The sequence below is a fragment of the Antechinus flavipes genome, chromosome 6, assembly GCF_016432865.1.
Source record: "Antechinus flavipes isolate AdamAnt ecotype Samford, QLD, Australia chromosome 6, AdamAnt_v2, whole genome shotgun sequence".
NCBI lineage: Eukaryota > Metazoa > Chordata > Mammalia > Dasyuromorphia > Dasyuridae > Antechinus > Antechinus flavipes.
In genome coordinates, this window is record NC_067403.1 from 204,748,021 (window position 1) to 205,197,766 (window position 449,746).

At 39.5% G+C, this 449,746-nt stretch overlaps 4 protein-coding genes across 5 annotated transcripts; 2 read left to right on the forward strand and 2 right to left on the reverse strand.

Moving 5' to 3' along the window:
• Positions 1-6,996: 6,996 nt before the first annotated feature.
• TPH1 (tryptophan hydroxylase 1) lies at positions 6,997-17,397 on the forward strand. Its single transcript, XM_051965344.1, has 10 exons — positions 6,997-7,154; positions 8,472-8,655; positions 10,659-10,759; positions 10,867-10,934; positions 11,108-11,304; positions 12,512-12,647; positions 13,308-13,434; positions 13,614-13,709; positions 15,690-15,823; positions 16,805-17,397. The coding sequence occupies exons 1-10, from the start codon at positions 7,038-7,040 to the stop codon at positions 16,977-16,979; spliced, it is 1,335 nt and encodes a 444-aa protein (XP_051821304.1). The 5' UTR covers positions 6,997-7,037; the 3' UTR covers positions 16,980-17,397.
• A 7,835-nt stretch (positions 17,398-25,232) lies between these two features.
• On the forward strand, positions 25,233-256,931 carry SERGEF (secretion regulating guanine nucleotide exchange factor). Of its 2 annotated transcripts, XM_051965428.1 has the most exons (12): positions 25,233-25,373; positions 26,481-26,616; positions 29,204-29,359; positions 30,148-30,242; positions 30,748-30,808; positions 33,079-33,192; positions 34,574-34,636; positions 38,201-38,359; positions 70,069-70,232; positions 166,951-166,987; positions 239,364-239,414; positions 256,093-256,931. In XM_051965428.1, the coding sequence occupies exons 1-12, from the start codon at positions 25,302-25,304 to the stop codon at positions 256,362-256,364; spliced, it is 1,380 nt and encodes a 459-aa protein (XP_051821388.1). In that variant the 5' UTR covers positions 25,233-25,301; the 3' UTR covers positions 256,365-256,931. The 2 variants fall into 2 exon arrangements, with proteins under 2 accessions (XP_051821388.1, XP_051821389.1); XM_051965429.1 differs by lacking the exon at positions 239,364-239,414.
• An 8,407-nt stretch (positions 256,932-265,338) lies between these two features.
• On the reverse strand, positions 265,339-349,826 carry KCNC1 (potassium voltage-gated channel subfamily C member 1). Its single transcript, XM_051965427.1, has 4 exons — positions 346,144-349,826; positions 283,575-284,508; positions 269,467-269,655; positions 265,339-266,746 (listed from the first exon to the last, which is right to left on the reverse strand). Exons 1-4 carry the CDS (start codon positions 346,711-346,713, stop codon positions 266,682-266,684), a joined length of 1,758 nt encoding a protein of 585 aa, XP_051821387.1. The 5' UTR covers positions 346,714-349,826; the 3' UTR covers positions 265,339-266,681.
• Positions 349,827-360,726: 10,900 nt separating this feature from the next.
• On the reverse strand, positions 360,727-363,629 carry MYOD1 (myogenic differentiation 1). The gene is made up of 3 exons (XM_051965129.1): positions 362,787-363,629; positions 361,924-362,002; positions 360,727-361,505 (listed from the first exon to the last, which is right to left on the reverse strand). Exons 1-3 carry the CDS (start codon positions 363,405-363,407, stop codon positions 361,240-361,242), a joined length of 966 nt encoding a protein of 321 aa, XP_051821089.1. The 5' UTR covers positions 363,408-363,629; the 3' UTR covers positions 360,727-361,239.
• Between the last annotated feature and the right edge of the window lie 86,117 nt (positions 363,630-449,746).

Here is a 449,746-nt window from a genome sequence, read left to right on the forward strand (position 1 = left end):
GTAAGTATCTACTGTTCCAGTTCAAAAGTGACCATAGGGTATATAACCTTCATATACAGCCTGTGACCTGCTATCTCTCCTACCAAGAACTTTCTGTTGCTGAGCATTGTACAGTATAATCAAATCATGTCAGAACTGAAAGAGACCTAAGGCCTTTTGGTCCAAAGTATTCATTTCTGCAAATAAGTAAATCAAGATACAGAAAGATAAAATGATTTCACAGTTAGTGAGGGATTGTGAGAGGATTTCTGACTCTCTCTAGTCTTTCCACTATATGGAAACTTAAAATGTTATTTAAATGTGTTTATATTCAATTCCACAAATATTTGATTAATGATTAAATGATTAAAGGCACTTGTATGCCAATTGTGCTAGGTGCTGGGTATACAAAAGAGTAAAACAAGACTCCTTTCTATCAAGTAGCTTATGGTCTGTTAATGACAGTGAGTTAAGACTTATAGTGCGAACACTGAGTTTTAAAATCTGTTAGAACTCACTTAGACCTCTAGACTTGGAGGGAAGCGGAGAGTCAGTGGTTAGACTCTGCTATTTTCTAATGGCATCCAGTTCACTCTGTTCTTCTGGCTTAATTCTGGGGAAACTTATTACTCATCTGCATTGTCTAGCTTATGTGGACAAGCTCTAACTACAAGTTATAAAGCAATAGACATTTTTCATCCATTTAGTTTCTTTTATGTGGATGGTCAGGAAAAATGCTTTTGAGTGGTTATAAATACCTTCTTGGAGACTAGAATATTCTAGGTCAAATGCAACTAGCAAATAGGACCTTTGGCACGATCTCACCATCTACAGAGTATTTATATTTAATTTGGACTCTGTGCTGGATATTCTCCATCACATGATGAACATCCTTGATATCTCCTTTGTATATTTCCTTCTATTATACCTTGCTTGTTGTTTATAATCAGAGGATTAGAAATAGAGTCATTTCTTTTGTTATACTTTTTAAGGAATCTTGAATGATTTTAATGTTTGCATAGGAGACATTTTATTGGAAAATAGCTATAAAGACAGAATTTTGTGGCACTGAATCAAATGAGTTCTTCGTAATCATCAAAAATAAATACATTGGGTTTTATATTTTCTACAACTCATGGTATCTAAAATTAGAGTCATCAAATTGCCATTTCTGGCAATTTGCAAGAAATGATAATGTGATCCATTCTTGAATATCATTTACAAAAGCCTACTTCTTCTCTAGTAATATCTTTACTGAGAATTCCTTTTATTTGTGTATAAATGATTTACACAGAGATTTTTTGCCATCTTTATTTTCCCAATTTTGCATCAAAGGTATTGAGGACCAGAAGATATTGATTTGATATAGACCTTCTTATCAAGTTTTATATCAAATTTATCTGCATCTTTATCCTTTGTAACAAACATTGGTGCATAAGTTGCAATTATTTCCATGATGGTCTTTTTGTACTCTTTATACACGGTTTATATGGCGAATGCTTATAGTCATTCTGCAATACAAGATGACCAGATATCCAATGAAATAATGTTTCTTGTTGTCTTTGGACTGATGATAAAGCCAACTTTGCCAACTCCTTTCTTTGCTTCTCTAAGAGAGTAGCTGTGTGTCATCCTTCCATATAGATTCAACTTCCTTATTTCTTCTGGTTTTGTGGGCATATTGAAAAAAGTCTGGGATTTAGAGTTATAAGACCTTGATTTCAACCCTACCCCTGCAATTTATTTTCTGTGTGAATTTGGACAGGCTTGTTTAACCTCAGTGAACCTCATTTTCCTCATTTATTAAATGAATTTTTTTAGTCATGTCTAATTCTTTGTAACCCAATTTGGGGTTTTCTTGGCAGAGATACTGGAGTGATTTGCCATTTCCTTGATCCAACTCATTCTACAGATGGGGGAACTGAGACAAAGAAGGTTAAGGGACTTGCCTGGGATCACACAGCTAATAGGTGCTTAATACTGAATTTGACCTCAGATCTGATGACCTCTGGGTGACACTTTATCCACTGAGTCATCTAGCTACCCTATAAAATGAAGGGTTGGATTGACTCATTTTTAAGAACCTTTTGACTTTCAATCTATAATTTTAAGAATTTGATTACAATCAAGAGATTTAAAGAAGTCTCAAGAGATCATCTGTTCTTGCCTCAAAGAGGTTCTCTATGCTTTCCTTGAAAGGTAATCCTTTAACCCTGATTTTAAAAACCATGAGTTCTTCTATAGATAAAGAGTTTCCATTTGGATGTAGCAAATTACTACATATTTAACTTCAAGTTATGACAAGGTATTTGATCAACTTCAACTTTATATAAAATATTATTTATTGGACAAAGATCTTTTATCCATCATCCTTCATCAGAGTACCAAAAGTAAAATTAAATCCTATAGATGGACTGAAAACTGTGATTACTTAGCACCCTCTGCATTATTTTATGACCCTCTGCCCTCTTACTACACAAGTTTGAGAGATATTTTGTATTTTTTGTTTGCTTTATGAGTTGTCATAGTTAAAAAAAACACCAAGTAGATAGTTGATAGGTGCTGAGTTTCTCTCTATTTAACTGAGTTGATTCTTAGAAAGTAAACTCAGTCTGTTTGGGGGCCATGATGGAAGCCTTCATAGATTCAACCTAAAGAAATCCACTAATATAACTTCCATGAACCCAGTCACCTTTATGCCATTATGAGGCCTAATTTCTACTCTAGTAGAAATTTTATGAAAGCAGAAAAATTTAAAAAGAAAAAAAGTATCTTGTAATAACTTGCAGTTAAAAACATGGTAGGGGCAGTGAGGTGGCACTGTGTTTAGAGCACTAGCCCTGAAGTCAGGAGGACCTGAGTCCAAATCTGACCTCAGATACTTAAGACTTCCTGGCTGTGTGACCCTGGGCAAGTCACTTAATCCCAATTGCCTTAGAAAAAAAGAAAAAAAAACCAAAATTGAAACTGTGGTAGTTTGCTACATCCAAAGAGAAGTCCTTCATATTCAGAAGAACTCATGGTATCTAAAATTAGGCTCATCAAATTGCCATTTCTGGAGTGATTAGAGAAAATTCTTTGAGCTAAGAGATAAAATTTCTTGAGATGTGTTTGAATCCCGTGTTTTCAACAATTCTGTGATCATAATAGAAATCCTTTTGATTTTTAAAATATTGCATTTTCTCTGAAAAAAAACCATCTATGAATAGATTCTCAGAAATTATTTGTTTCACTTGGCTTACTCTAAGAGTAGGGAAGGACATAGAGGTACCAGCAGACAACCATACTGCCAATCTGCTGGCTGCTGCTGATTCACATGTGCTCAGTGAGCACATAAAGGGCAGCTATGTAGAGGTAATAAGTAACAACTCCAAAGCAGAGAATAGTCAGATGATGGCAATAGGTGGGATCTTTGACCCTTGGACCTCTTAACACAACTTGGATTATGAACTTGTAAATGAGCTTCAGAAAATTACTTGATCAGAGAGTCTCTTAAATCTTTTCCAAGACAGTCACATGTTTTTTATTTTGGAAGGATATTTGTATTACAGCAAGAAAAAAGGACATAGGAGGGGGGGGATAGTGTGTTGTGTACATGGGAAGAGTAGAGGAGAGATTACTAGGAAGATGCCCCAATAGACATCATTCCTATTGACTGTGGAGAGAGCTCTGAGAAAATTTGGCTTTGGCTATAGCTTGACTTGAGTTTGAATCCTGTTTCATCCACCCACTCACCCATCACTCACACCCACATATACACATACACATAGATGTTTAAAACATGAGAGACTAATGTAAGTGCCCACTAATGAATATCTAAAATATAAAACTGTTATACTCTCTGAACCTTAACTTCCTCATCTGTAAAATGAAGTTGACATTTGTATAACTTATCTATCTTAGTCATAATGAAGAAAAAAACTTTGTAAACTTTAAGGCATAAATATGTGTTAATCTCTTGTGGTGTTACATTGTGTTATTACAAAAAAGACAAGGTATTTATCTTTGAGAAGTTAACTATTTTATTAGGGAGACAAGAATCACATGCATGAAAACGGAGGTCCAATAATCAGACTACATAATATACTCAGATATGTATCGTAGGAGAGCCAGTGTAGCAAGTGGATCTCTATCCCCTTTGTGTCCCAAAGATTTAGGTTTGGGGCTACTTCTGCCTTGCATCCTAACAATGTGACTCTGGGAAAGTCATTTTATAGTATCTTAGGAAACTTTTTAAGGTACAATCAATCAAGCAATAAACACTTTTAAAGCATTTTCTAGAAACTGTGCTAGACATTGTGATAAGAACCAAGGATCTGAAGAAACAGTAAAAACAGTTCATGCCTTTAAGAAGTTTACATTCTAATGTGGAAACCAACATATATCATAAATTGGTACGTATAAGATACATACAGAATATAGGAAGACAATCTTAGCAAAGAAGGCTTTAGTAGTTATGGACTAGGAAAAGCCTCCTGGAGATTTGAATCTTGAATCCGAATTTGAATCCGAAGTCACAGAGAAGATGTTGCTCTGTGTTAGTGGGTATAATTCCTTACCTGAAGTTTCTTAAACCAGTGAAATCTCAGGTATTGCCCCCCAAAAGTTAGTACTATTTAGGACTTTAGAGAAAGGGGAGATAAGCATGGGTTCATAGGAAGGGTAGGAATTGAGATGAACATTGAAGTATTTGGACAACCCAAGATAAAGTAGAGAAATATGTTCGAGGGAGAGATACAGGTTAAAGAGGAAGAAAAAGAATCATATGGTCAAAGTATTGACCTGTTTAGAACAGAGTGGTTTCATTATTATGATTACAGAATTGTGGGAGATAAATTTAGGTTTTAAAAAGGCAAATCTGAATGATATGTTGTCTAAGTGATAATTGCCCATGCCAATGCCTTATCCTCTTAGTGGACAGAAGCACATAATCTTATTATAAAGCTCAGCCATCTCCTATCTGAGAACTTTTTTGATCTGTTCCCTCCCTTCCCTGCTCCCTGTTGGAGCTTCTCTCTATTTAATTACCTTGGATTTATTTTGCATATTCTTCTATACTTCATTAAAGTATTCATAGTTTCTTCAATATTTGGTCATATACTATCTTGTAATGTTTTTAAGCCTTCATGGAATTAATATGCATATTCTGAGTAAAATAGTAAGTTTCCCAAAGGACAAGAACCATCACTTTAGTATCCCAAACAGAATTTAGGAGGAAAAAACCCAATTGCATTCTTTCTACCATGATGTATACTTTCGCACTGCTAAATCATCCTATAAGCGAAGGAAGAAAAGATGCTTCATGAAGAGTACTGGTCATAGAAGTTAGAAAATCTAGTGATTTTAACATTTACTTGCTTAATGAATTGGGAAAAAATCACTTAGCCTGATTCTAAGTTTCTTCATCTGAAAAATGAGGATATTATCTACCATGGAATGTGGAGAAGTAGCCTGGTATAACATATAGCACTGATCTTGGAGTCAATAAAAATCGAGTTCAAATCCCAACTCAAACTATTACTACTATATGATCCTAGGTGAGTAACTCTTTTTTTCAGTTTGCTCATCTGTAATATGCATATAATAACGACATTTACTCTACATGTTCAAATAATGGAACAAATATGCTTGCAAACCTTAAAGTGTTAAATAACAGTCAGCCAAAAATAGTTATTGTCTAACTGAAAATCTAAGCTAATATGTAAAGTGTTTGAAAGATGTTAAGTGTTCTTTTTAATCAAGTGTAATGTTTTCCCTTGCTACTCAGTTATTTTTTAATCATAATTAATCATTTACATTATTATTTTGCATTTTTCCTAAATTATTTAGAAGTGCCATTCCAAAGAATAAATGATAAGCCTGTTTCTTCTCTCAAGAGGTCCCCTTCCTGACATGTGTTATGGCAAAAGCCCGTTACATAACACGAGTCTACAGTCAGATTCTCCATGTTTTTCTATAAAAGAAGCTAGGAACAAACATAAGAGGTCAGTTGATTTCAGAAGAGTTTTCAGCAACTATGGCCTTACGTACAAAAGACTGTCACCAGTCCTGTTTCACTCCCAATATTACAAATCAAATGACCCATTTTCTTCCAGTAGTAGTTGGTTCTGTCCATGGATGCCTGCTTGCTTCTTACTATCCCACTGTGACCAAGTCATGTACATTCTCTGAGACTCAGATTCTTAACCTGCAAATTGGAGATAGCACCTTTGGGAGCAGACTCAACGAAAGTAATCTGTAAATTGTAAAGTGCTACATGTACCAGCCATCATCATCATAATTATTAAATTATACAAATCATGAGTAAAAGGAAGTCATCTGTTGGCCAAAGCCACTTTAATTGAGAGCACAGTTCTTGGGAATATCCAAAAGATTAGTTGAGAGATTAGGAGGGAATTGTGATTGAAGGGTTAGGGAAATATGTCAACCAACATTAAGGGCTGTCTTGGATAGTTTTTGTAAGCTTAACTTTGTAAGGAATCTGAAAGATTGTCTAATCTAAACACCTTATTTTATAGGTGATGAATATGAGATCGGGAGAATGTGACTTGTTCAAAGTCACAAAGGCAATCAATGACAGAACTGAGATTCTAATCTAGATTTTCTGACTCCAAATCCAGTGCTTCTTCCACTGCCCCATGCTACTGTCTTCAAACAGTATTGGCTGGTTGGTAAGAGTAATCATGGGCAAGGAGGAAAGAAAGGGAGCACAGGAAAAAACCTTAGAGAGTATTATGTTCAATGCTCTTGATGTTTAGAGACTAGAGGCTGTATGCTAATGGGTACTCTATTACAACCAATTTTTGTTTACATACTTTCACTGGATTTAGGCCCATCAAGCATCTGGTAGCAGGTTAATAATTATTTTAAAAAGTTATTCAGAAAATGTCATCTTGTAGGAAAAGAATCCCATTGGACAAGTTCAATATCTCTCTCGAGGAATGAACATCTCAAGTTGATGCTTCTCAGATGAATCCGCTGAATTTACCCAAATGTCTTCTTAAATACTTGTCAAAATTCTTGCATTTATTTTTTAGATAAATAAGAAAAATTGTATCATGATTGAAGACAATAAGGAGAATAAAGACCATTCTTCAGAAAGAGGTAGAGCTGCTATTGTTTTTTCCTTGAAGAATGAGGTGGGAGGACTTGTAAAAGCTCTGAAGCTCTTCCAGGTAAGTGATCTTCTGTCTTTGTGAAATGGTAGTCTTTAAAATTATAGTTGAAACATGCTGTGAGGTTTAAGTCATCTTTTCCTGAGTGGGATTCAGAGAACTCTTTAAAGTGCCCTAGAAATCATTCCTTTCTCTTCACTCCCAAACCAGCAAATCCAAATCTCTCCCTCCCACCCACGAGTCTTTTGTTCTTCATTCTAAGATTGGCCTTACCTAACTAAACTAATTTGCCATTAATCCTTAACACATACTTTTTACCCTCTCCATTTCTGTGCCCTCTCTATTATCTGCACGTCATGCTCATTTCCTTCTTCTATTCCTTTGTCATGTCATTTCCTGTCTTGAATGTCCTTCTCTCATCCAAATTTTATCCACTTTTCAAAGCCTATTTTAATACCTAAGTGTTCCATGAAGACCACAGCCCTTAGGAAACTGTCCTATAAATTCAGATTATATTTAGTCTTTATCTCACAGTTTAGAACTCTAAATCTCTCTCTCTCTCTCTCTCTCTCTCTCTCTCTCTCTCTCTCTCTCTCTCTGTGTGTGTGTGTGTGTATCTCTCTGTTTGTCTCTGTCTCTTTGTTTTTCTCTCTGTCTCTGTCTGTCTCTCTCTGTATCTTCTGTGTCTCTCTCTCTCTATCCCTCTCTTCCCCTCTCCAAAAAGATCTTGGCAGGCTAGAACATTGGGACAGATAAGATGATGAAATTGGTAAGTGTAAAGTCCTACACTTAGATTAAAAATGAGTTTTAGTAGTATAAAATGAAGGAAGTGCGAGCATATAGGAGTTTGTTTGAAAAAAAGATTTAGGAGCTGTAGTGGAATGCAAGCTCAATATGATTCTCCAACGTTATTTGGCAATAGTTAATTCAGTTTTATGTTAGATAAAGAAAAATATAGTATCTTGGATTAGGCAGATGATAGCCTCACTGTACTATTCATACCACAACTGAAATATTAAGTACATTTCCACATGCCACTCTGAACTAGATAGACTGAGAGACAGATAAAGTGAATGATCAATAGATAGATTGATCTAACATTCTCCATGTTCATGGTGAACACAAATAATCCATTTATCATGGTGGCTACATTTGTACAAAGGACTGGGATACAAATTAATCCCTTTTAAATTTACAGGAAGAAAAAAAAGTATTGAGGGTGATATTGGAACAACTTTGTTTCCCTTGCATTTATCATTTTATAAGTGTAAAATGAAAGTTTAAATGATAATAAAAATTTACTATTATAAATTTAATCATAAGATTGTTCATTATTGAAGTAATTTCAAATGATCTTCACTCACTGATTTAAAACAGGAGAAGCATGTGAACTTGGTGCACATTGAGTCAAGAAAGTCAAAGAGAAGAAACTCAGAATTTGAAATTTTTGTTGATTGTGATACCAATAGAGAGCAACTAAATGATTTTTTTGACCTGTTGAAGTCCCATGCAAATGTACTGTCTGTGAATTCGCCTGATGCTTTTTCTATGCAGGAAGATGGTAAGTCTGAAAGAAAACATTCCCTAAAAAAATGAGTTCTAATTTCAGTCATTTATCAAGTGTTTGTTGCTTGTGAGTAACCTTCTGAAGACATGCTCCATATTTAATATGAAGATATGATCCGTGTTTAACACTTAGGATGGTGTCAACAACAACAAAAAAGTTATAACATAATTCTCCAGGAATTCACAGGCTAGTTGGGGGATACACCACAGATACAATTAGAGAATAGTTTTAAGGCAATGTCTGACTAAATGGAAGCAAACACAGCACAGCACAATTTAAACTTTCTTAAAGAGAATCAGGGAAGGTTTTCTGGAGAAAATAACTTTTAAGTTACTTTTTTGAAGAGATTAGGGTTAGAGCTATGGCATAGTTTAGGGAAAAGGAATGAGACCCACATTGATTTTTTAATTTAAATTGTTCTTTTTATTTCATTTCCATGAAAATAAAAAAAGAAATAGCTCTTGAAGAGGAAGTCTTCAGCAGAAGAAAACTAATTACTAATTGTTTATGTCCAAATTATCATAGACTTTGATATTTCTTAAATCTCTATCATCATAATTCTAAAACATTAAAAATACATGAGTAGCTTACCTATACAGAGAAGAAATGCTTCCCCATTCTGTTGTATGCCTGAAGAGATGGTCAAATGCAGGCTTTCTAGAACATAGAACCTATTAGTTGCTTTCAAAATAAGGCAGGAAAGCCATACACTTTGTAGTTATTGCTGGTAATAATAGCTATTTTTGTTAAATAAGAGCTTGCCAAATGCTTTGAATATTAAACACATTGCCTTGCTATATATTATCCAATAACAATTTCTCTCTCTCTCTCTCTCTCTCTCTCTCTCTCTCTCTTTCTCCTTCCCTCCTTCCCACATTTAGTGGGGTTTGCCATTGTGAATTAAAAATTTTCAGTTCTGTCAAATATTCTTGCTGTGTAGGTCATTGATTCAACTTTCACAGGTTTTTCTGTTTTAAAGTATTCAGGTATATTCTGCTGTGGCTCTCCTGGGAAACATAAGGTCTTCTCTCCTGCTAAGTGTTGATTCCGTTTCCTTTTCCTTGAAATATGTATTCATAGATTTCTGGATTTCTTTAAATGATCTGGAGGACATATCCTTTTGTTTTTAATGTATTCTCTATTGGTTTATCTGCTTATGTTCAAAGTCTTTAAGTAGCTTTTTTTTTCCTGAAATTTTGGATAACTTCAGTCTTTTTTCTTTATATTTCTCTGTTTTTCACTTTCTGGGTCTTACTCCTTTGAGGGCAATTTTCCTGTGAGCTGGATCTCAAAGTTTCCTCCATCTCCTGTGCTGAGGTGTTCCATCACTTCCTATGTTTCAATAACAATCTTGGTCTTTAAAATGGCATGTGGGATGACTGAACTGGTCACTTGCACACATGTATACCCATTCTCACACACATACTAGTCCAGTTCTCTTTGTTCTTCCATCCTCTGACTGACCACTGTTACTGCCTGGAGGGCTGCTAGGCAGCAATAATTTTCCAACTTTATATGGCTCATAGGATAACAGCTTGAAATGATCTTAGATGACATTTAACTTGACAGCTTCATTTTACAGCCAAGGAAATAGAGGATCAGGGAGGCTAAGCAACTTGGCCAAGATCACTCAGAGATAAGATTTCAACCCAGGTCCTCTCTGTCTAGAGCTAGTGCCCTTTCCATTGTACCATCCTACTTCTTAAATACTTTGTTCATAACAACCCTGTGAAAAGAGACATGGCAAGTAGTATAATATCCATTTTATGAATGAGTAAACTGAGACTTGGAGAGATACTTGTTCATGTCGTACCAGAACCAAAATTCAGGTCCAGGACTCTTCTGACTTAAAGTTTAGCCCTCATTCTACTGCACTGCCTCTCAATATAGCACTCTGTCTCTTAGATATCTGAAGACTATCTAAAACCAGGAATTCCTTTTTCTAGCGTCAGTGTTTCATTGAAGACTTACAACTTGTTGGGTTTTTATACTTGCAGAGATGGAGACTGTTCCCTGGTTTCCGAAGAAGATTTCGGACTTGGACAAATGTGCCAACAGAGTTCTGATGTATGGGGCTGAGTTAGATGCTGACCATCCTGTAAGTAATAAAGGGGAAAGACTTCTGTATAGTTTTCCAGCTTATATCAACCTGAAACAAAAAGTGTTTTAAAATGTTCAAATATATTTGTTCTCTCTCAATCTCAGGGTTTCAAAGACAACATGTACCGTAAAAGACGCAAATATTTTGCTGACTTGGCTATGAATTATAAGCAGTAAGTCTATGATAAAAAAAAAACCTCCCACAGTTAATCTAATTTTGAGACAGTAGTGAAGTAATACATAGAGAACAAATCATCTTTATTTATCAAATTGAAGCAAGTAAAATAAATATAAATTATACCTTGGTTTTAAATTTAAAGTAACATCTTTGTTTCATCTCATTTAGTGGTGATCTCATTCCCAAGGTTGAATTCACTGAAGAAGAGATAAAGACTTGGGGAACTGTGTTCCGAGAGCTCAATAAACTCTACCCAACCCACGCTTGCAGAGAATATCTCAAAAACTTACCTTTACTGTCTAAACACTGCGGGTATCAGGAAGACAACATCCCTCAACTAGAAGATGTCTCACGCTTCTTAAAAGGTGACATGTTCATTATTTAGTGTAAAGAAATGCCATACTGCATATTAGCTATGCAATTTTAATGTTAGAATTATAAAAGTTCACAAGAGAATACAGATATACAGCTATATATCTTTGTTAAAAAAAACATAGTGGGGAATAAAATTATGTGACCCCAAAGGGGAAGTACTTCTGGAACCGTGATATTGAATAGTATTGTTAACTTGTTTGAATATTTTCAATGGAGTTCAGATAGCAATAATTCTGAGATAACTTGTTTTCCTGGTATATATACACACACACACACACACACATATATATAAGTGTGTATATATATATATACATACAGAGAGAGAAAGAGAGAGCGAGCAAATTAGTAGGGTGGTGGATTAGGGGGCTAAATCCGGTAGATTAGGCTGAATTTGGAATCAGGAAGAACTGAGTTAAAACCTGTCTCAGACATTTACTAACTGTGATCCTGGGCAAATCACACCTCTTTAAGCCTCAGTTTCCTCATTTGTAATATGGAGATAATAATAGCACCTATTGTATTATATAAATAAATATAAATAGCCATAATAATGTCATTATATAATGCATAATGATAGCCTAATTTAGCACTATCATTTATGTGGGCATCCCCCTCTATTAGGTAAAAACTACATTTTTTTACTGGAAGGATTTAGAGCCGAATTCACACACAGATTATAGTTTTGAAGGAGAGCAAGAGAGTTGAGAGATCAATTTTCTGTGTCTAAATATAAGGTAGAAAGCCATGGTCTCTCACCAAATGTCCCTTGGTGTTATTGCTAGAGATAGAATATTGAGATCAAAAAGACCTTTTCATTTGGAGAGCTAAATGCTCCAGTGGGATAGAGTACTTAGCCTGAAAACAGGAAGACCTGAGTTCAAAGCTAAACCTTAAACACCTCGTAGCTGTATGACCCTAAGCAAGTCACTTAACTTCCATTTGCCTCAGTTTCCTCATCTGTAAAATAGGGTTTAACTCTTTATCTTCCTGGGTTGTTGTGAGGATCAAATGAGATAACTACAAAGCACTTGATACAGATCTTATCACATAGTGAATAATATAATATAATATATATATACACAAATATACATATCTATATAATTATGATATATAAGTATTATTATTATTATCTTACTCCGAACAAAAATGCTGAGGGTTTGAGGCATCTTCTTGAAAATTTTTTTAACTATGTTTCAGAGCGTACAGGGTTTTCCATCCGTCCAGTTGCTGGCTACTTGTCACCAAGAGACTTCTTGGCAGGTTTAGCGTTCCGTGTTTTCCACTGTACTCAGTATGTGAGACACAGCTCAGACCCCCTCTATACTCCAGAGCCGTAAGTATTGTTGCTTGAGGATGTCAAAATCTCATTCTGTAGAATTCAGATATTCAGCAAATGTCTTTGCAGCATAGCAGATAGAATGCAGGATATGTAGTCATCAAGACCTGCATCCCAGGTCTTGTATGAAATCCTGAATCCCAGACACTTGCTAACTGTATACTTACCTGAACCTCTTGGTGCCTCAGTTTCCTCATCTGTAAAATGATAGGATTAGACTCAATGACTTCTCAAATGTCTTTCAGCTCTAAATTTATGATCCTATGTCTTCCTCTGTGCCTCAAGCAACTCCCTAGTAATTATATGCTAAATCAATAATGGATTTTAATTTCTGTTAATGGAGGTACTTGTCACATTGGGAGTTCCCTGCACTGATTAAATCATAGATCCTCCCCTCAACAAACACAGCAATTATAGGTGCCTTTATGCCCTTTGGCCAGTGTCAGAATTCATATCACATAATCCATTAGAATTACATCCACTGAAGCTGCCTTCTGTTTCTAAGCTATTAAATGTCCTGTCTTACCTTGGGGAGTGAAATAAAAATAATGTTTAAAAATTACATTCTGCTGAATTAAAGCAGATAATCACACATTTGTATTCTGCTTTGTCAGCAAGTATCATGGTATGATATGCTTAATTCTATTTATTTTTCAGGGATACCTGTCATGAACTCTTGGGTCATGTTCCTCTTCTGGCTGAACCTAGCTTTGCTCAGTTCTCCCAGGAAATTGGCCTGGCATCCCTTGGAGCATCTGATGAGGCAGTGCAAAAGCTGGCTACGGTATAGATCTGAACATTTCGAGCTCTTTGGTCCTTTCTTCTGATGTTAGCAGCTGGAATGCCCACAACTGCCCTCCTTAAAATGATTGAACTTGGTGCTTGAGAGTATAACTTATTATTGTTTAAACAGAGTGATTGAATGACCAATTTAAGAAATACCTTTCCTGTGCTTTTTTAAAGTGTTACTTTTTCACTGTGGAATTTGGCTTGTGCAAACAAGAAGGACAGCTGAGAGTTTATGGAGCAGGGCTGCTCTCTTCCATCAGTGAACTCAAAGTAAGAGTCACAAATATTGCCATTTTTTCATTTCTTTTATAAACAGGATTTGAAGTATTTAGGTGAATTATATAGATATCTGCTATGGAAAACTCATGAAATATGTCCTTAGGACTAAAATTATCCAAAGATCTTGAGGTAGACTGAGTTACTGTTTCTCCAACAAGATTTCTAAAGATTGCTACCATTATTCCATAGTTGGTATCCTGTTTTCATATATATGTATCCAAAACAGGGGTTCTTAGCTATTTTTAATATCATTTTAAAAATTAAAAACAATAATGCTTTTAAAGGCATAACATAAGATACATAGAATTACAAAGGAAACCAATTATATTGCATTGTAGTCATAAAAATAAACCCTCCATCAAGTTCATGGATCCCAGTTTAAGAACTACACCTTTTAATCAGAAGATGAAAGAGAGAATTATATAATGGATAGAGCACTGGATTTGGAATCAAGAAGACCCAAATTCAGATTCTTCTTTAGATACTTGCAAATTGTATAACTTTAGGCAAGTCTTTTAAACTGTGCCTCAGTTTCCTCTCTCATAAGAGATTGGACTTCATGATCACAAAGATTCCCTCCTCTCAATTTAAGTCTATGATACCATTTACTGATTTTTGATCCAAAGAATTTTGACCAAAGTCCTTTTGAAACTATTTTCTAAGTTGCTAAGTATGGATCTCTTTGATGGTGAAATGCTTTCTTTCTGATAGAAATAACTTATATTAATCTGTCTATAATAAACCTAGAAAACAATCCATCTATATTAATACTAAAGCAAATAAGGGAGATCCTTTAGTAGAAAGAAGATTTGACCCTAAGGTCAAAGATCTGAGTTTAAGTTTTATTATATGATATGTGCTAGCGGTGACCTTAGCCAAATTTCTTAACACTTCTTCCCTTTTGTTTTTTCACCTATAAAATGGGAATAATAATAACTTACCCCATAGTTTGTTGTGAGGATCAAATGAGACTATATATATAAGGTACTTTGCAAACCTTTAAGCATAATGGTTTTGTTTTTCTTCATTCATTTCAGTTGGGTCTGATTCCATTTGGGGTTGCCTTTGCAAAGATATGGGAGTAGTGTGCCAATTACTTTTCAGCTCATTTCACAGTCAATGAAAATGAGGCAAACAGGGATAAATGACTTTCCTCAGAGTCACACAGCTAAGTATCTGAGGTCAGATTTGAACTCAGATCTTTCAGGGACAGGGCTCTACCCCCATTGTATCACCTAGTTGCCCCTAATTATTATATAAGACATGAGCTATTATTATGAGATGTAGATGGGTTGCCTCTGTTTTAATGAAGGGGGTTTCTACACTGAGAATTCTCTACATTGAGATGAAATATAAATCTGACAGAAAGAAACCAAAGCAAAAAACTGTATCTGACTTCCACTACCTCTGTGACCTTGGGCAGGTCAATAAGCATTTATTAAATGCCAACTAAGTGCCAGACACTGCGTTATCCTGTGGGAATACAAAGAAAGGCAAAACATAGTTTCTAGTCTCAAAAATCTCACAGTTTGTTAGAGGGACAACATGCAAACAATTATATATAATATGTGTGTATGTATGCATATGTGTGTGTATATATGCACCTATGTATACATATGATGTTTGGTCTAGTTTCAGAGAAAAGATGCTAAGATTAAGGTAGTCTGGAGAAGGATTCTTGTAGAAGGCTGGAGTTTAGGTGAGACTTGAAGGAAGTCATGGAAGACAGAAGGAGAATATGAAAAGGCTAAGTCAGTTCATCTCCCTGGCTCTCAATTTCTTTCTCTGTAGATTGAGAGGCCTCTGAGAACCCTTTCAGCTTTAGAACTTTTATGTTCTGAACATGAAATCCTTTAATTCCTAGCATCTAGTGCAACTTAATTCAACAGGTACTTTTAGTAAATTTTTTTTTTTTACAAACGCATTAGAGGTTGTATTCTTTGCCTCAATGATTCTGGGCTTATCTCCTAGCATGCCCTCTCTGGACAAGCCAATGTGAAGCCCTTTGATCCTAAGATCACCTGCAAGCAGGAGTGCCTCATTACAACTTTCCAGGAAGTCTACTTTGTGTCTGAAAGCTTTGAAGAAGCAAAGGAGAAGATGAGGTAAAGTTTGTCTCTTTCCCTCATTCTCTTCTAAAAAAGGCAATCTTGAAGATGTAATTTAGAGTGATTAGAAGAAGCTCTTGGATGCTTGGGGAACTTTGAAACAATTCCTGTTCTGACTGTTAACAATATAGTCAATTTTACTTTCACACACTTATGACTTCCTGAGATCCTAAATGGACTCTCATCCATTCATTCACAATGAAGTGATTGATAGCTTTCAGAATCCTTGGGAAGTCTATTACATAAAGTCCTGGAGTAAAGATAGCAATCAGATAATTTTCTAGAAAGATTGGGACAAGTGGACAGCTTATTTGCTTTGAATTTTCCCACTTGTGTTTATTATTCATCCATCCATCCATCCATCCATTCATGTTCGTGGTTTATTTGCTTTGGATTTTTCCACTTGTGCTTGTCATTCATTCATTTATTCATCTATTCTTCTATCCATCCATCCAACAAGCATTATTAAAGTAACAAGCATTTATTAAAGAACTACTAAATACCATGTGCTCAGAGATAGGAAAATTAAATAGCCCTTGCCTTTACAGATCTTTCTAGCAGGGAAAATATATGTACATAGAAATTAAATACAAAATAAAACCAGTAATTTTGGAAAGGGGGAAGGGCTCTAGCCACCAGGAAAGTGTCAGGACAGGTTTGCATTAGAAGGTAGCACTTGATTTGGGTTTTGAAATAAGCTACAGACGCTGTGATGTTGAAGTGAGAAAAATATGCATTTTAGGCATAAGAATGGATTTATATTTGGGCACAAGAATAGATTCAGAGGATATTATGTGCATGATGAACAAGGGTAAGCCAGAACGTGTGTACCTTTCTTGGGAGAAAAACCCAAACCAAATAGGACATTGTCCATTAACAGTGGTGGTGTGAGAATATTGATCATACACGTTTGATTTTAGGTAGTTTTCATTGACTTTGCTGAAAATTGATTTGTTCTCTTTGTTGTTATCTCTTTAGAGAATTTGCAAAAACTATCAAACGCCCTTTTGGTGTGAAGTACAATCCATACACACAAAGTATCCAGATTCTGAAGGACACCAAGAGCATTGCCAATGTAGTCAATGAACTTCGACATGAACTTGACATTGTCAATGAAGCCCTCACTAAAATGGGAAGACATTTAGGTGTCTAAAGGGAGGATATTCCCTGCTTATTCAAGAGTGATTAATTCTAGATAGGATTTGAAGTACTGCAGAGGACGTTGGATATTTCCATAGAGATCCATGGAATAGACTTTTTTTTTCAAGAGCCAAACGATGGTTGAACTAGCTGGCTATGAAACATAATTCTTAACCTCAGTGATGCTACAAGATATTATTAATCAATCCCTGGAAATGTTCATATGAAAGATATACTTATCTAATTTGTGGGCATTTGTCTGACTTCCTAGACATTAAGTAGTTGAATCCTACTTCTAAGAATAGAAAAAAGAGAATATTTTCTCTACAAAATATTTTTCCTCTATTTAAAAAAATAACTAGTTTTTCTGTGGTTGCTAGATGGGTATCTTTAATCAAGTTCAAGTAAAAATCTTGAACTCCTTAAATTTATGATATTTATTATTTATTGTAGAATTTGAGACTTTCCACCACAGGTTTAATTCTATGTTTAGGTTGGATAAGATATTGTCCTTGACTGATTATGCTCCTTCTGAAATTATGGAAATCCCATAGTACTTAGTCCAATGGGGGTTCTGGCAACAGATGACCAGGTGGTAAAAAGTTCTGTAGTAAACTCTTAAATATCTCTTGACTTTACCAGATAGAAGATTAAAATTCAGTAATGAGTTTTCATGCTCCTACTTAAAAGTATTCAGTGGTTATCTGTTGGTCTTTAGGATAATCAGATGATAGAGTCAGAATAGATCTTAGAAGTAATCTATTCCAACTCCCACTAGAGACATGAATTTGGTCTTTAGTATTCCTTGTAATTAGCCATTCATCTTCTGCATAATTATTTCTTGTGATGGAGAACTATTTCCTGGGGAAACCTCTCTTATTGATAGTCATCTCTATCATTAGGAAGTTCTTCCTAGTTAAAATCTGCCTTTTATAATTTCCACCAATTGGTCTAGTTTTATTTTTAGTAGTTACACAGGATAACTTTATTCATTCTTCCTTTTTGATATCTAAAAATTGTTGAATAGCATGGTACATGGTATAGTAGAAAAAGCAGAGGTTTTGCAGTTAGAGCACATGGATTCAAATTCTGCCTTTAATGATAGCTATTAATGTGGTTTTAAGCAACTTGGATCTCAGTTTTCTCATCTTTGAAATGAAGGGGGTCAGGCTAGGGACCTCTGAGTTCCCTTTAAGCTCTAGGTCTATGATTTTAAGGTCATGGCTTCCCTAGTTTTTTCTTTTCTCTGGAAAAACATAACAACTCTAGTTTCTTCTACTCATCCTCATATGGTATAGTTTATAATCCCCTTATCTTGACTTCCCTCTTTGTGGTAGTTTCCAATTTGTCATATTTTCCTTAATATGCGGATAGTAGAACTCTTACTTCCTTTAATTTGACACATATTTATTAAACTACATTCCTATTAAGCAGAGTAATGTTATGAGTGTTTAGAGAAAGAAAGTTTAGCCTAAGGCATGTTTTTTTTTCTTATGGTGCTTACTAAAGCTAAGTCTCAAAGGAAGATGGGACAGATAATGGCAACATTCATACCACACAAATTAATTAAAATAATGATTAATTAGGTGTGGATAAAAGAGATATTTAGCAGTGGATCTGAAACACAATTGAAAAGGAAATATAGTGAAGAAATAAGACCTAGTAGTAAGTTAACAGTTGGATGATAATGTGTGCCTATATGCGAATGGTTACCATGGGAAGAGAGGAAAGAAGATGGAGTATTCTGGACACCAGGATTCCTTTTAAGTAGTTCAAGATTAGTCTTTATTAGCTCACCATATAGTGATAAGAATCCAGTTTCTTTTCCACATGAACTATAACCTTTTCTTTTACCATTCATTATCTAATTATTTACATTTTCCCTTATTAAATTTAATCTTGTTATACTGAATTTATTATTCAATCTTGAGTTTTGTGGTGATTTTGACTCAGTGGTTCAAAAACCAAGCAGTTCTTCTGTCCCAATTTTTTGTCATGAAAAGATCTGATGAATGTGAAATCTATGATCTCATTTAAATCATTGCTCAAAATGTTAACTAGAAGAAGCTGAGAGACAGAGGCATGCAAAAACCTTATATGCTGACAAAATTGCATTAACTAGTTCTTTTTGGTTCAATCTTTCAAGCAGTTATCAATTCAGCTAAATACAAAAGAGTATCTTGAAAAGCTTTTCTGAATGCCTTGGTGAAATACAGTATGTTGTGTCTAATGCCATTCTCTTGATCTACCTGTCAAAAAAGGAATGGAGTTAGTTTGATCTCACTTGGTGACCTCATATTGACTCATAGATATCATCACTTCCCTAAGTGTTTATTAACCATTTGCTTAAAAATCCAGCCTAGAATTTTTTTTTGAAGGTAGATGTAAAACTTGTTGATTCCTGCTCTATAAAATTTATTGTGTTTTTTTTTTAAATTGGGGTAACATTTTTTTCAAATTCTAGTTATAGAATTACAGAACTGGAAGGGGCCTCAGAGACCTCCTAATCCAACCCATCTTTAGACAAAAACTTTTGTCTACAGTTTTTTTCAAATATCCTTGGCTCAGCAGCCTCCCTGCCACTTGCCAGGTGTTTTGGTACCCTAAGCTTCAGTTTGACCAGTCCTGTTGAAGTCATTGAGGACAGCTAGGCACTCTATTTAGTATCTTCTCATTTGTCTCCAGTTTTCACTTCTCCCACCTATTTTTTGGTAGTTTCCTTCTTAGTCTAATGTCCACTTTTTCCTAGTGAAAAATAGAAACAATATAAGCAAAGTAATTCTATCTTCTCCTTTTATCTATCATCCCATCTATCCTAAGTTGCAATTTTATTCTGCCTTTGATTTTCCGGTTTGCCTTTAATCTAGGACAGAAACTGGACTTGTAGTTTCATTGCTACATGGATTCCCTCCAATAATGAAGAGTAGCACTTTTTCTGCAACTTAGTCTTAGAGGGTTGCCTGGAGTTCTGACTTGCCCAGGATCACATAGCTAGTAGATGTTCAAAGTAGGACTTGAGTTATCCACATATTAGGGTCAGCTCTCTATCTAGTGCCCTACAATCAACCTCCAGCTTCTCTTTAAAAATAGCACTCTGTCATTCTTTGTGTTCCTCACCAGTCTCAGCTTTTTCATAGCCTTGGTTTTCTTTTTTGCTATTTTTAATACTATTTTATTATTTTTATAGCACCATGGTACTTTAATTTTTATTGTTTCCATTCATCCTACTTTTCTTTAATGTTCTATAAACACAGCTTTTTTAGTTTGTATTGGTGTTTTCTCCCCCCCCCACCCACCCAAGAAACCCAAATCAACCAATACTCCATGTTTTTTTTTTGCTAGTTATTATTGTTGTATTATAGAGGGATATTATTTAGAGCAGATTAGTAAAATTTTAGTCGTTCATTTCAAATGGAAAGAATTCTCAGTCAACATAGTGTTCTATAAGTCCATATGATTTCTATGATAGTGGCCAGGCTTAAGAATGCTGTTACTTTCCATCTCCTAGTTTTTGATGCTATATTAATGCAAACTTTATCCCTAAATATTCAAGCATTGTGCACTAGAATTGGACTCATCCAAAATAAATACAAGACATTCTTTAAATAAGTCTAGAGTTTGGATTTTCTTAAGGATATGGATTTTATATACATTAAAACTAAAAAATGTACTTTTATATTCATGTTAATATATCAATATGCATTGAGACATTACACTCTAATTTCTAGATATTTCAGCTATCAATTCTACAAAAGGAATAAATTAAGAATCTTTGTTTTAAAGAAATGTCTGATCTCAGGTTATTTAAGAAAATGAAAGCATGATGTTTCTCTTGTGTTATTTCACAACTTTGGCATTGATTAAATCTAGATTTAATAGCATGATTTATCTATTAAAAACACTATGTCTCAGTAGGATAATTGAAAAGCCTTTAAAATATTTGTGCTAATTAGTAAGTTCAATTTGGTTGCAAGAATATCTGTTTTAAGTAAAATCAAACTGGCTCTTTCAGGTGATTGCATACTTGGTTTGTTCTATTTACATATTGCAAATTGAAGTAGATAATCTGACTTAAAATGTAAAATAACATTTCAAATCACATCATGATTACAGTTTGTTGGAATCAAAAGTTAATTTTAAACCTTTAGAAATAAAAAAAATAAAATAAATTAAAATGGATCTCTTACCTTGGGATCTTAAGAGTTGCAGAATAATTAAATAACCTTAAATTGTTGCTTTCTATCCTTTTCACTAAGTTTTTACATACTAGTAGATTTGGGCGATTGTGGGCTCTCCATACGTTTATGTGTATTTAATACTATTTCAAGCATGTAGGAATCAAGGGCACATTGGCACTGAGTACCTCAAATTGGGAAGCAGTTTCACTAATTTAGTTGAGATGCACTAAGGACTGACCACTACTTCTCAGAAGAAATTGGAAGCAGCAGTGCTGTGACTTTTTGAGGGAAGTCCTGCCCCAAACATTTGTTGGAATAGCAACATTTCTCAATCTATGAAATATGTCATCTACAACACTACTCTCACTATTAAGTGGGAAGGTTTTAGAATTTTCTTTAGTCTAGAAATGGAAACTATTAGACATTTTAGGTAATTCTATGTTCTATATACAACTCCTTGAGACACTGTAATGATGATCTGGCACAATTTAGTGAGTCTCTGCTTATTAAATTGTTGAAGCATTGCTTAAGTCTTACTTGCTATGTTTTGTGTGTCTACAGTTAAAGTGGATAATAAATACTTGAAAACTTCAGTATCTTGGTCCTCATTTTATTCATCAAATACTAAAAAACATTGAGGTATATTTTTACAGCTTCATCTATCTATGAAGTACATCACAACCAGGTCCCTTTAATGGCGTAATTGATATAAAAAAACACCCGGAAGTATATTTTTACAATTTCATTTATCTATGGACTCCATTATAACCAGGTCCTTTTAGTGACCTATTGATATGTTGTGCTACTTACTGCAATGGGGGAATGCCTTGAGGTTCTCTGATACCTTCCTATCTTGACCAAGGCATGCATTGGTGTGTCAGTTCAAGGCAGACAGTCTAGAATTGGAACTAACTAATCTCCAAGTGCTCTAAACCAGCACTTGGTTATCATTAACATTATCTGACAAACCAGAATTAATCCAAACTAACCAGCTATCCCTTAAGTGTGGGCACTTTACACAGAAAGAGACCTGAATAGGGCTGTTACAGTAATCCCTGTTCTTCCTATTCCACTCTCTCTGATATTATCACTTCTGACTCAGCCTTCCTGGGACCCATGACTTGAGCAGATGGGATGAAATATATAATCTTTACACCAAATGAAATGAAATGGGGGTTAGTAGTGGGAGAAGCAGAGCAAGAATTTCCTGGGCTTAAATAGGTTGCGGGAAGAGATTTAAAGGTAAAAGATGCTGCTTTGGCTATGTGACTAATCTTCTCTAGGTATTATTTTCCTAATCTGTAAAAGGAGAAGATTGGACAAGATGGTAAAATCTTTCTATCTCTGAATTCTAAGATTGTTTAGAATTCTAAGATCCTTTCCAGTTCATGGCTCAATTGAATCTGGACTATTTCAAAGTGTTCCCTATTTGTGGATAGCATTTGCTGCCATCTAAAGGTAGAAATAGCTTTGGATGAGTTGGAAAGAACATCAGAGACCCAAGCATTCTTGAATGAAACTCTTCATTACACAAGTGGTTTGATGATCTCTGGTATATATCTTGTTTGCATATAGTCATTTGCATATTGTTTTCCCTATTAGATTGTAAGCTCTTCAAGGACAAGAAATGTCTTTTGCCTTTTTTTTGTATCTCTTGTATACCTGATACATAGTAGGTACTTAATATTTATTGACTGACTAGATTTCTTGAATGAATGAATAAAAGATTAAGCATTTATCATATACATAATGCTGTACTAAGTGCTGGGGGTACAATAAGCAAAGTAAGACAGTCCCTGCTCATATTCCGATGATGATGATAGTGATAATGGATAGAGGGATGGGTAAAAAGAAGTCCCTACTATATGTCAAGGCACTGTGCTAAGCACTTTACAAATATTATCTCCTTTGATGTTTACAACAATCCTGTGAAGTAGGTGCTCTTATTATCCTCGCTTTACAGTAGAGGAATTAGGGAGACAACACATATGGAAAGTTTCAACTGCAAGTCAGCTTGTACCTTTAGGGTACAAAAGCAAAGCAGATGATAGTGCTTCTTTAATGTCATGTATACTGATTAAATTATATCATTTTCTGATATTGACTTTGCTTAAAGTCAAACAGGCAGTAAATGAGAAAGTCAGAATTTGAACCCAAGACCTCTTATCCAAATTCTTCACTTTTCCCACCATTCTGAAAGCTTCTATAAATACATAGTATTCTGTTCAGGTTTTTAAATCCCAGGGGCTACAAATTATTAAGGACAAAAAGGACCGGCTTTGAGAAATAGGCAGACAAGCCAAAAGGAGAAGATCACTGATTTTTTGTAACATTCAATTTTTAAAATGTTTACAAATATGGAAGATGTATAAGTGAAAATCCCAGTTTCTGTCCTGCAATCACACAGATAAGGTGAATATAATATTTTTAAAAAGAGCACTAAAGGTAACTTACTGCCTAAAATATTTTTTATTAGCTCTAGGGTACAAGAATTAAGTTCTCTCTATGTTTGACATATAAAACATCTTCCCTTTCCATCATCTAGGCTTTCTTACACATTACTCATTTCCTGGTACTTGAAGTATAGGTCTACTTCCTATTTTTCACTCATGATGCTTATGAACCATCTCCAGGCCTTTGCTTTGCCAACTCCCTGCTGTCTCCATCATTTGACTTCTTGGAATCCTTCACTTTCTTCAAAATTTAGCTCCAGCAGCCTTCTGAATGAGACCTTTCCTGTCTCCGTTCTCCTCAAACCCTTCCAATCCACCCCAATTGTAGAGCATCCTCTTCTAAAACTACCTGGTATATTTACTTTGTAAATATATATGCATATATATGCATATATATACATACACACATATGTAATAAATATATTTACAGAACAGACATATATACTTACAAAGTAAGTATAAAATATATACAAAGTAAAAAAATATATATATAAAGTAACCTTGTATGTTTACTTTGTAATTATATATATATATATATACACACATATATATAATAAATACATTTACAAAGTAGATATAGATATACTTACAAAGTATAAAATATATATAAAGTAAATATATATACATACATATATATGCATATAATATATAAAGGTATATATAATATACCTTGGATAGTAGCTAGGTTTGTCAGTATTATATATACAGATGTGTGTACATACACATGTATATATATATGTATATATATATATGTGTGTGTGTGTATATATATATATATACACACACACACATATATATATATATACACATAATTGTGTGTGTGTGTGTATCTTCCTACATTAGAATATAAACTTCTTGCGGGCAGGGAATTTTTTATTTTTGTCTTCGTACACCCAGGGCTTAGCAGAATGGGCCCTTAAGAAATGAACAGCGAAATGCTTTTTGATTAATTTAAAAGGCTTTCTCTAAAGGGTGCAGACCAGATGGAGTAGGTGAGGAGAGACCAGTGTGGGGCCCAGGATTCAGGAAAGCTTTCTGAGAAGCTGAAGCCCTTCTCACTTTGGGGGATGGTCTCCGGTGCCAGGGCAACTGGACTGACAGGCATCAATTACACTCTAGCCTGAACCACCTGGGCATCCCTTTAGCCCCGGCTGAGCATGCTGGGTGTGGCGAGGATGGGCACACGAGTGCTTCTGCCGTCCGTCTCAGAGCAGCAGGCGCCGTGCCCTGTATCGTCCCTCACCCTCGTCTTCCGGGCCTCCCTTAGGCTCCTTGATGTGTGCTGGAAAACTTCTTTACTACTGGGGGCTAGCATCCCCTTCAAGGACCACGGCTGTGTTGCAGCCGTGGGAAGCCGGCCTACAGAAACCAAGGACCGGGCTTGTTTCCAAGGCAGGGAGTTACCGAGCGTCAGAGGAGTGGGCAGGGTCTGTGCCCTCCCAGAAGGGACCTCCGTCCGGGGCTACTGTATCCCCTTTATCCCCTCTCAAGAGAAATTCTGGACAGAAGACCCCAGACGTGGCCGTGTGAGCGTTTGCTTGAAGACCCGGGCCGGGAGCAAGCCGCCTTCACCGTCCCCTTCGGGAGAGCTCATTGTTAGCAGGTTTCCCTCTTACGTCAAAGGCAGAGCTCCGCCCGCTCCGGGGCGGACCCACACCCGGAAGCTCCGTGGGAGCTGACCGCTGCTGTGCGGTACGCGGAGGCATGGACCGTGAGTCGTGCCGGCGGGAGGCGGCTTCTGCCCCGGCCCGGGCCGTCACTTTGCTTCTGAGCTGGGTACCTGACTCTTCACGGGCTTCACCCCAGGGTCCGGGCTCTGGAGGGTAGTTGGACAGGCTCCGGGGGTCTGGGACTACTGAGTCCCTCTGGGGTCTGGAGGTCCGGGATGGGGGGGCCGGCGTCCGGAGGCATGGAGGGGAGGTGGAGCGGGATGAGATAGGATGGGCTCGCCTAGACTTCACGGGGAGAGTGAGCCAGGGACGCGCGACTCTCTGGGCCATGGAGGCTCCCCGAAGGAGACCCTGCCTTAAGGCTGCATGCACATCGGGGCCTTTCTTTGGGTACAGAACCTAAAATGTGGAAACCCCTGAGAAGGCTTGATGTCCGAGCGAAAGCCCCTTCCTCTTGAGGGGGTGGTATCGCCTTCTAAGACCCTTGTGCTCCTGCCCTGGGGAGCCGGCCTTAGAGAAACTGCAGACCCAGGATTGTTTCAGAGGCAGGTAGTTTGAGGGGCCTTCCCAGAAAGGACCTCCCATTCCACCGAGTCTAATCTCCACCCGCCTGAGGGAAATTCTGTAGGACAGAGCCAACAAGTGGCCCCGCTGCCTGGGCTGAAAGCCGCCCACGAGAGCTCTGGCTTGGGCAGAGCTTTGTTAGGTCGTGTCCCTCTTACGTCAAGCCCAGATCTCCTCCCCCCCCCCCCCCCCCCCTTCCCCACTCCGGTCTCTCGTTCTGCTTTCTGGGGCCCAGTAGGACAAGGCTATGCCTGTTTCCATCTTTTCATTGCTTTAAGAGGGCTCCTAAGGCTTGTGCAAACTCTTGGAAATGCTGGTCCCCAGAGCCGCTGCTGGCGTGGGTGTGAGAGTTTCTCTCCTCATAAACACATCCAGGGCAGTCAGCCTCTCCCCTCTTCCTCCTTTTAAACTGGCTGCAAAGGGTCCCACCACTGTGGGACGATGGGATATGGGGATATGGAGAGAAAGAAAGCCGTGCTATCTACCTAAGTGGGGATTTAAAGGCCCTCGGAAAGAGTGGGCGTGAAGGGAGGTTCGGACAGTTCCAGACTCTGACAGGTGCACACGTGAGGAACTCTCAGGGTACAGGTGCACAGACATTCTTGTTATGGGTTCACTTTCTCCTATTATGGTTTTCTTTTGTGCCTAGGGGGCAAATAGCTATGGGCAGCTTGGCCTTGGCCATAAAGAAGATGTGCTTGAGCCCCAGCGGCTGAACGATTTCTGTGATCCCAAACGCCTTAAATTGCTGACTGGAGGAGGAGGACACTCAGCTGTGGTCACAGGTAACCTGCAGGACGCTCTCTCTGAGACCAAAAGCAATCAGGTTCATGGTATTTAGGACTGGAAGGGACATTAAATGATTTTGTTCAGGTCCCTCATTTTACAGAAGAGGAAACAGACCCAGAGGGAGAAATGGGTTGTAGACAATGACCCAGGCTGTCTGTTGGTAATTCCCATGTTCTTTCTATTCTAATATAAATTAGAATTCTTCTCCTCTACCCCCTCTGTCATCCCCCTTTTATGTTGGAAGAGAAAGCTAAATCAGAAGTTAACCTTGTTTATACTGAAGACCCTGGGCAGTCAGGGGAACCCTTGCTTTTAAATACAAAAATAGAACATGTAGGATTGCAGAGAAAACAAATTATATTGAGATACAGTTATCAAAATGCTTTTTTTTTTTTAAATTCATGAACCCCTGATCTAAATAATAGATGATTTTTCTTTAGTACTTTTCTGTGGTAAAACAAATTATATTAAAAATACATTTTTTTTATTTGTGATTTCAAGTCCACTTCGATTTCTTTCTTTTCCCCTCCCTTTCCCTCCCTCCTTCCTTTTCACTTTCCCTTTCTTCCCCTTTCCCTCTATTCCTTCCCCCTTCTTTCCTTCCTTCCTTCTCCCTTCCCTTCTTCCCTTTCCTCCCCCTTCCCTCCCCCCTTCCTTCTTCTCTTCCTTCCTTCCTCCCTACCTTCCTTCCTTCCCCTCTTTCTTTCCTTCCTTCCTTCTTCTCTCTCCCTTCCTTCCTCCCTTTCTTCCCTTCTCCTTCCTCCCTTCCTTCCTCCCTTTCCTCCCCTCTCCTTCCTTCCTTCTCCTCTTCCTTCATTCCTTCCCCTCTTCCTTCCTTCCTTCCTTCCTTCTTTCCTTCCTTCCTTCCTTCCTTCCTTCCTTCCTTCCTTCCTTCCTTCCTTCCTTCCTTCCTTCCTTCCTTCCTTCCTTCTCCCTTCCCTCTCCCTTCCTTCCTTTCTTTCTTCCCTCCCTCTTTCCATCCTTCCTTTCTTCTTTCCATCTTTCCATCCTTCTTTCCTTCCTTCCTTCTTTCCTCCCTTCCTTCCTCCCTTCCCTCTCTCTTTCCTTCTTCTCTTCCTTTCCCCCTTCCTTCCTTCCTTCCCTCCCCCCTTCTATGAGCCCAAATCTAATTTTTGAGGAATTATTTTCTTCAATGATTTTTTTGTGCTCTCTTTTCTATTTGATGTTCTATTTTTTAAGAAATTCTTTCCTTCAGTGAATTTTTGTGCCTCTTTTACAATTAGGCAAATTCTGTTTTAAAGTATTATTGTCTTTAGTATTTTGTTTTTGGTGCCCCTACCCCCCTTTTTTCCCAAGTTGTCAATTCTTTTTCATAATTTTCTTTCATTACTCTCATTTCTTTCCCCATTTTTTTCTCTACCACTCTTATTTCTTTCTTTAATTCATCCAGAAATTCTTGTTGTTTTTGGGTCCAATTAGCATTTTTCTTTGAGAATTTGGTTGTAGCTGTTTTCATATTGTAGCCTTTTCTTGACTCTGGAACTGTGGCCAAGTCACCTACTCACACCAATGCTCCTCTTTGCCTTGGCAAGAAGTCCAGAACCAAGGTCACTGCTCTTCTCTCCCTGGAACAGTGACCCAGATCTGCTTATGGGCAATAGAGTTGCCAATCAGCACCAGCTGATTACAGCGTCATTTCCTATAATCTTTTCCTGACCAGTTATCTGACCTTACTGTCTCTGGCCTGTGAGTTCCTGAGGTAACTGCCACCACTGGTATTATCACCACACGCACTTGAGACCCATCCCAGTGTTCCATACTTCTGTTGCTGACTTGTCTTAGACAAGATTGGAAAAATGTCTCACTCTTATCTTTTTTCATTTCTGTTGCTCCAAAATTCAATTTGAGGCATTATTTTAAAGTTGTTTGGAAGGGGAAATGTTGAAAACTTTTGGCTAAATTGCTGTCCCTTATCTACTATCTTCTCTATAGTACTTTAAAGGATGTAATACAAACTTCTAATTAGAACTTCAAAACAGATGAGAAAACTGAAGCTTTAGAAAAGTTGTCATGATATTTAAACTCAGTTCTTCCTGGTTTATAGTTCTGCACTCAATCTACTAAACCATGCTTTTTCTCAGATAATCTTTTTAAAAAATAATAGCTTTTTATTTTCAAAATACATGCAAAGATAGTTTTAATTATTCATCCTTACAAAACCTCGTGTTCCAAATTTTTCTCCCTCCCATTCCTTCACCCTCCTCTCCTCGACAGCAAGTAATCCAATATATATTAAATATATGTGATTCTTCTAAACATATTTCTACGTTTTTCATGCTGCACAAGAAAAATCAGATCAAAAAGGAAAAAAAAATCTCAGATATTCTTGTTCCAAAGAAGGCATGAGAATCTGTGCTTGGACTCTCCATTCATCTATATTTCTATGAGAGTTGTGTGCCTTTATTCTGTGCCATTTTGTTCCCATATGTGCCAAAATTATTTAAAAAATAAAAGGAGAAAAAAGCCTCTCTGTGTCAGAATTTAATTAATTGAAATCTCTTTTGAAGCTTGGATAAGATGAAATTTCCCTCTTTGTGCTCACTGGGATTTTCTGTTTTGTAGATGAAGGGGAGCTTTTTGTCTGTGGCTTGAACAAAGATGGTCAGCTGGGACTTGGTCACATTGAAGATGTTTTGTCTTTTATCCCTTGCACACCATTGGCTGGCTGCCCTGTCTTACAGGTGTCCTGTGGCTGGGATTTTACAATTTTGCTCACAGGTAATACTTATTGCTCTCTCTCTTAGATGAATACATTTGAGGAAGAGCCAGATGATAGTTGGAGCTTTGATTATATGATTCTTTGCTTTGAAATGTCTCTTTTTAGAAGTAAGAAAGATTTGTTCTTCCTGAGTGAGACTTAAAGGTAGAAGAGGCTTTTCTTTGGGTTCAGTACACAGATGAGAGTAGAGTAGTGGTGGAAATAAATGACTAGAAATGGTCAGTGGTGCTAGTTGAAAATTATATAATCTCAAAATCTGGGTTATGAGGGATTAAACACTAGGGGGCGAAGCAAAGGAATATTTGGCCAGGCTGAATGAGTAGTAATGTTGACATTATATTGAACATTGACAAAATAAGTGAGCAGCCTTGAGAGGCCCTAGATAAAAGTTACTCTTACAGTTGCTTGAGGTCTTCTGCTGCCTTTTGAACAAGAACAGTCCAGAGTTCATTGGCAAGCTCTACTTTATATGGTCAACAGGACTTAAAAGACTTTCTATCAGGCTTCCTTACTGCTTGTCTCTTAAAGCTTCTTAAGGTCTGGGACTGTGTCTTACTCTTTGTATCTCCAGTGCCCTTCTTCATGGTAGCAGTGTAGATAGTAGATGTTGATTGAATGTTTAATTTAATGGAAAGTGCCTAACAGTACAGGAATTTCCTTATCTTTGAGATTTTCTCCATTGGTATGGGACCCTGGTAATACATAGACTCTGACTGTGTTGAGCTGATAGTTTTCAATATCTCCCCTGTTAGTCATAAAGCTAACTTTTTTATCTTTTATCTTACAGAAAATGGTCAGGTTCTATCATGTGGCTCAAATTCATTTGGTCAATTGGGCCTTCCTCCTGGGACCAGAAGACAAGTTATCCCCCAAGTCATAGAGGTAAGTTTCAGGTATATGGGTATATAAAATAAATATACACATCAAACATTTGCTGATAACAAATCATAATTTTGCAACCTACACAGTCAGTTATGAGATCCCACATCAGATTGTGACCTCCAGTTTAAAAGTCTAATGAATAGAGAATTGGAGTTAGGAAAACCTGGTTCAAATCTGATCTAAGACTCTTTGTAGCTGTGTGACCATGGACAAGTCACTTAACCTATTTGTCTCAGTTTTCTCATTTGTAAAATGGGGGTTGCTATGAGGATCAAAAGAGAAAATATTTGTAAAGCCTGGCATATAGTAGGTATTGTACCAATCTTTATTCCTTTTCTCTTATCTGTGTGCAGTTGGGGGATAAGGGTTGATACTCACTTTCACAAAGTATTTTTTAATTTAAGGATTCTTTTTAAAAAAGCCTAAATAAAGGCTACCCCCTCAAAAAGTTTCTGTGGTTTTTAATTTGAAAATGTTTCCAAATCCTATATGTTGATTCCAATAGCTCCTGAATGAGAAGGTTGTGTGCATTGCGGCTGGAATGCGTCATGCGCTGGCTGCTACAGGTGATCATTTTGCTTTAATTTACATTTTGGGGAGAGACTCTAATTGTGCTAGAATGGCTATTTAGGAGAAGGCGGCTGGGTCCAGTGAAGAGAGCTAAACTTGGAATTTATTTATAGCAATTGAGTTCGGATTCCAACTCTGATAACCTCTAGATAAGTGGTATAATGGAGATACAGTACTCGACTTAGAATTAGGAAGATCCCAATTCAAATCCTGCCTCAAACAGTGACTTAGCTGTGTGCCTCTGGATCACAATCTAAACCTTTTTCAAGCTTTTATTTCCTCATTTTAAAGACTGATTCCCTGGATTATTGTAAAGATCAGATGAGAGAACATGCAAGGAGCTTTGTAAACTTTAAAGCACAATATAAATGCTAGCTATTGTCATCTTCCTTCTGTCTCTTGGCTCCTTATTCCTTGGATGTCATTTTATCTTTTTGGTCTCAGTTTCCTCAGCTCAAAAATGAGGGGGTTGAACTTGATGACACTTGAGATCCCTTTTGGTTCTAAATCCTATTTTACTGATGAGGAAACTGAGATTCATAGTGGTTTTGTGGTTTACCCATGATCACCACACAGCTAATGAGTATTAGAATCTAGATCTTCCCTACTGCAGATCCAATACAATGTTATGCTATATTGACTTTTCATTTAGCAAAATCCTTCAGAGACTTTAATAAAAATCCCTTTCAGGGATTTAATAAAAAACAACTGGAAGTGATTTTTGTTCTCTGTCCACAATGAAGGGAGAAGTGTTTGTGTTTGGATTGGGGAGGGGGAAGGAAGATTTAATAAAAAACAACTGGAAGTGATTTTTGTTTTCTGCTCACAATGAAAGGAGAAATGTTTCTGTTTGGGTTGGGGAGGGAAAGTGAAACACTGTAGTGGGGAGGCTAAGTGAACCTGGAAAGGATTGAAAGTAGGGGAGAATATTTTTTAAAATAGCCCTTGTATTATTTTTCCCCATTCTTTTCTCATCTCCTTTGGTCTAGATGGAAATATTAATAGCTTTATCCAAGAATACCTTTCTTCCTGGGATGGTAGGAATAGAGAGAGGGAAGGAAAGAAAAAATTCTAAGGAAAGGTACCAACAGGCCTAGGCTGTATGGTCTCCATCTGCTGTAGTTTTTGCCTGGAAATTCACTGAAAGCACTAGAAGCAACACCTTTTTCTCAGCCATGAATAGGGGAAGATCATGTAGAAACACACGTAAGGTGTACCTATAATTGTTTCTTCACTCTGAAGTCAATGAAACAACATTTAATCTCTCTTGTTCATTCATTCATCCATTCATCCATCCATCCATCCATCAATTCATCTGTCTGAGTATCTATCCATCTATCATCTCTGTCTGTCTGTTTCTGACTATATATCTATTATTATCTTTCCATATATCATTTCTGTCTGTGTCTGTCTATATATCTAGTATCATCTTTCCATATATCATCTGTCTATCTATCATCTGTCTATCTATCTACCTATCATTTTTTCATTCTTCCCTTATCTAGCCATCGATCTATTCATTCATTCATCCATCCATCATCTACCTACCTATCCATCCATGTTAATATATTATGTATAATATAACATATAGTGTTCTTTCAAGCACTAAAAGCACTAAAAATATCCACAGTATATATACATATATAAATATATATACACATGTCATGTGTATATTAATATATATTTACACACATATGTATATGTATGCCTATAATTTGTAAAGCATTTTACTTATATCATTTTATTTGAGCTCCACAGTAGTTCTTTGATAATGGCTCAGTTATATCTCTTTTCCTTAGATTTAGAGGAAAATATGACAAGTTTAGTTGTAGACATTTTGAGATAGATGTGTTGGTGAGACACCCAGATCAACATATCCAGGAAACTATTGAAAATATGATCTTGGATCCCTGGGTTATTTTTCATTCCTTTTTTTTTTTTTTTTGGGGGGGGGGGTGATGGTAGAGATGGTAGAGATTTTGTATGTGATTATTTTCTTCAGTCTACTTTGGGCTATATCAAAGAATCTCAGGCTTGTTATTAGCCACAGCTCTTGGACTTTTTATTTCAAAGCACTTCTAAAATGGTAATAAAATTACAATGTTCTGTAACATTGAGGTTGGAAAAATTACTTGGCTAGGGTTCCATAGGGTAACACTCACATGGCAGAGCTGAGGGTAGAACCTTGTTTCCTGGTTTGAAATCTAGGTATAATAGAGCTGTATGAATGCCCCCCTGACTTGCTTCTCTTCTGTTCCATTGGAAGAAAGTGGCCTGGTGTTCCAATGGGGCACAGGCTTGGCATCCACAGGGCGGCGGACATGCCCTGAGAAGCCCCTCCCGCCATTCCTGACAGCCAAGGAGCCTTGCCAAGTGACTGGTGAGTTATTTTTATTCTGCTGAGAGCTGTGAATTTATTCTTTTGACCCAAACTGTGCAGATCTAGACCTCAGATCAAGTGGGGAATGGGTTTTCACTATGGGGCATCTGGTTAAAAATGTCACATTTCGGCTCCTCCATTTTGCCCCAGTGCTTATGCTGGGACCTGGTGACATAGCTTACTTGTTGAATTTCAAGTAGACAATTTTATGAAAGGATGATGGGTTGTCAGGCAGATAGAATCTCTTGGTGAGCTATCCTCCTTCTGCCAAGGCAAATCTAGCTCTTATTATATTTGGATGAGGAGGACGAGTCAGATAGCCGGTGTGACATCACGAAATAGATGGTGTGTGACAAAAAGCAGGATTAGAAATGTCAGAATTCCTTTGGCTCAGGTTGACTTCTCAAAGCTCCAGGTTTCCATGGCAAAGGATAGATGGGTAAATCCTTTTTCTTAGGGACAAAGCTTCTGAACTGTGAATACTCTTCATTCAACCCACTATACTGAAAACCTGTAGCTCCAGGTCATATGAAGATTACTTGAAAGAACTTGGGATGGTTAACCCAAAGAAGAGAAAGCATGGGAGGGATATTATTTCCTTTAGGGGAAGAGAATGCTACCCAGACTTGTGAAGTCATAAATTCTTGTTGGGTTGGACTGGGAGAGAGGTTATGATAACTGCTTTCAAGTCAAGACTGTCATGTGGAAGATATTTTCTGCCCTCTTGGTCCAAGCAGAAATTGGGGCAGTAGATGAAAGGTGTAGAGAGATTTCAACTAGAATTAAGAAAGGACTTCTAACAAACAGAGCTGACTCAAAACAGAGTTGCTTCTAGAGGAAATGAGTTCCCCAACATGGGAGGTCTTCCAAGGGAAGGTAGATGGCCACTTGTTAGGTATATAGAGAGAATTCTTGTTAGGTATTTGTTGCACTAGATCAGCTTTGAGATTTAATGGTTCTATGATTTCCTGCCTTTCGAGAACTCATTCCTCAGGGTTGTCTTAGGATGTACCTTTCTACCCCAAGTTTGTTCTCTTCACCCTCACACTCCTACTCTACCTTATTGTTAGGCTTTCTCTTTGAAGTGAGCTATAGAAGTTGTCATTCAGCCAGACCAATTTTATTTTACTGTTTTTATTCATTTTTTATTTGATATCCATTTAATTTCAGAATATTAAGCACTCACTATTCTCCCTAGATGGCTAGCAAGCCATCCTTTGTAACAAATAATTTTTAAAAGAGAGGGGAAAAAAGCAATTTTTTATAAATTTTTGTAAAACCTACCAGTACATCAGCTGGATCTCATGATCCTCTACCTTTTGCAAAGAAAGTCGGGAGGTAGGGCGGAGTTCATTTTAATTCTTACCTGTTACTTTTCTAGGACTGGAAAATTCAAAAGTAAAGACAGTTGTTGCTGGTTCCTGCCACTCGGCATCATTAACAGGTGAGTACATGTTCTGTTGGTCTTATTTGACAATTGGAATTTGGTGTACACCTTTTGGCCTGAGGTGGTAATAGTGTCTGACATACTCAGCTCTATCTATCCTTCTTGGGTTAAAAAGGGAAACGGGTAAGAGTGGGAAAAATGGGAGGACCCCATGAACTGAAATGTAGATCCAGTTCTGTGTTTTTTTCCTCCAGTAGGTAGTTCATCTCTCTGAGATCCATTTTGTTTATCAGTAAAATGAGAGAGTGGGGCTGGATCTCTAAAGTCCCTTCTAATTCTAAATTTAGTCATTCTTCTGATTATGATTCTATGACTTGTAAGATTTCTTCCAGTTAAATGGTTGGGAGATCAGAGACTTATGCCATTTGTATTTTTAGTATTTTCTGCCACCTACTGGCGTGATAAAAACCATCACTCAGAGAGGGGGGTGTGTGTGTTCTAATTCTGAGTTTTGTGATGTGAATTTAGCCTACTCTTTAGAGCCATGATTAAGAATCCTGGCGCCTGGGGACGTGCAGTTGCTCACTAGTGGTTGGGAGTGAAAAGAAGGAGAAGATGAAGGATTCAGTTATACCTGGAGAATGGGAGGTCCATCGGCCAGTTACTCTCCATTCCCTCCTCAAGTCCTTCATCCACTCCTGAGGTCTATTTGTTTCTCCAACAACCTTCAGGGCCAAGGACAGGTAGAATACTGGGAAGTGTGGGGAGAGTGGTCTCCAGGTTACTGCAGGGAGGAAGAGGATGTCAATAGCTGATTGAAAACCCTGGCCACCCCATTCTTGGTATGACTCTACTCCCCTGGCTTAGCTTTCTCAGCACCAAGACTTCCTACCTCTGGGCAAAACTCACCCTGGTTCATGCTCAGTTCTGGTGGGAATGCCCACTTTGGGTCCTGCACCATGCTGATCCATGATCCCCACTTGAGGTCCTGATATTGATGGCAGACACTTTCTTCTTAGAGTGTGAAACACAACAGAAGAGTGATAACTATTCACTAATTTTTGAATGACAAAGTTAATGATGTTAAATAATTCAGAGTTTTACTAGTGTCTCACTATGTGATAGGAGCAGATCTTTCCTTCTTTATTAAAAATATATATTTTAATGATGCTTCTTGTTTTATATTATCACTTTTAAGGGATTTGTTTCTCACTTCAAAAAGGGAATTCTTGTTCACAACAAAGAAGCAGAGCTACATTAAACAGATCAGCACCTTGACTATTTCTGACAGTGAATGTCTTATTCTATCCCTATAGTCCACCACCTTTTCCCTGAGAAGAGAGAGGCTTCTTATTAACCACTGAGATTATATTTGGTCATGATGTTAAGTTCTGAATTGTTTTAGGATAGTTTCTTTTTACATTACCGTGACTGCTGTGCACATTTTTTCTCCCTCTTTTTTTTCCCCCTCCAAAAGCAGCTTCTCCATCTTCAGGAAATGAGGCTTGGAAAAGATTGGGGGCTGTCTCCATTTAATTCTAATTATTTTACTAAATATACCATTGTTCTCACCTGGAAAGGTGCCAAGGCTCTTCATTGCATGCTAGTGTTTTATTCCATCAGAAATTCATTATAATTCATTTGCTAATGTGTTTTTTTTGTTATGATAATAATAACTCACGTTTATATAGCACGTTAAAGTTTACAAAGCCTTTTCCTTGGAACAACCCAGTATACAAGCCTTCTTTTATTCAGTGATTTATAAATATTAAGAAAAATGAAAATTTGTTTTGAATTCAACAAACATTCATTGGAGGCTCTGTTACAAATATTGTTGATACAGATACAAGATAAAGCCAGTAGTAGAATCAGTCAGTCATTGTGAGTTAGGGGCATCTGAGTTTTTCAAGAGGGGGTCAAGTGACTAGGAATCATGGGAATTTAATTACACAATTAATTCCACACAGTTTCAGTTATGGTCAAAGAAAAGGTAAAAACCTGGAGAAGAAAAAATTTATCAGGGTTTGAGGTGAGGGAGACACAGACAGTGATCCTTGGTTTCAAATATTTAATATCTGTCCTGAATCAGGAAGGATCTAGCAAGGTATCATTCAAAAGTACTTTGTAAACTAGAAAACTATACCATTGTCAGATGACTGCTAGATTTGTCTTGCTTGACCCCACAAGGCAAAACTGGGAATAACAGGTTTAAGATTTGGGCTTGATGTAAGAAACAACTTCTTCCTCTTCTACCTTGCCCAAGGTCACACAGCTAATAAGTGTCAAAGGTCTGAGACTAAATTTGAACTCAGGTCCTCCTGACTCTAAGACTGGCACTCTATCCATTGTGCCATCTAGTTGCCAGAGAAAAGTTTCTTAATGATGAGAGTTGTTCCAAAGTGAAGGGGGCTTTCTTCTTTGGCTCTAGTGGGGGTTGGGGTGGGAAATTCTTGACCCCTTTCTACCTTCAGACATTGGATGACTTTATCAGGATGTTGTGGAAGGAATTTCTGTTTAGAAATTTCTCTTTCCCTTCCTTTTCTCTGTGGTTCAATTTACTAATGCATTTATCTTGCCTTTTTGTGGCACTTGGTAACAGTCCAACAGTGATCGATGGAACAGACTTTTAGAGACCATTGAGTCCAGCTCCCCTTCGAGCAGAGGAAACTGAAACTCAGAAAGGTCATGTGGCTAATAAATGTCAGAAGTGGGATTTGAACCCGAAACTCTCTGACTTTAAGACCAGAGCTCTAGTTGCTACCCTGCTAGGTTCCTTTACTATTTCATGTGTGTTTGCATGTACATATACATGCGTCACATGTGCATGATTAATATCTTAGGTTGTTGCATTGTTGGAGATTTGGGTTTTAAATGGCCTCCCTGTATCCCTTTTGCTTTTCCAGAAATGCTCCCCTCCACAGACTCTGTTCCAGCCCAAATGGCCACATGTCATTTTGTATTTTATCTCCTTCTTTTATGCCTTTGTGTAGACTCCCTCCACCTTTTACCCTTTGTCTCACTTCCACTTACTAGAATCCTTAGCTACCTTCAAGACTCCATTCAGCTGCTACCTCCTACAGGAAGCCTTTCTTGATTCTCTAAATTGCTATTGCTTGCTCCCTTCTCAATGTTGTGTACTATCCCTCCCTGTTAAACTCCTGTCCACTAGAATATAAACTCCATCAGGACAGGGGATGAGAGAAGAGAGTTTTCATTTTGTCTTTGTATCTCTTGCAACTAGCACACTGCCTTGTACACGAGGTATTAAATAAAAAAAGCTTGTCGACTTGAATTGTAATGTGCTTCTAATTGACCTTTGCTTCAGAGGCAGGAGAAAAGCTGCAAGAAAACCTCCATTTTATTCCTTCGGCTGTCCCTATGCTAGTACTCTCCCTGAACATCACCCCACCTATTGGAAGAAGCCGTCCCAGCTCAGGGTAATTAAGCACCAGAGTGTTCACTCTCAGCCTGTGTTATTGGTTAAGAAACAGGGAGAAGATGTAGTAAACAGTTTGAAAATTCCAACACGGACAGAACAGTGGCTTGTCATCCTCTCCCCGCCAGCATTTGGGTGTTTGACTTTGCTTTGTGCTGATCCACTCCTCTCTTGGGTTGTTTTAGATGAAGGGGAGCTGTACATTTGGGGGAGCAACAAACATGGCCAGCTACTGAGCCCAGCTGCTTTTCTTCCCACGCCCCAGAAAATAGAAGCCCATTGTTTCCAGAATGAAAAGGTCACCATGGTGTGGAGTGGGTGGACGCACTTGGTTGCCCGGACAGGTGAGAACCTGGGAAGAGTCAGTCGACTGTTGGTAAAAGGCCATGGTGGGGAGCTGGTGAAACTGAGGTAATAATAGCAAAGAGTATTCACGTGTTCATGTTGACTTGCAGCTTTCAAAAACAGCATCCCCGTTAAGCAGCTGGTACAAGTGCTATCAGCTCTCTTTGTCAGGATTTGTCACCCAGACAGATCAAGCGACTTCTCTGAAATTACCAACAATTCCATACTGATTTTTAAGCCCAGGCCTTCTTTCACAACACTACACCGGTTCCCAATTCCAATTAAACAGACTCCCAGTCTGTTTAATATTAAAAAAAAAAAAAACAACAAAACAGATTTTTATTCACAAGAGGCAATCTGATGTAATGGGCTAGAAGTCAGAGATCTAGATTGCACCTCTAGTTTCCCCACTGCTTTGCTGTGTAACTTTCAGCAGATCACTTGCCATCAAGCCTCAGTTTCCACATTCTGTTAAATGAGGGAGCTCGATTAGAATTTATACAACTCCCCATCTTATCTAAGTGACTGTAACCATTTTAACACCTTTGTCAAGAAATATAATTCAGATATCATATCTGAATTATATTTCTTGACAAAGGTGTTACGATGGTTATCATTCAGATAATTATAGTAAATTTGTCGAGTGCTACAAATGTAAGCATGTGATTTGGGTTTGAAACCATTAAATTCAGTGATTGCGGAGATTCTTTTTGGGTCTCAGCATCCATGTAATGGGACTAGGAAAAGTAAAAATGACAATAAAATCTGATTATTAATTATCAACAATGAATAATATTAATAATATATATAATATAATAATTAATTATGTGCTGTGTATATTATATATAATGTAATAATTAATTATAATACTAACAATTATGCCACTGCTAATGATTAATTAATAAATGCATAGAGAGCATGGATTCACTAAGGACTCAGAGTCCAGATGGAGATGGAATTATAGTTCCAGATAGTTATCCTGATTAAGGTTTCCCCTGGTCACAGGACTCCTTTCTGACCTCTGATTGGTGAATGTGCTAAACTCCCATAATGCTTTGTACCATCTCTCTGAGTCTACCATGTTTTTGTTTGTATCGTAATTGTTTGTGTGGGTTTTGTTTTATCATCTTGCTACACTTCAGTTCCCTGAGGTTAGGATCAGATCTTGTCTTGTCTTCGTTATTTCCATGCTCTGCACAAAGGTGCAAATTGAATTAATTAATTAAATTGAATGGTAATCATGTACATGCTTTATCTTCCTTATTACACCATAACCTTCCTAAGAAGAGAAACATATGACATGATGTCTAGCATAGTGTCTTATAAATATCAGATATTTGAGAAATGTTTGTGAGATGAATGAATGAATAAATTTTGAATTGTTCCTGGGGCTCCCAGAAAGTCTGGATCAATATGTTGGCCATTTTTTTTTTTTTTTTTTTTTAGTTTTGGGAGATTTTAGTTATCCCATTTTAGAAATAACAGTTTACCTTAAGTGATGAATTCTTACTCTCTTTTGTATCATGGACCATGTTGGTAATCTGACAAAAGCTAAAGACTCTTTCTCAGAATATTTTGTTGCCTAAACTCATAATTGAAGGAAATATTAATTTTTAGTTCAAAATTAGTTAAAATAAAGAGATAATTCTCTTCCTCCTACCACCTAAGTTCATGGAACTCTTGAAACATTATTTATGGATCACAGATTAGGAGCCCTTGCCTTTTGGTTAGTTGGCACATGGGAGACAAAGCTGTCAAGTCAGCATCCAGGCTGAGTTAGTGAGAGAAAATGAGAGGATTGCTTTTCTCTCTTGGTGATCTGACCTACCTATGCTGTTGATGGTCAGACCATAAGCAAATTTTGACTGGGGAGACTCCACCAGAATTCAGTTTCTAACAATTCTGAAGCCTTTTGAACTACCCCATTCAGATGTAATGCACAAGGCAATGGTTCTCTATTTACTGCTGATCTAGTGGAGTAGTTACAGCAGAGTCTGTGACCTGTTCTGCTCTCCAGTAGCAATTCTTCATCCAATAAGTGGGGCCCCCCTGAAAGTTTCTAGGAGAACTGGTGCACCAAATATTACTTAGAAAAGCTTTGGGTTAATGGAAAAGGAACATAGAAACTTCTTCCAAGTCTTTCAGTATTCTTGCTATTTCTAGAAAGATATTTGGAGCACCCAGTTCATTGCAATGCTCATTAATTAAGTACCATGTGCATGGGCTTGTTCTGGTCTAAATACTGAGGAGGATATAATAGCCAACACAACTTGCATTTATGAACCATTTTGAGATTCTCAAACCATTCCACAGATGTTATCTCATTTGATTCTCCCAACTGCTTTGTCAAGTAGGTACTATTATTATCCCCATTTTACAGATGAGGAAACAGAGGAACAGAGAAGTTAAGTGGCTTGCCCAGAGTCACACAGCTAGTAAATGTCTTAGGCAGGATTTGAACTTAGATCTTCCTATTGCCAAGTCTAATTCTCTATTCACTGGGCCATGTTACATTTCTGTTGTGCTGGCTAGGTAGACCAATTGCCAAATATGTGTTTACCTAAAAGACTATTTTTTGGATAACTCACACAAGCCAAGCACTTATACATAGGTCAGAAGAATCAGCCCTTCATTTTCTTATAGTTTGCTGTTGCTCTGTGCTGCACAGCTCTAGTTTTATCAGCTGGTTTTCAGGTGGAATAGTCTCCAGTTTCTTTGCCATCCTTGTTGTCATCTTCTGGTTCTCCTGAAGTTTGCTGATAAGCTTCCTGAAATATACTGCACAGAACTGAGCATAAGATACTTACAGTTTGACCAGGCAAGGTATAGCAGGGATATGAGTCTTGGTTCTGGATATTTTGATTTCAGTAATAAACTTTTAAACCTAACTTTCCTATTATTGTGGAGGTTGCTACCATTTTCCTAGTCATCCATGCTCACAACCTTTTCATCTTTGATTCCTCATTCTCTCTCCTCCTTCCCACACTTTATCCAATCTGTTGTCAAGGCTCAAGCATTTTACCTTTGTAACATCTCTCATATATATATATATATATATATATTCCCTTCTCTCTTCTGATCCTGTCACCAACTTGGTGCAGGCCATCATCACCACACTGACATGGCCAGACTGTTGCAATAGCCAATTTCTTGATATCCCAGCCACAAATCTCCCCAGTCTAGTCCATCATTCACTCAGCTGTCAAAGTAATCTTCCTAAAGCCCAGCTCCGGTCATGTTACCCCTGTACTCAATAAATTTCAGTGGCATCTTGGCCCTTAATCACCTGACCCTCTTTTACCTTTCCAGTCTTCTTATACTTTATGTACTCTTCCCTTACCCTACCATAGACTTTTTAATCCAATGACATTGATCCCCTTGTGATTCCTTACAGAAGATACTTCACCTCCCAACTCAATGCATTTTCACGACTGATCCTCAGGCCTAAATTTTCCTTGCTTCCTATCTCTACCTTCTGGCCTCCCTGGCTTCCTTTAAGTCTCATCCAAAGTCCCACTTTCTGCAAAAAAGCCTTTTTTTATCTCCCTTAAAACTATACCTTTCTTCTGTAATTATTTCCAATTTATCCTGCCTATATTTTATTTCTAAACAATTGTTTGCTTGTTATTTCATTCATTAGACTGTGAGGTATTTTCCAAGTGGGAGCTGTTTTTTTGCCTTTTTTATGTTCCCATCCCTTAGCTTAGGGCCTGACATATAACAGGTGCTTAATAAATATACATTTTTTTTGATTGTCATTGTTGGTACATATTGTCCATTGTGTGACCTCATCATACTTCCTTATCTTTTTTTTTGGCCAGATTATTTATTGAACCAAAGTATAAGGCTTGTATTTAGTATTTATCTTGAGTAAGCTTCATCTTTTTATATTTGGCTCATTCATCTAGCCCACTGAGATCTTCTGATGCTATTATCTAAAGTTTTAGTTACCTCATTGGGCTTTGTGCAATTGTCCTTCCTTTTCCAAGCTGTTGACTCTCTCATGCATATTCTCATTTCTTTTCTCATTTTTTCTTCTATCTCTCTTATTTGCTTTTTAAAGTCTTTTATGAGAAGTTTCTTTGAGCTTGCGACCAATTCATATCACTCTTTGAGGTTTTTTCTATGGATATTTTATCCTCATCTGAGTTGGTGTTTTGATCTTCCCTGTCACCATAGTAGCTTTCTGTGGTCAAGCCTCTTTATTGTTTCCTGCTCATTTTTTTTCCTTTTCTTTTGGTATTTCCTCTTTTTTTATTTTTATGATCGAGCTTTGCTCCTAAGGTAAAGGGAGCGCTGTCCCAAGCTTCCTGTGTAGCTCTAAGCCTTGTTTTGGAGCACAGGGGCCCCTTTTGTTTCCAGGAGATAGCTTTGCCTGCTCTTTTCAGGAAACAGCCTGGTTTCCCAGAGTTTGCTCTCTGAGCTGAGACTGGAAGCTGCCCCTCTGATTTGCTCCTCCGCTGAGCCAGGACTGAGAGTCTTAGTTGCTGATTTGCTGCGATTAAGACCCTCTCACTGGCTTTCCCAGAGTTTGTCTGAACTGGGCTGAACACCTTTTTCACCCCAATGAGGCTGACCTTTTTGAAGTTTTTCCAGTTTATCTTGAGATGGAGAGGGGTTTTATTCTGTCAGACTGTTCAGAGGCTTCATTTTCATGTAGTTTTCGAGAGAAACTGGAAGAGCTTGAGTAGTTTCCTGACTTTATTCTGCTGTCTTGTCACCACCTCTGGAAGTCTTGGGCTTTGTGTCATCTTTAAATTTGATAAACATGCTCTCTATATTTTTATACAATACACTAAGACTATTGAATAGGACAGCACCAAGGACAGCTTCCAGAATTTTTCAATTACAGACTTTTTTCTAGCTTAACTCTTATGATACTGCTCACTCTGTTCAGGATAGACTGCCTTCAATGAGCTTACTATCTCAGAATTTCAAGAGCTGGAAGGAACCTGAGAATTTGCAGTATTAATCATTACTCTGATTCTGATCATTCAACTAGAACTGATTTTACCTAATGGTATTATGGTCTAGGTAATATTTCTCTATTATGTCCACAAGAATATCATGAGACATTTTGCTAAAGGTCTTGCTAAAATCTGGTGTTAATGTCTAAGACACTCAATTATTTGATTTACTAATCTAAAACACAAGAAAATGAAGGTAGTCTGATAAAACTTGTATTTATTGAAGCCTTCTTAACTCTTGTTACTCCATTTCTAAATGCTTATAAGTCATTTCTTTAATAACCTGCTCTAGATTTTGCTAGAAATGAGAGTGAAACTTATTGACTTAGAATTTGAAGATCATGCTATTTCTTTTTCAGAAATCATGATCTCTTTGTCAGGGATTGCTGTCATCATTTTCATCATGTATAAATGAGGGATTTAAGTTAGATGGTCTCTGAGGCCCCTTCTGTTTCTGGGTTTATGGTCCTATGAGCTTATAATTGTTTAATAATATTCTATATTTCTTCTTCCTTTCATAATCACACCTTTAGAAGAAAGCTGCCTACATTCATTGCCTCCACATTCTCATCTCCCCACCATTCAATTGAAACTGTTCTCTACAAGGGCATGGATATTCTGTTCATTGCTAAAACTTTTGCTCATCCTTTTTGACCTCTGTATTGTGTTTGACACTACCAACTTTCCTCCCCTTTTAGGTATGCTTTCTTCCCTGAGGTTCTGTGGCACCATTTTATTGGGGTTCTCCCTCTTTCTGTCTGATCAGTCTTTTTCAATCTTCCTTGCAGAATGACCATCCTTGTCCTATTCCCAATACATAGGTGTATGTCAAACCTCAGTTCTGGGTTCTCTTCTCTTCCTCTTGATAACTTCATCCATTTTTTGTGGGTTCAACTATCATCTCTTTATTCAGATTCTCTTTGTATCTGTCTCTGTCTCTCTCTTTTTCCCTCCTCTCTCTCTCTCTCTAAAATAGAAAATTGATTTTTAATTTTATTTTGCTAAGACTTAATTAACTTAGATTTAATATTCCCCTTCACTGTTTCATCCCCTTGCAAGTTTACTCAGGTAATCTTGGGTCACTTAGATCATGATTCTATTCTTGCGATGTGCACCTCCACCTTGGTAACCTCACAAAATTACCACATTCTGGAGAAGTTGTTTAACCTAAAGATCAAACTAAACAGTTGTGGAAATCCCCAAATTCTCCAAATCACATGTCTTGTTTCAGAAGGGGAGGGCCAAATGTTGTAATATCAAACTGATGTGAGAAGTTTTTATTTTCTAGTCAGTTAGAAGAAGGCATCTATGTTTCTTGAGATTTTGCAATGTCATCAATTTTCCAGTTTCACTATAAAAAACCTTATCAGCCTCCATCAAATGGATCATGTTTAGAACTATGTCTCAGAATTTCTCTAGTGACCTTTGCCTCCTTCCTTTCCTTTATTACCCTCTCTCTTCTCTCTTTCCCTCTTCCTTCTCCTTTCCTTCCTTCCCTTTTTCCTCCCCTTCTTCCTCCTCCTCTTTTCCCCTCCTCCTTCTCCTCCTCTCCTCCTTCTTCTCTTCTTCCTCCTCTTCTTTTCCTTCTCCTTCTTGTTCTTGTTCCTCTTCCTCTCTCCCTCCTCCTTCCACTCCTCCCTTCTTTCTTTTCTTCTTTCCCCCTCTCTTTTCTCTCTCTTCCTCTCTCCCCTTCCTGCCTCCTTTACCCCCCCCCTCTCTCTCGCTCCCTCTTTCCTTCCATCCCTCCCTCTCCTCCTCCTTCTTTTTCTCCCCCCTTTCACTCTCTCTCTCCTTTCTTCTTTCTCTCCCCTTCCCTTCCTCACTTTTCCCCTCATCTTTAAACCTCCATTGGCTAACACCATGCCTGGTACAGAGTAGGAACTTCGTTGTTGGACCGAATTAAATTGTTGAACTGACATTGACCTAATACTTTAAAGTTTGCAAAGCATATTACATATATTATCTTATTTGATAGCAGGTCGATTTGGGCTCTTTGTTATACACTGCTGAAAGATTCATGGGTTTGCATCCAAAGTGCTGGTTCTTGGTGATTTATCAGAATTTCTAGGGTAGTAATTGTCACAAGATTGAATCATTATCATTGGATTGACTGTTGTCTGGGTCCTGTGGGGTCACCCACTGGAGCCAAAGTGGCTGGAATTTAGCTGCTTCTCAGATGTTGGAAGCACTTTTGTAGTATACATTTTCTAAAAATTACCTCTTTGTGCCTTCAGTAAACTAGAGATGTTAAAAATGGACCTAAGTACAAGTACCCTGAGAAGTATAGGTATTTTTATCTCTGTCTTACAATCCTGGAAATTGAGGCTAATAAGTTAAGCAATTTGCCCATAATCACAAAACTAATAAGTGTTAGAAGTAAGTTTCAAACCAAAGTTTATCTGACTCCAGATCCAACATTTTCTGTTTCCTTTTTTTCCCTTCTAATTTTCTTCCTTTCTTCCCTCCCACCCCCAAATCCAGTTAGTAGCTGGAGACTGAATTGACATGAATTAACTGGCATCACTGGTTCCCATATGACAGAATCTCTACAAGATAGAACACAAAGTTTTGGGTCAATGGGAGAATCATTCAAGTCACAGGCTGTGTTTATGGGATGGGTTGTGGCTGATCTTCCCTTGCAGGGAATGTCATTAGAGAGACCTGCTAATTGGCATTTGAATCTATTTATTCTCCTCTTACTTAGTGTTAAGACTCTCTGACACTCTGGAATATTTACATTCTGAGAAGAAAAACACCATTTTTTTTTTCCTTTAGGGGAGGGTTGGCTGGGGACATGGACTTGATCTCCATTGTCACGAAGCTGGCCTAGGCAATCTGAAGTTCTAAAATGTCATAACTTGTCATTTAGTTCAACTCCCTCATTTTATTAAAGAGATCCAGAATGGGACTTAGCCAAGGTCATGTGGTGAATTTGTAGCAGAATTGGGATTAGAATGCCCCTCTTGACTTTTTCTTCTCATTGGAACTCCCACTGGGAAAAGCCAAATTTGAATGGTATCTTTTATGCTTTCAAGAGGATTCAGGTTTTTTAAGTGGACCTTATAGAGACAGCACATTTAAACTGTAGGGACAATAAGGGACAGTGTGGGTTATATTGCATTAGGAGACTGCAGTAGCACTTTTTTCGACAATGGAGCCATGTAAAGTGAGCAATGAAAGTCTTTTCTGATATGTATGAGACTAACACTTTATGATTCTGTGGATGCCCATGTGGTAGGATAGATATTCTCAAAGAGTGTCTGAAGAATTGTAGACGTCCCTGAAAGCCTTTCAGAGCATCTGTAAAGTCAAAACTATTTTTATAACAATACTCAAATGTTATTTGCCTATTAAAATACCCCTACTTTTCCCAATTACACATTTGTTTGAAGCTGGATTCTCTTTATATGATTCAACTAAAACAACATTTTGCAACAAATTAAATCCAATAGCAGATAGGAGAATCCAACTATTTTTTACTGAGCCAGACATTAAAGAAATTTGCAGAAATATTGAAGACAATATCACTCTTCTTACTTTTAGAAAGTATTTATTTTTCAAAAAAATGTTATTTATGTAAACATGTAATAGGTTTATCATTATTTTTAAATGAATTGATAAATATTTTAAAATTTTATCAACTTAAATTTTTAATGTGGTTAATATTGATGGGTATATAATCTATATAGACAACAACTTTTTGCTGAATAAGGAGTCTTCAAAAATTTTTAAGAGTATAAAGGAAGTTTCAAGAAATTTTAAGAGTATAAAGGAATCCTAAATAATTTTTATGAGTATAAGGAAGTTCTGTATCATTTTTAAGAGCAAAAAAGTGTTCTGAGTCCAAAAAGTGTGAGAACTCCTGTGCTAGAAGGTGGAGAGAGTGAGAAAGAAACAGGTGGGATTCTGTGTTCTGTGAAGACATTGTGGTAGTGGTATTAGTTCTGGAGTGCTTGCGTGTGTGTGTGTGTGTGTGTGTGAGAGAGAGAGAGAGAGAGAGAGAGAGAAGAGAGAGAGAGAGAGAGAGAGAGAGAGAAGGAGAGACTGAAGAGTAGAATACACCCAACCCATTGGTTGTCTCAGATGGTTTTGACTAAGCCATGATGCCATTCTAAAGATGGAAGTATCAAGGAGGAGCTTGTGATGTTCAGTACTTTCAAGTCTGATAGAATCTATTAAATTATTTGAACTACCTGAGGTTACAATTACCCTTAAGGGAGACCTGATGGGAGCTTATTGTTTCAGCCATTTTATCCCATTTAATAAAATCATGTGCAAGGAAATCATAAACTTTAGAGGTGAGGGGTCTTTTAGAGATCTTCAGTCCAACTGCTTCTAAATATGTATGTATATAATATATCAATATATACTTATATATAGAGACATAAATGTATATGTATTTTATATATATATATATATATATATATAATCTCACTTTCGCTATATCTATCTATCTATCTGCTTCTGTTTTTCTAAATAGGAAATTGAAGCCCAGTGATATGCCTGAGTTCACCTAGTGAGTTTCATAAACTCTTTCTCATGGCTTTGTGGCAGAACTTGTACTTGGCTAGCATTTGAATCTGCTGCCTCCCAGCTCATTGATCTTTCCTCTTCCCCAAGTGTCTCCTAGACCCAAGTCAGCTCTTTTGGCTGAATTAAATTGCATTTTCTTCCTATTTCCTGAGAGCAGGAAGGAGATGGTTTTACAGGGCATATATCTGCAGAAGAATCGTCTCTCAGTCACTCTTGTTGCCTTAGATGTCAGAAGCACACATATACACAGGAACCTTATTGCATTTGATGTCTCAGCATTAGTGAAATCCAAGCCCGCTCATTGATTTGCACCAGACACCATTAACAGAGGTACTTCATGCTGATTTTTGTGTTTGGGATTCTAAATGCTGTCCAGAAGAAAGTGGTTTTGGTATTCTCCTTTGAGGGGGTGTTTATCTAGAAACCTCAACCCTGTTCAGGGAGGGTCTGCCTTAATATGCTCTATTTAAAGTTGTCTTTAAGTTGGATGCTGACTTTTGGAGCTTTTAATCACTAACCACTAAACTCTAAACTGGAGAATTTTGGGAAAGAGGGACTTGGCTTTTTACCTTCCTGTCTGATACATCCCCAAACTGATGTCATCATCATCTTCTATCTCCCCCCTTCAGCACTTGCTCCAACCAGCATCCTTCTCTGTCTCAATGGCATCATTGTGCCTGGGCATAAAAACTTGAACTTGTCTTTGAGTAGTGAGTGCCTACTCTGTGCATGGCATGATAATAAAATATGTAAGAAAAGTATATGAAATACTTTCCGATTCCAAGAAGAAATAGACATTTGAGACAACTATTATTTGCAAAATGACTTCACTGCAGCGCAATTCTTGTTTGGCTTCATGAACTTTTTATTATAGAAGGTATCCTTTGAACTGTTGATTTCAAAAAGTTTTAAAGTCCCACCTTTTCTAAAAGAGCTTTTTGGAATAGTTATCTGGCTTCCATATGGGAGGCATTGAGCAACTTGGGCAGAATGTAATTATTAATAATAAAACTAGTAATAACTAACATTTAGTCTCTATTCCATGCTAGGTGCTAAGCACTTTATAATGATCTCATTTGATTCTCACAGCTCTGGGAAGTAAGTGCTATTTTTAATCCCCAATTAAGGCCCAGATGAGTAGTACAAATAAAAATTGCTTGGGATTCAGAGGTTCGATGTGGCAGCTGAAGTATTTAGAGGAATGTTTCTAAGAGGAAGTGGACTTTGGAATGGACCTTGAAGAGTATGTCAAATTTAAACAGGTAGAGAAAGAAGGAGGAAATTGCTGTTTGGAGTGGGAACTGTCTGAGAAAAGATCTAGAGGTAAGAATGAGAATGATGTACTTTAGGAATTCTAGCCTGTTTTGGTTTGGGTAAACAATGGGATATGAGATGGGAAATGTCATTTGGGTCCAGGTTGTGGAAGGCTTTGAATGCCAGGCTAGGGAATTTGGAATTTTGTCCTGTAGGCCATACACAGCAGGTGTTCAGTGGAGAGATAGAGAAGAGTGGTCTTTGGCTAGGCTTCCCTTTCAGGATATGTCACTAGAGAATCCTGATAATTGGGATTTGATTGTATTTATTCTCTTCTTACCTAATGTTTGTTAAACTGGTCATCCTGAGACACAAGGGTACTTCCTTTCTGAGAAGAATGACCCCATCTTTCCTTCTAGGGGAGGGTCTATTGGGGCATGGATTTGATCTCCATTGTCAGGGAGCTAACTCAGACAATCTGAAATCCTAAAATGTCATAGCTAGTTATTTGGTCCAATTCCCTAATTTTATTGAAGAAGAGATCCAGAATGGGGGTTGTCCAACATCATATGGTGAGTTAGTAGTAGAACTGGGAATGGAATGGTTTCTCTTGACCCTTTCTACTTTCCATTGGAAAAAACCAAATCCAGTCATTCAACCCTGTGTGACTCAGGATACTTGCATCTTCCTTTCCTTGAGACTTTAAGGTTTGATGATGTCACTGGTGTGAATCCTACTCCAGCATGTATATCTCAGGGCCCATGTAATGTGCTAGACAATCTTGGAGAATTGCATGGCTAATGATATCATCATTTGTGGACCATCTGCCTATGAGCATCCCTAACTTTACCTGTCCTAGGATGGCTGATGTAGAACCAACAGTCCAGACCTTCATTTTTATTCCAGCTTGGTCCACCTGAGCTTGTGCTCGAGTGGTCTGCCCTTGGAAGTTCAAGGTCACCAGCACGATAAAGTGTTGGAATAGGACATCATTGGTTGATATTTTAGGAAAATCTTCATTCTTAGCTTGGATTCTTTATTATTACTGACCAGATTGTCATTTGCCCAGACACCCAAGACTTCCTCTCATTTGCATTAATCCTCTAGACCTAGCATTTCTGGAGTACCCTTTGGGGGGCAGGAGTTCAGAGTGGCCTTAGACTAGAACTGTCTGAAGTGCTGTGTCTAATGGCTGTGGGGACCAAATTTGGCCTCAAGAGGGCACCAGCGTCTGCCTCTTTTCCTCCATCAAACTAGATCTGGAAACCATCTAGTTTGCTTATTTTATAGATGGCCTACAGAGGTTCGTGAGAATGAAATAATTTGCTCAAGGTCACAAGAGTAATAAGCATCAGAAAGGAAATCTGAATCCAGAACTGGTGCTCTTTTCATTGTATTTGAATCAGGAGTTCTTTATCCCTTTTCTGTATCATGGACCACGTTACTAGTCTAAAGTCTATGAATCTCTTCCCAAAATCATAGTTTTAAATAATTCAAAGAAATGCTAAATTTCAGTTGGAGATAAATAAAAATAAAGATGTCCTTTTTCTTTCATCCAAATTCATTAATCACCTGAAATATGTCTACAGACTCATGGGAAGTCTATGGATTCTCAGAGGGTTGAGAATCCCCTTTCTGTTTTAAGGAGAGTAGTTACATAATCCTACTTACAATCCATCATGTAAAGAAGGATTTATTTTCTTTTCTTGTCTCCCAAACTCCCCTTACTTAACATTTTTTGGAGGGGGAATATGCTAAGTCTAAGAAGGATGGTAAATTGAAAAGAATTGTGAACTGGGAGAATGGAGATCTGGGTTATTTATCTAGTTGAGTCATTAAGTTGTTTTGTGATCTTAGGTAGGTCATTTCATCATTGCTGAGTTCCTGTCTCTCCTTGGTAAAAGTAAGGAGGTTGGGTAGGGATTATAGAATTTAGAGATATAGGATGGGACTTTTGTGATCATCAAATTCAGCTAGGGAAACAGAGTTGCATAGGAATGAAATGATAAATGTTTTATAGCAGAGCTGAGAATTTAATCCAGGTGCTCACACTCTTCCAGAAAGACTGCAGAATGAAATGTAGAGAAGTATATCAGGAGTCCAAAAAACTGGGTTCAAATACCCCTTCTGATCAAATTCCTTCCCATTTCTGGGCCTCGATTTCCTCATTTGTAAAATGTCGTGGTTGGAGTAGATGGCGTCCAAAGTTCTGTGATTTTTATCATAGATACTATGACTCCAAATCAAATGTGTGCCTTCTTCCATCTATGATCTTCCATGGTTCTGTTTTTCTGATATCTATGTCAGCGTAATGGGGACCCAGATTTTGCCTTCTGGGAGCCAGCAAAGAAGTAGGTCAGTGAGGAGTCAGTGGCCCATCACTCAGCTGTTGTCTTGTTATGTGGTCCCTCCAGCAACTGGGGGAATGTACCTTTGTACATGTTTCCTGGTATCTGAAGGAAGATGAGACCAAAGGGAGGAAGAGAGGGTGGGAGCCAAGACAACCTCCATATTTGTGTTATCCCTGGCTTCTTCCTGCTGTTTGGTATGGAGGTGAGTTTTAGGTCTTGCTGTTTACTCTTCCCATCAGATCCTGCTTGGATGGCAGGCCCAAATTGGCTGGTTGGTTTGTCTGAAATGCCACCAGATGGCAGCAATGAGAAGCCTTGTGGGCTCCAGGGTGATGGAGGAAGTACAGCAGGAAGGGGACCCCATTCTGCTTCTGAAAGGGATTGAAATCAGCAGAGTCTGGAATTAGGCTGTGACTGAGCACAGTTGCATGCCCCCAGGGAGCAATAGAGTATGTGCCTGGGGAAAAACAAACCGGAGATTGGGCCTAGGAAGGAAAATGAAATTGAAATGGTCTTGTTCTTCCTATGGTCCCTTGAGAATGGCCAGGCCTGCTCTGGGGAAATGGTCCTAATCTAGTTTTTAGAGCCTATGTGTTCCATAAGCCCATCCTTCTCCCATGACTGCTGGTAGGATTGTCCCCAAATCCTGTCCTGGGTTGCTCCTATTGGAATATTGTGTTCATTTCTAGATAGCACATTTTAGGAAGGATATCTGCCTTCTGAAGTATCCAGAGAAATGAAAGCAGGATAGAAAAATGCCTGAAGATGATGACTTATGAGAAAGTGATGAAGGAAGTGGGGATGTTCAATCTGCATAAGAGAAGACATAAGGTGGTCCTAGTGCCTGTCTTCAAATATGTAAAGGGTCATCATATTGATAATATGATAAAATAAAGGAACAGATAAAATTTGGATGAAATTTTAGATTGGTATATTTGGCCCCAAAGTGCAGAACTAGAGTTGGGTAAGAATTGTTAAGAAGTAAATTTAGGCTTGATTCTAAGAGAAAAACCTGAAAGACCATGCTTATCATTGAGGTTGTCCCAAAATGAAAGAAGACCTGCCTTAGATTCCTTTTCATTGGAGTGTTTCAAATACAGGTTAGATGATCCCTTGGGAAGAGAAGATTTAAAAAAGGGAGAGAATAGTTGAAGACTGGGTAAATCAGCCCAAGAAAAAATGACCTGGGTTGGGTATAGTGACAAAAGCCTAAAGTTTCTCTTGCTAGGGCAGTTGAGGGTAGTGGATCACTTGAGTTCAGAAGTTCTAGGCTATACTAAGTGAAGTCAATCTAGTATCTAGACTAAATCCAGCACTGACAGTATGAATCTCTAGGAGGGAAAGGGTGTCAGGCTGTCTAAGGAAGGGTGAACCAGTCTGAATTGGGAACAAAGCAAATCACAGCTACTATGCTGATCAGTATTGGAATTAAGCCTGTGAATGGTCATTGTATTTTAATCTGGATGAGAATGAAATAAAATAAAATAAGTAAGGATGGCATCATATTGATCGACAAAAATCTGATTCTAGAAACAATTTTCTAGTAAAGAAGAAGGGGGGAAATCTGTCTAAATAGATTTATGTGGCTACATAGGGAGCTCATTGACAAAATCAGATTTAAAAAGGAAAAAAATATAGATAACATAAAAAAGGGGAAATGAAGATTCAACAAACAATAAGCTCCTAATGTGTACAAGACTTGGTGCTAATAAGTCCTGGCGATAGCTATAAAGACAAAAATGGCATAGTTCTTTATTCATTCTACTGGAAGCAAGAAGAAAATATGACATTATGTAAATAATTGTAATAAAAACTCATGTGTGATGGTGGCAGAGCAAAATTATAACTCTTAGGATTCGTAGAACACTTTCGAGTTTGAAAAAAATGCTTTATTTTACCTTATTTGATTCTTGTGAGGTAGATGATTATTATCCTCATTTTATAGATGAGGAAACTGAAACTGAAGTGACTTGCCTAAGATCATACAACTAAGTGAGTGTTGGGATTGGTCTAGCTCTTTCTCCATTGCACCATCCCACAAAATGTTCTAGGAATATTTGAGGAGGGACGGATCACTTTCAACTAGAGGGAATCAGAGAGAGCTAGGCAGAGGACACCAGAGGTAAGCTCTGAAGGAAGAGGAAGCATTATTCTGAAAAACTGATAGGGGGAGGGAATGCCTTCTAGAGCTGGAGGATAGCCTGGGCAAATTCATGGGGGTGGGAGATGGCTCAGTAAGTTCAGGGAACAACTAGTAACCTAATTTTAGATGGAAATAAGGCTGAAAAAACAGTTTGGAGCCAGATTGTTGTAATTGGATGAATGCCAAGGAGAGGAGATTTTATTTTATCCTCAAGGTAATAAGGAGCTACCATCAGTTTTTCAGCAGGGAAGTGATAATGGTCATCTCATGACCTTAGGAAGGTAATTTTGGCACCTTTGTGGAGCATGAGTTTTGAGAGAGAACACCAGAGACAGGTGGACCAATTAGGATGAATACAAAAGAGTCACATAAGAATGTTAAGATTCTAAAGCCTGGAATGATTGTAATAGGCATTGCAGTGAATGCTAAGGGCAGCAAAAAGGGCTTTAAAAAAATCTTTTTTTTTTCCCAGAGACCAAAAGCAGATCAAATAAAGGATAAGATAGTTGCTTGGTATTAATAGGCTGATGATAACAGACAATGGAAAGAAAGCAGAGCTGTTTGACTCCTATTCGGCTTCTATTTTCTCTACCAAGGAGAATAATCTTCTGATTGGGAAGACTAGAACGAATTTAAACCTTTAGATAAGGAAGGAGACAGGGAGAGAGAACTTAGATGCCCCCAAATGGGTTCATGTCACCCTTACTGGATAACCAGGGGGCCAAATCCCAGCCCAAATCAGATTAAAATGTAATTAGCGAGATAAATAAAATTACAGAATAACATAGTTAATGTTGGTTTCTGGTTTTCTAAGTCAGGATGTTGCCATAGGAATCCATTTCTATTTGAATTTGTTATCACTGTTATAACCATGTAGTATAATCGAGAGAATGTTGAATTTAGAGCGAGAGGGCCTGGGTTCAAATCCTACATCTTTCTGTGTGTACCTCAAAGGTAGGAATTGTCTTTTGCCTTTATTTGTATCCCTAGTGCTTAGCCCAGTGCCTGTCACATAGTAGGAACTTAATGTTTAGTGATTGATTGGTGGGTTCTTGGCAATTCCCTTTGATTCTCTGGCCTTAGTTCCTTCCTGTGTCAAATGAGGGGATTGGAATACAGTAGAGTAGACATCTCTAGTATCCTTTTTTTGTTCTAACTCCATGATCCTGTAATCCTGTGATGGTTGAACTGCTGTTGGTCTCTGTCAGAGGATGGCCTGGTAGGTGGCCATCTCACTAAGATAAGGAAATGTCTTGATTTTGAGAATAGGAAAGAAGAACTATAAACCAGCTTCTTAAATTATGGTTTGTGACCCTATATGACTTCACAACTGAATGTAGGGGTTATAAAATCATTTTGCATATCTATACACTCAGGGTCACATAAAAATTTCTCAGGTGAAAAGGGTCATTAGTGAAAAAAGTTTAAGCAGCCCTGAATATAAGATGGTGAGCTTGACTATAACCCATGGAAAAATCCTAGAATGAATTGTTAAAGAGGTGGTTTCTCCTTACTTAGAAAGGAAAAACATGATCACTATGCTAGTATAGTTTCATAAAGATAAAATCGTGTCTGGCTAATTTCATTTCTTTTTTTGATAGGATTGCTAGACTGGTGGACAGGGCAGTGTCATGGGTTCAGTACACCTGGATTTTAACAAGCCATCTGGCAAGATCTCTGATGGTATCCTTTTGGCTGTGATGAAGAGATGTGAACCAGATGTTAATATATTTTAGATTGATTTGGAATTGGCTGAGTGACTGATTAGTGGTCCAAGAGTGGTGGTTAATGGATTGATATCATTGTGGAAGTAGAGTATGAATGAAGCATCCGAGAGATCAATCTGTCCTTGGCTCTGTTTGTTTTAGCATTTTTATCAGTTGGTTGAAGATGCCATGTTTATCACATTTGTTACCGATACAGAAATGAGAAGAGAGCGAGCAGCCTGGATGACGGAAATAGGATCTGAAAATGTCTCAGCAGGCTGGATGGATAAAATAAAATTTAACAGAGGTAAATGTAAAATGGGGGCAGCTAGTTGACTCAGTGATTAGAATGCTAAGCTCTGGAGTGAGGAAGACCTGAATTCAAATCAAATCCTCCCTCATTCATTTACTAGCTGTGTGATCCTGAGATCATCTAACTTCTGTTTGCCTTAATGCACTGGAGAAGAAATGGCAAATGGCAAACCAAAGATACTAATGTTTGCCAACAAAATTCCATGGACAATATGATCAGTACGAATTGGATGAATAACAAAAAAGGTAAAATCCTTCTCTTGGGTTTAAAAAAGAAATTTCACAGTCTCAGGTTGGTGGCTGGACAGAGGTTCAGAGGTAATGGTAGACAATCAACTTAATTGATTCAGGGTGACATGGTAGTCAGAGAACCAGTGAGACCTCAGGTTGCTTTAATAAAAGCATATTATCCAGAGCAAGAGGTGTAATAAACCTTCAGTACTTTAGACTTAGACTACATCTGGGGCATTGATCTCAATCTGAATTTTCCTTAGGAAAGATATAGATGAGTTTGGAATGTTTATAGAAGATCCTTATCTACCATATTGGCATTGAGAATGGAAACCATATATCATAAGCAAAAGTAGGAACTTTTGGCTGGAGAATGGAAAGCTTTTTGAGAAGAGGGTGGAACAGAATTTTCTTCCAATATGGGCCTGTTTCTTGGGTCACTTCCATTCACCAATGGAACCTTTGTACCTTAGTTCACTGAAGAACAAGTAGATAGTTTTGGTTCTGCTGTTATTTCTATCTTCAGGAGAAGGATCATTGTTGGAATCCGGTCCAAATCATTGTTAGAAATGTTGGGAAAGGTGGGTTTGAAAAAGTCATGCAGGTAGCCAAGGAAAGAGGCAAGTCACAGAACTTTGGCTCCCAGACCATGAATGTCACTCTTTTTGTACACCATAGCCATAGATTTCAATGAAAAAACAGAGGTTTATTGATGTCTTTTTTCAAAGTCATTTCCTTCCTTTCTCCTGAGATTGAACCTTTCCTGTAACAAGGAAAATCATCAAGCCAAAACACTTGATACAGAGATCATATCTGGCAGTGTATACAATATTCTTGCCCAGCAATTCCCCACATCTCTGCTGTGAGAGGAAACATATTTCATTATATTTTCTGGACTTTCATTTGTTTTTCCATTACTCAGAGTTCACCTTCTTTTATTGATCTTTAGGTTTACATTACTGAAGTCATAGTGTACATTGTAGTAGGTCTCTATTTAAATTAAATTGAACAAGAGCAAACCAATTTTGATGTTTCATTAAATCTTGCAGTATTCATCTGGGAAAGAAGGGACCTGGGCTTTTGTCCTCAGTCTGCCACCTACTAGGTATGACTTGGGAGTTTTCCTCCCTAGACCTCAGTTTTCCCATCTCTGTCCCTGCCAATCTGGTTGACCAATAGGTTACCCGATCCAACAAAACTCTCATTTATTGTTAAAAAAAAAAAGCAGTCATGTTTAACATGCCTACCTGATCTTGAGAGTCCCCTCTAGTTCCGGTGTTTTGTGAGCTGCCTTGACTTTGTGTTGTTGTCCTTGACCTGCCCTCTCTGCCATTGAGGGTAGTTTGACCAGTAAGGGAAGCAAATTTGAAACTCCAGAGTTTTAATTGAGAGTGCTTCTTGTGGTAGCTCCTTTTGGCCCCTGCAAGCCAAGTCCCAGGCCCAGCCAGGTGATCTTGGCTGATCTCAGTTTTTAATCAGCTGTGCTGAACCCCTGGAGCCTCAATACAATATGAGTCATCTTCCCTGTCATCCTAGAATCCCAGAGGTAAAGGAGCCATAGACATTTAAAAAACATAAAGATCCAGAGATACTCCAGATGGTCTTTTGCAAGGCATAGCATTAAAACCCTGTGTCTGGGCAACTCGGAGTAGACACCTGCTTAGGAGAAAGCTGTTACCATCTCAGTGCTTAGGAGTGCTGAGCACTCAAGTGGTCCCTATGTGTCCTCCCTTGCCTGAGAATCACTGAGTGACCTGCAGAGATGAATGTCCTTGGAGCCTTTGCCTAACTGCCAGATACAGGTGCTTACCCAGTCACCCATCCTCTGCACCAGGATGAGGGAGGGCTGACTCTCCTGATGGAGCACCTGCTTTCTAGTCTCATCTCCTCATGCTCCTGACTCACTCTGTGACCTTGGGGGAGACACCTCCTTTATCCCTGCCCCACTTTCTTCCTATTTAAAATGACAAGCTTGAATGGAGAGGCTCTTCAAGGTCGATTCCAGCTCTGACATTCTGCGCCTTTGTGATTCTTTAGTGGATAGTGGCCAGCTACGGGTCTGATGTCCGTGATCCTCCCGGTCACTGGGGAGCTTTATTTTGGACATGCCATTAAGGAGGGGCCAGAATCATAGACAAAGAGCCTTTGTGAGGGCCTCTTCGTGAGTGGCACTGTGCTGATTGCTGAACTGAGACAATTACAGAGAGGTGACTGCAGCCTCTCGGAGTTCACTCTCGCCAGTGACTATGTCACCTTGTCACTTGCTCCTAAATGCAGAGGGATGAAATAGAGAATCCACAACTAGCCCACTGCTTCAGTCCCCATTGCCTGGTACCTTTAGGAGAGTCCAGAAGTGGGCAGGGGAGGTTAGATTTGGAACCAGGGCTTGAGCTTGGATGCTGATCTGCCACATTTCTTAAGTTTTAAATAAAATTAGCTAGCATTTACATAGCACTTTAAGATTTACAAATCACTTTATTTCATTTAGGACCCAAAACAGTTCTATCAGGTAGATGGTAATTTTACCCCCATTTTACATTTGAAGAAACTGAGCCAGATAGAGGTAAAGTTACTTGGTCAAAATCACAAAGCCCCCAAACATCTGAGGCTAGATTCAAACCCAGATCTTTTTTTTTTTTTTTTTTTTTGGCTCCAAGACTTTGTTCTATTATTCATTGTATCACCTGGGTACCTTCTCTTTAAAGCAGAGCTAATGACACTGAGGTTTCTGGTGGATTGCTGATCTGCTTTGGTAGAGGGAGTTTTCCTATTGGGAATTTTTGATGAAATCACTGGTCCAGATTAAACGCACTCCCTTCAGAAAAATTCCTTCCTACTAACTTCTTTGAAAGCCTTCAGACTCCCTAAAAATAGATATTTTTGGTGGGGTAATAATAGTAATAATAATAGTAGCAAGAGCAGCAATACTAGTAGTAGTAGTAGTAGCAGCAGTAGTACAATAGTAGTAGTAATATAGTAGTAATAGTAGTAACATAGTAGCAGCAACAAAATAGTAACAGCAGTAGCAGCAGCAGTAGTAATATAATAGTAATGGTAGTAACATAGTAGCAGCAGTAGAATAGTAACAGTAGCAGCAGTAGTACTATAGTAGTAATATAGTAGCAGCAGTAGAATAGTAACAGCAGTAGAAACAACAGCAACAGTAGCAACAGCAATAGTGGTGGTAGATATGCCTTTGCCACTGACTAGCTTGTTGAATATAATTCCTTTGAGAATAAAGATTGCTTTTTTCTTTGTCCTTGTATCCTGGGTGCCTGGCACAAAGAAAATGCTTTAAAATGTTAGTTTTTTGATTAATTATAGTTGATTATGCCAAGGTCGATTTACAAGTTGGAAAGGACTTGTACACCTCCTTTATTTTGTAATGGGGAAACTAGGAGACCCTTGACTTGACCAAAGTCACACTGGTAGGAGGTGTTAGAGATGAAATTGGAGCCCAGGTCCTCTCTGGGTTTGAGGTTCCTCATTTGTAAAATGGTGTGTGTGTGTGTGTGTGTGTTTCAGGATAGAGGTATGAAATAGTAAGTGTTTAACAAGAAAATGTCTGAAGGCTCTCCCAGTTTTAAAACTCAGGAGTCTTTCATAATCTTTGGATTCTGACCTGACCCAAACCATCCGCCCACTTTGGCCCAGAGTGAGACTGTGGTTGGCTGCTGAGCTAGGAGCTTGGCAAACCTCAGATATAGTAACTATTCTTCCTGAGATGAAGACAAGCTAGATGAGTTTTTAATTGCTGAGCTAAGATTAGGAAGCAATCTACATTTTAAAACATGATTAATAAAAGTCTAAAAGTGTGAGATGTATTAGAGTTTGAATTTAAAATGAGCTAGGATGTAAGAGTGAGGTGTCACACCTTGGGGAGCCTGATGGGGAAAAAAGAAGGTTTTCTCAGGGAGGTTGGATGACCTCAGAGAGGGGTAGGGACCTCGTTGTTACTGGGAGCTTGCCAGACTAAGTACAATTGGGGCTGATCAGTTAGAGCATTTTTATAACAGCAGTATCTTTATGGAGAGGGATCTGCTTTGTCTCTGTGCTCTCTCAGTGATGCTTTGCCTCCATTCTAGTCTGTTGCTCCTGTCTTAAGACTTGGGAAGGCTTTTCCACAAAAGTCAGTAAATGATTAAAGGAATAGAGTTTCATTATAGCAAGTTTTAACTCGCATAACTGAAAGTTTAAGGCTTAACATGAGATGGACAGGGATGATTCATTTCAACAAGTATTTATTAGGCATTTACTACATGCTAGGCAATGTGGCATAGTGGTTAGAGACTAGTCATAGAATCAGAAAACTTGGTTCAAGTACTGCTTTGAGATAAACAGTTGTGTTAAGCTAGGACAAGTCACAGGTAGCAGAACGGGTGATCATTTGCATTGGTAAAAGGAATTTCCACAGTGGAACATCTTCAGATCTTAGAATGAATCTTAAAGACTCTGCATTTTACAGATGAAGGAGCTAAAACTCAAGGAGGAGGAATTGCTCACCCAACATCACACAAATAGTAAGAGCCGGCATTCAAGTCAGGTCCTCTGGATTCAAATACTGTTCTTTTCCAGTGTTCTGCCATATATCTGCTCATCATAAAATGTCATAGCTAGAAGGGATTTAAGGGATGCTAATCTCAAGTTTACAGTTTTTCAGTGAAAGAAACAGACTCAGAGAAGTTCAACTCAGTAGCAGACCTGGCTCTAGAGGCCCACACATATGTATCTGTACATACACATATGTATCCCACCAACTATTCTTGGAACAGATTGTGAAGATCATGTTCATGTTCCAGAATAGTTGACTTCAGTGAGGAGTTCGGTCAACTTGGGAGTAGCCAGATTTTGAAGGAAAATTGGTCTTTGTATCATCATTAGCAAAAAAATTTAAAAAATTATTTAGCCATTTCTTTACTACCTTATTCACATCTGAGAAGTGGACCTGTTATATCATCCTTGAGCTTTGTTCTAGGTTTTATGGAGGAAAGTAGGCATTACCAGAGAAAGGCAGTCATGTTAAATCTGCCTGATTTTTTGTACACAACAGTTGAAAGCTTTATTGGACCAAGGATGCTACTGTCCAGGCCAGTTGGTACAGATGCAAGTCCCAGAGCTAAAGGGAAGGCAAAGGTAGCCTAAAAATAGATATGATTATGGGAAGTAAGACTATTAGTACTTTCAGATTCCATGATTTCATTTTTGCAGATACTTTGGTCCTGATACAGATCTGTGTCTTTAGCAGACTATCTTCATGAAGTGTTATGGCCAAAAAAAAAAAAAAAATCATTCTCTTGTGGTCAACCTTCTGGTGAGGAGGAGAATTTTAATAAAAAGTGTAACTGTCTCCTATATCTCTGATCTATGAATCTTTAGCCTCTTGTACTCATCTGCCGTTAATCTGGAATGCTAAAGTCCTAGAAATAGTTTGGGAAGGTTCTTTGGATTGAGAACACTGGAGGATAGACTGTTTAAAAAACAATACTCTTAACATTGTGCTGTCAAGAGTCAGGAAGACCAAATTGCTGCCCTCCTGGAGTTGATAGTCCAGAAGCGAGTTGAACGTAATGTCCAAACAAGGTTATTTATTCAGAGATAATAATGTTTATGCAGGGATATTTAGCCTGAAAAAGAGAGGAGATTAAGTTGCCTTCAAATATTTGAAAATCTGAAATGTGCAAGGTTTTGCAAGGGTGAATGTTGAAAATTATCTTTGCATGTATTCTGAAAAATAAAAAGCTATTATTAAAAACAAGAAAATTTGTCATGTGGAAGTAGGATGAGCTTTGTTCTATATGACCCCAGAAAAAATGAGTGGGAATTATAAAGAGGCATATTTAGACTTCATGTTGGGGGAAAAGAGGAGGAGCTTTCATTAGAACTGTCCAAAAGTAGAATGGGCTGACTCAGAAGGTCATAGATACTCCCTCCATGGAGGTCTTTAAGCTAAATTCTAGCATATCCCTTCTCTTTTCAGGAATAGGAGGCCATTGAAGTAGATATATTGAACTTGAGTAAGAAAGTTCATTTCTAGAGTTATGGTAGATCTTCCTCATGGCTACCCATCTATTCCTAAGAGAAGTTTTCTAGCTTCATAATTTTCCATTGGAGCTCCCAAGTTTAACCCACATTTCTAGACTGCTTGAGTCAGATCTGTGCACCCCAAGAGCTCCATATTGCCCACTGCAGAATTGTGTGGCAATAGCTCAGCTTACTCATTTATGTGGAACATGTATCCTCCCCTTTCCTTTCTTGGTAAGCTATGCCTCCCACATCGAATTTTTCCCAGCATTCAACCTGTATATCACGATCTCTCCTTAGTACCTTCAGCTCCCTGAGGGAGTTGGATTCTACCCAATCTATTATTGTCCTCATGGAGCAGCAAAGTCTTTAAGGAACAGATAGGGTTGATGTCTGACTGTGCACCTTTAACCTAAAATTTGGAGACTAGGATTACAGGTATCATTTAGAGGTGAGTTCTATTGCTTGTTGAGTAATAAAATATGAATCTAAAGAAATGTAAGCTTTGAGCGTGGGAACAATTTCCTTTTAAGTTTTTGTATCTGTAGTATCTAGTACAGAACTGGGTTTATATAGTAAGTGCTTAAAGCTTGTTGAACAAATGAATAAATAACAATTGATGACACATTTATATGGTGCCTACAGTTTACAAAGTCCTTTTCTCATAACTTTAAGAGGTAAATAGTACAATTATTATTGTGTCTTTCTTATTATATCTTATTTCCCTCCATGTGCTCTGTGGGCCATTCAAAGTTGCTTTTCTTCATACATGTCATTTATTTCTTTTTACCTTGACTTTGTCCAGACTAACCCTCATGCCTGAAATGCACTCCCTCTTCTCCTCCCTTTTTGGAATTCACAGTTTTTTAAAGACTCAACTCAAGTGACACTTTCTACATGAAAGCTAGCCTACATGAAATCTATTTCTCATATGCCGATATGTCTCCTCTTATCAAATATAAGCTCTCTGAGGACACAGACTATTTTGCTTTTCTCTTTATATCTTTGTTACCTACCACAGTGCCTAACACATTATAGGTTTTTAAGCAATTCTGGCTTGATACCCATTTTGCAGATACAGAAACCAGAATTATTCTTTTTGCTATGGATAACTTTTTCTGGCCAAAGAGTCTTTGTTCCATAGGCTCTTCTTAACTCCAAAGTAATGCCTCCCAAAGCACTGCCCACTATGAATGTAAGGATAAATCTGAACATGTGAAGATAATAAATAGTCACACTTTATCTTCCTGTTTTAGCAGGAGTACAGACCTACCCATGTATAATATATGTGCTCCAGAAACACTAGTGGCTAAATACCCATGATTTCTATCTTTGTGGTCCAGGGAGGTGTTCAACAGGTAATTATAGTGTTAATTTTCAATCCAGGTAAGGAGAAGTCTTGACACGTGGTCATGGGTTTGAATATTTAAGCAAGGTAGGAATGGAGATTGTACACCAGCAGATGGTACCTTGAAGAGTTTGATTACATTGGACAGAGTCATTTTACTGACACTTTGGGTAGTACTTCTCTTCATATCCTCCTCCAGCTTTAGCTCCCAGCTTCCCATGTCAGTCCTTTGGATTTGGCAGTCCTGAGAAACTCTAGTTCTTAACCTGGCCTAAGGTGTGTACCCTGTCTCTACTTATCTCCCAAAGGAGCTGTCTTTTCAGGCCTCAGGATCAGCACGTGCTGGCTTGAGTATTCAGTCAGAGAGCAATGGAAAGGGTCATGGTGGGTGTGAGCAGGTCGCAGTGCATTTCAGAGACTGACAAAGAAGTGGTATATAATAGGGCTTGTAGGATCACAGAATCAGAGATGACTAGAATCTTAGAGCTCATCTAGTCCAACTCTTTCATGCAGGTGTCAGACCTGGAATTTGAATTCAAGTCTGCTTACCCCAAATACATTGTACTTTCCATTGTACCAAATGTATGGAAGGTTACTTGTATTTAGATTTTGCTTGAGACCTATTGGATCTATAATTAGATTAGTGTTATACTTTGGGCTACCTTTTTTTTTTGTGACTAATCATTCTCTTCTTATCCTAATCTCCTCTTCCCCCCAATAGCCTCCATTAGTCTCTAAATGATGAAAGGCTCAATTCCAATTCATCATTTTAATTAAATTTAATAAGCATGTACTATGTGCCTATGAGCAAAGAATAGAAAATTGGGCCCAGCACTGGGAGAGATGGGAAATTTAGATGGAACACAACCTCTAGTCCCTATTTTCTGATTCTTGTATAGCTCCCAGTCTAGTAGAGGGGAGAAAAGGGTAGGTAAGACCAGTACAGATGACTCTGATATAAATTAATTCATTAAGCCTTTCTTAACCATTCCTGGGGGAACAGAACCCTTCCTCCTCTGAGCCTCTTCTGGAGCTTTGAACGTCCTTCCTCTTGGCACTAAGCTCATCTAGCTTTGTGGTGTTCATTTTCATGAGACTGTGTCCTCCTTACCCATCTGTGGTTGTGCATAAGAATTTCAATTACATTTTACTCACTGACATTATTTATAGAACTTTTGCATTTCTCTCCATTCATCTTTCACCTTGAAACTGACACCATATTTAAAAAAATATATTTTGCCTGAATTTAATGAACATCAAAAGGAAAAGGAGAACATTTATACATATGAAGTTGAACAGAAAAAGAAAATATGTAAAAACACATATCTCCATAGTTTGCTTCAAAAAAATAGAAATACAACATGTAGATTTCTTTTATTATATACTTTGTTTTTAATATTTTTTTTTGGAAATGTTGGTTCTAAATTATCTCTCTCCCTTGATAAAAGGCTTGGAGTGAGAGAGAGAGAGTCCAATCTCCTTATTTTACAGAGGAGGAAATTGAGGTCCAGTTACTAAGGGATTTAGAGTTACACAGTTAGGAATTTCAGGAATGGGACACAGGTTCTTATGATTCAAATGTGCTGCTGTATGCTTTATTCCTATAATAGCTGCTTCCCCATAATTCTTTTCTCTGTGAAAAAAAAAAGATTACTTGTCAAATTTAGACTATGAATTGATTTCAACTTGAAACATAAATATTCTATGGTGCCTCAGGGAACTTCTTTATTGTGGATTCAATTATTGGAAATGGCCTGAAATTCATTTTTGAGAATTTTTTTAAAGCCTTGATTTCAATATTCATCTTATCAGATACAGTTGAGGCAAGGATTAACATAGGAAGTTCTAAGCACAGGGAACTGCTTAATAGATATTGCAAATGAATGAAAAATACAAGATGGAAATGAAGAAACTGTATTTCCATCTTATTTTTCCTTTGTAAGAATTCAGGTATTATTTGTTTTTTAAAACAATTTTCATTGGTTTTTCCTTTTGGCACAATATATACCACTCATTATTAAGGATCCTGATCCATCCCTTCCTCAGCCCCATCCCATGTGAACTTTCCCCACATTTCAGCCCAGTAGATGATAGTAGATATTATTTTATTTTGGTAGTTTTCTGAGAGCAGAAAAAATGGATCATTTTCATGATTTAGTACCAATATTGTTTATTTTCATTGACCTAAGTATTGTTGCAGTTGTGATGTCTTTATTTTCCTCACTGCTTTCTTAACTCTGTATTATTTTATATAGATCTTCCCACTTTCTCTGAATTCTTCATAGATGGTAAAATAATATTCCACTGCATTCATATATCACAATTGGTTCAGCTGTTCTCTTATCATTGGTTATATTTTGTTTCCAGGTTTTTGTTATAATAAATAATGCTGCTATAAGTATTTTTGAACATATGAGTATTTTCTTGCTTACATTAGCTTCCTTGAGGATATAATCACAGTAGTGAGATCTCTGAGTCAAGGGTATGGATGGGTTTAATAACTTTAACACAGGATTTAAAATTGTTTTCTTAACTAGTTGGGCCAATTCATAGTTCCAGTAGCAGTGGATTTCTGCTTATCTTCCAAAGAGCCCTCTAACATAGAATTTTCTTTTTCTTTCTTTCTTTCTTTCTTTCTTTCTTTCTTTCTTTCTTTCTTTCTTTCAATATTAAGAGATGACACATCAGTATTGTTTTAAATTGTATTTATGTAGTTATTAATAATTTAAAATTATTCTTTCAATGTTTGTTGATATTTGCATTTTTTTCCTTTTGAAAACTTTACGTCCTTGGGGAATATGTGCATAAAAATGCATCAGTTCCTTAGAGATTTTGGATGTTAGACTTTTATTAGAGATATTTAATGCAAAAATATATCCCCCTACTGTGTACTTTCCCTCCTCCTGCTTAGTCTGGTTGCAATCATTTTATTTTTATAAACTTAAATTTTTTTTTTTTGTATATAATTGAGATGATCTTTTTTGTCTTTTATAGTCTTTTCTATCCTAAATCAGGATACATTTTCTCTTTCCTCCCCAGTCTCAAAGTTGTGATTCTGGTATTCTCTTCTGGTATTTTATGATTCTATTTCTTATGTTTAGCTAGTTTATCCATTTGACATTTATTGTGCTATGTGGTGTCAGATGCTGTTCTAAGCTCTTTTTCACCAAACTTCTTCATGGTTTTCCTAGTAGATCTTATTGAGGAAAGAATCCATTCCTTAATTAATTGTCCTTGGATTTATCAAATACTACAATGTTATATTTCCTTCAATATCTTATTTAAATTATTCCATTCATTTACTTCTTTTTTTATTCAATAGAGGCAGTTTTGGCAATTAGTGATATAGAATATAATATGAAATTTCATAACTTCAAATCCTTTGTATTCCTACTTTTTCATATATTTCATTTTTTTCCAATTACATATAAAATTATTAAACACTAATTTTAAAAAATTTTGAGCTCCAAATTCTCTCTTTCACTCCTTCCCTTTCCTCTCCCCTCATTGAGAAAGCAAACACTTTGTTATAAGTTATACACATGCAGTCATATAAAACATATTTCCATATTAGTCATGGAAAGCACAAACCAAAAAAAGAAAGAAAAAAATTGAGAAAGTTTAAAAAAAGTATGCTTCAATCTGCATTCAGACTCCATCAGTTCTTTCTTTGGAAATGGGTAGCATTTTTCATGCCTTTTTAAATTCTCAAAGAACTGTTTTATAGACTAAGGCTGTTGTATAATAATTCCCAAATTCCCAAATCACGTCATTTGGGAATAGCTAGTGTTTGGTCCTGGAACACAGTATGGTCCATTACACATGGTACTGATCATCCACTGTACCATGTTACTTCTCAACTGCCATCGAAGAAAACAAACCCCCCAAAATTTCATACCTCTCATGTTTAGAATAGTGCAATGTAATATAACATTAATAAATGTTTGTGAATTATTGACTACATTACTCAATCTGTAAAATGGGAGAAGGTAGACTAGCTGGGCTAAAAAGATCCTTCTAGTTCTGACTTTCTGTGACCATATATTGCTAATGCTTTCCCTCCTGGATCACATTCCATTTACGCTATATCTGTCTTGTCTGTACAGATTGTTTCTCGACTTTCTCCTCCATTAGAATGTAAGCTAGAGGTATGACATTTATTGTTTCCATTGTAAACCTAGCACTTAGCATAATGCTTGGTACATAGCAAACCCTTAAAAAATGCTTGTTGGCTAACTGTTGATTGACTGGACCTTTTCCTCTGCCTCCTTAAGACTGTGAACTTCCCTAGAACCAAGTCTCGTATGTTTTGGTCTCCCCTTTCTGAACCCAAGCCAGGGCCTTGCACATTGTAGGTTTTTGATGAATGTTTGATAGAAGGATGAAGGAGTAAGTGAAGTGCCGACATGCAAAACCCATTGGAGACTGTTTTCGGACGTTTCACCCTCATTTCAGTTGGTTCAACAGATGCTTTCCTAGAAGAAGCTACTAACCATATGTTAGATGTGGGGCCAGATGAAGCTTTGATACCAAACACCAAGAATGTAGGAGATCTTCTGAGAATTTAATATGCATTACTTTATGTTTTGTCTTTTACGCAAAGGTTTTCTTTGTTCAAACAAATATGTATAAAGAATTTATGCAGGGCACATGGTCATGCATATTGATTGCAGAAAATCTGTTAATAATCTGTGTCTCTTCAGGGTTTGTGTTTCTGTTGGAAAAACAAATGTGAAACTGAATGCATTCTGGGAGGCTTCATGTTGCTCACTGTTGGGGGAAAGAGGGTGCTTTCCATCTAAGAGTCATTTGCTGCCATATTCAGGGATGTTGGCATAGATTTCTGTGGAGGCAGAATGCCAGGAAGGAGAAGGAAGGAAAGAGGAAGAAGGAAGGAAGAAAAAGAAGGAAGAAACATATTAATTAAGTGCCTATTACATGCTGTTTTTTGTTCATGACTCTGCATGACCTCATTTGGGATTTTCTTTGCAAGGATACTGGAGTGGTTTGCCATTTCCTCCTGCAGTTCCTTTTATGGATGAGGAAACCGAGGCATGCAGAGTTGAGCAACTGACCTGGGGTCACACAGCTAATAAATATCTGAGGCCAGATTTGAACTAGGGTCTTCTTTTTTATTTAATCATTTTAAAATTTTATTTCCCCTTAATTACACATAAAAACAATTTTTAGTTTTCTTTTTTTTTTAAACAAATTTTGAATTCCAAAATCTCTCTCTTCCTTCTTTCCCTATCACTGAGATGGTAAACAATTGAAGGTAGATTATACATCTATAATCATGTAAAACATATTTCTGTATTCGTTGTTTTATGGAAGAAAAATATGAGAAACAAAGAAGGAAGAAAAGCAAGAGAAGTGAGAAGGAAAGAAAAAAGAGAGAGGAAGGAAGGAAGAAAGGAAGGGAGGGAGGGAGGAAGGAAGGGAGGAAGGAAAGAAGAAAAGAAAGGAAGGGAGGGAGGGAGGAAGGAAGGAAGAAAGAAGGAAAGAAAAAAGGAAAGGAAGGAAGGAAGAAGGAAGGGAGGGAGAAAGGAAAAAAGGAAGGAAGGACACAAGGAAGGAAGAAGGAAGGAAAGAAGGAAGGGAGGGAGGGAGGAAAGAAAGGAAGAGAGGGAGGAAGGAAAGGAAAAGAAAGAAAGGAAGGAAGACAAAGACAGAAAAAGAAAGAAAAGAAAAGCAAAGAAGGAAGGTGGAAGGAGAAAGGAAGGGAAAGAAGGAAGGAGGGAAGAAGGAGAAAGAAAGAAGAGGGAAAATAATATGATTTAGTTTGCATTCAGACTCTGTTATGGACTCTGGTTTTTGACACCAGATCCCAGCGTGCTCTCTGCTGCACAGCCCAGTTGCCATGCAATGTACATGGCATGATGTGGTACATATGAAGTCCCATGTAAATCACTCCTGCCTAAGGATACGACTACCCTTCTCTCTCTACCTTCTGCTAGCTCAGTGAAATCACCTCCTTTAGAACAAGGACTGTCTTTCAGGCCCCTAGTATATTGCAAGTATGTCATTTGGGAGGGGGAAACTCGGTAGTCCTTGTCAGCATTAATTAGTGGCAAGCATAGAATGAGGCTCTGAGCGACAGGCTTGTTTTGATGGAGACAGGGTCAGGATGGTAGGGAGCTGCAGGGTAGCAGCCCGTGGCAAGGTGGGGATGGGAGCCACGAAGGTGTGAGTCATTTGAGACTGGGTGACGGCGAGAGGACGATGCCTGAAATGACCTCTGCTTGAGGCTGGCTTCTTTCATACTTATTTAAGTGGAGCAGAGGGAAGAGGGTTAGATTTGGATCATATTCTGTTCCTGTCACTTAGTGCTGATAAGTTCAGTTCCCTGGACTCAGTTTCCTTATCTGTAGTATGAGAGACTGGTACCTTCTAGCTCCAGATCTCTGAGCTGCACTCATTGGGGACACATAGACTCTGTGACTTTATATATATTGTCTCATTTGATCATCCTAACAAGTTCCTTAATTTCCTTGTTAGTTGTGGCTTACCTAAAAATTACCTTCTACCTCTAAATCTGTGATCCATGAATCCTGAGTAGCATTAATCAGGTACATGCTGAATGAACCCAACTTTTCTTGTCTGTAAGATAAAAACCATATCACTTCCAGCTGAGGCAATTGGGGTTAAGTTACTTGCCCAGGGTCACCCAGCCAGGAAGTATTAAGTGTCTGAGATCAGATTCAAACTCAAGTCCTCCTGACTTCAGGGCTGGTGCTCTATCCACTGTGCCACCTAGTTGTCCCTGCATATTATTGTTAACATTTACTATTGAGATCATGACATTGTCTGTCTTTAACTTTAATTAAAATATTTGCATTTAGAAACTGGCAAGGTGTTTACCTGGGGCCGCGCTGACTATGGTCAACTTGGGACAAAAGTAGATGGCCAAGAGAGATGTACAGGAGAGCATGAATTACTCCTGTCCTGCACAAGAACACTGGCCACCACGCCTTCTTCCCTTCCTTGCTTAGAAGGAATGACTGAGGTAAGAAATAAACTTTTTTTTTTAAATTAATTTTCATTTAATATATTCTTAAGACTGGAAAGGAGTGTCTTGGCCACTTAGAGGTATGGTGATGAGGTTTGGTCCATAGACCAGGCTATGGGGAGCCAGTGCTATACTCAGAGTTGATATATGGCAGATTGAATCTTTTCTCTTTTTCCTTGGGTTTATTCTTTTGCTTTTCTGGATGTGAAGTTTTGTCTTCTGTAAAATGCTGTGAGAGAGTTGACCTAGATGGTCTCTGAGATATTTCCCAGGACTGATGGCCTTTGATTCCAGGGCTTTCTTTTTGTTTCTCTTTGGCAGCCTTGTATTTTAATCTTTCCCATTCCCCCATGGAAAGGAGACTGCCTTGTTCCATTGCTTCCTCTCTGATTACTTTAATTTTTCTATTTCTGGTTGGCTTATTATTTTCCCCTTGGATTGTGTCCTGTTAGTAAGCTTTGTTTTACTCTTGCCTTAACACACACACACACACACACACACACACACACACACACACACTGTCCTACCGGTGATAGGGCAGGCTGTAACTCTGAGCTCAAGGTGGCTTTAATGGAGTGACTCAATCTGTATTCCAAGCCTGTTGAAAAAATTAATAAGCCAGCAATCTTTCTGCAATTATCATCAGACTAATTACAATTCTTTTCCTACTTAGAAGGTTTTCTCACCCAGGAGGCCTGACCTGGCTCATCTCTGGCTTATGTAGGACACGTATCTTTCTGCCTCACCAACTGTACCAATCCAGACCTTTCAATCTCTCTTTCTCCTCCTCTTTGTAACTTTCTCTTTTTTCCTCCTCTTCTCCTCAGTCTGTCTTCCTCCTTATATTATTCAGACTAGAATAGGCCAGGGATTTTAAGCCTTTATGAATGTGTCAGAGTTTTAGTGAGGTTCGTGGACTCCTCAGAATAATATTTTTAAATGTGTAAAATAAGATGCACAAGTTCACCAAGGAAATTTATATTGAAATACAGTTATCAAATATTTTAAAAAAGGGTTCATGGATCCTAGGCTAAGTACCATTGGAGGAGGGAGATCTTTTTTTAAAATGAAAAAAAATACTACTTTTATATTTGATATGTAACAATTTCTTCCATTCCCCTTCTCTCTTCTACCCCTTCCTCCTATATTCTCAAAAGACAATTCAATAATACTTAGTGATTTTGGCTGTGTATATTATTTGTTCACTTAGCACATTGCCTGTAACACAGTAGGTAGTTTATAAATGGTTGTTGGCTGATTGACACTTTTCTGCTTTTGTAGTTAATTAATTATTAATATAAAAGGAGGTTGTATCCTTTAACTTGGATAGGATGGTGCCAGGATTGTTTTCTTTGACTTAAGTTGGTTGCTTTGTTCATATTCTCTCTATTTAAGTTACTGTGGTCATTGTGAATATTCTTCTTTTGGTTCTACTTTTTTCACTACGTAATTTTATCAAAGTCTTCTGTATTTTTTTGAATTCTTCACATTTGCCATTCTTTACAATGCAGTGAGTGTTCATTGAATACATATAGTACAGTTTTTTCAGTCCTTTCACATTGTCGGGCACGTATTTTGTTTCCAGATTTTTGCCATTGCAAATTGTGCTTCTGTAGATATTTTTGTAGATAGAAAGCTTTTTCTTGCTGTCAGCAATTTGAAATATAGTCACAGTAATGGGTCAAAGAATGTGGGGAAAAATGGGAACTTTCTTGCATAATTACAAGGTTTTATCCTTCCAGAACAGCTGGACCAATTTACAGCTCCACTAGAAGTGAATTAGTGTGCCTGACTTTGCTCAGCCTCTCCAACAATGAGTTTTTACCATCTTTGCTAATTTGATGGGTGTGAAATGATAGTAATGATGATAACCAACACCAGTACCACCACCTGATATTTACATGATGCTCTAAATTTTGCAAAGCACTTTATATACATTGATTCAATCATGAGATAGCTTCCCAACTTTCCTAGCATTTCTTGTCAAATGGAGTTCTTTTCTCAGTAGTTTATAGTCTTAGACTTGTCTAATGCTGGTTTTTTTGTGCATGCTTTTTCCTTTTATTAATCTACTTTTCATTTTTTTTGTCCAACACTATTTAATTTTTCTTTACACTGGAGAAGGAAATGTCAAACCATTCTTACATTTTGTCAAGAAAACCCCATGGACAATATTGGCTTGATATAGTCCTCAGAATCACAAAGAGTTGTTCATGACTAAATGGCTGAACAATGATGTATAATTTTTGTAATTACTTCTTCAAAATATAGTTTGAGATTCTCTAACAATAAATTCCTTTCCTTCTTACTTTTGTCTATTGTGTCTTCTGATAATTGAAAGGTCCCCACATAAATTTTGTTATTATTTTTGCTTAATTCTAAAAGCAGAATAATTTGATAGACATCTGTAGGATAGTGTAGATAGTCTTCTCATTTTTACTCTACTGCTTTGGCCTGGCCATGGATGTAAGAGTTTTCTCCAATTATTTAACTTTTTAATTTTATAAAGATTGTTGCATAAATATAGAACCTGCATGTGTATGTTTGTATATGTATGCATATGGGTGTACTGGTATATTTTTGGGAACAATACATTTTGTATTTTTTAAATATATAATTTTAAGGTATATTTTTCTTCCTAGCTCTTCTTATTAGATTTTGTTAGTAATATGCAGAATGTCTAATACTTCTGTGGATTTATTTTAATCTATTAATTTTTTTTGTTTATTCTCTGGGGTTCCTCAAATACAAATCATAAAGACCCCTAAGTATTACCTGCAAATAAAGATAGTCTTGCCTTCTTTTTCCCCATGCTAATTCCCTTGATTTCCTTTTCTTGTTTTATTGCTATAGCTAGCATTTCTAGAACTTTGTCAAGTAACAGTGGGGACTGTGAGCATCTTTGCTTCATCTCAGTCTTAATGGGAATGATTCTAGTGTTTCTCCATTACAAACAATGCTTACCTTTGGTTTTAGATAGATTTTTTTGGATCATATTAAGAAAGAATCTCTTTATTCCTATGATTTTTAAATTTTTGCCATAAGTAAAAACTGTATTTTATTGAACATTTTTCTGCTTATTGATATATTCATGAGGTTTTTAAAAATTATTTTTTATTATTAACAGGGTTAATTATGTTAATTATTTTTCTAATGTTGAACTGGTCTGGGGAGAAATCCAACATAGTTATAATGAATAATTTTTCAAGATACTTCTGTAGACTCTATAATATTTTATTTAATACTTTTTATATCAATCTTCTTTAGTTATATTTTGTCATTACTAAAAATGTTTTAGGTAGACTGGTCACATAGTAAGAATGAGGGATAATCAATAAAATCTGCATGGTATGGTTGGTATCCTTACTATGACAAGAGATCTAGAGGTAGTCTACCTTTGTTTAATGGATCCTCTAGAGAAGATTTATAGGAGAAAATGGACAAGACAAGAATTTGCACAGAATGAAAAGATATGACAGGACTGAAATCTATATTATTACATCAAAGAAATCGTAGCTCATTTAAAGTTTCAAAATATTAATTAGTGTTATTGATTTACAGTTTTTTTCCTCTGATTTTTTGTTGTTGTTGCTTATCTCTCTCTGGTTTGTATGCCAGAACCATATTGATCTCAATGAAGAAGTTTGGTAAAGTGCTTTTTCTCTGATTTTATGATTTTTTTTAATAGTATCAGAATTATTTGCTCTTTAGACATTGATAGAATTTCATCTGGACTAGGAATTTATTTTTCTTTTCAGAGTTCATTTATATATTGTTCAGTATCTTATTTTAAGATTTTTTCTTTAGGTTAGATTTTTTATTTCCTGTTTTGTTAATTTGAGAATTTTATATTTTGGTAAGTTTTCATTTGTTTTCAGATTTGTTAGTATGTAATTGGGTTTTGTAATTCTCATAGTTTTCTTTGTTTCTTTTTATTCACTGTGTTTTTCATTTCTTGTAAATTTTTACTTCCATTTTTTACCTTCGAAATTCAATTTTTTCTCTTTTTGAAAAAATAAAATTAGCTAATGATTTGCTCTATGCCTCATAATATTTTAGAATATTATAGAAGTAATCCTAGATCCTCAAAGAATTTTTTTCACCTTTCTACCCTATTCAACTATTGTCCCAGCTCCTTTCCTTTGTCCCAGCTCTTCCTCCTCTTCCTTCTCCTTTTTCATATTCTTCTTCTTCTCCTCCTCCTCCTTCTTCTCCTTCTCCTCCTTTTCCCTTCCTTCTCTTTCTTTTCTTCTTCCTTACCTAAACTTCTCGATAAGGTTATCTGTACTAAATATTTTACTTTGCTTAATATCTTTATGCTGTTTGATCTTTGCTCAAACCCTTTCTGTCATGCTTCCATCTCTATCAGTCTATTGAAATTTCTCTCAAAAGTCACCTGTGACTTCCTAATCAAAGATCCGATGACCTTTTATTTAGTATTCATCCTTCATTTTTTTCTCTATAGTTTTTGATCTTTTTGAACAGCTCTTCCTTCTAAATATCTTCTCTATTTCCCTCATGATGGGAGTTTTCCTCTTCCTTCTCTCATCACTCTCTTGTCTCCTTCAGTAGTTCCTTCCCCTCTTACTGACATTCTAAGGGGATGTTCCTTATCATCTGATTTAATTCTTCTCTTCTCTCTTTACATACTCATTGGGAATCCCCTTCAATTCTATTTTTACATAGCCGGTTTCAAAAATTGATAATTGCTCTTCTGATCTGCAGACTTACATCTCCAAATGCCAATCAGATACTTCTCTCTGGATTTTCCATTGAAAAGTCCAATTCTCATTCAACATGATCAATACTAAACCCATTATCTTTCTTCCAAAGGATTAGATCCTCCCCTTGGACTTCACTTTTTTGTCTATTGAACCACTATTTATCCTGGCTCTCATGTTTGTCAATTTGGGATTATCTTTAACTACTCTAAGTTCTCAATCTAGATAATTATCAATTTAATCTTGTTAATTTAAGGAATATTTCTTATAGCCATATTCTTCTCACCACTCTCATTGCCACCATGCTAATATAGATCTTTCATCTGCTACCTGCCTAGATCAATGCACTTGTCTCCAAATAGTAATTTCAGCCTTCACATATCTTAAATCCATATTTTGGATCATAAACATAGAGCTGGAAAGAATCTTGGAAGTCCCTAAACCTAGCCTCTATATTTTACAGATGAGGAAACTGAGGTTTAGGGAGATCAAGTGATCAGGGTTACACAGCCAGGAAGTGTTCAAGGCAGGATTTGAATTGAGCTCTTCCCCCCCCCCCCCCCCATATTGCCTCTCTCAGTTTGTTTCCAGAATAATCTTTCTTGAGTATACATCTGTTTATGACTCTCTTTGGTTCAAAAACCTTAATGGCATCCAAGGCCCTCCATACATTTCCAACTTTATTTCCTATTATTCTTCTCTACATATTCTACGCAGAAGACAATTGCAGTAAGCCTTCCCTCTCAATCATATTTATGCCTCTGCACCTTTCTTCATAATGCTTTCCATCCCTATTTACTTCTTGTTTAACCTTTAAAACCTAATTGAAAAGTCACATCTTTGAAGAAAACTTCTATGGGTTTCCTTTAGTTAAAATAACTTTCCTCCTCTTTTAGAAGGCAGCCTTTTCCCTCAAGATGTCTACATTCTACTGGGAGTTATAACTTGTAAACAAACAAGTAAATACAATATAATTCAAGGAGGAAGGGAGAGGGAAGATTACTCCTGGGAAGAATAGGAAAGACTTAGCTTCTTAAGGGATCATTCAGTATATAGTGGCTTAAGTCAACTCTGCTAGGATGAGTAACGAGAAAGGTAATTTCACTATTCAGAATCACTAGGTAACACTAGCAGAGGAGCACATCAGGCCCCTATGATGTTATTTCTGAAAGAAAACTAGCACTTGGATATTGTGTAAAGAAACTATTAATGAGCTTGGCAGTTTCCAGAGCTGCCGTCTCTTAGAGTGTTCAGAAAGACTGTGGTTTACTGAATGACCTTGCTATATTTAACACATTGCTCATTTTAAGTTTGTCTTAAGACCGTGGGATTTCAGTGCCCTAAATAACAAGAAAATCTGCCACCAGCAATCAGCTGAGTCCAGGGGGATTTAGGATTTCATACAACCAAAGTTTCCCTTAAACTCTAGGGTAAGTAATCAGTAGCTTTAGAAGAGTTCATGTTAACAAGCAAGATTGTCAGAGACCAGGTGCCCCCAGAAAAGGCAGGACCATTGGCTGATGGTAATCAGCTTTTTTTTTTTTTTTTTGAAAAGTTCACCAGAGCTGAGTAGTGATTTTCACTCAGAGGTCATTGGAAAAATAAGTTAATTTTAAAGTCCTGGGAGCTGTTTAGAAAATTCAGCAGGATTTTCTTGAATAGCCTGGGACATCTGTGCTGTAACCACTACAAGAGAGGGAGAAAAACAGCCTAAAAATAAACACAAAGCATCCAGTGGGTCTAGAATCAGAGAATTTCAAACAAGAAGGGATCTCATCCAACCTGTACAGGAGCCAGGACTCTTATGCCATGCCCCGCCTCCAAGTGGTCTTTTAACCTATGCTTAAAGACATTCAGTGATGAAGAGCCCATTACCTCCTGTGGTAGCCCATTCCACTTTAGGATAGCTCTAATTGCTGCAAATTTTCCCCTTATTTTTAGCAAAAAATTTCCTCTCTGTCACTTCTTCCTGTTGTTCCTATTTTTGCTCTCTGGGACTAGACACAGCAGGACTAATCCCTTTTCCTATGATAACCCCTGTAAATGCTTCAAAATTGTGATCATGTCCCACCCTTGTCCCTCCAAACCACATTTCTTCTGTAGGCTATACACTATCCATGGCCACTTTCTTCAGCAGCTCTCCAGGGAATACCAGTATCAATATTTCCAGAAAAGGTTCAATAAGGAAGGGGAAGATTAGACAGCATATGACTGTCTGAGTTTATCATGGAAGCATAGATTCAAACCTGGAAAGGACCCCAGAGGTCATCAAATCATACCTGTCTATATACAGATAAGGGAATCAAGATCCAGAGTTAATTTGCTCAGTGATACAGTAGCTCAGCTTGGGATCAAGTCTGGGTCCTAGAATGTCAAATGCTGTGCCCTTTCCAGTATACTTAATACTGTGACTTCTTGTTCTCCTTGTCCCATTACAAAAGTTCTTTTCAAAAGCAACAACTGTTAAAAGATCACCTTTGAGAGAATTTGTGGAAAGGATTTATATAGACTTTTTGGTTGTCTTCTGGACTCTCACATCCCTTTTTGTCCAAGGACAAGATCATGATACATATTAATTATCATGGTTTACAGGAGTAATTTTAATCTTCACTCTTACCCTCATTCTCACTCTCATTGTGTCTTGAAGCCTAAAAGCTAAGTCATCACTTTAGAGACAAGAAATGACACCTTTTTGACCCATGAATTTCTGGTCTTTAGAAAGGGGAATTGGCAGAGCCATAACTAGGGTTGAGCAATAGGATTTCTCCCCATGGCACCAAAATTTACAGGAGGTTCTAATAGCACTTTAAGGGTTTTTTTTTTAAACTTTTGTTTTTTAGGAGCATAGACAACCAAGATTAGAAATAAAATTGATAAAAATAAATCATCAAAATGGCAAGTATTTATATGGTGGCTTTTCCCCCCGATCATATTTCAGATGAGTTTCTCCTCAATCCAGTCTCTATTTCTCCCTTTTCTTCAGCCTCGTCAGCAGTAATCTCTCTATGTCCTGGGGTCTGTACCACCACTCTCTCTCAAAATAATTGAGGGATCAACTTTCATGCTGCTAAAGCCAAGCACAAATCTAGGTATTGGGAAAAATCTACTTTAATTATCGAGGGTAGTGAGTAGTCTCACTATCTTGGCTAGGGGATGTTGACAATGACTGATTTCGGGATATATGGGCCTGAACTCACTGAAAAACCTTGCCCATAGCATCATTGTTAGCAGAATAGGATTATGAAAGTATATCCAGAATTATTAAAGATAATTCACCAATATGAGAACAAATATATCCTAAGAGGAGCTGAGCCCAGAGCAGGGAAAGGACTAGGAGTCATTACCTTGGAGGAAGATGTGAAAGCCATAATATTAACATGTGTTGTGTTGGTGAAATGAGGGAAGCTAGGTGCCGGCTTAGAGTCAGAAAGACTCACCTGCCTGATTTCAAATCTGGCCTCAGGTACTTCTTAGCTGGGAAAGTCACTTAACCCTTTTTCCTTAGTTTCCTCATCTGTAAAATGAGCTGGAGTAGGAAAACAAAGTGGAACAAACCATTCCAGTGTTTTGCCAAGAAAATCCCAAATGGGGTCATGAAGAGTCAGCTATGACTGGACAAAAGTGTTTCATCTAATAATGCCCTTTTTTTTTTTTCTATTCTAAGACTTCTGATTCTTTAGATGCTTGTCTCCTTGCTTTATTTAGGGATTTAGTCATTAGGTATCCTATAGAAGAGAATAGAATCAGCAGGTTCTTGACATATTCTTCTCAGGCAGTAACCTCTTTTGGAAATTTCATATTGGGAAGTTGTCCTGAATTTCTGCTCTGGCTGCCAACAGCTAATAGTGTAACTGGAGTGAGAGATCATAGGAACAAAGATAAAGAGTGAGAATGCCATTTAATTCAATCTCTTCCTTTTGCAAATAAGGAACTGAGACTGGAGAGATAAGTAACGTTCCCAAAGTCACAAAAGTAGTAAATGTCAAAGATGGAATTTGAACTCAGATCTTTTGATTTCATAGTTTAGTATTCTTTTTAAATTATATTACATTTTTTTCCAGATAGAACTTCTGGTCTATATACACAACTAAATGAATATCATGAGAATAAAAGAAGATATGAAGTTTGAGCTAGAAGAGACTTTAGAGATAATTTAACCACCTCATTTTGTAGATATAGATATAAACATGGTTAACAGTAATGCTTATGGACAAAATCTGAGATCCAGAGAGGCTTAATTATTTGCCTCAGCTCACCCAGGTGGCTTTCACAACTTCTTCCATTGGCAGACCTAGTATTTAAATATTGGTCTTCTGGCTGATTAGATGAGAAATACATTCATAATGATAGCAAGTTCCACAGTATATGATCCAATTCTATTTTTCATATGATAATTTCTTATATAAAATTCAACAGACATATATTGAGTACCTTCTATGGCTGAGCACTATGTTGGACACTGGAGAATATGGATAAGTTTAGGTTCCTATCCTCAAGAAGCTTACATTCTTTCTTTTTCCCCAATAGTGTTTTTTTTTTTTCAAATACATGTAAAGATAATTTTCGACATTTATTTTTGTAAGACTTTGTATTCTAAATTTTTCTCCCTCCCTCCCTCACTGTCCCCTTCTCTAAGACAGCAAGTAATCTGATATAGGTTAAATATGTGCATTCCTTTTAAACATATTTCCATATTTGTCATATGCAAGAAAAATCAGACCAAAATAGAAAAAAAATACCAGGAAAAAAGCACAAAAAAGTTGAAAATACTCTGCTTCAATCCATATTTGGTCTCCATAGTTTTCTCTTTCTATGCAGATGGCATTTTCCATCCAAAGTCTATTGGAATTGCCTTGAATCATAGCCTTATTGAGCAGAGCCAAGTCCATTACAGTTGATCATCACATAATCTTGCTGTTACTGTGTACAATGTTCTCCTGGTTCTGAAGGAGCTTACTTTCTAAAGGAGAGATAAGACTTGAACACAAATAATCACAGTACAAAGGCCATTTGAAGTAAATGCAGTAAAAGGCTTGGGAAAAATTTATCCACATATCCACATATCCAGTCTTATTCATTAATAGGGGAGATATACGTGGCTAGGCAACAGTTTGTCTGAAAAAGAACTTGGTATTTCAGTGGGCCGCAAGCCCAATGAGTCAGCAATGTGAGATGGCAGCAATAAGGCTAAAGTGTCTTAGGCTGCATTAATGGAGGAAGTGTCCAAAGTGAGAGAAGTTTTAACTCTTTCCTCTGTGGTCCAGTACACACCTGGTGAATTGTGTTTACTCATAGGCACCACATTTTAGGAATTATATTGATAAGAATGGAGTGGAACTGGAGGTGGATAACCAAGATGCTGACTAGAGTGGATATGATGATATGTAGGGATTAATTGAAGAAAATGAAGCCATTTATTCTGGAGAAAATATTTGACGGGGGCATGAGAGCTATCTTTAGATATCTGAAGAGTGTCATTTAGGAGAACAGTTAGATATGTCCCAGAAAGTAGGAATAATGAGTGGAAGCAATAAAGAGGCAGGTTTAGGGTCAATGTGAGGAAAAGCAGCTAACAGCATGAGGGATCCAAAAGTGGAGAGGACTATCTTAAGAGGCAGTAACTTCCATTGATGGAAGTCTTCAAGCATGGGGATATTATAGTGAGGATTCTTGCCTAGCAATGTCTATGATATCCCTTCCATCTCTGAGATTCTGTGATGTATAAAGAATAGGAATAAGTGAGATTAAAGGAAGGATAAAATCATGGCTGTGGGTGCCAAGGAAACCTTCATGGAAGAGGTGGCATTTGACCTTAGACAATGGCTACCATAGGATTAGAATAAATCATATATGTCAAGACATGTTTTTTTTAAATATCATAGTCAGATTTTTCTTCAATGTTTTCTGGAATCCCACTGATTCCAAGCTCCCTCCTCTTGCTCTGTTTGATCTGTTTTCCAAATATGTCCCTTTTATTTACATTTTATCCCAGTGCTTTTCCAGGTGTGTGTTTTTTCAGAGTCTTTTAACTTTTCAGTTGTACCCTCTGTCATCTTATCCCCTAACCTGCCAATTCTACTTAGCTGGATTTCTTTTCATGTTTTCTGTGCTGATTTCCAAAATTCTGTCATCATCTTGTCCCAAGATTCTTTGGATGCAGAAAGTCAAGATGAAAATAACAGGCAAAGATGAGAATTTAAAATAACCCGTAACGGTCTGATGAGAGAAATGGTGTGAATGTGAAGTCTGAAGTGTACAGTAAATTTGGTCATCCATCTGTGAAAACCTACAATGAAAGGTGGTAGTGTGTCCCACCCCCTAAATGTGGATGGTTGCCAAGGCCCTGTTCTGAATGCGCTCTTCTCATTACACTGTCTCAATGATTTTATCAGCTATCATGGGATCAAGTATTATTAATGCTATGCACATGCTAAGTGTATAAACCCAGCCCTCATCTATCTCCAGAGCTCTAGTCCTGTATTACAAACTGCCTCTTAGATGTCTCAATCTGCATGAATTGTACTTGTACTTAAAGCTCTTCATAGTCTGAGTCCAATCTACCTTTGTAGATGTATTGCATATTACTTTGGACCATACCGTCAAAGTGGTCCATTTGTTATTCTCTAAACTTAGCACTCCATCTTTTATTTCTTTGGCTTTGTGTAGACTGTGCATTCCCAAGTACCTGGAAAGCACTCTTCCTCACCTCTTTCTTATCAGAACTAAATCTATGCCCTTCTCCTATAGGAAGTCTTTCCTGTTTTCATTAGTTATTAGTTGCCCTTTTCTGCCTGATCAAGTTAATCCTGTGTACATTTATTGGTTTACGTTAGCCCTCACCCCCCCAAATCCAACTAAAATTTAAGCTCCTTGAAGGCAGAGACTTTTTTGGGCTTGTGGTAGTATTGCCTTTATGACTCCACCTAGTAGAGTGATTTTTCCATAATAAGCACTTAATAAATATTTGGATTGGATTAGGCTCAAGCTTTTGGGTTTTCTTATACCATAGAATTAAGGTTGGTAAATAGAGAGTATTATTTCCTTTTGCGATGATGGAAAGAACACTGTATTTGGAACCAGAGATGCTGAGTTCTAATCTCAGCTCTACCATTTACTAACTTTGTGATCTTTGGTAAGCATACTAGATTAGAGAATTTGGATTCAATTCCTGATTTTACTCATTGTGATTTTGAGCAATGCACTTAACCTTTCTAGTCCTGTATCTTTATCTGTAAAATGAAGGAATTAGATGACCTCTAAGTTCCCTTCCCATTCTGTGATTCTAAATCACTTTTTGGGCCTCAGTTTCCTCATTTTTAAGATGAGGGGGTTGGATAACATGAGGTCCCTTGCAGCTCCAAGTCTGTGATCCTGTGAATTTCCTTGACATCTTGTGACTTTGCCCAAGGACAACTGGCAAGTTAGTGGTGGAACCACTGGAATAAATATATAATGAAGAGGCAAATCTATGAAGGGACAGAGCTACGTAGTAAATGTATAAATACCGGACAAAATGAAGTGTTTCTATCTGGGGAGACGTGGGTGATGATGATGGTGATGGTGATGACCCATCTCCAGCATTTACAAAATGACTGTTTGGAAATACACTCCCAATGCTTAGATTTCCACTGATGTCACAGGGGAACTGCGGGCAGGGATGGAAGAAAACAGGGTGATCTTTTCAGGGACAGAAGTTGTTGTGGCAATCGATTATTAAGATTATTGCTGTTCAGCTAGATGAGCAAGGTAAAGAAAGGACAAAACAGACTGGAAGGGAAAATGAAAACTCATCACCGTTCCAGTTTTAATTTTTTCTGATGTCTCTCCCACACCTCTTTCTGGAAAAGGAAAACAGCCTAGGTTTACTCCATTTATTTATTTATTTGTTAGACTAGTATTTTATTTTTCCAAATACAGGCAAAGATAGTTTTCAATATTTACCTCTGCAAAACCTTGTGTTCCATTTTTTTCTCCCTTTCTTCCCCTCCTCGCCCCAGACAGCAACTAATCCGATATAGGTTAATAGGTTTATTTAAAAAAAGAAAAAATAGATATATTAAGTCTTTTTCTTTTTATGTTTCTCTCATTTTCTAATGGCTTCCCATATTCTCCAACTGAACGCATTCTTGTAACCTTGTAACAAGTACATACATACATATACACACATATACATATATACACTTATGTATATGTAATATATATGTATGTAATATATATATATATATATATAGTGTTGATTTGTTTTGCTTGAATATACTTATGCATTTAAGCAAAATCTCTCTCTCTCTCTGTCTCTCTCTCTCTTTCTCTATCTACAGGTAATTCAACACAGTGGCCATGTCCTAAAATGTAGACATCCCACATTTAGAGTCCACCACTTGTTTGCTTAGTGTTGGGAAGCCTGCTTTGCCATTCCTCCTCTGAAATCACAATTGATCACTGTCTGCATTGGTCAGAGTTCTGGAGTCCTTCAGTGTCCCTTCCTTTACACTATTATAGTTCAGAATCCATAAGATTATAAATTGAGGGAAAGGATCTTAGAAGCCTTGGAGTTGAAGCAGTCAGTATAGAAATTGTTCTTCTGGTTTTGCTTACTTCATTCTCCATTTGTTCATTTAAATTTTCTAAGTTTCTCTGAATTCTCTATAATTTGTTAAATCTTTTAAGTTTCTCTGAATTCTCTATAATTTGTTAAATCTTCTAAGTTTCTCTGAATTCTCTATAATTTGTTATTTCTAATGATCAGTCAGTGCTCTGAGGAATGGCTCAGCAAAGCATTCTTGCTCAGGGAAGAATGCTTCAGCAGAATGTAAACTCCATGAAGTTAGGGACAGTTTTGTCTTTGTTTTCATATTTCCAGTGTCCACCACAGCGATTGGCATGTAATAGATGCTCAGTATATATTTAGTAAGTCAAATAGAAAGGTTTAATTTTAACAAATATTTACATGTGTAAATATCTTCCAAATGAGTTAGAATTCATTTGAAAATTTTGGATCAAGTCTTAAATCCATACATATAACCCATGCATTCTTGTTGAAGTGATCAATGCACTGCCATCAGCTAGCTTTTGTAAAGTGCCTACTGTGTGTCAGGTAGTATATTAGATACTAAGATTACAAAGAAAGTCAAAACACAGTCCTTGCTCTCAAAAAGCTTATAGTCTAAAGCAGTATTTCTCAAAGTATGGTCTAGAGAATCCTGGGGATCTCTGAAACCCTTTTAGAAGTCCTACAAATTCAAAAATAGTTTTTATTTCCAATATGGTAAATGTCTATAAATATAATCCAGATAAACAAAAACACTTTGGAGAGATCCTCAATAATTTTTAATAGGATAAAGATACTGAAAACAAAAATTTGAGAACCACTGGTCTAAGATATGTTGAGGGGTGGGGAGAGACAAGATGCAAAGAATTATGTACAAACAAGATGCAGACAAGGTAAATGGGAAGTGGTTGGGAAAGGCTTCTTGCCAAAAATGGGATTTAACTGAGATCTGAAGGAAGCCAAGGAAGTTAGGGGTGATGAAGAGGCAGAGAATTCCATGTATGGAAGACAAGTGAAAATGCATCAGTTCTGGGAAAAGAATAGCAAAGAGTACAGTGTCACTGTGTTGCAGAATCCATAGGGTATGTAAACAGAAACAAATTTAATAATAATTAATAAGTCATTAAACAGTCGTTTTACTATACCTTTGGTATCATTTCCAGTGATTCTAGGTAGAATTGCACTGATTGTCTCATTTTCACCATTAACTGTATTCCCCATCATCACCAGCCAGTATTTATTGAGTACTCAGTGTGCTGGGAACTCCAAGATGGGTGGTAAAAAATAGAAAGGACATCAAGTACTTGCCTTAATGCTGTCCAAAGGTAATGTGGTTGGGAACATTAATTCAAGAGGGGTGAGTTTATGTATGTGAGAGGCACAAGGGACGCACTAAATGAACAACTAGACTTAGAACCAGGAAGACCTCAATCCAAATCCCACTTCTTACTTCCCAGCTCCTTCACACGGTCACTTTACTTCACATTAAGCCTCAGTTTCCTCATGTGAAAATGGGTCTAATATTATTTCTAATGCTTACTTATAGAGTTATTATGATGTTCAAATGAGATAACATATTTAAAGTACTTTGCAATCTTTAAAGCATGTTGTAATACCAATTATTAACACTATTATGTAGATTTGTCTTCAGGGATATATTGGCTGGGTGATGTGGGAGTGAGGATCCATGTGGGAGTATTTACTGGTGAAATTAGATTTAAAAGTGAATCCTTCTGCTTAGTGGTAGAGAATTCCTAGGGGAGGTGACCATTTAAGGATAGCAAGATTGAGTTTGGTGGGTGAGATCAATTTGTTAATCAATATTAACTGATTATGTGCCAGGTACAAGACTAGTTTGTGAAAGTCGCGTTGTGAAAGGCTTTTATTGCCAAATGAAAAAAACTTATGTTTGATTCTATAAGTCACAGAGCATCTCTGCAATTTATTGAGGAAGAAAGTGAGCTTGTTATAATTGTGATTTAGAAAATCACTTTGACATTTATGTGGAGGTTAGAAAAGGGAAACAGGGAGCCCAAATATGAAGCGATTGCGATAACCCAGGTCAGAAATGATGAGAGCCTGACCTATGGCTCAAAGGAATGATGAGAAGCTGTTGTGGTGGGAGAAATGACAAGATCTGGTATCTGACTGACCATCAGTTCCGATTTTTGAAAGAAAGACAAGCGGAAAGAACCAGATAACCTGGGCAGAGTCTTGAGACCAGAGGCAGGCGTCTGATGGGTTGGAGCCAAGCAGTAAGACAAAAGGACACTAGAAAAGAGCTGGGAGGATGATCAGATCCTCTGAAGTCCTAGTCCATCCTGAGACTCCACTTTTAAAAATTCCCTTGCTGCTGGCTTAGGACACCGGACTTGCTGCTTCCAACCTTTGATTCTGATTACACCTTCCATTGTGCTCTTCTGGTACCTTTCTATGCTATGGTTCCTTAACCATCCTATCGAACTTTTAATCTCAGTCTACACAATTGCTGCTGTACAGCTTAGCTCCCTTACTTAGAGCAGATGACCCAGTCTCTGACTCCACTGAGAAGATGGAGACCTTTTGTTATGATCTTCCCTAACTTCCTTCCTCTGGCTTGTTCACTCAGTCTTGTTCTCCCTTATTCTCTTTGCCTCAGAAGAAGGACCTATCCTTCTTGTTCACTAAGACCGATCCCTGTACTGGAGCCACATTCTTTTCTACTGATAACTATTTATATAAAAATTTAAGATTTTCAAAGATATTTCATATATATTATGACATCTAATCTTCAACAACCCAGTGAAGTGAATGTTATTATCATTCTCATTTTACAGATGAGGAAACTGAGTCAGGCAGTTTAACTGAGGGTTTAATTCAGGTCTTCCTAACTCTAAGTCCAGGATTCTGTCTACTAAAATCATCTTTTGGTGTCCTTGATCTGGTGCCTTCCTGCCTACCCTAGGACTTGAATCTGACATTGATGTACTCTTGTATATGTTCATCCTCTTCCTCTTGACTAGCTGCTTCCCATTTACTTAAAGACACATTCCCATCTCTCCTGACCTACATGACCCTTCCCTGGATGCTCCTTATCTCTTCAGGTGATATCCCATTTTTTTCCTGATACCTGAGAGATCAATCCCAAACTTCTTTTTTTTAATTAAAGCTTTTTATTTACAAAACATATGTATGGGTAATTTTTCAACATTGACCCTTGCAAAACCTTGTGCTCCAAATTTTCCCCTCCTTCCTCCCACCCTCTTCCCTAGACAAATGTGAGACTTCTTGGAGAATTTATTTGCTCTCATCACCGCCATGCTCTCACTATCCTTTCTCCTTAACTTCTTGTCATTTGATTTCCACTCCTCACTCTGTTATAATTGCTTTCCCCAAGGCCACCAATGACTTTTCAATAGACAAATCCAATGACCTTTTCTCAATTTTTATCCTTTGGCACTGTTTACCACACTCACCCCCTGGATACTTTTTCCTCCTGACTTCAATCTTTTCTGCCAGTGGCAACAGTGTTCACCTAGTCTTCCATGTGCCAAATCTGGGTGTTATTTTTGACTCTTCTGTCTCCTTTCTTTCTCTCATATTGAGTCCTGTGTATTCTACCTCCACAAAAGCTTTAATATCCCCTCCTCCTCTCTATTACCACTGCCACCACCTAGTATAGGCCCTCATTACCACCCACCTGGACTATTTTAATAGCCTCCTAACTGGATTTTCCGCCTCCACTCTCTCCCCCTCCAATCCATTCTTCGAATCGCTTCCAGATTTATCTTCCTTATACAGAAATGTGGTCGTGTCAGTCTTTGCTCAAAACCTTTCAATGGTTCCTTATCACCTAACAAGTAAATTAAAAAATAGTAATAAGAGCTGACAGGCAGCATAGCATAGGGATGGAGAACCCATTTGGGAATCAGGAAGACCTAAATTCTAGGTCTGCCTTTGACACTTCCTGTCTCTATGACCTTGGAGAAATAGCTTAATCTCTCAGTGCCCCAGTAACTTTCCAAGAGTAGAAGTTGCTAGTTTGCCTCATTGCATGGTGCTTTCCAGTTGGGGCTCCTTATGCTAATGAAATCATAGATCTGAACCAATAATAACAACAATATAAATCATAATAGTAATAGTAGCTTACAGTTTTATGGTTCTTTAAGATTTATGATTTTTTTTCCCAACAATATCGGGGGTAGGTAGTGAATCTTGAAGATGAGAAAGTTGCAGCTCAGTGATTACTCATGGTCACACAGCTAGTTAAGTGATAAAGCTGGCATTCAAGCTCTCTGCTTCTAATTTCAGCATTTTGTTTATTTGTTTGCTTTGTTTTTGTTTTTTGTTTTATTTTCCTATGATATTACACTGCCTCCAAGCTTGACATTCTCAGATCTTCATGAACTGAGGCCTTTCCAGTCTTATACTGTTCTCCATTATAGAATCTCCATCTTCCATCCCTGGGACTTCTCATGTATTTTTCACCTCTAGATTTTTGATCATTTTTTTTTTTTCAGTACCTGGAAATGCTCTCTCTGCATAGCATTTGAGAGATTTCTACTTTCATACTATTTCTTCCATGGAACTTAATTCAGATATCCCACACTTGCTAATGAACTTTCCCGGTTTTGGACTTGAGGGACCACACTGTTTGCTTTTCTCTGTTGCATAAGAATGTTATTTTGTATTCTGGGTTTTTGTGTCATATTATTTCCCCCCTCCCCCCATTAGATTATCATCTTTTTTATCTACATTTTGTACTTTCTTCAGGACCTGATACAGTATTCTGCAGACAGTTGGCACTTATTTAATGTTTGATTTGAGTTTAATTGAATTGAATGTTCCACACCGGAGATGCTACAGTTGGATGAGTGGCCGTATTCCTGACAAGAATGGTTGGAAGGGATTCTGATCATGCCTTTTAACAGAGTGAATGGAAGTAGATAGATAGATTCAGGATGCTGGGGACAATGAACCAAGGCTGATGGGGGAAATGTTTTATAAGAAGAATTATTATTCTTTATTATTATTATTACCTAGATGATGGCTGGTCTCAGAGCACATCAGAGGTTAGCTCAGCATGAAGAATCCTCCCAAAGGACTTTCCTTTCTGTGATTGAGGACTCTTGTCAGTGATGTGTTGTATAACCAGAGAAGCTTCCCTGTATATCATTGCACGATGAGAGCAATCCCCACGTTCCTCTGATGTCTAAGTGTAGTCATACATGGGGTAGATTTGCCTTACCTTCTTCCATTCAACTCTGCTCGAGAGGCTTGGGTTCCAACACCATGTCTTCTGCTTTCTTGCCATCATGCTCACTTCCATCTCATTGGAACTTTGAACTCTACCCTTGGTCTCCTAGCTCTAATTGGTGAGCTTTTGCCCTATCTTGCTGGGAAGCAGGTTACCACACCATTTCCTGGTCATCTTCACATCATGCCATAGCAAGCGTATCCTACCTTTCCACCTTCCTCTATTAGAAAGTAAACTATTGACAAATACTCCATTGCTTGCTTGTATTTATTCATGCTACTAGCATTTAGCATATGCCTGACTTAGCAAGTAGTTAATAAATGTTCCATCCATTCAATCATCTAATCTGTATCTCTACCCATGTATGCATCTATCCATTCATCTATCCATCTTTACATTCATTCATCTATCCACCCATCCATCCATTCATCTATCCTTTCATCTATCCATCCATCCATCCATCCATCTTTCCATCCATCTATCCATCCATCTTTCCATCCATTCATCCATCCATCCATCTACTTACTTTCCTATCTTCCTATCTACCTATCAAACTTCCCTTGACTTTAGAACTATGATTTAATGGAATAGCATTAGAAGAAGGCCTACCTTTACCAGTTTTGGGGTATGCATTTTGGAAGCTGATTCCCATACTATACCTTAGACTCGTTCCCAACCACTGCCCTTAGGCACTAGAAGTACTTTCATACTCTCCATGATATAAGAAAACTCTGGATATTGTATTTTTTCTACCTGCAATTAGCAGTGAAGGACACAGTCTAAGATTGAAGTGAGCTTGTCTTGAAAAGGATGAGTAGTTCAGATGATATGGAAGGTAACCCCAGCTAGTAAGTCTTGGGATCCAACACTTAAGGGATTAGGAAAAGGACTATTTCTGTTTTGCAAGTTTCTGGGAAAGTCTGTTGTGTGAAGGTGATGGACACATGGCCAGACTCTGTCCTGTAGGACTGAGGTCTCCTGGGGGCATAATGGCAGTTGGGCAGATTTGACCAAGGGTGGATTTTACTCTGTGTCAATTTGCAGACAAAGCACTAATAGGCCCTTTTGCTTCTTGCTCTTGTGCCCGTTTTATTAGAAAGGCTTTTCTGGGATTTCAGCTTTTTCCTCTGCAATTAACACCTTTAATTAAAAATAAAACAAATGGTTCACTGTGTTCTCTTTCTTTCTCCTTCCAAACTTCTCCAAGAATTATTTTTTTTTGGGAGGAGTAATGTCTCTCGATGACATATTACAGATCTGTTGGGGGGTGGGTCTGAATGTCAGGTGCAAATTGGAAGAGGAAAATTGATGTCTTTCCCTTCCCCTCCCCACCCCCTTCCCAGAGAGGTTTCCTGGAAGAGTATGGCAGGTTCCAAAATAGAACATTATCAGTTCCTTGATGGGCAGCATCCCACAGAGCCAATAAGTTGATCCAGAAGCTCCTCTACCACCCCTTTGTACAAATGAAAAGCTTTCTATCTGGCCACTCTGCTTTGGTTTCCTGCATGGCCCTGTGGACCCTGGCCAGAGTGACTCCCCAGCTCCCCCCGAGATTACTCTCTTCTCCCTAGCTGAGCCTTTGTCTGTGTTTCATTAGTCAGATGCCTGGGCTGGGAGCCGCACACTGTATAAATGCAGTGAAATTTCACTTCAGGTTCTGGGGAATTAAACTCCCAAATTAATTCATTGTTGTTCATGTTGCTCCTACCTCATAGCTTCATGGCCTTGTGGTGTGCTTCCTGAATTAGGGGTGGGGAGTTTTGGAGGAGGAAGGAGATGTTTGTACACATATTCTTGTTCTCTGACTGTACCTGGAAGAGTTCAAATTCTCAGAATCTGAGCATTGGATTGAATCTTGGGGGTTATCAATACCTGTATTCAAAACTCACCTCTGAAATTTAGCAACTTTGTGACTTTGGGCAAATAATTGAAACTCTCTGGGCTTCAGTTTCCTCAATTGTAAATTCAGAGGGTTGGACTGGATGGCTTCTAAGATCCCACCAATTGTAATAAAGCTATGATTTTCTGATCCAGTCAGGAGAGAATCCCCTTTTCTCCAACTGTCTTTCTCCCTTCCCTCTCCCCTTAACACTACTATGTTGTCTGGGAGCTGGTGAAGGAACAATGCAACCTTGTTGCCAGGCTCCTTGCATTGCCCATAAGAGATTCTTTGTAAATATTTGTCTAATTGAATTAAATCTTCTGGTGTCTGGAAAGCAGTTCCAGGAAGAACCAATGGGAAGAGAGGGATGGGGAGACAGATTTTGGTATCCTAACAATTAGCACTATCCTTAAATAATAATTGACTGTTATAACTCCCATGGTAACTCATTAAAAGGGGCTACCTGACCCTTTGAGATGGTATTATAGAGAAGACCCCTTTCAGGTCTGCCCTATATGCAAAAGCCTCTTAGGGCCCTTCCAACTTGTATATTCTGGGATTCTGGTCCTTTCTCTATAAAATAAATTTTATAGATTATGAAAATTAAGGATTGTTTGTGAAAAATCTATTCTCCCTATCCCTTCTACACCTTTCTTTCCTCCTCTTTCCTGTTCTCTTCCTCCTTTTACTTTTCTTCCTCCTCCTTTTTCTCCTCTTCCCTTTCCTTTTCCTCTTTCTGTTTCTCCTCCTCCTCCTCCTTCTCCTCCTCCTCCTCTTCCTCCTTCTTTTTCTCCTCCTCCTTCTCCTCCTCTTCCTTCTCCTCTTTCTTCTCTTCATCCTCCTTCTCTTCCTTTTCCTTCTCCTCCTCCTCTTGAGGATAGAGCCATAGAGTCTCAGGATGGAAATAAATACAGAGACCAAATTTGTGTGAGCTGTGGCAAATTATTTTATTTTATTATTGTAACCGCTGGTCTGATAGCAAAGATCCTAGTAACTTTTGTGATGGAAATGAGGAACTTGCTGGGCAAAAGCATGGAAGGCTGGGAAGGGCCCAGCAGATCCTTGTTGCTAAGGATGGCATTGATGGAAATGCTGAGCTGTGGTCCCATGCTGCATCTCCAGCTCTATCTGGCCACCTTATAATATAAGCCATGGATGGGGATTAACCTATTTTGGTCTGCTTTGGTTCTATTATTGTAAAACATCATAAGTTCTGGCTTCTTCTCAAATACTCCATTCTATTATGGCTGAGTTATTACGCTCACTGAAGAAGTCATCACATTTTATTGCTGACTTTAATGAGCTTTGCTATCTTCCTTAACCTTGTTGGGCCTCGGTTTCCTCATCTGTAAAATGAGGGGTTTCTAGCTAAATAACTCTGAAAGTCCCTTTCAGTTCTAAATCTATGTTTCTATTCCTGGTCACAGTTTGTTTTAGAGCTCTCCAATGTAGGTATGTAATATAGTATATTATGGTTATTTTGCTCTAGACCTATGATCTTTTGATCCCATGACTCTGGTGACCTGAGAAGCCATTATGAATAACAGACTTCCTCCCCCTTCTCCCTCCCTCTCCTCTCTTCCCTCTCCCTTCCATTCCCCCTTCCTTCCTCTCTCCCTTCTTTCCCTTCCTCTCTCCCTCCCTTCTTTCCTTCTTTTTGCAAGGCAATTGGGGTCAAGTGACTTATCCAGAATCACAACTAGTAAGAGTTAAGTGTCTACATCTGGATTTGAACTCAGTTCCTCTTGACTTCAGCACCAATGCTCTATTCATTGTGCCATCTAGCTAGCTCCAATAACATTTTCCAAGAGATGCAATTTTATTTCTGAAATAGGATCATATATAGGAAACCACTTTGAAAGCTCTGAGCCACTATTAATATGAGAGGGATTAATGTTGTTATTAATGTACTTTAAGTTCAAATAATGATGGAAACCAAGCTAACAAACAACTCACCAAAATGCTTTACTATTTCAGTGTCCTTGGAATGTCTCTAAGGAACAGATAAGAATGATAAATAGTTATATCAGTGTTAGAAATATCTTCCTAATCCACTTTTCTTATTCTGTCACTCCCACACCAAAATGATCAGTGGCTTCCTTTTGCCTACTGAATAAAGTACGGATTCCTGAGTCTGGTTCTCCCAAATATGCCTCCAGTCTTCTTTCTCAATTTTATCTATTCACATACTCCATATTCTAATCCAACTGGATGACTGACTCTATTTCCCATTTTTGTCTCATCCTCTGCTGTTTATGTACTATTTTGTTCTCTCAAAGTTCCTCCTAGACTTTCCTCCACCCATCTAATCTCCCTATTCTTTAGAAAACTTCCTTTAAGGTCCAACTCATTTGCCTCTTTTTCCATGAAGCTTCTCTACCCCATCATAGGTGAAAATGATTTCTTCTGTCTCATAGTTTTCTTCTTTTTTTTCTTTTTCTTTTTTGCAAGGAAGTGTAGGGTTCAGTGACTTCTCAAAGTTGAACATAACTAGTAAGTGTTAAGCATGTGAGACTGGAATTGAACTCAGATCCTCTTGATTTCAAGGTTGGTGCTCTTTTCGTTGTACCATCTAGCTGCCCCCTCATATTTTTATTAGCAATTGTTTGGACCTCTCCTTTATACCTGTCCTACTCTTCCTTATATCCTTCTTTACTCCCTGTTATATAATAGGTTTACTGAAAACTGGGCCTGTATCATATTTATTTTTATGTCTCTGTCAATAGCAAAGGGTCTTATGTATAACAAAAATCCAATAAATACTTAATGAATGAATATAGCAATGATGATTGATTTTTATTTTTTTAATAGTAAAATAAAGTAAAAATAAAAATAATAAATTGTATTGATGTCTTTTGTGTTTACATTGCATTTTCCCTCTATAAGGCAGTTAGATGGTGAAATGGATAGAATTCCAGACTTAGAGAAAGGGAAACCTGAGTTCAAATTTTACCTCAGACATTTTCTTCCTTGGATTACTCTGGACAAGTTTCTTCCCCTTCCTCATCTGTGAAATGATTATCATCTATCTTCCAAGGGTATTGTGAGGATTAAATTGGATAATACTTATAAAAGTGCTTTGCAAACTTTAAAGTGCTAGCTATTTATACTCCCACAACAATTACTACTGCTACTGCTGCTACTACTGAAATATCTTCCCCATCCTCAAATTGAACTCTCCCTTGTAACAAAGAAAAGCAATGAAAAAAAACCATAGTGTCCTTATGTGACAATGTATATGACATTCTGCTTGAATTATTTTCGATCTCCCTGTGGTGAGAGGAGAGGTAGTTGTCATTATCTATTTTCCAGGATAATTATTGCTTTTTCTTTGCTCACAGTTTCACTTCCTTCCAATGGTTATTTAATTCCATTTCTGTCGCAATTTTGTATGTTCTTTTAGTTTTACTGATTTAACTGTATCCAGTCAGACAAATGTTGGTAGATTTCTTTGAATTCCTCATAGTCATCATATCCTTCTGCACAAAACATACTCTTATTACATTTCCATACCAGATTTTGTTCAGCTATTCCCCCATAATAGCTTTTTTCTTGACATCTTTGCATTCCTATGTTTCCCCTCAACACCAGTCATTCAAATCAGTGCATGCAATTTGTGTTCATTAAGAGAAACATATATGAGCATTGAGTTTCACCCAAGGAGGGTATGATGGTGAATAGTTGAGGGAGGGACTAAGAAGGAGTACATTTAAGATCAATTACATGGACAGTAGCTCTTCTTCTGAAACTTTAACTGGGACAAATTCTGTCTGAGCCACCATCTGGGAAATTGTTTAAACTAATATTTGCTGAGTTTCATGATCTGAACTGTTTGAGGGTTGTCGTAGCTTGTTTGAACTGGACTATTCTCTGATAATCAAGAGAGATTGAAAGCCTTATGTTTACCATGTATCCTATTACATTTTATTAATATACCGGATAAAGAAACATTCAGAGTGAATTGTCTATAGATTGGTCCAGAAAATGAGGGGGTTGAACTAAGCGGTCTCTATGGTCCCTTTTAGCTCAGAGCACACAATTCTGTGATCCTGTGGCTGAAGAGGTATTTCTCTGTGTATAGAGTAGTGATGTCTCGTTCAGACAATCTTTTTTACTCTAGTCAAACCAACAGCATTTATTAAGCAATAATCTGTTCCAGGCATTATACTAAGAGCTGGTATACAAATACAAGCAGAAAATAAATGCCTCATTCTTGCCCTAAAGTTTTTTTTTTTAACTCTTTTTTACATTTTAAAATAAAATAAAAAATTATTATTATTATTATTTTTACATTTTAAAGGGTAAAAATAAAACTTAACATGAAATAGAAAAGATAAGGGGTTGGGGTAGGGTGATGATAGCCTGGTGGGTGTTTGGTAGAGAAAGTACATCGACTCATAAATAGAGTCTGGAAAAGGCTGGCCTGGCTACTTTCTTTTAAATGGAGGGTAATGAATCAGAGCTTTGGGCCAAAAGGAGCCAAGTGGTGAAGAAAATCTAAAAATTTAGAAATAAGTAAAATCCTTTCACTGAAGATTTCCTTTTTAATGAAAACTTTATATTGTAGACTATTATCCCATTCATTTAGCACATGATTCAAATTGAAGTTCCTTGAGTTCAGTTGAGAGTATATCCTATGCATATTAGAGCAAATAGATTTTAGTTTTCAGTTCTGGAACCATGTTTTGGGAAGTAATTAACTAGTCAGTGAGCATCCAGAAGAGGATGAACACAAAATTATTGGATATGAGGACTGGTAAAGGAACTGGGAATGTTTAGCTTGGGAAAAGATGGCTTAGGAAAAGACATATTATTTGTCTTCAGATATCATATTTTTGTTTAGGCATTAAACTTCTTTTGGCTGAACTAGGAGAAATAGATGGAAACAGAAGAGACAAATTTCAACCCAAGTTAAGGAAACTTAAGAACCAGAGCTGTTCAAAAGTAAGGTAGGGAGTAGAAGTAGAAGGTAGTGAGTTCCCCATTAAGTCTTGTAGCACAAGGTAAATTATCACTTATTGAAGGTGCTTCAGAGGGGATTCCTGGTTTTATACAGGTTGCATTAAAGGCCATGTTAGACCTCTTCCAAACTCTGAGATTCTATTATAATAATATATTATTATTTTATTATAATATATTATTATTATTCCATCATAATATTCTATTATATATTGATGCGAGTTGGGGGGATATGGATTAGACTTGGGATTTCATTGAAAATAAGAAACTCTGTGGTGAAGAAATGCAGGCTAGCATTTTCTCTTAAACTTAAAATCTTAGAGAGTTGTCTAGAACACTGAGAAATTAAGTAATCTTCCCAGAATCATATTGTTTATGTCAGAGTTAAGATTTGAATTCAGGTCTTCCAGGCTTATTCTACCAGTGGTTCTCAAACTTTTTAGTCTTGGTATCCCTTTACACTCTTAAAAATGATTGAGAATTTCACCTAAAGAGCTTTGTTGTTGTGAGTATACTGAAGTAGGATGTTCTAGAAGTGTTGTAGATGATAGCATCAATTATTTGGATAGTCAATCAACAAACATTTATTAAATACCTATGATATTATTGTTACTGCACAAAGAACTCAAGATTCTCATACAAAATGAGACCATCTCTACTAGGACTGCCTTTGCTTCTTTTGGATTCTGGACAAAGATGTTGAGTCCCCTATTTATTTAAATAATTTGATTATGAATATACTGCAAAACTCACAGCTCATGTGAGATATACTGATTTATCACTACTTTATCACTTTGTGACATAAAGTCAAGTAAATATAGAAGTAAAAAACTGAATGCTAATAGATTTCTATTTAAAAAAAAATAACTATTTTAATCCATATTGTGAGTCATATTGGGAAAGAAAAATCAGAACAAAAGGGAAAAACCATGTATTCCCTGGTTCTGCTCATTTCACTCATCTTTCCAGGCCTTTCTAAAATCAGCTTTTCATAATATTTTATTAGAACAATAATATTCTATTATCTTTATATACCACAGCTTATTCAGCCATTCACCAGTTGATGGACATCTACTTATTTTCCAGTTCTTTATTACCACAAAAAAGAGCTGCTACAAACAAACATTATGTGGGTCCTTTTTCCCTCTTTATGAAAATCAGAACAAAAGGAAAAAACTATGGGGAAGGGAAAAAAAACAGAAAAAAGAAGTGAACATGGCATGTGTTGATTTACATTCAATTTACATAGATCTTTTTTTTTTTTGGATGCAGATGGCATTTTCTGTCCAAAGTCTATTGGGATTGCTTTGGATCACTGAACCACTGAGAAGAACCAAGTCTTTCATAGTTGATCATCGAACATTCTTGCTGTTATTGTGTACAATGTATTCCTTGGTTCTGCTTATTTCACTCAACATCATTTCATGTGAATCTTTCCAGACCTTTCTAAAATCAGCTTTTCATAATATTTTATTAGAACAATAATATTCCATTATCTTTATATACCACAGCTTATTCAGCCATTCACCAGTTGATGGACATCTACTTATTTTCCAATTCTTTATTACCACAAAAAAGAGCTGCTACAAACAAACATTATGTGGGTCCTTTTTCCCTCTTTATGATTTCCTTGGTTCACAGACCTAGATATGGCACTACTGGGTCAAAGGGTATGCAGTTTTATCGCTCTTTGGGCATAGTTCCAGATGATGCTCCAGAATGGTTGGATTATTTCACAACTCCACCAACCAATGCATGATGCTAACATATTTTCAAAAATCTTCTGCAATATTCAAAACTCTCACTCATATCTTTGAATGTTCTTAATAAATGAGATCCAGAATATTTTTAGAGGCTTGAATAGAAATTGTATATTTTATCAATATTGATATTTTCTTTTCATTATCTCCGAAATGAACTAAGCAAGTTGAGTCTACTTTGAAGCCCTCATCTAAAGTGTATTCATACATACTTGCATTGATAGTTGGTACTTTTATCATCTCAGGAATATGCATCAGCACAACAGTGTACCAGAAGATAGAAGAGGAAAATCCATAAGGCAGTTCAATATTGTAAGGTCTAGATCACATCACCATGCAACCAGTGATTAGTATGTTTGATAGGGAAAATTTTTCCAAAAATTTCCTTTTGAAGCATTCTTGTAACTAAGGTAGCTTTTGTGCTATTTTGGGAAAAATCCATGGTTTTGGCTTTTGCAGATAATAGCATTCATATTTTTTGGTGACCTCCTTTCAAGGGAACATGTCACAAAAATACAAAATTATTTTTTAAATAATGACTTGATATAAATTTATTGTGAATGGGGAAAATAGCCACAATCCTAATTTTTTTAGTCAAGTAATTATTTTAGAATGTCCCTCTTTGCAGTGTTTAAATATGTGATCAAAATCACTGATCTCTAGGGTCCTTTGTGCAGATCTTTTAAAATATTTAACAATTTGACTTCTTGACATAAACTTTATTAGGGCAGCAAGGCAGGATCAAAAAAGATATAATTTCATAAAATGCTAGCTGTTTATATATGAGCCTTTTTAGACCTTTAATAATCTCTTGAATAACTCTTACAATCCAGGCTTCTTTCTATTTTTACTGTAAAGAAAGTTTACCAAGATTTCATTATAAGCTACATGATACCTTTCCTGGAAATTTCCCTTTCACAAAAATCGTTGAATCATTATCAGTTGATGCCAGCTATGCTGCTGATAAGTGCTCAGACCTGTATGGACTGCAATAATAATCCAATTGATAGCCCATGTTACAATTCCGTGGAGCATGGGGTACCACTGATGGTTAAAGAGTAAATCCCCTACTCATTTCCCTGGAGAATAACAACATTTATCAGATATTTCAGGAAAATGGTTTATATCAAGATGGCTCATTTCATCTTTTAGGTTCATTTAGTACCAGGAGAAGGAAAGGAGTGTAAGGTAGGGAAGAGTTCACCCATGAAAAGAGGGGTTTATGGAATCCCAAAGATTTAGAGAGACCTTATATCTGGTCCAAACCATTCTCAAATAGAATTCCTACATCTGTGTTATAGCAAACCTAAGTAGGAGTTTTTGAAAACCTCCAAAGAGTAGGAATCACTTTCCAAAGAAACCCATTCCATTTTTGAATAGTTCTAATGATTGGAAAGATCTTCCTCATACTCAGCTTAAATTTGCTTCCTTGCTAATTTTCCTTATTTGCTTCCTTGCTAAATTTGCTTCTCTCCATTGCTCCTAGTACTTTTCTGTGCACCCGAGGAAATAATTATGTCCTTTCTTCCACATGCTAATCCTTCAACTACTTTGTGAAAACTATTCTGTTCCTAAATTTTCTCTTCCCTAGAATAAATATTTCCAGTTTCTTCAAACAATCTTCATATGTCAAGGACTCAAAATCCTTCACCGTTCTGGCTGCCCTCTATCTTATGTCTTGCTAAAAAAAGTTGCTATACGGTTTATTAACAATGCAATCAATCATAATACAGTGCCAAAAATTACCAATGACGATATCTTGCCTGTGAAATGGTTAGAGTTATCTTTGACTATCACTATAAATGTCTTAAATTATCGTGCCCAACATTGAACACAGTGCTGCAGATGTTGTATGGCAGGGACATTCTATATCACTGTAGAAGTGATAGAAAGGCTATCATTTCCTTATTTCTTATATCTCATAAAGGAAGTCATTCTTTTATTAAGGCTATACAAGATGGAGTTACTTTTTTGGTCTGTCTCAGGGGAAGAATTCATGTCAAGGATAGGTCTAGAATGGATAGTGATGAGAGTAGGATGAAAAATAATAGGGGAAAGGGATTTTTGCTTATACAGGCAGGTATTCTGAATTATAGGGATTGGGAAGCAGGAGTGTGCTGAGGGCAGGTGAATGTGAGCATGCATATGGATTGTGGGAAAGGATGGTGAGGATGCAGAACACAAAGTGGGCAGACATAAGTTTGTGCAAAAAAAATTAACTTCTGGGTTCTAATTGGAATATTGATATGATAGTACCTTCCCAGATCCCATCTCTTAGGTAAATTTAATCGACTTAAGTGTAGCAAGGAAGGCCAAGGACTCATAGAAAGTAGAAGTCATTTGGAGCCTGAAGCCTAATTTCTGCCTGTGTTCGTTTATTCTTGGTACAATTCTACTTCATTAAATTAAACAACCCTTGATGAAACATCTTCTATATGCAGATCTCTTTTTTGTTGCATAAAAAGGTGAATGACAATTCCTGCCTTGTGGACATTAATCTAGGAGATGGTGTAATTGTACATGTTCAGATAAATACACTAGAATACAAAGCAGACCATGAATGTATTAGAAGGATACAAGCAAAGTGCTAAGCAAGGGATGAGGAGGGGAATATTATTTCTGATTTAGATATTTGAGAAGACTACCTGAAGTAGCAATTGGGTTGTGAAGATCCTTAGGATTTCAGCAGATTAAAGTAAAGAAAAATAATCTAAAGATTAGAGATAAGAGGTGGAGAAGAGGAAAGATATTTCAAGCATAAAGAATTGTGTGAGCAAAGGCACAGGCAGGATAAGAAAGGGTTTTTCCAGAGGGCAATCCAATGTAATGGAAGATTAAAGATCATCAGGGCAAATTGTATGAAATAAAACTGGGAAGATAAAAATGGATCCTGATTGTAGAGAGCCTGGAATGCTAGTATAATGAGTTTGGCCTTTATGTGGCAGGGAATCATTGAAGGCTTTGGAGAGAAGCAAATGATGAGTTCTCTGCATCAGGCAGATTAAATGGCAGTAATATGAAGGACGCATTGAAGGGAAGAGAAAAGAGACAGGGAGACTTGTTAATATAACTCTCCGTAGTGCAAAAGCTCAAGTAGCATCAATAGATATTTGTTTTGGAGAAATGGCAAGTTAGTTAAGATTTCATGTTAGAATAATATTGCTTAATGGGTCTCTTGTTCTTTATGGCTTTCTCAGTCTTCATTGTGTATTGTTTCTGTTCCTGAAAAAGTCATATATTGGGTCAGGCTATAAACTACCTGAGGTCTTAGTCACAGAAAACACCAAAAAGTTTTTTTTTAGTGATGAATCTGCACATCAAATTGTCAGCAACAGGTGCATATTGACTGAATTTTCTGAGTTCTTTCTTATTTCCTCTAGCTTACTTGTGTCAGAGGTCATAGATTCTGACAAGAAATTATTGCAGTACCAGGCAGATGGTAATGAGAGCCTTGCATGGATGGAAGCAAAGGCACAGAAATACTAGAGACACTGGTGAGTTAAAATCAGCAGTACTTGAAAAATAATCATCTGTGGAAGATTTCAGAAAAAAAAAATCAGAAATGGCTCTAGAATTTCTGGTTAGTTGAGAGTATGGTGGTGCTGTCAACAGAAACTGAGAAAGCAGAAAAAGATTTTTGGAGGAAAGATAAATAATGTAGTTTAGGACATGTTGAATTTGGAAGCAAAATAAAATCCTAGGGCAGTTGTACTCTGAAATTGGGACAGAGGGAGCAGGCCCAACCCAAAATATGCAGTTTTTCTTCCTTCATTTGCCATTTGGAGGCATACAGAGGAGAGAAGAGCCGATCGATGCAGACTAAAATGAGAGGAAAATCAATGGAAAACAGGAGTGGATTGGAACAAAGCTATCAAATTTGCAATCGCCCAAGCACTGAGAACTGTTGGAACTTCCATTTATAGAGGAAAGATGATAGAAATCTAACTATTTTAGGGCAGCTGATAATTGACCAAGTATGTCTTTCCTTTGTTGACCTGCAAGACCTCCAAAGACCTCAATGGGAAATTTGCTGACTCAGTCCAGAATCATTATTGACTTTCTCAGAATTTAACATCTTGCAGGAGATTGGGGGTGGAATTCTATTTGGGTCGTAATATTAGACCCAGGTTGAAATTGAGCTAATAAGTTATTAGCTAATAAGTTAATAATACAGTCTAAGAAAACAGCCTTTTTTGAAATGAAAAGAATTACTTTATTAAGATAAAATGAGACTTAGAGTAAAATATTAGAGCACTACTCAGTAAGCTCCTTGCCACTATGGATGACTTTTGATGCTCTTGACACGTCTGCATTGTAAAATTCAGGCATTCTCCTTGCCTTTCTAGGTATCGTGCTGCTTCCCTTCAGAACTGTATGTACTAATTGATCCTTCAATGTGATAGTCCAGTTCCTCATTCTGTGTATTTTGTCCGGGTCATCCCCACGTGCCTGAAATATACTCCTTCCTCATCCCTTTCTCTGTGTCTTTCCTCCCTTCAGGAGTCAGCTCAGATACCACTGTTTGGCCTTTAAATTTCCTCATGGATACAGCTTACTTATATATATTTGTTTATATATTATTTCCCTGTGTGATTGTAAGCTCTTTGAGGACAGTATTTTTGCCTCTTTTTGTATCCCAACTTCTCTATTACTATTGAGGATTTCCTCATTCTCCCTTGGTATCATACTTGACTTCTTCACTCTCAGCCACATATCCAAAGTATGGTCAAATTCATCATTTCTACCTTTGCAATGTCTTTGATCTCACATCCACCATCTTAGAGCAGACTCTCATCACCTCTTCCTGAACTATTGCATTAAACTTCTTTTTGGTCCTCCTGCCTCAAATATCTCACTATTACTCTCCATTCTCCACTCAGCTCCTACAGTGTTTTTCCTAGAGTGAAGATCTGACCATGGCACTTCGCTGTTAAGTGAATTGCAGTGACTCCTATGACTTCCAGGGTCAATATCAAATCCTCTTTGCCATTTAAAGCTCTTTATAACCTGATTCCTTCCTGTCCCTGCAGTCTTCTCATACTTAGCTCCTCTCCACGTACTTACCATTCGATAATGCCTCCCTTTTCCTCTCCCACTTCCCTCCTTCTTTCTCTCTCCTTTCTTTTCTTTCTCTTTCTTTACCTCTCTCTCTCTTCCTCCCTCCCTCCTTCTCTCTCTTTCTCTCTCTGTCTCTCTGTCTCTCTGTCTCTCTCTGTCTCTCTGTCTCTCCACACATAATAATTTATATCCTGACTCTATATCTTTTTACTGGCCTTGTGTGCACTCTTCTGAAATATACTTCCTAGTTCTCTTGTTTTCTTCAAGACTCAGTTCAAATCTTGTTTTTGTTTTGTTTTGTTTTTTTGTAAGAACAAAACTCTCCATCTCTCAGTTCTGGGCATTTTCTCTGACCGTGCTCTATGGCTGAAATCCTGACCTTCCTCTGCTCTAGTCACTGACCTCCTTGGCTTCCTTTTAGTCTCAAGTAAAATCTGACTTTCTGGAGGAAGCCTTTCCTATCCCCTCATAATTCCAGTGCGTTCACACTGTTAATTATTTTCTATTTATCCTGTATATAGTTTGCTTTGTATATATTTATTTGTATATTTTCTCCCTACTATAGTGTAAGTTCCTTGAAAGGAGCTCTTTTTGCCTCTTTTTTGTATTCCTAGTACTTAATATTATGCCTGGCACATAGTAGGTACTTAATAAATATTGATTGATTGTTAAAAAAAAAAAGACCTTTCCCAGTGTCCTTCTCTTCTTCCACTCCTAGCATGGTGTGATGGAAAAAAGAAGTTGGAGGGAGGAAGTAAGGAAGTTTGAATCTTGATGTTAGGCAAATTACTTAATCTCTCTGAGTCTTAGTTCCTTCATCATCTATAAGATGGGGGTAATGATAATATACTATTTACTTTTATGTGGAAATGTTTTCTGAATCCTGCACAATTAACTTAGAAATTAAGTTTGATAACCTAGCACATTACTGATTGAGTTGGAGAAAATGGCATTCATAAAAGTGATAGCTTATATGGCAATTTAAGGTTAATACTGTACTTTCATCACAACAACCTTATGAACCAGGTAGTATAAGTATTGTCCCATTTTGCAGATGAGAAATGGAAGTTCATGATAATTAATGACTCGCTTGGGCTGCAGTTAGTAAATGCCAGGATCAGGATTTGAGTTCTGATGTTTTGACTATCAGTCTAGTGTGCTTTTATGATATCACACTCTCTCCCTTCCCTGTGATTTGGGGAGTAGAAATACCCTTGTTTAAAAAAAAGAAAATAAAAATCAGTCCAAAAATGGACTTCTCTAGGATCATATTTAGCATTTTCCTTGATTAATTTTCTTTTCATTCTATATAATCCCCAGAAGGGGAAAAAAAGGTGAATCAAAAAGTAATTTCAAACCTGTGCCTATGAGAATATGGTCTGCACATCTACCTGCAGACATAAAAGACATATCTGGCTTTACCTCCTGGTCTGCCTTGATTTCTCTACCACTGGTCCATCACTGAAGAGTCACTTTTTTTTTTTGGACCACAGGCTATAGAGTAGTAATTCCTGTCACCTGGTAGCTTTCCCTTCTATGACTTAGACATAGCAGGCTCCTGGGCTTATAAATAGAGTGCAGTCATTTTGGACTATTTTTTTGCCTTTTTTCCTGGCACAGTCTTTGACTCTCTGCTTTAGAAACACTCAGACCTGAAATACCCATATTAGAATTCTTATTTATGATGATATTATTGTGGCAATGCGTTAAAGTGTGCTAGATTGGGACATGTAAAATATGGGTTAAATTTCCATCTCTGCTACCACCTGGGCAATATGTGGCAAGTCACTTAACTACCTTTACACCTGTAAAATGGAGGGATTGCACTGGGTGATCTGTAAGGACCCTTCAGTTTTGGATATAAGATTCTGTATGGCACAGTGAGTTTCTATATTCTGTAAGTTGTAATCTCAAGTTCCATCTCTGACACAGACTGGCCATGTGATCCTAGGCAAGTCATTTAACCTATTACTTCAAGCAGTCTTTAAGACTACATGTTTTTCTGTGTGACCCTGGGCAAGTCACTTAACCCCAATTGTCTCAGAAAAAAAAAAAAAAAGCTTTGTATTTACAAAATATTTGTAAAGATAATTTCAACATTGACCCTTGCAAAACCTTGTGTTCCAATTTTTTTTTCTCTCTCTCTTCCCATTAGCCCCCTGCCCTAGACAGCAAATAATCCAATGTTAGTTAAATATGTGCAATTCTCCTATACATATCTCCACATTTATCATTATACACAAGAAAAATCAAATTAAAAAGGGAAAACATGAGAAAGAAAAAAGCAACAAAAAAGGTGAAAATACTATATTATGATCCATCAGATCCCATAATCTCTATCTGGATGCAGATGGCTCTCTCTATCACAAGTGTAATGGAATTGGCCTGAATTACCTCATTTCAAAAGAACCACATCTAAGACTATGTTACAGGGAAGTTGCTAATCTACATTAGGTAAGGAAAGAAATGATAGGGCTGTTCCTTTCCCTATCCCCATCCCTATATCTAATCCCATCCCCATCCCCAATCTTATCCCTATTTCTGTCCTTTTCAATCTCTGTTTCCTCTTGTGTAAAATGGGAATAATACCATGTTGTCGACCTCTCAAGGTTGTTGGGAGCATAAAATGTTTGTAAAGAGTTTTAGGTACAACCCATTAATGCTCTGTAAATGTATTATTATTAATTTCTTTGGACCTCTGTTTCCTTATCTACAGAATGTAGTATTGGATATCTGAAGTCCTTTCCATATCTAAGTCTTTGATCTTTTATTTTACCGTTTGCACATTGGTATGCTGGATGCCAAAAATACAAAGAAACAGGACTATTCTCAGGAATCTTATCATCTAATAGTAGAAGGAAAATTATTCAGAGAAAAATTATACAGAGAATTAAGATACAAGGAGAGAAAAGCAGATGTGGAAGAAGCCCAACAAAGTGTTATGAGACATTTGAACAGGAAGAGATTTAATTGTATTGATTCTCTCTTGGAGGCCTGGACATATTCTCAGATTATTCTATTTTTCTTGATATTTTCTGTACCTTATTATCTTCCCTGATCTCCAAATCTGTCCCTCCTCCAAACTCTTAATTTTATTGAGGGCAGTATCATCCATCCAGTAACCCAAATTCATAACCTTCATAATTCCTGTCTCTGTCCTCTTCCTCACTCCCCATATTTATTCAATTGCCAAGTCTTTAGAGAGTCCACTTCCTTGTCTTGTATCTGTTCCCTTCTCTCTACTATCACCATCACTACCCAAGTGGGAACCCTTAATTGTCTTTTATTTAGACTTCTATAAGAGCTTCCTGGTTATTCTCCATGCTTCTAGTTTCTCTCCCACCCACTCCATCTTCCACGCAGATGCCAGTTTTATTTTTACAAGGCTCAGGTCCAATTACGTTATTTTCTTACTCAGAAGACTTTCAGTGGCTCCCTATTGCCTCCATGATTAAGGGGATTGTTTTGATTTTTTTTAAATTATTTTTAGCATGAGTGCTTTAAGATTTGTGAAGTGCTTTACAAACATTATCTCATTTTATCCTTAAAGCAATCCTAGGAGGTAGGTACTATTAGAATTCCCACAGGATTAAGTGAAAACTCTCCAACCTTATCCTCCATCATAATCTATGTAATAATATAATATGCAGAATCACATATATTATACATGATAACCATCTATATAATATCTATTAAAATCTGACTCCTGGAGGAGTTATATTTCAGTTGTATTTTTATGTTAACTACCTATGTTTCAGTCAAACTGGATCACTACCTAGTCCCCAGTCTTGGCATTTCATTCTCACCTCCATGTATTTGTTTATAATGCATTTCCTGCCTATTTTTGCCTCAAAGAATATTTATCCTTCTCCAAGGCTCAAGTGTAACTGCTACATGAAACTTTGCCTGTTATATTTCAACCCTCAGTTGTTATATGGCGCAGCTAGGTGATACAGTGAATAGAACGAAGACAGGAAGACCTGAGTTCAAAGACAGTCTCCAACAATATTTGTGTGATGCTGGGCCATTCACTTAGCTCTGCTTGTCTTCATTTCCTAGAAGAAAATGGCAAACCAGTCTAGTATCTTTGCTAAGAAAACCCCAAATGGGATCATGAAGAGTTAGAATGACCGAGAAACAGTTGTTATAATGTTTTCTCCCCCTCTTCATATTATTGATATGTACTTATCTATGTACCTGGTGTATACTCCCAATAAAATATTATCTTTTTTGATGGTAGGAACATTTTCATTTTTATTTCTATACCTCCAGTGTATAACAAAATACTTGGCAAAAGGTAGAACCTTAAAAATGTTTGACATGAAATAAATGTTGATGTTTGAAAAGAATTTGTCATTTAAAATTGGATTGTTGGGAAATAGGGACAATAGTCACAGACTTCTTGGGACAAGACATGCCTGGAGGAAGAAGAGCCAAGAGGGAAAGCTGAGCAACACAGATGGGGCTGCTATGAGAGCAAGATTGCCAGAAGAACAGCAACCTTGACTGAGCTGGTGGGACAAAGGCTGGGCAGTCAGGGAGAAACGAGGTCAGAAACTCATGGTGGAATCGAGGATCAAGCTCAGGAGTTTGGCATTGTGCAGACAAGTTGTGTCTTGACTGGAATCTGGAAATTTTCAATTCTTGAATCTACCCCCAAAAGACATGGTTTTTCTTAAGGTCTGAGGCTTTAGAGACAATGAGAATATAGCTGACTGCAAAAAAAAAAAGGACTGAGATTCAGGAGAGGAACCAGATTTAAGTATGAAACCAAATCAAGCTAGACAAAACTCTGCTGCCCACATATACCTGCATCTAATTTGTCCCTAGAATTGCTCATGCTATAATCAAGCTGATCTTAATTGACTAGCTTAGCACATTATAAACACACACATATAGATATAGATATATTTATACATATAAATAGCTATAAATACAGATAGATATAGATATAAATATCTTTATTATTATTTATCTATATATTTAGGAAGTGAGGCAATTGGGTTTAAGCAACTAGCCCAGCATATATAAACGTATACATTTTTTGGGACATTGTCAATGAGGGAATTTGTTTTTCCTTTGCTTGCATTGTTTCAAAGGATCTGTTTTTCTTTTTCAGTGAAGAAGGGGTGGGGGTGGAATGGAGAAAATACAGATTTTTATTAAATAAAAAAATTTTTAAAAGCACCCAAAGGCATGCATAGTCTGTGAAGGGGAATAATGTGCAAAAAACCTAGAGAGAAAGGCTGGGGCCAGATTGTGAAGAACTTTATTTTTAATTTTTAAAGCTTTTTATTTTCAAAACATACGCATGGATAATTTGACAACATTGACCCTTGCATAGCCTTGTGTTTCAGATTTTCTCCTCCTTCCCTCCACTCCCTCCCCTAGATGTCAAGCAATCCAGTATATGTTAAACATGTTAAAATATATGTTAAATTCAATATGTATAAACATATTTATACAATTATCTTGCTGCACAAGAAAAATCAGATAAAAAAGAAAGTAAATGAGTAAGAAAACAAAATGCAAGGGAAAAACAAGAAAAAGAGTGAAAATGTTATGTTGTGATCCATACTCAGTTCCCACAGTTCCCTCTCTGGGTGTAGATGCTCTCTTCATCAAAAGATCATTGGAACTAGTTTCAATCCTCTCATTGTTGGCAAGAGTCGTGTTCATCAGGATTGATCCTTGTGTTATTGCTGTGTACAATGATCTCCCAGTTCTGCTCATTGCAAAGAACTTTAAATAGCAAATGCAGAACTTTGATAAACATTGATTGATAGACAATCTGCCTGTTTGCATTGATCCCTGGGCTGCCTTTGAGTCACTGTGATATTCGTGTGGGCAGTGGGAGGCAATAAGGGGACATTGAAGTTTCTTGAGTAAGAGAATGGCACAACCAGATCATTTTGGCAACCATATGGGGAAAGACTAGAGACAGAGAGAACCTGAACTAAAGTCAAGATAGAGAGAAGGAAATGGAGGAGAGATGTAAGTGGATCAAAAAATCCCTTTGGTGATAATGACCAGTAACTCTGAGCACAGAAAAGGGAGATCCCCGATACTCACTCCAGTACCGAAGTCTTAACCCACATCTTTCTTCTTCCTCATCCATTCTCATTGACTACAGATTTACAGGTCAATATTAAGGATCAAAGACCAGCAAGGGCTCCCTTTGATTCGGGCTCCACTGGAAAAGGGTTGACGGTGTCTTTTCCAACACTGTGGCTACACTTGCTTCCTCCTGCCCTTGCCTTCCTTCTTGTGCTAACAGCTGCCCCTTCCCAAGTTTGTCCCCTCAGTGACGGCCCTCATCACTGGCTCATTCTCATGCAGAGAGGAAAGCTTTGGATGGCACTTATGGTCAGCTCCCTGAGCAACGCACTGAATCCAAATCAAATTATTTGTTCCAACTTTTTGTCCTGAGGCCTTCAGAGGCTGGTGTATGTATTATCAGAGCCATCCCATTTGGAGACAATGATATAACAAAAGGAGCAGCTGTGTGTGAGAACACAGGCTAACCTTTATTTGGAAGCAAATGGTAGCAACTGGATAATGCAGACACGTGTCCCGCTGGGCTGGCCAGGAGGCATGCTTTTGAACATTTGATTGGGACTTTGACTACAAATAGCATTTTAATGCAAGATTTAAATAAATATATATGAGAAGATACTATATATAAGCAGATGCATGTATATAAATATATATGTACATGCTGCAGAATATATACATACATGTTATATGCATACATATACACATGTGTATATACAGAGTGCATATATAGACATATTTAAACAAATATCTACCCATAAATTGAGGAGTATATGTATATATGTATATACATATGTATGTATGCAAACATTTCTATTTCTTTTCATTAAATTGAATTTTATTTTTGTTTGAAGAATTTTAACACTCTAAAAACAGTAGCAGCCCCCATTCTTATCAGAACTAATTGATTCAAGTGCTAGTGCTTGCTCATTATTTTATTCTGTTTAATTAGTTTGCACCTGATCCTGGGCAGGGAAGAAGGCTCTATCTTCTGCCACATGATAGCCTTGAGCTGGTCCTGCTCTTTTCCCACCGATAGGTACATCTGAAAATAGCCGTTTTTCTGCCTGTCTCTCTGATGGCAGTTCTGTGATGGGCTTTGCATGTTTCTCTCCCTGTATCCCTCTGTGGTTCATGGACACCTGTTTCTCTTAATTGCCATCTAAGATTTTAAAGATAAAGATGTGTCCTGAGGTTGGAGTTTTTCCCCTTAAGTAACAGAAAATTAGAAACAAGAAATTTCTATGAAGTACCTGGAGGATTTTTGATTCCAGTAAATTGCTAAAAGCAAAATTACAGTTGAGAGCCTTCTGTGATGAAACTTTGGCCCCTGAGATTGACCATTACTTGGGGGGGAGAGGAAAGCGTTTGTCCTCTTCACAGTTGCCTGGCTGGAGACTGTTTTTTCCTGGTTGCCAGCATTGGCTGTGAGCTCCCTGATTGGCCATCTCTTGGAAACAGTTTCTGTTGGAATTTTCCACATTTTTTCCTCACCTCTTCTTGGATAACGACTTGTAAGGCAAATTTGAGTAGCAAGCAGGTTTATTCAACTTCCAGATATGCAGTTGAAGTAAATGAAGTCTTAGAGAAGAGAGGGGGAAAATGTAGAACTTTTGGAGTCCAGCTGGACCCCTACATTTTTGAAAAACATTGGATGCCCTTTATCTGTACTTGGAGTTATATGAATTGTGTTCAAACTCTAATTTTGCCTCTTATTACCTTTGTGATCTTGGGTAAATCACTTAACTTCTGGGCCTCAGTTTCCCTATCTGTAAAATGGGTTTGGATTAGATGACCTTTCACCTTGGAATCTTTGAATCTATATATCTCCTTTCAAGATATTCCACTGGGAGAAATAGCATGTATTTATCTAAATATATAAAGTATATACGCAAATGGTCCCTCAAGCTCTCAGGATCTTACTTTCCTTATCTAAGGTTTGGATTAGATCATCTCTAAGATCCTTTCCATTTCCAAATCTGTCATCCTATAACCTTTGGACCTTGACCTATATAATTAAAAGTAAGCTTTTCAACACCCTTGCCAAAGTAGCTCTTCCTCCTGATTTCCTGATCGCAGTCAACGGGACTGCCTTTCTTCTATCCATTAAGGCTCCTCTAGGAGCATCAGTCACCTCTAGGGCATTCTTCTCCCCCACTTCATATCCATTTGGCTTCCAAGTCCTGAAAATTCCTTCTTCAGCAATTTTTTCACATCCATCTTTGTTTTCTTTCTAACCACCCTGTTTCAATCTCTTCCCAGAATGTCCTCTCTCTATCTCTGCCTAATGACGGTCATTCTTCAAGACCATCTCTCTCAGCCTCCAAGATTTGACCTTTTTCTCTCTTATTGGCTTCCAAGGACAAGGAATGACATTTTTGTGACTATCTCCTCCCCTTCCCCCCAACACATTGAACCTCCAGAACCTAATTCATAGTAGATACTCTATAAATATTTGAGTGAGTGAAGGAATGAATCCCTTGCCCAACCAGATACTTCACAGTACCTCTCCAGTTCAAATTCTACCCTATATAGGTTTCCTAGAACAGTAAAGCCTAGTTTAACTGGGCCTGATGAGTGAATATGATCCAGATGCTTTCAAGCCATTGGCTCTTTTTAAAAAATAATTTCTATTCTGCAGCAATGTTGAGATGGATTAGAGGAAGAGAAGACCTTTGAACTAATCTGTATATCAAACAACACTTTAGGCCAGCTTGGTGTTTGTCCAAGATGTATTTTTCTCTGGGACTTGGATGACGGTATAAATGGTATAGATAATTAATAATCAATAAACCTTTCGTGCCCTTTCACTCAGAAATCCTACTGCTTGGTATCTACCCCAAGGACATAAAAGACAGAAGGCTTCATACATACCAAAATATTCATAATATTATTTTTTATATGGTAGAGGGAAAGTGGAATCACAAGGGTTTCCATTAATTGGGGAATGACTGAAAAAAATGTGGTGTGAGTATAATAGAAGAATAATGTAAGGAGGGAATTAACCCCTTGTTAGAAATGGACATTGACTTGTGAGACCTCCAATTCCCCTTAGAAACTAGATATGCAAGCTTTGGAACTTGTGCTAGAATGTAGACAATAACCACAATTCTGAATCCAGAATTGTGAATTGTAAATCCAGAAAAGAAAAACCATGCCTAAAAACCATGTATCCCTAGAGTTCCTTTTTATGGGAATGCCCATAAGCTTTAGTAGCTGTCCTATCTCTTATTTGATAACCATGCTCTCCACAGTGCAGATTTTCACAAATATACACATAAAATGGCTTAATACAAGGTGTTTTAGGAAAGAACACTAGCGGAGAGGATAATTAGAAAAGGCTTTATAAAGAAAATAGTACTTTAGCTATATCTCAAGAGAAAAGTGGTAAGGAGGGAGTATATTCCAGGCATGATAGGAAATGATATGTTATGAGTGAAGAAAAGAGACTAGACCAGTTTGCCTGGATCACAGAGAATCTCCACAAGAATTGGAATGGGGTAGGGACATTTTGGATCAGAATATGAGCAACTGGCATATTATGAGTTCTTAGAGTCTCTTATTCGACAGGAATAGCCTAAGTGCTTTCTTAGTTGCCAGCAGAAGTAGTTATGGATGGAGCCTTGGTCACCCAAGTTCTAAGCTTGTTCTTGAGCACAAATTTGGCTGTCCCACTGCCCACACGAATATCACATGAATATCACAGTGACTCAAAGGCAGCCCAGGGATCAATGCAAACAGGCAGATTGTCTATCAATCAATCAATGTTTATCAAGCTACTATTATGTAGCAGCACTGGGCTGGGCACTAAGGATACAAGTATAAAAAATTAAACAATTCCTCCTCCTAGTGAGTTCACATTCTAATGAGAGAGACAGCACATACATAACATATGGTATAAAGTTCATAAATATTTTCACAAATATACACATAAAATGGCTTAATACAAGGTGTTTTAGGAAAGAACACTAGCAGAGAGGATAATTAGAAAAGGCTTTATAAAGAAAATAGTACTTTAGCTACATCTCAAGAGAAAAGTGGTAAGGAGGGAGTATATTCCAGGCATGATAGGAAATGATATATTATGAGTGAAGGAAAGAGACTAGACCAGTTTGCCTGGATCACAGAGAATAGGATGGGGAACAATATTCATTGAATCTGGGGAGATAGATTAAAGCCAGTTTACATGGGATTTTAAAAGAAAAATAGGAATTTATGTTTGTTTGTTTTTTTTTTCCCTACAGGCAATGAGAAGACCTTGGAGGTGGTTATTAGGGGAGAGGGTACATATCTTTTCTCTTATTTCTGTTCAGTTGTATCTTTTTAGATTCAGCCCATCATTTCAGCTTGTTAAGACCCTTTTCAGTACCAATTCTGTCATCCAGCATCGGTTAGCCCTCCCAACCTCATGCCATCTGCAGATTAGATAAGCATGCCATCTGTGTCTTCATGCTAAGTCATTGATAAGAATGTTGACCAGAACTAGGCCAAGGATAAATCCCTGAGGTACTCACTACATTAGAATACCCTTTCCCCCATCTCAAGTCAATTTTTGTCTGTTTAGTTATCATTCTTTGTCTACCCAGTCCATCAGTTCTAAAGGCATCTAACTATTGTCATCTAGCTCACATCTCTGATTCACATATATTGTAAGAAGTATAAGCAAATGTCTTGCTAAAAACCTAGCTATGTTGCTTCTGTGGTATCTCTTTGATCTACCAGACTGGTAGGAAGGAAGGAAGGAAGGAAGGAAAGAGAAAGAAAGATAAAAGGGAGGAAGGAAGAAAGGGAGGAAGGGAGGAAAGAAGAAAGGGAGAAAGGAAGAAAGGGAGTGAGGAAAGAAGGGAGGGAGGGTGGGAAGGAGATAGGAAAGAAGAAAGGGAGAGAGGGAAAGAAGGAATGAAGGAAGAAAGGGAGGGAGAAAGGAAAGAAAGGAGAGAAGGAGGGAGGGTTTGAGGGTGGGAGGGAAGGAAGAGAGAGGGAAGAAAGAGAAAGAAAGGAGAGAAGAAGGGAGGGAGAAAGAAAGGAAAGAAAAAGAAAGGAGGAGAGGAAGTAAGGAGAAAGGAAAGAAGATAAGAAGGAAAGAAGGAAGGGAGTGAGAAAAAAAGGAGAGGGGGAGTAGGAAAAGAAAAAAGGAAGGAAGTTTGAAAGGAAGGAAAATAGAAGGAAGGAAGGAAGAAAAGGAATTACATTCATTTGGAATGATTTTTTGATGAACTTCTGCAGGTTCCTACTAATCACAGCTTATTTTCAAAGTGCTCCTAAACCATCTCTTTAATAGTACAGTCCAGACTTTTGTTCATGAGGTTCAGTTTTTTCATCTGTAAAATGGATAGGGGTGTATATGAATTCGATAGCTTTTAGATGGAAGATATCTTTCAGTCCTAAATCTCTGATCTTTTGAGTCTATGAATTTTGCCCAGAATTGAAGTCAAGCTTCTAACCTATATTTTTTGTTCTTTTGGTTGGTTGGTTTTTCCTGAGAGACAGTGTTGCTTAATGGTTAGAGCTCTGGGTTTGGAATCAGGAAGGCTTGAGTTGACTCCTACCTTATACCTTTGCTAGCTATATGACCCTAGATATCACCAATATGTACCTCAGGGATGTTGTAAGAATCAAATGAGCTAATGTGTTTAAGGTATATTATAAATCTTAAAACACTATGTAAAAGTTATTTTAAAAGAAACAGGGCAGAGTTTATTCTTTTCTATTCTTTTGATCTTTTCCCTGTTTTCTCTGATTTTTTTTAGCTATCACTGATTGTTTTTGATGGTTACATTCATGAGATCTTTTAATCTGCTAAGAAGTAGTTGAGGCAGTGAATAGAGCACTGGGAATCAGGGAGACCAGAATTCAAATCTAATTTTATATACTTCCTGTATGACTCTGGCAAGTTACTTAAGTTCTGTCTGCTTTAGTTTCCTCAACTGTAAAATGGAGATTGTAATAGTACCTACTCCCAGAATTATTGTAAAGATCAAATGTGGTGCTTTGAATATAGTAGGTACTATGTAAGTGCTAGATATTTATTTTTTTAAAAAAACTTATTTTATTTTAAATTTATGAAATATATCAAGGATTTCCATAATATAGCAGAATAAAAAATAATTGCACATGAAACTGCAAGTCAGTTATGTACAACTTATTACTTTTAAATATATAATAAAATTATCATGAAACTTTCTTTTTTTCCTTTTCTCTCCTCCCCCCCCCCAAGTTAGAAGAACAACACTATTATGATATACTTTGACTCTTATGTCTTGAATTCACTGAGACTTATTAGATGCCCTTTCATCTTCTTAATTATTTTGGCTTTTAATATACTATTAACCATTATTTGTTCTCCCCTTCTCAGTTGGAGAGCCATTTTTCTGTGGTAGAAAAGAGAGAAGGAAAACAATGAATAGTATTTGTCCATTACCATCATGCCAGCAGTTCTATCTTCTGTATCCAATATAACTAAAACAGCCCCTTTTCTTAGCCAAGAAGGATGGGAATGTTATTGAGAATAATTCTAAGCTCATTATAGTATTTTGGGGAGTACTAAACTCAGTTTTCTACAAAGTTTTCTGGAAAAAATTGGAGCACCTCAAATTCTCTTATGTAGTAATTCTTTGGCAGAAATGTGATTTTAGTTCATGTCTTCCAAAGAGAATTTATCCAACATGGCTGAGGCCTTTTTCTTCTTCATATAATATCTCTAGAGAACTGGGGGGGAAATGTCCATCTCTCATTCTCACTCCATAGAGGCCCACCTCTTCTCCTAGTCATCCTTGTTTTGGGTATTTTTTAAGCTCTCTAGGATGCAAGTCATCCCTGCTGACATCTTGTATATGATTTACAAATCCATTTCTTATCTCTCCCTGAATTCCAGGTATGGATCACCCAACTTCTTCCTGGTCATCTTTTTCTGTTCAAATTTGACATGGCCAAAACAGAACTCCTATTCCTCCCCAAACCTACTTCTCTTCCAAACTTTCCCTTTTTTTGTGGCCCCCAGTTAATTCCTTTCCTCAGCTAAGCTGCTCCCAAAGAACACAGACATTCCTATGTTGAATTCAGAAGAATGATGAGCTTGGAGTCACTTTCTGTTCCAAGACCAGAGGATGAATTCTTGTATGGTTATTGAGCCCCTTTTGATTCCTACTGAAACCTAAAGATAATTGTGCCTGAGGTTCCTTTGATCTTTGGTATCCAGCTTCATTTTCCCTTCCCCTCCCCATTCCCATAACCTATCTTTCTCTCTTAGGTATATTCTTGATTGCCTCTGCCTATGCCCCTAGGTGTCTCATTTGAGGCGTCATGCTCTCCCTTGTGACTATAATAAAGCCCTATTGCTTTTAGTATCATTGGTCTGTCTGTCTCTTCTGTGAAAGCACCAGAGTACCAAAAGTAGCTACAATGCCCTGGGATGTTTACATAGACCATTCTCATAAAGATTTTATAGAGATGAGAGAGTAGGCATTTGGATCAATACTTGCTGATGTATCTTAGTTTTCTTCCTTTTTTCTTTCTTTCTTTTGTAAAAAAAAATATGATTTTGTTCATTCTTTAGAATTCTTTCTTCCTTGAGATACCTCAAGAATTGATCTCTGAGCATCTCTAAAATGTCTCCGTCAGCACAGATTTTTACTCAGTATATTTGGTCTAGCCACTGCTCCTGAGATCATCTTCTGAAATGCCGTGAGCACTCAGGTACTACATCCTAAGTGTGATTTAATTATCATTGTGAATACAAATCAGTCATTTTCAAAATACTAGAAGATCTGTTTCATTTCATCTCTGTTTGTTGTACTTCTAGTTTTATCTAGAGATGCTCTTGCCTTTTATGTGAAACTCTGTACAAGCTTGTTTCTGTCCCTAATCCCCCAAATCCTGATTTTGTTAAATTGTGAGATAATATTGCTCAGAGACTTCCATCATCCTACCCTGGAGTAGCATTTGCTGTTGTTGTTTTGTTTTTTTGCAGATAAGCTAAGCTTGTACTCTCAACCTATGCTCTGCGTCTGTCATGTTTCTCTATTTCAATTCAATAAGCCAGTAACAAAGCCTACTCACTTAGATTTCCCCTGACACCTTTATTCACACCTCTCTCTTGTGTATTATTTTTTGCATTACTTATCTGTATCTGTTTCATCAGTACTATGTAGGATTATTGCTTTTTTGAATTTTCTATCTCTCCTAGCATTGAACACCATCTTCTGTACAGAGCAGGTGCTCAATAAGTGTTAAATTGAATTGAAATAAATTTCTAGGAAAATTGTTCAGATATCATTCACCCTAGCAATTGTAAGAAGACTGTATATAATTGTCCTAAGAAGGGAGGATCTAAGTAAATCCTTGGTAAGCAAGCAATTAAGATGATTCAATTTCCACTTAGAGAAATCAACTAATCAGAATGCAAATGACATCGATGCATCAGGGGGGTTTGTTTATTGACACTGGAGATGGTCATTTTTGTCCAGACCTCTAATATCATCGGGCCATCACCACTCATCTTGATTTATGTCTTGCCACTAGATTCCAATGACTTTGGAGGAGAGAGTGAGGCTGATGACTTTGCACAGCTCTCTGTCACTTAAGTCCAATTTAGTGGCAAACATCACCCTCCTGAAGTCCTTGGTGCCCTTTGAGAATGATGGATGGACAATAATAATGTCATCAGTATGGATAATTCCCAGTGTGGAAATACCCTTTACCAATGAAGATTGAAAGTTTGTCTGTGCATTATAGTTATCTCAGTTTGAAGGTATAAGTGACTTTTGCCTAAGGTTACACAGCTAGTCAATGGCAAAAGGAGAATCCAGATCTTACTGATTTCTATCTGAAATGCAGCATTGTCTCACAGGTCCTGAAAAGTCTGAAAAAGGCTACTACTTTTAGAATAGGTTTGGATTCTGTCTACTCCCTCTCTTAATGTCTGGGAAGCAATCTGCTATAATGGACGTTTTAAATTAAGTGCCTATTATGTGCTAGATACTTTGCTAAACAGAGGTGATAGAGAAACACCCCAAATCTACTGTTACCTCTGCCATTCTGTGGAAATTTGGGATAAACTGTTACTCTTCAAGTTTTTGCTTCCTTGTTTGTAGCTTAAGATCCCTTTCATTTCTGACATTTTATCCATCAATAAACAAATATTTATTAAGTATCAACTATGTGCCTTTTATTTCTATCATTCTATCCATCCAGAAATAAGCATCTATTAAGTACCTACTATATGCCAGGCACTGTGCTAAGTGCTGTAGGGATACAATATGTAGACTAAAATAATCCCTATTCTCAGGGAGTTCTGTGATTGAAGAAAATTACTTTCAAATTATATGATAGTTCTTTGCTGCTTTGAAGTAATGATGATAGTTATTTGTCATGGGGAGAATCTGTCTTCCAAATACCTGAATAGCTGCATTTATGCAGGCTTACAGGTTTGCAAAACTCTCACCAATTGAGCCTTCTGCCAACCCTGCATGCTAAATACTATGAGTTTTAGTATCTCCATTTTACATATAGAATATCCCTTAGATATCAGAAGGGAATGGGGACTCTGAGCAAATGAGTGACTTGCCCATGATAATGGGCAGGATTTGAACACAAGCCTTTCTGGGTCCAGCCCTCCTATTATTCCTGTTGCTTCTCCTATAACCTAGAAAGCTTTCCTCCCAAGCTTTCCCTTGGCTAGTGGGCTGTGTGTTCCAGCTGGAGTGAATTTTGACTTGTTCAATAATTAAAGGCTAACACTGAACACTCCATGATTTCACTCTTTTTTGATGAAGGCTCATTTTTGTAGATGTAAGTGATCCGTCTTGTCTCTAAAAGACTCTTGATTTCCTGAAGTGCGGCTGATTCAGCAAGTTAAAACATTGTCACTGGGTAGCTTATATTTCATTGTGTCCTCTTTTTGTAAGAGAAAAAGTTCATCTTAGGTTTAGTATCAGATGAATTAACCACACGGCGTAGAGCCCGAGATAGATAACCTTACAATTGTCCTTCATAAAGAGCCGTGGTAACAGCTGGGGAGCAGAGGTGGGTGTTAAGGGGCAAGGCTCTGCCAACCCCTAGTTTACCTATGGCTTTGGGGAGGTCCTCTACCCAGTAAGAACCTCATCTGAGGTCAATGGCTTCTAGGTCCCTTTCTGCTCTGACTATGCCTGGGGAACATTGCTATCAAGGCTGTGATGATTTTCTTGTTTTAAAATAATACCAAGTCATTTGTTTAGACAAGTTAAGAAAAGTGCTTTCCTTTGAAAGGTTTACAAAACACTTTTCTCAATGCTGTGGAGTGTTGAGAACCTTTACCAGAATCCACACAGTTTGATTTAGCTCACAGTGCACCCTCCTTCCCTCACGCTTCAATAGACTGGATACTCTTAAAGAGTAGGAATTGTTGCCTTATTTTATCTTTATAGCCCAAGCACTCAGCATAGTACCTTGTACAAAGTAGGTATTTAATAAATATTTGTAGACATTCCAACTACATTAGTTTCATTTTTCAAATGAGACAAAGGATCCCAAGGCTTTGCAAAGTTAGGGATGCGTGGAGAATCACACGGCTAGGGAGTGTTCATGGCTAGGAAGTATCCATGGTGGGATCTAATCCAAGCCTCCCGATTCCAAGGAATATCACCTTTTCTACTGTCTTGGAAGGTCTGATCATTTTCTGACAGAAAGCACAAATAAGGATATGAGATGGGCTCTAATGACCTGATTGATTGAGGTGGGAGGAAATTTAAGGTTTTCAGAGAACTTCTTCTAACAATCCTATAAGATAGGTGGTTCAAACATTTCTAGTTCCATTTCACAGATAAGGCTGACAAGCTCTTGAAAGGATCAGGCACCTAGCGAGTATCAGCACTGAGGCACACACTCAAGTCCAGCCTTCTCCTTGGGCAGGAATGGGTTTCTTAGGATCATTGCACCAGAGATTTGAGTATAGAAGTGACCCTAGAAGCCACCTGGCCCAAGAGCTTCATTTTTACAGAAATGTAAACTGAGGCTCAGAGCAGTTAAGTGACTAACCAAGCTCATACAGGTAGTAAGTAGCCATGCCAGGATGGGAATCCAGAGCTCATGATTCAAATTTTAGCACTGTCTGCTTCATGGCCCTTCTCATTGAGCTTGCTGTTGTTATAACTTTGACCTATGGACTAATGCCTGCTTTTTATCATTCAGTAACAGTGAGCACTTCAGAAATTAAAATAAAACTAAACAAACCACACACATGGCCTCTTTTAATTTCCCAGTTTAGCAGTTTGGGGATATGGACAGTGTTGTTATGGATAACTGTTCGTGCATGGAGCCAGCTCTTGGGTTGGAAATAATTCTGTTTTGTTCAAATCATGGTTTTTTTTTTTTTTTTTTTTTTTTTGAGTCTCTGCCAGGCTAGAAAGCCTGTATGGTGCCATTCATGTAAATGTAAGCCTGGGGACACAGGAATTACATAGCTATGGTACTAGTGTCCACTTGGGAGTACACTGAACATGCTGATGCCATATCTTAGGAAAGGGAAAACAGAAGCAGATTTTCTGTCATGTGCATTACCCCAGGGGTTCTTACAGAACATAATCCCAGATGTCCAAAAGGGAAATGAGCCATCTCCTGGGAGAGTGAGTTCCCTTTCAGAGAAAGCCTTCAAATGGAGGCAGGGTGGCTGCTGTTTTGTGATTTTGTGTTTGCAGTTTGACAATATGGGCTTCTGAGAGAATTAGATCATATAGGTAGTAAAGCTCAGAAGTGAGAGCTGAACCAAGGACCTCTGACCTCAGAGACAGTGTCTTTGTAGCATACTGAATATGTACAAATTGATATTAGGGGAGACCAAGTTTACCATTCTCATTCCTTTATGGCATAAAAGCCAATATGGCATAATATAGAGAGCACTGGACCTGGAACCAGAGGTCCTAGCTCTTCCACTTAATCTCATTTGTGTCAATTTCCTCTATCTATAAATGTATATAATCTGGAAAATGAGGATAATGATAGAATGTTTAAAAATTGTTTTAATTGGGTGAAATATTATCAAAAAACTAACTATAAATTCTCTGAAGAGTCTGGGGTTAATGAGAAATGACAATAATTATTTGTTTAACATCAATTAAAAATTGTTTCAACATGTAATTGGAGCAAATATTATTTTAAAAACTCCTATAGATTCTATGAGGAGTCTAGGGTTAATGGGAAATGACAGTAATTTTTTGTTTAACATCAATTAAATTTTTTCTAGTCAAGGGAGAAAAATTAGTATCGTGTTTTATGTACAATAAAAGATGTATTTTAAAAATTATTATATATCTATTTCTCCATTTATGTTATACTCACTTCTTTACTGTAAGAGACTATATGTTCCTTAAGGACAGAAATCACTTTGGGGATTTGTCTTTGTATCCCTAGTACTTAAGACAGCGCCGTGCTCACAGAAGACTGTTAATAAGTGCATATTGGATGGGTTTGAATGCTATTCTTCTCCCTTTTCATGACTGCTAGAAATAGAAGGTCATTTCATGCTGACCACATTGCCATATTTATATGTTATACAGTTCCCAATATTCTTCCATCCCACCCCATGTGGTGATTGCAGCATTTTGAAGAAAAGCAACAAGAAAATGATCTTCCAATCTCTTCTTGTTCAAAATTGTTTTATTCCCTTAAAGGAAAAGTAGAGAGTGCATTGGAAACTAACAGAAGTGAAGTCAGCCAGTCAGTCAATAAATGGAGGCGACCGTACCTTTCTGTGATATGTTATCAACAAAGTAGTAATTGTCTTAAAATTTTGTCAGTTTTTCTGATTACTGGGAAACAGGGAGAAAGCAAAGGAAGGAACAGGTAGTCATTAAGTACCTACTATATGTGAGACACTATTCTAAGCATTTTATAAGTATCTCATTTGATCCTCATGACAGCCTTTGGAGGTAGGTGTTATTATCAACCCCGATTTATAGTTGGGGAAACTGAGGCAGACAGAAATTAAGTAAATTGCCCAGAGTCACAGAGCTAGTCAGTGTGAGAGGCTATATTGAAAATCAGGTCTTCCTGACTCCAGGCTATAATGCTCTGTCCTCTCTGTCATGTAGCTGCTTAGGAAGCTTAGAAAGAGTGAAGTGAGGAGGTACCTTAAAAGTCCTATGGGAGAATGACCTACCAAGGTCCCACTAGTTAATGAGCCAGTAAAGCTTCCTGTTTCACATGCTGTAATTCTTTCCTCTAATTTTGTGCTCTAGGGGCTATTGCAGAGTATTTATTAGAGATCTGAAAGTTCATAGCTATAGTATAGATGGAAACTTCTTAGCTTGTGCTAAGCATTATAGCTCATCCTACAAAAACGTTGCCCAAGAAATATTTACATGCAATAGTGCCCTTCAGAGGTACCATGATAGAGTCAGAACAGGTTCTAAAAGTGCTTGATGCAGAAGGCAGGCTGGATTGAATTAATTTGGAAAGCTGAATGAGTTCAAATCCTCTCTCAGCTCCCAATGTGAATTTAGGTAAAGCTTTTAATTTCTCTGGTTCTCAGTTTTCTCATCAATGAAATGGGGCTGGTGGTAGACTAGATGACCTCTGAGGTCTCTTTCAGCTCTCAGTCTATCATATGATTCTGTGAAAACCAAAAAGAAAAACCATGCAGAAATTTAGATTTCTTTTTTTTTAATATAACTCTTTATTTACAAAACATATGCATGGGTAATTTTTCACCATTGACCCTTGCGAAACCTTCTGTTCCAACTTTTCCCCTCCTTTCCTCCACCCCCTCCCCAGGTGGCAGGTGTTAAATATATGTTAAATATGCTAAAGTATATGTTAAATACAATATATGTATACATATTTATAGTTATCTTGCTGCACAAGAAAAATCGGATTTAGAAAGAAGTTAAAAATAACCTGGGAAGGAAAACAAAAATTCAAGTGGATAATAATAGGAGTAGAAATGCTATGTTGTGGTCCACACTCACGAAATTTAGATTTCTTAATTGTGTTCCCCTTTCTTAGCATTACTCCTTTTGAATGACAACAACCTAGCCCTAGAGTCTGAAAGATAGAACATAGGTCTAGAATCAGGGGTCCTCAAACTTTTTAAATAGGGGGCTAGTTCACTGTCCCTCAGACTGTTGGAGGGCCGGACTATAGTAAAAACAAAAACTTTGTTTTGTGGGCCTTTAAATAAAAAAAACTTCATGGCTCTGGATGAGGGGGATAAACGTTCTCAGTAGTTTGAGGAACCCTGGATCATAGATCTAGAAGTAGAAGATACATTGGAAACTAACAAGTCCAGTTTTTTAGAAGTGAAGTCAGCCAACCAGTCAATAAACATTTATTAAGTACCCATTATGTGCCAGGTATTGTGCTGAGAGATGACTGGCTTCAGGTCACCTAGAAAGAAAGTAGCAAAGCTTAGAATTTGCTATCAGGTCCTCTTACTCCATTCCTTTTTTACTACCCATCTCTGTTGCCCCCATGGCTTGTAGATCGGCTGATTTCAATAGCTACTTGTATATTTTTCCAGGAGCAATTAATTCATCAGAGTAGGGCACTGTGGGGGACATAAGAGAAGACACGGACTCTTTCAGTAAGTCTCACAGTCCAGCATACAAAGGCTCCACTGCGTCCCTGCCCCCTCAGCTTTCTTGTGGATTTCCCTCAGTAAGCAGGCTGAGCTGATTAGGGGAGCTGAGCATGGACACTGATAGCATCCATTCCAATTAGCCCAGGAAGCTGCTAGCCAGCCTAATCATGTGCAAATTGGTCTTGGAGGGCTAGGGCGTCAATGTCACCAGTCCCAGATGCAAAGCTCTGAAGACAATGCACCTGCAAAGGTCTGCTTCTGCCCAGGGTCTCTTCATGAGCTGCTTTCTTTCAGCTAGGCACTCGGTTCCAAAGCCGGCCTGGACATGGCCCTCCTTGGGTCGCCCTTTGGGATGTCTTGTTTCTCTGTGTCAGCTCCAGCAGTAACAGTAGATGCTGTTTCTCCATTTGTGTGTGTATTGGGAGATGACTGTACCCAGAATGATGAGTGTTGTATTTCCAATAGCCCTGATAACGTTGCCCACATTTGCAAACAGCCGGAAGGTCCTAGGTGCTGCAGAGTAGCCACAGAGCCAAGGTCACATTGGCTATTGCTAGCAGTTTCCCCTGATCCCGGATGGAGGGAAGGGGGGGAGCATAGAGCCTGTATCGCTGCTGTTTGCTAGCATTTGGGAGGGTCCTCTGAACTCATCTAGAGGCTCTTAGTGAGGAGGAAAACACAATTTCATCTTTAAATATAAGAATTCATATTTCAGAGACAGAAAGAATCTCAAAGCTTATTTAGTCTAGTCCTCACCTGGACAGAAATCTCTATGACCTTTTTGGCATGTCATCCAGCCAAAGGATTCTTAGACTTTCTAGAGCAGTGGTTCTCAAGTGTAGTCCAAAGAATTGTTGGGGTCTCTGAAACCCTTTCAGAGGGTCTACAAATTCAAAATTATTTTTATTTCTAATATAGTAAATAGCTATAAATATAACCCATGTGAACAAAAACTCTTTGAACAGATTCTCGATAGTTTTTTTTTAACAACATGAAGATACTGAGAACAAAAGTTTGAGAACCACTGCTCTAGAGTATACTTTTTCTGTTTCCTATGCAGCTAAATGGCCCAGAGGATAGATAGAGTGAGGAAATCTTGAGTTCAAATTCAGCTTCAGACTGAAGCACTGTCTGCTTCAGTGATGAGGAACTTACTACTTTACAAACGTCCACTTAATACTCAGAACCTTTCTTTATTCCCAGCAATTTTTAGTGTCTCAACCCTTATTTTTCCTGAAATCATCTCCTATTTATTTTGTATAAACTTATGGAGGTATAGGTTGTCTTTCCCCTGGTATCTCCAGTGCCTTGCACACAGAATCCATTTAATTTAAATTTCATTTAAATCAACTTTTGATTGATTGATTCCAAAGCAGAGAATTCTGCTTTTGAACAGTTAGGATTTTTTTTTGTTACACTTATATATGCAGATGAATCTGTGATCTTATCAGTGTGTGTATGCTTTTTAAATTGTATACTATATATCTATACTCACCCATAGTATGTAATCCTTATTTATATCTCCAAAGTTCACCTCAGTGAGTCCTGTGGGACTGGGATTCTTCCTTGCATTTTCTTGATATCTTAAGAATTACAGTGGAGTACACAGGTTGTCTGCTAATTATCTGTCACTCTTTCTATGTGTCTATTTTTTGTACTGTGATCATCCTTTTGGATGACCCCTTCACTCTAGTTCTCCTTTATTGTTCCTTGTTAGTCTTGTGTTACAACCTCCTCATACACACTGAGCACCATTCTTTTGTTCATTTAGCTGATGCTCATTTTGAAATGAGTCAACAGCTCTCTTTCTGCAACCATTGGCCATTTTATCATGTTATCTCTAATCCTTCTTTTCACCATGTATATTCTTTGTTCTCTAGGTCCCTCACCTTACTTATTGCTCCCTACTACTTCATGAGCCTCCTTTCTTGCAGACTAGGACTCTGCTCCAGAGAGAGCTTGGATATGGCTCTCCATGTTGGTGAGCACCCTCATTGCAAAATGGTTCCCAGAAGAGGTCATAGAACTCCAGATGAGGTCTGATAAAGGCAGTACTATGGGACTTTAGTCTCCTTCATTGTGAGCTTGTAACATATCCCAAGATCATATCAGCTTTTTATGATTTGGATCACACTGTTGATTTGAATTTGACCTTGTAGTACAGGAAACCCCCGTTCTTTTTTTCACAAACACTGTTGTCCAGTGACATCTCCCACATTTGCAGTTTTTTTGAAGCCATGTGATCCCTCTTATATTTCACATATTCAAACCATTCATTATTTTAGGCCACTGAGCTTTTTTGAATCTTGATTTCATCCTCCATTGTGTTAGCCATCTCTTGGAGCTTAGTAGTTACTTGCAAATGTCAGCAATTTGTATCTTCAGCCAAATTATTTACAAAAATGTTCGACAGAATTGTACTGATGACAGAATCCTGGGGCACTCCATAATAGATCCATATTGATCTATTTATCAATAAATATTCTTTGGTTCCAACCCTTCAATCAGTTCTAAATCTGCCTAACATTACTATCATCCAGTAGTTTTCTGTTCAACTTGTCCACAAGTAGATCACTGGAGACTGCCAAATGTATCACTGCAATCTAGGCATAATATGTCTAAGAATCCTCCTGATCTGACAGTTTTGGCATTCTGTAAAACATGGAAATTGGAATCCCAGAATTCAGAGTCTACCATTCTTAATGCTTGGTGCTTATTGTTTCCAGAAATGTAATGAACAATTTTGGCATTTAAGACATTTAAGACAAATTTAGCAAAATAAAGTGGGAGAAAAAGAGGAAACACTAGAATACCAAACACAAGTCCTTGCTGGGGAAGAGACCCCAGGATAACATGAAGCTGTCTTCTGGGGGTAAAGGGAACTGGATCAGGTCAGATCAGAGAAGTGCTTACTTGAGAGTAGCATACACTTTGGTAGTTTTGTTTTCATTAATTATTCTTGCTAATTAGGTACTAAACTCTGTTATTTCTCTGCTGCTGAAGAAATGCAGATTGCCGTCAGCACTCTCTAAATTTCTAAATTTGCCTAGGAACAAAGTCTCCATCACCCTAATCTAGGTAAAGCTCTGATTGCTACTCTTTATGTTTGCTCAAGAATCATTCTCTAACTATAGAATAAAATCATCTCTACTCCAATACTAATCTTTAAACCCTGAGTCAGTCTTAAAATACTTAAAGGGTTATTATACAGGAAAGTGGCTCAGCTTATACATTGAGGTATTTACTGCCTGGCACTACTGGGCAACACCGAGGACCAATAGATGAAAATTAAAGAGAAACATACTTTGGCACAACTTGAGGAAAGAAAAACTACCTAACAAAGCTGTCAAAAAAATTGAGTGGGCCCCCAATTTGATAAGGAGGTTCTGTAACACTGGAAATCTTGCAGAGGAGGCTGGATGACCTCTTTACCTGTCAAAGATATTGTAAAAAAAAAAAAGTATCACAATTTGAGTAGGGGCTTGGTATAGATGACTTGTAAACTCTTCTCCTACTCTTAAGGGTCTAAGATTCAAATTTCATCTCCTCTCTGAAGCCTTCCTTGATTACTCTGGAGCTTCTATTTCACTTCTAGTCTGAAGGCAACTCATAGTCACAAGATAGTATGAGAAACAGTATTTGAACCCAGATCTCTTGGTTAAACAATATGTATTTGCTCCTGCTTTTTAACTTATAGGCTTAGAAAGTTGCCTGGGGAAGTTAGAGGTAAAATGATTTATTCAGTCTAAACAGCATGAGTGTATATAGGCAGGGCTAATATTTATATTTTATTTCCCTTTAGTTTCTAACCATTGCACCATACTGACTGAGATACAGAGGTTACATAAAACTTGACAATCCCTTCATGCAGCTTATAGTTTTCTGCTCTCCAGTGGCCCACTCGTATTCCCAGAGACTTTGCAGATACCACCAAAAGCTTTCACCAAGAATTAAATATTCTCTTGTCCTGGATTTTGTCTCCCAGAAATTCTTTCCCATGGTCTCCAAGTTATATAAACATCCAAACCATTTGAGTTTTCCTGAGGGGACAGATGCTGACTTGCAAAAATGTCAAAAAAAATTGTCTCCAATTTTTGTGCATTGCATTGCTCTTTTCTTGGTGACTGTGTCCATGGTTATTTCTAAGAGAGATCCTGGAACTGTTCTATGTCCTCTTCCTGAATCTTACTTTCCCACCTTCTTCAGGTCATTCCTGCTCTCAGTGGACTCTTCTGAATCACAGGAACAACAACCAGTCCTAGATCTTCATGTCTTGTTCTTTGACCTCTTCATTCCTCAGATCATAGATTCAGTCTGGAAAGGACCTTAGAGGTCATCCAAGTCAACTCTCTCATTTTGCAGCTGAGGACATTGAGGTCCCAAGAAAGCCAAACAACATCCTTGAGATCACAAGTAACAAACAGAAGAGTTAGGATTTTGAAGCCAGGTCCTCTAATTCTGGAGCTGGTAGTCTTTCCCCTAAAGTGTGCTGAGATGTGAGCGCATCAGGTTTCCCTACGATTTCAGATTGTACCCTGTACATGTCATAGGTACTGATTTGGCCTCTTAGGTCTTGTTCTGGTGGAGGGAAAAGGCTGGAGCCAAGCAGCCATGAACTGACCTTTTAATTTGTCCTTTCACATATTTTGGACTTCTTTCTGTTTCCTGACTTCAAGAAATCATATTTTCTCCATTCTCTTAGCCTTCTGAGTAAAAACCTCTGTAAGTAATATGGGTGGCAATATGGCTTAGTAGAAAGAACACTGGATTTGGTGTCAGAGGGTGTGTGGGTTCCAGTCTTAGCTCTGTTACTTTCTATCCATATAACTTGGAACCAAATCCCTTAACCACTCTGGACCTGTTTCCTCATCAGATACATGAGAGGATTAGGTTACAATTCTAGATCTGTGATTCCATTTCCCCTCTTGTGGGGTATTCACCATGTATTTCACCTTGCATTTTTGCACACAAAGGCTGTTGTTTTCACCTGCTAGGAGGAGTGATGTCATTTTCTAAAACTCGTGTTTGTCCCATCCACCAAGTTCTTTCCTGTCAGCTTACCTAGACCAATTCCTTTGTGGAAGAGCTACGTAAATGAACATGATCTCATTTACAAGACTGATACCTCTGGTGTTAAACAGGTGATCCTTATTCTTCTCTTATTCTTCCAGGTTAACATCACTTCCCTTTTATCTACAAGTCATATGGTAACATACGAATATCTTCCTTACATGTGTGTTTTTTACTTCCTTTTTACATAAATTATGGAGGCAGTACAGTACAATGACAACATTGTGGATTCGAAAGTAATAGAACCTGGGTTCAATTCCTGCCTCTGGTGCCCAGTGCCTGCAGACATTGAACAAATCACTTCGATTTGTCAAAAGACTTCAATCTCTTTGTGTCTCAATTTCTTCATCTTTAAAACGAGAGTTTGACTAGGTAGTCTTTGAGGTTTCTTCTTGATCTATGCTCTGATGATCTCCAAGTCTGGGACAACTCTGGGAGAAAAAAGAGTATTTTCCCTTTTTAGAGAGTTCGAAGCTACATGTCAGAGAGTTTGTGACTCCTCAAGAGAATTTGCTAGGGAACCAAGATTAAAAGTCAGGTCTCCTTCCTCTGTTTTTTTTTTTTTTTTGTTGTTGTTGTTACACTATGCCAAAGAATTCATGAGGGAGTACTGTCCCAAGCTACTCTATTCCATTATTACAATCCGAAATCTCTAGGGTTTGTGTTTACTGATACATTTATTTCCTCCGAGGAAAGGGAATATTTCCCTCCCTATCCTTAGTGTGTTCCTGCTGCCAGGTTTGAAAAAACTAGGAGCTGTCCTGAGATGTGTGGTGCTGATTATTTTCAGTGTTTTGTAGACTTCCTAGGATAAAATTGGAGGAGACCTTAGAGGTCATTTAGTCTTCTCCCCTGATTTTATGGATGAGGGACTTGTGACTTAGAGAGATCATATAAAAGAGTAGATATAAGAGTTAGAAGGGACTTCAAAGATTATTAGTCAAACTCCCACCATTTTACAGATGGAGAAACTGAGAGATACAGAGAAGTTCCCTGGAATGTGAACTCAAATCCTCTGACTTCAAATCCAATACTCTTTCCACTATCTCATTCAGATTATATGTGTTCCAATTACAATGTCTGTATCTCAGCTCATCCAAGGAAGACTCCCTGGCTTTTAGAATTTTGTAACTTTGGTCTGAGTAACGGGTGTAGTGTAGAGAATTGGCTGAAATCAAAAGATTTCAGTCTAAATTCTGGCTCTACTGCTTCTTGTGGAAGTGACTTTGGACAATTCGGTCTCCCATTCTAGACTTCCTTCTCATTTGGAACGTGAAGGGGTTGAGTTAGATTAAGCATCTCGAAGGTCCCTTCTAGCTCTGACATTCTGGGAGTCAATGACATTGAGCAAAAACATCCTTTAAATTCATTGCAGCTACAGTTGATTTTACAAGATTAGAGAGACATGATTTATTTTTTTTTCTGGGAGTTATATTTTTTTTTATTTGATAAAAGTACACGGCTATGGAAATTACGTCAGTTTAATTAGGCTGCTTTGCCACAGTAGTTTTCCACTGAATCTACTTGGGAGCTGTGAATTTGTTGTAGCGAACTGCACTGCAGGCTGCGGTGGTATCTGATTGGCATGGCAGAAGCGTCACTAGCATCCAGCTCAATAGAGATTGGTGAGGAAATGGGGTCAGGAAGCAAACCTACTGTACCTGCAGAGGCCCGAAGTGCGATAGCAGAGGAAGCAAGCGTCCACAGCATGGCACTGTCTCCCAGAGTCTCAGGGAGGCTGGGGTTAGGCAGGAGGGGGGATGCAGGAAGTGGGGGTGGGGGGAGCTTGTTTGGCTCAGCATTAAAATACTCCCACTGCTCCCCCTCCTCTTCCTTTGCAGGTGATTTCCACTATAGCTATCTTGCTCTTTCCTCTTCCAACAGGCCAGCAACAAAGTTTTTTTTTTTTTTTTTTGTCCTCTTGGAAGCTCAGGAATATGTTCTTTCTGAAACAGTCCTCATGGGGACCATTGATTTTTCCTTCGAGAGCAGTGCCAGAAAGGAAAAAGGGTGCCAGCACTACAGGTGCAGTGGCTGTGGCGTGCTTAAAGGAGGCAGCTTTGCCTCACTGTGGGGAGGAGAGCATCAGGAAGGGCTCCTCTCTCCTGAACCCCTCCAGGAAGCCTTCCTGTAAGGCAAGGACTTTCCCTCTCAGATCTCATGAAACATTTATTACATGTCTTGTATCTCACCATGCATAATCGTGAATTATTATCTGTTTGTGTACTTTAGCCCTACCTGGGACAATGAGTTCCCTGGGATCAGGGTTTATGTGACCTAGAGCTCTATGTGACCCGGGGCTCTGGACATAGAGTAAGGAAGCCTGGAGTTTAATTTTAGCCTCCAACATTTAATAATTCTATGATTCTGGGCACATTTCTTAATATCTCTAAACTTCAAGTTCCTTATCCCAAAATAAGAGTGTTGGACTAGATGGCTTCTGAGAGACCTTCTAACTCCAAATATATGATCCTATTATTGAAAATGTGTATTTCCTCTGGTATAGGACTTAGCTCTGTGTATAATATACTTATTAAGTGTTTAAAGGGAAAGCAAAAAGAGGTAACATCCTAAGTAGCCCCAGGGACCCTTTGGGCCATCAGGGCATCACTACTGGTCTGGCTTTGGGCCACTAGCCCATGAAGCCCTTTAATATGTGGCACACTTGCCCCGAATCACTACTCCCTTTTTCCCATTTTCATTTGGCCTCTGGACCTCTGGCCCTTCCTAGTTAAGGATGTTGGTCACGTGGCAAAAGCTTAGGTTGATTCTTGGCCCCAAAATCCCCCTTTGTAGTGAGGAGCAGAGGTATTAAACGTTAGAGCAGGAAGAGATCTTCTAGACCATCTCAACCAAATCCCTCACTTTGTAGAGGGGAAACTGAGGCTTAGAGAAATGAAACGACTTATTCTAAGTCATCAAAAGCTAGTGATAGGCAGTCTAAAACCAAATCTATGGGAAGTTTTGCGATAATGATTAATAATAATAATAACTAGCATTTATATAACATTTATTGATTTATAAAGTGCTTTACAAATGATTTTCTCATTTGATTTTCCCTATAGCCTTAGGAGGTAGGTGTTATTATTATTTCCGTTTTACAGATGAGGAAACCCAGGCAGACAAGAGTTAAATGAATCACTCAGGGTAATACAGTTTGTAAAAATCTGAGTCAGAATTTGAGTTCAGGTCTAAGTTCAGGGCTCTATCTATTTCTTCTCCAGTTCATTTAACAGATGAGGAAAAGGTGGCAAACGGTTACCTGGCCAGGATCACATAGCTAGAAAGTGAGTCCAGATTTTAATTCAGGAAAATGGTTCTTTCTAATTTCAAGCTCAATACTCTAGCCACTATGTCCTGTTTAAAACTGCCCCATTTAAAACAAATTAACCATAGTAAAAAAACCAAAAAATTCCCACATTGGACACGTCCTAAAACATATGCCTCATTCTATTGCCTTTCTGTCAAGAGCTTACCTGCAAGTTTTGTCGCTGGTCTTCTGGAATTGTAGTTGGTACTTGTACTGATCAATCTTTAAGGCTTTCAAAATTGTATGTCTTTATATGATTATGTTCTGATTGCTTTACTCTGGATCAGTTCATACATATCTTCCTGGATTTCTCTGAAGTATTTCCTTTCATGATTTCTAAGAGAGCAATAATTTTCCATTACACTGATGTATGATTATTCTCCAGTTGATGGGGATCCTTAGATTCTAGTTCTTTGCTATAACAAAAATAGCTGCTAGAAATATTTTTGTTCATATGATCTTTTCCCTCTTTATTTAACCTCTTTGAGATGTAGACTTAATAGTGATCTCATTGGGTCAGAGGATATGCACAGTTTAGTAACTTTTGGGAGAAAATTCCAAAGTGTTTTCCAGAATGACTGGAGCAATTATTATTGCACCAACAGTTTATTAGGGTGCCTACTTTCCTGCAACTGTTCCAACATTTGTCAATTTTTTCTTTTTCAGTCATAACTATCAATCTTAGTGTTATTTTAATTTGCATTTCTGAAATGATTAGTGCTTTAGAGCATTTTGTCATATCCTTTTTGATGGCTTAGATTTCTTCCTTTGAAAACTTCCTATTTATATTGTGGTCCCTTTCTTAAACCACAGTAAAGTCCTTGAATAGAAGACAGAGTAAAGTCTTTCTCAAATTCATCAGGGTCCCAGATTCTTATCCTTCCATAATATGTTATGACATTATGTTTCATCCTCAGGAGCACAGTGTAGAGTCCCGCCCTGGACCTTAGATTCCAGGTTCCAGAGCCTGCTTCCTACTCTCCTGTGAAAAGTCCAAGGGGAAGAGCTTGCCTTTGGACCACGCAAGACCTATTAGACATATAAATACCCAGACAAACAGAAAAGGAGACTAGCTAAATTCAGGGTGTGCTTAATGTGGAATTACATGATCCAAAGGAATAGGAAGAATTATGTGGGCTGGGGGGAAGATTTGGGGACCAGAAGAGGTGGTGGAGATTGAAGATTATGAAGTCAGTAAAAGATTTCCAGTGTATGAATGGACTGTAGATAAATCCTTAAGAATTTTTACTGTCCATTAAAAGCTACCAAGTGGGAGATATTGAAGCATATGCCAAAAGAACTAATAATGTGATGTTGTTAGGTCTCTGAATCCAAGCCAATAAATGGGAAACTATAGTTCAGTTTGCAGAAATGTGTTTGAGAGACAACTTTCTTGGAATATGTTTGCTCCATTAAGAAAAGCATGTTTTTTTTTCCTCTTGGAGAGGGGTCATAGGGTCAGAGATCAAGAGCTGAAAAATACTTTAAAGGTCATATCATCTAATTCCCTCATTTTACAAATAAGGAAGCTGAGTCTTAGAAAGATTAAGTCACTATAACCAAAGTCATATAGTTAGTTAAGAGGCAGAACCAAGATTTGAACTCAGAACCCTTTATTCAAAATTAAGTATATTTTCTACCACACCACCCATGTCCTGGTAATTGTCCCATGAAATATAGGGAGGTCTCATTTACTAGAATAAAACACACACACACACACACACACACACACACAATTATAAAAGTCCATCCATTTTCAGATAGGGATAAAGTTTAGATAACTGGGTATGACTTTTGTGCTTTGGATTATTTGAGAATTGGAAGACCCAAGTGCTTTACTCATGCATTTTGATGGAGGGCTGGTTGTTAGAACTCCACATTATTTCTGACATAAAGTGAGCATTATATGCTCTGTAGAAGGTATTTGTTTGTAAGACATTTATTTAGGTTTTAAGAAACTCACTTTGCTGATATTGAAAGAAAAAGGCAGGTTTCTCCTCATCTTGAACATGTTATCTTTTGGTGTTGGATCACTACCCAAGGGGGCTAGAAAACAACTTTCCAAAAGGACAGGGGCTTACTTCTGCTTGGTTCAGGTCAGAATATATAAGTTTTGAATGATTCTTTTTAATTGAATATGGCCAGGGGCTGTGGGGCCATTTGTAGACAAGCATACCTTGCACAAAGGAAGGACTGGATTAAATGCTTGTTGATTGAACCGATGAATGAACTAATTGCCTTTCTGCACATGGACAGTTTCCATACTGTCTTGTTTGGGTTCTATTAACACTTGTCCTTGGGGTCAAAGCAATGTGACTATCTCAGAGGCATGGACAAAATGAATGGGAGCTCCGGAACAATAGATGGGTAATTCATTGTCAGTGAAGTGCCACATACTTTCCTGCAGTGTTATATAAAGGAAAATAAAATGTTCAATTTGAAGTTGTTGAGCAAATATAGCTACCATGGTTGCTGTGGGAGGGAAAGGAAAGGAACGCTGAGGTTTCTGAATATCTGGGACCGTGGCCGTCTGGGGTGAATGAGCCTCCCTACGGCAGTCTAGCCTGAAATGTTCCCGGATGGCACTCCAGATAATTTATAGTGCCATGGTCTTTGCATTTTGTGAATGTGTGTTTGTTTATGAAAGGCTGGCCACCTCTGCCCTGCAGCCTACATGAATCCATTTTAGTGACTCGGGAGGGCAGGTTGGTGAGTCGGGGCTCTTGCCCTTAAATCCTCTCTTCTGACTTTGCTGGCTCCAGCGGCAGCCCCTACCATGGCTCGTGCCCTCAAGCCCTTGCTTTGGGAATGAAAATCCATTTCTCTTTCTTAGAGGCCACTCGGTTTTTCTGAGTCAGGCTTTTTGTGTTCAAAGCCACAAAAAGGAAGTGAGTGCATTAGGCCCTCAAAGCAGCATGGAGCCAGAGGCAGTTGTGTGGCTTTCCTGAAATTCTTCTCCTCTCCAGGATCTCTGAACAATGTTTTGTGTGCACATAGAACTCGGGCTGTATTCTCTCCCAGGTACAGGGTAGTACCCTTCAGTTTTTGCTTTAAAATTCACCTAATTTGGACCTTTTCCCCCATGTGATTCTTTGAGTTGTCTACACTTAGCACAGGGCCTGGCACATAGTAGGCACTTAGTATATGTTTATTGATTGTTGGACTGATTGTCAATGACTTTCCTGCTCTAAATTATCTCTGGTTATAGACCCACAGTATGTCCTCTTCAACTACCTTTCATCTGTCCTTCTCCGTTCTATTTTTCTTTCTTTCTGTCTTTTTTGCTTTTTCATCTCTTTTGTTAAATGTTCCTCAATCCATCCAGAGCAGTATTGCCAAAATGGGAAGAAAAAAGCAGATATCTGTCTTCTCTCTTGTCATTTGTCTCAGATTAATGAATTAAATATTTTTATTGCCTAAAGATTAATTATCTCCTGTCACTGGCCACTTTTAATATTCCACTTGTGACTTGTGATTTCAGCCTCTAGAGTTCTTGATTCTGGTCTTTGCTATGACTTATACAGATTTCTTTTCACCAATTGATCATGCTGGTTTCTTTAGGGAATCCCATACTTAGGGACCCAGGGAAGCCCAAATCTTCCTAGTGGGGATCAGATTGGCTGTGGAGGAAACTAATATTTCTTTTCTGTTCCTTACTGGAAATTTTATGACATAATGAATTGAGAGTCAGAAGGGACCTCAGTGACCACTTAATCTAACCCATACTCAAAAGAAATCCCCATCAGAACATATCTGGAGGCAACCAAGTAATATGGTGGATAGAGTACTAGGACTAGAGTCAGGAAGACTGAGTTCAGATGCTTACTAGCTGTGTGGCCCTGCACAAGTCATTTAACTTGACTTCAGTTTCCTCATCCATCAAATGATGATAATAGTCCCTCACTCCCAGAGTTGTTGTGAGAATCAAATGAGATAGTGATTGTAAAATGCTTGGCATAGTACCTGGCATTTATAAATGTTAGTTGCAATTATTATTGTATATGACAAGTGGTCATTCAGCCTCTGCTTAAAGACCTTCAAGAAGAGTCATTCCACTTTTGGACATTTCTAATTTTTATATTCTTCCTGATATTAAACCTAATTTTCACAACTTCTAGCTTTTGCTTCCATATAGAACAAATATAATCTCTTTTCTACAGGACAGCTCTTCAGATATTTGAAGAGGATTGTTATCTGCCCTTCTTCCCCCCAGGCTTTTCTTTTCATGGTTAAATACTTCCAGTTCCATCAAGTGATCTTCCTATGACATGAACTGCGAAGTTCCTTCATCATCCTGCTTCCTCTCTAAGTAGTCAAGTGAGGGTCCCTAGAACAAAACACATTTGAATCAAACTTTGCTGTGTTCACGACATAGAGATCTAGAAATTAATCTAGAGATTATAAATCATGAATGAAACTTTCTTAGACTGGGTCTGCTTCACATTTTCACGTGTATCTGATTTATATAATCATCTCTTTAGTTAAACTTCCCCAATCCTAAAAAAAAAAAAATGGGGAGAATTCCACTGTTTCTTCATGTAATTATTGACTCATTTCTCTACTTATCACCAAACTTCTTTAATATAGTCTAAACATAAGATCTGTTGTTCTTCCTAATTTCCTATTCTTTCTTTATCCATCCTTTGTTTTTAAAATAATATAATTTATTTATGTATTTTAGTATTCTATTATTAAATTTTAAGTTTCAATTTCTCTTCTCTCTCCCATCCCTTTCCCATCCACTGTGAATGCAAGCAAAATGATTTCAATTAATTATATATATGAAATCATGCAAAACATATTTCTATATTAGCCATATCATAACAAAAACAACAAAAAAAATCTAAGTGAGAAAATTATACTTCAGTTTGTGTTCAGAGTTCTTTAGTTTTCTCTCTGGAGGTGGATAGCAGTTTTTAATCATGAGTCATTTGGAATTGTCTCAGATCATTATGTTGATCAGAGTAGCTATGTCTTTCAAAGTTGATCATCATTATAATGTTGCTATTGCTATGCACAATGATCTGGTTGTACTCACTTCACTTTGCATCAGTTCATATAGACGTTTCCAGGTTTTTCTGAAACTACTGCCTTATCATTTCTTAAAACATAATAGTACTCCTTCACAGTCATCCTGTAACTTGTTCAGTCATTTCAAATTGATGAGCATCCTTTAAACTTCCAATTCTTTGCTACTACAAACTATTTTTGTACATATAGGTCTTTTCCCCTTTTTTGGATTTCTTTGAGATACAGAAATAGGAGTACTATTACTGGATCAAAAGATATACAGTTTTATAACTCTTTGGGCATAGTTCCATATTGTTCATTAGAGTGGTTGAGCCAATTCACAACTCCACCAACAGTTTATTAGTGTACATATTTTTCTTCATTCCTTCATCTATCATTGCCAGCATTCATCATTTCTAATAGGTGTGAGGTTGTACCTCATATTTGTTTTATGTTTCTTTACTCAGTAGTTACTTAGAACATCTTTTCATATGATTATAATTAGCTTTGATTTTTTTCTGAAAACTTCCTTTCATATTCCTTGACAATTTATCAATTGGAGAATGTCCCTTTATTATTATTTTTTAATTTGGACTCAGTTCCCCATATGTTTGAGAAATGAAGCCTTTATCAGAGAAAATTTGTTGATACTACTTCATTGTGAATGGTACCTTTTTGTCAAAATGAAGTTTCCCTGATTATTTCTTTTAATTAGGTCTGTTTTTGCTTTTATTTACTCTGCTTTTTTTTTTTTACTTCAGCTGAAGCATGATAGATTCTGCTCTAGACCTTTATTTTAAGTCTCTGTGTATCCTTCTGTTTCAAGTATATCTCTTGTAAACAACATATTATTGAATTCTAGTTTCCAATCCATTCTTTCCTCAGCTTCTATTTTATGGGTTATCTCATATCATTCAAATTCACATTTATGATTATTAACTGTGTATTTTCTTCCATCTATCCTTCTCTCTCTTTTCATCCCCAAAAGTCCTCCTCAAAAGTATTTTGCTTCTGACCACTGCCTCCCTTAATCTGTCCTCATTTTTAATCAAACCCCCTCCTCATCTCTTATTTCTTTATTTTAGATCCCTATTGGGTAAAAAAAATTTTTTTATACCCAACTAAATGTGTTTTCTTATGTATATATACATATGTATATTCTTCCTTCTTTGAACTAATTCAGATCAGTAAGATTCAAACATTGTCCCTCCCCCCCCCCCATTTTCCTCTTCCTTGCAAGCCTCTTATTTGAGAAAGTTTTCCTCATTCCACCTCTCTCTTCCTCCAGTGCATCCCTCTTTCTTATCTCTTTATTTTTTTCTTTTGGAGATTTCCCCAATTTGATCCATTCACACTCATGTCCTCTGTCTATGTAGACTCCTCCTAATTGTTCTAATAATGATAAAGTTCTTAGGAGTTACATACATCATTTTCGGAAATAGGAATGTAGCAGTTTACTTTATTAAGTCTCTTATGGTTGCTTTTTTCATATTTGCCTTTTTGTGCTTCTGTTGCATTTTGTTTTTAAATGTCAAATTTTTCTTTTTAGCTCAGGTCTTTTCATCATCATTGCTTGGAAGTCCTCTTTCATTAAATGTCCATTTTCCCCCTTGAAGGATTATTCCCAATCTTTGCTAAGATTGTTCTTAGTTATAATCCTAGCTCCTTTAACTTCTAGACTTATCAAATTCCAAGCCCTCAGCTCCTTTGTAGAATGTGGAAGCTGTTAAACCATGTGTGGTCCTGACTGTGGCTCCATGATAAGAATTTTTCTTTTTAGATTCTTGAAGTGTTTCCTCATTGGCCTGGGAGCACTGGAATTTGCCTATAATATTCCTAGGAGTTTTCATTTTGGGATCTCTTTCAGAAAGTGGTTGGTGGATTCTTTCAATTTTTATTTTATTTCATTTTTTAACCTTTTTATTATTTTTATTTTACCTTTTAGATCTAAATTAGGGCATTTTCCTTGATAATTTCTTGAAATATGTTATCTAGGCTCTTTCCTTAATCTTGGCTTTTAGGTAGCCTAAGAATTCTTCTGTTTCTATTTTCCAGGTCTCTTGTTTTTCTAATTAGACATTTCATATATTCATCTTTTTTTTTTCATTCTTTTGACTTTGTTTTATTGTTCCTTGATATCTCATGGAGTCATTAGCTTCCACTTTCCCAATTCTTCTTTGTAAGGAATTATTTCTTTCAGTAAGCTAGTACTTCTTTTTCCATTTGGCCAAATCTGTTTTTCAAGTTCTATTCTTCAGTGAATTTGTATGCTTCTTTTACTATTAGGTCAATCCTGTTTTTAAGGTGTAATTTTCTTCAGTGTTTTTGTCTCATTTACTAAACTATGAAGCTCATATAACAAGCTTTTTGCATGATTTTCTTGCACCACTTGGCCCTGGAATTGTGACCGATCCCCTGCTCTATTACAGGCACAAGCATTAACAAGAACCCCTGCCTTGGAACTGTGACCAGGGATCCTGCTATCTTGTGGCTAATTATGATTTCTCTTCTCTGTCTTGAAACTGCAACCCAGAATTCTTTATGGGCAATAAAGTTGCCAGTTGGCACCAACTGCACCCAGTGCCAACAGAGTCATCTCCTGTTATCTCTTTCTGACCAATTGACTACTGTTTCTGGTCTGAGAGATCCCAAAGTTGCTACTTCTACTGCTGTCCTAACCAACACTAAGGTCTATCACTGGTGCTTCTGTTACACTTCAGGCCAGTTGCCATCCCATTATCATAGACCTCTCTTGCCAACCTACTAAGATATCTTAGGCTGGAAAACTATTTCACTTTGACCTTTTGTTGGCTTTGCACTCCAAAATTTGATTTGAGACATAATCTTAAAGTTGTTTGGAGGCGAATGTTGAGAGATGTCAGCTGGCTTGCTACCTGTACTCTGCTATCTTGGCTCTGCCCCGCTTCTCCTTTCAATCTGAATTCCACCTCTGCCTACTGAAATTACACTCTCCAAGGTCACCTTGAAACTCTTCATTGCTAAACCTAAAAGTGTTTTTGAAAGCTCTTATTCTTCTTGTACTCTCTAGAGCAGCTGGCATAATTGACACTCCTTTCTTCTGGGGTATCCTTTGATCTTAGTTCAGAGATACTATAAGTCTAGAAAATTTTTTTTAGGAATTATACATAGATTTTCCTTAAAAAGCTTGGGCTGTTGATCAATGAAGCCGTGCAATGAAATGGTAGAAACTGTGCGACATATCACTGAAGGTTTTAAAATTTTCATGTGGATGTAGATGGGATGGGATAAACCAGAGATGAATACACAGTTAAGAGCTTGTAGGACTGACAGGATAAGGAACAGACCCTAACAAGAAGATAGTGAATTCAGTTTTAGAGATGTTGAGTTTGAGGTGATGGTAAAATATTTAAATCGATTTCCAATTCCATTTCCAAATTTTTATGTGGTTCTTCTCACGTCACCTCCCATGCCTATAATACTTTCCTATTTCTCTCAGCACGCCTCTAGTGAATGTGAGCTTTTGCTTCTTGAAAGCTTTGTTGTTCAGTCAATTTTAGTCATGTCCATCTCTTTGTTACCCCATCGGGGGTTTTCTTGGCAAAGATACCAGAATGGTTTGCCATTTCCTTCTCCAGTTCATTTTACAGATGAGTAAGCTCAGGCAAATAGGTTAAGTTTAGACTTGCCCAGGATCACACAGCCAGCAAGTGTTTGAGATCAGATTTGAACTCAGGAAGATGAGGCTTCCTGAATCCTGTACACTATGGTGCCACCTGGGTGCCTCTTCTTGAAGGCAGAGACTGTTTAATTGTTATTTCTCTCCTAGCATCCAGCACAATACCTAGAAAATAGCAGGTGTTAATGAATAACAATAATAGCTAGCATTTACATAGCACTTTGAGGTTTGCAAAGCGCTTACAATTATTTTTATTTTATCCTCACAATAATCCTGGGAAGGAGGTGCTATCATCATCTAGATTTTATAGGTGAGGAAATTGAAATCCAAAGGGTCTACCTACCATAGGTCTAGCTTAATTCTTCCACGCCCCATATCCATTGTCTTTTATTTTATAATCACACTGATATAAAGTGGTCAGTCAATTGGTAAGCCAATTAATGGACTCATTGGGCTTCCAGGCAGAGCAGAGATTGAGATTTCTTTTAGTCTCCCCTAAAGGTCTAGGACAGAGTTGGACCCACGGATAGAAAACAATAAATCTACTAGTCCAAAGTCTTTCGTAGTCTCAGAGCAATTAAATTACTTGCCCATGTCCGGGGACCTTGGAGATCTTTTAGTCTATACCTATGTTTTACAAATGAGGAAATTAAAGCTCAGAAAGGGGAAAGGATTCAATTTTCAAACTCCTTTTTCCAATCCAGAACTTCTTCCTCTACAATGTGGACACCGGCATTGGATAGGAGCCAGTTCTCAGTTGTAAGAGAGGCTTAGAGGGAGCAAGGAAAGTCTGGGCTCTAGGTCCTCATCCTGGATTGGCTTATTTCATGTCCTTGGGCAAATGCAGTTGTCCCTTCCACATTGTACCTTTCCCCGTCACAGTTTTGATATATAGTGGGTTAGCATAAGACATTAAGTGGGGATCTGGGTTTTTTTTTTCTTTTGCAGAAACTATAGATGATATACAAAGTTCAGCAGATGGCACAGAGCCTATGATAAATACTTAGCCCAAATTTTACAATAAGGTACTGTAAATACCCTATAAAAGAAACATAAAAAAGTCAGACTACTTCCCTGGAATGATAAGAGAGCCAAAAAATTTTACAGGGATTTTCCAGATTGTAGGGTGCTGTACCCTTGTGATGTGGGAGAGATAACTGTGCCATAATATCTGTGCCTTTCTCATTCACAGGAAAGACAATCTCAGTCAAAAATCAAGTGCCTGCTATGTGCCAGGCTCTGGGGACACATAGAAAGGCTTAAGACAGTCTCTGCCCTCAAGGAGCTAACAGTCTAATGAGAGAAACAGCTTGCAAACTGTATACAAACAAAATGTAGACAGGATAAGTTGAGGGGAACCTCAACCTCAGAGGGGAGGCACCAAGATTAAGGAGGACTGGGAAAGACTTCTTGCAAAAGGTGAGACATTAGTTAAGACCAGGAAGCAAACATGAGGAGAGAGAGAGTTCCAGAAATGGAAGAGATCTCAGTGCAGTTTTAGAAGGTCTGGGGAAGAATCGGTGGCTATCATGGGCAGTGGCACAGCATTCACATTGCTGATGCCCTAGCTCTGCCCATCCTGAAGCCTGGTCCACTTTCCCTTTATCTTCTCTCCATCTTCCTGTATGTGGGTCACTAAACCAGCTGGGTGCAAATCTAGAAGTGGCTTTTAAAGACTTGGCTCAATTGGCTAAAAGGCTCTTAGAGGATTAACTGTAGATTATAGTTTAATAATAAATGGAGCTGAGGACATTAGCATTTATCAAACCAAGAGGGTAAGGATGGGTTTTAGTGACTCTAAGTAGCTGGACTCTGTTAGAAGCACTACATTTTAAAGACTATAAGTTATCCATGACCGGAGTGTTGTCAGACCTAAAATTATTTTTCTGGGGGCATTCTGATATTTCTTTGAGGGTTGTAGTAATAATTATTAATAGCTAACATCGATATAATCCTTTCTCTTTTTTGCAATACTTTGCAAAGTATTTGATTTCATTTGGCAGATACATTTGACAGAGAGGCAAACTGAGGCATGGGGAAGTTAGATGACCAAGCCAAGATCACACAACAAATATTGGCCTTGGGATTCAACCATAGGATTTTTTTCTGACACCAAGTTCAACATTCTTTTCACTATATTTCAGTGTTCAGCATTCAACACAGTGCTTGACACACGGTAGATAATTAGTAATTGCTAGTTGATCAAAAAAAAAAAATGCAAAAGAGCCTAGTAGCTCTAGCTGGTTCTTCTCTAGGGTGGTTTCCCTGATCCTAAAGACAAAAGGTGAAAGTTTTGGAACATCAGCATGTATTATATATTACTCGATTTGCTCATTGAATTCAACAACAATCATTATTAGATGCCTACTTTGTGCCAGACTCTATGCTAGGTGCCAAGGATTCAAAGAGAGAACCAAAATAATCCCTGCCCTAAAGAAATTTACATTCACCTGGGAAAGGCAATAGGACCATATAGAGATATACACAAAATGCAACCAAAACTGGCACAAACTAACTTTGAAGAGAAGTCACTAATATCCAAAAAGACCAGGAAAGATTAAACAATATTTATTAAGTACAGACTTTGTGCCTGGAACTAGATTTTAAAAAATCACACCCGAGAGAAGAGATTTTAAGCAGTGTAGGGGAGGAGGGAGAACTTTCTATGGCAAACCATCAGTTCAAAGACATCAGGGTGGGACTTCTCCACATTTTTAAACTTCACTTATCCTGAAGCTCAGCTTTTTCTCAAGTATTCAGTTAAGCAGCTGAACCCCAAAAGCATGTTCTCTCTCCCACCTTTCCCATAGTTTTCCTGTCATACCTGGTTGCTCTTGAAGGGATAGACAGGGAAAAACTTTCTCTCTCAGGGAACCTAACTTGACTTGTACTCAGCCTTTTCTCAAATATGCAATGAAGCAGCTGAACCCAGAAACCTGTTCTGAGTTTCCATCACAGAGTGGAGCCTCCCTCTAGACTTCTGGGCAGATCCTATGCAGTCTCTCTCCCACCTTTCCCATAGTTTTCCTGTCATACCTGGTTGCTCTTGAAGGGATAGACAAGGAAAAACTTTCTAAGGAAACCTAACTTGACTTTTGCCTCTGTCCAGACTTCTTCAGGGCTGGTCTCCAAGTTAAATCATTTCACGTTTACCTTGAGGATGCAACCTGTGCCAGTAAAAGGCCATTGGCGAGAAGCGGTTGCTGGAGCTCAGCTCCATCTGTCTGAGATCCAGCCAGAGCACATGACAGCCTTCTTCATTCACTCCGAACCTCCTGGGAAGGATATCATTCCTTGTCTCAACTCCAAATTGTAGCATGAATTATTTGTGGAGTTTTAGGAGGAAATTCCTCTAAAGCCAAGATATGGGCCAACTTCCTGAATCAGCCTGAATCAGCAATCCTTTTTTCTTTCCCCTAAATTGCCAGACCCTCCCTTTATCTCCAGGGATGTCTTTTTCTCTTCCTCCCAGGCAAGTCAGTTTGATATTGCAATCCACCCTGACTCTTTCTGCAAGTGTTTCCTATCAGTTAACCAAAAAATACTTACTATTATCATGTGCTAGGTGTTGGGGATGGGAGGATGGGACAAGGATAGTAAATAAAAAACAAAAACAAAAACTTTACTATTGTTTTTCTAATATAGGAGACAAGCACACACATACACATATACAGAATAAAAACCAATAAAAACCAAAATAGTTAAATAGTTTGCAGTTGTGGAAGGAGAGCAGTAGCAGTTGAGGGAATCAAGAAAGGCTCTATGTAGAGGATGGTATTTGAATAATACCTGGAAAGTGGAGGAATTCTGTAAGGCAGAGGGGAGGAAGGAGGGCATTTTAGGCATCAGGGGCAGCCAGTGAAAAGGCATGGCAATAATGGATAGGTTTCTCACCTCTGAACAGCCCCTGGAGACTGCCCAGGATCTGTGTTCAGCTAGCTTGGGGCTTCTTGGATGGGGAAAGGGCGGGGTCCGTTCTCCCATGGTGGAGGTCCAGGGGTTCTTCTTCCCACGTGCTGTTGCTTAAGATTCAAGATAGGGCCATTGTGTAGCCCTTGTGTGCTATGGGCCTAAGACAGAAAGACTTTGTTGCTTGTCCCTTATTCATGGAGTGGGGACTGCATCTTTTCCAGGCTGATCTCTAGTATGTTTATTTCTGTCTAATTACACTAAGCCCATTGCAGAGCCCCAAATGGTTAGTAGTGCCAGAAAGTCATAGGAGCTAAAATGGAGTGGAGTGGGGGTTATCCCTGGAGCAGAGACAGGGACAGAATGTGCTCCAGGCATCTACCATTGACATGGAGGGGAAACAGAGCAGATGGCCAGTGGAGATGGGGGTCAGGGTCACGTGGCGAGACCTAAGCTTCTAGGAGAACAGCCTGTCCTGCAGGTTGTGAGCCAGGCTGGATGGAACATTTCTTTTGAAAAAAGCCATCCTGTGATCATGGTCTCTTTGCAGGAAACCACTGGGCCAGAGTCACGAAGCCAGCTTGATGGGAGAAACAGGCTAGGTTTGGTTTTTGTGTGTTTTTCAGGCTAGATTTTGTGTACCACAGTCTGGTCTTCTTTCTTACCTACTTCCCTCCACTGACTTCCTTCCCTCTCCCCTGAACTAGAGGGTAGATTTGGGGAAGAATTATTGGGCCTTTGTCCCATGATGCTGAGAATAGCTCATACTGGGAAGGGGGCCTGTAGCTTGCTCTTTTCACACATTTGCCCCTCAGCCAGCCCTGACCTCTCATCTTTAAGGGGATCATTGCCATGAGGCTCCTTTTTTGGATTCAGACCCAAGGGCAGGGCTTTAACTGCACATTGGAGGCTTGCCTTGAACTCCTTGGGAAATCCTCCTGTTTTTCTCTCTCCTTGGTCCTGCTTCATCCTTGCCTATTCTCTTAAGGATGTTTAGAGTAGGCGGGAGGAGGCTCTTAATATAATAATAACTGACATTCAGATAGTACCTTAAATTTTGCAAAGCTTCCACACACAGTTTCTTATTTGATTACAGGCAGCTAGGTGATATAGTGTATAGACCCCTGAGCCTGGAGTCAGCAAGATCTGAATTTAAATTCATGCTTAGTCACTAGCTCTATGATCCTGTACAAGTCACTGAACTCCCATTCTGCTTCTATTTCCTCATCTGAAAAAGGAGGATGATAATCATAGCGCCTACTTTCCAGGTTTGTGGCAAGGAGCAAATGAGAGCATATTTCAACACAGTACCTGAATGCTTATTCTCTTCCTTCCTCTGATCTTCAAAGCAACCCATGAGAAATAAGTGCTTTATGTAGTCTTGTCTCCATTTTACAGATGGGGAAAACTGAGGCTCAGAAAATTTAAGCCATTTCCTTATACAGTAATACAATAATGATATTATAATAATAGTAATATTAATAATTAAGAGTAATACAGAGATGTTGTTGAATAGTAATAATTAGTGATAATATTGATGAGGTATTGAAACCCAGGACTTTCTGACAGCGAGTACAGTGCTATACTCTGATTCTTTTCCCAGTCCTACTTCCTGATCTATAGTTTACTTCCTCTTTGTAAATTATTTTTTCTCAACACAAACTAGGATCTTATTTCCACAACAGTTCACAGAACTCGCCTGAGACAATTATAGACTTTTAAAGGCAGAAGAGACCTCACCCTCACCCCAAACACAAGTATCTCTGTTGTATCCATGACACATGCTTGTCTTAAGTCTCTGCCTGAAGGCTTCTGGTGAGAGGGAACTCACTTTCTTTCTCTAGAGGCTGCCCTGTTTCAAGTTTTATGTTGAGTTAACATCCTTCTTGCCTTAAATTCATGCTTTCCTGCCCCCATCTCCTTAGTCCTTGTTCTTTCTGCCCTTGGGGACCAAAGATTGTTCTCATTTATATCATCCACACGACAGCCTTCCAGATACTTCGAGACAGCCATCAAGACCCATCTAGGTCTTTCTTCTCCAGTTCAAACCTTCCCCACAAGTTAATCCTCATTGGTCACCCTCACTAACATGGGGATTCATCAGATTGTCGTTGTCCTTCCATTGAATGTAGTGCCCAGAACTGGGCACAATGGAAAAGGTACTTTTAGCTGTAGAGTCAAAGAATACTGGGGTTTACCGGCTGTGGGATGGTAGGCATATAGGGCCTCTACTTCCTTACGTATAACATGAAAGTCTTAAGCATGATGGCTTCCGAGGGCCCTTCCAGCTCCTGATTCTATTGTCCTGCTCTAGGTGAATTCAGATCAATGTAGCCTATATGGCATAATCATCTCCCTATTTCTAGTAATTCCCAGAGGGGGAAAACATCTTCCCAGACTGTCTCCAGCCCCATAGTGGTTGAACTTCCGAAATTACTTTTGGCATGGTAAATTAAGGATCAGACATTAATGCATCAAAAAGGTAATAATGTATGCTCTCTATATACTTCCTTCAGAGTACTGCTCAAGTACCCCCTTCTATGAACAGCTTCCCTAATCCCCCTTCATTTACTAGCACTGTCTATCAATCCTCCAATTCCCTTCCTTCTCTTTCTTTTACTCTCTCCCCCTTCTCACCTTCCTTGCTTTTCCTTCCCTTCTTCCTTACCTTGCTCTCCTCTGCTGCCCTTCCCTCTGTCCCCTTTCCTTCTCTCCTACCTCTTCCCTTCCCTCCCTTTCCCTTCTTCCCTCTCTTCCCTTATTTTTCTCTGCTCCCTTCCTCTTTTCTCTTACCGTGTGTTAATTTGTATTTCCCATGTATGTGACCGCTATATGGTCCCTCTCAGAAAAATATAAGCTTTCTGAAGGGCAAGTCTGTTTTTGTTTTCCCATCATTTAGCAGAGTTCCTTGTATATACAGTTAGTACTTTAGAAATGTTTTTTGAGTTGCACTGAATAAAACCCCATTAGGAAAATCAATCAGCAAGCATTTATTAAGTGTCTACTATGTGCCAGACACTATATTAGGCATGAGGGATACCAGTAAAAGAATGAGGCAGATGCTCAACTGCTGCTCCTTCTCCCATTGATGTGTTTTCCCCAGAACCTCCATTTTGGGAAAGGCCATAGTCCAACCTCCCCTGATTCTTTAGATTGAACCACCAGCCCTTATGCCTTTCTCCAGATTCCTGCTCTCTTTTTATGGATTGTCTTTTCCAATCAGAATGGAAGTTATTTGAGCACAAGAACATCTTTTTGTTTATATTTGTATCCTTAGTGCTTACCATAGTGATGGCACATAACTACTTTAAAAGTGCCTGTTCACTATTGACTGAGAGATTGTCCTCTTAGCGATTTCATTCTATGTGAAGAAGGAAACTATCCATATGTCTTAGTGTCTTGCCAAGTCCCTAAGGCCATAGAATATCTCTGGCTTCCACTCATTTGGAAGTTAATTCATTAAAATTATGCAGCCTACTAATCCTGGATCCTAAGAGAAGGATCTAGTTTGACTACAATTTATTGTTCATGCATACAGGGTCATAGGTGTGAGTTCCATTGTTTCCCATAGAGGAAAGAAAGCTCTAGTCTATTGCTACAAATCCTGACCTTAGCCAGTCCTGATGGGTTGGTTGATAGGAGATAAACACACACACACACACACACACACACACACACACACACACACACACACTCACCAGATGACAGTAGGTGAAGGGGGAAGGGGCATCCATGGCTGTCAGGGAACATTTGTCCTATCTGGGCAGGATGGATGAGCCTGGATGGAGCTGTGCTCAGATCAGCTGGTGTTTGAGGACGGGTCCAGGATCTGAGCTGAGTCATGGCTATGGTAGAGAAGGATGTGCCCAAGTATCAATCAGATAGGGATTGATCCAAAAGGACAACATGATTTTTTACTTTGCAATTCTAGGAAGTCAGGCAGCCACACTAATTGGATACTCCATTTTCTCTTATAATTGGGGCCCTGTCCTAAGAAACAAAGGCTGTCAGTCCATGTCCAATAGCCCAATCAATGTTCAGATACAGTCATCATTGTTCCTTGTGCTGTGTTTATATGCTCATGATAATGGGGAAGCATGCTTGCAATGATAAGCTTTGATCTCTCTTCACATCTTATCATCCCCCTTGACTTTTAAACCCAGGGAGAATACAATTATCTGATTCTGGCCTTGCTGGTTTTCTTTATTTAAAAAAATAACAAACAACCCAAGTCTGCTGAGTGGATAGAGGCTAGCAAGCAGTTGCAAAGATCTGCCAGAGGCTTTTGAGATTGAGTTTGGGTATCTCTGCTTGATTCCCTGAAGAGAGATAGCAGATAGATAAACAGAGAATATTTATAAGGGTAACTCCTAGGGGTTGAGTGGGGCAGGAGATGGCATGAAGACTTTGGCCCTGATGAGATAAGCTGGGCTATCAGACTTCTCCAGCTGTCTCTGTCTCTCTGGGTGTCATCTAGGTCTGAAGACCCTGAGAAGTGGTCAGCAGAAGTCTGGCATTGGATTTTTAGAATGGACATGATAGCCCCTGACCTTTGGCTCGTATGCATAATGTTATGGTGAAAGAAATTATTGGATTTGGAGGCAGGACACCTGGGTTCAAAATTCTGGCTCTGGCGTTTATTATTTCTTTGAATCTTAGTTTTCTCATCTACAAAATGGTGTTAGTAGTCTGCACTATCAATCAGAGAAATGCAATTAGAGTTAGCAAGGGCTCTGGAGTCAAGATCTAGGAATAAGTCATGATTCTGAGGCTACTATCAGTGCCATCTTGAGTGAGTTTCCTAACTGGTGAAGGGTGATGATATGGTGATACATAGTGTCCAAAGTCCTTTTCAACTCTCCATCTATAATCCTAAAGAAGTGTTTGATTAACTTTGAAGTGCTATCTTAGTGAGACTTGTTACTGTAACTGCTGCTGCTAGTGTATCTTTAGGATGGGAGAAGCAGGAAGACTTCAGGATGATTATCGAACCCCCTCTGTGGCCTGGCGTCCCCTCATTACCCTTTGTATGGCATCGTTGGAGCAAACTGATTCCAGGTTAAAGATGAGAGTAACATTCCAGCCATTGCTTTAGGAGAATGTTTTTGACCTATTAACAGTCTGAGGCTCAGGTTCAGGCTTGGTTTTAAGATACCTGAAGGCTCATCTTGAATTGTGGCTCCATTCCTCAATCACATAATCTAGTATTCTCAGAAACTCAGGTGCCAGAGAATGGTTTCCTTAATCAGGTACCAGAAGATGCTTTCCTTGGTGATGTAATTTACTATTCTTGGATCTCAGGTGTTAGAGGATGCTTTCTTTGCTCATACAATCGTTCTCTAAAGCTCAGGTATCAGAGGATGCTTTTCTTAGTCATGTAATCTACTGTTCTTGGAGCTCAGGTGTCAGATGATGCTTTCCTTGGTCATGTAATCTATTGTTCTTGGAGCTCAGGTGTCAGAGGATGCTTTCCTTGGTCATGTAATCTATTGTTCTTGGAGTTCAGGTGTCAGAGGATGCTTTCCTTAGTCATGTAATCTACTGTCCTTGAAGCTCAGGTGTCAGAGGATGCTTTCCTTGGTCATGTAATCTACTGTCCTTGGAGCTGAGGTGTCAGAGGATGCTGTCCTTGGTCATGTAATCTACTGTCCTTGGAGCTCAGGTGTCAGAGGATGCTTTCCTTAGTCATGCAATCTATTGTTCTTGGAGCTCAGGTGTCAGAGGATGCTGTCCTTAGTCATGTAATCTACTGTTCTTGGATATCAGGTGTTAGAGGATGCTTTCTTTGCTCATGGATGCTTTCCTTAGTCATGTAATCTACTGTTCTTGGAGCTCAGGTGTTAGAAGATGCTTTCCTTGGTCATGTAATCTACTGTTCTTGGAGCTGAGGTGTCAGAGGCTGCTTTCCTTGGTCATGTAATCTACTGTCCTTGGAGCTCAGGTGTCAGAGGATGCTTTCCTTGGTCATGTAATCTACTGTCCTTGGAGCTCAGGTGTCAGAGGATACTTTCCTTAGTCATGTAATCTATTGTTCTTGGAGCTCAGGTGTCAGAGGATGCTGTCCTTAGTCATGTAATCTACTGTTCTTGGAGCTCAGGTGTTATAGGATGCTTTCTTTGCTCATGCAATCGTTCTCTAAAGCTCAGGTGTCAGAGGATGCTTTCCTTGGTCATGTAATCTACTGTTCTTGGATATCAGGTGTTAGAGGATGCTTTCTTTGCTTATGGATGCTTTCCTTAGTCATGTAATCTACTGTTCTTGGAGCTCAGGTGTCAGAGGATGCTTTCCTTGGTCATGTAATCTACTGTTCTTGGATATCAGGTATTACAGGATGCTTTCTTTGCTCATGGATGCTTTCCTTAGGTAATCTACTGTTCTTGGAGCTCAGGTGTTATAGGATGCTTTCTTTGCTCATGCAATCATTCTCTAAAGCTCAGATGTCAGAGGATGCTGTCCTTAGTCATGTAATCTACTGTTCTTGGAGCTCAGGTGTTAGAGGATGCTTTCTTTGCTCATGCAATCGTTCTCTAAAGCTCAGGTATCAGAGGATGCTTTTCTTAGTCATGTAATCTACTGTTCTTGGAGCTCAGGTGTCAGAGGATGCTTTCCTTGGTCATGTAATCTACTGTCCTTGAAGCTGAGATGTCAGAGGATGCTGTCCTTGGTCATGTAATCTACTGTCCTTGGAGCTCAGGTGTCAGAGGATGCTTTCCTTAGTCATGTAATCTATTGTTCTTGGAGCTCAGGTGTCAGAGGATGCTGTCCTTAGTCATGTAATCTACTGTTCTTGGATATCAGGTGTTAGAGGATGCTTTCTTTGATCATGGATGCTTTCCTTAGTCATGTAATCTACTGTTCTTGGAGCTCAGGTGTTAGAAGATGCTTTCCTTGGTCATGTAATCTACTGTTCTTGGAGCTGAGGTGTCAGAGGCTGCTTTCCTTGGTCATGTAATCTACTGTCCTTGGAGCTCAGGTGTCAGAGGATGCTTTCCTTGGTCATGTAATCTACTGTCCTGGGAGCTCAGGTGTCAGAGGATACTTTCCTTAGTCATGTAATCTATTGTTCTTGGAGCTCAGGTGTCAGAGGATGCTGTCCTTAGTCATGTAATCTACTGTTCTTGGAGCTCAGTGTTATAGGATGCTTTCTTTGCTCATGCAATCGTTCTCTAAAGCTCAGGTGTCAGAGGATGCTTTCCTTGGTCATGTAATCTACTGTTCTTGGATATCAGGTGTTAGAGGATGCTTTCTTTGCTTATGGATGCTTTCCTTAGTCATGTAATCTACTGTTCTTGGAGCTCAGGTGTCAGAGGATGCTTTCCTTGGTCATATAATCTACTGTTCTTGGATATCAGGTATTACAGGATGCTTTCTTTGCTCATGGATGCTTTCCTTAGGTAATCTACTGTTCTTGGAGCTCAGGTGTTATAGGATGCTTTCTTTGCTCATGCAATCATTCTCTAAAGCTCAGGTGTCAGAGGATGCTTTCCTTAGTCATGTAAATTACTGTTCTTGGAGCTTAGGTGTCAGAGGCTGCTTTCCTTGGTCATGTAATCTACTGTTCTTGGATATCAGGTGTTAGAGGATGCTTTCTTTGCTTATGGATGCTTTCCTTGGTCATGTAATCTACTGTTCTTGGATATCAGGTATTAGAGGATGCTTTCTTTGTTCATGGATGCTTTCCTTAGGTAATCTACTGTTCTTGGAGCTCAGGTGTTATAGGATGCTTTCTTTGCTCATGCAATCGTTATCTAAAGCTCAGGTGTCAGAGGATGTTTTCCTTAGTCATGTAATCTACTGTTCTTGGAGCTCAGGTGTTAGAAGATGCTTTCCTTGGTCATGTAATCTACTGTTCTTGGAGCTCAGGTGTTAGAAGATGCTTTCCTTGGTCATGTAATCTACTGTTCTTGAAGCTCAGGTGTCAGAGGATGCTTTCCTTAATCAGGTATCAGAAGATGCTTTCCTTAGTCCTGTAATCTACTATTCTCGGGAACTCAGGTGTCAAAGGATGCTTTCCTTAATCATGTAATCTATTGTTCTTGGACTCAGAGGTCAGAGGATGCTTTCCTGGATCATGCAATCCAGTGTTCTCAGAAGCATAGGTGTCAAAGGATGTTGTATCTTGCATTTCTTGACATTACTGAGCATTTGCAACACACAGTCAGTCCTAGATGGTGGCTGAGATGCACCCTGTCTGATGTTGTAATGTTCCAAGATAAATACGATTCATCTGTACATCCTGCCTAGCCCTGCCTGGCTAAAATAAGCACCCTCGACTAAGTCCTGAGTACACAGCCCCCCAGGGCAGCCTCTGCCAAGGAGGACAGCTGCACATCCTGCCTAATCAGCCTCTGCTTTGCAGGGGTGTTCATGGAAGGAGGGGCCTCTGGAGAACTGCATTGTCTAAGAGACCAAAGCCACTAGGGCCCTTTTCTGTAAGTGTGGAGCCTCCCTTTAAATTCATCTGAGCAGAAGCATTCATCAAGAGCTTATGTAGCATTGTCCTAAGGGTGGGTGCAATTCAACCGAATTTGACAGTTGTATAATGATGACAGGGAGGCAGCTTTAGTGGATAAAGAACTGTTCTTGGAGCTAGGAAGATCTGGATTCAAATTCTACTTTTAACACATTCTGGCTGTATGACCCTGGCCAAGTCAGCCTCTCTGATGTTCCTTGCCAGGAATGAACTTCGCATTTGTAATTTACATAACCCTTTGTTTTAAAAGTTCCTACAGCACTCATCATTTTTGGATTATGGTCATCTGTGCCTGTGTCTGTGGTCTTATCTTTCTACCGGAATGAGAGACAATTATGATGTATGTCCTTGGGACCAGGAAGACCTGAATTTAAGCCTGTCTTCTGGACTTGAGGGCTGTATGACCATAAGCGAGTCATTTAACCTTTTAAAATCTTAGACAGCCCTCTAAGATTATAAATTGCAGACAAAGTGCCTGATTACCTTCTTAGAGAGAGCTTTCTCACCTGGGAGGAATAAACCTTTATATCAGTGGGGTTCTAAGAAGTTTTCTTGTTTTATTTCTTGTTATAGTGTTTATATTTTTTGACTTGTACTCTTCTCGGATATCTGTAGTCCTTAAGTTTTTCTCTACATATCCTGTCTCTGAAATCAATATGTTCCACTTGTATGGAGAGGATTTTTTCTTTTAGTGTTATTGCTTTTGGCATTTCTTCTTCCATATTGGCTTTCACTTTTATGTATTTTTACTCCCAACCAATTATTCTTTTTTCTTTCTTTCATTGATGAGACTTGCCACTACTGATTCAAGTTTTTCTATTTTGCCAATTATTTCTGCTGTTTAGGCCATAAGTTTTGCTTTCATAATTCTGATTTCTTTTTGATAGCATTCAGGAACATCCTGCTATGGTTTCATGCTCTCTTGAGAAACCATAGGGTCCTCTGCCTCATCAGATGTTGATTCATTTTCCTTTGTCTTAGAATATTTTTTCACAGATGTTTGACTCTTTTATCTGATTTGGAGGCCATATATATATATATATATTTGTTATTAATCTTCCCCTTTGGTTTGTTTACAAGGTCCTTAATTGAATTTTCTTTCTCCTGAGATCTTTGGTAACTTCAATCTTTCCCCCTCTTCTTGTCTTACTCTTTCTCTGTGGCTCACTTTCTGACTCCTTCCCCTTTGAAGGTAGTTTCTTTGAGGACTCAAAGACTGCCTAGCTTCCTCCCATATTGGTCATATTTTGTGAGTCTCAGTCTCAACCCCAAGTGACTTGGTGGAGGGCAAGACAGAACTGACTCCAGCTAGATCCTGGGCTCTTTGCCTTAGACTTAGGGTAATACTACTCTAACGTTCACAAGTGTCCTGGTCCAGCTTTCTTTGTCCTACAGTTCTATGGAAAAACAGCGCACTTCTGCCCTGTTATCTCATTCTGAGGAAGCTTTTGCTTTATGGTTTCCCATGGTACTAGGAAAAGAAAGGAGTTGCATTCTGTTGTAAGCAGGTAGATTTGCTTGCTCAGACCCATTGCTAGGTTGTGATGGACAAGTGCTAGGAGAGAGTATTAGGGGTTAGGGATTAGCCCATTCTGCTGTTATTTCATTCATTTGCTATCTTGTGTGGGGTTTTGATGTCCTAAACCACAGAGATACCTGAAATTGCTTTATCTCTTGTATATAATTTCTGTCTTGTATGAGAAATCATGAGAATTAGAGAGAATGTTCTTTTTTTCCTATCTCTAGCCCCTTTGCTTAGCATAGTCCCTGGCACATAGTAGGTGCTTAATAACTATTGAATTGAGTCAAATTGAATGGCATGTAAGCAAGTAATAGGGATAAGGGGGTGGTCAAGTGCTGTGAGAGATGGGAGGAGGAAACAACATGAATAGGGAGGAACTGAGCCTCAGACTTTTGACCCTAAGTCAGTTGTCCTTTTTTCCTTCCTTTCTGCCACATTGTCTTCTGGAGTGGACACAGTGCTTCCTTGGTGCTGGGGATTAGTTCCTTCCTGGCTAAAGCTGGCCATTGCTTCTTCAAGCTGCACTCTTAGGGGCAGGCACCAGGTGGCGCTGCCCATCAGGGAACCGAGAGCATGGCAGGAGCTTCCAGAGGCAGGGCAGTAAGGTGTGGGTTAGCTCCTTGACCCAGCTTCTTCAGAGGCTGGTAGGGTTTGTTATTGATCCAAGGCTCTAGCCTAGAGGGATAATGAAAATTCTTAGCGTAAGTCTTGCTGTTATTGACAAACCCAACCTGGGAGCCTTGAAGTAGGGGTTGGAGGTAGAAGAATAAGCTCTGATCCAGCTCCTTTTTCCTTACCCAGGGAAAACCATGAGGTAAAGAGCTCTCCTGGTGTTTGACTTTACAATAAGGAGGCAATGTGCTCTTGGACCGGCTCCAGTCAGAATACGAGAGAATCACTTTTTCAACAAACTCAGTTCAGATCATTTATTAAACACCCTTAGCCCCTGGAGGCAGATAAAAAGTTGAAAGTAGAGACAGTCCCTCATTTTATATTCTAGTTCAGAATTAAGGCACAAAATAAGAAAGGTAGAATGCATGCTTTTACCTAAGTGTAATGGGACGGGACAGGAGAAAGATGGTGGTCAATGGTCAAGGATGGTATTGTCAGGAAGTCAAGGAAGACTTCTTGGAGGAAATGGCATTGGAGTTGGACTTTCTAGGGTGAAAGAAAGGGAATCATCGTATAAATAGATTGTAGGCATAAGAAACAATATAAACAGATGCATGAAGCAAAAAATAAAAGTATCTCAAGTGAAAGAGAGTAGGTGGGTTTGGCCAGAGGGGAGGGTCCATGGAGGAGAGGAGCCTGAGATAGTTGGAATGAAAGAGTAGTATGGGATCAAGGAAGGCCTTGAGGGGCTTCTTCCTCTCATTCTTTCTGACTTGCCTTTTTTTTTTCCCTAATGACCTATTAACTCATATCTATGCTATTGCTGCATGACTTGAGTTTGGGAACAAATTAAGTAGAAGTGTCTGAAGCCCTCAAGTCCTCTTTAGGACTTGCCTTTAGGCTGCCCTGGTAGGCCCAGCATCTGCCCTGTTTTGAGAAAACTCTGGAAAAGGGAATTTCCTGCAGATTTCCTAAGACATTTGGGTTCTTTAGGAAATCATTGATTATTGAGGATTTACTTTTACAAGGCAAAACAATGGATGATTCAAAAGGATATAAGATCCCTGGCCTCTTGGAATTGACAGGCTAGGAGTGGAAGGGGAGGGATCAGAAAGAGAAACCTGAGTAGAAAATTAACGTGGTTCATCTTATGTCAATCATACCTGGGAGATGGTGAGGGGCCTTAAGACTCAAGTCAATGAAAAGGTGGGTGTAGTAGTGGATGCTTGACCCAGAGAGAAGAATACTTGGGGAAGGATTTGATAGTTGTCGATCAAATGATCTAAGACAATTTGAAGGACAATTCGGACTGTTTCATGTATTTGAGCGACACCTTGATAGAGTTAATAGAGAGCCCACCTTGGAGGCAGGAAGGTCTGGGTTCTAGTCTTGCCTCTGACAGTGCCTGGCACATAGTAGGCAATTACTGTTTATTGACTATTTATTGATTAGGTGATGCTGGTCAAGTCATTTTACATTTCAGTATTGTAGGCCAGGAACATCAAACATGGTACCTAAACCAGATTAAAATGATTTTGGGAAATATCTTTAAATAAATAAAATACAGTAAGATATAATGTTAATTATTCTTTTCTAAGTTGATATGCAGCCACAGAGATCAGGATTTAGTGGTCCCTACTGTTCTAGGCTTAGAAACCCCCTTAATCAATGCAGATCAGAAATTGAAATTTACAGAAGTTACAGTTATTGCAGTAGCCGGGGTACAAGGTGATGAGTCTGCACTGGGTGGGAGCTGTGTTCAGGAGGTGCTGCTGAGGGGAAGTCCATGGGCCTTGGCAGTAGATTGGGTGTGGGAAGAGAGAGAGGAATCCAGGATGACTCCACTGGGAGTGCTAGGGACTGTGAGGAGGCAGTTGCCCTCTACATTGATAAGGACGTTTCTTTGCCAGGTTTTTTTTCAATATTATAAAGAAATCATAAGTCTAGATAAAAAAAAATCCAAAGCAAACAAAAATAAAAAAACAAAAAGAAATCCCAAACCAAACACATGAGCAAAAGGAATTAAATTTATAGCGCTTGACTCCATAGGACAGAATTGGGGGAGGGAAGATGGGAAAGGGGACGACAATGGCTTGATGTAAATGAAAGCTTCATAACAGTTAAAGTGATTCCCAAAGTGTAATAGGCTTCCCTTTTTCCCAAAGATAATGGATTCCCCATCTTTGAAGGTCTGAATAACTGCATTGCTGAGTTAATTAAAGAAGGGATTCTTGCTTAAGTTATGGGTTGGACTAGATATTGGCTGAGGGTCCTTCAATTCCATGATTGATTTTATGGGACATGGCTCTAAAGCATTCTGAGTTGGAGGAGGCAATGTCAACAATGATGGAGAGATTGGAATTAAAGTCTAGATTCCAGAGATCTTGAGTAGATCAGCTTGGCCATAATTGAGTTTACTCAAAGAAAGTCCTGACATCTCAAAATGCAAATGGTGGAAAAGGGGAGGTTATTGAAATAATAATTTTAGAAAATTGGATGAGGCTCTCATTGTTCAAGGCCTTAAATGCCATCTGAAAGGCTTAGCTTTTGTCTTAGAGACAGGGAGAAGAGTTTCCAATATTAGATTTAATTCAATTCAATAAGCATTTACTAAACGTGTGTGTGTGTGTGTGTGTGTGTGTGTGTGTGTGTGTGTGTGTGTCAGCACTTGTGATAGATAAGTGACATGGGGATAAATCACTAGACCTGAAGTCAGGAAGCCCTGAGTTCAAATCCAACCTAAAACATTTACTAGTTATATGACCCTAGACAAGTCACTTAACCTTACCTTAGTTCCCTTAAGTGTAAAATGCAGATAACAATAGCACTTAACCTCTGGTGGTTGTTTTGAGAGTCAAATGACATAATAGTAATTGCACAATGTCTGACACATAGTAGGCATTTAATAAATATTTATTCCTTCCTTTCTATGCTTGTTTCCTGAGGATACCAAAAAAAAAAAAAAAAAATCAGTCCCGGCCTTCAAGAGGCTTCTGTTCTGTTCTGTAATGCTCCAGGACTCGGGTGTATACACAGAATGAACCAGAGGCAGAGAAACTAAAGCAAAGGACATGAAGCTATTTGAATAGCCCAGGTTGGAAGTAATGAGGGATTGTGTCAATGGCAATGGCTGTTTTTGTTCCTTTGTTCTCGAAGAGGACCATGACATCAGGGAGGGGATGCCATCACATGCAAGTCAATTAGATTTAAGGGAGAGAGGGCTGTGCAAGGGCACCTGCCTCACTTTCCCTCCAGAGCCATCTGGGTCCAATTGCGAGATATAGATCAGGATGACCGGAGATGGCTGAATGGCAATGGAACAGATGGATGTGAGAGGTATGGATGAGGCAGAAACTGCAGCTCTTGGTCACTGAGTGTGAGAAGCAAGGAGAGGGAAGAATCAAAAGTCCTGGGACTCGGGTTCAGCTTGGGTAATGGCAAGGGTATTGGTGCCCAAGGAAATCAGGAGAAGGAGCTGGAGGAGGGGAAGATGATGGACGTGGTTTTAGACACACTGAACTTGAAGTGCTGCCTGGACACAATTGAAGCTTTATTTCTATTGATCAGTAAGTCTTTAATGAGCACCTCCGGTGTGCTTAATGAAAAGAGACATTAGATTTTTGCAGGGAGATTAATTTTCTTCCAGACCCAACGTTGATGTTGAGTGCAGTTGATAGAGGATCTCATGAGAGTTGATGTTGAGTGCAGATGATACAGGATCTCATGAGAGTTCCCTAGTTTCACTGCACACAATTCCCTAGAGATTGGGGGTTCAGAGAAGGAGGGGATTCACTTCATCAAGACCCAACTGGCAGGCTGCCAGATCCTTTAAATCCTGATATATCAAAATGTGAATGGTGGAAAAGGGGAGGTTATTTTTTAAAAAAGGACAAAGGAACAAGTCATTCTCTCTGAACCTGGTCAGTGCCTAGCATAGTGCCTGACACACGGTTGGCCTTAAATAAATGCTTTCTGTCTTGTATCCCGAGCCCTGCCCACCAGCAAGTCTACTTCTGCATGCAAAACTCTCCTGGCCACTCTCTCCATGTTGGTTTTCGGATTTGGGTTGGGTATTCTAATTGCCACCCTGAATCTTAAAAAGATGGAAATTGGATTTGGGCAGTGGCCCAGCCAAAGCTGCATGTGTCAGGCACCCCTTCCCTCCTGTCTCTGCATTCTCCAGCCTTCCCAGCCCCACTTTGTGAATAGGTTTCCTCCCTGAGCCAGTCAGCTAGCCACCCACCCTGGGTGCCACTTCCAGAGAATGGACAGCTCGTCCTGTCACTACTAGGAACCAGACAGAGAAGCTGAATGATTTTACGGCGAGGTTCTCTGCTGCAAAGAACCATCTTTGGAGTGGTCCCTTCTGCCCTCCCCTCTCAGAGGGCAACAGCTGGGGATTCTGTTGTTTACTCTGTTCACCTCTGAGTTCCCCTCACTCCTAGTACCGGACTCTTTGGGGTTCTGGGACATGCTTTCTGATATAATCACCTCCTTCCCTCCTGTATTTCACCCCCTCCCAAAATGATGGTGTCAGCATGCTTTAGCCACACAGAATTTGCTATAAATTTTTCCCCCATAAAGCTATCACATGCCTTCCCATGTGTAGCTCTTGTTGCCATAGCATCAGCCTTTATACCTCGGAATCATTGGCACAGCGCACAGGCCAATACAGAGCTGCTACACCCCAGTGCTAATGCCATGGGGGGAGGGCCTTTAGCACTGAATAGGGACCACGAGCAGTGCTGGGGCCGGGGCTGATGGGGGCTTCCACTGGTCCACACGGATGGGAGCTGAATGAAATGACATTCTTCCTTCTAGAGCTTATTATGGCTTGGTGCCCCCAGCAGCTGTTTCTCCTCTTCCCTTTCCCCTCCTCCCCTTCCAATCTTTATATAGTCTCAAAGCCAGTGGTTTGTTTTTTTTTTTTTAATTCTCTCTTTTTCCTCACTCCTCCTATTCCCTCTCCTTGGACAATGTCAGGTCAGGGATCAGATAGGGTTCACCTCTAAAGTGATCATCAGGAAGGAGTTGGCAATCCTGGATTGTCACGTCAAAGCTACTCTGGCAACTCCCCATGCACTGGGTCTCCTTGGAGAGGGAGTTGGGTCTCAGTGGCCATCTGCGTCTGGCTGCAGCTGCTTTGGGTAACTGAGGTCCCCTTTGTAATTAGCAATGAGCTACCAGACCTTGATTAGGCTGGACATATGGTTTCTTTTCTTCGTGTTTGTGGCTGGGAAAGGTTAAAACTGCCAGGAAGCAAAGAGACTTTCATGGAGAGGGAACCGTGGCAGATGGCTGACAAACCGTCATTCTACTCATCAAGCAGGGGCTCTTAACTTGAGATTCATGAAGCGATCTCAGAGGGGATCCATGAACTTTGTTGGGAAAAAAATATTTCCTCTTTTTTCCACTAACCTCCAACTGCAATTTAACATTTGCTTCAATTATTAAAACAACAAACAAACATTATTCTGAGAAGAGTTATATAGTTTTTCCTAGTTTGCCAAAGGGGTCCACAACATAAAAGAAAGGTTAAGAACCTTAGAAGCTAATTGCCATCCTTTTTGAGATTAATAAAAATACTAGTAATAATTGTTAACATTTCTATAGCAACTACTACATGCTAGGCACTGTGCTACGTGCTTTACATACAACCCTGGGAAGTCTCAAGTGCTATTATTGTCCCTATTTTACAGATGGGTAAACTAAGGTAGACAGCAATCGAGTGACTTGTCCAGGTTCACACAACTAGTAAGTATCTAAGGCCAAACCTGAATTTAGATTTCCCTGATTTCAGGCCCAGAACTCTATTCACTAAACCACCTGGCTTTCTATATGCTGAATAAAGTAGTTTATATGCTTATATATATTATATCTGTATGTAATTTGTAAATGCTTAGTTATTTTCACATTGTAGATCGTAAGTCTATTTAGGACAGGGATTATTTTTGTCTTGCTTTGTGTCCTCGGCACTCAGCTCAGTGCCTGACATGTAGTAAGCGCTTAATAAGTGCACATTGAGGGAGCAGGCAAGTGAGCATTGTCTGCACAGCCCTTCAGCTGATTACTGCTTTCCCAGGGTAAGGACCAGAACAGAAACACAGAATCTTCAAAAACATTCTGGCTGAGGACTCAAGCCCCAGGTTTGATAGCCTGTGGTTTATAAGACCTCCACCTCTCCCATGGACAACTTCCCTCACCTTCCTCATTTAATTCAGGGAGAGATCTGCTGATGGATGCCCAGGTAGATCAGCCACTTGTTTAAAGAGGGGAGCTGCAGGCTAGAGCCCCTGCTTGGCTGTGCAAGGATCCTCAATATGATGCTATTGCAGAGTCACAGCCTTGCTTCCTCCCTTTACCTGGGAGAAAAGGTTCTGAAAGCAGGTCTGACCTTCACATGACTGATCCGTTAAGATCCAGTAATCGGCCACTTTTTGAGGACAAGACCCTCTGCTAGGTATTGTCGTGGTGAATACAGAGATGGAGAAGACACAATTGGTCCCTACGCCGGTGGAGTATCCTATTTAGTTGAGGAAATCATTAGATTGTAGGTTGAGAACTGGAAGAGACTTTTAGGCTCTCTAGTTCCCCTCATCATAGAGGAAGTGAGTCTTGGAAAGGTGCAGGGATTTGCTATCACCACATAGCTATTACATAGGCAAGAGGCAGGATTTGAATCCAGGTGGTCCTGACTTGAAGTTCAGCCCACTGTCCACTAAGTCATGTTAGCATTAATAGGAATAGTCTTAATAGTTCACATTTATGTCGTGCTTGAAGGTTTGTAAAGCTCTTTATTTACATACATCACCTCATTTCAGTCTCTCCACAACCTTGTGAGGTGGACACTGTTATTATCTTCATTTTCCAAATAGGGAAATTTTTAGACTCACAGAGTGGAAGTCACTTGCCCATGGTCACACAGCTTACAAGCTGTGTCAGATTAGACAAGTCTCTCCCAGTCTAGCAATCTAGCCACTATACCTTAGTATCTGTCAAGAAAGAAGGCAAAAATATGTGAAAAGTTAAACAATACAAGAGATGTTACAAGGTAGAATGTGATTAAATTTCAAATTAATTGTATCTTTAGGAAGGAGATCAGAGGGAAGAGTTCGCTGTGGGCTGGAGTGCATTGGAAGGACTTCATGAAGGAAGAGTGACTTGATCCCTGCAGTTAGGGCTGAGAAGGAAATGAATACACAGGGGGAGGGAAAGGGAGGGGGGGATGGGAGTGATTCCACAGAGCCTGGCAATTAGCTGTCTAAATGGAGATGAATGTTCAGTCCTTTAAATTTGGGTTTTATTGATGAGAAGCAATGGCCTGGGAAGCAGGAGATCTGGATTCTAGCCCTGGCTTTGTCATCAACTTACAGTGTGACCTTGGCCAGCTTCATTCTCTCTGCATGATGGCTTCCATCCCTGTAAAATGGAAAGGGTTGGACCAATGGATCACTGAGGGTCCTTCCAGCTATAAGAATCCATAGGAATGAAGCAGAGGCAGTTAATGATCTGTGATTGGTCTCTCTTGGTGTAATGTTCACAGTTTTTAAAAAGCAACAGAAGAGAAGAAAATGAAATTATTAATTTTTACTTATATTGTATAAAGTTGCTCATACTCAGTGCTTTGAGGGATAGAAGTAATCTTATTAAAATGGTGACTTCCTTACCTATTGCATTATTATTTAATTCTGGGATTTGACAGGAGACAGGAGTGAACTGGAATCAGGACCACTTTCTACTCCAATCCAAATTAATTCAATAAGCATTTATTAGTGTAAAGCTCTGGGGACCAAAAACAATACAGAAAATAGAACTATCCCTCAAGGAGATTACATTCGATTGGAGCTGGGGGTACAGAGACAAAATGAAAAACAAAATAACAAGATGATTCCTGCTTCCAGGCTTACCATCTATTAGAAGAGCAGTATCTGAACATGTAAGTAAAGTTAGGATTTAAGGAGAGAGAGAATACAACCAAGAAAAGAGAAAAGACTTCCTAGAGGAATTGGCACCTGAGCTTTGCCTTGAAGCCATAGATTCTTAAATGTGGAGGTGAGGAAGGAAAGCCTGGCTCATAGGCATAGGTGCTTAATAAATGTTCATCAATTAGTTGATTGATTATATTTCAATCCAAGAAGACAACTATTACAAAGGATAGATGAGAGATGAAATTCTGAGTCTGGGGCCTTTCAAATGGACAGTTTGGTTAGAATCCAAAGTGCCTGAGAAGAGTAACATGAGATAAACCTGAAAAGATAGGCTAATGCCTTCTGTGGAGGGCTTTAAATGCCAAGCTGAGGAGTTTGACATGCTAATAATACTCTCCTTCTGGAAGAAAAGGATTGCCTTCTATTTCCTGAGCATGAGGTGGATAGATGACAGATGGAGAGAGAGAAGAGAGAGAGAGAGAGAGAAGGAGAGAGAGAGGGGAAGAAAGAGGGAAAGAGAAAGAGAGAGAGAGAGAGAGAGAAAGAGAGAGAGAAAGAGAAAGGAAATAGAGAGGAGAGATAAAGGGAGGGAAGGGGAAAGGAAAGGAGAGAGGGAGGGAGGGAGAGATAAATAGATGGAAAGAGAGACAGAGAGAGAGACACAGACACACATGTAAAGACACACAGAGAGATAGATATATAGGTGATGTTTGCATACATACATATATACGTAGATGGATAAATGGAGAGAGAGAGACAGAAAAAGAGAGAAAGACAGGGAAACAGAGACAGAGAGAAAAAGAGCGACAGAGACAGATAGGTAGATACATAGGTAGATGGTTAGATACATATATCCATATATAGATATATGGATAAATAAATACATACATAGTTCAATATCTGAGTCAAGATTTATCTACAATATGCCTGATTAATGTCCACTTAGTTTTTACTTGAAGATCTTCAGTCATGGGAAAATTTCAATTTACTGAGACAACCCATTTCATTTTTGGAGATTTTAATTGTTAGAAGGTTTGTTTTTGTATTGAACCTACTCTGCCTTTCTGCAATTTCAATCAATCAATAGATTGTGATTACATACATTGTATACAGAATAAGATACAAGGTTTAGATAAAGTTTGTTTCCTGCCTGCAGTGAGGTTATAGTCTAGGAAAAGAATAAGACACCAATGTTAAAAGCTAGAAAGGTGGATGGATAGGTAAATGGATGGATGGATAGATAGATAGATAAATGGATGAACGCATACATACACACATATGTAGGCAGAGGGATAGATAGATACACAGATGGATGAATGGATGGATAGATAGAGCATTTATTACTTATTAGGCTTAGTCCTGGGAATACTAATTAACATAAGCCAAAAAAAGACATAAGGAGCTAGAAAGAGGCAGGGTATAAAGCTGCTGTCTAGACCATGGAGAAATCTAGAGACAGAGGAGTAGAGCTGGGAGTGAGGTGACCATGGCCTGGGTCCTTTGTAAAATGGTGCTCCAAGCTAGGGATTCATTAGTCAAGAGAATGGGGCTCAGGGTGGAGACATCTCTATGGTGGGAAACCTACTGGTGAAGGGATAGAGAAATCCAGAGACTAAGGAGCAGCCCTTGGAGGATGCACACCTTTTCTCCTCCTCATGGCCTGTTTTTTAGGGCAACTCCCTGGTGTCCCCCAGCACAGTGAGAAAAAAGGCCAGTATCTTAAGTGGAGGATCCAGACATGATAGACTACTCTCTACACATCACACACTTGTAGTAGACTCTACCTACTTCCAAGGGCAGGAAACCCAGAGTTAGATAATAATCCCCTTCAATATCCTGAGCATTTCCTGGGGCTCTTTCAAATGATCCAGGCACTCTTTTCACTTATTTGCCCTCCACACAGTATTCCTGTTGAGTCCTCCCTGGACCTTGGTTTTGTTCAGACCTTGAAGATGAGTTGAGGATGTTTGTACGTTCCTTTTTACCATTTTTCCCTGGGTTAAGGCCACCTGAAGCATGTCTGCTTTCTCCAGACGATAAGCCTGTGCTTGGCAGTAGTGAGAAGAAACTCACAGGATGGTCTTCCAAGGCCAATAGCTCCTCTTAATTAGGACCCAGGGGGCTCCTTGTTGCTACTGAGTTTCTGGCCATTTCCTCTCATTACCTCTTAGGAGGAGTTAAATTTGCCCCAAATGGAAACTGCAAGGCAGAGAAGAGCTCTCATCCACAACTCAGACACTTTGACCCAGTTGTAGATTCAGAGTTCTAAGCATTTCCAAAATATTATGAGCAGTTACACAGGGTCTGCATAATGAGAAACTGGCTGTTCCTGATGAATAATAATAACGCTACTTGCTCGTGTTTCCCTGGGCTTAAAGTCTCAGTAACTTTGTGAGGTAGGTAGAGTGATGTATTCTTACCCCCATTTTACAGAGAGGGAAACTGAGACTAAGTTGAAAGGATTTGCTCAAGATATATACTTAATATAATAATCTAGCTTTCCTGATTATAAATCTTGATCTTCTTCTTGGGGCTAACATTGATGGAATAGCAAATGTATTAGTTGTGTTCAGTGATATCAGCCCAGAGTAGGGCTGTGTGTTTATGTCTATTACATCCCAATAGTAAAACATAGTCTTAAGATGTCACATTCTATATGTACAGCTTTTCCCATCATTTTTTTCTCTTTAGTAGCTTAGATTATGTAGGCTGAGTTGTTTTTATCTTAATTTTTTTTATAATAAAAACAAAACTATAACTTGGGAGGGACAACTGGGGCTTTATTACATGATGCCAAATTTTAGAGGATCAAGGAAGTACTTGTGCTTCTTAATCAGGTAGAAACAAGCGATCTTAGCTAGCAGCAATAATTAGTTGAAATAAGGAGCTACTATATGATGCAATTCATTCCTCTCCCTCTGAGAGTGAAGGACTTTTTAGCAGTAGCCTCATGGCATGTCATGGTCTTTGCCCACAGGTGACATGATCAAGGACCTCCATCTTTCCTTCATAAGATCCTTTTTCCCCAAGGTCTGAGATCTTTTTTCTTCTCTAACTCCCAGCTCTGAGGAATGTCAAGTATTATACATACTTTCTTTGGTCTTTGTGTGTTTTGTGTTTTTATTCTTTAATAAGATATCATTGTTATATTTTCAATTATATTTCATTTTTTTTCAGTTACCAAAAATTATTATTCTCCTTCCTACTTCACCCTTTTCTCCCCAGTATAAGAAAAAGAAAACCCTCATAAAAAGAAAAATATAACTCTCATATAAAGTCAAGCAAAATAAATTCCCATGCTGGTCAAATCCAAAAACATGTGCCTCATTTGGCACATTACTCCATAACTTATACATCAGGAGGCAGATAGGTAGCATTCTTCATCATCAACTTCTGGAGTCATGGTTGCTCACAGTGTTGATTAGAGTTCTTAAGTCTTTAAAAATAGCTCATTTTAACACTGTTGTTATTATAGAAATTATTCTCCCATTTCTGCTCACTTCACTCTGCATTAGTTCATACAAGTCTTTCCAGGTTTCTTTGCAATTGATTCTCTGATAATTTCTTAGAGCACAATAATATTCCAATAATATATCATAATGTCCAGTCATTCTTCAACTGATGTACATTCTATGGTTTATTGTTCTTTACACTACTTATTGTTCTTTAGTGTAAGTGGATTACATATGTATGCATACATGTATCATGTGTTTTTATATAATATATATTAAATAGTGAGCTTTTCCCTCTTCCTTTGATCTTTGTAGAAGCCTAGGTCAAATGTCCAGGTTAGCAACTCTTTAGCACAGTTCTAAATTGCTTTACAGAATGGTTGGACCAGTTCTGGCTCAATGAGCATCAGAAAGAATTGAAAAATAACTTAATAACAAAAAATTATTAATGATAAGCATCTAAGTGGAACAGTGAACTGAGTGCCAAACCTAGCACCAATCTTTTTTGTTTAAATCTGGCCTCAGACATTTCCTACTTGTGGTCAAGTCATTTAATCTTGTTTGTTTCAGTTTCCTCATTTGTAAAATAAGTTGGAGAAGAAAATAGCAAACCACTCTAGTATCTTTACCAAGAAAACTCCAAATGGGGTTGCAATCAGACATAACTGAAACAATTCAACAATAACAGCAATGACAAGAAGTTATTCATGACATAGCATTTTTTTCATATCACTGTAGATAACTTGGATTTCTTCTCTTGAAAATTGTCTGCTCTGAAGTAAGTGCAAGGGATAATGTTGTAAAACATTACCCATGCATATATTTTGTCAATAAAAAGTTATAATTAAAAAAAGAAAATTGTCGGCTCACAAACTTTGATAATTTACCAAAGGGGGATTGGCTCTTCTTAAAAACTGAATCAATTCCTCATAAATCTTGGAAATAGGTTTCTGCATTTTTTCTCTTCCTGGTCTCATGAATTTTTTTTTCCTTTTCCAGATGGCATGTGGGTCTGAACATAACCTGGCTGTGGTGGGTAAGTTAATTTTCTTTAAAGCACTTGGGACATTCTCTATTCCTATCATTCATTTGTAAATGAAGTAAAAATCTGAGTAACCAAAGTGATTTTGGGATGAGAAATTCTGGATTAAGGAATTTTCCCATATATCAATGGACAACCAGGAACTCCTTTGACTTAAAGCTTTGTTAAAAATATTCGAATTCATTCTCAAATTTTAGGAAATTAAACTAAGTGAAAAAGCTCAAGTTTTGTTTGGTGACTGAGCATCTTTCGTTCTCCAGGGTCATGTTGGGGAATAGGATCGGGGGGGGGGCAGGGAACATAATCACTGTCTTTTAGTACTTGAGAGAGTTGTCTTGGAGAAGAAGATTCAGCTATTTTCAGTTAGCCCTAATGGGCAGAACTAGGAGGAAAATGGGTAGAAATTGTAGAGAGGCATATTAGATATTTAGAAATAATATTTAATATTTTAAATTTAATATTAAATATTAATATAAGATTAATATTTAGAAATCTCTCAAAGTAAGATGGATGGGCTATCTTAAGAGGCAAAAATTCTCATACTAGGAGTTCTATCCCTAAGAAGAATGGAATAGAAAAGTCCTTAAGTTCCCATAGGGGACCTCGGCAGTTCATAAAACCTTGGGAAGCTGTGATCCCGGGAAGATGATTTCTCTGTGTCCTGGAATGTAGATGTTGATGATTTAAGAGATTTGGGCTGAGTCTGAAAGCAGCTCTTTAAATAAATCTTCTATCCTAGATTATTTGCTTGGGATCTGGCTCTCTCCCTCTTCAGCTCTCCTGTAGTTTTCTGTGTTTTCACTCCTTCCCCACATTGTTCCTTCCCCCTAATTTGTAGAGGTTTTCCCTTATGGTGGGTGTTTGCTGAAGTATTTGGGGATTATTTGGTTAAAAATTTTGGTTAGTTCCTTTCAATTGGATTTCCAGAACTCAGGATTTTATTACCTTTTTATTTTTACAAACAGTTTTAACCAACTAATTCTGAGAAAACTCATGGATCAGTGTGGCCTGAAGTACTATCTTCAAGGTCTGAATGAGAAGCACAATGGAGCCATTGTAAATAAAGATAAAATGTGTATTGGGGAGTGGTGGATTTCAAAGAGAAAAGGAGTATTCTAGATAAGTCAGGAGAGCAGTGGAAAGGAAGAAGAGATGGTACATGGTACAATGGTACAATGGGAAGAACACTGACTCAAAAACCAGGGGACCTGAATTCAAATGTTACCTCTGAAATGTTCTTATTGAATGCCTTTCAATGACCAAATCAGTTAACCTCAATTGTCTTCAGGTTTTTCATCTGTAATTGAAAAAGTTGGACTAGACAGTCTCTGAGATCTCTTCTAACTAGATTTTTGATTTGATGTAACAACAAGTGCCATTCCTGGGACATTTTTTTATGAATGAGGGATGGCTTGGTATATTAGAAAGAACACCAACTTTGGAGTCAGAGGACCTGGATTCAAATTCTGACTCTGCTATTTAAAGCTTCAATGGCTTTTGTCAAGTCACCCTCTTTGGTGAGTCTCAGTTTTCTATATAGAATTAACGGGTTGAACTAGATGATCTCTGAGGACATGTCCAGCTTTAAATCTTATTCTGTGCTCTCTCTCTTGGTTTCAATTTCCACAATTACAAAAATGAAAGGCATTGTCAACAGATGATCTCTCAGGGGCATTAGAGTGATGATTCTATAGTCTTTGATCTGATAAAAGCTCAGAAAAGTGATGTTCTGATATGCCTGTAAATTTCATCCATGATTTGGATGAAATCCTGAACTGGACATCAAGGAGACCTCAGTTCAAATGCCACCTGAGCCATTTGAATCAATCAATCAATTAGTTAGCAAAAAAAAGCCTTTACTAAAGTTGGTACCATTTTAGGTAGAAAGAGTGAAAAGAAAAAAAAAATTAAACTGTCCCTGACCTCAAGGAACATACATTGTATTGGGGGAATATGATACACTTAAATGCAACTACTTCATAGAGTTATGACTCTCAAGTGAAATAACATATATATATACATACATATGGATAGATATGTATACATATACATATCATACATAAATGTATACATATAGATATACACATACATACATATACACACACACATATATAAATATAAATATATATGCATCTAAAACTTTTAAAGACTTTACAAACCTGTGCTAATCTAATAGAAACTTGTATTACCATTATTTTTTTGGCACTTTCCTCACTGCTGGAATTGCCCTGCTTTGTCTTCTTCCTTCAGGTTCTTGGGAAAGCAACATTCACCAGAAAGAGTACTCACTCTTGGGTTAGAGTCTCACTGTGGCCGGTTACCCAGTTTGACAGGTCTGCCTGGAGAGGTTGGGACGATTCTAGTGCCTGTGACCAAAAGTTTGAGGTGTGACCCATCTCATTGTTGAGCAGCAGATTGAAGAAAAACCTGTAAGATATTCTGGGAAAATTTGGAACTCAAAATTTTATAAAAGTGAATGTTGACTGTGTGACCCTGGGCAAGTCACTTAACCCCAATTGCCTCAGCAAAAAAAAAAAAATTAAAAAAAAAAGTGAATGTTGAAAACCATTTTTATACATAATTGAGGGAAAAATACTATTAAGTAAGGAGAAAAGGGAGAAAAAGATATTCTGGATATCTGTAATATAGTTTCCCATGGAGCACATAAGTATAGAAAGTATAGAGCTGAAAGGGATCTTGGAGACCATCTAATCCAATACCCTTTCCCCATTTCACAGTCAGTGAATAGAAGTGTTTTTTCCAAGGCTTCACAGCAAGTTCATGGCAGAGCCAGAGCCAAAGCCTAGGTTCAAATGCTGGAGATATTTAAGGACTAAAAAGAACTTTTCACTTGTATTTGAGAACAACATACTTCTTTAATAATCAGAGTGGAATGAGCTACTTAGGAGGTCTGAGCTCTCCCTCATTGGAGGTCCCTGTAGAAGGAATCAGGAATAAATTTGGATTAGGCTATAGAGAAGATTCTTGTATAAGATTGAACTGGGCAAGGTGACAGCAGAGGTTTCTTCCAGTTCGGAGATTCTGTGATTCTTCTGACTTGTAATGATGAACCCATTGCATCTTACTGTTGAAAGCATCCTAGATTTTGTACTGAGCTAAGTTGTGCTAGGTAACCCAGTGGATAGAGCTCTGGCTTCACAATTAGGAAGATCCATATTCAGATCTTCCCTAGACAATCATTCACATCTTTGACAATTCACTTAACTCTTCTCTGCCTCAGTCTCATCCTTTGTAAAATAGGGTTAATACTAGCATCACTTTATTAGGTTGTTGTGAGGCACAAATGATTATAGACTTTGTAAACCTCAAAGCATAATCGAAATTCTATCTGTTTTTATTATTGTGCACTGATTGATTTGGATCTGTGAGAGAGAACAGAGGTAAAGCATTTCAATTTCTTCTCTGCAGTGCTAATTAATAGGACAGAAGGATGATGTTTGGCATCCCTTTCTCATTACTAATTGGATGGCTACATGTCTGTTTTGGATCTGAGTAATAGATTTTAATGAGTATTTGTCTTTTAGTTTGAAAAACAAGTCTGATGGTTTGATAAAGTGTCCTTTTTTTCCTTTGAGTAGAGTACCCTAACTCCTCCTATAGCTCAGGCTGTGTCTGTGAGAAGAGAAATGGTGGGTTTTTAGGGTCCAATCCCTGCCCATCTGTGACTCCCCTAGGAAAATCTTGCCTAATGCAACATTTTGGAGCCATGCATTTTTTCCTGTGATGATCTAATATTGCAATGTATATCAATTAATATTTATTAAGCACTCTCTATGTGTCAGGCACTTTATTAGGTGTTAGGGATATAAAGACAAAACTCAAATTGTCCTGCCCTCCAGGTGTTTATAATCTGTTGTGGGGAGGAACAGATAAATAAATGAGTGATATGTACTAAAGAAATGCAGAGAAATTGGGGATGAGTGTCCAAAGTTCCATCTCTCTTATAGATGATCACATCCTTGGAACTGCTTACCTTTCCATATTAGTACTGGTTTCTATCAAGCTGGAAAGGTCTCAAATATGGGCTCAGAAACAGACTATTTCTAATGTCTCAATATCATCTAACCAAGTTTGAAGAAGTTTATTATTGAAGAATTGGTCACCAGGAAATGGTTGTTTTAAGCTACTGCTTAATGAATGTTTGTTGAATGAATGGCAAAGTTCTGCTACCCTTTAAAAGTTCCCTGGAGCGAGTAGCTGGAGAAACCTTTTAGTTGGGGCCTATCACCACAGCTCAAGAGCTCTTCATAATGCTTTTCAGAGGCTGCCCATTTAACTTTTCTTTCTTGAGAGGTAGGAATGTGAAGGGTTAGAGAAGCTAAGAGTCAAAATTATGTCTTTGTAAGTAGAAATAAACCTGCTGACATTCTGTGTATGTAATACTGGAAATATGTGAAGACCATCAGTTATTTTTCAAGGATCTGCATTAAAAACTGTCTATGGACTCATATGAAAACTCATATGCCTAAAAATTTGGTTATCTTTAGATAATGTGAGCCATGAATTTTTACTGAACTTTCTTTTTTTTAAAAAATAAGTTTTACTTATACTTTTTTAAAAAAGCTTTAAATCACCATTTAAACTGCTCCCCACCTTAAACTCTCTTTTTTTAATAAAGAGAAGGTTAAGCAAAACAAATTGATATATCAGCCATGTCCAACAGTAGTATAACAATCTAAGTCCATAATCTCCTATCTCTTCATTGAGAAGAGGGAAATATTTCAATATCAGTCCTTTGGATTCAGGATCACAAGAGTAATAGAATTCTAATGTCTTTTACTGTTGTGGTTGGTTTTTTTATTGTGCTATGATCATTATTTATATTGCTCTATTGATTCTGTTTTCTTCATTTCCACAATACAAGCATCTTTCCCTTTTTTATTGTCTTTAACTTTCCTTGCCAGTTCATGCTAATTTTAATTGCATCATATTATGCTTTTAGATATTTATACTATTCCAATGCCTACTCTTGCTATCAGACTCTTTATAGATATTTATATAAAATAATCAAGCCAGGTTATGAGGGCCCTATGCCCCCTCCTGGTTTTTTTTCCCACAATTCCCCCTTTACGTCCTCATCAGGATTGTTTTTCATTGTGTCTTTAGTCATTCTTCAGAGAATTCTATCCCTTATGGGCAGACTCCCTCAGTAGAATTTTAATTCATAGAATACTATGTTTTCTTTCTCTGAATCCTTGAAATCTGCTTTCTAAAAATCTAGGCAGTCTGTCAGACTATTTTTAGCTATCAGAGAATCATAAATCATAGAATTAGAGCTTCAAGAGATCTTAAAGGTCTTCCAGTTCAAGTCCCTCATTTTATAGATAAAGAAACTGAGCCAAGTGACTTGCCCAGGACTAACAAGTAATTGAGACAGACTTTGAACCCAAACCTTTATGATTCAAAGACAATTGCTCTATTCATTCACTCTGCCAAATTCTTCCTCTCCTTTCCTATCATAGATTCTAAAATGGTGCACTTTCCCCAAAGTGCCTGTTATTTCTCCTTCAGCCACCGGTTTCTCTTTGATAGTGAGAGTGGGGTTCAGAATAGCAGTTTTGTTTATTGGTTCATCCCCCTTCCAAATGATGAAATTATCATAAAGACAAGCCAAGAAACTATCAACTGTTTTGCTTTGGCAGAGAGGGAGTAAAAGAAGATTCCAGGTAATTGAAGTCCCTAATCACTATTGTATCATGCCTCTGTGCCAGGCTTAAGATCTTTTCCTTGAACTCGTCATCTGTTTCCTCTTTCTGTCCAGATGGTCTGTAGCATACTTTGATAACAATGTCATCTTTCTTTCTGTCTCTGTTAATCTTCACTCAGATGTTCACCCCCATGTGCCTCCCAACTTCTTTGTCTTTTTTCTCATCTTCTCATCAAAACCTTGTTGGCCTGAAGTAAGCATATTCATAAGGAAGTTATTAAAATTAGTTCTTTTCTTCACTGTCATCTCAGTTTTCTGCCCTTAATCCTAAATTCCTACTTTTGACATTTGACTCAGTTGGACAGATTGTGACATTATCTTTACCTTCAACTTTATCAGAATGATTCTTCTTGTTTAAAACCATTCTGCCTTCATGACTACCCACTCAGGTCCTGGTTTCTAGCAGAGAGATGCTTCTAGTTCTCATCTCATTAGCAGATTGAAATAATTCATAGATCCTGAGCCAATGACTTTCTTAGTTCAGGTTCCCAGCCATACTCATTACCTCATGTTCTCTGATAATCCTCTTGGATATGCCCAGGGTAGTGATCTTCCAGCACCCCATAGCTGTCAGTTTATAATAACAAAATATTTTAAACAAACCTATTAAAGCTAAGGGATATAATTTCTACTAAGAGAAGAGGAGAGTATCCTAACATCATTCAACAATAATTCAATTCGAGAAATATTTGTTAAGTTCCTACTATGTGCCAGACACTGTACTAAATTCTGGGTGTATGAATAAGAGAAAGAAAGATAGTCCCTGTCCTCAGATACTTATATTCCAATGGGATGACACACAGAAGGAAGTTGAAAAGGAGAGGAGGAGCAACAATGGAGTACATGATGTTTCATGGAATAGCAAACAAGTAGAGCAGCTGATAGAAAATGGAGTTACCTGCAAAGTTCTGTTAGTTCAATATCTTCTATAAAAAAGGGCTTTAAGAGGAATTTATTAATCTACCCTCCAGTCCTTCATTCAGAAGGAAGAGGCAAGTGAGGAAGATAAGAAATGTTGAGAATCAAAAATTGAGTCAATCAAGAGGCTGATGAGATTGCATGATTTTAAGTATTATATCTATGGAATCATTTTATTGTACTTAGTGATATATATGTACCTACCATAAAACATGAAATTGACATCTGAGTAAACATCTATATTTTGATTTCACAGTAGTCTTATTGGAATGTTGGTTATTCCAAAGCATTACAGTTAACCAAAAGGTCCTTGTCTTTTTGAGAAACATCCATGCCATTAAGTCTGTACATTTCTGAGTAAAACTGAAGAATAGAACACCCCTAGGAATCCCAAATTATTAAAAAGTATCTCTGAGCAATCCTTGGTGCCACGAGGCTCTGAAACAACACAGGCTTTGTGTGTATATATACTTCTAAACTAATATAATCTAGGGCCATCTCCAGTCATCTTGATCTCTATCTTGCTAATGGACCCAGATGGCTCTGGTGGGGAAAGTGAGGCAGGTGACCTCGCACAGCCCTTCTTCACTTAAATCCAGTTTACTTGCATGTCATGACATCATTTCCCTGATGTCAGGGTCCTCTATGAGAATAAAGGGCAAATAACAATCCAGTCCAGTTATGTCTAAAATGCTGTCCTAGGTGCTGAAGGGTACATAAATAAAAAGCAATCTAAGTCTTGCCCTCAGGGACCTTACATTCTGCTTCATCATCCTTATTAAGTATTTTAGAATTTTCATTCTGGCCTCTTTCTTCCACCCATGGGTATGCACTCCAGAGTAAAATCTTTTCAAATAAGAGCCAGTCTTTAAGAGAAGGGAGCAAGGGTTTCAGGATGGTGTCCATGGACAAGACAGAAGCACCAATAGCTGTAGAATGCTATGACCTTTCTGTAGCAGATAAGAAGCCAGAAAAAGGTGCCATTTTCAGCTCAAGGGAATTCTTTTGACTGCAGTGTCTGATATCCCATCCTAGGGGCAAAGCAAGCTCTCATAGCAATGATCACACATCCTTTCTTGTCTTTTCTTTGTTTGGCAATTCTAGTGGGTGGCCTTTTTGGCCTACCTATTGTGCTGGGATACAGGTGCTCCCCAGGAAATCCTGGCCCTTTGGCCTATTGTGTTATTCATTATACATGAAAAAACTTGCTGAGCCCCAGCCTCCATTGTAGGGTTTGCTGGCAAAGCAGCACAGGATCGTGTTACATGGCAAGGCCTTACCTTATTATTGGCTAATCCTATTCATTGGTTATTAAATGATTCCTAGCCAAGATCTGCAAAGCCCCATTTCTATTGTCAGCCATGTTTGACTTGGACATTAAAAGGTGCTCTCTTCCCCCATCACTACATTGACTTTTGGTTCTTGTCTCTGATTTTGCTTACCTGGATTACCTAAAAGAAGAGTAGCACTTCCTGTTCTTGCCTAAATTTCCTTCTTTCAGAGAAACCTCAGGAGTCCTGCCTATCTATGTGTTCATTCCATCCATCTGTCCATATGTCTTGAGTGACTATTTGGTGCTCAGATCTCCCCTGGGCACCAGGGGGAGATGTCATGAATGAGAAATATGACTGCCCCTCCCAGAACTGGTCAAGTTGGGAAGAACAGAAGTGTCCACATGAAAAATTACTGACAACGCAGAGTAGTCTACGAAGTGGCCAATAACACTACAGGCAGTTGTTGGTGGTATAGGAATTTGGGGGGTGGGGGAGAGATCCCTGTGGACTAGGTGTTCGGGGAATATTTACTGGAAGATATAGAACTTTGAAGGATAAGTAGAATTTCTGAAAGTGAAAAGGAGAGAAAATTAAGGATTTAAAAATGTGTGTGTGTGTGTGTGTGTGTGTGTGTGTATAATCTACCTGATATACAGTGCAAGACTTGTGTGTGTGTGTATACACATACACACACACACTTACATACACAAGTCTTACACTATACACATACACACACAAGTCTTGCACTATATATTAGGTAGATTAGAGAGGGGTGAGACTGGAAGTAAGAATAGTTGAGAGAGAATCTTTGATTTTTCCTTTCCTTCTTCTCTTACTTTATCTCTTCCCTCTCTGATCGCAATACTTCTGGTTTTCTTCTTCTTTTTTTCTTTTTATACTTCTAACCTCTTGATTTTTCAACTATATTTGTTTTTTGATTGAATCTCAGATTCATTTCTAAGTTGAGTATCTCAATGGAATATAAATTCCTTGAAAGGAGCACATGGGGCCATAAATTTAAAGTTGCAAGAGATATCAGAGGTCTTTGAATTCAAATTCCAAATTTTGCAGATCAGGGAACACATTCATTTAGATAATAAGTCTCTAAGGTGGGATTAGAACCACAGGTCTTCTTGATTTCCTGTCTATGATGGCAACTCTGATGTTGCCTCTAATGCTTGATAATTAATTAATTGATGAGCTATCCAAGATTAGACCCCTGTCCAAGTGTTAAAGAAAGAACAAGGAAACAAGCATCAGATATTCTATAAGGATTTCCTTCTGCAAATCCATAGTTGATCATAGGTTTTGCCTCAGGAGAAGAAACAGTCTATCTTCATCTCCTGGGAAAACATCCAGGACACAGCAATAAATCTTTAGTCAGTTCATGTCCCCATACTCTTGCTGAGTGGTCCCTCAAAATCAGTCTCCTAGAGTATACTCAGCCTCTCTTGAGGTATTTAGAAAGCATGGACATCAGCTGAGATACACTTGAATTTAGTCAGAAGTTAGCCTGTCATATTGATAGAATGATTTTGTTCATCTGGGTGTTCTCTGTATTAATGAAATGACAATTCCAGTCCCTATTCCTGTGTCTCTATAACAGGTTTATATTGTAGTCTTTGGGATTGAAAACTACTAAAGATACTGCTGTCTCTTCGATTCCTCATTAGCCCTAACTTGTACTCCAAAAGTTGAAGTTTCAGGAATATTTCCAGAAGGTCCCAGTGGGAACAAGGCAGGAAATCTTGGGCAAATTTACACTTTGATTTATTGTCCTACAAGTTACTTTGGCCAGAAATATCCAATATCCATCCATTTTTCTGGGGAATTCATTCTTCATGAGAAAAATCCATGAAAGTGTTTTAGATAAGATAAAAGGTGAAGGGGTAGGGAGGGGCCAGTGAGCAGACACATATTTCCTCTCAGACCCAGGGAGACTTTGAGGCTTTTGATTAGTAAGTGTCAGCTCAATAAAACTTGCTCCCCAAGCCATCCACCTGCCCTTAGATGAATATTAGGATAATGATTTCAATTACTGCCACCTTAAAGATCTTGGCTTCTTTTTCATTTTTGTGTTTTAGTTTGGCAGAGCCCTTGAAGTGCCCTCCATGATGATTGAAATTTTTAAAATGCTTATGGAGATTTCAGGACTAGAGCTTCTCTGGTTTTGGAGGTCTAGCAGGATTCCAGTCATCTGCTGAGAGACCTCTCCTCAAAGAAATGGTATAGGGAAAGGTTGAATGTAGGAACTGCTTTGAAGGGAATAATAAGGATGGTTTAAGAGTAAAAAATTGGGAAAGGTCCCTATTATTCTCCCTGAGTTTATTCCTGTCTCCCCCCTCAATAAAGGTAGGGGCTATTTAAGGCCCTGGAATACTGCATTATAGTCCTACATTCTAGCCAAAGTTTTCCAGTGATCCAGTGAAGCTAACAAATTTGACCATCCATGAAAAATTTGTATATCAACAGACCATCCTGGAAATGAAGAAGTGAGTCATAGGCCTCTTTGCCACTACCCATATAATAAGCAACATAGCTCATGGCTAGAATTACCTACTTAGCCAAGCAACCATTCTGTGTTCTAATAGTTTTTGTTGCAATAAGGTCACTTTGGCTCCAAACTAAATAGAAACTTCAGATACCACAAAGAGACAATAATAATACATTTTTCTTTGAGGTTTTAGCTTAACTGAGTGGTTAGGATCAATTCATGTTCCTTGAATACTAGAAAGATTACAAACCTGAGACCGCACAGTATTCAGAATTCTAGGTTTATAGTCAGGAAGATAAGTAGGCAGATGATAGATAAATAAACAAATAGATAGACACACACGCACATAGATAGGTAGGTAGATAATAGATAAATAGATGAGTAAATAGATAGATAATAATAGTTGATAAAAATGCTAGATGGATAGGTAGGTAAAGACAGACAGCAGTGCTAAATGGATAGGTATATATAATAGATATTATTGTTCAGCTTCGGTCATGACTCTTCATGACTCAGTTTGGGATTTTCTTGGCAGAGATACAGGAATGACTTGCCATTTCCTTCTTAAGTCATTTTATAGGTAATGAAACTGAGATTAACAGGTTTAAGTGATTTTCCCAAGGGCATACAGCTAATAAATGTCTGAGTGTCTAAGGCCAGATTTGAATTCAGGGTTTTCTAACTTCACTATCCACTATGCTACCTAGTTGTCCCTATAATGGGTAGATAGGTAGGTAGGAAGGTAAATAAATAGATATACAGACAGACAGACAAATGGATGCTAGTTTATGATAAGTATTTATTAATTTCTTACTCTTACCAAATTCTGTATTAAACAATGAAGATACAAATACAAGCAGGGGAAAAAAAAGACTTTTTCTACTCTCAAGGAATTTACATTTTAGTAGTAAAAGAGAATACATAGATGGGAACTGGAAAAAGTATGAGAGTTACTAAAGAGACTGGGAAACTTCATTGAAGCCCGAGCCCTGAAAATTTAAAGCAAGTAGTTCACCTATCAAAGCTGAGGAAGTCAAGGTTGTAAAGTCAACTCCTGTCTCTGATCCTTCTACCTGTATAGAAGCCACTTAACTTTCTGAAACTCAGTTTGTTTATCTATAAAATGAGAGTAATATTAACTGCAGGACCTTCCTCACAGGGTTATATCTCAAAGGTGATAAAGCTCACAAAATGTTTTGAAAACTTTAAAGCATCATATAGATGTTAGGTTTTGTTTTAAATTAATTTGATTTGATTCGATTGAGTCCTTTGTTTCAGCCATAATAAAGGTATAAGCAGCTTTGCTTTTTTGCAAGATCAAGTTCAAATGGATGTCTGGATAGTTGAAGTCCCCCATCACTACTATTTCATGCCTTTGAATATTAACTCATCATCCATTTCCTCTTCCAGTCCAAGTGATTTGTAGCAAATTGAAATGAAAATATTGCCTCCATTGATCTTTATCTAGATCTATCAGACATTCCTCATATGGTTCCTGGATCTCCTCACATGAGTTATATATTAGACCTATTCACCTCATCCGCTTTTATTTATCCTGCTCCTTTAAAGAATGCATGATTGGGGCAGCTAGGTAGTACAATGGATAGCGCACCAGCCCTGAAGTCAGGAAGACCTGAGTTCAAATCTGCCCTCAGCAAGGACCCACACTTAACACCACATACCAAGATAAGATCAAAATGGGTCCATGACCTAGGCATAAAGAACGAGACTATAAATAAATTAGAGGAACATAGGATAGTTTATCTCTCAGACTTGTGGAGGAGAAAGAAATTTGTGACCAAAGATGAACTAGAGACCATTACCGATCACAAAATAGAAAATTTTGATTATATCAAATTAAAAAGCCTTTGTTCAAACAGAACGAATGCAAACAAGATTAGTAGGGAAGCAACAAACTGGGAAAACATCTTTACAATTAAAGGTTCTGATAAAGGCCTCATTTCCAAAATATATAGAGAACTGACTCAAATTTATAAAAAATCAAGCCATTCTCCAATTGATAAATGGTCAAAGGATATGAACAGACAATTTTCAGATGAAGAAATTGAAACTATTACCACTCACATGAAAGAGTGTTCCAAATCACTATTGATCAGAGAAATGCAAATTAAGACAACTCTGAGATATCACTACACACCTGTCAGATTGGCTAAGATGACAGGAAAAAATAATGATGAATGTTGGAGGGGATGCGGGAAAACGGGGACACTGATGCATTGTTGGTGGAGTTGTGAACGAATCCAGCCATTCTGGAGAGCAATCTGGAATTATGCCCAGAAAGTTATCAAACTGTGCATACCCTTTGATCCAGCAGTGTTTCTATTGGGCTTATACCCCAAAGAGATACTAAAAAAGGGAAAGGGACCTGTATGTGCCAAAATGTTAGTAGCAGCCCTGTTTGTAGTGGCTAGAAACTGGAAAATGAATGGATGCCCATCAATTGGAGAATGGCTGGGTAAATTGTGGTATATGAATGTTATGAAATATTATTGCTCTGTAAGGAATGACCAGCAGGATGAATACAGAGAGGCTTGGAGAGACCTACATGGACTGATGCTAAGTGAGATGAGCAGAACCAGGAGATCATTATACACTTCAACAACGATATTGTATGAGGATGTATTCTGATGGAAGTGGATTTCTCTGACAAAGAGACTTAACTGAGTTTCATTGGATAAATGATGGACAGAAACAGCTACACCCAAAGAAGGAATACTGGGAAATGAATGTGAACTATTTGATTTTTGATTTTCTTCCCGAGTTATTTTTACCTTCTGAATCCAATTCTCCCTGTGCAGCGGGAGAACTGTTTGGTTCTGCAAATATGTATTGTATCTAGGATATGCTGCAACATATTTAACATATATAGGACTGCTTGCCATCTTGGGGGGGGAGGGAGGGAGAGGAAAAAACGAAACATAAGTGATTGCAAGGGATAATGATGTGTAAAAATTATCCTGGCATGGATTCTGTCAATACAAAGTTATTATTAAATAAAATTAAAATTAAAAAAAAAATCTGCCCTCAGTCACATAACACTTCCTGGCTGAGAGACCCTGGGCAAATCACTTAACCCCAATTGCCTCAGCAAAAGAAAAAGGAAAAAAAAATGGATGGCTTACAGAACTCTATTTCTGGTCTTGAGTCTTGTCCCACCATGTTTCAATATTTGCTTCATTGGATGAGCATTTCTAGTTTACCTTTACTTTTTGCATTTTTTTGTGTGCAGACATATGAAGTCATATTCTTTTGCTGACTTTGTTCTTGCATTTTGTATAATGCAATTATTGTATAATAAAAATTGTATAATAGTACCATATACTATGATATTGGTACTGTAATATAGTACCAGTACTTTAATATACTACCAGTGTGTAGGATGCTATGTTGTATATGTCCAGCTTTCTGGTGACAAGGTGGTTTGGCCATGAGGCTCATTTGTAGATACCTGTTTTTCTCTCCTGCCTGGGACTTTGAGGGCAGCAGTAGCCACTTGATTTACAGCAGTGCTTTTTGTGGGGAAACAGAAGTAGGATCTCTGTTAATCTTGTTATATGACAAATTGACTTCTGGGCAAATTCCAGAGGGAAGGAACCAGATGATACTGCTCAAGTTCTTGGATTATTTCTCTTTTTGTGACTGCCCCTGGTGTGGCTAGGAACTGATGTTCAGTGGAGTTTTACTCTAGTGATTGCTTAAGTTGGGGACAAAACTTTTACTACTAATCCTGATAGTGAGGGCAAAAGCATCACAAATCGTTCCAGGGAAAAACAATTAGGGATTAGGGGAAGAGGAAAGACCTCAATCCTTAGAACACAAGAGTCCATGTGAGGAAAGATCCAAGATCAGGAATATTAGGAAGTGATATTTTCTTGGGGAGGTCACTGTTGGAGGAGAGAGCAAGTGGAGCTAGACTAAGGGAGAATTCACAGTAGCTTCCATTTTTAACCAAATATTCTATCTAGATAGGTGTTAAGCTCAGTTGTTTTTCTCTGTTGAAGTATCACAAGTGTTTACTGCATCTGCTCAATTTCAGCATCTTCTGAATTTCAAAGCCTCAGTTGCTTCAGGATAGTTTCTGTTTTAATTTCTTATTAATGTATTTTGATTTTGTATCACTTTCATTTCCAAATATTCCCTCATCCTTCCTCTTTTTGAGGAAGCAATCCTTTGTATCAAAGACTACAAATTCTTTGTACCAAAGAATAAAAAAGAACGTTCCTCACCTCTACAAAAAAGAAAGGATGTTCATTTTCTTATCTCTAATTTGTGTCCACACTACATCATTGTACTTAACAAAGTGATGTATTTGTTGCTGTTTCGATTTACATTGTTATAGCCATTGTATATATACGAGCTTCCTAGTTTTTCTTCATTTTGTATCAAGGTCAAATTCTCTAAGTCATCCTGTTATAGCAAAGCCTGCAGTAACCATTAAAAGCCCATTGCTGGTAAGTTTGAATGTAACTATGTGTTTATTTCCAAGGTGTATCTCCCTCCCTCCTCCCATTATCCTACCATGAATTAGAAGCAGAGTCCAAACCTTGATCTGCACACTAGGTCTGGGCCACCTGCTCCCTAACTCCAATATCTAGTTGTGCTTGACCTAGGAAAAAACTCTATAAAAACCCAACAGATCTAATTGGGGGTTGTCTTCAGACCATGCTGATAACTGATCTAATGATGAGAAGCTGAGGGAAGGAGTATAAATTTGGAGATCTTGTCATGTTGCTCCCACCCAACAGATGCCCCAGTGAACCTGTTTCCATCATCCAGTGTGAGTATTTCTCCTAAATCAAGCTAGATTACTTGATTGTCTTTGTGCTGCCCCTATGTTCTGTCCTGTTCTGCATTTTGGACTCTGAAACCCCACTTCCAGGACACTGGTTTGAAGATTTTGTTTGAAGATTCTTAAGGCAATCTCTTATACATGTATGTAAAAAAGTCAGGATTTGCCTCATCATCTAATTACATGTATATAAAGAAATTGAGCCAGATTGTGAGATACAACACAAAAAACCAGAAGGAAACCATCTATTCTGATCTCATTTTATGGAGGAGCAAAGTGACGTCCAAAGACATCAAATGCCCCTTAAAGTATAAGCTCTTTGAGGATGGGAGCTATTGTTTCACTTTATATCCCTAGTGCTTTACACAGTTTCTGCCTCATGATAAGCACTTAATAAATGCTTGTTGATTGATTGATGTGTTTAGAGAGGTCTGTTTGTTTATTGGATTTTAGCTAGTGCCTCCTGACATTAATGGTGTACCTGAAGGAAATTTGGTGTGACTGGTGAGTATCGATCAACTAAGTGCCATTAAAATTGAGGTGACAAGTATAAGTCCTCTTGGATGATAGATGAATTCTTCTTAACTTTATTTCTGCAAAAATGACATGGACAGTTAGTAAAAGCTTTTCTGTGTTCATTTTGACTTGATCTGAAAGGTGAGTTGCTGTGTTGATTCATTGGTCTGAATATGTTTCTGGGGCTAAGTTTGCCATATGGTCTCTTGTGATGGCAGGGCCAAGTCAGGCTAAACTGGAAAAAGCCCAGTTGTAACTGGGGCTGCTGACCTTTTGATGAACAGCTTAGGAAAGGAAGAAAATTTTTGGAGAACTTCTCATGGTTTTTATTCAAGTAACTTAGATTTTTTATACCAGAGGCAGTGTGTAATAATAAGTAGAGAGTTGCTCTTGGTGTCAGGAAGGCTGTGATTCAAATTCTTCCTTGACATGTCCTGAGGAGTGTGACTTCAGGAAAGCCACTTCATTTCTCAGTGTCCTTAGACAACACTCTAAGATGTATACGTTCATGTTTCTGATCTTCATTGGAAGGGAGAGTTTCTAAAAAAAAAAAAAAGTGCAGGTAGCAATTATAATTTCAAAGTGACACTAAAAACAGACATAATAAAAAGAGAGAAACTGAGGAAATATGTTATAATTAAGGGCACAAGTCAATGAATTAATTTCAATACATAACTCATAGGTACCAAAGGCATAATATCTACTTATTAAAGGAAATGTTAATTAAATTGTGCAGAGAATTTTACACTAAAACTCTATAGTGGGAGACACCGAAGGAACAGACCTAGTAAAAACTAATAGAACAATGAACAAGAAAATATAAATATCTGAATAGAAATTTAAAACAGTTCGTTTGATGGATTTCAAGGTTACTTGAATGGGAACAGAAAAGAATTTACATTTTTCTTAGCTGTGTGGTAATGTTACAAAAATGGACTGTATTGGGACAAAACAGCTCACTAAAAATGCAGAAAAAAGAAATGTTAAATACTATTTACCTAACATATTGCAATAAAAATTATTTTGAATCAACGACCTTTAAAGAAAGAATTGAAAATTGATTAGATTCAAAATAATTTAATTCTAAAGAATTAGTGAGTCAAAGAAAAATTGTGGAAAGAAAAGGTAATTTCATCAAAGAATATGACAACAACTAGGCAACATACCAAACCTTTTGAGAGGCAACTAGAGCAATTCTTAGGGGAAAATTTATATTTCTAAATGCTTTCATCAATAGAAGAGACTAAGAACAAATCAATGAATTGGACATGCAACTAAAAGAAAAACTAGAAAAACAACAAATAAAAAAGAAATCTTAAAGTTAAATATCCAAAAAGATAAAAATTTTTTAAAAAATTGAATTGATAAAGATAGGAACTTGTTATCTGGGAAAAAGAAAAACCTATTAAAATAGATAAGCTGCTAGTCTGATTTTAAAAAGAGAGGGGAAATACAAATTGTATTTGAAATAAAAAAAGGAGAATTTACAACAATTGAAGAATTAAAGGTAACTCTTGGAAGAGGGTGTTTTTTCTTTGAGTTCCCTAGACCAATAGTATCACAGGTCCAGAGCAAAAATAACCATCAAAAACGAAGTGAAAAACACCTTACTGTTTCCTTTCTTCTTGGATATCTAAGTTGGTTCTTGTCTCAGGAATAGTCTATCTTCTGATGTTTACCAGGTCTCTGATAGTTAACATTTATATATCCCTTTAAGAGTTGGAAAGTACTCTTTTTACATAATCTCATCTGACCTTCCCAAAACTTTTATGAGGGAGGATTTATAGGTATTATTATACCCAATTTACAGATAAAGGAAGTGAAACAGAGAGGTTAAGGGACTGACTGGTGGTTACATAGTAAGTTTCATTGATAAGATTTGAGTAGGATATTTTCATTGCCAAATCCTGCCCTCTATCCGTTACATCTCTGCCACTGATTCAGCATCCCAGAATGTCAATTTTGGAAAGGACTTCTGAGAGTGCTTAGCCCATCCCCTTCAATAGACATTAAAGAAATAAAGTGACTTGCCAAAGTCATTTGATTATTGAATGGCAAAACAAAGGTGTGAACCCATATCTTTTGGTTCTAAGTGCAGAGTTCTTTTGATTCACTTCACCAAATCTATTATCCATTGTAATATTCCATTCGTTAATGTATGTTATTTGAGGTGGATTTCTTTCATAGTAATTAATTGGCAATTCCCAGGAAACTGTAAGGAGCTCTGATTTACGCCGCTAATGTGCCACTGTAATGTGGGATTTGAGTCTTGTATATAGGTATGTGTGAGAGAGAAATAGAGAGAGAAAAAAAGAGTGAAACAAAGAGAGGGGGGGAGGGAGGAAGAAAAGAGGGAGGGAGAAAGGGAAGAGAGAGGGAGGGAGAAGGAGAGGAAGAGGAAAAGAGAGAGAGAGAGAGAGAGAGAGAGAGAGAGAGAGAGAGAGAGAGAGAGAGAGAGAGAGAGAGATTTTTGAACTTTGTATTAGCACATTGTAGTTACACTTTTTGGGTAATAGTTGTTGCCCTGGAGAGAAAAGGTCAGGGCTAGGTAAAGTCTTAAAGTTAGAATTGGCAGAGCTTGGAAATTGACTGAATGTGTGGGTTGGAGATCTGGGGACAACAGCCATGGCTGGCAGTGTGGACTAGAGGGATGATATTGGGGAAATTAGAGAAGGATAACAATTTGAGAAGGAAAATGTTTAATTGAAGGGGAAAAGTGTTTTAGACTTGCTGCAACTTCTCACATTTCTATAAGAAACACTTTCTTCATTACATCCTTTTAAGACTAGTAAGACTCACAGGAGGAACTTCACGTTACATATGTGGGAGAAAAGGGTCACAAAGCTTAAGTGACTTGCTTAGTATTAGAGGTGGGTTCAAACCCAAGCCTTCTGACACTGAAGTCACCATTCTTTGCATCCCATTGCCTCTCTAACCTCTCAGTTAATTCATCCAAAGGAGCTATATTTTAGTTCCAAACTCAAATAGAATGGAAAGGGCACCACTAAATCATACATAAGGAACACTACTCAGCTCCTATTGACATACTACCATTTTCTATGTTCTATTTTGGTTTTTGTTAACTATTTCTCAATTATATTTTAATTTGTTTGGAGCCGACATTTGGGAAGGCCTTTAACATCTCTGCCTATGGAACAGGGATTCTTGACTTTTTATTGTGTTGTGAACATTTTTGGCAGCCTATTGAATGAAGCCTGTGGAAAATTTTTTGGAATAGTATTTTTAAAAAACATAAAACAAAATACAGAAGAATACAAATGAAACCAATTACATTTTAATAGTTACCAAGTTATTAAAGTTCTAAGTTTAAGAGCCCTATGTTAAGACCCCTGCTCTAGGCAGACTACAAACTGATTTCCTGGATTATAAGCTCTAGGCAGGCAGGAGCCTTTTTTCCCAGAAAGCACAGGGCCCTATACTATGTAGGTATTCAAGAAATACTTGCTGAATAAATTAATGAAAAACAACAAAGGGGTCAAAACAAGAGAAATGAGAGAGAAGGTTTTGTTATGAACATAGATGATTTTATTCAAAAGCACCATAATAAAGTGGAAAGAGCAATGGATTTAGAGTCCCAGGACCTCTACAATTTGCTCCCTGTGTGACCTTGAAGGATTACAATCTCTCTATGCCTCAGTCTTCTCATCTGTAGATTGGAGGGTCCCTCCCAACTCTATTTCTAATAATCCTTTGACTGTGATATCTAAGGTCTTTTCTAGAACATCTACAATCTATATAAAATGGTAGCCAAAGCAAGAGAGGCAAATACATAGCTCTCCCCAGCTGATTTCAGATTGAATTATCACATTTGTGTGATTACAGATGGCAAAACCCTTCAGTCTCCTTGATTAAATTTGTATCTAAGTCTTTTTCAATGTTCTTTTCTCCCCGGTGTATCCAAGAAAGTGCCCAGTGATAACAACAATGCAATATCATCAGAGGCTGTAAGAGCCAAAAGGAAACAAGCCTCATTAAGCCCAGACCCCTCATTTTATAGTCAAAGAACCCAGGCCCCAGAATAACAGCTTGTCACTCTGTAATTTGCTGTGTTGGGTGCAAGGGTCATTATTTTTTCACTTTTTACGGGTGAGGAAACTAAGTATCAGAAAACTAAACAATGTGCCTGGGAGAGTCAGAGGAAAGCTTAGACCCAAATATCCTGACCCCAAATTCTGTGGGGCTATTTATACTCTATCACACAATACTTCCCTCTAACAGAGATCAGTATCCTCAGAGCAGAGAAGACAAAGCTTGAATCTGAGATTTTAGAATACACAGCTATTTCTATTTCTATAATGAAAGTCACAAAACAATAAGTTCATTTGTGTGAATGTGAAAATTACTTTTTCTCTATAGGACTCAGTTTTCCCATTTAATAATAATAATAACTAACATGTATATATAACACATAGATAATGCTTATTATATTTTAAAATATATCACATATATAATATATATAATACTATACATTACAGTAAATAATATAGCCTATATAATGCTTGCTATATATGATATATATTTACTATATTATATAATATAACATAACATGTATAATACTTATTATATGCCAAGCACTATGCTAAGAGCTTTATATATGCTAAGAGCTATATATATAGGGTTCTATCCACTATACTATATATATACATGCCCAAATAAGTCAGTTAACCACTGTTGGCTTCAGTTTCCTTATTTGTAAAATTGGGATAATAATTATAAAGCTCTTAGCATAGTGCTTGGCATATATATATATATATATAGAGAGAGAGAGAGAGGGCAGTTTGAAGTCAGCACTTACTGACTCCAGACCCAGGGTTCTATCCACTATACCACCTGCCTGCCTATTTTGAAAATGGGGATGATTCTGCATCTTTCTGTTTACTTTGTAGGGAACATGGGGGAATTAATTTTTAAGAAAAGTAGAGATCCAGTGACTTTGAATTATTTGAAAACTAATTAGAAAAAAGAAAAAATGAATGAATGAATGAATGATTAAACAAACCAATCAACAAATGAGTGAATGAACTAATAAATGAAATTAAAAAGGGGCTGCTAGGTGGGGCAGTGGATAGAGCACCAGTTCTGAAATCAGGAACGCCTGAGTTCAAATGTAGCCTCAGACACTTAATATTTCTTAGCTGTGTGATGAGGGCCAGTCACTTAACTTTGATTGCCTCACTAATAAATGAATGAATGAATGAATAAAAAGAAAACCAGTTAGAAGATGCAATGGATAGAATCTAGGACTAGAGTCAGTAAGGTCTGAGTTCAAATATGACCTCAGATACTGATTAACTGTGTGGTACAGGGTAAGTCACTTGATCTCTGTTTGCCTCAGTTTCATCAACTATATGGGGAACAATGATGGTTCAATGAGGAACAGTGGGGAACAATGAGAGTACCTAACTCATGGTTAGGACCAAATGAGAGAATTTTTGTAAACTCTGAATACGATGTCTACCACATAGTAGGTGCTAGATAAATCCACCTTTCTTTCCCCCTCTTTCAAAGTCTTTCTATCTACTATGCTGAATTGCTCAAAGTAGATAGCTAATAAGTGTTTACTGTTGTTGAGTTTAATTGACAAAACGGGCACTAGAATCTAGATCTTCCAACTTCACATCCAGCACTTCTCTCCTTCAGATGCTTCATTTCCATTTCTCTTCCATTTCCATGTCCTTCTCTCCTCCTCTGGCCCTCACGCCTCCATTTCCCCATTAGAATGTTTGGCATTTTCTTTTTTTAGAAATCCTTAATAATCCTGCCCTGGGCTATTCAGAGCCAGAATGGTATATAAATTGAATTCTTGTGAGAAAATAAATTCCCTCTTCCTGAGCTGAAGAGAGGTGGGAGCATGGATGTCACAACTTTCCCAGGTTGTTACCGGTTGGATTTAGTGCCTCTGTTTGGTTTCTGTAGAATGTTGTCTTGTCAGTCAAGGAAGTGAATCATCTAGGCTGCCAATTTGATGAGTGGTCCCTGAAGCAGGGAGGTCAGGCAATGCATGGGGTTTTTTTCATTGAGAAAAGCTGCATTTAAGTGGAGGCACAATGCCCCTATGGGCCAAGGCTACTCCTTTAGTCAGGAGCTTATTGGCTGTGGAGGTATGTTATACCTCAGAATGGCCTGATTTCAGGAGAGCGCAGAAGTAGCGGAGATTAGTAATAGTTGTTTGAATCAGAAATCTATTTTTAGTTCTTAAGGAATTCAGCCAAAGGATTTAAGAGCAGTTTTCTTCCTCCTGGGACTGTGCACATTTTCTGGGTAAGTGGAATGTGGGACTTCCATGGTAACTTCTGAAGGTTAATCTTTCTGGTTTTATGGTTTAGGGCTTCTCGAAGCTCTCGTAGCTGTCAGCAGGAAGGTCAGAGAAACAGCAGAGGGGATTCAGGAGCACACAGATGTTTTACCCTCAGCTTTATCAAGTCTTTTTCCAAACCTGAGGTTGATTTCAGCTCTCCAGCTGCTCAAGCTCTAGAACTTCTCTTGCCGAGTACTCAACAGAATCTGTTTCAGAACCATAGAATTTCATAATTGAAAGGGATGTCAGTGGCCAGCCTGCACAAGAATCCTTTCTACTATAGATCTGCCAAGTGGTCATCCAGTCTTTGCTTGAAGACTTCCAATGGGAAGGAAGTCACCACCTCCCAGGATAGCCTATTCTACTTTTGGACAGCTCTAATTATCAGGAATCTTCCTTTACATCTAGCTTCAGGCTGCCTCTTTGAGCATGTACCTGTTACTCCTAATCTTGCCTTCTGAAGCTGAAAAGAACAAGACTTTCAGATGAGACCCCTTCAAAGGCCACTGCCATGTCCTCTTCCCCACAACTCGAACAATCTTCTTTCTCCTTATCTAAGCTAAACGTTGTTAGTTCTTTCAGCTAATCCTGATGCAGTATGAACTCAGGCCACCCTACCAACCTTGTTGCCTTCCTCAGGATGCTCTCCAGACAATCAATAACCTACTTAAAAATACAGTTTTCAGAACTGAATATAGCACCCCAGGCATGGTCTGACCAGGGCAAAGAACTGAGGGACTATTAGCTCCTTTTCCCTTGAAGCTGTGTTTCTCTCAATGCAGCCTATAATTACATGAACTTGCTTGCCTCTCATCATATTGTTGAACTGGTAATACACAGAAACTTCCAAGAACCCATTTGGCAGATTTGGGAAATGTGATAATACATCTTTTCCCAAAGGTCCTGCCCCTTCCCACCTCCCACTCAAAGATATACAACATCTGCAAATGCTGCATTTCCCCCAGAGCTTCAGAGGACTAGCTTACTCACATAACAATCAGGTTCATAGCCTTATCTAAATTTAATTTCCCTTTTCAGAGACAGGGTCTCTAAGACTGAATTCTACTCTAGAGTAAACAGACTTTTAGTGACATTCTGTTGGCTGTCCCAAATCTGTTGATGTAGTAGGGTTGCATTGGGAAAAAACTGGTTCTGTATGTCAGGACACTTGGCTTCAAATTCACTCTCTGAGGCCTAGTTTTCTCATTTAAAAAATGAATGAATTGGACTAGATCATCTCTGAGGCTCCTTTTCAGTTCCACTGACACAGAGTAAACACTTAATAGTTTTTCATTTTCCTTATTCTAAGATCCATTCCAGTTGTCATTAATTTATCTAGTTATATAAATCTAAGATTATAATTGCCTGTGTTCTGAAAGACAAGTACATTAAAATCATGCTGAACTGGAATCAACAAGCATCAATTAAGTACCTGCTGTGTGCCAAGCACTAGGGCTCTGGGAAAAGAAAGACAAAAATAAAATAATCTCCTGCACTTAGAGAGTTTACATTCTTTCAAGAGAGACGATATGAATTCAAATGTGTATTTAAACAGATCCCAAAGAATGAAATGTTTCAGTCAATATGTTGGGTTTTTAACACTGACAGATTAAATATTTTTGTCTTGATTCCTTGCGGTTGAAATTCTAAAAGACATAACCAGTTCATCTTCCTATCTTAGAAAGACTAGTCCATGGAAAAAAATTAAATCAATCTTTGATGTCTTGGGATCTTGCTGTGCCTCAGGATCATGATTAAAAAGATCAATTCTCATTATCCTGGACAGTAGATGTAGATAACTCTACATCAATTCCATTGGAAAGATGTAGACAATTAGACTAAGCTATACTGCAATCCCAGAAAACCTCTAGAAATTCCTTTTTTTGAATAATGACCTAATAATTTAAAAACACATTTGTGATGTGTCGGTGCACAGAAACCCGTCTATGCTAGTTACTAGAGGAGATACAAATTTGAGACAAGACATGGTTTCTGACTTCCTTCCATTAACAAGTACTAATTAAAAAGTTACTGTGTTAGACATCTTGCTAAGAAATGTGTGTTTCTTGACACTAACAATGACAATAACAATAACAAAAACAATGACAATAACAAAATAGCCCCTATCTTCAAGGGGTATACAGTCTGCTCAGCTGAATATTTGAATGTAAACTACCAGGTAGTAATGGGAAGAACCATACAAAGAAAGTTAAGAGAAAGTAAAGAATACTTTACTCTTTATGGAAATAGAAATAGAAAAGGTTTTATGACTGCATATATGATAGGACCTTAATAAATGGTTCTTGAATTGATTGAAGACAGGGTATTCTATCTATCTAAATTTTATATCCCCTTTAGCATATAACATTAGTGCCTTCATATCCCTAGTGCCTTTCTAGCACATAATTTTAATGCTTTGTATACAGAAAGTGTTTAATAAATGTGTTGACATTATTAAATTAAGTAGTACCTAAGCTGAGCCTTGAAGGACAAATTTTAAGAGCAAGAGAGAGATAATGGACAAATATGTTCCAGGCATAGAGGGCAGTCAACATGATGCCATTGAATCTGGAAATAGCAAGTTCAGTTGGGAGAATGAGTAGTTTGTATAGAATGTGGAGTGTATGAGTAAGAGTTTTGGTAAATTAAGACTAGAAAGGTAGGTGGGAGTCAGATTGCAAAGAATGCCAGGATATTGAGTTTGTATTCTATCCCTTGGATAATGGGGAGCCACTGAAGATTTTTGAGCAAAAGAGTCAGATGATAAGACCTATGAAATAAGAAGATTTCTTTGGAAGCTGTATGGATGGGCTGGAGAAGGGAGATAGAGACAGGAAGATTAATTATGTGGCATAGTAGCTATCAAAATATCATCAAAAGATGGCAAGACCTTGGGTGGCAGCAGTGTGAGTAAAAAAAAAAAAAGAGAGAGAAAGATAAGACAAATATTGTTAAAGGAGGAGACAGAGCAAGAACTTGGTAACAGAGGACTGTCAACTAATTGTACTGGGAGATGTGTGATTTAGAGTGAGAGGAACTGGTTTTGAAATCTAGTTCTTATGTGATCTTAGCCAAATCACTTACCTCTTGGTTTTAGTTTCTTCATCTGTAAAACAGAAGGATCAAGCTAGATAAACTCTGAAGTTTCTTTTAGCCATAGTTCTAGTATCCTTTGATCCTTGTAGCTCTAAATATATGATTCTAGGGTCCTATGGGATGGGGAAGAGGGTGGCAATGAAGCATAAGAGAGATGATGTTTCCTATTTCAGACACTTGGGAGACTGGTGCTGCCATGAGCAAAACTAGTACCTTATTTATAGCAAATACTCTGGTTAATGGAAGGCTCTCAGTTAATGGATGTTTTCACACTATATTTACCAAATGTAAACACATTCTCTAAGATATAAAAATAGCATATCAAATATATGAAATTAAATATCCTTAATTTTATTTAATTTGAAGTTAATTTGAAGAATCTCTCTCTTACATGTCATCCAATCATCATGGTTTGAGTGTCTAATTGTATAGGACCTTGCGCAGGAAAGCTTAAAAACAAAAAAAAAAAAGAATAATAATATGAGATAGCAATGACATAAATTAGAGAGCTAAATGAGTCATATACACAGAAGGGACTATGAGATCCCCCAAAATGTTCAGGGAAGGTTTGCTGGAGGAAGTGAGATTTGAACAGTTCCTTGAAGTGTTAATAAAATCTTGATAAGGGAGATATGGAGGGAGGGCATATTAGACAGGGAGAAAGTAGGAACAAAAATACAGAAGTAAGGCATTTAAAGATGGCAGGAAGATCAGTTTAACTGGAGTGGAAAAACTATATCAAGATAAAAGGTGGGAGAGAAAACTGGGTAGGTATACTATAGACACTTATAACTATGAGTGGCGTATATGCATTTGGAAGCGGCAGTGTGGTATGAGTGATAGGACTTTGGATCTAGAGACAGAGAACCTGGATTCAAAGCTCAGTCCTAATATCTTTGAGCCTCAGTTTCTTCAACTGTAAAGGATTTAGATGCAATGGCCTCTAAAATTCCTCCTAGTTCTAGAGCTATGATCTTATGCTCTGGATAAGGACCATACCTAGTGAGCCAGGAAACCTACGATCCTATCAGTTCCCCTCTCTGAAGCAGGTTTGAGTTCAAATTCAACCTGAGATACTTACTGGCCAAGTCTCTTATCCTTGTTTACCTCAATTTCCTCAACAATAGAGTATAGATAATAACAACACTTATTTCTCAAGATCGTTGTGAAACTTCAAATGGTATCATATTGTGAAGCACGTAGCACAGTGCTTGGCACATAGTAGGTACTATATCAATGTTTAGTCTTTATCTATAAAATGGAGATATTAGTAATACATAATCTGGCAACCTCCCAGGGTAATTGTGAGTTCAGTGTACTATCTCCCAGAGTTCTTACTATTTTCCTTGGGCTGTTCATTTGACCTTCCCCCTCCCTCCTCCTAGATATGTATAAATTTCTTAATGAAAAGTAACCATGGAGATCCTGCCCTAGTGAAACTTGGTGGGGGCTGGGCGGGAGAACGTGGAAACAGGGAAGGACAGAGCCAGTGCCCAGAAATGCCCCGCTGAGAAGGGAGCATCCCTTTCTCACTGGAGTCCTGCCAGAGCCCATAGAGGCCCCGGGGACTAAGTTAGGCTCCCAGAGGAGAGGAAGAAGCCTCGCTGCTTCTCTGCAGAGAAGGGGTTAAAAGCTCCACAGCCCAGTGAGGGTTGTGTAGGCAGGCAGGCAGGCAGGCAACTAGCTCGGTTCTGCGAGGGTGCAGTGATCAGTGAAGCAGCAGAATTCAATTTGCAGCAGTGACCTAAGAGGGGCTATTTTTAGTAAGAAAATAGGTCAGGGGATGTGGTGGTGCAGACTGACAAATGAACAGCCTTCCCCCTCCCCCTTTCCCCGGGGGGCTTGTTTCCTTCTCTCTCACAGGAGGGGAGCGCAGGAGGTGAGGAAGGAAGCTTGATTAGACACCGCAGCAAAGCCGGAGTCTGGGCTTTCATTGTGAAATAATTATGGGGAGGGGAGAACGGAAAACATCTTCTCCCCCCGCCCCCACCGGATGCATGGGGGCTTTCCGCCTGGGCTGCATTGGAGGGGGCCCCTAGAAGGTGGAATGGCTACGGTGTTCTGCTTCTGGATGGATGCGCTGTCCAGGTACCCGGCAAGAAAAGGAACGCTGTGTCTCCGCTGGCTCCTGAACTCCTGGTGGCAGCAGGAGCACGCGTTCTGTCCGGCAGCGGCGCTGGCCCCGAGCGCAGTGGCCGAGGGGATTAGGTAACAGCCCCGCCAGGCCGCCCTTTTGTTGATTCCGAGCTCCCTCGCAGGTCAGCGTCCCGGCTTCCTGAGTGGGCTCGGGAAGCCGTAGCCCTGTAGCTGTGGTTGGAAGAGGGCGATACCTGCTGGGGGCGGGGAACACCAGGAGACCTCCATAAGACAAAAAGCCAGATGCTTTGGATCAGATCCTTGTACCTCCAGCCTTTTAAAAACTGCAACGCCTGCTCCTAGGAAATGCCACCTGCCAGCACAAAGCATGCTGTAGCTCCCATGCTGCTGGCACAGGGGAAGGAGACAGGCTTGTTAACAAAATGCACTAATTGACTCGGGGCAGTAATTTTTCGTGTCTGCATCAGCCACCACAAACCAACGCAAAAGGGTCCCAATGGAAACCCACCTTTATTTCCAACATGGCATGCCCTTTGTATTGGCAATTTCTGCCAGTTCTTATGGTTTAGGCTAAAGACCCTCTAGCACCATGAACAGCGCATTGAACCTGGCTCTCTTTAAGCTGGGATGCCAGTAGTTAGGAATCCTAGCATTAGAACTGGAAGAGATCTCAGAGACCATCTAGTGTCCACTCCCTCCCCCACTCCCCCATTCACTTCAGAGTTAAGCATCTGAGGTTCAGAGCTGGCACACAAATGGCAGCCCTAGAAATGGAACTCAGAACTCTTGACTCCAAATTGAGCACTTTCTCCACTCTCTGCACACAATCGTTGCTGGCCATATCTCCTGGCAAGGTGCATTCTAAGAGTCCACTTACCTTAGGATACATAGTGAAGGATTATTAAATATCTAAATCTAACTGTGCAAGAAAAAACAAATTAAAATCACAATTAGCAGACTTGGAAGGGATCCTAGAGCACACAACTTCTAATGTAAAAATGTAAAAAAAAAAAAAAAAAAAAAAAAAAGCACCATTTAATCCATTCTCCTCATTTTACAAAGGAAAAAAAACTTAGGTCCGGAGAAGACTCTTTGTAGATAATTTTAGAGGGGTCAGGACCCCAGAGGTCGCCCTCAGTCACATGGCTGTGGGCAAAATTAAGATTAAAACTATGGTGTCTGACTCTTAATCTCTGGTTCTTCCTTTTGTATCCCAGCTTCCCAAGGTCACACAATTAAGTGGCATAGCCAGTGGTAGAATGAAGGTACCCAGGCTCCTTATCTCTCAATTTCTGCTATGCTGGATTGGGTGCCTTTAGATTTTACTTTAATTTAGAATGACACATGGGGGAAAGGGCATTTTTGGCTGTGCTACTGTTTCTCTGTCCCTTAAGTAATATGTTCCTGAGATATGACCTGCATGGGAAAGACCAACAGTAATAATCTGGTTGGAAATGCTCAGGTGTAGAAGCAAAGTATTCTGTTCCTGGCCCTGTGCCCATCATTTGTTCCACTTTGGATCAGGTCCACAGCTTGCATTTTTTCCACTTTGATCTGGTCCCAGTGTGAAGAAGGGATTTGCCGCTGCCTGTCCTCTTTGTCTTTTCTTCTTTTGCTGTCCCCTTGTCCCCAGGCTCTCCCCACTGCAGTGAAGGTCTTCTTGTCTCCTCATGCTGTTCTAGGTTGGAGTGCATCCTCGGGTATCACCCCATGCAGCCAACCCAGCAGTTTACAGTCATTGCTGGCAAATGTAAAGATAGACTCCCATACAGAACACATCAGTGACTGAGGAGCTAGATCCCTGGGGGCTTCGCTTTTAAATTATGCCCCTTTTCTGAGGGTGCAGCATCAGCTGATGAGCCCCAAGATCTCCAAATCATGGTCACTCAGTTTTCCAAGCCTATCCCTGCTGCTCACAGCATCTCCCACTGAGCCAATCTGTGACCTTTCCAGGTGCACAAGCTGGTCTTACAGGAGCATTCTGGGATTGCATTTTGCCACTTAGCTCTTAGCATCAGGGTGGAAAATTCCTAATGGGTATCTCTTTTCAAATTTAGTGTTGTTTAAAAAAAATGGATTTGTTACATCTCTATTTCATTCATGGCACCCAAATGAATACAATCATAGCCTTGTTGGTAATTTAAATCCCAGGCCTCCAAATACAAACTAGGCGAGATGCCTCTTGCCTTTATGATGATTCCAAAGGCAACAGCCCTCCTCCCACCCCATTTTATCAGTGTCCTTTCATGCTATTTCTACTTACAAAGTCTCCCTAGTATCAGACACATCTATATCTTAGAAGATGATGCACCAAAGTCAAGACAGCTTATTTTTTAAGTAATTTGGGGGTTGGGTTTATTCCCACCCCCTCTTCATAAGATAGAACTAAAACTCCAGGGATTAGGTCAGATATACATGGAATCAAAGGTATCTACCCATATGCAATCTTGAATTTAGGAACAGGAGAGAAAGCAGATGGGAGTGGTAGGTAATTGAGCATTTGTATGGGCATGAGCTTCATTTTGGATGTTGACTCTCTGAGGAGCCTTATACACTGCTTCTTGTGATTCCTAGGGGTTATAAAACTACATAAGCATCATTGAGGATTTAGGGAGGAATCTGTGATTGTATTCTGTGTCTTTAGGGACTTAACACATGGAGTAAGGAATTTATTTTTTATAATCTCTTGGTAATAACTTTCCACTCCAAACTCAACTCTTAATGAATAAAGGTAGAATGTGTAGAAGGATTGATTTTGTTTTCATTTGGTCTCACTTATCATTTCTGCAGTCCTTTTGGCTGCATTTGATCATGTTTGTAGTTTACTTACTCCTTGAATTTCTTTGTGCTTTTGGCTTCTTCAAAAATAGGGAACTCTCCCAGAGCTCTATCTCCTACACCTATTACTACCTCCCATACCAGGAGAAGTCAGAGACTGGATTGATTTCCTTTTCATCTCCTCCCTGGAACCTGGTACTGTGCTTTTGTATGCAGTGGGGAAGTGTCTTCAAACAACTAATCCACAAAAAATGGTTAAATCCCTACATCTTAATATAACCCAGAAAGATCTGTCCCAAAGTCAGATTCTATAACACTATAAGCAAAGGTTTTTGTTTTATGATTTGAAATATTAGTAACTAAAAAGAAATCCCTCTTCCTAAATGATCCCATATTATTGAACAAATTTTGATTAGTTTCTTTGGGTTAAACATTACCACCCCCTTCAGCAGTCTTTCTAAATTAACTCCCTCTAGGAGTAAGGAGACATGCTAACATCCTCTGGGAAGTAGGACCATATTTATACTTAGGCATGAGGTCTTTGGAAGCAAGCTGGATAATATCATGCTTGGGCTGTTATTGAGGAGATTCATTTTTAAAGGGGAATTGAACCATATTACTTCTGAGGTACCTTCTAACTCCAAAAGTATTGAGATCTTGAGAAAGTATTGTATTGAAAGGGAAATAAAGGCCAAGAGAATGAAAGCCCTGCCTATCTGCTAAAGTAAAATCTTGGATTTCCTTCATTGGAAACACTGGGCAAACCAACCCCTTGGAGTTAAGAACCTTCCCCCCTTCCTCTCTCCCTCTTTTAAATACAATGAGAAAAAACCTACTTTATCTCCCAGGTTCTGTGCAAAGGCGTTAAATTCATTCTACTATGCAGGGCATTTGACTTATCAAGATGGATATAATAGAGGAGGGTTTTTGTGTGTTTTCCAATTATATTGTAAGCTTTGAAAATGCTTGCAATTTGAGGGTGGGCATAGTATAGTCAGGGGTCCTCAAACTCCAGATGCAGCAGCTGAGGACAATTATCCCCCTTACACAGGGCTATGAAGTTTCTTTATTTAAAGGCCCACAAGTTTTTGTTTTTATTATAGTCCAGCCCTCTAGCAGTCTGAGGGACAGTGAACTGGCCCCCTATTTAAAAAGTTTGAGAACCCCTGGAGACAGAGAGCCAACTATGGAGCCAGGAAGATTTAAGTTAAAAGTCTTACCACTGACATTTACTATCTTGTCTTGCTGGGCAAGCCACTTTATAGGCAGTTAGATGCCATAATGGAATCTGGAATCTGAAAGATATGTGTTCAAATTCTACTTCAGCTACTTAATAGCTGTATGACCACGGACAAGTCTTTCAATTTCTCTTAGTCTCAATTTTCTCCCCTGAAAGATGGACACAATAGTATCTATCTCACTGGGCTGTTGTGAATAAACAACAAACCTTAAAGCATATAGATACTTTATTATATAAATGTATCATCATCATCTTCATCCCACCTCTTAGTGCTTTAGGCAAATCTATAAAACTGAGTTTCAAGGAAGGTACCAACCTGCATTAGTAAAGGGGACTTCCCTAACTGGAGCTCCCAATAAAAGAAATCACAGTTTCATCACCTATTCCTATGATAGGAGGGAGAAATATACACAACTGATAATGATGCTATGGATGATGATATCACGACAAAGCATAAATGCAGCCAAAATGTTATGAGATTTGAATCAGGAGAGTTAATCTTCACCCAGAGAAGAATGAGGAGGTCCAGGAAAGCTCATGAAGGAGGTGGTGCCATGCTTTGACCTTGGAGAAAGGACCAGTGGAGGTGAAGAGGTAATCTGCAACCCCCGTCTTTCCCTATTTATGTCTCTGACCTCACACAGGGATAGGAATTCTTCATGTTTAGCTGAATGTGAACCACACATCCCACCATACACCTCTCTCATCCTCCTGTAGGAAGCTATGACACATGCTCAGACACATCAATGCCGTGGAGATGTGATCTTGAGAAAGATCTCCTTACTTATCTGATCATGGGTTAGGGGATTACATTATTTTGGCTTTGGAAATGCTAGAGATTAACTGTAGAATTTTGACCTCCCTCTCCAGGGAAGATCATGAAATCCCAAGAATTTAGGCTATGTCTATAGATCCTTTGATACTCATCACTGGGATACTCATCACTTTGGACTCTTGGGATGAGCACAATTATATCTGTAGGACCAATCAATGTATAACTCATGCTAAGGAATAGGAAAGGCCAGGTGATGGATGAATGCAGAACCAAAGAAGAAGGGGATTTAATCCAATCCCCAAGAAGCTGCAGAATATTTTATGTGATTTAGAGGTGAAGAAGTTCTGCTCAGTGAGCTTGGAGCCGATTCCATTTATAGATTGATTATCTAGTCTTTTTGTTCTCATCTTTCTCTCCCTCCCTTTACCCCGCTGGGCTCTTTCCTTGCTTGTTAGTCCCTTAACCAGACATCCAGCTGGGGGAAATAGAAAAGTACTTGGAAGTCAAGCTGAGGTTTGATTGGGATTTACCAAAGGAAGAGATTGAAACTTTAGGTGGAAACCCTTGTATGAGGGACACCTGTGTGCACCAGTGGTCTGAAACTGTCAATGGAAAGGGAAGTACACTCTACATAAGGTAATTGTGGAAATCGGTTGTCTTTTGAACCAGGTTATTCATCACATTCCCTCCCTTCTCTGGTGTATTGTGTCAAAAATCTCTCGAGAGTGCGGGTATCTTTTAATAGTAGCCCTTTCCAAACTGGGCTGAGTTGTTCCTTCCTCCCAAGGATCTTCCGATTAGCCTTGTCCAAAGAAAGGTGGCCCTTGATTCTCTGCTTTCTCAGCCTCCTATAAGATCTTCAGTCCTCTTCCTCAGGTGGGCTTTTGAATATGAGATTTACTCATTACAGAGACTACAGCTGTTCAATCTCCATATGTTGATCCCAGAAGCTAGACAATAGAAACTAATGTTATTTTAGAAACAATTTTTAAAACGCATTTTCATCAAACATTGCCATGAAATGCTAGAGCTGAGGTCTTCAGTGTATCCCTGCAGAGTTGTGATTAGAGCCTTCAGCTCCAACATTGAAGCTGATTAACCCCTTAATATCTTCTTTCCAGGAGAATTGTTCTCTTCACACTGATTTAAAGTGAGCATAGGAGTTCATTCTTCAGACTAGCCCTACCACCTTATGTCTGGGAGGTTTTAGGGGAGTGCATTATGCTGAAGGATAACTTGCTTTTTCTCAAAGAACTTAGAAATCAAAGATCATAGATTTTAAGGTGGAAGTGACCTTAGAGATGGAGTTAAATCCTCCTTATTTTACAAGTGAAGAAATTGAGTTTGAGGGTCAATATAGCCAGCAGATAATCTGTTGCAGAATTTCAACGCAGGTAATTTTTTGTCACTAAGTCTAGCACTCATACCAATCTATCAAGCCATTTCTTGATATACTAAGCTCCCTGTTGCCTCCTGGAATTGTAACTATGTGTCTCTGGACAATTAACTTTACCTCTCCCTCTGCCTTACTTTTCTCTTCTGCAAAATGGAGATAATAATAGTACCTATTTTACAGGTTTGTTGGGAGAGTCAAACAAGATCATAAAAAAGTACCCTGTAAATTGTGGTGGAAAAACTATATAAATGTCGACTTTTACCCCTGGAAAAGATGGGATAGTGCAGAAGTTCTACAAATGCAATTCAGGGATCCCCAAGAATCCTCTTTCAGTGAGTCTGTGAGGTTAAAAAAAATCCAAAAATTATTTTTATAATAATACTAAGACATGAAAAATTTTAATATAGCAAATATTGAAAGGTGTCTAAGTGGATAGAGTACCAGGCCTGTAGTCAGCAAGATTCATCTTTCTTGAGTTCACATCTAGCCTAGATAATTAATATCTGTGTGACCCTAAGCAACTCACTTAAGCCTGTTTGCCTCAGTTTCCTCATCTATCAAATGAACTAGAAAAGGAAATAGAGTTCTCTACATTAATGAAATCACAGAACTAGTCAAATAGATTAGCATTAGATATAGATACTTAAACAGATGTGTATGTATTTGATTCTGAAATTTGAAGCCTTCCAAAATCTGGGTCTACACTGTTTTCTACATTACATTACATTACATTCTACATCCTTGCAACTCACCTTCACATACTCTCTTGGCCAAAATGGAATCCTTTTTGTTCTTCATTCTTGTTCTGCCTTCTCCCTTGTCTGTGCCACTTGCCAGTCATGGCATGATCTTCCTGATGTCATGGTCTAGAGACAACACCAATCACAACAACTGTTCCTATAGCTGGAGTAGAATCCTCCTCTTGCTTCCATCTTTAGAAGTCCCTCCCTCCCATCCTTTAAGGTAGTAGGAGTTTTTAACTTGGGATTCACAGACAAAGGGTTGTGTGGACAGATTCCAGGTAGTCTGTAAACTTGGATGAAAAAAAAATTACATATTAATTTCAGCACTTTTTTTTGGTAATTCTATGTATCTTATCTTATGCATTGTTTGGAAAAGGAATGTCAAAGTGGTTTGTGATGTCAAAAAAATTAAAATCTCTTGCCTTAAGCCCTATTTCAGGTTTTATTTCTTTCATAAAAGCTTTTACTCCCCCCAAAATGTGACTTTTTTTCTCCTTAAATTTCTCATAATATCTTCCCTGAACCTTAATGTAATACAGTAAAATAGTTGGATACAGTAAAAAAGAAGACTAATACAGAGTCAGAGGACCTGAGTTCATGTTCCCCATCTGTGTGTCTTCAGGCAGTTTATGATACCTTTCTAGATGTCAGTTCTCTCATTTATAAATGAAAAGATTGAACTAGATAATGCTCTAAAGTTCTTTCTAGCTCTAAAACTTATGAACTTTCTTCTATCATGGTTTTCTGTATATATGATTCCTTTTCCATCCTGCCTTGATAAGACTATAAGCTTTTTGAGCGCAAAGACTGTTTCTGACTAATGTCCTCAACATTGACCTTGCATGTAGCAGGTGCCAAATTGAGATATTTGTCTAAGTTGAAATCAATAAACTGTGTAGGCTCTTCTGGTGTAAGGATTCAGATAAGAGAAGAAAATTAAAAAGAGAATGAGATCAGTAAATCCTTGGTTCATTGGTGTTGGTTTGCTATTAGTCATCTTCTAAGGAGCCAGGCCTTTAGTGGGTTGGAATGGTTCTTATGGTGATGAACAGATGTAGGTTCTGTTCTGTGCCCCATTTCCTCTTCTAATATTTGTTCACATCAAGTTCATTGGATATGACTACATTGGAGCGATAAAGAGATTTTGTTATCTCTAGCTCCCATCTTCCCAATCAATCACCAAGGTTTGTAACATTGGAGTTCTCTTTGACTCTTCCTCTTATTTACCATTCCTTCCCCACCAAACCAATCATTTTCCAAGCCTTGTCTAATTTGAGCATATTACATCTTTGAGATATCCCCTTCTTTTTATTCATATAGCTACTCCTTAAGAACATCCACCAGAACTATTGTACTAACCTAGTAGGTTCTCCCTGCTTATAATCTCCTCTCTTCAGCCCAGCATCTTCACATTTGCCCAAATCATTTTTCTGAGGAGCATAGTTTTGACTGATCTATTCTTTTGCTCAGAAACCTTAAATAACTCTACATTGGTTATAGGATAAAATAAAGACCATGGAATTTAAGGTCCTCCATGAACAATCCCAACTCCATTTCATAGTCAACTTTATAAATTCCCCACTCCAGCCAAACTAGAATGTTATTCCATTTCTATAATGAGATCCTTATTCATTTTTATCTCCCCAAATCCTTAACTTCTGTAAATGCCTGTTGACACTATTTTTTAAAAAAAATTATTTTATTTTATAATAACTTTTTATTGACAGAACCTATGCCAGGGTAATTTTTTTACAACATTATCCCTTGCACTCGCTTCTGTTCCGATTTTTCCCCTTCCTCCCTCCACCTCCTCCCCTAGATGGCAAGCAGTCCTATATATGTTAAATATGTTGCAGTATATCCTAGATACAATATATGTTTGCAGAATCGAACAGTTCTCTTGTTGCACAGAGAGAATTGGATTCAGAAGGTATAAATAACCCGGGAAGAAAAACAAAAATGCAAATAATTTACATTCATTTCCCAGTGTTCTTTCTTTGGGTGTAGCTGCTTCTGTCCATCATTTATCAATTGAAACTGAGTTAGGTCTCTTTTTTACACTATTTTTGACACTCTCTTAATTTTCCTTGTATTTTCTTTCTTCTTGTACATGATAGAACCCTTGGTATAACCCATGGTATGACCCTAACCCTTCCTCATTGAATGTAAGCTTCTCAACAATAAGGATTGTTTTATTTTTATTTATTTATTTGTTTTTATTTTTATTCATTTTCCTAGTGCCTTATGTATAGATCCCTAAAACTGAACTTGAGTTTAGCTCACCTACATGCTATTACTTGGCAGGGGAAATGTACTTTTAGTGGCCACTGGCTTTCCTCATTCTGGTTATTCACTCTGTAGATGTGTGTTGACGTAGAAAGTAGGATTCTAGGTAAGTATGCACATGCAACAGTGTAAACCTGTCGCTATCATGAGAAAAGCCAAAATCCTGGATTCATGGGAGGTCATGAGGGACTCATTTCATTTCCACAATCATGGTAAGCATCTACTCTATGGCTCTGGTGGGGAGCATACCACTTGTAAATTCAGTATTTTGGTCCTTGAACATCTGAAAAGGGGACCAAGATGTAAGACTAAATTGCAAAAATGAAAATTTGCTTTGCCAGCACCTGGAGCCCATCAAGCTGCTGAGTAACAGCCAGCCCGATTCATCTCAAACAAAATGCATCCAGGAAACCCAATTTCCTTCTTGGACAGAGTAGCTGACCTTGCAGATTGAGGGGAAGCAGCAGACCTGGAATCATTCAATTGAATAAGGACTCTGCTGCTATTTCTCTCCATGAACTCATTGGCACTGATGGATAAACCATATGGTGACGGCAGGAGGCTCTGGGTTGCCAGCCTTTGAGGGGTGTTATCAGGGGTCTCATCTCTAAGGGCCCTGTTGCTGGTCCAGTGCTGTGATCTGGAATGGAAATAGGGGGAAACCCATGATTCTATAGCTATTAGGGAATCCAATTCAGAATAATTCATGTGAATGGGAAAATTCAACTTGTTTAGTTGATTCAATATACTCCTTGATGCAGAATAGTAAATACTCCTTTCCAAATTTGAGAGATGAGAGGGGATAAAGAAAGGGAAGAGATGGAGACAGCAGTTAAGGGCTTCATGGAGTACTGAAAATTGTTCTGGGCTGAGAATTTTAAAAATTGAATATTAGTCAACTCATTATATGACTGGGTGAATTATGAAGCTTCTCTGGACCTTACTTTCCCTATCTGTAAAGTAGGGGATGACCCCTAAGATCTTATCCAGATCTAAGACTCTGTGAATCTCATGTTCAGCATACTAATAAGGAATCTGTAAATTTAAGGTGAAATGTTTGGAGGGGAGGTGAAGGTGGTGGGAGAGACAGAGAAAGAAAGATGAGAGATGATGATATCCATATGATATGTAGAGGAGTCCTTTTTTTCTCTACTATCGCACTCTTCTAAAGGTCATCTTTGGAGGCTAGCTAGGCTCATTGAAGTACATGGACATGTTAGTTGCAGGGAGGATTCTAGGAAGAATCAGAAAGCAGAGAATTCTTGACTTTTCAGAAACAAAAGGAGGCTATCTAAGAGAGATGATATAATGAGATGAGGGAGTGGCAAGAGGAAGAAGTGTTGACTATACACCTATAAAAAACTCCCATAGATCTAGGAATGAAGGAAAGCCTTGAAAAAAAGCCCCTGCTTTGGGCCCTTCTTCACTAGAATCCACTGAGTGTTTAACAAATAGGGACAGAATTATCCCAGTTCCAGGAAGACTATTTTGAATGTTAGAAAGATTTTTCACTGGTGAGAGAACTGTGCTGCCACAGGATGTTGGAAAAGATGACTTTGAGCATACCTTCTGGTCTCTTTCAGGTTTCATTGACCTGGACATCCATTTTGGTTCCAAAGTCAGTTTTCCTAACCACTAATGACTCAATTAAGCTTTCAAACAATTGTGTTCAGTGCCCAAAATACCCTTTAAAAGGGACCTTGGTAGGTCACCTGAGCTATGCCCACCTCACTTAAAGATAAACATAAAGAGGAAATGTCATGGATGGTTCTTTTTAGAAATTGGTGGCTATTATTTGGACTGGCTGCCAGAATTTGGGAGTGGCACTTGGGGATGGTAGGATGGACTGGGGAATTCCATCATGGGGAAGAGAATAAAAAAGAATGAGAGCTTGGCTTTGGTTTCAGACAATGCAGCAGTGAGCCTCTTAATATCTAAATGTCTGAAAGGGTTCTCTCACCTTTTGTTACCTATACCTACATGCATGGGACACTAGACCATCCCAACCTACAGGGTAAAGGCAACTCCTTATACCACTTTTATGCCTTTAGATAAAGAGAAAAACAGGATTTCCCCACTTTTCCTATGCTTTCTGGGGCCCTCTGAGTAACTAGCCCCTCAGCAAGCTGAGTCACTGGTTTTCAGCAAGTGGGTACATCCTGTGAGTTTAAAGGATTGAGCTCAAGTGGGTGTTTCGTGTCAATGCAATGTTTGAGTAACACTTCCAAATAAGACTCAGTGGAATTAGCAGGACTTGGAATCAGTAGATCAGAGAACTCTCAGCAGCCCTCCCAGTATCCTCATCTCTTGTGGGACCCTGTCTGCCTTAAAGGGGCTGCTTAGGGGGTAGCTGCCTTTTTGTCAGGCCATCTTAGTGAGAACTACACTCCCAATCCCCCTAGGTTTCCTCTGGGCTAGCGGTGCTATGGTATACTTTCTTTCCATCCAGAGCAGCCTCTGTTGATCCATTTCTTTGGGAAGGTAAAAGTGAGTGACGGGAGGCAGCAAAATTGATCTTTGTGGTACTCCAAGAGTCTGCTATCTGCAGCTCTCGCTAGCCAATCCCTCCATTTGGCCTGCCTGCCATTGTCACCATCATCACTGCTGCTGTTTATCCCTGCTTTAGTCCCCGGGAACTTCTGGTCAGTCTTCTGTGCTTTTATCCTCCTCCTTAGTTGCACATCTTTGTAATTTCACATTAGAGATAACATTTATACCTGTTGCTCAGCATATGATAGATGTGCGGTGCTTTCTCCTGCTTTAATAGAAACACAAATACAAATGTCAGTATTAGAAAGTTCTGATATCTTCAATTCCCCTATAGATTTTGACTGCTCCAATTATGCAGCCTGACTGGCACTGATGGAGTGTGTGTCACGTTCCTTGGGAGAGCTTACTTGGAAGGGCTCCACGGAGACTGTCCCAACTGCTGGGGAGCTGCTGTTTCCTGTTTCTGCTTTTGTGCCTTAAATCACTTACATACCCATGAACTTTACTAATTGAATTTAACAAGATAGAACCGAGACTACAGAAGGGGAAATAGCTCTAGGTATGATGATGGAGAACGCAGTACCTTTGGGTATGAGAGACAGGGTGTGTGAAGGTGATTAGACAAGGAGCTATCCATTGGGACTTAACCTTCAGCCTTTTTGGAGGAGGGAGCTCACATGTTTAGGAAAGAAAGTATGTATGTATGTATGGATGAAAAATAGTTAGGAAACCTCCATAATTACCCTTCACTCCATTTTAAGGACTTAAACCTTGGATTACCAGTACATACCAGCTCCTTCACCAACTTCTCTCAAAGGTGGCTTCAACTCAGTACTCGAGCCTAGCTTTTTTCTCCATTTATCTATATACTTCCTATTTTTCCAGCATTTATCTATATACTTCATACTCTAGCAACTTTACTATCAGTATAATCAGGTGGATTAGATTTTAAAAGAGAATGTTTGGAGTGATAATGGCAAAGGTCTAAAAGTAATAATGAATTAAATGAAGATACCAACCCCACTTCTTGGCCTTCTGAATGAGGCAAATTGAAGGATACATAAAAGAATTAAAATGTTTTTTGGTAATAGAATGAAGGTTCCAAAGGATATACTATAAGTGAAAGGAAGAAGAAAGGGATTAGGAAGGTAGAACAGAGTTGAATAGGAAAAAGATTACCTGGAGAAGTAGCAGAAGTTCCTGCCTAGGTTAGCAGATATAGGTAACAAAGATTAAGGGAACAGTAAATTGATAGGCAAGCTAGAGGAAGAAGTGAGCCATAGAGAATAAATGTTGAATAGCCAATATCCTCTAATGGTGAAGCTTCTAGGACTAATCACTCTAAAGCTTCCAATTAGATTAGTAATGCGATGGGAGACTCCAGAATTTTTTGCTTAGTGTTTTGGACTGGATGAATCTGCTCCCATAGTGTTTACTGTTACTATAGTAGGAAAAATAGGATATATGCAACTATAATACAAGAGAGAATTTGAAAATAAAATACAGGAGAGATATGTGAGGAGAAAGGACATTTCCAGCTGGAGGAATCACAGAAAGCTTTCTGGAAAGAGTAGAAGATAAGTTGGACTTTGAAAAAAAAAAGGAAAGAATCAGAGTCAGATTATTGTAGAATTGGAAGGAATCCCAATAGTCATCCAGTCCAATTCATTTACAAAAGTAATTCTTACTAACATACCCAATAAATGGTCCACCTCTATTCCAGATTAGAAAGGGGTAGCAATCGCCTTTGGAGGCAAGCCCATGCTACTTTGGAATACCTCAAATTTAAGAATTTTTTCCTGACATCAAGCCTAAATATACTTTGCAGTTTCAGCCATTGCTCCTGATTATATCTGCTAGAATAAGTCTAAGTCATCTTCTATTTGACAGTACTTCAAATTCTTGAAACACAACTAGTTGTGTTTCTTTTTTTCTACTCTTCCTTCAGCAGTCTTTATATGTCATGTACCCAAGATCTTTCACCAATCCTGCGTGACGTCCTTCAGACATGCTCTCAACTTATCAATGTTATATAAAAATATCAATGTTATATCAGTAACCATGATATCTAAAACTGAACATTTTTAGATGTCCATTTTTAGGTGTTTTTTTTTTCTAGATGAGTCTAATGAAGGCAGAATGGGATTCTAACCTCCCCATTCCTGAAATTTATGCCTCTTTTAATGTATCTCAAAATGGTTACCAATATCACAAGGCTGGTTCGTTGAACTTACAATCCAGTAAAACCCCCCATTATTTTTCAGAACTGCTCTCTATCCATGCCTTCTGTTCATACATCCATTGCTTTTTTATATCTAAGTGTAAGACTTTACATTTATCTCTATTGAATATCATCTTATTCAATTCATCCCAATGTTCTTCTGTCCCTTTTGCATATGATCATCAGATGTATTAATTATCTAAGTCTTGTGGCATCTGTAAATTTGATGAACATATCATCCATACCTTTATTCAAGTTATTGATAAAGATGGTAAACAGAACATGACCAAATATAGATCCAAATATAGATTCACTCTATTGGAATCTTCCTACCATTCTAACATTAAACTACTAACAAGTATTCTTTGAATTTGACCAGCCAGCCAGGTCTGAATTGAATAGGTTGAGATGAAAAGATGGAGACACTTGCCTTTCTTTCATAGGAAGGGAGCCAACTTGAGAAAAGCCACAGAGAAAGGAGAACAGAGGATCAGACTGGTATGAGAAAAAGTAGTTCATTTTTGCAGAAATGTATGGTAGGTAAAGGGAATTAAATAAAATAATATATTATTTTATAGAATTTGATTACAAATATGAAATCAAACTAAATAGGACTCAGAAACTATTTTGGAATCAGATGATGGAGGGCTTTGAGTGCCAAGATAAGAAGTGTAATTTGGTAAGTAAATGGGAACCATCAAAGATTTTGATTAAAGGAATAGCCAAGTTTCATTCTTGGTGGCAACTATTCATGTGCATGGATTTTTTTCAGGGTCCCATTTTATATGTTTTCATTGACAGGATCACAAGAGGAAAGAAGGCTGTGGATGAGGTTTTGCAGTTACCACTAGAGGGGGCATGGAAATAGGTGGTAGGTTTGCTGCCAAAATTAACGGGCCCAAACCTTAAATTTCAACCCTTTGATCTAGGGCCAGCCTCGAAGCTTTGTGGAAGACTTTTGGCCACCTGATCCATGAGCCCTGCTGAGGGAGAACATTTGTCACCTAGGGCAAGGCTGACGGTGGGGAAAGGGAGGGTCAGCTCACATGCACACGACAGGGTGACATGAGGATAGTCTGTCCTGTCCCTGGCTGTGGGTTCAAACCGGAAGATGGCTGTCTGTGAGGACGTGCCATAATAAAATCCTTCAACTTTCGGTTTTCTTTTGTCAAAATCTGGACTCTGTAGCTCTTTCTAGTTTCCAAAGAGCTTTCTTTTTCTAGGAGGAATTTTCCAAACTTGAAACTCTTAATGTTTGTTCTTGAAAATGGCCTTAGGCTTTCCACAGGGGACTCATAATACTTAACCCAGAGTTCTGTCCATAGTAGACATTTAAAAAAATTGAGTTTTTTTCTTTTTTATTGAACTGAATTTAATTCATGAGCTTTTCACCATTTTTTGCTGCAAAGAAAATTAGGGGGTGAGGATGTAGCAAAGAGGGAGCCTCAGTTAGGACTAAATGGCTGGGCATCTTATCCATACCCAACCCCTCCCACCTGCTTCCAGACTCCTTGCCATGCAGTGGGCAAGGCTGTTGGGCTATTCATAGCACATTCTTGCCCTTTTGAATGCACTTGAATAGTTCACATTGACCCATCAGGGAACTGTGTGCCCAGCTCATTCCCTGCTCGGGTATCATGTCCAGCAGCCCTTACAGAACATAGAACATGAATGAGGTCACAGTAATGTTCTCTCAGTTTCTATCTGTACTACCTTTCCTTCTTCTCCCCTCTATTTCCTGCCCCTAGACTCTGTCCTCATCCAACCTGGTATAATCACAATGGTCTGGAATAGGATCATAGCATGGACCAGAGAATACCGAAATGGAAAAAAATCTTAAAGACCATCTAGTTCAAGTCTTTCATTTTATAAAGAAAATGAAACCTTGGGAAGGGAAAGGATTGTCTTTGTATCACCCAGAAAGTAAATGGCAGAGCCAAGATTTGACCAGGTCTTCAATTCCCAATCCAGCATTCTTTCTTTTATACTGGATTCTTTCCAACCTACAGTCACTTTCAGATGAAGTCTGTGAAATTTATGAATGGTTTTTGTAAATGAATTATTTCCCAAAAAAATCCCTTTCATGGACCTTCTTCCCCTAGCCTCTGACAGGAATCTTAGTGTCAACTCAGCATTTATGTTGCCTGAGACAGGGATCAAGTCTTATTTATTTTTGTATTTCCATCAGGGTTCTGTAAACAGAAGGTGTTTAATAATGAATATGAATAAGCGAAACTTTGAAACTTTCCCCAAGGCCTATAGTCTTTGTTTTATGACTTTTTCTAGAATTCAGTTATACTGTTTATTTGGGCATTTTATTATATTGGGCACTGTTATATATTACATTTTCTATTTCACTGATATGGATCTTATCTCCCAGAGAGATAATTATTTTCCCCTTCCATCTCTCTCATGGAGAGTAGATTTTGAACCTATTTTATACCATCCACTTCATCTCACCCCTAAGATATAAAGCATATACTAAATAGAGTATACAAAACCACATAATGCCAGATCTGATTGAGATTCTAGAAACCATCTATTCTAACACTAATTTTTTAAAATGAGTAAAACTGAGATTCAAAGCAGTCACAAGTTAGCAGTTCAGAGAGAACTTGGTAATTTGCCTTTTCATAAATCATGTCCAGGGCAAATAAACTTCCTTACAACTATGTCATCACCAGGCCCTGAATTGTTAGAAATATATTTTCATGAATAAGGGTTGACCAACCCTCATCCATATATTGGTACCAAAAGGCACCAAATCTGAACAAGTCAAGTGCATTGAATTCTCTTCTCTCCAACAATTACTTTGAGGTTATTCCCTTGAAAACTGGATTAACGAGGGAGTATTCTGTACACATTTAGGAGTTTGCGGCTCTGTACTGAGGACTGGACAGATTTAAGCCAAAGGCAGATCTTATTTCTGCTGTCAGGAGCTAACAGTCTGACACTGTATCAGCCCAGACAGACATGCAGTAAGGCTTTTGTATGTCATCTGCCCAAGGGCCACAGGCCAAAACTTAAGACTCCTGGACCCCTAAGAGAAAAATAGGTTATTATAGAATCATGGTCTGTGAGAGCTGGAAGAATTTTTAAAGTATTTCTTATTAAACCCCTTTAATTAATAGATGAGAAAATTGGGACCCAAAGAAAAGAAGAGATTTGATCAAGATCATACAGGAGCTTAGTGACAGAACCAAGTCTTCTTACTCCCATATATTACATAGCACATTTTCCATCTTTGAATACACAACAGCCATATGTGATTATATGAATGTGTCCCTATATATTTCTATTTATCTTATGGCTAAAGGTAACAATAATAATAATAGCCAACTTTTTCTTTTTTTCTTTCTTTTCTTTTCTTTTTTTCTTTCTTTTCTTTTCTTTTTTCTTTCTTTTCTTTTCTTTTCTTTCTTCTTTCTTCCTTCTTCCTTCCTTCCTTCCTTCCTTCCTTCCTTCCTTCTTCCTTTCTTTCTTTCTTTCTTTCTTCCTTCCTTCCTTTCTTTCTTTCTTTCTTTCTTTCTTTCTTTCTTTCTTTCTTTTCTTTTTTCTTTCTTTCTTTCTTTCTTTTCTTTTTTCTTTTCTTCTTTCCTTCTTTCTTTCTTTCCTTCTTTCCTTCTTCTTTCTTTCTTTCTTTCTTTCTTTCTTTCTTTCTTTCTTTCTTTCTTTCTTTCTTTCTTTCTTTCTTCCTTCTTCCTTCCTTCCTTCCTTCTTCTTCTTCCTTCCTTCCTTCCTTCCTTCCTTCCTTCCTTCCTTCCTTCCTTCTTCCTTCCTTCCTTCCTTCCTTCCTTCCTTCCTTCCTTCTTCCTTCCTTCTTCCCTCCCCCTCTCTTCCTCCCTCTCTCCCTTCCTCTTTCCCTCTCTCCCTCCCTCCCTTCTTTCCTCTTTCTTTCTTTCTTTCTTTCTTTCTTTTCTTTTTTCTTTCTTTCTTTTCTTTTTTCTTTCTTTCTTTCTTTCTTTCTTTCTTTCTTCTTTCTTTCTTTCTTTCTTTCTTTCTTTCTTCCTTCTTCCTTCCTTCCTTCTTCCTTCCTTCCTTCCTTCCTTCCTTCTTCTTCTTCCTTCCTTCCTTCCTTCTTCTTTCTTCCTTCCTTCCTTCCTTCCTTCCTTCCTTCCTTCCTTCCTTCCTTCCTTCCTTCCTTCCTTCCTTCCTTCCTTCCTTCCTTCCTTCCTTTTTTTTCCTGAGGCAATTGAGATTAAATGACTTGCCCAGGGTCACACAGCCAAGAAATGTTAAGTGTCTGAGGACAGATTTGAACTCAGGTCTTCCTGACTTCAGGGCTGGTGCTCTATCTCCTGCACCAACTAGTTGCCCCAACAGCCAACTTTCTAAAGCATTTTAAATTTGCTTATTGTTTTATAAATATTATCTCATTTGGTCCTCACAACAACCTTGGGAGGTAGATGCTATTATCATCCCTGTATTTTACAGATGAGGAAACTAAGACAGACAAAAGTTAAGTGACTTGCCCAATCAGAATTCAGGTCTTCTTAAGTCTAAGTTCAGGATTCTCTCCACTTTGCCATTGGTCTACTGCCAGATCTCCCACATCGACTAGCCCATTGCTGTGCACATCGTAGGTATTGAATAAGTGATTGGTATTGAAGTGAAGATGTGAGACCCAATTTCTTTACCTTTAGAAAAATCACTAATATTGCTCAAAATAGTTCTATTAAGTTCTGGAGTGACTCTTTTTCTACATGCGTTTACAAAGCTGAGAAATTGCTCTAAAAGGTTGTGTAATGCTGTCCTAAATTCATCCCACTGTGGAATTGTTTTGGATAGCTCTCTGGGGCAGACAGAAATCTCTGGAGCTAGACATTCATTCAGCTGCTCTGCTCTGGGCCACACGGAACTTAAATCCTTTGCTGCTTAAAAACAGTAAAGCAGAAGCAATTTAAATGTGCAATTTATTTAATTAAAATGCAAATTCCCTGCTTAAGTACCTGCCTCTTCTCCTCAGTAGACCTTCTGCCTGCCTGTTGGAAATATACTGAATTTCCTGGGTGTTTAATTTCATGTTCTCCTAAGCCCGCCCTTTCAAAATCTTGGTTTCAGCCAGCTAGGACTCTGGCTGGTATACTGACATATGCCAGGCTGTCTGTCTCTCTCTGTTCCTCTCTGCTGAGGGGTGGGGCAGTGTTAAAGGGAACACATCCCTCAGCTTCTTGGCCTTTGTATAAACACCAGCCCTAAAGAACCCTTCCCCATCCCATAGAGGTGACTGGGAGCAGCCTGGAGAAAAAGTAGGGATCCCTCAAAAGAGGAAGCATTTTCTAGTTAATAAAATTTGTGACTGTTGATAAATCCCTTATTGACATTATTTTACTTTATGCTGTTGTAAAAATAATGTGGACCAGAGATTATAAATTTTCATTATAAGATAATGATAAGAAGTCCGGAAGACTTAGCACACATGGGCTGTGTTATCCTAGGTTAGTGATTTGACCTTTCCATGCTCTGGGCAACAATAACTGGAGTTTCTGAACCTGTTTTTAAAATATTTTAATTTAATCATTTTAGTATTTTAAAATGTTTTTATTTTATTTTTATTATTTTAATATTTTAAGCATTTAAAAATATTTTAATATTTATATTGTGATATAATTGGTTTTCTTTATATTGCTATATATTTTATTTTATGCACTTAAAAGCAGCAATTAAGAAGCAGAAGTTCTTATTATTTTTCTCTTTTAGCAAAATTACTCTGAAATTGTTGTCTTGGACAAAGAGCATTTATTGAAAACATGCTTAGTGAAAGACCCAGTTTTTGGTGTTAAATTTTGATACAAAAGAATATAAAACACTGGGCTTACTCTCCAAGAGGTTGGGAGGGAATAAGATAAGAAGGGCATAGGGCATATGCATAAAGGATAAATAAGCTTGAATCTAAACCCCACATTTGGTTCTGAACCAAATGTAAAGGAGAAAAATCATCTTAGCATAAGCCATAAATAATTATCTATTTTTAAGTTATCTCAACTTTTTTTTTTTTAACTTGAGGAAACAATATGGGGAAAATGTGGCTTTTTACCTTCATGGGAAACCAATGGGGAAAAATGAAACTTGGATCCTTAATGGGAAGAACAAACCTAGAACAGGTCTCCATACCTTGTAGGTACTCCTTCCTCACCGCTGCTCCTTAGAATCCCTACCTTCCTTCAAGGTTGTAGTCAAACATCAGCTCCTATGTGAGACCTTTCGTTGTTTTTTACCCTGTAGTCTCTCTCACAGTCTCTCCAGATGAAACTGAAATTGCCTTGAATTTCCTTTGTTTTTATTTTGTATTTACTTATATATGGACATGTCATTCCTTCTTATGGAATGAAAGGTGCTGGAAGAGAATGACTATTTCATTTTCATTTTTCTTTTCATGTCCCTCCTGTTTGTCAAAGTACCTGGCACATCATAGGTATTTAATAAATGTTGATTGACTGATAAATATAGGTGTGGACATAGGCACAAAATTGGAGATGGGGGGAAGGGTGGAGAAGAGTTCACATTCATTTAAAGATCTTTAGAACAGTATAGCACTATGATGTAGTACTTTCTGTGATGTGAAAACACATCATAGAAGAAAATTCCAAAGGGGATATGGAAAAAATCAAAACATTTTTTATTATTATCCTGCCGAAGAGAATGTCTTTTTGGTCCAGGGCTGTGATTCCATCCTTGTGAGGTTTTTATGGTGTCTTCCTAACTCTTCTATTCATTTATACTGTTGACTTTTTGCCATCCACAATTTGATTAATGGAGTTTATAGTCTCCTCTACACTAATTTCTCATTCTTGGTTTTATATTTGAATTCTACTTTTGTTAACAGTAACTGTTTAAAATATTAGGTATCACATTTGCAAAAGTTTTTTTTTTTTTTTTTTTTAAAAAGCAACACGGTAGACGAAACACTGAATTTGGAGTCAGAGGAATTGAGTTCAAATTCTGCTACTGGTATTAACTGCTTATATAACCTTCAGCAAGTCACTTAAGCTTTTTGGGTCTCCCTTTTATCTGTAAAATGAAGGGAATTGGACTAGACAACCTCTAATGTCCCTCCTTCCTCGACATCTGTGACCAATGACCTATATATCTAGACTGGGCACTACAGATGGGTTCAAAATTGAAGAAGGTTGAATTGCTTCTAGGGAATTATGCAGTGATTTTAGTGATCTGCTCTTGCTGCCTCTTGCCATGGAAGACCATCTTTTTCATTCCAGCACCATCAAATTTTAGGGTAGGAAGGGACCTCAAGGACTGTCAGTCCCAACATAGGCTGTATTCTTGGTCAGAAAACTCCCTTATTTTATGTCCAATGAGAACCTTGCTATTTTTTTTTTCAGATGAACTCCTGTCTAACTTCATTCACTCCATCTTGTACTTGGGTGGTTTATTTTTGGAATTCCAATATGGGACTTTTATATCTATCCTACAAAATTTCATTATATTAGCTATAATCCAATGTTCAATCCCATAGAGATAGTTTAGAACTCTTACACTGTCACAAAGCATATTAATTACCTCTCCCAGTTCTGTGTCAGCTTTAAATTGGATAAGGATAAGAAGTCCTTGCCTTCATCTAAGTCATTGATAGCAACTATCAAATGATATCATACTCATGATTGTTATATGGCTATGAACCTTGGAATGCTATGATCTCAAAAGAGTCCCAAAAGGCAATGGAAAGAACTCTGACACTAATAGAAGTAATAGACAACAGCATATTAAATCCATTATGATGTAGTAGTAAGAGTCTTAAGTAGGTTTGGAATCAGAAGACCCAGCTTCTAATTCTTGCTGTTCTGTTTATTACTTGGAAAGTCACAGCTTTGGAAAAGTCACTTAATTTCTGCTTCCTCATTTATAAAAATGAAAAAGTTGGATATATAGCCTCAAGTTCCCTCCCAACTCCAAATCTATGGTCTTAATATCAGTGTTATTTATGTATGAGCCTAACATTTACGTAGCACTTTAAAATTTGCCAAGCCATTAAAATCTTAAAACTATATTACAACTTTTGGGGCAACCCATAATATCTCATTTGATCCTCACAACTGTGTAAAGTGGATATTGTTACCCACATTTTGTAGATAAGGATACTAAGGCTGAAAGAAGTAAAAATAATTTGCCTTGTATTACACAATTAAATTTCTAGGCAGGATATGAATTCAGATCTTCCCAAGTCCAAGTCCAATTCTGTCTCTACTGTGTCATCTCCCTTTCAGGAAAAGGAGATGGACTAGCCACATAGCAAGAATGAGAAATAAAAAATGAATTGCTTGAATGCTGCACTGGGACCTGTGAAATAACAGAAGCGGAAGAAAGCATTCAGCACATTGGCTAGATCCTCTTTGGAGAACCTATGGAAGCCATCCATAGGATGTGCACAGAATAAAAAAGTGATCTTTATTGGGGGAAGTAGCTATGCAGATAAAATTCTCAAAATATCAAGGTAGGCATTTTTAATGTTAATGTCCCTAATTCCTAGTGTATAGTAAATACCTATTAAATGTTGATTTTATTGATTTGAAGTATTAAAGTATACCTATGGGAAATAGAGTCTCTAGTTTATGATCTTGAGCAAGTCACCTCTTTCTTATGAACTTCTGAATGCTGTAGTGTCCTCCATATATCACTAACTTAGTCTTAGAGTACTGCCTGGGGCAATGAAAAATTAAGTCAATAAGCATAGATAGAAAGGTGGATGGAAAGATGGATGGATGGATTGATAGATAGATGGATAGGTATGGGTAGATAGAGATGAATGAATGGATAGGTAGATAAATAGAGAAGGATAAATAGAAAGATAGGTAAATAGAGAGATAATTGATAGATGAATAGACAGAGCTAGACATAAAATGACATATTAGACATAATAAACAGCTAGATATAAATTAGTAAAAGGGATAGATAGATATAGATATAGATAGATAGACAGGTGGGTGTATGAAGTGATAGATATATAGATAGATAAATAGATAGAGAGGTATGAATAGATATAGCTGCATAGATCTTTGTTGTTGTTTGTCCTTCATTATTTGAAGAGGACCATGAAATCAGGAAGATGATATCATGACTTGCCAGTGACTTGAATTTAAGTAAAGCAGGGCTGTGCAAAGTCACCAACCTCATCTCGCCTTCAGAGACATTTGGGTCCAGTGGCAAGATATAGATCAATCAGGACAACTGGAGATGGTCGCAGTGGGAGATCTTGGCCTTTTTAAGCTAAGATCCTTCCCAGGTCTCAGTTTATTTGAGGCAATGCCCATTCAGCAATGAAGACTAAGTAAGAAATGAAGCAAAGAATGTCTTTTTTATGTCTGGGAGGGGAAGACTTTTAGGTCTGGCTGATATCTGGCCTAAACAGAAATAATTGCTATTTACACTCTGAGCTATCAGAGTTCAAACAATGACCAAGTGAAGCTTGGATTGGGAGCTATTGTTGGCCAATCAGTGAGACCCATAATGATCTTTATGGTCTTTAAAAAAAGCTGGGCTGTAACCCAAGATATATTGTGAGATTTCAGTGATCAAAATTTATATTCCTTTGGACAGAGGTAGATGATGGATGGATAGAGGGATGGTGGAGAGATAGAAAGAGAAAAATAGATACAAATAGATGGTTATAAATAGATGGATAAATATAAATGGATAGATGAACAGGCAGATAGGCAGACAGACAGACAAATAAGTGGATAGAGAGATAGACACACATACAAATAGGAAAATATTTTTAGAAAATACTCATATATGGACATAATATCTACACATACACATATCCAATTTTTTAACTGAAAATTAAGATTCACTTGGATGGTGGCTACGCTTTCGATTTTACAGACTCTTTACAGAATGATAGGAAAGCATTCAATTTCAAGATTGCATTGCCTTTTCAAGATAACTGAATCTGTAGTAGGGGTCACTGAAACTAGTGTCCCACTAGGATTCTATAACTCTCTGAGTAGTGAAGAATACTGTTGATTTCAAAGCTCAAGGTTTCCTTTTTTTAAGTGACATCCTGGTTCAGGAAAAACACTGGACCAAGAATTCAGAGACCTAATCCGGGATCTAACTCTGACTCTATCACAGAATAATTTTGTAATTTAGAGAAAGTCACTTCCTCTCTCTGCTTCACGATCTGGAAAATAAAGATGTTGGCTTGTTAGTTCTTTAAGAAACCTTCTGCTTCCAAGGTTCTATTTTTCTAATGGATAGTTACAATAGATTTTATATCAGCCTGGTGGAATGAGAGTATTCTTGCTACTTCTGTTCCTCCACACTTTGCATTGTCCCCTTCAGAATCAAATATTGATTGGAGCGAGAGGTGACCATAAGCTGGTATTCCTCAGACATAGAGACACCGAAGATGCCCCTCCAGCTCACCAACATGGCAAGCAGCTTGTCTCAGCTGGTTACTGTTTGCAACAAGAATCTTCAGAAGTGCTTCAAAGCCCGAGTTTTTTAGGACAGTTTTGTGTGCCTTGCCCAGGGCACTTCCTGCTCTCATTTTTTCTGTAATTTGGGTTGAGTTCCAGTAAGAAGTTTGTCTCTGAAAGAAGGATTTGTCTGCTTCCATTTGCCAGGCGGGGAAACCCTGTATAACCCAACGTGTTTCCCTTTTGGCCTTGGCTGCCAGGAGAATTGGAGCCAAATCCAGTACCCAACTGTGGGGATGAGCTCATCAATGGGGCCTGGCAACATCTACTCCTTCTGCCTCTGCAGATGCCCTCTGGGCTGTTTGTCCCAAATTGTCTCATTTAGTCTTAAATGTAGACCTGAATGTGATAGGAATAAGGGAAAGGCGGGCAAAACTGGGGGGTGGGGAGGGAGGAGAGAGAGAGACAGAGAGACAGAGACACAGAGAGAGAGAGACAGAGACAGAGACACACAGAGAGAGGAAGAGACAGAGACAGAACAGGGATAGAGAGAGACAGAGACAGAGATAGAGAGAGACAGAGAGAGAGAGACAGAGACAGAGAGAGAGAGACACAGAGAGAGACAGAAAGAGAGAGAGAGAGAGAGACAGAGAGAGACAGACAGAGAGAGAGAGAGAGACAGAGACAGAGACATAGAGAGAGAGAGACAGACAGAGACACAGAGACAGAGACAGAGAGAGAGAGACAGAAAGAGACAGTGACAGAGAGAGAGAGAGAGAGAGAGAAGAGAGAAGAGAGAAGAGAGAGGGAGGAGGGAGGAAGAGAGAGGGAGAGGGAGGGAGGGAGGGATTTAGGAGGAGGTAGAGGAAAAGGAGGGCACTCCTAGTGTGAAAACTCTTTCTAAGCATATCACCAGTTCAGTCTTAAAGAGCTGCCCTGTCTGGGTTACTGAGAGATAGAGTCAACAAACATTTAATAAATGCCTACTATGTGCCAAGCACTATACTAAGGACTATGAATATAAAGAAAAATTTAAAAATGTGTCCCTCTTCTCAAGGAGCATACATTATAGCAAAAAAAAAAAAAAAAAAAAAGGTAAATATTTAGGAACATCCAAAATAAGAGACTGTATGAAAGTAATCTGAAAGGGGAAGGCAGTAGTGCCTTGTCCATGGTCCATGGTCAGCTGATATGTGAATCTGGCTCTTTTTGTTGCTTAGATTAGCCATCTGTACCACACCCACCTCTATGGACCACTTGACAAAAGTAAAGTTTATCCAAATGATAAATCCAAATCAGCTGATCCCACCCATAAACCACAGGGCTTTGAATTGTGTCTTCCTTTATATTTCTTAGATGAATAACTTAGTAGAGAACATCAATGGAACCACAACATGTTGCTGAACCTGCCTTTCTTTGGGGAAGATACTTTTCCCTCCCAGTTTCAATGATGTTCATACCCTTTCTATGCATTTCCCTTCTTGTCCAGAAGAAACTGCTGGTCCTATATCCAATAGCCTATCCCCCCTTTGCAGACTGAAGTCTTGCAGAATAAACCATAAATAGGACTGAAACACCCAAGCCAATGCTTACTGATTAATATAAAATATCATTATCAGAAGGGACCTTATACCAACCTCCTGAGACTTTAAAGTTACCAAGCTCTTTCCTTAGAATAACAAGTAGCCAGGTCACCAGGAACCACTAGGAAAGCACTTTGTAAATTATAAAGTGATATAGAAATATAAGCCATTAGTTTGCATTGGTTTTTTGTTTGTAATCCATAGGGGAGGAGTGCACAAGGATTTTTTTAGTGCTTTATGCAAAACACAGTGCTCAGTATTTTAGAAATGTTATTTCATTTGATCCTCACAAAAACTCTGGGAGGTTGGTGCTGTTTTTATTCCTATTTTACAGTTGAGGAAATTGAACCAAACACCAGTTACTGGTAAGTGTCTGAGGATGGATTTCAATTCAGGTCTTCCTGACTTCAGATTCATATTCTCTACACTGCCCATTTAAATACTTAAGGAAACCAGTAGAGTTTCTCCGTAGGATGGAACATGACATACTGAATAGAGAACTTGTCTTGGAATCAGGAAGGTCTGAGTTCAAATTCTGCCAAGACACTTGCTAACTTTGTAACTCTGGGTTTTAACCTCTCTATGTTTCAATGTCTTCATCTGTAAAATCAGGGGATTGAATTCAATGAGATCCCTTCTAGCTACCTATAATCACAGAATCTTTTTTTTTTTCCCAGTTTTTCATCCACTCTGAGTTTTCTCCTAAGGCACATATTCCTACCATTTCTTACTTCCAATTTTGTATCTGATTGATGAGTTTCTTGGAATTCCTAGATTTACCAACCTCCATTCCCTGGAGAACTAAAGAGACAAATTTACTCCCAATTTGGATTTTCTGCCCTAGTATAGGATCCCAACAAGAAACCACAGGGCTTTGACTTGTGCCTTCCTTTATGTTTCTTGGATGAATAACTTAGTAGAGAACATGAATGGGACCTCAATGGAACCACAACATGTTGCTGAACCTGCCTTTCTAGCATTTCCAAGACACATAGCTCTCTAATTCAATAGCACCTGAATTCACCAAGGGGAATCAAGCTATGTGTGGAAACCAGTCACCTGTGCATGCATTTGTACATATAAGGCCATCAGAAGGCTGCCTCAGTTACTGTGTCTGGCACCTCATGACTTCCCATCCTGGTCTACATAAAGTTTTCAAACCTCAAAATGTGTAGATTGAAACTGTTGGTTTTTAAGTAGCAAAAAAAAGAGGCCATATTCAGAAAAGAGAGAGGTCTGAATACCTGCTCATGTACATCTCCCTTGAGCATCTGGCTTGCTGGGTCATTGAGAGGGATGTTTAAGGATGAGATAGCCAGGACTTGTTCTGCTGAGCTTTTCCAGGAATTGAAAGGCTTCCTAGAGGAAATAGAACCCGAGTTGATAATTGATGGGAAATGAGGATTTTCAGATGCAGAGATAAAAGGAAAGTGTGTTCTAAGCATGTAGGGGACAGCCTGTGCAAAGCCATAATGATAGGGAATGAAATGTTGAGTTCAGAGCCCTGCTAGTAGGCAGGTTTAGTTTATAATTATACAGTCTGTTGCTAGGTCTATCTGTATTCAGGGTCTTTCTGGCTGAAAAACTCTATGGGATTCTATGGTTCCATAACAAGCATTGTGGTTTTCACACAGTTGGTGCTTACTAAATGTTTGTTGTTGATGTTGATTTCTAAGTGGCAGGTCCTCCTTCCCCTGTGTCTGTCCCTACAGTGTGAGCATCCCTGCCTCTTTCAAATTCTCCTTGGTGCTGGGTTCCTGCTGACTTCACTGAATTACCACCTTTGATGCTTCCCAGGCCTTTGATGAGAATTCCTGCTCCCCCATTCAGTCAATTAAACAAGTGTCAGACCCACTGAAGGGCTGATTTCTTAGAGCTGGGGGAAGGGAATACAGGCCTTTCTTGACAGCTTGTCCTCTGGGCAAAAAAAATTCATTTTTTAACTTTTTTTCTGTCTTACTTTTCCCTTGAATGCAATTTCTCTCTTCAGGAATACGCATATGACTCAACCTGCCAGATCTAAATTTAGCTCAGCCAGCGATATGGAGAATGCTTTTGGTGCTGGCTGTGATATGTATTTAGAAATAATAGCTTTATTTATCGACATCCAGTAATACCGACTGCCTTCTGGGACATCTTAGAAGAGTCTGTCACTCTCTGTCCTCCAGCAGTAAAGGCAAAGGAGGCTGTTCTCAAGGATTGGCCCAGGGTAGGCTGGCTTTTACTTATTAAATCCCCTGTCTCTAATGGTCTCCCCAAAATATGGCTCCTTTCCCTTTCTCTGACTTTGCAAAAATTTAGGAAGAGGTATCTTTGCATCAAGTTCAGTGGATAGGATTGAGAATGTATCTTATACCTATTTCTAGGGATCAAAAGAACCTGTTTTCTTTTGATGAGCAACAACAACTGACAATAACAGCTACCTGGAGAGATGCTTTACAAATATTATCTCATTGGATCTTCACAATAAACCGGTGAACAGAATGCTGTTGTTATCCACATGTGAGAAATGAGCTCACCGAGACTACATCACTTCCCGGAGATCACACAATTAGTTGATATCAGGGACAAGATTCAAGCTCATCTTCCTTTCTGAGTGACTATAAAGGAAGGAATTGGTGCTAGGGCTTCTTTTTTTTTTTTATAATTTTTTCATTTATTTTTCAAAATACATACAAAGGTAGTTTTCAACATTCATTCTTGCAAAACCTTGTGTTCCAAGTTTTTCTCCCTTCCTCCCTAGACAGCAAGTAATCCAGTATAGGTTAAACATGTGCAGTTCTTCTAAACATATTTTCACATTTATCATGTTGCACAAAGAAAAATCAGATCAAAAAGGAAAAAGGGTAAGAAAAAAAACAAGCAAGCAAACAATAACTACAACAAAAAAGGTGAAAATACTATGTTGTGATCTACATTCAGTCCCCATAATTCTCCCTCTGGGTGCAGATGGCTCTCTCCATCACAAGTTTATTGGAATTGTCCTGAATCACCTCATTGTTGAAAAGAGCCACATCCACTGCAGCTGATCATCCCATGATCTTGTTGTTGCTGTGTACAATGTTGTTTTAATTCTACTCAGTTCACTGTGATGCTAGAACTTCTTAAAAGAGATGCAGGAGAAAAAGAGTAAAAAACTTTGGAAGCTGCTGATATATAGAGAAAACTGGTTGTTTAACATTTTCCTTGTTTCCACTTTTCCTCCCTGAAGATTGGAGAAATTTTTTTACTTGGGAAATATTGGAGTCTCTCTTTTGGTTTGAGCTAAGATGTCTTGTTACTAGGAATAGAGAGCTCATTCCTTTGCATTTTCTGGAATATACAAATCTATACAATTTTCTGCGGGACTTGGAATAGGGGAGGGAAAGGTTTTCCCTTTAGTGGAGGTTTTAAAGCTAGGAGAAAAAGAATAAATAAGGCAGAAAGAGCCTAAGTTAACCAGACATCTTCCCCTTTTGGCTTGCAACATTCAAAGTCTGAGAAATTTTGTCTATTCCCTAGGAGGCCAGGACACGGGATCCCCTTAGAGTTGAAGATTCCTATTGAGGCAGCTAGGCAGTACAAGGTTTAGAGGACTGAGCTTGGAGTTGAGAAGATCTTAATTTAAATCCAACCTAAGATATTTACCCCTGTGTGACCCTGGACAAGCCTGAAATATTTATTTGTTTGAGTTTTCTCTTTTATAAAAAGAAGATAATAATAGCACCTACCTCCCAGTTGTGAATATCAAATGGGATAATATTTCCAAAGTGCCTGGTACATATTAAGCACTATATGCATGCTTATCCTTTCCCCTAGAATTCAGAGAGGAGGAACATGTGTATTTATGGGGGGAGGGCAAATTATTAAATTAACTTTCTCTAATGGTCTCCCCAAAATATGATTTCTTTCCCCCTCTCAACTTGCAAGAATTTAGAAATTTAAATACCTACTAAGTGTCAGTCACTTTGCTAAGCTCTGAGGATACAAAAAGAGGGAAAAGACAATACTTGTCCTCAAGGAGCTTTACAGTTTAATGGTCAGTGTTGTCTTCCTTGCTGCCTTTGGGGATTTAAATAGGTAAAAAATATCTCACCACCAGTTACTTGTATAAAGGCACAGAGAATATGCTTGTTTAATTTATGGACACTAAGGTGGGGGGAAGGAAAGAGAAAGATAGGGAGGAGGGAAGGAAGGAAGAAGGGTGACAGTGAGAGAGAGAGTGATGAGAGACAGTGATAGACTGACAATAAGAGACAGAAGAGAGAGAGAGAAAGAGAAAGAAAGAGAGGGAGAGAGAGGGAAAGAGAGAGAGTCAGGCAGAGGGAAAAGAGAGAAAGTGCTTTAACCTACCAACCCACCAGCTTTGTAATCTTGGCCACTTGGTCCTTTCCTTCTCTTGGAGATGAGAATAATGCTGATAAACTACCCACTCACAAAGTTATAAGAAAATGATCTTGAAAAGTGTAAAGCACTAATATCAATATTATTCAAAAAGATCTCTGCTCCCTGAAATGATGAACTGAATCTACCCAGGTGAACTTAAATGGGTAAAAGAAATGGGAAATGTTTGAAAAATCCCAGGAAAGAAGGTCATGCCAAGAAATGGAAACAGGTCAGGGTTGCCCCTGTCTGCCAAAATGGGAAGGAAGGATATTTTGCAAACCTAGGCTTTTGAGTTTGACTTTAACTTCTGGCACAATCTTAGAAAGCTCTATCACTTTCTTCAGTTAATGCATAAGTATTTGTTAAGTATCTTTCATGTGCCAAGCTCTGGACTGGATTCTGGAGATGAAAAAGAAAGATAAGAAATGAACCGCTGAGCATCCTTTCTGGGTCTATGGCTCTGGTCCTGTGATTGCAAACTCACTCTGAGTCGTCAACAGTGTGATGTGGCAACCAAGAAAGTTAATACATGCTGAGACTATGTTAAGAAAAGCATGATGTCTTTGGGGAGAGGGGCAACAGTTCCCTGTGCCCTGTCTTGATCAATCTCTACTGGGAATATTTTGTTGAGACCAGGGTACCATATTTTAGAATGAGCATTCATAAATTGGTGACTACCCCAAGGAGGTAAATTCTTTGGCAAAGGGACTGTTTCAGAGAGGTCAGACAAATAGCCCACAATATTCCTGAGGATGGCCAGAATCCAATTAAGATATAGGAAAGTATTTAACAAAATAAGTAAAAATACAATAAAATACAGATAATGTTAATATGTGTCGCAAATATGTGTCCTTATGCACAGGAACTCTTGTATATAGTTTAGCGGCCTCCATTTTTTATTTGAATTTGATACCACTGCCCAAGCTCATACTATCTCAGGGTCAGTTGAAGGTTGTGGGGATGTTTATTTTGGAGGAGAGAAGAGAGAGGTGTAAGTAACAGCTGTTTTCAGTTTAAAGGGCTACCCTGTGGAAGAAGGATTAGACATGTTCCATTGACCATCCGGGGCAGAGCCAAGAGCAATGCCAGGAATTGCTAAGAGGTAGATTTTGGCTCTGTCAGACAAATCTTAATGTCCAAAATTGGCAGAAGCTGCCTCAAGAGCTATAAAAATATGCATGTAAAAGATACCTTAGAGGTCATCTAGTTCAACCCGCTCATCTTATACTTGGGGAAACTGAGTCCCAGAAAAACCAGATGACTTATAGTTAAAGAATTTGAAAATAATTTATCCTCTACCTTTCTATGACCTGACCTTAAACTTCTCTATATTCTAAATTTGACTTTTACTCGTCTCTCAAATACAACCTTTCATTTTATGTTATAAATTAGGCCAGTTTTTTTTTTGGGGGGGGGGTGGGATGTAACTCATAGTTACACAGATACTGAATGGAAAATTTAGAAATTGAAATCCTGCCGTTAAATCCATTATTTTTTCTCTTGTCTCATAGTGCACTGAAAAGTATTCCTTGGGGTGACCTCAGGATATTTTGCCCTAAGTTGATCACCTTGTGGATGTGGCTATGAGCTTGAGATCCTAAGAACTTCCATTATCTTGACATGACTAAAAAGTCATTCTTTTGGTCACAAATGCAAATCCCTTCCATGGAAAAGGTTCAAATAAACTAAATTCCTAATGACTAAATATTTCCCATAGGACAATTAGCTAGCTCAGGGCTGGCCCCAGTTAGAATGGAATGGAAGTAAAGGACAAAATAAGTTTTATTTGGAAGTTAAAATGGCAAGAGGGTTTACATGGAAGTTCAGAGCCCAGGCGCTGTCCAGTCCTCACCTAGTTACTTCCCAACTTCTATGGTGCAGTTTTTCCTTGTGTTTATCCTAGAAGGAAAAAAAAAAATTATAAACAGAATGCAGTGACAAGGGCTTTGACCCAGAGTGACAAATTTTAGAAGTACCAACCCACGGGGAAGAGATGAGGGGTACTTCATCTGCCATTTGTGTGGTTTCATGATTTTGTTCTAGGTGAACTTATATCCCATGTGGCCCCACTCTTGGCAACAATGCCCTCATCTCTCTGGTTATCATTTGAGAGTTTGAAGGAAACTCAGCAACCATGTAATCCAACCTCTACACCAGGGACTCTTAACCCGGAGTTTTTGGCATATTTTCATTGTTATTTTAACAACTCTATTTCATTATAACTGAATATCCTCTATCATTTATTTTTATGAATTTAAAAACATTATTCTGAAAAGAAATCAATTAAAAAGCTCCGGCTTATACAAAAGGTATCTCCCTTATATTTTTTTCCCCAGGTAGCTGCATCTCCTAAGCCCTAAATTTCTCTAGCCCTTCCTTTCTCATTTTATAATCATTTATCATTTATTTTTATGTATTTAAAAACATTATTTTGAAAAGAAATCAATAGGCTTCATTAGGTAGTGAAAGTAGTATATGATACTTAAATATTAAGAAGCTCTGACCTATACAAAAGGTAGCCCCTTGTATCATATTTTTTCCCCAGGTAGCTGCATCTCCTAGGCCCTAAATTTCTCTAGCCTTCCCCTTCTCAGTAGTAGCCATTCCAGCAGGTTACAAAACCTTATAGTATCCTAGGGTGCACTTCCATACCCCAAATTATTGCCTCCCCCCCACTATATTTGTTCCAGATGCAAAAATCCCTAGCAATGGTTCCAACAGGAGGTTCCATCAGGTTGATCTTTAGAGAGACATTTCTTTAGGAGATATTTTTCTGGATCAGGGGAGATACAAAGCATTATCTTTCCCTTCCTTCTCATCAATGATGCTCAGCTAGGAACTTCAGCCACTTTGGAGCTGCCTGGCCCCCAGAGAAGCCCAAGAGGCCCTCAGTGACAGGATCCATCTCTACAGAAGGCAATCCCCTAAGTGTGGCAGCCCTCAGCTCTAAGCCTAGAGCAGCTTGGAGGGCCGGGCCTCTTCTTTGATGAGTCATAGAAGTTTTACTTATGGAGGATGCGTGGGCCAGCCTGGGGCTGCTGCTGACTCACTGTGTGACCTTGGGCAGCCTCCTTCCCTGCCTGGTGAAGAGTACAATCAAGGGTCTGGTTTCTACACCTAGGATCTAATAGAAGCAGCAGCTTCACCACTTACCTGGATGGACAGATGGGTCCCTTGTTGCCCAGACCTCCATTTGAACACTAGGGAAACATTTTCTGGGCTTGTGAATTTATCTCAGTCATAAGACAAAAAGAATGAATCCTTGATTTATTAATATCTTCCTGAAATGTATGCTAGTAGTTCAAGAGGGTTCTCTTTAATTCATATCTTGCTATTGGACTTTCCATTCACACATTTTATGAAAACCCATTGGCATCATCATTCTATGGTAGAGTGTTAGGGACGGGGGAATCAGATGAGAGCTCAGGGCTGTGCTGGAGCCAATCCATACAGATCTGCAAAAGCTGGTTGTTAAATGTCAGTGGGAGTATTTATACTTCGGAAATTGGTGATGATTGCCAGTCAAGGGCTGAGTTACAATATTGTTTTGTAAATTATTTCTAGGCTTAAGAAAGTGGAAGACAAAACATTAATAATGAACATTAAACTTAAAAGTGTGTCATACAGGTTTCTCTTTCTGACCCCCAAGAGCTGGTTGTTAAATGATTCAACAGCACACCTCTGGGTAAGGTCAGTTCTATCAAGAGAAGGCAAAAAGCTTTCACATATTTGATTTTCTAAGTGTAAACTGGAAGGAGACCATGAGTAGAATTAGGAAATGTCTGTTGTGATCATGCATTTAAAGTCATAAGGGATTTTAGAGACCATAAATCTTCATATTACAGATGAGGATACTGAGATTCAGATTGTGACTTGACTAGAGTCACACAACTCGTAAGTGTCAGAGTTGGAATTTGAATCTAAGTGCCCCTAACTCCAACTCCAATACTCTATCTACAACCCTATTATAGGAAAGAGATGGTAAGAGTTGTCAGTTTCCCTTTTGGCTTTTGTTTGTATGTTGGGGGGAAAATATCTCTGCCAGAAAGAATTTATCAGATACTCCACTCTTGAAGAATGAAACTTCTGGTAGATGTAGAGATAGTCCAAGTGATTCAACACTATTATGGTTTGCCTTTGAGGTACCAGCTTTGAATTCTATATTTGGAAAGCATCATTTATAGTCTTCATCAGGCTGGTAGTCTATAGTATACTCCTACCATAATACAACTTCTGTTTTTCTGTCATTAAATCTATACTCAACTGCCACCTCCCTTCCCCCAACCCTCATTTCTGACTTCCTCAGCTTTGCAAATTTCTACACAGGGATATATTTTAATTTAATTTAATTCAATTCAATAAACTACCTGTTAGACACTATGTTAATTTCTGGGGATACAAAAAGAAGCAGAAAACAGTCCCTGCCCCCAAGGAGCTTATGATCTAATCCAATTAAAATCTAATTTTGCTTTTGTTGTTGTTCATTCAGTTTTCAGTTCTATGCAATTTTTTTATGAGTCCATTTGGGGTTTTCTTGGTAAAGATGGTGTGGTTTGTTCCGGCTCATTTTCTTTCTCCAGATAATTTTACAGATGAGGGGACTGAGACAAATAAGGTTAGGCATGTTACCCAAGGTCACTCAGCTAATAAGTGTCTGAGGCTGGATTTGAACTCAGGAGGATGTCATTCTGACTCCAGGCCCAGTGTTCTGTGCACTATGGTGCCATGTAGCTGCCCTCTTAAAGCCTTCAAGAATCCTAAGAAATCAGCAAGATCAGGTTCCCACTTTCAAGCAAGTCAGAATCAGAGTCTAAAAAGTTTGAAAACAAGTTGAAAGTTTGAAAAGTAGTGAAAACAGCTCAGGATTTAGAATCAGAAGACCTGAGTTCCAATTCTAGCTTTGCTACTTACAATTTATATGACTTTAGATAAATCATGTAAGCTTCTTTGCCCTGGCTCAACTGTAAAATGAAGGGATGGACAAGGTGATCTCAAAGGTCTCTGCTGGTTCTAAATGTCTGACTAAGCTTAATAGGAGCTTCCAGGTCAAGAAGGACTATAATAGTCTCATGTCCTCCTGAAGAGGACTCCAGCTATCTGTTGGCACAAAGAGTCAGATCATTTAGCTGAGGACTGTGGGCCATCTAGCCACTCTACCCCAATCTATAAATGTTTCTCCCTTCCTCCAGACAGGGGAGTCCCCCAAGTGGAAGAGGGGAGACTGCACTTTTGCTAGCCAGAATCTCCATCTTTTAATTCAGTTTATGAGCATACTATCCCTTGGACCATCATTGGAAAAATGCAACTCAGGCTGACATTGACTCCTTATAAATAGTGTAGAATTAGGCTAATCAGCACTTCCTTTAATTTTGGAACAAATGCAGGCACTGTGCTAATTGCCATAGTCCGTGTTGGCTTATCACTCGCTGATGGCATTGGACAGTGAAAGTGATAATTTGGGGGCTAGGAGGGAGCTGGCTTTGCAACCGATTCAATTAAAATTCTTATTCCCCCCATTTCCCCCATTGTGATCAGGATCTAGCCCTAGGGCTGCTGGGTCTCATTTCTGGCAGGGGGACTGAGTGATGAATATGGGATAATGGAGAGGGATCCACGGACTTGGCTGGGGCTGCTCTTGGTTACCCATGATAAGCAGTTTTTCAGAGATTCTATGTGTTCTGTGCCCCAGTAAAGGTTTCACTGGCATCCTTAAGCATCATTGCCTGGACAGCTCATCAGGGAGAAACCAGCCCAAACCTTGCCTGCCTGTTTCCATGGCAACGTGACATTCCCTGGCTCCCCAGGCAATCTTGCTGGTATATGTGGCCATGAGAGCTTCCTTTTGATGCAGAAGGATGCAGATCATAGCTCATGCTCTCCTCCTGGGCTTCAGCGGAGGGACTACAAGCTCAGTATGATGAATCAATGGTGTGACATGGCAGCCCTCCCCTAAAAAGCCAACACAGGGAAAAAATTTAAATTTAAAATTTAAAAACTTACGGAGTGACTGAGTTCAGATTAGGAAAAAGCACTGCCCAGAAAGAGGGAGGGGATAATCCTGTTGGATTCTGCCCCATTCAATCCCCATTTGGGAAACTGTGCTTTAGTTTGGGGTCCTCATTTTACATGGAACATTGGCAAACTGAAGAATATTGAGGGGAAGCTTCAAAACCATGCCAAACTGGGATTAATTGTAGGAACCAGGATGTTTAGCTTGGAAAGAAAAGATTTTGGAAGGACATATTAGCTGTCTTCAAGTATTTGAAGGGCTATGTGGAAGCAGGATTATCTTTATTTTGCTTGGCTCCAGGGGGCAAGTGGGTGGACATTACAAAGGCAGGTTTCAGCTTGATGGAAGGTGAATCTTGCCTGGAACTAAGAGTTATCCCAAATTAGAATGCGCTGTTGCAATAACGAATGAGTTCTTTATTGGTGGAGGTCTTCAGGCAGGGACTAGATAACCACCTTTTTAGATATAGATTAGCCTAAATGTCCTCTTAGGTCCTTTCCAACTTTGAAATTTTCTGAATCCAATTTTGACATGCCAGGATCTCTTTTTTGTTTAATTTTTTAATTTTTAATTTTTTATGAAAGCTTTTTATTTTTCAAAACATATGCACGGACAATTCTTCAAGATTAGCCCTTGCAAAATCTTGTGTTCCAATTTCCCCCTCTTCCCTCACACCCTCCTCTAGATAGCAAATAATCCAATATATGTTAAACATGGTAGAAATATGTTAAATCCAATATATGCATACATATTTATATGATTATTGTGCTGCACAAGAAAAGTCAAATCAAACCAGTAAAAAAAAAAGTGAAGCAAAATAAAATGCAAACAAATGACAATAAAAAGAGTGAGAATGCTATGTTGTGAACCACATTCAGTTCCCACTGTCTTCTCTCTGGGTGTAGATGGCTCTCTTCATCATTGAACAATTATGCCAGGATCTCTTAAAGGGGAATAATTTTTGTAAAGAAAAAACAGAGAAGGTGACTGAGTGTGGAAATGTTCTGTAGTTGGGAGGTTTCTGGCCATAGGGCTGTCCTTTGTTATGGTTTAGTTTTTTTCATCTTTTTCCAAAGATCAGGATATCTGTCTTTCTTGTTCCAGTTACTCTATGGTATCACAACCACTCCCAATCTTATCTCTCACTTCTTGTCTCTTGGAAGTGTTGGAGGACAGTGGATTCTCACACATACAAGTTTTAATTCTGTTCTGATACCTTGGTGGATGGACTTTAGAAAGATAAAGCAATTCTGGGCAAATTACTTAATCCCAATTGCCTTGCAAAAAAAGAAAGGAAGAAAGGAAGGAGGGAGAAAGGGAAGAAAAGAAAGAAGGAAGGAAGGAGGGAGGGAGGAAGATAAAGAGAGAGAAAGAAAGGGAAAGAGACAGAGAAGGAATGAGGGAGGGAGGAAGGAAGGAAGAAAGGAAGGAAAGAAAAAGAGAGAGAGAAGGAAGGAAGGAAAGAAAGAAAGAAGGAAAGAAAAAGAAAAGAAATGAAAGAGTAAGAAAGGAAAAGAAAAGAAAGACTCAGAGTTACTGGTTGGTCAAAAAAGGAAATATGACTGTCTTTCTTAGCTTGGATTTTCCATCCACATTCTGCAGAGATGACACCTGCCTAACATTGATTCACTGCCTGAGTTGTGTTTCCAAGGGGATAATATAGATTTAAACTTACTTATTGACATAATAGTCATGTATGTCAAGATAGTACCTGAGCAGAATGAGAACATTGTATAGAGTCATAGCAATAATCAACTTTGATAGACTTAGCTTTTCTCAGCAATACAATGATCCAAGACAATTCCAAAAGACTCATGATGGAAAATGCTATCCACAGCCAAAGAAAGAACTATGACGTCAGAATACACATATAAACATACTATTTTTACTTTTTTTTTCTTTCTCGTGGTTTCCTCCTTTTGTTCTGATTCTACTTTCACAACATGATTAATAATGTGGAAATATGCCCATGCATAATCTATATCAGATTGCTTTCCATCTTGGGGAAGGAGAAGAGAGGGAGGGAGAAAAAAATTGGAGATCAAAATTTTACAAAAGTGTATGTTGAAAAACATTTTTACATGCAATTGGAAAAAATAAAATATGAATTTGGGGGCGGGGGAGATAGTACCTGCAACATAATAAGTGCTTAATAAATATTTGTTGAGAGAACTGTTTGGTTCTACACACATATATTGTATCTAGGATATACTGCGACATATTTAACATATATAGGACTGCTTGCCATCTGGGGGAGGGGATGGAGGGAGGGAAGGGAAAAATCGGAACAGAAATGAGTGCAAGGGACAATGTTGTAAAAAATTACCCTGGCATGGGTTCTGTCAATAAAAAGTTATTAAAAAAAAAAAAGAAAAAAATAAATACTTGTTGAATACTGGCTGATATCCAGAGCTTGAGAAAGACTGATGTGGCACAATTTGGCAAAATAGTGCTAGATTTGGACCCAGATGATTTGGTTTTAGTCCTAGCTCTGTCATGTGACCTTGGACAGGTCTCCTTGGGCCCCTGTTTCCTCATATCTAAAATAAGGGGTTAGGTCACTCCCAGCTCTAGACCTAGGAGCCTGTGACTTGGGTGCCTCCTTCATCTTCCATGACTTAGCTAACATTTGTTCGAGCTCCTCTCCCCTCCCCAACCTGCATCATCCCTTGGATAATAGTCAGAGACTCCCAGGCTTCATATCGCAGGCTGCAACTTGCCTCAAGCTCAGCAGCAGTATCATTATTCCTACTTACTCTTATCAATAAGAACCTCTCAACAGGCATTGCATAGTATTTCTCTGGGAATATATTTTGCAGACATAGCCCTCTTGGGATCCAGTTTCCTTATCTATAAAACAAAAGAGTTATTACCAAGTGGCCTCCCAAGATCCCGTCTATCTTTGAGTTTATGACATCTTTGTTGTGGTAGTTGTATGTGTTTCCAAGCATCTTTGGATTAGCACTATATGGTGGAATGGCAATAATAACAGAAGCAATAATAATAATAGCTAACATTTATATAGCATTTACTAGATGGCAGACACTATGAGTGCTTTAAATCTGCTATAATATTTGCTATTCATAACAACCTGGGGAGATGAGTGCTATTGTTATACCCATTTTTACAGATGAGGAAACAGGCAAACAGATTAAGTGACTTACTCAGCTAGTAAGTATCTAAGTCTAAATTTGAACTCATATGCTCCTGACTTCAGAACTGATGCTTTATCTGCCATTGGACTGGAGATCAAGGGAACTGACATCCTAATACTGACCTTGGTCCCACCTTGCTGTGACCCTGGACAGAATATCACTTTACCTTTCTGAGCCTTGGGTTCCTTATGTGTAAAGTAAGGCTATTATTGCTAATTGTCCTATTTGTCACATAGGGCTATTGACAAAGGTGAAATGAGACCATGGAGGTAAGGGGCTTTGAAAAGCATAAAGTATTTTATAGAGGGGAAAGAAAGCCGTCGCTTGCCATAATCAGCAGTATTTCTCAGCAAATATTAGCAGGCTCAAGAGGAATAAATAGGACCAATCTTCCTGGGACCTTGATTTACAGAATATTCAAGAGGAAAGGCACCTCAGAGAGCGTTTCATTTTATAGATGAAGAAAGCTGAAGTAATATGCTGATAACTGCATTTGAATGTAATTGGTTTCCATTGAACTCATGTGCATTTTATCTTATACATTTAAGAACATGACTGAAGTCCATAGCCTTCCCTAGTCTTCCCAATGAAATCCCTGACAAAAAAAGACTAAGACCCTGTGCCCTACATACAGGAAGCTTTCCTGATCCCTAGTAGATTTAGTCTCAGATACTTATTGGTTCTGCGATCCTGGGCAAGCTTAATTTCTTAGTCTTCAGTTTCCTCTACTATTAAGGAGGAATAATCATAGCAAACACCCTCCAGGATTGTTGTGAGGATCAAATGAGGTAATATTTATAAAGTATTTAGCACAATGCCTGGCACATAATAGATGCTGAATAAATGATTATTCTCTTCCTTTTTGACTGTTCTCTCCCTTCCCAAAGTATCCTTTATTTACTTATCTGTTTGAATGTTGTATCTTCCAAGTAGAAGATGGATTATAACTATAAAAAATAAAAATAAAAAAGCTCTCTGGAGCTTACATTTCCCCAAGGGAAGGGACTGATATATATTTTTTTGTCCTTGTGTCTTCAGACCTCACTTTTAGTAGGCACTTAAATTCTTCTTGGAATTTGATTTCATTGAGTTGGATCCAATAGCATCCCTTATGGTTCTGACAGAGCAGCCTGGCATTATGGGAAGCCCTCCAGTGGAAGGGTGGGATAGATTTGTTTGGCAATCACAACTATAGCATTTTGTTAATGCCAGAATTCTAATAGGTCCAGAAACCCACCCCCACTCCCATCCCCAGGCACCGAGCCCAGTGGCTGTGCCATTCAGTGTGCCTAGCAACACAGGGCATGGCAGTGCCACAGAACAATGAAGGAATGTCAATTCAGTTCAATTAATATTTTAAACAATATTTCATACAAGATATCCCCCAAACCCTTAGTATTGTCTTAAGTCATCCCCCAATCTCATCCAATTCTTGTACCACTTTCATTTATCATACTCTCAATAGATAACTTCTGTAACTCTAATTGTTAGTTTTAATTCTTATAATGAGAGGATAGAAACTGTTTTTTACCTTTCTTTGTATTTCCAGTGCTCATCATAGAACCTGACATAATTAAGTGTTTAATAAATGTTTATTGACTGACCAAATGATTAGTTTAATTCATCAGGCACGTATTAAGGACCAACCACATGCCAGACAAGAGGCACCGTGATGTAATAGGTAGGGAGCTAGTAGAGACAGTTTCACGTCTCCCTTCTGATTCATACAGGTTGTGATCCCAGGACACAACCTTTCCTTGCTCTAGGAATCTAAGATTACAATTTGCTCAGAAAGTGATGATCAGTATTGGTAGAGATTCTCATTATGGAGTTCCTTACATCCCAGTGAAGTCATAGCTCCAAGCTCTATCTTTTTTATGTAGTGGGCACTGAAAACAAAGTGTCCCTTTCTTTGAGGAGTTCATCCTTCTCATGGTGGGAATAGGTCCACCTTCTCCCTGAAGTCCTGCTTTCCAGCTGAGTGTTTTCTTCTTAGATTCTCTTTCTACTGATCACATTCTATTGTTTCTCACATTTATCACTGTGTCTGTGTGATTTTCTCTTTTGGATCATAAACTCATTGATGTAGTAGACTGTATCTTTCCTTTATCTTTGCTTCCCCAGTGCGGACACTTACATAGAAACACAGAAATTTATCAGTGGACAAGGTTCTTAAAGGCCATCTAAACCAATATGTACCTGAAATGAAATCCTTTCTCTAATCTCTCTGTAAATTGGACATCCATGGTTATTTAGAAGGCATCAATAATAGGAAACCTACTCCCTTTGAGGCAGCCTCTAGATTACATTTTTTTTTTTTTTTGCATAGAGCAGGCAGGGGTTCTTCACCTGGGATCTATGGACTTTTAATATATATATATGTGTGTATATGTATATATATATATATATCTGTTTTGGAACACAAGGTTTTTCAAGGATCAGTGTTGAAAAATCATCCATGCATATGTTTTGAAAATAAAAAACTTTAATAAAATAAATAAATATATTTAATATATATTTTATAAACTATTTCAACATGATTAGTTTTCTGTATAATCCTATGCATTTTATTTTATGACTTTAAAAACATTATGCTGAGAAAGGGATCCATGGACTTTACCAGATTTTCCACACACAAACAAAAAAAGATGACAAATGCCTTACATGGAGTCTAAATAGACATCTATGCAACTTGATCCCTCTGAGACCAAACAAAACAGAACACTGCTCATTGGGCATTGTGAGACAAAACTACACAACTTAGGTTTTGAATTGTGATGAACTCACTTAAATTGCATCTATTCTGCATGTAGTAAGAAACACCTTCCCCAGGGTTCATGGGATGAAATGGGAGTCTATCAACCTTGAGGCATAATAATAACAATAATAACTAGCATATAGTTACATAGCACTACAAAGCCCTTTACAAATATCTCATTTGATAGCCACAATAACCCTGGGAGGTAGGTGCTATGATTATGCCATTTTATAGATGAGGAAACTGAGGCAGGTAGCAGTTAAGTGACTTGCCCAGGATCACATAGCTAGTAAGAGTATGAGGCTAGATTTGAATTCAGATCTTCCTTAGTCCCATTCCAATCATCTAACCAATGCACACTTAGCTGCTGTTTCCTCTCCACCATGACCTCTTTTATTTATTGAAGCTTTTTATTTTCAAAACATATGCTAGGATAATTTTTCAACATTGACCCTTGCAAAACCTCATGTTCCAATTTCCCCTGTCTTCTCCACATCCCTCTCCTAGATGGCAAATAATCCAATATGTGTTAAACATGGTAAAAAATATGTAAAAGGGAATTTTCTTGTAAAAGGGAATTAATAAACTGGTCAGTCTAATGCCAAAACAGGGAAAACTTATGATAAGTTTTCCAGGCTCTGTAACTTAATAATTCTTTCTTTATATATCTATTTTATTTTATTTAAATTTATTTATTTTATTATTTCTACCTTCTCCTTAGATGCTGATGAAAACATTTAAGAAAACTCATTGTTGACTTGGATAAACTTGAAATGTATAACAAAAGCGTAGAATGAAGTGATCAACTAGTCAATCAACAAACATTTATTAAATGCCTAATGTTTGTTAGATCTTATTCTTAGAATGATGATGTCACTTTCAGACCCTCCCCTTCCACTTATCTGCATTCTAATTCATTTCAACAAATATTAAGTGCTTACTATTAGAAGGGATTAGAGAGAGGGTGGCAGGATGGATAGAGAGCTTGCTTTGGAATTAAGAAAACCTGGTTGTTGTCCTGCCTCTGACATATATATTGACCATTGTCATTAGCAAGTTCCAAAACCTTTCCATGCTATATCAACTTTCTCAACTCCAAGAACAAAGGAGAATACTAGACAGGGTTGTCTAATAAGAAAGAGAGAACACCTTCAAGAAAAGACCTTGTGTGGAAGTTGGTACCTGAGCCTTGAAAGTCATTTATAATCCTTGACCTTTTGTTCTTCCAGATACATTTCATTATTATTTTTTCTAATCCTATAAAGAAATATTTTGATAATTGGCATGGCACTGAATGATTAAAATAATTTAGCTATGATTATCATTTTTATTATATTGGTTCAACCTACCCACGAGCAATTGGTATTCTTACAATTATTCAGGTTTGTCTTTTTTTCCTGTAAAAAATGCGTTGTGTTGTTGTAATCATGTTTTTGTTCCTATTTATGCCTTGGTATGTAAATTCTCAATTATATTATACATTCCTTAATTAATAGAATATCTTTTTCTATTTTGCTTTGGTGGGCTTTATGTGGATTTATTTTATATTCTGCAATTTTGCTAGGTTTTAATTATCTAAATTAGTTTTAGTAGACTCCCTCAGATTCTCTAATTAAACTATTATGTCATCTGCAGAAATGATAAATGTTGTTTCTTCTTTGCCTATACTTATTCTTTATTGCTGTGGCTAGCATTTTTACCAGTAGGTCAAATAATAGTGGTGCTAATAGACATCCTTGCTTTACTTCTGATCTTATTGTAAACGTTTTTAGTTTATCCCCCCTACATATAATGCTGGGTTTTGGTCTCAGATAGATACTATTTAATGTATCAAGGAAAAAGATAATTCATTCCTGTTTAGAGTTGGAAGAAAAGGGCCCAAGTAATACCACATTTCAAAATATGCTACAAAGAGTAATAAAACTATGCAGCACTGTTTAAAAATACAGAGGATGAGCAATAAGAATTGATTAGGTATGCAACATACAAAAGTCATTCTATAAAAAATTTGAAACTGTCCTCTAAAGGTGTTAAATTGTACAGACACTCTCTGACTAAAGGTGTTCAATGAGACATATCCTTTTGGGCTGACACAGTATAGGAATTTGGTTTTTTGGGGTTTTTTTGCCTTTTTTTGTTTTGTTTTCTCTTGAATATGCATAATGGCTAAAAGGGTCTTTTTTTCTCTAGTAGTAGGGTAGGAGAGTGCTGGGGTTAAGAAATAAGGCTCTTCCTTCACGGGGGCTGGGGGTAGGGAGAGGAAAATCAGAAGGCATAAATAAAATAAAAAGGATAGCTTTGAAAGTCATATGTTGAATTTTTATATACATAAAAAGAAAAGCAAGAGCTACATAGTGAAAATTTAGCTTCACATCTAATCCTATATGAAAATTCTTGTTTTATTTGGTATTTGTAAAATTCACAATAATAAAATAAAAGAAAATGGGAGAAGAGGAAAAAGGATTTCAGTGGATGGAGGTGAAGAGGGAATGGGTCCCCAGGAGGGGATTGCACTAATAGACATATGCAGGAGAGGGCAGACAAGATCATAGCAATCCAGTTGGTCTGGAAAATGGAGCCTGTGAAGGATTTTAAATGCTCATCTCAGGGGTCTAGGTTTTATCATTACAGTCAGTAGGGAATACTAGAGGATCAGCAGAGTGACATGGTTGAACTGTTACATTAGAAAGGTTGATTTGGCAGCTGGGCGAAAGAACTGGGTGAGACTAGAGGTAGGAAATGGTGTTTGTTGAATGGTTCATTAGGAAAGCATTCCAAAATCCAGGTCGAGGCTGTAGTGATAAAGGTCTGTACGCTGTCATGGCAGCGCCCTAAAACAGGGATGCTTAACCTGGGGTCCATGAGCTTTTAAAAAATATAGTTGTATTTACACAGAACTACTTTTCTTTTATGCATTTAGAAACATTATTCTGAATTATTTATAGGCTTCACCAAAGTGCCCCAAGAGTCCAGGATGCAACAACAACCAAAAAAAGGTAAAAATCCCTGGCCTGGAGGAATCCTTTAGAAGCTACCCTGTTCCAGAAGGTCTTATCGGACCATCCCAACTCATAGTGATCTCCTCATTCTCAGGCCTCTTATTTAAAGTAGAGCAACTAATACTGGACTTGATATGGGAAAGATCAGGATGTGAATCCCACCTTCATGGACTTACTAACTGAATTTTTTTTATTAATTTCTCTGAAATGTCTCACGTTTCCTCAAAGGAGAGTGTTTTAATTTTGGATCTCTCTGGTCCCTCCCATCTCCAAATCTATAATCCTGTAATATTAGTAGTTATATTTTCTTGTGTGGGAGTCACCCCCAGCTGGATGATGATCTCTGTGAGGTCAGAGATTTGTGTCCGGCTGTATTTCCCTTTGACAGGGCTTAGCAGGTGGTGGAACACCCAGCACCTAAGAGGGGGGACTCAATATTTCCGGAATTTATGATTGGTGGCCGGGAGCTTGCGTTTGCTACAAAAGCTCTGTAGGAGAGTTGCGTTCTCCGTCTCCTTTGTCCTTCTTCTTCAAGGCCACTCTCACCACCACAGTCTCCTCCATGTTGATAGGGATGCAATCTGTCAGTAGGAGACAAGGCATTCCCCACCCCCAGCTGTTGCTATGGTTACTGAGGGCTACTGTGAGTCTCCTGGGCTGTGAGCCTCCACACCTGTCCCTGCAAAATGAACCCTGGCTTGCAGAACAATGCAGGCAGGGAATTGCAGGTGCCCTGGGTCTCATGTAAACACAGACTAGCTGAGACCTCAATATACCTCCTCCTGCAGGAACAAGGAAGTCCCCCAGCCCTGTCCCATATTTCTCAACATAGCCCCTCGTTCCCTGATGCTGCTGAGTGACCTGATCAGAATCTTAGTGGATGTTCATTTGGCGTAATAACAATAGCAATACTATTAAGAATAATAGCTAACATTTACATATTGCTATATAAGTATTTGGGATGTCAGTGTTGGGAAGGATCTTAGAAATCATTCGGTCCTCCCATTATCGTATTTGTAATAATGTGTAATACTGCTCAAAATAATGTGATCACAGATCCACTAAACAGCAGAGGTTCTTGCTTCTCTCCCTCCCACCCCCATCAATTACATCTTTGTTCAGATAGTATCAGTCTGTCCCATTGAGTTTTTAACTTTTGTTGTTACCTGAGATCTAGTCTAGTAGGAAGGATATCCATCCATCCACTCTCCAAGACTGTCTTTTCACACAACAGACTATCTCTCATTCTTATTTATCACATTTATGGAGTACTTAATGATCTATAAGATCTAGGTGACATAAGTAATATAAGAATTATCATCCCTGTTTTACACATGAAGATGAAGCCCAGAGAAGTAAGGGAAAACAAAGGCAAGATTAGCCTCAGATTTGAGATTGACTCAAGCCTCCAATTCCAAGTCCTCCATGATCTCATCTGATCATTAATTTGGGATAATATAGACTAAAATACATATTGATTGGGTTGTTGAAGGAGCTAGAAACTATGCCATTTCAGAACAGACTGAAGGAACAGGGGAAGAGCTGACATGATGGCTGCCTTCAAGGTCATCCCTTTATCGAGACTAGATGATCTTGAATCCATTGAGATTGAAAATAAAGCATGGGTAGATGATGGATGGATGCCGAGTTCATTCAGGAACCCAGAATTGTAAAGTCATCGATGATCCTCCACAACACAATATCTCACTCTCCTCCAGAGTGTGGTGACAGGAACCTAGGGGCAATGACATTTATTGTCTCCTGCAGTCACAGAAAATTATTCTCTGTAGTTAATAAGCCCATTGAGACCACAGCTCCTGCAGGGAATGCAGAATTCAGGAAGAAAGTCAGTCCGGGGGGGAAGGGGGTGGATCCCTTGTTTGTTAAAAAAAAAAAAAAAAAAAAAAATACAAAACACAGAAAACAGGCCATGTTTGCACCTAGTAACTTCTAATTCTGTCGTCTCCAATTCCCAGACCTAAGAATAGTTAACCAAAGCTGAGCTGCCGCACATCTCACCCTCACACTGCAGGTGACTACGAAAATGTACCCACAGCAACAGCAGCAGCTACAGCAGCAACAGCAGCAAAAGCATCACTTTGGGGCCCACATGGAATCTAACACTTGGGCTGACATCAAGGACCGGAATGAGAGAAGGCCTTCCATCAACTCCTTCCCCTCCAGGCTCTATAGAATTAGGGTCTCCAGTTTCGTCAGTGTAAGGAATTCCTTTATATCATAGTAGCTGAGAATGTCTTTTGAACTGGAAGGGGTTATTTTATTATAGTAATGCAAATAATCCCTTATCTCTAGAGAGCACTTTATAGCTTATAAAAACCTTTTCACATCTCTTATCTAATTAAGAAAAAGTGATGTTGTTAAAAATATGAGTTCCTAGTCTTCATAGTCCATAGTGTCACCTCCCCCAATTCACTAAATTACTGATTTCTCCAGCGTGGTCCCAGGCAGCATCTGTGGTAAACTCAAGTTTCTTGCTTCCTGGCTCAAAGATCTTCCCATCACATCATGCTGCTACTGTAATATTCAATAGCATTCCTTAGCTTATATGTTAGGTACCAACTCCATTTCAGAAAAGGGAACAAGATGACTAGTCATGATCCTTCCCTTCTCCATCTCTGGCAACATGGGAATCACAGGAAGTCTTCCAAGTTTCTAGAGGAAACATCTCTACTTCTCATATGGGAATTTTTATGTCCCTGGAGTCACTTTTGGAGGAGGTTAAGAATGATCTGTTGTCCTTTCTGTATTTATGAATTATTCATTCTATGGTTCTTCAGTCGACCTTGGAGCCTGAAGTAATGAACAAAATCATAGTCTAAATGTGGCCAAGTAACTGACAGTAGCCTGGAAAAGCTTTTTAGTTGAAAGTTAGAAATTCTGTACTTGGGGTGACATTTTATGCTCATCCTATTTCCAGTCATCAGGGGCTGTTCTGATTTTGGTCCTGGTCCTCAGGGACCTGGGGTGCTTCTTTGTTTTGAAAGAACCAAAATGTCTTATGTGTCTTTAATCACCGTGAGCAACACTGAAGCTTATCTAAAGACTTTTAAGAGCTTTCCTCTTTGTACCAGAAAGAAAAGTGTTGGGCCCAAATTTGGAGAAATCCAATAGATACCAATAGGACATTGCCTCAACATTTACTATCCAAAAAAGCCCCATCAGTTTTCAATTTATCTCTCCTCCAACTCTTTTCACCAAAAGGTTGTCATCCACCTTGATAGAATTACCCCTGGGTCATATCCATTCCTGGAAGAAGAACAAGAAGAGTGATTTTTCCAAGATTGAAGAATTTCCTTTAAATTTAAAGGGTCATCCATATTTAACATGTATAGAATTGCTTGCCAACTGGGGGGGGGGTGGAGGGAGGGAGGGGAAAATTCAGAACAGAAGTGAGTGCAAGGGATAATATTGTAAAAAAATTACCTAGGCATGGGTTCTGTCAATAAAAAGTTATAATTATTTTTTAAAAAATTTAAAGGGTCATTATTTCTGCCCTAAGTAGGCCCTAGAGAGTATCTTATTGAGATAACAGTTGAGAGTTGAATACTGGGGCTCCAATGTCAGTGTGTCATAGCCATAGTTGGGGCGGGGGAGAAATGACAAGCACGCCTTCTTAAATATCATAAATGTCTCTACTTTGTTTCAAAAAATAATTTAATGGATTACATCTTGAGACCATACATGACTAGAGAGCAGGTTGCAGGCAAACAAATAAAGGTATTTAGTAAACTGCAAATCCAAATGTGGCACAACAGCCAAAAAAAAAAAATCTAATGGAAGTCCAGTAATGTAAATATAGTGTCCAGACCAGCAGAGTTTATCATCCTTCTGAATTATTCCCTGTTCTAACTCTATCTCAGATATTCTGATCCTTTCACAAGGAAGTTCTAGGTACCCCAACTTTAGGAAGGATATGGAAAAAATAGAGAATAATCAGGATGTTGAAGGGTACAAGTTCTATGTCATTTCAGAAAAAAAACTGAAGGATCTGAGGAGATACAATGACTGTAATTATCTATAAACTGCATCGTGGAAGGGATATTAAACTTCTTTTTTTTGTATCCAGAGGGCAGAAATAGAAGGTCTGGGTGAGAACTAAAGAGGGAGATGGGTTTGACTATTTAAAAAATGACTTTCTAATAATTCTGTCTAATAATGGAATGTTTTCATTGTAAGGCAAAGTGTCCTCCAAAAATGTCCTCCATAAAAAAGCTAAGGCTGCATAATTCTATGATAAGGTTGTTATGAAACCTGAATTCAAAACCAGCCTATGTGACCATGGGCAGGTCCCTTAACTTCCATCTGCCTCAGTTTCCTCATCTGTAAAATGGGTATTATAATAATGGCACCTACTTCCTAGGGTTGTTGTAAGGACAAGATGAAGCAATTTTGGGGAAAACTCTTTGCAAACCTTAAAGCACTTTACAAATGCTAGCTATTATTAAAAGAGACTTCTATACTATTAGGAGATTGATACTGTTAACTTCTAATAATTCCATGATTCCGTGAATCCCTCAGGCAACAGGAAAACCACAGATATGGAATCACAGACTCACACTTCCATTACTCGAGGAACTTCAAAAGTCATCTAGTCTAACCCCTGCCTCTCCCATCATTTTACACATGAGGACTTTACAGATGAGTAAACTGAGCCCCAGAGAAGTTAAATCATTAAATCAGACTCATGAGTAGCCTTCTGGGAATTTCTGTGAGATATCTAGCATCTTAAAAAACACATTAAGGTGGAAAGAATCTTAGCTTAAGTGACTTGGGATCTTAGTAAGGGAGCCTAAAGGTCAGTCAATCCAACCCCACCTTTTATGATAAAGAAACTGAAGAGGAGAGACTTTTTTGTTGAGCTAATGAATAGCAGATCTGGCATTCTATCTTCAAGCAAAGGAGAAGGGAGATCTCAGTATTGCTTGTGATAGCATAGGTTTGCTGACTGTAGACAAATGGTCCCTCTGGTCTTCACTCACCCCTCACATATGACTTCACATGGAGGTTTATGGAAACTAATCCAGTGTCATTTCTGGGGGACTCTCCAAGGAGAAGCCTGTGGATGCTCTCTGCTTTAATCTTCCCATACAAATGTGATTCTTCTCATGTAGCCGACTTAGTTTTTTTTTTTTCCCTCTGACCTTTCTTTCCATCTCTTCTTTCATTTTCACAAGGGCAGTCATTGACCCTATAATGTATTCTTGTGACTAAAAACCAATTACTCTCCTCCCCTAGCAACATAAAAAAAGGTCTTCCCCCAATTGTCCTTTCAGAACCATCACATCATCAAAATATTCCCCATTCTCTGGGAAGAGTTTTATCTTATAAAAAGCAGCTCTCAAACTGAGGTTAGGGAGTGGGGAAAGAATATGGTACCAAGAGAGTGTTTTATATTGTTTCTGCCTCATTGTCCCTTTGCCCAGAATGAGGTAGGAGTGACCTACAAGCCAACTAGATTCAAGGTTAAAGAACAAATCTATCTTAGAGCAGTTATATTTCTGATAAAAAAAAATAAAGCATGGCTTCATGGGGATTGATGAGGATGTGTCAGGGAAGTTTTTTATTCATACAAGGGATCTAGAGGGACTAGCAGTGGGGAGGATGGGGTATTTTAGCTGCTCCCTCGCAGCAGAGAATCTCAGACCTTCCTGTTAATTTAATACCTCCCAACCATCCCCAAAGGGCAGGTAAATGGTGTAGTAGATAGAGTGCTGGTCTAGGGTCCAGAAGATTCCTTTTCCTAAGTTCGAGTCCAACTTCACCTTACTAGCTGTGGGACCCTGGGCAAGTCAAGAAGGAAATGACAAACCACTTCAGTGTCTGCCAAGAAAAAAACAGTCACAAGGAGTCAGACTTGACTGAAAAACGACTGAACAATAAAGACAGCCCCAATTATGCCTGGGTATTCCCTCTGGTAAAGTAGAAAAAATTCTGGCTCTTGAATCCTTGGGTTCAATTTCCCCCTTGATGCCTTTGTGACCTTGAATAAAAGTCACAACTTTCTTGGGTCTTCATATTTCTTCTGTACAATGAAAGAGTTAAACTAAATGGCTGAGGTCCCTTCCCTCTCTAGATTTATGATCCAGTGATCTCTCACATCCAGTCTCTAGTACAGAGTGGCTCCAGTCTCTATCTTGCACTGACCAACCTCCTGGACAGCTCCTCCCTTGCCAACGTCCTCCTTAAAAGATGGCACCTGGAGCTGAATGTGACATCCCAGCTACAGTCTGAACCTGACAGAAAGAAGCAGGACTATTGCTTCCCTTGATCTGGATTGTTATCCCTACATTACTACCTCCCTGAGGTCATATTGGCTTCTATTGGTTGCTCAGTTGACTCATATCCATATTCACCCATTTCTTTTTTCTCTCTGGTTTGGTTTTCCATTCTGGCAGCCCAAGCATTACTTTTCCTAATGATTGGGTCACATTTGGATTCTTTTGGCAGCCAAGTTGCCTAGTGGATAGAACATCATGCAAGAAGACTTGTATTCAAATTCAGCTCCAGATGCTTGTATCACCGTGGGAAAAATCACTTAACCCCTGTTTATTTCAGTTTCCTCATCTGTAAATTGGGGATATTAATGGGACCTACCTCCTAGAGTTGTAAAGATTAAATGAGGTAATAATTATAAAGCACTTAGTATAAGGCCTTGCACTATATAAATATTGTTGTTATTAATATTATGATTATTTCATAAAGATTTTGTTAAAACAAACACAACACCAACTTTTATGTTCCTCTTTTAACTCTCTGAATCTCCCTTTCTCCTCTCCCCTCCTCCTGGCAGAAGGACAGCCTCTGCTTTAGGTTTCATCTTTCATCTCATATGATCGAAGATGATGGTGTGTTGTTTAAAATTATTCTTCTGGTGTCTTGTGTTTCTAGCATCTCTACCCTGGCTATCACTTTTCTGCTTTCATTTCTATCCAATCATGCTGTGTCTTTGTACTCCTCCTTAGATATCTGGCTGGCAATGATTTTCCTTGAGAAGGCAAATATGTACTTTTATTCGAAATGCTCAAAGCATATCGGACTATGAGTGTGAGCCAGCATTGCGGGATGCTGCTGCTCCCAGGATCTGGATGCTTTCCAAATCCAAGTCATTGTTCCTTTCCCAAGTATAGGGCTGCAATTACCCTACAAGAAGGACTTGTAACATCTAAGATCTGTCTCTATCTCTCTGTGTGTATCTCTCTCTATCTCTGTGTATTCCTGTGTCTCTGTATTTCTGTCTCTGTCTTTGTGTCTCTATGTTTGTTTCTCCATATGTCTCTGGCTCTGCCTCCCTCTGTCTTTTTATCTCAGTCTCCTATCTCTCTATCTCTGTCTTTCTCTGTCTCTCTCTGTCTCTGTCTTCCCCCCGCTTCCCTTTTTCTCCCTTCTTCCTTCTCTCTCTCTCTCTCTCTCTCTCTCTCTCTCTCTCTCTCTCTCTCTCTCTCTCTCTCTCTCCAGTTATACAGGGACACAAAATCACGAGACTAAAACAGCTTGGAATTTCATGCTCAGCCAGTGCCAGTTACGCAGACTGTCCTGGGAAGATTCTCCTGTCAGCGTCTTCTAGCCTATCAGATATCTCTGTCCAGCTCACTTGTTTTTTACATGTCAGGGTCATCCCTGTCTGAACACTAGCCATGATAACTCTACAATTTTACTTGAAGTAAAAAAAAAATTCTCAGTGAAATTTCATGAGGACTTTTAAGTGAAGTGTAGAATCATAGACTGTCAGAGGAAGGAAGACCCATATGTTATAGATTGAAAAACAAAAGGTCCAGAGAGGTAACTTATGTACTCCTGCCTCTCTTGTCCTAATATTCTTTTCATAGGTGTTTCCTATTTGGAGGGAACCAAAGAATTTATGCTGAACTCTGTAAAGGAGTTTTGGTGATGAGTTCTTTATTTTTTAGTTAATAAACCCATGGAGAGAACATGTGAAGCTTCTGAACCGGAGATACCCTCCATGATATAGGAATATAAAGCTCATACCTATGTATTATCAGCAAAGACTAGATGAAGCACAATAAAGTTGATTCTCTGGGCTTATGGATGTCACAGGGGACCAAGCAGATCTAGAAGAGATTTATCTGAAATTGTGTGGAAAGGGATCCTAACCAATTTGGAGGGAGGGAGCTTGTGCACCTGCCCAGTACCGTAGTGTGTCATAAGTGAGCAGGATGGAAGTATGAGAGGATCCTAGAATACCAAATCTCTGATTTAGAAGGATCTCAGAGGGAATCTAGTCTAACCGCTTTCATGGAATTCCCTCTAAACCTCTCATTTATACCTTATTTAAAGACTTCTAGTAGTAGGAAACACACTATTATCAAGGTAGCCCATTCCAAGGTAGCTCCTATTATTAGGCCATCTCTCCATATTATTTGTAGTTAGTTGCTTGTCATTTCTATACCTATTCTTTTTGACACTGAGTTTAGCAAGAAGCTCCCTATGCACTCACATTGGTACAAATCATTTGTGATTACAATACTAAAATTTTGTAAAAACAAAAACAAAAAAACAAACAAAAAAAAACCCTCTCATATTGGATCAACTTCCAAGAAATCCAGGGCAGTTCTAGATGGACAGTGGCTGGGCCTGTTAAGTATCTTCAAGCAGGTGTGGTGCTATATATCTGTAATTCCTGTTTCTAGGAGACTGAAGTTGGTGGATCTCTTGAGCTCAGGAGTTTTGAGCTTCAGTGGACTAAACAAATCTTAGAATCAAATTTTCCCAAAGAGACTGTGTATCTCATTTAAGTTCTTAGACATACAATCAAAAACCCAAGAAGAACAATGCCAGTTCATATACTACCGAATCAAATACTAACTGTCCTTTGAACTAAAGATTGAGTTAGTCAGGCTCTACCCCCAAACCTTCTTGTAAGCAACTCTAATTAATTACATAAATAAAATCATTGCTTAGCCCCCCTAAGACACAGTTCTTTTGTCTTTTTTGTCATTATAATATGAGTGAGTTGGAGCCATGAGAGGTCATATATAAGATAGTTCTATTCTGATCAGCCCATTATGGTGCTTACAAACTGGCAGGCAACTCATTTCTGTTCTTGGCACTATCCCCAGTGACTTGACTTGGATGATACTGAAGGAGTAAGGCTGATGACTTTTCACAAATCTGCCTCACTTAAGTCCAATTCATATGCAAATCAAAACATCATTCCATGCTGTCTTTGGACCTCTTCTAGAAATACTAAGGATGAACAACAACTACGACAGTTAAGGGTCTCCATATTGCCTACTTGAAGCTCCTCAGTATAAATTCTTTGTGGTTTCTATTCCATTGCCCCTACAATGATTCATTCTTATTCAGGGGAAAGAGGACTGGCCTGGGAATCAGGAGACCTGAGTGCTAGTCTAGGCTCTGATGCTAGAATTTGATATTGGGTAAATATCTTTTCCTCTTTGGAATTCATTTTCTTCTGTAAAATTTTTATTTAATTGTATCCAACTCTTCATGGAGTTTTCTTGGCAAAGATACTGCAGTAGTTTGTCATTTTCTTCTCCAACTTATTTCACAGATAAGCAACTGAGGCAAAATAGGTAAAGTTACTTGCCCAAGTCATGTAGTAAATAAGTGTCTGGGGTCGGATTTGAATTCAGAATGCCAGGCCTAGTGTTCCATGCACTGTGGTGCCACCTAGCTGCCTCTTTGTGGGGGAAAAAAGATGAATTGGATGCTCTTTAGGCATATTTCCAAATTTAGTATTCTGTGAATCTTAACATCCAATTTGGAAAAAGCCTAAACTCCAAATGGATTGCAACTTATATGGGAAATTAGTCCCTTCCATTCCTGAGGATCCCAACCTTATGGCTATTAACAACCATAGAACAAATAGAAAATTACACCTGGAAGAGCCTAAACAGGTGATGTAGTTCAGTCATTCCTGGAAAGATGAATTCCAATTTTTCAAATTCAGCAGGTGATCATATATGGCTTTTTCCTGAACACCTCACTCAGTACTTCCTGAAGCACTTCATTTCATGATTGTACCACTGTGATTTTTAGAATATTCTTTTTTTAAGATTTAGGATATTCTTTATTATATATTGTATATTTAATAATATTTTATAAATATTATTTATTTTTAGATTAGAATATCCTTTCTTCTATGGAACTGCTTCCCTGAAAATTCTACCCATTTTTCCTAGTTTTGCCTTCCAGGGCTAAGCAATTCTAATCTCCATGTGATCACCTTTGAAGTTACTGAAGGCAGTGATCATATCCCTGCCTAAGTATTTTCTTCTCCAAGCTAAGGACCCTTTCTTTAGAAACATACCATTTTACCTCAAGAATTTTCATGGCCCTATTTAGGTTGGCTACTGTCTCTTCCACTCCCTCTAAAACTGAAAAGAAAAATGCAGGCTCTACAGATACTGTTTTCCATTTCTTCCTTTATATCTACATTTGTATTTTCTTATCTTCTAAAAGTTATTTTATTGTACTTATGTCTTGGTCAACAAAAGTTATAAAAAATTGAGGAGAGACATCTCCATCTTTATCTCTATTTCTCTCTTCCGTTTCACTGATACGATCTACCATTATAAACATTTACTGAGAGCAAATGTATAAAACTCTGTCTCCTTCCTTCAACTTTAAAGAACAAAGAACAGGGATGCAATTTATTTTATTGGACTTTTTCAAACTGACCACTTTATTAGAAGCTGAACCTGGTGATCTCTTCTTACACAACATCCCTACCCCAGAAATTAACTTCCTTTTGGAATTTTGCTTACCCATCAATTAGATAAAATCTAAGTTCCCCCCATAGAAACCTCTACAATTTCTCGATATCTTAAATCTATTAGAGCATGTATGGTCAATGTGAAACCATGAGTAGATAAATCCCACTGTAAGGTCAGGCCTTCTAAAACATCTCTTCTTTAAGAGAAAACTCAATTCACGTGGCACAAATGTTCGGTGGCTCTGGAAAAAGTAAGGACAGAAATTGAGCCTCAGTTAAGTTCTCTAGAAGGAAAGAAAAAATGGAAATGCCAGCTTCAATAGTGTGGGAAGCTTGGAATAGTTTCAATGAATATCAGTTCTCGGTATACATTTCTTGATCTTCCATATTCATCCTTCTAACTAGACTGCCCTACTTTTTCCCCTTAGAGGAATTATAAACATCATACTAGCCCTCTCAGACTTAGCAAAGTAACTTTGGGACAAGAGGGAACAGGACTCTTTGGAGCTACTTCAGAAATAACTAGCTCTTGAGATTCGGAGGTACAGTAATATTGTACATATTCACCTTTTGACTGTTTCTGGATTTTTCTTGGTCTGGTCCTCTCACCATAGAACTTTATTCTTGCTTACCCCTCCTATCCAGTGGCAACATTTCCCTTGGTCTTTTCCTTTCTGTCTCCTCCCTTGCTTCCCCCGTCCCCTCCATTCATCTTTCATTATAATTTGTTACTCCCCTCAGTCCCAAGTAAGTAATGTCATACAATTGAGATGTTCCTAAAATGTGTATATAAAGGAGATTTCTCTGGATATCATACTCTGTTCTAAAGCCATATAGGGAATGTGCTGCAGCAGAGACATTTCTGCCTTCCTGCTTTGTGTATGAGGAACATATTGGAGAATTTCCTTAATCTTATAACCAGGATTATAACCTGTCAATAAAGATGAGGACAAATGATGCAACCAGAAGGAATTTAGAAAGCAACTGTAGGGATTATATAAGATCTAAGGGTACAAGTGGGATTTTCTTCCCTGCTGCCAGTGGAAAGTAAGGACTTTAGAAGACAAAGAAGGATTTCAGGAGGGATTAAAGAGGTAGGATTGAAGAATGAGATTTAAGATACAAGAATGATGGGCTCTTACAGATGAAATGCATTTGAGATGTAGAAATATATATACATATGTAGGTATATGTAGAGAGATATAGAGATAGATAGATATGTATGCATGTATATGTTTATCTAGAAACTCCCAGATCTGAATAAGAGGACTTGAAAGTGAAAATGGAAAGGGGGAGAGATGCTCAAACATAACTATTAAGCCATCTACCACAGGTAAGCCATGGAAAAAAGACCAGTGGAGATGTCTAGTAATTTATCAGAGATCATATTAAGAAAAAGGATAATCAAAGTATGTATAATTTCAGATGCACAAATCAAAGTGCATGGAACGTATGTAATAAAGTGAATCCAAAAAGAGAGAGATAAGTACTGCCTTGTTGACATTACTGAAACTTGGTGGGATGTGACTCATGAATAAAACGCAGCAATAGAGCTCTATATCCTACTCAAATAGAACAAATTTGGAGAAGGAGAGGTCCACTACATTGTACATACAGATGATAAATGCCTAGGTATAAATCTATGTGCCAGACCAGGCAAGTGTGACACACAGTATTTAGGCAAAAATTAGGAAAGAGAAAAATAAGCAATATCATGATAGGATTATACTATAAACCACCTGGCCAGGAGGCAGAACTATATGATAAGTTCTGGAAGGAGAGCACAAAATTGGCATGAATATTTGCTATAGTAGTGCTGTAGAATTCTGCTATAAATATTATTGAAGGACTTTTTCTAATAAAAGCAGAGCAGCTGAGCAACTCTTAATTTGCCTTGCTGATGATTTCCTCCTTCAAAAGGATAAGAAGAATTCTATTCTTAGCCTGGCTTTGAGCAATAAAGAGGAAGTAGTTATTAAAGTAAAGATGATGGGAATCTTGAGGATGAAGTGATTATACTACCTCGAAGTTCAAGATAGATAAGAAGAGAGCATCCTAGGTTCAAGGACTCTCAGAGTTGGAATGGATTTAAAAGGCCACCTGCACTGTTTAGAGTTGACATAATGATGGAAAAGCACGAAAGAAGGTAGACCACCTACTTAGCTGTTCTTTTGTTTGCTTTTTTCTACCAAGGAGAATTGTTTTTAGATTTGGGAATATGAAACAAATAGGTTTAACAAGTAACTGAAACCCAAAATAAATGAAGAGATTATTTGAGACCATCATATATCATCCAATCTCAAAGAATTTAAATATTCACACCCAAACAACAAAAGTCCTGAAAGAACTTGAGGATATGACTGCTGAAACACTGTCAATGATCTTTGGAAAACTATGGATAATTAGAAGGGTATCATAGCATCAAACAAAGGAAACTAATGACAAATGGGTATATGCTTATTTATTGATTCATTGAAAATACTGTCCAATTTTCAAAAAAGGGAAGACTGTAACAAGTTTTAATTGGACTTCAATAATGCATTATGAAAAGAGATGATTTGAAACACTTGGTGGGGGGAACCCAGTGATCTGTAAGAGGCAATTTAAACTCATGAAGAAAAAGTCATGCGCAGGGTGTAGTGGTACATACTTATAGTTTCTGCTGTTGGGGAAACTGAGGCTGATGGATCATTTGAGTTGGGCACTCTGATTCCTATGTTATTAAGGCTCATGGTGATTTCGTCTTTTAAGTCTGGCACCAATATCTTTAGCATCTGAAAATGGAAGGCCACCAGGCTGCCTAAGGAGGGACAAAAAAAATGGAGCAGGTTAAAGTTTTTGTTTTGATCAGAATTGGAATTAGACTTTTGAATGATCACTATCCTTTCATTCTGGATGAAATTTTTGATTCAGTCTCAAAATAAAATAAAATTAAAAACAAATCATAACAAACAAATCTAATTTTCCTTTATTATTGAGTTTACTAGACTGATAGAAAAGAGACATACTCGAAATATACCTCAATTTCAGCATACTATTTGAAAGATTCTATCTCATTTTTCTTGTGGATAAAAAAAGATCTGGACTGGATGATAGTGCAGTTAGTTAAGAGTCTAAACTAGTTGATTATAAACCTGGAGGGAAATCCTTAGCTATTGCTTTGAGGTGCTGTCCTTGGTGCCATTCTGCTGAAAATTGGTATGGATTGCTTGTGTGAGGACTAGATGGCATAGTTATCCCTTTGAAGATGTCCTATAGCAGAGAGCAACGGCTACTTATTTGGACAACAAAATTGGAATCCAAACACATCTAGAAAGGTATAAACTTATCCCCCTCCCCCCCAAAGAAGAGACAAAACTTAATGAGGGTAGATGAAGGTCTTTATTTAAATTCATGACCTAACACGTAAAAGATAATTAATAAAGTTTGTCAATTGAGTTAAAAGTATTTAGAATAGAAGAGGTAATATAATGCATGAGTACTAGGGGGAGAGAGTTTTGATAGACTACAAGCTATATATGGGTCATTGTATGACACAGCAGCCAAAAATATTTTTTTTCATCTTAATCTGAATTAATAGGAACATTGTTTGGATTATTAAGGAGGTGATAATCTGTCCTGATGAGAATTCTTCTGGAATATTGTATTCAGGTCTGAGTTCCACATTTTGAGAGATGATATTGACAAACTGCAATGAATCCACATTAATGGTGATGGGAATGGAGATCCAGTTATTAAGAAATTGACAAATAGTCCCTATGAACATTTGGGGTGGCTGCTCTAATTTTGCTCATTTTGAGTTTCCTTGGGCTTAATTCAATTCTACTTTGCTCATAGAGCACTTTCTCTGATAAGGGCATGCCCTTCAGTAGAAAACTAGATTTTACCTTTGGAAAATGACTGCAGAGGGGACTTCTGTTCTGTTCCAGATGAAGGTTTTGGCAGATCTATTTAGATGCTTGCAATTCTGCCATCCTGTACAATAATCAAATGAGCCACAATAGCTACAGTCTTCATAATAGCCACGTGAGCCACAATGCAGACAGTTCTGTCCCCTGAATGTCAGTACCAGGCACAAAGTAAATGCTTAATAAATGTGACTTCTGGCAGTGCCAAAGAGAAGAGGTGACTTTCTAGAGTCATGTAGTGAATCAGCTGAGGAGTGAGGACTCTGTTGCATGTCACTCTCTCTAATTAGGTGGCTTTCTAGTCATCCCTCCTTGCTAGAGTAAAAAAAAAAATCCTTGAAATCCTATGTTCTCCATAATGAATGCTTTCCCTGGAATGAACATTCAGGTTCCTGCCCTGAGTGGAGGGCCCCATTTTTAAGGGCAGGGTTTCCTACTTAGTAGAGGTACAACAAATGTGCAGGCAAGTCCCTTCGTACAGTCATGGGCACATGGAGATCACAGCAGTGTGAGTCTGTGAAGACAAATATCCATTGTGGACCAAAGGATTTTGAGTTTAGTAATATGTCGTCCCCACAGATGACATTGAGGGGTGAATATTTGGAATTTGTGTAGTATAAAAGAGGTGAATAAGATGTGTTGACTTGTAGAATACTAATGATACTGGAGATAAAATCTGGGAACCCCAGGATCTTGGAAAAGGCAGAACTCTTATAGACACACAGGGTGATAATGATGGAGACAATGACAGCCAAGATCTAGAAGATAGGGATTAAGTTATGGTTCTGTCACCAAGTCACTGTGTGACCCTCTCTATAAGTCTCAGTTTCCTTTTCTGTAAAATGAGAAATTTGGATTTCTCTGCAACTTGTATATTCTGTATTTCAGCACTTCCCTGAAGAACTCATCACATAATATAGTGCATCTTATCCCTCTGTACTAGACAGTAATCTCAGTGAGAGCAGACTTTGTCTTATCTAATCTTTGTACCCATCCAGGTGCCGAGTATAGGGTTATGCACACAGCTGGTGTTTAATAAATGTTCACTAAATTGAGTCCCATCACAGAAGAGTAGACTGAGGTCCACAGAGGATTCAATATTTAATGAAGTCTGTGGAGCAACTTTTTAGGCAGTGCTAGAACTGGAAGCAAGGTCTTATTGTCAAGGCCTTTTTGATATATTTCTACTTTAGGATATACTTTTATTTTCCATTTGACAGATTCCATCCCCTTTCATTGGTTCTCTTCATCTCTTGCCAAGAAAAGCCTGTCACCAGGCCTAAAGATTTTTCTGATGTGCCATTGAGAGCAGCATGCTATCCCATGTACTAGAGAGAAGGATTTCTTTCTTTTTTTATCAAAAGCAGTCGGATGAACTCTTCTTTGTCCAACTGCCCAGCACAGTCCTGTATCAGTATCCCTTGGGTGTGAGGTCAGTAAGCAGGGATGTCCCCGGGGGTCTTTATGAAGCCCCTGAATTGCAGCCTCTGATAGATCCCCAGCTTTGGCCTTCTGGATCATCCCTCAGTCTCTCTAGAGAGTGAACCATTTGGTAGGAGGATAGGAACCTGCTGGTTGCTGCCTTGTGGCCAGGCCCTGCCCCTCCTCCCACCCCTGCTCCTGCTGCTCGTCAGCTGGTATAGCTATCTGGGGCTGGGCACATTGCCCAAACCAGGTGGTGAACTGGGCCCAGAGCCACCAGGCCTCCTTCCTATCCCATATAAATGCCTTCCAATTGACTTGTCTGCCAGCAAGAATGAGCCCAGTCCTTCTCACCCATCCCCAAGTCCAGAGTCCACAGGATCAAGGGATTAACCTTCATCCATAAACCAAATTGACAGACATCTTTCTCTAACCTAGAGGATGATGATCAATATTGGTATCTTTCTTCCTCAGAGACAAAGAAGTCCAGGAAGATCCAAGAGAGTGTTCTATGCTAAAAAGTAGGAGAGAGCCCACGGGGGCTAGCAAAGGCGGTCCAAAGCCCAGAGCTTTGCCCCGCTGTTTCTAGAGGACAATTCACGTTTATTGTTTCTCCTCTTTCCCGTAGGAAGCTCCTGTTACTCTTGGGGCTGGAATGAGCATGGCATGTGTGGAGATGGTACTGAAGTGAATGTCTGGGTCCCGAAGCCAGTGGAGTCTCCAAGTTTAGCCCTGTGTCTTCTTGTGGGTTGTGGAGCTGGTCACTCTCTCGCTGTTGGCCAAGCCCCAGCCTTGCCATCATTGCACTGGAGCTCCCAGGACACAGAGTCAAGCCTGGAAAACACACAGCAAGAGAAAGCAAAGGGAAGAAGCACAAACATTGTTCCCACACCAAGCTAGTGTGTCCTAAAAAAGGAGATTTCATGCTTAAAGGACCTTTTAATAAAATCGATTTGGACAATTTTGTGGACTTGTTCATTGGGACACAGCAGGTAAAAAGGGGTAAGTATTTAGAAAGTGCTGATCATTTGAACAGCAGCTGGATGAGAGACAGGGAAAATGCAATTTCCTGAATATCCAAGAAACTTTACTTTTCAGCAAATGAGAATGAGAACAAAGGGACATCATTAGCAGCTTTCAAAAGGTAACAAATTTTAATACACATGGATTAGGGAACAGGGATTAGGGTTCCATTGATTCTCAGATCACCTTCATCTTCCTCCTGGCAGCCTCCAGTGGTGCTGAAGTCAGTAGCTCCTTCATGGAATTTTGTTTTTGCAAAAGACTTCAGAGGTTATCTAATAGAAAGATTTTTAACTTTTTGAGTGTCATGGAGCCATCTGGCAGCCTGGGAAGTCCTTTTCTCAAAGTAATATTTTTATGCATAAGAATAAAATACATGAGATTACAAAGGAAGCTCATTATATTGTAATAGAGTTATCAAAGTATATATTTTTAAAAGACAAATTCATGGTCCTGGTAAAAAATCTTTGATGTAATCAACAAACGGTATGATTTCCTTTATGCTGGAAAGACTGGATTTTGTAAGCACTCATCTATAATTTTCCATCTTTATGTTGTATTACTATGGGTTGGTAAAGTAATCTGTATCCTCCAAATGTGTTTGTGGATACTGCTACTGGTGACTCATTTTTGTAAAACAGATCATTGATGAAAGCACAGCGCAGGAAGAGACCTCCCTCCAACTGATTAGACGGGGACAAAGGAGCCGAAAGCAAAAAGCCCGAAACATCTGCATCCCCAATAACTCTGCCATAAGTATGGGTTTCTTTTCTAGCCAGAGATTACCAGGGCTTAGAATGCCTGGGCCAAAGAGAGTTAGCCCAACCACAGGGCTCCTTGCTTGCCTTGCCTTGACTCTGAATATTTGAATTGGATTCTGCAATTAGGTCATCACCTTCCTCTGGAGGGGTTCTAATCTTGGATACATAGGCTATGTGATCTTCCATTCCCTCCCATTCCCAGGTATAAGACCAACCAGAGAGTCAGGAGTCCTGGGTTCCAGCTCCAGGCCCGGCACAAACTATTCTATAATCTTGAGCTAGTTTTTGTTCCTCACCGAGCCTCAGTTTCCTTCTCTGTTAAATATGCCAATTTAGTTCAGCCAACCTTTGTTAAGCTCTTTCTTTATGTAAAACTAGATTAGGGGCTGAGATATAAAGGTGGATTAGACACAAGCCTTGCTCTCAGTGGGTTTCAAATCAAATAGGGAAAGAACATGCACACATGTGAACAGTCCCACGGTTCTGCCTGCTATACAATTCCACTTGGATGATTTGTTGGTGTCCTAAAATCAGAATATTCAAAATAGAATCCATTACTTTCCATCCTAAATTCTTCTGTTTTCCAAAAATCCCTATTTCTGTTGAGGATATCACTGTCCTTCAAGTCATCCAGGTTTATAACCTTAAACTCATCCTTGATTCTTCCTTCTTTCTTAATCCCACACTCAATCCAGTTGATAGCCAGTTCCCATAGATTCTACCTCCACAATTGCCATCTTTCCTTCAACTTGGATGACAGCCTAAGCACTTCAATTCCACAAACATCAATTAAGGACGTGGGATGGGCAAGGCATTATGCTTGACATTGGGAATAAGAATGGTAAGTAGACTGTAATTTCCGTGAGCCAGGGATTGTTACATATTTATTTTTATATTCCCAACTCTTAGCACAGTGCCTGATACATGAGGGACTTAACACATCATAGAATCAAAGAACTAGAAAGTACCTTAGAGGCTATCTAGTTCAATTCCCTTATTCTAGGAGGCTGAAGTACTTAGTTAAATGTCTTGCCCAAGATCCCACAGGTAGTCATAAAAGGTGAGATTGGGACCCAGGTCCTTTGATTCCAGAATCAATACTCTTTCTAGAACACTAAAACATTGGATGAATTGAAGGAAAAAGAAATGCACAAATAACTATGATGTAATTTATAATATAAGTGTGAGCTCAGGCTTCATGATACCTGAGTTAGTCCTGGAAGGAAAAGAAGGATTTCAGTAGCAAGGAGAGATGTGTGATAAGTCCATTCTGTCATAAGGGTCAGCTTGCATAAATAAGTCAGCATAAGTTAGAATTTGGAGGGGGGACAATTAGTAGTTTAGTTTAGCTTGAGCATAAAGTGCAGAATATAAAAGCAAAATGTAAACTGGAAAAGGTAGCTTGGAATCAGGTTGTGGAGGACCTTGAGTATTAAGAGTTGATCTTTTATTTAGTAAAGAATGGAGAGTCTTTATTGACTTTTGAGCAGGGGAGTGCAGTTTGGCATGTGCCTTAAGAAGATTAATCATTCTGTCAGAGAATGAAACATATATTAAGAAGGCTAGAGCTTAGAATCAGAGAGATAAATTAGAAGGCTACAGTCTAATAGACCAGGCAAGTGATAAGGTGAGCTTGCACTAGGTGAACTAATAAATAGGGAGTGGATTCCAGAAATATTGTTAAAATAGAAATGATAGAAATAGACAGTGGATTGGAAGACAGGAGATGGAAAGAGGACTGAAAAAACAAGGATAATTCTAAAGTTTAAAACCAGGTCGAATGGGGATTTGATGTTGTCACTACAGACCTGAGGAAGCTAGAAAGAAAGGAAGTATTTGGGGAAAGATTCCAAGTTCATCTTGAGACATGATGAGTTTGAGATAATTGGCAGGATATTTGCTGGGGATAACAATGTAGGAAATTAAAAATATATGATCAGAAATCAAGTTACAGGTCAAGGTGGGAGATGAAGATTTTAGAAGCCATCTACAGATAAGTGATCACTGAAGCCTTGAAAATGAATAAGACTATCAAAGGAGAGAGTATTAAAAAAAATAAAAAGAGCAAAGTACATGGAGAGATAGCTGTATTTATGGGATAGAAGGAGAAAGAGGAGCCTTCCAATCAATCATAGGTGAGAGAATTGTAATGGCATCCAGTGGAGGAGAGAATATCAAGAAAAAGGAGGTGTCAACTAGAGTTACCAAAGTGAAAAACAAAAAAAATAACCCTAACAATAAACTTAAGCAACAATAAATTACAAACAATAATAAATTATTACAATAAAATTAACTAATTTATTGATAAAATGATCCAAGGAAATGTTTCCATTATTTATATTGTAAAAAAAAAAAGTCAAGGAAAACAAGCCGTGGGGAGAAGGGAGCAGAAAGGGGCTTTGGATTTGATGATAAGGAAGTCATTAATGATTTGGGGGAAAATCTTATGGCAAAGGACAAAAGGAATGGTGAGAAAATGGGAAAATTAAGAAAAAACATTGCTTTTTCTAGAAATTCAGCACGAGAGATAAAAAATGACAGGAAGATTTTTAAATAGGGGATACAAGAAGTAGGAAAGGAGAAAAAAGGAGTAGAGAAGAAAACTTGAAGATGAAAGGAGATGGGAATGGTTGAAGGAATAAGAACTTAAAAGAAAAAGAAAGAGTTGGAATTTAAGGGTACAAATAGAGGTATTTAAATTGGTAAAAGGGAGGACCATTTCATCTTGTGAGGGAAAGAAGAGAGGATAGATTAAGACAGTTTAAAATATGGTAAAAAAATAAAGGAAGGAATTCAAAATGATTGGCTTAAAACTTTTCAGTAAACTAGAAACCGTTACCTTTTATGGGTGGAAGAATGAGTTAAGAGTTGAGGAGAGTAGAGAAAGTTAGGAATATTTGTGTAAAGATAGAGAGAAAACCAGAGATGAAGAAAAGCATTACCATGGAGTGGTGAGGGACCATTTGAGGTTGGAAAGCGTGGATTTATAGAATTGATCTACATGGTTTTATGACTTCTTACATTATCACTTGATGGTTTGTCAGTAAATAACAGACAACACAGATTGTGGGGGTTTAGCAAGCTAGAAATTGCAAGGAACAGGGAATCCAAGAGCAGAAAGCAATGCATTATTTAAGTAACTCTCCCTAGGCCACCAAGGTGTGGGAATAAAGCCAGAATAAGGATATTTGAGTAGGGGAAAAAGGGTAGGATCAAGAAATTGGAGGGTATGATGAAGGTGAAAAGCAGGTTTGAATGGGGAAGGAGTCTAAAGACAGAAGGTTGAATTCAATGAGGGCAATGTCAATTTTAAAATGGAGCAAATTGAGGTATTAATGACATCTCAGATTGGCTTGTTTCAGTGGGTAACTGAGGTAGAGTGGAAATGGAAGTCACATATTGAGGAGATCTAGGGGTTGAGAAGCTAAGATGTTGGAAGGCTCTTCCAGATGAATATTAAACTCACTGAGCATAAAACCAAAGGGTAAACTAGAGAGGGTCGTTACAAGCCATGTGTTGAAGTTATTAAGGAAAGTAAGAGACTGTCTTGGTCTTCATTCATGATTTCACAGTGACAGGAGAGGGTGATAGAGTTAGTTGTTATGAATATCAAAGGAGACAATTGAATGAAAGCAACAGAACAAAGATCTGGAAAAGGCAATGGAAGATCAAAGAAAGATTCTAACCTCATCAAGAGGCATGAGAGAAGAAGCATCCAGCATAGCAGGGAAAGGGGAAGACCATGATAGCTTCAGGGAAAACCCTGAAAGTTTTTAGTTAAAGAAGAAGAAGCGGAAGAGACTGAAGTTGAAAGAGAGTCAGTTTCCAATAGTCTGAGAATTAGTTCCTCAGATCCAATGGAAGTGATAAGGAGGGGAAGATAGGGATCAGGACAGGGAGGGTATGTGAGGAGGTAGGAAGGGTGAAGAGATTTCTATCAGAGTCATTATGAGTTTTGAGGATTAGGGGAACAGGATGCTGTGGAGTAAACTGGAGGAACAAGACATCCATGAAAGTACTGAGTAGAAACTTGTAGAATTAATATTTGGATCTTTCACTGTTGGATACAGTGAAATTCTTACCATATGCCTGTTGTTTGGTTCCTTGCCCCTGTAGTGATTCACTGATGATTCAAGTTTTACCCAATTTCAAAGGACCTGGCTATCTCACAATGACATTGGGAGACGCTGAAAATTCAGTCTCTAATCCCACCCATCCCTTGAGATTCATCTATCTATGAAGAAGATCTATTCCATGACCATTATGGTCCTCCCTGACCTGTTTTGTTTTATTTTTTAACTGAGGCAGTTAGAGTTAAGTGACTTGCCCAGGGTCACACAGCCAGAAAGTTTTAAGTGTCTGAGACCACATTTGAACTCGGATCCTCCTGACTTTAGGGCTGGTGTCTATCTAGTACACCATTTAGTTGCCTCCTGATTTGTTTTTCTAGAGCACTAGACTTAGAGTCAGGAAACCCCACTTTTGATGATTACTAGCTTTGTGACCCTGAGTAAGCCATTTCTCTGTATTTTATCATCTGAAAAACAGATAAAATATTATATAACATAATCATAGAATATAATAATATCACCCACCTCACAGGGTTGCTGTAGAGAGCAATAAGATCATATACATTGAGTACTATGTAAAACTTAGAAGTTTAGCTTAAAAGTGAACTACTCTGGTTATTATTACATCTCTGAGTCTGTCCTTTTCTGTTCTATTTTCAGCAGTGGTATGTATATATTTTGCATATTCTCCTAGGCTGGATGCATCTTAAATGCTTACAAATTATTTAATATGAAGATGTGTCTACCTATATGATCTTGGGCAAGTTATCCAGTTTCCATCCATAAAATGAAAGACTTGGCCAAGTGTTCTCTGGCTCTTCTAGCTTTAAGTCTGTGATTCTGGATATGATCTCCATTCATAATTCCCACAGATATACAGAAAGAACTCTAGAAATCCTTGCTGAATGACTCAGGTCAGGCAGATGCCCTCCTTTTCAACATTCTGGCATCTGTCCCATTTCCCTTCCAGGTCATGCAGAGAACTCCTAAGAAATTTCATCGCCTCCTTGTCTTTCTGGCTCCTGCCTGGCCCTGGAACTCCCCAGTGATTGATGGGAAATAGCATTTCTATTAGGGAGTGGAACACTGGGGTTAGAGTCTGAGGGCCTGGCTGCAAAGCTGTGTGGTCAAGAGAAAGTCATTTGCATCCTTCCCGGTCTCAGCTTCCTCACTTGTCAAATGGGGGCAGTTATCTTTGGACCACCTACCTGATAGAGTAGTCCTGAAGATCCAGTGAGATCACAGGGGCAAAGTGATTAATGACACATTTTGTTTGATACTTCAAGGTGGACAAGAAATTTTTTGACACTAAATAGATGTCAGCTGTTAGTGTCATCCTCCAATTCCATAGCACAATGTACTGGAGCTTATAGTTAACCCATCCTCTCTGAGTATAAGTCAGGGTTTCAAAAAGAAACTAAATTCTGATCGCTCTGAGTTACCAAGCTGCAGACTCATCACTCTAGGGGGAGTGGGAATGTCTTCCACAGGCCCAAGGTCCATCCAGGGCAGCCAGCCTGCTTCCCTCCCCCCTTTCTCCCTTTCTTCCTTCTTTTTGTCAGCAGATGTAGGGAATATTGGCTTGTTACACACAATATCAGGCAGAATATAGAGTAAATTTCTGAAGTGATGGGAGGATCTTATCATAAAGTAGTCCTGGAGACCCCTGAGCCCCCCTCCCTCCATCCAATGCTCCCAATTTAAAAATTCTCAGAGTGGGGCTTAATGCCATTTTTTTTCTGTTTGTGTTCAGGTATGTCAGTCAGAAGGATCTCCTTCAGAAGGTATGGGTTTTAATAGACACTCTAAACAGGGCTCTAAGAACTTAGTTGGGCCTAAGTGGTGTTAAAGGCTATTCTACTAAACACAATTTGAGAACATGATGGTCTAGCAAGGTTTAGTACATTGAGATGGTCCCAGTTCTCCTCCAAACCATTCTTTTTACTCCTCCTCTAAGGGGACTATAATTCCCTTGGAGAAGAAGAGATCAGAGAGCCTAGGAAATATCCCCCAAATAATGTCAGTCCCGGTTCCCAGACAGGTAGGCAAGTGAACTAGCTATGTGTTCTCTACATTCTTACTCTAAAATTCAACAAAGGAGAAGCGATAATGAGGTGTGTTCACATCCAGAAATCAGTGTTAATCATAAGGCAGAGGTCATGTCTATTTATTAAGTCTATTCTTAAGTCAAGGAGTTTGCCAGAGTTTAGGCCTATGGGAATAAATGAATAAATGTACCTCATAGGTTGGACATTCAAGACTTCTAAGGTCTTCTAAAACTAAAACAAGAAGCAGCATCAACCAGGATGAATCCCTTATGGTAACAAACCACATTCATAGAGTTAACATTTTACATGTTCAAAGTTTAAAAATAATCTCATATACTTCCTATCTCTCTGAGTCCTTCCATTCACTTGCAACTTGAATCTGGGAACCAAAAAATGATCCACTTGCTGATCACACTCTCTAGTTGAGGGTGGGAGCCTAGTCAAACCTCAATACATGTTGCAACTGGGTTCTGGGAGCATTTTGTGTCAATTGCATATTTGAAAATTAAATACAATTCTGAGACTTTTTAATGTTGGGAATGATTTTTATTTTTAAAATCTATAAATTGGTTAGAATGATTCCAGATTTGCTTAACTCACATAGCACTTATGGAGATCAAAGAATATATGCATTATCTGTTGAGATTATTACTATCATAAAGTAGGAATATTACACACACACACACACACACACACACACACACACACACACACCCCCCTCCCCACCATAAAAGGAAAAACACGTCCAGATGTGTATGAATGTACACCCATACATCACAGTGTATCTGATGGGTAAATCTGGATTATCATTTCAGGTCACAGACCACCTTCTTCAATTCTCCCTAACTTACTGGTTTGTGGGGTATAGCAGAACACAGGACAATTATCGCAAATGCCAGAGTAATCAAAGGCTCTGAAAATTCATGAGTCCTGGGGAAGTCTTTTGTTCACCCCCAGAGACAGTGTAAATATAAAGGGTCTTGGTTTTCTCAATCACTGGCTTGGTGACTTTGTCCATGTCCCTTCTCTCCTTTCTATCTCTATTTCCGATGAAATTAGAATAGATCATAACCTTGCTTTCTCTTCTAGACCTCAGTTTCTCCACCTGTAAAATAAGGAAGTCAAACTTTCCCTACTATGTTTTTAAAAAGGGCTGGAATCCCTTCCCTCGAGTTTTTTTTTTTTTTCTTTATATGAACTCAGGCAGGGCTGAAGTATTGTGCAGCTGGAAGAACACTGGCTTTGGAATGAGATCTAATTTCAAATCTTCTGTCATTTGCAACCTATGTGACTTGGGCAAGTGATTTAGTCTCTCTAGGTCTATTTTCTCACCTGTAAAATGGGGAAAGGGGTCGTTGAAGATCTTTGATTCTGTCGTCCCAGAGCTACTGTGGTATGTGGGAAGTGTTTAGCTTCTTGCTCATGGCACCTAAATTAGGGGATTGTGGAGAGGGCAACAGAAAGGGAAATGATGTAGGCAGTATGTGGACACCAAGAAGGAGATTGCAGGGTGCAGTGTGACAATCTCCCCCTGTAGAAAAAGGAAGCACTATGAGGAGCCGTAGACTCCATGAGGATTACGAACGCAATTCTCTCCAGGCTTTTTTATTCTTCAGAATCACCAGGCAACTGCCTGCTTCTCATCCTTCCTGAGAACCACATCTGGAAAGAATAAGTCCATACTGCCGACAGAATTGAGGAGACAAATCCTTAGCTACTAAACAGGCCCACTCACTAGCCTTGGGAAGCCAAAGGTCAAATCACTAAATTTAGGAAGATGCTCCCTTATCTTGATACCGAGGCTGTTGACCCATCTGAATTGTATTTGGCAAGCTCTGGGGTCCTGAACGAGCACTGGTACCCTGAGTTGCATAGAGTGGTGGCCCTGAAAGTGTTGCTACCCAGTTTGAGAACGTGTGTGAAGGCAAAACCGTGATGTTTTCAGAAGGTAAGAAAGACCCAATTCAGTGAATCAACTCAAAAGTCAACTTTTTATTATTGAGGAGATGGGGTGAGAATATTGAGAGAAAGGGTCATTTCTGTCTTTGCAGGAAATGCTGGTCACTGCTTGTGAAAGCTCAAGATGTTGCATTTTTTAAAAACTATAGCATTTTTTCCAAAAATATCATTTCTTTTCCCTCCCCCCCATTTTGGAATCAGACCAAAGTCAAGGTACTGTCCTATTTCTAATGGGAAAATATATTTATTTGCTATTCAGAAGTGTATCTCTGCAAACCTCTGAATGCTTCAAGAAACAAATCTGCTTTAGACTATACAGCAGGCACGGAAACCATGAGACAAAATTTATTTCATGCTAGAGTTGTTTTGCATAACATGGGGCATGCATCTTTACTGTGAAATGCTAACTGCATACAATGCTGGTTGTTCTTTTAATAAATCTGGAGACAAGTTTCTCCCCAGTGGTCTCCTGATCTTTTGGGTTCTCTTAGTCCCGTTGGCAAAGTAACATTTGGAGAATCCAGACTTTACTCATAACGAACAATTGGCCACGAAGGGCACTCACGGTGGGTCTCTACACCAATGGAATACAACAGAACCAGAGCTGGGCAATTGATCAAGACTATGATATGTCGTCATGGGTCCTGGGAGAGGTCCATGGGTCACACACATGCGGAGGGAAACAGAGAGGGAGGACTGTGGAGGTGGTGTATTCTCACAATTCTAATTGAATCAAAGTTCTCGGTGGGTTTCCATAGGAGAGATGAACTATGAAGGCATGGTCAATATGACCGATGACAGGCCGATCGCCCTTTTTTTTAAAAAACCATTACTCTGTATCTTGTGTACCAAAACAAAAAAACAAAAAAGGAAAACAAAAAAAAGAAGAAGAAAAAGAAGGAGGAGAAGAAGAAGAAGAAAGAACCATACAGGTTTGTGAAGACTTCACAGTCTGGCTACAACAATGTATGTAAAAAGTAAAAGAACATTGAAAAAAAATTTTTTTTAGAAGCTTCTCTCTGATTTTTCTGCTTCTACATGAGTCATACAATTGTAGGTTTGTGGTTTGTCTGTTTTTCTAGTTACTTCATGCAAATCATGCTAAGGAAGCCCTCCCTCCCCCCCACCCAAAAAAAACCAAAAACCAAAATCAAAAGAAAAAAAAATCTTCTACAGTTTGTTACCATTGGGTTGCAGAGAAAGCCTATGTCCATCCTAGAATAAGGCCCAAAAAACCACGCGGACTCATCCTGCAAACCTGCGTGGCGGGATTGACTCTGTCCAAGGGTGAGGAGGGGCTGCAGATCCACCCAGATGTTTTTTTTAGCCACCAGTGTCCTCGGTCCTCTGGCCTTGTCAAGTCACTCTCACTGCCTCTGTTGACATATACTTAGCAATGACAGGGCTTTCTTTGCAAAGATCTGCATGTAAAGAATACAATCAACACTTGAGCTTCTCTCCCTGCCCTCTGCAATTCCCGGGGTCGCTGATTACTTAGTTGTTAAGGAAATAGGATGAGGAAGGAGGAGGAAGAAGAAAAGGGAGGAGGAGGAGGAGAAGCAATGGGAAGAGAGGGGAGAAGGTGGAATAGTTACATGCAGAGGCAAGTATAATTCTCTCCAATTGGATTGTTTGGTGGTTTCCCATGGGGTCAGCCAGGCTGACTCCTTTCTCTCTCTTTCTCTCTCTCTCTCTCTCTCTCTCTCTCTCTTTCTCTCTTTCTCCTACTTGTTTTCTGAGCATTGCTTATTCCTTCGGATGGATTCCCGTGTTTCTCCCACAGTGTTCATTTCATCAATGTTCCTAATTTTCCTGAGAAAAACAAGTCTCCTGTCCCTGGCACTTTGCCTTAGAGCTGATCCCTGCCCTGTGACAGCAGACCACTGTGGGCTAGGGGACGGTCACTTGAAGGGTGACCCCCCCCAATCTGTGACAGCCAGATGTCACCATTCACCAGACATGCAGTAACTGCCTACCGCCGCCCACCGTTCAAGGAGACTTTGGTACCAGGACTGGGTGGCTCCTAGCCTAGACCACCTCAGTGCTACTTTAGGGGGCTATCCATTCCCTAATGCCGCCAGGAGCTCCTGGGATCACTGGCTCCTACGAGGAAACGTAGCATCTTCCGTTCCAGTGTCCCCTGGGTCACGTGCAGCACAGCCAGGGTTGAGGAGGCAGCAAAACTTATTTTTAAATTTTTATTTTATTTTAGACCATTCTTAGTTACTGATCCAATGTGCTATAGAATGGAGGGACTGGGAGTCCGGGATCAGCTGAGAGCTAGACAGTAAAAGGAAGGGGGGAGCCCCCAGACAGACCTCCTGCATTCTTCTTTTGGCTGCCTGTGCTGATGAGGCTTCAAGGCAGGCTGTGGGACTCCAAGGGTAGCATTGGATCAACAGTGAAATGGGCTAAGAATAGGGGCTGGCGGAGGCCAGGTGGGCAGGCCTTGGTTCCATCATGCAGTGCCATGCTGGGAAGAGGTCCACCCGAAGCAGGCTTCCCAAAGCCATCGAGGCAGAGCCAGGAGGAGGCAAGGACGTCCTCCTAATTCAGACAACAGCAGGAAGCAGGCAGGATGGTCACTTGCACCTATGGCCCAAATGCAAGGGGCCAGAGAACTTTTCCCCAAGTCTTTGCGGAGATGCTACCGATTGCCTCGAGGCTTCTGTTGTCCCTTTTATTTTTATTTTTTTCATTTTTTTTGTTTAACCATAGTGAATGTTTGAGCACCTGGAAATAGACCCAAACTACTCCAAGCTGTTGCTCAAGGGATACTCCCCACCTGCCCTCAGCGTTGGAGAGCCCAGGGAGCATGCACCAATTAGGAGGCTGCTACAGACATGCACATCAGTGACAATACAAAGGACAACTGGGTCAATGCAGCACCATGGAAGGAGGCTGCCCTCCCCCATTCTGCTCCCCCCTCCCCGGACCACCCCCTGCCGGTGCTTTGGGGTCTCGAGCCCCGAGGGCTGGCTATCATGTTACCCAATGGAGCTCCCACCGGTGGCCCCCATGGGAAGTCCCCCGGTGCCCCGTCCCACTGCCCAGCCTCTGCCGTGCTCAGGCCATGGGAAAAGGCACCCGGATCCTTCCGTGTGGTCAGACTAGATGCCTGATGATGGACAGAAAGCTTCAGGTCTTGCACCCTCCCCCCTGGAGCTTGTTCCCCTTTGAGGCATCTGGGAATTCTGCCCCCTTTCCTGCACAAATCCCAGGAGGCATCGGTGCCTTCCTGAGCGGTTCATTGTTTAATCAAGAGGGCGTATGAATAGCCTACCAAGGGCAGCACTGGTCCCAGGGCTGGCTCTAAGTTCCTCTCCCTACCCCTGCCCCATCCTGTAAGACTGCATCAGCAGGTGCTTCAGTGGCTCATGGGAATGAAGGGTTCTTGGATTCCGTTGGACACCCAGAGGCCCTCGGGCCGGCCCCTGTTTAAAATTTGTTTTGTTTTTTGGTGGGAGAAATCAGATTCAGAACCAAGAAGGCCTTTTCTGGACTATGTGGCCATGGGCCCCTGGCCCAGAGAGAATGCTGCGGCTGAGTTTTCAGAATCAAGATCTTCCCTCAACACCGGGGGAGTTCTGTTCCAGGGTGTTTGCTGGATGGGGGAGACCCTGTGGTCCCCCCCAATGAGGATCCTCCTGGGCTGGACCAGGGAAGCAAGAACTAGCCCCACAGAACCATCGCTTTTCCTTCCCTTGCCTAACCACACCATCTGTCAGAACAGCTTGGAAGGCCCAAGGCCTCTCAGCAAAAAACTGAATTGCCCCCATGCAGAGCCTTGCTGGCGTGCCTCTGAAACCCGGCACTGAAGCAAGGTTTCCTCCAAATATTCTCTCCCCTTTCCTTTGCAACTCCCCCAGCACAGGGCTGTGCACAGGGGCTGAGCTAGGGAGCGCCTTCTAGTATTCCATGCTGAAGAAATGGATCCAAGTGCAGACCAAAGGTTGGCTCTCTCTGTGTCCTCCCTGTGTCCCACCCCCTTCTCTGCCCCTCCCTGCCCCACCAGAGGGACCCAGACGCCCTTCTCCCTCCTCCCTCCCCTCCCCTTCTACGGTGAGGGGGCAGGCAGGCCGTCCTCGTCCCCAGAGCACCGGGACCCTCGCCCAGCAGCTACTCGACTTCCTCTACATACCCTTTCTCATTCCTCCACCAGGCGGGCACGGGTACTCCCCGGTTGATAAGAGGAAGCAGGGTCCGTATCTCTCGCGGGTGCCCGAGCGGGTAAAGGGCAGGCCCTCATCGGGCGTGAGGGCCTGGTCTATGTGGGGGCAGTCTTCGTTCGCCAGCGCGGCGTTGGCCACCTCCCCGTTCAGTTTGGAATCTTCAAACATATAAGCAGAAGCTATTGAAACACTCAAAACCATTTAGTGGGAGGGAGGGAAGGCTCTATGTCAGGGAGATAGCTGCAAAGGGAGCACGGTGCGGTGGTCATTCCTGTCCCCTCCAAAATCAAGACAGGAGGTGGACGAGGGGCAGGGGAAGGGCGCCAGCTCCCCGGGCGACCCTGGCCCCTAGGAGGGCCAGGCTGAGGTGTGCTCAAAGTTTGCAAAAAGATGAGCAGTGTGGTAGGACCGGTGGGCTGCAGAGCTAATGCTGAGGTCAGAGTCCAGCATAGGGCAGATGGCACAGAATGGACACATGGAAGGCTCACAGGGGCGACTGTCAGACACAGATCTTAAGGGGAAGAAAAGACAAACGATGGATTGGGGGGAGGGTGAGCAGAAATCCACCACCTGAGAGAAACAGAATTTTCCACATCCTAAATCCTGGAACCGTCCCCTCCTAGAGCCCGGTTAGCCACTCAGTCTGCTTCTTCCCTCTGTAGAGAAGAGATCTCCAGGTGCTCCATCCCCCCCCACAGGCACACGGTCAGCTCCATCCCCATGCACAGACCAATGCAGCTGCTCAGTCCTAACGATACTATCCTGGTCATTGGCTCTCCATCCTTCCATAGAAACCAAATTTATCACTTTATTTGACCAATATCCCCCCTTCCCCCATTGAAAAACTGCTCTCATTATTCAGGCTTCTCTGTCCTCAGCATGGGTCCAACAGCGGATTGAGGATGATTGTGCCCCTGAAGACAAAAGACCAGTTCACGCATGTGAGAGCTCTCTCCATAAAGACCAACCCTGTTGGTTCCATCCAAGAAATACCAGGTTAATCCAGTCTTTCCGATTTGCCTAGAGAGAGATCAAGTGAATTGTGCATCTTTCCTTTCCCTCCATAGACTGATACACTAGCTCAGTCTAGAGACGTATTCATTCTACCATGATCCTGCCATAAAGGCCAGAGCATTAACTCTGACTCTTCCGTGCATATATACAGAAACGGAGGTCTCTCAGCCTGCTTCAGCTCCTTATAGAGACAGGGATGGCCACGGAATCCTAGACTTAGAGCTTGAAGGGACATTGAAAACATCTAGTCCAACCATCTCCTTTTATAGGTGAGGGAAAATCAAAAAAGACATACCCAGAGACCCACAGCAAGTAAGTGGGAGGGTCAGGAGCCACACACAAGTCATTGTGCTTCCAGTCCAACATGGCTTTCCCTCTGCTCTGTCTCCTCATGAAGATCAAAAAGGTTGAATCCTTCTAAGCATAGAGATGGGGCCGACCACTCAGCCTCATTCATTCCCATCTTTGGGATCAGTTTGTTCTTCCCCTCCACACATACCAGAGTGAACTGTCCGTTGCTGCTCTATCTCCCTACAGAGACTGAAGCAATGATTCCAATCTGTTCTGTCTACCCTCCCTGCTTCCTCACACCAGCAGGAGAGACCAGGTTAGTCCCTCATTCTCCTTGCTTACCTGTAGATCAAAGGGCCAATCACTTAGTTGCTTATTTTTTTAATTGTGTTAAATCCAATCGACATGTCATGGTATCACTTTCTGATGTCATGGTCCTTTTTGAGAACAAAGGACAAATAACAACCCAATGAAGAGACTAAGGGGATAACCCAGTTTTCTTCTCTTTCTCGAGACCAATTTCATCCCTTAGACATCTCTGACTTCTTAAAGAGACCCGGCAAATCATCCATCTCTCCCTTTCCTCTTTAGATAGAGACCAGTCCAGTGGCACTCAATGTACGTAAAGACCATCTCCCAAACCCCAGCTTTATTACTTCATCTTCTCTTAGTCTATCAAGACTAGGTCTGGCCTCAGTCTGCACTGTTTCCCCAAAGAGATCAGACCATTCACTTCATCTACTCTTTCACTCGAACAAACCTATTTTCCTCCGCCACTCTTAATTCCTCCAGCTGCCCGTGCCTTCCAGTGGCCTCTGTCACTCACGATATTTTCAACAGGAACAAGGATAATGTATGAATGAGGTTGTGACAACAGAACATGAATTTGAGAAAATAAATCCATTTTCTGTGTCTTCTCTTGTGAATGGTGCTTGTGAGACCAGCACAAAATGATATGTGTGGAAAACAAAACAGCCGCCAATGGACTTGAGAAAAAGAAGATGAATTTCAGTCCTGTGTTTCCAGGGAGGTCTATGTCGTCTGCTCTTTACAGCCTGTCTCATTTATAAAGGGCAAGAGTGAGGGCTCAGGGTTCAAGACTCAGGGTGACTTAGGGACAATCCTTGCCTTAGGTGAGCAGCTTCTCTCGGTGGCCTGGCTACCTCTCTGGTTTTTAAAAGAGGCACCTAGTTTAGGAGAGAGGGAGCAGAATTTGATGTTGGAAAAAGTGAAGGGAGTTAGCTGCGGTCCCTGCTTCTCAACAGGCTAAACTCCTTCTGGGAGCTTCCCAAGGACCCACTACCACCCAAAGGTGGTGGACCTTCAGTAATCAGCGCCCAGTACTTGGCTTTCGTTCTGTGGGCTAAATCCTACAGCAGTCGTACCTGCCACTCAAAGTCAACATCACAGCCAAAAGTCAGAAAGAAACAGGTAAGGGTCACCAGTAACAACTGATGGGTTTTGTTTGCTTGCTCTCCATCAGTTTTGAGCTTTAAAGGAATCATTTATTTGAATAGGAAAGGATAATCTATTTGGAGGGTGGGGAGATCTCAGATTCCAAGTTCGGCAGAAGGAAAATATTAAAATAAACTACCCCGAGGTTGCACATCTGAACTGAAAGTCCCTTTTGGGAGAGGAAAAGGAAAAAGGAGGAAGTACTTTTTTTCCTTAAAAATTAGGAGGGGAAAGTGATTAATAAAATTTCCCCAGGTAACTGGTGCTATTCTGGAACCAAACACAGAGAAGGAATCCCCTTCTGTGCACATATTATGTAAGCCACAGAGAAAGGACCCCCTCCTTTGTACACATCATATAAATACACACAGAAGGGACTCCCTCCCTTACACATATCATGGCAATACACACAGAAGGGACTCCCTCCTGTACACACAGATATAACTACAAAGAGGCAGTCAGTCAAAATAGAAATGGACCAATCAGATTTATTAATAAAGCAAATCCAAAAATCCCATTATAATTTTGGAAATTAAAAAAAAAATCTATTGTACAAGATCTTAAAGCTTTTCACTTACAGTGCATTTCTTGACAATTCACATGGGTTCCACACCCCTATTTACTCTGAACAAGAAAGACCCAGTTACCAAGGTAACTCTGACATCACATAGTGCTGTGCTTGGGGTATTTCTGAGACATAACGTGTCTCCTCTTGGCAGTGTGAGTGCACACACATACATGCATGTGCACAGGTGTGCATGCACACACATGTGCACACACAAACATGCCTCGAAGACTAAGCTACCTCTCAGGCTTTCTGTGACAGGCTGGTTTGGGCTGCTGGCTGCTGGTTTCCTCAACATGGATCTGCTCTCCTTGGGGGGTGACCTCTGTCCTGGGGCCAGAGCTTATCCCCACCTAGAGGGGCATGAGAAGTGTGGTTTCAGAAATAGGAAAGGGGGAAAGATTTGCCCTGAGAGCTAATCTAAGTCCCTGACGATAGCTGCCCTAAGAGAAAAGTCTCATCTTTATTTTAATAACAAGGGAAGGATGAATGGGTGTGGGAAGGATGAATGGTCAAGGTTCCCCCAAAAGGGAGGGATGGAAACTGGATGTGATAGAGAGTTGGAGACTTTTGGAGCTGTCCCTGCTGGTTGGATCAGTCTTGTCAGGAATATATGGAGAGACTGGGGGAATAGATGTTTCCTTCCAGAGGTCCAAGCCTCTGGGAATATCTAACAAGCTTCCAATTTTTAATACATAAACCTTTTTTCTCCTATTGCCCTGAGGAATGAATTTTCATATGAATCTACCCCTTAAAAAGTGGAGATCTTCAAACCAGCAAAACCAGAAGCAGATCCCAAGACTTTCCTCTAGATTCCATGCAATCTAGTTTACTTTCTCCTGTCTTTCCTAAGTAATCCATGGGTCACAGCATTCTAGATTTAGAGTTAGAAGGAAACTTAGAAGCTATCAAATTCAACAACATCATTTTACAGATGAAGAAACTGAGGCACAAGGAGACTTGCCTAGGGTCGAATAGGTGATAAGTGTCTGAGGTGGGATTTGAATCCTGACCCCAAGCCTTGTACAGCCACTTACGATATGCTTTCTCTCAGTCTCCAAAGATCAGCTCTCTGTCTTATTTCTCATTCTCTGTCAATTGTGTTTAGAGGGACCTAGATCCCAGCCCTGATTTTCTGAGCCAGAGCCAATTGGAACCTGCAGTTGGATGATCTGGGACCCAAGGTTATGGTCATTTCTAAATACTGGGGAAACTAAAGTTCTGCCTTATTCCCAGGACTTCATTACTACTTTTACACCCCAGGATCCTAGTCCTGTTTTAAGTATAGGGAACAAACAGGGCTATGAAAAGGTGGTTATACCAGAAATGGTCATTCTTACCTCTTGTTCTGTAACTTGACCACAGAGAACTACCAATACTCTGAAAACACCCAACTTTCTCCATGCCTATTTTTTTATGTGCTATTTAAATGTGATTCTGGACTGAAACCCTCAGAGAAGAATACAATCTTTGTTCCTGGCCCCAGTTTCAGCTAAAGTACCAACAGCAGTAGCAGCTCTACAGCCTGATAATCAGGCCCATGTCAACAACCTGCTTTTTCATGGTCCATTCAAACCCCTAGGTCTGGCTCAAAATTGCCCTGGCAGGCAGAAGACCCCTCTCTCCACTCAGAAGGCCTCTCTAGGTTGTGAAGTAATAGCTAGTATGTTCACCTCTTAGCCCCTAAAATCTCAAGATAACCTCTTGATTCCTTTCTCAGTACCTCGGCATTCAAGTTCACTATCCCAACTGGTTAGTCAGACCAGGATCTCTTGTGCTGGTTGTCAAATTATTTTCTTGGTGGGGGCGGAGTTCTTAGATTATTAAACAAGATTCTGTCATGGGTGGCTGGGGCTTTGTGTGGCTGAAGATAAAGCAAAGGATATGGAAATGGATTGGATTGGATGGCTAGTTATTATAAATGAGATCTCATTTGGCGGCATCTAACAAGTTAACAAATAGGCTTTGGGGGGTGGCCATGAAGAATGAGAATGAATCCAAATGATCCCTGAAGCATCTTTTTGGAGGAGGATGCTTGATAGGCAAATCACCTTGATTTGTGTCAGATGAAGGAGGGAGAAGGACCATTTCTCCCTCTCTAATCCCAAGTATAATTTAAAGAGCTTCAGAAAAAGAGATGGAGTTTATCATGATGTCCCAAGTGAGGAGAGCCATCTGAGTTGTACCAGGCATTCTGTTGAGCATTTCAGAGTGGTTCCCTCCTGAGATGAGCTCTGAGTTGATGCTCTAGGACATAGAGCCCATAGGGGGAACTTCAGGGGGACTATAGGAAACCACAGATTAGGGACACCCCAACCTTCAACAGAACACAGGAAACTACAGACCAGCAACAATGAAATGGTTATATGGGTGAAGTCTTAAAAAGATGGTTTCCAGGCTTTGAAATGGGCTGAGATGAGCTTCTATGGGAAGGATCATTTTTTTTTAAACTTTGGAGCAACAAATACAACTGGAAAGGTCAGCATTGGTCCAGGCCACAGAGGTGTGGTCCTGACTCTCCATGCAGATGATCTGCCACAAGAACCACTTACTCTTTTCATCAATACTTGGCTTCAAGTGAAGGTCCCACCCTGAGTGAGCATATAAATTCATGGACTTGGGGGCCAGATAGAAATTTCCATCTGGTTTGTTTTGGAATCTCCACAACTGGCCAATTTGGGGCTCAGGCTGATGGAGTTTGGAAGAAAAACATCACAGAATAAAATAGGACCGCCTGTAACATACACAAGTTATGAGCAATGTACAAGAACCAACAAGTAAATGTCAACAAAATGTAGAAAGGGAGAGAAAGAGAGAGAGAGAGACGGTTAGTGGGAGAGAGAGAGAGAAAAAAATGTGAACAACATAAAAACATTTATTCCTAGTCCTAAAAAGCCAATTGAATTTAGCTATTCTAGGCTTCCTGTGCTCTTCCCCCCAGGTGTACAACCTTCCCCTCTTAGACTCTGACGCCCTCCATTCTGCCAACCAGCAGCAACCACATGGAAGAACTCTTATTGAAGTCCCTCTTCCCAGAGACCTGCTGTTTCATCACAGGGGCTCGTGGCTTCCCCACTGGCCACACGTACCAAAACCCTGGTTGGTTGTACCTTGAGAACCCGTTAATCCAGGAGTGGGGAGCCAACCTACCTCAGAGCCCGTACTCACCGCTTAGTTGATCAGAATCCCTTCAGAAAATGATGTCCCCCAAAAAGACTTTCGCAGAATATCAGGGTGAGCCTGTGGCCCATTGATCCCACTCAGGTGGCCATGTCCACCTGCCCCATGGCAGAGCCCAGCTTCCACCAAAGACATATCAGGGCAGGTGGGCAAACTTCTTTGAGTTTGAGTGCTTCTCTTGGAACTCCCTTTTCTCATCCTAAGAGGAACTAGAGGTGCTGCCCCTTTCTGCAGCTCCAAAGAGGGAAAAGCTGAGAGCAAAGAACTGTGAGGATCTCCCTAGGCTGGAGTCTGCTCCCAGTCAGCTTTGAATTCCCTATCATCCCCAGTGGACTCACTCTACAGAGACTCTGTTTCAGGTACCCCACCATGGAGAACTGAACCAACACACACAGGAGCCAGAGCGGACATGACCCACAAAGACTGACAGATGGGAAGAACAAAAGGAGGAACAGATTTGGGCCCACGCCCGGGGTGAGAAATGGGTTTGGGGATGCTGGCTTACTCTGCTTATAGCCCAAGCCCAGCCGGTCCTTCTTGCCTAAAGGGAGCATGGGCTGGAATTGCAGCTCAGGTCAGGGTTAGTTGTTGTTGTTGGGGTGTGTGTGTGTGTATGTGTGTGTGTGTGATGGGCATAAGGGTAAGGAGGTGGAATGGGTTTGAGTATTGAGGGAAGAGATTAAAAAGGAATTTACTTTTTGTAGGAGAGCAGAACCTCTTCCTGGGGATAGTCACCAAACTGTCTGGGAACCCATTTTTACCTAGCCTGGCTGGGGTGCCCTGGGGCTGAGCTCCACCAAGGAAGAGGGAGAGACTCTGGTTTCCTGCCCCCTCACCCTTGCACTGAAGACTACCAATAGATACACCAGTCACTGGGTGAGATCTGACCACGGGTGAGCCTAGAACCCAATCTCTCATATAATTTCCACTGCACCAAACTGCCTGGTCTGGACAATGGAGGTACTGCAGTCCTTGCTAGGGTGACGCTAAGAGTAAGAAACTCACCTCTCTGCTCATATGTCCGTGCTGCTGTCTTTGCCTGATTCTATAATCCATCCTTTTCTCAGTGCCTCAGTTGCTCCCCTCACTGTAGCCCCTTCTACAGCGGCAAGCAGGTGGATTAAAGCAGATGAGAAGCCATATAGAGACATGTGCTCAGCTATGCTTGCTGCAAATGAAGGTGTGGTGAGGGGAAAGAGGGTCCCCACCATGACCAGATCATAGGCTTCTAGGACCATAGATTCAGAGCAGGAAAGGTCTTTAAAGATCACCTAGTCCAACTTTCTCATTCTATCAGAGAAGAGAGAGAGGGGGCACAGAGAGGAGTCATCTGCCTAAAGATACACATCTACTTGCCATTTTGTGAATTCTCTATGGCCAACTTTTCCATACTAAATTGATTTCCCCTCTACTTCCTTGTTCAATCCTGGGCAAGTTCCCCTGTAATTATTGGAATGTCGATTTACTGGGGCGTCTTACTAGTTAGGGAGCCTGAGGTCTTAGGAGTTTTCCCATTCCTGTAGAGAACTTTGCAGCATGGGGACTGTGGAAAAGAAAAGTCTAGCAGCAAAAGGTTACCATCTGCCATATGGAGTAGGAAGCTCATCATGAAAGCAATATGCATGTGTTCATCTGTGAATGGATGTGAATGTCTTACAAGAATAATACTTTTATTGTATCGAAAGGTTGGGAGTATCCCCATTTCTCAAGAGAACTAAATTAATTAATACTTCCAAAAAGAGAGGTCTCAGAGATACCAGTCCTTTGCTCACAGCATTGGCTCAATTTTGACACAGAACTCTGGGGACTGCATGGTCTGGGAACTAGGGTGGTGGGTAGAACAAGGAGAACAGATCAAGAGATGGTGAACTGCATGGGCTCAGCTTTTGTCCTCTTGCAACCCCCAGAATAAGAGCACTTACTTCCTTGGCATCCTAGACCAATTTGCCCAACCCTCTAAGATCCTAAGGAGGGTTTTCTCCATTATGGTCCCTATTCTGATTTGAGATTGTGCCATCCTGAATTTGGTTGGCATGGCTACCAGCAATTCCTTAGTTAGCAAAATTCACATCTCTGGGGTGTATGTGGGCATATGTGTATGAGTGTGTAGAAGGTCACAGACTTTCTGGGTGCATGAAAATAGACTTGCATTGCCTTTAAGGAAACTGTCTTTTTGTGAATTTCAGAAGTGAATAATGTCAAATTTAATTTCCTCCCTGGTCTTCCTTTGGGTGATGGAAAAAATGTTAATGGTATATAATAATTTTGTCAATCCCCTAATTAGGGAGAGGAAGAAATGATATCATATAAACTAATTAGTTAGAAATAAGGGTGTCACATACCAAAAAACCTATCACACAAACAAGAGACTCACTGTTTAGCTAATAATGAATTGTGGGTGATGATGATCATCATCATAATAACAACAATAGTTAGCATTTATATTGTGCTTACATAGCACCATTTGAGATCTCTCTATATAAAATGACCATCACAAAAACTCCATGAGATATAGATTACACATAGACATTGTAGAGTGGACATATGAGTCTTGGACAGATTCTATGGGTGGAAGGCACCATTATCAGAGAGACTAGGAAAGGGAGCAGTGCACTTGAGCATCTGCTTACTCAGTGGAGATCCCGAAAGGGTGAACTAGACCCTGGAGAATTTCAAGTGAAGATTATGTCAGAAGGTTAGTTGGCCCCCAGGATAGGGCTGAGTAAAATTTTTTTATATATACTCTTAATAACCTACCCTGTTGAAGTGTGGCAGGAGGGAAGAAAAGGGGGAAGAAATGAAGGAGATACTAGAACAGGACAGTCAATTAATGTTGGCCAGAGATGAAGAAAAGAGGAAAATAATAAAGGATTTCAGAATAGCAAATTAGAAAAGTAGAAATCCTTGGTGCTAATGGAAAGAGTTCAGAAAATGCCTAGGAGGAATTTTTCATGCTTCTCCTCTAGATATGCTTAGATTTCTTTAAGTTTTGACCCAGAGTTCCATCCCTCTGCATCTGGTTCCTCCTTGGTGCAAGGAGCCTTTATCCAATCACCCTTGATTTATCTTTGTCCCTCGAGCTTCTTTCCCTACAGTCCCATCTCTTCTTGTTCCTTTGAGACCCTGTCCTTGTTTATCCAAGACCTTCTTTATCTCCAGTCTCAACTCTCTTCCATCCTTAGAGGTCCTGTCCTTTTTCTTTTCCCAAGAATCTTTTTGTTTCTAACATTTACCCTCTTCTCTTGATGAAGGTGTTATATTTCTTGAGTCTGAACCTGTGTTCTCCCTAAGCAGGGATTGTTAATCTATGATCTGTGAAAAATATTTTTTGATAATTTTCTTGCTATATAATTAGTTTACTTAGTAACTGCATTTTATTTTATGTATTTAAAAACATTGTGCTGAGATAGGGTCCTTAGACTTCATCAGACTGCCAAAGGGGCCTGTGACAAAAAAACTTAGGAATTCTTGCTTTAGAATCTCTATTCCCCCAGCTCTAACTCTCCTTTGCCCATGAAGCTCCGGTCTTTCTATTTTCAACTCTTCTCTACTTCCTGGAATGCCTATCCTTCCATCTTTGATTCTATTCTGCTGCTAGAGCCTCTGTCCCTTCAGTTCCATCCTGAATTTTTTTCTGTATCCTTATCCTTCAAGTTTGGTCACTCTTTCATCCTTGGAGACACTGTTTCTCTAGCTTTGACCCTTCACTACTCCTGAAAACCTAGGATTTCTAGTTCAAACCCTCCTAGAATTCCTTTCCCTTCAAATTAGACCCTTTGTTACTTATGGATACTAAAATAACCGACTTTTATGAACTTTAATAGAAACATTGTTGTCTTGAAACATTTGACTTTGTAGATGAAGAGAAAAACTTTTGTATCTTTCTGTCCCCTTCCTCTTTCATTCAGACAACAAACAAACTAGCTAAGAGATTGTATAGGAAAAGGGTCAGGATGCTAAAAATCAAGCATTAATCAGGGTTCTTGATAAGCCTTCTGAGAATGAGCCTAAAGAGATGGGTTGGATGAATACACTCTGAACAGAATATTCAGGTCAATCCCAAATCCCTGTAGAGTATTTTGGTGCAGAAGACTTTAACTAGAGGAAAGGGGAGACAAGGAAGCTGGATATTATGTCAAATGCGCCTAGTCTAGGGAAGACAATGAAGGCTCAGCTAAGGAACTTTAGTTGGAGATTAGCTTAGAAAGTTTAGATACCTATCTTTGACTGTGTTGTGTATAGCTATTTATAGATATGTGTATACAGATATACTTCTAGTTATCTAATACATACCCTGATATATTGTTTCTGATATTGCAAGTTCTCTTCTATGAAGTGGAATAGGGATAGGAATTGGACATGTGATGGCATTGATATAGAAGGGAAAACCCCCATATTGATGTAGGTTAACTCCTCTCTTCAATTTATAATCTTAGAGAGTTCCCTAGAGCAGGGAGACATTGGATGTCTGGTACAGGGTCCTACGGCCAGTATGTTTCACCAGCTAAATTTGATCTCAAGATTTTCTGATTCTGAAGTTGGCTCTCTGTCTATCTCCACCATGTTGTCTCTATTCTTGTAAGAATATGCCTTTTCTGCCCTGGAGCTGGTAGTAGCAGAAGGAAGAGGAGAAATTGTGAGTGGATGCCAAAACTGGAAAGCTTATTTTGGCAGCAAAAGCATGAGGATAAAAGGTAATTAAGGAATAGGCAAGATAAGAAGTCAAGTGGTCTCGAGGGCCAAAAAAGGTCAAAGGATTCTTGTGGTCTTGAGCTAGGATTTCAGAATGGGGAATTATGGGGAAGACAGAAAAGTGAAAAACAAGGTCAATGCTAGGTCCACTGGATTGGCACTAAGGAACTAGTATGGCACTAAAGACAATGTGCTTCCTTTTGCAATGGAGAGATATTTCAAGGAAGGAAGCAGATTAATGTACACTAAATGCTTACAGATTATGGAGATGCTAAATATGGTGGTTGTATTTTATAGTTAGCTAATATTATTCAAAGCCTTTCTGATTCTAGTCTGTGGATGAGGAAATGTGATATCTGGTCTCCTTGTCCTTTGCAATTACACCAGTTAATGGAAACCTTCGTTGAGACGCTAAGGCATTTGACAAAAAGCAATATGATCTTACCCTCAAATAAAAATAGAAATTGGTCATTTGTCCTATTTCAACAGGTAATGGTGTTGCTATGCTACTTTTGGCTAATTTAAGCAATATTCGTTTAGATAGATTTCTACCTGACATGAAGAGAAAACTCCTAACGATGAAAGTTGTCCCAAAATAAGAATGGGTTAACTCAGGAAATAGTGAGTTCCCCATTCCTGGAGGTCTTCAAGCAGAAGTTTTATGGTCACTTGGAAGAAATTCCTGCTCAGGAACAGATTGGATTAAATGATTTCTGAAGTCCCTTCCAGCTCTGAGATTTTTATGGTTCTGTGATTCCCCAGCAAACTGACACGGTTTAGTCCAAGGTTCAAAGCTGTGTCCTTCTTAAATAGGTTGTCCTTCTAGTCATTCCCCTCATCTTCTTCTGAAGCCCTTATCCCTCTGCTGTCCCTCCAGCCCTGCTCCTAGGATTTCTGGCCCTGCAAGAAGTTAGGTGAGGCATCAAATGAGTCCTTACAATCCTGTTCTTGCATCTCTCCCTTTGTTTCTTTGGGGTGAAACTTCAGCAAGAAAATTCATCTAGGAGTCAAGATATTGGCCAAGAGAAGGGAATTCATCTAACAGATCCAGCTGGAAGGGATGTGGGGATCTGCTATAGCAGAAGGGGTACCCCAATTGAACTGGGTGCTATACTGCTCTTCTCATGGTGGACTAATATTCTCTTCTCTGCTTTCCCTGGGCTATAAGCTGATATGGGAAAAGGATGAAGCAGAAGAATCCTTTATTTTCTTCTCCTGGCCCACCTCATGCATGACAGTAGAATGGAGTGCATATGCCAGCAAAGGAAGGAAGAGTGAGAGGGAGTGTTAGCACCCGGGGTTGGGGTTGCAGTTGAGGTGGAAACCTTCACAGAAATCATGAGAACAGCCTCCATAGTAAGGTGGGGAGGGGGGTAGAAAATGAATCCAGAGCTCAGAAATCCCCACCACTCCCAGGCAGCTGGTCTTTCTGCCTGCCTGTCCCTCTGGGTTGAGCAAGGAGTGGGGAAGGGTGGTCTAGGACAGGACTTTTACTTGTTAGGCTAAACTCTGCATGTTCAATGGTTTGGCTTTAGCCAAGTCCACCTACCCAGTGAATCACTGCCTGCCATCAGTTGTCATTGTTCTTTTCATTAATGCCATTGACTTCGAAAACCACTGTGTCTACAAAATACATCGATGCTAGTCCATGGGTAGAGGTAGATTATGGGGTTTGAATCTTCATTCAGATCAGAGCCCCATAATTTTATGTGCTATTTGTGGATTCTCATAAAACTGAGAGAGTCCCATGATGACCACTAGCCATGGAATACTAGAATATATCCCTCGGTGACTAGTATTGTTCCCCCGATGCGGAATTCACATGAAACGGATTGTTCACTGGCTGGGTTGCTCATATTGTTGTGGTCAATCCCAGCTGGGAGGAAACCCCTTCCCTGTCCCGGGCCCCACCTCTGCCTATCCCCCCTCCCACAAGGCTGTCACCCACAGCAGTTATGTCTAAACCTGACTGCTCGTGCTATTACCCATTCTCTTTCTTGACCCAGCAGCCTTTTTGCATCAGGAGGCTGCTGGGGAAACTCTGGATGGACCACTCAACCCAAACCCTGGAGAGAAGCAGACATGGAGAAAGCTACTGTCGTGCCTGAAAGCTCATAGCTACAAATGCTGAACATAGCCTAGTGTGGCGGTACGGGATGGGGCGTCTGCATGCTATGGAGTATGCATGTTACAGCCAGGGGAAGCCCTCTGAGAAAGGATGGGGGCTTGGGGGCTTTAATTCTACTCAGCAGGCAGCAGGCAGGTGGTGGGACCATGCCCCCGAGCATTCTGGGCTCTGGCCTGCCCTACCCTACCCTTCCTAAAAGTTAGGTCGTGCATGATTTCTGTCCTCTAAGCCGCTATGGGGAAAGGAGGGGGCGGTGACCCTAGGTGGAAAAGAGTCAAAGAAAACCCAAACCAAAGTCCTCTTCCTTTTCTGCAAAGCTCTTCCCACCCCCTCCACCGATGGGCCAGTGACCTGGGTCAGAGACTGACCCTCAGCCCCTGGCTCTCAAGGGCAACCCCTCTTGAGGGTCTGCCCACTATAAGAAAGTCCAGCACCAGGGCTGTGGGTGCCTGCGAGTCTTTTCGAGGCAACATTTTTTTTTCCTCTTCCGAACAACATGAACCCGTGTCAAGCGTCAGGTGCCTTACCAGGGGACCATCGGCACTGACTCCCTCCTTCTCCGTTTGGATGCTCAGCCTCTCCCAGCCCCCCCCACCCAGGCTCCACGTGGCAGGGTTGTGTGTGGAACCGTGGGTTGCTACCAGATCCCTGGGCTGCCCATGATGCTAAGAAAGCAGTCTGGCTGGATCTCAGATCTCTACAAGGGACGGAGGTGCAAGGTCAGATTGACATTCCTCTGAGAGGCTTCCTACCTGCTCTGTTAATTTCTAAAATCTCTTCCTGGGCCAGCGGGCATGTGTCACTCTGAGTACTGTGATGTGGAGAGTTTACGACAGATTTACAATAATTGGGGGATCCCAGCTGCGGCGGTCTCGGAATGTGTTTCTTTTTTTTCTTTGGTAGCTTCTGCTTAGCCATGGCTAAGGAATAGTACATTCCGAAATTGTTCACGATGACGGGCACGGGCATGGCGATGGTCAGCACCCCGGCGAGCGCACACAGCGCCCCCACTAGCATGCCCGACCACGTCTGCGGGTACATGTCTCCGTAGCCCAGTGTCGTCATGGTGACCACCGCCCACCAGAAGCCGATGGGGATGTTCTTAAAGTGCGTGTGCTCGCTGGCGCTAGGGTCGTTGGGTTGAGCACCTATCCTCTCAGCGTAGTAGATCATCGTGGCGAAGATTAAGACCCCCAAGGCCAGGAAAATGATGAGCAGCAAGAATTCGTTGGTGCTGGCGCGGAGGGTGTGGCCCAGGACCCGCAAGCCTACAAAATGGCGGGTCAACTTGAAAATTCTCAGGATGCGCACGAACCGGACCACTCTCAGAAAGCCCAGGACGTCCTTGGCGGCTTTGGAAGACAGGCCGCTGAGTCCGACCTCCAGGTAGAAAGGCAGGATGGCCACAAAGTCGATGATGTTCAGGGAATTCTTAATAAACTCCACTTTGTTGGGGCAGAAGACAATCCGCATGAGGAACTCGAACGTGAACCAGACCACGCACACCCCTTCGATGTAGGTCAGGAAGGCCTCGGTCTCCGCCTCCCGGTAGTAGCGCACCTGGGTGCCATTCCTAATGACTTCGATTTCGGTTTTGTTCACGATGGGGTTAAACCGCTCGTGGGTCTCCAGGCAGAAGGTGGTGATGGAGACCAGGATGAAGAAGAGGGAGGCAAAAGCCACGTACTGCAGAGAGGAACAGAGAAGACACGTTAGTGCAGAGGGAGGGAGAGGGTACAGCAAGGGGTGCGGGGGACCAGGAGGACTCGGACTATAACGTTTGGGAAACCCGGGAAAGGTTTGGACTAGCACCAAGACTGTAGGTGAGCAGGGAGGAGGAGATAGAGGAAAAGGGTGAGCGAAAAGAAGAGTGAAAGAAAGGAGAGAATACAAAGATTCGTGCTACGATAGTTTCTATCTGAATTTTTGACCTAATTGCTAGTAACTAGTAAGTGTCTGAGGCTATATTTGAACTCAGGTCTTCCTAACTTCATTCCCTATGCTCTATCCACTGTACCACTTAGTTGCTTCTAGATAGAAAATTCATTGTGGCTAAATGGCAACTATAAATGAAATTGGTCTGTGCACACAGAATCCTCCACTCTTAGAAGATAAAGAGCCAGAGGGAACTGAGGAGGACATCTCAGGAACAAAGACTTCGAGCTGGGAGGAGCCTAAGAAGTTCAGCCCCTTCATTATACAGGGGAAGAAAAGGAGGCTCATTGCTCTTACATTCAGTAAACATTTACAGAGCACATGAAGTGCACCTCAGAAGGTAGTGGAAATACAAAGAAGAAAGCAAGAAACAGCCCCTGCCTTCAAGGAGGTTACTTCTTCCTGAGAGATGAGGTGACTATTACACAGAGTAGCACCAACCCAAGCCTAATGATGACTCATTTCCAACAGCATCACAAGGATTTCAAAACTCCTTCCTTACAACAACCCTGAAAAGAAGCCACGTCTCTTGTCTCCATTGATTTTCCACTTTATAGCATTGTCCACCAGAGTATCATCTGCACCAAAAATGTCTGCTTCAGTCATGTGGATTTAGAGGAAATTCTAGTTGTTTGTCTTTCATTCTCAAAGAAAACCATGACATTGTCTGAGGGCAATAACATGACTTGCAAGTGAATTGAATTTAAGTACCTCACTTTCTCATCTGGATCCAGTGATAAGATATATGTGTGTGTGTGTGTGTGTGTGTATACATATATATGTATATATATATGTACACACACACACACACATATATATACACACACATACATAGGAAGGAAGAAAGGAAAGAAAAGGAAGGAAGAAGGTAAGGAAGAAAGGAAAGGAAAGGAAGGAAGAAGGGAAGGAAGGAAGAGAAAAAAAGAGAGAGAGAAAGAAAGAAAGGAAGAAAAAGAAAGATGGAAGGAAATGAAGGAAGGGAGGGAGGGAGGAAGGGAAAGAGGAAGAATTATAGGTAAATATAGATATAAAGAGAGAGATATAATAGATTTAGGCATATAGATATAGATATAGAGATATAGACAGATGGATAGATAGATCGATAGACAGATATATAGATCAGCATGATTAGAGATGGCCCTGGATGCAGTAGGAGACCTTGGCCTTTTAAAGTAATTCTCACAGACAGCTGGTGAAAAAGTGAATAGGGCTTTGGGCTTTGAGTTAGAAAGATTCAATTTGGCCTCAGATACTTTTGATCTGATTTGTGATTTGGGGCAGGTCACTTGTTTTCTAAATTCTAGTATAGTTGAGGTAGCACAATCATAGGTATTTGAAGAACCTACAAGCTGAAAGAAAATGTTCCAGCTAACCCAACAATTTATGGATGAGCTTATTGATACCCAGGACGGACAGTGAAAGGTAATGAGGGGCAGAGCTGAGTTTGAACCCAAGTCATAGATAGAACCATAGATTTGAGAGAGACAAAGAAGTCATGTAATCCAACCTCTTCCGTTTTATAGACGAGGAAACTGAGGCACAGAGAAATTAAGAGTTAATGACCAAGGTAACAATTCTTTTAGGTAACAAAACCAAAATTCAAATGCCAGTCCTCTGACTCCAGATGCAAGAGATTTTCCTTTAAATTTACACAGTTCTCACCGAAGACTCTTAAGGTGGAAAGGGTCATCAGGTTGTCATATTCTACTTGGGGCTTAGAGGGTAGTAATGGAGACAGGTTTCAAATCTTTGGCATCTGGCTTCCCATTCTTTCAACGTTAACGCAAAGCGGGCTCTCAGGGCAAAATTAGGCTTGTGGTAGTTCCATTCTGCCTCTCCTCCTCATTCCCTGGGTGTTAATTAACACATCTCCAGAGTTGTTAGAGAGGAAAAGTATGAAGGTGGGTCACCCCATCAGAATTCTGACTCCCTTGAGAGGCCAATAATTCCTTTGATAGAAGCTGGTGAAAGGAGCTTAAGTCATCCAGGGAAAGGTATGATTTTTCAGTGATTAGTTGGAGCAAGCCAGTCTGATTGTACCTTACAGGAGGGGCCAGGAGGACTTAATTTTAAGAAACTTCTAAAGGAAGAGACTATGAGAAAATCTCGAATGATTTGTGTGCCAGTAACTTTCTGCTCATTCAGGTACAGCTTCCTGCATTCCCAAGTCCCAGAAAAATCATCCTCTCCCAGGATCTCAAGTTAGCTGGTTTCTCGCTCTCCTGCTTTTCTCATTGCCTTTCTGTGCCTCTTTGTCTTCTTCCTCCTCTCTCTGTACCTTGGTATTAAAGGGTGGGGTAATCCATTGGTGCCCATCTAATGTCAAAAGAGTTGAATAAAGCAAGGGTTTACCACCTTTTTACATCATGGATCCCTTTTGGCAAATAGGCAATGCTTATTCCTCTTAGAATCATGTTTTTAAATACATAGATTAAAATACATGGGGATAAATAGGAAATTATATTGAAATACAGTTATTAAAAGTAATTTCTTTTTAAAGTTAATGAACCCAAGATTAAGAACCTGTGATACAGAAAAAAGCCTCCAGCATCCTTGAAGGAATGTTATTCAGTCATTTTTTAGTCACATCTGACTGTTCTTCACCCCATTTGGGGGTTTTCTTGGCAAAGATACTGGAGAGTTTTGCCATTTCCTTTTCCAGCTCAATTGACAGATGAGAAAACTGAGCAAATAGGGTTAAGTGACTTTGTCAGGGTCACACAGCTAGTAAGTGACTGAGGCCAGATTTGAACTCAGGAAAATGAGTCTTCTCTGCGCTATGGCACTACCTAGCAGGAGGAATCACAAAATATGTTAGGCAAGAGTGTCTAGGATGATCAGGAGTTAATGGGATTGCATCCCTGAAGATAATTTTTTTGTCTCAATTGCTACCTAATCTTAATCATTGAATGGATGTGGTAGTCAAACTGAGACCTCAAACTGATGAGGTCTCCCATTGCCTCCAGGACCATCTCCAGTCGTCCTGATATCTCTCTCTGGTCGCTGAACCCAGATGGTTCTGGAGGGGAAAGTGAGGCAGGTGACCTTTCACAGCCCTCCCTAACATAAATCCAATTCGCTTTCCTATCATGGCATACCCTCCCCAAAATCATGGTTCTCCTTGACAATGAAGGACAAATAACAATCATGGATAAGCTCATGAACAAAGATGTGGATGAATTCAGGGGGGAAAAAGTGTTTGTTGAGGGTACTCCTCTGATAAATGGCTGCTTGCTTCATGCGTCTTGACTGAGAATCGGGTCAGCCTTGTAAAAGCACAACCTGCTGGTTTCAAGCGTGTTCAGGGGATGATGAGTCATCTAGTTTGACTGGAACAGATCCTAATATGAGACCAGGCTTGAAAGGCAAGAAGGGGGAAAATTATGAAAGACCTTGCTAAAAGGAGGAGTTAGAACTTTTGCCCTGTGTGTACTGGGGAGTCATTGAAGATGTTTGAGTAGGATTGGGTTATGTCTGGGGTCAATGGTAAGGTAAACCTGATAGAGTACTCCATGAAACAGGTAGGCATTTGGAAAGGCTATGGAAGAAAGTGTGGAAGTCTTTTCAGATTAAGAAGCACTGAAGAATTGGCTCTTCCAACTCCAAGTCTAAAATGCACAATGTTCCCTCCTCTATCTTCTAGGATAGGTAGTCACTTGCTTCAAGTCTCAGCTCAACCTCCAGTTTCTACATTAAGCCTTTCCTGACTGCCATCCTCTTCCCTGTCCCATCTCCACAGCTGCTGGTGCCCATCCTCCCCAAAATACCTTGACTTTATTTTGTATTTACTCAGCTAATATTTATGTACATGTTGCCTCTATAGAATGTGAACTCCTTAAATACAGAATCTGTTTCCTTTTGTCCTTTTATCTCCAGAGTCTTGCCTGGTACCTGGCACATAGTAGGCACTTAATTCTGACATGACATCCACAACATTCTGGCCATGACAGTGGATCTGGTGGTCCCCCCCAAAAAAGTCAAGGAAATATCTATCCTTATTCTGGTTGAGACTTTCAGGGATAACTCATGTGCATTGATTAGGGAGACTGGTATATTCATAGCAACCTAAGCATCCTTACTAAGAAATGAATGAATTTTGGACTTTTTTTCTTGGACTTTTGGACTAGTAACTGGTTTCACACTAGTAAATGTACTTTGCTATTGTTCCAGAAGTAATTCAGATTTACACGATCTGCTGAAGGGAAAATAATTTTTTAAACTGGAATCATCCAATTAACAACCTATAGTCCCTTCTCAGTTGCAGACCCAGTGGTCAACATCTAAAAGGCAGGGTTCATCAAAGTACTAAGAGACCTAATGAGACCAGGAACAGAACCCAACATGTGCGACTGTGCTTGATAACTCCCATAGCAGAGATCCTTCAGACCAGAGGATGCATTTGAGAATTCATTGCACCATTTACAATGACCAAATTTGGCCCCAAAGAGCAAGTGAGAACATCCTTCCCTCTCCCTTCATTGCAAAGGCTGCAGGAGAAGGAAGGGGTTGTGCAATGTTGTACATACTGTCAGACATGGTAAAAATGTTGGTAGATTTTGTTGAACTGCCTGCCCGCCCCCTTTCTTTTTTTAATCTTTGGATATGAGAGAAGGAGGTGTATATGTAGGAAAAAATGTGATGAAAAACAAATTTAGCAATAAAAATAAGACAACATTTTAAAAGAGACAAAATGACCCTTGCAAAAAATACTCTTAAAAGCCCCCAATCTGGAGATCATGGATGAGAACCCTATGTGCCAGAGGACACACTGCCTCCTCAGATGAGTTAATTTTCTATTTGAGGAGCACGCCTAAATTAGGAAAGTGTTTTTCCTAAATAAATGTGGTGTTTTTTTCTAAAATGGGCTAAAACAACTCACATGTCCAAGCATCCCCCTCCTGTGTGTGTTTACTAAGGTATGTTCTGTTGTAGATGTGACTATAGCAGAATTTGCTGCAGCAAGATCACACATTCAGCCGGGAGCTGTTACCCCAGCCTTCTATAGATTCAAGGGCAGCCTAAAGGTCAAATCATCTGCTGAATTCTAGGGATAATAGCTTTTATAGCACTTTAAGATTTTTCAAAGTGGTGTGAATAGTTATGTCATTTGGTCCTCATAACAATCCCTTGAAGTAGGCATAATTATCATTCTTATTTTACAGAAAAGGAAACTGAGATTTGGCCAGTAACATAGTTACATGGCTACATAGCTAAAAAAGATCTGAAGTAAGATTTGAACTCAGGTCCTCTTGACTCCAATTCTACTTTTCTTATCTACTGTACCACTTAAATTTCCACTCCTTAATTCAATTCATTTTAATTTAATGAATAGTAATCAAATGTTTATTCTGAAAATTGTGCTACTGTGAAATATGTCCTATTTTGAGATAAAATTGATGAAACTCCCATCTGTCAGTCACCTGGAGAGATCATTGCTGTTGAAGATGAAGTCAGGGCATCGGGATTTGTGGTCCTGTCCTTGGAAAGGCTGAGGAGAATGATGGAAAACAGGGAAAATCATGCAAATTTCTTCTCTTTTGCTTTGCTGTACCTTCTAGAAGATCTGTGTTTACCAGCATCACTCAGATCCACCAAGAGGTCTTAGTTGTCAACCTTGTATTTCCTATCTTGTGATGAGCCTTAGGGACATCATAGCTAAGTATGTCTGGCAAGCGAATACCCATGAATCCAGGATTGACCTGGCCCTTTCCCAACTCTGCCTGGCCTTTGAGAAACAGTTTGACATTGAAAGGAAAAAAGGAGGGAGAGAACAAACATTGGTTAAGTATTTACTATGTGCCAAACATTGTGCTAAGTGCTTTATGAATATCACATTCAGTTCTCACAGGAACACTTTGAGGCAGTTGGTATTATGATCTCCATTGAGGAAACTGAGGTAGATAGAAATGAAATGATTTTCTCAGAGTCCCACAATGTCTGAGGTTGAATTTGAACTCAGGTTTTCCTAAATCCAGGACCAGTGTTCTATCCACAGCATCACCTAGCTGACATTGAAACTAGATCGAGTGCTAGGAAAAAAGGTAGGAACAGTTGGTTTCACATCCTACCTCTGATATTTACCAACTAAGTGTCTATAAGTCATTCTTAAACTCTCTCAGCCCATTTCCTCATCTGTAAGAACAAAACAGAATAATATCATCTATACTATTTTCTCCCAATGAGTTGTCTTTTTTGTTTTTTTGGTTACTCGATTAGTCATGTCAGACTCCATTTTTAGGGTTTTCTTGTCAGGGATACTGGAGCGGTTTGCCATTTCCTTCTCCAGCTTATTTTACAGATGAGGAAACTAAGACAAACAGGAGTAGCTTGTCTAGGGTCATACAGCCAGGAAGGGTCTAAGGTATGATCTGAGTTCAGATCTTCCTCACTTCAGGTTTAGTACTACTGAGCTGACTCAGGGTTATCAATTGGATTAAAATGTATGTAAGATTCTTTGAAAACTTTTATCACTATAGAAATGTCAATTATTTCTATTTGCCTAGTTCTTGGCTATTGGAGATTGGAAGGACAAAAGGGAGAGGACTAGCTGTCTCCATCCCATCCCCACGGGCTACAACAGATTTTGGTTCAAAGGATCCATCCCTGGGAGAGGGAATGAAATCTGCAAGTTCAGGTTGGGCAAGGCAGTGCAGACCTGTATTCTCAGATTATCAGGGAATCTCAGGCTGGTGGATCTTTTGATCTCTAGAGTTCTAAGGTGCAATGGGACTCTGCTCAATTACATGTTCCACAGTGAGTTCATTATCAATATGGTGAGCCCTTGGGAACAAAGGCTACTAGGTTCCTCAAAGAGTGGCAAACTGACCAGTGCAACTGGGACTAAAGCACCTGAGTGTGTGGTCCCTGCATTTGCATTCTGGGCAAAGAGTTAATGCAGGGGGGGGGGGAAGAGGAGCAAAATGACTCCTATTTTACAGAAAAGAAACCACAAATTTTATAGCAGTGGTCAGATTAGATCAGAAATTAGGTGACAAGTCCAAGGTCAATCTAGGATAGCAGTTTACAATCCAGGGTCCATGGACAGATTTTAAGGGATTCATGAACTTGAATGGGAGGGAAGATTACATCTTTATTTTCATTGCTAACTAACATTTAGTATTCATTTTATTTAGCTTCTGCTCCATTGGTATCACCAGATGTCCAAAATGGTCCAGTGCATAGAATGGTGGAAGAACCCATTCTGAAGCAGCTAAGAAACAAAGCTAGAATTCTAAAGGTTCAAGTCTTCTTAGTCCAGGGCATCAATGGTACCTCTTTAGCTATCACACATAGCAAGTCACATCTGCTATCATTTGCCTAAATAAACATACCTTCCCACAGAGAAGTAGGTACCACATACAGTTATACACAGATAGCATATCTAAACACACATACAGACACACATAACACACCATTTTATAGAAATCATTTTCCCTTGAGAACCAATCTTCTTAGAACCAATAATAGCCAACATTTTAGTTTGCAATCCAATTTACATATCTTATTTGACAGCCCCATGAGGTGGGTACTATTTCCCCATTTTGTAGATGAAGAGACTGAGATCAAAAGACAAAGGATACAGCTGATTATAGGATTTAAACTCAGGTCTTTCTGATCCACCTAGCAGTCACATCTCCAGTCATCCTGATCTATATCTTGCCAGTGGGTCCATATGGCTCAGGAGAAAGTGGGACTGGGGACTTTGCCCTGCCTTCCCTCACTTAAATCCAATTCATTTGCAATCATGTTATCACTTTCCTGAGGTCTTGGTTCAGTTTGAGAACAAAGGACAAATAAAATATGAATAGGACAAGCTGCCCTACCAGGGATCCAACTGGCCAATTCTAGTTGAGCAACATAGCTCATTCTGTCCTTTTCCCCTTCTCCAGTCCTCTCCTCTCTTCTCCTTCTCTTCTCTCTCCTTCTATCCCCATTGGATATAGTTCCCTCTTTACCTGTGGGTGTTCTGTCCTAATAAAAGCAAATTTTGATCACTGAAATCTCTTAAGATACCTTGGAGTTTAAGGACCTTAAACTCAAATCACCTTGGCTTTCATTGATTGGGCAATTAACAAGTCCCAGGCCATGTCCCACTTGATCATTATTTATTCGTGTCCTGATTGATTCAGAGTGAATGTAAATAGCGATTGTTTTTTTGTTTTGGTCAGAAATCCAGTGCGTCTTCCTCTCCCAAACTGATTTTTTGACTAGGTAAAAGAGGCTGCTATTTGCCTCCTTTCTTACCTAGCCACAATCTCTGAATGGGTGTTGCCTTAGTCATATTGAGACCAGTTACCTTAGCTTTAAAAAGCCAAAAGTCTCCCATTGCATCCAATGCCATCTCCAAACCTGATATATCTTTCCATTGGATCCAAATGGCTCTGGAGGAGAAAGTGACTTTAGTCATTTTAAATAGCCCTCCTTCACTTAAATCCAATTCACTTGTAGACCATGACAGTGATGTCATGGTTCCCTTCAAGAATGAAGGATAATAATGGTCTTGTGATGGAGAGAGCTATCTGCATCCACAGGGAGGACCGTGGGGACTGAATGTGGATCACATACTAGTATTTTCACTTTTTTGTTGTCTGCTTGCATTTTTTCTTTCTCACTTTTTCCCTTTTTGATCTGATTTTTCTTGTGCAGCGTGATATTTGTGGAAATATATATAGAAATATTGTATATGTTTAACTACATTGGATTATTTGCCATCTAGGGGAGGGGGTGGAGGGAAGGGAGGGAGAAAAAATTTTTGGAACACAAGGTTTTGCAAGGGTGAATGTTTAAAACTATCTTCATATGTTTTGAAAATAAAAGGCTTTATAACAAAAAGAATGAAGGACAAACAACTTCAGCAGCAATTGTTAATTGTAGACTCTTCCGAGACAAGAACTCTTATCTTTTTTCCTTTCTGTATTGTCAAAACTTAGCAGGATGTCTTGTACATAGTAAGCACTTAATACATATATGTTGAATTGAAATGAATTAGAAAGGGAGGTCCTTTGAATTCAGCAGATCTGGCTTTTGAGCTACTCTTGTATCTAAGAGGGGATGGATAACTCTGTAATTTTGCTGCAATCCCTTACCATTTAAGAAACTCCATTTTTCCCTTTTGTACATGGAATATGGTAAATTAAAGGATACCCAAGCTCCTTGGAAGCACTGACATTCTAGGAATCTATAGAGTTAGAGATGCTCATTACCTCACACAAATTAATGCAACTAGAATATAACTTTGCAACTGCAGAGTGTGGAGCTTAACCATAGAACCGTTGAACATGTCAGTATTCACAAAAACTTCTTTGTCTACATGTCAGTCACCAACCTGAGATTCAGGGGCTCCCAACTTACCGTGAAATATTCACATATTTAGTTTCAAGCCAAGGGACCCTACTCATGACCCAGTGGTGAGCTAGGACAGCACTTGGCTCTGCATTAGCTATGAAATTTAGAGAATCTGCCTCAAATATTTACATGGACTACTTGTACCCGACCTGGGGTTAGCTTTCCATGTTTGTATTGCTCTGATCAGTCACAGTAGGACTCACTATAACTTGACTCTTAACATAATGATGCCATTTTGGTGCTCTTGAAGAATGAAGGACAACAACTAACCAAGCTGCTTGAAGTTTCAGGTGTACAGAACATTAAATGACCAAGCCACCAGTTCAGTGACAGTCAAGTCCTTGAGAATCCCTTTCCTGGGACCCACAGTGCAAAAAAGTTCATGGCAGCCCATTTTGTAGTGGCAAGAAACTGGAAACTGAGTGGATGCCCATTAGTTGGACAATGGCTAAATAAATTATGGTATATGAAGGTTATGGAATATTATTATTCTTAAGAATAATAAGAAACAACCAACAGGATGATTTCAGAGAGGCCTGGGGACACTTACATGAAATGAGTACAATCAGGAGATCATTGTACATAGCAACATCAATAATATATGATGATTAATTCTGATGAAAGGGACTCCAAGAGTGAGATGATTGATGCCAATTCCAATGATCTTGTGATGATGAAAGCAATCTATATCCAGAGAGAGAACTGTAGACTCTTCCGAGACAAGAACTCTTATCTTTTTTCCTTTCTGTATTGTCAAAACTTAGCAGGATGTCTTGTGGGACTGAATGTGGATCACAACATAACATCTTTACTCTTTTTGTTTGTTGTTCACTTGCATTTTGTTTTCTTACTCATTCACTTTTTTATCTGATTTTTCTTGTGAAGCAAGAGAATTGTATAATTATGTTCATACATGCTGAATTTAACATATTTTAACATGTTTAACATATATTGGATTGCTTGCCATCTAGGGGAGGGGTTAGGGGGGAGAGAAGAGAAAATCTGAAACACAAGGCTAAGCAAGGGTCAATATTGTCAAATTATCCAAGCGTATATTTTGAAAATAAAAAGCTTTATTAAAAAAAAATTCTAATTCTGCAGGTGCAGCTGTGGTACCTTGACGTATCTCCTTACATGTCTTATTTTAGTTATTTTTCATTTTTGAGTAAAGCTTTTAAAACCCAAGTCTTAGCTCATTTTAAAAGATTTTACTAATACTAGATTCCCCTTTACTTTGGTGGTGGTAGGAAGGGTTCTAATAAAGGTTGGAGGCAACAAAAAAGGGAAAATGTATTGATCATCGAGGCTTCATATAGGAATGAGAACTATTCTTGCCTTCCCAGGAGTATTCATGTAAAGCTACCAAAGACGTTAGAGAAGATCTAGTCCAATGCCATTGATTTTTACTTTTACAGAGGTCAAATATACAGATGATTAATGTAAATGTTGAAGGATAGAAAGAGGTGAGGTAGAAGAAAATTTGGGCACTACCATTACGGGTATGATCTCTGGTCTGTTTTCTTATCTGAAAAAATGAAAAGAGTAGATCAGATGTTCTCTAAAGTTCCCTTCCCTTAGAACTATGATCTAAGACATTAAGGAAGATGAGAATGGGGTCTAAAGATCAGGAGAAAATAGTAGCAATGATGTATCTCCACATCTGACTTCCTAGGAGGAGCAAAGATATTGATCATCTTGCAGGTATGCTGGAGAGTAAGAAGCAGGTTGATTTCTTCCTTTTGCCAGAAAAGCTAAAAGAATGGGAAAGGGCAGCACCTGAGAGTGGGGTTGAGCTTGGGGCATGGGTGGTTAGAAGGGTGTCTTTGTCCCCCAAGAACAGGGCCCTACAATGGGAAAGATCATAAATGGTCTAGATAAGTAAAACCTTTACATCCCTGAGAAGCTCAGAGAAGTCAGTGTTAGGTTATGGACATGGGGCAGGACCTTCTCTGTCACTAAAATGTGAGCTTTTCAGACAAATGAATGCAAATATACATTCCAGGGAACACTAGAGCTTGGATTTGATTTTTTTTTTCCTTTAGAATCAAGTCAGAGAAAATGGTGAAAACCCCACCAATTGTATTCTTGAAGCTGGTCGCCATGGTGACAGCGGGTTGCATCTTGTTCCCGTGGTAACCAGGGTAGTGAGACTGTTGGCTGTAAAGTGAGACAAACCTACTAATGATCTGTTGATTTAAGAAGATGTTTTATAAATTGCCAAGTTATTTTTATCCTGCCCCCCACCTTTGGAAACCATAAATCAGAAAGGCAATTTACTTTCTATTAGAGTGACCAATATGCATGGGTGAATTATTTATGCTACATTCATCTGTAGGAAATGTGTTTGCATTTTGGGAATTCTGTAGCTTTTTTTTCTATTAGAACATGCATGTGTATGTGTATAAATATTTACATATATGTGTATATATAGACATATACGTGTGTGTGTGTGTGTGTGTGTGTGTGTGTGTGTGTGTGTATTTCCTGCTCCATCCCTAACTCAGCAATTTTGGCCAAAAGACACAGCCAAGATGGTGTTGAGGAAATTACACTGAATTAAAATCCAGGAGACGTAGGTTCTAAGCCCAGCTGTGCTATTGATTCAGAATGGTATTTTTGATTACGTGCCCTCTTTCCTGAGGGCCTTAGTTTCCCCTTTTGTAGAATGGGGGACTGTCTGTGAGGTCTGTGAGGGTAGGGATGTTGTGATAGAATAGTGAAATCAGGGCTGGGTCTAAGGCCTTCAGGGATAAGGGTGGCTGGGCTCTTGGTGAGCCCTGGGTGGGGTCCAAGCCCCTGAGGAATTAGGTTAACTTTTTCTGCCTAATTAAATCTGCCCACAGGGGGAATATGTGTAATGTGAAACAATCAGTGGGGACTCAATGAAGCAGAGCAAGCAAGCTGGCAAATTGGCCTAAATAAATTGACAATTGATCTAATGCTGGGAAACTGAATCAAGACCTCACCCAGGACTCCCGATGGCCACTGTAGGTGTGTCGGCCCACAGGCAATTTGTTTTGGTCTGACTGGGAGGCTATTTATAGTCCAGGTATTTTCATTAACAAATCCCTGACAGTCTCTTTCTTCCCTCACTCCCCTCTCTACCCCCACCTCTATACACAAACACTCTGGCTAGTTAGGGACTAGCCAGCCCTGAGCTGACAAAAGGAAAACGTCCAGGAACAGCCATCTTCCCTTCCCTGAGAGCTCCATCTGGGACCAACCAGGCCCTTTCTCACTCAGGGACTTTTCCTTCTGCGTGAATCTAGTCTGGTGGTTTGGAAGGGGACTTGTCTGAGATCACAAAGCTAGTAAGTGACTCTGTAGGGTCAGAGTAGAACTCTACAGAGTTGTGATTCTGTAGAACATGAACCTGTCTTATTTTCCTCCAGACTAGTGATTCTGCTGCTTTCTCTGTCCCAGGAGCCACTTCTTTGCCCATTTCCACACATTCACTCTCTCTCTCTATACAACCCATCTCCTACACATCACACACACACACACACACACACACACACACACACACACACACACACAATCTCTCCTCTGCTTTCTCCTGTTCTGATTAATTTGAACTCTCCCTGAATGCCTTCTGGTCTCTGGACCAGAAACAATTGCTCAGTAACTAAAGAGAATGGGGGAAGGTCCAGAGGGTGAATGATGCTGACCTCACCTATTGAGCTACCTCTATTCCTGATGCAAAGGAAATCATTCCCATCCCTAACCCGGAGCACTTTGGGAAGGAGGAGGAGAGAATTCATCACAATCAAATCATCACACAACCAAGTATTTTCTGAGTGTCTCCAGTGTGCCCATGCTTATGCTTGACCCCAGGGGGACATGATGTGTAAGAAAATCCTTCCCAGTTTCACAGAGAACATGGAACTTATGTATATAAAATATATAATAATAGAGCTCATTTGGGAATTCAAGGACCTTTGCTATTTGATTCCTCCATCCTTTCTCTGTCTTTCTGCTTTTTCTCTCTCCCCATTTCTCTTTCCTTCCTCTGTCTCTTTCTCCTTTTCTCTCTGTCTCTCTTTGTTCCTATCTCTTTCTCTCTCCCTCTCCCTCTCTTTCTGTCCCTGTTTCTGTCACTCTCTCTGCTTCTTTTTCCCTGTTTCTCTTTCTGTCTCTGTCTGTCTGTCTTTGTCTTTTCCCTCTTTTGGTCTCCCTTACCCTAACTATGCAAATTAAGGCCTTCTGTCTTATCACTTCCTTCCCTTCATTCTCTACTCCAGCTAGGTGAGTATATTATCCTCTGAAAATTCAGGTTGTTCCTCTCTTCCTGAAATGCCTTCTTTCTTCCTCTCTACCCATCCTTCAAAGCCCAGCTCAATTCTATCTCCTAGAGGTTGCATGTGTGATCTCGAACACATTTAATTTCCTTAATTTCCCTGGGACTCAGTTTCCTTATCTGTAAAATCAAAAGGTGAGATGATCTGTGAGGTTCCACCAACTCTAGAGCTGAGCTCCCATGACCTTCCATAAAGCTTTCCCTGAACACAAGTCCATGAAGTCTTCTAAGTCACTAAACACTGGCCCAGGATCCTAAATCTGGGACCTTCCTAGGACTTCCAGGACCAAGAGCCAGCTCTGAGAGAGCACAGTGCTATTTGATACCAGACAACATGGGGAAATGGCAAAAGACTTGGGCTTGGGACAGAAGATCTGGGTCTAAGAACCACTTCTTTCACTTAATAGTTGTACTATACTTCAACTCTTTGGGCTTCAGTTTTCTTCATCTGTAAAATTAGGAGATTAGACTAGATCGCCTCTTAAGTCCCTTCCAATTCTATGGATGCTAACGGAAGGCTGAAGCAGGGAGAGAGCTGGAGGCCAGACTATATCCCAAGAAGAGGATGGGAGATGATTGAGAATGGCCATTGGTTCTTGGTTTCTTAAGAAGGAATGATCAGTGATGTTTTTGAATCAAGGCTTGGTTCAAGTACCATCTCCTAGAGATGTGAGGTGTGAATTCCTTGAGAATAGGAGTTGTCTTTTGCCTTTATGTCCCTCAATGCTTAGCATAGGACCTAACAAATAGTAGAAACTTAATAAATACTTGCTAACTGATTCCCCCAGATATTAGTGCTCTACACTCCCCATATTACTTTCTATTTACTCTGTCTATATTTGCTATAAGAGAAGCAGCCCTCTGGGTTTAGGTTCCAGAACAGAATGGAAAGAGGAGAAACATAGCACTGGAGCTTGTAGAAAATCTGAGTTGCCTTTCCCAGCTGTCAGAATGGAAGTGATGAAATTTCAAGTGACTTATGTGAGTGGACACTAGATTCTACCATGCAATCTTTGTGCTGGGCACTGTGCTAAATTATGGGGAAGACAACAACAAGGCAAAATACTGTCCTTGCTGTTAAGAAGCTCACATTCTATAATTCAACCCTAATAGGTTTGCTTCCTCACTAAGAATCATTCACACAGATCATTGGCTCTTTCAAATTACATTGGATTTTTCACTACAATCCTTTTGATTTCTTCACTGAATCCCTCATTTGATTTCTCTTGACATTTTCCCTATTAAATTTTTCACTCTATTCTCCTCATTAGAGCCCCCATTTAATTTAATATTGTATTCCTTAACTGAATTCCTCACTGAAGGTCTTCCTGGATACCTCATTGGGGACGTTTTCCATCTCAATCATCAAGGTATTCCCATTTCTTACCCTCCCTGCCCCCCAACTCCTGCCGCTTACATGAATTTTCTAACCTCTAGAAATATCTCGAGGGTCAGCCACTAGAGGGCAACAGTCACAAATACTTGAAGGCTTCCAACAAAGGGTGTTTGTGGGATTGGAGAAGAAGTAAGGTGATAGTAATGGTGGTGATGTGAAAGAACCTTCCAATCCAGTGATTCCTGGACTGGAAATCTGGTTCATATTCTGGTTGTGGAAGTAGAAAGGAATAAGAAATAGACAAAGACAGAGATAAAGAAAAAGAGAGACAGACAGAGGAGAGGAGGGAGGAAGGGGAAGAGAGAGAAAAGAAGGGAAGGAGAGAGGGAAGGATGGAGAGGGAGAGAGAGAGAGAGACCGAGAGAGACAGAGGCAGAGACAGATAAAAAGAGACAGAGACAGACTGAGAGAAGGGAGGGGGGATGTGTGTGTCCTGGAAAAGTAAAAGAAAATGTCTTGAATTCTCAGAGCAGAAAAGTTCCCAAATCCCTAGAAAATTAAAGTAGAAATGTTCAGGACAGGTATTAGGGAAATAGGGCATATTTTAGGGAAAAGAATGAAGGGTTGGATATATTCAAAGCAATTAATTCAGTGCTGGAATTATATATCACACTACAAGTTTGTATTAGTAACTAGGAACTGAGTTTTCCTTTAATATTTCCCTATATTGGACCAATCCAGGAGGAGGAAATGTAATAGTGATCAATGTAAAGTATTCTACTTGGGCTCAAAAAATCAACTATATTAATTCAAAATTAGGAAAGACAATAAGATTTGCTAGACAACAATTCCCATGGGGGCTAGGAGTGAGAGCTCTGGTACCTTAAAAAAGGTTAACTAAGTTTAATATGTGATATCTGTGTAATATGGCAATCAAAAAAGTGCTAATGTTCTCCTAGGCTGTATTAATAGAAATAGCATCAAGAATAGGGGGCATATGTCATCTACCCGGATCAAGGCTATAACTGAAGCATTATATTTAGTTTTAGGAGCCACATTTTTTTTTTGCATCCCTAGTGCCTGGGACAGTAATTCAGCAAAGGTTTCTGAAGTAAGAGACACGTGGCAAATGCTTAATAAATGCTTATTGATTGATTTTAACTGAAGGACATTAACCTAGTAATCCAGAATATGAGGAAAGCATTGGAGACTGATATATAAGTATCTGTCAAAGTAACTGGAGATGTTTAGTTAAAAGAAGTAGTTATAAGTATAAAGGATGAGTGTTAAGGGAAGAAGGATGTAGAAAGGTTAAAAATAATCTAGTCAGATCTCATTTTAAAGATAAAGAAATGAGGGCAGGTAGATGGCACAGTGGATAGCGCACTGACCCCGGAGTCAGAAGAACCTGAATTCAAATCTGGCCTCAGACATTTTACACTTCTTAGCTGAATGAGTCGGGAAAGTCACTTAAGCCCAATTGCCTTGCCAAAAAGCAAAATAATATATAAAAAATTTTTAAAGATGAAAAAAACAGAAACTCTTTAGAAATAAAATAATTTGCCCAAGATCACAGAACGAAGAATTAACAGTGCCAGGATTTGACTCTAGGGCTTCCCACTTCAAATTTACTTCTCCACAGAAAAGGCAAAGGAGATAAGAGTTGCTAGATTTGGCACCAGAGTGCTGAACTAGGAAGTCCTCTGGGTGCTTGGTCTTCCATCCTGGACCAAGAAGAAGAAATCGAATTCCTCTTTATATGACAGTCCTTCTGATATTTGAAGACAGAGATCATGTTCTTCCGCCCTCTCCTTTCACTCATTTCAACTCCACCTTCCCTGCCAACTCTTCTCTTCTCCTGGCTAAACATCCCCAACTTTTTCAATTGATCTTTCTATGGCAGGGTTTCAAGATAGCCCTTGCTATCCTAATCAGCCTCCTCTGGATGTCCTCCAGCTTGGCAATATCTAAATTCAACTTGGCACCAGAAGGTAGACTACAGCAGCCTTCTATCACTGTTAAGTTCAGGTGTGGGGTTGGATCATCAGATTCAAGTGATATACCCTCTGGAAGGGCATGAATATAGGGATATTTTCCCCATCCTGCCTTCCATAGGCAACTTAACTCTTCTCCTGACCCTATTTTCTTTCCAATGGTGCCCCCCAATCCCTTTATTTTTAGAATTGGAAACCCCTCCTACATGTGAGTTGATAAAGTATGCTTCTATCTATTCCCTGCTGACTCTGGAGACTCCTACCTACAGGGTGAGTGTGGGTGGATATATTCCTATGTATAATCATTAGATTTTTGTGTCACTACTTTATCCTGGTTTTTCTCCTTCCTGTATGACCAATCCTTCTCAGTCTCCTCTAATGAATCATCATGGAAATCCTATTTCTTTATGGTGGTATATCCCAGAACTTTAGCCTGTGCCCTCTTTTCTCCTTTCTCTATGGCCTCTTGGTGATTTCTATCAGCTGCCACAGATTCAATTAGCCTCTCTGAGCAAACATTCAAAGATCTATATAAACAGACCCACTCTCTTTCCTGAGCTCCAATTCTGTATCCCCAATTGCCTATTCCATAAGCATTTCAATTTCAATTTGTCTAAAACAATTATACTCCTTCCTTCCACTCCATAGCCGACTTTCCTCTTAATTTCCCATTTCTGTTAAGGATGCCATCATCAGAGCTATTCTCAACTCTTCCCTCTCCCCCACCACCATATTCTATCATTTCCCAAGGTCTGACACATCTACCTCCACACAATCTCTCCTAATCTCTTCTCTCTACTTACACAATTAACCCTCTAGTTAATGCCTTCATCACTTCTTGACTGAACTATTCCAATAACCTCTTGAGTAGTCTCCCCATCTCAATCTCTTCCTTCCTCAAACCATTTTTGAAAGAGGTGCCATAAGGAATTGGAAAGTGAATGGATGGCCCTTAGTGGGAGAATGGTTAAATAAGTTATGGGATATGGATGTAATGAATATTATTGTTCTGTAAGTAATGATGTATAAGCTGATTTCAGAAAGTCCTAGAAGGACATGAACTGATGAGTGAAGTGAGCAGAACCAAGAGAATATTGTATAAAGTAACAAGATTATGTGATGATCAAAGGTGATGGACTTTTCAACAATGAAGTTATTCAAGACAAGTCCTATAGGCGGAAAGAGCCATCTGCACCCAGAGAGGAAGTTTGGAGACTGAATGTGGATCAAAGCGTAGTATTTTCACCATTTTTGTTGTTGTTTGTTTGTTTTTTTCCTTGCTTGTGTTTTTTCCCCTTGAGATGATATTTTCGTGCAGCATGACAAACATGGAAATATGTTTAGAAGTACTGCACATGTTTAACCTATATTGGATTGCTTTCTATCTTGGGGAGGGGGGAGAGAGAAAGAGAGGGAGAAAAATTTAGAAGACAAAGTTTTGCAAAGGTAAATGTTGAAAACTATCTTTGTATATTTGGAAAAATAAAACACTAGTTTAAAAAAGAGATGCCATAGTGATATTCCTAAAGTATGGCATTCTTCTACTTAAGAAGCTTCAGTGATTCCTTGTTGCCTCAAGGACAAAACACAAATTCTTCTGTCTGGGATTTAAAGTTCTTCACAATCTGCTTCCAGGCCACGATTCTAGGCTACTTACACAATATTCCCCCTTATACACTCTGTATTCCAGCCAAATTATTCTATGTACTGTTCAGTATGCAACCTTCTATTTTCCACCTTTATGCCTTTGCCCAGGCATACTTACTTCCTCACCTCCAGCTCAGAGAATTCCCAGACTTCTTTAAAGCACATTTCAAGAATTTTCTCTTATGGAAGACTTTTTCTGATTTCTCCCATTGTAAATTCCCTCTCCCTTTGCCCTGACAGTTAATTTCCATTTAGTCTCTCTCTCCATTTCAAGTCAGTGAACTGGTCCAGAAACAGGTCACATTTATAGGCAGGAAACAGTGAAAAAATTATCCATTACTTATTACCCCATTTCCTCTAAACAAAGTAGGAGGGACAGAGGGAGAGAGGAAAAGAAAGAAAGGAAAGAGAAAGGTAGAGATAGATAAATGGAAAGATGATAGTAATTGATTTCCAAGGTATTTCCAGGTTTATTTCTGATAATCAAAGGCTATGTGAAGATGAGAACTTCTCTCAGGAAGAAGAAAGATCAGAGCATTTCTATCCTCCTATCCATAAGCAAATTCTTTTTTCCTCAATATTTCCCAATATTTAAATGTCACTCTTGTAATTCCCCAAGGCTTCTTTTCAGGAGACCTCAGTTCTGATCCTGGTCATCAGCATTAATGAGCTGTTTAACAACGGGAAAATCACTTCTTTTTCTGGGTTTCAGTTTTCCTGTTTGCAAAAATAAAGGAATTGGCTATATATCCTTAAGAGGTGGAAAAAAGGTCCTACCTATGTCAAAAGCATTTATAGAAGCTCTGTTTGTAGTAGAACAAAAATGGAAACAAAGCAGTTGTTCATCAATTGGGAGAAATGATTAAACATGTAGTATGTGAATAAGGGAATATTACCACATCATATTAAAAAAAACATTTGGAAAATTCATAGAAGCATGGGAAGATTTCTATAAATGGATGCAGAGAAAAATAAATAGAATCAAGAAAACAATATATATATAGTGACAGAGGTCCTCAAACTACGGCCTACGGGCCAGATGCGGCAGCTGAGGAAGATTATCCCCCTCACCCAGGACTATGAAGTTTATTTAAAGGCCCACAAAACAAAAGTTTTTGTTTTTACTATAGTCCGGCTCTCCAACAGTCTGAGGGACAGTGAAATGGCCTCCTATTTAAAAAGTTTGAGGACCCCTGAATTTACTACAACAATGTAAATTGAAAAAAGAAATTAAAAAAGAAATTGAATGCTAATGTGATAATGTTATACAAGCCTGGCCTTGACCCTGAAGAAAAAAAATGAGAAAATATACCTTTTCTTTGAAAAGGTGGAAGACTATAGTTATGGATCTTGCATACACTGTCAGAATTGGTTGGTGTGTGGCTTTAGTTAATTAAAGTGGTTTTTTCTCATATTTTATAATAAGAAATAGCTAGGGGTGTGCAAAGAGATACAACTGGATATATAAAAGGTGATATAAAAATCCAAAGATCTTAATAAAAATAAGCATTAAAAATAGGCATTGGTCTGAACTCTAGTTCAGATATGAACTATGTTCTCTTCTTATTTCCATTCTCTCTTCCCATTTTTTCTTCCTTTCTATTTACCCTCTCTTCTTGGCCAGAGTCAGTGCCAGGGCTAACAGCTTGCCTTGGCTGAAAGCAAGAACAATGTGGGCAACAGAAACAGATAGGTTGTGGTTCTTAGCTGCCCCCCACCACCTGCCCCAAACCTGGGCTGAGTTCCCTGGACCCAAGCAGGAGGAGCTTTGGCTTGGGCCTCAGGACATCCCTTCCATCTGCCATGGCTCAAGTCTTGCCCACCTCAGTGTAGAGACCCTGCTGCCAAAATCTGGGTGGTTGCCCATCCTCAGCCCAGCTTCCTTCTTCTTCTCTGTAAACAAGTGTCTATTCCATCCCCCAACACCAGGGGCAATGATCTTCACAGCAAGACATCCCCTCAAACCCCCCAAAACCTCTTTCAGAGACACAGACCCAGTAAAAATTGGGAACCAAGGGACTGAGGAGAGGGGCCAGGTATCCCATCCAGACTCACCATGGCCCAAAGGGGCCCAGAAGGTCAGCAATATGGCTCAGCAGGGATGGACAAGGGCTCCGGAAAAGCAACCCTAGGTTTCTTTAGGTTTTTCCCAGCCCAGGGCACCGTGTAAAGGCAAGTATAGGCAACAGGAATATGTAGGCTGTGGTCCCTGAACCCCTTCCACTGTCCACCTGCCCCAACCCTGGGCCAAACTCCTATTCAGGAAGCTCAGCAGGGGAGCCTTCCATACCAAGAGAATCCCTGGCATTGGACAGAGTCTCTCTGAAGGAGGGATGAGCTAATACAGGAAGGCTATTAGAACCAGAATCAATCTGGAAGCCCCAAACATGAACCTGAGTGCTCAGCTTCCAGTTTTAATCATGATAATGGAATAAGATTTTAGCAGTAGAGGAACCAATGGAAAGTCACTGAATCCAGAATCTGAAGCTCTGAGAGTCAAAAATATTTCACACAGTAACTTGGAGATAGAATTAGAAGAATTGATAGAGATAGAAGTAGAACCAGCCACCTCCCAAGCCAAGGTACAGTCCTGCTATTTAATGCTATTGAGGGGAAGAATAATGGGTTACTGAGATAGACTGCCCAAGATTGGCCCATGGCTCTCCCTTCTAGGAAGTCTCTAATCCCATTCAGCCAGTCAACAGGAAGCCACAGTCTACCAAATGTGGGAATCTTGTTGCACAACCTGCTGCTGCTCCTCCTTCTCTCTTTCAGGAGCAGTGACCATCCATACCTGGACATCAAGAGGCGAACCCTAATAAGCTACAGCTGACAATTGGTATGGAAATCAAGTACATGGGAATGAAAGAATAATAAGTACCTACTATATCCCAAATTTGGGTGTATTAAGTGCTTGTATAAAAAAAAATTAAGCTAAAATATTTTTAAAATTATATTGTAAGGTATATGTATGATTTTTTTTAATCTAAGACAAGACCTTTTTGGCTTCTTTAGTACAGAAGCATTACTTTGTCTTTGAGTCTCTTGGTAATAATTGGGGAGGGTGGTTGAGAAAGATAAACAAGAATAAAAAAAAGTTTTAAACTTAAAACTGAACTAAGACTTTAGGGACAAACTACAAAGCACTTAAAGTTTACATAATCTCCACTGACCCACATATTCATTCTATAAAAATAAATATCTTACATATTATTATTTTCGTTTACAGATGAAGAAACTGAGGCTCTGAGAAATTAGTTGTCCATAGAAATTGCTTGACCATGGCTATAAAACTGTGAACAATAGATAAGGATGTTGTAAGACTAGTCCTCTAGACCAAGCCCATATCAGTCAATTTCTTTCTCAGCTTGTCTTCTGAATCACAAAAGAGACCTTGGAAATGATCAGATCCAATCTGCATGGGGACAGGAATCCCTTTTGCAACATTTCCCAATTTTCTCAAAATTCACTCAACAAATTTCAGACTTTGAAGGGGAAACTCACCATCTCTAATTCTCCTTTTGGACAGCAATAATGAGCAGGGAGTTTTTCTATATCAATCTTAGCATCACTCTGCTCAGGCTCTCAGACCTGGGATCCTGCTCCCACAGCCTTTAGAGAAACAGGAATATATCCTAGGCTGAGCATGTTTTACAAGCCAGCCTCCGCTCTCTCTCTCAATCATTGTTATTCCAAAACCCAGTGTCCCTGGATTTCCCTACTCCGGTGGCCATCTCAATCTCACCTTCTTAAGGGTCTGCCATTATACTGAATAACCGATACATGGGACACAGGCAAGAACTCTGGACCTGCTCCTCATGGAACTTGCTTCCTATTTTACATTAAGCCCAAGCAGAAGCAGAAACACAGAATTTTAGAATTGGGAGTTCCCTCAGAAGCCATCTAGTTCAAACCAGATCATTAGAGAAATCTCTCTAATGTTCCCAATAAGTGTTCACTTTGTGGTTTGTCATTCCTTCTCTCAAGAAATCAGGAAGATGATAACATGACATGTAAGTGAATTGGATTTGAATAAGGGAGGGCTACACAAGGATACCTACCTCCATTTCTCCTCCAGAGCCATCTGGGACCAGTGGCAGGACATCAATCAAGATTACTGGAGAAGCTCTTGATTGAACCTATCACCTCCTGAGGTAACCCATTATTTTGGGAAAACCCTAATTTTTAAGAAGCATTTTCTTCTATCAAAATTAAATTGGACTCTTTGTAGCTCCTACCCATTACTTCTAGTTATAGCAAGAACAACAGGCCATCTCCAGTTGTCCTGATATATATCTTGCCACTGGAGTCTAGATGACTCTGGGAGAAAAACTGAAGTTGGAGACTTTGCATAGCCCTCCCTCACTTAAATCCAGTTCACTTGCATGTCTTAACATCACTGTTCTGATGTCCCTTTGAGAACGAAGGACAAACAACAATAAATAAAGCCTTAGAGAAGGGGCTCTTGAGACAAGGGTGTCATCCTTAGATAAATGTCTCACCAATATTGTGGCCCTTATTTGCCTCTGCCCATTGGGCCAGAGGAGAGACAGTCTATTATTCAAGTTTCCACTAGGCCCTTGGCCTATTGCACCCCTCCCTTAGTCCCCTAACAAAAATTGATCCTGCCATCAGCTGAGATTTCCCAATTAGCCAGGGCAATCATTTTAGTCATAACTTTAGAAATGAGAACTTTTCTTCTTACACAGGTTAGCGTGCAGACTTTGTAATACATTACTTTGAGAGTCTTTGTTATATTGAATTATCATCCTAGACAAAAACATAAAAAAATGCACAAACAAAAATATTAACTAGATTTCTCTGATTTCACCTTCAAGGCTCTCATCCCTAGCTCAATAAATCCTTCCTAATCTAAGTGTCATCCATCTTTATCTTTTACTTTTTTTTTTTTTTTGCATCCTCAAAGATTATCAATTTTTTCATCTTTGTAAAATGGTAATTTAAATAACATCTACCTCACAGGATTGTTGTGAGAGTCAAACAAGATTACACACATGAGTTCTGCAAACCTCAAAGTGCCATATAAATCATAGTTCTTATTATTGCTAGCTGCTTCTTCTGTGCCTTTGTTCCATTACGAAGAAATTGCTCTCCATCTCTGACCTTTTCTTCATCTGTTTCTTTTACCTTCTAGTGTCAAATGAGCCCGACTCCTTAGGTCACATAAATGAGTACTATGGGAAAAATCCAATAGATAGATACCTAAATAGGGATAAATATGAAATCCTGTACTTGGTTTAAAAAAATCAATAGCACAAGTATAGTATGGAAAAGATATCCTTGGACAAAAGTTCATGTGAAAAAAATCTGGGGATTTTAGTGGACTTCACACTCAATCTGGTTCTGCACTAGAACAGGCAACCAAATTAACAACAAGAATAGCTAGCATTTATATTATATTTTAAAGTTTGCAAAGCACTTTACATATGTTATTTCATTTGGCCCTCCCAACAATCCTGGCAGATAAATGATAACACAACACAATACATTATATTATGCTTTGTTTATTATATTATAGATACCATTTTAGAGATGAGGAAAATAAGGCTGACAAAGATTAAATGACTTGCTTAGGATCACAGAGCTAGTATCTAAGGCAGGATTTGAATTTAGTTCTTCCTAACTCCCAGTCTGGAACTCTAGCCACTGTACCAGCTAATAATTTTTTGGTCTAATATTAAAAAAAAAACTTGTATAATCTAAGGTGTTATCTGTAGAAATATGATGTTCTGAATCAGCAGTGTCATACTCCTATTATTGTCTACCCCAATTAGACATTGGTTGTATTATTGTGCTCAGGTATGGGCTTAAGAAGGACAATCACAAATTGGATATGAGTGGGACTTCAAACCATTCCAAAAAAAGTAACTAGAGGGATTTAGCCCAGAGGAGACAGGACTTAAGAGATACATAATAATTGCCATCAAGGAGGTAAAAAGTTACCATGTAGAAGAAAAGAAGATATTTTGCTTGGTCCTAGAAATCATAATGAGAGACAATGGGTGGAAATTATAGGAAGACAGATGTCTGTTAGACATGAGGAAATAGATATAACAGTTAAAGCAATTCAGCAGTGGAATGGTCTCCTCTGGGAGATACTGAGCTCTCTGGAAGTATTCCAAAAATTAGTTGGATGATCACCTCTCAAGGGTACTATAGTGAAAATTCTAGCACTATGTAGGAAATAGTATTGTAAGATTTCTGAAATTCTATCCAACTCTGAGATCCTAGGAGGCTACCAGATCCTTGTGGGTATATACATGAGGTGTAAATGATGGGAAGAGTTGGTTTAGATCAGCATTTCTCAAGTTATTTGATCTCTAGACCTCTTTATATGTCTTAAAATTATTGAGGATCTCTTCTCCCCAAGAACTTTTTTATATGGGTTATATTTATCACTATTTCATCTATAAAAATCAAAACATTTTAGTATTATTATAGTTGTCTCAGAAATACCCCCAAAGAGGTCCAGTGACCACACTTTAAGAGCCACTGATTTACATGATCTCATAGCCTTGAATCCTATGGCCCCTTTTCATTCTAGGAGCCCTTTAATCTGAAAAACACGCACGATCTTAAAAATGCAGTAAGAAGTAGGCTCTCTTGAAAGAATTATGGAGAATTCCTGGATGATTCTTCCCAGGAAAGCTGAGATTCTGGTCATAACCAGCCCAAAGTCTTCTCCTAACTTGTGAAGAGAAAAAACCCAAGTTCTTATTCACTGCTTCCATTATCTAGCTGTGTGATCTCGATAGACATTTTTTTCTGCCTTGGGACTCAGTTTCCTTCCTTTTTATGGTACCAATCAGACATCCAATGCCAGCGTCTCATTTGTTCATAATTGTGACGCATCAGAAAAATCACCTCTCAAACTGTGAGCGCACAGTTTCCTCCTTTCCCCCAACTGAGAAATAGCTCTCAATCTGCCAATATTTTTTACACTCAGGTCAGATGAGACTTTACATATAGAGAAGTCTCCATAAAAGTCTTCCTGTCTAATCCAAGTCAGTCCAGTAAGCAAGTGCTAACATGTTCCAGGTACTGTATTAGGTAATAGAGATACAGAAACAACATAAAAATTGGCTCTGCCCTCAAGGTACCAGAATTCCACTGGAAAATTCCATGTGTACAGAGAGGTAAAATCAAATTAATTTGAAGAAAGAGATAAAAAGGCTTTGAGTACAACTGCCTGAGGACCAACCTCACTAAATATGGCTAGCTATAAAACAGGATCATTGGCTGTTAGGCAAAAAAAAGGAGGGAAGGGCAGAGCAAAATGAAGCATGAAACAGAAAAAATACAAAATGAACTTAAGTCTTGGGTGATAATAATGAGGTATAGTAGCATAAAGAAGGACAGAATTTTATATTTCTTAGATTATCTTCAAGCATTGATTTAACTATTAAAATCCTTGGAGGGGGCAATAAAAATCAACTTTTTATCTTATTTTTATGACAAATAACATTATAAAAATACATACCACAGCTAAACAAGATTTAAGGGTAAGTGATGTTAATTCATCAGGAGGATTTAGGGAAGGAGGTGAAGAGGAGAAAACTTCTTCAGAAGCAAAATACTGTAATTCTTAACATGAGATATTTCCCCAGTGAACAAGTCTGCTGTTAGAGGATCTGAACCACTTCCGTACCGAAATACTTGCTAATAATGAAATCAAAAGACATGAAATTACAGTTAAATGGAATGACAGCTCACAGCCTCTCTTTTGAGGGGTATACAAAGGACTTGGAAACATTGTTTTCATCATCAACAAGTCATCTTTTTATGGATGATCACCTTTTCTTGAAGTACTCACAGTGAGTATTAGCAAATAGATCACTATTAAAGTAATTAGAACTTACGTCCCAACATCTATTATAGAACATAAGATAAAGTTCATGAAATACCCTGACAAGCTCCCCAATCCAAACAATGCATACCATGATATACTTTATATTCCTTGTTAATAAAATGGCCACAAGGAAAGATAAAAGTAATTTGAAAATTCAGTTTAGAATCATATGAAAGAAAACAAAACCATAGTAAGTCACTCTAAAGCCAACATCAATATAGCATGGATACTTTCTTTAAGAATACAAGTGAGAAGATGTAATAAACATCAAACATCACCAAAAAAAAAATGAAATTGACTATTTCTGTATAGGAAACTATAAATGACCAATGTTGTCGAGACATTTTAGAATCATCTGTGTATGTGCACTCAGGCTATCCAACTGATTGGAGCCAAAAGTAAAAATCAATGCCAAATTAGAAGAAAAGACAAAGATTAAAAGATATGTTTTGTAGTTATGAAAGCTCCAAGTCAACCTGTCTGAAGAAGCTGTGGACTCTGAAATGGGAAATGCATAAAAGTTCACTTCCAATTCACTCATTATCATTATCTCTTTGGAGAATTTAAACAATGCAAAAGAATCACCACAATGAGGAGGCAGAAAAAACCCTGAAACCAGCCATCTTTGCCTGCAACTCTTGATTTCCTTGCCAAGAGGATTAATATAGAAGACAATACCAATTTAGATACAAACTCATTTACAAAGCACTATACAGGAAAAAAAAGAGCAAAAAATTATAAACAAAAACTCTCTTTTCAAAAAGAGGCAAAAAACCCTCAAAAGATTAGAGTTTGGTGACTAATCCCCATCCTTAGGTGAAACAAATGGGTGTGACATTAGGAGGGCAAATGGATATGAAAAGAGACAGATGGATTGGAGTTTTAATAACTAGCTATGCTCATCAGTGACAAAAATGGAACTACCATACTCTTATTCTACCACCTCACTATTTATGTTATGGGAGAAAATGGTGATATTCTTAAAACAAATTCAATTGGGAAGATCAACTGGGCCTGATTAATACAAACAGAAAAAAAATTCACATTGAAGGTGATATATATTTAAAAACACTCAGGCATCAATTTTCTTTCTTTTTTTTATTTGTGAATTATTTCCTTTTATTACTACTACAAGTATTGCAAGGCCTGTGTAGTTTGAAGATTCACAATACATTTAGCAAATACGTGAGAGAATCAACTAGATATCATTTCCCTAAGGGGTTCTTTTTTTTTTTTAATCTTTTTTTGTTTATTTATTTTATAATAACTTTTTATTGACAGAACCCATGTCAGGCATCAATTTTCAAGAGATCTTAAAGGAAATAAAATTTCAAAACAAAGGAAAGGACCATGACCATAGATAATATTAAGAAAAAGAGACAAAATGACAGACACAGAGATAGGGACACAGAGAGAGAATCTGCAACTACCAACTCACATCCATTCTCATATTTGAAACAACTTTATGGTAATGGCCTATGTGGCTATTAAAGGAATGCTTGATGAAAATATGAGAAGAAAATCAGCAGGACTTCACAGATAATCTCATACAGATCACATCTCTCACAGTCACAATACTGACTGAGTAATCTACACAATAAAATATCCTACTGTGTTTGGTGTTTGTTGATTTTTTAAAAAATGATTGGATAGAGCAAAAAAGGTATTAAAAAGTCTCCTTAAACAATACATGTCCCAATCTATGTTACAATCATGGAAGATTCTAAGAATGATTCTATCAGGAAAACAACTTTGTTCAATGTGCTGAGTGTCAACATTTAATAAAGTACCAGAGAGACAGTACTTTTGGAAGTAATACCATTCAGCTTGTTTTATTCCATCAATAGGTGTTAATATAATGAAAACTAATTTTAAAAAATGAATTGAGACTATTCACCAAAAGTTTTTGTTGGTGTTCTAGAGGAGGTTCTTTGTGAAGTCCAAATGAATGGGAGATTTTCTGTTGAAAGAAAGGATTTGTGAATATGCTTGTTTACAGACAGCAGTGACTTAACGTTGTTGGGTGCTAGAACACTACTAGCCTTACACTTCGATTTCAAAGTCATTACAAAGAGACAAATACAGTTTATCTATCCTGGGAAAACAAAGTGGATGAAGGATGCATATTGCCATATATATATGCAAGTGCTTGAGAGGAATAATATATTACTGCCTGTATTTAGGTCAAAAAACCTAGGTTTAAATTCCACTATAGATCTTTACTAACTATAGAATTATAAGCATCTAAGTCACTTAGTCTCTCAAAGCCACTATTTCCTAATCTGTAAAATGGGAGAAATAATAACCTTATCTAGCAGGATTATTGTGAAGAACTTGACAAACTATTATATGTAATGTATTTATATGTAAATGCAAAGTATTATATGTAATTTTGGTTCTTATTATATTACATATATATATATATATATGTCTTGGGCTAGCATTGTAAAGGTAAAAAAAGAAAATATTTTTCTTTGGGATGGGAAACCATTCACTTCTGCAAACGTTCCCTGGGCATGAAATCTTATCTTTTCAAATGAGTATTTTCCCACTGATCTTTTATGGCCACAAATCACAGAATGTCATGATCTCAAAAGAATCCAAATTGCAGATTAATAGACTTTAAAAAAAAAAAGGCATTTGTTAAGTACCTACAAAGAAACACATATGAAAGAAAGACTATCCCTATTCTTAGGGAGCTCTAATGTTTTAAAGGGGAGCTCCCTTTTGGGGAGAAGGAGAGATAGCACATATGACTGGTTTCAGCTGAAAGTCAGATAGTCAAATCCCATGTTCTTTTGGTGCAGTGGTAAAGTAGGTAAATGGTGTCTCTTCTTTACCATCATTCCCATTGATAAAATCATATCAATTTCTAATGCTATATTATTTGATAATGCCAAGGATTTTGGTTGCAAAAACTTTTTTCTGGATCTTCAAGAGCTGTGAATGAACCAATGAGCAACACAAAAACACATAGAGGACATACGACTGTGGCATATTATAAAAGAAGACAAGCCTTTGAGAAATGATATTTTTAAAAATCAAGAACTTCAGAAATGGGAATGAGGCTGCTTATAGAACAAGGGATGGGGAACTTGTATGTACCCATAAATTATTCAAAGAAACAGAGGAAATTCTCCAATATGGTGGACAGATTCTCTCTCGATGATTTATAGGAAGATGTGGAGGAAATTTGCAAAAGATGAGATGATATGAATGTGTTGGAATCTACAACCAGTGAATGGAGTGTCCACATATAAAAAAATCAGTAATTCCTCAAAATGTCAGAATAAGGAATAGATATTATAATATGTGTTAGAGTGAAGACACAAACCTTCCCTGGGTAGCAGACACATTGTTCATAGTTCTTTCCTAGGAAATACAACTGTCTTGTCAACTGTGCTCTGTCTCTTACTTCAATGTTTGGAAAAGGCATTAGATTTGAAGTCAGAGGAACTCAGTTTGAGTCCCAGTTTTATAATTTCTTGTAACCTTGGGCATACTACTTAAACTTAATGTGCCTCAGCTTCCTCATTTATAAAATACAGAGAATGTTAGTTAGGTAACTCTTAAGGTTCCTTCCAGTTCTCAGAGGAAGGGCAGCTGTATCCAAAGATTTGCCTTATGGAGATTCCCAAATCTCAAATTATAGTCCTAGGGACCTTGTTCAGGTTATCACTGTTTTGATACTTAGATCTGGAAGATAAAGATTTAATGTTTTTCCCAAAACATTCCATTCCCCCCCCCCCACACAAGTTTATATAACATCTTCCCTGATGTCTCATTCATAGCATGGCAAGTAACCATGGGTTCTCATGGACCTGGGGTCTCATGGACCAAGAAAACTTCATGGCCTTGACAATAGGTTCTGTGACTTGCCTAGTTAAGGAAAGGTTCATTACCAGAAGATTAGTACTAGAAGGGAAATATTTTGGCTACAACAACCCATGAAGACTACTTTATCAAGGCATAAAATAAAATCTGTCTCTGTGAAGGGGTAGCTCCATCACAAATTCTAAAAATCCTGAAGTGCTTACAAAGTGATCTTTTCCCTGGGTATAAATCAGGGGCTCTGGGGCCTTGTCAGGAAATAAGCTACTTATCAGTTCCTCTCTTCTCCCCCCGACCCCCCAGCTTTAGCTCCTCAGAGTTTTTTCCATTCTAAACTCTACCCCCTTGAGATGATCTTTTTATTCCCCTAGAGCAGATACTACATTCTAAAGAGAGATGGGGATGGCTTTTTTCTTGTGGCCTTTTCCTGCTTGGTCTCATCTGTAAAAATAGCTCAGGCTCCCAGGAGGGTACATTTCACTCTAAATATATATTTGGATTCCTTTCCTTAGGTGTTTGTCAAATGTGCTGCAACATGAGTCAATGACTAGATCACTTTAAAGCCTTCAAAGGGTAGTGATTGCTAATTATAATAATAACTTCAAATTGTAGTTTCAATGAACAATTTCAATATTTTCAATCCTTTTATTAAGCCTACTATGTGCCAGGTATTATGCTCAGGACTGGGGTTACAAAAAGAGGTAAAATGTGGTTCTTGCCTTCAAGAAGCTGACAATCTAATAGAGGAACTTACAAACTAATGGACTGTGAGTGGATGTTTTTTTCCTGTGAGTTATTTATTCACCACTATTTGAGTCAACAACCCAGAATCTGTTCACCAAAGACCAACCTCATACATATACACAAATTATCTCATTTGGTCCTCACAGCTAGCATGTGAGGTATTATTATCCCCATTTTACAGATAAGGAAACTGAGACAAACAGAAGTTCGCCCAAGGTCACACAAGTAGCAATTAGCAAAAGATGAATTTTGAAGTTAAGTCCTCTGACTCCAGAACTTAGGCTCCATTTGCTGTTCTATAATCCATTATTATCACAGCTAATTTTTTTTTACAAATGATTTCACAGAACCAAGGAGACATTCAACGACTTGTCCCTGATTTCATGATTGGAATGAGAATTCAATTCCTGATGAGAAGTCTAGAACTCCTCTCTTTGGAGCCCATGGGGTAGGAGTGGAATGGAAATGAATTGGCTCATCTCCCAGGTCTAGCTTGCTTCTCCAGCTTTAATAGCATCAAGGAGCAGGGAATCCAGGCAGTTTTCAGAGATTCCCCCAAATCTATTTGCATCCACATCCCATGCTCTCCCTGGAGGTTGCGACCCTCCTTCCTCACCATAAAAGGGTTCACAAGAAGTTCTTTATGGCATTTTGGCCAGACCAGAGGTCAGGATCTGAATTTGGTCCCCAAGCTTATTGCAGGATAACAGCTGTGGGCAGCAGCTGATTCATCAGCACCCACTCCCTGGGCGGGTGTCTGTCACACGCCTCCAGCTTTCTTTCTGGCCTGTTTGTACTTGGACAGTCCTGTAGCACTGCGGGTCAGCAAGCCAACCAAATTCCCTGGCTCTGTCTGAGTGGAAAGAACTTGGTCCTGAAGTCAGGAGATACCCATTTGATTCCTGGCTGGGATACCTTACTGGTGTGTGACACCCTCGAGCCCCAGTTTATTCAATTGTAAAATGGAGACAATAATACTTGCACTGTCTCCCTGCCCGGATCTTGCGAGGGATATTCTTTGTGAGCCCTAAAATAGAAGTATAAGTCATCATTATTATGACTTGAATCTCCAGTATTCAAACTCTGTAGAAGATAAGGATTTTTCCTTGAGGGTCCAGAAAGACTTGGGATGCTGGCTTGGGAAATGACTTGGAAGTAAATCTATTACGGCAGGAAGACATGTGGGAATGCTATTTAACCAAGGGCTGATTGATGGAATTGTGAGCTTTTCACCTAGTCATGGGAGCAGAACTAGAAAAGAAAGTCAAGGATCAACCCTTTTGGTGCTAAATCTTTATCCCATTTCCTGCTCTGGGTGCTCATTTTGTCAAAGCCCATGGCCAGAGAACTGGACGAAGCTGGAGAAGCAGCATGAGAGACTTTGCTCAGAGGGAAAAGGCCCAAGTTTCAATCTGCTCCTTACTAGTTCTGTGACTAAAGGCAAGTCCCTGGGTCACAGTTTTCTCATCTGTGGAAAAAGGACTGACAGAGAGATCATGGAATGGTGGCTTAAATGCTGGGCGTGAAGTTCAAACCTTACTCTTGCATGATCTGACAAGTCATTTAGGATCTATATGCCCAAGGCAACTCCCTTATTTAAGAATGCACAAACTCATACGTGATTTGTATTAATGAAAGGAAAACCCCCTTTCATGTCACAAATCACAGACTTTTTCAGAATTTCAATTAATTCAACAAGCATTTATTAAGTGCCTACCTTGTATAGGACTAGAGCCAGGCCTGAAGTCAAAAAGATGTGATTTCAAATCCAATCACTTACAATGTGTGTGACCCTGGCCAAGTCACATAACCCAGTTTGCCTCAGTTTCCTCATCTGTATAATAAGCTGGAGAAAGAAATGGCAAACCACTTCATTATCTTTGTCAAGAAAACCCCAAAAGAGGTCACAAAGAATCAGTCACCTCTGAAGAATGATCGAACAACAACCATAAAATTGTATAAGATGCTGTGCTAGGGCAGGGCTATAAAAATATACGTTAAATTATCTCTGACTTGAAAGAGTTTATCTTCTACCAATGGAAAATGGGGTAAGTATAGGGTGTATAGATATAGGTATATAGATAAGTAGGTGAATAGAGGGTGTAGAGGGATATAGATAAGTAGATGAATAAGGGGTATATAGATATATGTATATAGATAAGTAAATATAAAATGTGATATACAAATTGGGAAGGGAATAAAGAATTAATAAGTAGATGATAAAGTGGCAATAATACTATCTACCTAGAGAAGGTGAGGAGGGTGTTGTGAGTGCTCTGGAAACCGGAAATTGCTATGGAAATGTCAGCTATAATTAATATTATCATTTGCCTTGACTGCCAGGTCTGGGTTAAAATGGAATCAATCTTTCTGTCTTCTATTGATCTGTTTATGTGCCTTTTTTCTGGGATGGGGACCAGAGCAATCTCTCTGGGCTCTAGATGGATGGACCAAATGCCTGCTGAGCAACAGCTGAAGTGGTACCTCAGAGGTGGCAAGGATAATAACATTATGCCCGAAGCCTAAGCCGGCTTCTGGCATTTGCATCTCTCTTTTTGTTCCCCACAAAGCTGGGCCACTTAGGAGCTGTTTATTTCCTTTTTCAAAGCATTTTGTGGATGTCTTTTCTTTTATATGACCTTCATCTCCTAATATGTCTCTCCTCTTTCTCCAACTCAGAGAACCATCCTTTTAACAGAGGAGAAAGACAGGGGGAGGGAGACAGAGACAGAGACAGAGAGAGACAGAAAAATTCAGAGAGAGATAGACAGAAAGAAGAAGAGGGAGAAAGAAACAGAGACAGAGAAATTCAGAGAGAGATAGACAGAAAGAAGAAGAGGGAGAAAAAAACAGAGACAGAGAGAGACAGAGAAATTCAGAGAGAGATAGAGAGACAGAAAGGTAGAGAGGGAGAAAGAGACAGAGAGAGAGACAGACAGACAGAAAGACAGAAATATGGAGAGAGAGGAAGAGAGAGAGAAACAGAGAGAAAGAAACAGAGAGAGAGAGAGAGAGAGAGAGAGAGAGAGAGAGAGAGAGAGAGAGAAAGAGAGAGAGACAGAAATATAGAGAGGGAGAGAGACAGACAGACAGACAGACAGACAGAAGACAGAAAGACAGAAATATGGAGAGAGAGGGAGAGAGAGAGAAACAGAGAGAAAGAAACAGAGAGAGAGAGAGAAAGACAGAAATATGGAGAGAGAGGGAGAGAGAGAGAGAGAGAAACACAGTTGAGGAAAAATGAACCAACACATCAAGGAATTCTAATAGAACATGTAGCACTCCACATCCATACCTCCCCACCCCCACCTCTATAATAAAGAGAGGAAAGTACAGTCTTATACATTTGTATATCTCAGCATTTACACTGCCCTTTACTGTTGACAAAGCAGCTGGCATCCATTACCTCTCCAGATCTTCAAAACCACCCTGGAAATGAAGCATTTTACTGAGGAAAAAAAGGAAGGAGGTTAAAATAATCCCTCTCTCTATGTGTGTGTGTATATGGATCATATGTGGATATATTGCATTTGTATGCATGTGCGTACATATGCACACGTGTGTGAATACAAAGTTGTATACATATATTTGTCTTTTACATATATGTGTATAATGTATTTGACTCACATAGCTCCTTTAAGTTTGCAAAACACTTTCCCCCGTGAGGTTGAGAATGCTGATAGAATTATACCCATTTTCTAGGTAGGAACCTGGTCTCAGACCATGAGTGACAAATAGCATTTTCCTTCACAACCGTCCTGTGAAGATGTTGACATATGTGTTCTCCTTATTTGACATAAGAGGAAAGTAAAGGTCAGGGAAGAGACATGCTCATGATCTTCCCTAACCAGTAACTAGGTCAGAGTTATGATTTGGATTGGGCAGGCTTCCTCCCACACTCCACATTTGGCTCTCCACTGCCTGAATCGTGTTGTCTCTTTCAGCATATTCGCCAGCATTTATATGATGTTTCAAGTTTTTACAAACATTATCTCATTTTATCCTCACAATACCCTCACCTGGGAGATGGGTCGGTACTATTATTATCCCTCTTGTGCAGATGAGGAAGCTGAGGCACACAGGGATTAAGTGACTTGTCCAGATTCACTCCCTCAGATTAGAAGAGCTCATCCAGTCCAAGGCTTATCCTGGCCCTACCAGATGTCTCCCTTACTTCACACCAGAATCCTTTTTTTGAATGAATACCCCTTGCAGAAAAAAAAAATTAAGTTTGCATTCCCATTGTATTATAATTACCTTCCCCCAAAAAATAGAATGGAGGGGCCTACAGAGCTGAAAAAGACCTAACGGTCACCTAGTCCAGGCCCCTAGTTTTACAGATGAGGAAATTAGGGCCCAGGAAGATTGAAGAGATTTCTCTGAGTCCCACAGTAGTAAATGACTGAACTAGGATTCGAACCCATGTCCTTTGACTCCAAAAGCAGCATTCTTCCTATTATAAAATGCTTTATCCTAAGGAGTTCTTACTCACCCATCATAGCCCTGGAGCAAATGAAGTCCACAAACTCAGCGTCCACCCTCCAAGGGATACCTGTTGAAGCCATGAGGTGACCTGGGGTTCAAGAATTAGTATTTTGGGGATGTGGGGGATGAGTTTTCCCAAAGATCCCTGAGTATTTTCTGGTAGTTGTTAGATTATAATTTACCTTTAAGGGAAGAAATAAGATGGTTGGAATCTTGCACAGCAGCAGGAGATCATGGAGGGATGTTGGGCAATAATAAATTAAAGATAAGTGTAACTGTGTTGGAGGCAAGCACCATAAGATTTAAACCATCTTTCCATTTTCTGACTGGCTGATTATACCTCCTCTTTCAAATCATACCAAATCCTATCTTCATGAAGTAGTGTAGCCCAAGCTTAGAGACTACTGGTTTAGGTCATCAGTTATTTTGATTTAGCTTCTTTCTGAGGGACAATCTATTGCCAAGACTTCACTTGTCTAGTAGAGATAATCAGCCTTGCCCTGCCTCTGCTCAGATCTATGATGAAAATCCCTCTACTCTTGGATGAACTATACCAAAAGTTCATATCACTTTTGGTCAAATATGAGAGATCTAGAGTAATAAATATCATGGATTTGGAATGATAAGATCTTAGAAGTCATCTATGCTTTATAGTTGAGGGAACTGAGGGCAAAAGAAGTGATTTAACCAGCAAGGTTATAAACATAGTTCAGAATAGAGCCAAAATTTAAACTCAGACCTCCAGCTTCATATCTAATACTCCTGGGTGATCTTGATCAAGTCAAATCTTTTCTGTAGATGCATTTTCTCATCTATGAAATGAAAGTGAAGAGCTCAAAAGTTCCTTCCTGCTCAAAGTTCTCTGATCCTATTAAGGTAAGCTGTTATTGATTGTATAGCTTTTATTCAAATCCCAGACCTGCTAGAGAGAGAGAGAGGAAAATCATCTTCCTGGGGACTTCCTGCCATTTCTGACTTGTTTCCCAAACTTGGAAGCTTCTGGCCTGTCTACTGGGATCACTCTTTCTCACTCACTCCACAGGAGGCTTTGGGCCCCCTGGGGAAGAAGCTGGTTTTCAGTTCCCCAAGGATGTGAAACTAACTGTCCTGGGAAAAAACCTCCAGTTCTCACATAGCACTTTGGTTTATACTTCTATTGCTGCCTGAGTATTATGTATTAATGAGTACTATTTTTCTGCTAGACTAACAAGGAGATAAAAGCAAGGGATATACTGTACGTGAATTTCATACCTCTTCAGGCTGGGTACTCTGAGCATCTTTTGTTGATTGAGTTCAATTGAATTGATGGAAGATGGAAGAACCTCCTTTGAGGAGTGTCATCTTGGTTTTTCTATTTGCAAGAGCTAAGTTTCCTGGAGCCTTTCTTCTCCAAAGAAGGATGTAAGGGCTTGGCTAAAATGGACCTGCACTCTATCCCTTTCTTCTGGGCAGGGCTACATCTTCAGGTGAACATTAACCTAGTCCAATTTTATCTGTGCTATGTGTTTTTATTTTGCACTCGGTGGGTCTTCCCAGAAGACTGTAAGCTGCTTGCCTTTGTATTTCCATTGGCTATCATATTGCCCTGCACATATTAAGTTCATGAGATTATAGAATTAAAGTTGAAAGGGAACTTTAGCGGCTACTCAGTCTACCCTTCTCATTTTACAGATGAATAAACTGAGGTCCAGGGTCACATGACTCCAGGTTCAGTTCTCTATCACAACACATATTATCTCCTTTGACCTTTATAATAAGCCTGTGATACAGATACTACCATAATTATCACCGACCCCATTTTATAGAAAAGGAAATCGAGAATTAGACAACTTGATGTGCTGTTGCCATGTTGATACTGCTAATAAAGTCTAGAGGCTTGAATTAAATCCAGGTCTTTGCTGACTCCAAATCCAGAGTTATTTCCATTTTATCACAGTACCTTAGAGTGGGAAGATTATCTGTAGTCCACTGGTCATCCATAGTCTACAGCTGAACCAAAATTCTACATACAATAATCTTTGGTAAAGGGCCTCTAGTGGCAGAGACCTTGGAATTTTCCAAAATAGTCCATTCCACTTTCATTGTTAAGACTTCTCCCTTACTTCAAACTAAAATCTGCTTCCATGCAAACAAATCTAATCCCGCTTCCATACAATGATGCATCATATATTTGAAGGAAACTATCATGTTTTTACTAAATCTTTTCTTCTCCAAATTACCCTGCCCCCTCCCAGATCCTTTAACTAATACTCAATTAGGATGTTTTGGAGTCTCCTTCTCTTTGGGGATATCATTCTCTTGGATCAGTCTTTGCTCATGAATGTCCTTTGACATCTGGGTGATGTCCAAGATTGAGAACAACATTCCAGAACACGACAAAATACAATGAACACAGATTAAAATCTCCTTTTCTTCTTCAATTACCATATATCATATTTCTGAGCTTATAATTCATTAAAGCCCCCAGGTCATTTCACATTAGTTGTTATATAACAAATATAGGGTAAATAGAGTTCTGGGCTTAGAGTTAGATAATTTGAGTTTAAATTTAGTTTCAGATGCTTTTTAGCTTAATGATCCTGTGCAAGTCACTTATGTTTTTTATCTCATTTGCTCATCTGTAAAATGGGGGTAATACTTAGCATGTATCTCCTGAGGTTATTGTAAAGATCAAATGAGATAATAATGCTTGGCACATAAAAGGAATTATATGAATGCTAGCTCTAATTATTATCACAAAATTAATTCTTCTCCATCTCAAATGGAGATTTCTGTGGGACAATCTAATTGAATTTTTGAACCCAAATATGGGATTTTTACATTTGTTCCTATTCCATTTTGCGCATAATTCCAGTCTTTGGAGATATTTAAACTTTCACCTAGTCACATTTGTACCTTTTCAGTGCAAATTCCTCACAACTCCACATGGCAGCTAGTATACAAATGTAATTAGCCTCATTTACAGATAAGAAAACTAAAGTTCAAAGACATAAAGTACCTTGCTTCCATAGCATTGGTAGGATTCAAATGTAGGTCTTCTGATTTCAAGTCTAGAGATTTTTTTTTCACTATACTAAACTTCCTTTTCTCATTGGATCTTCACTTTTCTGGAAGGGTGGAGGTTATTCACTTTACTGGATATATGAAGCCACAGAGACACTGACAAAAGATGGGAGCTCTCCAAGGTCACATAGTGGTAGAATCAGAACTGGAACTAGGAATGCTCCTAATGCATTTTGAATGAAGACAGAGGAAGGGAGAAAATATGTGGCTAAGACTTCCACAGGAGCTGAATACACCAGAAAAATGTTAACACCGTCTCCCATCCCCCTTGCAGAGGGTCAGAGGCCTCTAGAGAATAAGGACGAGGCTGAGAGAACATCATGTCTGCATAATTCTCAGCTTCCTGTAGCTCTCGCCCACACTTTCTCTCATTGTTCCCCTATGAGGCAGCTTATAGTGACCCAGGAATAAGGACAGGATATTGGTCTTTAATATCCTAAGAGTGCAGGAAAGAACATTGGTTTTTGGGTCAAAAAAATCAGTGTTCAAATTTTGGTTCTGACTCTTGCTACCTGTGTGACCTTGGATTTCACTCAACATTATATGCTCCAAAGGTCCCTTCCATCTCTAAATCTCTGATTCTGTGACAACCTAGTCCCAAGGTTAGAAGGCAAGATGGCACTGTCTCCAAGTTAGGAGGCTGGGAAATTGAGGCAATGGGGACAGGATAGTCATTTGTCTGAGACCATGCCCTCAAGGGAGAGTTCCAGACATAGGACCTTGGAGGTCATCTAAAACAATGCTCTCATTTTGCAGAGGAGGAAACTGAAGCCAACAAAAGTAAGATATAAGTGGTAGACCTCTAAAGAAACCCTCCTTCCACTGTCACTGTAGCCCTCTGTCTCTTAGAACATTATGGTTATCCTCAAGTATCTGAAGAGTAGAGAACAGACTTGCTCTGCTTAGCAGAAATAGGACAAATGGGTCGAAGTTCTCCTAAGAGGAAGATTTAGGTTCCATATAAAGACTTCCATCATTTAGAACTGTCCAGATGAAAACTGAGCTGTCTTTAGAAGTCATAGGTTCCCATTCTTGGAGGTCCTTTCTTGGGGGATGGGCAGCCACTTATGAGACTATGATAGAATTTCTGTTCATATATAGATTGGACTGTATGACCTCTGAGATTCATTGAAACTCGAACATCTTGGGATCTTGACTTTTCCTGTTTTGCATCTTGATTTAAAGCCCCAACCTAGATCCCTCCTACCTTTCCAAACATTTATACTTTCCTCCTCTCCGAGCACTCTATGATCCAGCTAGGCCAATCTACTTCTGTTCCTCATACTTGACACTCCATCTCCTGACTCCATGGCTTTGCACAGGCTGTCTCTCATGCCTGGAATCCTCTGCCTCCTCACCTCTGACTCCTAGATTGCCTGGCTTCCTTCAATATTCAGCTCAAACCTCACTCCCTGGAAGAAGTCTTCCCTAGTCTTTCTTGATCCCCAGTCCCTCTCCTCTGAGAGTATCTTCTATTTACACTGTACATATTTTATTTGTACATAGGTTCTTGAATGTTATCTCTTCCATTGGAATGTGAGCTCCTTGAGATGCTGGACTGACTTTTGCCTTTCTTTGTATCTCAAGTGTCAAGCACAAAGGAGGTGATTAATAAGTGCTTGTTGACTTGACTCAATTTGATTCACCAAACTTACCTGGTGACCAAATTAAAAAAAAAAGTAGTCAGGAGAGTATGTAGGAGCATTCATAACTATATGTTGTGTGTCTGCATATGATTTTTTCAATATGAAGAAATGGATTATCTTTGTGAACTTTGAGGCAGGGGATTCTGATAGCCTGTGGTCTATAATCGAGGTGATTATAAATGCCTCATTCATGGTAAACCTTTTATAAATGTTGATTGCCATTTAATTTAATTGGTTAAATTAATTTGTTACTTATTTTAATTGGTTGCTCAATTAAATGGAGTACATATATTAAGCAATTAATCAACAAGCATTTATTGAGTGCTTAGTGTATACCAGGTACTGTATACTAAGTGCTTAGGAGTATCAAGATAAAATCCAAAAAGTCTCTTACCTGTTATGACTTTGCATCCTAATGCAGAACACAGATATAGACATATATAGACATGGTGAAAGAATGCTGGATTTGGAATCAGAAAGAATTGGTCTCAAATTCTGAATTTTACTCAAGTTGCATGACTCTGGGTAAGTTATTCCCTGAGCTTCTCATTCATAAATCAAGAAGGTTTTACTAAGAGATCCCCTCTAGTTCTAAACATATGATATTGTGATCTCATAATCCTAGATACAAGCAACCTTCTCAGGGAAGGAACTAGAAGGTGAGGGATCTGAAAAGATCTTCTGTAGAAGGTAAAATCTAACTGAGGCCTTGAAGAAAAAAAAAATCAGATTCCATGAGATAGAGCTAAGAAGGGGGAACATCTTAGGCATGTGCAAATGCATGGAGAGGGGAGAAATAGATATTGTATAAGTAGACAGCAAGTAGATCAGTATGGATAGAGTATAGAGTACTTACAGAGAGTAATGTGAAAGAAGACCAGAAAGATAGGAAAAGGTCAGGTTATGAAAAACTTTGGACGCTAATCAAGAAGTTTAAATTTAACTCTAGAAATAATAGGGACCTCTGGAGGCTGTTGAGCAATACGGTGACATGATCGGATCTGCACTTCAGGAAAATCACTTTGATGACTATGAAGAGACAATGACACAGCTACTGATATTGAAAGTACATATGTATGCATTTTTTAGGATGGAAGACACGTTTTCAAAACCTTACACTGAGTTAAACCCACTGGCAGTCAGGAACTTAACAGAGAAGACCCGAACTCAGTTTTTCTTAACTGATTTCTCTTATTTTGGTGGCCATTAACAATGAGGAGAATTGGAGAGGTGCTATTTATAATGTCCCATTGGAGGGATTCTTGAACTGAGTTTTGAAGGAAGCTAGAATTAGATCACTGACCAGAAGTTATGTGAATCAAGTGCCTTTTCCATCTGGGGTTCAGTTTCCTCTTTAAGTAAGATGACACTCTGTGAGAAATCTTGAGGATCCACTGCTGTTGTCAGCAGTGAATATATGCTTTCCTACTCCTTCTCAGCCCCCAGAAACTTCAGAGAGGGGCTTGTCCCTGAGAGCTAAGCAGATGCCCCAGGTATCCCAGTAGGACCCTTGTTTCTACAGAAGCAGCACAGAGAGCCACCAGCACACAGAGGTCACACTCACCACACTGTGGCTTGTTGGGCATAAAAAATTAATCCCTTCCTCAAGATGAGCTGAGTTGTGGTGAATGAATGAGCCTGGAAAGCTTAAGGGCTGTGGTCTGAAATGTACTTAATACTCATGGCTTCTGACAGGAGATCAAAGGATCATGGATTTCTAGCTAAAAGGAACCTCAAAGGTCATTTAGTCCCAAGGATGAGGAAACTGAGTCCTAAATAGATAAAATTGCCTATGGTCATGCTGATAATAAGTGGCAAACACATATTTGAATTCAGGACTTCTACTTACAGACTATTCCCTGGGAAACTTCTAATCCCTCTTTGACATGAGTAGCTTTTAGGGTTCCTTTTTTTTAACTATTGTGTTATATTTAATATATATTTTAAAGTTACACAACTGAAATTAACTTTCATATACAATCACCTCTTCTGTTCTTTGCACACTGAAACATTCATATTTAAGTTTTTTAAAGTTACTTTTTTTAAAAAATAGCTCAATGTATGAAGAAAAACGCTGAAAAAAATATAGGAACCAAGATTGTAAAAGGCTTTTGAATTTATTTAGAAGTCAAGTTATTAAGGATTTTCCTATAGAAGTGTTATGATCCTATGTAAAGGATGAAGACAGTTTCATTAAATAAAATGCTATCCAATGTTTTGAAATTTACCCAAAATCTACATAGTAATAACCAATGTAGAACCCAATAGGTCTATTTTTCCTCTCAAAACAAGGAACCCAAATCTAAAAGCTAATCATTAGCATAGTTTTGAGTTTAAAATATACTTTCTTGGTCACTAATTTTCAGATTAATAACAACCTATTAAAAAAAACAAATCTGTCCTGTCTTATTAAATTAAGCAAATACATATTCTTAAAGGACCACAGTTTATGCTTTTTAACAAAATGAGCAAAATCAAGTAAACAAAATATTAGGATAGAATCAGGAAATCTGTTGAGAATCTAATTAATGCTTCCTCCAGGCATTAAATTAAACAAATTACATAACAGGACATTGTCATTCACAACCCTTCAGGAAAAGATGCTTTATGACTTCATGTAGTTAAAATTACTTTCTTTTACTTTTTAATCTTAAAAAAATCCATTTTGGGGGCAGCTAGGTGTCGCAGTGGATAGAGCACCAGCCCTGAAGTCAGGAGGACCTGAGTTCAAATATGGTCTCAAACATTTAACACTTCCTAGCTGTGTGACCCTGGGCAAGTCACTTAATCCCAATTGCTTCAGGAAAAAAAAAAAAAACTACCTTAAATTTACTCCTTTACTATCTGTTATTTTTTCCTCCAAAGAACTAAAGATATTGCTCATTTTTTTATTCTAAGACTTTCATATGCAAAAAAGTAAAAAACAATGGAAGTGAAGGAAAAAAGTATTTAACAGATTGATGCTGTTTATTTATATGTATGTAGGAACCTTCAAACAAGTCGTAAGTAAATAAAAATAGTATAAAAATTCCTTTAAAAAAAGACTCAAGAATGTGACATGTTTCAATCTTTACATGTTTTATGCTATGATAAATTAGTAATTAAAAAAAGAAATAAGATGGCAAAATTATTTTTAATTTCTAATCTCCTTTTCTTCTCTAATTTTATCTACATTTGCCTCAAATTCCCCTTAAATAATTTTAAGTTTTTCTTAATTCTTTGCCAGATAAAAACAATCAACAGTTATCTAAGCTAAACTTGGATTACAACACTACTTATATTACCACAATGGCTTTCATACATCCATAGGGAATAAGAAAGTTTAATACACAAACTTCACACAACAAGCATAGTAGTACTTTTTAAAAAAAACATTCAATTCAATACAATATTGAAGCATATGGTTAAGTTAAAGATAGAGTTTTTCCATTTGTTTTCAAACAAAAAGGAGAAGCTTTTAGGGTTCATTTTTTAAAGCTGGTGTTACCAAGGTTTTCTTCCAGACATTCAATTCAATTCAGCTCAGTTTCACAAACAATTTATTAAAAATTCTGAGTACAGTGCTGTAAGATGAGAAGGATGAGTCGTTGGGCTTTTTTATCTACAGACTGATTTAAAAAACAAAAGATTTTATTTTTAAACTTTGAGTAGTGGCCTTGGTGGGTTCACTTAATGCACCAGTGACTTTCCTAGCTTCTCTGATACACTGATCTCTTTGAGACTTAAAAGGATAGTCTTTCTGCATTTAGCTCGTCGGTCAGATTTGAAGATGAGAGAATCATCGCTGAAAAGGACCTTGAAGGTCATGTCTGAGACTTCTGACTCTGATTCTTTCCCTATCCCTTTTATGTTCTTGCTCATTTTTTCTTTGGCTTTCAGCAAGGTATGAATATGGGGTCTTGTGTTTGGGGACTACAGACAGAATCCTTGTAAGGAGACAGTGCAGGGGTGAGGCTGGTGGGCCACAGGTGTGATTGTGGCAGTGACAAAACAGAGAAGGCCATTCACTAGCTTTTTATGGAGGTCTGAGTCAGAGGCCGGCATGTCAGCTCATATGCACATGTGTCTCAGAGAGGACCACTCATAGATGTGGGGGAAAGGCTGGGTCAGATACAAACATACCTATAGTCCCATAAGAGATAAAGGAAAGGAGGGATCCCTTTTTGCAGTCTGTCAATGTGTTAACTGGGAAAATCAGCTGAACTTAGTCAGTTGTGAAAGTGGATGAACAGGAGTTGGGACCTTACAGAAGAATTAGAAGCTCTGATACTGATTTTGGAGGTACTGCAGGCAGATGCAGTCAAAAACTCAAGCATTAAGACTGAGGAGGGGAGGTAGCCCTTGGAAATGGAGATGCAGAATACTTAGAGGATGATTCCCTGGAAAATAGAGACAAGGCAAGAGGATAGAGAAAAGAATAAAGTTCTAAGGGAAAAGAGAGGTGAAAAAAGAGCAGAATAAAAGGCAGGAACAAGAGGGATCTTTTCACCTCAGAAAATCAAAATTCTTAGGTGCAATTCTTCAGACATACCTCAGGAGCCAAGGTCAAGTTTCTAAGAGGAATAGGGATACAGGTTCAGTGGAAACTAGAGGGTCCTATTTTAACTTCACTATTCACACCTGTTCCACCCACAGTCTGCTTCCTCCAGGCTTTGTTGATACTCTGTCACTGCTCTTCCCCTTCCTTCTTCTGAGGATCCCATTTTAAGAGGATGGTTTTCCCAATTACTGACTGCAGTATATAACTCCACCCACAGCTCTGTGTATGTGGGATGCAATTTTGTCTGCATGCAGGATCCATCTGATAGCCTATTGGGCATTTCAAAATGGAAGTCCTAGAGACACTACAAGTTCAATAATGTCTAAAACATAACTCACTCTCTTTTTCTCCAAAGCCATCCATCTTCTAAACTTTCTGTTTCTGTCAAAGATAACACCATTATTCCAGTTTCTCCAGGTTATAAATTTGAGGTCATCTTCATTCCCTGCACTCTCTATCTCACCTCTCATATTCAATCCTAACCCATCAGCACATCTTGCCATTTCTATCTCAATACTGATTGATCTTATATAAATGGTTATATTATTAACTGAGATATGTAACCCACTGAACCACAGAAAACCAGAATGTGGTAGCATGGACACTGAAAGGAGATCAATCTCTAGTCTCAGAAGAAGGAAAGAGGAGAGGAGGAGAGGAAATATTCAGAGGAATGAGTTGCAAGAGAAAGGAAGAAACTAGGAAAAGGGTGGATCTGTTTGAGCAAGACAAAGGGAGAAGACCTAGCCAATATGAAATGAGAAAGTGCTTCCCAAGAGATTAGCAGGGGAAGATTAGGGTTGGGGCAGTCCAACTTAGAATACTAAAATCACAGAACCTTAGAGTTGAAAGACTCTAAAGAAGGCAACTAATCCAACTCCTTTTTGAATAAGAATCTTCTCCAACCAACACGGTCATCCATTCTTTGCCAGTAGATTTTCAGTAAAAGGAACCCATTTCTTCACAAGGCAACCATTTCACTTTTGGAAAGATTGATTATTATTCATTTCATTAAACCTAAATTGCTTCCCCTGGTCCTTCTTCTATTTTGTCTAAAACACAACTAATTACCTCCTTCCATGAACCTGCTTCTCCTTATCATTTTACTATTTGTATTGATGGTATCACTATTCTTTCAATTACCCATACTTGAAAAGTGAGCATCTTCTTTGACTTTACTCTCTTATACACTCTTCCTCCCAAATCTACTCAGCCATCAAAACCCAGAGAATCTACCTCCACAAGATTTCTCTCATTTGTCCCCTTCTGTCTATTCACAAGGCAAGCCCCTGTTTTAAGGTCCTCATCATTTTTTGCCTAGGCTATTAAAATAAATGGTCTCCTTGTCTCTGATCAATTCCCTTTCCAGTCCACCATTCACATAAACATATCTCTAATCATGTTCTTTTTCTAAAAAAAAAAATCTTCAGTGGCTCCCCTAGGAATTATAAATATCTAATCCTGGCATTCAAGGCCTCCCACAATCCAGCCCTCATCTACTTTGTTCAGGTATGTTTCAGATTACTCTCATGTTTTAGACAAATTAGGCTACTCTCTATCCTCATTCTTATAGCCCTCTCCCATCTTTTTGTCTTTGTCCACCTGACTCTTGCCTGAAATGGATCCCTATCCCTTTACCCCAACACATTCCACCATCACTATCACAAAGGTTGACTATTCATTGGGGTAACCATGAGAATCTCTGTCTGACCAGAGAAGAGAGCCTCTGATATAGGCAAACTAGGCATAGGTGTAAGCTATAAAGGTGTACCTTCATTCAGGTTCTTCTATCTGCTGACTTCTCTCATCAGTCTTAATTCCAGAATTTCCAATTCTGGAAACGAACCCTGCTACACTGAAGAAAAGGGCCCGGGGCTATTTGCTCTGTATCAGAGTGATTGTCAGAGACTATAATGACTCAATATAAAATTCATTACTGCCACTCAATTACTATGGCCTAATTCCAGTACAATCTTTGGTATCATCCCTTACAGCAACCACTTTACTACCTGATATACCATTGACCATACTATCTACCATATCTCTCATAGAACCAATAGCTACATCATTCCTTACAGCAATCACTGAGCCATCCCCTCCAACAATCACCACATCATCCATTGCGTCATTTACTCCCTACATGATTCATTCATTTGGCTGCTCTTCCTCTTTCATTGCCAATGAACAGATAATAATCTCTCTCAAAATGACTGCTGGGGTCTCTCTCCTATTAGGTGGTCATTGAGAGGCAGATGACCAAAAGGCAGAGTCAAAATCTTTGAATTACTCTAGGAGGGGATGGTGGGGATGGTGGTAGTGGTAGAGACAGTGGGCATGGGAAGCCAAAGCCCCCACATTGGGGCCATCTTCATCTCTACAGCTATTACAGAAGCAGCAGCCTGAAGTCATGTCACTCCTCTACCTCTGATGACTCTCTAGTGGCTTTGAATGGAAGAACAATGTGGAAGGATGTCCAGGCCAGGGGAAAAACATGAGGTTCCCAAAGCCAATGCCTAATCAGAGGTAGATTTTTTTGGACTCATGTCCCATAACAGTCATCCTTGTTTCAGAGAGTATTGTAGGTAAGTCTGTGGTTGTCTTGTCAGAATCATGTTTTTAAATGAACAAAAGCTTAGTGAAAAGAAAAATGTCATCTCCTCCTGTCAAAGTTCACAGATTCCCTGAAATCTATCCATGAATCCATTGGGTGGGAGCTATGAACCCTACTTAAGAATCTTTGCTCTGAAGGCTCTTTCCTCTGTAGAGTTAGGACCTCTACCCCCTTTCACCTAGGCTTTTAATCTCTGTGGGTCTCAGTAAAATGAGGGATTGAATTAAGTGGCCTCTAATGTCTCTTCTGGCTCTAAATCATCAGAGCAAGAGCTGGTTAGCAGGAGAAACCCTCCAGAGTATTTGGTATTAGATATACCTACGAAGATCAAAGTTGGAGTGGCCATAGTGTCCTCCTGAGGCAATACATTAATACTCTGGATTTTGTCCAAAGGAAGGTGACCAGAATGGTAAAGGGACAAACCCGGACTCTAGGAGGATGTGGAGGACCTCAGAGAATCTTGGAGGACCTAAAGATGTTTAGCCCTGAGGAGAGAAGACTTGGGGGTGGGAAGGAGAGAAATACACTTGTTGTGTTCTAGAATCTGAATGTTTGTCAAGTGAAAAGCAATAATGAGAAGAAGTTATAGAGACAGATTTAGGACCACTTATAAGACATCTGTAGTGAGAACTGCTATTCAGGTTGACATTGTTCTAGAGAGTCTTTGATGCTTATGAGAGCCAGGAGAATGGATATATTCTCTTGTGACTTGGGCTCTAAAATGTGAATAGACCAAGCACGTCACCCTGAAGCCCAGGCCCTGCCAGGAAAACAGGATCAATGAATCTCCTTAAAATCCAGAGTCAGGAGACACTGAGGCCAGTGTCCTCCTGAGACCCCGACTTAGGGAAAAAAGGGTCCCATGGCTGAGGGCTTCGGCTATCATTCCAGGACCGGAGCCAACATTCCCTTCAAAATGTTCCGTTCATCCTCGAGGACCAGGCTTCTGGCCAAGAGACTCCTGCTCCTACCCAGCCTCAGGCTAAACTCAGCCTGGCCACCCCAGACATCTGGGCACCAGGGTGGTGCAGACAAAACGGGTATGTTTGGAAACATGCTCTTGGGGAGATAGTATCATGCCATGCAAAGAATTTCAGGTTGGGCATCCCAAACCTTCAATTCTCAGTGGTCCCACCACTCACTAGCTGCGTAACTGAGGATTTTATCCTTTTTCTCGGGACCTCAGATTTTGCTATATGAATGAGGGAGATTGAACTAGATGGCCTCTAAGGTACAATTAAGATCTAAGGACCCTTAGAATAAAATTATCATTGTTCCAATGTGGGAAGGAACGCCAGAGATTGTTTAGACCAACTCCCTCATTTTACATATGAGGAAACAGAGAGTATTCTCAAGCTGCTGAAGGGGGATGAGTAGTTGGGAAGCAGTAGCAACTCTTTTAGAGATCAACCAGGTAATATTTCAGAACTGACCAGTAGATTGAGCTCAAGCTCTCGGGGACTCCTGCAGCGAAGGCAGTTCAAGCTGAAAATGGCAGTAGATTCAAGACTTTATTTAGATGAGCAATTGTTTGCCCAAAGTCACGGAAGTAATAAGCATAGGAGATGATGTTCAAACCTAAATCATATGATTTCAGATTCAGTGCTCTTTCCTTATACCAAGCCTAATCATTCAACCTCTCTTCAAATACTTCCTGTGAGAAGGAATTGACTTTACTTACTTTATCTCTTACCCCCTAAATGTCTTTTTAATTCCCCAGGAAATCTGTTGAGGGGCAGAGGGGAAGCCAAGAAGATGGAGTTTGGTTGATTTTGATTTTTGTAGGGCCAGTCTGTGCTGCAAAGCCAGCTGTTCTGTCTTCAGGGAGGGGAGGGGTGATGATATATGAGTTCTGGCTCCAAAGAACAGTCTTTGGATTCCAAGGGCCCTTGTCACTGACCATTTTCACTGTGCTGTGCCTCTGTTTACTCCAGCACCCTTAGAAACGGTATTCCCGGAAGTAGAGGGTTATGGAGGAGGGGGGAGCAAAGGAAGAGGGAAGCTCTTGAAAGGAGTCTTTTTCTATCTTTTAAAACCAAGAAACAAAGTGGTTTAAGGCATGGCTTACTGAAAACAGCTTTTCTTCTTTTCTTTTCTCTCTCTCTCTCTCTCTCTCTCTCTCTCTCTCTCTCTCTCTCTCTCTCTCTCTCTCTCCCCCTTTCTCTTTTTTCTTTCTTTTTCTTCTCTCTCCTCTCTCTTTCTCTCTGGCTTTGTCTCTCCTCCCTCTTCTTTTCCTTCTTTTCCTCCCCCCTCCCTAAACAAAACCTTCTTGGACTAGTCTTCCCTGCTCCCAGAGAAAGGAACAGCCAGAGACAAGGAGCCAAGACCTTGCTGACCAGAGGATTCCTCCCCTTTCTCTCCCCTGGGAATGCCCCTGTCATGAGACTAGTCTCTAAATAGATACCAGGTACTATATTAAGCTGTCATGGGATGCCCCGGAGATCCCTGGACCCAACCAGTTTCCTTATTACCTCCCATGGTCACCACTTGCTTCTCCCTGCTAACAAGGAGAGCAAAAATAATCAAAATCCCCTGATAATGTAAAAAGTTTTTTAAGAATACCCAGAAATACTACAACCATGTGAAAGCTCTCCATGTGACTTCTATTTTGAGGGCACCAAGCATTTTTAGGGAAAACTAGAATGGCTATCCATGAATATTACTGCATTAGAAATCAAAAGTCTTGGATATAATCCTGATGCTGTTTGTTCCCTGTGTGATTTTAAGAAAGACAACTTGACCTCTCTGGGTCTTAGTTTCTTCATCTGTAAAATTAAAGAGTTGCAATTAATGATCTCTAAGGTCACTGCAAGGCCTAAATTAACATTCCTTTGACCTTAAACATCCTTTAATAAACCATAATGGATCCATCATCAAGGAATTCATCCAAATAAAGTCTTGAATCTACTGCCATTTTCAGCCTGAACTGCCTTCGCTATAGGAGTCCCCGAGAGCTTGAGCTCAATCTACTGGTCAGTTCTGAAATATTACCTGGTTGATCTCTAAAAGAGTTGCTACTGTTTCCCAACTACTCATCCCCCTTCAGCAGCTTGAGAATACTCTCTGTGGGTGGTGAAATATGGCCAGCAGCCAACCTCCCCCTTCTTTCTTCCCGCAGTGACTTATGCCCCTCCCACCTAAGTCCCAGTGAAAAGTATGAGGTTCCAAGAAATCATAGACTATTAGAGCTAGAAGGACCTTAGAGATTATCTAGTTCATTTGTAGTAAACAGAAAGACAGGTTTCTGCTTACCATAAGGAAAGATGCTGTTATACTCAGCACTTTGACAATGGGACGGCTAACTCATGAAGTAAGGAGCTTTCCATTCCTAGAGGTCTTTCAGGAGGGATTGGATGGCCACCTGTCAGGGACTAGGTGTCCTCAATCATCCTCTCCACTTCTAAGATCCTGTTACCTTATTCCTTCATTCAGACATCTAAAAAAAATAGGATTTAGAAAGGACTAAGGACTTTCCCAACACCATGAGTGAGTGGTAGAGTCAGAATTGAAACCTAACCCTTTCTGACCACCAATAAGCTCTGAACTCCCTCACCTTTGACAACCTTCCAAGGCTGCTCTGGGGTCAGAAAAGGGAGAACTTTTATGGCTGGCACTGGGTAGCCAGAGTTTTGTTAACCCATAACTTGCTTAAAGATGAGCAACAGAAATGTTGGTTTCTAGAGCTTTTTCACAGAGAGTTCCAGATAAATCATCCAATGCTGCTACAGATAACTATAAATAGCTCTTTCAATGACCTCTGCTATCATGCATTTTTGGCTTCATCCAGTCTGGCAAGTGTCATAGTTAGGACTCAGTTCCTTATTTCTACACTGCTTGGGGGATAACCAGGTCTGCCATTGTTATCAAGGAAAATAATAAGCGATGAACTCATGAGGAACTCTGTGGGAATAAAAGGAAAGTCAAAAGATAGAGAACCCTGCAGAGAGACGGACCCGCAGTGAGAGGCCCTCAGTAGAAAGTGCACTGCAGAGAATATACTCCTGGGAGAGTGCAATGCAGAAAAACACCAGACTGAGCCTCAGGCTCCCCATCTGCAAAAGAGGAAAAAACGCTTGCACTGTTAGTTAGCTAGTTCACTCCCAGAGTCATTGTGAGCATCATGCTTTTCAGACCTTAAAGCAATTAATCAATGTAAGTGAATGATTTTTTTTTTAATCACTGAGAAGGATCCTGAACAAAATTCCGGCTCACTACAGACCCTAGTTTCTCTAGCCATAAAATGGGTAGAATAGACATGCTAACAACCTCACAGGGTAATTTTTGTTGCACAAAGAAAAGACTCACTAAAGAAAGACACATTGCAAAGAAGGAGAAAATGCAGACGTGGTTCACCTTGGAAAAGGGTCATTTCATTATCTGGACAGCTCCTTCCAAAGGAGGCACTCTGTAGAGACAGGGCACAGTAAAGAAAATAGCTCTACTGGCTCAGTTTCCCCATCTGACAAATAGAGAAAACATTTCAGTAGCAGTTTTATAGGATTATTATATTTATTACAAAGAAGGGACACTGCAAAGAAAGCAAAGAAAAAACATCATAGAACCTCAGTTTCCCAATCTGGAAGATAGAGAAAATGCTTTCCCTACCAACCCCATAATGCTAGAATCACATTTATTTCCGAGAGGGTACATTGCAGAGAAGGGTCAGTACGGAGAGGGACACTATAGAGATTATGCTCCAGAAAAGGCTCGGTTCTTTATGAAGAGGGGCACTGAAAAAAAATGCATTGCAGAGAGGGGCACTGCGGAAAGTGTTCACTGCAGAGAAGGGTCACAGGAAGGAAGGGCACTGCAGAGCGTATACTGCATGCTGCAGGAAAGGCTCTGCACAGAGAAGGAGGCACAGCAGAGCAGGACGCTGTAGAAAGTATACACTTCAGAGAAGGGCTATCACAGGGAGGGGTACTGCAGAGAACTGCAATGCACAGATGTCTACACTGCAATATACACACAACTACCCTGCAAAATACAGATGTCTACCCTGCAATATACAGGCAAATGCCCTGCGATACACAGATGTCTACCTGCAATATACATACAGCTACCCTGCAAAATACAGATGTCTACACTGCAATACAGATATCTACCCTGCAATACATAGATGTCTACACTGCAATGTAGTGGTCCCATTGCCCACCAATGATCCAAATCAGATACTCTGCTTCATGTCAAGCCTTGAGCTATGAACTCAGAAGTAAGGAAAAACTCAGAATATCCCATTAAGCTGAGGATCAGAAGATGCCTTGTAACAGCAGAGGATGTCCTTGGTCCTAGGGGACCAAGAGATTAATGAGTGAGATGGAAGGTTTCTGGCGGATGAAGGTGTGGGTCAACCCCAGGGGGAGAAGAGATCTTGAAGGACAAAGAGGAACTTTAGTATTCTGATGTGTACAGAGACCTGAACCTGATCACACAGTTCCTTCTCCATGACTCCTTTGAATGCCAGAGAATACCTCCTTTGCTCCACAGGGCAGGAACTTTAGGTTGTTTTATGCCAAAGAACTCTCATCCAGAGTTCTCAAACAAGCTCACCTTTCTGGAGTTGAGGACAGGACCAAGATTTAGCAAGTGCTCAAGGTCAACCTGGGCCCTTAGAGAGAAATGAAAATCTAGCTGATGGTCCTGGGTCCAGATCCCTGAAGATGACCATCAGGAAAATCTCAAAGTGAATCAAGGTCTTCCTTCCACTTCCTGAAGAGTGAACTTCAAAGGAAGTCCAGAAGAAAAATGACAAAGAGAAACCTAGGGTAGTTATAGGGATATAGAGACCCAGAGAGAAAGCACGCAGAGGCAAAGAAGGAGTGCAGGAAAAAATACCAATAGGGATGAAGGAAGAAAGAAGAGAGAAAGAGGCAACGGACAGAGACCTGGACTTGAAGTCAAAGAGTCTTGGGTTCAAATCCAACCTTAGACACCTATTAGCCATGTAACTTGAACTTCTCTCCATGTCTCACTTTTGTCATCTAAAATGAGAGGTTGGACTACATGGCCTCTGGAGTCTATTCCAGCTTTTAATCTATGATTCTATGAGGAGAAAGAAATAGGTGGAGATAGGGAGAGGAAAGAGGGAAAAGGAGAGCAGGCAAAGGGGCATTATTTAAAGATCAAAGCTATTCTACTGTGTGGAAGTGGAGAGGGTGGTGATGTCTTCCCAACTGATGGGAACTACCTGCTCCTGCCTCCTGATCGGGAAGGACAAAGAGCTTCTGATCAAAGAATGAGCTCAAAGTAAGACCCAGAAAGAAGCCAGCAGATGATCCCAGATCATGAATAGCAAATTCAGGAAGCTCAAACTTTAGACGAGAAAGGATTTGTACCTCAAAAGGCACCTGTCCTTTGAGTTCAGCTTTTCTAAATCCTGTTGTTTCTAGGTTCATACCCACAAGTCACATTGCAAGGTCAAAAAGGACAAGGTCAAGAATGACACGGGAAGGGAAGAATAGACATAAAGGTCATCTCCAAATTTCAGACTCTCATAAAAGCTCTTGGAAAGTCATGGCTAGGGTCCACATTCTCTTCAAAAGAGACCATATCGATTAATGAGTATATATTAAGTAATGACAATATACCAGGTGCACATTAGGACAAAGAATAAAATATCCTACTTTAAATGGGCTTACATTCTAATGGGAGAATATATTTTGGGAAATAGCTAAAAGCAAATTGGAGGGAAGTGTGTTCTCAAATTTTCCATCCACGCTTTTCTCCCACTATGTCCCAACAAAGATGCCCTGTAACTACCTGCCTCCTACTTGTCCCCAAAACAAACCATGATCCTTCCAACATCATCCTCAACATTGACCTCTGCCCCAAAAGATACTATGTTCACCCACCTCAGGCTCAGCTTTTCCTGGGTGCTCCCATCTCTATAGTTGAATGATCAAACAGATTTCAAGTCTCAGCCAGACTTTGAGACCAAGACACTTCCTCTATTCTATAGTTCCTCCATCACATCAAATACTTCTTATTTCTATGGGTCCCCCTCCATCTTCCAGGAAACTTTTCTCTGCCAGCAAACCCTCTTCTTCCTAGGGATTCCTTCGTTTCCTGAAGTACCCTCCTCATTCTAGACCCTTCCTTTCCTCCCTCCCTCCCCCCGGAACTTCCCCCATAAACACTAGGTCTAGGCAGACTGTGCCATTAAAGATAGATTCCCCTCTTGAGCCCTGTCCTTTGCTCCCTCCTCTGTCTGCCTTCCTCAACCCCTCCTTTGCCTCCAACCAGGCCCATACTGCGCCCAGTGGAGATTTAAAGCTGGTAGCAGGGACCGCAGTGTGTCAATGCAACTGTCTCTTCCTCAGGGTCTGGCGTCATTCACTCCCTACACAGGGTGAATATGCAGCCAGGCGGCCGGGGACTGAGACAGATTCATAATTTGTACAGTGTGACTGCTGCTGGGGGCACTCTGCAGCCCACTATAAATCACCCCTGACAGGAAAGAAATCATTCATCCAGAGCTAGCTGTCTGAGGAATCTCCAAATTATTCTAGAAATGATCGTGTGCTTTTGCTGCTCCCACTCCCCAGGATTCCCATGCCTGCTCTGAAATTGTGTGGGGTCTCCCTGAATGTCAGACTGAGCTATGGCCCATTTCTCTGTGGTCTACAGCTGATGCTTACCCTAAGATGTCACAAGAGGGTCCACTATTCACTGGGTCAGAGAATCTTGGAAGATTTGTCCACTCTTAGCTGCTCAGTCACCCAATGTCTTACCACTTTTGCTCCAATCTTTACCTGCGGCCATCAAAAAAACTGAGTGCATTAGTAAACCATGGAAGGTTGAGCAGGTACTAAGACTCTATTCAGATTCAAGGAGAATTTTCTTTCTTTTTTTCTTTCTGGGAAGGCAATTGGGATTAAGTGACTTGCCCAGGGTCACACAGCTAGTAAGTGTTAAGTGTATGAGACTGGATTTGAACTCAGGTCCTCCTGACTTCAGGACTGGTGGTCTATCCACACTGTGCCACCTAGCTGTCCCCTAGGAGGATTTTCTTAATGGAATGAATCCAGTCATCTGAGTGGACTGGAAACTAGATTTTCAGAGACTAGGATCTTAGGGTCTGGGATTGAGGCCTCCCTAGATCCAGGATCTGAACCAAACGGGATGTTGGAATGTGAATGGCTAGGTTTCTGGGATGTGAGTAGTCAAGACCCTCATATCTTAATGACTGTGCAACTGAAATTTGGATGAATGGAATGCTAAAAGAACCTCAACCTTCCCTCTTCATCTCATGCTTAAATTTCTGTGGAAAATCTTGTGACCCATTTCTCTGACTCTGCTCTTCCACTTCCTCTCCAATCTGTTCCAGACTGGGACTCGGGAATAAACTCCTTTAAGCACTGGTATTCAATAGTGTATATAGAAAGACAGAAGAGGGATTCTACTCTTGCCACTAACTAGCTGCTTGAGTTTGGACAGGTCATTTCTCTTTATCTCTGTAAAACAAGGGCTTTGGGCTAAATGATTTCTAAGAACTCCCTGAATTGGGGACAACCTATATCCTATATTCTTCTCCTGCTTAAAAGCTGACGATGCTTTATTACATCCAAACTCTGAAATCTAGCGTTCCAGGATATTGGTAATCTGGTCTCAAATTTTCTATCCATGCTTTTCTCCCACTATGTTCCAACAAAGATGCCCTATAACTAGATGCCCTGTAACTACCTGCCTCCTCTTTGTCCCCAAAACAACCATGATCATTCCAATCTCTGAATATTTGCTATCTACCCCCTCTTTCCAGCCTATGATACCTCCCTCTTTTCCCTCTTCTCATGCAAATCCTTAGGGTCTGGGTCACACAATTCAGAATCTATCAACTTTTACTTTTGAATCTTGTTGACCTAACCAGACAATGAGGGAGCTGACTGGAAGCAAAGGATGTCCCTTGCATCAGGTAGAACCTAGACAGAACCTTTGTGAAGCAGAAATAGACTTGAAATCCATAGACCTAGTTTTGACCATAGGCTCTTCCTATATGGTCTTAAACAAGTCACTTGTCCTTGAAACTTGATCTAATTACCTATTACTCCCTTTCGCACTCTATAGTCCTTACACAAGACATTCCTTCTTTTATCTCTTAGTAGTTTGCATACAAATGCTCTTCCTCTTAGAATCCTTGATTTTCTCTTGTGTGAAGTAATATCCTGATTCCCAAAGCTGCTAATGCCCACATTACCAGGTATATATTGTGTTTATACTTGTATGTGGAAATCTCAGCCCCTCCATAGTATAAAAGCCCTTTAAGGATGAGGACGTTTTATTTATGTCTTAGTAGTATCCTCAGCATCTAGCACAGTGGCTGGCACAGTGGAATATTTAATAAGTGCTTGTTGATACACTGCTCGATGTATAAGATAGAGGGATTTGACTGAATAACCTTTACAATCTTTTCCCTCTCTGAAATCCTATGACCAATGCAAAGTGAATGTCCAGTAAAGGTGGCTGAGTGATGGATGAGTCAGAATTGGCCTGGGAGGCTTTTATTCCGGAGCCTGCAGCCTTAACAAATCCATTCCCTCTGCAAAATATCTCCAAGCCAGAATTTTTGAATTCCCTCTCACCCAACACCAAATACACACTTCAACAGAAAATTGTAGGGTTTCCAGGGAATGGGAGCAGGGTAAGGCATGTACAGATGGTGCCTACTCACCAGCCACCCAGCCCCTGGTGGGTAGGAGGGGAGATCATGTGTGTTTGTGTGCGTGCTCATGCGTGCACACGTGGAAGGGAGTTTCTTGAGGGTAAGAAAATGGAGAGGAAAAGTAAACATGACTGTGTTTTAAATTCCAGCAAATAGGCTGACAGGGCAATAGAGTGAGACCAAGCCTTATCTTTCTTATCCATAAACATAAGCTCCCTCCCCACCTCTTCCTCTCTTTTTCGTTCCCTCCCTCTCTCTTTCTTTGTCTCTCTCTATATCTGTGTGTTTCTCTCTGTGTGTCTCTGTGTCTGTCTTTCTCTCTACCTTTGCCTCTGTTTGTATGTCTCTCTGTCTCTCTCCCCCCCACCTCTGTTTTTCTGTGTCTCTTTCTCTTTATGTCTGTCTCTGTCTCTGTCTGTCTTTGTCTCTCTCTGTCTGTCTCTCCCCCTCTCTCTTTTTCTTTCCTACCCTCTCCTTTTCTTTGCCTCTCTCTGTGTCTCTGTGTCTGTCTTTCTGTGTGACTCTGTATGTCTTTGTGTCTGTCTCTCTTTATCTTTATTTCTTTCTATCTCTATTTTCTCTATTACTGTGTTTTTCTCTGTGTCTGTCTCTCTTTGTGTATCTCTATGTCTGTCTCTGTCTCTCTCTGTCTTTGTCTCTGTCTGTCTCTCCCCCTCTCTCTTTTTCTTTCCCTCCTTCTCTTTTTCTTTGTCTCTCTCTGTGTGTTTCTCTCTGTGTGTATCTCTCTGTGTGTGACTCTGTATGTCTCTGTGTCTGTCTCTCTTTATCTTTATCTCTTTCTGTCTCTCTCTCTGCCTCTTTTTTCTCTTTCTTTCTCTTTCTTTGTCTCTCTGTCTGTCTCTGTCACTCTATGTCTTTGTCTCTGTCTTTCTGTCTCTGTCTGTCTGTCTCTCTCTCACACACACACACATCATCATCATCATCATCACACCATACTGGTGCCTAGGAAGAAATTCAGACACCAGCTAAATCTCACCATCCAGAGAAAAAATATATCTGACATAAAGAACAAAAACTCTTTAAGCCTGAATGAATTGCAGCAGAGAAACATGAAGAACTCTATTTATGAGTTGAGACATGAGTTTAAATCGTGGCCTTGTCATTGACTTCATGACCTTAGATTGTGACTTCCTTTCTCAAGGTCCCAGTCTCACCAACTATAAAATTAAGGGATCAGAGTAGATGATCTCACCAGTTCCTCCTAGAACAGACATTCTGTGGTTCTAAGATTCTATGCAAGAGATAACAGTGAGACAATTTAGCAGAGACATGGTGGGTTGGGTTCGAAGGGCAGAAATACAGGTATAGAAGATCACAGGAGCATAAATTTAGAGGCAAAAGGAAATTTAGAATTGATCCAGTCCAACTTCTTCATTTTACAGATGAGGAAACTGAGGTCTAGAGAAGAGGGGTAGCTTGTCCAGTCACTTTAGCTACTAAGTGGCAGAACCAGGTTTTGAATTCTAGTCCCATTATTCTAAGTTCAGCTTCTTTCTACAGTATCACTGCTGTATGACAGGAGCAGGAAATAGAATGATTATCAGCAGGGTGAGTTACACTTATATGGGGTCACTGCCAAAGTTTTCATGGACTAAGGCATTCATCCTCTGTCACCCTCTCCCATCTCCAAAGAAAGAATGGTTACCTTCTTCATGTTTAGCTCTAGACCCAGCAATCCTCTCCTCCTGTTTCTGATCCTGAATCTAAGAAGCCCAAGTGATTTGAGAACTATTGGACCTGTCCTAAGAGGTAAGATAAGAACATAAAACTGAAGCCCTTTCTGCATTCTTTTCTATAGTGAGTTGAACTAGATGGTTTCTAAGGTCCTGATATTCATTTCTAGTTCTCACATTCTGTGTTTTAAGGTCCTTCTGAACTCTGATATTCTAAGGTCTGTAAGAGTGTTAGAGTTGGGTGCTAGTGACAAGAATACATTTTTTATCTTTGAAAAACAATTCAATTATTTTAGAACAGTCTCTTCACCTCCCCAGTCCTTGCTCCCAGGCTTTTATTGTTCAATCCTCAGTTGCCTTAAAAAGAACATTTTTCAGCAAAATCTGGAACTCTGAAAAAATGTCTCAACACAGTTTCAGGAAGAAAGAGTGTTATCACAGAGATGTACCCCTTGTTCTCCTAATTCTCAGCCTCCCAGACTCCAAAAAAAAGGATCACTCTCCCCCCACATTAATATATAACGTGATATAGGTGGATAGAGAAGGGAACAGGAAATAGGAGGGAGATTCATTGTTTTTTAAATGAGACAGGACATGAGAAGTAGGGCCTGGATACAGAGATCTATAACCTTGATGACCTCCACCTGCTCTAAAACTTGAGCTGTAAACATTGGTTCTAAAAATCCGTGAAAGGAAGGTGGTTTGATAGGAGAGTACCAACTTCTTAACAACTATTGGAATTCAAGAAGCAGACTTGAGGGGAAAAGATCTATTACTTTCTGAGATGGAGCCCAAGGCAGGAAAAGATGACCCTTTCCCCCAAGGTCAGTCTCAGATGTCTCAGCCCATCATGTCTACCAGAGGCCATAGACCCTTGAGCCAATGTCTTCCTGTTGGGTCACCCATGAAATATGTCACTCTGTCTGTCCCCTGCAGCCCCCACCAGCCCTTTCAGCCCCCAGCCAAGACCTTTCTGATTACATAACCCTCTTGCCAAGGTCATTACTTCCTACAGGGAAGCCCTCTGCAGACACCTGCTCAGTAGTCCCAAGGACAACAGAAGGCAACTGGGACTTTTTCAGGGAAGCAGTGGAATGAAAAGAGGAGTGGACTGGATATCAGAAGACCTGAATTCTAATCCAGATTTTGCCAGAAGCTTTTTATGTGACCTTGAAAAGTCACTTTCTACTACTGGCCTCAGTTTCCTCATTTGCAAATTTTGGGAATTTATAGACTGGATTTGTAAGGTCCTTTTCAGATCTAACATTCTTTGGTTTTATGATTTAGGTTCAATGGAAGTAACCTCCTCCCTTGTCCCATGGTGAAGGGGAGGGACTCTCCACAGCTCAGCCGCAGTGGGAGGCTCTGTGGCCCAAGGAGATGCAGAGTGAGTGCTGGGGAGACTAATGTGTAAGCAGGCTTAGCCAGACCCTGCCTGGAGCAGACAGCAGCTCCAAGGCCCACTCCTTTCTGGCTAAATACATACCCACCTACCATTTGGCTCAGCTGTTTCTCCCCCTGGGACCAGTCCTGGCCTGGTTTCTCCTGCCTCCATAGAGCCTGGAGGCCACAAGGAAAGGAGTGTAAATATAGACCTCTTCCAACCTTTCCTGAGAAGTGCCATCATCAGCTTCCCTTCCTCTCTTCTCTGGCTACCCTGGGGAACCTTGCTGTACTCGAAGGAGAATCTACAGATTCTTGCCGGGGCTGGGGGATGGGCGGGAGGATTGTATGTGAAGGGTGTGAATGAAAGGGGAAGGTGAGGATCGGGAACCTGTCCTGCCCCTGAGCTGGGGTGGGAGGGCAGAGGTAGAGAAGGATGTACTACTTGTCTTAGTATTATTCCCTTTTGCCTGATAGTCCCGCCATTCATTAGCTATAAAGATTCTTCCAGCCTGGCCCCACCCCTCTCCCCTCTTCTAAATAGGCGATTTTTCTGTCCCTCAACACTCCCCACCACTGGCCGCCTTCCATTTCCTCTAAACTAGTTCCATTCCAGTCCCCCTTCCACTGCCAGAGCTGGAAGCCAGGGAAAGTTAGGGTACGCTCTACAGCCTGAATCGTAGCCCACAACATCCCCCCCCCTCAATTTCCCGCCGGTGGCGGGGCAAGAGGAGGGGCTGCCAGGTAGAAAGGAAGCTGGCATATGCGGGCACAAACACACACTGGAGGCAACACTTAACCCGTGGGTTCGAATACTGGCTTTGCTATTAGCTGCAACGCGTGACCTTCAGTTATCCACTTAATATTTCTGACCTCAGTTTCTCCATCTGTACAATGAAAGAGGTTGGGTAAGATTCTTTCTAAGGCCCTTTATAACACGGTAGCCTAGAATTCCGTGGTCTCCCCTCTCTGGACTTTCTGGTCATCTTTCTCCACCCCAAATACAGAGCTCTCCGTCTGCTTGCTGAGGACATCCGGGTAGTTCTGGGACCCCCATACACCGAGACCGTCTTCTGAGGGGCCCACGGAGCACGTCAGCAGTGCCCCCCAGCGGCAGAGTTGTGTCCACAGAAGGAGCAGAGACGGAAAGGAAGAAGCCCGAGCCTAGAAGGTGGGGATGGGGGTGGGGAACGGGTATTGTTTCCCAAGAGGGTGGCGGAAGAAAGGGAAAGAAGCACTTACCCGCGCGTAGCGGGATGAGTAGGGATCCTCAAAGAGCGCCCAGATCCGTGGCTGCCAGCGACGCCAGAAACCGCCCGAGCGGCCGTCGGGTGAGTCACTGAGCGCCAGGCCCTTGGTCATCTCCAGCTCGTCCTCCCCGTCCCCGGAGTCGCCCGCGCCATCTCCGTCCGCGTCCTCGGCGCTGTTGTCCAGAGGCGCGCCGCCGAAGCTATCGAGGGCTTCTTCTGCGTCGCGGTGCTGCCTGTAGGTCATCCAGCAGCAGGGCTCCACGTCCGTCTCGTCGATGCCCCAGAAGGCCAGCTCTTCCTCGTACAAAGGTCCACACACGTCAGCCGGACAGTGCAGCTTGCCCGTTCGGTAGTAGTTCAGGATATGCGCAAACACGCCCGGGTGCCGGTCGAAGAAGAACTCGTCTGAGCGCGGGTCATAGTCAAAGTGGCTGTGGGCGTCGGGCTCGGCCAGCCAGGCGAGCCGGGTCCCGGGCAAGGTGCGCAGGGTGCTGCGGTACGTCTGGTGCCGCGTCCCGCCCACGTTGATCACGATGCGGTCGCTGTCGTCGCCTTGGCCCATCGCGGCTTCCCCTTAGGCATGTCGCAGGCCAAGGGCACCCATGGGAGCGGCGGGGTGGGATTCGGGGGCTGTTGTGGATAGTGGGGAACGGTGTCTTTCTCCCCAAGACCCTGGGAAGGGGGGGTGCAGCGAAGAGCGGCACCTGCAGGAGGGCAGGCTGGAAGGAGCTGCGCCTTCACAGTTAGACTGTCTCTCCTCTCACCGCCCCGCCCCCTACCCTGCGGCGGCGACCCGGCTCCCCTAGCACCTCTGACAGTTCCAGTCCCCCAAATACAAAAGCCCTCCCCCCTCCCGCCACCCCTCTCCAACCTCTGCCTCTATCAATCGGAGTGAGATGGAAAGAGACAACGAGCCCTTGGAGGCTGTGTGGGTCGCGGGAGGGGGGGGGGGGGAATCTTGTTGCCAGATGTGTACAGGCAGTAGAGGTGTCCAGCTAAAGAGGAGGAGGAAGAAGAAGGTGGGGAGGGAGGCTGAAGGAGGTGCTCAGCTGCGGGCCGGGGGAAGAGGAGGAGGAGGAGGAGGGGGCCGGGCTCGTGCTCCCATCTCAGCAGCAGCGTGAGAATAAATACATAAATAAATAAATAATCTGAGGGAAAATCGAGGAGCCTTCGAGAGCCCGGAGACAGCAGGAGGACAAGGCGCCTGCGTTTGGGGGTAGAACGAGTCGCTTTCCTGGGGTCCAGAGGATGGGAAGAGAGGGACTGGAAGGCGGGGGCTTCTTGGTTCCTCCCTCCGGGAGGGGGGAGGGAAGAATTACCAGCAACCTCCCAGCCCCCGGCACAGGCGAGGAAAAAAGCGGGCCACCGGAGACGCAGCTTGGAGCGGAGACAGAGCGGAGGGAGCCTCTGGCTCCGTTCTCCTTCTCCTGGGCTCCCTTCCCTCCGGTCCCGCTCGCCTGCCCTGCTCCCAGTGCAGCCTCCCGGAGGAATTGCCGGACCCAGTAGGCAGCGGGGCCCTCGAGTTGCTCTCTTGTCGCCTTCCTGTGCGCCTCTGCGCTGTGCGCTCCTCTGCGCCTCTCCTCCTCCTGTTCCTTCTCCCTCTCTTTCTTCTCCTTCTCCCTCTCCCTTTCCTTCTAATCTTCCTCCTCTCTTCTCTGCTTCGCTACTCCGCTCCTCTTCTCGGTTAGGCTTCCCTTGTTTCCCCGGGGCACAGTGCTGAAAGGACAGCTCCCGAAGCTAGGCTGGGCTGGGCTGCGCTGCTCTGGGGGTTAGTCCTGGTGCCCGAGCTCGGTCTCCGGCTGGGTTCCTTATCCTCCCGCGTCCCGCTCCTCCGAGGCGGCTCTCTGCAGACACAAACCGCTGGGCTCGGCGTGGGTTGGCTCTGGCCGCAGAGGGATCCCGGACTGTGGAAGGCGGCGCTGCACCTAGGAAGTCCCTAGGGCTGGGCAGGCTGGGGGCGGCGCAAGAGCCGAGAGGCGGCAGCCGCCGACTAGGCTGCTGCCGGGGTAGGTGCTGCCTCTGTGGCTGCGGCTCAGTCCCAGTCCAGCCAGCCCGGTCGGTCTCCGGACACTGGCACTCAGCTCGCGCAGCCGCATTCGCCTGCTGATAGAGGCGCCGCTCTGGGTCCTAAAGAACCCTAGTTCTGTTCTAACTCCCCTCCTCCCACCTCGCCCAGTCCTTTCTCCACCCTAGCTCTTGTGGTCCCCCGAGGAACCCGCACCGAGACGTAGTTCTTACACCTTAGACTAAACACCTTGATTTGGCCACCTCGTCCTTTGTTCATCCTGAGCAGCCCAAGGCTGCAGAAGAGACAGTTCTCCTGGGGCGGTGGGTTCAGACTTCCTAGTGTTATGAGACCGGTCCTAATGGGACTTGGTGACACATTCAATCCCCACAAGTACTGGTGGTTAGCCAAATGCCGTGACTCTGCCAGCTCCCGTTTTCCTTCAGCTTACTAACCAACACGTAGACTTCTCAAAACAGACTTCCGAATCTCTCTTATTGGGAAGATAGAAAATATGACTGAGACAGAAAACCCTAATAGCATATTAAACCTCATCCCCTTTGCTCCCCTCCCCCCAGATCTATCCTGGGCACTGCTTCTAGGATCGTAGATTCATAGATTGAGAGCTAAAAGGTACTTTAGAGGTCTCTTGGAACAACCTCCTCATTTTATATATGAGGAAACGAGATTCAGAGATGTTATGACTTGCCCATCATCATACTGGAGGTAATTCGTAGAGCTGACTGTGAAACTCGGATTCCCCCGGGATTTCAAATACAGCATTCTCTTCATTTTATGGAATTCCCTTATTGACCCAAGAATTTCTTCCTGACTCCTTCCCTTACACTTCCCAGGATTTCCAAAAATGACCCAGCCCAGTTATACTTAAACCTTGGACACTCTCCAGTGACTCAACAGTCACATTGATTGTGGACACTTGCCACTAACTGGGCCCTCCTTACTTACCTTCTAGTCACACTGACCTCAGAAACTGATTCTCTCAGTGATTAGAATATTCCACCACATCACACTCACCTGGAAATTCCTCAATGACATCCTCTCTAATCACCCTAATTTCTCTCATTTCTCTAGAAAGTCAAATTAATCTAGGAAACTTCCTGAGTGATCCTGTATGTTCCAATTACTCTCCCATTTTACTGAATCCTGACTGATTCATCTTAGTCACATTGACTCTGGAGACCTTCACTATGGATTTTAATTCCAATGGCACCAAGTCATGAAACCCCCTCCCCATTAGCTCCATTTTGATATTAACTCCTTTAGGTTATATTGAACATGGATCCTCCTATAATGGAGTTTCTAGAGAAAAAAAAACCTGGGCATTTCTCCAATCCAAAGAGATTTTCCTTTTCCTCAAAAGAAGCCTGGCCTTTCAAGTCTGACTGCTGTCTTTCTGACGCCTCAACACTCTCTTCTTTTTAGAAGAGTCACTCTTCTAAATAGATAATAGAGAGTCACTCTGTGACCCTAATGAATAGAAAGATGAAGAATCAGTGAGGGCATGGGGCTGGACAAGTTTGTCTCTCCAGCCTGTTAGCCAGAGGGCAGAGGATGAGACTGCACCTAACACATCCTACCATAAAATAGAGGGGGGCTGTTTATCCTGTGACTCAGTTTTCAATTCATCACTTCTACACACACACACACACACACACACACACACACACACACACACACTCCCTCACTCCTCTCCTTTTTAATGTGTTTGATTCCACCAGGGAGGAAGATGGGAGATAGTAGAACGACCAATTCCAAAGCTGAGTGTGCGGAGAGCAGAGAGGATTATTGATCTTAGTCAAGCACAGTGGAAATGGTACTTAGACAGATTGTCCAATGGACAGTTTAATTAAGAAGCCATGAGGCCCTTATTTAAATATTGATGCATAGATTGAGGACACAGGCAGAGGGGCCCCCAGAGAATCCACTATTCAAGATTCCTGTAGTGACTTAGAATAAAACCTGTGAGAAGAGAACTCTCTTCTTACTCACTTTCTATGGTCTGAAGCACAGACTGATTCTTCTCCCAACTCCTGACCTTAGAAATCCCTTTTTTTTTCAATGAGGAACTAAGGTATGATGGTTTGAAGAGAGATGGGAAAGAGCAAGGGTCAGGAGAGGGAATCAGAATCATAGAAAAGGAAAGAAAGAAGGAATTTGAAACCCAGAGAAGGACAATTGACTTCTTCAAGGTTAGATAGCAAGTTATTGGCTAAGACCAGAAGTCTTGTCCTTCAACTTTCTTGTCAGTAATCTGTCTAATGTCATTAGTGGAAGAGATGGACAGAGACAGAGATATATTGCTATAGTCCTTCCCCAAACTGAGTTCTGTCCCACACATTGACCCCTAAGGGAAAAGGAAACCATTTCACTATTCTGACTACAATATCTTGATTTCCAGACCCAAAGGGAAGCCCATTGAGAAAGTATTTAACTTCATTCAGCTCTTTGAATTGGGGCTCCAAACCAAGTCTGAGTCATATTGACAGCATTTCTGGACAGGTCTCAGGCATGATAGCATCCTGACACTGGTATAGAAATATAACCAGAATTTGGGCAGCATTATACAAGAAAAGCTGAAATAGAATCAGGAGTTATGGAAACTTCAGGGTAGGTTCAAGCTTCTGGGTGAGTCTAACATTCTCTTCTGATAGAGAAGAGCTCAGCTGAGTCCAGGGATATTTTTTTCTCCAAGTCTTCTTTTCCTTCTCCTTTTAACAGACTCCTCACTTACTGAAGGAGAGACTGAGACACCTAGAGGCCCAAAGTGACAATGACAGAGCGCTTGAGAAAGTAAAATATGTGGAAAGAGATGTGCTCATTCTAGCAGGTACAGCTCACGTAGCAACTCTCCTGATAAAGCTTCCTATACCACCACAGGCTCAATGATTTTGAGAAGAATGCACGCATCTGGGTCAATTTAGGTGAGTTTATAGATATCATGACGATGATTTTGAAATAATGGGAACACTTTTATCTGTTTCTCTTTGACAGTGATGTTTTTTAAAGTCACATTGGCCAGTATTTTTCAGGGAGCAGGGGAAAGTGTGGTTATTTATCAAGTTAATGATTAGTAAGAATCTGATTTCAAAGACAAGTTCTTTCTGATCTGCATGGGATAGGGATCAGCTTTGTTCAGGGCTCAAGTGGAACAGACATCTGAGTAGCGCTTAGCTATTCATCTGCTTGGGACCTTCCAAACTAAATGAGAGAATTTTTCAGAACTTTATCCCTTGTATATATTAAGTTATATTGTCTTTCCTGTAAATAAATATCCCTTTGTCGACCAAAAACAGTGTTTCTATGAATGAAGGAAAGAGAGAGAATGCTAGAAGCTACAGGCATCTCATGGGTTGTCTTTACATATAGAGAAACCTGGCATCCAGAGATATATTTGACACTTCAAGATTCCAACTGAGGGGAAAGTATGGGGACATCATCTGAGTTTCTGGCTGCTACATGGTGCCAGATTTTCATAGATTTCTTTTCTGGTCTTTTGCCATTTGATTTTTAATTAATTAAATCAATTAATTAATGCTAACTCAATACTAACATTTGTATTTACTGCTGTTTTCAGTGAGGGGGAAGGAAAAGGAAAAGGGGGGGTCCCATATACTCATCAACTAGGTTTCAAGTTTCTGAGGATTTTTGTCTGATACTTCTGTATCTCCCATAAGTACACTCCAGCACAGGGAGAGTATGGGCAATAGGTGCTAAATAAAGATTTGTTCATTGATGTTTACTATATGTATGGCCTCAGAAAGTCATTTAACATTCCTTAGTTTCCTAATATGTAAAGCCAATGGAGTTATATTAGGTGGCTTTAGAACTTTGATCTTCCTTCAATGGCACAGAGAGCAAGAATCAAGGATTGTCACAATTAAGGGTGGGGACAAACAGAAGAGAAAGACAGCAAAGTATAGCCCCTCAGCAGGAGAGACTTAGTCAGAGTTGGAGGAATAAGCCCAGATGGTTGATGGGATGTCTCCTATTCTAGCCTATCCTGCTTCAAGATCTAAAGGAGATTGATTTAGTTGATTCTATTTCTATGACTCTCAGACTGAAGTCCTGTTGTAGCCAAATATCAGAGTTCCCAGATCTTCTTAAGTGACCTCATGACTCAAGATTAGGACTAGATTTAGGAGTTTAATACTTGAGATTTCTCAGATCTTATTCATTTTGTTGGACAGAGAAGAATGATTGTCAGTGATGATTGTCAGTGATCACATTGACCCTAGATATTCATAGCACTGACAACCCTTCTCATTGACACTGAACACTTCCTTTTAACTCCATCTCTCAATGATGTCCTCTCCCTCATGATAGAGAGAGAAAACAGCCATGGAGAAAGAATAAGTTGATGTTGTAGGATAGACTAAGTGGATGTTAGGGAATGAAATAAGGGAATGCTAGAAGCAGAGTGAGGAATTGGCTAGAGCCAGAATCTGGGATCAGAGTAAGAAGATGATAAAGGACAGAGAGAATATATTGGGAGTATATATAAAACTTATCCCCTCCAACACTCTAAAAAGCTCTGCCCCATTGGTCTGCCACAACACATTCTCTACTTCCTCTCTATCCAATTCCATTTTAAAGTTGGATAGCAAAGGGAGAACCTTTGTCACCAAAGGTCCTTATGAGAATAGACCTGGGGTTACAGGAGGAGCAAGTTAGCTTCCATTGACACATGGCAGATTAGCATAGATTAATGGAGTGTGGGGATAGATTAGAATTCTAGAAGGAACAAATCTTAGTGATAAACTAGTCAAAATGAGGAAACCAACCTAGAGAGAGGATTTTTGGATTTGTTGAATCATAGAGGTTTTCTTGGCAAAGATACTGGAATGATTTACGAGTTCTTTCTCTAGCTCATCTTACAGTTAAAAAAAAAATTAAGGCAAATAAAGTTAGGTATTAGCCCAAGGTCACACAGTTTACAAACTTCTGAGGACAGATTTGAACTCAGGAAGATGAATCTTCCTGACTTCAGGTTCAAAACGCTATTCACCATCCCACCTACCTGCCCCATATAGTGAATCATTAAATGCTTTAGAACATTAAGTTAAAGGAATGATAAGGGATCACAAAGTGAAAAGGAGATGTTTCCCTCTGGGCCAGTCTTACAAAAGTCTCAGAGTTGACCTAGGCTCCAATACAGACACAGAAATGCCCCCTTCCTCAAGATCCTGACCTGATTGGCGTGGATAATAAAGATGAGCATCTCCCTACCACTTTCAGAGTAGCCAGCTTGGACTTCGCCGTAGACCTGGATTTGGGTGCCATCTTGTGGCCGCATGTGATTTCTGCAGCCACCTACAGGAGCAGGGAAGCCTGGGGTTATTTTAAGAGGCAAAGAAGCTTTTCTTCAGTTATAGTTTATTTCAGCCTCCCATTCCTACTCTGTTGACCCCAGGGAAAAGATGTGGCATTTGGTTCGTGTGACCTGAGACATTAGACACACAATTAGTCTCTGGATTTAAATGATGGAGAGCCTTACACTGCTTAGGATGAAGGTGGCAGGAATATAGTGATTAGGACAATCTAGAGAATGTATCTAAAGACATGGACAAATATACCGAGGTTATAATTCATCAAGGACTTCAATACCCTGAGAGATAAATGTTTTCATAGGCAAACATTTTGTTTTCAAATTGGGGTAGGGAGGGATAGCCTTTGCATCAACTCTATCCCCAATCTTCCCTCAATTCTATCTCCCAACATTCCCTTGTTCTTTGGCCCATCATTATCATTCTAGAAAAGACCATGTATTCCTTTTGAAATTATAGAATCACTTGGAATTGGGATATTAATCTATACCTGAATTGGAATGCTCTCTGCAACATCTCCAAAAAGTGATCATCCAGTCTTTACCTGAAGATGAAATTGTGACAAGGAATTCATTATACTATGCTCCTTATAATGTTCATTCCCCCAAAACTTGACTTCCATACCTAAGTTCCCCATTTCTGAGAGATGACTTTTCACCTGATTTTGCCAGAGTTTGAACATCTATAACATTTCCCAGATGTTTCCTCAACATACTGTCACTGGAATACCCTCATCCACCTTCTACCTCAGTCTCTTTCCAGTGTCCTTTTATAGTCTGTCTTCTCCCAATAAAATATGAACTTTTTTGAAGGCAGAGAATGTCTTCCTTACTAGTATTTTTATCCCTTCTATTAACACAATATCTGATAGGCTCATAAGTACTTCACAGATTCTCTCTGTCTCCATCCCTGTGTCTCTGTCCCTTTGTTATCTGTATCTTTGTCCATTCTCTTTCTGTGTCTCTGTCTCTATCCTTGTCTCCCTCTGTCTCTCCATTCTTTCTCTGTCTCTGTGTCTATCTGAGTCTCTCTCTCTCTCTCTCTCTCTCTCTCTCTCTCTCTCTCCTCTCTCTCTCTCTCTCTCTCTCTCTCCCCTCCCCTCCTGTCTGTCTGTTTGTCTCCTCCTTTGGTTGGGACAATTCTATTAGGAAGGGTTCCCTCTCCTTCTTACAATGAACCTAAATATGATTCTGTGCAGCTTCTACCTGATGCTTCTAATTTTCCCCTATAGCATAGAATATTTCTAATCTCTTTTCAATTTGGTAGTTCTTCAAACTCTTTAAATCAATTACCATATTTCCCTATCAAGTCTTCTCTTTTCCAGGCTAATGATTTCCATTTCCTTCATCCAGTATTGCTAAGGTTTGATCTTCATTCCATCTCTCCATTCTGTCATACCCCCATTCTGTCATACACCTCTAGATGTACTAATGCTTATCATTATTCTTCCTTAAATGTTGCTTCAGAACTCAATACAACACTCCAGATTTAGTCTGTCTAAGACAGAATACGGGAAGACCGAAACCTTTTTCATTTTGGACAGTATGTTCCTATTTAATTTAATTTAATTTAATTTAATGTCTATCAGTTTTTTGCCTCTCATTTCAAAGTTTTGCCTCATATTGAATATTCCATTCAATAACACACACCCTTGATAATTTTCATATGAACTATTGTATTGTTATGTTTTGCATACTGTGATCCAAAAGTAGGACTTTCTATTGATCTCTATTAAAATTATTCAGATCAGAATGAGTCCACAATTCTAGTGTATAAAGATGTTTTTAGATCTCAATTCTTTTATCCAACAATAACAGTTCTCCCAAACCACATTCTCATCATTCGAACATATGATAAACAATGTTGAACATCATAAGAAAAGGGGACTCTTGGGGCTCGTCATTACAGACCATTCTCCAGACTGACATTAATCACTGCTTTTGGGGTTTACTCATTCAACCACATCTTATCCACAAAGATATTATGAAAGATTTTGTTAAATGACTATCTAGAATCCAAATATTAAATATTTTTGGCATTCGTGCATTCTACCGATGGAGTAACCCTAAGGAAATTATGTTAGTTTGGCATGATTTTCTTGTTCTTAATAAATTTATACTTATCCATAAAGACTACCACTTCTCTTTCCAAGTCTTCACAAATTATCCTTCTAATAATGCACTCTAGAATTTGCATATTATCAAGATAAAGACATTCTGGCATAGAGTCTGAAGCATCTACTGCTACATTCTTTGGAATACAAGCACATTGTTTGTTCATCCTTGTTCCTGTGGCACATTGCCCATTTTCCATGATTTTTCATTGATAACTGATAGCTGTTCTTTCACTGCTTGGTTGTACAGTGTATCCAGGTATAGGGATCTGGTCTTACTGAGTAATGTTAGGTTGCTCTCTTGTCATATCACACTTATCTCAAGTCTCAATTTTCCATTAACCACTTTGGTTCAATTTTTCCCAGTTTGAGGATCACTCCTTTTAGTGGAGGAAAGAGAAACAAAATAGCAACCAGTTAATTCTGCTTTTCCCCCCTCAGCAATTATTAGCAACATCCAATTTGCCTTCAAGCAGTGGTCCCATCCTTTCTTTAATTTTGTTTTTCCTTCAAGATAATGGTAGGGACAGCCCTCTTATTGCTTTCAGGATTCATCATATCATTATTATCATAGGATTGTACTGTTCTTTTGCATTCATCCTCTTTTGACTGAACTTGTTTCTGATCTGTAAATATCTTTTTTTTTAATTACAAATCCAGCTTCAAGAAAGGCCTTTGCTTCCTTAGAACTAAATGCAACCTTAAAAATCTGATCCATGAAAAATATTTCCCAAATGTATATTGAAGTCATAAAAGATTCCTTGACAGATTCAGCCACGATGATAAATTTGTTCGTGATAATAATACCTAGAATTTGTATAATTCTTTAAGATTTGTAAAGTATTTTACAATGTTATCTCATTATATCCTCCCAACAACCCTAGGAAATATGTGCCATTGTGAACCCCATTTTTCAGATGTGAAACTTAAGGTTAAATTTTGATTTGCCCAGGTCATACAGGTTTTTAAGATGGTATTTTAATTGAGTCTTCCTGATTCAAACTTGAACACTATACATTGTGTTAATGACCCCTTGAGTTTCAGCATCAAGTGAAGCTTCAAATAGGGAGACATTAGTTCACCTAAGCTAAGTGTCACAGAAGTTATTCTGTGAAGAATCTAAATAAAAAGATTCCCCATAAATTAGGAGGTTCTCAAGATGCCACACTTAAAATCACAATGGGTAAAATATGTTCATTGCCTAATTTCAAAACACAAAGCTGGGCAGCTCATTGAGTCAATATAGCGGTATACATCTCCTGGATTTTGAGCTACACCCAACATTGAATAGAAAAGATGAAATTGGATCTAATTTAGGAAAATGTATCATACCCTCAATGATCCCATATTTTTTGATGCTGTAAAAACTTGATTTTTAACACCAATGTTAGATCCCACTGATGTTACATTATTGTTAATAAAAGAACATCATGATCTTGGAAGAATCGAAATTGTGGGTAACTCAAAAGACAATAGAAAAGAGAAATTATGTGTTTGTGTGTGTATGTATACTTCTGGTCTACAACTCATTGTTGGGATTGGGCTGCAGCCCATTATTAATTATAAGATGATAATATTTTAACAATATGTTATATTGTTGTCTACTATACATTAGGTTATATCATTATAATATTATTCTAACATTGTAATATAATTAATGAGCAACATCAAGCCCACTGATGAGTTGCATACCAGAAGTAATGTGAGAGACATCTTTGGAAAAGAATATGATTTGGTCCTACATTAAGGACGAAGAATAAACAGATGGGCAGTCCAAGTGTCACACTCAGAGTCCAAGAATCCATCCAGAGGATGAATTCCAGAATTGAGAAAATGATGATGATAAACAAGAAAAAGAAACAATTTACATATTATCTCATTTGATCCTTATTCTAATCCTGTGAGGTAAGTGCTATTATTATCCTTATTTTATAAATAAGGACAAATTGAATTTAAGTAACTTGCCAATCGTACAGCTTTTAAATATCTGAGCTATTAAATATCTGTGGGTAGCTTGACTGAGGAGGACATATTAAAGGATGGGAACAAAAATTGAGCCAAACAGAAAGGACTGAGATCCACACAGGTAGAGGGAGTAACCACATGCATGAAAAGATACTAAAATATGGGAATACTGGGGAATTAAAGGAAAGGAAAATCAAGAATTCACAGAGTAGAAATCTGTCCAGATACTAAAGGGAGCACCTTTTCCTCAGTTAGTTTACATAGGTTACAAAGCCTCCCAGACCCACTTCTGGAATAAACCAGTTGCTGTCCCTGTCAGGACTGCTCCTGCAGCAGAGTATACTGAGTATTGATCAACCTGCCATCTGGGGGAGGGGATGGGGGGAAGGAGGGAAAAAATTGGAACAAAAGGATTTGCAACTGTCAATGCTGAAAAATTACCTATGCATATATCTTGTAAATAAAAAGCTATAATAATAATAATAAAAAGAAAAAAGTATACTGAATTCATCTTCCTTTGGCCAAGGACAAAGGGACCATAGATTCAAATCTGAACTGGTGAGCAGTAACTAGTCCAATCTCTTTATTTTAGATGGGGAAACTGACAAGTTTCCCGGGGAGATGACAAGATTTGCCAAATTTGAGATTCCAATCCAAGTCCTTTCATTCCAGATGTGGAACCTGTGGCTGAAGGTATGTCACCCTGGGGCGTAGGTTTTTGATATTCATTGCTGAGGGGCGCAGAGGGGGGCTGATGAAAAGAAAAGGGTCATTTTTTATTTGCGTGAACTATGTGGGCATACAGTATTTACATGTCAGTGTATTTTCTATGCAGGCTATTCATGTTCTTTACGCTCAGGTCAGGGTACTTTGCTGAGCAAGCTCACGCTTTGTCCGCTGCTCAAATAAGCGCACTTTCCTCTGGGTCGTAGTTCCACAAACTAACTGTAGGGGCCGCTGCAGTTCAATGAGTCATCCAGCCCTTCACCTGGTCCCGCATCCGTGCTTCCCAGCGCGATCTATCCAGAGGCATTCTATCTGCTTTCTTCACCCAAGCTGTACCGCAGCCTCCCCCGACCCCCGCGCGCGCCCTTTTCCCACCCACCACCACGCAATGTCTGCAAACTTCACTTTCACTAGGGCCACTCCTGCGGTAACCTGAACAAGTTCTGACTCTCCCTCGGGTCTCAGACCATCAGTAGAAGATAGGTCTATATATCCCCGCTAGTGGGCAAAGATAATTATTAAGTAACTACTGTGTGTAAGGTCGCATGTGCTGGAAATGTAAAGATGGAAAACTACACAGTCATAATCCTTGCTCTCAAGTAATTAATTTCAAGTGTAGTATGTATGAAGGGGAAGGGGGATGGAAAGACAGCGTCATCATCAAAGCCCTTTGGCTTAATCTACTATCTTTTTGATCTTCACAATAACCATGTGATATAGATACTTCAGCTTATTATTACCTCCATTTTTGCAGATAAGAAGACTGAGGATGAGAAATTAAGGGACTTTGGATTAGATGTCCCTTCCAACTAAGGTCCCTTCCAACTCCCAAAGCCCTAATTCTATGATTTGTCAATGACTATACAGTTAGTGTCAGAAGCATAAAAACATAAATGCACTTCCTTCTAACCTCCACCATATTTTCCTTTCTTCCTCATCTTTTTTCTTCTTCTTCTTCTCCTCCTCCTCCTCCTCCTCCTCCTCCTCCTCCTCCTCCTCCTCCTCCTCCTCCTCCTCCTCCTCCTCCTCCTCCTTCCTCTTCTGTCAGGCCCTATGATTTTATTGATATGAATTGGTTCTTGGTGAGAAAATTTCCTCTGCCAAAGTGCATGGACAACTGATTTACACCTTGGTCTCAGAGGATGGACTAGGACATTTCAAGATTAAGAAATCTGTCCAGGGATACAGAGCCAATGTGCATCAGAGATTAGACTTGAATCCAGATTCTATTGATTCAAAAGCTACTCTATTTTCTCTGAAAAGCTATGCATACACAAATAACTCTTAAGTCTCTCACCTTCCTGGTGAAGACCCCAAATTCTTATTCTGTCAGTACACCACATACTATTTTTGTGACCACTGGCAAAGCCACAGGTTTCCCTGAGGCTCGGCTTCCTCTTCCATTAAACAGAGGTAATTCTGGTGCTCCCTACTTCACAGAGAAATTGTAAGGAAAATGTTTTGTGAACCATTAAGTGCTATACAAATTTGAACTATGATTGGTGACATTATATAAGGGAGAGTGTGCACAGGAAAGGTTAAACTGAGAAATGCAAGACTAGGATGAGAAAACACTTTTGAGGCAGGTGGGGTAGCATTGCCCGGAAAGGTTTTGCAGAGCAGATGGCACCTGATGAGTTTGGAAAAAGACTTTGGCAAACAGATTTGGGGTGTCTGTGGCAGGGAGAAGGGTGGCAATCCAAAAGAGACTCTCCCAAGCATGTATGGGCAATGTATGGGCAATGTATGGGTATACACGGGCAAAGGGGGCATAGGAAAAAGAAGGCAAGAAAAGATCAAATAAAGTTAGTAGATTAGTTTGGCTGGAACAGTGGATGGTCAAGTACTTTAAAAGCCTTGAATATCAGGCTTATGACATTTGTATTTTATCCTCTAGATGGGAAAAATTAATCAAACAGCACTTAAAATTAGGATGGGAGAGAAGAAGTTAAAGGGAAACCAATTAGGAGGCTATTTCTATAGTCTGGGGGAATATTGTGTGCCTATATTAGGGTAGAGGCAGAGAAAAAGGGCAACATTGGAGTGTAATTTTGGGATGCTAAGTCAGGAGAACAGATCTCTGATCCACTCTGCTTCTGTCATCCCATAGTAGAATTCCTTTCCTCTCATTGGAAGTTAGGGGTGGGGGAGAAGAGGCAATAATATCAAGTAGCTATTCTACTACTTCTCTATCTAGAGAGTAGGATTGAAATCAGGACTTGGATCTGTGTTCAAATCCTATTTTCTCCTTTCTAAAAGCTGTGTGACCATGGACAAGTCATTTCATTTTCTGAACTTCATCTGTAAAATGTAAAATATAATACCTACCTCACAAAATTGGCATGAGGTAATGTGCATAAGGTTCTCAGAAAACCTTACAGTGTCATATGTCAGTTATCATTAAAAGGCAGAGCCAGCAGGTATAAATTATCATCTTTATTCAGCACACTTGAGCAGAGACAACACTGCCCTAGTGTATAAATAGTCAATGACTGCACCACAAACCACACCTGATAAATATGTCGCTGGGCTGTGTGTGTGTGTATGTGTATATGCATATGTGTTTGCAAAGCAAGCCCTTATTTACAGAATAGATTACAAAAGTATTACAAAATGTGGTCCTGAACTGGGGAGCATGGAAGAAGTGGGGAGGGGGCACAGCCCCTCAAGAACAAGCACAGCCGTTCCTCACTGAGGGGGTGGGGAAGGAGACCAGGGACCTGGGGCCAGGAACCTGCCCCCCTGTTCCCCAGCCAGCACTGGGAAACCAATAAATTAATGTTGGGGGAGGGAAGGAGGAGGAGAAGACAGAAGTACATTCCAAGAAACCCTCAGAGGCCTTAAACTTGAATAAGATGGGCCCCCTCCCAAAGTCTAGTTGGACCTCCCTGGAGCCACAAGTGGGAGCCTTCGAGGTTTGGGAATGGCCCCATCTCAGAGGACCTGGTAGATAGGGTTAGGATTGGGTACGGGGCTAGGCCCAGAGCTGCTGTCAGCAGAAAGCTGGGTACTCCCACTGGAAATGGGGGAGGGAATGTGGGCACCACTCTCGCTCAGAGTGGTGCCCTCCTGGGGAGAGCAGGGTGTGCCATCTCCCAAGGGCAATACAGGGCATGCAGACCCCTCCGTGGAGATGCGTTCTACAATGCTGGAGAGGCAGTCCAGGCTGGACACAACCAGTCCCTTTGCAGGTTTGTTGTCTGTAAAAGAAAAATAGCAGAAATTAGGGGTGCGTGATAGAATCCAAAGTCTGGGATGGGATCTTGGGGAACTCAGAGATCACATCTTCCTTTACACACATCACTCCTTCTCTGTACCCACTCTACCAATATGACAGAGGGGCAGACATCACCACTAACTTGCTGTTGGGCCAGTTCCCTGAGCTCCTCAGACACTCCCAGACACATAGGAAAACTCTCTAAAATGAGAGAATTGAACCAGAACCCGGTAAAAGGGTAATCACATTAAAAGGACATTAAATTATGATCCTTCCCTCTCTTTTGGCAGGAGTCCAGATACTGGCAGATCTGGCTGGACAGTGAATTTACACAACTTGTAGGGAATGGGGTAGATCGAGGACTTAGGGGCTTGGACTAGGGTAGAACACTTGATACTTACCACTTGGAGAATCACTGTAGTAGCTGCTGTCATAGCCACTTCTGTGCCTGGAGCTGCACAGGGAGCCGCTGTAATCCATCTGGAGACAAGATAGCAGGTATTAGTTCCTCTCTCTGCCCTTAACACATCCAGCCCATTGCAGGGCTTCAAACAAATATAGACATCTCCTCTTCCCTTCCTTCCTGAGACCCTCCTTACTGCCCCAATTTTTCCACTGCAGGGGATCATGTGTGTTTCCCAGGGATGGGGGCTCAGGTAGTTCATAGGAGCATTGATTTATGGCTCCCAGGTATCTTGGAGATCACCTTGTCCATGTCCTTCATTATACAGATGAGGAACACAGCTAAGTAATAGAATAAGGATCTGGATCCACTTTCATTCTCTGTGTAAGCCAGACTACTCCCTCCCTGCTCTCATCCCGCAACTGGTATAGTCTAGAGACCCCTCCCCCAACACACACACACACACACACACACACACACACACACACACACACACAGATCCACCACAAACTTTCTGTGTGATTTGAGCAAAACCTGATTTGTTAAATAAAATAGTTGGGCTACATAATTTCTAAAAATTTTCTAACCCTTAAAGTCTCTTTCTTCCATCAAGGCAAATTTTCACCGCTACTAGCCCACCTCATGCCCATTTAATGGTTCCTCTCCTCCTATGGCATCAATAGAAAGATATATTGCCTCAGACACCTAGGTACCAATTCGTAACTCAAGGTGAGGTTGGGTTCCTCCACTCCCCTTTAGACCTTATGCAATAACTTTCCTTCCACGTCCTCCCCATCATTCTCCTGCCCCCTTCCCCTCCCTTCAGCCCTGCCCACTGGCCCCGCCGGTTCTGCCCCTCACCATGCCATCCGAGCAGTTGGAACGCGGGCTTGATGCATCCGAGTCTCCGCTGTAATGCTCAACGACGCGCGCTTGGGCAGTGGCCCCCTGAGGGTAGAAGGCAGCGGAGCTGCCAGGGGGTGCCCCGTCCTGGTCTCTCAGCAGCGCCTGAAGCCCCTCGATGTAGCGGATGGCGTTGCGCAGGATCTCCACCTTGGGCAGTCGCTGGTTGGGATTGCTGGACGTACACCGCTTCAGGGTCTCAAAGGCTTCGTTCACCTTGCTCAGACGGCGCCGTTCCCGCATCGTGGCGGCCTTGCGCCGGTCCGCATTGGTCGTCTTACGTTTGCACGCCTTACAAGCCCACAGCAGGCAGCGGCCGGCCTGGTGGTGGCCACTGGGCGCGCGCACGTGCTCATCCTCCCGGGTCCCGGGGACAGCTGCGGGATGGTGCGCGTGCTCGTCGGGTTTTAGGAGCGCGCCCACGTGCACCAGGCGTGGGTCCAAGTCCTCGAAGAAGCGCAGGTCAGGGGAGTCAAAGCAGGGGTCATCGTAAAAGTCGTCGGCTGTAGTAAAGGAGCAGAGGGAGCCGTCGGGGCCCGCTAAGTCCATGTCCCGCAGCGGCGGGGGCAGCAACTCCATGGTCCCGCAGGGGATTCGGGGAAAGCTGTTCTCAGTGAACCGCTCCTGCTGTCTCCCTGCCCCGCTTTCTAGGTCGACGGCAATTAGAACCACAGCCTAAAGTTTCAGAGACCCTGCCAAACTTTTCTCGGTCGAACCCGGGGGTTAGGAGATTCGTACTCCCCAGTAGAGGTGTGTACCCGAGATAGAGACTGCGAAATAGCCCCCCACCCACCCCACCCGGCCCACTTTACAAGAAAGAGCTGGCCCCCTCGGATTCGCTTCCCCCACCCCTTGCTCCAGCCGCTGGCGCTCCAGGCTATTTATTCAGAGCCCCGGACCGGGAGTTGGGCTCTGGGAGGGAGCAGCCCCAGGAGGGGAGCAGCGGGGGACGCCTGGAGCCAATGAGAGCGGCCCGGGATGGGGGGCGGAGACCGATGGGTCCGGGGATTTGGGAAAGAAGAGACCCTAAGGGGAGGAGAGGGGAGTGTCCCGGAGCCCGGGCTGAACCGCTTCCCCTCCCCTCCTCACTGTCTCTCCCCTCTTAGCCCTCATACCGCGCGCTACCCTACAATCAGCTCAGCTCGTCTTGTCCTCCCAGCCTGGGCTCTCTGCGCTGAGTCCCCACAGCGCGCTGCACCAAGGCATTACCATAAGTTTTTTTCAGTTACTGCGGACGCTGGGACCGAGACCCAGCAGGTTCTGACTCCAAGGTGCGGTATGGAGACGTGGGTTCAAGTTTTGCTCATTAGTTGGGACCTCTGGGTATGTCCCTTCTCTCTGAGCCCATTTGTAAAATGAGTGGGGCGGGTGTATTGGAATAAAAGTCTCTATGGCTCCTTTTCAGAGCGGCAGCTGGTGTAGCCTGCTAGTTTCACGTCCCTTCTCTGACCCGTGTCCCCTAAGCAAATTGCCTAACCTTTCGGTGTCCCTGTCACCTGCCTAAGCTGCAGAACAATTTGTCCATCTTTACTGATAGAGGGCAGTTTCCTCATCAGGAGGCCTTATTACGCTGACGAAAAATCAGTTCCTGGAATAAGAACTAAATAGTTCCTTCCAGCTCTAACTCTGAGCCAGGGGCGGGCATAGCGGAGATAGGGTGGGGAGTGGGCAGGGGTGAGTTGCTTGGAGAACACTTCTGTAGCTTCTCTGGAAGTTGCGTGCTTGTGGGGAAGATGGGAGTAGTGTTCAGTTGAAGTCACACCTTTTATCCCGTTTCAAGGGAGCATAGAGATCGTTGCCCAAGGAAGGCAGGAAAAGATGGCAATGGAACCCGAGAGAGACTTCATTCCCTCTACCCCCTCTGTTCCCCAGACCCTGATTCTGAAAGAAGGGGGCAATAGGCAGTGGGTGAAAGGTGGGCAAGTAAGCCAGCATTATGAAGCACCAGGAACTATGTTAAGCACTAAGAATAACCAAAAAATTCAATCCAACCTCAAAGCAGCAGGTGGATCCAGCCCCTAGCCTTACCTCTTGTAGTTGGGGTCTGGAAAAAATTGGTATATCTCAAGGCCAGAGGTGTAAGCAGGTGGTGTCCAAGTGTCCTCTTAAGAGAGACTGGATCCTCAGTCTCTCTGCCTATCTCTAAGATCCCTACCTCATTAGGGTAGGGAGTGCTGGGGACAGTGCTAAACTTGGAATCAAGAAATGTGAGTTCATATTACAGCCTTGTTACATGCAGGTATATGGATTTGGGTAAGCTGATTCTTCTCTGAGATTCAGTTTCTTTATAACATAAAAAAAGATAGAATCAAGGGTTCTTAAGTATGTTAACTTGTTATGAAATAGCTTAATTTTTTTAAAAAATGATATTAGTTTCCTTTTTATTCCTATAAATTTTGTTTTATTCATTTAAAAACATTATTTTCATTATATTGCCAATGGAGTCTTTTATTTTTTTAAAAAGTAAGAACTTTTGATAGATTTTGCTCTTCTCAGCAATAAAATGATCAAAGAAAATTCTAAAAGATTCACAATCGAAAATAATGTCCACATCAGGAAAAAGGACTACAGACTCTGGATGCAGATCGAAACATACTATTTTCAGGTTTTTTTTTCCCTTTCTAGGTATTTCCCCTTTTTGTTTTAATTCTTCTTTCACAATATGATTAATATGGAAATATAATTACATATGTAAAACCCATATCAGATTGATTGCCATATTGGAGAGGTTGGAAAGGGGATCGAGGGAAGGAGAAGTGAAAGCATTATAAAAATAAATGTTGAAAATTAATAAATAAATTTAAATTAAAATAAAGCTAAGAGTCTTTGGATTAAGTGATTTTTAATATTTCCTCTATATCCTCTGCAACCAGGAAAGATGGGAATTCCCATTGTTTTCCCTGAGAACTTCCCAGATGTTTCTATCAGGCCAAAGTCATCAGTTTCTCCCTAGACTCTGAGCAGCTCCCTCCTCAAAACAAATGACAAAAACAATACAGTGGAGGGAAGCACAACATTTGGGGATAGGAGGCAAATTGGGAACTTCCTCTGCCAGTCTCAAAACTCCAAGTCAACTCAAAAGTGGCAGCATTTGAGACCAACTGCACTAAAAGTGACTGGCCAAGGTGGGAAGATCAAGGTTAGAGGCTCTACAGGCAAGATGAAACTCTTCTAGGCTTCTATTTCCTCATCTGTGAAGTTAAAAGGTTAGATGATACCTGGAGTTCCTTCCAACATTAAGATAATAATAACAATAATAACTAGAATTTTTATAGGAGGTTAAGATTTGCAAAGCTCTTTATGTTATCTCCTTTGGACCTCACAACCATACTGTTTTACAGATGAGAAAATCAAAAGTGAGAGAACTTTAAGTGATTTGCTCAGGATCACAGAGCTAATGTCAAAGGCAAAATTTGAACTCAGATTTGCCTGACATCAAACCCTAAATATTAGGGTGATCTTGTGACTGGTCATCCCTCCTAGGAAGGACTCATATGGTCTTTGGGAAATTCCCTAGGCAGGGCCTAAATTCTCAGGGATCCTTTAATGAATTCAATTCCACAAACATTTGTTAAGCACATAAAATACAAAAATTAAAAAAAAATAAGTCAATGCTTTCCACCTTCATTTTTATAAGACTTTGTGTAATCAAATTTTCTCCCCAAGCAATCTGCTATGATTAAATATGTGCAATTCTTGTCAGTGCTTTCAAGGATCTTACAAACTAATGTGGGTAGAACTCACACAAATGAATGTGATACAAAGCATTTTGTGGGAGGTGAAGAAGAGAAATTGGAAGAGAGCAATAGAGAGAGAGTGAGAGGGAGAGCGATTGAGACAGACAGACAGACAGAAATAGAAAAAGAGGGAGAGAGAGAGAGCAAGAAAGACAGACAAACAGAAACAGAAAGAGGGAGAGTAAGAGAAAGAGAGAGAGAGAGAGAGAGAGAGAGAGAGAGAGAGAGAGAGAGATCCCTTTCAGCTGGATTGTCTAGGGAAAGATTTATAGGGGTAGGGATCGTGGAAAAGAAAGGTTTTATTAAAATTAATTTTCCAAACAATTGCCCATCAATTGGGGAATAACTGAATAAATTATGGTATATGAAAATAATGCAATGTTATTATTCTATAAAAAATGATGAACAAGCTAATTTTAGAAAGACCTGGAAAGATTTACATGAACTGATGATGAACCAAACAAGTAGAACCAGGAATACACTGTACACAATAACAGTAAGATTGTGCAATGATTGGCTATAAAAGACCTGGTTCTTCTCAGCAATTCAATAATCTAAGGCAATTCCAATAAATTTTGGATAGAAAATGCCAACTGCATCCAGAGAGCAAACTATGGAGACAATACAAATAAACACATGCTGTGTTCATTTTTTCCCCTTTTTCTTCTGTTTTTTTTCCCCCCTTCATGGCTTTTCCTTTATAATCTGATTTTTCTTTCCCAACATAATTCATAAAGAAATGTGTATTTTTTTTAAAAATTGATGTATATGTATATGCAGAAAAAACAAGAAAAGAAGAACCCCCCAAAATAAAATTAAATTGATTTTTTTTCAATCAACAAAAATCCCCTCATTCCCCTCAGTAAGAATTAAAACAATCCACAACGTTTACAGTCATGTATAGTCAGACAAAATGAATGTCCACATTGACCATGTTTAAAAGAAAAACTATAGATAGGTAGACACACACACAAAGATATACAGAGATACATACACACATACACTGTGCATTCTGTGTTCCTCACCTCTGTCACAAAGTGGATAGTGTGATTCATTATTAGTTCTCTGGAATAGTGGCTGGTCATTATGCTGATCCAAGATCCTAAGTCTTTCATAGTTGTTTGTCTTTACGATATTGTTGTCATTGTACAAATTGTTCCCCTGGTTCTATTCATTTCATTTTATATCAGATCATATAAGTATTCTTGGATTTTTCTGAAACCATCCCATGCATTGCTTCTTATAGCACAGTATTATTCTACTACACTGATATATCATAACTTGTTCAATCATTCCTCAATTGATGGGAAGTTTCCAAATCTTTGACACCTCAAAAAAAAAAGCTATAAATAATCTCTCCTCTAATCTTCCCTTTCTTCTCTCCCTCCCCTCCTATTTCTCTATTGAATAGAATATATTTCTCTACCTAGCACGTTCTCTCTCTCCTCTCTCTCTCTCCTATTCTCTCCCTCTTCTCCCTCTCCTTCTCTCTCTCCCTCTCTCTCTCCTCTCTCTCTCTCCTATTCTCTCCCTCTTCTCCCTCTCCTTCTCTCTCTCCCTCTCTCTTTCCCTCTCTCTTTTCATTTCCCTCTTCTTCTCCCTTTCCTTCTCCTTCTCCCTCCCCTCCCATGTGTTCTTCCTTTCTTTGACCAACTCAGATAAGAGGGACATTGAAGTGTCAGCGATTCCCCCAACCCTTCCTCCCCCTTTGTAAGTTTGTAAAGACTTCTTACATACACTGATTATGTGAAATAACTTTCCCAAAGAAAATGGTTTTCAAACCCTGAGAAAGGCACATGCCCTACATAGAGAATGCCTGTGTGAATACATTCAGGTAGGAGCGAGTATTCATTCAATGCTTTGTGCACTTGAGCATTATATGAAAAATACTATTTTTTATTTCACTACTCTTTGAAGAATACTATGCTGTGGATCATGGAGGATATACCCTAAATTTAAAGTTAGAAGAAACCTCAGAGGATCTAATCTAATCCCCTCATTTCACAGATGGAGAAACTGAGGGCTAGGGGTATGACATGACCTGTTCAAAGTCATATAAGTAATAGATGGTAGAGAAAGGATTTGAATCTAGTTCCTTTGACCCCAAATCCAGTGTGCTTTCCACTGTTCCACATAGCTTTCCTAGGTAAATGGTGATACAAAGTTTATATCCAACACAATCCATTCTCATAGAGCTCATTGTCTAGTAGAGCCTAAGACTCAAAAGAAGTTAATTGTATAATACACAGTATTACACAAAAATGTATTAGAGATCCCATTACAATGCTTTTTATAAAGCTGATTGTCAGAGGAGAAAAAAGACTTTCCGGCGAGACTTCTTCTGAATAGAGCAATGTAGCCACAGGTTCTAGTGGTTCTTGAGTAACTTTCTCTGTGTCTCTCTTTGTATCCTATCATCTATGTATGTCCCCAAGGAAGTCCCACATGTCATGCTTTGAGGCAAGCTGTCTGAGGTCGTAGGCACCGAGAACAGTGGAGTGTTTCTATGTCACGTCAGGCATTACTATGTTAGCAGTCGTGGGACCTTGACTTGTGCATGAATGTGGCAAGTATGAGAGAGTGGGAATGGCATTATTTAGTAATTCACTATAATTCAACAAACATTTATTAATTACCTACTAACTGGAGGAGGTACAAAGGGAAAGGAGATGTAGCCTCTGGCCTCAAAAAACTTATAATTGAGTGGGTCTACAGGTATAGATTTGTGCAAGTGTAGTGTGTGTGTGTGTGTGTGTGTGTGTGACAGACAGACACAGAGAGAGACAGAGAGAGCCACACACACACACACACACACACACACACACACACACACAGAGAGAGAGACAGACAGAGAGAAAAAGAGAGAGAGAGAGAGAGAGAGAGAGAGAGAGAGAGATACAGAAAGAGAAAGGGAAAGGGAGGGAGGAAAGAAGGGAGAGAAGGAGAGGGGAGGGAAGGAAGAAAAAGGGAAGAAGAAAGAGACACAGAGAAAAAGAGAGGGAGAGGGATGGAGGGAGAGAAAAGAAGAAGAAGAAGAAGAAGAAGAAGAAGAAGAAGAAGAAGAAGAAGAAGAAGAAGAAGAAGAAGAAGAAGAAGAAGAAGAAGAAGAAGAAGAAGAAGAGAGGGAAAGAGAATGATCCCCATCTCTCTCCAGTTCTCCCCAACTTTCAACACCATGTCTTCTCCTGCAGCAGCATCTGGTTTCTGTTTCTGTTCCATGGAGATCTCCTACAGGCTTGCTTTACATTTTACACCTCTGTGTCTCCGAGAGACCTAGGCTGAGGTGAATGAATGGCGGAATCATCCCACCCTAGGTAGCACCACTGGGCAATTATCGGTGGAAGAGAAGGGGTGGTTCTCTGTGGGTACTGAAAAAGTGAGGAGGTACACATACAGACACAGCACAGTGCCTGGCACGTAGGCACTTAAGAAATGCTATTGGTCTGACTAATTTGCATATGATCAGCACAACTAATCCCAAATGAAAAGACAAGGAGAATGAGACTGAGCTGGACAGTCACTGGGACCAGATTTTAAGGGGGGAGGGAAAAGAGAGAAGGCAGCTAGGGGAATGCAATCTCATGGGCTCTATGTCTCCTCAGCAGAGACAGCCTGAATCTCGTAGTTGATTTTGCACAGGGAAACCAAAAATATTCCATTTATTGGACTACTCCTAGCACATTCCAAAGACACCTTAAAGGAAAAGACATCTATTCAAGTTAGAAATCTAAGTATTTTAGCATCAACAAGTCTCAGATTTGAAAAAGATGTCAAAGATCATTAGAAGTCTTTCTACAAGTTAGCCCTCTAAGTAGTTTCTTTTTTTTTAAATAAAGCTTTTTATTTTCAAAATACGTGCATAGATAGTTTTCAACATTCATCCTTGCAAAATCTTATGTTCCAAATTTTTTTCTCTCTCCCTCCCCCCTTCCTTCCCCTAGATGGTGAGTAATTCAATACATGTTAAATTCATACACACACACACACACACACATAATTTTTTTCCACAATTATCATGCTGCACAAGAAAAATCAGATCAGAAAGAGGAAAAAAATGCCCCTCTAAGTACTTTCAAATTTTCCTCCTTTTAATTTTAATCTCCAGGGGCAGCTAGATGGCGCAGTGGATAGAGCGCCAGCCCTAAAGTCAGGAGAACCTGAGTTTAAATCTGGCCTCAGACACTAACTGTGGGACTCTGGGCAAGTCACTTAACCCCAATTGTTTCAGCAAAAATAATAATAATAATAATAATAATAATTTCCAGTTCTGCCCTTTGGGGCTGTGTAGAATAGGTCTCATCCTCCTTCACCACAACATTCAGATATGGAAAGAGAGAGTAAGAAATAATCATTCCTTACTCAGGAATCCTTTCTATAACATCTCTGACCAGTGATCATCTGACTTCTTTTCTTCTTGGAGACCCAGAGTGACCCGGAACCTCCATCCTCTTCCTCCATTATTCATTCAACCCTTCGACCATTCAATTGTTAAGCAGCTCTGTTGAGAACTCTTTCTCATCTCTAGCCTAAACCTGTTTCCTGGCAGCTCCCCTCGCATGCCAGTCTATGCAGTTTTCTTCCATTTTGCTGTTGGGGTCTTGTCTAGGAAACACTGACTGTTCCATGCCCTTAGACAAAGAAAAAGGGATCTATCTGTGCAGCCTAAGGAGGAGGCAGGGATAAAAAGCATGAAGTCATGACCCAGTGGCTATTTCTTAAAGAGACCAGAATGTTCCTCCCCACCCCAACCCAATCAAGTCCTTGGAAACAACAGATTTTTAAACTTGCAAAGTACTTTTCTCATTCTAAATCTAACTCACATTATCTAAATCTAATCATCTACTCCAATAGCAAAGTTTCTCTCTCTTTTTTCCCCTATGAAATCAAGTGTTTATTTAGTCATCATATACTCTTCAAAATTATTTTGAAGTCTTAAGCTTCAATAAGCCTTAACAGAACATAAAAATCAGCTGAATAATCCCAATAGGCAGCAACTCCAGTCATCATTATATTCTTCAGAGAAGTCCATTCTTTGTGTCTGTGATAACTATGTTTCTTGATTCTTGAATTTTATTAGTTTTTAATAAATGAAAATTCTTAGCTTGCCTGTGCTGAGGGAAAAAAAAATATATATATATATATATACTGATATAAAATGGAGTTATTTTGTTGCTACCTTGTTAAACTTAATATCTATATGCTTTTTAAAAATGTAACTAAGGTTTGTGGTTCTTTATACAATTTTCTATTCTTCCTTGTATGTTGAAATATTTGTTGATGGTTACATTCAAATAAAATTCTTCTCTCTTGCCTCATTGAGGTTCTCTCAAGCTCTGGTAGGTCTCAAGAGTGAAAGAGTTTTGAGAATGGGGCCAGTGATAAATACGTGTCTATTATCCAAGGACTAACCTGACTCCATTCAGAAAGGCTCCTCCCAGTTTGGCCACAGGGAGATGATTTTTTAATAGAGATAGCAATTCTTGATGATCTCCTACTAAGGTACAGATGAGGGGCAGGAGGTGGGGAGTGGGTATTGCAATCTGCATCAGAGAAAGGAATGTGCTCATGTTGGGATAGAAGGACAGATGTATCAGATATGTGAATAAGCACCAAGTAAGTGCAGAAGTCAGAACTGGGCCCTGAATCATGACAAATTACATTTGTGTACTCTTTTAATACATTCAATCAGTCACAAACTGTATACCATGATCTGGAGATTAAGAGACAAAAATGAAATAGCCTCTGCTTATTATGGAAGGGAGTGAAATGTATGGAAATAAGGGTAAACAGAATAAATATATGTTTTATATAGAGACACCAGTTGTGGGGGGGGGGGGGGAATCAGGAAAAGCTTCATGTAGGAGGTGGCGCTTGAGGAGAGTTTTGCAGAAAACAAACAGTTCTAAGAGATAGAGGTGGAACTGTGAATGCATTCTAGACTGATGGCCAGTACAAAAGTGTGGAAGTGGGAGATCTCAGGAAAGTCATGTAAGAATGCCAACAAGAAGGCCAATTTGTCTAGAATGCAGAATGTGGGAAAGAGAATAATTTATTTTTTAAAAGTTTAAAACTCATAGATATTTCTGGAACAACCGATATGTAGGACTCTTGGACAGATTGGGCCTGGAGGAAGATAAGCTAAGTTACTACACGAGCTACAATATACAAGGGATGCAAGGAAGCCATATTTTATCATATGACCCCTAATAACTATTTGTAGAGTCACAGATTTAGAGGTAGAAGACAGCTCAGAGGCCTTATCCCCTCATTTTATGGATAAAGGAAGTGAAGTCCAATAAATGAGAAAAAAAGAAACACAATGGGCAGAATGATGATTTAAACTCAGAGCTGCTCATTCCATCATTTTCCCCCACTGTACTAAGTATGATACTGTGCTACAATGCCTCTAAAGCTTCTTAATGTCAAAAATTATACAAAATTATTTTGTGATCAAACCCTTGTATAACTATGATCATCTTGTACTTCCATACTTGCAAATTGTTGCAGATGACTCTTTTTAAGGGGTAATATCATATTAATACTTGGGGAGAGGGATACCAACTTTCAAACTCTCTCTAGGATATATAAAATGCTAAATCCTGACTCTATTATCTCTCAATTACTTCCTTATGATAATTTCCAATTTTATAGCATTTCTTATAGCATCATACATATATATGTACTGTATAAAATATGAACATATATAGGAATATGTGTATGCACATATATATGAATATATGTGTGTATAGGAATATGTATGTGTGTATATTTTATCATGAGGTGCATCCTTCAAGAACTATCCTCCATCTTGCACATGAAGAAACTGAGGTCCAAGTGATATGACTTGCCTAAGTCAGATATTAAATATCAGAGGTAAGATCTGAACCATTGTTCTAACCACTAACTCCACTTCTTTCTTTTCACTACCCTGCACTGCCTCCCAAAGGATTCTGATCTGTCCCAAGTTCTTTCTTAGATTCCCCTGGGCCCAAGCCCAGCCCAGTCCAGCTGAGGGGCTAAAATTAAAGTGCAGGTCTGGCTCCAGGATGGGGATGGGGGTGGTAGGCTGAGGTGGGTGGGGCACAGAGCAGGGGGAGTTCGCTCTCTGGGAGCCTCCAGCCTTCCCTCAAGGCTCCAGCTCTTAATTCTATATATAGTCTCTTCTGATACCCAATCCACCCCTCTTCCAAAGGAAAAGAAAAGGAAAGGAAGGAGCCCAGATTAATCTCTGAGGCATTGGAATGTTAGAGCTGGGAGGGTCCTTTAACATCATCTTCCTCCTTCTGAAAAGGGGGAAACTGAGGCTGAACTAAGTAAGGATATGTCTGGAGTCCTATGGCACTCATTTTCTTCCTATGTATATATCAGACTGCTCCAACCACCACAAATATATGATCAGATCCTTTTCTCTGGAGAGAGGTATGAGATTCAGGAAAGTTCAAGGACCTAATTAGTGTCCCTGTTCCCAATCCCAAGGTAAAGAAGAGAGGTTTGGGTGGGGTGAGGAGAGTCAGATCAATTACCTCCCCATCTCCAATCCAAGCCAACAAAGTGGAGTCAGTGGAAAAATGTGTTCAGAAAAATATGATTAGCAGAAGAGCTACTAAACTTGGTTCTGATGTCTTTGGCCAGGCAGGGACCCAGGAGCTCTGAGTTTGACCTCCCAGTCATTGTTTTTCCTTGCCAGAAGATGTCTTCTCTTTTCCTTCATGTAACTTTCTACCCTTTCAAATCCTTAACATAATCTGTTTCTAGAAAAAGGAGGCCCTAAGAAATTTAAAAGGAACATGGGACCAGGATCAAAAGAACTAAAATTGAATCCTGTCTTTGTCTTTCACTGCCTGGATCACTGAGAGAAAGGTGTTTCCTTCTCTGTTTTCTTAGCTATAAAATTAGGATCTTAAAATTGTAATACTTGAATGTGACGAAATATGTTTGTCTCATAAGAAATAATGCAAACCAATTGTAGTGTATGACTGTAATGGAAAACTATTGTGCTATAAGAAATGATGAGAAGGGTGACTTCAGAAAAACCTGGAAATATCTATAAACCGATACAAAGTGAAGTGAGCAGAACCAGGAGAACATAATGCAAAATAACAGCAAGATTATGTCATAATCATCTATGAATGACTCAGCCCTTTTCAGCAATATAATGATCTAAGACAATTCCAAAGAATTCATGAAGAAAAATACTGATTTCAAAGAGAGAACTGATGAGACTGCATGCAGATCAAATCATACTTTTTTCACTTTTTTGTACTTTTTTCTTTTTTTTGGTCTGCCTTCTTTCACATGATTAATATGGAAATGTTTTTCATGATTGCACATGTATCACCAATATCAAATCATATACTCCATCTTAGGTAATGAGAAAAGGGGAAGGGAGAGAGAATTTGGAACTCAAAATTTTTTAAATGAATGTTAAAAAAACTGTCTTTAAATGTAAATGGTAAAAATAAATATTATTTTAAGAAAGGAGAAATTATGCATAAGAAGAATTCAAAAAAGGTCAGGAAGACTAATATGAATGGATATAGAGTGAAGTAAGCATAGCCAGGAAAATATAATACACAACTACAATATTGTAAGTAGAAAGAACAACAAAAAAAAGGAAATTGAACACCTTATAAAACTGCCTGAAAAAGAAATGAGAAAATAAAACTCACTCTCTGAAGAGATTGGATTATAGAACACTGCAAATTCTATCATATTCTTTTGGTATACTGATTGGTTTTGCTGAAGTTTTTGTCCTCTTTAAAAAAGATTATCTTTCTGTCATGTTAACTGTTTTCTATAGACATGATGCCTTAGCCCTATTGTGCTTTAGGAGTCTGATAAGAGAGATAATTGAATGCAGCAGGGCTTTGCAGGAGCATTCCCATACATCACAAAATGGGAATATTCTATGTTTTTTGAATTAATAAACTGAACATTAGTGGAAGTTGAGCAGGATGGTAAGAAGCCATAACTTTTCCCTTATGAAAATTGAAGAAACTGGGAAGTTTTATCCTGGAATACAAAATACTTAGGAGAGACACTAGAACTGTCTTTAAGTATTTGAAGGATCCTCTTGCAGAAGAGGGATCAAATTGGTTTGGCTTAGCCCCACAGAACAGAATCAAGAAATAGTAATATTGGGCATATTTTAGCTAAGGATTAGAAATAAAATTGTCCAAAAGCAGAATTCAATTGCTTTGATCTTTACTAAAGATCTTCCAGGAGAGAATGAATGATCACTTGTTGAAGATAATATAAAAGGCATTCTGATTCAAGTAAATGAAAATGAGATTCTGGGATTGAAAATGAGTTCTGGGATGCCTTCAATGTCAGGTTTCTTAGAAGGGCGCTAGGAAAAAGCAAACCAATGACCAGAGAGTTGAATAGACTTGTCCAAGAAAATTAGAGGTGGAGGGGGTACTAGAGCCAATTCTACTGGCTCCCAGATTAGAACCATTTCTGCCATAATATCTACCTGAGAGTGTTAATTTTCCCATTCTATGGTAAAGTAGATAGTCACCTAAAGCTTAATGTGTAACAAGGAATAGAGTTGGGATCATAGAATCTTAAGACTGGAAATTATCTTTTGGGGCAAGAATCTTCTCTATAAAATCCATATCAAGAGCCTAAAGGGACTTTGGTATAGGCCTCTATCTCCTCATTTAACATAGTTAAGCAGCAAACATTTATTAATCACCTCCTATGTGTCAGAGAGGCAGCAAGGTAGCACAGTGGATAGAGCACTGAACTTGGAGTCAAAAAGACTAAAGTTCATGAGTTTGAATCTGGTCTCAAATCCTTACTTAACTGTGTAATCCTAAGCAAAGTATGCAACTATGTTTGCCTCAGTTTCCATATTTGTCAAACGAGCAGAAACAACATTTATTAATCACTTCCTATGTGTCGGAGAGGCAACAAGGTGGCACAGTGGATAGAGCACTAAACTTGGAGTCAAAAAGTACTCAACTATGTTTGCCTCAGTTTTCTTATCTGTAAAATGAGCAGGAAAAGGCAAACAACTTCAATCTCTTTGTTAAGAAAACAAATGAACAACATGCACCAGGCACTACACAGTGCTACGTGCTAGGCACATGAAAACAAACAATGAAACAATTTCTACTTACAAAAAGCAAGTCACTCCATTCTGGAACCACCCTAAAAATTGTAGACCACAAGATTAAAAATTAGAAGGAAACTTGGAGAAGATCTGATCCTGTAACCTCATCTTATTGATCATGAAACCAAAGCCCTCAGAGGCCATATAAGAATTTAAGGAGCAAAAGTATGACTTGAATTCATGTCCTTTGGCTCTGAATTAAGTTTAAATCTGGGTTTTCATAACTTTTCCCTTCTTGTTCCCAGGTCTGTTCTCTGAGACCCATCTTTCTCTTAATTTTGAAGAGAAGAAAATGTCCCAGTTTCTTTTATGTTAACTTAGTCTTTAGTTCTCATCTTTTTTTAACCTTTAACTAGTGGTCTTTCTTCAGGTCACTCAGCTCAAAGAGATATCTCAAACTCCTGGCCTGAAGAGAAGCCTGAAATCTGAGCAGGGTTAAACTCTATATTTAGTGCCAACACCTCATTCCTGGAAAAAAAATGGAAAATGAGTTAGATTTGGATTGAGTTCATGGAATCATGGATTTGAACTAGAAGAGATCTTAGAGACCATTGAGTTCAACCACTTCATTTTTACAAATAAGAAAACTGAGGTATAGAGGAGTTATGTGCCTAATTAAGTCTCTGAGGCAGGAAGGAATTTTATAGTATTGGATACAGCCAATGTGAGAATTGTTTTATGTAATTATTAATTAATTAATTAAATCATTAATTAATATTAATTTAATTATGTTTGTTTCAAGATTTTGAAGAAAACTACCAATAGAAAGGTGGGGTATGAGAGAATAAGATGGGCTAGGGTAACCAAAAAAGGAAGAAAGAAAGAAGGAAGGAAGGAAGGGAGGGAGGGAGGAAGGGAGGGAGGGGGAAAAGAAAGGAGAGAGTGAGAAGGAGAAAGAGGGTGGAAGGGAAGAAGAAAAGAAGGAAGGAAGTTAGGAAAGAAGGAAGGGAGAAAGAAAGAAAGGAAAGGGGAAAGGAAGAAGAGGGAAGGAGGGAGAAGAAAGAGGGCAAGAGAGAAGAAAGAGGAAAGGTAGGAAAGAAAGAGAAGAAAAAGAGAGAAGAGAAAGAGTGAAGGAGGGAGGAAGAAAGAAAGAAAGAAAGAAAAAGAGAGTCATTGAGACACTATTTTTAATGGAGAGAAAAGAACAAAAATAAGACCAGACAAGCAAGACAGGTTTGAAAGCTATAGAATGATCCTCCTATGCACTTAAAAAGAAAAGCAGCTGCAACCCAATAGAGACCTGAAGATCCACATACAAACCCCTTATTCTGTCTTACTATACACATCCAAAGGCTCCTTCTCTTCATGATGCATTAAATTCAGCTGAAAACATTTTTAGAGCATCTGAGGATGATTTTGAACCTGTCTTCCTGACCCAGACCAGCACCCTTTTTAGTGTCCATTACATCTTACTTCATCCCATATTAGACTGGGAGAAATGCACAATTTAAATGAGCCTAGAAACTTACACTCTGGTAGATGGAGAAGTCATTAACAAAAATAACTATAATACATATGCTATGACAGGTGCATCATTGAGGCAAGGAGTAAAGTTACTAAAATCTCCCTTGTTGCCCTGAAAGGTCAAGGGTGTTGTGATATGGAATAGTACCTAAGACTCCTTGGAGGAGGTGGCACTTTAGCTGGACTCTGCAGGGTCAACTTATGGAGAGAAATTCCTGTGGAGAATTTGTGGAGTTCTAGCCACTTACAACAATAGGAACAAAGACAAAGAGGAGTATTTGGAGAACTGCCAACTTGACAATTCAGGAAAGGGGTAGGACTTGTGATTTCAATGATAGAAAGAATCCCTGGATAAAGAGGCTCCCTCTACCATTGTACATGGCCTAGAACCCTGAGAAGTTAAGTGTCTTCTCCAGAATTTCACAGCCAGATAAGGAGTTCTCAGAGGGAGAACTGAAATCTAGTTCTTCATCTTTTACAGATCAGCTCTCTATCCACTATAATTCATTACCTCTTAATTTGAAAATGCAAAAGGAGAAAAGCAAAAAAAAAAAAAAAAAAAAGAAGAAGAATGGATGATAGAGCATAATGACCAAACTGGCCCACAAAAAAGATGACCAAATGTTTCTCCCACCCTTCTTTATAGAGATGGAAGACTACGGATAAAGAACATTGGATATCAAGTCAAATTCAATTGAAGTATTAATTTAATTAATTAATTAATTAAAATGAACTGGGCTTTAAAAAATATATATTGTTTATTTACAAGGGATGATTCTTGGGTAGGGGAATACATTTGTAAATGAATATATGAAAACAAAATATCTATATGTCCACATTTATTTAAACTATACATGTATATGTCTATACACAATAAGATCTATGCACATATATCAATATATACATTTATTGATATATAAACAACTTGTGTGCATAGGGTTTGTGAATGGAAATACTAGGTAATAAAACTGGAAAGATAGGTTGGGAGCAAATTATGGAGGTCCTTGAATTTCAGGCTAAGAGGTTTGGACTTTAATTTGCAGAGAGCCATGGACAGATTTTGAATAGAGCTGAAAGGGATCTTGGAGATCATCTAGTACAAATTTGCCAATGAGAAAATGGGGTTCTAGGAAAAAAAATGACTGTCCAGGGTGACATGAGTATCAAACAAATACAGACAGGGTTTGAATTCAGGTTCTTGAACTCCATGTCCATCATGTTTTGCATTGCACCAAAGGATATAGAAGGAGTCAGTGTTAGGAATCATCAAGGAATACATATCAAATGGCATTGGTAGGGAAGAAACTTTGGGGGAAGCTATTGAAATGGTCAAAGGGAGAGATCTGAGGGAAAAGTGGAAAGTGAGAGGAAGAGGCAAAAGGATAGAAATCACAGCATTCAATGCCAGATTGGGAGGTGGGCAGTGAAGAAGATGCAAAATCTCAAGATGATGCTGGCCTTTGGTGTCCAATGAGAAGAGCCCCTCCCCAAATCCTGGTTTGGAACTTCTCCTGGTGTTCTTTCTCCTTAGACTTTCAAGCTACAGAATGAGGGGGAAAGGCTGATAAGGGAGGAGCAGGCCAGCCAGAGTGGCCCCCAGAGAGGATCTTCCCTCTCCCTCACTGCCTACTCGGCTGTTTCTTCCTCCTGGACTAATGGGCCACACCTGCTGGGGGCTGGGGGCTGCTGAGGGGCCAGGATTAATGTGCACACAGCCTTCAGGCTCCAACCCGCCAGTGGCCCCAAGGACAGGCTCCAGCTGCTGGCTCAGCAGCTGCCCCCCTCCCCCTAGCCACGTGCCTCTCTTAATGGTCCAGGGAGGCCAGGATCCCCCAGGAGCTCAGCAGACGCTGTCCTGCCTTGGAACCTAGGAAGTGGGGTCCCACACCATGTCCAACTCTTCCATGAAGCTCTTCCTGTCTGTTGGCTCCTGGACTGATTTGGGCAATGGATTAAAAGCAATAGGGTTCAACTGTTGCTATGACTTGGAGTGTTTTAATTTAAATTAAATTAATAATTGTTTAGGACCTATTGTGTGTGTTGGACATAGAGGGAGATCAAGTCTAGACAAGATTCAGTCCCTACTTTTGTGGGGTTTATAGTCAAGAAAATAATAACTCACTTTTATATAGCATTTCAGCCATGGGAGGTAGATAGATAGACAGACAGACAGATGATAGATAGATAGATGATAGACAGACAGATAGACAGAGAATTTATTTTATGTTAACAAGCAAATAAGAATCTCCAACTGAAAGGAATTTATATTCTAACTGGGGAATGTAACAAATAGGAAATAGAATGATGATCTCAAAGGATGCAAAATGAGGTAGAAACTTAACAATCCCAAGAGTCTGGGATGGAGGAAATCTCTGGAGGTGTTAGGCTACTAGTGAGGTGAAGTTCAGAGAAACAGAATTGAAAGTTCTCCTGGGGGAATTGCCCCTGCAAGTGGGAAAAAGGAAATAATGTCACAGAAAAATGGAAAATTGCTTTGGATAGAAAGTGGGATTCTGGAGATCAAGCCATGACTGCCACTCAACTGGGTGACAGTGAATCATTAAAGTCATTTCCCATTGTGGTTCCTCAGTTTCCTTATTTGTAAAATAATGAAATTATACTACATGGTAACAAAGGTGTTGTCCAGATCTATGATGTAGTTGGGAGAAAATATTTCCTAAATTTAGTGTTAGAGGACAGGTATTTGTGCCTTGGACAAAATATTTAGCATCTCAGTAACTCATTTTCCTCATTTATAAATGAAGAAATCAGACTAGATAGCTTCTAAGGTACCTTCTAGTTTTAACCAACTAAGCAACAGGTATTTACATTCCTCTTACGTAATGTGCTAAAGATCAGATCCTGTTTCTGGCTGGCTACCAGTGTCCCCATTCACAGGTTGGGTATGGGTAACATATTTTGTCCACCAGGCATAAGAACAGGTATCAATGCAAGGTTAAACATGGGCAAGAGGGGTGAAGGTGAGGTGAGGTAGTCCCCTGTCCTACTCCTCCATATGATCCATAGTCTCATGTGGGATGGGAGAAATGGTATGGCCTCTTCTCATCTGGTCAGACTGAAGAAGGAGAGAGTGTGATAAATGAAAAATACTAGCAGACATCAGAGAATGTGACTTTGAATTTCATCTCAGATACTAAATTAAACTGTGTGTATGAAGCAGTTCAGCACAGTGTTTTTGGAGTTAGAGGACCTAGCTTCAAATCCAGCCTCTGATAATAATTGTCTTGGTGATCTTGAGCAAGTCATTTGGCCTTTGTGCAGCCTCAGTTTCCTCATCTGTAAAATGAGGAAGTTGGACCAGATAACCTCTAAGGATCCAACCAGCTCTAACATTATGATCATTTGAATTTGGGGCAATGACTTCTCTCTGGTCCTCAGGGATGATACCCCAACTCTAAAATTAAAGGATTAAATTAGTTCAGCTCTAAAGTCTCTTCCTGTCTCATTCTCTCATGGGAGTAGTCTCAAAATCACAAAGAACTAGAGTGAGAAGGGACAGTACCAGTCCTGCTTTCCTACAGCAAGTCATAGTGGGAGTTTATATGGGAAAATAGTGGGAGTTTAAGAGCCTTAAAGAGCTCATTCTTTCCTCACCATATTACAATTGAAGAAACTGAGGCTCAAGGAGAGGAAGAGTCATCATTTTTTCATCAAACAGCTGTGATGTTGAATGCCTTCTCTGCACTGGGCATGGGCTAGAGTGTGTGTGGGGGTATTAGAAGGAAGGAAATATAGATGGATAAGGCTCAGCTTTCCTGCAGTTGCCAGGACAAAAGAGCAATTCCAAAGATTCCTTTCAAGATATGATCATTGGACCCTGTGCTTGAACACAGAGGTAGCTCCCTGAAATTCTTGTGTTCCCAAATTTTTCAGACCAGTGCAAGGGACCTCAGCTTTTTGTTCCTGGGTATTCACCTTCTGCTGGTTTCGAGATCTTCCTAGATTGCTGGCCCAACATGAGAACAAGATCTCCTGATCTTGTTCACTAATCCATATGGATCCCCAATTGCCCATCCCTTTCTCCTGCTATTGATATAGGATCTGGATGCTTGCTTTTCTCTCCCTATGCTCCATTTCCCCCTTCTGGTCTCTTCTTCGCACAATTCACACCAGGAAAGATTGATTTTGCAGGGAAAATGGAAGATAAGGAAATATGGAGACCCCAAAATGATACAACATGCTATGATCTTTTCATAAGTAAATAACAGCTGCCCAGTATAGGAATAGGAATGTTTAGCTTCAAATCTCTCATCTCCAAGTGTACTTTTCATCACTCTTTATACTTGTGGTACATGTTCCTTGAAATGGCTGATGTTACATCTACAATGTGACCCTGAGAGAATGGCATCTCTTGCCACTCCAACTAAGATGGGAATTAGCCCTCTTAGGTTCTCTGACTTGGTTCATAGGTCCATTTATGGACCTATTTAACAATACCATGCTCATTCTTAGCCAATTAGGAACTCTGCCCACATTCCTTTTTTATTTTAATGAACCCCTGGATAAAGAAGCCCCCTCTACCCATGCAAGTAGTCATCTTCTTACAACTTACAGTCTTCAAGATTTGTCTAGAGCCCTGAGAAGTTAGTTGGCTTACCCAGAGTCACAGAGCCAGTATGTGTTTTAGAGAGAACCTGAATCCAAATCTTCCAGTTTCAGAGCCAGCTCTCTATCCACTATACCACACCGTCTCTCAGTTTGATAATGTAAAGAAGAAAAGCAAAACAACAAACAAATAAGAAAGAACATATGATTGGAACAGGAATTTAATGACCACGCTTGTTCACAAAAAGATGAGAAAATATTCTTCCCATCTAATTACTAGCTTTCCACCTTTCCGTTTGGCTCTGTGGCACTGGGCAAGTCATTTCTGTAACTCACCTGCAAAATGAGGTGACCTCAAAGGTTCCTTCCAATTCAAAATCTATGGTCCTATATAGATATACAAAAGAAAAAAATGGGGAACACTAGTCATACAATATTTCAAACATGAGAATGATTCAACTCAACAAACTGGTTATGTCAAAAGTTAGTAAAAATACACACACATACATATACCTGTGTGTATATATATACACATATGTGTATGTATATATACATATATGCACATACTGACTAAACAAATTAACTGTAATTGTATATGTGCATGTATACATATTTGTGTATGCTTATTCACTTTCAGATATTTATATGTTTATATAAATTTAAATATTTAAATATATTTCTATAAAATAGTTTAAAATGTTAAATTATATGAATAAAAATGTTTTACATAAATATATTTATAAATTATATAAAATTTCAAGTTAGTGTTACATATATGTATATATATATAGTTTTATATATACATATATATAGCTTTACTTTCAGGAATACTGTACATACACAAATATTCAATATATATAAAAAAATCAAAGTGTTTGATATAAGAGCATAGGAGAGTTACATGTTTATGTTGGATCTAAAGAAGTACAGACTGAGACAAAGAAGTAAAGGACTTATATATGAAAACATAGCAAGCCAATAAGTCAGTAAGCATTTATTAAGTATTTATTGTGTCCCCAGCACTGTGCTATGTACAAATAAGATATATGTAAGATAAACTGGAGACAAATGGGAAAGTCTTTTTGGGTGGGATTTCAGCGAAAGAAGTACTTACAGTCAGAGACAAATACAGAGAGAGACAAGAAAAAGACAGAGAGAGGTGCAGAGAGAGACAGAAACAAACTATCAGAGATAGTCAGGAATATGGGGAAGGGGAGAAAAAAAGGAGGGAGAGAGAGAGAGAGAAAGAAGGGGAGGGAGAGAAAAAGAGAGAGAGAGAGAGAGAGAGAGAGAGAGAGAGAAAGAGAGAGAGACAGACAGAGAGAGAGACACAGAGAGACAGAGACATAGAGAGAAACAGAGAGAGAGAGAGAGAGAGAGAGAGAGAGAGAGAGAGAGAGAGAGAGAGAGAGAAAACGAACACAGAGGGGTGGGGAGAGAGAGGGCAGACAGACAGAAACATCACAAAGACACAGACAGAGACACAAACAGAGACACAGGTATACAGATAGAGTGAGACAGAGAGACAAGAGACAGAGAGACAGAGAGAATTTCAGGCTTGGGAACATTCAATGAAAATGCATATCATTGGGAGATGGATTGTTCGAGGAGCAGCAAGGAGTACAGTGTCACTAGAATGAAGAATACTTGGAGGGGAGCAAAGTGTAAGAAGACTGGAAAGGTAGAAAGGAGGCAGGTTACAAAGAGCTTTAAAAGCCAAATGGATGATTTTTATATTTGATCCTACAGGTAACAGGGAACCAGTGGGACTTATGGAATGGCCTGGGGGAGCGACCTGTTCAGGCTGTTTTAGAAAGATTGCTTTGATAGCTGCGTAGAAGATAAATAAGAACGGGAAGAGATCTGAAGCAGGAAGACTACCCAGAAGGATATCCTAATAGTCCAGGAAGGAGGTAAGGAGGACACTGCCAGGCTGGTGGCAGTGTCAGATGAGAAAGGGAGTTTAACCAATGGATGTTATTAAGTAGACACAATAAGTGGTCATTCTTTGTCCTTCATTCTCCAAGAAACCATTAAATGAGGGAGGTGATGTCATGACATGCTAGTGAATTGGATTTAAGTGAGGGAGGGCTGGGCAAGGGCACCTGCCTCTCTTTCCCCTCTGAAACCATCTAGGCTCAATGGCCATAGAGATGGGGAAGTCTTGGCCTTTATAAGTTAATGGATGGTTACCTGTTCGGTAATTAAATCTAGGTAAGAAATGAGGCAGGGAATGACTTATTTTACATTACATGTATGTATGTGTGCATATACATATACACAAATGTTCATGTTGCATCTATATATACGTGTGTGTATGTACATATATACATATACATACATGTCTCTCTATATCTATAAGAATCTATCTGTGAGGGGAAACCACAGGATTTCTGGCCAAAAAGAAACACTCACTATTTACATTCACTCTGAACCAATCAGAGCTCAAACAATGGCCAAAGCTTGGCCTGGGGACCAACTGCCCCACTGGGGACCCAACGGGAACTGGCCGATTGGGCAACAAAGGCCCTTTTCTCTTCTTTTCTTTCCCTTTTTCTTTTTCTTCTTTTTCCTCTGTCCACACAGGATGCTCTGTCCAAAGAAATGCAAATTCTGATCTCTGAAACCTCAGGAGAAAGCATTCACAGGCTAGGGACATGCCATAAACCCAAATCCCTCTGGTGCTCGTGGAGAGTTAACAGGATTTGATGAATAAATGGAGAGGGGAGTGGAGAGAGAATTAGGAATCAAGGATGACCCTTAGGATGGAAGAATGGAAATGCCCTTAGTATTAGCAGGTAAGTTAGGAAGAGGTTTGGGGGAGGGAAGACAATGCATCTGAAAATAGTATTGGGCTAAAAAAGTGAACTAGAGACAGATTGCAGAGGTCTTAAATGCCAAAATAAAAAATCTGAACTTCACTTGGGAATCAGTAGAGTCCCACTGAAGGACTGTGAGCAGAGTGACGTGACCATAGCTACTTCCAGAGAAGAATAATCTGGTTACTCCAGTCACACAATTTCAAATTCAACAAGCATTTATCGAGTATATATTAAAATTTTTTTAAAAAAGTATTTATTAAATACCAGTGTATCTGTGACAAAAGTTCCCTACATTTCACTACTGTGGTTATAGGGGATGCAATGGTCCCTCCTCTCCTGGAATAGAGGCTAGGTTTCTTTCCTGTTATTCCTCTCCCCACCCCTATCCCTTGTAACATCCCTTGGAACACAAGAGCCAAGAGGAGCTAGGAAAGAAGCTGCCCCCAGCCCCTGGGGTGAATGGCTCAGCGGCCCCTTGTGTCCAGCTCTCCGCTGGCTCCTAGACTCTGCAGGATGATGTAGGACTCTAAGTATTGTTTGCTGCGGCAGAGGCGCCAACGGGCCTCCCCACCAGGGTTTGGCAGGCAGCTCGCCAGGTCCCAGAGCCCCCAACAAAGCCGAGCTCAGGGCAAGCAGGCCAACCTGATGACAGATGCAGAGGGGCTGGTGCAGGCTGCCGGGCCTCCCTCAGAGGGGGAGGAGGCTGCTCAGCATCCGAGAGGGGAGCCCAAGTATTCCACTGCCCAGCCAACAATCCCACCGCCTCTCACTGGGGAGAGACTTGTAGCTCCTCTGAACGCTCCCTTTCCAGGGGAGCGGCAAGAAACTAAGGACAGGTGTTGGTAACCCCATGTTGTAGGTGAGTAAAGTGAAACCCAGAAAGGGGAATAGACATATTTAAGTTCATATGGTCTCTTATAAAGCAGTTATATTCCTATTTTACAGATACAGAAACTGAAGCATGGGGACACCTTTAATCCAGTTAAGTTTGCTTTTCTAATCAGTTGAAAAATCACAATCAATACTGAAATTTAAACTGGCTTAATTTAGGAAACCTGGAGAGCTCAGAGAAAAAAGTATTGCACTGAAGGAGACGAGCGGAGGAAACGGGAGGGCAAAGAAAAGGAGGGGAAGAATCACTTTTTGGGGTTTGGGGTGGCGGCTGGCATTCAGAAGCAGAGGTGGGACAAAGGTAGGAGAGAAGGAAGGTTAGGGGGAAAGATAGAGGGAAAGGGTATGGCCTGAAGGACTCCGCTGTGGTGAATCGCCCCCCCCCCCCACCAATAACTCACCCAACTCACTCCCTGTGGGGAGTGCTCAGGAGAGAATAGTCACTGGATACCTACCTCAACTCCATGTGATGAGGCCCCATCCCACCTTAGCTTTGCTCTCTCCAAGACTGACCAAACACAGTCCCTTATCTCGTGTCTGCCTCTTGCCCCATGTCCCAAAACAAAAACAAATACAAAATACTCTTCCATAACATCAAGCCCCTCTTACTTTTTGAGTTCTGTCAGTCAGAGAAGACATACATCAATTGTTACTGAATCACAAAGGTAGCACTGCATTAAAATAAAAGTTCACATTTTTATAGCTCTTTAAGGTTTGCAAAGGACTTTACATATGCTGTCTCTTTTGATCCTCACAATGACCTTGGCAGATAGGTGCTACAATCATTCCCATTTTTAGATAAAAATACTGAGGCTGAGGCAGATTGAGAGACTCACTCAGGGTCATACTGCCAAACAAGTAACTGAAACAAGATTTCAATTCAAATCTTCTTGACCTATTCACAGTAACACTTAACTTTCTCAAAAGGAACCTTAAAAAGTCAAGAAATTGCCACTAGATTCCTGTTTAATATCAGATAGAACATTGTTTCACTGGGTTTATTCACATGAAAAATAAAGGGCTTGAACCAGATAGTATAGAGAGCCCTTCTCAACTTTGTTATTTTATGATCATAAGAATAATTCTCAAATGACAGTGCTCTAGCGCTCCATCCTAATATTCTCAGTACACAGCAAAACACTAATCTTTGTTCTCACAGAACCATATATCTCCTACCTCCTGCTACTGACCCTAAAGAAATACTCTCCCAAGTTAAACCCAATATGAAGCTCTCTGAACTCAAGAATCATACTTATGAAAAGCATATCTGTGCTTTTTGGAAAAATCCATTACAGACCTCCTCCATTTGTCCTTTGCACAAGGTTTGGAGTTATAAATTACTTTCTGAGGTTACTTTCCAGAACAAATTTGTCTTTATAAAGAGTTTATTCCTTCTTCATGGCAGAGAACAAAACTATGTAGCCCCTTTGGGACTTTGGCTGGCAAAAGAAGGAACCTCTAAGTTAAATTCAGGGCCCACCCATGATATCTGACAGTATCGACTCCTTTTGGTTTCTACAGGTATCCTCTGTGTGATTTCATTCCTTCTCCGGTTTGATAATGTGTTCCAGTATTTAGACACCTCTAGAATTTTGGGAAAGTCTGAAGAAAGTTATTCAAAAATAAAACCTCATAGCAAATTTGTAGAGTCATACAAGACCATAAAATTTTGAGACTAGGAGAGAATATCCAGTCCATTTTGCAGATGGGTAAATATTAGAAGTCAAGGGATTTGTTTGATATCATGCCATTAATTAGTGCAAGAGCCAAGGCTTCAATTAATACCATTTGATTCCATGTGTTCCTTCCATGACAAGGCTTAACGAGAGCCTCATTTTCTCCCAGGGAAAGGATAGTTGTTACCTTACCAAAATTCTAGAACGCATTTCTAAAGATACAGGTTGTGAACACTTAGAAAGGAAAGTGGTGAGCATTAGGAGCTGGTATGGGTTCATAAAGATAAGTCATGTTTGACCAATCATTTTTGACAGGGTTCCTAAGTAGATTAGCTATGTGACGGAGCCACACAATACCTAGATTTCAGCAAAGTATTTCCCAGGATTTCCTATAACTGGATAACTTGGAAATATGAATATGGAACGATCTCTTGTACAGAGAGGTAAATTCAGAACTGCTTGAAAAATTTGTAATTAAGAGAGCTGGGAGTGGGAGGTGTCTAAGTAAATTATTCCCAAGAACTTCTCCTTGGGCTATCTCTGTTCAGCATTTTCTATTTGTATCTGTGATCGGACTAGTGTTTCTTTGACACATTCTTTCCTCCAATCCACATCCTTTACCTAAGAGCAAAGCTTCCTCTTCTTCCCATACCCAGACCTCATTGGTCAGGATTTCCTTGATGCAGCTTCCCAGTCTACCAAAGTTGCAGCCGAGGTCCCCTGGATTTTATGGATTTCTGAAGCACGTTAAATATCATCCCCTTTATCATATCCTGCCCTGGTGACCAGATATGTTTCCTATGAAGATTAGCAAAGCTGCTTCTCAAGAAGTAAAGTGTCTTTATGTCTTTGTTACATATCCTTGCCATGTTAGCACAAAATTAACTTCCTTTTGGTAACTGTTCAATGACTTTCATTTTGTCCCAACATTAAACTTGAACCAGACTGCTGGTGTGCCTCAGACAGTATCTGATGACAGGCATAGCTATTTAAAATATTAAATTTGCCACTGATATCAAGCTGGGAGAACTCTTCATATTTTGAGGTACAGAATAAGGACCCTCAAAAGACTGGCAAGATAGAATGATGGACTGGATATAATAAGATACAATTCAATTGAGATTAATGTAAAGCCCTATGTTTAGATTTTAAAAAAATGATCATCTAAATGCAAAACTTGATTTAGACCAAAAAGCAGTGGTTCTCAAAGTATGGTCCAGAACAGCCGGGGAATCTTTGAAATCCTTTCAGAGAGTCTACAAATTCATAATTAGTTTTTATTTTTAATGTGATCAATATCTATAACTATAACCCACATAAACAAAAACTCTTTGGACAGATCCTCAATCGTTTTTAATAAGATAAGATATTGAGAACAAAAGCTTGAGAACCACTGCCAAAAAGCTTCTGAAGTTCCTTCCTGTGTTTTTATCCACAAATCTGTCTCAAGAGAATATTGGACCTCTGAGTATTGGAATTCCTTAATATTGTTGCCTAAAATTTAAGGATTATAATGCTATAATCTGTAAACCTCAGGTCAAGAAATGAACCATTGATAGTCTCCAAGTTGCTCATCTCCCTTGACTCAGAGATCTGCTGAACCAATCCCTAATAACCTGTTTCTATTCTCCTGTCACTGCCATTTACCTTAAATAACCTGATTTCCACACTAGCATCCCTTTCCCCTCTATGTTTTACAGAATAAGACATTCTCCATACCACTTTTTTAAACTGCCTTGTGATTTCACTGGTATAAGGAGTTCTCAGGTGGTTTCCCTGGTTGAGATCAACCAGATTGAGAGATCGAGTCACTTAATCCCAGGCTACCTAGCCAGCTGCTCTGTTTCATTCCGACATCAACTTTCTCTCCACTATGCCTCTCAGATCATTCCAAACTACCAGTGTTTTTTCTAGCATCTATTCACAAGGGACAAGAGCTACATTAATGAAAAAAGCTCGGGAGGCAACATAGTACAATAAATGGAACTTTGGACTTGTGATCCAAAATACCTGAGTTGAAATCTTGCCTAAAATTAACTGATATGACCTTGACAAATCACTGAAGGGTGAACCTTAGTTCGAACTGAATCTTAATTTTCCCATGCGTAAAATGGAGAGAGTATTGTATTTATATGGCAGTTATTTTGGGGATCAAATTAGATACCATATGTAAAGAGTGTTGTGAATTTTAAAGGACTATATAAAGACCGAGTTTTATTATAAAAAATGCAATCAGAAGTGACTAGAAAATATTTTCTTCAGGCTGACTTGGGTAGCCCCAAGCTCACAGATCTTCCCTATTCTGCTACATTGTGATCTTCTCCATATTTAAATAGTATTCTAAAGTTTACAAAGGACTTTTCATATGGCTATTGATATTCATAGTTTAGGATTTCAGTCTCTTATGAACAATTTTTATTCTTTTTTTCCTAATATTAATATCTTAATTCAAAAAGGTAGCTAGTACCCACCTAAAAATCCTTAACCCAGAACTTCAACCCTGCCATGATTTCTTAGGTCCCAATTTCCTGGACTCAGCTTAGGATACTTGGAAGACAAGCAGACTGGTACAATCCCCTCTGTGGCTCCCAAACTCTAAAGAAGATAGCACTGTTATAGTCCCAGTCTTCAAGTCAGGACTAAGGTCACTTGTATTCACCCAGGATCAGACCCAGGAGTCCTTCCTATTCCTTATTTCACCTCCCTCTTTGGCATTTTCCTAGAAGGAAATAGGATCTCTGATAGCCCTAACTTACTGACCTTTCTGTGTAACATAGTTGTGAAGCAGAATTAGATAGTAATAGGAGAAAGGATATAGGAAAAGTATGAACAGTTTGAAAAACTGGGGTGATTGAAAAATAAGGAAAGTAAAATAAGTAAATAAATGGATAACAGATAAGGATAAACTACTCAATTCTTATTTCACTTCTATTTTTTCTCTCAAGAATAAAGATATTCAGACATGGAAAGAACAAAAATTGTTAATAAGAGATTGAAATTTCAATCTATCAATAGCATATTGAAAAAAAAGTGGTCCAAATCACTAATAATTAGAAAGCAGAAAATTAAAACAACTCCAAGGTATTATCTCACATCCCTCAGATTTTCAAAGCTGACAAAAATAAAAAATGACAAATTCTGGAGGGCTGGGGGAAAAAGAGGACATTAATGAACTGGGAACTAGTCCATCCATTTAGGGAAGCAATTTCTTAAACTGTGCATTTGGTTCATACCCTAAAGATATCAAGGAAGGAGGAAAAGGAAATGCAGATAAAAATATTTAAACAGTTCTTTTTGTGGTGGCAAAAAATTAGAAACTGAGGGAACTGCCTATCGATTGGGGAATGGCTGAAAAAGTTATGGCATATGAATATGATAGAATATGATTGTACTATAAAAATGATGAAGGGGATGGTTTCACGTGTATGAACTGATACAAAGTGAAATGAGCAGAACGAGGAGAATAATTTATATAATAACAATATTGTAAAGTGAAACAACTTTGAAAAACTTAGTAACTCTGATAAATACAATGACCAGTCACAGTTTCAAAGGATTTATGATGAGATATGCTGTGTCTCTCTAGAGAAAGAGCTGCAGGACTCAAAGAAATTTGAGGCATATTATTTTTGGAATGTGATTAATGGAGGGGTTGTATTTTTTTGACTATACACATTTATAATGGGTTTTGTTTTTCTTACTTTCTCAATGGGATCTGGGAATGGGAGAAGACTTAGAATTGAAAAAATTTTTTTAAAGTTTTCAAAAATAATAATTGCTTTTTATTTTTCTAATTATATGCAAAGATAATTTTCAAAATTCACCCTTGCAAAACTTTGTGTTCCAAATTTTTCTCTCTCTCTACCCTTCTTCCCCTAGACAGCAAGTAATCCAATATAGATTAAACATGTGCAATTCTTCTAAACATATTTCCACATTTATCACGCTGTAAGAGAAAAATTAAATCAAAAGGAGAAAATGAGAATGGGAAAAAAAAACAAGCAAACCACCAACAACAATGACAAAAGTGAAAATACTGTGATTCACATTCAGTCTCCATACTCATCTCTTTGGATGGGGATGATTCTTTCCATCATAAGCCTTTTGGAACTGCCTTGAATCACTTCATTGCTGAAAATAGCCAAGTCCATCACAGTCGATCATCATATTGTTATTGTTGCTATGTACAATGTTCTCTTGGTTTGACTGACTTCATTCAGCATCAGTTCATATAAGTCTTTCCAGGCTTTTTTGAAATCATCCTGCTCATCATTTCTCATAGAACAATAATATTCTATTTACATTCATATATCATAACTTATCTAGCCATTCCTCAACTGGTCGGCATCCACTCAGCTTCCAGTTCCTTGCCACTACAAAAAGGGATGCTACAAACATTTTTGCACATGTGGGTCCTTTCCTCTTTTTTATAATCTCTTTGGGATATAGTTCTAGTAGAGACACTGCTGGATCAAAAGGTATGCAAAATTTTATAGCCCTTTGGGCATGGTTCCAAATTGTTCTCCAAAATCGATTCACAATTCTATCAACAATGTATTAGTGTCCAAGTTTTCCCACATGCTTTACAACATTTATCATTATCTTTCCCCCCTCTTCCCCTTGTCTTAGCCAATCTGAGAAGTATGAAATGGTACCTCAGAGTTGTCTTAATTTGCATTTCTCTAATTAATAGTAATTTAGAGCATTTTTCTTATTAATTTCTTTATCTGAAAATTGATTTTTCATCTCTTTTGACCATTTATTAATTGAGGAATGGCTTATATTGAACTTTTTTCCCTGAGGCATTTGGGGTTAAGTGACTTGCCCAGGGTCACACAGCTAGGAAATTGTTTTGAATTTTAAAAGTTAAAAAAGTAAAAGGAATTTAAAAGCCAAATTAGAGAAGAAATGGAGAGATGAGAATTTATCCCTAATCAGTAAATGATCTTAGACAAGAAATTCAAAGTTGTAGTATATGAATGTAATGAAATACTATTGTATTATAAGTAATGATGAGCAGGATAGTTTCAGAAAATCCTGAAAAAATTTCCATGAATTAATACAAAATGAAGTGAACAGAACAAGGAGAACATTGTACACAGCAACAGCAACATTATATGATGATCAACTATGACTGACTTAGCTATTCTTAGCAATAAAATAATTTAAAACAATTCCAAATGACTCATGATTTTTTTCCCAAATGACTCATGACGAAAAATGCTATCCACATCCAGAGGAATGACTGCTAGAAAATGAATGTCTATTGAATCATCCTATTTTCACTTTCTTTTCTTTTTTAATGATCTTTTTCTTTTGGCTTGTTTCTTCTACATAATTAATATAGAAATATGTTTAATATGATTGCATATATGATTGGATATATATCCAATTGTTTACAATATTTGGAAGAGGGAAGATGAAGGAGCTTAGAAAGGAGAAAATTCAGAACTCAAAAATTTTTTAAATGAATGCTAAAATTTGTCTTCACATGTAAATAATGAATGTAAAAATGAAAAAAATAAAATAGTATTAAAAATGGGATTCAATGGAACTGGATGACAAATGTTATGGGACTCCCAGGATTTTTCTTTTGAATATATTGAGTTTTAGACCTCTAAGGGGCATCCAATTCAAAATGTCCAAAAGGTAATTAGTGATTCAGAACTGGAGCTCAGGAGAGAAATTAGAATGGAAAATATAGATCTGAGAGCCATCTGCATAGAGGATAATTAAAGCCAGAGGAGCTGATGAAATCACCAAGATAGCATAGAAGAAAAAGAGAAGAGTTCCTGTGAGAGAGCTTTAGGAGACAGCAATGACTAGTGAACATGATATGGATAAAAATTCAGCAAAAGGAGATTTAGGAGTGGTCATACAGGCAGAAAAACCAGGAGGAAGCAAAGCCACATGCTGAAGAGATAAGAGACTATCCAGGAAGTGACAGTGCATAATGACAAGACAAAAGATCACAGACATAAGGATTAATTAAAAAGTCATTTTATTTAGAATTTAAGAGATCATTGGTAAATTTTGAGAGAGCCGTTTTAGTTGAATGATGAGGTCAAATTCCTGTGTAATAGGAATTATTTATGATGTTGAATGTTGGTTATTGATGGGACATTTTTCCCATCTTAGCTGGAATCTGCTTCACTGAAGTTTCCACCAACTGATCCTCATTCTTCCCTAGAACCAAATAGAACAAGTCTGTTTCTTCTTCTAAATGGACCTTTATACTCTTGAAGATATAGATCACATTCCATATGGAGTAAGAAAGCCTTTTTTTCTTCACATTAAATATCCCCATTTCCTTTTAAAAAATGAGCTGGATTCCAATTCATTTTCCCTCCTTCTATTCGCCTCTGAGTAGTTCTAGCACGTCCTTGTCTCCTTTTCACGATGTCAGTCACTAAAAAAATGTTCATTACCTATTTTTTGTTTTGTTTTGTTTTGTTTTCTGAGAGTCTTGTTCTTACTGCTGAGTGACACACTGAAAGATCCTATGTCAATGTGGCTATCTGAAGAAAGCCATCCCAAATTGACTCTTAGTCTTATAAGCACCCAATGAATCAGTTGGGAATGTGGTTACAGATCACAGAACCATAGGTCCTTAGTCCCCCAAGAGGGCCTTAGGAATCTTATAATCCAACCCCTGCCTTTTTGGACCTAAGACCCCAGTGATGTAGCCCCCTCCAATCACTCTCTACCAGTCCAGCCAAAATGGACTTTTCTACTCTGGTTATTCTCATGCCTGAAATGCACTCCATAATTTCACAGAATTCTTTTTTTCTTCAAGATGCCGCTCAAACAACATCTTCTATTGAGCACCTTTCCTGATTTCCCCATCCTCACTCTCTCCCTAATTCTCTTGTACTTAATATCTTTGTTTGCATTCTATATGTGCTTATAAATGTAAACTCCTTGAGGTTGAGGTTATTTCATTCATTGTACTTGCATCCCAGGTACCTAACTCCTGTCCAGCAAGTAGCTGACATTGCTAATGCTTCTTTATTGATTCCTGACTTCGAGCCCTAAGCTCTATCCACTATACCATCAAAGGCTTCTTCTGTCCATAATGCAGTAGTGCATACAGGGAAATCAACCAAGGATCATACAAATTAGTCAATTCAGAAAAGTCTACTTAATGTAATAGCTCTGCTTCCTGGTGAAATCTAGGTCTCTAGGCCCTTCTGATGGGAGACAGTGAGGTAGATCTGGACGGATTGGGGCTTTGTAATAGACTGAGGCTGAAGGATATTTGTCTGAAAGCTGGAATGACCTGGTAACTACTGAGGAGATCCATCCCAAGAGAATAGACACTGAATTCTTCTCGGAGAGGAGATTTCCAAACTGGGCATTTAAGCTTTTCCAAAATGATCAGAATAGATGCCATGTCCATTCCCCACTCCCTTGTCCACTATCCCTCCCCACACTCACAGCCAATTACACGATGGGAGCACTGAGAGGTTATTTTTAGAGAGAACATGGGGGTAGAATGCAGAATTGCCGGGAGCTGGGATGCCTGAGTGGGGTCATGAAGAGTAAAGTTACACTAGTGTATTTTTATTTCCTCATGGTTAGGCATCTGACACTCCCCAAAAAGGGGGACTTTAGGTTCCTCCCCAGGAAGGCAGGGTGAGTGATTGGGCCCTGCAGCTATCCCTGAGATCCAAGTGACTAAGAAAGAAAGTGCCATACATATCCCTTCTCAATCATATCCCATCTCTTTTTAGTGAATTGGTCCAGGATTTGTAAATAAATACTAAAGAACTTAGTTGTGACTATTGGAAAGACAGAATGAGAGAGAGAAAGAGAGAGACAGAGACAAACTAACAGATAGAGGAGAGAGAGACAAAGAGAGAGATAGAGATAAAGTGACAGATAAAGATACACAGAAAAAAAGAGAGAAATGAGAGAGATACACACACAGAGAGAGATAGACAGAAAGAGAATGAGAGAGAGACAAAGAGAAACAGAGAGAGAACAAAACAGAAAGAAGGAAGGAGGAAGAGAGAAAGAGAGAGGAGGAGGGAGGGGGAGAGAGAGAAAAAAAGAGAGAGGGAGAGAGAGACACACACAGAGACAGAGACAAAGAGAGACATAGAGAATAAAACAGAGAGAAGGAGGAAGGAAGAGAGAAAGAGAGAGGGGGGAAGAGAAGGGGGAAGAGAGAGAGAGAAAAAGAGAGAGAGAGAGAGATGCCCCATGAGTTCTAGAGGCTGACTCTGAATCTTGGGGGCAATAAAGATGTGATTGATTCAATTATCCCAAAGCCCAGGAATATGCTAGCTAAGTCTTGACCCCAATGCAGGAATCCTGTCTGCATCTGGGCTGCAGCCTTGCAAGGGGGCTACTCTAACAATAAAATGGTGCACAGGGTGCAGAGGCACTATTTTTCAATTCTTTCTCATGTAGTATAGCAAAAGAAAGAAAGAGAGAGAGAGAGAGAGAGAGAGAGAGAGAGAGAGAGAGAGAAGAAAGAAAAGAAAGAAAGAAGAAAGAAAAGAAAGAAAGAAAGAAAGAAGAAAGAAAAGAAAGAAAGAAAGAAGAAAGATTCCTAAACTCAGAATTAAGAGACCTGATCTCATATTCTAGCTTGGACACTAGCTATGGGACCCTGGAAATTTATAGTCTTTTGAAGCCTCAGTTTACCCAACTCAGTTTGTCCAGTGAAGATAATAACACAAACACCAACCATGTGGATGGACTGCTTTGAGGGAAGTGCTTGGCAGCCCTTAAAATGCTCTGTAAATGAAAGTCATCAGAGGCGTGCAAAGACAACCGCCCTGGGTTCCCCAACTCTGGTAGCATCAACTTGTCTCCCCGCCCTCCAGAAGGGCTCCCTATCTTGTTGGCAGTCAGGTGAAAGCTTCCCTTAGCCAAACAGACGCCCCACCCCTCACCATCCCACAGCGTGGCGCCAAGAGGGAATGCTGAGTAGTTCGGAAAACAACCTTTATCCAAGGATGGCTTTGGCCCTATGTAATGGGAACTAGACTCTGCTGCCCAGCAGCTCCTGAACTTCTCCCCTTTCTTGAAACCCAGCAATGATGCACAGTAATTGATTTGGTGCTTGGGCTCATGCAGCCGGACACCAAAGCCATTTTTGCTCTAATTGGTGAAATCTGCCTGCTGTGAAATCCTCACCACAGATTCCCACTCCAAGACTCTGAGGTCTTGGAGGACATATCTTCTAACTCTTCATTTTACAGGAAGGAAACTGAGCTGCAAAAAAGCATAGAATCACAAGAAAAGAGTTGGAAGTGAACTAAGAGGTCATCAGAGTTAGAGTTAAAACCCTTCATCTTACAGATGGGGAAACTGAGACTCAGAGAAATTATTTGAGTTACCCAGGGTATCTCACACTGTCTGGAGCACTTCTCCCTGACTCTTAAGTGCAACACTCTATTCATTACATCATGCTATCCCCTCCCCACCCCTCCCAGGGAAGTGATGATGTCTTCAGTGTCATCTGAGTAAGTCAAATCTTGCTTCCTTCTCTTATTACAAAGTACCTTTGGTGCCTTTTGGGATTTCAATTTTATTATCTACAAAAAAACCCAATTGGACTAAATGATGTCTCAGGTCCTTCCAGCCCTAAATGATAATCTTATTATCTATCTAATAAAATCTGAGATATAGTATTTCATCTCCAACTGACTCCTAGATATTTCCATCTGGACTTTTTTTTCAAGAGGTATAGTGCTATAGTAGATAAAGCACTGAGCTTGGAAGCAGCAGGACCTGAATTCAAATCCTACCTCACAGAGTTAGCAGTATATCTCAGGAAAAAAAAAATTATGTAAGTCCCAGGACTTATGTCTCACCTATAAAATGGAGGGGTTGGACTGAATGACCTCTAAGGTCCCTTTCAGCTATAAAGCTTTGGGCATATGGCCAGTGCAGGAGTCTTTGAAGTCTTTTTAGGACTTTTTTTTGGCTTTTAAAAATTTTTTAAAGTCATGCCATCTCTGCTCTCTCAATCAATCTTTGGTCATAGCAGGTTTCTTGTGCTTCTGTGTAGATTTGTCAGCTCTCTTTTCTGCTCAAACCCTTCAATTCATAGGAATTGTAGTCTGAAAAGGATCTTATCTAGCCATCATTTTTTTGGGGGAGGAGGGCTAAGGAAATAGGTCATCTAACTTGCTCAAGATCCAATCCAATCCAATCAACATTTTTAAACACTTACTATATTAAGTTTTTTTTTTACTATATTACTATATTAAGTAACCACTGTATTAAACTTGAGAGTTACAATTAACAAAAAGAAAAACAATCTGTGGCCTCAAAGAGCTTACAGTCTAATAGGAGAGATAACACACAGAAGACAGGAAAGAGTTGGGAGGAGAGTCTGCAATGGGGCATCTTTTTCTTTGAAGTTAAAAACCTGCCAGAGCAGCAGATACAAAGTGGAATGAGCCCAACCCATCACAGGTAGGACATCCATGTCTCTATGTATCTTTTCCCTCTAACTCTTTTCCTCCCAAAGAGATATTTCTTATAATGAATTTTTAAAAAATAATTTTTAAAAATGATTTTTAAAAAACAGCAATGAGTCCAGGTCTATTGATTCTCAGACTGCTGCTTCCCCATACAGAATCCAAGATTTGAACCCCAGTCCTTTGACTACAAATACTCTGTGATAGTTGTTCAGTCACATCCAACTCCAACCCAAATGCCATTTGGGGTTTTCTTGGCAAAGCTATTGGAGTGGTTTGCTATTTCCTTTTTCCAGATCATGTTGCAGATGAAAAACTAAGGCAAACCAGGTTAAGTGACTTACCCAGAATCATACAATTAGTAAGTGTTTGAGATAGGATTTGAATTCAGGAAGAGGAGACTTCTTAACTTTCTAACAGTGATCTATCTGTCCACATGGATCCTACTATCTCTCATTTGAAAGGATCATAGATTTAGAGCTTTTAGACTTCTAGTTCAATCCCTTCATTTTAAAGATGAAGAAAATAAAGTTCTCAAAAAGCTGTGAGTTTGTACCATATAATATGGTAAATGCCAGAGGTAGGATTTGAATCCATATTCCCTAATTCAAATTCAATATTCTTTCCCCAGTCTCACAGTGTAATTTGAATTCAATTTAATCCAACTCAAGTCAATATAACTCAATAAATATTTATTTAGAGCAAGACTTTGATGCCCTAATAGATCAAAGGCTATCCCTATTCTCAAGGATCTTCCAATCTATTGTAGTTCCCTATTGCCAAATAAAATAAGAAAAAAGTCAAATGTATTGGCCCTGTCTTAAAGGGTCCTGCACAATCTAGAACCATTCTGCTTTCCCAGTCTAATTTCTCCTTGGCTACAGCCAGGTTTGGCTCTTCACCATCTCCAAAAAACCTCCCTTACTCTCTTGCCCCAACAGTTTTGTTCATGAGGGTTCCCTCACCTAGTCTCTTCCCCTGCACTGATAATCTTAGCTCATTCAAATCTATCCTCCAAAGTCCAGCTCAAATTCTACCTTCTTCATGAAGCTTTCCTTGACCACTCTAGGATGACTGAGTTCTTTCTTTAGTCAGAGGTTCTGAATCAGGGCCCTGTGAACTTGGTTTCACTTTATTTATTTATTTGTTTTTTTTTCTTTGTTTATTGATTGCTTATTTATTTATCCATTCATTCATGTTTTTTATCCATTCACTTTTTAAATTCAGTTATTCATTTGCTTTTTCATATTAATATTTTAATAATGACAGGTCAATATAATTGGTTTCCTTTGTAGTTCTTTACATTTTATTTGATGTACTTAAAATCAAATTTTGAGATGGGACTAGTAAGCTCCACCAGACTGTCCTAGGGATCTATGAAACAATAAAGCTTAGGAACCCCTACTTTAAACTCCTGTAGCATTTAGTATGTATCTGTATCACTTATTAGGCATTTAGGAAAGAGCCTTGTGAAATTTCACCTGCTCCTGCTTTAAGCTTTATCCAAATTCTTGAAATAAAAAAGATGGCTAATCAATTTTTAAATCATGAGAACCAAAATATTATCTACAAAATCTTCCATAAAACCTTTCTTGATTTCTGACATTTTTCCACCAAAAAACTCCCTCAAATCCTCTCTTTTGAACTTTTGAAGAATCTTATATATTTCTTCTTGTACTTATTACATTCCATTTCTCCCTTTCCTCTCCTTCTACACTGTAAGCATGAGGAAGCCAAAGTCAATGTGCATTTTAATCTTCATTATGTTCTTTACCTAGTCCTTCAGATAATAAGTACTTAGTAATAGATTAATGGATGAATTACTAGAAATCTGGTATCACTTACTAAAAAAAAAAAAAAAAAAAAACACCAAAACACCAAGAAAAATATTGGATGGGGGCAGCTAGTTGGTTCAGTGGATAGAGCACCATCCTTGACGTCAGGAGGGACTGAGTTCAAATTTAGTCTCAGACACTTAATACTTCCTAGCTGTGTGACCCTGGGCAAGTCACTTAATACATAAACAAAAAAAAAAAAAGAAAAGAAAAAGAAAAATATTGGATGGAGCAGGCCAGGGTTAGATCCCTGTGGCATTTCATTAGTGACACCCTTCCAAGCTGACACTGATCTATGGCATGACAATTTGAATAAGAATGTTTCAGATCGATATTTCTATGCTCTAGGATTATACAAACACAATTTCCATGTTTTACAAATAAGGAAACAGAGGACCATGAAGAATAAGTGATGTTCTTAAGACAAATCAAAAAGGACTAAGATCAAGAGGCAGGATTAAAATTCAAGCATTCTTTCCACCAAACCATTCCATCTTCCAATGCACATCTCTTCATCTAGCTCAGAAGTAGCCTATTTCAGAAAAGCTTTTCTAAAATCCAGATATTCACCCATCTATCCATCAATTTATCCATTACCCATTATCCCCTCCCTGATCATGAGTATACCTAAGACCCTCTTTTCTTTCTCTATACCCTCATCATCTTCCATGAGTTCAATTGTCATTTAAATGAAAATAATCTATGTCCCAGATCTATGTATCCATCCCAAAAAGTTTCACTAATTTGCTTCATTCTTACATTATCAATTGACTAAGAATCAGTTCCAATGGATGCCCTTTACACATCTCAAATGAAAGTGCCCCAAATAGGAGAAATGGTTGGATTAACAAGGAAGCAAATTTTAGCTCAATCTGAAAGAGAATTTTTTAAAAAGTTAGAACCACATTAAGATGGAATGATTTAAACCTGACTCCAAAGAAGATAAATGAGAAGGTACTTTACCACTTTGGGGGGACTGTGGATTTAGAACACTACATACAATGTTAGACTTTTTTATTAGTTATTTAAGTTTTGTTGAACTGGTTTCTCCCCTTTTTTTAAAAAAATTCATTGTATAAGAAATATCTCTCTGAGCAAGAAAGGAGAGGGAAAAGATAAATAGGAAAAGTAAATGATATAAGAATGAGAAAATAAAAATTCATATTTTTTATTTTAAAAAGAAGGATCATTCTATCTCATAAGGCAATTAGTTCCCCTAGTTTAGAGCTGGAAGGGACAGACTTTGGGTATCATTTACTCCAAATTCCCCTTGTACAAAAGAACTAGTCAGTCCTACTAATAGAGCCACAATTTGAACCCATGTCCAAAGATCATAGATTTAGAGCCATAGAGGACCTTTGAAGTCATTTAATCCAATCCTCTGATTTTATAGTTCGAGAAAGTGTGTTACTCAGTCACAAAGAGACAGAGCTTATATTTGAACTGAAGGAATGCCAACAGAATCATGAAAATCTCAGAGTTGTTGTTGAAGGATGGCTACATTGGAAAGTCTTCCAGATGTTATCTAGGATCACTTTAAACTCTGGGATTACATATTTCTACAAGGAAAAAATAGGAAGGCTGCTTTTCTCTTCCTTTCCCCAATCTCTCCCCTCATATTTCAAGGACTTAGCAACTCACCAGTGTGTCCAATAATAAAAATGGCAGCCTCTCTGTGCCTCAATAGACATTTGTGAACTACGGTGGCCAAAAATATCCATCCCCTGTGGGTCGCCTAATTCAGATGACAGACATAGTCAATCATTAGGGCTGTCATTGAACTGATAAGATTGAAATTCCACAGTGGAAACTTATCCTGTCTCTCTCTCCTACAAATGGGTTATCAGGGAACAACTCTCAAAGTCCTGTTTACACTTCTGAAATCAATTCTAATAATTTGTTTTTAATTGCCCCTTTAGATTATTTAGAGTTCTTTTTGCCTGCCTGTCCCACCCATATGTGAATGTCTATGTCCCCAGTCCAAAGAAGAACCACTTAAAAGACATTCAAAGGTATTAAGATCGATGAATAAACCTCATTCTTTCTTTAGGACAAAGGTTCTTAAAGCTTTTTTGTTTTCATGAACCCATTTGGCAATCTGGCAAAAGCTATAGACCATTTCTCAATGCCTAAAATACATAAAATTACATAATAGTACCTAAAATACATAAAATTATATAAAATAAATAAAATTTATTGAAATAAAAAAATTTTAAAACTAGGTGCACAAAAGTCCAGATGAAAAACTCCTGTTTGGGGGAGATCCTTCCTGGAGATGTTTAGAAGAGAAAAACTTAGAAAGAAAAAAAATGATAGACTTCTCTAATACTTAGTGGATTTTGAAAAATCAAGATTTGTTTTGCTTGGTCCCAAAGAACTGGATTAGGAACAATGGAGGCAAAGAAGAGAGATTTTAATTTGAAGGACAAACTGGTTAACAATACATAGCTATCCAAAATTGAAATGGCTCACCTTGGGAAGTTATATGTTCTCCTCAATAGAAGTCTTGAAACAAAAGTTGGACAGAATCAGAGTACCTGGATTCAAATCCTGTCTATGTGTATGACCTTGTACAAATCATAACCTTCCTAGGACTCAGTTTACCCATCTGTAAAATGGACAGGCTAAATTGGATGGTTCTAAAACTAATTCTAAAGGTCTCCAAGTCAGCATCAGAGATGCAGGATTTGAATTTTTAATTATATGTATATGGATGCTTTTTTTCTTTTGTAGGAAGTTTGTATGTGTGTGTGTGTGTGTGTGTGTGTATGCATGCTTTCACATACATGTGCATAGAACTATCTTTACTGGGACTATATTAAAAATTTTTTGCAATAGACAGTCATCCTTCCAAATGGAGTCTATATTCTCCTTTACGGTAGAGAGGAATAAAATATTCGTTCTCAGAAAAACCTTCCATAAACTGTTACATTAATGACTTTTCACTTTGGAGAGAAATCTCTGATGTAAGTAAGGTGTATCTTCACAGGAAGGACTTCCCAAATTTATTATATTCTTAAGGTTTCTCTCCAGTGTATATTTTATGTTTTCCCATAAGGTCTGAATTATAACCAAAGCATTTCCCCCCCATTCATTATGCTTAGTAAATGTCATTACATTAATTCTATTACATTATATTAGGTCTGAATAGAACCAGAAACTCTAAGTGCATCAAACTGAAGAAACTTACTCTGTTGTAGAACAACAACAAAAAAAAATGTTCCCATACTTTGGCCATATTTCTTATATCCATGGCTTCTTACTTCACTTCTAAGTTTCCTTTGGATGATTTTTACTTGTCTAGAATGTTTCTCCTCATTATTCTGTTATTTCTCTAATCACATTCTTAATTCCTCCAATTTGAAGATATTAGAACCAACCCTCATGAATTTTGCCTAGTATATTTTCTCTAGGAAATTATACTCCCACTTTGGAATTAATTAGTTTGAATTCTAGTCTCATTTTGAAAGAAAGAAAATTGTAATCATGATTCTTCTATTGTATTTGCCTTTAATCTCTCTTACAAAGTGCTTTGGTCAAGTAGTGAATTCCCCATCACAGTAACTTCTCGAAGATGACATAAAAGATATTTCTGCTCAGTTATGGATCAGACTAGATGATTTCTAAAGTCTCTCCCAATTCTGAAATTTTATATTCTGTGTGATACTGTTCTGCTAGTAGGCTTCCAGGGACTGGAGGCTGGATGGTCATTCCCAGTGTCCTGTTCAAAGGTCTCCCTGTACACAATATTGTACCCATTGAATGGCTCAGGAGATATGATAATTATAAAATTATCAGAAACTCAAACATCAAAGCCAGGGAAGATATACAAGGTCACCTGGTCCAACCTCTTAATTTTGAAGTTAGTAATAATAGCTATTGCCCATGTCTAGAATGATCTTCCCTCCTACCTTTGTCTCTTGATTTCCATGGCTTCCTTCAAGACTCAACTCACATCCCATCTTCTATTTCCCCATGTATAAATGCCTTTCCCTTCCATATTACACTCTGTCAACTCCATATATATCTTGTATGTAATCTAGTTATTTACATGACCCCCATTTTGGAAATGAATTCCTTGATAGGAAATTGTCCAGCCTTTCTGGAGATCAGTTTAGAACTATATCCAAAGAGTTACCAAACTGTGCATGCCCTTTAACCCAACAGTACTTTTACTAAGCATATAAGCAAAGAGATCAAAGAAAGAGGAAAAAGGCACTGTGCAAATGTGCAAAATTATTTATAGCAGATCTTTTTGTACTGGCAGAGAACTAGAAACTGAGAGGTGCCCCTAAACTGGAGAAGTGCTGAGCAAATTATTATATAGGATTACAATGAAATGTTACTGTGACATCTAAAAAGGAAGAGACGATTTTAGAGAAACTTGGGGAAACTTATAGGAACTGATGCAGAATGAAGTGAGCAAAAGCAGGAAAACAGTTTATATAATGAAAATAATATCGTAAAGAAAACAACTTTGGGAGAGTTGAGTCTAGGCAATGCAATGACCAACTATGATTCCAGATGACTTGATGATGAACTGTGGCACCTATCTCCTGCCAGAAAGGCAATGAACTTGAGATACAGAATGACATATACATCTATAGATATGGCTAATGTGGGAAGAGATTTTGTTTTGCTATATACACGTGTTGCAAGGTTTTAAATTTTTTTTCAATTGGGTCTGGGAGGTTGGGGTGAGAAGGAAAGAAATTAGATGCTAAAAGCAATTGTTTTCATGAACTTTAAAATATGAACTTGAGGTAGGGAATTGGAAGGTGGGATTGTTTATTCATATGTTTGTTTTTACGGTCCAGTACTTAATACGGTGACATAAAAGACATTTCTGCTCAGTTATGGACCAGACTAGATCATCTCTAAAGTCTCTCCCAATTCTGAAATTCTATATTCTGTGTGATACTGGTCTGCCAGTAGACCGCCAGGGACCTGGCACAAAATACGTACTTAATAAATGCTTTTTGATTGTCAGATTGGTAACATAATTTATATAGAATTTTAGAGATTTCAAAGTATTTTTTTTCTCAAGCAATTCTATCAGCATAATTATCCCCATTTTTCAGGAGAGGAAACAGAGGCTCACAGAAAGCAATTGACTTGCTCCAAGACCACACAGCTGATGAAAACGAAGCCCAGAGGGGTGAGGGTCAGACATAGTGAAAAGCATATGGTGAGTGGACAGATTGGATTTACCAACCAGCTTTCCTAACTCTGAATCTGTCTTTCTGCCATCGAATGAGGTCCTTAGGTAGCACAATGGCTAGAGAGCCCTGGGCTTGGAGGCAAGAAAAACTGTGTTCAAATTCAGCCCCAGGTACTTACTACTTATGTGAGCCTGGGCAGGTCACTTAAATTCTATCTCAGTTTCCTCAACTGTAATAGGGATAATAATAGCACCTACCTCCTAAGGGTGTTGTAAGGATTAAATGAGATAATAATTGTGAAGTACCTGGCTCATAATAAGTGCTTAATAAAGGATTCTTTCCTTCCTTCCTCCCTTCCTCTCTCACAAGTGACTCTGTCTCTTTTGAACGTCCCCATCAACAGCCTGAACTTAGCCGAGAGCTTGACCAAAAGCTAAGCTGGCGCCATTGTTCACTGCCCTGTCTAGGACTTAGCCCCCTCCTTGCCTGGCTTGGGATGGGGGTTGGGGGTGACTAGAACTCCCCCAGGGGGAAGGATAGGCGCTAAAACACCAGGTTGGGAGGACGTTCTGGGAAACCTGAGATGTGCCAAGAACAGCTGATTGATCGCTGGTCTTGGGGCGCCACGTTTTGAAGGCAGCCTACCCACCCCTCACCCCCTGCCCAGCCTGTCCTCTGTGAGTCATGGGTTTTAAGCCGAGCACTCTGGGAGATTAAGCAGCTTTGCAACCAGCTGCTAGAGGCGGATACTTGGCCGAAAGAAGCAGGATAAAATTACCAGCTCAGAAGTTTATAGGAAGGCCCATAAATGCTCCCACCAGCAGCAAGGCTAGCAAGGCAGGGATAAGAATTCAGAGCCCAGCTTGGGCTTGGAGAAGGGGGGCTGGAGGGAAGGGGAATGAGACACTTCAAGCACAGGACATGAATAGGCTCATTCATCCCCAGTTCTGGAAGGGGACACCCTGCTCTCCCGTCATGGGGCTGCCGGGCACCTGGTAGCAATTGGGAATACCGCCACTTGTGGCCTTGCAGAAGTCATTGGCTCCTAATGACAACTATGCACAATTCCTGACCTCCAAATACTTAGTTCTTTCTCTGGAGTGAGGGTCTCAAAATTGGGACCCAGTCAAGAAACTGCCAAAGGAGACCCAGGAATGGAGAGTGGGATCCAGATATTTAGTTCTTTCTCTGGAGTAAGGGTCTCAAAATTGGAACCCAGTCAGGAAACTGCCCAAGGAGACCCAGGAATGGAGAGTGGGATCCAGATATTTAGTTCTTTCTCTGGAGTAAGGGTCTCAAAATTGGAACCCAGTCAGGAAACTGCCCAAGGAGACCCAGGAATGGAGGGTGGGATGGGTTCTAGGGCCATGGGATAGGGGAACAACCATGATGTTTGGGTAACTCCTTCAGGACAAGGAGATGGATCATGACTAGAAGCCCAGAGCAGAAAAACACCAAGATTTATGTCAGGAAATCCATGCTCTAAAACGCATTTACTTGACTTACAGAATCATAGACTAGAGCTAAAACATGAGTTATGGAGATGTTCCAGGATATCATTGGACATAGGGCCAATCCAAAAGACAGCATCTCAGAAGGAGCCTCACCCAATGGAAATACCACAGGATTGGGATTCAGAAAACCTGAACTGGAATATCAGATCTGTTCTTTCCTGTTTTCATGACTTTATTTCACTGAAGTCACTCAGTTTCCTTATCTACAAAATAAGAGATTTGGGCTAGACATCCTCCAAAGCCACTTCTGGCATGTAGTCTCTGATTCCATGATGTCAGAGGTCAACTTGTCCAACTTCTACCTAAATACAAATGTTTCTTCCAACCCACCCCAAACATGACCATCCAATTTCTGTTTGAAAATCTCTGAGAATGGGAAACTTCCTTCCTTCTGAGAGAGTATGTTTTACACTGAAATTGTTCTCTTTGTTGGGGAACTTTTTCTTACACTGAGCTGAAAGTTGCCTTTCTTGAACTTCTACTCACTCTAGTTCTGTCTTGCAGTCAAGTTGACAAAATGTCAAGTCTCCTCCCCAGAATAACTCTTCTTAAGATCTGGAGTCAGCTATCATGTCCCACACCCAAGTTTTCTCTCCTCCAGACTACATATGTCCAGATCTTCTTGTATTATAGTTTCCAGTCTCCAGATCCTCACGATCATCTTCTGCTCCATGAATTTCAGTCTGTCAACCCAGCTTGACACAGGACATGTGTGAGTTAAGTTGTGCTACTGAACAGATCTCCTCTGTCCTAAAATGCCTTGGATTAAGGAAGATCCAGAAGGCCTTTCTCTAGAAAGCCCCTGTTCAAATACTAATTCAATCAATCAACCAACAAGCATTTATTAAGGGCCTGCTGTATGCTGGACATTGGACACTGATATAGAAAGGGCACTGGACTGAACTGGGGACTGAAATTTAGTTTCCCTTTTTGTACTTCTAATTCCTTATCTATTACATAATTAAACTAGTTCATGGTTTCTTAATGTGTATCAGTAAACTTAGATTAGGAGGAAAATGGCATCTTTATTTTCATTAACTTTTAACTGAAAGGTTTCTACTATGAATCTAAGTTACAAATTTTATTCCAAGAATAAAAAATGAGATATTTCATTAATGAAAATCTATGAAGGTTCATAACTATCATCAGACTGCTAAAGGAGTCCGTGACACTAAAAATGTTAAGAACCCCTAGACTAGATGACCTCTCGTACCTCTTTTAGCCATATCCAGAAATTGAGATTAAACCTGATCATATATTGTTTGAGAGGAAAGGGTAAGAATGTTCCCAAGGTGAGAGGATCGGGAAGGAGTAGAAGTATTTCTCAAGGAAGAACAGAGCCAGGTAAGGAGCTAAATTCAGAGAACTGGGTTTCTAAAGAAAATTGGAGGGTATTAGAAGCCTGGTGGTGCAGTGGATAGAGTGTAGTAAAGTCATGAAGACCTGAATTCAAATCTAGCCTCAGATAATTTATTAGCTGTGTGACTCTGGGCAAGTCACTTTACCCTATTTGCTTCAGTTAAAATAAAAGAAGAAATGAAGAAGAAATAGACAACCAATTCAGTATCTTTGCCAAGAAAACTCAAAAAGAATCACAAAAAGACTGACACAAGTGAACAACAACAGAGGAGGAAAGAAAGGTGGGTAAGAAATGGAGCTTTCCAAGATCCCCATTTTCCTCAAGACTGGTTCACTTCTAGATGAGTGTTGTGAGATTCAAATGAGATAATAAAAACTTTAAAATTTAAAAAAAATTTTAAAAATTTAAGTGCTATATAAATGCCTACTGTTGTTATTTATTTGTTGTTGTTGCGGTTATCCTACAGTCATCAAGTCGCTCCGGTTTAGTAATAATTATCATTCCCTGAGCCTTCTCCTTCATTCCTGAGCTCTGTGAGAAATGTTCACAAGATGACTCAGGTGTGTTAGTGCACACTACACTTTAAGTTTACACTGCATTATCAATACTTTCTAAAATCTAGACAATCCACAAAACAATAAATCAGTACCTGATCTGTAGCTGAAAATTTAACAATTACAAAATTTTAAAAATATATTTATTTTATTTTTAATTTATGGATTAAAACAAACATTTCTATCACAGTATCATTTTTTTAAAAGATGATTGCACATGAGACTGCAAATCTATTATGTATAACTTTCTATTCCTTTAAAATATATAATAAAGTTATCACATAAATTTTTTTCTTTTTTTGCCATCCTCTTCTCCCTTACTCTAGAGATGTCTATAACTACATCTCCAGAGTTGATTAGAACGGGTTCTGTCATATCCCTAGCTCTGGGGAACAAAAATACAAGGCAGGGTCATCCAGAGATGAAGCTTCCATTTCTCTTCCATAACAGGCTACCCAGGCTCTGGAATGAATCCTTAAAGTTTGACTTTCTTCTTGGAGACACAGGACCCCACAAAGAGCAGGGTAGGAACCCCTCTATATGGAGATAGGATGAATGTCCATTTTTCCAATTACCTAGATTTTTAAAAGTTACAAAACCTGCTCTGGATCTTAAGCTTGAGATGAATCTGTACTTGGTGCCTGGAAGATAAAAAGATTTAGGAAAACAACTCTATTTATAGCCTGAGTAACCTAATAGCAATGGTCTGGTGGTTGGGTCCTATGCAGGGTCCTCCACCTAAGGTGCTACTACTTACGTGAACAGTATTCTAAAAACTCATGGCTCAGCAAGTCAAGAAACCAGAAGCTCTCCCACACTGCCCTCTCTCTCCCTCTTTAAGACTTGGTTAAATTTAACTCATTCCATCCACAGACATTATTTGCCAACCTGCTGCACTGCCTTGCAGGGGACATAAGGATGACTAAAAAACACCTCACATAATTTAAACAAATAGGCTAATAGGAGAGAATGACCAGGGATCCTCAGAACTCCAATGTGAGATGAAATAAAATTAGCACTATTTGGGCTACTTTTAAAATCTCTTTTGGAAACATAAGTCAAGAGTTAGAAGGAATCTTAGAATATATTTTAAAAATAGAAAATATTTTAAAAATAAAATAATCTGAAGATAGAGGAATTAAGTGACCCCTAGAGTCAGACAGATAGTAAGCATCAGAAGTGAGATTTAAGTTTCCTTTAGTGCTCATTTCATTTCCATTGTTGTAGTCAAATATATTGTCCTTTTAGTTCTACTTGCTTCATTCTGCATCAGTTCACACAAATCTCCCCATATTTCTCTGAAATCCTCATTTTTGGTCCTTTCACTGATTCAAAGTGATGCACAAAGTAGCTCATGGAAGAGACTGGGGAGGTGGGAAAGATAGCACAAAGGAAGAGGAGGAAGCATACTTGAGCTGGACTTTGAAAGATGCCATAGTATTCGGCCAAGGGGACAGAATATTCCAGGCAGAAAGGAGGATGAAAAAAAAGTCAGGGAAATGGGAAAACAAGGAGCTGATTCAGGTAACCAGTCAGTCAATAAGCACCTACTATGTTCCATAGTGCTAAGTGCTGGGGATAAAAGAAGAGGCAAAAGACAGTTTCTGCCCTAAAATTCACAATCAAATGGGGAGTATACAAATATATACAAACAAGATATACATACATATATATATATATATATATAATATACATATGTGTATATTATTTATATATACATGATTTTAAAAAGAGAAATAATTAACAGAGGGAAGGCACTTAGAATTGAGCAATTGGGGAAGGCTTCCTGCAATAGAAAAGATTTTAGTTTTTTAATTGGGACTTGAATAAAGCCAGGGAAGCCAAAAGGTGGTATTAGGAGGGAGAGCATTCCAAGCATTGGGGACAGCCAGAGAACATGTACCCCACCCCCCAAGAGATCATGGAATAGCCAGAGGCCAGTGTCACTGTCTCAAAGAGTAAGATTGGAAAAGTAGGAGAGGATTAGGATATGAAAGGTTTGGGATGCCAAAGAGAGAATTTTTGGAGGCTATAGGGAGCTACTAGAGTTTGTTGTGCAGGGGTGTGTGTGTGTAGTAATCTGACTTGATTTTCACGAAGAACACTGAGGTGTTTGAAAAGAGGAAAATCCCTCTTTGCCTAGGGCATTAGCTATGGTGGATACCATAGTGGAACAATGATATCATTAGTAACAACAGCTGATATTTGTATAATCCCATCAGCTTCCAAAGTAATTTTCTGATTTCTGATTAGGATTCAAGATCCCCATCCTACAAATAAGAAAAGTGAGATTTAGGAGAGTTCAGTGACTTGCTCACAATGATACACACTAGAATAAGGTCTGGATTCAGACTGGGGAGGGTCAGGTGTGAAAGACCATGAGGTCAGAGGTAAAGGAAAAACTTAGGGAAAGGGGAGCTAGGATGGGCAGATAGCCCAGCTTGTGGATGTCTGGATAGCAGGAAGTAACAGGACACTCCTGACCGTACCCCTCTTTCCTCTCCATGTGCCAGCAAACTATTCATAGTCATGTTTACTGCGTTTTCTTAAGAGGAAAAATATACACAGGGGTGATTATAATAATTTGCCTCCTGTGAGGCAGAAGACTGGACCCCAAAGAGGGGTCTTTGGGGTATAGGCAGGAGGAAAATACCCAGAATTAGGAGATTAAATGTCTTGTTCTGCAAACAGTAAGGAGACTGGTGTTCCTGAATTTCAGAGTACATGGTTGAAATGGGGTGAGAGGAAAAGTAAAGAATAAGAAGATGGGAAAGGTAAGAGGAAGCAGGTTATAAAGGAGTTTGAATCATAAACACAAGGGGGAATGGTGGGGGTTGGAGGACATGACTGGAAAGCTTAGTGCAGGATGGATTGAAGTAGGGAAAGACTTGAAACCCAGAGATGGAGCAGAAGGTTTTTGCATGAGTGAGATGATGAAGGCCTACATCAAGATGATGGCAGTATCAAAGGAGACTTCATGGGAGACATTATAAAACTTGAATCAATAGGATTTGATGACAGATTAAATATGTGGTGAAAGAGAGTGAGAAGTTCAGGATGACACTGACTGATGCTACCCTCAATAGTAATAAAGAAGTTAGGAAGAGGGAAAGGTTTGGGACATGGGAATGGGGGAAGATAATGAGTTAGGTTTGGGACCTGTTGAGTTTAAGACATTTATAGTACATTCTAGGTCAAGAAGTCTAATCGACATTTAGAAATATAGTTAGGGCAACAAAAAGTAGAACTGGGAGTTATTAGAAGAGAAATAATTAAATCCACTGGGGGAAGATAAGATCAGCAAGTGAAATAGTATAGAGGAGAAGAGAAGGCCCATAACAGAAAAAGAGAAGTGGACCCATCACAGAACCTCGGTGAGCATCTCCAGTTAGTGGGCAAGAGCTAAAGATCTAACGAAAGAAACTTAGAAAAAGTAGTGAGACAGATAAAACAATTGTGTTGCAAAAACCTAGAGAGAAGGAAATATTATGAAAGGGATTAAGAAAAGTCAAGTAGGATGAAAATTGAGAAAAGACCATTTGACTTGTTGGTTGATGAATTATTATTTTCATTTTAAAAATCCATTCATTTGTGGCTGGGCTTTGGGGTCTTGGTGAATGGTGAGATGGGATGAAACATGGTCTGGAATCGGTTAGATAAAATTGGGCTTTGACTGAGAGGGTGAATAATCTATAAAGCCCTTGATTGACCAGATTGGGAAACTTGACACCATATGAATAGGTTTTGTTTTGGGGGTCAGGAGAGAGAAAGGTTCTTTCCCATCCTATCATCCCCACAAGCCCTACCAGAGGAGTTCCTATATCCAAGCTTAGGATGAGGCAAATCCAGAAGTCTGGGTCCCAAAGACTTCCTAAGGAGCCAGATAAATCCTGGGTCCTCTTGTCCTAGATCTTTCAGAAAAATGCTATCCTCCCCGGACCCAACTGTACTTGTCATTATTAGCCAGGATCAGGTGAAAATCCATTCTAGGTCTAGCTTTGTTCTAAGCAGTGTTATGGCAGATTGAATATTGGGCTTGGAATCAGGAAATCTGGATTTGAACTCACCTCAGATGTATACTAAGTAGACAGTTCAATCGATTAGTAGTTAACAAGTACTTGTTCATTTGTGAGGCACTATGGGAATCACTAGTGGGTGGGTGGAAATCAAAACAACATCACTACTGTTGGGGAAAGGAGAAGTACGTGCTTGCCCCGTGTGAGTTCTTGATTTTGGCAAATGTACATTTGTCATTCAAACAATATGGGCAGCCCATTGGAGTTGGACTCTCTGCAGTAGAGGTTGAATGCTTGGCAGTTTACCTTTTTCTTGCTAGGTGATTTTCCGAGTCTTCCTAAGACAACTTGAATGGAAGTGATTCAGCTTCCTGGCACGGTGCTTATATAATGTTTAAGTTTCACAAGTATTCAACAAGGAGGTTAGCTTAACAGCTTTGTAAACCTTCACTTTGGTAAACAGCCTAATAACATTTCTTCCCCCCACTTCTCTTAGGAACCTCCCAAACACCGAGCTAGCTCTGGCAAGGTATGTGTCAACCTCATCATTTTGTGTACATCCCTACAAAGTATTCTACCAAAGTAAGTGACCTTAAACACTAGGGTTGCAAAGAAAAACAAACCCTTAGTTTCTTCATCTGCAAAATGGAAATATTAAAGCACACAATTTCCTCCCCCCCACACACACACCTTTCCCCTTAACAGAGTTGTGAAAAACATATTACTTGTGTGAAATATAAATGAGCTAATTTTACTTTTATTTATCAGAATAACAGAGATCCACTTTCATTTTGGGGTCATCCCGTTTCTGCTTGAACACCCCCAAGGGGGAAAAAAAAACTCACTACCTCTCAGGGACTTCTGTTCACTTTTTGGAAAACACTAATCATTAATAAGTTTTGACTGAATTTGCCTCTGTGCACCTTCCACTCCGGTTTTGTCCTTAAGGAACTAAAAAGAATAAACCAAATCTTTCTATGTGAAATTTCTTCAGATATTGGCTGACAATTATTGTGTCAATTCTGAGTTTTTTCTAGCCTAAATATTCCTAATTCCTCCAAGCAATCATCAGAAGATATGGATTCAAACCTCTTTATCTCCTCTGATCAATCTCCACCTTAACAATGTTTTTGGACCACTTTCCTCACAGATTCAAGAAGATCTGAGTTCAAATCTAGTCTCAGGTACTTACTAGTTGTGTGACTCTAGGCACATTATTTAGCCTTTATCTCAGTTTTCCCAAATGTAAAGTGGGTCTAATAACAACAACTACCTCACAGGGCTATTTGCAAAATGCCTAACACTTTGCTATCTGTTATTGAGGAAGGAATACACTTTGTCCCAATTTCCCTTCTCTGATCAGCCTCCACTTTCCATGTCTTTGGACCACCATCCGCACAGGGAGCTGGGTCATTCAAGAAGATTCAATAAGATTTGAATTCAAATCCATTTCAGATACTTACTAGTTGTATGACTTTAGGCATATTACTTAGCCTCTATCTCAGTTTCCCCAAATGTAAAATGGGTCTAATAACAACTACCTCACAGGATTATTTGCAAAATGCCTAGCACTTTGCTACCTATTGTTGAGGAAGGAACACACTTTGTCCCAATTCCCCTTCTCTGATCGGCTTTCACTTTATCAATGTTTTTGGATCCCCTTCCTCACAGAGAGCTAGGGAGCTCAGTGGACTGACCATTGGGTCATTCAAAAAGAGTTAAGAAGACCTGAGTTCAAATCCAGCTTAAGATATTTATTGTGTGATTCTGGGCACATTACTTGGCCTCTATCTATCTCAGTTTCCTCTAATATAAAACAGAGATAAAAACAACAACTATCTCATAAGGTTATTAACAGAGTGCCTGGCACTTTGCTAGCTATTATTATGAAAGGAAAGCAAACTGGACTCTGGCTTAGTTGTTCCTCATCCCCATCAATCTTCCTAGTCCCCCCCTTCCCCCAGAGCAGTGATTGTGTCTGATGCTGGGCTGAGGCTGGTGGGGTAGGGGTGGGGGTTGGAGAGAAGAGGGTAGGGGGGAATGCATGGTGACCATCCCCATCTCAAATTTCGCCTGCAGTTGCTCAGGCCTTGGCGTCTGCCTCTTGCACCTGCTGTGGGGGCCTCATGGAGAGCAGTGGGGGAGGGTGGGGACCCAGAGACCAGTGGGGTAGGGTGAGGGAGAGTGGGGGAGAGAACAGAACCAAGAGTTTGGACAGATAGAGAGTCCTTCTTGGTCAAATGTGGTCTCCTGGGGGGCCAGAGGGCAGCTGGTCTGGCCTGGAGATACTAACAACCATAAAACCTAAGGGACTTCTTGGTAACCAATGGGAAGAGGAAGAAATTAAGGAACCCATTAAGAGCCTTCTAAAGAAAATGTCCTAGGTGGGCAGGGGAGAGTGCGCCCTGTTTCACCTCTGTGAGAGTGGATCTCATTGTCTGCTCCCCACCCCAACTTACCATGGAACAAGAATTCTTTACTTTTTTTGGTGTCTTGAACCCCTTGGGCTAATAAAACTTACGGCTACCTTCTCAGACAGATGTTTTTCAATTCGTAAAATAAAATAACAAGATTACCAAAAAATTAAATCGAAATGTCATTATCAAAAAAAAACATTTTAAGTTAAAAAGGAGAGGTTCCTGTCTATGGGTCCCAAGCTTTCCATCACTGTCTCCCAGACATGAGGGGAGCAGAGTCAGCTCTAACCCAAGAGCCTAGGCCAGTCTGATGGGGGAATACCATTTATTTCTAAGTCTTTGACCTTCTCATTCCCTGTTCAGAGGCTACTGTTTGTCCTTCATACTCCTAGAGGGCCATGACATCAGGGAGGGGATGCCATGGCATGCAAGTGAATTGGATTCAAGGGAAGGAGGGCTGGCCAAGGTCATGTGCCTCACTTTCCCCTCCAGGGCCATCTGGGTCCGATGGCCAGATATAGCTCAGGACCACTGGAACAGGGAACTGATTCAGGATGTCCCAGGTGAGACTGGGCCCAGAATGGGGATAATAGCCACTCTTTCTGGGCCAGTATTTAGAAAAAAAGGAAGAGGTAGGGTACTTTCGGAACCAGAGAGTACCAAAAGGCCCAAGGGGAATAACTGGCCTCCTCCTGCCTCTATTATAAGACTATGGGAAGTCAGGTTGACCCTCCTCTAGAGACTCCCCGTCTTTTTTCAGGTCTTTGGGGCTTGAAAGGGGTGAGGGAAATCCCGACCTCCAGCGCTTGGTACCCCGTGATATCCAGACCCTGAGACATTTTGTGCCCCCTTTTCTGTCCGCTCGCACACACAAAGGCACCCTCGGCCCCTCGCACCGACCCCCGTTCCCTTTCACTCATCCAGCCCCAGCCCAGCGGAGAGCCCCCAGCACACGCCGGCACAGACATGCTCCTGGGCACACACACAGCGCCCTCCCCCTCCCCCGGCACGTGGGGGGCTGGGATGCCACGTGAGCGGCCGGCTAACGAGCCAAAGAAGCTCATTGTCTGAGTCGGGGGCCAGTTGTCGGCCGCCGGGCTGCTGTGGTCACAGAGCATTAGCCCCGCCGTGGGGCTGCTGCCGGCCTGCCAGGTGCGGCCGAAATTAATCTCCAGCTCCACCCCGGGGCTTAGTGGGGAGTCCTGAGCGACACCACAGCTGAGGGGCCGGGGCCGGGCCGGGCCTGAGGGGGCTCAAAGCCACGCGCTCTGGATGCTCCCTTCCGCCCGGTCCCCGCAGCCCAGCCCGGCCTCCCGGCCTCCCTGCTAGCGCACTTCCTGCGAGGAGCCCCCGGGCAGGCTTGGGGCCTGACGGAGTCTGGTCTCTCACTCGCTCCTGGAGTAAACTGAGGACTGCAGCTCTGGGACACAGGACCCCTGCGAGCCTCTCAACACGTCCCGGAAAAATCCCAAAGAGGGAAAGGCTCGCGCCTCCCTCTCTGCCCTTTGCCCCCACTTCGTTCACACTAAGAACTCAGCGTTCTCCCCCTCTTAGAGTGTGTGCCTTTGTAAATGGGCGGAAGGGAAAGAACTACTTAATCCAAAGGAATGACTCTCTAATGGTAGAATTCCAAGTATTAGTCCAGAGACTGACTGGAAGTCCTTAAATTATATCCCACAGGCTGTGGCTAGGAACACATAAGTGTCATGCATGGGGTGGGAAATGGGTGAGCCATCCAGGTCTTCTCCTCTATAATCCTTCCTCTGCACCAGATCATGGAAGCAGGGACCCAAAGCAAGGTTCCACCTGGCCCTGGGCCCGGGGCCTCTAGAATCTCTCAGCGGAGACCTCCTTTTAGCTCTCCTGAGACCACCCTTTTTGCTAAGAGCTGGGATCGGGCACCAAAGCTATGGATGGAAGCAGTATAGAAACAGAAGCACCTGAGCCATCTGAAGTTGATGAGGGGGCCACGGGAGAGCCCCAACTGTACTAGAGATCCCCAGTCCGTTTAATAAGAATGTCCCTGAGGGGGTCAGGGTTCACTAGGATAACCCAGCTACCATTCCTGCCAGCAGAAACACTGATGGACAGTCTAGGCAGATGGCAGCCATATGGGTCACCCCTAGGCAGGCCTGCCCACCTGTCGGGCTCTTGCTTGGGTGACTGACTGACTGACCCACTGACCAACTTCCTGACTTCTTCATCCTACTTAGGACAGGGTGCCCAAACTTCTGCCTGCTGAGAACCATCCCACCTTGGACTGCCCAGAGCTTCACAGCAGCCTCAGCCCCCAATTCTTCCCTCTGCTTCTGACTACCCAGCTGGCAGACTAGGTAGGAAGCATAAATTAGTCCTCTTTCTTCTCCCCCCCCCCAGGTGGGCACACACACATATGCATGTGTACAAATGCACACATACTCTGGCACATCCATATATTCAAATACATCTACATTAACATATCTATATGTATGTATATATGCACAACACAAATCCTTATGCTGCTATATTCTCTAACACGTGCATATATATTCATTTTGAGGCACGTGTATGTACATATTCACATGCAGAAATATGAATGTACATGTATATTTTTATCTAGAATCTGGACTCAAAGGAAGGGGCCAGGGTGGAGAGAGAGCATGAGAAAGGCCATGAGGAGTCTGAACTGGCTAAGATCATTAATGTAGATACATTAAGAAGATGAGTGGGAATTATCTCCTGGAAATATGGTGGCGTGAAGATTGTGGGGATCATTGGATGTGAAGCTAAGACATTAAAACTTGTCCCAGTGAGTAATGGGAAGTCCTTGATGCATTTTGAGCAAAGGGTAGACAGGATCTTTGAGCTGTCATTAACAATGGGATTGCACAGGGGACTATGGAAGATAGTAGAAATCTTAGTAGCCATGACAACAAGCATCTCCTGAATATGAACTGGGATTCCTCCCAATGTGTAATCAATCTACTCACCATTTTCCACATGGAACCATAAAGGACTGGAGAGGAAAGGTACTATTAGATAGGGAGCAGGAAGTCAAATCCCAGTTAGAATCTGGTATTCCATTTGTCTGCCTTCAAGAGAGAAGCTTATAAAAGCAGGCAAAGAGAATACAACCTGGTTTATTACTTTGGTACTATCTCAGCTCCTTCTCATACAGGACCATTCCCCCTCTCCTCCTACTTGGAAAATCTGAGCCTACTTGGAAAATCAGCATCCTCTATATCTTCTTTCACTCTGTAAACTAAGTTCTATTCCCCATCCCAGTCCTACCTCCCTTCTTCTACTAAATAAATTAAAATGTTAAAAAAAAAAAAGTTATATTGAAGGGAACAGCCCCATCAAGGAAAGAATAGGACTCCTGCTCAAAGTAGACAAGAAGCTGATAAAGAAAAGAGAACAGAAGGTAGAACTACTTAATTTCTATTCTCTTTCTGTTTTTTCCACCACAGGATAAGATTTTCAGACTGAAGAAAAAGGAACAAACTGGTTAACAGAAAAATGAAACCCAAGATAAGTGATTTGGTAAGAGAACACTTAGCTGCCCTTGACAAGCTTAAGTTGCCAAGCTCTGATGACCTCCAGCCAAAGTACTGAAAGAATTTGCTGATGTGATCACAGAATCACTGTCAGTCATCTTTGAAAGACTGGGGGGGGGGGAAGGGAGGTGCCACCAGATTAGAAATGGGCAAATGTTCTGGTTTTCCAAAAAGGGAAGGGAGTGAATTTTTCAAATTAAAGGCTGGTGAGTTTCAATTCCTGGGGGGAAAATTTTAGAATAGATATCCATTAAAATGTATGCTCCTCAAATATAGACTGTTTTGTGTTTGTGTGTTTACTGTGTATTTTTCACATAGTAGTTACTTAATAAATATGAAATATTGAAATGAAAGGAAAGCCATGAATATTTAAGAAGAGAATATACATAATGGCAGACAGCTAACTGGATAGGAGAAGAGGGAGGGATATATTCAGAAATGAAGGTGATAAGAAAATAAAAGATAGTCCTAATAACTTAATAATAAAAATAAGAAGGCTTGAAGCTATAGAAAAAATAGAAAAAGAAGTGGTGATCACTTTTTGAGTCAATGTGGGCTTCTCAAAAATAGGTTTTAATAAACCAGTGTCATTTTCATTTTTGACAAGGTTATCTGACTATTTGACAAGGCAATACAAGGAACAATCGCTGGAACTAGAGATAGTTAGTCTGGAAAAGAGAAGATTTGAGGCTATCTTCTGGAACAGGGATTACAGTTATTCTATTTGGCCGTAGAGCACAATGAAAAGGAATGGGTAGAAGTCAGAAAAAGAGTAAATTTAGGCTGCAGGTAAGGAAAATCTTCCTCACAAGGAGAACAAAAGTGGGAAAGGCTCTTCTGTTGGAAGACAATGGATTTTCCATTCCTGGAGATCTTTAAGTAAAGGCTGGATGATCCCTGAAGGATGCTGAAAAGAAAATTCAGGTTTAGAGATGGGATGGACTACATAGCTTTAGAAGTAATCTTAGAATTTTGAGATTCTGTGAAGAGTAATCCCAGAGGACAAAACCAATAGCAACAGGTAGATGGCTGGAGCAAAGAAGCTGATTTAGGCTTATTGCAAGCCTTACTATTAGAGTCATCCCAAAGGGGAATGGGCTGTCTTAAGAGAGAGTGAGTTCCTTATCACTGGACCATCCTTATTCATTCATTCTTTGTTTCTTTTGAGTCTGGGACACCCTACATTGCCCAGGCTAGACATGTGGTAGTCACTCACCAGTTGATTACTATTGATTGCACAGAAGTTTTGGCCAATTACTACTTTATCTTCTGGGCTGGTTCACTTCTACATGGCAGCCTTGCTCCTGGAAGCTTATCATATTGATATCAGACTTAGTGTCCTCACACCATTGGTTTAGACCAGCTAGAACTCAGAAATGCATCAGCCTCAGCCTGTCTCAGAGGGATTACAGATATGTAATCTGTGCCGGGTCCTCTGGACCATTTTTAGGAAAAGATTGTAAATTCATTTGTTGGAAGAGTTGTAGAGGAGATTGCTACCAGTATAGACTGGACTAAATGAGTTCTAGGGTGACTTTCACTTATGACATTATGTTTGAATTTCAACAAGGAATTTGTCCAAATCACAATATTCTTACGGACAAGATTAGAGATATAAATTAGATGAGTGTGTACTTTAGTGAATTCAGAACTAGTCCCAAAGTGGTGTCCAAATAAACCAGATATCAATCTGGAGGAAGGTCTCTAGGAAAATGCCCAAGTAAACTGTCCTTTCTATGTTTTGTCAGACACTTTTATAATGATTGGGATAAAGAAATAGTTGATATGTTTATTACATTTTGGGGTGATATTAAATTGAGGAGAGGTAGCAAGTACTGGAAAAGAGAATCAGATTTTTAAAATCTTCACCCACTTCTTTGGGTGAAAATAATGCAGGAGTTTTAGCAGATCACAAGTTCAATGTGACTCAACAGTGTGATATGGTTGCTAAAAAGGTGAATATGATCTTATGCTAGAGACGCAGTAAGGAACAAAGTGGGAGACATAGCTAGAGATAACGTAGAATCCCAACAAGGAAGATGATCATCCTGATGTGTTTTATTGAGGTCAGACCTTCTCTGGAGGATGGCTTCAAGTTCTGGTGATACCAGATATACCAGCCCTCATACCCAGAGAGATAAGAAGGATATGCAGATAAAGATAAGCAGAATACAGCTAATATTTACTACCATATTTTAAGAACATTAACAACTAAGAGACAGCTAGATGGCACAGTGGATAGGTCACCATGCTTGGAATCAGGAAGATGAGTCTTCCTGAGTTCAAATATGGCCTAAGATATTTACTGGCTATATGACCCTGGGCAAGTCACTTAATTATATTTGCCTCAGTTTTCTCATCTGTAAAGTGATCTGGAGAAGGAAATGGTAAAGCATTCTGGTTTCTTTGCCAAGAAAAACTAAAACGGGGTCACCAAGAGTCAGTAATAAACAAAACACAACATTAACAATTAAGGAATGTCCAAAGAAAGATGACTAGAGTGATGAGAGGACCTTAGTCCATGCCAGATGAAGATTGGCTGAAGGAGCAGGGGATGATCATCCTAGAGAAGATAAGATTTAGGGAGGTCATGAGAGCTGACCTATAGTATTTGAAGAGTTGTTATATGGAAGATATTTTAAAGTGGTTCTGCCCCTCCAAAAGGTCAGAACTAAGAAGAACGAATGGATGAAAATTGTAGAGGATTAGATTTTGGTTCATCGTGAAGAAAATGTCCTATTAGATTGTCCAAGAATGAGTTTCCACATTGTATATCATAACAGTAACACATGTGTTGATCAACAATGAATGAGTTCTGTCAATACAAAGTTATTATTAAATAAAATAAAATTTAAATTAAAAAAAAAAACAAAACAAAACAATGAATGACATAGCTTTTCTTAACAATTGTCTCTCCAAGACAATTCCAAGAGACTCGAGGTGGAAAATGTCGATCACAACCAGAAAAAGAACTATGGAATCTGAATGCAGAACAACGCATAGTATTTTTACTTTTCCGTTGATTTTTTTGTTTTTTTTTTCTTGTGGTTTTTCTCTTTTATTCTGATTCTTCTTGCACAACATGACTGATGAGGAAAAATGTTTATCTGATTGTATATGTATAACCTATATCTGATTACTTGCTGTCTTGGGGAAGGAGAAGGGAAAGAAGGGAGGGAGAAAAACTTATAACTCAAAATCTTACAAAAATAAATGTTGAAAATTATTTTTACATGTAATTGGAAAGAATAAAATTCTATTAAGAGAGAGAAAGAAAGAAAGAAAGAAAGAAAGAAAGAAAGAAAGAAAGAAAGAAAGAAAGAAAGAAAGAAAGAAAGAAAGAAAGAAAGAAAGAAAGAAAGAAAGAAAGAAAGAAAGAAAGGAAAAGGAAAGGAGGGAAGAGGGAAGAAGGAAGGAGGGGAAGGGGAGAAGGAGAGAGAAAAAAGAAAGAAAGACAGAATGAGTTACCCTTCACTGAAGGTCTTTAAACAGAATTTGGTTGTAATATATGAGATTTTTTTTCTCAGGTGTGTGCTGGAATAGATAACTTCTGAATTTCCTTTGAATTCTGAATATCTGATTCTATACTATCCTCAGTCCATTGCCTGGATTTTGTCCTTTCTTCCCTAGACTTGACTGCCATGTTGCACTGCCCCCCCCACCTCCCACTGCCATGCCCTGGGTGTCTTCTGCTTCTAATATTTGGTCCTCCTTCATTCCCCTTCCCCACCCCCTTTCTTCTCCCCCTCCTCCCCTTCCTGAGTTGTGTGCCCCATGACTCATACAGGCGTTGGGGGTGGGGGCATGCCTAGCATGCCGCTTAACTGACTCTGGGGCCCTCTGTCCTTACGCATCCTCCTTAATTTACTGCCCATGGGGGCTCTAGAATGGGGATTAGCTCGTCTGTGCTGATGGGAGGGAACAGCTGCTGGGCAGGCTGCCGGAGCCAGTGAGGGGGAGGCCAGGAACACTCCTCCACTCTGGGTTTGGACACCGCCGGCTGGCCGGAAGAGAGCCGAGTTGACTGCTCATGTCTGGCATCCTGGGCACCATGATGGGGAGACATCCAGGACCCAAACACAATAGGGTTGGTCTTTTCCAGGAGCCCCTCAAAGCTATCTATTCATTTAAGTTTGCTAGGGAATCCCCCTACTAGGGGGAATTCCAGCTACTGGAATCCCTAAACCCTAAAGAACAACATGAAATGCTCCCGTATTTTCCTGCAATACTCTAATAGGGCTAGATAAAGACCAGCCAACTAATAACTCTTTTTAAATCTCATTGATATATTTTCTCTTCACCTCATTTTTTAAAAATATATATTCCCCATCCTTCACTGAGCTAGTCACCTCTTGTAATAAGAATAGAATAAGAACCAAGCAGTTCAGCAAAATAACCAACATATCAAACAGGTCTCATAGTACATGCAATGTTCCACAACAATACCTCTTCAAAGAAAGGGGGGAGATGCATTTGCCATTTCTTTATTGGGGCCAAACTTAGTCATTATGATATCACAGAGTTCAATTTTACTTTTGTAGGTTTTCCATTTACATTTTTTTAGTCATTTATATATACACATATATATATATATATGTGTGTGTGTGTATATATAAATATATATAGTTTTCCTGGTTCTATTTCCTTTACTTTGCATCAGTTCATATAATTCTTCTTATGCTTCTCTGAATTATTCAATTCCTCACTTCTTATGACATAGAAAGAAAGGAAACAAGTACTTATTAGGTGTCTACTATGTGCTAGGCACTGTGCCAAGCATTTTTAATAAAAATTTTCTCATTGGATTCTTATAACAATCCTGCAAATATAGGTGCTGTTATTATTCCCATTTTATAGTTGAAGAAACTGAGGCAGATAGAGGTTCAGTAACTTGTCTAGAGTCACATAACTGTTAAGTATCTGAGGCCAGATCTGAGCTCAATTCTTCCTGATTCTAAGCCCAGAGTTTTATTTACTGCCCCATCTAGCTGGTTTTGTATCAATATTTCAATGTGTCTGTGCTCTTCAACTTGGGTGGCCATTCCCCAATTTATGTACATTCATTTTGTCTCTAATTCTTCACTACTATAAAATGTGGTATTCTGAATATTTAGGCGTACATGAAACTTTCCCTCTGACTTTGATTCCTAAATATGCCTCACAGTGAGATCTCTGGTTCAAAGATATTTTTAGCCTTTTTAAAAATAACATCATTTCAAATTTGCTTTCCATAACCACTGGCCAATTCAGTTTTACCAATCAGCATGTATGTTTTTATGAAGCTCTTTCTCTCCTCACCTCCATTGTCATTTTCGCCTGTTCCTGGTCATCCAGTTCTACTTCCCTTTACAAGCCTTCCTCTTATGTATTGTCTTCTCTCATTAGAATTTGAGGGCACAGATTGACTTACTTGCTTATGTTTGTAGCCCCAGAACTTAGCATATTGCCTAGATGTAATAAGTATCTAATATTTTATTTTTCTTCCTTCCTTCCTTCCTTCCTTCCTTCCTTCCTTCCTTCCTTCCTTCCTTCCTTCCTTCCTTCCTTCCTTCCTTCCTTCTTTTCTTTCTTCCTTCCTTCCTTCCTTCCTTCCTTCCTTCCTCTCTTCCTTCCTCTCTTCTTTTCTGTCTTTCTATCCACCCATCCATCCATCCACCCATTATCTATCTGTCTGTTTATCCATCTATCTTCTTTTTCTACTTACTACAAACTCCATTTAGCACCTTAGACAGAGCTTGGAGTTCTTAAGACATGATTCTTTTTAACCTACAGAAATTGTGGTTGCTGTCGGTTGTCCTTTGTTCTCAAAAACATTCGGGAGGGGTGCCATGGAATGGAAGTGAACTAGATTTAAGTGAGGAAGGGCAGTGCAAAGTCACCAGCTTCCCTTTCTCCTCCAGAGCAACCTGGGTCCAGTGGCCAGATACAGGTCAGGATGACCTGCAGAAATAATCTCTTAGTATCACATCACACCAGGTCTTTAATTGACAGATTCAGCAAATATTCCTTAGCTGTATGCTGTTTTTAAAGTCCTGTGTGACCAGGCATCCGGGTAGGATGGAGTACAAAGATTATGTAGTCTCTGCCTTCAAAGACCTTACAATCTAAAAAAGGGAATAGGACATGCACACAGTCAACTATGGTACAAGAGTGAACATGTTAACTTCAAAGAAGTAGCTGGGGCAAAGCATTATGGAAAATCTGAGAGGAAAATAATCCTTTCCAACTTGGGACATCAAGGACCACTTCATTGAGGAAACATATGATTGAGTTGGGCTCTTAAGGAAAAGAGAGACTTTAATAGACAGTGTCAGAGGTCAGAGTAGGAGTGGAGTCATTCTAGGAATGGTGAAAAGTCTGAGAAAAGGCAAGGAGATATGACTGGATAGGGTGGGGATAAGGCTTTAATTTATTATCTCGTTTGGAAAGAAGGTTTTATTATCAGTCCAGTCTTACCAATAATAAAACTGAGACCAAGAGAGGTGGTGGTAGTGACAAGTGGGGATTGGATTAGAGCACATCTCATGGAACTGGACAGATATATTTTTCTTCTATAGGAAAGGACATCTGTGTTCTGTTGTGGTTCAATCACTTCAGACTCTGTAACCTCATTTGTGGTTTTCTTGTCAAAAAATACTGGAATGATTTGCCATTTCCTTTTCCAGCTCATTTTACAAGCAAGAAAAGTGTGATAAATAGGGTTAAGTATCACACAATATTGTCCAGTATCACACAATATTGTCCAGTATCACACTAGTAAGTATCTCAGGTCAGATGTGAACTCAGGAAGATCTCAGATCTGGTACTTTATCCACTGCACTGCCTAGCTGCCTGCCTTGCACATAGTAGGTACTTAATAAATGCTTATTGACTGACTGATCTTTGAGGTCTTTTTCATATCTAACCTTCCATCTTCCCCTATCCCTTCAAAATCTAATAGTCTAGGTTTCTTTTATATGAATAAGGGGAACTCCCTGAAAATCTGAAAATATATATATACTTTTTATATTTTATTCATTATATTACTATATTATATTATGTTACATAAAGTCACTGGAGAGGCTAAAGAGGCGTTAGCTAATAGAGATCCTTGGGAGACCAATTTTAATGAATAGATAAGAATGGTTGCTAATTAATTTGCTAATTGGCTTCTAGGCTCTTTAAAAACAGTTTACTTCCTGATGTTCCTCAACACATTCCCCAGCCAGTTCTAGGGCAGACTGTTAATGTACTTAGGGACAGTAAGTAGTTTAAATATGCCCTTTCATTTGTAGGGGTTTCTATCTCCTGAGAGCTCAGGAAGAGTGGAATTGGGAGAGGTCAGTGGGGAGAGGTGATACCATTATCTGACCCTAAACTTGTACCCCATATTCCTTCCTTCTAGTCTAGCCTAAATCTCCAGCCCACAACCTGCCCCCACCCTACCCCCCACTCCCCACTAGCCCCAATCCTCTCTGCGTCCTTCATCAATCTTGTCCTAGCTTCCAGCTGGAGCACATTAGCTCTGGTTTACAGCCCCCTCGGCTGGGTCTGAGGCTGGGGCTGGAGAACCATAAGCTGGCCCAGGTTGGATGGATCTGTCACTCGATCTCACTGTCTATTCCACAGCCAGCCCTATAATCTCTGGGCAATGTGATCTCGGGCAGTGGGAGCCCCCAGCCAGGAGTCATGGCTCCCAAGCCAAGCTCAGAAATTCCCCTGGCAGGCTGCGTGTCCCAGAGCCTCAAAAAATAACTGGGGGCTGGTCCACAGCTCTACTATTGTCCACTAAGTAGATACCTGACCTTGAATGGGGAGGACTCCAAACCTAGCCGGAAGGCACATACATATTTCTATTTATTTTGAAATTATAGATTAAGAACTTTGGGGATGGAAGGGAGAGATGTGAGAAGAAATTAAATATAGACAATTAAAAACTTCCTTTTCAAATCTAAAATCCCTTTAATGATTTAAGATCAAGATTTTGATTCAAAAACTCAGATTCAAGAGAGGTCAGAGCTTCAGGTGACTTAAATAATACTTGGTCTAATCATTTCTGTAACAGTTTGTTCATTAATGCTCATATTTGGGGAGTGAAGGACCTCAGCTAAATTTATGGGAAAACATTTTTTCATCTTTTCCCCCCCAGGAATATCTAAAGCATTCTCAGAAAAGTGAGGGGCTTTTTCCTCTTTGTTTTCCTACCTCATTCCCTTCCCCTCCAGGTCCCCACAAAATGATCTCTTCCAGCTTTGAATCCATGATCTTATGGCCTCCAACCCAGACCAACTCCCCATCTTTTCATCTCCCAAATTCATCAAATTAAACGCCCAAAGTTAGAGAGAGGGAAGAGAGAGAGAGGCATATTATAGAAACACCCCTATTAGACAAGGTCTGTCTTGGGTAGAAAGTTCTTCTTTAGAGGAAGATGTTAAGTCATGAACTCTCATGAAGAAGCAATTGGGGTCAGAGTTCTTTCTCTGAGCACCTAGGTCTATATTGGGTCTAGAATTGGAAGGGGAAGAAAAGGGAGTCAGAGTTAGGTTTACATGCAAACATGATGGCCCCATGCCTATTTTGAACTACTGGGACACCTTTCTGTGACCTCTCAGTCAGCCTAAGACTGGAGCAAGCAGCTGAGAAGTTGGGTTGACCGGAGTCTAGGGCTTGCCAGAGCCTCTGCTTTTTTAGTTATTTAATGTTCAAAAAAAACAAGACCAGATCCCAACTCTCCAATCTCTATTCTTTCATATCCCCTAGACCTTCAAAAATGTGTTTCTCCCTTCACCTCCTTTCATTGGAGAGATCCATCACTCCAGTGGAGTGTCACTATCTCAAAGTAGGGCAGGAGGTCTTTTTTGTGTCATAGACTCCTTTGGCAGTCTGGTAAAACCAATGGATCTTTCCTCAGAACCTTGAGTCTCAGTTTCCTTCTCTGTAAAAAGAGGACAATATTATTTCCACTTTCCTCCTCCTAGGATTGTTCTAATAATTAAATAAAAATGATGTGTAAATTTTTATAAGGATTCAAGAACTACTAGCATTATATATAATTATTTGAAAAAGAAACTAATCATACTGAAATATGTTATCAAAATATTTTTTAAAAAATAAATTCAGATGAAGAACTCCTAATTTAGGAGCACCATCATATGGAACTAATTCCTTTAGTGAATGTTTCTTGATAGGGGTTTCCCTCAGGAAGGGCTGTCTTGTAGCCAGGGTCTCTTACTAAGGATGTTTCTCATCAGGGGATACCATTTGACTGAGCCATCATAGAATTTCAGATGTCAGGCTTTCCCAAACCTGGTAGAGAATTCTCTCTAGTTCATCTCCAACTGTGATCAAGTGTGGTATCTAGAACTAAATTCAGCATTCCAGAGATGCTCTGACTCAGGCAAGACAGTGAGACTCATCCCCCAGCCCCCTTATTTTATAGGGGAGGAAAATGAGACTCCGAAGGGAAAGTACTTGCCCAGGTGACACAGAAATTAGCATCAGAGTCAGAACATGAACTAAGTTCTCCTAACACCCAGTCCAATGTTTTTAAAAGGAGGTCCTGTCCTTTAACATGGAGATGCTTCCTACCTGGGCATTCTCTCCAGTGTCTGACTGGCCATATTCTAATAAAAAAAAAAAGGAGGGGGAGCATGAAGAGGAGTAGGATAAGCTAACTGTCTGGAAAATTTGATTTAAACGCTTTATGTGGAGTGGTCTGAGTGATGTCTCCTAATTTTCCTGAGGTGAGTCATGGAAACAACTGATCTCATGGCTAATCCAAGAGAGGAAGGACTCCCAGTTATTACTCAAGGCTAGCAATGGCCCTTGAAGACTTGAGTTGCTGCGGCCTCTGCTGGACCAAGGCAGAACCATGTCCTCAGAGGGCCAGAGACATTCGAATTCAGAGATCATACATCTCCAAGGGCCAGCTCACTTATAATTCATCCAACCATTAATCAATCAACAAGCTTTTTATTAAGCCCTATTGCACCCAGTACTAAGCACTTGAAATACAAAAACTATCCTCAAAAGGCATATCATCCTCTGGTGTGATTCTTTAATTTTACAGATGAGGAAACTGAGGTCCCTCTTACAGGACAATAAAGACTCCATTCCCGATCTCAAGGAGCTTCCAATCCATATGGAATATGGCAAATGTAGAGAAGTCAGAAAGTATATTGCAGTGTTGATTCCATCTTTGTAGTCTATGAATGGCAGTGGAGGTCTGGGGCATCCCCTCCCACCTTATTCCTGCTCCCACAAAACTGATTTTTTCGGGAAAAGTAATTAATTAAAATTCTTTTTGTCACCATAGTGACAGCAGCAGAGATGACCCTAGCCAAAGATGGAATGGGAAATTGCCTATGCAGAATGAGTAGAACCAAGGATTTTATCTGCCCCCAAACATCTCCCCAACCCAGCTTGAAATTACGATTATCCCAATCCTGTGGACTAACTCTCTTAGAGGACCAAGTTAAAATAAAACATATGGAAATTGGGCAATTAGAAAAAGTACAATCAAATGTTTCTCAGTGGAAGTGTGCCTTAGTGGGGCTGCCCACTGAGATTCTGGTATTAAACACCTTCAATGATATTATTTTTTACAAGATTTTGTGTTTTAAAAACTTTTCAAGGGAACTTCCCTCACAATTAGAAATTTCTCTTCCCCAAAGAATCTGCTCTCCCTTTGACTTTGGGATGGCACCAGTATCCCCCAGTCACTCAGGCTCATAACTTCTTTTGAACTTTTGGATCTTTCCTTTCTTTGCCCTGTCTATCCAATGAGTCCCAAAATCCCAGAGTTCCTTCTTTTACAGAATATCTAACATCTGTCCTGTACTTTTTTTTTTCCCTGAGGCAATTGGGGTTAAGTAACTTGCCCAGGGTCACACAGCTAGGAAGTATTAAGTGTCTGAGGCTGGATTTGAACTCAGGTTCTCCTGATTTCAGGGCTGGTGCTCTGTCCATTGTACTATCTAGTTGCCCTGCCAATGTTTTCTTTAAAAAAAGAAAAAAACCCAATCATCTTTGTAAAATATATTTTATCTTCAGTTCCAAATTTTCTTCTTCCCTCCATCCCAATATTAAAAAAAAAAAGTTTTATTCACTCTCCTTTTACATTAAAGTCATTTCCAGATTTAATCCTCATGTCTCTCATATAACAAGACGGTTGAGCAAACTCAACTACCACATCTGACAATATATGTGAAATTCTATACCCATAGTCCCCCACCTCTCTACTAAGAGTAAGGAAATGCATTTCATCCTTTGTTCTCCAGTACTAGTTCTGGTCATTATAATTAGAATCATCAGTCTAGTACTAGAAAAGACAGAGATCATCAAGTCTAGACAGATGAGGAAACTGAAGCCCATGGAAATTAAGTCATTTGCCAAAGGTCATATAGCATTAAGGGAGAGATCTCAACTCTGGTCCTCCCTCCCCAGGGCCAACACTCTTCACATAATACCATGCAGGCTCCAAATGCCATTTACTCAGAATCTGTTTTCTTTTGGTGTTTCTTTCATTTACAATAATACAGTCATTGTGCAAGTGGAGATGCAATGGCTACAGAGCAGGATCTGAATTTAGGGAGAACAGAATTCAAATGTGACCTCAAATACTCACTAGCTGTGTTATCCAGGACATCTGTCTTAATTTCTTCAACTGTAAATGAAGTTTATAATAAATACATAGAGAGAGACATATAATAAAACCTACTTCTTGGCACATTGAAGGTATTTAATAAATACTTGCTTGTTTGCTTCCTTACTCTTCCTTTACTTTGCTTCAATTTATACTAATCTTCCTATATTTCTCCAAATTCTCCATATTTGCTGTTTTTTATGGCACTACAATTCTATTACACATTCATGTACTAATGTTTATTCAGACATTCTCCAATCAACATGGCCTTTTATTTGCTTTATTTCATTTATTTATTTTATCTTGCTTTCCATTTTTTGCTACTAAAAAAGGATAATTTTGAATATTTTAGGGGGGAGTGGAATTTTCCATCTTTGGTCTCCTTTAGACTATGTGCCTTATAGTGGGATCAGGTTATTGAGTCAAAAGGTCTGAACACAGTAGTAACTTTTCTCCCATAATCCCAAACTCTTTTCCAGAATGGTTGGTTCAATTCACAGCTTTAGCAATGGCTTAATTTTTGTGCTTCTGGTCCCTTCCATGTGGACTATTTCCATATTTCATCTTCTTTTAGATGTGAAGGTGAAACCATGGGATTGGCTTAATTTTTATTTCTTTTAGTATTAGAGGTTTGAAGCAATCCCCCCATTACTCCATTTCTTCTACTGAAAACTTTTGGTTGGGGTAGCTAAATGGCACAGTAGATAGAGCACTGACCCTTGAGTCAGGAGGATCTGAAAACTTTGGTTTCCACTGACCACTTCACTATATCCTGACCTCTCTCCACATTTTACCAGTTGTCTTCCTAATGCACTGCTCCCATCATGTCATTCTTAAACTCAAAAATGTTCGATGTCCCTCCTACTGGCTACCAAAGTGTAAACTCTGGATCACACAAGGCTTTCTTTCATCCACCTCTAACCTACTTTTCCTGCCTCATTTCACACAACTTCCTTTCATAGGTTCTACAATTCTAACACAGATGGATTACTCTATCCCTTATTTTCCTCTCTCCATTCTTACCTTGTCTTCTCCCACCTCAGTTTATTTTTTCCTGATTAGACTGAATTCCAAACTCCTTTCTCTCCATTGGTTGATATCCTCCCTTGATGATACCCAATTCACATGCCATTCCCTCCACAAATACTTCTCCCCTCCTTTTCATCTTTGGTGAAAGCAATCTATTTTTCCAAATATTTCATAGTAACTTTTTTCACCTCTCTTTTTCATTTAACATACTCCATAGAGTTTCGTTTTGGGGGGACATTTCTCCCTTATTGAGGCAGTTTTGGGTAGTGGCTAGAGAGGTAATCTCAGAGCCAGGACAATCTGGGCTGTCTGTCTCTGACACACATTGACAGTGTGACTTTCAGAAGGTTACCTAACCCTTTCAGTGCCTTCATGCTACTCTGTAAGCCCATAATGTGCAGAGAAGATATCAATCTGCAATGAGAGAAGGAATTTTCTCTTCCTGGAATTCCCTATATACATGAAATCACAGGTCCAGTACTTATCCCTTCCCCTTTATTAGCATATAAGATCTTTGAGAGCGCTTTTTATAACTCCATTTCCTTGAACAGAACCCTGAACACAAAAGATGCTTAATAAATGTTGCTGAACTAGTGAATGAATAAATGGGGGAGGGAGGTAGAATAGTGGTGTAAAGAATACTGAATTCAGAGTCAGGAAATAAAGTGACTACTATGTGCTAGGTACTGTGATAAAAACATTACAAATATCTTATATGATCTTCACAACAACCTTTTGAGATAGATATTATCCCTAATTTACAATTGAGGCAACTGAGGCAGACAGTGACTTGCCTAGGGTCATAGAGCTAGTAAGTGTTGGAGTTCAGATTTGAAGTCAGATCTTTCTTGCTCCAGGCCCAGAGAAAGATGAAGAAGAGGAAGAAGGGAGTGGAGGAAGATATAAAGAAATAAGGGGAAAAATACAGGGGAAAAGGAGTAGATGGAGATGGAGGAAGGTTAGACAAATGAAGAGGTTGGAGGAGAGAGATGGGGAAAAATAGTGTTTAAAAGATGGAGAAGGAAAAACATTTAATAATAAATAAATAAAAGATTGAAGAGGGTGGTGAAGGAAAATGGAAGTGGAAGAAAAGATAGAAAAACATAGGAGATGGAGGAAAGTGAAACAAGATAAAAGAAGAAAGGTGGAGAGGAGAAAAAATGGAAAAGGAGTGAGATAGAGGTGAAAGAAAGATATGGAGAAAATGGAAGAGGAGAGGAGTGGAGATTTCTGGTCACTTCCCATCTTTTTAGATGAGGAAGGACACTGCCTTCTTGCCTCATTAGATCCTTAATCTTTAGGGAAAAGTCGCTAGCCCAGCAATAAAAAGGTTGAATTTCATTTGTCTGGGACAAAAGCCTCCTCTCCTCAGAGGCTGATTAGATCTTAGAAGTTCCTTTTTTCCTTTTACTTTTCAGAGTCTCTCCTTCCCTTCTTGTCAAGGGACAAGGACACGGTTTTTTTCACCTCAGTCTCCCCAAACGTACAAAATGAAGATTTTAAGGCAGTACAATTCATTTTAAAGAGAACTAGATTTGGAGATCCGGGTTCAAACCTCAAGTCAGCCAGCTCTGTGACCTTGGGCAAGTGACTTCTTTCTGCATCTCAAAAAATATTTATCATTAATAAAATTTAATAGACATTAATTAGCATCTACTATGTACTTGGAACTGGGATGGATATTGGGGATACAAGAACAATAATAACAAAATAAAATTTAAAAAGAAACTCAAGAATTTAAATTATACTGTAGGACCTCTGACATATACTTACTGTGTAATCTGGGGCAAGCCACTTAACCTTATTGAACCTTCATCTCCTAATCTGTGAAATGAGAATCTGGACTAGAACGTCCTTTCTAAATCTGTGATGTTACACCCAATCACTATTCTTGTACCTTGGCTTATAGTCTAAACTGTTCAGCAATATGGGCTTTGGGCTCAGAAAATACTTTATTAGTTTTCCCTTCTTTCTTTCCTTCTTTCCCTTCTGTTCTCTTGCCCTTCTCCTTTCCTACCCTTCCTTTGCCTTCCCTTCCCTTCTCTCTCCCTCCCTCCTTTCCTCCTCTTCTGACCTTCCTTCCTACCTCCCTTTCTTCTTTCCTTCCTTCCTCCCTTCCTTCTTTCCTTTCTTCCTCCCTTCCTTCCTTCCTTCCTACCTCCCTTCCTTCTTTCCTTCCTTCCTCCCCCTTTTTCTTTCCTTCCTTCCTCCCTCCCTTTCTTCTTTCCTTCCTTCCTCCCTTCCTTCTTTCCTTTCTTCCTCCCTTCCTTCCTTCTTTCCTCCCTTCCTTTCTTCCTTTCTACCTTCTTTTCTTCTTCCTTCCTTTTCCCTTCCTCCTTCCTATTCTTTTCTTCCTTCCTTTCTACCTCCCTTCCTTCTTCTCCACTTTCCTTCCTTCCTTCCTTTCTACCTTCCTTCCCCTTTTCCTTCCCTTCTTCCTTTTTTCCTTCCATCTTTCCTTCCTTCCACCCTTACTTCACATCTTCCTTCCTTCTTCTCTACCTTCCTTCCTTCATCTCATCTTTCCCTCCTTCCTCCCTCCCTTCCTTCCTTTCTACCTTCCTCCCTCCCTCCTCCTTTCTTTCTCCCATCCTTCTTTTCTTTCTTACCATCCTCTTCCATTCCTCCTTCTCTCCTAGCACTGACATTATCTTTGGTTCCAAGACCCACATCCTCTCTTTTCTCCCTCTGTTAGCAGACCCTTGAGGCTTTGTGTGTCTTGATCAAAATGGTAAAAGAGAATAACCAGAAATATTAAGAAAAATAATGTGAGTGATCAGAAGAAAACTTTCTATCCCAAGCCAGGTAGTCCTCAGCTTCATGATCTGTTCCATTTAGTTAAAAGTTCCCAGCCTCTGTCAGGCCCCAGACCTCCAGGCTTAGGAATCTTGCTCCTTTCCTAAGAATGGCTTTCCTGAAAGTCAATTATGCAGCCAGGTAGTGTAGCAGATGGGTTCAAAATTAGCCTCAAACCCTTACTAGCTTTATCTTCCTCAGTTTCCTCTTCTGTAAAATAAAAATAATGACAGTTCATGCCCTCACAGGATTGTGTTCAGGGTCAAATGAGATAATATTTTAGAAATTATTTGCAAGCCTTAAAATGCTCTACAAATGTTAATTACTATGATAATGTATTGAAAATTCACCAGGCAGGATGAATCCCCCTTTCTTTGGGGGATTGGGGGTGAGGAGGTGTAATGATCCAGTTCTTTTTTTTTGCCCTTCTCACAGTCAATTTTCCTTCTCTTTAGCGGGGATTCAAAAGCCTCTTGTCAGATTTCCCAAACCCCTAGAATGAATCAATTTTGAGTTCCATTTCCCCTTTCCTCCACTTTGTCTATTTCCCTCTAGGAACAAAGTCATAAGAAGGAATTTTTTCCTCCTAAGACAAAAGCAGTTGAGAGGGATAGAGTTGGGACTTAAAGGACATGGATATTGATAAAGCAGCAAAGGAGGCAATCCAAGGTAGGGATAGGAGACCAGAGTGGTTATACCTTGTGAGGCTCAAGTCATCAAGTGAGACAGAGAGCAGCAGGTGCTGCTAGGAGGAAATATAGCCACCTTACTGTGGAAAGAGAGAATGGGCACAGGATGTTGCTCCTTGGAGCAAAATCCTGTTCACACCATACTAGTTGTGTGCCACACAACTAGTCCCACAAATATCTCCAAGAGACCACAAAAGTCCCTGTTTCTGTATTAAGGAGTCTGGACAGTGTCATCACCAAAGGTAGGAGGCTTGTTCTCAGCCTCCATTTGGGGACTCTGTAGGCAGCACCCCCAATCTGCCTTCCCCTTTCCAGTTGGAGATCCCAAGCAGGGGCAGAAAGAGGAGGAGGTAGCGGGGCAAGCTGCTGGCCATCAGGAGCTGTCAACAGGTTCTACAAATCTCCTCCACCATCTGGGCCTTATCAAACAAACAGCATTTTTTCCTGCATTAATCTCTGCTGGTCGAGCCCAGCTTTCATTTCAAAAGGCCCCGCATTTTATCCACCCCTCCAGTCCCTATGTCCCCCCAGAACCCCCTCCTAAAAGAAAAAGGATAAGTATTGCTCCTTTCCTCCAGGGCTCAACCCGAAATCTGCAGCTGGTGCTGGAGGCAGCTTTGAAATTAGAGCATGGTCCCAGACGCTGACATGCTTGCTGGGGGTAGCTGGCAATGGAGGGCAGCACTAATTAATGGTTTGGTTTCTGAGGTGACGGGATGGGTGAGGAATGGTAAACTTCTCCTGCCTCTTTCCCGTAGGGATACGGTCTTCTTGGTACTGGCCATCACTGACATCCCTGGACTTCTTTCCTCTCTGGTCATCACCGGCTATCCTGAGGTCCCTTCACTCACCATCAGCTATTAGCATCTCCTCAGTTCACCATCTCTGACCAACCTGGAGGGCATGAGACCAGAGGAAGTAGCCTTACACTTATAACAGACTTTCCCAGGACATTTTTATAGACCATCGGTGGTCAATTTAGTGTCTCCTCTGAGGATCCTGAAATCAATGGGGTCTGCTGGGATTTATCACTGGTAGTCATTAACCACCCTGGCTCCTCTGACTTTTGATCACAGACAATCTTGAGTTATCATCACTGCCCATCAATGGACCATCTTGTGATATAAAATATTCTGGCCACCACTGATTGTCTAGGATCTCCTAAATAGGGTCTCTCATATACTGGAAGGATTGACAGAAATGATGACTGAACTACTGTCAATGATCTTGCAAAAATCATAGAGAAAGGAGGACATGCTCCAGAACCTGTAATCTCCTTACTGTTTTTTAAAGGGAGGAGAGAGGAATGTTTAAATTGTAGACCTATGAGTTTGACTTAGAGTACTGGCAAAATTCTAAAATATACCATTAAAGGGGATGGTTAGTGATTATCTAGAACAGAAAAAAACCCACAAGGTAAAAGGATGGTAAATCAAGATTTTCAGAGAAATGAAGTATATATCTCCCCCTCCCTCTGTTACACATTATATCAAGTGTTCCTGCTTGCTCAAAGAAGTCAATTCCCTCTAAATTGTGGGTCAGAGCCCTGCTGAGCTCCATTCTAGTTTTTACTCTGATTAGATCAGTTAAGGGGAATGCAACAGCCATAGTTAATGCATCTAGATTTCAGCAAAATGTTGAACAGATTCTCTCATGCTGTCCTTGAGAAAAAGAGAAATGGATTGAGTGATAATATAATTAAGTGGATTCAGAAGTTAGTTGAATGATCAGACCCGAAGAGCAGTCTTTACTATATAGATTCTATTCAGGGGATGGCCTCATAGAATGTCTCAGATATCTGTCCTTCTTTGGTCCTGAGTTATTAAATCATTTTTGTCAATGAATTAGATGAAGAAATGTTTATAAAATGTATATATGACACTTAATTGGAAGATAGAGCAAATGTTTTGGATGATGAGATTAGGATAGGAAAGGATCTTGATAGGTGGGAATGTTGGGTTGAATCTAATGAGAGATAATCTAATATGGATAAATATAAAGTGGATTAATTAAAAATACTAAAAAATGACACAAGTACAGAATGGGAAAGAGCTGGTTAGACAACAGTTCTCCTGGGAAAGTCTGTAATTATCAGTAACAGTTTTAGTGAATGATCAACTCAATCATAGGCAAAAGGAGAGGAGCAACCAAAAAAGCTTTTGCAATCTTTGACAAGAGAGATACAATATCTAGAATATTTGAAACCAAAATCCTTCTGCCTTTTGCTTAGTTTAACTGCAAATCTAAGTTCCAATTCCTGATCCCAAGATCCCTTGACCTATCTGCCATATTGGATTTGTTCCACCCTCTTCTCCTGTATATTCTCTTCTGTGTGATACCGGGTCTTTCTTGATTCTTCTCCTAGTTGTCTAGTTGCACCTTCTCAGTCTTTCTAACTGGATCACCATACATGTCTTAAGCTATACTTCAAGGATCCAACATGGGTTCTCTTCTCTCTATATACCTTCTTTCTTGGTGATCTCATCAATATCAATGGATTCAACTATCATTTCCAGAAAGGTTTCTCTTGGATCTATGTATTCGGCCCCAGTCTCTTGGGAGCTCCATTCCCACATCACCAATAGTCTACTGGACATTTCAAACTTCATGTCCCAGAGGCATTTCATACTCAACATTTCCAACCCATCCCTCTTCTAAACTCTATTTCTGTAAAGAGCTTTCCATTTTCCTTCCAAGTCAACAAAATTCACAATCTTAAAGTCATTCTTTATTCTTCCTTTTTCCTCCTATCTATATTTAATTGGTTGCAAAATCTTCTCACGTGCATTTCTACAGAATCCCTCCCCTTCTCACAAGAAAGTTGAGAGATAATTTTGATTACAGGATCCTCAAATCTAGGAATCCCAAATATGAAAAAACCCTGTGGAGATTATCTAGTTGTCTACCTCCCTCTGCTTGTGGCTGAATAAAGAACTGGCTATCCATGCCAAAAGTGACATACAGGCCAGTCATAGGATAGTAGATGTAAAAATAGAAGACACTTCGGAGACCATCAAACCCAACCCTTTTATTTTATGGATGAGGGAAATGAGTCACAGAGAAGTCAAACAATTTAGGCTCAGAGAATCACAGATCTAGAGTTGAGAAGGGACCAGTGAATTCAGTCTCATCATTTTTCAGATAAGGAAAATGGGTAGAGGAAAGTAAAATGATTTGCCCAAAGACAAACAGACAATAAGCATCAACAATGAGATATGGTTATATTTTCTGATTTCAGATCTCTTTTGGCTGGCTTGTTCTGGTTATCTTAAGAATTTGTTTCAGTGTTTCTAGTCCAGTGTTTCCCATTACAGCCTTGAAAGAGTCTTTATTTAATTTCAAACATTCATATAACTTTCACTACCAAAGGTTCTGAAAATTCTATAAATGTAAATGCAACAACCCTTTCTCTTGGTCCCTAAACTCTACTCTTTCCATTGGGGTTCAACCTAATCTCTCCTTGGCTATCCTACAACTAAGTAGCTGCACAAAGACATTAGAAACTTGACATTACACAGCATAGTTAAGTTTGATACATTCTGATTTATTCCTGCATCCTTGTTTTAGAGACAGTTTTACAGAGTGGAAAGAGCATCATACCAAGGCCCAAGGAACAAGGTTTGGGTCCTGGAACCATCATTTAGTGGTGGGATTATGATAAGCAACTCACATCATCTCTCTGAATCTTGGGTTTCTACATCTGCCAAATGGGAATAATAATTCTCTCTCCAGCTCCCTCAAGGGCTGTTGTGAGATTTCGATGGAATAATGGATATGATAACACTTTATAAACTATAAAGCATTATGCAAATGTGTGATGTTGGCAGTGATGTTCCTGGACTGTCAGGCACTGTACAAATACAAGGAATTAATATATTGTCTCCAGAAGAGGATCCTGACTACAGTAAGTCTCTGATAGACACTAAATTGATGAATGAGAAAGATGAGGCTTAAAGGGATTAAAATTCAATTCCATTTCATTAAATTGGACCATCAATAAGCAGTTAAGAGGTATCAACTGGGAAGCCTTGTGGTATAGTGGATCCAGAGCTGGTCTAAGAGCTAGGGAGATGTAGATACAAGATCTTTGTCTGGCACATACTAGCTATGTGATCCTGAGCAAATCACTTGACCTCTAAATGTCTCACATGACTTTCTTTTTTTTAATTCAGTAGTATTTTATTTTTTTAATTGCACATGAACATGTTTTCAGCATTAATTTTTGTAAGATTTTGAATTCCAAGTTTTTTTCTTTCCCTCTCCCCAAGACAGCAGACACTGTGACATAGGTTATACATGTACAATCATTTAAAACATATTTCCATATTAATCATTTTCACATGACTTTTTCTAAATAGCAGAGAAGGCACTGATCTGCTTTGATAAAGGGTCTTCCTTACTGAGGGGTGATCTGTTTTTTTTTAAGTGTTTGATACAAGGGATATATGGACATGTGGACAAAAAGAACAGTCTCAAAGGTAACCTTTGCTCACATTTTATGAGCTCCTTCAGGGAAAGTCCTGGTTTATGCATTCTGAAAATCCTACAGAACCAAGCATGCAGTAGATACACAAATAGAAGGGATCTCAAAGATCACCTCATCTAATTCCTTCATTTGATAGATGTTATTCATTTTACTAAAATACCAAGAAGCTAAGCAATTGTCAAAAGTCACACAACTGGTAAATGGCAGATGTGAAATTTTGAACCAGAGCCTTTGGCTCCAAATTCACCGCTCTTTCTATGGTCCCATGATGAACAAGTACAAAAGTTCACATTAATTGAAGTAATTACTGATCTTGAAGAGGAAAGTGCTCTATCTATGGGCAACTCGAGGCTCAGACCACCCAAACAATGTTGAGTGATATAACTCACATTTATACCAATCATTCAATAAGTATTTATTAAGTGCCTATTTTGTGCTAAGTACTGGCCTAGACATTGGTAATATAGATGCAGTGAATGAAATAATCTCCATTTGCAAAGAACTTATGTTCTAATGTCAGAGTCAATAAGACCATATATAATCTTATAGAGAATAAATTCAAATAATGGTAGTTGAACAAGAAAATTAGGGAAGGAAGGAACTTAGATCATATTTTACAATTATATATAAAGCCTTTTCCTCACAACAATCTTGTGAGGTTCCCCCTTGCTATAAGCAAAGTTGTGACATGGGTATTTTGGGTCAACATTCTTTCATTTTCAGATCCCCTTTTCTTCTTCCTGGAAATCACTCCTCTATCAATCCCCTTCCTCCTGGAACCTTAGTCAAGTAGAATCATCTAATGAATAATTGAACCAGGTTTCTCATTTTTAAAATGAGAGGTGATGATATAAGGAAAAGACTTCTATTCAAAATCTAGTTCTCCCTCTTACTAGCTCTGGGGACTTTGAACAATGCACAATTCCTCAGACTTCAGTTTCCTTGTCTAGAAAATAAATGTGGGTTAAATATAGAAGTGAGGCAGCTAGGTAACTCAATGGATATGGTTTTGGACTTGAAGTTAGGAATACTCATATGCCTGAGTTTAAATCTGATCCCTTAAATCACTTAATTCCATTGTCTCAGTTTCTTCATCTGTAAAACGAATGGGAAAAGAAATGGCAAACCACTCCAATATCTCTGCCCAAAAACAAAACCAAAAACAAATGGGACTACGAAGAGTTTGACATGATTGAAAACGACTGAACAGCAACAAATATTGTCCAAAAGAGTTGGGATCAGGAACACTAAATAAGGGGATGAGGAATAGATATTTGAAAAGGCGGTGCCATCTTAAAAGTTGAGATCTTGAAATCCCCAGAAACTCTTTTATTGGGAGGCAAAGAGTAATTTACTGATCACAATAAGCCATCCTATTTTTCACTTGAAAGCCTTCTTGGAAGCTCCAAGGAAAAAGGGGCTAGAAGTGTAGAGGGAAGTAGAAGGTTCATACTTTGCTTACCAGATATTTTAAGAAAAGGTAAGTTATAAAGCCTGTAGTACCAAAGCCTACCACGAGAGAGTGGTGATGTGTTAATAAAGCATGGAGACAGAATTAAATTTATACTGGATTGTTTTCAAGACCATCCAGAAAAAAAAAATGAATGAATGGAATAAGAGGAAAAGCAGGATAATCTTGTTTTTTTTTTTTTGGTTTGTTTGTTTGGTGCAAAAAAGGAGGCAGTAAATTGGTGAGATTGAGAAACAAGGGCTTAATGCAGTAGGGGACTGGTAAAAGTTTAACAATCAGCTCTCTAAAGGGGGGGAAATGAACACACATTTAAATTAAACTGCATTATTAACTTTTTTTCTCTATCACTTTCTTAAATCTAGACAATCAATTAAATAATAATTAATTCCTGGTTGTAGTTTGCTGATTTCCAACTCTGAAAATTTAACAATTGACTCCAGGATTCCCGTGATGTGCATCCTTTCTAGAAACAACACTATATTCTCTCACAATCTGGTCAAAATGATTGAAATCTCAGCCTAGTGTATGTGTATATGTGAGCCAGAGATGAAATGAAGGGTTGGGCTGTAGAAAATACTGTAGATGAAAAGGAGGATGCATCACAAAGGCTGGAACTCAAAGCTAAGTCCTCAAAAGAGCTGGTTCTGTGTCTGGATGAGGTTCAGGAAGAGCCTGGAGTTTGGGGCTCTTGGATATTCAGGAACAAGTTGGATAAGATCTGCATTCAGTGCTGTGTTGTCTCTCTCCCATTCAATGCTAGTCTCCAATTCACCATAGAATTTTTAGAAGATTACCAGCCCTGGCTCTCCAAGCAGTGATCTCCAATATAAATGACATGGAGAACCTTGGGATTCATCCAAACAATCACACCACCAGCTTAGTCCGAAGAGAGTTGCTGTTGGTACCGGATAACTTTAGTGAGCTAAGAAGAAGCCATAGACATGGAAGCCATGACCAACAATGGGTGCAATCTGTGCGATGGCTCCTATAGGGCTTGCCATGAAAAGCTGGAGTGGGTACTCTCCTAAGCTGAAGTGATAAACAAATCCACCCCACTCACCCTCCCCTCCTGATGCACTGAGTGCTCTTAACTGTAGCCACACAATTTGAGGTCAATTAGACTTGAGCTTCAAATCAGAAAGACTCATCTTCATGGATTCAAATCCAACCCCAGATGCGTCCAAGCTATGTAATCTTGGATAAGTCATTTAAATTTGTTTCTGTAAAAATGAGCTGGAGGAAGAAATGTCAAATCATTCCAGTATCTTTACCAAAAAATCTCCAAAATGGGATCAGGAAATAGAAATGATTGGAAAGACTCAACAGAATCAACATACCACCACTGCTTAAATCTATGTTTCCCTTCCTCAAGCCGTTCACTCCATTCCATACTTATCTGATCAAAGGAGAAACCTTCCAAATAATGGGCCACCAAACAGGTCAATGCAGCCTCCAGGGCCTGGGTCGGTGGTCCCAAATCTATACCATTAAGGGCAAATCAGCTCTGTTTTCTTCTTTGACATCTCTGGAGGAGAAGACTTCAAAACCTTCCCTTAATTCCTCTCTCCAATGTTTGGGGGTCTCATTGACAACCTTGAGAGTTACCAGCAAAGTTCTTCCATCTGCCCTACTTTAAGACAATGTCCTCTTTGCTCCTCCATGGATGCAAAGATTAATTCATCTCTCCTATTTTCCCAAATCTCTATTGTGCTTGAAGATAATAACTGTTACTCATTCACTCAATAAATATTTACACTGCTTTTGGAGTCAGAAATACCTATATAATTGATTCTTTCTGTCTCTGTCACTTGCCAGCTATGTGACTCAAGGCAGGTAACATGATTTCTCAGCCTCAGTTTCCTCAGTATCCTGTAAAAAGGGATAATACTTCAGAAGGTTATTGTGTATTTTGTATATCTTGTATATGATATTGTTATTGTTGATTATTATAAAAATTTCCATTTATATTACTTTTTCAAGTTTGCAAAGTGTTTTACACAACAACCCTCTCTAAATCACAATTTAACTAAGATAAGGTCAATATTATAAATATTATTATGCCCATTTTAGAGATAGGAAATTGAGACCCCAGAAGCAAAGTTCTCATCCAGGGCTCTCCCTACAAAAGGGTCACCATCCTTTCATTCATACCAAGTTGAACGAATCCCTAAGCTGGGAGTACAGAAATCAGGTCCAATAGTATAATCCCAGTTCTTTGGAAGCTTTCAGTCTAGTTGGGATGCGTTAGTGGTAGAGGAAATAAACGCACTGTGCAACGTAGGTCAGGGAAGGATGTGAAGACCTTTCTGGGACCCTCTCAGGTGGCAGAGCAGAGACTTCCAGTAACTGTCGACACCATTCTCCCCAGGCACCTTTGGACAGCTGCTCCAGAATGATGGGCTGAAGGCCTGGCTACCTCAGTGCCAGGCAGGCGGGCAGAGGGCCAGGTAGCCTTTCCCGCCTCAGCGGCCTGGCAGGATGGGCGCTGGCCGCCATGGGGACGGACAGCTGGCCGTAACCGATACACATCAGCTGAAGGGGGCTGCAGAGAGAAGGGGGGAGGAGAGGACCCACCCGCCAGCCTGCCTTCTCCCTTCAGCTGCTTCTTTGTTAACCCTTTTCAGGCTTAACTGAGGGTCTAGAGATATAGATGTTGCACAAAGGAAGGACAATTGCGAGTGCTCCTCACCGAATCACTTAATTTCTCCTCCAGGGACCAGTATACAAGCCAGTATGGATTTTCTGAGCCTCTACTCTGTGCATTTAGCACTATCCTGTAGATGGGAAATAACAGTAGTCAGAGGACCTGAGTTCCAATTCTATCTCTCAGAGCTTATTATCTGCATGATTTTGGATAAGTCACTAAATCCTACCAGACCTAAGCTTCCTCTTCTATAAATGTAGAAGGTTGGACTAATTAATTTCTGAAAAAACTCCCGGCTCTAGATCTATGATGTCATCCCTGTCTGTCTGGCTAGGGAGATAAGATTCACAAACAAAATAATAGTTAGCATTGGCAGGAAATGCAGGATAAGAGTTAGATGAGGGGGTGAGGGGTGAGGGTGGGGAGTCACCTACAAGGGCAGGGAAGAGTCCTGAGGGCAGAGGTGAGCAGGAAAAACTTGGCAAAGGAGGTGCCATTGAACTGGATTTTTAGGATGGACTATCTAGGAGATTAGGAAAGGAGAATGGAGGTGGAGGTGGTCATCAGCCAAGTCAAGGAAGCATGTTCTATGCACGCAGGACTAGAAAAGAGAAGGTCTGGTTGGAAGAGAAGTTCAGAGTGGGACAGGGAGAAATGAAAGAGCAGGGGTGGAGAAGGGAGAGGCTATTCGGTGCTATGGGCAACCACCTAAGTTATCGGGGCTGGGAGGGACCCCAGAAGTCCGTCCAACTTTGTCATTTTATGGGTGAAAGGATCCTTCCCCCGGGAAGGAAAGTAGCTTGCCCCAAGTGACACAGTTACTGAGGAACAGACCCAGGACTCAGAACTCAAGGCTGCTGATGCTTCCGCCTAGGGTACTTTCCACGTTTCCTAGGAAACCTTCATTTTGGCGGTTTGGTACCTGACCGACTCCCTCCCCATACCCTTTGGTGATCTCCGTGTGTTGAGCCTGGAAGGAGAGGAGGTTAGAGAATCCCGGCCCTCTGGGTCCCATTCTTTCCTCATCCCCATCGGGGTCCTGAGACAGCTGTGCAGAGGCAGGCACGCTCTCCCCTTGGCAGGGATTAACTGCCACAGGCTAGTGTGGCTGGGGGTGGGGGAGGACTGCCGGCACTATCCCCAGCCAGTAACCCCTCCTTGCCCAGAGCCCCGGAAGACAGGATTCAACGGCTGCACGGGTGAGAGTTTGGTCAGGCAGGAGATGTGCCCTAAAGAGACACAAACTGAGTGGCTCAGATCCTATGCCAGAACCAGTCGCTTACTCCTGGGCAGAAGGGTGGGGACACTGGGAGATGTTCTTCCCTTGCAAAACGGCAGTGTCCCGGCTCATCATTCCTGGTCCACTCCCTCCCACCCTCACCCGGGTCTGTCCTCTGTTTCCCTTTAAGGAGACCGACTCCATTCCGTTAATGGGTCAGCTGCTAAAGGTGTTCCCCACTGCCAGATGCATGCGCAAATAAAGCCTTCATGACCCCAAACAGTGCGTGCCATCTAGGCGATCTGGGGAACAGAGTTCTGTACCTGGAAAGAATACAACTGAGTTTATGATCTTGCCTCAGACCCCTAACTGGGTGATACTGAGCAAGTCACTTCAAACTGTTTCCTCCTCAGAGAAATGGGGCTAGAATTGTTGTGTATAAACATTGATAGTATATAAAGACTTTGCCAGCCTTAAAAAAAGTGTTATGCAAATGATATCTATTATTATCATGAATCTGAAATGCTATTTATTATTATCTGCTATTATTATTAGCTCTCTATTATAATCATGAATCTCCTCGCAAAGTTTGGATAGAATTGACTGGCTCCATGGGAGATACTGGGGAGAAGATGGGATGGGGGAGGACCACATCATCCCCCACATTTCCTCATATCTCAGGGGAAAAGCTCACTCCCAAAGCCTCCTCAACCTCTATTTCTTCCTACCCTTCTTTACCACTAGTCTTCGCCGAGACCAGTAGGAAAAGGCTGAGGGAAGGCAAGGGTTAACTCCCTTCCTTGGCTTTTACACATTTTTCAGGGGATCCTCTTTCAAGGAGGGGAGGTTTGGTGGGTTGGGGGAAGGAAAGTCAGCATGTCGCCTCCGATTTGCTCTGGTTTGACCTTGAACGTGAATCATTCTATCACAATGTCGTTACTGATTTCCACAGGAAGAGGATTAAGCCCAGAAAATCGGGGTGGGAACCTGAAACGGGACTGAGGAGAATGAGATTGTTCTGCAAGCTAAAGGTCCCTCGTGTTTGTAAAACATGTCACGGGAGGTTTCACCCTTTTCCAGAAGGGAATTTCTGTGCCTGGAGAGGGAAAGAAAGCCTGGGTCCTCCACCTAACTCAACTTATCATTTGTGATTGCGTTGGAGAAGCATGTCCCTGACCAGTCATAGATTCTCAGCATCTCCAAATTCAGAGGGCCCTCGGAGACCCAACCACCTTAATTTTACTGACGGGAAACTGAGGCTGAGAGATGGGATATAGTATGTTGAGAAATCACAAATTATTAGTAAAAATTAGACCATAACTATTCTGATTTTAAACAAGCTAATCTTCTTTAAACTATCAGGTTTTCCCCAACATAATAAAGTTGAGCCAAATGACCTCTGGGGTCCTTTCCAGTTTGGACATCAGAGATTAAGACAGCAGCCATGATGAAGGACAAAGTAGGGAGCTGAAGTAGCTATTGGACTTCAGAGCAGGGAACATTAATCAATCTACAATGGCTTCTACTACTCACCACAGTCCCTTAAACCTCTCAGCACACTCCTAAGAGGCTCCCAACTACCCTTTCACTTAGACATTGAAAGGGCTTTAAGCTTTAAAATTTGGAAGAGCTAACTCTTTTATGTTACAGATGAGAAAACTGAGGCTCAATCACCCAGGAGTTATGTAGCAGAGCTGGGATTTGGACCCAAGCCCTTTCACTTCCAGTCGGTTACTCTTTACCATTACTATATTAGATAAAAGGACACTTTATATAAGGCAGTCCCCTAATGAAGCTTTATGATCATGAATGTTGGACCTGGAGTCAGGAGTTCAAATCCAGCCTCTGACACATATATACTAGCTGTGTGATTCAGATCACAGTCATTTGTTCCATTTCCCTCAGTTTCCTTATCTATAAAATGGGAATAATAATAGCATTTACCTCTCAAGGTTGTTGTGCACACCAAATAAGATAATAATTGTAAAGGACTTAGCACAGTGCCTGGCACATAACTGCTATATAAATTTTAGTTATTATTATTATTACATTAGACCTGGAATTAGGAAGATTCAAATTTGTTATTGTTCAATTGTGTCTCTTCATGACTCCATTTGGGGTTTTCTTGGCAGAGATACTGGAGTGACTTGCCATTTCCTTCTTCGGTTCATTTTACAGATGGGGAAACTGAGGCAAAGAGTATTAAGTGACTTGTCCGGGATCACCCAGCTAGTAGGTGTCTGAGGCTACATTTAAACACAAATTTTCCCCATTCCAGACCTATCATTCTATCCACTGCACCACCTAGCTGTCAACAAAAACAATACACTCCAAGAGACCTCACCAAATGGGATTAAAGGGATCTAATTACAATTTGATACTCTGTGGAAGAAAAATAGAGGTCCAGAAAGTATTGTGATGGGTCACCACCTTCATATGGGATGAACTCCCTACTTCCTGGTTCTGATTCAAGTTAGAGGACCCCTCTGTCTGTTACCATTGATTAATTCTCCCAATCCAGATTCCTAAGAATTGACTCTTGATTGGATTATCACCATCAGCTTCAGGGCTAATAAGTACCCAAATCCCAAGGATGCTCTTCCATCTCCATGTAAAGAATTCAGTTTGCAGGCCCCAGTCAGGAGAGACTCAGCTTTTCAAAAGCTAAGTACAGCTTCATGACGTAAATAAATGTGAGATGGCTGAGAGCCTAGCGGATTTTATTTTTTTATTTTTATTATTTATTATTTAATAATTTATCATTTATTTGGCCAGGGCTAGCAACATTGTTCCCTGCATTTTTCCTCTTAACTAGATTGGGTTTTGCTGTATAGTTCCCATATTTGTATAGAAATAAGACTATAAGTCTATGACATCTTTGACTTTTGAAAAAAAAAATATATATATATATTACAATAAGGACATTTTCCACTCTTATCAAGGCTCCCAAACTGTTGGACTTACAGACCTGCATGTCTCGGAGCATAGGAGAGAATCTAATTACAATTGACTATCTTTCCCTCAGAGAAAGAAGAGGCAATGGACAAGGAAGAAGCAGCATTAGTTGAGTCACAAGATGGAAGGGAAGAGGAAGAGAGGGAGAAAGAGCAGGAAAGAACTTCTGGAGTAGCTTATTCTGAGTTTAAATGAAGCCTTACTAATTATTTGGAAAAGGATCACTAGGTGGTGCCATAGTGCACAGAACACTGGGCACTAGAGTTCGGTAAATTCATCTTCTTGAGTTCAAATCCAGCCTCAGACATTTACTATTATCATGAATCTGAAATGCTATTATCATGAATCTCCCTGAAAAGTTTGGATAGAATTGACTGGCTCCATGGGAGATACTGGGGAGAAGATGGAATGGGGGAGGACCACATCATCCCAGTTCTCCCCATATCTTAGGGGAAGGGGCTGGCCAAGTCACCAAACCCAGTTTTCCTCAGTTTCCTCATCTGTAAAATGAACCGAAGAAATGGCAAACCACTCCAGTATCTCTGCCAAGAAAACCCCAAATAGGATAATGAAGAACCTGAAACAGTTGAACAATATTTACTAGCTGTGTCACTCTGGACAAATCATTTACTTCTATCTGCCTTGGTTTCCTTAATTGTTAATTGAAGATAATGATATAAAATGAGACAGTATTCGTAAAGTGTTTTGCAAACCTTAAAGCCCTATGTCAATGCCAGCTATTTTTATTAATCAGATTATTTACAGGACTTAAATATTTGTCCTCCCATTCATACTACAACGAAGATGAGAAATTTAATCTTCATATCTGGGAATACTTTGATTTGTTCAGGCCACGATGGATCGAAGCCACCCATTGTACTGTGTCTATAAAAGGGAGCAGGAGTTGGACAGCCCACTTGTCCATCTTTGTCTTGGGATCTATGAATGATCACCTTAGAGAGAGATGAAGCCTAACACAGAATCATGGTCTTCCATGTGGTTAAAGTATTGACCATGACGACTGAAGCTTAGCTTCATCAATGACAGAGATAGAGACAGAAGAAAAGAGGGAAGAGAGAGACAGACAGAGAAGGAGGGAGGGAGGGAAAGAGAGAAAAGGAGAGAAGGAAGTTGGGAAAGAGAGGAAAAAGGGAGGGTGGGAGAGGAAAAGGGAGAAGGAGAGGGAGAAGAAGAGAGAAGGAGGGAAGGAGGGAAAGAAAGAAAAAGGGAGGGAGAGAAAGAAGGGGAGAGGAAGGGAGAAAGAGAGGTAGGTAGGAAAGAAGGGGGAGGGAAGGAGAGAGAGAGATTTCCTAAACTATGTCAAGTTGTTTAAGCGTTTCAGGACTCCTTCTTTAGGAAAAATGTGATTCCCTGGATAGCATCAGCAGAAAATTAAGCATGTGATCAAAGGAACCACAAGGAAATAAGCCAAAATACCAAGGAGCTAAAAGCTGCCTAACAGTCATTCAGATGATGCAGGACTGAGTGGAAAAGGGTTACCTTTCAAATAACCTCAAGTTTATGTTCCTTTCCAGGAAAACCCAGGTCCTTGTTGATAGAACCATCAGGCTAGAGGCTTGACTGGGAGTCAAGAGTGAGGGTGGGGCTCCCCCGAGTGTGAAGGGTTGATTGCTTTTCCTTTACTTTCCAGGGGAGTCCAATTCCTCGGATTCATATTAGAGGGATGGAAGTGCAGCTCCCCAGGAAGTGACCAGTCCCCATCCTGAGCCCCAGAGACATAGCCACGGACATGGACAGAATGGGAGAAGCTTCTGACAGGCATTCAGATGCTGCCTTCCACATCCCCATCTATGTGTTCTGTGGAGCATACGCTTCCCTCCCACACTCCTCCTCACCTCAAAACCAGTTTGTTGGGACTGGAAGGGATGTTGCGGGTCAT

What these genes read in the sequence shown, in the direction of transcription:
- TPH1 (XM_051965344.1), top strand. Translation starts at nt 7,038, where the DNA reads ATGATTGAAGACAATAAGGAGAATAAAGACCATTCTTCAGAAAGAGGT. An exon ending in CCCCTCTATACTCCAGAGCC is followed by an intron (nt 12,648 to 13,307) that starts GTAAGTATTGTT and finishes TTTATTTTTCAG; the next exon opens with GGATACCTGTCATGAACTCT. An exon ending in CTTCCATCAGTGAACTCAAA is followed by an intron (nt 13,710 to 15,689) that starts GTAAGAGTCACA and finishes CTTATCTCCTAG; the next exon opens with CATGCCCTCTCTGGACAAGC.
- SERGEF (XM_051965428.1), top strand. Translation starts at nt 25,302, where the DNA reads ATGGACCGTGAGTCGTGCCGGCGGGAGGCGGCTTCTGCCCCGGCCCGG. An exon ending in TTTTACAATTTTGCTCACAG is followed by an intron (nt 29,360 to 30,147) that starts GTAATACTTATT and finishes TTTATCTTACAG; the next exon opens with AAAATGGTCAGGTTCTATCA. An exon ending in CCACTCGGCATCATTAACAG is followed by an intron (nt 34,637 to 38,200) that starts GTGAGTACATGT and finishes GGGTTGTTTTAG; the next exon opens with ATGAAGGGGAGCTGTACATT.
- KCNC1 (XM_051965427.1), bottom strand. Translation starts at nt 346,713, where the DNA reads ATGGGCCAAGGCGACGACAGCGACCGCATCGTGATCAACGTGGGCGGG. An exon ending in ACTCATCCCGCTACGCGCGG is followed by an intron (nt 284,509 to 346,143) that starts GTAAGTGCTTCT and finishes TCCTCTCTGCAG; the next exon opens with TACGTGGCTTTTGCCTCCCT. An exon ending in TTTAGAAATTAACAGAGCAG is followed by an intron (nt 269,656 to 283,574) that starts GTAGGAAGCCTC and finishes ATATGTTTGAAG; the next exon opens with ATTCCAAACTGAACGGGGAG.
- MYOD1 (XM_051965129.1), bottom strand. Translation starts at nt 363,407, where the DNA reads ATGGAGTTGCTGCCCCCGCCGCTGCGGGACATGGACTTAGCGGGCCCC. An exon ending in CCAACTGCTCGGATGGCATG is followed by an intron (nt 362,003 to 362,786) that starts GTGAGGGGCAGA and finishes TCTTGTCTCCAG; the next exon opens with ATGGATTACAGCGGCTCCCT. An exon ending in CTACAGTGATTCTCCAAGTG is followed by an intron (nt 361,506 to 361,923) that starts GTAAGTATCAAG and finishes TTTCTTTTACAG; the next exon opens with ACAACAAACCTGCAAAGGGA.